At 55.0% G+C, this 413,320-nt stretch overlaps 123 protein-coding genes and 1 non-coding gene across 143 annotated transcripts; 63 read left to right on the top strand and 61 right to left on the bottom strand.

Moving 5' to 3' along the window:
• Positions 1 to 18,040: 18,040 nt before the first annotated feature.
• Positions 18,041 to 20,894, top strand: ade1 (Bifunctional purine biosynthetic protein ADE1). The gene has a single exon (XM_047983758.1). It carries the CDS (start codon positions 18,204 to 18,206, stop codon positions 20,556 to 20,558), a length of 2,355 nt encoding a protein of 784 aa, XP_047839730.1. The 5' UTR covers positions 18,041 to 18,203; the 3' UTR covers positions 20,559 to 20,894.
• A 186-nt stretch (positions 20,895 to 21,080) lies between these two features.
• ale1 (Lysophospholipid acyltransferase) lies at positions 21,081 to 23,321 on the top strand. Its single transcript, XM_047983759.1, has 5 exons — positions 21,081 to 21,336; positions 21,392 to 21,436; positions 21,511 to 21,610; positions 21,659 to 22,680; positions 22,758 to 23,321. Exons 1-5 carry the CDS (start codon positions 21,315 to 21,317, stop codon positions 23,186 to 23,188), a joined length of 1,620 nt encoding a protein of 539 aa, XP_047839731.1. The 5' UTR covers positions 21,081 to 21,314; the 3' UTR covers positions 23,189 to 23,321.
• A 3,512-nt stretch (positions 23,322 to 26,833) lies between these two features.
• On the bottom strand, positions 26,834 to 27,265 carry JDV02_002705 (uncharacterized protein; the record flags this gene model as incomplete). Its single annotated transcript, XM_047983760.1, has 1 exon — positions 26,834 to 27,265. The coding sequence occupies one exon, from the start codon at positions 27,263 to 27,265 to the stop codon at positions 26,834 to 26,836; it is 432 nt and encodes a 143-aa protein (XP_047839732.1).
• Positions 27,266 to 28,857: 1,592 nt separating this feature from the next.
• On the top strand, positions 28,858 to 30,846 carry RCE1 (CAAX prenyl protease). Its single transcript, XM_047983761.1, has 3 exons — positions 28,858 to 29,062; positions 29,120 to 29,524; positions 29,589 to 30,846. Exons 1-3 carry the CDS (start codon positions 28,997 to 28,999, stop codon positions 30,066 to 30,068), a joined length of 951 nt encoding a protein of 316 aa, XP_047839733.1. The 5' UTR covers positions 28,858 to 28,996; the 3' UTR covers positions 30,069 to 30,846.
• VPS45_1 (vacuolar protein sorting-associated protein 45) lies at positions 29,618 to 31,892 on the bottom strand. Its single transcript, XM_047983762.1, has 2 exons — positions 31,533 to 31,892; positions 29,618 to 31,468 (listed from the first exon to the last, which is right to left on the bottom strand). The coding sequence occupies exons 1-2, from the start codon at positions 31,571 to 31,573 to the stop codon at positions 30,256 to 30,258; spliced, it is 1,254 nt and encodes a 417-aa protein (XP_047839734.1). The 5' UTR covers positions 31,574 to 31,892; the 3' UTR covers positions 29,618 to 30,255.
• Positions 31,893 to 32,440: 548 nt separating this feature from the next.
• VPS45_2 (vacuolar protein sorting-associated protein 45) lies at positions 32,441 to 34,905 on the top strand. The gene is made up of 2 exons (XM_047983763.1): positions 32,441 to 33,948; positions 34,034 to 34,905. Exons 1-2 carry the CDS (start codon positions 32,818 to 32,820, stop codon positions 34,637 to 34,639), a joined length of 1,737 nt encoding a protein of 578 aa, XP_047839735.1. The 5' UTR covers positions 32,441 to 32,817; the 3' UTR covers positions 34,640 to 34,905.
• Positions 34,906 to 36,440: 1,535 nt separating this feature from the next.
• Positions 36,441 to 38,980, top strand: MTO1 (Mitochondrial Translation Optimization). The gene is made up of 3 exons (XM_047983764.1): positions 36,441 to 36,712; positions 36,781 to 37,045; positions 37,118 to 38,980. Exons 1-3 carry the CDS (start codon positions 36,618 to 36,620, stop codon positions 38,768 to 38,770), a joined length of 2,013 nt encoding a protein of 670 aa, XP_047839736.1. The 5' UTR covers positions 36,441 to 36,617; the 3' UTR covers positions 38,771 to 38,980.
• JDV02_002710 (Cardiolipin synthase (CMP-forming)) lies at positions 38,906 to 40,630 on the bottom strand. 2 transcript variants are annotated; one of them, XM_047983765.1, is made up of 4 exons: positions 40,181 to 40,630; positions 39,712 to 40,112; positions 39,350 to 39,596; positions 38,906 to 39,237 (listed from the first exon to the last, which is right to left on the bottom strand). In XM_047983765.1, the coding sequence occupies exons 1-4, from the start codon at positions 40,342 to 40,344 to the stop codon at positions 39,159 to 39,161; spliced, it is 891 nt and encodes a 296-aa protein (XP_047839737.1). In that variant the 5' UTR covers positions 40,345 to 40,630; the 3' UTR covers positions 38,906 to 39,158. The 2 variants fall into 2 exon arrangements, with proteins under 2 accessions (XP_047839737.1, XP_047839738.1); XM_047983766.1 differs by having other exon boundaries at positions 39,350 to 40,112.
• Positions 40,631 to 41,337: 707 nt separating this feature from the next.
• JDV02_002711 (uncharacterized protein) lies at positions 41,338 to 41,847 on the bottom strand (the record flags this gene model as incomplete). The annotated part of the gene is made up of 1 exon (XM_047983767.1): positions 41,338 to 41,847. The coding sequence occupies one exon, from the start codon at positions 41,845 to 41,847 to the stop codon at positions 41,338 to 41,340; it is 510 nt and encodes a 169-aa protein (XP_047839739.1).
• A 78-nt stretch (positions 41,848 to 41,925) lies between these two features.
• sge1 (Global transcription regulator sge1) lies at positions 41,926 to 43,344 on the bottom strand (the record flags this gene model as incomplete). Its single annotated transcript, XM_047983768.1, has 1 exon — positions 41,926 to 43,344. The coding sequence occupies one exon, from the start codon at positions 43,342 to 43,344 to the stop codon at positions 41,926 to 41,928; it is 1,419 nt and encodes a 472-aa protein (XP_047839740.1).
• A 10,815-nt stretch (positions 43,345 to 54,159) lies between these two features.
• On the top strand, positions 54,160 to 54,630 carry JDV02_002713 (uncharacterized protein; the record flags this gene model as incomplete). Its single annotated transcript, XM_047983769.1, has 2 exons — positions 54,160 to 54,297; positions 54,433 to 54,630. 2 exons carry the CDS (start codon positions 54,160 to 54,162, stop codon positions 54,628 to 54,630), a joined length of 336 nt encoding a protein of 111 aa, XP_047839741.1.
• Positions 54,631 to 55,316: 686 nt separating this feature from the next.
• On the bottom strand, positions 55,317 to 58,126 carry JDV02_002714 (uncharacterized protein). 4 transcript variants are annotated; one of them, XM_047983771.1, is made up of 8 exons: positions 57,340 to 58,126; positions 57,100 to 57,279; positions 56,863 to 57,038; positions 56,769 to 56,806; positions 56,635 to 56,708; positions 56,517 to 56,577; positions 56,262 to 56,407; positions 55,317 to 56,190 (listed from the first exon to the last, which is right to left on the bottom strand). In XM_047983771.1, exons 1-8 carry the CDS (start codon positions 58,111 to 58,113, stop codon positions 55,903 to 55,905), a joined length of 1,737 nt encoding a protein of 578 aa, XP_047839743.1. In that variant the 5' UTR covers positions 58,114 to 58,126; the 3' UTR covers positions 55,317 to 55,902. The 4 variants fall into 4 exon arrangements, with proteins under 4 accessions (XP_047839743.1, XP_047839744.1, XP_047839745.1 ...); XM_047983772.1 differs by having other exon boundaries at positions 55,317 to 55,883; positions 55,961 to 56,190; positions 56,635 to 56,806; XM_047983773.1 differs by having other exon boundaries at positions 55,317 to 55,883; positions 55,961 to 56,190; positions 57,100 to 58,126.
• A 239-nt stretch (positions 58,127 to 58,365) lies between these two features.
• Positions 58,366 to 60,400, top strand: JDV02_002715 (uncharacterized protein). 2 transcript variants are annotated; one of them, XM_047983774.1, is made up of 4 exons: positions 58,366 to 58,569; positions 58,750 to 58,905; positions 58,979 to 60,157; positions 60,225 to 60,400. In XM_047983774.1, the coding sequence occupies exons 1-4, from the start codon at positions 58,507 to 58,509 to the stop codon at positions 60,390 to 60,392; spliced, it is 1,566 nt and encodes a 521-aa protein (XP_047839746.1). In that variant the 5' UTR covers positions 58,366 to 58,506; the 3' UTR covers positions 60,393 to 60,400. The 2 variants fall into 2 exon arrangements, with proteins under 2 accessions (XP_047839746.1, XP_047839747.1); XM_047983775.1 differs by having other exon boundaries at positions 58,750 to 60,157.
• A 2,342-nt stretch (positions 60,401 to 62,742) lies between these two features.
• Positions 62,743 to 63,923, top strand: HRT1 (Cullin-RING-type E3 NEDD8 transferase; the record flags this gene model as incomplete). Its single annotated transcript, XM_047983776.1, has 5 exons — positions 62,743 to 63,038; positions 63,260 to 63,466; positions 63,531 to 63,609; positions 63,692 to 63,762; positions 63,825 to 63,923. The coding sequence occupies exons 2-5, from the start codon at positions 63,386 to 63,388 to the stop codon at positions 63,921 to 63,923; spliced, it is 330 nt and encodes a 109-aa protein (XP_047839748.1). The 5' UTR covers positions 62,743 to 63,038; positions 63,260 to 63,385.
• A 51-nt stretch (positions 63,924 to 63,974) lies between these two features.
• Positions 63,975 to 64,724, bottom strand: JDV02_002717 (uncharacterized protein). Its single transcript, XM_047983777.1, has 3 exons — positions 64,454 to 64,724; positions 64,304 to 64,363; positions 63,975 to 64,232 (listed from the first exon to the last, which is right to left on the bottom strand). The coding sequence occupies exons 1-3, from the start codon at positions 64,502 to 64,504 to the stop codon at positions 64,071 to 64,073; spliced, it is 273 nt and encodes a 90-aa protein (XP_047839749.1). The 5' UTR covers positions 64,505 to 64,724; the 3' UTR covers positions 63,975 to 64,070.
• Positions 64,725 to 65,886: 1,162 nt separating this feature from the next.
• JDV02_002718 (uncharacterized protein) lies at positions 65,887 to 69,053 on the top strand. The gene is made up of 2 exons (XM_047983778.1): positions 65,887 to 68,113; positions 68,179 to 69,053. The coding sequence occupies exons 1-2, from the start codon at positions 66,867 to 66,869 to the stop codon at positions 68,756 to 68,758; spliced, it is 1,827 nt and encodes a 608-aa protein (XP_047839750.1). The 5' UTR covers positions 65,887 to 66,866; the 3' UTR covers positions 68,759 to 69,053.
• A 118-nt stretch (positions 69,054 to 69,171) lies between these two features.
• Positions 69,172 to 70,133, top strand: TIM8 (Mitochondrial import inner membrane translocase subunit tim8). The gene is made up of 2 exons (XM_047983779.1): positions 69,172 to 69,430; positions 69,643 to 70,133. Exons 1-2 carry the CDS (start codon positions 69,313 to 69,315, stop codon positions 69,807 to 69,809), a joined length of 285 nt encoding a protein of 94 aa, XP_047839751.1. The 5' UTR covers positions 69,172 to 69,312; the 3' UTR covers positions 69,810 to 70,133.
• Positions 69,923 to 71,141, bottom strand: RPL25 (60S ribosomal protein L25). The gene is made up of 4 exons (XM_047983780.1): positions 71,026 to 71,141; positions 70,763 to 70,818; positions 70,376 to 70,668; positions 69,923 to 70,311 (listed from the first exon to the last, which is right to left on the bottom strand). Exons 1-4 carry the CDS (start codon positions 71,051 to 71,053, stop codon positions 70,224 to 70,226), a joined length of 465 nt encoding a protein of 154 aa, XP_047839752.1. The 5' UTR covers positions 71,054 to 71,141; the 3' UTR covers positions 69,923 to 70,223.
• A 184-nt stretch (positions 71,142 to 71,325) lies between these two features.
• BMT2 (25S rRNA (adenine(2142)-N(1))-methyltransferase) lies at positions 71,326 to 72,981 on the top strand. Its single transcript, XM_047983781.1, has 2 exons — positions 71,326 to 71,612; positions 71,673 to 72,981. The coding sequence occupies exon 2, from the start codon at positions 71,727 to 71,729 to the stop codon at positions 72,591 to 72,593; it is 867 nt and encodes a 288-aa protein (XP_047839753.1). The 5' UTR covers positions 71,326 to 71,612; positions 71,673 to 71,726; the 3' UTR covers positions 72,594 to 72,981.
• On the bottom strand, positions 72,949 to 73,961 carry UTR4 (Acireductone synthase; the record flags this gene model as incomplete). Its single annotated transcript, XM_047983782.1, has 3 exons — positions 72,949 to 73,614; positions 73,798 to 73,838; positions 73,910 to 73,961. 3 exons carry the CDS (start codon positions 73,959 to 73,961, stop codon positions 72,949 to 72,951), a joined length of 759 nt encoding a protein of 252 aa, XP_047839754.1.
• Positions 73,962 to 74,814: 853 nt separating this feature from the next.
• JDV02_002723 (uncharacterized protein) lies at positions 74,815 to 75,162 on the bottom strand (the record flags this gene model as incomplete). The annotated part of the gene is made up of 1 exon (XM_047983783.1): positions 74,815 to 75,162. The coding sequence occupies one exon, from the start codon at positions 75,160 to 75,162 to the stop codon at positions 74,815 to 74,817; it is 348 nt and encodes a 115-aa protein (XP_047839755.1).
• Positions 75,163 to 77,472: 2,310 nt separating this feature from the next.
• Positions 77,473 to 81,834, top strand: TPK2_2 (cAMP-dependent protein kinase catalytic subunit). The gene has a single exon (XM_047983784.1). The coding sequence runs from the start codon at positions 78,915 to 78,917 to the stop codon at positions 80,757 to 80,759; it is 1,845 nt and encodes a 614-aa protein (XP_047839756.1). The 5' UTR covers positions 77,473 to 78,914; the 3' UTR covers positions 80,760 to 81,834.
• Positions 80,758 to 84,394, bottom strand: JDV02_002725 (uncharacterized protein). 2 transcript variants are annotated; one of them, XM_047983786.1, is made up of 5 exons: positions 83,693 to 84,393; positions 82,454 to 83,619; positions 82,218 to 82,378; positions 82,090 to 82,155; positions 80,758 to 82,029 (listed from the first exon to the last, which is right to left on the bottom strand). In XM_047983786.1, the coding sequence occupies exons 2-5, from the start codon at positions 83,589 to 83,591 to the stop codon at positions 81,475 to 81,477; spliced, it is 1,920 nt and encodes a 639-aa protein (XP_047839758.1). In that variant the 5' UTR covers positions 83,592 to 83,619; positions 83,693 to 84,393; the 3' UTR covers positions 80,758 to 81,474. The 2 variants fall into 2 exon arrangements, with proteins under 2 accessions (XP_047839758.1, XP_047839757.1); XM_047983785.1 differs by having other exon boundaries at positions 80,808 to 82,029; positions 83,686 to 84,394.
• Positions 84,395 to 85,299: 905 nt separating this feature from the next.
• Positions 85,300 to 86,634, top strand: RMP1 (RNase MRP subunit). The gene is made up of 2 exons (XM_047983787.1): positions 85,300 to 85,916; positions 86,020 to 86,634. Exons 1-2 carry the CDS (start codon positions 85,510 to 85,512, stop codon positions 86,456 to 86,458), a joined length of 846 nt encoding a protein of 281 aa, XP_047839759.1. The 5' UTR covers positions 85,300 to 85,509; the 3' UTR covers positions 86,459 to 86,634.
• TUP1 (general transcription repressor) lies at positions 86,483 to 90,261 on the bottom strand. Of its 2 annotated transcripts, XM_047983788.1 has the most exons (5): positions 88,730 to 90,261; positions 88,567 to 88,648; positions 88,273 to 88,489; positions 87,598 to 88,197; positions 86,483 to 87,531 (listed from the first exon to the last, which is right to left on the bottom strand). In XM_047983788.1, exons 1-5 carry the CDS (start codon positions 88,860 to 88,862, stop codon positions 86,839 to 86,841), a joined length of 1,725 nt encoding a protein of 574 aa, XP_047839760.1. In that variant the 5' UTR covers positions 88,863 to 90,261; the 3' UTR covers positions 86,483 to 86,838. The 2 variants fall into 2 exon arrangements, with proteins under 2 accessions (XP_047839760.1, XP_047839761.1); XM_047983789.1 differs by having other exon boundaries at positions 87,598 to 88,648.
• Positions 90,262 to 94,535: 4,274 nt separating this feature from the next.
• On the top strand, positions 94,536 to 96,627 carry ERG3_1 (Delta(7)-sterol 5(6)-desaturase). The gene is made up of 2 exons (XM_047983790.1): positions 94,536 to 95,435; positions 95,502 to 96,627. Exons 1-2 carry the CDS (start codon positions 95,182 to 95,184, stop codon positions 96,289 to 96,291), a joined length of 1,044 nt encoding a protein of 347 aa, XP_047839762.1. The 5' UTR covers positions 94,536 to 95,181; the 3' UTR covers positions 96,292 to 96,627.
• Positions 96,628 to 96,918: 291 nt separating this feature from the next.
• On the bottom strand, positions 96,919 to 97,305 carry JDV02_002729 (uncharacterized protein; the record flags this gene model as incomplete). Its single annotated transcript, XM_047983791.1, has 1 exon — positions 96,919 to 97,305. One exon carries the CDS (start codon positions 97,303 to 97,305, stop codon positions 96,919 to 96,921), a length of 387 nt encoding a protein of 128 aa, XP_047839763.1.
• A 600-nt stretch (positions 97,306 to 97,905) lies between these two features.
• Positions 97,906 to 100,695, top strand: JDV02_002730 (uncharacterized protein). The gene is made up of 5 exons (XM_047983792.1): positions 97,906 to 98,075; positions 98,163 to 98,257; positions 98,325 to 98,348; positions 98,422 to 98,546; positions 98,632 to 100,695. The coding sequence occupies exons 1-5, from the start codon at positions 98,021 to 98,023 to the stop codon at positions 98,801 to 98,803; spliced, it is 471 nt and encodes a 156-aa protein (XP_047839764.1). The 5' UTR covers positions 97,906 to 98,020; the 3' UTR covers positions 98,804 to 100,695.
• A 74-nt stretch (positions 100,696 to 100,769) lies between these two features.
• On the top strand, positions 100,770 to 102,416 carry JDV02_002731 (uncharacterized protein). The gene has a single exon (XM_047983793.1). The coding sequence runs from the start codon at positions 101,404 to 101,406 to the stop codon at positions 102,178 to 102,180; it is 777 nt and encodes a 258-aa protein (XP_047839765.1). The 5' UTR covers positions 100,770 to 101,403; the 3' UTR covers positions 102,181 to 102,416.
• A 635-nt stretch (positions 102,417 to 103,051) lies between these two features.
• Positions 103,052 to 105,461, top strand: JDV02_002732 (Malate dehydrogenase). Of its 2 annotated transcripts, XM_047983794.1 has the most exons (8): positions 103,052 to 103,277; positions 103,395 to 103,426; positions 103,514 to 103,624; positions 103,687 to 103,774; positions 103,859 to 104,321; positions 104,386 to 104,530; positions 104,588 to 104,724; positions 104,858 to 105,461. In XM_047983794.1, exons 1-8 carry the CDS (start codon positions 103,265 to 103,267, stop codon positions 104,862 to 104,864), a joined length of 996 nt encoding a protein of 331 aa, XP_047839766.1. In that variant the 5' UTR covers positions 103,052 to 103,264; the 3' UTR covers positions 104,865 to 105,461. The 2 variants fall into 2 exon arrangements, with proteins under 2 accessions (XP_047839766.1, XP_047839767.1); XM_047983795.1 differs by having other exon boundaries at positions 104,588 to 105,461.
• JDV02_002733 (uncharacterized protein) lies at positions 105,078 to 106,212 on the bottom strand (the record flags this gene model as incomplete). The annotated part of the gene is made up of 4 exons (XM_047983796.1): positions 105,078 to 105,209; positions 105,270 to 105,359; positions 105,466 to 105,583; positions 105,698 to 106,212. The coding sequence occupies 4 exons, from the start codon at positions 106,210 to 106,212 to the stop codon at positions 105,078 to 105,080; spliced, it is 855 nt and encodes a 284-aa protein (XP_047839768.1).
• Positions 106,213 to 106,652: 440 nt separating this feature from the next.
• Positions 106,653 to 110,352, bottom strand: pli1 (E3 SUMO-protein ligase pli1). Its single transcript, XM_047983797.1, has 6 exons — positions 109,220 to 110,352; positions 108,546 to 108,857; positions 108,163 to 108,485; positions 107,967 to 108,072; positions 107,688 to 107,913; positions 106,653 to 107,636 (listed from the first exon to the last, which is right to left on the bottom strand). The coding sequence occupies exons 1-6, from the start codon at positions 109,380 to 109,382 to the stop codon at positions 107,183 to 107,185; spliced, it is 1,584 nt and encodes a 527-aa protein (XP_047839769.1). The 5' UTR covers positions 109,383 to 110,352; the 3' UTR covers positions 106,653 to 107,182.
• A 283-nt stretch (positions 110,353 to 110,635) lies between these two features.
• JDV02_002735 (uncharacterized protein) lies at positions 110,636 to 111,531 on the top strand. Its single transcript, XM_047983798.1, has 3 exons — positions 110,636 to 111,013; positions 111,069 to 111,128; positions 111,211 to 111,531. The coding sequence occupies exons 1-3, from the start codon at positions 110,851 to 110,853 to the stop codon at positions 111,345 to 111,347; spliced, it is 360 nt and encodes a 119-aa protein (XP_047839770.1). The 5' UTR covers positions 110,636 to 110,850; the 3' UTR covers positions 111,348 to 111,531.
• A 149-nt stretch (positions 111,532 to 111,680) lies between these two features.
• On the top strand, positions 111,681 to 115,001 carry LAS21 (major facilitator super transporter protein). Of its 4 annotated transcripts, none has more exons than XM_047983800.1 (7): positions 111,681 to 112,086; positions 112,150 to 112,202; positions 112,258 to 112,549; positions 112,609 to 112,736; positions 112,792 to 113,685; positions 113,742 to 114,193; positions 114,279 to 115,001. In XM_047983800.1, the coding sequence occupies exons 3-7, from the start codon at positions 112,319 to 112,321 to the stop codon at positions 114,851 to 114,853; spliced, it is 2,280 nt and encodes a 759-aa protein (XP_047839772.1). In that variant the 5' UTR covers positions 111,681 to 112,086; positions 112,150 to 112,202; positions 112,258 to 112,318; the 3' UTR covers positions 114,854 to 115,001. The 4 variants fall into 4 exon arrangements, with proteins under 4 accessions (XP_047839772.1, XP_047839771.1, XP_047839773.1 ...); XM_047983799.1 differs by having other exon boundaries at positions 112,150 to 112,194; XM_047983801.1 differs by having other exon boundaries at positions 112,150 to 112,194; positions 112,258 to 112,736.
• Positions 114,880 to 118,357, bottom strand: YCG1 (chromosome condensation complex Condensin, subunit G). The gene is made up of 2 exons (XM_047983803.1): positions 115,557 to 118,357; positions 114,880 to 115,501 (listed from the first exon to the last, which is right to left on the bottom strand). Exons 1-2 carry the CDS (start codon positions 118,255 to 118,257, stop codon positions 115,095 to 115,097), a joined length of 3,108 nt encoding a protein of 1,035 aa, XP_047839775.1. The 5' UTR covers positions 118,258 to 118,357; the 3' UTR covers positions 114,880 to 115,094.
• A 181-nt stretch (positions 118,358 to 118,538) lies between these two features.
• On the top strand, positions 118,539 to 120,883 carry NOP4 (RNA recognition motif-containing protein). The gene has a single exon (XM_047983804.1). The coding sequence runs from the start codon at positions 118,616 to 118,618 to the stop codon at positions 120,782 to 120,784; it is 2,169 nt and encodes a 722-aa protein (XP_047839776.1). The 5' UTR covers positions 118,539 to 118,615; the 3' UTR covers positions 120,785 to 120,883.
• A 704-nt stretch (positions 120,884 to 121,587) lies between these two features.
• On the bottom strand, positions 121,588 to 123,176 carry JDV02_002739 (uncharacterized protein). Its single transcript, XM_047983805.1, has one exon. The coding sequence runs from the start codon at positions 122,995 to 122,997 to the stop codon at positions 121,708 to 121,710; it is 1,290 nt and encodes a 429-aa protein (XP_047839777.1). The 5' UTR covers positions 122,998 to 123,176; the 3' UTR covers positions 121,588 to 121,707.
• Positions 123,177 to 123,308: 132 nt separating this feature from the next.
• JDV02_002740 (uncharacterized protein) lies at positions 123,309 to 126,976 on the top strand. The gene is made up of 2 exons (XM_047983806.1): positions 123,309 to 125,095; positions 125,155 to 126,976. Exons 1-2 carry the CDS (start codon positions 124,171 to 124,173, stop codon positions 126,414 to 126,416), a joined length of 2,187 nt encoding a protein of 728 aa, XP_047839778.1. The 5' UTR covers positions 123,309 to 124,170; the 3' UTR covers positions 126,417 to 126,976.
• A 9,815-nt stretch (positions 126,977 to 136,791) lies between these two features.
• Positions 136,792 to 140,405, top strand: JDV02_002741 (uncharacterized protein). Its single transcript, XM_047983807.1, has one exon. The coding sequence runs from the start codon at positions 137,007 to 137,009 to the stop codon at positions 139,644 to 139,646; it is 2,640 nt and encodes an 879-aa protein (XP_047839779.1). The 5' UTR covers positions 136,792 to 137,006; the 3' UTR covers positions 139,647 to 140,405.
• A 200-nt stretch (positions 140,406 to 140,605) lies between these two features.
• POB3 (FACT complex subunit) lies at positions 140,606 to 143,074 on the bottom strand. Its single transcript, XM_047983808.1, has 4 exons — positions 142,915 to 143,074; positions 142,037 to 142,762; positions 141,603 to 141,974; positions 140,606 to 141,531 (listed from the first exon to the last, which is right to left on the bottom strand). The coding sequence occupies exons 1-4, from the start codon at positions 142,923 to 142,925 to the stop codon at positions 140,925 to 140,927; spliced, it is 1,716 nt and encodes a 571-aa protein (XP_047839780.1). The 5' UTR covers positions 142,926 to 143,074; the 3' UTR covers positions 140,606 to 140,924.
• A 640-nt stretch (positions 143,075 to 143,714) lies between these two features.
• ATG15 (Triacylglycerol lipase) lies at positions 143,715 to 146,188 on the top strand. Its single transcript, XM_047983809.1, has one exon. It carries the CDS (start codon positions 143,851 to 143,853, stop codon positions 145,768 to 145,770), a length of 1,920 nt encoding a protein of 639 aa, XP_047839781.1. The 5' UTR covers positions 143,715 to 143,850; the 3' UTR covers positions 145,771 to 146,188.
• Positions 146,189 to 146,549: 361 nt separating this feature from the next.
• JDV02_002744 (uncharacterized protein) lies at positions 146,550 to 150,069 on the top strand. The gene is made up of 2 exons (XM_047983810.1): positions 146,550 to 148,621; positions 148,691 to 150,069. Exons 1-2 carry the CDS (start codon positions 146,665 to 146,667, stop codon positions 149,626 to 149,628), a joined length of 2,895 nt encoding a protein of 964 aa, XP_047839782.1. The 5' UTR covers positions 146,550 to 146,664; the 3' UTR covers positions 149,629 to 150,069.
• Positions 150,070 to 150,099: 30 nt separating this feature from the next.
• On the bottom strand, positions 150,100 to 154,377 carry JDV02_002745 (uncharacterized protein). The gene is made up of 3 exons (XM_047983811.1): positions 152,691 to 154,377; positions 151,924 to 152,131; positions 150,100 to 151,819 (listed from the first exon to the last, which is right to left on the bottom strand). The coding sequence occupies exons 1-3, from the start codon at positions 152,723 to 152,725 to the stop codon at positions 150,563 to 150,565; spliced, it is 1,500 nt and encodes a 499-aa protein (XP_047839783.1). The 5' UTR covers positions 152,726 to 154,377; the 3' UTR covers positions 150,100 to 150,562.
• Positions 154,378 to 158,278: 3,901 nt separating this feature from the next.
• On the bottom strand, positions 158,279 to 159,475 carry SUR2 (Sphingolipid C4-monooxygenase; the record flags this gene model as incomplete). The annotated part of the gene is made up of 2 exons (XM_047983812.1): positions 158,279 to 158,673; positions 158,755 to 159,475. The coding sequence occupies 2 exons, from the start codon at positions 159,473 to 159,475 to the stop codon at positions 158,279 to 158,281; spliced, it is 1,116 nt and encodes a 371-aa protein (XP_047839784.1).
• Positions 159,476 to 162,779: 3,304 nt separating this feature from the next.
• On the top strand, positions 162,780 to 163,900 carry JDV02_002747 (uncharacterized protein; the record flags this gene model as incomplete). Its single annotated transcript, XM_047983813.1, has 5 exons — positions 162,780 to 162,794; positions 162,997 to 163,108; positions 163,360 to 163,500; positions 163,577 to 163,739; positions 163,816 to 163,900. 5 exons carry the CDS (start codon positions 162,780 to 162,782, stop codon positions 163,898 to 163,900), a joined length of 516 nt encoding a protein of 171 aa, XP_047839785.1.
• A 71-nt stretch (positions 163,901 to 163,971) lies between these two features.
• JDV02_002748 (uncharacterized protein) lies at positions 163,972 to 165,954 on the bottom strand. Its single transcript, XM_047983814.1, has 2 exons — positions 165,545 to 165,954; positions 163,972 to 165,436 (listed from the first exon to the last, which is right to left on the bottom strand). The coding sequence occupies exons 1-2, from the start codon at positions 165,671 to 165,673 to the stop codon at positions 164,204 to 164,206; spliced, it is 1,362 nt and encodes a 453-aa protein (XP_047839786.1). The 5' UTR covers positions 165,674 to 165,954; the 3' UTR covers positions 163,972 to 164,203.
• Positions 165,955 to 166,187: 233 nt separating this feature from the next.
• JDV02_002749 (uncharacterized protein) lies at positions 166,188 to 168,161 on the top strand. The gene is made up of 2 exons (XM_047983815.1): positions 166,188 to 166,572; positions 166,652 to 168,161. Exons 1-2 carry the CDS (start codon positions 166,507 to 166,509, stop codon positions 167,888 to 167,890), a joined length of 1,305 nt encoding a protein of 434 aa, XP_047839787.1. The 5' UTR covers positions 166,188 to 166,506; the 3' UTR covers positions 167,891 to 168,161.
• Positions 168,119 to 171,286, bottom strand: JDV02_002750 (uncharacterized protein). Its single transcript, XM_047983816.1, has one exon. It carries the CDS (start codon positions 171,216 to 171,218, stop codon positions 168,273 to 168,275), a length of 2,946 nt encoding a protein of 981 aa, XP_047839788.1. The 5' UTR covers positions 171,219 to 171,286; the 3' UTR covers positions 168,119 to 168,272.
• Positions 171,287 to 171,602: 316 nt separating this feature from the next.
• GTT1 (Glutathione transferase) lies at positions 171,603 to 173,293 on the bottom strand. Its single transcript, XM_047983817.1, has 3 exons — positions 172,957 to 173,293; positions 172,388 to 172,782; positions 171,603 to 172,257 (listed from the first exon to the last, which is right to left on the bottom strand). Exons 1-3 carry the CDS (start codon positions 172,995 to 172,997, stop codon positions 171,884 to 171,886), a joined length of 810 nt encoding a protein of 269 aa, XP_047839789.1. The 5' UTR covers positions 172,998 to 173,293; the 3' UTR covers positions 171,603 to 171,883.
• A 1,630-nt stretch (positions 173,294 to 174,923) lies between these two features.
• JDV02_002752 (glucosyltransferase) lies at positions 174,924 to 179,248 on the bottom strand. 2 transcript variants are annotated; one of them, XM_047983818.1, is made up of 7 exons: positions 178,701 to 179,248; positions 178,551 to 178,616; positions 178,423 to 178,481; positions 178,335 to 178,353; positions 178,196 to 178,261; positions 176,439 to 178,111; positions 174,924 to 176,380 (listed from the first exon to the last, which is right to left on the bottom strand). In XM_047983818.1, exons 1-7 carry the CDS (start codon positions 178,701 to 178,703, stop codon positions 175,258 to 175,260), a joined length of 3,009 nt encoding a protein of 1,002 aa, XP_047839790.1. In that variant the 5' UTR covers positions 178,704 to 179,248; the 3' UTR covers positions 174,924 to 175,257. The 2 variants fall into 2 exon arrangements, with proteins under 2 accessions (XP_047839790.1, XP_047839791.1); XM_047983819.1 differs by lacking the exons at positions 178,423 to 178,481; positions 178,551 to 178,616; positions 178,701 to 179,248 and having other exon boundaries at positions 178,196 to 178,355.
• Positions 179,249 to 181,230: 1,982 nt separating this feature from the next.
• ALG8 (glucosyltransferase) lies at positions 181,231 to 183,048 on the bottom strand. 2 transcript variants are annotated; one of them, XM_047983820.1, is made up of 3 exons: positions 182,838 to 183,048; positions 182,015 to 182,781; positions 181,231 to 181,965 (listed from the first exon to the last, which is right to left on the bottom strand). In XM_047983820.1, the coding sequence occupies exons 1-3, from the start codon at positions 182,912 to 182,914 to the stop codon at positions 181,304 to 181,306; spliced, it is 1,506 nt and encodes a 501-aa protein (XP_047839792.1). In that variant the 5' UTR covers positions 182,915 to 183,048; the 3' UTR covers positions 181,231 to 181,303. The 2 variants fall into 2 exon arrangements, with proteins under 2 accessions (XP_047839792.1, XP_047839793.1); XM_047983821.1 differs by having other exon boundaries at positions 182,015 to 183,048.
• Positions 183,049 to 183,312: 264 nt separating this feature from the next.
• On the top strand, positions 183,313 to 185,284 carry JDV02_002754 (uncharacterized protein). The gene is made up of 2 exons (XM_047983822.1): positions 183,313 to 183,762; positions 183,821 to 185,284. The coding sequence occupies exons 1-2, from the start codon at positions 183,659 to 183,661 to the stop codon at positions 185,010 to 185,012; spliced, it is 1,296 nt and encodes a 431-aa protein (XP_047839794.1). The 5' UTR covers positions 183,313 to 183,658; the 3' UTR covers positions 185,013 to 185,284.
• Positions 185,285 to 185,765: 481 nt separating this feature from the next.
• JDV02_002755 (tRNA (carboxymethyluridine(34)-5-O)-methyltransferase) lies at positions 185,766 to 186,671 on the top strand (the record flags this gene model as incomplete). The annotated part of the gene is made up of 1 exon (XM_047983823.1): positions 185,766 to 186,671. One exon carries the CDS (start codon positions 185,766 to 185,768, stop codon positions 186,669 to 186,671), a length of 906 nt encoding a protein of 301 aa, XP_047839795.1.
• Positions 186,672 to 187,138: 467 nt separating this feature from the next.
• Positions 187,139 to 190,631, top strand: JDV02_002756 (uncharacterized protein; the record flags this gene model as incomplete). The annotated part of the gene is made up of 4 exons (XM_047983824.1): positions 187,139 to 188,299; positions 188,420 to 188,822; positions 188,889 to 189,025; positions 189,150 to 190,631. 4 exons carry the CDS (start codon positions 187,139 to 187,141, stop codon positions 190,629 to 190,631), a joined length of 3,183 nt encoding a protein of 1,060 aa, XP_047839796.1.
• On the bottom strand, positions 190,618 to 193,147 carry JDV02_002757 (Xaa-Pro dipeptidase). Of its 2 annotated transcripts, XM_047983825.1 has the most exons (5): positions 192,809 to 193,147; positions 192,677 to 192,744; positions 192,474 to 192,600; positions 191,261 to 192,385; positions 190,618 to 191,088 (listed from the first exon to the last, which is right to left on the bottom strand). In XM_047983825.1, the coding sequence occupies exons 1-5, from the start codon at positions 192,862 to 192,864 to the stop codon at positions 190,881 to 190,883; spliced, it is 1,584 nt and encodes a 527-aa protein (XP_047839797.1). In that variant the 5' UTR covers positions 192,865 to 193,147; the 3' UTR covers positions 190,618 to 190,880. The 2 variants fall into 2 exon arrangements, with proteins under 2 accessions (XP_047839797.1, XP_047839798.1); XM_047983826.1 differs by lacking the exons at positions 192,474 to 192,600; positions 192,677 to 192,744; positions 192,809 to 193,147 and having other exon boundaries at positions 191,261 to 192,469.
• A 1,396-nt stretch (positions 193,148 to 194,543) lies between these two features.
• Positions 194,544 to 198,746, bottom strand: GIN1 (Gypsy retrotransposon integrase-like protein 1). Of its 2 annotated transcripts, XM_047983827.1 has the most exons (5): positions 197,858 to 198,746; positions 197,024 to 197,765; positions 196,344 to 196,973; positions 195,904 to 196,288; positions 194,544 to 195,853 (listed from the first exon to the last, which is right to left on the bottom strand). In XM_047983827.1, exons 1-5 carry the CDS (start codon positions 198,102 to 198,104, stop codon positions 194,939 to 194,941), a joined length of 2,919 nt encoding a protein of 972 aa, XP_047839799.1. In that variant the 5' UTR covers positions 198,105 to 198,746; the 3' UTR covers positions 194,544 to 194,938. The 2 variants fall into 2 exon arrangements, with proteins under 2 accessions (XP_047839799.1, XP_047839800.1); XM_047983828.1 differs by having other exon boundaries at positions 197,024 to 197,880.
• A 5,250-nt stretch (positions 198,747 to 203,996) lies between these two features.
• On the top strand, positions 203,997 to 206,364 carry JDV02_002759 (uncharacterized protein). Of its 2 annotated transcripts, XM_047983829.1 has the most exons (5): positions 203,997 to 204,223; positions 204,280 to 204,324; positions 204,389 to 204,669; positions 204,729 to 205,508; positions 205,566 to 206,364. In XM_047983829.1, exons 1-5 carry the CDS (start codon positions 204,154 to 204,156, stop codon positions 205,812 to 205,814), a joined length of 1,425 nt encoding a protein of 474 aa, XP_047839801.1. In that variant the 5' UTR covers positions 203,997 to 204,153; the 3' UTR covers positions 205,815 to 206,364. The 2 variants fall into 2 exon arrangements, with proteins under 2 accessions (XP_047839801.1, XP_047839802.1); XM_047983830.1 differs by having other exon boundaries at positions 204,729 to 206,364.
• A 689-nt stretch (positions 206,365 to 207,053) lies between these two features.
• On the bottom strand, positions 207,054 to 208,176 carry JDV02_002760 (uncharacterized protein; the record flags this gene model as incomplete). Its single annotated transcript, XM_047983831.1, has 2 exons — positions 207,054 to 207,377; positions 207,457 to 208,176. The coding sequence occupies 2 exons, from the start codon at positions 208,174 to 208,176 to the stop codon at positions 207,054 to 207,056; spliced, it is 1,044 nt and encodes a 347-aa protein (XP_047839803.1).
• A 264-nt stretch (positions 208,177 to 208,440) lies between these two features.
• On the top strand, positions 208,441 to 209,462 carry JDV02_002761 (uncharacterized protein). The gene is made up of 2 exons (XM_047983832.1): positions 208,441 to 208,658; positions 208,733 to 209,462. Exons 1-2 carry the CDS (start codon positions 208,576 to 208,578, stop codon positions 209,349 to 209,351), a joined length of 702 nt encoding a protein of 233 aa, XP_047839804.1. The 5' UTR covers positions 208,441 to 208,575; the 3' UTR covers positions 209,352 to 209,462.
• Positions 209,463 to 209,559: 97 nt separating this feature from the next.
• JDV02_002762 (uncharacterized protein) lies at positions 209,560 to 209,990 on the bottom strand (the record flags this gene model as incomplete). The annotated part of the gene is made up of 4 exons (XM_047983833.1): positions 209,560 to 209,613; positions 209,688 to 209,803; positions 209,883 to 209,918; positions 209,978 to 209,990. 4 exons carry the CDS (start codon positions 209,988 to 209,990, stop codon positions 209,560 to 209,562), a joined length of 219 nt encoding a protein of 72 aa, XP_047839805.1.
• A 632-nt stretch (positions 209,991 to 210,622) lies between these two features.
• Positions 210,623 to 218,352, top strand: PRP8 (pre-mRNA-splicing factor 8). Its single transcript, XM_047983834.1, has one exon. The coding sequence runs from the start codon at positions 210,841 to 210,843 to the stop codon at positions 217,960 to 217,962; it is 7,122 nt and encodes a 2,373-aa protein (XP_047839806.1). The 5' UTR covers positions 210,623 to 210,840; the 3' UTR covers positions 217,963 to 218,352.
• A 5,027-nt stretch (positions 218,353 to 223,379) lies between these two features.
• On the top strand, positions 223,380 to 223,730 carry JDV02_002764 (uncharacterized protein; the record flags this gene model as incomplete). The annotated part of the gene is made up of 1 exon (XM_047983835.1): positions 223,380 to 223,730. The coding sequence occupies one exon, from the start codon at positions 223,380 to 223,382 to the stop codon at positions 223,728 to 223,730; it is 351 nt and encodes a 116-aa protein (XP_047839807.1).
• Positions 223,731 to 225,999: 2,269 nt separating this feature from the next.
• On the top strand, positions 226,000 to 227,003 carry JDV02_002765 (uncharacterized protein; the record flags this gene model as incomplete). Its single annotated transcript, XM_047983836.1, has 2 exons — positions 226,000 to 226,638; positions 226,773 to 227,003. The coding sequence occupies 2 exons, from the start codon at positions 226,000 to 226,002 to the stop codon at positions 227,001 to 227,003; spliced, it is 870 nt and encodes a 289-aa protein (XP_047839808.1).
• A 209-nt stretch (positions 227,004 to 227,212) lies between these two features.
• Positions 227,213 to 229,312, bottom strand: PAN5 (2-dehydropantoate 2-reductase (Ketopantoate reductase) (KPA reductase) (KPR); the record flags this gene model as incomplete). Its single annotated transcript, XM_047983837.1, has 2 exons — positions 227,213 to 228,851; positions 229,203 to 229,312. The coding sequence occupies 2 exons, from the start codon at positions 229,310 to 229,312 to the stop codon at positions 227,579 to 227,581; spliced, it is 1,383 nt and encodes a 460-aa protein (XP_047839809.1). The 3' UTR covers positions 227,213 to 227,578.
• A 3,904-nt stretch (positions 229,313 to 233,216) lies between these two features.
• On the top strand, positions 233,217 to 234,457 carry JDV02_002767 (uncharacterized protein). The gene is made up of 2 exons (XM_047983838.1): positions 233,217 to 233,787; positions 234,007 to 234,457. Exons 1-2 carry the CDS (start codon positions 233,544 to 233,546, stop codon positions 234,195 to 234,197), a joined length of 435 nt encoding a protein of 144 aa, XP_047839810.1. The 5' UTR covers positions 233,217 to 233,543; the 3' UTR covers positions 234,198 to 234,457.
• Positions 234,173 to 237,011, bottom strand: IRS4 (Increased rDNA silencing protein). The gene has a single exon (XM_047983839.1). It carries the CDS (start codon positions 236,846 to 236,848, stop codon positions 234,554 to 234,556), a length of 2,295 nt encoding a protein of 764 aa, XP_047839811.1. The 5' UTR covers positions 236,849 to 237,011; the 3' UTR covers positions 234,173 to 234,553.
• A 748-nt stretch (positions 237,012 to 237,759) lies between these two features.
• Positions 237,760 to 241,017, bottom strand: ASE1 (Microtubule bundling protein). Its single transcript, XM_047983840.1, has 3 exons — positions 240,543 to 241,017; positions 240,224 to 240,491; positions 237,760 to 240,173 (listed from the first exon to the last, which is right to left on the bottom strand). The coding sequence occupies exons 1-3, from the start codon at positions 240,654 to 240,656 to the stop codon at positions 238,288 to 238,290; spliced, it is 2,268 nt and encodes a 755-aa protein (XP_047839812.1). The 5' UTR covers positions 240,657 to 241,017; the 3' UTR covers positions 237,760 to 238,287.
• Positions 241,018 to 244,053: 3,036 nt separating this feature from the next.
• JDV02_002770 (uncharacterized protein) lies at positions 244,054 to 245,376 on the top strand (the record flags this gene model as incomplete). The annotated part of the gene is made up of 3 exons (XM_047983841.1): positions 244,054 to 244,575; positions 244,637 to 245,186; positions 245,366 to 245,376. 3 exons carry the CDS (start codon positions 244,054 to 244,056, stop codon positions 245,374 to 245,376), a joined length of 1,083 nt encoding a protein of 360 aa, XP_047839813.1.
• Positions 245,377 to 245,934: 558 nt separating this feature from the next.
• On the bottom strand, positions 245,935 to 246,459 carry JDV02_002771 (uncharacterized protein; the record flags this gene model as incomplete). Its single annotated transcript, XM_047983842.1, has 2 exons — positions 245,935 to 246,131; positions 246,186 to 246,459. 2 exons carry the CDS (start codon positions 246,457 to 246,459, stop codon positions 245,935 to 245,937), a joined length of 471 nt encoding a protein of 156 aa, XP_047839814.1.
• A 1,194-nt stretch (positions 246,460 to 247,653) lies between these two features.
• On the top strand, positions 247,654 to 248,093 carry JDV02_002772 (uncharacterized protein; the record flags this gene model as incomplete). Its single annotated transcript, XM_047983843.1, has 2 exons — positions 247,654 to 247,929; positions 247,989 to 248,093. The coding sequence occupies 2 exons, from the start codon at positions 247,654 to 247,656 to the stop codon at positions 248,091 to 248,093; spliced, it is 381 nt and encodes a 126-aa protein (XP_047839815.1).
• A 2,265-nt stretch (positions 248,094 to 250,358) lies between these two features.
• JDV02_002773 (uncharacterized protein) lies at positions 250,359 to 250,632 on the top strand (the record flags this gene model as incomplete). The annotated part of the gene is made up of 2 exons (XM_047983844.1): positions 250,359 to 250,523; positions 250,588 to 250,632. 2 exons carry the CDS (start codon positions 250,359 to 250,361, stop codon positions 250,630 to 250,632), a joined length of 210 nt encoding a protein of 69 aa, XP_047839816.1.
• Positions 250,633 to 252,466: 1,834 nt separating this feature from the next.
• JDV02_002774 (uncharacterized protein) lies at positions 252,467 to 253,412 on the top strand (the record flags this gene model as incomplete). Its single annotated transcript, XM_047983845.1, has 3 exons — positions 252,467 to 252,709; positions 252,768 to 253,291; positions 253,340 to 253,412. The coding sequence occupies 3 exons, from the start codon at positions 252,467 to 252,469 to the stop codon at positions 253,410 to 253,412; spliced, it is 840 nt and encodes a 279-aa protein (XP_047839817.1).
• Positions 253,413 to 253,621: 209 nt separating this feature from the next.
• On the bottom strand, positions 253,622 to 254,953 carry JDV02_002775 (uncharacterized protein). The gene is made up of 3 exons (XM_047983846.1): positions 254,454 to 254,953; positions 254,272 to 254,402; positions 253,622 to 254,214 (listed from the first exon to the last, which is right to left on the bottom strand). The coding sequence occupies exons 1-3, from the start codon at positions 254,790 to 254,792 to the stop codon at positions 253,767 to 253,769; spliced, it is 918 nt and encodes a 305-aa protein (XP_047839818.1). The 5' UTR covers positions 254,793 to 254,953; the 3' UTR covers positions 253,622 to 253,766.
• Positions 254,954 to 257,084: 2,131 nt separating this feature from the next.
• Positions 257,085 to 257,420, top strand: JDV02_002776 (uncharacterized protein; the record flags this gene model as incomplete). Its single annotated transcript, XM_047983847.1, has 1 exon — positions 257,085 to 257,420. One exon carries the CDS (start codon positions 257,085 to 257,087, stop codon positions 257,418 to 257,420), a length of 336 nt encoding a protein of 111 aa, XP_047839819.1.
• A 1,142-nt stretch (positions 257,421 to 258,562) lies between these two features.
• Positions 258,563 to 259,007, top strand: JDV02_002777 (uncharacterized protein; the record flags this gene model as incomplete). The annotated part of the gene is made up of 2 exons (XM_047983848.1): positions 258,563 to 258,929; positions 258,985 to 259,007. The coding sequence occupies 2 exons, from the start codon at positions 258,563 to 258,565 to the stop codon at positions 259,005 to 259,007; spliced, it is 390 nt and encodes a 129-aa protein (XP_047839820.1).
• A 202-nt stretch (positions 259,008 to 259,209) lies between these two features.
• Positions 259,210 to 260,312, bottom strand: JDV02_002778 (uncharacterized protein; the record flags this gene model as incomplete). The annotated part of the gene is made up of 3 exons (XM_047983849.1): positions 259,210 to 259,361; positions 259,547 to 260,176; positions 260,243 to 260,312. The coding sequence occupies 3 exons, from the start codon at positions 260,310 to 260,312 to the stop codon at positions 259,210 to 259,212; spliced, it is 852 nt and encodes a 283-aa protein (XP_047839821.1).
• A 1,916-nt stretch (positions 260,313 to 262,228) lies between these two features.
• Positions 262,229 to 263,149, top strand: JDV02_002779 (uncharacterized protein). Its single transcript, XM_047983850.1, has 2 exons — positions 262,229 to 262,716; positions 262,774 to 263,149. The coding sequence occupies exons 1-2, from the start codon at positions 262,351 to 262,353 to the stop codon at positions 262,999 to 263,001; spliced, it is 594 nt and encodes a 197-aa protein (XP_047839822.1). The 5' UTR covers positions 262,229 to 262,350; the 3' UTR covers positions 263,002 to 263,149.
• Positions 263,150 to 265,307: 2,158 nt separating this feature from the next.
• JDV02_002780 (Glyoxylate reductase) lies at positions 265,308 to 265,988 on the top strand (the record flags this gene model as incomplete). The annotated part of the gene is made up of 2 exons (XM_047983851.1): positions 265,308 to 265,316; positions 265,365 to 265,988. The coding sequence occupies 2 exons, from the start codon at positions 265,308 to 265,310 to the stop codon at positions 265,986 to 265,988; spliced, it is 633 nt and encodes a 210-aa protein (XP_047839823.1).
• A 225-nt stretch (positions 265,989 to 266,213) lies between these two features.
• Positions 266,214 to 267,458, bottom strand: JDV02_002781 (uncharacterized protein). Its single transcript, XM_047983852.1, has one exon. It carries the CDS (start codon positions 267,385 to 267,387, stop codon positions 266,332 to 266,334), a length of 1,056 nt encoding a protein of 351 aa, XP_047839824.1. The 5' UTR covers positions 267,388 to 267,458; the 3' UTR covers positions 266,214 to 266,331.
• A 1,024-nt stretch (positions 267,459 to 268,482) lies between these two features.
• Positions 268,483 to 269,173, bottom strand: JDV02_002782 (uncharacterized protein; the record flags this gene model as incomplete). Its single annotated transcript, XM_047983853.1, has 2 exons — positions 268,483 to 268,499; positions 268,606 to 269,173. The coding sequence occupies 2 exons, from the start codon at positions 269,171 to 269,173 to the stop codon at positions 268,483 to 268,485; spliced, it is 585 nt and encodes a 194-aa protein (XP_047839825.1).
• Positions 269,174 to 269,737: 564 nt separating this feature from the next.
• JDV02_002783 (uncharacterized protein) lies at positions 269,738 to 270,496 on the bottom strand (the record flags this gene model as incomplete). Its single annotated transcript, XM_047983854.1, has 1 exon — positions 269,738 to 270,496. The coding sequence occupies one exon, from the start codon at positions 270,494 to 270,496 to the stop codon at positions 269,738 to 269,740; it is 759 nt and encodes a 252-aa protein (XP_047839826.1).
• Positions 270,497 to 271,712: 1,216 nt separating this feature from the next.
• On the bottom strand, positions 271,713 to 274,282 carry JDV02_002784 (uncharacterized protein). 2 transcript variants are annotated; one of them, XM_047983855.1, is made up of 5 exons: positions 274,042 to 274,282; positions 273,794 to 273,848; positions 272,586 to 273,725; positions 272,240 to 272,535; positions 271,713 to 272,184 (listed from the first exon to the last, which is right to left on the bottom strand). In XM_047983855.1, the coding sequence occupies exons 1-5, from the start codon at positions 274,178 to 274,180 to the stop codon at positions 271,895 to 271,897; spliced, it is 1,920 nt and encodes a 639-aa protein (XP_047839827.1). In that variant the 5' UTR covers positions 274,181 to 274,282; the 3' UTR covers positions 271,713 to 271,894. The 2 variants fall into 2 exon arrangements, with proteins under 2 accessions (XP_047839827.1, XP_047839828.1); XM_047983856.1 differs by having other exon boundaries at positions 273,794 to 274,282.
• A 1,235-nt stretch (positions 274,283 to 275,517) lies between these two features.
• JDV02_002785 (uncharacterized protein) lies at positions 275,518 to 275,760 on the top strand (the record flags this gene model as incomplete). Its single annotated transcript, XM_047983857.1, has 1 exon — positions 275,518 to 275,760. One exon carries the CDS (start codon positions 275,518 to 275,520, stop codon positions 275,758 to 275,760), a length of 243 nt encoding a protein of 80 aa, XP_047839829.1.
• Positions 275,761 to 277,538: 1,778 nt separating this feature from the next.
• On the top strand, positions 277,539 to 278,405 carry JDV02_002786 (uncharacterized protein; the record flags this gene model as incomplete). Its single annotated transcript, XM_047983858.1, has 1 exon — positions 277,539 to 278,405. One exon carries the CDS (start codon positions 277,539 to 277,541, stop codon positions 278,403 to 278,405), a length of 867 nt encoding a protein of 288 aa, XP_047839830.1.
• On the bottom strand, positions 278,363 to 279,068 carry JDV02_002787 (uncharacterized protein). Its single transcript, XM_047983859.1, has 2 exons — positions 278,654 to 279,068; positions 278,363 to 278,602 (listed from the first exon to the last, which is right to left on the bottom strand). Exons 1-2 carry the CDS (start codon positions 279,050 to 279,052, stop codon positions 278,453 to 278,455), a joined length of 549 nt encoding a protein of 182 aa, XP_047839831.1. The 5' UTR covers positions 279,053 to 279,068; the 3' UTR covers positions 278,363 to 278,452.
• Positions 279,069 to 279,256: 188 nt separating this feature from the next.
• On the bottom strand, positions 279,257 to 280,540 carry JDV02_002788 (uncharacterized protein). The gene is made up of 2 exons (XM_047983860.1): positions 279,751 to 280,540; positions 279,257 to 279,688 (listed from the first exon to the last, which is right to left on the bottom strand). Exons 1-2 carry the CDS (start codon positions 280,456 to 280,458, stop codon positions 279,290 to 279,292), a joined length of 1,107 nt encoding a protein of 368 aa, XP_047839832.1. The 5' UTR covers positions 280,459 to 280,540; the 3' UTR covers positions 279,257 to 279,289.
• A 1,004-nt stretch (positions 280,541 to 281,544) lies between these two features.
• On the top strand, positions 281,545 to 283,343 carry JDV02_002789 (uncharacterized protein; the record flags this gene model as incomplete). Its single annotated transcript, XM_047983861.1, has 3 exons — positions 281,545 to 281,829; positions 281,905 to 282,290; positions 282,359 to 283,343. The coding sequence occupies 3 exons, from the start codon at positions 281,545 to 281,547 to the stop codon at positions 283,341 to 283,343; spliced, it is 1,656 nt and encodes a 551-aa protein (XP_047839833.1).
• A 641-nt stretch (positions 283,344 to 283,984) lies between these two features.
• On the bottom strand, positions 283,985 to 284,197 carry JDV02_002790 (uncharacterized protein; the record flags this gene model as incomplete). The annotated part of the gene is made up of 1 exon (XM_047983862.1): positions 283,985 to 284,197. One exon carries the CDS (start codon positions 284,195 to 284,197, stop codon positions 283,985 to 283,987), a length of 213 nt encoding a protein of 70 aa, XP_047839834.1.
• A 441-nt stretch (positions 284,198 to 284,638) lies between these two features.
• On the bottom strand, positions 284,639 to 287,184 carry JDV02_002791 (Carboxypeptidase D; the record flags this gene model as incomplete). Its single annotated transcript, XM_047983863.1, has 4 exons — positions 286,362 to 287,184; positions 286,107 to 286,282; positions 285,734 to 286,008; positions 284,639 to 285,662 (listed from the first exon to the last, which is right to left on the bottom strand). The coding sequence occupies exons 1-4, from the start codon at positions 286,534 to 286,536 to the stop codon at positions 284,639 to 284,641; spliced, it is 1,650 nt and encodes a 549-aa protein (XP_047839835.1). The 5' UTR covers positions 286,537 to 287,184.
• Positions 287,185 to 287,942: 758 nt separating this feature from the next.
• On the bottom strand, positions 287,943 to 290,147 carry JDV02_002792 (Feruloyl esterase). 2 transcript variants are annotated; one of them, XM_047983864.1, is made up of 5 exons: positions 289,742 to 290,147; positions 289,556 to 289,691; positions 288,959 to 289,508; positions 288,407 to 288,894; positions 287,943 to 288,333 (listed from the first exon to the last, which is right to left on the bottom strand). In XM_047983864.1, exons 1-5 carry the CDS (start codon positions 290,103 to 290,105, stop codon positions 288,267 to 288,269), a joined length of 1,605 nt encoding a protein of 534 aa, XP_047839836.1. In that variant the 5' UTR covers positions 290,106 to 290,147; the 3' UTR covers positions 287,943 to 288,266. The 2 variants fall into 2 exon arrangements, with proteins under 2 accessions (XP_047839836.1, XP_047839837.1); XM_047983865.1 differs by having other exon boundaries at positions 287,943 to 288,894.
• A 391-nt stretch (positions 290,148 to 290,538) lies between these two features.
• JDV02_002793 (uncharacterized protein) lies at positions 290,539 to 291,996 on the bottom strand (the record flags this gene model as incomplete). The annotated part of the gene is made up of 1 exon (XM_047983866.1): positions 290,539 to 291,996. One exon carries the CDS (start codon positions 291,994 to 291,996, stop codon positions 290,539 to 290,541), a length of 1,458 nt encoding a protein of 485 aa, XP_047839838.1.
• Positions 291,997 to 292,553: 557 nt separating this feature from the next.
• JDV02_002794 (Arsenite methyltransferase) lies at positions 292,554 to 293,887 on the bottom strand. The gene is made up of 5 exons (XM_047983867.1): positions 293,596 to 293,887; positions 293,428 to 293,532; positions 293,020 to 293,362; positions 292,776 to 292,937; positions 292,554 to 292,711 (listed from the first exon to the last, which is right to left on the bottom strand). Exons 1-5 carry the CDS (start codon positions 293,785 to 293,787, stop codon positions 292,680 to 292,682), a joined length of 834 nt encoding a protein of 277 aa, XP_047839839.1. The 5' UTR covers positions 293,788 to 293,887; the 3' UTR covers positions 292,554 to 292,679.
• A 2,170-nt stretch (positions 293,888 to 296,057) lies between these two features.
• On the top strand, positions 296,058 to 296,825 carry PET9_1 (ADP/ATP carrier protein; the record flags this gene model as incomplete). The annotated part of the gene is made up of 4 exons (XM_047983868.1): positions 296,058 to 296,093; positions 296,168 to 296,189; positions 296,273 to 296,349; positions 296,532 to 296,825. The coding sequence occupies 4 exons, from the start codon at positions 296,058 to 296,060 to the stop codon at positions 296,823 to 296,825; spliced, it is 429 nt and encodes a 142-aa protein (XP_047839840.1).
• Positions 296,826 to 297,012: 187 nt separating this feature from the next.
• PET9_2 (ADP/ATP carrier protein) lies at positions 297,013 to 297,396 on the top strand (the record flags this gene model as incomplete). Its single annotated transcript, XM_047983869.1, has 1 exon — positions 297,013 to 297,396. The coding sequence occupies one exon, from the start codon at positions 297,013 to 297,015 to the stop codon at positions 297,394 to 297,396; it is 384 nt and encodes a 127-aa protein (XP_047839841.1).
• Positions 297,397 to 298,454: 1,058 nt separating this feature from the next.
• JDV02_002797 (uncharacterized protein) lies at positions 298,455 to 299,120 on the bottom strand. The gene is made up of 3 exons (XM_047983870.1): positions 298,895 to 299,120; positions 298,786 to 298,830; positions 298,455 to 298,726 (listed from the first exon to the last, which is right to left on the bottom strand). The coding sequence occupies exons 1-3, from the start codon at positions 299,100 to 299,102 to the stop codon at positions 298,476 to 298,478; spliced, it is 504 nt and encodes a 167-aa protein (XP_047839842.1). The 5' UTR covers positions 299,103 to 299,120; the 3' UTR covers positions 298,455 to 298,475.
• A 1,281-nt stretch (positions 299,121 to 300,401) lies between these two features.
• JDV02_002798 (3-hydroxyphenylacetate 6-hydroxylase) lies at positions 300,402 to 302,110 on the bottom strand (the record flags this gene model as incomplete). The annotated part of the gene is made up of 3 exons (XM_047983871.1): positions 300,402 to 300,733; positions 300,799 to 301,675; positions 301,742 to 302,110. 3 exons carry the CDS (start codon positions 302,108 to 302,110, stop codon positions 300,402 to 300,404), a joined length of 1,578 nt encoding a protein of 525 aa, XP_047839843.1.
• Positions 302,111 to 302,310: 200 nt separating this feature from the next.
• Positions 302,311 to 305,086, top strand: JDV02_002799 (uncharacterized protein). Its single transcript, XM_047983872.1, has 4 exons — positions 302,311 to 302,663; positions 302,732 to 303,641; positions 303,712 to 303,963; positions 304,029 to 305,086. The coding sequence occupies exons 1-4, from the start codon at positions 302,551 to 302,553 to the stop codon at positions 305,004 to 305,006; spliced, it is 2,253 nt and encodes a 750-aa protein (XP_047839844.1). The 5' UTR covers positions 302,311 to 302,550; the 3' UTR covers positions 305,007 to 305,086.
• A 6-nt stretch (positions 305,087 to 305,092) lies between these two features.
• On the bottom strand, positions 305,093 to 305,496 carry JDV02_002800 (uncharacterized protein; the record flags this gene model as incomplete). The annotated part of the gene is made up of 2 exons (XM_047983873.1): positions 305,093 to 305,308; positions 305,392 to 305,496. The coding sequence occupies 2 exons, from the start codon at positions 305,494 to 305,496 to the stop codon at positions 305,093 to 305,095; spliced, it is 321 nt and encodes a 106-aa protein (XP_047839845.1).
• Positions 305,497 to 305,953: 457 nt separating this feature from the next.
• JDV02_002801 (Aldehyde dehydrogenase (NAD(+))) lies at positions 305,954 to 307,777 on the top strand. Its single transcript, XM_047983874.1, has 3 exons — positions 305,954 to 306,080; positions 306,135 to 306,588; positions 306,679 to 307,777. The coding sequence occupies exons 1-3, from the start codon at positions 306,032 to 306,034 to the stop codon at positions 307,679 to 307,681; spliced, it is 1,506 nt and encodes a 501-aa protein (XP_047839846.1). The 5' UTR covers positions 305,954 to 306,031; the 3' UTR covers positions 307,682 to 307,777.
• A 977-nt stretch (positions 307,778 to 308,754) lies between these two features.
• JDV02_002802 (Lysophospholipase) lies at positions 308,755 to 310,784 on the top strand (the record flags this gene model as incomplete). Its single annotated transcript, XM_047983875.1, has 6 exons — positions 308,755 to 308,901; positions 308,952 to 309,274; positions 309,340 to 310,141; positions 310,196 to 310,331; positions 310,388 to 310,664; positions 310,718 to 310,784. 6 exons carry the CDS (start codon positions 308,755 to 308,757, stop codon positions 310,782 to 310,784), a joined length of 1,752 nt encoding a protein of 583 aa, XP_047839847.1.
• Positions 310,785 to 311,052: 268 nt separating this feature from the next.
• Positions 311,053 to 313,706, bottom strand: JDV02_002803 (Primary-amine oxidase). Its single transcript, XM_047983876.1, has 5 exons — positions 313,197 to 313,706; positions 312,567 to 313,143; positions 312,384 to 312,509; positions 311,465 to 312,309; positions 311,053 to 311,398 (listed from the first exon to the last, which is right to left on the bottom strand). Exons 1-5 carry the CDS (start codon positions 313,535 to 313,537, stop codon positions 311,251 to 311,253), a joined length of 2,037 nt encoding a protein of 678 aa, XP_047839848.1. The 5' UTR covers positions 313,538 to 313,706; the 3' UTR covers positions 311,053 to 311,250.
• Positions 313,707 to 315,141: 1,435 nt separating this feature from the next.
• JDV02_002804 (uncharacterized protein) lies at positions 315,142 to 316,975 on the top strand (the record flags this gene model as incomplete). Its single annotated transcript, XM_047983877.1, has 5 exons — positions 315,142 to 315,305; positions 315,452 to 315,528; positions 315,608 to 315,883; positions 315,936 to 316,104; positions 316,153 to 316,975. 5 exons carry the CDS (start codon positions 315,142 to 315,144, stop codon positions 316,973 to 316,975), a joined length of 1,509 nt encoding a protein of 502 aa, XP_047839849.1.
• A 2,559-nt stretch (positions 316,976 to 319,534) lies between these two features.
• JDV02_002805 (uncharacterized protein) lies at positions 319,535 to 320,625 on the bottom strand. The gene has a single exon (XM_047983878.1). The coding sequence runs from the start codon at positions 320,579 to 320,581 to the stop codon at positions 319,652 to 319,654; it is 930 nt and encodes a 309-aa protein (XP_047839850.1). The 5' UTR covers positions 320,582 to 320,625; the 3' UTR covers positions 319,535 to 319,651.
• A 611-nt stretch (positions 320,626 to 321,236) lies between these two features.
• Positions 321,237 to 322,543, bottom strand: JDV02_002806 (uncharacterized protein; the record flags this gene model as incomplete). The annotated part of the gene is made up of 3 exons (XM_047983879.1): positions 321,859 to 322,543; positions 321,468 to 321,778; positions 321,237 to 321,413 (listed from the first exon to the last, which is right to left on the bottom strand). Exons 1-3 carry the CDS (start codon positions 322,490 to 322,492, stop codon positions 321,237 to 321,239), a joined length of 1,122 nt encoding a protein of 373 aa, XP_047839851.1. The 5' UTR covers positions 322,493 to 322,543.
• A 1,695-nt stretch (positions 322,544 to 324,238) lies between these two features.
• Positions 324,239 to 325,187, top strand: JDV02_002807 (uncharacterized protein). The gene has a single exon (XM_047983880.1). The coding sequence runs from the start codon at positions 324,300 to 324,302 to the stop codon at positions 325,119 to 325,121; it is 822 nt and encodes a 273-aa protein (XP_047839852.1). The 5' UTR covers positions 324,239 to 324,299; the 3' UTR covers positions 325,122 to 325,187.
• A 2,963-nt stretch (positions 325,188 to 328,150) lies between these two features.
• On the top strand, positions 328,151 to 329,909 carry JDV02_002808 (uncharacterized protein). Its single transcript, XM_047983881.1, has 3 exons — positions 328,151 to 328,826; positions 328,919 to 329,651; positions 329,742 to 329,909. The coding sequence occupies exons 1-3, from the start codon at positions 328,618 to 328,620 to the stop codon at positions 329,877 to 329,879; spliced, it is 1,080 nt and encodes a 359-aa protein (XP_047839853.1). The 5' UTR covers positions 328,151 to 328,617; the 3' UTR covers positions 329,880 to 329,909.
• A 222-nt stretch (positions 329,910 to 330,131) lies between these two features.
• Positions 330,132 to 330,842, bottom strand: JDV02_002809 (uncharacterized protein; the record flags this gene model as incomplete). Its single annotated transcript, XM_047983882.1, has 2 exons — positions 330,132 to 330,543; positions 330,595 to 330,842. 2 exons carry the CDS (start codon positions 330,840 to 330,842, stop codon positions 330,132 to 330,134), a joined length of 660 nt encoding a protein of 219 aa, XP_047839854.1.
• Positions 330,843 to 331,688: 846 nt separating this feature from the next.
• JDV02_002810 (uncharacterized protein) lies at positions 331,689 to 334,192 on the top strand. Its single transcript, XM_047983883.1, has 3 exons — positions 331,689 to 331,801; positions 331,862 to 333,456; positions 333,520 to 334,192. Exons 1-3 carry the CDS (start codon positions 331,746 to 331,748, stop codon positions 333,897 to 333,899), a joined length of 2,031 nt encoding a protein of 676 aa, XP_047839855.1. The 5' UTR covers positions 331,689 to 331,745; the 3' UTR covers positions 333,900 to 334,192.
• A 1,127-nt stretch (positions 334,193 to 335,319) lies between these two features.
• On the bottom strand, positions 335,320 to 337,038 carry JDV02_002811 (N-sulfoglucosamine sulfohydrolase; the record flags this gene model as incomplete). The annotated part of the gene is made up of 1 exon (XM_047983884.1): positions 335,320 to 337,038. One exon carries the CDS (start codon positions 337,036 to 337,038, stop codon positions 335,320 to 335,322), a length of 1,719 nt encoding a protein of 572 aa, XP_047839856.1.
• A 342-nt stretch (positions 337,039 to 337,380) lies between these two features.
• Positions 337,381 to 341,234, bottom strand: JDV02_002812 (uncharacterized protein). The gene is made up of 6 exons (XM_047983885.1): positions 340,915 to 341,234; positions 340,136 to 340,737; positions 339,705 to 340,038; positions 338,543 to 339,565; positions 338,374 to 338,483; positions 337,381 to 338,303 (listed from the first exon to the last, which is right to left on the bottom strand). The coding sequence occupies exons 1-6, from the start codon at positions 341,044 to 341,046 to the stop codon at positions 337,805 to 337,807; spliced, it is 2,700 nt and encodes an 899-aa protein (XP_047839857.1). The 5' UTR covers positions 341,047 to 341,234; the 3' UTR covers positions 337,381 to 337,804.
• Positions 341,235 to 344,134: 2,900 nt separating this feature from the next.
• Positions 344,135 to 349,857, bottom strand: RRP5 (rRNA biogenesis protein rrp5). Its single transcript, XM_047983886.1, has 3 exons — positions 349,390 to 349,857; positions 344,937 to 349,334; positions 344,135 to 344,872 (listed from the first exon to the last, which is right to left on the bottom strand). The coding sequence occupies exons 1-3, from the start codon at positions 349,795 to 349,797 to the stop codon at positions 344,315 to 344,317; spliced, it is 5,364 nt and encodes a 1,787-aa protein (XP_047839858.1). The 5' UTR covers positions 349,798 to 349,857; the 3' UTR covers positions 344,135 to 344,314.
• A 2,040-nt stretch (positions 349,858 to 351,897) lies between these two features.
• JDV02_002814 (uncharacterized protein) lies at positions 351,898 to 353,246 on the top strand (the record flags this gene model as incomplete). The annotated part of the gene is made up of 2 exons (XM_047983887.1): positions 351,898 to 352,648; positions 352,744 to 353,246. The coding sequence occupies 2 exons, from the start codon at positions 351,898 to 351,900 to the stop codon at positions 353,244 to 353,246; spliced, it is 1,254 nt and encodes a 417-aa protein (XP_047839859.1).
• Positions 353,247 to 354,034: 788 nt separating this feature from the next.
• On the top strand, positions 354,035 to 357,505 carry JDV02_002815 (uncharacterized protein). The gene is made up of 3 exons (XM_047983888.1): positions 354,035 to 354,507; positions 354,584 to 356,425; positions 356,507 to 357,505. Exons 1-3 carry the CDS (start codon positions 354,286 to 354,288, stop codon positions 357,122 to 357,124), a joined length of 2,682 nt encoding a protein of 893 aa, XP_047839860.1. The 5' UTR covers positions 354,035 to 354,285; the 3' UTR covers positions 357,125 to 357,505.
• A 527-nt stretch (positions 357,506 to 358,032) lies between these two features.
• On the bottom strand, positions 358,033 to 360,225 carry MAS2 (Mitochondrial processing peptidase). The gene is made up of 2 exons (XM_047983889.1): positions 360,021 to 360,225; positions 358,033 to 359,937 (listed from the first exon to the last, which is right to left on the bottom strand). Exons 1-2 carry the CDS (start codon positions 360,153 to 360,155, stop codon positions 358,306 to 358,308), a joined length of 1,767 nt encoding a protein of 588 aa, XP_047839861.1. The 5' UTR covers positions 360,156 to 360,225; the 3' UTR covers positions 358,033 to 358,305.
• Positions 360,226 to 360,537: 312 nt separating this feature from the next.
• JDV02_002817 (uncharacterized protein) lies at positions 360,538 to 364,957 on the bottom strand. The gene is made up of 3 exons (XM_047983890.1): positions 361,972 to 364,957; positions 361,806 to 361,911; positions 360,538 to 361,743 (listed from the first exon to the last, which is right to left on the bottom strand). The coding sequence occupies exons 1-3, from the start codon at positions 363,045 to 363,047 to the stop codon at positions 361,141 to 361,143; spliced, it is 1,785 nt and encodes a 594-aa protein (XP_047839862.1). The 5' UTR covers positions 363,048 to 364,957; the 3' UTR covers positions 360,538 to 361,140.
• Positions 364,958 to 369,753: 4,796 nt separating this feature from the next.
• Positions 369,754 to 373,132, bottom strand: vps16 (Vacuolar protein sorting-associated protein 16). The gene is made up of 5 exons (XM_047983891.1): positions 372,537 to 373,132; positions 371,981 to 372,477; positions 370,662 to 371,904; positions 370,528 to 370,609; positions 369,754 to 370,463 (listed from the first exon to the last, which is right to left on the bottom strand). The coding sequence occupies exons 1-5, from the start codon at positions 372,944 to 372,946 to the stop codon at positions 370,209 to 370,211; spliced, it is 2,487 nt and encodes an 828-aa protein (XP_047839863.1). The 5' UTR covers positions 372,947 to 373,132; the 3' UTR covers positions 369,754 to 370,208.
• Positions 373,133 to 373,448: 316 nt separating this feature from the next.
• Positions 373,449 to 375,230, top strand: ATG16 (autophagy protein 16, interacts with Atg12p-Atg5p). The gene is made up of 3 exons (XM_047983892.1): positions 373,449 to 374,060; positions 374,119 to 374,371; positions 374,459 to 375,230. The coding sequence occupies exons 1-2, from the start codon at positions 373,533 to 373,535 to the stop codon at positions 374,290 to 374,292; spliced, it is 702 nt and encodes a 233-aa protein (XP_047839864.1). The 5' UTR covers positions 373,449 to 373,532; the 3' UTR covers positions 374,293 to 374,371; positions 374,459 to 375,230.
• DOT1 (Nucleosomal histone H3-Lys79 methylase) lies at positions 374,360 to 376,449 on the bottom strand. Its single transcript, XM_047983893.1, has 2 exons — positions 375,440 to 376,449; positions 374,360 to 375,386 (listed from the first exon to the last, which is right to left on the bottom strand). The coding sequence occupies exons 1-2, from the start codon at positions 376,039 to 376,041 to the stop codon at positions 374,459 to 374,461; spliced, it is 1,530 nt and encodes a 509-aa protein (XP_047839865.1). The 5' UTR covers positions 376,042 to 376,449; the 3' UTR covers positions 374,360 to 374,458.
• Positions 376,450 to 377,077: 628 nt separating this feature from the next.
• Positions 377,078 to 378,890, top strand: JDV02_002821 (uncharacterized protein). 2 transcript variants are annotated; one of them, XM_047983895.1, is made up of 3 exons: positions 377,078 to 377,295; positions 377,346 to 377,754; positions 377,807 to 378,890. In XM_047983895.1, exons 2-3 carry the CDS (start codon positions 377,614 to 377,616, stop codon positions 378,632 to 378,634), a joined length of 969 nt encoding a protein of 322 aa, XP_047839867.1. In that variant the 5' UTR covers positions 377,078 to 377,295; positions 377,346 to 377,613; the 3' UTR covers positions 378,635 to 378,890. The 2 variants fall into 2 exon arrangements, with proteins under 2 accessions (XP_047839867.1, XP_047839866.1); XM_047983894.1 differs by having other exon boundaries at positions 377,078 to 377,754.
• Positions 378,891 to 379,550: 660 nt separating this feature from the next.
• On the top strand, positions 379,551 to 380,444 carry JDV02_002822 (uncharacterized protein; the record flags this gene model as incomplete). The annotated part of the gene is made up of 1 exon (XM_047983896.1): positions 379,551 to 380,444. One exon carries the CDS (start codon positions 379,551 to 379,553, stop codon positions 380,442 to 380,444), a length of 894 nt encoding a protein of 297 aa, XP_047839868.1.
• A 5,804-nt stretch (positions 380,445 to 386,248) lies between these two features.
• Positions 386,249 to 386,782, top strand: JDV02_002823 (uncharacterized protein; the record flags this gene model as incomplete). Its single annotated transcript, XM_047983897.1, has 3 exons — positions 386,249 to 386,257; positions 386,308 to 386,367; positions 386,423 to 386,782. 3 exons carry the CDS (start codon positions 386,249 to 386,251, stop codon positions 386,780 to 386,782), a joined length of 429 nt encoding a protein of 142 aa, XP_047839869.1.
• Positions 386,783 to 388,453: 1,671 nt separating this feature from the next.
• On the top strand, positions 388,454 to 389,758 carry JDV02_002824 (uncharacterized protein; the record flags this gene model as incomplete). Its single annotated transcript, XM_047983898.1, has 1 exon — positions 388,454 to 389,758. One exon carries the CDS (start codon positions 388,454 to 388,456, stop codon positions 389,756 to 389,758), a length of 1,305 nt encoding a protein of 434 aa, XP_047839870.1.
• Positions 389,759 to 391,166: 1,408 nt separating this feature from the next.
• Positions 391,167 to 391,283, top strand: JDV02_010885. Its single transcript, XR_007157335.1, has one exon. It is a non-coding gene; the product is annotated as a 5S ribosomal RNA (ribosomal RNA).
• A 1,158-nt stretch (positions 391,284 to 392,441) lies between these two features.
• HMG1_1 (Hydroxymethylglutaryl-CoA reductase (NADPH)) lies at positions 392,442 to 396,653 on the bottom strand. Its single transcript, XM_047983899.1, has 2 exons — positions 393,158 to 396,653; positions 392,442 to 393,083 (listed from the first exon to the last, which is right to left on the bottom strand). The coding sequence occupies exons 1-2, from the start codon at positions 396,379 to 396,381 to the stop codon at positions 392,672 to 392,674; spliced, it is 3,636 nt and encodes a 1,211-aa protein (XP_047839871.1). The 5' UTR covers positions 396,382 to 396,653; the 3' UTR covers positions 392,442 to 392,671.
• Positions 396,654 to 413,320: the final 16,667 nt, after the last annotated feature.

The following is a 413,320-nucleotide window of genomic DNA, read 5'->3' on the forward strand; positions in this document are numbered from 1 at the left end:
ATAGGTCTAAAATATAAGCGACCTATATAACTAACTATTTATACCTTTATAAATAGGAGGACTCTAATAATATAGCTTTATAACTAAGGTAATTAAGGCTAGCTAATATATAGCTAGCTATAAGGTAATATATTAAATAAGAGATCTATAAGTTAATTCTATTTAATCTTATTATTATCTATTATTATCTATATTTAATAAGCTAGATATATATACTTAAGCTAGTTAATTAACGCTAAGCGCCTTAAATATAAAAACCCCCTTTCCTTTTCTCTCTCTTTCTTTCTTTCTCTTTTTATTATCCTTACTTTATTCCCTTATAGTAAGTTTAATATTTACTAACCTATTAGCCTATTATCTCTTAAATAATATTAATATTATTTTAATTATTATAATAATAGTAAATTAAATATATCTCCTTTATCTTTAAGTTAATTATATATTAATAATAATAGCTAAAGCTTAAGGAATTTAAATACCTTTATATATATTATATTAAGTATTAAAGCTATTTTAAATTAGCTTTTTATAATTATATTATTAGAAAATAGTTTAATTAATATATATATTATTTAAAGTATAATTACTAACGTCCTGCCCTATAATATTATAGCTACCTTAAGGTCATACCTATAGGTTAAAAAACATAATAGCTTTAATGTCGCGCTAAATAACTAAATATAGCTTAATTTTAAATCTAATACTTATATTATATATATATTACTATAACGAGTCTAATAAGCTAATTTTTATTTAATCCCTTATTATATTTTACTTCCTAATATATACGCTATGCCTTAATAGCTTATTTAATAGCTTACTTTACCTTCTTAATTACTAATATCGTAAAAAATAAACTATTTAGACCTCTTTTAATTACCTAATAGCTTAATAGCTCGTAGGTATCGACCTATACCTTTAAATAATTAATTCGGGTCTTTTAATTAGCGATAATACTATTTTTATCATTAAGGGATTTAACTACTTTCTTAGCTATAACTTAAAACCTATAATTAATACTAGTAAGGTCTTTCTTTAGAAATTAAAGCTATATATAGACTTCCTTACTATCTTAAGGGGTCTACTATTCTTTAATCTTTAAAAAGGATTATTTTATTAAGGTCTTAAGCTCTAAAAGAGACCTTACTTTAATAAAGGTATCGAGAGGTTTTTAAAGCTATATTAGAAAGATCTTAGCTACCTAGAAGCCTACCTTAATATTATTATATATAAAGGTATTATTAAAGGCTACTTTATATACCCTTAAAAAGCGTTACTTTTAATATAGCGCTATAACTTTAAAGTTAGCTAGGCTAATATATTATTAATAATATAATAACTTAAGAGCTTTTAGTCTTTATAATAATCTTTATAAGATTATTATTTATAACCTTATTAGCCCTAATCTCGCCCTTAATAACGCTAATTTTATCTATATTATATATTTAATTAGACTTAATTAAAAGGGTCTTTAATTTATCGTTAAGATAACGCTAAAGGTTATAAAATATATCTTTAATTAAAGAGAGGAGGGACTAAATAGCTTTAATACCTTAAATAGGCTTTACTTTAATAAGTAAGTTACGTTAAAGGAAGTAATAAACTTAATTATAGCCGATATAAAAGAGTTAACTTCCTTAAGCTACTATAAGCTATATCAAGGTATATATATTAGCCTTTATTAAAGCCTAGCTAGCGGTCTCTTTAATAAGGATTTAATTAATAAACTATTCTTTTTAGACTTATAATTATTATTATATCTTTTCCTTTACTTTATATATCTTTTAATACCTATTATATTGCTTTTATAATATAGACTTTAAAACGCTTTAAGCCCGATTAGTCTAGCTAGTTTTCCCCCTATTTTAAGGTCTTTAAACGTATTTTATATCCTAGCTTTATTTATAGCCTTTAATTTAGTTATCGCAAAAATTTAAGTCTATTTAATTAAAAAATATAGAAGCTATAAAAGAATATTATTACTAGGCTTAGTTAAGCGCGTTAAGAAATTAAAACGCGATCTTAAGGTAGGTATAATATTATAGGGTAGGATATTATTAAGTAAATTTTTATTCCTTTTTTTAATATTATAATATTATATAAAAAAAGCTTTTAATTAATATCTATTCTATTTAAAAGACTATAATATATATTTATTATATTATAATTATAAAGATAAAGGCTAAAGAGGAATATAATATTATATAATTATACCTTTATTATTAAGCTATAAATTATATAGCTAAAGCTACTTTATTTATATTATATTTTATATTTATTAAAAATAGTGCTATTTATATAGATATAAAAGTCTAGCTATATAGATAATCTACTTTTATTTTAGGCCTATTACCCCTAGACCGCGCTAGCTATTTTTAATACGTAAGTATAGGATAAGATTAGCGCACTATAATATATACTAATATCTTAATTAAATTATATCGTTATAATATAGCGCCCGCGCTAGCGCGCTAGCTAGGCTTAATTCGCTTAAAAAATATATTTCTATAGTTTCTATACGATATTATTATATTTAGATAGATATTCTTCCGTTCTAGATCTCTCCGTTAGGCTTAGTCTAGCGCTATTAGCGCTATTTACGCCTATTACTATTATTATTACCTACGCCTATAATTACGTCTACCCCTTTACTAATAGGCCTTAATTCGCTTAAAAATAATATTTCTATTATTTTCTCTTAATATTATAATATCGGGGCTATATTATTTTATATTAGGCTAAATACTTATATATATTAGCTACTATAGCTCGTAATACCCTTAAATAGCGCCGCTACTATACCGCTAATAATAGATACCTTATAATACTATTAGAGCTATTATATAAGGCCTATTATAAGCCTATTATAATATTATTTCTAACGTTAAGTAAGGCTTACTATAAGCTTATTATAATATTATCTTTAACGTTAAGTAAGGCCTATTATAATACCGCTATAATACCTTATTATTACTTTCTTCCTTAAAGTAAAATTAATTATATCTTATATTTAAGTTTAATAAGTAAGTACCTTAATTAGCTATTTAATTAGGCTATTAACTTAGGCTATTATAGCGAGCCTATAAGGCTACCTATAATACTTAAGGCTATAAGGCCTAGTATTATTATATAGTATTAGCTTTAGTATTATTATTATTAATACTATTAATATCGCTATTATCGTTAAATTAAAGGTAATATAAAACTTTAAGCTTTTTATTAGCTATATTAAGGCGTAATTAGCTATAAGTATTCTCGATAATAATTAAGTTATAGATCTTAAGGTAACTATCTTAAAGGTTTTAATAATAGTTAATAAATAGTCTTAAAGTAAGATATAAAGTAAAGAATATAACGATATAAAAGATATAAATTAAGGGCTTTTTAAGCTATTAGCGATAAGTAATTTAATTATATTATAGCTAAGACTCCTTTATAAAGTATTCGAAGATTATATAACTATAAGGTAGCCTATATTAATATTAAAAGTTACTTATATATACCTATAGCGGTATTAACTCTCGCTACTTAAGTATTATAATAAAGGTAAAGTAATATTACTTTATAAAAAGGTTAATAACTAAATATATAAGCTATAAGTTTAATTTACTTAGTTAAGCTTATTAAGTAAATTAAAGCCGCTATTTATAAAGCTATTTAATAGCCTTTTAAATATATATTTAGGCTTTATTCTTAAGTATTAACTTTAAGCCCTTATAAAGGTAATAAAGGTCTAATATATTAATTATAAAATAAGACTTAATATCTATATAAGTAGTCTTAACTAGACTATTAACCCTTTCATTAAAGTTACGATAATAATTAATATAATACTTAGCTTATTATTAACGCTAAGGTATATATTTATCTTAGATATATTAAAGAGTCTATTTTTAATAGCTAAAGGTATCGATAAAAGACTTTTAGGCCTTTTTAAAGAGATTATAATTATTAATATAAATAATAGCTTAAAAGGCCTTATATATACTATTATAGGTATTATTTTAGGTATTTAATAAACTTATAATACCTTTTTTTTACCTCTTATTATATATAGTCGCGATCTTTAATATTAAAGTTAAGCTTAATAAATAAGTCGCTATTACCGTTATTATTATTATCGTTATTATTACTTACTTTATCCTTTTAATAAAAGTTAATCTTAGCCTTAACGTTAGCTAAAATATAGTATATATATAGCTATTATTATATATTAAGAAAGACCCTTATAAAGATTATATAAAGAGCTTATTCCTTATCTATAATAATAACTTTAGGGGCTAGTACTATAAGGCTCTTATAAAGTTTATTTAATTACTTAATAAGCTATTAGAAATAATATTCCTTTTTACCGTTAATAAAGCTAAATGTAAAGTTAATAATACTTTTATAATCTATAACGCTAATAGCTTAAAAGAAAGGCATTTTAAAGTAATTAGTCTTATATATATATTATTAAAGCTAAGGACTTCTAGAAACTTCTTTTATATCTTATAATATTAAAGGTAGGTCTAAAAGAGGGCTTTAAGGCGACCTTTATTATTAAGTAATTTATTAACTTTAATCTTATTTTATTCGAGCTTTTTAAGGAAGGCTTAAATAACTATTAAGCTATTAAGGCGCTCTCTTTTTATTACTTACCTATTATTATAGATATCTTTCTTCTAAAAGAAAGAGTAATTTAAGTCGGCATTATAGATAATATTTACTATCTTATAAGCTTATATACTATACTTAATCGCGAATTCCCTTTCCTTATCTTATTAAATTACTATATAGTAGTAAAAGATAATATATATAAATAGATTAAGAAATTAGCTATAATTATATTAACCTTCTTTTACCTTATATACCTATTTTTAATTAATAGACTTAATAGTTAAGGTAATAACTTAATAAAGTAATTAAGCTTTTAAGATATTAACTTTCGGAAGCTAGCGCTTTTAGACCTTCTTTTAGGGCTATAATCGTAATAAAAGATAATATATAAGAGTTAATTAATACTATTAATCTTATATTTAGTAAAGGAGGCTTTAATAAAGTAGGCTCTATTCTTACGGTAGAAGTTAGTTAAGAAGTTAAAGAGGTCTTTAAAGGTATCGAAGGTTAGCGATAGCGTTAATAAAGGTAGTATCGATATATTAATAAAGTTATTATTATTATCTTTAGCTATATTAAAATATCGTTAATTAGCTTATTAGCGTTATAGCCTATAAGAAACTTACTAGCTTAAGCGATAAGTAGCCTATCTATAAATAGCTTATTAATAGGAAGCCTATTTATAAGAAGCCTATTAGTAATAAGAAGCTTATCGGTAGTAAATAGCTATAATATATTAATAAGGAAGTTAAGATCTATATTATAGTTAAGACCGCGAGGGAAGCTATTTAAAGGCGTCTTAAGGTAGCTTTATAAGACGGGCTTTATAAGGCATAATATAGTATTAAGGCGCTTTAGCTATGATATATAAAGGTAGGCGCGCTATACTTACTATAGGCGACTAATAAGGTAGCTCTCGCGCTAACTTAGGCTACGAACCTTAAATAGGTATAGCGTATTACGTAGCGTATAATTAGCTAGAAAAAAATTAAAAAGTAGATTGTCTATATAGCTAGACTTTTATATCTATGCGAATAGCACTACTCTTATTATATTATAATTATAAAGATAAAGGCTAAATAAATATAATATTAAGTAATTATACCTTTATTATTAAGCTATAAAGTATATAATTAAGGCTACTTTATTTATATTATATTTTATATTTATTAGTTATATAAATAGGCTACTTATAAGTCTATATATATAAGTAAATAAGTCTTATATTTAAGAACTAATTATTATATTAATAATATTATAAAAGTAAATAATATAATCTTTTAACTATTTATTTATTATTACTAAGGTTATTATTTATTAATATTTAATAATTAATAGACTTTATAATAGTTTAATATTATTATAATCTTTACTTTGAAAAATAAAGTCTTAAGATAAAGTAAGAGCCTTATATATATATATATATATATATAAGTATAAATACTTAATTGCTTTATTATTATAGTAAGGTTAAATAAAAAAGAGGGGGAAAAGATATATCTCTTTATAACGATTAATTTATAAGTATCTTAAAAATCTTAAAAGTCTTAAGAATCTTAAGCGTTATAAAACTCTTAAAAAATAAATATATTAAGAATATTATAAGTAAAGTAAGTTATTGCCTTTATTAGCTTAAGTTAAGTAACTTTAAAAGCTACCTATTAAATATAAAAGTTAATATATTAATAATATTTAATTAAATAAATAACTTACTTTAATTTCTATTAAATTATTTTAATAAAAAGGGGGAGAGGGGAAGAATAAATATATACGATAAAATTAGGCTATAACTATATAATATTATAAAGTAATTAATAAATAATATAAAAGTATTTACTATTATCCCTTTTATATTAAGTAATATTAAGGGCATAACTATATTTTATTATATATATAACCTATCCCTATATTTTTAGGTCTAGGCCTTATTCCTAGACTATATTAGCTATTTTTAATATTTAAGTATAAGTTCTCCTATTTATAAAGGTATAAATAGTTATATAGGTAGGTTACGGCAATTAATAGGGTAGCGTTTTTTTAGCTAATAGTATAGCGCGCATCGCCGAATAGCCCGCGCACGCGGGGCGAGGCCTATTAGCGCCCGCATAGGCACCTTACCTCTATCTATATTATATATTATACTTAACTATACTACGGTCGGCATCTCCTTTCCTTGCGTAGCGGGTAAGGGCAAGTATGCGTAGGCGCGGGCGCCCGGACCGGAGCGGAAAAATATAGCGCTAATATTATAATATTGCGAGAAAATAGCGGAAATACGTTTTAGGCGCTGCTGGTAGTCGCCGGCGCGGGCGTGGGCGCAGTTAGCAGTGGCATTTTGAGATGTCGGGTCTATATTGTTCCGGTCTAGGCACCCTGCCGTGCTCTATCTGCGCCTATACTTGCGCCTATACCTATACCTATACCCGCGCTCGCGCCCGCGATTGCCTATAGCGGCGCCGGCAGCGCCTAAAAACGTATTTCCGTTATTTTCTCGTAATGTTATAATATCGGCGCTATGTTATTCCGCTCCGGTCTATAGCCCGCGCGTACTAGGTGCCTTTACGTAGGTAAAGGAGATGCTATAGTATGTAATATAGATAGAGGTAGGGCAGTCTTACCTCGCGTACGCGGGCTATTCGGCGATACGCGTTACGCTATTAGCTAAAAAAACTCTGCCCTATTAATTGCCGTAACCTACTTATATAACTAACTATTCGCACCTTTATAAATAGAAGAACTCTTAAGTATAAGACGGTATCTTAATTAACTAATATCGCTATAATATATCGCTTACGCTAGCGCGCTAGTAAGGCTTAATTTATTTAAAAGCGCGTTTCCGCTATTTTATTAAGATATTATAATATCGGAGACTTATTTTTCTAGGCCGGGTTTCTTTATTAGGTCTGGTCTAGGAAAGGGGGGGGGGGCTATGCTATCCGCGCCTATTATTACTAATTATACTTATGCCTATAGCCTTATTTACCTTAGCTATAGCGCCGGTAGGGCCTAAAACGTATTTCTATTATTTCCTCGCGATATTATAATATTAGAGACTTGTTTTTCTAGGCCGGGCTAGGCGCCTATATACGTTATCGCTATTATTGCTATTATTGCTACTATCGCTACCGTCGCTCGTAATGCTATTAATCGGCCTTAAGTAGCCGCGCTACTATCGTTACCGCTATAGGTACCTTATACTGCCCTATCTATCGTCGCTTAAGGGCTATTATAATACCTACTATAAGGTCTACTATAAGGTCTACTATAAGGTTTACTATAGGGTTTATTATAAGGCCGCAATATAGGTATATAATACTATCTTATTATAAGAAAGAGGGATAAAGGCAGAGGAAGGTAAAGATAATAAGGAAATAGGGATATATAGAGACAAAAGGGGTAATAGTAATAAAGAGATAAAATAGGTAGTTAAGATAGTAAAGGTATTAAATTGCTTGATCTTCTATCTCATCTAGACTAGGAGGCAATAGCCCTATATATAATAAAATAGACTCGGCCTTCGGTCTGATTATCTATCCGTCGGTCTAATACTATTTTTTTAGCTTAGCGTTATAGCTAAATATAGCTAAATATAGCTAAATTTAGCGTAGCTTTAGTCTTAAGTTTAGACCTATAGCTGAATTTAGCGTAGCGTTATAGCTAGAACCTTAATAAGGCTAGTCGGGTCTAGTCTCTATATAGTAATTAGGACTATACCTATTATCGCCTAGTCTCTTATATAAATATCCGTCGGATATTTATTAAATACCCGATAGGTATTTTATTTATAGTAATAGTTATATTATATAGTTATATTATATAGTTATATAAAACCTACTATATATTATATATAGGAATATTATATAGTTATATTATATAGACTAATAATCTATCTCTTTATTAATCTTACTAAGATCTCTTAGATCGTATCTATAATCCTTCGATCCTTTCCTTAAATCGCTAGGAGTATTATAGTGCTTTTACGATCTAGAGTACCTAGATTATAATACGATCTTAGCGCTCCTTCTTTTATATACTTAATTATATAACCCTAGGGAGCCTTCTTATAGGTCCCCCTATCGTTAGATTCCTTTAGTTATATTATCTAACCTATAATAAGCCGTCTTACTTAGCGGCTGCCTATTAGTCTATAATAGCTAGCTATTATTATTATTATTATTATTATCGCTATTATTATTATTACTTTCTTTATCTTTTTAATAAGTATTAATCTTAACTTTAATATTAACTAAGATATAATATATATATAGCTATTATTATATATTAGGAAAGACCTTTATAAAGGCTATATAAAAAGCTTATTCTTTATTTATAATTATAACTTTTAATATTAATATTATAAAGCTTTTATAGAGTTTATTAAGTCGCTTAATAAGCTATTAATAATAATACTCTTTTTTACTATTAATAAAGTTAAAGGCGAAATTAGCGATACTTTTATAATCTATAATGCTTATAACTTAAAAGAAAGGTATTTTAAAGCAGTTAGTCTTATATATATTATTAAGATTAAGGACTTTTAAGAACTTCTTTTATATTTTATAATATTAAAGGTAGGTCTAAAAGAGGGCTTTAAGGTAACCTTTATTATTAAGTAATTTATTAACCTTAATCTCTCTTATTTATTTAAGCTCTTTAATAACTACTTATATAGCTATAAAGCTATTAAGGCATTCTTTCTTAATAGCTTAACGATCGTTATAAATATCCTTTTTTTAAAAAGAAATTATAGCTTAAGTTAATATTATAAATAACGTTTATTATCTCTTAAGCTTATATACTATACTTAACTATAAGCTCCTTTTCTTTATTTTATTAAGTTACTATATAATAGTAAATAGAATATATATAAATAAATCGAGAGATTAACTATAATTATATTAACCTTTAGCTACCTTATATACTTATTTCTAACCGGAAGATTTAATAGTTAAGGTAATAACTTTAATAAGGTAGTTAAGCTTTTAGGTTATTAACTTCTATATACCTATACTTTAAGACGCCTACTTAAGGCTATAATTATAGCGAAAGATAATATATATAGGTTAAGAGATATTATTAATCTTTCGCTAGTCGGTAAAAAAGCCTTAACGATATAGGCGCTATTCTCGCGGTAGAAGTCGGTTAAGAAGTTAAAGAGTTCTTAAAAGGTATCGAAAAGCGGTAATAGCGGTAGAAAAGGTATCGGTATAGTAATAAAGCTATTATCTATATCTATATTAAAATATTATTAGCTAGCTCGTTAGCGTTATAGCTAGTAAGGAACTTACTATTAGCGGCGTTAGTAGCGGGCTCGTTAATAAGAGGCTAGGCTACGTTAAGTACGAGATTAAGGTCTATACCTATAATAAGCTAGTCCGCGAGAGAGTAAATTAAAGGCATAATATAAGGGTAAAGCTATAATATAAGGGTAAAGCTACGATATAAGGGCAAAGCTACGATATAAGGGCAAAGCTATAATATAAGGGTAAAGCTACGATATAAGGTAAAGGCTACGATATATATATTATATTAAGGTAGGAATAAAACGCGGGCGGCTATAGGGGTAGCCCCGCGCTAGCCTAGGCTACGAACCTTATCTTAGTATAGCGGGCTATACGATATATAATTAGCTAAAAACTTTAAGAGATATAGAATACTTTTACCCCTAGACTTTTCTTCCTTTACTAATAGTAAAACTCTTCTTTATTATTATATAAATATCTTAATATTAAAATATTTAAAATTTTATATTAAAATATATATACTTAAAGGCTAATATATTTTATATATATATATAAATAAGGATAGTAAATTTATACTTAAAGTATCCTTTATAAAGCTATAAAATATACTTTATTAATAAGGTATTTATAAAAAATATTAATTACTATATTAATATTTTATTAATTAAATTTAATAATATATTATTTAATTATTTAAAAGTACTTTTTTAAAGTTATACTTTATTAATATAATTTATATTTATTATATAAATATAAGGCTTTAAAAGTAAAGTAAGATCTATTTATATTATTATAGTTATATCTTAGTAATTATTTATTAAGCTTTATTAAATATACTTTAATATACTTTAAGTATTTATCTACCTTTAAGCTTTTAAAAAAAATAGCTAAATTTAAGGTTAAATTAAAAATTAAAAGGGAATATAAAGGACTTTATATAAAGGGGCTTAACTTAATATAATTTTAAAGGTATTAAAGATATACTTAAAGTAAGCCTTTTTTATAATAAAAAGTTACTTTTTAATACTTAAAGGTATTCTCTTTAATATTAAAGTATATTAAATAATATTATTAATAATTATTAATACTTAAATAATATTAAAGTAAATTACTTAAATATATTAAAGGTATAGTCCTTATATTAATACTATTATATACTTAAATATAGAGTAATACTATTCGTAGAGCCGGTTTTCTCTAGTCGTAGAGCCGTCTCCACCCCAATTTTTTTCTAGCCAATCCTATGCCTCGCAGCCCGCTACACCTAACTACCATTCGTAGCCTAGGCTAGCGCGCGACCATAACGAAGTCCATCGTAGCCTACCTATAAGCTTCAATTCAATACCACCGCCAACGCCTCCCGCAAGACGTTAAATGCCTATATCGTAGCCTTACGGCAGGCCTTATAGCAGGCCTCATGGCAGGCCTTATATTAGGCAATAGGCGATAACGAAGACGGCATCAATAGTGCCCGTAGCGGCGGCGCGGCTGCTTAAGGCCGACCAGCGGCATCACGAGCGACGGCAGCGATAGCAGCGACGGCAGCGATGGCACCTGGCACGCGCGGGCGCCCGGCGGCCCGGCCCGGAAAAACGAGTCTCCGATGTCATGATATCTAACGGAAACGCATTTTTTAGGCGAATTGAGCCCTGCCGGCGCGCGGGCGCGGGCGCTGCGTTGTGACGATGTAGTTCAATTGAAGTTCAATTGAGATGTCGGCGTGCGTTATGGCGCGCCGGTCTCGTCCCATACTTGCGCACTAAAAATGGCTGGCGCAGTATGGGGGCGGGGCGCGGGCCTAGAAAAAAGTAGAGCGGCTCTACGACTAGAGAAAACCGGCTCTACGAATAGTAGTACTCTAAATATAAAGCGCTAATATATAATCCTTTTAAAAATACTTTAAGGGAAGTATTTTAATAAAACTTTTTATTAAATTAAACCCTTAAGAAAGTAACCTTTTTTAATATTAAAGTATTATCCCTTAAAGATTAAAAGGGGCGCTTAAAAAGTTTTATTAATAAATATAGATAATAAATTAATATTTATTAAAGTTAAAGATAATCTTATAATAATAAGCCTATAATTAATAAATATTATAGGCTTATTAAAAAAGTATAAATATTTAAAATAATTTAAATAAATATTATATTATTAATATTATTAGTAAATATTATAGTTATTATACTTTAAATATAATAGGGCTAGCGCTATATAGTAGGAGCCGGCTAAGTTATTAATATTTAATATATTATAAAGGAGGGAAATTAAAGTTATATACTAGGCAGCCCCTATACGCGTAGCGCCTACTATATATAGCCCTATATAACTAGTTACGGGCCCTAAGTAGCGTAGGGTCTTAGCTATACGTAGCGTTATTATACTTAGGGCTACGCCTTAGGCTCTTATTAGGCTTAGCCCCTTATATTACCCCCCTACTCTCCCTACCCCCCCCCCCCTTTCTATAGGCGGCGCTAAGCTAGCCCTAGCTATTATAAGGGGGCTCGCGATAACCCTTTACTTAAGCCCTTTAATTAAGGGCTTCTTTTCCTTTATGCCTAGCGGCCTATTAATAGGCGTATATAGCTAGCCTTTTATTATTACTAGCTATATAATAGGTAAGTCTATTTGTAAGGGCCTTACTTCCTTTAATTAAGCGTCTTTACCCCCCTTAGCGTAGGCCTTACTTACTAACCTATATATACTTATAGCTAGCTAAGTTAATAGCTTTATAATAGCTATTTACCTTAAGTTACCCTTTAAGCCTTATATAATTATTAATATAATATAATTATAAAAAGACCTCTTTCCTTTAAGCCTAGCGGGCTTCCTTTTTTCTTCTTATAACCTTATTATTACCGCTACCGCTATTTTATCGCTATTACCGCTATAATAATAATAATAATAATAATAATAATAATAATAATAATAATAATAATAATAATAATAATAATAATAATAATAATAATAATAATAATAATAATAATAATAATAATAATAATAATAATAATAATAATAATAATAATAATAATAATAATAATAATAATAATAATAATAATAATAATAATAATATAATAATAATAATAATAATAATAATAATAATAATAATAATAATAATAATAATAATAATAATAATAATAATAATAATAATAATAATAATAATAATAATAATAATAATAATAATAATAATAATAATAATAATAATAATAATAATAATAATAATAATAATAATAATAATAATAATAATTAATTTCAGTATTTAAGTATTCTTTATTTAGATAAGAGGTATAAACCCTCTTAATAGACTTTATAAATCTTTACTATTCGTTATTAAGCCTAACGTACTTCTTAAGTAATAATAAACTTTAGGATCTCTTTAAGGCTCCGTTATATATAGAAAGTACTAGCTATATAGATATTCTATATTTTTCTAGACTTATACCTTACCCCTATATTATATTAGCTATTTTTAATTTATAAGTATAAGATAAGACTAGCGCGTTATAACTTATATTAATATCTTAATTAAACTTTAATTAAACTATATCGTTATAATATAATACTTACGTTAGCGCGCTAATATAGCTTAATTCGCTTAAAACGCATTTCTATTATTTCCTTATAATATTATAATATTAGGGACTTATTTTTCTATACTATATTATACTAAATAATAAGGGCACCGCGCTTATGCTTATACCTATTATTAATTATACTTATGCCTATAACTAAAGTAAATTAAGTCTAAAAATATATTTCTATTATTTTCTTATAATATTATAATATTAAGGCTATATTATTTTAGGCTAGGCTAAGCTAGTTAAGTACTTATATAAATGCTAGCTATAAAGTTAAAGCTACCGCTACTTATAATACTATTAACGGGCTTAAATAACCCTAACCCTAACCCCCCCCCGCGCCGCTTATTACCCGCCGTTATAGCTTCTTTATAATACCCTTTTAATCGTTATTATCGTTTATAGTCTTTTACCCTTATCTATAGGCCTACGATATAGCTATTAAAGGCGCGTTAAGAGGCATAGCTATAATATTGCCTATTATACTACTATATAGTATTTTATATAGGCTATAATAGGCTACTATAGCGGACCGCGCTTACGTACCTTATTCCTATAGGTAGGGGCTATATAACGTACCGCCCTATAACTTTATGCCTACCCTAAGATCGCGCCTTAATTCCTAACGCGCTTAATATAACTTACTATTAATACTTTTTATAATTTCTTTATTTTTTAATTAAATAAACCTAAATTTTCGCTATAACCTAATTAAAGACTATAAATAAAGCTATAATATAAAAGGCGCTTATTACCCTTAAAAATAAAGAGAAAATTATATACGTTAATCTAACTTAAGGCGTTATATAGTCTATATTATAAAAGCGATATAATAAGCGTTAAGAAATCTATAAGGCTAAAGAAAAGATATAAAGACTATTATAAATATAAAAGGAAGAGCTTATTAATTAAATCTTTACTAAAGAGATTATTAGCTAGGCTTTAATAAAGGAAAATATATAAACTTTTATATAGCTTATTATTTGTGACGGGGCCGGCGCTGTGTGGCAGGAGCCGGTCGGGTTGTTGATATTTAACGTGCTATGAAGGAAGGAAATTGGGGTTGTGTGCCGGGCAGCCCCTATACGCGCGGCGCCCGCCACGTGCAGCCCCACGTGACTAGCTGCGGGCCCAGGTCAGCGTGGGGTCCCAGCCACACGTGGCGTTGCTGCGCCCGGGGCCGCGCCCCGGGCTCTCATTGGGCCAAGCCCCTTACATTATTATTTAAGAAAGTTAACTCTTTTATATTAGCTATAATTAAGTTAATTACTTTCTTTAATATAATCTATATATTAAGACGAAGCTTATTTAAGGTATTAAAGCTATTTAAACCCTTTTTTAATTAAGGAAGTATTTTATAACTTCTAAGGCTATTTTAACGACTAAATAAAGACCCTTTTTATTATTAGTAATTAATTATATAATATAGATAAGATAAATATAATTAAGGGAGAAATTAAGGCTAAAAGAATAATCGATAATAACTTAATAAAGAATATAATAAAGACTAAAAGTTCCTTAAATATATAGGTTATAATAATTAAAGCTATCTTTATATTAAGCTATAAGTTATAGGCTTTAAGGGGTAAGAATTTCTAAATTATTTTCCTTTATAATCTTATAATTATAATTTATTAGGTTAATTTAATAATAAAATATTACTTTATTAACTTAAAGAGATCTTTTTACTTAAAATAAAGCTATAAATTATATCTCTTTAGCGCCTTTTCGTATTTAATAGCGCTAAGACTTATATTAATAAGGACTTTATATATTTAACTTAAATTAATAAAGTCTTCCTTCTTTATTTATTAATATATACCTTATATATTATATAGCCTTTTAATATAAATATATTTATATCTTTTAAAGTATTATATTACTAATAATATATTAGCCTAGCTAACTTTAAAGTTATAGCGCTATATTAAAAATAGCGCTTCTTAAAGGTATATAAATAAGCCTTTAAGGATACCTTTATATAAATAAATATATAAATAAATATATAAGTAAGCTTTTAAGTAGCTAAGATATATTTAATATAGCTTTAAGAGCCTCTTAATACCTTTATTATAATATTAGTAATTAAGTAAGTAAAAGAGGCTATTAAGTAAGTAGTTAATATACAGATTATATATTAAGAAATAGAACTCGCTAAGGGGTTAAATAAATTAGCTTATTAAATTTATTATAGTAATATATATATAATATAAGTATTAGATTTAAAATTAAGCTATATTTAGTTATTTAGCGCGATATTAAAGCTATTATATTTTTTAACCTATAGGTATAACCTTAAGGTAGGCACGATATTATAGGGCAGGATATTAATACGCGATTAGCTAGAAAAAAGTAAAAGTAAAATATCTATACGGCTAGTACTTTTTATCTATACGGCTAGTATTACTTATAATAATATTTTTATAATAGGCGATAATAAAGACAATATTAGGCCCTACTTAGTAAGCCTCTATTAATATAATATAAGCCTTAAAAGTAAGTTTTTAAGGACGTAAATAAAATAAAAAATGCCTTTTATACTCTTTTAGTAATAGAAAATTAGGCTAGATAAAGGAAACGGTAAGGGTCTTAAGTTATATAGACGTCGCGATATACCTTTTGCCGCTATACCTAAAAGGACGTATTTTCTTAATATCTATGCTTCTTTAAGCTATAAGGTAATTATTATAGTACTATAAAGAAACTAGTACTTTAAAGGTATAGTTTCTTAACTAACCCTTTATAATAACTACTATCGGCGCGTTCCTCTATATTATATACGTATTATATATATATATAAGAGAGCGGCCTTAACGGCTCGAATCGTCCTACCTGCCGCGCTATAATTATATATAAAGATATCTTTCTAACTATAGTAACTACGGCAACGGCAAATTTTATTCCTCCGCTAATAGCTTACGTTAAATACTGCTATCGTAGCCTCGGTTTATAGCCTCAATTAGTAGCCTCCGACTAAAATACTGCCGCAGCTAGTCTCAATACGGAAGGTAGTAAAGAAAAGCATGCATAACGCGTTAACAGGGGTTAAAAACAGTACTTTAACCCCCTAGCCACTTCTTGTGCAGGCGGCCGAAGTCACTCTCTAGACCCTAAGGTAATACTAATAGAGGCAGCCGAGCAGGGCTTTAATAGTGCCCGTAATAGCGGCGGCGGCGGCGCGGCTACTCAAGGCCGACCGGCGGCATTACGACCGATAGCATTACGACCGATAGTAGCGATAGTAGCGATAGTAGCGACGGACGGTACTTAATACGCGCGAGCGCCTGGCCTAGCCCGGAAAAACGAGTCTAATATTATAATATTGCGAGGAAATATATTTTTAAGTAAATTAAGCCCTACCGGCGCGTAAGCGCGGGCGCTACGTTATAACGATATAGTTTAATTAAGATATCGGCGTACGTCATAGCGCGCTATATTAGTCTATATAATATAATATAACTATATAATATAACTATATAATATAACTATATAATATAACTATATAATATAACTATATAATATAACTATATAATATAACTATATAATATAACTATATAATATAACTATATAATATAACTATATAATATAACTATATAATATAACTATATAATATAACTATATAATATAACTATATAATATAACTATATAATATAACTATATAATATAACTATATACTATAGATAAAATACCCATCGAGTATTTAATAAATATCCGACGGATATTTATATAAGAGACTAAGTAATAATAGGTATAGTCCTAATTACTATATAGAGACTAAACCCGACTAGCCTTATTAAGGTTCTAGCTATAACACTACGCTAAATTTAACTATAGGTCTAGACTTAAGACTAAAGCTACGATAAATTCAGCTATATTTAGCTATAACGCTAAGCTGAAAAATAATATTATACCGACGGATAGATAATTAGACCGAAGGCCGAGTCTATTTTATTATATATAGGACCGTTACCTCCTAGTCTAGACGAAATAGAAGATTAAGCAATTTAATACCTTTATTATCTCTTTTACCTATTTTATCTCTTTATTACTATTACCCCTTTTGTCTCTATATATCCCTATTTCCTTTTTATCTTTATCTTCCTCTGCCTTTATCCCTCTTTCTTATACGCTGCTCCCATCCTATACTAATATACTAAAAATAGCTAGCGCGGTATAAAGGCGGGGCGCGGGCTAAAAAAAAAGTAAAATAGCTTTATAACTAAAGAAAATAGGCTTTATAAATAGTAATACTTTTAAATTAAGCTATTTTTATTATTATATAAATTAAAATAATATTATATTAATAATTTTAATATTTAAGATAGTATATAATTTTAAATAAATATATTATATATAAATTAGCTATTTTTATATATATATAATAGGCTATATATTATATATCGAGTTTTTATAGATATATCGCAATTTAATAGCTAACTAAGAGGTATATATCTTAGTTTCCGCAGGACTTAAACGGGCATACATAACACCCGGACTCTTATGCATAACGGCTAACCCGCAATGGGTAGGTGGGGGAGGGGCAGGAGCGATACGTCCATATGGGGTCATGGTCAAGAATGGGGCTGAAAAAAAAAAGTCGAGAATGTCAAATGGGCAGCATGACTTGACCTTTCTAGCGTGTATCTCAGGCGTGCCCTTCGCCAACGCCGGGCTTTAGAACCACGACAGGAACCAATCGATCAATCCGACTTCGGGATCAAACAGGCCATACTCAACCCCCTCTGGAAGTCTGGGACGACCTGCACAGCCTAGGCACCCCCGACCGATGATGGGCGACCTCCGAATTCTTCTGATAGGCAATGGCGGCCGTGAGCACGCTCTGGCCTGGAAATTAAGCCAGTCCCCCCGGGTCGAGTCAATATTTGCTGTACCCGGAAATGGGGGCACCGCGACGTGCCCTAAGGTGAACAATGTCGCTTCGGTCTCAGCAGACGACTTCCCGGGTCTAGTTGCGTTCGCCGAGGGTAATGGAGTGAATCTCGTTGTGCCCGGGCCTGAAGCACCTCTCGTGGATGGAGTGGAAGGATTCTTCAGAAAGGCCGGGATCCCATGCTTTGGGCCATCGAAAGAAGCAGCTCGTTTGGAAGGCAGCAAGACCTACTCGAAAGATTTCATGAAGAAGTATAACATCCCGACGGCGGCATACGAAAACTTTTCCGATTATACACAAGCTATCGCGTACGTCGAGAGTGTCAATTACGATATCGTCATCAAAGCTACCGGTCTTGCTGCCGGCAAGGGCGTTATTCTTCCGCAGACAAAGGAGGAGGCCAAGGAAGCGCTGAGGCAGATCATGGTTGATCGAGTCTTTGGTGACGCTGGCGGCGAGGTGGTCATCGAGGAGCTTCTGCTCGGTGACGAGCTAAGCGTCCTCACATTCTGCGACGGATATACTTTCAAGTCGCTGCCTTTGGCGCAAGACCACAAGCGGATCTTCGAGGGAGACCAAGGGCCCAACACAGGCGGCATGGGCTGTTACGCGCCCACGAATATTGCCACCAAGGAGCTCACGGAGCGGATCGACAAGGAGATCCTCGAACCTACCATATCCGGCATGCGGCGGGAACGGCAACCGTTCCGCGGTGTTTTGTTCACAGGCCTGATGATAACTAGGTCCGGCCCCAAGGTGCTTGAGTATAACGTACGATTCGGCGACCCCGAGACCCAGACTGTTCTGCCACTGCTCTCAGCAGACACGGACCTCGCAGACATCATGCTTGCTTGCACCAGAGGTTACCTTGATGACTGCCATCTGAAGGTCGAGAATAGATTCAGCGCAACCGTTGTCCTCGCCGCCGGCGGCTATCCGGGGTCGTATGCAAAGGGCACACCGATGAAAGTTCAGGCTCCGAAGGCAGGCAGCACAATTTTCCACGCCGGGACTAAGCTAGAGGGTGGCCAGCTGAAGACTTCTGGGGGGCGTGTCATCGCCATCAACTCGGTCGGAGACACCCTCAAAGCCGCCGTGGATGCCTCTTATGCTGCCCTGTCGTTGGGTGTCATCGACTTTGAGGGCATGTTTTTCCGGAAGGACATAGCCCACCGGGCATTCAGGTCACCTAGCAAGGAAGCCATGACATATGCGCAAGCTGGTGTCGACATTCAAGCGGGCAATGAATTTGTCGAGAAAATCAAAAAGGCAGTAGCCAGCACCAAGCGCCCAGGGGCGGATGCCGAAATTGGGGGCTTTGGTGGCGAGATCGACCTGGCTCAATGCGGCTTTCCCGATGCACCCGTTCTGGTGGGGGCCATCGATGGCGTTGGGACAAAGCTCATGATTGCTCAGACCATGAAGAAGCATGACACGGTTGGCATTGATTTGGTGGCCATGAATGTCAACGATCTGATCGTGCAAGGCGCGACGCCGCTCATGTTCCTCGACTACTACGGCTGCAGCAAGCTTGATTTGGCCTCTGCTGCCTCGTTTGTCGAAGGCGTCGCCGATGGCTGTCGTCAAGCTGGGTGCGCCCTGGTAGGAGGTGAGACGGCTGAAATGCCGGGTATGTACCAGGGTGAAGACTACGATGCAGCGGGCTGTGCCGTTGGCGCAGTCTCGCCGTCGGGCAGACTGCCGAACAAGGAAGCCATGGAGGAGGGCGACGTCTTGTTGGGGCTGGGATCGCATGGTGTCCACTCCAACGGGTTTTCGCTCGTTCGCAGGATTGTGCAGCGTGCTGGCCTCGGATACGGGTCGGCAGCACCGTGGGATGCATCAAAGACGGTCGGCGAGTCCTTGCTGACTCCTACTCGCATCTACGTCAAAAGTCTTCTGCGGGTCCTGGACCAGATCAAGGGCCTCGCGCACATCACAGGCGGCGGCCTCACCGAGAACGTGCCCCGCATGCTCCCGCAGTCGCTTGCAGCGGAGATTGAGTTTGGCACCTGGGACATCCCTCATGTCTTCGGGTGGCTGAAGGCAAGTGGCAACGTTGCGCCGGCTGAGATGTGCCGCACTTTCAATGCTGGAATCGGCATGGTAATCGCTGTCGAATCGTCCAAGGCCGATGCCGTGGTCCAAGCGTTGAGTGAATCGGAAAGGGTTTTCAAGATTGGACGACTTGTCCATCGCGGCGAAGGGAAGGAGGGTTGCGTAATTCGAGGCCTAGATTCTTGGGCGTGAGCATCTTCTGGTTGGGGTGGGAAGGAGAAGTCAAGCGCAGGGCGGTGGTGCCGCCTTTGCACGTCGTGGTCACTGGAGGTGCATATTATCCAAGCGGCGCGGTCAGGCGCCGTCTATTACACTGGCAGTTGTCTGGCTGGCACTTAGTGATGGGGAGGACGCGCAACAGGACGAGACGACGGGGTCTTGAATCGCGAAAGAAAAAAAAATTGGTGCGGTGGCCGGCTGCGCAGAGTAGCTCAACAGTTGCGGGCGCATGGTCAGTATACTTTTTTCCATCTACGTTACCCGCTCCTGGTATAGGGCCCAGTAGTGTTGTCACATGGAATCATACCCCCTCCCGGCCTCCCTTGTTCGCTTTCCATTATCGGTGCTCTCGTGCACTCACCAATAGGCCGTGCCCATGGCGTCCATGTGCCTACCCTGCAGCTGCGGAAACGGCGTGTAATCGCTGCGCTGGCGACCGATGCTCTCCCACGTCATTGGCCCACCTCTCCTCACTGACGACGATCCTGCAAGCATTGGTTGAGCAGCCAGAGACGGTCGGTCTGATATATAATTTCCCCCGAGTCGCAAAGCTCAACCTGCTCGCTGGACCCCCCCCCCCCCTTCTTTTCCTTACACCTCACCCGAGATACGGCTCAGTATGCGTTAGGCGGGCTTGCCATTGAGTGCTCCGTGGCGTTTCCATGTGTAATCACGACTTTCAATAAACAACGTACTCGGTCTCCCACTAACCACTGCACTGCCGTCGCAATGCTGCAACATCTACACTGGCGTTAGTCATTTCCCTCACCTCAGACAAGAAAAGGACACTGCTCACACTCGTTCAGCCTTCGAGGCACTCGCTGCCAGCGCTGGTGCCTCACCAGATGAATGTTCGTCATCATCAAGCAACGGCTCCCTCCTCCCAAAGAACATAAGAGGATTCGCTGATCCTGTAGCTCCTCAGTGAAGATAATTTTCTCCTTTCTCCTATCATATCCGCTTGCCGGGCTCTTGAAGCGAGTCCCGGACACGAAACCCCTGCGCAAAAACCTGTTCATCATTTGGTACGGCTCGACCCACCTGGGCTAGCTTTTCACTGACTGACCGGGTAGCACCTCCGTCTTTTATCTCGTCGGCCTCTTCGACCTGTGGAGTGGCCTCTTCACGCTGTGTCTGACCGCTACCGGCACTTATTGCATCGCAAAATACCTTCGCAGGAGCCCGTACATGCCATGGATCGGCTTTTTCTTCGTAATGGGCCACATGTCAATCAGTCATATACATCGCCAAGCCGTTGACAAGCCTTCCTCAGTCGATATCACCGGTGCTCAGATGGTGCTCGTCATGAAGCTGAGCGCCTTCTGTTGGAACGTTGCCGATGGCCAGTTGCCACCCGACAAGCTCTCCGATCTGCAACGGGACCGGGCCCTGCCGCACCTCCCGTCTGCTCTCGATTTTGCTGCGTATGTCCTCTTCTTCCCGGGCTTGCTTGCTGGCCCGGCATTTGACTACGCCGAATACCGCCGGTGGATAGACACGTCCATGTTTGACGTTCCTGCGGACATCGACCCGGCCAAGAAGCCCCCGGTGAGGAAAAAGCGCAAGATCCCGCGCAGCGGCACCCCAGCCGCCTTCAAGGCCGCCAGAGGCCTGACCTGGATCGGCCTGTTTGTGGCCCTATCCGGCCGCTTTGGCCACGAGCAGCTTATCGCCAACTCTTTCATGCGCCACGGCCTTCTTCACCGCATTTGGATCATGTACATGGTCAACTTGGTGACGCGACTCAAGTACTACGGCGTGTGGACGCTGACGGAGGGCTCTTGCATACTCGCCGGGTTGGGATACAATGGCGTGGACCCCGTCACTGGCAAGGTGTCGTGGAACCGTCTGCAAAACGTAGACCCCTGGATGGTAGAGACCGCCCAGAACCCGAGGAGCTACCTCGCCGGGTGGAACATAAACACAAACAACTGGCTGCGCAACTATGTTTACCTGCGCGTGACGCCGAGGGGCAAGAAACCCGGATTCCGCGCCAGCATGACAACTTTTATTACTAGCGCCTTTTGGCACGGCTTCTACCCTGGCTACTACATGACATTTGTTCTCGCAAGTTTGATACAGACGGCTGCGAAGAGTGAGTCCCAAATGACATGCACTCTCTCGTGCGCGGGCGACTGCACCGATACCCATGCTGACTTGCTATGGCCCAAGACTTTCGTCGGCTAGTGCGCCCATTCTTTCTCGATCCCGTCACTGGTGACCCCGGGCCGAACAAGAAGTACTATGATGCCGTTAGCTTCGTGGTCACCCAACTGACATTCTCTTTCGCCACGACTCCGTTCCTAGTTCTCAGCTTCGGTGGCTCGATGTTGGCATGGAGTCGTGTGTATTTTTACGGCTTCGCTTGGACCATCATATCATTGGTTTTCTTCGCCTCTTCCGGCAAGGCGAAGCTACGCGGACTTCTCGAGAAGAGGCAGGGCAAAGCCAGCACCAAACTAGTGAGGTCCATCAGCACCGAAAGCCTCACCGGCAAGGATCCGATCCTGGGAATTTCCAAGGACCCCGAGCGCGATGTGAACGAAGCCGTTGAAGAAATTAGGGCTGAAGTCGAAGCTCGTCAAAGAAAGAAGACAACTTAGAGGCGAGAGCCCAGATGTGATGACGCAGGATAGCCCGTGCACCACGTTGTCGTGCGTATACGAGATAGGATGGATGTGCACGTTCGGAGTCACCTTCAACTACTTTGCCATAGTGAATTTATTACAACGTGAACTGTTCGTCCCTATATATATGTCCATCATAAAACTTGCTATGTACCACGCCCTCGTCAGTCGTGGCAGAAAAAAATTTCTCGAACGCAACGGGTCTCCTCTAATATCGATTCTGACCTTCAGCCTAGCATCAAATCATTTGAACATATAGAGTATCGCAACTATCGGTCCCAACAAAAGTAAGTAGGCTGAGGGCCGAAGGTTAGGAATCCCTGCGTCTTGGATGGAGTCGCTAGGCGTAACAAAGAGATAAAATAGCCAAAAAACCCGCTAGTGCTGGTGCAAAGAAGCACGCATTAGAATCGTTTCGTAATCTCGTATTAACTCGTCACCAAAGCGATGCTTCGAAAATCGCTAAAGATTTGTCGTCTCGACGCTGCCCCCGTTCGTATCAATGTCCCAGACAGTCGTTGATCATGACTTCCATTGTTGCTTGACTCCGGTAACGATGAGCGCCGCGATAGCGCCCAAGACAAACAGCCCGACAATGGCCATGGCTCTGTTAAGACTTCTCCACCACTGCGCGCGGCTATATCGACGAGCGCAAGAAGCGTAGACGTTTCGGCTAGTTTCCGGTCGCAGATCAAGATGACCCGTGCTCTGGTAAGACTCCGTCATTTCAAATAGCGGTTGCGATGGGAGCGGAAGGAAGGATGCCACCATCCATGCTAATAATGTCAGGTCCTTGCGTGTTCTTCGCCATCGGGATGCATCCATGCTCACCAAAAGGAAATATGAAGCCCAAAACAAACAGGATAGGCTGGATGTTCCGAGCCACAGACACGGGCTCGTCAGTTGACCAGATGGTAGACGGGGGCTCCCAAATGGGGTATCTCTTGAATCTTCTGTCCCGACCAAGGTGCGGGGACCAGATACTTGATGTCTGCTTGCGTATAACGCGTGCAGCGGCTAAAGGCGGACACGGGCTTATGCGATCAACGTTCTCCTGCGGGTGGAAGGCCTTATTACTCTGGCATAAATGCTCTCGTGGGCGGCGCCGGGGGTTTTGAATTGTGGATGGGAGTCTCTCGGCGCTTGGCGATCTGTTCTGCGAGGCATTAAATCGAGCGCCGTCTTCGAAAATAGAGTACAAAGACTCAGAGGACAGCTGTGCGGCCAAAAAGCGTCGTTCCCCACTGCCGTAATATAGCCTGCCCATGAGTGTTTCTGTTAGCAAGAATTGGTCTTGGATGGGCAGTGGTATTCAGTGCTTCCAGCCTTACCTAGCCCAAGCGGGAATTGAGGATCGACTGAGACTGTTGCTACGTGAGCTGCCAGATGATCGCAGATTGCGATCTGAAGAATGGCTAGACAGAAAACTGTATAGCCGTGCGCGGAAAGGTCCATTCAAGTCTTCCAGATCTGCAAGACCGTCGCCGTGTTCATCCTGGTCCCGTATGAGGCGTATGCTATTGCTGCCTTGTTCGCGTATCCCTGGCCGCCAAACGGCCGCTGGAGGGGGCCCTATTTGTTCCCCCTCGGTTGAAGTTGAGGGGGTAGCGACTCCACCAAACGCCACGGCGATTGGTGAAGTGTCTAGCCCTGACTGACGACTCGTGAGATTCAGTGGTGAGAGCGAACGGGAGGGGCCAGCGCTGGCTCCTTCGCTTTCAGAAATGACTGTTGACAAGGCGGAGCTCCAGTGATGGTTCTGAGGAACCCTCCCCCGTGAGCTGACCACTGTTGCCCGAACGAGATTCGGCGAACCATCTGAGTTACCACCCGGCATGTGTATGGCGACAGGCCCGGCAAATAGCGAGCGTGTAGCTTCCTCGATGACAGCCGTCGAGATGGAGCTCAGAGATGCAGTTTGTATTGAGTCCCGGGAACGGGCCCGGTACAGGGCAGAGCGGTCGGATGTGCTTGCTTTGACAGTTCTTAGTGGCGGCACCAACAAGCTTTCCCTCGAATACTCGGGTCTCAGACATTCCGCGACAGGACTGGGAGCAGATAGCGGAATATGGCCACCATGAAGAATATAGTTGGATTCACTCCCCGAGGTTGGCGGCGGTTGGGAGTCGTCGACGGAATGGTCGGAAGATGACTCGCCCAATATATCAACATTGGCAGGCTCCGAAACAGATATAGACTGATTGGAGGCGTCGTCGCCGCTGCCGAGCGTAGTGGTGGAGCCACCGGAGCCGACCGCTGGGGCTAAGACGTAAGTCTTGAAATTAGATCGCTCAGATAACGTTGATGGCGACCGTGAAGAGCTCACGGAAAACGTGGCATACGGCCCTGACGCGACGACAGCGGGTGATGCCTCAGCCGATGATAATGGTGCGTGGCGTGCGTCGTCGGGGGCAGGGACAGGGTTCGAGGCCACGTGCCGTACTTTGCGCACACCTCCGACGAAGTGGTAATCCCAGGGTGAGTCTGCAGAAGAATCTGGATTGATGGATGCAGAAGAGCCGCAAGTGGATGCGTGTTCGACCAGCGGCGTCAGTGGCGAGCTCGGTCGGTCCTCGGCCAGCAGATCCGAAGATGAGAAGTCGTATGAGGTGCTATGGACTGTCGACGAGTAGCGGGGAGATCGAAGGGAACCGTTAGCAGACGAGGCTGTGCCTGATTGAGGAACCAGACTGAATGTCTTGTCTGAATGCACGCTGACGACTTTCTTGGGCCGACGCTGAGCGGCTGACGGCGGAGAAGGAGAAGGAGAAGGAGAAGGAGTTGCATGAGATAGGAGCCTTGTAGAAGTCGGCAAGGAAGACAATGATGGTGACGACGGTGAGAGGGTCGTCCAGTTTGTTGCAGCATTGGAACAGCCGGTATGGCCAGGGGGGCGGGCATGGGTCGACGCGGGTTCGGCAAGTTGGTCGCCCTGGTTGGGAGGGTAGCTGGACTTGGGAGCGACCACGCCGTCAGACTCGTGCGATGGAGGGCATGTTGCGGACGTAGGAGGCGAAGCGTCAGAGCTGAGACGTGGCGGGCTGTACGGGACGAGACGAATCTGTAACCTGTTGCGCTCCGAGGGGGACCGTTCATGCAACGCCCGGCGCTTCGGCGAAGATGGTGGCGGCGGAGTTGACATGCTCTCGCCTTGCCACTCCCTGTTGCGCAACGCGGGTTGCATTGCCCGGGCCCATGGCCTTGCTTTGACCTGCCAATCGGTGCCTATGCACGTTGAGAGCGTTGATTGCGACCTCACACGTCCAGCTGTCAACGCAGGCGGGCCGACGTCGCGGGTGAAACGAAACGGAGCCTAAATAGCGTCCCGGTCTTGCTGCCTTTGCGGAGAATCAGAGTATGCCTCTTTGGAAGCTGAATAAGTATCGGTTGTCTGGTTGCAAGGGGCAGGAAGCCTATTGCTTGGTCGAGTCGGGATTATGATTACTGGAAATGCTTCATGTCTATGGTGTCTTGGGCGAATGGCGAAGTGCGGGCGTGTAATGGTACAAGAGAGGCCTCTTGGGAGAGTGACAAAATCGCAAATCGTCGTGGTGATCGTGGTCGTCGTTACCAAGGAAAACCGTAACGGGTGAATGTGAAGATAAGGATGGCGAATTAAGTCTATGTCATGAAAGATGCACTGGTGTTTGTTGGCAGGAAGAAGTTGTAAATGTTGCTGGACGGAGCAGAAGAGGGAGTTGAAAAGCGAGTGACAAAACGAGAGAGGGAAAGAGAAAGACGAGGAGAGAAAAGGAACGAGGGATGGAAAGCGAAAGCAAAATCAGAAGCGAAGTCAACAGCCTGCAGTGAATTGGGCGCGCCAAAGAGCGAAGACGGAGGCCCTTGGTGATGGAAAGCATGTGGGTGATGGGTGAGAATATTGACGAGAGAGGAAGAGATGCATAGGGGGAAGGAGGAGACGAAACGCACAGCCGCCAGGAGACAGATCGATTGGATTGGAGACGGCTGCCCTGGCCGCCGGCTGGGCTCGGGGCCTGGCGTTTCTTCCCCGGCGGCTCTCCCGGGGTGCCAATGCAGCCGGCGGGCGCTCATCAGCAGCTACTGCAGCATGCTGTTCTCATGGAACCCGACCGAGGGCCGCTGCTGCCATCCACCCGACCACTGACAGCGCGCGACGCGACAGCGGCGGCGTCGGTGTGGAACTCGAAGCCACAGGGGAAAACAGGGGTGTAGTAGGTTAGTTATCAGGGTTCCGACGAACGGTTCAGTCTTTCGGTGTTGGGAGCTTGGCGAGGGGTCGCGTGGGCTTGCCGTTTCTCTCGGCGTGAACGGTTGGATGGTTGGAGCTTTGGGGGACTGCCAATACTGTATTTTTGTGAACGTGAACACTGTTCTGTTTCGTGAATCCCCAGCCACTCTTTACAGTGCTGGAAGGGTCTCAAGCAGCGCACCCGAGGTACCGAATTGCGAGGACAATGGCAGGTGAGAGCCCGTCCTCTACAGGTAGGTAGTACCCCCAGGTCAAGAAGGTTGGTGAGGTACCTTAGCTACGTTAGTAAGTCACCTAAGTCAATACAGGTAGGTACTACCAGGTGTCTGGTGCAGATGGCCTACTACCTTAGTAGTACCTACCTATCAACCTTCCGGGCCCTAAGTAAGGTACAGTATACTAACCCTTTTCCATGCAGCCGCCTCAATTTTAGCGGCGCAGCGTTTAATGAGCCAGCTGCATGACTTGATGCATTGACACAATCATAGCGGTGTATGTCTCATTCCCCTACTTGACTCGGCACTCTGGCAGTTCATCATGGCCCGTAGCCCGAGTCAGAAAGACGATGGGCTGTAAGACGGAACAAGCCTCGTAGGCACTTTGTTGAGTCCAGACAGACATGTCGCAGATCTTGGAGGGGGAACAGAGACGACCGCCCGAGACTGAGACTCAGCCTGGCCGACTGGAGAACCTGGCCATGCCGCCTTTGTTGTTTCGTTTCCTCACCGACTCTGTGACATTCATTGCCCTTGACCTCCTGAGCCGGCCCTGCACGCGAAGATTGGGCGCCTCGCGTCTCCTCGCCTCGCCCCGGCAGGCGTGCGGGACGCCAAGGCACGCATGCATGACGAGTTCAGCGCTCAGTTCCCCTCGCTCTTCCTTGCTTTGTTTTGCGGGCACGCGCGCGCGCGCCTGGTTCGCGCCGTCGCAGGCCAATCAGGAGCCAGGTGCTTAAGTGGTTTGTTCTGGTGGCTCGCTGGCCCGCCATGGAAGCGGGCGATTTCTCGGTCGGTTAACAACTCACAATGCACCAACACAATGGCACCCCGCCTGCACAGCGCCTATACTGAGGTAGTACTAACCAATTCCTAACTTGATACTTTAGAAGTCCAGAACTCACGTAGGTACTAGTTGGTACTATACCGTAGGTACTTCGTACCCTGCCAACACAAGCTCTTGATCAGCGTCTCTTGGGCATTTAATAGATAAGAGTGAACGAATGGCGGTAGCACCAGCGCTTCTTCTATGTAGTACCGTTTCATCCAACAACCGCCCGGGGGCCTTGTATCCTGTCGTGGACGTTGGGTGGCACGCCATGTTGGTCAATGAGCACCAAGTACACTGTACAGTACGAATCGTGAACTCCCTGTCGTCGTCCGCTTGACACCCTGCTTAGCTAAGACGTTTCTCATACGGCCTTCTCTGGCTACAGTACCTATCCCACGCATCGTCAACCTCTCCCTGTCTGCTTCGTAGCAGGAGCAAGGGACCCATTTCGTCCTCTTCGTTTTGCACAGCAGCTTACATCGACGGCTCATTGCTCCCTCGCTGCCATGGGTCCCATCCTTACCCTCACCGACCCGCCTCCACTGGGTAAGCCCCAGGCGTTTGGCCTCCTTGTGCGCAACTGCCTCCTCTCGATGCTTTCGGCCCTTGCTAACAGATGCACCTGGCAGGTCGTGTATAGCGTAGTATACGTCCTGCCCCTTCACCTCCGGACCGCGACACGCGCCTCAGCGTCCCGCTCTAGAGACGCACCGGACGCCATTCGTGCCAGGATTCGCTCCGTCTCCTTCTCGACCACCACCTGCTCACTTGCGACGCTTTTCATCATTCTGGACTCCACCTCACGCCCCCCGTCTGAGACCTTGTTGGGCCACCTGACCCTCGCATTTCATTTCATGGGATACTGGCCCGTTGGTTACATGGAAACCATCAAAAGCTTGTGTCTCACCGCCCTACTCTTTGCTGCGCCCCTGTATGAATGCCTCCTAGTCGATGGCCTTTGGATGCAATGGCGACAGCTCGAGCCCCTGCGTCACGTTTGGTCTGAATGGCCAGTATGGCGTAACATGGTTGCGGTATGTCCAACACCAAATGCACTTAGTCTGCTCCTTGCTCGCGTGCTCATTGTCACGTTTGCAGGGGCCTGTCACTGAGGAATGCCTTTTTCGATCCGCTGCCGTTCCCTTACTCTTGCTCGCTGGCTCAGACATGAGTTCCATCATCTTCCTCTCTCCAGTTGTGTTCGGCTTAGCCCATGTGCACCACTTCTACGAATTCCGCGTCACGCATCCAGAAACCCCGCTTGCCGTAGCTGTCGCCCGCTCAGTCCTTCAGTTCTCATACACCTCCATCTTTGGCGCATATGCAACCTTCATTTATTTGCGGACTGGCTCCTTGCTCGCAGCTGTCGCTGTTCACGCCCTATGCAACTCTATTGGGCTCCCGCGTATTTGGGGTCCTGTCGAGCCCTACTGGTTGCGCACGCATGACTCGAAGCAGGCGCTTCGTTTGCTGCCATGGACCATGCTCTACTATTCCCTGCTCCTTGGCGGTTGCTTTCTCTGGAGATCCAACCTGTATTCTTTGACAAGTTCGCCCTCGGCTTTGACTGCCATCTGACTGAACAGATACTGGGGGCTGTGCGTTAGGTGCTATCCTGATCTTAAGTCGGCAACAAGGCCGTCTCTCGGACAGCTCGCACGTCGCCGGATCGCACACCGCCATCATTTCTCTGAAACATCGAGCCCATAGGCATTGCGTTGTGTTGTTAATGCTGGTCAATATCAACTAGCTCAAGACTGCTATATTATCGCAGTTGAACGCCCGGGAGAGACCCCGGCATCGGAAAGTCATCCTCTTCTCCCGATCCTTGCGGTCTGCGGTGTCGGAGCGGCGGATTCGTATCCCTTGCCTCTTCTCCGCCACAAGGTTCTTTCAGTCGCGCCCCGTCGCGCAAATCACGGCCAAGATCTTTGCCCTTTGAGCGGCCGACAGATCCGCTGCCAACATCGGCCATGGCATCATCGGGGCCTCGCGTGTTCTTCTTCCTTGGCCAGAGACTGGGAAGGGCAATTTCTTGGAAGCGAGGCTCAACGGCACGCTCATCAAACCACCTATGGAGGCGCGCCTCGACGAGTTGCGCAATTTTGGGCACGTCCTGTAGTCTAGAGCGGCTTCCCAAGAGACTGCGAATGGAGAAATCTAGGCGGTAATCGTCAAGGAAACTGAAAGTCATCATTGTCGGTGTGGATTGGGATGGGTTGCTCGGTATAAAGGAAATCGATAGCGTGCCGCTGAATCGCACTACGGATACAGCGAGTGCGACGGGTAAAATCGCGGATAGCTTTTTGGGGTAGTTGAGAAGTAGCTTCGTCTCAACGGCGAGAGTAAGCATGTCGCTAAGATCGACATCCATGCGTGCTTGAAGTCTCGTGCCGTCCCTCGCAGCGCTCGCGGCATCGAATCTGACTCCATTGCCCAATGTAAGCCCGTCTTCATCAACGGGGATGACGCGACAGTTGCTGAAGATGGGAAAGTCCTCGCCAAGGCTGAGCTCGGTCACGCGGATATCATCCACGAAGTCAGGCCGTGATGTGCCATTCAGGGCCTTGGTCAGAGAGTCGAGTATGGCGTCATCATGCTGAGCATCGCTGCGAAACTGGGCAATGGTCTGAGCTACCAAGACGTTGAACCAATCCAAACTCTCGGGTTGGTGACCGTCTACATTGTAATATGTCTTGCTGAGGATGGAGCCGATTGTCAATGCCGGCGGGTTCCGGAGCACCGTTGACCTTTTGCGGCCAAGGCTTTGACTCTGGGCGACATGGCGATGGCCAGGTGACCGGAGTGTCAGCAGCGACTGTTTGTGGGCAAGCGTTCTGGCCCTCCGTTCCGTGGCCCTGAGGGATGCTGTGACGTCTGACGAAGGGGGGTCGCCGAAGATGAAAAACTTGATGAAAGCTGCCAGGATGAGCACGACGGAGAGTTGACCCACGACGAGGCCCTGTGTGAAGGAGAGTCTGTGGTGCGGCCACGGGCCTAACGGTTAGCGGGACAATCGGTATCGTTCTCGAGAGAACTCACGTCGGTTCGGGTCTCTGAGGGCATACACCGCCAGATGCCATGGTTGTTCCGCGAACTGCTGTGAGAAGACTCACGAATGCCAGGCCGAGTGTCGAGGGCTGGCTAATTGCGCTACAAAGGATTGGAGCGTGAGTGTCTACCGAGCAGCAAGGCGCTGTCCCAACTGAATCGACTCAGACGACTCAGAAAAGTCAAGGAGGGAACGAAGTAATAGTAAAAGATTGAGCAGCATAGTCCCACCCGCTGGCCTGGATTGACGCGAGGCGAACCTGCGAAAGAATCACACATGTAGAGACGACCTGCGGAAACGCTTAGCGCGCGAGCGTGTCGCACTGGCGCAGGGCGAGTGTAGTGGTGTCAGCCTTGGGTTTGCACACTATCATGGCGTACAGTACGGAGTAGTATTCTGTTAAGATGCCAACCTGAAACCGCATTATAAGCATGCACAAAACCCAAGACAGCCTTAGACGATAGATAGTGCTTTAACTGGGAAATAAGTCTGGGTCACATGCTTCGTAGAGGTACTTACCAAAAAAACATTAAAGTATCTCAAGTGCCATTTAACTCGAGCAGTACCTAACGTGGCTTTGACACTAAAGTATAGGCGATCGCTAGGTACCTCTAGCACTACATTGATCTAAGTAGAATGTGCCCCATACCGGAGGGTCTTGTTCGTCTGCTATAAGTTTGTATGGGGTCGCTGGTTGAAGTACTCTATAGGTACCTATTATCAACCAGTACTAGGGGGCAGTCGCTTCGCGGGGCCACGGGCCACTACTTTTAGCGGTACCTGTACACTCTTGGCGACCTATAAGGTACCTCTCGGAACCGCCTTAGTAAGGCTCCGCAGCTCCTGACATCTGCCTGCCTACCTAGTACCTAACTACGTTACTACCTACCTCAGCACACTGGAGCGCCTCCCTTACCTCGGGGGTTCGAGTCCCTCAACGACTGTGCTCGCGGAAGCTCCAGACCAACGACCTCCAATAGCAACTCGCCGGTTATCCTGACTACTTAGGTATGCAAGGCAGGTAAACGCTGAACCTGGCTGTTGGATCACCTAATGATATTCTTGTGATCGCCGACGACCACCGCCCCGGCAATTGAACGGCCTGGTGGCAGGAGTCCATGACCGACCTGATCCGCACACATCATACACCACGCTGCCGCTGTTCCTGCTCATCAAGGCGGCCGACGGGAGCTGACAGAGCCGACGGCCGTGTGTGTTCTGGGAAGAAAACACTCATACTCATTTTCGCTCCCTCGCGAGCCCCGTCTACCCGCCATGGACGTGTCGCAGGCCGTGGCCGGCTACATCGCCAAGATTGTCAACCCACTGGGCGAGGCTTCATCGTCTAAGATGAAGATACTGCTCTTGGACCGCGAAACGGTGTCCATAATCTCGACTGCCGTAACACAGTCGGCTCTGCTCAATCAAGAGGTCTATCTCATCGACCGCCTCGACAACACTGGTCGCGAGAAGATGCGCCATCTGCGTTGCCTCTGCCTGGTCCGCCCCTCCCCCGAGACCATCCAGCTCCTCGTCGACGAGCTACGCGACCCAAGGTATGGCGAGTACCATCTGTATTTCACCAATGTAGCCAAGAAATCCTCTCTGGAGCGCCTCGCCGAGGCCGATGATCACGAAATTGTCAAACTTGTGCAAGAGCACTTTGCCGATTATACCGTCATCAATCCAGACCTGTTCGCCCTCAGTGTCTCGCTCCCTCAGTGGCGTATATGGTCTGGTAGCCCTGACACATGGAATCCCGATGCTCTTCAGCGCTGCGCCGAAGGCCTGATCGCCGTTCTCCTATCTCTGAAGAAGAAACCCCTCATCAGGTACCAAAAGAACAGTTCACTCGCCAAAAAGCTGTCATCCGAGGTCCGCTACCTCATGTCACAGGAGGACCAGCTGTTCGACTTTCGAAAAATCGACACTCCTCCCATCCTGCTCATCTTGGACCGGCGAGAGGATCCTGTAACTCCTCTGCTGACGCAATGGACGTACCAAGCCATGGTGCATCACCTTCTCGGCTTACAGAACGGCAGGGTAGACCTCAGTCAAGTTCCTGACATTCGACCCGAACTGCGAGAGATTGTGCTATCACAGGACCAGGACCCTTTCTTCAAGAAGAATATGTTCCTCAACTTTGGCGATCTTGGTGGCACTATCAAAGATTACGTCGAACAGTATCAATCCAAGACGAAGAGCAACGCCAACATCGACTCTATATCCGACATGAAGCGCTTCATAGAGGAATATCCGGAATTTCGCAAGCTCAGCGGCAATGTCAGCAAGCATGTCACTCTGGTCTCTGAGCTGAGCCGGCGGGTCGCCGATGAAAGGCTGCTAGAGGTGAGTGAGACGGAACAAAGCCTGGCATGTAATGACAATCACAACGGAGACCTCAAAGTAAGTGATTACCTCGGTGAGGCACGAAAATAGAGAGCGGTCACAAGCGCCTGTGGCTGGAACTAACAGAGGATCCCTGTCGTAGAACATTCAGAATTTGATACAGACACCCAATGTGACACCGGAGGCGAAAGTTGGGCTGGTGGCGCTGTATGCGTTGCGATACCACAAGCACCCGTCCAACGCGCTTCCGATGCTGGCGGACCTTCTTGTAGCGGCAGGGGGGGTGACCCCGCGGCAGGCGGACGCTGTCAATGCGGTCTTGTCGTATCACACGTCTCTACCCTCGTCACAGCCCCAGGGTGGCATTTCTGAGCTATTCGAATCGGCAGGTATCTTCTCAGGCGCCTCGAGCAGATTCAAGGGCCTCAAGGGAGTCGAGAATGTCTACACGCAGCACACGACACTACTGGAGAGCACGTTGCAAAGCCTCATCAAGGGCAAATTGAAGGAGCAGCAGTATCCATTTACGGACGGCGGTGGCTCAACCAAAGACAAGCCTCAAGACATCATCGTCTTCATCGTGGGCGGTGTCACGTATGAAGAGGCCAAGATGATAGCGGGCGTCAATGCCTCCACCCCGGGCGTCCGCGTCGTACTGGGGGGCACCTCTGTTCACAATGCGGCAACTTTCCTCGAAGAAGCCGTTGATGCTGTCGGCTCATGGCCCGAAGGTCGCAGCAGACGATGAGACGGGAGGGAGACCGAGGACAATCGAGTGTCTGTCAACCGGGATCCTTCGTCATATGACTAGTTGTTTTTCAATGGCACAGGCGGAGAGAATCGAGGGTTGCTGTAAACAAGAAAACACGGCCACAAGCTTGAGTCAAAAACCGGGCATGGTATCAGTGCACTGTAACTTGGCGTTGAGTGTATTCTGGACGATATGCGCTGCAGAGTCGTGCCTCGTTGAAAGGCTGCTCTGATAGACCATCGGTGATGGTGATGTATTAGTAGATACCTAGGTATCTTGGTACTAAAGGTCTTTCGTAGTGTAGAGCGGTATAGCCCTCTCTCTCTTAGTCAGCCGACCTACGCGCCGGGCCCGGGCTATATATGCCCCCTTTCCCTCTACTATAGCCTAGATAGCTTTTCATATAATATATATATCTCTTCTCTTCTTAATAGGTTATAAGCCCTCGCGCCTTTAGCGCCCCTTCCTTCTATATCTTTTACGGCCCTTATAACTGCCCTACCTAAATTAACTAACTTAGATTAATTTAATATATAATAAGTTAATATAGAGCTAGCCCTTAAGGCTCTAGAGCTTAACGACTATCTCTCTTTTAATCTATTAGCGCCCCTTACGCTAGAATAGAAGAAATAAGATACTTAAGTAAAAACTCTTATTATTCTTAATATCGGGCCGGCTATCCTTACTTAGCTCTATCGGGCCGGATAGACTATTAAAGATTTTACGGTAAAGAAGACCTTTACCCTTATCTATATTATTACTCTCGATTTATTAAAACTTACGCTCTATAAGACCGTAATCTACTTTTTCTCTCTCGATCTCCGCGATTTTGCTTCTTTCGATCCCTTCGTCGAATAGCTCTATACGGTATAGAGCTATATAAAGGTAAAGTTTCCCGCTTTATTAAAGGACTTTTTCGTTATTACCGCTATATATAGCTTCAAAAAGGCATAGCTTAAGTAATATAGTAATTAATTATACGATATATATAAAGGTAATATATTAAGTAAAGATAATATACTTTCTTTTCTCTCTCGTAAAGCCTATACTAAAAAACAATACTCTTACTAGCCTAAGCTCGCGCTTATAATAATATAGTCTTCTTTTTCTTCTTTATTTTCTTTTTCTTAATAGTAGCTATTCTTTTAATCTTAATCTTTTTCTTTTTTTTAATCTTAGTCTTTTTTTTCTTTTAACCTATACGGTATTAATATAGATATTAAACCTCTTCTTCTAAGCTATAGCTATTACGTCTCTTTTAGCCGCTATAAGTACCTATTAGAACGATATTATATTTAATATCTAAAGCTTCGACCTTAATTAATATTAGAGCTAGAGCTAGAGCTAAAGCTAGGGCTAGAAAAGCCCCCTATTAGTAATAATACTATTATATCTATAGGCCGATATTTTACTTAATAATATCTATGCCGGGTTCGGCTAGGGGGTAGTATAGAGCGGTATAGCCCTCTCTCTCTTAGTTAGCCAACCTACGCGCCGGGCCCGGGCTATATATGCCCCTTTTCCCTCTACTATAGCCTAGATAGCTTTTTATATAATACATATATCTCTTCTCTTCTCAACACGTAGTACCAGCTGGGTACTACCTAGGTACCTATCTACTTCGTAGTAGATACCTTAGTCAAGTTACCTACAGTAGGTAGTAGGTACCGTACCGTGGCAGGTAACCTGGAGCTGTGCCTGGGTGCCCTGGAGGTTCCATGTACCAGGGGCTGGCCCGCTAAAATTCTTGGATTCTGGTGGGGCAACTTTGCGACAACCCTCTCCATCGTTCCTGGACATTCAATACCAACTAAGTACGAAGCACCTCACCTCACTTACGCACCTACATCCACATCCATGAGTCGAGCGAGCCACTGCCGGCAAACTGCGGCCAAACTTTTGCCTGAGGGATATCGGCGAGCGAAACACAGCCACACTCAGGCTGAGCGACAGACCCCTATTGCGGCGGCATGCCATGCGTGCCCTGGCGCAGCCACGATGGGCGCGTTGGCCAAGACGTTCCCGGGTCGTCGAGACTCGCCAGCTTGCGACGATCGCGGAGACCACTAGGTTGGCTTGTGCCTAGATCCGGCGAGGGCTTTGAGGACCGCTGGCGCTGACCTAGATCTTGTCTGCAGACCGTTTGATGTCGTTGTCATCGGCGGTGGCCACGCAGGCGCCGAGGCGTGTGCTGCTGCTGCCAGGGCTGGCGCGAGAACCGCTCTCGTCACGCCCAAGATGGACAATTTAGGCACATGCTCCTGCAACCCGAGCTTTGGTGGTATTGGCAAGGGCACTATAATACGCGAGATCGACGCCCTTGACGGCCTGGCCGGGAGGATGATCGATAAAGCCGGTGTCCAGTTCCACATGCTGAATCGAAGGAAGGGTCCTGCTGTCTGGGTTTGTGCCGCCGTGCCATTCATCATCGAGCGGTGTGCCTGACGCTGACTTCTCTACTTCGCATTGCTGCAGGGCCCGCGCGCTCAGATCGACCGAAGCCTATACAAGAAGTACATGAAGGAAGAGCTGAGTCTCTACCCGAATCTCTCCATCGTTCTTGGCAGCGCAGCCGACATTGTACTCTCGACCCCTGATTTTCCGCCTGCGGATGGCGCGAATAAAGCCATTGCCGGTGTCCGACTCGACTGCGGCCGCATTCTGCGAACGACAAGGGTCATCATCACGACGGGCACTTTCTTAAGCGGCGAGATCCACATTGGCCTGCAGAGTTATCCTGCGGGCAGGCTCGGAGAGGCGGCCACTTATGGTCTAAGCCAATCCCTCCATGACGCGGGTTTCCGGCTCGGGCGGCTGAAGACGGGCACACCCCCACGCTTGGATCGCGGCACCGTCAACTTCAATGTACTGCAGCGGCAGTTGGGTGATGACCCGCCTACCCCCTTTAGCTACTTGAATAGCGATGTCGCTGTTCGGGATCAGTTAACGTGCAGCATCACTTACACAAACGACGCGACTCACGGAATCGTGCGCCAAAACCTCAACAAGACCATACATATACGTGAAACCATCAAGGGCCCCAGGTATTGTCCGTCTCTCGAGTCGAAAGTCATCCGTTTCGCCGATAAGGAGCGGCATATTGTCTGGCTCGAGCCAGAGGGCTTCGATGACCCCGTTATATACCCCAACGGCCTTTCCATGACTATACCCGCCGATGCGCAAGAACAAGCACTCCGCACCATCAACGGTCTCGAGCATGTCAAGATGCTGCAACCAGGCTATGGCGTCGAGTACGACTATGTGGACCCTAGGGGCCTCAAGTCATCCCTCGAAACCAAAGCGATAAAGGGGTTGTATTTGGCGGGTCAGATCAATGGGACTACGGGGTATGAGGAGGCTGCTGGCCAGGGTATAGTGGCCGGCATCAACGCCGGGCGGGAAGCGTTGGGCCTACCCGCTGTGTCACTCTCTAGGTCTGACGGCTACATCGGCATCATGATCGATGACCTTATCACGAAAGGCGTGACCGAGCCGTACCGCATGTTCACGTCGAGAAGCGAATTTCGTCTGGGAGCAAGAGCCGACAACGCCGATCTTCGCCTGACAGAGAAGGGTAAAGGGTGGGGCATCGTCTCAGACAGGCGCTGGAAAGTATTCAGTGACGAGAGACAGCAGATTGCCGACCTCACCGCGTCCCTGGCCACGCTGTCCTTGACGCCAGAGCAGTGGCTGCAGAAGGGATTCCGCCTTAAGGAAGGCTCTCGGCGTCGAACCGGTATGGACATGCTTCGCCTCTCCAATGCCAGCTCGCGTGTCGAGCTTGATAATCTCAGCGTGGCTTGCCCCGAAATTATGGCGTACCCAGCCCGCATCCGGAATCGCGTGGCCATTGAGGCAGCATACGCGCCGTATGTGAAGATGCAGGCCGCCGAGCGGGGACAGCTCACCGGCGACGAGTCCCTTCGAATCCCCCTGCATTTGGACTACGACGCAATCCCGGGCTTGGCGCTTTCTGAGAAGGAAGTTTTGAAAGCCACGCGGCCGGAGACACTTGCGCAAGCTCGCCGGATTGAAGGCGTTACACCCTCAGGAAGTCTGCGCCTCTTAGCCCACGTGCGGCGTCAGCCTGCCGAGGGTAGGACTGGAACAAGCCCAAGTTCACCTTGACCGACTCGGCGTGGTCTCGATGGGAATCGACCACAAGCGTTGTCGCAAATTCGCATATGGCCCTTTGGAAGGGGTCCCATAATGCCGATTGCGCTCAATATCTCCTGTGCATTTCGTGCGTTTGAGCCAGCGTGGCCGGATATATATAGCATCTTCATTTATAGACACTATGCACATGTACGTACATAAATGAGAACACCCTTTCTGCGTCATGACGAGCCTCCTGCTACGAGGCTGGATCGCATCTGCCGACCGCGCCTCGACTTGCCATCGTGCCCGACGGCCGAGGCACGCCTGAATGAAACGAGGCGGACGCATATACAAACACCGACGGCCGGAGAGTTGGGCAAATGTTGAGGTGTATGGTCGCATAAACACTGACCCTGGATTATTTCAGAATCTTCACCGCGTCTTTGCTGTAGACGTAGCTTGCGCCGCTCCATGCCGTGGTTGCGGCCACGACGTACCTGCTCGCGTTCAGCTTCCGTCTCGCGCGGGACCGACTAGATCCGAGTAAAATGGTTCAAGGGTGAATGAACCCCTCGGGGGGGGAGGGGGGGTTATGGGGCGTGCACGTACTGCAGCAGCGTGAGGGCTGGCGTCATGTCGGCACTGACAAGGGGTGCGGCGGTCGTCAAACCGACAAGCGCCAACTGAAGAAAGGTGTTGTACTTGCTGATGGTGGTTGGACGCACCTCAGCGGACGGTAAGGAGAAGTCCCAGTAGCGAGCAAAGGTCTTGGGCGGAGGCAACGAAATCCAACGATAGTAGATGGCAGCTACACCGAGCCCAACGTCTCTTCCTAAGATGATGGTCGCCACCCAAACTTGCGTCACTCAAATGTTAGCCGGGGCGACTCATGACGCTTTGCATGCCTCCTTGCCGACTGCGGCAAGCTCGCAGCCGGCGTGAAAGGCTGGAGGAGGGCGCCTGATACGTACGGGGCAAGGCACCCTTTACGGCGAGGCAGACAGTCAAAATGGTCATCAGGGCTTTGTCGGCCATGGGGTCGATGACAGTTCCGACAACGGTTTTGCGATTCCAGCGCCTCGCAATCCAACCATCAAGCAGGTCGGTGACGCCGGCATAAGCAAAGAGGCCTACCGCCCAGGCATGTGTATCATGCAGGACCAGATAGCCAATGACAGGGGCAGCGATGAGCCGTGTGAGCGTCAAGAAATTCGGGATCGTGTATATATCTTCATGGAGCACATCGCCCTTGGCGTCGGCAAGGCTTACGACTCTGGGCTGAGAGTCGGGTGCATCTCGAGAAGGGGGCTTTGGCGTCGGCTTGGCCGGTATGGGAGAAGGACGCGGAGATGAAGAAGACGGCCGGTCGGGGCTGTGGCCTCAGCGTTTCCACGTCAGAGATGTTGTCCAGACGGGAAGAAGGCGAATCGGGCTTCTCACCTATAAAGACGGCGAGCGGCGGGCAGGCAGAAACAAGGCCGAGGGTACGAGGGCCGGAGGAGGCGGAGGAGGAACGCGGTCCGAGGCGTGCTCACGACAGCCCGGCGGGGCAGGATGCTGCATTGGCGCCCTAGGCCAATCCGGCTCAGGGTTTGCGAAAGCATGGAGGATGAAGAGGAGAGCGTGGGTTCTTTCTGGTATTGGACAAGTAGTGCCTCGTATGCGTCAACATGCTTGCGCGCCTGGGTGCCTGCCCACCCACTCTGGTGTCGCACGCTGATCCCGTCGCGTCCCCCGGCTTGAGCGTTTGGGATGTGTTGCACACGTGCGAGCCCTTTGTGCGTACAGAGCAGAGCGTACACGCGCAGGCTCGACGGGCACGACACACGAGATGAGGAGAATGAAGGGGGGGCGGGCGGGCGGGCGCGAAGGGTTGTGCCTGTTGTGACGTGACAGCAGACAAGAGGCCGAGGCAGCGAGAGAGCGGAGAGAGAGAGAGAGAGAGAGAGAGAGAGCGAGAGAGGACGATGGTTCGTTTGGAGAATTTGTGTGGGCTCATGTCGTGGCGATTTGATTGGCCACTCATCCATCACATCACCCAGGCGTCAACCGCCAGCCAACCTTCCTCCTCCATCGTCGTTTCAACACATTATATACTACTACTTCGTTTTGCACAATCCGTCAGTCAGGCGGGTTGGCTCACTCAGCAGCGGTCGAGCACCGAATCCCAGTTGGAATGCAACGATCAAGCTACTTAAATACCGTAAACAAGACCCAAAAAACCCATCTACGCAGCTGGAAATTGTCCCTCGCGGGTCCCATGTTCTGCCCTTGATTCTTTTTTTTTCTTTTCGTGTTTGCTTCAGCCGCCCCCGTTTCCCTGATCCATTGCCGGATACACATGAGCCTCGTCGAAATCTAGGTATAGTCCAAAGTAGTAGTATGCGGAACAAGAATGCAGCCACATTGAGGATACTGCATGGGGCCGAGACAACCCAACAGTGTATGCAGGCAGGCACTTGCCAACGCCGTACTGTCTGTCTGTGTGTGCAAAGGCCCGGCTTGGCCAAGACTGTTCGGCCCCTGATATGCGCCAACACCGCAGTACCATGAAAATTCGGGCCGCCAGAAAAGGAGTTTCCAAAACGTCTTGGGCCTCACTCATGGGAGCCCGTCAATATCATTTCATCCTCCACGCCTGGTACTTCCAAAAACGCCCACTCCGCAGATACAAACGCCAGAGCCCATGGAAAACCCAGAGATAAGTAAGAAAAGAGCAGAGTTGAGAAGAGAAGAAGGAAAAACACAAAAAGGCGGTTCCAAACCATGGGAAAGAAGCACCCCCGAGCCTCACAGCGGCTAGGAGCGCGGTGCAATATCGAGCCCTTCATTGCGTTGAAGCCCGTCGCCGAGAGAGACGCGAAACAATCGGCGGCGCGTACGCCATATATGGGCGCCGGGTCGACAAATTCTCCAACGCCATGTTCATGAACAACGTGTCGAGAGGCGAAGACAGCTTCCCAACCAATAAAAGTCACTTTTCGATCCTGGTCACACAAACGCCGCGCCTCCGCGTGGTCCGAAGCTTGCGATTCTTGCCCGCCGAATGGCCAGCGGCCCCATGCCACGATCAAACGCCAAAAGATGCATTGCTCAGGTCGTCTCATACGCCAGTTGTCGTGATCAGTATCCCGCTAGCGGCGGGCCGTCGCCGAGGCTCTCTCCCCCCGCGAGCCGTTGTGCCATTACTGGCCGCCGTAAAAATGTTGCTCCTGGGAACCGTCCATGGAGTCAAAGCCCCAGCCACCACCCGCATCATCGAGTCCATACGCGTGCGCGCCGCCATCATCGCCACCCATGGCACCGGGCTCTACTTTGACGTCGCGCGACGATGAGTAGAGCTGATTGTCGTGGTTCGGCAAAGAAGAGGGCCGGTGAGAAAGGAGATACTGAGACTGTGGCGGGTGCATGTAGGCGCTGCCGCCACCCAGGACGGCTCGAGTCTCGCCCATGGGTCCCAAAGGCAAGCCCGTCAGGTCAGTCGCCGATCCGGCTGCGTCAAAGGCCGAGTGCCGTCGTGGAGCGCTCTGCGTGGGCATGTTCCGGGGAAACTCGCTGCCAATGCCGGCCCCAGAAGCCCCGAGACGCTCTGCGCGATTAGGATCGAGGGCATAGTTGCCCTGAGAGTGTGGAGCAAACGGCATGCCCGTTGAACTTGGCGGAGGAATGGAAGCCGGGACCGGAAGCGACATGGACGACGGCAGTGGCGGCGGCATCGGCGAGGCCACGGCATGAGACATGGCATGAGTCAATTGGCCACCGTAGGGCGACTGCTGACTGTGGGCAAAGGGAAAATGTGCTGCCTGGGGAGCCGTGTATGAAGGGGCCGACATGGGCTGCATGGAGCCACTCCAAGCCCTCTGAAGGATGCTGCCCGAGCCCGAATACTCGCCCATATTCCCGTGCACAGACAGGAGGGTTGGCGTCCCGTCCGGATTGTACTCGATCTCATCAACCGGGGCTCGAAAATTTTGAGACGTCATGAGCTCGACACGGGGGACAATGTCCCTCAACGCGGCATCCCTGGATGGGGTGAGAAGGTTGCCCTGGAGGACATCATCGACGCCATAGTAGCTGACAAGGTGGTGTGGGATGCCGTGATATGTGATGCTGATTGTCTTCTTGACAAGGCCATTCTCCTTGAATGGATACGAGTCCACCAGCGAGCCGATGAGCGAGCGCTCGATGTCCTTTGTGCTGTCCGAAGCCTGCGGCAGGAAGCCGCCATTGCTCGATCGCGAGGGGGTTTCGGTCTTGGTCACACCGCCAGACGACCCAGGAGTTACTCGTTTCCTGCGAATGGCGCGCTTCTTCTCGCCGGGTGGAAAGGGCTTGTCGAGTTCCCGATAGATAAGAAAGTTGCCGAGGATTCTGCTTGGGCTCCAGGATACGCCGTCGGTCCAACGCTTGATGCCAGACGCGTGCTCCTCGTAAATGAAAACGCTGCCACTCTTGATGAGATCTTGCCGCTCCCTATCGTGCGGGCGGCGAGGGACGTGGTTGATGCGACCGCTCAAGGCAGCTTCGAAAAGTAAAAGAGCATCGAGTGTCGACGCAATGTGGCCTCGCCACGTCGGAATGAGCGGAGTAGAGTGATGTGACATTGTGACGGCTGCCGCGAACGGGCAGTAAGTGTAATTACGGGATGCAAGAGACCCTGAACTGCGGCGGCATCCAAGTGCAAGTCGGGATGTTGAAGTTGCGGATGTAATTCAAGGCGAGAACTGTGTAGGTGATTGGCCGGTGCCACGACTGCTGTTGCACCGGCGAAGATGTTGTCGTTGATTGCTTCGCAGCACCGCGCAGGGAGAGGACAGAAGGGACGCGACCGCGATCCACACCCTGTCTACACGGGGCGCGCGCGTTGTAGACGGACGGGTATCTTTGCACGTAGACTGGCTAGACAGGTGCCGATCCGAACGTGCGTGTTGATTCCCTTTGTGAGTCGCTCCCGGCGGATGCAATAAGTCGCACAGATGCCAGGGGGGGAAGGGGGGGGGGAGGGCAAGTATGTTGTTGTTGTTGTTGTTGTGGAGGAGGAGGAGGACAGATGCAGACAGGAGAAGGGGAGCAGAGTTTGGAAAGGAGGGGGGGATGGATGTCGGGAAGCAAGCAGATTGACTCTGGCAGTGCGTGCTTTGACAGGTGCCGTGGCGTGGACCCAGGCGATATTTCTCCGATCCAAGTGTCCTGCCCAGCGGGTGGAGATGCGGTGATGGAGGGAAGGTGATGAGGCGTCAAAGGTGCGGGAGGCCGGCGTCTTCTGTGATCTAGCCTGAGCGCGGCAGGCTGGGGTGGATGCAGAGCTTGCTGGGCGGGCACGGAGGCTAGACAGCGCGGCGGAGGTCGGCCGGGGATGAGGCGCAAACCAGAAGAGGATAGACCGAGATATAGAGTTTCCCGGGTCGCGAACGTAGGGCTAGCCGGGGACGTGGCGGCGGCATAAGACGTCTCTGGGGCAGCAGGTTGAGCCACTGCCAGACACGCCCACCTCCGGCGCTGTGTGTAATGCGTCTGTTCGTCCTGGCAGGACGGGGATTGATATGACTCTACTGCCTTTGCCCGGCTGTGCGTGCTGATGGACGCAGCGAGCAATTTCGCTTCGTGGTGGTGGTGGTGGCGGTGATGGTGATGGTGATGGTGATGATGACGATGATGATGATGATGATGATGATGATGATGGTGGCGCTCGTGGTGACGGCTTCTGCGGCTACGTAACGGTACCACAGAGTCCACGGGCTGGTATAGGGACGCAGACGGCTCAACCAAGGCGACGACGTGTGACCGAGGGCGCGTACGGTTGGCGGCTCGTACCAAGCGAGTAATGTGCCCTTGAAGACCGACTGAGGCACGTAGGTGGAGGAGAAGCGCGATCCGTCTCCGCAGCGATGCGAGTACGCCGTTCCGATTCCCACGGGCTGAGGCGAGGAGCAAGACGAGAGGGTACACGCGACAGGTTTGACCTTATCTTAACCTCTGATTCGGTGCAAGTCGCCAGTGGTCGGTTTGGCCGGGCCAAGGTCAAAAGCAGCCCGAGTTGGACTCGTACGGTAACAAAGTAGGCGCGGCGCGCGCAATGGAGCCAGCCGACGCCACAAGCGCCAGCCGCGATCGTCCTTGAGCAGAAGGGGACCTGGGAGCCGGGTACGAAGTACCTACATGGGCACACACGGCCAGTGACAGGCCGGGTGGGTAGGGAGCCCTCGTGAGTACGTACGGGCAGGAATCGTTCACCCACGCAGAGGTCCAAGCAGTCCTAGTCACCTACGACGAGGGACGCGGCTTTGGGCCGAGTGGGATGGACCAAGATGGAGCAATATGGGCCGGGCAGGCCGCCCGAAACGTCTCCCGGAAGGGGAAGCGGACTTGGCGGAAGCAGATACAGTGCTTTGAGTGTGCTCTGGGCTGGAGAGCACCGAAGAGGAAAGAACCACAGGCCGAGGTCTGCCGGCTTGAGCTCGACACGGCGAGCCAGGCAAGACCCGGGAAGAAGGGGGGCAGGGGGGGTGTGCGTGGACTGGAGTGTAGGTGTGGGTGGAGATGGCACTGATGGGGATCTCTCGATGGGGATGGAGTTGGCGTTCGGAGACGGCGAGAGGGTGGAACTCTCTGCTCTGGACCTGGTCGTGATGGTGGGTGAGGGGCCGCCGTTTTGAAAGCAGCAGGATCCGTTTCTCTTGCTGATGTGGGCTCACTTGTGCTCGTCGTGGTGGTGCTCGCCGACGTACGAAGATGAGGACCAAGGCTGCAATGGCGATTGCAAATTGCGGTTAGCTAAAATCGTTGAGCATCATCTTCAACCAGACGGAGGAGGGCCCGCGGCGTTGGCAAACGTAGCAAGCCGGACGTCTCGCCGTGTGTTCTGCTTGAGTGGAAGCAGCAAACTGCGTGCTAGATGGGGGATAGAGGATCACATACCATACAGTCACCGTCCGTCCTATAACAAGTTCATCAAGGCCAACAACTTCTTGGGCAGGATTGCTTGGTGAAGGGCACCAGGCAGGTTCCAATGTAAGAAAGCCACAAGCTGTGATGAAATGGCCTTTTCAGCGCCTTGGGGACGCAGGTGTTTACTGGTAAGGGGGCACCAAGGTAACTACCTAAGGTAAGGTACGTAGGTGGGAGATGCGGGTCTCCACCACGCATATGAACGGTGCCGGAAAGGGCAGAGGGGGTGATGATGCGGCGAAGGTTCCCAACGAGGCGAAGAAGGGGCATTCGTACTCGATGGTGCCGGCCGGATTTCGGGGCGCCAGATGCAGGTATGCCGGATACGGCGTCACACCTTGGTCCACCGAACGGGTTACCCTGCTGTGCTTGGTTTCCCCCTTCAACCAGCAGTAGCGGACGTTCTTGGCCCGAGCTGGGGAGGTATGTAGAGCAGCGCGTCTCGTGCTGCTCTCGCGGCTGTGCCGATGCTCGCAAAAGTAGGCCCGGAACCCGTGGTGTTGTATGCTTCCTTACGGGGCTTGCGTTAGATGCCGGCCAATGGCCTTGACAACAACTCTAGACGGGTGGGACTGACTTGGTCGGCACAAGGTTGATCTCAGGCTGGTTGGTGTAAGCCAGGCCGGTGTGCAAGCCCAAAGCCAAAAGGCTCGGACCGTTGCAGCCAGGACAGAGGAGGTGTCAATTGTATCCCCGGACAGGGGCGACCGTCGAGGCTCACGATGCTGCCGGGCCACTCCCTGGAAACGAGCATGCGCGAGTGCGATGCGAGGAGGTGTCGGTTGGGAAATAGGGGGGGGGGGGGCTGCTGCCAGCCTTCAGCCTGTCTGTCCAAGGACGTCGTCCCCCGATGGTGCCTGAGAGGTAGGTATGGGCGCTACCGTACGTGCTGCCCACTCGAGGACCGTGAGCTAGGTGCCTTGGCCTGTGAGGTCAGTGAGGGTGCCGACTTATGCCATTACTCGGCAGTCCCGAGTCCGGACGTGAGGCAATGGCAAGTTCCGGCCGAAAGCGCTGGGTGCGTCTCACTTGTCTGACAGTCGGTCTCGTACCCAGCCAGGCACGTACGCTGAGCAAGCCAACTCGTTGCCGTCCTGTCGAAAACGGGGAGGAAGGAGCACCTCCGCGGGCTAGTGGTCGCAAGCGGAGACGAGTACTACTAAATAAGTTATTAGCTACCTTGGTAACTAAGTACCTTTGTCTCTCGTATGTCAACCCGAGAGAATAGGTATGCGTGACGAAGCACTTGACTTGGGCGAAGGGACACAGCAAGGCGGCAGCAACTCCATCAGGATTGGGTAGGTTAGTAGCTACTGTGCCTGATACGCTTTAGCGACCTTGGTTCTCGCCACGACCAGTCTGGGCTTCTTGCTACGCCCAGGTAGGCTTCGAGCAGCAACGGGGGAAAGGCTGCGAAAGGGACATGGCAGTGCCATCCATAACATCGCCCATGCAACGGTCCTGGGAACGGATGAACGGCAAAGCGGTGGCTCGACGACTTCCATCAATCATCCAGCCATATACGCCTACAGCAATGCACCGCAGCCATGTGCAAGGCAAGAGGAGTTGGCTGCCCGCTGCGCTGCCGGCTGACAAGAGCGGGCAGCCAGGGCCAAGACATTTCTGCGAGGATCACTCTGGCGTCGTTGTAGTCTTTGCCATGCACACCTCTTTGGGCTGCGATCGCCTTCTGTCGGCTCGTTGCCATCCAAGACCAGCTGCGCTGGACAGCCGCTCCTCGCAGCCACGCACACGGAGTGCGAAGAGAGGGGGCGGCGTTGGCGGCGGCGGCGGCGGCGGCGCGGAGGCATGGAAGACGCAGACGGCGACGACGACGACGACGACAGCAGAGAGAGGGGGGAACAGAATGGGCGGGCCTGGGGCGTCGTCAACCGCGAACGCGAACGGTGCGCCAATGCGCCGCCCGCTCATGGGTGCAGGCGTCTGGTTGGCAGACGATGCACCAAATGGCTTGGGACATGGTGCTGAGAACAGTGAAGATGGCTGCGACGGTGGGTGGGCATGGTGTGTGGCGTGGTGTGGTGAGCTCTCAGTGCTTCTCTTCGGGCAGTCAATTGAGGCGAGGCGAGGCGAGGCGAGGCGAGGAGGGGTGGCCGAGGCGCGGTCGGCGCGAACACGGGGGGCGTCTGCCTTGCCTCGCCCACCCTGGCTGGTTCCAACGAGAGAAGCGGCAAGGTACCTGCACCGCCCGCAGCCATATGGTGGGTGCGCACGTACCTTGGTACCTCATGCGGGACCTGCCTGCGCTACGGCAAGGCACCACCACCCAATGCCATAGCGGACCACCTCACGGCATGGCTGCTTGCCCACAGGGCCAGGCAGACGACAGGTTGGGCCGGACGAGGATGAGGATGGTGGTGAAGAGGGATGCGGAGCAGCGAGTTCCAGGTAGTAAGTACTAGGTACCGTTTGCCGAGCGAGCATGTACCGATTGTTCCCACAGAACTTTGGCGAGCCTCCAAGTCGCTGTAATGGAGACGTGACAGGTGTAGTACCTCTCGCAGCATCTGAGTCCTTGTGCGATGCGAGGTGCTACTGCTTCGTAGGTTTGTAGTACAGGCATTAACTCGCACCTGCACGCACCTCCAGCAACTGCTCCTGCATTTTTGGTTGCCCCCTTCTCTAATCAGCGGCGGACGAAGCACGAGGGCGCAGTGCCGCATCCAATCGAAAAGGTACCAGGCCTGGCGAGGCGGCATTCCACGACAACGTGCCAAGGAAGTACCCAATGTAGCTACAGATTTGACGAAAGAGCTGACGTCCATGTTGGAGCCGTGATGGCGGTGGATGGAACCTCTCTCGCCTGCGGCAGCCAGCACTTCCGCGAACAGCAGGCTGGACGGACACAGAAGGGGAGGGGCCCCGCCAACAAGCCACGCAACAGAGCAGCCACACGCAGCGCCAATGCTTGACCCACCATCCCACCAATCCACCAACCCCCAGAGGCGCCCACAGGCACCAAAGGCAAAGAAGCAAGATACCAGTACGTGTCTCCATACAGGTACCATAGGTAGGTAGGTACTAGTAGTATGTACCTAAGGTCTACCTCGGCAGATACCAAGATAGCTGTGTACCTTTAGTAGGTAGCCAGAGAAAACCCAGCATGGAATGGCTTGGCGGGCAAAGGTGCCCTGGGCCCCACCCTCTTCCATCCCGCCTTAGTACTAAGCTGAGTGCAGTCCAGCCAGCGTACTAAGTGCGTGAGGTGCAGTGCCGCGCAAATGGGACCCTCGCATCCTCGTCGTCTCTGGCATGCTGGTTGGCCTGCCCGGGACCTGATGAGCATGGCAACAAAGGGCGGCGTGGGAGGGCAAAGTACGTACCCACCCGCTGCCACTGCGCCCTCTGCCAGCGGCACCCCGGGGCCCACGTCTCGCCCCGCCAGTCAGTCGAGTGGCAGGGATCAATGATCGCTGCAACGGCTGGCTCCTCTGGCCCTTTGCCCGGACCCGGCAGTGCACGGCGCAGTGCTACCACTCCTGGTGGAGTCAGTTGTGGGCTGGCGGAGTCTGGCAACCTCTGTGTGGTGGACTGGACCTGGTGGTGGTGGAGGAGGAGGAACTGATGAGGGGATGGGGGATGAAGCAAGGATGATGGATGCATGGATGAAAAAGGATGGATGGCGGACCAATCGATTGGTTACGAGGATGCCTCGCTGTCGGGGGAGGGCCAACCGATGCCTGCTCGATGTGACGGGTGGATCTGGATTCCGTCGGCATGGTGCTGCTGTGGAGAGGCAACCTCGGACTTTTCCGACGACAGCTTCTTTCTGACCTTGGTCTCGCGAATAACTACCTCGCGCGCTCTGTATCTGCTACCTCAATCCTTGAGACTGCGTGCGCTGTAAGACAGGCTTCTGATGAGGGCAATATGATCTTTGCCGAATCAGTAGCCTGTCGTCGTCGTCGTGTTGGACGTGTACGGACAACAAGACTCATGACACGAGGCGAGGGCATCCCTCACTGCGTTCTATTGCATTGAGTGTTCTATTCACCACCATGACAATCCCCCTCCTTCGCATGAGGGGCTATCACCACTACGACCAGTACCTCTCGCTGTGCGCGGTACATGCACTTGAGGGCACGGAGAACGTATGCGCACCTTGACATGCACGCCCCGCGCCCCGCTCAAGTCGCAGACTACAGCCCGGCCGACAACCGAATGGCAGGCCAACAAGGGAGGGAGGCTACCCCCGGCTGCCGCTCGTGCTCCTCCCAGGTCGTCTTCATACGAGTTTCTTTCTGCCAGACACCACCACTCTGGGTCAGCGCCCAGCGTACATATGCCCGCGTCATTCTCAGGGAGGACTCTGTCCCCGACGCATCCACGGTCGGCCGACCAAAGCCCCTTCTCAGCTCTTCGCCTTTCCGAGGGGGGCCGGGGGTCGCGTCCATTGAGAAGGCATTGATGAATGAGGCGCTTACCCCAACATGGCGCGACGATGCATCGCTGTGGCCCCGGTGGGGCTCGCTCCTAGCATCAAGTCTCGGTGCTGCCGCCGCCACGCGAGTGCGCGGGTGCGCATTCATCATCGCCCAGCAATAAAACGACCGATGGTGCTCGCTGTTTGCGGCGAGGCAGCCAATTCCTTCCTTGGTTTTTTCCTTCTTTCCCTTTTGTGCGAGTCCGGTTCCTCCGATTTCCGCAACGTGGCCATTGATTGGTCCAGAAAGTGGCTTCGTCCATGCGGACTACTAAGGAATTGAACCTGCAGGCCGCGTGGGGTCTTCGGCAGTTGTGCATGATTCCGGCATGAATCCGACTGTCAAACAAAGCACTGCGCGCGTCCTAACTTAGCACCAACGTAGCACTTTCTTCTCCGTGATGCTAACTAACTACCGCAAGCCCTGCCATGAGAAGCCTCGCGCAGGGCTCTATAGGTTCTCTCAGCACGCACACGCGTCGTTGGCGCGCCAGGTCACCCGCCGCCTAGGTGTCATCAAGAGCTTGCTTGCCTCCCACAGTTTGGCACGGGAGGATTTGCCTCGCGGGCGCGGGCAACCTTATCTCGAGACACACGTGGAGCAAGGGACCGCCGCGAAACCACGCCTATGTAGCACTTGGTCTCTGCGCCAATGCAGACCGACGGCAAGGAATACCGGCGCAACTGCAGTGCGGCTCCAGATGCCATAATCGATGGGGGAAAGATGGGGATGCTGCCCTCGCCCTGCCAAATACGATAATCTGACCTACCAGTCTCTCGGCGGGCGGCCTTCGTGTTATTCCAGGGCTTTTCGACTGTCAATCATTAGGTAGGTGGTGTGCACCCGCTTCTTGCTGTCCCTGCTTGGACGAGTGTTATTAGTCTGTCCGAATTCCCCACCTTATTAGTGTCTGGCGTTGTTGCCACAATGGCGCGCTGAAGAGGCCACAAATCTGGCCACACTGCAAATCGAGGCAGCTACCAATACTAGGTAGGGTAGGTACCTACGCTCAGCGGCTGATACATGCGGGCCGCACATCGCACGCCTTGGCAGGTTTGGCGAATGGTTTTTGATTCGAACACTGGCAACTGTGCACTGCACGTGCAGGTAGGCGGGCTGGCAGACCTCATGGCGCCAGGGCCAGAGAGAGGCCTGGCGCAAGGATGGCCGGCTCGGTTCAGCGCTGGGAAATGGCGGCAGGTTGCTAAGGACGGACAGAAAAGGGTCCCCCCTACTCGAAGACTGGGCACGTTGACCAGGGAGAGTCGAGGTGATTTCCGCCCCCAGCGCCGTTCCCGGAATGCAAGGGGGGACGAAGGAATACCCTTATACGGGCGATACAGGATTGCTATATTCTGGACACGAGGCATTCATGCGTCCCCGGCGGGCAGGCATGCTAGTTACTCGCATGCAAGTATCTTACGTAGCAATGAATGCGGATGCCATCGTGCAGCACAGCGGGGAGAGACACGACACGGAAGATGCAAGCTGAAAAAAGGCGGGGCGCGGACTAGACGACCGTTTCCGTCTTCCTTCAAATGTTCCTACTACTAGGTAAGGTACACCTGGCAGCACATACATGCCTTAGCTCCTTTCCCCCGTGACAGGCCTGCAGGGCTGGCGAGCAACGGCGAGCTCCTCAGCACGGATCCGACACAGCGCCCAGACAAGATAGATATAGTACCCTACTAACCTAGTGGAGGTACCTACCTTGGGTAAGGAGATTGGTTAACTTGGTAGTATTTCACTCGTGCTAACTACAGGTACCTACCGTACTCCGGAGACGTTCTTTGCGTTACTTAGTAAGTTGCTATAGTACCTACCTGATGTGATGCATGCAATACCTTGGTAGTATATTGTAGACTGTGCATTAGTACGGTATACACGTCGAGGGAAAAGGAATCTGCTATGTTAGTAGGTGGCAGGTCCGAGCTGGGCCCAGCACTGCGCCAGGGATGGGCGGGGAGGCTTCTTCTTGGAAGGCATGTCGCGGAGGAGACTGGGACGGCCCAGGTTGCTTCACACCAACGGCGTTTGTTTTTTGAGTCGACGACCCGCCAGGTCGCTGCCACTACATCTGCGTCGCGCTCGAGGGGTTTTCCGCTCCGCCCACGCCCGTCGCTCCCGCCCGCGCCCGCGCCCACGCCACCGCCGCCGCCGCCGCTCACACCCCTGCGAATGGCGGGATGGAACCGTGGAGATGGCGGCGGCGGCGGCGGCGGCGGCGGGGCGCTCGACCTCGAGCCATGGACAACCAGCAGGGAAGCCTTTCACTGGAAGGAGGGGCCTGTCTGGCTCCCAGAATCCAACGCCCGCCGGGCAACTTGGGCCAATACGCACACATACACACACACACAGGTACCTTGCCGCGGGTACATACGAAGCGCCCAAAAAATAGTTAGTGCCTTGAGTAAGAGACCTGCCTGTCACATTTCACCGAGAAAGGGGCAACCTCGCGGCGCGACAGGCCGTGATGATGCGCGCCGGTCGTCGCCAACCCCTGCGCGGCAGGGGAGCCTGTAGCACCCCCAAGACGACCCCCCCCCCCCACTCCCTCTTCTCTTCACTCAGCTCAGATCCAAGGCGATCGGGTGGGTGTCGATCCGCACAACGACCGTGCAGTTGCGACCTTGTACCGCACTAATTGCCCTGGCACCGTCCGGTCCATTGCCTGCTATTTCGAAGAAATCAGTCCACTGTCAGAGCCCAACTGCGTGCCGCTGGTATTACTACCCTATGCACCTACTAACTTGCTAACTTCATAGGTAAGGGGTACAGGGCATTTGGAGAGCGACCCACGTACCCGGTAGCAAGTCTCAGAATTTGGTACGTTGAGCTATCAACCTTCCATTTGTCACCAACACGGCCATCATGAAGAACCCAGAGAACTTTGGGTGCTGATCAGCTAGTTGGGCAGGTCAGGTGCTTACCTGCCTGGCATGGATACTGCATGTCTGTTGCGCCATGGGTAGCAGGCAGAGCTGACTGGCTGATACCTTAACATACTGGTGAACTACCAGTAGTACCTTATCCTCGACGCAAGTCACGACTGAGGGAGAGGGCGGGCGCCAGTGGGAATCGCGGGGACCTTGCAGCACCCAATCTGACGGACAGCAGCCTGATTCGCAACGCTAGCTGTAGAGACGGACGCAGGGCGCAGATCCCGACAGCGGCCCCGGGCCCCCCCTCCCATGCGAACCAACAACACATGGCGAAGCGCACGCGACGACGATGTCTTTGGTGTTGTAGGCTGCATGCGGCGGCGCAAGCATAGGTACGAAATAGGAGAATGAGGCACTTGTTGTTGCGCCAAAGGTACGAAACAGGATCGTGTGCGAGGCACGCCGTGCACCAGATGGCCGCTCTGGAGGGCAGGGCCTGCCTGCCCGGCATGACGGAAATCTGGAATGAGAGTCCCCTCGGCCGCGCCGACCTTGACCGGGGGGGGGGGGGGGGGGCGCTCTGGACGGGGGCGCTTCGCATCCGGCGGCGCCGTGTCCGTGCTTGCGTTTGTTTGCAGGCCAAAACCGTCCCTTCTGCCCTGCTGCTCCAGTGGATGCGATCGTCGACCAGCGGTGGGCCGCGGCTGCGCGCACTGACCCTGCCGCTCCTTGTCCTTCCAAGGTTGAGCTTGCGCTTGGACGGAAATGGCAGTACTACGAACTCGGCATCTGCGTGTTGCACAACGTACTAGGTACCAAGGTAGGTCACCTCGGTATACTGTAGTTCCATGTACCCACTACTAAAATACATTGGTCCTGACTGACCTCATTCATCCCGGCACCCACGGTGACATCCAAAACCAGAATAAGAAGACGAAGACGAAGAGAAGAAGAAGAAGAGCGTGGTCCAAACCCGCGCACAACAACTTCACAACCGCACGTACTCGACAAACAGCCTGCATTCATTCTCGTCACCGCCACGCTGCCTTGTGCTGTGTGTGGTAGTTGATCAAGCTGGACCTTGGTCGCAGGCTTATACTGACTGCTCAAGCCTTGGCGAGAGATTGCTGCACCCATTCCCACCATGTCCCCCGAAATCAACACCACCTTACCTCACTACAGGTACTACCTGTCCCCTCCCTCAGATGCGCCGCCGTATCTGCGGCACACCGATGCGCGATCCATTCCGTCCGTGCCGTTGCGGAACCTCTCTCTGTCTCTCGTACGATTCCCCTCCGCCCTAACCGCATCTACCTGTGGCTCGCCCCCCTCCCCGCCCAATTGATGATGAAAGAGCTGTCCGATGCGACCACCATCTTCGGTCGTCGCAATGGCCTGGAGCTGGCTAACTTATTAGCTCGCCGTCGACCTGCTGGCTGCAGTGGTCCGTCCCCCTTCCCTGAAGCCCCCAGCCATTGATTGCATCGAACCGGACCCTGTTGCACCACCGCCCGTTGCCCGCTCTTTGTTCGTCGTGGTGCAACCAGGGAGTTTTGTGGGCGAGACGAGGCACAGAGACTGTAGGAGGAAGAAACACGCCCCCTTCTTGTCTTGACGCGCGTATAATCTTGAGTTGTCGCCCGTCCTACGGCACTGTACCATGTTGCTGCCGCACAAACGGCGAGCCGCCTACAGCACGTCCACTCTTGCCACCGCGAGCACTCGCTCCGCGCCCGACGGTGACAGACTTTGAGGCCATGCCCAGCCGTCCCCTCTCAAGCATCGTACTATGTATAGACGTGCGATGCATCCGCCTGCCGTCTCGTCGCCCTCAGGCTATAGTATAGTATATACCACTACGTCACGGCGCAGCAATCAGTCGCCAATGCCCACCCATGGCCAACTTTTTGAGGCTTCAGCAGGCAAGCCTTGCCGGACGAGACTGCCGCGCTTCACCTCCCCTCCCTTCGGGGTCGCCGAGGCCTCTGGTCTCAACCACATGTCGCAAGATTAACGTCCCGGCCCGGGCGCCACCGACCCGACGATCTCCTGCCGTGCCCTTGTCTTCCTCCGCACGGAGGTTCCGGCGTCACGGGCCGCCCAAGCCAACAAGAGTCTGTCCAGTACGCCAGGGTCACATTGCCGAGAGAGCTTGCGTATGTAGAGACGAGTATTTAGTCGCCAAATGCCTATATGCGTGCCCACTTGCTTGTCCATGCTTGCGCCGGCGGAGGACCTACGGACTATCGTGTCCTTTACCCAACCATTGGCGACCACCACTAGCCCCTATCCCCCCCTCCCCCCCCCTCTCCTTGCCTACTCTACCCCGTGATGCTTCGTCCGTGGTGCAAGCTGCTTCAACTCGACCCACCTAGCGGCCACTGTCCATGCAGGTACGAAGTGCTTGGCACAATAAGAACCATCAGGCAGGGGGAGTGACCTGCCTGTCCGCCAATATATTAGCCCATGAACCCTTAGAGAGGCTTTCGGCTCTCTGCTCCCCCCGGCCCCGATCTTTAGGGGTCCAAAGAATCAGGGGGTGCTCTCGTGCGGCATGTGGTGTGAGTCCGTTGCTGCCCATCAGGCAATTCCAGTTTCACCACCCTTGGTCGCCAAATCGTACTTACTCGTGCGCCTTATCATCCGGCGGCGTCGAAAAACCAGGGCTCATCGCCCAGACCGTAGACGCGACCAGGCACCCGCATCGGAACCGGCACGACGTCTTTGAAGACGCTCAGGTCGGCCGCCGAGCCGCCTTTGCTAGCCTCTTGGGTATGGAGCCCCTGAACCGGGATCACAATACCGCATTCCCAGTTTCGAATATTCAGTTTAGCCTTGCCTGACTTCCTATCCTTCACCACGCGACCCCTACATGGGCGATCGATCGTCAGCTGGAGGCTTGCATCATACCGGCCTCTCGGCTTCTGACAGGAGTCACCACGTACCAGGCGCTTTCTGACAGGTTGGCACTTCCCACGTATGCCCAGGCGGGCCCGGTGTTTGGGTTGGATCCCCCATCAGAGCTTCCCTCTGCTTCTTCATCTTCCCTGCGCACGAAAATGACCTTGCTGTGCATGAGGAGTCCGTCCCGCGTGTTGACACAGTCGCGGACAAGCTCTCTCGGAAAGCCGGGAGAATGCCACCACTTCCGCTGAAGGCAAATTGTTCCCGCAGCCTAGCACAAGAGGTAGGTCACATCGCAATTAGCTCAATATCACGCTGCGCCGGAGCACCCTGGCCACCTACCCCTTTGCCACCCCTGCTGTCAGATATCGTTTTGCTTGTTGGAAAATAGATGCGAAAGCAATCCTTGAGTTCCCGTGACGGGTTTAACCGCTTGTCGCTAAGCTTGCGACCGGCTCTCGCGCTGTATGACTTCACTCCGTCGTCGCCTGTGTCGCATCAGATATAGGCCGCACTGAATGGGATTGGCAAATGGGCAGAAGAGTGGAAGATGCCCGGCGACTGCGAGGCCCCATACGGCGAGGTGAGCGTCCTTACCTCGACAAGCATTATACATGGCCTCGACCAATTCAGTCTTGATCGATCCAAGGGATGCACACTGGTGAACAAGCGTCAGCACGACCTTATCGATACCTAGAAAGCATTAGAGGCATACTATCATGTCGACTTGGACTTGCCCTTTTGTCGCCAGCCCGAGCCTGGAGATTGTAGCCGCAAGACCACAGTGTCCTGGGTTCAATATTAGTCTCCAGGCTATTTCAATGGTCCGGTGTAATCGAGAGAACGAACCAGCACCGTTGATGGCTTCATCGGTATGACCGCCCGGTCTGCAACTGTTAGAAATTCGGCGAAAGCCGCTGCTAAAATGCGCAGGGTAACTTGCCTGCTGTTGACAAAGCCCAGACGGGCTGTTCTTGAAAAATCGAAGTTTGACAGACTGTCAATCATCTTATTGTCAACTTCCATAGCTTGAAGGAAGTGTTTTAGTTGAAGACTGAAATCTGTTGGCGAGTGATTCGCGGCTTTGTCTAGACGCGGTAAGTCTATGATGAAGACCATCTGCCGGGTTTATCAGCTGGTTCATCAACGCCGTGTGAGTGAACGTCCAGGGAGTTCCTACGTTCTCCATTACGCCACTCTCGCCCCAGTCGTATGGCACGAGGTTGCCGGTGGGAACGACAAGACGTAAGTAGTCTTTATACTTGAGCAGTTGCAACTTGGAGTGCATGGAGCCTGGGCCATTCATTGGCGGAAAGCAGAACCTAACACCAGGTGGTGCATTCGCACGCATCTCTCCTTTCTGTGAAGCTGGATGTCAGAGTGCCTGTCTCGGACGCTGCGGAACTTTTGTATGACATGCCTGCTGCTCGTCTGCAGCGAAAGCCGCCAGAAGGAGCTTGGTCCTGCTCATGTCCAACTTGGAGAGCAGCCAGCCCTCGTCCCATTGAAAAGACGACAACATGGCCAGCATCAGCTGGTCCTTCTGCAGCACCTCTTCAATCTTGATGTCCTCGTTGGTTCGTGGGTAGCCACGTGCCCACGTTCGCTTCACAGTTCCGTCCGGATACGGCACTGGCGGTAGATGATTGACCGTATTTGGCGATTCGCGTGTCTCCGTGCCGATATTTTGTGTCTTCTGCTTCTTTGGCGGAGGCACTTGGATGACGTCGTCGTCCTCGCTAGCCACAGCCTGTCGACGTTTGGCGCCCAGTCGGGCGAGCCGTTCTGCTTCCATCGTCTTACGGTCCAAGGCTGTTAGATTGAAGGGGTCATCCTTCGCCGCAGTAGGCCGCGGCTTTGTCGGTTGACTTGGCGGCGACAACTCGGTTTGGTCCTGCAGTGACAACGCGATGGCATATCGCAGTCTTTCGTCGTCATCGGCATCGCCGCCTGGCTTGTCCGGCATGGTGGCCATGGTAAACAGCTCGATTCTACTTGGCTCAGTGACCGGCGGGAATGAACTTGTCGGCGCACAGTGAAAATGTCCTGCCTGCCTAGGTGGCTTGTCGAGAACCCAGGCCGTCGAACCTATGGCGTTGCTTGTGGTGACGTTCGGTGACACGTGCTCACGTGATAGCGCGTGTATGCTGTGCACGGAGACACTAACTGGCCTGTTCGTCTCACGTGGAGTCATAGGTGGCTCATACGGTCTAGGGTATGCGGCGCCTTGGGGTACCAGCAGACTCGGAATGAAAATAACGTATGAGTAAATGGCACCTCCCCCCCGGCGCAAGGCACATATATGGCGATTCAGCTTTAAATTGCGCGGCTGCAGTATCTTTGCTGAGTTTCACGGGTAGAATGTTCCCCGTACAAATTTAGTGGCAATATTGGGTGGAAGACTGCAACATTCCGTGGCGTCGAGCCTGTCCGCCCACATACATTGAATGGATCAATGACGTATAAGACCTCCCCAACCCATATGAAGACGCATCCGTGTGCCGCCATGACCAACCATCATCGCTTCCTGCCCAGGCCACGCATGCCTTGCATCTCAATACACAAATCGACGGGCCTGTAACACGACATGAGTTCACAGAACAATGCACGACGACACATTGTCGTAGTCGGTGGCGGTGCAGCCGGCATGGTGAGTGCACATGATCTACCCCTGCTTGTGTTCATTCGGAACGTGGGACATGGGGAAACAAAGAGAAAAGGTTGCACCGCCGTACTTAGGGATTCGCCTGGCCGGAGGGAAAAGGAAAACCCCAGAAGGAAAACCCCAGAAAACGCATAGAGATTTCGCAGAACTGACCGACAGACACAGTCTTGCGCGGCAACCCTTGCCAACCGCCCAGACAAATTCAGGGTAACCTTGCTCGAGAGAAGTGACGTCGTTGGTGGTCAGGCTACCTCAATACCCCTGAACGAGCATCGGCATGGAGCCTCCTGGATGAACAATGGGGTGCAGGGAGGATCGGGGGTAGGGACCCGGCCGTCAAGCCCGAAGACACCCTCATCACCGTGAACCAACGCTGACAGTGACTGTTGCCAAGATCTTCAAGCACACGTTTAATTTTTTCGAGCAGCAGGGCTACCCAGCACAGGAGGTAAAACTTCAGGTCTCTTTCGGCAAAGGCGAAGATGGCTTTTGGACAAATGTCTTTCCCAGCAAGCTCGTGTCGCAGTATGCCGCCGACATCAAGAAATTTGGCCTGTTTCTCAAAGTCATCAAGTGGACGATGCCGATTCTCGGCCTTGTCCCCATATCCATCATGCTGCGCATCTTCTTCTTCAGCAAGGACTTCGGCGACAAGATGGTGTATCCATTGATTGCACTGTTTCTGGGAACCGGAAACCAGACCGCCCGTGTCCCCTCTGCCATCGTTGAGCGTTTGTTCGACGACCCAAATATGAAGCTCTGGGACTACGACCCGGTCACATTGCTGCCGAACCTGCCTACCATGTTTACATTCGATAACCTCCATGAGTTCTACGGCGCCTGGAGGAAGGACCTGGAGCGGCGTGGCGTGGCAGTCAGGACCAACACGGAGGTTTCCAAGGTGCTGTCGAGGTCAAACGGCAGGGTGGAACTCGCAATCAAAGACAACACAACGGGACACACAACAGAGGAGACATTTGATGACATGGTGCTATGCGTGCTTGCAGATGACGGCCTGCGTCTACTCGGGAAGCAAGCAACGTGGCGGGAAAAGATGGTCTTGGGGGGCGCCGCTTTCTACGACGACATTACCGTCACGCACAGCGACAACAAGTATTTTGAAAAACACTACGAGACACGATTCCAACAGCATTTGTGCGCGGAGCCCGAGTCAGAGGCCCAAAGAGAGCAGATTGCTTTCGCTAGAGGAGATCCCGAGGAGCAGGACGAGCACGGTCTCGGGTTTAAGCCCATGTACTACACTTTTACATACGACAGAGACCCGCGGTCCATCGAAATGTCATTCAACTGCAGCAACTACCAGCACCAGCTCAAAAATGCCAACATCAAGGCCGGCGCCGGCGTGCTCGAGCCGGTCTACCAGACTATTTTCCTCGACAAGAACAAGCAAGATATGTGGACCATTGACGAGATTGATAAGTCGAAAATCATCAAGCGCAATTGGTGGCACCAGCTCGGCCACCGATGGCAGCACTACCTGCGCGTCGTCCCAGGAATGATGTTTTTGCACGGTAGGAACCATACTTACTTTGCTGGTTCCTGGACCTTGGTGGTAGGATGCCCTCCACGGCAGTCATTATGTGGCCCCTCGAGCAAAACGCTGACACTTGTCGCGACAGAACATGCACGAGCTTGCCTGTGTCAGCGGGATAGCGGCCGCATACCACATCGGAGCCGACTATGTCAAGTTTGATGACTTTGCCCAGGATTTTTTCGCCAAGTATCTGCTACTGTCCCATGGCATCGTCTTCTCCCGGGAGGAGAAGCGAAGGAGCAGGTCGAAATAACCGCCCCCCTTCTCGAGGTGTGGGCAGGGCACGTTCTCTATAGTGTGTAGGACAGCACGCACAAGTATCGCGTGGCTCTGCACAAGCGAGACACTATAAGGCAATATGTGTCAAATCCTGCTGTGTCGTAGGACCTAAGCGTTGCAAATACCCGTGTTAATGTCTATCCTATGTAATGCCAAACCTTCGGCAATGAACCTTTCCCAGCGCCCCGTTAAGAAACCACATGGGTATTGTGACGACGTAGAACCAAACCCCTTACCAGCCGCCAAATGCAGATGCCCACCCTGAGCCCCGTAAAAATAAGAAGAGCCATAAGATCCAAATGCCCATAGAACAGCCGTGACCCGTAGTTGGATTGCAAATCCATCCTTATGTACCCTGCCCTGCGCGCATGTGGCTCATGGCATCATGCTGAAAATAGCGAGTGTATGACATTGCCGCACGCTCCCTCGCCCCCGCCCCCTGACATGCCCAAAATCGTAACAACCGTGCCAGACGAGCGTCCAAGAAACCCATGCTAATGTCCTGGGATCGGGTCTTTATGCATCCAGGTTCATCGAGAAAGAAGCCTGCTGTCAGGCGACGAGGCATCCGGTGCCATATCTAATTTCAAGATCCTACGCAAGTCGTTCTCTAGCGCCTGATAATCGCTGGCCCGAGAGTTGTCCAGGTTCACGGGCTGAGTAGATGGGGAAGATGCGGCTTGCCATCCGTGGGGACCAGCCTGAGTTCCTGTAGCGGACGAAGGGGCCGCCGCCGCGTGAGCTGCAGTGTGTGTTGATCCGGGAGGCTTGTTTCCACCAAAAAGGAACTTCTTCAAGGCCTCAGTCGGATCGTCAGAAGGCAGCTGCGGCCCTGCAGGATCATGGCGCCCCGGCTGTGACTGAGGTCGAGACGAGCTGGATCGAGCAGCCTTGATCCGCTCCTGGTATGGAGTTGAAAAGGCTGGGCCCATCGGGCGGCCTGGTGTGCCATCGAGCTCGGAGCTATCAATGGCACCAAATGATTGTTTTGTGGCCCCCAGTCGACCCGCCGGGGGTGCTGATGACGCGATGGACGTGTTAGGATCGCGTACACGTTGACGTGGAGGGGAGACGTTGTGCGGGTGGTCGAAGGTAGCTCCCAGCGGTGCTCCTTGATGTCCCCTCTGTTTCTCTTCTCGATGGGCGCGGAACATGAAGTCCAGGGGAGACTCATGGCTTTGAGGCACGGAAGAAGGGCGGAATGGGGTAGGCGCGTCGTTATCGGTGGCTGGTGGAGAGGGTTGCTGGGCAATCTCTGCAGCATCATTGTGGACTGGCGAACGATTCGACATCTTCGAAAGAAAGCTCGGCATGGGAAGAGCAGAGGGAGCTGGAGACGCGTGGAAGGTAGCACCGGCAAAGGCAGCGCTGCCGCCCGTCTTGGCCGACATGGACGATTGAGGCGGAGATCGCCGCCTGCGCTGGGCTGATTCGGGAGACGTCTGAGGATTTCTGCCCTTCGGCCTGTTCCTGGTCCGCTGTCTCGAGCCATTATGTGCGGTGCCGGACTCTGCCGGAACTGGCGAGCCTGAGGAAGTTTTGTTGGGTGTTGATGGCACGTGGGCGCGCTGGTGATGTCGTGAGTAGTCGATAGTGGCGGCGTCATTCTCCGACGCGTACGCCTTCTGAGTATTAGGGCCTGTGCGTCCACCCGTGCGACCATTTCTCCGGCGCGCTGGAGTTGTTTTGGAATTCGTGTTGTCGGCCATTTCGTAGTGATTAGCTGTGGCAGTGAGGTGGGATTGTCGCGATAGCTCGGGAGGATGGTGAAGAGGATGAGGCCTCGGTTTGTCGGGATGAGAAGGAAGCAGGTGCAGGGACAGTGCTGTATGGGACGGCGCCTGTGTCCGACGTGGAGGTTGATCTGAGAGGGTGAAGGGTGAGCGTTGATGGAGTATGAAGAAGCTGCTGTTTTTGTATTTCTGGAGGCAGACGCGCGGTGATCCCCCGGGCGTTTGTTTGGTGTCGAGCAGAAGGTTTGCGGACAGTGTGACTAACGGAAGGTTTAGTTATGTATGTAGGCAGGCTTCAGCGGTGGGCGGGGACCCGTCAAAGGCGAGATGATGACGGAAACCTGAGCGGACGCGCCTCTGGCCCGCTAGGCTAACTGCGTCGCACCAAGTACCTCCGCCGTTAGCGGAGAGCGGCCTGTCTACAGCACGCATGGAAGAGTGACTTGCGGTTGGAGCGGGGCAAGCCCGGGGTCACCTGCTGGCAGGTACCTGCCATCTTGCTTGCTTGCCACGCGCCCCTCAAGAAGCAAGCTGCTGGAGGTCACGGCTACAGGTCGTGGCTACAGTGGGTAGACCTCGCCACACGCCCAGCCCAACCATCCATTGCTGCGGGTACCGATCTAGTACCTAGTAGATACTGCGCAGCAGGCTCTATCGGACCTTCGCTGGTCGCTGATGGCCCGCAAGGGTGGAAGCTCCAAGCACCGCTCACCACCACACGCTCCATCATCACCGACCTGCCCCCCCCCGCGTCATCCGTTGCAATAGCCCCAAACGTGCGCCGGCGGCCGCATGACACCTACATCCACGAAAGCAGCCCAGGCACTTCAATCTGTGCGTTTGGCATTCGGCTTGAGCGCCTCCGACCGCGTTTGCGCGCCATCAAGGTCCGTCTACCCGTGGAAGCAAATGGCATCGCTGCCACACTGCCTTCGGGTTCTCCCTGCTCTCCTTCTTCCTTACCTATGCACCCGACGTCGTCATCCTCCCACTCTAGTGGGCCTTGCCACCTCTCTCTGCCCGATTCATCATCAGCACGTATTTTTCTTGGCTCTTGAGACTTCTACATACGGCTTGCAGTGGCTAACATTTACCGCATCTAGTCCAGCCTCCCCCCGTCAAATTGTCACCGGCGTTCTGCACTACACGGCCTGCACAGCACTCGCCGCTGTCCATAACATTTTGCGATCGCAGACCGAGAGATCTGCTCCAAACACCAGACACAGCTGTCGTTATGGCTGACGTTGAAATGAGTGACGCTGCCCCTGCTCCTGCGAAGAAGGCTGAGGGGAAGAAGAAATTCGAAGTGAAGAAGGTAGGAGCCGCACATCCAGTGGCCAGCTACAACGTCGGTCACATCAATACTGACAGTTGGACAGTGGAACGCCGTTGCTCTGTGGGCATGGGATATTGTAGTGGATAACTGTGCCATCTGCAGAAACCACATCATGGACCTATGTGAGCTCTGCCCGTAACCAGCCTTTGGCCGGGAGGACCGGTGCCGTTGGTGCGGTTGTTGACTGACCATGTACGATACTAGGTATCGAGTGTCAGGCAAACCAAGCCTCGGCCACGAGCGAAGAATGTACGGTGGCTTGGGGAATCTGCAACGTGAGTACATCTATGCGTGACCGAGAAACTATTGCATTTGGCCACAGCTGACGCCCCGATAGCACGCCTTCCACTTCCACTGCATTTCGAGGTGGCTCAAGGCCAGGTCTGTCTGTCCGCTGGACAACAGAGACTGGGAGTTCCAGAAATACGGCCGCTGATGAGCCACACGCTCTGCGGGGCCGACTCCTTCAAAATCACGGCAACGGTGCTCTTTGATGTTAGAGAGTGCAAGCACATGGCCAAGGTCATCATTAGTCTGGCTTCTCTCTGGGCACCTCGGTATCTCTACACGAGGGTCGCTTGGCCTACTGCCAACCGGAGCCTGCTGGCAACCATTTCATAGGATTCTTGTTGTAGACAGGCCAGGGTGGCACAACCGCGAGGAACGTGAAAGCCGTACCTCCCAACCCAATATAAACAGCCTTCTGAATGTCCTGGTACAAGTAGCCGACGTTGAACGCCACAAGCTGTGTTGGTGATTGGGTTAGCGAGCCTCTTGGTTCTTGGTGCCTGATTTGGCATGTGGGTTCGTCCATACCGCAGAGATAGCGAGCAGAAGCGTAGCGAAGCCCTCGGCGCGTCTCTGGCCCTCGAAGTCCTGAACAGCGATCACTCCATCAGCTTATGCGGAAAGGCAAGGGGGAAACGGCCGATCATTGGAAAACCGCTGTCCCGGTATGGTTCGTACAATTTGACCCTCTACCAAGTCCCGCGCCTTGTCCATGATTTCCTCGGCCATCGTTGTTGGCGGCGCGATTCGATTGATGGTGTGTTGGAGGGGCGCGAAACGGGGCAAACAGTGCGTAACTTGAGGCGATCTGCGCTCCGGAGGTCGCAGGGCAAGGATACAGTGTATTGCAGAATGCAATTGATGTCAACGATTCAGGGCGATGCGTGAGGTAAGTTCGAGGACAGGGACGGCTCCGGGCGGTGACGTCTCATCCTGTATGGATTCGAAGGGACCACGTTGAGCAAAGGGGAGGGAGGTGCTGTGAGACGTGTCTGAGGAGCGGGTACGTGCCTGCCCGCGCCGACCGCTGGGGGACCAGGCAGGCTGAGGTACCTGCGTCACCCTCTAGGCAGGCATCGACTCACCCAAAGGTACCTTAGTACGTACCTTATGGATGTCGGTGGCTCTGGTGCCAGACTGGCAAACTGAATGGCCCTGTGCGGGGACACTCCAGGCGTCTTCCCCCTTCCAATTCCCCCGCCGCCAGTGTTTAGTGGCTTCAGTGAACCCCACCAAGGCGGCTTTAGGAAAGGTACAGTGGTGTACCTCTAGTTACTAGGTACCTAGTTGTACTTCGTTCTGGGTACCTGGGATAAAAGGACTCGACAGCTTCATTAAACAGCTAAGCCGTATCACCCTGTCGCCTTAGTAGATACTTAATATATATCTATATAGGTAATTGTAAGATCCCAGCTAGCCAGGACCAGCAGCTACGTGACTGCTGGGCGTGGGGAGATATCCCTATACGGCTCGCCCGCGCTTCGCTATTTAAGCTCCTTAAGCTTTAGTCTTAGTCTATAGCGATAGGCGCAGCCTAACGGCTAATGCAGCTATTATCTCTCTTGCCTGACTGAACTAACCGTGCTATTGCCCTTATAGTAATTATTAATTAGCGCTAGGCTAAAAGTATAGCGATTATATATTATTAAGTTTAAATAAGAGTAAGAGCGCTATACCGCTTTAGTATAAGGCTAGGCTCCTATATTATATATAAAGTAAATTAGCTATAATATTAAATACTTTATTTAAGCTAAGTAAGTACCTATATATTATATATAGAAGATAAGATAAGAATATACTATTATATATAGACTTTAAATATCTTTTAACTAATAAAAGTAATATCTTATTAAATCTAATATAATTTTTTTACTTATTAATATATACTTACTAATATAATATATAAGTAGTTAATTTTAATATATATAGTAGGTATCCTACTAACTTAATTAGTAGCTAGGGATTATCTGCGGTACTCCCGGTAACGACTTACATCTCTCTGCAGTCCGCGCTGTATTCTGATTTTAGAGGGCAGATAGCATGGTCTGCATAGAAGGGAGGTGTTCTGCACAGCACGCAGTCCTTTTCGTGGGTGGTCGAGGTGCTGCCAAGACACCGGGAGCCTAAGGAGGACCCCGCAGCAATGAAATCTCTGGCAAAAACGCCGGCCGATGCAAACCTGACTACTAACGTTAGTAAGTACCTTAGGTAGTGGCGGGCCGGGCCAGTCAGGTTGCGCCGATGCAGAGCCTGACGCTTCCGTCCAATACGAAATTTACCGCTTTTTTCGCATCACAGCAAACCTCTTCTCTACCGGCACATCCCGCCTCCTCTCACTCAACCAGCCCTCTGCGTCTGCACTGAGCGCCTGCACAATTAATCGCTCATATTCGCTGTCTTCTACTTTAGAGCACGCGACGCGAGTCTTACTTTGCTATTGTTTTATTTCCCCTCCGCTGCTCGCATACAGCCAGAGACCGGTTCGTCCTCGACTCGCCAAAGACGACGTCACTTTCTCCCAACAACCTCCGCCCCCCCTGGCTCGACGTCACTCCTCTCAAGCAACATACGCCGTCATCGACCAGCCTGTCGCCTGCCTCGCCCAAATATCGCCTCGACTTCCCCTCGATCCCTCCTAAACCTTCAAGTTGGCTCAACTAGCCGCTGCACGCGTCGCCGCCTCTTCGCTACTCGGCCCTGGTCTCTGGGTCTACAGCGGAGTCAATAACAAGCCCCCATAATTGGGGTGAGCGTGCAACGAACAACTTTGTCCGCCCTCTACTTCGCCAACCTCTTGCGAGGTTTGTCTACAACTCCTCATCGGAGTATCGAACCTGTTTCGACCCCTAATTTTGCTCCCAGCCGCCACTCGGCGCGCAGCCGCCGCGCCGGGTACGTACGCCAGACGGGTTAGTCGTCGTCCACCAATGGTTCAACGTCACCATCGTCGACACACCAAGCTATGAGCCCCTCGCCTTGAACCGTCTCCTCGTGCTTGAGAAGCCAGTAGACCTTGGGCATCTGTTGGCCAACAAAAGCGACAGACTTGTTTGACAGCAGACAGTCGAGCGATCTCCCCTCGTTGCCCACCATGTCCGACCACGACGGCATGGCCTCCGACCCCGGCTATGACACGCCGGTGCCGGAACTTGATGATCATCGCCACCAGTCGTCCTCATCCCAGCGCACCGAGCGCCCCCGCAGAGGAACCTTCGATTCTCTTTACGGGACAACGCAGCTCGAACCGAACCCCAGTACTCCGGCCATTCGCGTTCGCGACTTCGAGGAGGCAATAATCGATGAGGATGGCCTTGAGGTTCCGGCCTTTACTCGTCACGGGCGTCGTCCCACTGCCGACACTTGCGACGCAAGGTCCGTGTCTCCACCGAACTCGGTCAAGGCCTTTGCCCAGGCTCGCCGCAGGGAGCGGGAAATGTCCTTTTCGGAGCCCAAAGGTGAACTGGAAGATGTGCTTGGCCGGGCCATGTCCGTCTCCAGCCGCCGCAGCCATCGAAGCCGGCCTCGCACCATTGATGACTCTGGGAGTATTCTGACCAACAAAGAAGCAGAGGAAGATGTCTGCTTCCCACTCCAGCCGGGCCATCGTAACCATGAGCTCCGAATCGATTTTGACTATCTTGAGGGTTTCATCAACACAGAGCGTGCTGCACGCGTCTGTAGCCATGAGACTGGCCGTTCATACCCCTGCGAAGACTTGCGAACTCGATCTGCGGACAGTCGCCCGACTCAACTGGCCACAATTGACGGCGACATTGTCGACATGCCGTCTGACGAGTCGATGACAAACGAGAAGGAAGATTCGGAAGGTCAGGTCAAACCCGTACAGCCGAGTTCGTTGGACAAAAACCGCTTTAGCTTCTTTTCGTCTGCCTGGGAGTCGACCATTCACGCTGCCGAACTCGGCGACCTAGTGCTACCTGGCGAGGATATTCGCGGCCTCTTTGAGCTTCCAAAAGACGAAGAGCATGGCGTGTGGTGGCTCAACGTAAATCGGGCCACGAAGGAAGAAGTTCACGGAATTTGCAAAGCTTTCGGAGTCCACCCCCTGACCATTGAGGATATTATCACGCAAGAGGCCCGAGAGAAGATCGAGCTGTTCCCCGCATACTACTTCGCCTGTTTCCGATCTTTCAATGTCGTCGAAGAACCGGACGGCATCGAGTATGAGCCTTTCAACATCTACGTACTCGTGTTCCGGGAGGGAACCCTGAGTTTCAGCTTCGCGCCCAATTCGCATGCCTCCCAAGTGCGGAAGAGGATCACGGCCCTCAAGGAATACGTGTCCCTCAGCAGCGACTGGATCTGCTACGCCCTCATGTGCGTATCATCTCCCCCGCTGACAAGGCAAGTCCGTAGGAATTGCTAACGGGTGGGAGTTTCAGTGACAATATTGTCGATTGCTTTGCCCCCGTCATCAGAACCATTGAGCTGGAGGCGGATGCTATTGAGGATGAAGTTTTTATCATGCGACAAGACGACTCCAGCTCCTTCCTCCGCTCGATTGGTCGTGTGCGAAAGAATTGTATGGCTTTGCTGCGGCTTCTTGGCGGCAAAGCCGACGTTCTGCGTGGATTCACGAAGCGTTGCAATGAGAACTACCAGGTTACGCCTCATATGGACATTGGAATGTACCTCGGCGATATTCAAGATCACGTTGTGACCATGGCGACAAACCTGGGGCATTTTGAGAAGATGCTTTCGCGGGCACACAGCAACTATCTCGCGACCTTGTCCATCAACAGCATCTCTCAAGGCACTGACACAAACCGTGTTCTCAGCAAGATCACGTTCTTGGCATCTATTCTGGTGCCTCTGAATTTGATTAGCGGTGTGTTTGGAATGAACGTCTCGGTGCCGTGGCAGGGTAGCGGCCGGCTCGAGCCCTTCTTTGGCATCATTGGAACCATGGCGTTGGTCTGTTGCCTCTTTCTGGGCTTGGCGCGTTGGAAGCGCTACATTTGAGCGGAACTTGTGTAGAGTCGGACGCGTGGCGTGGCAGAGGTGTCAAGTCTTCTGTTCTCAGCAGTATATAGTAGGTACCTATTGAGGTGTTGGTGGCGATGACCTTGTGCAAAGCGCCAGGTGGTGTTGCTGTGGCCAGCTCATAATGAGAGACCTACCTAGCCGGCGTAGGGCATCAAGAGGCTGAGTCCATCAGGATACTTTGTAACTTAGTATGTAGCAAGGAACAGGCCCGACCTTGACCGCGAGAAGAATTGTTGCATCCAATGAGTGCGCGGCCTGGTTAGTTATACGGAGTTTCGAGTTGGCGTTCCCCTGTTCACCAATAAGTGGGGCACAGCCGGCTGCCCATTCGCCAAACCGGGCTGCGGTCCGAAAAGTATTGATTGAAGCAACCTGCACTTCTCGACGGACTTCCTCAAAACTCCATCAGCTGCCTTCCTCTGCGCCTTGACATCAGACCAGCGCATAACTATTCACACAAAGAAAAGCTGCGACATATCAAAGGGTGTCCGTATTATATCAGAAGTAGTCCTACTACTGCGTCTGCCAATATGAGCGCCACACAACCGGGCGCCGATAATTTCGACCTCGAGAGGCTCAACGACAAGGACAAGGGCGAGCTTCGCCAATTCCTTGCCAACGAGCAGCAGCGATCGCAAATCCAGTCCCGTAAGTCGAAACTTCCATACATACCTCCCCAGAGGCCGACGCGGCCAAGTGCACAACGTCCAGGATACCAGCAACGGTACATCCTGGGGTCAGCGACGGCCGTGGACTGGGCGGCAAACACGCCGGCGTTCCTTTGTCCACATGGGCGAAACATGCCTCCCTACTCACGCGATCTAAGATGCGCTTGCTGACTCGAAGAATTCCGAATGCAGAAACACACAGCCTCACCCAGATTTGCTGGAACAAGTGCGTCACCGGCACCATCAAAAACTCCAAGCTCGATCGTTCCGAGGAAGGCTGCATGGCCAATTGCGTTGACCGATTCCTCGATATGAACTTCCTCACCATGAAGCACCTGAACAACATGCGGTCTTCTTGAATAACGGATACTGCGACAATCGATAGCATGTACACTGGCTGCTGGGCGACAATAGACATGATCTTACTGCATAAAGTGGGGAGTTTCCGTCACAGTGGCACAACAAATTGCTCGCAAGAGTAGAATCCTACATCACGATCAGAAGTGAAGGGTTTGGCAGGAAAACAAGCAGAGATTCAGAGAGCGGGGTTGCTAGACACCCAGACATTCGCAGCAACTACAAGCATTCACAATGCGACTATTGTTTGCGCTCTGGGGTGGTTGAGGATCGGCTGTCTTGACTTCATCATCCATTTGCATTGTAAATGACATGCTTCAAGTGCGCCTTTTAATTTCCCGATGCCCGTGCTTTGCATTCAAGACCAGACCAATCCGCAATGAAAAGGAAATTAGCCCCCTCATCACTCAACCACTCTACACCAGAGACAGCTTGTTGGCGGCGATGTCGAGGGCATCGACGTCGGGCGTCAGCCGAGCATAGGCCTTCTTGGAGCCGTCGGGTCTGCAGCATAACTTGTCAGTCCATGCAAGAACAATCGCACAAGGGGCATAGCGGTGCAACAAACCGGATGAGGGTGTTGATCTTGACGGTATCAATGTCGTAGAGCTTCTTCAGGGCCTGCTTGATCTGGGCCTTGTTGGCCTTGACGTCGACGATGAAGACCAGGGTGTTGTTCTCCTCCATCTTCTTCATGGCGCTCTCAGTGTTGAGAGGGTGGATGACGATCTTGTGCTCATCGAGGCGCGGCAGGTGAGGGATCGACTTGCGCGGGTACTTGGGAGCGCGGGAAACCACCAGGGTCTTGGGGCGGTGGAACGAAGTGCTCAACCGGACCTTGCGCTGCTTGTGGGAGTGCGACTATTGACAGAAGGCCAGCCTGGTCAGCTACTACCATTTCCGACAAAGCGAGCAGTACCGAGGAGACTTTTCAAAGTATCGCGAGTAAACTTACACCCTTGAGCGCGGCCTTGGCAGCAGCATTGGCCTGCTTGGAGCCCTTGGGGGCGGCTGTGAAAGAGAGACGCATCAGCAATCGCTCTTATTCAGAACTCGCAAAATCTGCTGCTGCATGATGCATTGGACCGAGTGGTATCATGGTCGGTTCGGTAATCGTTGGCGCAATCTTGCTTCGCAGCTGGAGGTTTTTTTTTTTTGGTTTGGCTCAGGAAGCTCGGAGGGGGGGTTTCCTCCTGCTCTGTTCTCTTCAACCCGTACCTTTCTTGTTGTCCTTGCCGGCGGCCATTATGTCGATGTCGTCTGCACACAAGGTCGGGTTTGTGCTTCGAAACAGGAGTGATGACAATGAAGAAAGTCGGCAAGCAAGACCACGGATATTTTTTAGGCGCTGTGGGCGAAATTTCCGCTTAGGGTTCTGTGGGTGCCGCCCCCCCTTTCCCCCCGGTCGCGCGATGCTATTGGATGGGCCAATGGTCTTGTGCGCACGTGATGAATCCATACCTCTTACCGCTTTGGAGAGCCCAGTGGGTTTGGCAGTGCCAGGCGCTGGGCGGAAAACTGTGGATGAGATCCAAATGCTGTACGTACCAAGTTCACCGACGACGCACCATGGACATACCAGTAGTTCAGTTGAGTCTAATGGCCGATTCCATCACCCCTTAGGTATTATAGGCGGGGAGTGCTATGCAACAACGAGGCCCTGATTTCTCTGCTGGTTTAAAGGATTGTGGTCGGACCTTCCACTTTCACAGTCCAGAAGCCAAGAAGTATCGTCAAGGTACAACCCGGGTACGCCATACTGCGGCTTGGCCTGGCCAGGTCATGATGAACTTGACAGACTCAAGGTTGGTCTTTGTTCCGATGGCACTCAACGGATGCAGAGCTAAAGAGAACGAGCAAGCTAGCCTCCGCGGGCCAAGGATTCTGCGGATAGTGACACTCCAAACTTCATAGTCACCATGGTCGCCAAAAAGAAAGCGTCGCTCCAAAGCCTCAAGGCAGGCCGTCCGCCTACGGCCAAGTCTGGCCGATCCATGTCCCGCAAAGCCAGCCGGACCCTTATTAACACGCACCACCAGCTGGAGAAAAGGCGTCGGCAAGCCACAGCTATGGGAGACGGCCAGGCAGAGGCTGCCATTGCCGCCGAAATTGCTTCTCTCGGCGGCCTGGATCACTATCAGCAAGCGAGTTTGCAGGGACAAAGACTCGACCGCGGTGGCGACACGTCAAAGGTTCTGCTCGAGTGGCTGCCAACGAAGAAACTGGCCACAGGGCGCCAGCGGCTTAGGATGTTGGAGGTTGGGGCGTTGAGCACCCGCAATGCTTGCTCACGAAGCGGGCTCTTCGACATGGTGCGCATCGACCTAAATAGCCAAGAGAAAGGCATCGTCGAGCAAGACTTCATGGAACGCCCGCTGCCATCCAGCGACGCGGACAAGTTCGACGTCATCTCTCTAAGCCTCGTGTTGAACTTTGTGCCCGAGGCTGAGAGCCGCGGTCAAATGCTTATGCGAACGCTTTCTTTTCTACGAAAGCAGGTTATGGCGACCCAGGACCAGGTTCCGTTCCCGTTGCTCTTCTTGGTTCTGCCTAGGAGTTGCCTGAGCAACTCGCGATATATGACGGAGTCGCGCCTGGAAGAACTCATGAGTGACTTGGGCTATCGGCGCAGCCAGACAAAGATGACCCAAAAGCTGGCCTACAGCTTATGGCGGAACACTCAACTTCTCACACCAACGGAAATCGCCTTCACTAAGCGGGAAGTGAACCCCGGCAGGGCTAGGAACAACTTCGTCATTACATTGCACCACCGCGGAGACCGATGAGAAAAAACTGAGAGAAGCAATCACTGCAGTTTCAGGCAAACCACTAGCGGCAAACACTTCAATGAGAGCATGATTATTCTGATGTACTGGATGCCTCCAGCACATGTCGTCAAAGAGAAATTCTAACCGAACCCGTCTCCTGGCTTAGGTGAGGACCATGACGTAGACATCCACGAGTTGTAGAATACTTCAATTCCAGACGCAGACAACGCCGCAACACAGCCTCTCGCTATTCGCAGGGGGTCGATAGCGTGGCTTTCCTTGTCGAGGGTAGTCACACCGATGATGCTTCTTCCGCAATGGTCCTGGCGAACATGAATGAGGCGGGGGAAAAGTGTTAATTTAGACGACAGGTCTATGGAAAGTTACCTAAGGCTTTCAGTGAAGCACGAATTCGGTCATTGGACTCGGGGCTGAAGTCAGGAATGGCAAGCTGGGCCAGTTGATCGTTTGGTGGAAATGGGGCGTTCTTGGGACGCGTGACTGGCAGGCTCACCATCCCAGATGTCAACGCCGCGCTGACCTCTTTGAGGTTATCGCTCAAGAAAAGCCAGCGGGAAGGGGCGATATCCGGGTAGCTGGCGAGGATGGTGGCATAGCTGCCTGGTTCTGTCTTTGGGCCGGCATTAACAGTATCGAAAAATCCAGTGATAAGCGGCGTGAGGTCGGGGGGGGTGGCGCTGGTATGGGCAAAAAGCAGTTTCTGGGCTGGGACTGAACCGGACGAATATATGATGATTTTCTTGCCGACAGCGTGGGCTGCAGTGATGAGAGGAGCCACGTCGGGGAAGAGGGGCGCCTTGATCTCTCCTGACTCGTAGCCCTGTTTCCACAGGTGACCTTGAAGAGCTTTGAGGTACGGTGCCTTGACGTCCCTCGCAATCAGATCGCGAACATGTGCTTCCAGGGCGACTCGATCATTTCGATATTCGGCAGGGAAGGCATCACGATACTGGGCAAAGCTCGAGCTGTCCCAGTTTTGGTCAAGGTGTCCGGATAGCGTATCTAGTGCGTAGGGGAACTGTATGGGATTGAGGTCAGCACCTCGCTCATCTGATAGACGCCTCGGTTGTCTGTCCTGCGTCGGGACATGGGTCGAGTGCACGGAGGATCCCACCAGGTATGGCTGCAGAAGCACAACTTCGAGGCCCAATGGGAAGGCTACGAATTACGCCGCCGACGCCGAGCAACGGGACGGACTCACGAGAACATCATGGACAAATGAGATGGAGCAGACGGTCCCCTCTGTGCATCGGGAGCGGTTCGATTAGCATGGGGCTCTCGTCGGCAAGCAGGCTGTCTGGCCCACGACGTACCAATGTCGAACACCAAGACTTCGAATTCGGAAAATGCGGGCGTCACCGCCATGGCTTTTGGCTAGGTTGGTTCCTGCTCAATCTCCGTTCGATACCCTCCCAAAGCGTGGACACTGAGATGGCGGCGTTGCTTGTGAGGCGGTGAAGGCGGTTCGTCGTTGCTGAAGATTTTTTTCTTTCTCGATATCCTTGTCGTCCGGCCCTGATGAATTCCTTGCGTCGCGTCGCGTGTTTCTGTGGGTGAGCGTTTCAATGGGAACCTTTTTTTCCCGCTCCTGCGTCGTCGTGAGGCTGCCGACCTGCGAGCTAGTCAAGCCATGGCCAATGCAGTCGTGCAGTAGCGGGCTCAAACCAGCTGAACCGCCCCTGGAACTTGGACCTGTTTTGGTATAGGGTAGTGGATGGCGTCCTGCATCATGCACCTCCGCAATGGCGGTCAGCGAGCAGCTTCGGACGAAGCCAGGAAACAACAACTAACGATGAAGGGGGCCCGCATGGACAGGCGGCTGGCGGGACGCAGAGAAGACCGTTTTGGACGGGTCGCCGAAATTGGGCAGTCTCTGGACGCAACAAGACCCAACGAATGTGGTGATGACTGCACCAACTTGCACGACGGGCGCTAAAGGGTTGGTATTGGGCAGAAACAACTGCGCCTGCGAGCCGAAACTTTGGTACTGTGGTGCTGCTTCGACAATGCAGAAAGCATGGTGCAACGCCGCACTTCATTGCACGAGCGTGGTTGGACACAGATACGAAGTAAGTTAGCACGTAGGAAGACCGACTGTGGCCCTTGGTGGCTGTCATGTGGCTGGCATTTGCATCGATATTGTACATGTTGCTGAGCCGAGGTCATTCTATATCAGACGCCATCGCGTATCAGCCACCGGCCCCGAGCCTGCTATCTCTCACCCCCGCAGATAGATGGTCAACAACGTGTTCCCGGTAACTGCACCACATCGTCTGGTCGTCCGCATCGTCGAGCAGATGAGACGCGCGACTGCGTGGATGGACACTTTGTAACACATGCACACCGATACGTGGCCATGGGCGACGACTCGAATGACAAGCCGCCCGACCACGGCGCCTGCATCATCTCCACCACCAACCGGCGATGTACCATGTATCGGCCCAGGCAGGAGCTTGGACAATGCCAGCCCGCATGCCGGCAAGAAGGAGGCAGCGACCACCCAGCCATCCAGCCTGTGAGTGGACGGCGGCATGGGCGGCCGGTTCACCGTGCAAGCAGCGGCCATTCATGGCTGCCGCATGGACCGCCAGAGGATGTGGTGGCCATGGGCCAATCCAGCTCGAGGCCGGGCCATGGCTGCATCCGCACCATGGCATGGCCCTGTCCCTGGCCTGGCGAGGATGCGTGAGGGTGAGGTGAGCCCCCTTGGCGGCCCTGTGATGGGCCTGCGCGAAGTACTGCCTGCAGGTGCGTGCGTGCGTGTACTATGCGCGCGACACGTCCTTGCTGATCAGTGATGATGGTGCCATGTCACGCCACGACGCCGTCGTCCAGGTATCCCATACTACTCCGTCTCGTACTTTGCTCAGGTTGCCCTGTGGACGAACCGAGTTGGATGCCTCGACACCCCGATCCACATGCCTCGAGGGCAAGCATGAACCCGACAGTTACGCAGGGAGCAATCGAAGGAGGGGGGTAACAACGACAACGCGGGGCTGCAAGCCATAACAACAGAGTGCCAAGTCTTGGTCGAGGTGAAGCATCATGTCCGTCCGTCTCAACCAGCTCGCTTGCCACCGCCGCCGCCGCCGCCGCCGTCGGGATCCTTTCAAGGGTGATCAATCGCCTGATGCCGCTGGCGTTGACGGGGGATTGACGGTTGTTTATCCGCTGTTGACTGTTGACGCCAACGCAAAACATGAAACTCGATGCACGGTGCTGCGGGCCGTGAAGCGACTGTGCCGTGCCATGTAGGTGACCGCATAGGGGGCTTGGCGATAGCATGTGGAACCCAATGTGCAGGCTGTCTCATGCCTGTTTCTGAGTACCATCAGATAGCAGCCACATCGGCACGCAGTACCCTGCACCGTCTTTGCTGAGGGTCCGAGATGGTGGCACCCCAAACATTCGGCATGCAGTAGTAGCACAGGGAGCGCGTTCCATCAAACCCAATCGCGGCCCCTGTAGAGCTTCCAAGTTGAGACAGACACAGGCTCGACGAGCATGCAGCAAGGACAGTGCCGGGGATTGACGAGCGAGAAGCTGAGCGGGCATTTGGGCCTCTCTCCTGTAATATGGCCGTGTGCAGCCGCCGACACAGCCGCGAGCCAAATGTGCGCGGCGCAGGAGCCGGGACAATAAGCGCCCCGTGACAGGCACGACGCGCCTCCCCAACAGAATGGGAAGCCCAAGAACCGAGTGCGTGCTGTTCCCCAGCAGCAGGTACTTCGTAGAGCATGTACCCCCCTGAAAATGGACCCTTATAAGCGCCACGCAATCAGGGCCAAGATACGTACCCCGAGCATCAGAGTACCTCGGACGGTATTCGAGACAACTGAAGCGCGGGACACCAGAGCCACCCCTCTCCACACAGTGTCGCGCCCCTGGGACTGCTTGACAGCGTGGGCAAGTGCGCAGGTCGACTTGCGGTTCCGCCCAGTGGTGCCACGCTGCTCGAGAGGTCCTCCCCTCGTGCTGCTGGGGTATTTTCGGGTGGATTTGGGGGGGGAGCGCGCGCGGCAAGACAACGTTGGAGTGGGTGAGTGGGCTTTATGTTCGAAGCGCGAGATACCTAGGGATGAGGTGTCTGGACGCCATCCTTAGGTGCATAGGTACCGAGCCGTTGCGTACTGACGAACTGGCGCTACTGGCATCACCTGTGAGTCTATCGGTGGGCGGTGTCGGAGAGTCCGTTAGCAACCCTCACGTCCCCCGCTGGCAGCGCTGTCCTGGTGCACAGTGCCGCACACCTGTGCTCAACACCTGGTGGCGAGGCATCAGCCAGTGCCATCATTGTGATGAGGGATTGAAAATCGCACTGTTGGGTCACGATGGTAGCTCGTCATTTCGTCGCCTGTGGAGACGCCACCTCGTGTACGTGGCATCATTGGCCGCACAGCCTGCCTTGGCTGCAAACGGTACTGTGTGCATTCCCCCCAGGAATCAAATGGCTGCGCACAGTAGGATCGGCCATGGCATCTCGTCATCAGCCCGTTTGCAGAAGACCTAAATACCAGCAGAAACCTGGCGGGCAGAGCAGGTACTCTACTATTGACAGCCGTCCAGCCCCCACCAATGTCCTCTCAGTCGAGGCCCCTAGCCCCGCTCACACTCCGCACACTGTCCGTCTGCTACCGTTCTCGAACTTGCCTGGCACGACAATGACGAATCAACTGTTCACTGTGGAGGTCTGGCAAGGCACAGTGCTTGTCGCACGCACTCGCCTGGAGGTTGTTGGCACGGTACGGAGTACTGGGTACGAGACAACTGGGCTTCCTCTACCGGGCGCCGACAGTCCTGCGACCGGTACCTTAGTACTTACCTGCCTGCCATGCTGCCCACTTAGTGACACACGCACTCACGACCGCCCCTCTCCAGGCGCCCCCCGGTTTCCGCTTCTCCCCCGTTCCATCCCATCCCATCCGCTTCTCATCACCGCCATTCCCTTCCTCAGCCCTCCTTACCGTCTTCCACCCATCTTCTCTCCTGTTCCTCCTTCCTGCCCTTTATTACCTACTATCTCCTTACCGTCATCCCCTTCCTCTCCTTCCGACCCTTTCTCCTACGCGTCCGCATCCGTCTTCCATCCCCCCTAAGGCAAGGCCTTCTTTCTCGAGCTTGTTGCTCACTCCAGTCGTCTCCGCAGCCGGCCGTTGACCCATCCGAGTCATACTTCGTACTCATCTCGGCCGTTACAACTCTCACGACAACGCCACAATCGACTTCGGCAAGCTTCAAAGACCCGATTCACTCGCCCAACTCTGTGCTTTTTGAGTCTCATCGAGAGAAAGAAGGATCCTTCATTGCCGCCATCACTGTCGTACCCATTGCTCGTCGCGACCTCGTCCTGCCTCCAGATCGAGTCCATAGTCCCAGGCGCAAGCAAGCAAGCACACACGCACGCACACACGCAAGCAAGCAATCGGTTCTCGCCAACGACTCGTGAAAAGACCATTGGTTCAACCTCAGCATCTACAAGACAACAAGACGCCGCAGTTGCCCCTTGGTGGCCGGAATCATTCGAGCCTCGAGGGCACCGGCAACCTCAACAGTCGGACTCCACTGGGTCGTTGGGGTTCCCCCCCGGCACGACATTGTTGACGAAGCTGCTTGTGTCCCCCGATTGTCTCCGTTGTCGCTCTCCACTGGTCGAATATTCTTTGTGCCAGGGTGAGCGTAGCTCGGCTCTTGTCGGCCTCGAGTACGACAGGTTGCGAGTGCCGTTGCTCCCCCTGTGGAATTCCTGCGACGCCGCTACCTACGACGCTACATCAGAACGCCTTGCTTGATCTCAACGGCTCCGTCCCACGCCGTCTTTCAACGCCACTACCTGACGATCCCCTCTCGCTCAGTCAACAACCAACGATCTCCATGTCATCATAACGATTTCCTCCTTGTCTATTCGCCTTTGGAGCCCTCTGGCTCACAGCGCTTCCACGCCACGACGTTTCGTTACCATTGCAATTTCCTTTGTTCGCTATACTCATCATTCCATCATCAAATGAGCTGTTGACTTCGCCATCGTCACCGCCTGCTGTTAGTGTTGTCGGATGCTTCACTGCCTTGACCTATCAGAGCTCCTGTACATTTCAACAACCTGCCTTCACGCGCTACCTACAGCTCCCTGAGTTGCTCTATTTCTGCTCATTTTGGGTCACGTACTCCTGTACACACGATTTCAAAAGTTGCACCGCCCTCGATCTCGACGGCTGTACTTTTGGCGGCTTGGCCTAATCAACTTTTCGAGTCTTGTACGACTACCCTCTGTTCTACCTCTTTGCCAACAAGTACCTGTCTTTCTTTCATCACCTGTCAGCCATGGAATGCCTGCGAGACAAGTTTGTCGGCGGCGTCCTTCTGGACGGCCGATTCCAAACCATCTCGCCTCTCAACCACGGCTCTTTTGGCATGGTCTTCATGGCACAGGATCTCTTGACGAACCAGCCTGTGGCCATCAAGTGCCTCACCAAGAAGTCGGCGCCTGGTGACGCCGGTCTTGATTTCGCCGTCGATGACAAGTCTGAGGAATATGCCCTCCACAGCAGCCTTGGCAATCACCCAAACATTGTCAATCTCATCCATTCTTTCGAGACAGACGCTCATGTCTATCTTGTCATGGAATTCTGCTCGCAGGGAGATTTGTATGAGGCTATTCGCAACGGCCATGGTCCCCTTCAGACTGAACACGTTCGGCAATTCATGCTTCAATTGGTCGACTCCGTTGACTACATTCATTCAAAGGGTGTCTACCATCGCGACATCAAGCCGGAGAACATCTTTCTCACTCAGGATGGCGCCATGAAACTCGGCGACTTCGGCCTGGCCACGACGGACAAGTGGTCTTACGAGATGACAGTTGGCAGTGATCGTTACATGGCTCCTGAGCAATTCGACTCCGCTGGCGCTGGTTACTCGCCCGCAGCGGCTGACATCTGGGCCATCGGCATCTGCCTGCTCAACATTTTGTTTTCGAGGAACCCGTTTACCACTCCCACCGAGGCCGACCCTCTGTTTCTTGATTTCTCGCGCGACAAGCAAAGCCTGTTCGACGTCTTCCCAGACATGTCCCAGGATACTTACGAGGTCATTGTTCAATGCATGAACCTGGATCCAAAGCGACGATCCCTGGTCGGTGCACGAGAGGCGCTTATGCGTGTTGAGAGTTTCACGACCGAAGATGAATCGCTTGACGACTTTTGCGGCGCTGAGAAGGCCACGGTGGTGTCTGCCAACCGTGAGCCCCTCCGCACGCCGTCCATCCAGAGTCCCCACGTCGATTCTGGAGCGTTCCCTTGGGCCAAGGCCTTGCATGCGAGCCCTCATCAGGCTCGTCAACTCAGCGCCATTCCTGACGACGAGAGCTACACCGAGGACCTCTTTTCGAAGTCCGGCGAAACTGCGGACTGGTGTTCGGCCAGCATTCAGACACCGTCTTCGTCAATGCTCGACTCTCATCTGGGACTCTCGCTCAAATCCGTCGCTGTTGGATCCACCCGCTTTCCGAAAGTCTCACCGACAGCTGGGTCGCTTCCCATCAGCGTGGCAAAGCCACTCACGGTATCTATGTCGACGGTATTTGGCCGTCGCAAGGATGCTGTATCCAAGAGCTGGAGTGACATGTGGGACGAAGACGAGGAGGAGGAACATGAACGGGAGATGCAAGCCCGCCAGGCGCTCAACGGGAGGACCTGGAGCCACGAGAGCAGTGGCACTGAGAAGAAGGAAGAAGATAAGTCGGAAGGCGAGGCTACACCTCACATCATCAAAGGCGACGTCGATGAGGATCTCGTTGCAGATGGTTTCTTCTTCCACGACTCAGACGCTGTCAAGAAAGCGACACCTCCTACCCCACGCTATTCGCCACCGTCGAAGCGATTCAATTTTGACAAGTGGGCAGCGCTCGGTGAGCGTCGCAGGGGTCAGGGGTTCAAGCCACTCGCAGAAAAGTCGCCGATTCTGAAGGCTGGACGTCAAATTGGTCTTGGATACAAATCTTATGAAGCGGGCGTTTTGGATCATTCTTATCACAACATCAACAACACAAACAAATCTTGGGGCAGAGAACGAGTCAAGGAATGCCCACGAAACAAAGGGAGAGATTGGAACTGGCGCCGGGACCGGCGCTCCGATCTCGGGGACATTGAGTGGGTTGGTGGGTGGTAGAGAGTTGAGTCTCTCTCGTACACCTTTCCAATCGTGGTTGAGGCCGTGTCGAGGCTTCGATGAGCAGTGGCAGCACTCACGGCGAGACTGGTCAACACGTCTGCCTGCATCGCCTTTTCGATGGTGCCGCAGATGAAATCTATTCGAACCGTCTTGGCTTGGCCGCCTGGTGTTGGTCGCTGTTGTGCATCGGGGCATGGTTTTGAGCCTCAACTCGCTTTCTGCGTATTAGATATTGTCAGAGATAGGTCACACAATACCAGAAGTTACCCACTCAAAATATCTTCTTTGTGGCCAATGACGTGATATAGACCAGAGATCGGTTGGACTGATGAGGTGCACAGATACTTATCCCGTTGCGTGTCGCCGGAAACATGACTTTTGCGTGATACGACGGGATCCTGGATTTCAGGCGTAGCCGACCTCAAGTTGTACATCGGAGGGCACATTCTACGTCGCAAACAGCTGGCGCACTGATCAGGTCTTCATGTTTTATTTCGGCACGGAAGCGAGGCGGAACAAAGCGTTGCACTTATTTACTCATATGAGCACCTTAGAACGAGAGCTAGCCCTCCACAAGAATGCACTCCCGTACGGTAGATGTTAAATTGGCTCAATATGAGCCGTACATAAGCGCGCAGCGCAGATGACGGAGTTCGACACGAGGGCGTCCGTGCTCTGCGGCCACCGGGTCGGGGAGACAAGCGCGAGCAAGCTACGCGCCGACAAGGTGCTTGGGGAGAAAGGTCCAGACGGTGCCAACCAAGCCCATGAGGGAGAAAACGGCGAGGAGGGCCCAGGAGGCGAGGCGCTCGCGCAGAGGTATGCTGTGCCAGAAGAGCTTGAGGTAGAACGATATGGGGAGAATGACCGAGATGAGAGAGCAGAGGGCGGCGCCGAGGAAGGCGCAGACCGAGTCGAAGGCCGGAAAGAGGATAGATATGACTAGCAGGACGAAGACGACGCAGAGGCGGACAAGAACGCGGAGAGAGGTGGTGAGCACGTGTGATCGGCGGGTCGTAGCGGACTGGGCATGGTGGTGGTGGTGGTGGGTGGCGTGTATACCGCATATGACGTCGGCCGTGGTGATGAGGGGGCGGGCGTTGAGGGGTATCTTGGTCAGCGGGATGATGGCGATAAAGATGCACATGAGGATGCTGAGGACCTCGGGGTAGCCTGTCGTCTTGAGGATGTTGGAGGTGATGGCATCCTTGATGCCGTCGCCAAACATGAGGATACCGATGATGGCCAGACAGGTATCGAGGACGTACTGGGGCGGCCGGTTAGTCAGTCGGTCGCGCGAAACTTCGGGGGCGCCAGGAGTGCTTACCGAGAAGGAGAACGTGGCATTGACGCCCTTGTTCCACTTGTGGGGGTGTCGCATGTCGCGGTAGATCTGCAACGAGGAGACGTGAGCAAGGAGCTATTGTGCATTAGGCGGGACGAGAGCGCACGTACCGAAGGGAAAACAGAGTGAGCCCCCCATGGGCTGGCCATCAGGCCATACGCAAGGGGAAGCGACAGCCAATTTGACGGGAGCAGGTAGGTCGCAGCGGGCTCCCACAGTGAGCCGGGGCCGTGCTCTTTGATGAAGCCGTCGATGATGACGATGCAGACGACTATACCGGAAAGCGGGTGTTAACCAACAGCGAACAGTATGATCCCACTGACAAGAACGATTTGACGGGACGTACTGCAAAAGGTGGAGAAAATGCCCACGACACTTGTGTAGCTCAGCCAGCGCAGCGGCATGGCGTTGAGTACGAGAATGAGGGCGGCGCAGACGGCCTTCCACGTGTTGACGGTGGCAATGCCAGGAAGGAGGAGGTGGAGAGAGTCGGCGAAGAGGATGACCAGGGCGACGCAGGCGGCAACCAGCTCGAGGGTGAAGAGGGCTGACACGACAACGCGGGCCCTGGCGCCGAAGGCCACGTAGGCGAGGTCCGAGTAGGTGATGAGGCTGGCGTCGAACTGCATGCAGCGGCCGAGCAGCTTGGCCGTGTGGGCCGTGACGGCGGCCGTGAGGGTCAGGAGGACTAGACCGATGATCCAGCCACTCATCTTGAAGGCCAGGGGTAGGCTCAGCAGGCCGACTCCGATGATGGCGTTGATGGAGTTGAAGACGGACTGGGGTAGCGTGCTTTGGCCCTCGACTGTCAGGAGTATCTTGCCACCCTGCTTGACCTCCTTGACGAGGATGGGCTGCTCCTCGCCCAGAGCCAGCGTCGCGTCCACATCTTCGCCGCCGGTGCTGACACCACCGAAGCCGGCGGCGGCATCGCCATCTCCTTCGACGCCGAGGATGCGCCACCCACTGCCGTGGCTGAAAGAGGAGCGCGATCGCGCCGTGCGCGCCGTGCCGTAGTGGGAGCTGCGGAACGAGCCGTAGCTGCCGATGACAGAGGGCGTCGCCAGGTGAGGCGGCACGGCGAAGACGCTGGACCTGCTCGACGGTGAGCCCGTGGGGAGCGCGCCTGATGCCATTTCCGAGTCGACAGCCTTCCCCTCGCCATCGCGATACTCGCCCCTGAAAGCCAAAGAGCCGTAGGCGTACGCGCCGGCGCTGGGACCGTCTGAAGCGCCGCCAGCACCGGCGGATGTCTGCTGCTGCGGGGAGGCGGCGAGGTGCTGACCGAGCAGACTCGTGTGCGGCGTGGCGGCGCCGCCGCTCACGACACTCCTCCCGTAGTGGGGGGCATCGTCGCGGTCATCGTCGCCATCGCCAGCCATGACGAGGCTCGGACGACGGGGGATCACCTCATGGAAGTTGGCGGCGCGCTGCCAGCTCCGAGCAAAGCTCCTGAAGCTGTTCGGGCCGCCAAAGTCGGCCATGGCGGCCAGGCGATTGGTGACGGACGATCTATGAGGAGACGTGGTTAGCGAGGCATCATCACATTACCGAGAGAGACCTAATAGTATATGGTACCTCCTACGTTCGTGGCCAAAAATTACCCCGGTACCGCCATCACGACCCCCATCGTCACCGCCATCGCCGTCGTCGTCGTCGTCGATCAGAGCCTGCTCCTCGGCCAGCACGCTTGACGTCAGGCTGCCTGAAGGGGACGGCCTTCCGTCGTATTCGTCCCAAGACGTCGGATTCTGCGACTGGTGCGCCATCTGCAAGCAGCTTGCAGGCAGCTTGCAGGCAGCAGCAACGGCGGCGGCGGCGGCGGCGGCTGCTGCTGCTGCTGTGTCTGCGAACTGGGCCTTGCACTGCCGTGGCAGAGCTAGCTGAGGTGGGACACACGGTCACACTATCGCCCGTCGAGCACGGGCCGTCTTTCCGATTCGCGTTTGCTCGGCGTCTGTCTCTCCTCACTGACGAGGGCTTGCGATTGCTCTTATGTATGAGAGCCGTACGTCTGAGGCTCTGATCTTGGGCAAGCAACGGGCTGTCGGCGGAGGAAGACAAGGGAAGGCGGGGGGCGACGCCGGAGCAGGAGGCGCTCGGGGTGGGCGACGATGGCTGAGGCCCGCACGTGAGGGGGATGCGATTCCGATGCTACTGATGGACGCGGGACAGGCCGTGAGTCGAGCAGACGATGTGACTCCAGGTGGAGAGGAGGAGGCGCCTCCTGTATGTAGTAAGTCGTCCGTACTCGGCAAACGAACGAAGCTGCCGTTGGTGTAGTCGTTTGCAAAAACCCCCCCCCCCCAAAAAAACCAGAGGAAGTCGTGGAGAAGCAACGCCCGTGCTGTCGCCGCAGCCACAGTCGAGTCCGTGACGTTGCTTGCTCTTATCGGGAGCCAAGGCCAGAGGACGCCAGAGAAGGCCAAGCTGCCCTGTTTCCGCGATAGCGACAGGCCCGCTTTAGCTTACAACAGCAGCAGCGGCAGCAGCAGCAGTAGTCTCCTCCGCCAGAGACCATGATCACCTGGTCGAAGCTGTTGCCGCTAGCGACGGGGTCCCCAGGAGAGCCACCCCCCCGCGGCGCGGCGCCGGTGGGGTCCTGGACGCGAAAGAAGGCTGGCACGGCTGGCTGGCATGGCAAAGCAATGAGGCAGCCAGACAGGCAGGCTTGTTGCCGTTGCTGTTATTATTGGCGTTGGCGTTGGGCGGATTTGATCCCGTCCAAGCTGGAGGTGTGTGGCTCGTCAAAGCCAGGCGCTTTCAGCGCTTTACCTCGGCGATCGTTGCCTGCCCGCCCAATTGTCAAGCAGCCTCCACAGGTACCTATACTGTATACCTAGACGTTCCATTAGTACCTTAAGGTAGTACTAGAGGCTGTCCCCCACCTGCTTGCTGTTGTCTCACTGTAACCCGCCTGTCAGCCAGGGCGGACAGTCCGTACCTAGGACCGACCCATGCTACAGTGGGCGTACCTACCTACCTTACCTAGTACCGTCTTGGGCTGTTTGGCTGTGTACCTAGTACCTTAGGTGCTACGTAGGTGTGGGTACACGGGTGCTGGGCGCAGGCATAACTAAATGGAAGGTGCACGCTACCTAGGTGTTCTGCACCTGCCATCCATTGGCTTGCATGGGTCCCGTCTCCTCCCCACCATTGCCCTCTTCCCACCCGAATTTTGACGAGGCTGACGGTGGATTTCGCTCTGTGCCCGCTCTTCTAGAACGTCTAGACCCTCACGACGTCTTGGACTTTGCTTGCTCGCCATCACGGCGAGAAGGAGGGGAAACAAAAAAGAGAAGACGCGCTTTCCATCACCCCGGCGCACGGGCAGTGGCTGCTCTTTCGTCATGTTGTCGCCGAGCGCCCACTCCAAGGACCCTTAGCTCGCCAGGGAACACAATGACCATCGCTGCCACCGCGTCGACACCACGGCCGCAACCACGGGCACCGTCCGCAACAGCAAAGGCACCGCTACCAGCCGCAGGAAGCGCGCTCGTCCCATCACCACCCGCAGATACCCGCACCGCCGCCGCCGGCTCCTCCCTCGCCGAGACGCTCTACATCCTCGACGCATTCAACCACCGCCACCACAACCAGCACCGCGCGACGCACTGGTGGCCCTCTTTCCGCATCCTCCACCGCCGCCTCCGGGCCCTGTACGATGCGCTGCTCTTCAGCACCCGGATCCCCGTCGGTCGTCCGGCGCTGTCGAATCCCTTGTCGTCGTCGTCGGCGGCGGCGCGCGGGCGGCTCGTCCGCCTCCGCGCCGGCTGGATGAGGGCACATATCGTCCCTCGCGCATATGTGTTCGTCATCAACCTTGCCACCTTTCCCATCACATGCGTCAATGGGCTCCATACATGTCTCTCGTCAAATCACTGACGCTTCAATGCTTCCAACGCCTTGCAGTTCGTTCTCCCAGCTGGCGGCGGACAATCAACATGCTCCCTTGGGGCTACTGCTCCTCGCCGTTCTCAGCCGCGTCGACACCGTCCTGGCTACCCTCGTACCTTCCGACGACAGCGCAGCTCTTCTGGCGCCGGAGGTTAACCTGCCCCGTGCCAGTGTGACAGTCGCACACTCGATGCCTATGGAGACGGAGGCACCGCCTCCAGACCTAGGCGTGCCCGTATCCCGCCAAGTCATTCCGCATCCTGTTGAGAAGCATGATAAGCACGCCTACGAGAGGTCGCCGTCTGAGTCCAATAAGAAACGCCCGCGGGACACCACGGCCGACGTCGCAGCCACCGGCGCCTCCGGCGAACGGCGCGAGAGCAAAAAGAAGAGCAGGAAGAAGGGAAAGGACGGCAGCGATGCCTTTGCTAGTCTCTTCGGTTCACTGGCCTGACACACGCGAGACAGGAGTCGTATAGTCAGAAGTATTAATTTTGGGGGAATTTGTCAGATACTCATTACAGATAAAGAAACCAGACAAACCACAGCGAAAAAAAGCAGACTGTCGGCAGTGTACTCACGCCAGGCCCACTCGTACGTACCCGTACAAAACAAACAATGTTTGGCTCGTCTCTCCATAGTCCATGCGCCTGATGTGTGTTTTCCTTTCCGACCTCCCGCAGGCACGGCCCGTTCAAACTAGTATCCCACAAGAGCCAAATCTGGCTTCACGACAAACGTGGCAGCTTCGTCTCCCCGTGCGTCCCTCCAAGCGCCTCCACCCAATGTGCCACAGACCAGTACCTAGCGTCTTCGACGCTAATTCTCACGCAACTAGAATGGGCGGTAAGACCAGATGCGAGCCTTCATGTCGCCAGAGCCCGTGGCAAAGTACCCGCCCTGGGGGCTGGGGGCCACCGAGATGACCGAGTTCTTGTGCCCCTGAAGCATCAGCTGCGTCGTTCCCGTGCGCGGGTCCCAGAACTGGACGCCGCGATCCTTGGAGCCCGACAGCACCCAGTTGGCGTCGGGTGTTAACGCCACCGATAGGACAAAGTCACGGTGGCCCTCGAACGTCTTGACGCACTTTCCGCCCTTGGGTCCCGAGTTGCCGCCGCCGCGCGGAGAGCTCAGCTCCCACATCTTGATGGTTCGGTCCAGGCTGCCGCTGACGAGGTCCTTGCCATTGGGCGAAAAGGCCACCGAGTAGACCGAGTCCTTGTGTCCATCCGGGCCTTCGAGGCGTTCCACAAGGAATCCCGAGTGAATGTCCCACACGCGGACGCTCTTATCCAGAGAGCCGGCGGCGACGTATTGGGTATCGGGCGATATGGCCACGGTCGTGACGCCGTCCTCGATGGTCAGGGTCAGCGTGTTGCTGCCCTGCTCGATGTCCCAGAGTCGCACAGTCCTGTCGCCACTGCCGGAGGCGATGGTGCGACCGTCGCGAGCAAAGTCGAGCGAGTAAATGTCCTGTTCGTGGCCTGCAAAGTGGTTGCGGATGGTTCTGGATGCAATGTCCCAAACCTACATGAGGGAGTCAGCATTGACAGTTCTCATGATGGCGGGAGCCCGTGTGGAGGGTCATCTTACTCGAATCAGCTTGTCCTCTGCGCCCGTAGCGAGATAGCGGCCGTCCGGACTGAAGCAGACACTCCTGATATACAGGTCGGCCGTCATGTCTTGGGCGTTGTGGTCCTCCAAAACACAGACCTTCTCGCCAGTTTGGACGTCGAAAATCTGGGCGGAGCGGTTGCAGCCAGTAGCCACGTACTTGCCGTCGTGACTAAACCTCACGCAGCACACGACACTCTCGTGGGTGAGGGAATGGACCAGGTCCACGTCCAAGACACGCTGGACCTGGGGGTTAAAGATGGCATACCAGTCGCTGCCGGTCTTCTTATTGTGGGGCGCCACGGCATCAACCTCAAGATCACCGAGCGAATTGCCAACCGGCGGTTGCCGAGGGCCGCCCATGCGCGCGTGGTCTGGAGTAGGGTGGCTGACTTGAGGGGACTGGGCATTTCCCGGGTAAGGCACCGGTGTGTTGATTTGGGGTGTCGCGGGGCCGACAGCATTCGGGGGGCGGCCAACGCCTCGCCTGCCGGGTCCTGGAGATGCGGTGCTTTGAGGGGGCTGAGGTCCCATGCCGTTGGAAACAGGACCCTGCGGATAGCCTTGCTGGTAGGGAGGCTGCTGGGCATTAGGATGCGGTGGTGGGACGGGGAGCCCAGGCGGGCCCTGAGCCATCTGGTGCTGAGGTCCTACCTGCTGCTCCTGGGGCGGAGGATGCTGCTGGGGAGGAGCAAGCCCAGCCTGATTGCCACCGGCCATGATGCCGCTGAACAAGCCATTGCCGGGGGCAATCGAAGGAGGCTGCTGCGAGGGGCCGGCATGCTGGGGAGGCCCGGGGATGGCGGACGGAGGAGCGCCCTTGCGTGCAGCCTCTAGTTGGTGTCGAAGCATGCTGATCTCCTCCTCGTATCTGCGAGGCAAATGCCATGTGAGTCGGCTGCACCACGCCATTTGACTCGGAGAGACATCTCCCGCGATGATACGTACTTTTGCTTCAAAGTCATGTGGGTCTGCTCCATGGCGTAAACCTTTTCTCGGACGAGCTGCATCTCGCTCACTTGCGCGGAAACTGGGTTGACGAACGTTAGCGTGACGGGCGCAAAGGCTTTGCACGGCTGCAGACGAGGCGTAGAGGCAGCAGGGGGCCTACTTTGATGCTCGAAACTCTCCGTCTGGCGTAGCTGGGTATCGAACTCGGCCCTAATCTGATCGAGGAGCTCGTTGAGGCGGGCGGAGTTGCTGGGGGGCACGGCCCCCATGCCGCGGTGCGAATACATGGACATTGCTGTTCACTGCAGGGCGAGCAGCAGGAGACTGGCGGACGACTGTTGCGGTGGCTAGCGGCTGACTTGTACGCGAAGTAGGCCCTGGCCGCGAGGGAGCGGATTGGCGATGGCGGGGGGGTCGTCGCAGTCGCGGACGGTGCGTCGAGGCTGGGCTGGCTAGGCGCTGTTGATGCTGGCAACGGCAATGGCAAGACAGGCAGCGATGATACGACGACTTGAGAGTCGACCCTCGCGTCAAGCCGCAAAGGAGTCGCGTGCGACGATGGTTGGTGGCACGTCGTCAAAGAAGCGTAGCTGGAGCAGAGGTTGATGTGCACGACGACGATGAGTCGATGGCAGGTCGCGGCGCGGAATGCGAGAGGCGAGACGGTTCTGCGCGACGAGCCTAACTAAGAGCAAGGTCAGGTGGTATCTATCGGCGACGACGGTAGAGATTGCCGCCGGGGGTGTGGTCGCGGGGAATGCAGCGTGGTGTGCAAAGGCGCCGAGGAAGAGAAGGGTGAGGAATTGAGGACGCGGGCTCGCGGACTGTGGTGGGTGAGCGGTTTGAGGCTGGTGGTGGAGTTGGTGGGAAAGGGGAGAAAAAAAGGTGAAGAAGGGAAAGGAAACGATGGAGGATGGTGGATGGCAAGGCACCCGCTGGGGATGATGGGATAGTGAGGTGGGTCCCCGCTGCCGTGGAAGCGCCTGCAGTGCAGCAGTGGAGTGGAGGCTTGCATTCGGCTGCTGGTGCAGGTGCCGGTGCAGGCGCAGCTGGTGTTGTCGGTCGGTGTGGTGGTACCCGGACCCGACTTTTTAGGTGATGGAGGGCGCTGTCCGGCGCGACCACCCACTGCTCCAGGTGATGGTGGAGGAGGTGCAGCGGTGGTGGTGGTGCCCGCTGCTGCGAGGTGGGCGTGCGGGCGTGCGGGCGTGCGCGCTGCCTGCCCGTGTCTGGATGGATGGAGAGGTGGATGGCATGGGGTGGGTGCACAGGATGCGGCAACGTGGAGGTGCTCCCCTGCCCTGCCTGAGGGTGGTGAGCTGCAACGAGCAATGGGTGGAGGGGCGGCCGCCCGAGCCCATAGCACCCACCACCCCATCAATCCCCTCGCCGACGCCAGGACAAGGCCGTGCCTGTGATCCGTGGTGTGGCCGCTCGAAACCAGCCAAAAGGTAAAAGGTTCCTTCACCTTGGCCCCAGCCGGGGGGAGGGGGGGGAGGTTTACGGAGGTGCCAAGGTGCATGCATGCATGCGCAGCACCACCCAAGGCCACTCCATCCTCCCAGCCCGGGAGGGTGCAGGGACACTGTGGGAGGATGCAGCAGGGGGCGGGGGCTAGCGCCACTGGTTGGTGTGGATGACATGCTGGTTGGCAGCAAGCCGATGGTTCCGCCGGCGCAGAGGCTGAAGGGGGGGGGGGAGGGGCGTGCTGTTCATGTCTGAGTTGCCAGCCCAGCTCAGGGCGTGGCGGAAGGGAAGGGGGGGTGCAATAACCGGCTGGGGAGGTGGCGGGTCCTGGTCCAGGCATCCTCCACTGCTTGCTAGTGCGGCCCCGTTGCACTAACAGCTGGGAGACATGATGGAGAGGTGCAGCCTGCACGGTTGCTATCTGGACTTGCCAGCTGCGGACGGACGGGCAGGGCAGAGCAGGGGCCGGGAGCCGCAACACCAGGGACTTTCCTCGACAGTGCGACAAGCGTGCCGGCGGGCCTTTGCCATATCGTTAATGGACACCAGGAAACGGCCCTTGCCGCTTTTGGCGGCCCAATGCGATGATGAGGTATCGCGGACGGTAGGCCGGATACTTGTGAAAAGTTGGCAAGCGACAGCCTGCCACCGCCCAGTCGCTCAGGCGTAACGACATCAACGCAAAGTCAATGGAGATGCCCAGCTTCTCGGTCACCACCGCCGCCGCCGCCGCCGCCGCCGCAGCAGCAGCAGCAGCGCGGCCGTCATGGTGCTTCGTTCTGGCGCGGCGTTGTGCACATGTCGCCAGTCAATGGCTTGACTGGATGCGGAGTGCGGAAGACTGATCCGTAGGTGGTTTGATTTCTTTGCTCGATACTCGGGGATTCCGACCTCGCATCATGCCAACCCACAAGATGCCAACTCCGTAGGGGATGGTAGCCCTTCACTCCGTGCATGTCCACAGACGCGGTACCTCATGATGGGACAGGCGGGATTAATCGGTCGACGGTCCTGGTGGTACGTAATGCGCCCAGGTACCTACAGTACCTGGTGCTATGCCACTTGCCCGGGGATCCGGCTCATGCGAACGGCGTTGGACGCGGTGGTGACCGACGACAAGATCAGACGGTTTGGGGATCCAACGTTGTTGTTGACCTGGAGCATGGACCCTGACCTGGCCAACCGACCAACAACTGGGGGTGCACGAGAGCAGCACGAGCCTCACCTCACTGCGACAGCCAGCCGACCGGCTCGATTAGTAGTCGCCACCATGTGTTTTGTACGACGCAGGGTTACGAGGCACTCAACCTCATGCAAGTCGTTGCTTTGGTGCCCGCCAGTGAGTGCAGTTGTTGGCTGCCTTGAGGCGACCGCTTGGCTGACGACAGGTCCGATATATCATGGCACCCATCAACTAGTATACAAGTCCCACAAGAGTGCGTGTGGATACGGAAGCAACTGTCGCGTCGCGTCCCATCGCATCGTGGTCGCCTGCGGGCATGGCCCGGCGGCGCGGTCTCTTCAAGTGTGTGTGAGTGTGTGTGTGTGTCGACAAGGAGCGACATATGTATGTACATGCACGCACATAGGAACTGAGCCTCGCTTGGTTGCTGATTCTCTGGTCTCATGGCATGCGAGACAGGTCTCAGCGACGGGGGCTTTCGCGGTGGTTGGCGCGTGAAACAAGCCGCATGCGCGGATTGCGTTTGCCATCAATGAATGATACGTACCTCGCCCCGGCGCGTACCTGACGTACGTCCTCGACGGGCAGAATCACTGCGCTTCTTCACCTCCACTCCCAGCTCTGACCTCGCTGGGAACCTAGTGGCAAAGACGTCGAGGTGCCCGTAGCACTGCTGGTTACCTTATCTTAGGTGCCCAACCACAAGTGCGTTAGTAATGTTAGTTAGTATTTTAGCAAGTTAGTGCTTCGCCTGGACCGTGTACCGACATAGGGTATATCCACCACACCCAAGCACTGGCGGTTGAGCTGCGGGTGCGGCGCGCGGTGCCGTGCACACCCACTAGTAACGTTGGTGTGTGCCTGCTTGGCTGGCCGGAAGCGGCTTCAACGACGACGCAGCAATCTATAATTGTCAAGTGCCGTGCGCCTGCCCTGGCATTGGGAGAGCCTCGAATCGACAAATGCAGGAGGTAGACGAAGCTGAGTGAGCTTGCCCCTTCTCATAGGGCTGTTGGCGTTGCTGCCGACGAACCTCGTCCCCCGCGCCTTGCGCAACCGGCGCTCGGGGCTAAATGAGCGTCAAAACATGGACAAGAGACTCTTGTCACGATGTACTTGGTGTGGACAATGTGATGTGCGGGCTTGGTCAACTAGAACTCTGCCTGTTCCCCAGCTGCGGCCAGGACTGTGCCCTGCTAGACTGCTGCGCTGCTGTGCCCCCCCGCGAAAAAGGGCTTGGCTTCTGGCGGGAAGCAAGCGCCTAAGGTAGTCAGACAAGGGTGACAAGGGTGGCGGAGTGCTGCTGCTGCGACGGGCGGCATCACCCGTGACTGCTGTGTCGACAGGTCGCATGCTACAGCATGCCTCGTGGCACTGTGGAGCCGTCCGCTTGTCGTACCTGTCGCCTGTAGTACACTGTCCATTATGCTACGCCTGTCGTGGTCCCCTTGTTCGCACGGTTGACGCGGTTTTGCTGCCGCAAGGCGGCTGCCGTCGTGGCGTCGGGGCGGCTTTGCTGGGGGTATGTATTAGGTACGTGGTAACTTAGGTAGTCTGCCTGTTTGGACCATGTAAACCCTGGGCACACGGGAGCCGCTGCTTTGTTTGTCCTTCTCATCCGAGATCCCGGTCAAGGCGGGTGAAGATGTGCGAGGAGCCTCGACTGAAATCCATCGGGCGCCCATGCACCCAATCAAGCGGGAAATCACAGGCAATGACCACCTGTGATGATGGTCACCAAGCAATGAAAGACGGTAGGAGAGGCGCATACCGAGGCACCCCTAGGTACCCTAGTCCCTGTAAGGAAGCGAGATGGCCTGGGCCAGCCAAAAATCATGTTTTTTTCTTTTTTTGCCGAAAGAGGCAGGTTGCCGTTGTCACTATATGGTGATGATGTGGTATCTACCTACTTTATAGGTAGCCGATCAGGAGAAGGGACTTAGTAACTTAAAAGAGGAACCAACCAGGCTACCTTAGCAGGCAGCGTCATTAGTTCGCCAGCTCTTCATTAATGCACGTGCAGCGGGGGGCCAAGGGAACAGATACTTTAATAGGGTAGGTTCTATTATTGTTTCCGACAAATACTTCCGCCGCCACAGGGTACGGTCGGAGTAACTTAGACTACTAGTAGTACCTCTAGTATCCCGATACTAAAGGTAGTAGTCTTGTTTTTCGCTAGGCCGAGCACAAAAAGGTAGACGCAGGCCTTAGAATGTTAGCCTTCCGGCCCCCGGCTATGTCATCCATCCTTGACAGATAAAGTGCCAAGGTAGATACACGAGGTAGTAGGTACCTACCTTGCTTGAGCCTACGCCATTCCGGCAGTCGCCGGAGTCTTATGTCCCCTTGGAGCGTCCCTACCTAGTAGGTTAGTTGTCAATCAGTCCACCCCGACACGCGCTCACGCGGTTCAACAGTAACTGACCTAGGTACTTCCAAGTTGGTAAGGGACCTCACAACCCACCGACTACCTAGGTACCTGATAGTAGGTACTACAGGTAGGGAGGAACGCAGGTACCTAGGTACCTTTCTCCAGCGTCGCAGACCAGCTTGGAGGCGCGCCTGGGGCGGCCTGCAACAGAGTCACCTACGCCCAGCCGCAGGGCAAGCAAGCCACCACGTCAGGGAAATGCGCCTACTATTTGTACTTGGTATACATGTATAGTAAGCAGGACCAGAAGGAGAAGCGCGGGGCGAGTCGCATGGAACGCCATGGGTGCGATGCATCGGCGAGCGAGCCAGCGAGCCATCCGGCGGCAAGCGACAGCGACGAGCGAGAGAAGGTGTCGTCGACGCATCGTCGAATCATCCATGGATGCCGCCCGGCTCAATCATGCCATTCTGCACTTACGGAACCCCGCCAGCCCGGTGGATGGGATGAAAGGGACCTAGGGTGGCGCGCGCCGCCACCCTCTCTGCCTCCTCCCCGCATGCCGCCCCCATCCATCCCTCTGGCGCTCTCCTCCATCTGTCTTATTTAGGCAAGCGGGAGCGCTGGGGACCGACGCCTCGCCAGGAAACGAACCAGGCGGGGCTGCTCCGTGGTGGAGGGCGGACGGCGGCTGTAACACGGATACCTGGGTTGCGATGCCACCTGCGCGGTGTGACCAGGTCGCGTATGGTAGCGGCGCGTTCGGGCTCGTACTCGGGTTTCACGTCACGGGCGGTTTGCCGCTGGTTTGTCAGAGAGCGGGAGAGGGGAGGCAAGGCCGAGCGAGCGCCCGGCGGCGCAGACGGGCAAGATGCGAATGGACGGGACTTTGTATAAAACAGGTGCCGCGTCCCTGTGGCCCGCAGTGGGTTGGATCTGTAAGGTAAGTAGGCAATTAAGGTAGTGAGTGACTGTACAAAGGCGTCTACAGTACCTAGGCAACTTGTACCTGGATCTGAATCGCACATCTCGTCGCGAGCTTCTAGAAGCCTTCTTCTGTCTCTCTTGTTCCAGCTCATCTTGGTTTGAGCGCAGCCGAGCACGTACTGATTGTACGCCAACATCGAGCAGCGGCCTCTGACAGCAGTCTAGCCGCCCGAATCGTCGTCGCGCGCCGGTTGTACCAGACCAAAACTGCGACCGCCGCTCCAGTTTTCCCCCCTGGCGTCGGCTTGTTGGTCCCCGGTTCGCCTCTACCATCTAAAATCCGAGGGTGCACCGATTTGACTTACAAATGCATGCCAGGCCCGCTGCCCTCGAGCCTGCCCGCTGATACTACAAGACAAGGACGTCGCCTCGTGCCTGTCGTCGCCCGTCTTACAGCAGGCTGCTGCGTCGTGCGACCTCACTCACGCTGCCGCTGTCCGAAAGAAACAAGGTGACACGATCCCGACCCTGCTCTGCTCTGTTCTAGGAGCTTGTCGACCTCGCCAGTGCTGTGACACGCCGACACCAGCCAACCGGCCATCACCTCGCCTTCTCTTCCTCCCCTCTTCGGAGCAGCCTCGTGCGGCCCCCCCCGCCGCCCACCATGGATATCGTGCTCGAGCTCACCGACACCTTCATTGCCGACTATGCCTACGCCTACTTTGCCCCTGCGCGTTCGGCCCCTTATGACTTCCCCCACGCCACGACCGCCAATGCCTCGGCGCAGAGCTTCTCAACGTGGACCTACAAGCCTGCCACCAAGTTCCTTCAGGTCCAGCCCTCCCAGGCCGCTTACACCACCTCGATGCCTCGTGATGATCCGTTGCGCCAGCTCATAACCCTCTTTTGGATCACCTGGTGAGTTGTGGCAGGGTCTGCTAACGCTTCTCCCCCCCCCAAGTCTGACCGTCTTCCTCCCCCCAGGATCTTTGGTATCATAGTCTACTTCATCTTCGCCACGCTGTCATACTTCCTCATCTTCGATAAGCGCACTCTCGACCACCCCAGGTTCCTCAAGAACCAGATCTGGCTCGAAATCAGGCAGGCCAACAAGTCGATGCCCTTCATGGCCGTCTGCACCGCACCCCTTTTCCTCCTCGAGGTCCGCGGCTACGGCAATCTCTACGACACCACCGACGAGGGGCCCGGCATGTGGTACAACATTCTCCAGTTCCCGCTCTTCTTGCTTTTCACCGACTTCTGCATCTACTGGATCCACCGCTCCCTGCACCACCCCCTCGTTTACAAACACCTCCATAAGCCGCACCACAAATGGATTATGCCCACGCCCTACGCCAGTCATGCCTTCCACCCCTTGGACGGTTTCGCCCAGTCGCTACCCTACCACATCTTCCCCTTCATCTTCCCTTTCCAGAAGGTAGCCTACGTCTTCCTCTTCGTCTTTGTCAATTTCTGGTCCATTCTCATCCACGACGGTGAGTATCTCACCAACAACCCCGTCGTAAACGGTGCTGCCTGTCACTCGCTGCACCACTCCCGCTTCGAGGTCAACTACGGCCAATTCTTCACGGCCTTTGACCGCCTCGGTGGCACCTACAGAATGCCCGAGGCGTGGATGTTCGAAAAGGACAAGAAGATGTCCCAGAAGCAGTGGAAGAAGGAGTCGGTCACTGTCGACGAGTTCGTCAAGGAAATCGAGGGCGATGACGAGCGCACCTACGGTCCTGATATCGTCGCCAAGAAGACCAAGTAGTTACTCTCACGGCACGTGACGATGTAGACCTTGGGGTCACATTGGGTCTTGAGTCGCGCCCGCAAGGCGTCACACTGATCGTCATCTGATATTGGGCATTCTGGCAGGCTTGCCTAGGCAGGAACCAACGACCACGGATCAAAGCCAATCTTTCATGTACATATATAGCATTGTCAGATCCCCGGAGGAAGTCTGGCCATGGTGCTGAGACTGTAGGGAGGCAGGATCACGGCGTTGTCATGAGATACGGAACCACTGCGATGACTTGTATATTCCATAGCCGATTCAAACAGAGATGCTGACATCGCTCTTTGTCAGCTCTTAATACTAATACGCATTCCTGAACTCCGGCCTCATTACAAGTTGCAACGCTCCATGAAGCAAATACGAAGTGATCTGGTTGACATGTAGGACGAATACATCAACCGCCACGAGAACTGGTGGGCTAGAACAGACAGAGGTAAGAAAAGCCGACGACGAGCGACACGCGGTCTCGCCAATGAGAGTGTAAGCAGAATCGACACGGAGCCGTTGGGCTGCGCGATAGCAGGCGATGATGCGATGGCGAGGTAAGTGGTTCGCACATGGCTGGCGGCGTAAAGTACCCGACAGCAACCTGAACCGCGCTTAGGAGAAGCTGACAAACTTGGGATCCCGTGGGCGGCCATCGGGGCCAATGCCGTTTTGCTTGAAGCGGCTCTCCATGTAGGCCTTGCGCGCTTGGTCAAAGGTCATGCGCCTCTTCTTCATGAGCTTGAGGACCTCGGCCTTGCTCGCGTCGTCCAGACCCGCGCGGCTGTCACCCGCCTCCACGTTGCCGACCAGGTCAAAGTTACTGCTGGAAAGCCCGGCCTCGATGTCGCCAGCGAAGCTGCCCGGCAGCCGCGAGTATATATAGCCTGCGCCGGGCAGCCGAATTTCGGGGATGTGATGGCGCCAGTACGCGCGGGTGAAGAAGAGCGCCGTCGCGGTAACAATGAAGAGTAAGGAGAGACTGAAGAGAATGTACGCCATGATGAAAGTACGAGAACGGTGTGAGCCGGATAGCGGCTGTTGCGAGCGCGGCAGAGAGTGCGGTTGACGAGAGGATGGTCGGCTCGGGTTGGGACGACGGTTCTCCGACCGGGAGGCTCGGGGAGGCTTAGACGAGGTCGCCTCGGTGCGCAGGTCTGGTTGCTTCAGACGTGGCCGTCGTCGAGCGACCCGTTCATGGCAGGCACGAGGGGCCGCGCAAGGGAGTATGGCGAGTCGTTCTCGGTGGGCTGCTGGTGAAAGCGCTGCAGAACGTCAAGGGGTGAGAAGGGTCGCGGGTGTGTCTCGGAGCCCGTTCCCGCGTTCGACAGGAGCTGACGTGGGACTGCGGGCACTTACGCATACGTAAGTACAGTATACGTGAAAGAGAGTGGCCACAGTACAGCCGCCCTGTCAACAGGCAACCTGGGCGCGGTGGAGCCACTGGCAGCCCCCCGGTACCTGGGAACCTCTCGGGCGCTCAGCCACACCTCGTTCGTCCCCCCGTCTGGCCCGCCATTCTCGCCGCATTCAATTAACGGCCATAGGCACTACCCGGAGCCCGCGACTCGGCACTAACCGGATCGCGATAGCTAAGCGAGCCCACACTTTGCGATTCCTAGGTCAATTTCGCGGCCCTCGAAGGACTCTCTTGGACGACTTTGAAGCTCGAGAAGCATCTGTTTTACGGCGTCGCAAACCACCGAAATCAGTCACAATGGCCTCCCCCGCGATCCCCAACATTTCCTCGGACCTCATCTGGGAGATTGTCCGTGAGTCGACCTGAACACCCGCCCGGGCGCGACCCGGAAAGTCACTGAAGGACGACCGGCATTGCTGAAACTGGGACTACGTGATAGGCAACAACAACTCCTTCCTCGTCAAGAGCAACCGCAACGGCGGCGTCCAGTTCTCCCGGGACCCCCTGAACTTGACCAACAAGAACTCTCGCAAGGTACGCGCATCTGGGAGCCGGAATTTTTTGGGGTCTGCGCCAGAGTGCTGACTGTTGGGCTCTACAGCATGCGGGCTTCGTCAACGACAAGGTATAACCGACCCCCCGAGATCACGACGACATCGCCACAATGAGACAGAAAGACTAAATATCGAACCATCCAGGCCATCGGCGTTGTCCCCAACGAGAAGGGTGGCGTTACCGTGATCAGCAAGAAGACCTCGGCCGCCACGAAGCCGGCCCAGGCTTTCACCAAGACCACCTACGGCGGCAACAAGTCCAACCGCACGTGAGTACAAGGCTTGCTGCATTGACCCGGCCTGCGAGAGAGGTCTATTCGAGCGAGCCGTACTGATGCGCCATGTCAAAACCAGGAGCTACAAGGCTGTTGCCAACCAGGCCGCCAGGTCCGGGTACCGAGGCGACCTGCGCTCGGCCGCCGTCGAGCGCGTTTCCGCCATCCGCCGCACCCAGCTGCCCGTCAAGGCCGACCCCGAGCCTAAGCTGCGCGGCAACAAGGCCAAGAAGGCCGCCGAGTCGTCCTAAGCGCAAACAGCAGTAGGATAGGAAAGAGGGATGGGCCGTGTGGTGTGTGATGTCAAGGGGAGCCGGTGTCGTGGCAACACACAATGATGCAAACACATGTCTAGGTGACGGAGGATGAGAAGCATCAATCAACAGGTCTCTGGGTCATGGCTGGAGTTGGCATTTGATCTCAAAAAGAAACGCATATTTCGGGAAAGCCGCGCGCTCAGTGAGGTGTAGGAATGGAAATGATGTCTCGCAACCACACCGCACCGCCGGGGCCCCGTGAGTCAACGGCCACCGCGGTCAGGTGCATTCGTCCCTGGCCGTAATCGGTCGGAGGGTACCGGGTGTCAGGCAACGTGCTGCAGTACGGTACAGGATGTGAGTGAAGACGCTTGAAGCAGATGTTGGGCGGATGATCTCGGAACCCGGAGCGGCGCGCTATGGGGGACCGTGGTGGATCGGAGGTACGGCGTTGCGTGGCGGCGACAGCCGATGCAGGACGACACTTGAGCAGTAGATCTACAGACTCGCATGCCGGTCGAGACGCTTGGCCTGCCCATGGAAAGCATCTTGCCGGGCTGGTCGCGCGACTGCATCATCCGTATGTCCCATCGTCAGGGGAGAAGAGTGCATCGTCGAGTCTACGCCGCACCCGGATAGGTAGGACCGCACCGGCGCCACGGATCAAGGTATGGAGGCACCTTGGTACTTAGTATAGATCGACTAGCAAGGCAAGTTATTGTGCTTGCTCGGACAATGCGCGCATTCGCGACGACTCGACACACAGTTTTAGTCGGCAGTAGCCCCAGCCCCAGCCCCAGCCCGTGCTGACCCGGCGGGGGACGCGCTCGCCGTGGGAGCCTCGGGTGGAGGAGGGGCAGCTCGTCATCGTCACAAGCCGGCGGCCGTCTCGGTAGTCGGTCGGGAGAGCACGGGCGGCGGCAGCGGCCCGGAGAGCTGAGGAACCAACCTTAGTACTAACCTACTCATGGACCAGTACCTACAGTGTTCGTTTGTACTGTAGGAAAGGACCTCTGGAGAACTACTAAGGTAGGCAGGCTGGCCTGAACCAGGCCGTTCAGGGAGCTGCCCGGATTCACGGCGCCAAATTCGGACCTGGGGCATGACGATGACACTGCTGGGGGCTTTTTGTAGGGTGATTAATTTTGGGTTTCTATAGTTCTGGCGGGCGAAGGACCAAAGCTGTGGCACAGGCAGCGTGGTGATGCGCCCACTGCCATTTCATTCACGAGAAATAGGGTCTGACACAGAGGGCGATTCCGAAGCGCTTTAGTTTTGAGGATGTCACGAGCCATGCGGCGTGTCTCGCCTTTCTTTTGTGAAGCGCCAAAGGCCCGATTCACGGAGTAGGCGGTATACCGTTCAAGACACTGGGCGGCCTGTCGCTGCTGTTGCCCGCTGTGCCTTCAATATGCCTTGAGGAACGATGGAAGGTTCCCAACGGATTTCTATTCGCCCCAGTCCTCGTCGCGCGCCCCAGCACCCTCCTCCCTTCTCTTTCTGTTCTCTGGGTCGGCCAGATCTGACAAGATAAAATTGCCTTCCAGCTCGCCAATCAATAAAATCGCCCTGTCTGACTGGTTCCTGCCATTTCTCTCGCTCGCATTGCTGTCATGTAGGTCCTCTACATTGTGAGCAGTCACGAGGCCGGAGCGACTGCCGGCTGGTACCTCGAAGCCAGCTCCAGGAGGCCAAGCCGATGCCTTGTCTGAAGGTGAAGAAATAAGACTGCTGAAGACTTTGTTCCTCAAGGCCCAGTATGCAAAGGCAGAGCTGCTTGCATTCCTCTGCAAGCCGTTGGATAGTTAGTCCATAGACCTCGATTCAACCAGCGCGGATCAATTTCATGCACTCGGGACGATCACATATCATGGATCCGATTGGGCAGTTAATTCCGAGCCGTCTAGGCCCCCTCGCTCTCTCGCTGCCCTCGATCCGAATGTAGTGCTTCCATGTCATGCTCGACCAGGCCATGCCATGTCATGGCCTGTCACGCCATTCAATTCTTTCTCTTATCTTCTCTCTGTTATGCCATGTCATGTCATACCATCTGCTGTAAGTGACGCCGACCGATTCGTGTTGGAATAGTAGGACCCGATATACGGCCGATTGCATCGCCGAAACGTCAAGCCCCCAACATTCGAAGAATATGTCAAATCATGTTCAAGCTTTTCTGGGTCAGTCGTTGCCACAGTCGGTCAGGGTGTCTATTTCCGTCGAGCTCAAGCCCACCAGGTCGGGCTGTCTATGCATGTGGGTAGGGTTGGTAGGGACTGACGTGTGGGCCCCCTTCTCCCCGTGTTAGCTGGTTGCCTTATATATGCTATGGGTATAAGATATTTGACGTATCGTTCAGTCTTAGGCGCCAAGCTCCGTTTTCACCTGAACGTCTTGGCTGCTGTATGCGCGTATTAGTGTTAAGAAGAATTGAGCAGGTTTGAATGTTTGATTTCTCGGTATATAAAGGTCTGGTCGAAGAGGGCCGTTGACGATGGTGACGACCTGTTGGAGCACCGCTACAGCAATACACTCTCTTGTTCCTTTCTCAAGAAAGAAAACACATAAATTCGGCAACAACACCAACATCAACAATCATGCAGATCTTCGGAAAGCTAACCGCCGTGGCTCTCGTGCTGCTGTTCGCCGGCTCGTCGGTCGGGACACCCGTCCCCGGCGCCGGCGAAAGCAGCATGCGTGGTAACGGCCGCGATTACGGTGGCAAGTACGCGTCGTCGAGCTCTAGGGAAGGACGTGTGGGTGGCAGTGGCGCCTTCGGCGGTAACTCAGCAAGCCAGGCTTGGAACACCCCGGCCCAGGCAAGCAAGAGTACACCTAGCAATGACAAAGACGGCGGCCTTAACCAGTTCAAATGGTACCCGAATCCCAACTCGAGATTTTACGACCCGAAGAAATACCCGAACCAGAGGGGTACCCCGACTACACCTACAAAGGAAGAACTTGACAAAGCGAGATATTACGGTCCGTCCTCCACGCGACGGGCAGTTCCGGATGACAAGGACAGCGCTGGCCATGCAAGGAAGCGAAGCCAACCGCCAGGCAAGGACAAGTACAATCAGGGCTGGAACTCTAATCCCTGGGGCAGCTACGCGTCGGGATCAAAGGCTTACAAGTCCCCGAGCGAGCCCAAGGGAGGTATGCCTGTCAGGTCGGGGAACAGCAAGGATGAGCAGCGCATATACGACCCGAAAAGCGAGCGACAGTACAAATCGCCTAGGGCCATTTCTTCGCCCAATGCTGCCAAGCAGAGGAAGCGAGACGAGACCAACGCCTCAAAGCCCGAGGCAGTCGTGCCTGAATTGGACAAAGATGTCGCGGACAAGTCGGGCTTGCATCCGGAGACCTCCCAGTAACTTGTCGACCCCAACGGAACGCGCATCGTGGACCGACCTGGGGCGCGGCATGAGTGATGGAAGCTGTGCGCGGGACCGGGAATATACCTAAGTACGTATACTGTATACTGTACAGTATGTCATATACTGGGCTGGATGCGGAACCGACCGGAGTGGCTCCAGTACATGTACGTACTAGGTAGTACAAAGTAGTCCGTCAGCACAATGACAAGACAACAAGCTCACTCTGCTTCGCGCATACATGGTTCCATGGCCGTCTCACGGCACCTGTAATAGTGTGAATGAAATTGCATGAGGGCTTGAGGCGAGGTACTTCGTATATATAGGTAGTCAAAGCCCAGACTGAAGAATCACTTGCAACTTACTGACACTTTTTCTGGTTGGATTATCCATATTACTATTAGCAGCTGTCGTGGCTTGTGCGAGTTGCGGGCTGGGTGGGGGGCTTCTGCAGCGGGCGGCGTGCCGGCGTGTGCCAGCATCCGGGCACTGGAATTGCTCATCCTGAGTACATAGAAGGCGCCTGCAGTGCAAACGCAGCCCGGAATGCGTGCAGTCGCAACGACAGATAGGTAAGGTAAGGAGGCGCCATAGGTAGCCTGACCTCGCCTGCACCTACCATTACCTACCTGTAATTATTAGCCTCAATCCTCCGATTGGCGGCCCGGCCGCTGCCTTAGTACGCAGGTTGCCCCTCCTTCCTCGGCCGCCCTGCCCCTGCCCCTCCATGTGCCTGCTGCCCCTGCCCCTCCAAAACCGCGCGTCGGGACGTGGACGCGGGGAGCTGCTGGCGCACTGCAGTGAGCAATCCAAACAGGTTCGGTCGGGTGCCTCCACTCGCTGTGCTGTCCGAGCACTGGCACCCTCCTCGCGTCTTCCCGGGGCCCTTTCTTCTGCGACGCTCTCCCACCACCTCCCTTCCTCTCCTCCGATCTCAGTTCCTCGATTCTCCCTCCTCCCTCTCCTCCTCCTCCTCCTCCTCCCACTCCAAGAAACACTCGTCCATCGGCATCCTAGCCTCCCGCTCCCGCCACACAACTATCAAGAACTCTCGACATCCCCTCCCTCCCTCCCATCCATCAAAATGGTCAAAGCTGGTATGCCAGATGCTGCCCCTCAACCCCGCACTCTACCCGTGTCCTGCCTGGTACCGAGCTACCTACCTACTTGATCTGCCTCACACAATTGCTGCGCTGACAAACTTCGTGACGTAGTTGTTGCTGGTGCCTCTGGCGGCATTGGCCAGGTTCGTTCTTCCCAGCTGCCCCCCTACTTTCCTCGCTCTCTCACTTGTCCTTCGTGCTGGCTGACTTGATGTTCCTGCTGTCTGCAGCCTCTTTCGCTGCTTTTGAAGAACAGCCCTCTCATTGACGAGCTGGCTCTCTACGATGTCGTCAACACCCCCGGCGTCGCTTCCGACCTGTCACACATCTCCTCGCCCGCGGTAAGTAGAGCTCTACTGACACTCACCTTTGTCAATTCTCGTCTGACCACCTTGGCCCGCAGAAAGTCACGGGCTATCTTCCCAAGGATGACGGTGCCAAGTCCGCCTTCAAGGATGCCGACATCATCGTCATCCCTGCTGGCATCCCCCGTAAGCTACAGCCCTGAAGACCTCCCACACGGAGTTCTCGCTGCGTCCTTTGCGTCCACTGCTGACACACCAATCCCGGCAAAGGCAAGCCCGGCATGACCCGTGATGACCTGTTCAACATCAACGCCGGCATTGTCAAGGGCTTGATCGAGACCGCCGCCGAGGTCGCCCCTAAGGCGTTTATTCTGGTCATCTCCAACCCGGTCAACTCGACGGTCCCTATCTCCGCCGAGGTTCTTAAGGCCAAGAAGGTCTTCAACGCCCAGCGCCTGTTCGGTGTCACCACGCTTGACATCGTCCGCGCCGAGACGTTTGTCAGCGAGATCACCGGCCAGTCCGAGCCCCAGAAGCAGACCATCCCCGTCATTGGTGGTCACTCTGGTGAGACCATTGTCCCTCTCTTCAGCAAGGCCTCCCCTGCCGTCAAGATCCCCGACGACAAGTACGACGCTCTTGTCAACCGCGTCCAGTTCGGCGGTGACGAGGTTGTCAAGGCCAAGGACGGCGCTGGTTCGGCTACTCTCTCTATGGCCTATGCCGGCTTCCGGTCAGTTCGCCAGTCACTCTCCAAGTGTCCAATTGCAACGCTCAGTCAGCTGATTATTCTGTAGATTTGCCGAGAAGGTCCTTCGTGCCGTCAAGGGCGAAAAGGGTCTGGTCGAGCCTAGCTACGTCTACCTCCCGGGTGTTCCCGGCGGCGAGGCCATCGCCAAGGAGACCGGCTGCGACTTCTTCTCCGTCCCCATTGAGCTCGGAGTAAGCACAAAGACCCCCCTTGCTTGAACTCGAACACGCGTCTAACAATGAGTCCAGCCCAACGGTGCCGAGAAGGCCAACAACCCCTTGGAGGGCATCACCGACAAGGAGAAGGCGCTTCTGCAGAAGGCTGTCGAGGGCCTCAAGGGCAACATCAAGAAGGGCATCGACTTCGCCCACAACCCGCCCCAAAAGTGAACACTTTCCCCGGTTCCCCCAAGGAGCAGTTGAGTGGGTGCAGCAAGCCTGTCTTGAATGCAATAGCTATCACGCTAGGCTTAATATATGAATGACGCTCATGTTGCTGATCATGGAATCTCTCGACAGGCTGTGAAGCCGTGCCCTCGAATCTCCACCCTAAGGATCATAACCGCGGCCTGATCAATGACAGCCTCGTTTTTGTTCGACTTCGGCGGTCCGGATGGCCAAGTACGGGTAGTTGTGCAGGAATCACGGGACCAATCCCGCGCGCCCGTGGGCAGGGACCACTAGACTATATAGGCGGCAGTGGCGCCATGGATGACATTTAGTTGTACATGCCGGGGTTTCATGACTTGTTGGGTAGGGTCTTGATCTGAAACACAGCACCCGGGAGCTCGTTGATCTCTGCTTGAACGGTGGCCGTGATGCCCAGCGCCGCCAGTGCACCCCGTACGATGCCACAGGGAAACCACAGGAACTGCGAGACAAGATCAGCGGACTTTGATCTCCTGACCCTGCGTGAAGCGCGGCTACTCACCGGCTGTGCCCGCACGACGGCCTGGCCACCCGCCTCTGTGCTCATCCTCGAGAAGGGCCTGAAGACATTGTCCGTGAGGACGTACACACCCTGTGCCGCCACGTGTCAGCGATGTCCGCGTTATTGTACACAGATGGGGCTATGTAGGCTGTCTGACGTAACTACGCCTGCGAAGTGAGGAATAAAGCGAACGTACCCTGTGGTTTGTTTTGAGGTTATCGATGTTCTTGCCGAACACGAGAGACCACAGGTCCTTGCAGAGGAACTTGATGACATCGAGCGTGTCGTTGAACCGCGGCCGGTCGCGCGAGAAGCTTGTGTTTGGCGCCCGGAGTCAGCAACAGAGTGTGATAAATGCAGGATACAGCGTGCACGCCGCCGCCGACGAGGCGAGGCACGGACGGGGACTTCCCCGGGGGGGGGCTCACCGCTCCACGAGGCCCTGTCCGACCCGGTACCCCAGGCTCTCGAGCCGGAAGTGCACTGCATCGAGCTCCTCCTCTTCGTCTATCCTGCGGGGCGCGGCGGCAGTCGCCGTCGCCGCCGCCGGCCCGGAGAGGGACGACGAGCCAGCACGGTGGTTCCCCGCGGCGGTGACGTTATTGCTGTTGTTCGCCAGTGCCGACTCTCCCCTTCCCGCCGCCGCACCAGCACTGTCTGCACCTGCAGCACCCACTTTTGCAGTCGTGGCTGCTGCTGCTGCTGCTGCTGCTGCTGCTGCGGCGGCGGCGGCGGTAGTCGTAGAGGAGGAGGAGGCGTCATGCGACGACGACGACGACAATGTCGGTGGTGGTGACGGCGGACGCGCAAAGTCGCGCTCGTGCGTGACGCGAAACGCCAGCGGCACGAGCTCAATGAGGAGAAAGTCGAGGCACGACGTGGAGAGGAACGTGGCGGTCGGGTCCGACGAGTTGTACGGCGGCATCACCGGTTCGAGAGACATGGCTGCGGCTGGCTGGGCGCAGCGCGTGCACGCCTAATTCCGCCTGCTGGCCTGCTTTGCTTTATACGTATGGTGACAGTAGTCGTCGTGTGCTGCGCGGTGCCAAGCGAACGGGGCTCGTCGCGGACCAGCGTCGTCGGTCGGTCAGTCAGTCAGCCAGGGATTCGTGCGTCGCGGCCTGCTGGGAGTCGAGGTGCTGCGAATGGAGAGTCGTGGCGAGGGGGGGATTATGTGTGGTCGCGGACGCTCGCAAAAGGAGGCGTTGTCTGGCGTTGACATTCATCAATGGGGGAGCTCCTTTGGTCACTCGGCGGCGGCAGTCAGTGGTGTGGGGGGAGTTGCTGTGCTCCGCAGCTCGGAGACGCATTGCCCGCCCACCTTCACTTCATCCAACGCCCGAGGTCACTTCCGTGTCGCCTGCCTGCGTCATTAACATTCTTGTCCAATAACTTTTAGAAAACTTGGCAATGAGAACCACCTGAGTTACTCGGTAGGTAGCGCGTGCGTGTACGAGACTAGTTACTCTGTCACGGGCCTCGTTCACCCATTGCTGCTCTGCGACAACGAAACAATATTATACCAAACTCTAGCCAAGCGATGATGTGACAAGCAGGCCTTCGGGACAGCAGCACCAGTATTGTGTGAGCATCTGTGATTATTTAGAAGTCTCGTCGCTGTTTGGTGTATCTTATGATATTCTTCCACCGACCGTCATGGATGTCTGCTTTTCCCCGCAGCTTCCTTCAACTCTCCCCTCATAGACCAAACGCCCCACTGATGCCAATCGAGCTATCAACACCGGCAACAAAATCAAGGGGAATCTCTGTATTTTCCGTCCACCTGCCGAACGCCGTTGCCACCTTGCCATGAAACGCAAATTCAAATAATAGCCGCCCGCCATCTTTTCTGCGGCTGCGACATATGGGACTTCCAAACGACCCCCGGGGTCCTGCTACCACATCATGCCCCCTCAAGGCATTCGGAAGAACACGGGATCAGGGCCCGGGAATGCGAGACTGCCGGAATCGCGACCACTACTATTCGCTGACGTAGCTTGCCTCTTGTGAGGGCGCTGAATGGGCTCATCATCATCGTCATCCGAGTCTCCCGTCAGGTCAATGATAGTTGGCGCTGGTCGTTTGGCGCTGGTCGATGCAATGCCTCTGGGGCCGTTGGCTGAGCTGCCTCTGCCAGAAGAGGCAGGTGTGCTGACTCGCGGCGTGACGTTCTTGGGTGTCTCGAACCGTCGACCGACGATGCTGACTTCTGATATCTCCACGAGGTCGTCGTCGTCCACTGAAGCTCCATTTATGCCGTCGGCATGATCAGATTCTTGAGCTGTCTTGATTGACCATTGGCCAGTTGGCTCAATTGTGACCGACTCTAGGCTCTTCGGCGTACTCTCCAGTATGTCTTTTGCATAACTGTCGAATATGTTAGCATGGCCTCGATGTAGCGCGGTGATATCAACTTACTCATCCACGGCCAGCTGAGTAAATGGCACAGACTTATTGCAAATAGGACAGAGCCACTGAGGTCCCTGTTCCTGAAGCTGGAGGTAGGACGTGGCATCAAAACATTGAATATGCGTGCAGGCGAGGCCACGGCAGGGCGTCACGAGCCGCATGTATGACAACGGGCACTTCAGCGACAGGACCTGGGACGTGGCTACTACGTCGGGATCTTGGGCCTTTTTGGTCACTAATTTGGAATGGTCAGTCGGGTGAAGGCAAGTCACGAACTTGTGCACCTACATTCAGCCACAACAGCCATTTTGGGAATGCGACGGCGGGTGGCAACTATATTGACGAGCTCGTCGACGGAAGTCGTTTTACACACATAGACCGCCAAGTAGAATTTCTGTGGTGGGAACGATCAGTTTCCAGTCTGAGGATTAAGTCGATTATGCGGTGATGCCTTTGGAAGCATAATGAAAGGCGGGGGGTTTACCTTCTGAGTCAACGCGTAGGTAAACTCAACCGTGTTGACGTATGACGACCTGAGGTGAAGCTCCTTGGTTATGTCCACCGGTCTCGTTGAGCCGGGTTTGTTCTTCAGGCCACGAAGGTTTGCTTTGATGTCGACTTTGTTGACCCGTAGTTCCGACTGGTGCGGGAAAGCAACATCCTGCAAACCATGAGGGTCGCTCGCACAGAATACCATGACTTTGTGCGGCGTGTTTTTGGACCCCGTGACTCCAAGACACCGCCGAAGAGCCTCATGGTCGGTGAGCCTGATGGGAATCGATATCGTGTTCCTATGCTGCGACATGACTAGGCGGCTGGTCAGCTGGGAACACCCCTGGGGAGACATGAACTAGGGTGGTACCCTACCTTCACATGCTCGGACCGTGCCAATCTGTGCTTCAATCTGATAAAAGGGGCTCGACCGAAAGGCGAGGGAGGATGCGCCGACGCCATACAGACTACCAGGCGAATGACCGTTTTGGTAACCACGATTAAACGCCTGGCTGGCATTTAACGCAGGCATGGAGGCGTGATACTGCGCAGACGTGGACGCGTTGGAAACTCTAGAGGTGACGCTCTTTGACGAAGGGCTTCCGCGCTGTGCGGAAGCATTGAGAATGCTCTGTCGCACCTGCTGGAACCGCGAGGCGTCGTTGGCGTTGACGGTTGTTTGAATGACTATGAGGCGCCATTGGGGCGCGTTTGGTTAGCAATCCGTTGTCGAAAGCCGTAGCGTGAGGATGCCTGCGTATGCTGGGCACTACCGTATGAAACGCGGTCGGGCAATGTTCGTAGCAGAGGGTCGAGGCGATTCTGAGCAGAAACAAAGTGTTTGGGGGAGGAACACGGAAGGAGAGAGACAGAGGCAGATGGGAAAACGGAAAAGAGATGGCTCCAGAGTGCGGTTGCGCCGTGGCTGTGCTGTAGAGGCCTGGGACCAGACGCACGGCGCGAGTGCAGGGGGGCAGTGTGCAGGAGGAGGTGCGAGGAGGAAGATGGTGTGCGCATAAGGGGAAGAGTCGAGGCGAAAAGGGACTCACGGTCGACAATGCGTGCCTGGAGGTCCGCCTTGACCCCGGTGCTCTTCAGCCCGTTCACCTGGCAGACCGACGACAGCTGGCGGTTGAACAGGCTGTTGCCTTGCACCTGCCGCAACAGACTCGACACCTCCTGCTTGGAGATGGCCGGCACGGGAGACGCCATGGCGACGGTTGCTTGGGCAGGAGCGAGAGCGAGCAGGTGGAGCACTTGCCACTGCACGGCTGGACCTTAAGATGCCTGAGGTGGCCGCAAAGAACAGACGAGACCAGTGAATGGTTGCGCTGCCGTGCTTGAGATGGGTATTTCTCTGTGCTGTGCCGTGCTGTGCCGTGCCGCGCCGTGCTGCGGGCCCCGAGCAGAGATGGCAGCTCTTGACGTTCTCTTCCAGGTTCCCACCGGTTCAGCGCAGCGCAGCGCAACGACGAGGCCGCGCACGCCCGAGCCCCGGAACCGCGACTCTCCTCTCTCTCTCTCTCTCTCGCAGCCTCCCCGAGCCCGCCTCGACGGCGGCAACGCACGCAACCAGGCCGAGCCGAGGCTCCTTTTGACGTCGAGGCACACGGCGTGCAAGGTTCAGGGTACTGCCAATGCGTGAGGCCTCGGCCGCCGTTCCGACTCTTGGCCGTTCGCGGGGGCAGACAGGACAGGACGGCCAAGCACTCAGGGCCACGGCAAACGACGCTCGGAGGAGCAAGGCAGCGTACACCAACTATATATGGACTGTTCGGAGGCGGAGGAGTCGTGTAGGCAGGAGCCAAGCGTCGCACGTCTCGCGGCTCCGGAGGTTTTCGGCGGCAGATGCGGCTGTGACAGAAACGCGGGCGGGCGGTGGCAGGGAACAGGCGAGTGTGAGGCTGCCTTCGATCCGGCCGGACGCCCAGGTATGATGATGGGGGTTCGCAAAACTCGGCCGTCACCGCAAGAGGGCGTTCATTTTGCGGGATGCTGAACGGCAGCGGTCGGCGGCGGGCGATGGCCGTGGTGCGCTTTGCTCGCAGGTTGCGCGCGTGCTGTTTATGAGGTAACGAAGGGCCTCTGGCAGGCATGAAGTCACGGACGGATAGTGCTAGGTAATAAGATGGACGGGAGCCCGCGCACTTGGTCGAGGCAGCGGCGGGTCCGGCCACCCTGCAGAAAGACGCAGTCCATACATATTACAGTACTTCGCGCACACACGACACAGCACCACACCCATCTCAGTTTGGTGGACGTGGCCAGGCTGGGGTGGCTGGCTGGCTGGCCAGACCTAGTAGCCTAGGCTGGGCTGTCACTCTAGCAGGCTGATGAGTGCTGAAAATTCTCCCAACCCACCTGGCTGGCCGGGGCAGCCTGGTAGGCAGCCCTGGCCTTCCATTGAAATACGTAAATGGATCTGGACCCCCACCAGCCACATCTTGTCCACCTCACCTTGCGCTGCTTGTTGGGCGCCGGTGGATGTGCTGTAGTACTAAGGGACCAACGCCACAACCAGCGTCCACCTTATCTCTCGTTATCGAGGAAGTAACCTAACTTTTTTTCCCCCCATGAAGTCGCTCGGGGCAGGCTCTCACTCACTCACTCGACGGCGCATCATCGCACACACCCTCTTCACGTAACAGTACCTCGAAGCAGACGTCGAGACACATACACAATGGCCAAGAGCTCCCGTTCAAGCACGAAAAAGGCGAACAACCGGCGAAAGGCCGCGTCTGTGTTCGGCCCTGCGGAGATCGCCCGCAATGAGCGCCTGTCGGCCAAGCTGCTCGAGCTGGCAAAGCAGCCCAAGCCCGAGACTTCAGACGTCAACATGGATGGTGGGTAGTATAGCCTTGACAGGCGTGCTGGCGACCGTCACTAACTTGACTGTAGCGGTCGAGGACGATGCAGCAGTAGCTGAAGAGCACGTTGCGGACGATGCCGACGACACAGGTACGTTCTTTCACGCCGACTCTCATTCAGCATGCTGTACTTCGTACATGGCGACGGAACCTGACGAGTCACAATCCGCTAGCCATGGACGTCGACTCCAAGAAGGCGTCCAGGACGCGCATTGACAAAAAACGCATCGGCAAGAGAAAGGCCAAAAAGTCCAAGATTGTGTTTCCTAAATACAGCGACAGGGCCGGCAAAAAGAAGGGTGGCAAGTAAAGCACGAGGGTCGGTTGAGGGGGAAGATGATGCTGAGATGGTCCCAAACACAGGAGAAATGGTCTCTGCTTTTTTTTTTTTTTCCCGAATGGTTTTATCATGTCTTCTGGCGCAGCATTAATTGACGATACCCACGAGAGTCGAGAGAAAACGCGTTAGTTCCATCGCTCTGATTTACCTTGGTACTTACCTACCTGTACTTCGTACTTGACAGCGTCCTGCCTGCGGGCTGTAGCCTTATGAAGTAGGTACTAACCTGCTCTGACGAGTGGTGTGGCGCAGACCCACCTTGGCCTTTCCTTCCCTCTCTCTCCCTCAGCGCAACCCTGGCGGCCATGATTGCGCCGCGTCTAACCACGTTCCCATACGCCTCGCTCACTCATCTCGCTCTCCAAACGCGCCTGCGCGGTCAATGCATGAACATCTGCTAGATGGCGTAGCCGGCCCTTCCCCCCCTTTGTCTTCTTCATTCAGTCCCTCAGCTTTCCCCAACGAGGAGGCCGTCTCTTCACTTCCTGATCATGATGGCGGCCTCCAAGACAGGCTTCCCGGCCAGCACACTGCTGCTGGCATTGGCCAATCTCTTGATACCCGTCTCCGTGATAGTCTTTGCCACGGGATTCTTCCCATACAAGCCATTCATTCCTGGCCTAGCTGAATACGAGGCTCTAGAATATGGGCCGCCGCCTGAGCCTCCGTTCGACAGGATGGTCTTCATGGTAGTCGACGCGCTGAGAAGGTAAAGGGGTAGCGCCGCGCCTGTCCAGCATCGCATCCTAGACTAACGCTTTCACGCACAAAGCGACTTTGTGTATGCAGAGGGTTCTGGTTTTCAGTTCACGCAGAGGTGTGTGGGTGCGCGCCCCCCCCCCCTTTTGCTCTTCGATCCGTGTTGACGCAGAACACACAGTCTCATACGAGACGGCGCGGCCATCCCTTTCACCGCAAATGCTCGATCTCCCACTGTGACGATGCCACGCATTAAGTCCATCACCACTGGATCTATTCCGTCCTTTGTTGATCTCATTCTCAACATCGATGAGGGGGACACCTCCTCATCGCTCGCCGCTCAGGACACTTGGCTGGCGCAGCTCAAGGCCGCCCGCAAGGGGAAGCTGCTCATGTACGGCGACGACACATGGCTCAAACTGTTCCCCGATACGTTCGATCGTCACGATGGAACGTCGAGCTTCTTCGTAGCAGTGAGTACCCAGGCCACGTGCCCTGCAAGTGGCGGCCTTTTCTCACCCCTCGATACTAGGACTTTACCGAGGTCGACAACAATGTCACGAGAAATATTGCTGGTGAGCTTGCAAACGAAGACTGGGGCCTCATGGTTCTCCATTACCTCGGACTGGACCACATCGGGCACAAGTCGGGCCCCAGAAGGTCGCACCACTATAATCATGAGTTAGTAGAGGACCATTGCTAATTTTGTTGCCAGCTCCAACATGGTTCCGAAGCAACGTGAAATGGATAGCATCGTCAAGACTTTATACGAGGCAATAGAGGCCAGAGACCATCTCAAGTCCACCCTTCTCGTGGTTTGTGGCGACCACGGCATGAACGACGCCGGGAATCATGGCGCGTCGTCCCCAGGCGAGACGTCGCCGGCCCTGATCTTTCTATCCCCCAAGCTCAAGGGCATCGCTAAACCAGTGACGGCTCCTACAAAGCCCAAGGGCGAGTTTGACTACTACAACATGGTTGAACAGTCCGATATTGCGCCGACAGTCGCGGCTCTTCTCGGGTTTCCTGTGTCGAAGAACAATCTGGGCGCCGTCATACCCGACTTCTTATCCTTCTGGCCCACTGCTAGCGATAAGGTGCAGATTCTCATTCGCAACGCCCGCCAGATACTCGGCATAGTCACGGCCGCATTCGGAGACTCCCTGTTCGCGAGCGACGCCGCCACTGGTCCCTGCGACCCATGCACGCTGGAACCCACAGATATCAACGAACTGGCATGTGAATGGCGAAAGCTATCTCGCCTGGCCCCAGCCATGGCAGCGGCCGCAGTGGTCGAGGAAGACTGGCTGGTTGCCACCTCGGCGTGGCTACGCAAGGCGCAGGAGCTAATGAGCAGCATGGCCTCCAATTACGACATGTCCAGGCTGTTCGCCGGCCAGGGCCTGGCCATAGCCGCCACTCTCGCGAGCGTCGTAGCGGCATACGTTCTGGGGGCCCATGAGAGCGGCCTCGCGATGCCTCTGGCTCTTGTCACGATATTGTACGGTGTTATGATGTTCGCGTCCAGCTACGTTGAGGAAGAGCAGCACTTCTGGTACTGGGCGTCTACGATCTGGCTGGCCTGGCTCGGCGTTCGGGCCATTCATAGGTGGGCGGCCAGACACAGAGACAGCCCGGGCGAACCGTATACTGATTTCGTTATAGATCTGGGCGACTTTCCACCGCCGCTTGGCCACTCACAGCCTTGACCATGCTGCGCCTGATCCGCAGCTGGAATCAGACAGGGCAGAAGTTCGCCGGCGAACCCGACATGGTCAAGCTCCTCCTCACACCTAAGCCGCAGCTGCTCTGGACACTCATCTGCCTTACTTATGTGCTGGCAGCCTTCCAGACCCTGCCCAACCTGAGCGGCCTTCCCTTCATCCTCGCCACGTCCGCCACGTCGGTCCTCGTCTCCGCCGCGTTCGCCTTCAAGCTAGCTTTCACGGCCGAGGACGCCCCAGAGTTGGTCACCGGCTTCGCCAAGGCGCTCAACGTGCGCTTCGAGGGCCAGTCTCTGCTGTCCAGAGCGCGCATGGTCTTTGCCGTCCTATCTCTGCTGGTCGTCTTCGCCGCCTACCAGAGCGGTAGGGGCGGACGCCATGCCCGGTCTTCAGGTACGTGTATCCGTTCATATAAACATGGTTCATGTAAACATGTCCAAACCTGTATTGGCGCCGTGGCTGACGACGGAGCAACCAGCTCGTCTGCTTCACCACCTCTACACGCTGCTCGCCATGACCCAGTCCCGAGCAACCAATATCCCGCTCCTCCTGCTCTACACGGTTCTCTTCGAGTGCCTCGCGTCCGCCGACCTCAGCGTCGCCGAGATCACCACCTCGTCGTTGCTCTTCCAATATGCGTCCTTCTTCGCCTCGGGCGGCTCCAATGCCATCTCCTCGGTCGACCTGTCGAGCGCCTACAATGGCATCGGCGGCTTCAACGTCGTCGCCGTCGGCGTCCTCACCTTTGTCAGCAACTGGGCCGGCCCCATCTTCTGGACCTCGGCCACCAACCTCCTGTTGCTGCAAAAGCGCAGCCAGGGCGGCGATGCTGGCCGTCATGTCCTCCGCCGCCACCTCACGCTCCTGACCGTCTTCACAACGGCGAGCGTCGCGTTTGTCATGGCGGCGTGCACCGCGCTGAGGACGCACTTGTTCATCTGGACAGTCTTTTCGCCAAAGTACCTCTACTGCATGGCGTGGAGCCTCGGCCAGCACTTGGTCATCAATGTGGCGTACGGCAGTCTGCTGTTCTGGGTGGGGACACGGCAATGACACGCCGCCCCAGATGGTCACCTTGGTAAAGTGTCAGATGTAAAGCTAGATGCAGGGTACTGTACTATGTCAAGGACCAGAAACAAAGAATAGAGAGAGGTGCAAGCCCAAACAGTTCCAAAATAATTTGCAGCGTCCATCCACAGGTATCATCAGCAAACTTTCATTCCCATCATGCCACTCATCGCAAAGGCCAAGCCGTTCCCAATGTCCACTAATACACGCCTCATCACCACGTCTCTCAAGCGTCCTGTATCTTGGTATCCTCGTCGTCGGACAGCAGCTCGTCAACAAGCGATTCCTTGTCCTCCTGCTTGGGCACAATGGTCCCCTCGCTGTCCTCCTCCTCCTCCTTGATCCTGGACTCCTCCATGACCGTCTTGTCCTCGCTGGGGTGCCTGTCCGTCAGGATCGACACGCTTCGGCTCGTGCGCCTGTGCGCCGGCAGCTGCTCGTCGAGGCTGTTGACAATCTTGCCCAGGCTGACGTGGATCTTGTACAGCGAGTTGCGGCTGGTGGCATCAGACACGATGCCATCTTCCACCGCCTCGCTGACCTCGGCGTACAGCTCCCGGATCTTTTCTTCCGAGGAGGTGGGCGAGATGTAAAGCTTGCCGAGGAGGCCGGCGGCCACCTTCTTCTCCTCTTCTATTGCACTTGTTAGCTTCCAAATGTCTCTTGACATCGCGTTTCCGATACTTACTACTGATGTTACTGCGCAGTCGCTCCATTATGTCTCGCCCGAGATCAAGGTGAACATCTCCGTTGACATTCTTCTTGTCTGCATCGGCGAGTACACCGGGCGTGTAGCATTTGCGAGGGTCTGTCCAGTCAACAAGGCAGGCTCCGATGGCCGTCATGCTGACCATGTCCTCTCCCACGTCCACGTCATCGTCCTCCAAGCCCTCGCGCAGGTTGAGAAGCGAATGCAAGGCCTGCAGGGCGACGGCCCGCATGAGATCCTGGTTGGAGCTTCTCGAGTAGCAAAACACCGGCAGGAAGTAATTCAGTGCCTGTCGGACAGTCTGGTTTGACGCAGACGAGGGGTCGAAGTAGGCAACGACGAGAGACTTCAGCAACTCTTCGCACGCCTCTTCGTCGCTCACGACCCGGCCGAGCAGCAGTTTCGAGGCCGCAACCGTCGCGGCCGCCTGCACTTCAGGAGCCTTTGATGTGCCCTTGACGGCCTTGACGTAGACCTTGAGCAGACCGGGCGTCGGGGAAAGCAGCTGCGCCCCGTGCACATTCAAGATGTCGGTAAGGATGTGGAGTGCAGTGATCTGAAGCGCAGTATGGCCCTTGCTGAAGAAGTGGATGAATAGACCCAGGTTCTCCTCGGCGAGCGAGCGGTCCAGCAATGCGCAGAGTCCTAGGCACACCAAGCCGCGTTCCCGGACAGGTGCCTCGTGACTTCGCACGGCTGGAACAACTAGATTGTTGAGCATCGATACCAAGTCTGCGTTGTCCTTGAGGTTGCCGGCCACGTGCGTGAGCATGCACTGGACGATGTGAAGACACTTCATGTTGACGACAATCTCCCTAACAGCTTTCTCACGAGCGTCTTCCTCGCTCACGTCCGCGCCCTTGCCGCGCTTCTCGTTGGACGGCGCGCTCCCATGGCTGACCTCGGACTTGGCAGAGTGGAAGCTGTCCTCGACATCGTCGGCAGGCGGATCGTCAACAATGGTATCGTGTACGTCTGCAACAGATTCAAGAACGATGCTGCAGAACTCTCGCTCACCGGCAGCATCTGGGGCACAAATGTACTGCAGAACCTCGACCGTGAGCTTGGTCACCTCGTCTGGCAGATCTGCAATGGAGAGCGACTGGCGCAGCAGGGTGAACATCTTGCGGCGTCCCACCTCGTCGGAGTAATCGAGCGTCAGGGCAATGTGAAGCAGTTGCTCCACAATGAACTCTTGCTCGACCGTGTCCTCCTCTTCCTCCTCGTCCGCTTCCTGTTGAGCAACCCTCTGAAGGGCCTCGACCAGGGCGTGCATGTAGCGCTCCAGATAAAAGGCCAACTTTGTGACTTCGGGCAGCTTCTCCTCGACCAGCGCCTCGTATCGGCCGTTGCCTTCATTGCGGCAGAATTCGTTGAAGCTTCGCGCCATGAAGACGGATTCGGCGGAAAGAGTCTCCCAGAAAGTATCGTCCAGTGTCACAGCCTCGCGATAGTCTGGCCGGCCCTCCCAGAAGCCCTTCATGGCCTCCAGCGCGACACCATTCTCGACGCCAGAGTTGATGACATCAATTCGCTCAAGGAGCTCCAGAAGACCATCGAAGCTCGGCGGTGCTGGCTCTGCCGTGTTGCCTTCGTCTTGTTGCGCCGTACCCGCGCAGTCTGCGATCCATCGATCTCTGAAAAGCCTACCGGCTGCTTTGCGCACGTTTTCATCGCGGTCTCGCAGCCCCCATCGAAGGAGCTTCTCACGCATCGACAGAGACAAGTGTCGGAAATCTCCCAGTGCGGGCAGCAATCGGGAATATACGGCTCTCCGAGTGGCGGGATCCTGATCTCGGGCTCTTTCTAACAGATATGGAAGAGTATTCGGAAGAATAGGAAGATTGACAAGAAGAGACTTTCGTACGTCGGCACTCGGGTCATTCTGCATCACGTCGAGAAGTTTGCCCAGCAAATCGGTGGCCTGGTCATCGTCGCTGTCGTCCGAGTTGGTGCAGCCCTCGGACTGGTTGCCAGCAAGTCGGCCGAGGCCTAGCACAGCCTGCGAGCGGACCATGGCCTCCTTGTCGCGGATTCGTTTGAGAAGCCCGTGCCGGAGCTTCTGGAACAAGTCGTCGTCGATAGCGTCGAGCGAGTTGATGATGTGCGACATGAGCTGAGTGGATCTGAATCGAACAAATTTGTCCTTGGCAGCCATTAAAGGTAGCACAGACTCAAGAAGCTCCGAAGTCAGTCGCGTGGTCGGCGTCTCTGGCATCAAGCTTGTATCCGCGCCGAGATCGCCGAGGATCTCGTTGTCCTTATCACCTGCGAGGCGAAGATAGAAGCCGATGAATCTAATGGACCTCTCTCCGACGCCTTCGGCCTTCTTCACAGGCATGATGCGCAAAACGCATCGGACAAACTCTTTGTTGAACGCCTCCTCGTCGAATTCGCTTGACGGCCCTGTGCTGTTTGTTGGTTCGTAACAGCAGGCCTCGTGGATCTTGCGAAGGTTGACGGCCAGCTTCCTGTGTGTCGCTGTCGTCCTCTGCGCGTCGCGAAACACGGCGCAAATCTGCGTGCGTAGCGCGCTCCCCGGTGTATCAACATACTCGACGACGGCGGCAGACGATGCGCGCGATGCGACAGACCCACGGGAGCCCAGAGTGGCGGTTGAAGTCTTCTTCACGATAGCCGAGGACGTTCTCGACGATCTCGTGGATGCTCGCGCGGGCATTTTGTCGTTGTTTCGGCGCCGCGGCCTCTAAAGTCGCGGATGAAAGCGAAGTCGTCGACTGCGCAGGCGTTTGGTTATGCGTGTGTCAGGCTAAAGTGGTGATGCCTTTGTTTGGGTCGCACGCGTCGATTTGCGGGTTGAGAGTCAACAATGTTCCCGTCTCGGCTTAGCGTAGCTCCCGATAAGACATCGCACGCCCCGCCATCACGTGCGATTAGATAACGACCGAGTCCGTTATCAGTATAACGGTCGCTGGGATTTTTTTTTTCTGCAAGTGAAGCACTAACAGAACGAGCTTGGACTGCCACCGCAAAGAAAATACTCGGGACCATTGTCGGTCCAGTGTATACCCGCCGCGATGGGCTCTCAAAAGAACGACCGCAAGCGACAGCGCTCTGAGGTAGAGGACGCTGTAGCCGCCGCGATTGAAAGCCAAGAGCCGGGCGCGGCCCCAACGACGAAGCGAGCTCGAGTTGAAGAGCGCCGGTCTCTTTTTGTTCGATCATTACCGCCTAGCGCCACCAACGAGTCTCTGACTGAGTTCTTCTCACAACACTTTCCTGTCAAGCATGCAGTCGTTGTTCTGGACCAGAACACCAAGCAGTCTCGCGGCTATGGCTTCGTCACCTTCGCAGACGCTGAGGATGCTTCTGAGGCACAGAAGGCTTTGGACAAGGCCGCATGGGACGGGAGGCGCATCCGAGTCGATCTAGCAGAGCGCAGGCACAGAAACGCAGCCGATGAAACGGAAAATGTCCCTCATGCCAAGCCTGGGAGGCCTGCACCCCAGCCTACAAAGCTCATCGTGCGAAATTTGCCGTGGACAATAAAGACTTCCGAACAACTGTCACATCTGTTCAGGAGCTATGGCAAGGTCCGATTCGCCGACCTTCCCAACAACAAGGGCAAGCTCAAGGGATTCGGGTTCGTCACGCTCCGTGGGCGGAAGAACGCCGAGAAGGCTTTGGAGGGAATCAACGGCAAGGAAATTGACGGCCGAACCCTAGCCGTCGATTGGGCTGTTGACAAGGCCACATGGGACCAGCAGCAAGAAAAGGAACAGGAGAAAGAGGCTAGTGACGAGTCCGTTGCTCAGGCCGATGCAGACTCTGATGAAGACAGCGAGACGTCTGCTGCTGACACTCCCGGCAAGAGCGTGGACCACGAATTAAACGCCGACTTGGAGAACTTCATGAAGAACCATCTTCAGAACCTCGAAGACGAGGACGAAGAGGACGAAGACAAGAACGACAGCGACGACGAGGAGGCTGCCACCAATGAGCCCGAGGAGAAGCCCCAACGAAAGACAACCGACAACTCCTCGACGCTCTTCATCCGCAACCTGCCGTTCACCACAACAGACGAACAACTCAAAGATTTCTTCGAGACGTTTGGAAGAGTCCGTTACGCTCGCGTTGTCTTCGACAAAGTCACTGAAAAGCCCGCTGGAACCGGTTTTGTCTGCTTTGTCAAGGAGCTGGATGCGAAAGAGTGCATCAAGGGAGCTCCCCGGCCCAAGCCAGCCGCCGCCGGTGCCAAGCAGTCTCTCCTCCTGGACGAGAACGCAGATCCTACTGGAAAATACACGCTCGATGGACGGCTCCTTCAAGTAGCTCAAGCCGTCAACAAGGAAGAGGCTACCAACTTGGCAGACAGCTCATTGGCCAAACGGCAGGAGAAGGACAAGAGACGACTTTATCTATTGTCTGAGGGTGCCATAAGTACGAGCTCCCCTTTGTACAACTTACTCTCACCCCCAGAGGTTAGGATGCGGCAGGCAAGTGCCGCACAACGCCGAAAATTGGTTCAGAGCAACCCAAGTCTGCACGTCAGCCTTACTCGACTAGCGATACGCAACCTTCCACGCAATATTGGGTCAAAGGAGCTCAAGGAGTTGGCGCGGAAAGCTGTCGTAGGGTTCGCTCAGGAAGTGAAGGAAGGTCGACGCCAGCCACTTTCCAAGGAGGAGAACGCCAGAGACGGCAAGGATGCCAAGGAAAAGGAGCGGCAACGAAAGCTCAAAGGCAAGGGTATTGTCCGCCAGGCCAAGATCGTCTTCGAAAGCAACGAGGGATCCAAGGTGACAGAGAAGAGTGGAGCGGGCAAGAGCCGCGGATACGGGTTCATTGAGTATGTTTCGCACCACTGGGCACTGATGGGCTTGCGGTATTTGAACGGCCATCAGCTTGAGGGATACAATGGGAGGAAGCAGCGCTTGATTGTTGAGTTCTCCATCGAGAACGCGCAGGTCGTGCAGAGGAGGCGTGTGGCCGAGGAGAAGTCTGCCCAGGGCACCAGGGGAAGGGGGGCGAAGGCTGCTGAGGCTGCCAAGGACAAGAATGACGAGGCCGAGCAACCTGTCGCGCGCGCGCGTGGAAAGGGCCAGGGAGGCAACAAGGTCAAAGGGCAGATGCGAGGCGGTGAAGAACGCAAGGATGTCGAAAAGCACGAGGACATGAAGCAAAGGCTCATCGCTCGGACCAGGCTCGTGCGCAAGAAGAAGGCAAAGGCACGGGGCAAGAGTTAGACATGATGCTTCACTCTCACAACGCTAGCGTCGGACTCGTCGGACCGAAATATCCTGAACATATACTCGTACACTCAAATACTCGCTTGAAGACTCCACGCCCTGATGGGCTGTGTAATATCAATACGTCTTTAAGCTCCCCTATTGCAAAGTGGCGTGAGATATAGTGCCCATATAGGTATGAATCCCCGACTTCAGCTCATAGCACAAACCCAGATCGAGGAAAATATGTTGACAACTTTGATCACAGCACGAATACCTCTCCATCACAGACTGAATAGGCCAAGTGCGTAGCATCGACATGGTACAACCCTCCTTACAAGCGCATCCTAGCCACTGCCGACGAGGTATGGCGCTGCCACGCACCGCATAGACAAGCTCGGATTTAGACACGCTTTGAAATGGCCAAATACGGACACGCCGACGAGTGGTAATTAGGCCGGGGAGAAGACCTCCCGTGAGCAAGAGATGGTTGGAGTTAGTGTATCCTAGCACATGCAATGTTGCAGGCCATGTGCAAGTGCGTAGTGTGCTGTGGTGGGCAATACCTGGCATCCTGGCGTCCCAAAGGTGCTGCAAGGAAGGAGGGCGCACTCCATGAGGCGCCGGTCCGTCGCGTCGTGGGGAAAAAAAGGGATATGGTGAGCCTTGAGACTCGTGTATCACGGGTGCCTGTGATGGACATGTAGGAGCAGAGACAGCTCATAGCATCCCTAGAAACACACGCCCGGTGTGATTCGTGGGCGAGTCGCTTCAACATTCCTCTCGTTACGTTCATATACTACCGATATTCCACGGTAAGTGCACAGCTCAGCATATATTGAAATACAGTAGACTTCAGGAGCTAATACAAAGTACGAAACGGCTATTGATGTCGATGAAAGTCAACGGAGTGGGGATGAAGTACTCGAGGTCAGGCTTGTTCACTTCCAGAACCAGCCGGATTTTGGCTTCCCACCTTCACCCGTGGCATTCTCAGCATGATCCAACTCGTTCCTGGGTTGGTTATCCAGCTGCTGCTGTTCGGGCGCGTTCCGTTTAGGAGGTTCCCTGGTGACATATGACACGCTCCCAATCTTGTTGCCGTCCTTGTCGAGGGTCTTGCGGGTGACGGTGGTGTGGGTGTAGCCAAATCTGTCTACGTGTGCTTCCCGTGTCGTGACCTGCTTCGCGTTACCGGCGAGGGTCGCTTCCTTGGACTTCTCGAGGGAGGCAACCTGATCCCTGATGGCCTTAGATAACGTCTCCCACGAATTTTGGCCCTGGGCAGACGAGTGCGGTATCGTCAAAAAGATCTCGTCAAAATGGTCGGGATGTCGTTGCTCCCGCCGCTGAGACCCATCATCTTCCTCAAACGCGTCCTGAGACGCTTCCGACGGTGCGCGGCCCTCGTCGATAGCCTGCTGTATCTGCTTGAAGGCGCGCCCTGTCTGTTCGAAGAAGTCCTCGTTGCCGTCATCGCCGCCCGCAGCGCCGCGCCGCCGAGACAGGCCATCTGCCTCATGCGCGTCCTGAGACGCTTGGGACGGTGCGTGGCCCTCGTCGACAGCCTGTTTTAGCTGCTGGAAGGCGCGTCCTATCATTTTTAAGATGTCCCCCGTGCTCTCATTGCCGTCGCCGTCACCCGTGGCGCCTCGCCACGCCGTGGCCGCGCGCAGGTCGATCTCGCGGTGAAAGCAATCCCAGTCTGGGGTGCGGGCTTTAGTGAAATGGTTGTGGATCGGATGCTCGATCAGACCCTGGTCATGCAGGCGGGCCGTGAAGAACCACGTAGGCTCGAAGGCCGGTAAAAGGCGGCGGATTCGCTGCCTCTGCACATATTTGAAAGTGATGTCAGGCAGAGGCAGACCCAGCGAGACGGCCAGGAGGTCCTCAAAGGCGTCTTCGAAAGTGAAGATGGAGGAGTCGAGGCTCGGCGGCAGGTCGTTGGGGATGGGTCGTGGAAGATGGCGCAGAGCTCCGGGAGAGTAGGATGGCGAGGACGTGAGGGCCAAGACGTCCCAGGTTGAGAGCCATCGGCCGGCATCTTGGCTCTCCATGGCGCTCGGAGATGTCAAGGGACGCTCGCCAGTGGCAGCGGAGGTGGCGGTGGCGTGACGCAGAGCAGCCGAATGTGCGCCGAGCAAGGTGTTGATGCCGGAGGCGATGTTGGCGTCGACGTGTTGCTTGAAGCGGACAAAGACGTTGGAGTTGTTGTCGCCGTCGCGGCTCATCACGGAGTCACGGTGAAGTTGCCGCCGCGAGGCCGAAAGAGACGAAGTCTCCCAAGCAGCTCACGAAGTGTGTTAGTTAACCTACGTACTGGACGTACATATGTACGCACGCAGTACGTATCTGCATCTGCGACCGGTTGAGCTTTGAAGAACAATGCAGGTGAAAGTGAAAGGACGTGCGTTGCGGTGATGTCGACAGTTGGCAGCGGCTCGGGGTCCCGTGACCCGCTTATGTGACATCGATGGAGCCTGACGCCCCCGCCAAGCGAGGACCTCTACGGGCGGGAACTTGATCCAACCTGAATTCTGAGCTTGGGGCTCCCCTTTTCAGCGCGGTGCAGTGGCGCGAGCTCTCTTGACGCCTCAGTCAACGGGCGTCCGGTGCCTCCAAAAGACTGCCCGGTGCACAGTTGCAGGTACTACAAGTACCTACGTACATAGGTAGGTACCTTATGTTAGCTGCCTTATTAACTTGGCATGTACAGTATACGCGTCTGTGGCTCTTGCCTCTGCTACCAGCTGCCAACTTGAAGTGGTCCGGTCTTGCAGTACGTACCCCTCCTTGTACTCCGCGTTCTGCGCGCCACACAGGCTCCGTCCTGCGCCACCTCCGCTCTAGCGGTGCGGAAGGAACCTACTAAAGCTACGAGGTACTTCGGCTACGTACCTTCGCCTTCGTACCTGCCTTGCCTGGGAGACGACAAGAAAGGGAAGGCGGCAACCCGGGCGAGCGACTCCACTCCGCCTTCCGACGCTGCGGGCGAACTACTTCGTACCAGGTGCGAAATGAAGCGCGCCAACCTCGCCGGCCATCCGAAATCCTTCTACTCCGTGCATCTTTGAAGCCGTCCATCATCTGTAGCGCCAGGTCGCAACGCACGCATCGCGTCGCTTCGCACCGCATTGCACCGCATCATATTTCTCACTCTTTAAGCGCCTCCGTCCTGTCCAGCGCCGCGCGGCTGCTGCGCACTGTCATGGTCGGCTCCTGTCCTCCGACTTGCGACTCGCCCACGCCGTCACCAGCATCGCCACCAGCCCAATGATATCACCATCCGCACACCACAACCATCACTCAAGGCGCGCGGCATTCGCCTCCCCAGTCGAGCCTATCGCAAGCCGCTCCCGTCCGAGTTCGCATCGTCCACGCTGGCAGCCTCGCCGTCGCTCGCGATGATGGTGACGTTGGCGACTGCGACGACGACTCCCGCCATCACAGGCGCCCCGACGGTGACCACGCCCACCCCCTCGGCGAGCCCGACCTCGTCCGGAACTCCCGGCGACCCCGGAGAGGTGCTCAAGAACTGGTCTTCCCTCATCGGCATCGTTACCGCCATTGTCGGCAACGTCCTCATCGCGCTGGCCCTCAACGTTCAGCGCTATGCACACACGAGACTGCACAAGGAGCGTGTTCGCGTCCGCCAACGAGCGCGAGCTGCTCTGAAGCGGGCGCAAAGTGGCAGTAACACCACCAGCGAAAACGCGGGAGCATACGGCGCCATTGGAGCTGACGTTGCTGGGCGGGGCAATGGCCGTGCCTCTGGAGTTGCCGCATATCGATCCAACGGCGGCGACGGTCCCGATGATAACCACGGCGACCACGAGACGGACCCTCTTGCTGCCTCGTTCCAGTCTTCCTCTACTACAGATGTCGAGAGCGGCCCTGATCCCACCGTAAAGGCCGCGTCGACGTACCTCAAGTCGCCGTACTGGTGGCTGGGCCAGATCCTCATCACCCTCGGCGAGACGGGCAACTTTCTCGCCTATGGCTTTGCCCCAGCTTCCATTGTGTCGCCTCTGGGCGTTGTCGCCCTCGTTTCCAACTGCATCATTGCTCCAGCCATGTTTCATGAGAGGTTCCGCGCCCGAGACTTTTGGGGCGTCGTCATCGCCGTGGCCGGTGTCGTGACAGTCGTCCTAAGCGCGAACCAGGAGGAGACCAAGCTCGAGCCGCACGACGTGTGGGACGCAATCACCACCATGGAATTCGAGATTTACATGGCCGTGACGGTTCTCCTCATCATGGTCCTCATGTGGGCCAGCCCAAGATACGGGAGACGCACAATATTGATAGATCTGGGGCTCGTAGGCCTCTTCGGTACGCGGCATCCCGCTCAAGCGTGTGGTCACATGATTGATGGACTAATTTGCGAACAGGAGGCTATACTGCCCTGGCGACAAAGGGCGTCTCGTCCATGCTGTCCTCCACCCTCTGGAGGGCCTTTGCCACTCCCGTCACCTACGTCCTTGTTCTCATTCTGCTCGTCACCGCTGTGATGCAGATTCGCTACGTCAACAAAGCGCTGCAGCGTTTCGATTCGACCCAAGTCATTCCCATACAGTTCGTGCTTTTCACTCTCTGCGTCATCTTGGGAAGCGCCATCCTGTACCGCGATTTTGAAAAGACCACGGTCGAGCAGGCGGCCAAGTTTGTTGGTGGCTGCCTGCTCACCTTTTTTGGCGTCTTTCTCATCACCAGCGGGAGGAAGCCGCAGGATGATGAAGACGAAGATGTGCTTTCTGAGGCGGAGGGCATCGAGGAGACTATCGGCTTGAGGCCACACGAGGTCAATGGAGGTGGCCTGGCACACGAAGCTCCCTCTCCAAAGTCGCAATCGCGCAGGTCCAGCAAGCTTTCGCGGGTCAGCTTCGCTGCAACCATCAAGCACAAGTCCCCTCCCCCTGCTAGCGAACCCGACATCGTAAGGGTCACCAGCTCAGCCGCTGCAAGCGTCCCGGATCTGCTTGGCGACCTGTCCTCACCACTGGTTGAGAACCCGTGGCAATCATCCTGGGACTCTTCTGCTTCGTCCCCGGGCGGCAACAGGGCGTTCCCCGCGGAATCCGCGGCCACGCCCTCCGTCATTGCCTCCACGCCGACGCAATCATCCCCAAGCACGCCGCAGAAGGAGCCCGCCGCGCCCCCTGGCTACCCTACAGATCGACCAGTCACTCCACGGCCCAGCTCTGCACTCGCGCGGGCCGCCAGCCATCACCGCTCCAAAACGTTCATATCACCGTCCCCGCTCTCGTCGACGGTTACGACCGTGGTCAAGGACGGCTTCCTGCGGGAGAACGACAACCCGCTGGCGCAGCGGTCATCGATGCGCCGCATCCGCTCCAGCATCCGCGCCAGTCTGTTCTTCAACGAAGATGATGAAGATAACAGTGAGGGCAACAGGCCGGGTCAGTCGGCCATTCCCGCTCTGGACGACCAGGCCCATGCCGCGCTGCACAGGCAGGAGAGCGCCGGGTCCCACGGCGAGGCTGAAGACACCGGAAGAAGAAGATCACGGAGCGTCAGCGACGCTCTCGGCGATTTCTTCCGCACCAGGAAGAAGAACAAGAAAGAGTCGCATGAGGCTCTTGCGACGGGAGGTGCTGCCGATGCCGACACAAGCCACAGCGGGCCATCATGACGACGGCTACTACCACCATCACACGCTTTGCCACCAACACCCCCCTCATTTCTTTGCCTATATTCGTCACCGACGCGGGCCGACCATGATGAAAGGAAAGTAGCGGTCAACAGTGCATGTCACGAATTGGATCGCCCCAGGATGCGCGCGCGCAATCCAATAATTATTGATAACATGTCAATGGGCGCATGTTGTCGTGCGCCTGGGCCTCAAGGGCTAAGTGCTTCAGCCAGTTCACATTGGGAGTGAGAAGCGGAACGCCAGCGGAAGCCGCCACGAGCAGAGTTGGTGTTTTGAGCACGAATTGCAAGGCGTTGTTGGACGGGTTTGATTTTCTGCTTTTTCGCATTCCTTTCTGTTCTTGTTCTTTCCATATCAACGATGCCGGTAGACTTGTTGTCCAGGGCTGGCTATTTTGGCAAGAGCATCTCACGTTGGATCTGTCGTTGAGCGCCACATGTTTGCACTCATGTACATACGTAGAGACCTAGGCAGCGCCTGCATCTGGTGTGGGTGCTCGTACATACGTATGTACTACGTTCCTAATCGAGAAGACGGGCTTCTACAGTTTGGTCCTTCGCCCCCCGTTTCCGGGAAGTCTGCGTCAGCATCCGAGACGTAGCCCGGCTGCATCTGGGACATACATGTCTGGGACGACGCTGGTGCCTGCCTACCTCCTGGGCACCTGGTGGCACGTCCTTACCCGGGAGCATCCCTGCGGCGGCGAGCGACAGTAGCGGCGAGGTTTGCGACGAGTTCATGATGATGATGAGAAGAGCGCCCCCCCCCCCTCCTCGGCCTTCCCCGACCGCTTGTGCCAGGCACTTGCCGGGATGCATGTGCGATTCACATTGAAGCAAGCAAGCACCGGCAGGCAAGCTTCCCTCCCGAGTGGGCTCGCATCGCGACAGGCCCAGCGACTGGACGCGTCTCTGATGCGGGGTGACGACGCATGCGCAGCCCGCCCCCCCGCCATGACGCCCATGTTGTTTCCTTTCGTACTTCTCGAACGAGAGCTCTCGTCGCGATGGCGTGCAATGCATGTCAGGAAGGGGGGGGGCGCGGATGACGGCAAGGACGAAGCCGAGACGGACCAAAGCAGTGCCGTTCTCGCCAGCAACCCAAGCAAGCAACTGGGCAGGTAGCCGCAGACGAGCAGACGTCTCTCGCGGGCCCCAGCACAAACGCCGCCGACGTTGCTAGTAATTCTAACTAATAGGAACAACGAATCTGCCCGCACCGACCCTGCGGCAGAGCGCGATTCTGCGCCGGATCTACCGAGTGCTAAGTAGGTAGTAAACTTACCACTACCTGTACTAAGAGGCACGTAAGCACGCAGCAGCGGGCCCATGCCCATGCCCATGACATGCCCTGCCACGCCATAACAAAACAAAACAAGCCCCCCCCCAGGGCGGAAGGAATCACCGACCGACCAAGCGAGCTACTCGGAAAATAAAAGACTGCCTGCTGGCGAGTCGCGTATAGGAGAGAAGAGCAGAGCAGAGGAGGGGAGGAAAGGGGGCAGTTGGAGTCGCGTTCGCAGGCCCTCCGGGTGCCAGGCAAGATGAAAAAAGCGTGGAGAAGGAAAATTGCGTGATGCGAGCAACAAACAACAAGTGCAACCCCGTTGGACGCCCGCTTCTAGGAAGCTCCCGGTTTCGGCGGGCGTCTAGTTACAGTTTGGGAGTACGCAGTAACTACGTACGTAGCAACTTGGGCAGTTAGTTTAACTTGGTAACTAGTTACTGCGTCGTTCCCCCTTTGGCCGTGAGTCGGTCGGGCGTACAGAAAGAAAGAGCCGGTCGGTCGGTCGGTCCCCCCGCATCGCATGGCATAGCATCGCATGGCATCGCATCACATGGCGTTTGTTGGCGCAGCGCACCCCACTCAGGACGAGATGGATGCCGGTAGTTGTCATTTCTCCCAACAACGATATACATTATTTGTTTTGAAACCTGGGCATCGTGGGCATGCGTTTCCCGGACGTAGTGCCACGCAACTTATTCGTCATCAAGCTCGGGGCAGAACGTTGTCGTGGTCCCAGGGGGCACGCACGGCACGGTGATGTGAGGGGCAAGGCAAACGGGCGATGCAAACTTTAAACGACTACGTACTAGTTAACTACAACCACCAAAGCAATGAATGGGTGAGGCTGAATCAACACAGACAACGGGTCCCCCGGCAAAAGGCGTCGGTACCAGATTTTTCTCCATCAACATGTAAGGGATGCCAAGACGAGGGGAGCCTTAGACTAGGGATAGGTATTGGAGACCTGGGGCCGTGGTGGCAAGTGATAGTAATAGCAGTAACTTAAGTAGCATATTGCTCACAGGGATGTCCCTGGCTGGCTCTTCCACCTCTTTTCCTCATACTACGTACCACTACAAGGTGTGAAGATGCATGATGGGATCATTGTCAAGCCTCAATGGTGCCCGGCTCTCGCGTCGGCAGCATGCGTGAAGAATCGTTCGCTCAGGCATCATTTTGCTTGGGTGTCGAGCCGGCATCGTGCGTGGTGGATCGTTCGTTCGTCCAGGCTTCGTCATGCTCGGCTGCCGCGTCGGCATCACGAAACGATCACCACGCCCAATGAATGCCCCACGCTCTGCGCAATGGACGACTCGAGGTGGCTGCGTTCGCTGGTAACGTACCGCGCTGCCCGTAATTGTTCTACCAGTACTTCATAGACCCGACTGACTACGTACCCACTGATCAATGCTGCAGAGCGTTTGCGACGGCGATAGACGACCCCTTGCCTGCAATCGCCCACCGACTGATGAGCAACGCTTTGCTACCGTCAGAGTGGCTGGCTGGCGTTGATCGCCCGTTGGGTGACGGGATGCCATCTCGTCGGATATTACTTGGCAGGCGCTACTTTTAGTCCCCTACAATGCCGAGCACGCTGTCGAGGATCGTGCGAGCCGGATATTGAGTTAACTAGCTTGACCCATGCTTTCAGTTTCTGCCTGTGCGCCCGACGACACCACATCCCCCCCCCCCCGGCTCGGGTCTGTCCGCAAAGCCCGATCAAGCTTTCCGGGACTGATTGTCGGTCGGTGGTGGGGTCCAAGGTGAGTGTGAGACTCTTCTCGGACGGTTGGTGGGAGGAGCCGCTGCTGGTAGTTACGTTCGTTAACTAGGGCGTGGAGAGAAACGCACAGAGCAGACTGCCGATCTTAGTCCGTTCCGTTCCTGGGGGTCCTGTCGAAGCGTGACGCTACCTCTGTGCGTTTCAGCATCTTTCACACCCCAAAGCAGAGCCAGCAGAGTGCATCCGCAACGGCAGTGTTGCGCCCTTGTGGTGCCGCTTCGTCGGATTTCGGTCGGCCCAAGTCAAAACCCCGTCTGTTTGTTGTTAGTGTTGAAAAGACTCAACGCCTTCCGTCAACAATGCTGCCTGCCGAGGCAAGGTCGGCTTCCCTTGATGAGTCCTGCTTGAATCAGCTCCCATGCAAGGTATTATGCTCTTCATGCTGAGTGAACCCCCCTCACTTTGCGCAACGTGTCTCGGCGGGGCAGGACAGGGCAGGGCAGGGCTGGGCAGGGCTGGGCTGTCGGCCAGGATAGATAGCAAGACTGCGTACATACGTATCCGTCCCCATCTCAGATCGGTCAAAGCCACACTGTTTGATCATCTCGGCGCAATGCTTGAGTCGTGCGTGTTGGTGGGCGAGGCAGCTGAACTCGAGATGGATGGGGTCTGTACATAACTTAGTATTGGAAATCCAAACAAGCCCTTGCCTCGGCCAGAACTTCCGAAACGCCCATGGCACATCGAACAAGGAAAAAAATAATAACATGCCATGCGAGTCGTCAATGGCCCGTTCACACACCCAATGCCCACCAACATGCAGCCCCATGCAGTAGCAGCCTGCAGTCCCGTCACACCGACCTCTCTGGAGCGCGCGCGCGTCGTCTCCCCCCCGCGACCAGCCGGTACGGTTAGGGTACGATAGGGTACGGCACGAGGCAGAGTTCCCCCGGGCCTTTGTTCCCCTGTGGCGCCAGATCCAGCGTCTTCCGTGTCTGCCCTCTCCGACAAAGCCCGCGTGGACAACTGGCAAGCGCATCGATTTGCAGCTCCGAGACCACCCTCACCACCTACAGCATCTGTCTCAAGTGAATACTAGGGCAACCAACGTCATTGACCTCGGCACTACGGCGCCTGGATTGCCCGTGATTTGGACCGTCCGACGTCGATGCCTCTAGTAGCCTCTTTCACGACGGCTCCCGCGTCGTTCGTGCTGCAGAATTGGACTGGATCGCATGTACGAAGTACGGACGAACGTCGGGTGAGCACCAACAGCGCAAGCAAGCCGTGCCGTGCCGTCCGACATCGACCAAGGAGTGACGCCCTAGGCTCTTTGGTGCGCGTCTTGCGAGTAATACTAGTAATACTCACTACTCGCACAAGCGCGAAGGAACAGAAGCCTCCGCCCAGGATTGCGAAGCACGTCGGGTCATGGCCCGCGAACCAAGCATGCCACCGTCGCGTTGATGAGCCGCTCACTCCATCCAACGAGGGCCCCAAGCCGTCCTCTCGCGATCCATGTCGACCCGCTGCCCCCACCATTGAGATCTTCGGGGCTTGCTCAGGCCACATATCACGACAGAAGCTAGCGGTCCGTCCATCGTTACCTAGTCCAGTGGTAGCAATGACGATAACCAGTGCGATGCCGCTCCCCTGCATGTGCCCGTGCCGTGTCGTGGCTGGCCGGCGTGGTTCTGCGCTGGAAAGAAAAGAAATCCGTAGTCGCAATCAATGTTGCGCGCTGAGTGTCACGGCATCCCAGCTGTTAGTATCACGGGTTGATTCCGAGCGCCACGAGGCAAGCCGCTGCAGCTCGTCTGGCGGAGCATCATAGCAGGCAATGCTATCGACAGCGGTTGCCCATCTCCCTTGGCCTCTCGCGTCTACTTGTGAGAGTGCCTATACGGGCCACGACGCGACGGCAGGGGAGACCTGGGCTCGCATCTCGCAGCTTCTTGTTGTACGTACTTGTGCGAGTGCTCGTACTCAAAAGGGGCCTGCAGGGGGGCGAGCGAGCATTGTCCCACCATGGAAGTTTATTGCAGATTTGCAGCCCCCTGTACCTTGCGTGCGGAGTGAAGACCTTGTTGACGTGCCGATGTTGTGGGGGGTCTGGCAGCTCTCGTCTGCGTTGCAGCTCACCGGAGACGAGTCGTTGGTCGCTCGACAGCTGCTCGAGTTGCTACTGTGATGGATGCATAGTAAATATGACCAACTAACGATATTGGATAGGTACTCTGTCCTTGTCAATTGTTCAGCACGGGGAAGCCCAAGTGGTTCATCAAGTGCCAAACGCACAAGGCGCGCATCGGAGCACTTGCTCTCCTAGGCTATGCTTGCGCATCCCAGAAGTCGCCTTGAAAACTGGCAAACGGGGGGGGGGGGGAACCTGCCGCGTCTGGCTCTTGGTTTCCGTTCTGACTGTGATGGTGAGCTCCCGGGACCAATCACACGCCGGGGCGACGCGTTCTTCGTCGTCGTTGCAGGGCAGGTTGCAGTTCCTGCACCAACAAGGGGTGCAGCAACAGAAGGCCGTGGAACACAACCTCTGCCCACCATGTTTGCATCATGACGACCGCCGATGGAGGCGTGCCTCACGCTAGAGCTGCAGGTGTCACCTAGCTGCATGGGTCTAACCCACGGGAGACGAGTCCACGCAGGTGGCGCATCCTGACCCTTGCCACCCCTGTCCGCAAAGTCGACAATGCCAGTCTTTTTGCATCCACGATCGGTTCGGGTCCTTGAGAGTGAGAAAGACAATGTAACGTCCACAAAGATGGGGAAACTTCGACCATCGCTGCCATGACGCCTCAGAACGCATACCCCGGTGGCTTACTTTGGGATGAGCTGCTAGCAGCCTGTCTAGCTCCCTCGTCTGTGAGCCCATCAAGCAAGCTTGGTCTCGGAAGAGGCAAGCCTCAATGCCACCGCCCATGTATATGTATCGTGCTGGCTGGCTGGGTTGGCGCGCGTGTGTCGGTTGCAACGCCTCGTGTTCTAGCGCGAGAAAGTCCTACGGAGCATGTCCACGGAACAGCCATGCTGCAAGTCATCCGAAGCAGGTAGGGCGGCTCAACGCCTGTGTCGTGTGTCAAGGGTGCCGCTCGACACAGGCTCGTCGGCCTGAGAGTCGAGACACTGAGCAGGCTGTCAATGCTCGCCCGGGAGGTCGAGACCAGCCCTCCCTCAAAGATCCAACATGGCCCGAAGATTGAAGGTGCTTGTATAGTGAGTTCACTGTACTCCGGACTTTGGACTCTTGCCCGCTTGTAATGCTCGTCGTCAGGGCTATCCGTTTCACACAAGGTAGCCCTAGACTAAGTAGTGTATTTTGTGTCTTTACGTCGCGGAAGGAATCGGCCTTGCTCCGCTTGAAGTTGATAACGGAGCTTGAGAGTCGAACGGCAGGACAGGCATGTTGAATCTGCTGCGCGTCAAAGCGGAGAAATATGCGCCTGTCTGTGTCCCGGGGCCCTCCAGACCCATCTGCTTGTGCGAAAGCCTGTAGCACAGCACAGCCCATCGCAACGGGCCCAGGAGTGTGGAGAAGTCAGATCTGGCATGGAAGTATCCACCGCTGAGGCGCAAATGTCCCGCCTCGTCTGTCCTGCGCAGCCTTGAGACCGGGTGTCAAGGCCACAGCAAGCATCCAACGTGGCGCGTCCAGGTATTGTCTCGCGGAAATCAAAAGCCTTGTGACTGCTATCTGTGCTCTTGGAGCTACCGCTTTGATCACTTGCCCTTTACCTATCAGCCGTATTTGAATGTTCGCTTGGGATAGGTTTATTGGCAGGCAGCCAAGAAGGGAGGGGGAGGGCCTGGGAAAAGCGCTGACTGTCTCCCCCTGAAGCGGCCCCCTGCTCTATCCCTTCTGGCCCAAGAAGTCGGGATTATTAGAACGCTGCAAGAGGATCCTTTTTCATGGTCCCTGTCCCAATGGGCGTGGCTTTGTTTGGCATCGCCGAAGCTCGCGCGGCGACTAGGGACCCCATCCTGCAGTCAGAGGGTGGTCCCACGGGTGGCTGGGTTCGAGGCATCTCTGGACCGGTGAAGACGCCGCTTGGCAGACCCAGGCAAAGGGTCATTCGGTTATGCACAGCAGTCGAGGCGGCTTGAGGACGGCTCGCTGGTGAGATGCGCGCGAAGGGTGTAAGATGCCACGTTCCAGGCGCGCAGGTATCGAGGCAACGATGGGATGCGGGAGCAACTGGAAGAAATGCTGGTGTGCCTCCAGCTGCTGCTACTGCTGGTGCTGGTGCTGCTCCTGAAACGGGTGCTGCTCTTGTGCGTTCCTACCTTACTACCTTACCGGTACTTGGGTACCTACTTCAGGGTGGCACTTGCTCAAGCTGCCTCTGCCTAGGTACAGGTACCTTAGGTAGTGCAGTGCCGTACTGGACACCTATAAGCACCTACCTGATAGTACTTGCCTACCTCGTGCCTAGGTATTTACCTTGGTATCAAGTGGGCATTTCAAGGCAGGAACGGACAGTCCCCAAGTCTATCGAGCCATTCGAAAGAGAAGCGGGTGCCACCAAGACAGTCGTACTTGCCTCCACCGCTTCGCGCGCCAGGGGGTGAAGCGACGATGGGGGTTTCCCGGGGCAATTGGTTGACGGAACTTGCTTCCATGCACTGCAGGAACAGCTAACGTCGTACTCGTCGACGCTGCTCCCGCCTTGGAACGACTTGTGAGGCACTCAAAGTCAGGTACTAGGTAACCATATGGTGGCCGGTTCTTGCACTGGGCTGCGCAATGGACCTTGGTATACCTACCTGCAGATAACTACTACTACAGGCACTGCTCATGTACTTCAGCTTATTAGTACCTTACCTCTACGACAGCGAGGCTCAGCGGCACACCAAGGGCAAGAGAATCGAACCGAGACGGCCGCCGCCGCCGTGCGCGACCGACGGCAAGAGGCAAGGTGCAACGGGAACGGGTACCTAGCCGAGACGTGTCTCAAGCCCGCTGTTTTATCCTACCTACCGTGCCGTCGTCGCAAACAACGGGCTGCACCTCTGCCTCGTGGCAACAAGCCTAGCCCGAGACAAGTTCAGACGCACCGCACCGTCCTTGTTGTAGGCACGGACGTTGGCGCATCGGCGGCCACTCTCCTCAGCGCCAGAAACGTCCACCGCAGTCGATCCCAGGGCAGGGCAGGGCAGGGCCAGCCTAGCCGGACCCAGCCCAGCCCAGCCCAGCCCAGCCCAGCCCAGCCCAGCCCAGCGCCTGACGTTTCACAGCCTCCCGGTGACATGGCTCGACCGCCTCGAAGTCTGGGGCGGCGCGCTGGATCCCCAAGTCACCGGGCACCACGACCTGTGGGCGAGCCTGTCGTGCGACTTGACGGCCGGGCACCAAGCACGTAACCTACTGGTACCCAAGGTACTAAGGTTATTACCTGTAGTTACCTGCCAGGCTGGCACCAACAGCGGGCTCCACGCCACGGCCAGCGCTACCAAGGATGGGTCTTGGGAATCCCTGGCCGAGGCATAAGCTGCTGTGGAGATGAGGGTGGGCAAGCTTCCGGGGCCCCTGACTAGAGGCACGTCGACGTCGCCCTTTGCCTGGTTCTGCCACGCCCGCCGCCCAGTGGGCAACGCCGGGCGCTCTCGTCGACGCACCGCACCGCACCTTGCTGGACTGGACTGGACTGGAACATGGCCAAGGGACCGGCACGCGAGCCCTGGCCCGCAGCATCCGTACCTGCACGTACGTACGTACATGAGTTGAGGAGGGCGAGGGGGGAGCCATGCCAGCCATGCCAGCCATCCAGCCTATCTGCCTGCCTGCCAGCATGCCTGACCGCCCGCCCGCCGCCTGCAGCGAGCCTGATGAGAGAGGTGTGCCGATGTGTCTCCCTCCCGCCCGGTTCCGCCTCTTCCTGTTTCTGGGCTGACATGAATGGTTGGCGTCGTCTGCAGTCCTTCGGGCCCTGCCTGTCTCGACACCAGCCTCCGCTGCTGTTGGTTCATCCAAGCGACGCCCGCCATGCCGTTCCTGCATATCACTGCAGAGGGATGAGTGAGGATTGCCCTGCAGCCCGCAGCAAGCACAGCCAAACCTACCTTGGCCAAAGGGCGACGGCGCGTCCCCGTCCATGGACTGTAGATGGAGTTGGCGCGACCCCGTCAAGGGCGGATTCAACCAAGCGAGCTCTTGCTCTTCTCTCCACGTCCGGCAGAATCGAAGGACGACCCGACGCGGCGGATGGCCAGCCAGATTGATGAATTGAACCGGCCGCCCCTGTTGAGTCGACACGCTAAAAATCCACACAATCCACACACACACACGCCGCGTCGAGGCCTGTCTGATTGGCGGCCGCCTCCACCAACACTCGTCGACTTTCCGTGTCTGGACGATGGACCCTGGGCTCCTCCTGACTGCGGCCGGCGCAGGAGGACACGGCCGGCACCTCTAGCGATGCGGTGCGACTCATCTTGGGAAGCTGTCGATGTGACTTGACACTCAGCTCATTCGGCGAAGAGCCTTTCCAGGTACAACGTCTCGTCAACCCCTTGCCTTCGCCATCACTCTCGCCTCCTTATCGTCTCTTTTCGTCGGTGGACGAGCTTTGTTTGTCTTGTCAAGCTTGCTTCCAGCCGGGCCGTCCACTGTTCACCAGCCTCCAAGGCCCAAGCCAGCTCGACGGTTCGAACGCGCCCGCCCAACAGCCTCAAAAGCTAGCTGTCTCAGACACCCACGCAGGCGCACCCGCACCCAAGAGCCGTTCCGATTCCGCGGGACGAAGTCTGTGCTTGAACGAGGGGCACTCTAGTTAGTCGCGGTCGCCGTCCCACTCGCCGGGCCCTTTTTGGGCCATCAATTCAATTGACCCAGTCAGGAGGGACTCCGTCACTGCTCTTCGCACTTATACAAGCACCGGCCCCTCGCGCCGGCAACATCCACCTCCAAAGTGTTGCACATGGACTGCTTTGCACACGCAAGCTGGGCCCCGTCACCGCTTCATAGTAGCAGTAGCCACCACTCACTGGGCTTCGTATATGCGTCAGAAGGCACATGCCGCACGACGCCTTGCATCGAGATGTTGCCCACCAATCGCCTCCCTCTGTAAATTGGCACAGGCATCGGCCCTGCTCGACCTTCCCTCCCCCCGATCCGAGGTCTATCTCCCCTAGCCCACCAGCAAACGCACTTTGCACCCCGGACCCTGTGGCCCCTTCCACCCCAGGAGTACCTGGCCTTGCCCTCGCCCGGGCCGGGGGGGGTCTGTCAAATCCTTGCTCGGCGCTCTCTCGTGGCCCCCAAAATTACAGCCAAATCTCTCGCAGCTCGCCGACCGTCTCATTATAATATCAGTGCTAGCCGGCGCTGGCTCTCCAAAACACCCCCCCACAGCAGGTCTCCGTACCATGCTTGCTCCGTGTCGACGGTTGCGATCTTCCAACAACGGCCCTTTTCGGGTTTCACGTCCATCTTGCGCGAGCTTGCAGATCAGGAGACCAATTCCGGCCTTCGTTGTTCAACCTGGACCGCGACCAATGATCCGGAGGGCACGACTTGTCGTCGCCCTCTGCCGCTCCACCAGGAAACCATGATTACTGCCTCGTCCTTGTCTTTGTACTCGGGGTACTACACTGGAGTACCCACACAGCCCGTCAAACGAGACAAAAAGGACCCTCCCAAGTCTCGACCATTTGCTCCTCCTCCACAAGCCACCACCCAGCGCTCTGGTCCGTCCTCCACGGAACAGCTTTCGAGCGCGAGCGTTGCCCAGTTTCTGGATGCAGCAGCCGACGGCTCTCCCTCGCCCGAGAGGTCACGAAACTCGAACAAGCAGATGAAGCGCGTCTCGCGATTACACCGACAGCATGGCCATCGTGCCGCCTCGTCGGAGTCGTCGTCCCTGGCCTCAGTCGGCGCAATGGATGCCATCGACCGGCCGCCATGGGAGATAGCACTGGAGAGCCACTTCATTGCCCGACGAACGTCAACTCGTTCCAATGACAGCAGCAGTACCCCGTCTCGTGACCGTGCTGAGAGCGTTCACAACTTCAGCAAGAACTTGTTCCACCGAAGAGGCAAGTCGAAGCGGGAAAGCAGCTCCCACAGCTCATCTGCAAGCTCGATATACTCGGTTGACGGCCCAGCCGACTCCAACGGCCTTGGGACCAAGGATTCCATCCTACCGACCATTTTCTCTCGTCGAAAGCCCTCCAGAGATGAGGCAATGCAGAAGAAACTGCAAATATCGGGTCCCTTCAACTTTCAGCACGTGGCTCACAGGCAACGAAAGCAGGCTGCACACGCTGCGGAGGCGGCCTACGTGGTAGACCCCACGGCAAGCTATCCTCCCGTCCCAGCCCACGGTTCAATCAGCATGCCTACTGCCGTGAGAGGCCCAACAGCTGAGTTCCACGGCCAATACGCCGTGTCAACGGACGCCATAGATGACGCATATAACGGTCACTACGATGCCACGACGCCACAACAGTCGTCGTTTCCTCGCCAGTCAGCCCCTGTGCCCGCACCTCGACGGCTGGTGAAGCATTCCCGCTCACGAGAGCGTCTTCGCAAGAGTCCACCGCGCCCCCCTGTGCGACCCCCGCGTTCGCCGGTCGAGGCCAGTCTTGTTTCTGCAGTCCCGCCGGTCCCTCCGCGCGTTTCCAGTCGGCAATCCAACTATCCGGACCCTCATGAGCACGACTGGTCGACACTGGGCGATCGCCCTCAGACAACGTTTGGCTTCCGACGCCCGCAGCCGTTCCCTCCTTTTAGCTCCGCAGAACATCTGCCCACCGTCACGTCGGGCTACCGTGAACACAGTTCCGTCGCCGAGGGTGGGGCGCCGTCTTCCGTGCTTGGGGAGGCTCTCGACATGGCTTGGCCGCTGAACTCACCGGTTCAGGGCTTATACGATCCGATTCTATCTGCGTTGCCAGACGTACCGGAGGAGGAAGAACAATTTCGAGTATCTCGCCAGTCTCGCCTCAGCCTCGTCAGTAACAATTCATCGCTCCGAGGAAGTCATTCCGTCCCAATGCTGCGGTCGCTTGCCGAGTTGCAAAGGCCGATGAGCGGGGCTTCGGAGACACTAGGCCGATCCGAACGCCCGGTGGCGCGGGGTGTCGCCGGATCGGAAGCCAACCAGCCGGCGGGATTAGGGCTCGGAATGTCTTTGGACGGCTGGGAGGATGACATCGACTACTGCTACGAGCATGAGGCAGAGGCAGACTGCAACTACGAGTGGGGACGGCCGTCACTGGAAACAGCTCGTGACAACGGCTCTCCTCCGACGCATTCCTTCATGGACAGCGAGCTGGGCGAGATTAGAGGCCTGGGTCTGGCGCAATCATGCCCCGCAATTCTCTCCCCGACTCCTCACGACCTGCCCGGCCTCAGTCCTGCTAGTCAGGCTTCGGCCGTACTGGGCCACGAGGCCGTGACGCCCACGTCGAATCCGGTGGTGACGCACAACTTCTCTTTGCCCAAGGGTGACCGAAAGAACCCTCGACACCTGGAGCTGCGGACCGGCAACCGTGCTTCGTACGCATCAAGTTTCAAGGAGTCTCACGGATTCACTCTATCGCCGTCTTTGCTCATTCCTGGCGACTATCAGCAGCAGATGATGATCAAGGAGGCCGAAAAACACACCAATTTGGACTACGACGAATACCACGTCCCGCTCTTCCAGGCGGCTTTCTTCGAGGAGGGCACCCATCCCAACACGAGGGCGGCACCAGTCTATCAGAGGTCCAGCACGTCGACGACTACGACCGACTCTACTTCGCGGTCCAACTCGACCGGGAAGCGGCACATGTCGACAGCTTCCTCGTGGACAACAGTCACGCGCCACACGGCCAGCAGCACGTCGCTGAACAAGTTGGCGGGCGCGTGGACCGACGAGTCGGAGCCATTGCCGACAGTCACCTTGGGCGACAAGATGCAAACGGGAGACGAGTGCGACCCGAGAAACGCGGCAACCAGAGATACCGTTCCGGAGCTCGTCGGGTTCGCCACGACGACCAATTCCAGAAGGGTACAGCATAAGAGCCACGCCAGTGAGTCGCATGTCGTCGACGAAGCAGGCCCTGGTCGGTCACCTGACTTCACGCGGATGCGGAGGGGCCGCTCCAGAACCACGAGTCTGACCACCCAGACGCCACCGCCCGTGGGACAATACGCCTTGTTTCCTCGGTCTTATGTCAAGGCGAATAACGCCGATCAGATCTAAGGACCCCTGCATCATGGTTCCTTCTTACACGCCGCACCCGGCGGGCATGCGGTGACTTACCGTCACATATCACAGTCGTTTTCTTTTTGTTTTGTTTTGTTTTCTTAGACCTGCTTAACATTTGAACCGGCACACGCTCGACACGACAGACAGCCTCTTTGCTTTCCCCTTTATGCTTCTCGGACCTGTGCGCCTATAGATGGCATAAGAGTTGCGCTGCAATGCGGCATGTCTGGAAGGCACACGACCCGGTGCACCAAGACGAGTTATGAGCAGCGCACGGACCGCGTGGTTATGTATACGCTTCTGTCTCTCGTTCAAGGGCGTTGATGGTGGGATTTGGTTTTCTATATAAAGAAAAGCGGGAAAACAGGTTCTGCGGAAGTAGACGGCGCAAAATTGGATGGTTCCTCAAAACGTCTTCTTCCTCGGCTTTATCGAGCGGCCAGCTCAGGAGCCAACGTTCGGTGGTAGCGCACGGAAAGGTCGGACTGTGGTGGGGACAGGCGACCGAGGGTGTTGGTTCCATGTGAGCAGTGCGCATCAGTTTGCGCTCTCGCCTTTGAGGGTGTAAGTGTAGCTCTGCCAGGGCACTGCGTGGAGAAGGGGGCTCGCAAGGACCGACCACCTGTGTATGTAGGAAGGGACGGACGGACGGGGGAGCGAACATTTGCGTTGGACCGACCTACTAGCGAGGAAGGCCTGGCGACGGAGCTCGATGGGCACGAATTATCAATTCGATCGAAGTTACCAAAGTAGGAAACAAGAACGTGATGTTTGCGGCGTCGTGACTGGTGGTCCTTGGCAGTCACTGTCTGCTCCCGAGAAACGATGAGAGGTCCAGATGTCAGATTTGCGTGAGACTTGACTGGTTGCCCCTTGCTTGCCTGGATATCTTAGGCTCTTACTTCTTCGACCCATCCACGGCCAGACCTAACGTAGTAAATCGTCTCTCTCTCTCTCTCTCTCTCTCTCTCTCTCTCTCTCTCTCTCTCTTTGGGGAGACGAAGTTGGCATCCTACTACATGCACAGCTATCCATTACACGGGTATTGCTTGCATAGCAGGCCTCGACCAGCCCCCTCTCCTCTCCATCACTACCAGAAGAAACCAGTCCTAAACGCCGTCAAGGCTCGTGACTTTCGTCACCCTCGTCAAACGCCACCACAGCCATTCCCATATCCAGCGCTGTGGGCAGCGAGCATTTGCTAAAACGATGGGTACTTTGCCCCCGCCACTCCCTCTTCTTCCCCTCGGCGGGAGGGAAAGCTCCCTACATCTAACCCGTCTTTTTCTTCTTCTTGGGTCGCTCGTCTTCCTCCTCCGCGTCGTCATCGTCGCCATCATCCATGTCCTCGTCGTCGACGCCGCTCTCGGCGTCGCTCGCGCTGCCGGAGCCGGAGCTCTCGTGAGCACTGTCGTACTCCTCGGCGACGTCGCTGTCGCTGTCGGCGCGGAAGTCTTCGTCGACGCTCTCCTCGTCCTCGTCGGCGGAGCCGCGGTCGGCCTTACCGGCCACAACCTCGTCGTCGGACTCGTCCATGTCCTGCTCGCGCAGCGCCGCGGCGAGCATGTTGGCGTCCTCGTCGATCTCATTCTTAACGCGCAGTCCCTTGAGTTTGAAGAAGGCCTCGAGCGCCTTGAGGTCCTCACGGTTAATGTTGCTGAACTGCGAAGAGCCCGCGCCGTTCTTCATCACGACGGTAATGTCAAAGGTAGACAGTGTAGACACGGCGCCGCCGACACGCGAAAAGGTCACGGACTGCGTTTGTTCGTAGGCAATGTACGTCGCCGGCTTGGGGACGAACATAAAGGCCTTCTCCAGACAGTACAGGAAGCCCTCGCTGGCCTTGATGGAGCACTTGATGCCGTACTGGCTTCGGTGGCTGTGGTCATGGGGGTCAGCACGCTATGCACGCGTGAAGCAACAAGCACGGGAATTGGGTTCGAGACTTACGTGATAAAGTCCTTAGCCGGCGACGAAATCTTCTTGTTGGCCAGGCCTCTGAAGATCTTGGCCACGACATGGTGCAGTGGCTCCTCGTAGTGTGCGTCCAGCTTGTCTTTGTACTTGCTCTGCAGCTCGCTCTCCTCAAGGTTGAGATCGATGGTCACCTCTTCGTCCTTCTTAAACTGCATGACGACGAAGGGATACCGAGTCTGGCCCTGGCGCAGCGGCGGATCCAGGCCAATACACAGCATACAGTGCATGTCATCGGGCTTGGGCAACACCATGAACTTCTTAATCGCGTCGTACTGGATCTTGTAGTCGTAAGTCTTTCCGCGGAGCCGAAAAGAAGCTTCATACATGTCGATATCGAACCGTCCTCTGTAGGGTCACTCAGTAAGCAAACGACTACCAATGGCACTCAGAGCAGATGAGGGACAAACCTGGGGGTGAGGTGGAGAACGTCAAGAAAGGTAGCGATGGTGTCGCCCGCCATCTCGCCAATCTCTGCCTTTTCGATCAGAGTGTCGTAGAAGAGAGTGGCGGCGTTTTGCTCCTCTCCTTCGTCGCCGCTAGCGCCGTCTTCGCCCTCGGCCTCCTTCTTGGTCGTGGTGCCGGGAATATAGAAGCGCATCTCGACCAGCTGGTCCCTACCAGCGCCGGCCTTCTTCCCCTTGCCGCGCGCGCCGCCCTGGCCGTCCGTACCAGTGTCGTTGGCGTCCTGTGGCAGCGACATTTCGACAGCGACCTCGTTGCGGCCAGCAAGGTTGGTGTTTCCAATCTCGGAATAGGGCAGCTCGAACGCGGGCTTGTTCTGGACGCTAAATGTGAGCTCGGCCTTGGAGAACTCGGCCTTGCCCCAGTTCCAGCCTCTCAGGGCATGCTCCTTGGACTCGAGAACGGTGCTGTACCAGTTCTTGAAGACCTTGCTCAGGCGCTCGTAGTCCTCCTGCTGAAAGCCGTCGAGCTGGATGATGCCCGAATTGCGCTGAAGGATGCGAACCTCGTAGCCCTTGGATGCTCGACTCCATTGCGCGCCTCCGATGTTGCTGTGATCGAGGGTGAAGGTCTCGCCGCCGCCCGATGGTTTCCATCCGAAGCCCGTCTCGGCAAACCTACATTTGCCGCTCTCCTTGGAGAGGTCAAGGTAGATGCTGTCGAAGCTCTCCCTAGGTGCCCGGCGTCAGCGTCGGGCTGCGACAAGACGAGATGCTCGCCAGCTGTCAAAGCGCGGCGATCTGAGAGACGACTGCCCTTGCGCTTGACGATTGCGGGCGCGGACAGCGCCACGGGAGAAATTCGACTTCGGATTTGAACTCACATTGCAGTCATTTCGACGATGGGCGGGGAGAAGCGCCCGTCGCTGTACGTTCGTTGGCGATTGCGATGGGTGACGGCAGGAGCTCTCGAGTGAGTGGGCGCGCGGACGCTGTTAAAGTGGTGGTGGGTGGTGGTGGATAAATTCAATCAATTGTCCTGAGATGCACACACGTCGCACGCGCCACCGCTTTGGGGAGACGCGCCTCGTTTCCATGGGGCGAGAGCGGAGTGGAGCTTCTAGGTGGCTTTCGTCGCCAGCAAGGGCAGCCTAGAACAATGAAGCTCCAGCGGTGAAGGCGCCCAGAACTTCACTGAAAAGGGCTGCGCTGAGGTCGCCCGCGACATGTCGGGTCCAGGTCCAGGGTGCTCTGGGGGCTGCAGTCCAGGCGGGTCAGCTGCTGGAAGCCTGCAGCTGCTAGGGGGAACGAAGCCCAGCCCCGCCTCCCCCCTCCGGTCGGCGCTCACTGCTTGCCCGTCGCGGCGTCGCCACTTGACCCCCCAGAGGCAGGCCCCAACAGTGGGTCACATGGCCCCTGGAAGGACGATGCTACGCTGGGTGAATCAAGTAGCCCCCGACCGCCCCAGCCGTCTATCTTAGCAGCTCTGCTAGTGTTGGAAACGTAAGAAAGTAACGAGACACATAATACGCGTGTTAGTCTACACTTCAAGTCGCTGCCGAGTAACCATTATGCTCTTATCTGACGGTCAGCTCGTAGCCAGGTACCTCCTTCTTAGTAGCCTTCGCTGACGACAGTCGGCGCGCGTGCCCGCCTCATGAGCCATGGATGCATGACAACATCACCCTGTCGCCCTCAACAAGTCCATTGTCGTCCAAGCCGCACCAACTCTTTCTGTTTCCCATCACTCCTCCTGCATCGCTCATGTAGAAATCCTTTCGCTGCCTGAGCGCGGCTGCATAGCACAGACTGTTACCGCCATGACGGGCCCCGGTTTCGGCTGTGCCTCTGCAGGCAGAGTCACCGCTGCTCTCTTGTTATCCTTCCTGGCCGCGGCCCCTCCCTCCGCCGCCTCGGCCGATCAGCATCGCATCGTCAAACAGGACATGTTCCTGCCTCCCTCTCCGGGTTTTGACCCGCGGCCCGAGCCTCCGCACCCGGCAGAACACACCTTTACTCTACGACACATCTACCACCATGGCACCGACCGCCACCCGCGACTACACCGCAAGCGCGACGTCGTCGGTCGCGACGACTCGTCACCCCGCGTCTTTTTGGCTGCCGAAGACGACTACCCCGAACATGATTTGACCCATCTCAAGGCCAAGAGCAAACCACATACGATAGAGCGCCTGGTGGACCGAAGACCTGTCGTGGTAGATGCCATGGTCGCACGAGCGCGGCTCGACGGTTACGCCGCCGTCCTCGATGCCTCTGCCTGGACCATGGACGAGGTCCCGGCGCCCGACGTCACCGACAAGGACACGGTCTTGAGCCTAGCGTACATGACAGCCAACGCCTATGTTGAGGACGAGGATGGCGCAGACTGGGAGGAGGTCGGCGAGCCGTTCAATCGTAGCGCCGATTTCGGGTGGCAGACCGACGGCCTTCGCGGTCACATCTTCGCCGATGAGACCAACTCAACCATCGTCATCGGCCTCAAGGGCACGACCCCCGCCGTGTTCGACGGCGATGGCACAACCACCAACGACAAGATCAACGATAACCTCTTCTTCAGTTGTTGCTGCGCCCAGCAGGGTCAGTGGACGTGGCACAAGGTCTGCGACTGTGCCACGGGCACGTACTCGTGCAACAACACATGTGTCACGCAGGAGCTGCGCGAGGAGAACCGGTACTATGCCGCCGCCCGAGAGCTCTTTTCCAACGTCACCGAGCTGTATCCGGATGCCGTTGTGTGGTTGACGGGCCACTCGTTGGGCGGCGCAGTCACGTCGCTTCTCGGCCTTACATACGGTTTGCCGGCCGTCACGTTCGAGGCCGTACCCGAGGCCCTTGCCGCATCTCGCCTCGGTCTTCCCGTTCCTCCCGGTTCCGACCCGAAGGCGCCGCAGACACGCGAGCACACGGGGACGTTTCACTTCGGCCATACCGCGGATCCCATCTACATCGGTACATGTAACGGCGCCACTGCTTCTTGCTCATTCGCCGGCTACGCCCTAGAGACAGCCTGTCACACTGGCCGTGAGTGTGTCTGGGACGTGGTGGCGGACAAAGGCTGGCGAGTTGGTATTGGCACTCACAAGATCCGTGCCGTCATCTCAGACGTGATTCTGAAGTACGACGATGTTCCCGAATGCAACTCGACCCCGGAATGCCGAGACTGTGCCCCGTGGAAGATGTACGAGAGCAATGGAACGGAGAGCACAACGACGAGCCGGTCAAGCACGTCAACGCGGACACGCACCCGAACTTCGACTTGCAAGACACCAGGCTGGTGGGGGTGCCTTGACGAAACTACAGGCACAGCTACTGCGACGACATCCTCGTCCACGTCCACGTCATCTACTTCGACATGCGAGACGCCAGGCTGGTTCTGGTGCAAGGACAAGACGACCACTACAGTCCCTCTTGTCACAACGATATCGACCACGAGTGTCACGACTGCCACATCCACAACCACATGCGAAACACCAGGCAGATTCTGGGGCTGTTGGGATCCAGCGGAAACGACATCGGGGACTGCGCAGCCAGGCACGATGACGACCATGACGCCGCCCCGAATCACTGCGACCGCGACAAATGCAAGCACCGGGGCGGAAACCTCGGCAACGCTCAGCGCATCCAGCGACGCGCCCCCATGTCGGCACCGCAGCTGGACAGGTGCTTGCAAGGACCGTACCCTGGCCAAGGGGAGCAGGTTCTCCCCAGACGAGATATAGCATATCAAGCGAGTCATGTAGAACATATTCTTCGTCTTTTGGGCACAAATCCTGGATGCTCAAGAGTTTGTTGCCATAGTTCTCTGGTGCTGGACAACGCTTCGCATCCGCGTGGCCGAGGGCAATTGGGAAACATTGCCTTTTGACCCAGTACACGTCCGCGACGACGACGACGAGGAATAGCCTGCTCTCCATACGGCGGGGGCTTTTGGGGTGTTGTTTCATTTTCTGTCTTCCGCGCAGGGTTCGAATTCAGTGCAAGGGTCAGCGGGCGGGCGTTACATTCTGAGCGGCATCACATTACCTCACTTATGGATATAGAAACGGCAGCGGGGGCGAGGGCGGCCTTGGGGTCATGATTCTGTAGCTTAGCGCATATATACTACTAGAGAGCCAGGAAATCAATTTGTTTCGCTACATGTTGATTTGAATCTGTTTGCAGACGTCTACAGCTGACAGTGGCGTACGGGATTGTGTCACTGCTATATTTCATGGGAATTGGAAGGTTAGTACTAGGCCAGTAGTTCGTCCCAGGTTAGCAACTTAACGTTAGTACGGTACCTTAGGTAACTTACAGGAACCATCCAATGGGTAACGAAGCTACACCCACTGTAAGGTAAGCCCAGGCCTCCGTGCGTCTAGTTTGGTGGTGGCGCTGTTCAAAGCGGCGCTGTGCCACCCGCAACGTGCAACCCTGGGCTGGGAGCTGGCTGGCACCTCGAAAAAATTACAGCTCTCGGAGCCCCTCGTCCTAAAACGCGTCTCCCTCCTGCAACCACCCTTTCCACCCCCACAGAACCTCGTGCGCCCGAAACTCCGACCATCACCGTCGATGACTCGACGCGCAACGGGGATGCGACACGCTTACCTGGCCCAGCGACACTTGCCGCCAACATGAGCCTGGAGTCGAAGGCCTCCGACAGTGACGCCGACAGCGATGCCAGCGATAGCAGTCAGAGCCTAGACAAGACAGAATGGCTCGCCACCACGCGTCAGCGTCGCTCCACGGCCGGCAATCGCATGAAGTCGATGCTGGCCAACGAGGAGCCCGACTCGGACCTCGAGCTGCTGTTCGCCGAGGACGAGAATGACCAGGGCTTCTCCGATGTCGACGGCGACGGCTCCGACGTTCAGATGGACTCATCCTCGGACGACGAGGACGACGACAAAAACGATGACGACCTCGAAGGCGAGAAGGAGCTTGAGCGCCAGGCAAAGGAGAAGCGCGCCGTCCAGCGCAAGCGAAAGGCACAGGAGGCCATCCCCGTCCGATTCCGCAAAAGAGTCCGCATCGACGAGAGCCCCGCCTCTGCCCCAGCACCAAGGCCAAAGAAGAAGTCAGAGCGAACGTCCTGGCTCCCTTCGCCCGCCGACATGCCCACGCGCGCCTCGTCTCGCAAGACTACGCGCATTTCCAAGGAGCAGCTGCATCAGCAGATGGTCGAGCGCGAGAAGCGGCGCCTCAAGCAAGTCGAGCAGATGCAGAGAAAAGCCGCCAAGCTCGAGGCGATGAAGAAGCCCCCCATGACGCAGGAACAGCGCCTGGCCGAGGCGGCCATCATCGAGAAGCGCAATAGCAAGAGCCTGAACCGCTGGGAGGAGGCGGAGAAGCAGCGCGAGGAGGAGCGCAAGGCGAAACTTGCGGCGCTCAACAACAGGACCTTGAAGGGGCCGGTCATCACTTTCTGGAGCGGCGTGAGAGAGTGGAAGGACGCACTCGGACAGCATGTGACCATGGTGGAGGACAAGCCCAAGAAGAAGAGGGAGAAGGTGGACAAGGGGTCCAAGGTCAAGGCGGCCAAGACGCAGGACAGCGGCGACGGCCAGGTCTCGGAGGCACAGGCAGCGGAAGAGAAGGGCAACGGCAAGGCGGACGTCAAGCCAGATGCCACAGCCGTCCCGATCAGTGATGCTCCGTCAACAAAGACGGCACCTGCGGTTGAGGCTGTCAACACCCCACCCGCACCCGCACCTGCGACCACAAATGGCGATATCGATGCGAGCGGTCGGCCAGCCTCTCCTGTGACGCAGGCCCCTACATCGGCCTCCGCCAGCAGCGAAGCCAGGCCGGTCACGTCGGTCTCCGAACCGGTGCCAAACCAGGAAGAACCTTCCCGGTCGCTGATGGCGATGCCTCCCCCACCACCTCCGCCTCAGACATGCTCACCCGCACCATCGGGCGGACTCGCAGCGCTGGCACCTCCGATACGCAGCCCGAGCCCGTTAGCATCACCCGCAGGTTTGTCACGACCACAAGATGCCCGCCCGTCCAGTGTCCTGGCGGCTCCGATACTGGCGCCTCCACCAGGCCTTGCTGGCATGAACAGCGCCCTCTCGTCGACAGACGTTCCAAGATCCAACGTCCTCGCACCGCCAAATACCTCGCCCCAGTCTGCCCCTCCGTGTCTGCAAGCTCCGCTTCCACAGGCTGCCGGTGCCTCTCCAGCACCTCCGCAAAGTTCGGCCCCAGAACCTCAACCTGTCTTGCATGATACGCGTCTGGTGCCCATCGATAGTGAAGTCTTGGCTGTGACTAAGTTGGCCACCCCTCGACTCTCGGACGCCCCTCAGCTGCCAGACGCTCCTCAGCTGCCAGACGCTCCTCAGCTGCCAGACGCTCCTCAGCTGCCAGACGCTCCTCAGCTGCCAGACGCTCCTCAGCTGCCAGACGCTCCTCAGCTGCCAGACGCTCCTCAGCGATCAGAAGACGCAGCTCCACCCACCGAGTCAGCCCGCAGTTCAACCACAGCACGCAACGCAATCATCTACCAAAACTTTGACCTCAACGCCATCCGCGACAAGGCAGTGCAGACGCAGATTCTCTTTGGCCGCAAAATGACCAAGCTCTCCAGTATGTTCCGCCTCACTTTGATCTTATTCTTGGCCCTTCCACGGCCATCCGCTGACATGTCCACTCCAGAACCCGCAGCAGCCCCAATTTGCATCATTACCAACCAGCCGGCACGCTACCGTGATCCCAAGACCGGTCTGCCTTACTACAACGCCGCCGCTTACCGTGAAATCCAGCGCCTCAGCAAGGGCGACTATCACTTCAGTCGCGAGCTCGGCGCGTGGGTCGGCAGCGGTGCCCTCGCCGCCCGCGGTGTTCCCGAGCGGTTCTTGAAGCCCGAGACGGAAGAGGCACGCAAGAAGAGGCTCGAGGAGAAGCAGCAGCGAGAGAAAGAGGCTGAAGAGGAAAAGAAGCGGAAGCAGGCCGAGGACGACAAGAAGAAGAAGGAAGCCGAGGAAGAGAAGAACAAGAGGGAAGCGAGCGAGGGGGAGAAGAGGCAGTCTGAGGAAGCACAGTCTGTGGAGAAGGCTGCTGCTCCTCCTGCCCCTGGCCCGCTATCAAGCGCACCACCTCAGGCCTCTGTTGCCATGCCTGCTACCACGGTTCCGGCCGCACCAGCGCCCGCTCCCTCTGCAGTTCTCAAGCCAGCATCTTCAGCGCCGTCAGCACCGACAGCAACGCCAGCACTGGGACAACATGCGAGCATCCAACCAGCCGCTGCGCAGAAAACCCTAGCTCAGCCGCTTCAGCAGCCCGTACCCCAGGTGGCACCACAGCAGCCTTCACATCAACAGAAGCAATTCGTACAGCAGCTACAGCAGCAACCGGGACAGCAACAACAGCCACCGCCACCACAGCAGCAGCAGCAACCAGGCCAGCCCCAACCCCAGCATCCCGCCGCTCAAACTGCCGCACCACCACCAACAACGACGACGACGACGACGACGACGACGACGGCGCCGGCTCAGCAACACGGGCAGCAGCAGCAGAAGCAGAAGCAGCCTCCTCCTCCAGCGACGGCCGTGACCGCGACCGCACAACCACAGGCCAGCGTGGCGGCGCAATAGTGGCATGCCACACTAGGTCCATCCCCGGGCGAGAAAAAAAAAGAGAATGGGGGGGAGCCAGCTGCCTTCGAAGCAAAAGTACTAACCTACAACTAGCTCAGTCAGCTAGAGATTTCTCTATTCATCTTCTACCGGCTTTTTCTTTCGGCGCTGGCGGTTGGCGCTTCATCATGGCTGCGTATGCATGGTCTACACGGACAGGCTCACCGCAGGAAAACGGAGGCCTGTCGGCGTTGAATTTGTCTGTGTGTAAATGTATAACAGCAACTACTATCTGTAGATTAGATATCCCCCCCCCCCCGCCGCGGCGGCGATGGTTGCTACGATGCACCGGCCGCAGGTGGAGTAAAAGGCGGGCAAGCATGAGATATTGTGAGACCAATGCCCACGCACACACGCATTACTATCGAATACAAGCAGTGGCACCTCGTCACGCCTTTCACGCACGCAGACACACAAGCCAAACAGTCGGTCCATGTTTCGCCGTCCAGTTAAATTCTCCCATTACTATGAAGCTCAGACAACAAAATACATCAAGAACGGCAGATGCTTGAGCAAAGATACCCCCTTTTGTAACTTGCTTGTACGTAGCAAGTCTCAATATCAGATGCTCTCGTGCGCCTTTCTCGCCCCCAAAAGCGTCTCGTTCAACGACGAGATATGTGGGGGGCTTCTGCCTCCCCGTCTATAGTATCCTGCAGCAAAGCGTATTGTAAAAATACATGGGTATCAAAGTTCGTGGCCTCTCTTTCATTCAATGCCCTACGCGTACGCCCATGAGATGTAAAGAAATGGCACGCGTGGGGCGGATCGTGCCGGAGTGGGTTTCATGTGCAAGACATCCGACCTATGGCCCTAGATGAGAGTCGTAAATAAGGCGGCGTGCCGCCCATATGGCGTGTTTCAGGGCGAGCTGCTTACGCAAACGCCTAAGCTAATGAGTCTCTTTGCAGCCGATGGCGCCCACGATCCATCCCATTTCGCTGACAAAGTCGTCGAGGCCTGTGTCGATATGTGTGCCAAGTAGATTGGTTCCACCGACTTGTTCATTTCTGCTGTCGGCTCCGGGAAGAAGCTGCGGAGAACTGAATGACTTTATGGCCGGCCTCGGCTCAGCCATGCTCTTCTCTTCACCGCTTTGACGCGGCAGACTGTAACCTCGAAAACCTTGGTCCGAGAGGGGTGCGTCGATGACAGCTCGGTGACAAAGATTATCTGTTTCAATTGTGGATACGACATCATCGTCTTCGTCATTAGAATCGTAAAAGGACGGAGGGTCGTCCGCAACCAGCTGGGGAGAAATGGGAGTTGCTAGTGCGCTGGACGTTGCCGATATAGACCAGCGAGGCTTTGCGTGGGTTTCGACTTTCGGAATTGACTTTTCAGGCACGGGTTGCTCCGCTTGATAGTCATCCGCTTGACAGTCTTCCGGCATCTTCTGGTCAGAAGGCTGCCTGGCGGAGAGAGTGGTTGAGCTCAAGTTAATCGCCGCTCTCGGTATGGTGTCCGCTGACGCTGTGCGCTGGAAGGGAGGTGGAGACAAGGACGTGGCGTAGACTTGGTTCTCAGAGATTGCAGACGTTGCGAAGTTGTCGTCATCATCAACATCCTCCGCGATTTCGTCAGGGATAGACAAGGTCGATGGCTGGTGGGTCACAGGCTCAGCGTGAGTTGGAGTGCCGTCGGAGAGGAAGCGCCGCAAAGACTCGGGCGACAGATCCCTCGTGCGTGCTCCGTCTGAGGGCGTAGAGCTGCGCGTATGGATTGGCGAGGCTTGCAGAAGGGAGCCGCACTCAACAGCTTCATTACAGTCGGCGGATTGACATCGCGTGGGCGATCGGTCTGTCTCTCTGTGGCCTAATTTCCGCGTAAAGAAGCGCTTCCATGAAGGCGCAGGAGATGGTGAGCGCGTGCAGGGGCGCTTCTGGAGTAAGGTCGAGGCCGAACCGAGGCGGCGAACTGTTGGCTCCATGACGGGAGCAGGGGCCGGGCGTGGCGTGGTGAACTTGGCATCGGGATCCATGGTCCTGAAGCTCTCTGGGCGCACAGAGGTGAGAGAGGCGCTGCGTTGGCGAAGACTTTGCTCGACGGGAACGATGAGGGTATTGACCGTCTGCCCGGGCAGGGACGGGCATGCCGTTGTCCAAGGCTCAGCGGGATCGTGAGTCTCGGTGGATCCGTCCAGCTCGTACTGTGTGCAGGACAAGGGAGGGCCTGTCAGCAGGGGTCACGGCGCGGCAACGGCGGCAGTGACAAGAAGAGAGGTGGTAGCAGTGGAGGAGAAGCTCTTCTTACATAGTAGTAGTAGGTGGCGCCCATCTTGAGCCCTCCATTCCTGGGAGCAGCAGACGCGGCGACGTCGTCGCAAACAATATCCTTGAAGGAATAACAGCCTCGCCATTGACCGCGGCCGCGTCGGACATCCCGTCTCATGGTGTAACACGTGGAAAAGTTGTCCCAGGAGCCAATGAGCTGAACAGACTGGACCGAAGGATCCGTTTGACTAGAGGACCGCGTGTCAGCTCATATCAGGGCTCATTCAGATCTCATATCAGGGATAGGCCTATGGGCGTGGCGGAGGCGACGTCGTCGTGTCAAAGCCGGCCGCTAGGCTAGCACCGGTATGGACACAAGATTCGCGCGCCCTCAGCCCTGTGCCCGGAGGCAACGCTGGCGCAAATTACAGGGTCCCTGCAGCAGCGACAAGGCAAAACGTGACGACGGAAATCAAATCCCATACCAGCGCAGCACATGCGTTGGCACACGATATTGCGGCGAGGGTGACGACCCTGAGGAATGCAGAGTGCCCGGAGCCGAAGCCAATCAACCGCCGTGCGCCGACTGACACAGCGCGACGCCCGCCAAAGGTTCGCGTGGCAGATGGCAGGTGAAGGGAAGTAGGGAAAGAGAAGGGGGGGGGGGGGGGGTTGTCTCAGGGCAACGGGATGGCACGGACAGGAATGAGGGCGAAATAAAGACGCAGACAAATTGGTGCGCGACCATCGGACTCGAGCGAGACCCAGGTCGAACCATTGGAAAAGAGAAGAATTTTTTTTACTTACAGAAGAAAGGTGATGAGCGTCGTCGTGGGATCCATGGCGAGGCGAGGCAAGGGCGGCAAGTAAATACTCTTACTGCGCCGCCACGTATAAGCGAGGCGCCGTCCTTCACAGCGCTGGCCAACAACGCGCTTGTTCCACCTGTCGCCTCGCCCAGGCGGCTGACTCCGACTGCGCCGATGCAGATGCACGACGCACGACACGCCGCAAAGCGATGGTGGTGGACTTTGTCTTGCCGCACTCGGACGTCGAAGAATCGATCAATCAGAGCAGCTCGCGAAGCACCGAGGCGCAACCTCGCCGTCCCATGTTTTGCGAGGCGCCGGCGCCAGTCTGTCGGAAACGGGAATTGGCCAATGGGGGACGACCGTTGGGGGAGGATTGGCCGCAAGCGCCCAGGATGCGCCGCGAAGCTATTGACGGGGATGAAGGCCAAAGAGGTAGGAGCAGGAGCCGGGCGCTTAATAGTGGGAGTAGCAGTTGAAGTAGGTCGTAGACCCAAGTCAACGTCGACCAGGAATCAACCTCTTCTGGCTGTCGACAGGGACTAGCCAACTGGCGGGCTGTGTGGGGGGACGGGTCGTTCGCTATATTGATTTCGCGTGCGGTGTCCAAACCCGGCGCGCAAGCTGGGTGTTGGCGGTTGTTCTTGTGTATCCGGTACTCGGGTTTCTGTATAGGGAATGCTGAATGCGAATGTTGGATTGACAGCCAGCAGTGGATGCCGGGGGTGTTGTGGCCAGCAAGGGTCTTCCTCGACCGGGGAGGGTACAGTGTCAGGCAAAAGGCAGTTGTCATGCGATGCGGACAATGCCCGGCGTCGACCCGTTGAGTATCGACGTCGGGGCATCAATCAATGCATGGGGGAGCGATCCTGCTATCTCCGCGCCGTGAGGCAATCGGGGCCCAACGAGCAACGGGAAAGGTGAAGATGGATGGGGCAATGTTCACGGCGCCAGGCCGGGCGTGTTCTGGATATATCGGATCGTGGGCTCCGTGGTAATTTTGTGGCACTCAACAATAGTCGTGGTGTCCGGCCAGGTCGGGCATGGCGCGCCTGTAGGGCCAGGTCCAGCTTCAGCTCGTCGCCGAAACGGGCAGCCAGCCAGCGAACACGGCTGGGCAAGGAGCCTGGTGATGTGATGATGTGACGACCCGGTGGAGCTGAACGTGGTGCCCGGCGATCCGGGTGAATTGCTGGTGTAAGCCAAGGAGGACGGGGGGCGACGGGACCAATGGAAAGTCTATCGCAACGCAGGGTTCCGGCCTCACGCTGGGTGTGTGCGTCTGTCGTTCGGTGCAAGGTCTGTAGTAGAGTATGTGCTGTATGTGTAAGTAGATACTATGTGCAGGCTGGGGCTCGTGCGAGCTACGTTGTTGGTACGTAGGCGTGTGCGTGCGTGCGTGCGTTGTCTCTGCAGAAGAACGAAGCTCGTGGCTAGGCAACGACGTACACAGACGAAGCGGTAATGGTCGTAGTAGTAGTTGGTAGCAGCTTGCTTCTTCTTCGTCTTCTTATGAGCGACGGCGAGGTGGGACCCGGATGGGGGACGAGGGCATGGATGGGCCCGGTCGAGTCGAGTGCCCGGCGCACGCACCAGGCCGGTGGGTGAAGATTGGATGACGGGGCTGGCGTTCGTCCGGCCGTGTGTGCCATGGCCTCCACCAGCCGTGGCATGGCGCTGATGAGACAAGGTGAGGTTGGCGAGTGGGCGGATGGTGGTGTCTTGTCTCGTCTTGGTGGGTGGATGCAATGGTGGTGGTGGTGATGGTGGTGGTGGTGGGGCATTGTGACTGCCGACTCCGCGAACGCAATCAGGCAGGCAGGAGCGGACTGGTGCCGGGCTCCTTCCCACATGGAACTCAACACCTCACTCAAGCTCGGGCCTCTCTGGACTGCAATTGCTGGCGCAGGGTTGCGGTGCGGTGCGGTGCGGTGCCAGGGCTGGCCAAGGCCGCGGCGGGGCGGGAAAGAAACCCTGAAGGTGCTCGCTCTGCTCGCTCAGGCGCTGCGAGTGTCACTCACTCACACCCTGTCACCACCTCCTTGCTCCTCACCTCGCTCTACCTAAAGTACCTACGAAGGTCCGTACCTATGGTTCCTCCAGGCAGCTCAATCATCCCGTCGAGGACGCCACGGGTGCGTGTGAGAGTGTCCGTCGTGCTTGTGTTGGTGAACTACCTCCTCATCTCCCGATGCCGCCTGGTCTGGGACCGGATAGTTATGGGCCATGGCCCCAGAAGCTCGTGCCATGGCATGGCTTGCTAAGTGGGCAGGTCAAGGTACCTTATTTGACCCAAGGTACCCTAACTTCGGGCGCATGCCTTGACTACGAGCTAACCAACCCTTCTTCACGACAGGCGGCCTGGTGCGCATGCACGCACGAGCAAAGCACACAACACACCTTGTCCCATTGCTCGCCCTGGCTGGGCTAACAACAATTAGTTGTTGTCGCCAACTCCTTCCCCGTCAATCCTCGTCTCTGTCCCCCAATATGTACTTACTACTGCAGTGACAGCGGGGCCGCTCCTGGTCAGCGTATTGCCGGGGGATTCGTCGTTGACGCCCTCCTGGATCTCAAGCATCCGTTTCCCTTCTTCGAATTGCGGCGCCGCCTCGCAGCCACTGCGTAAGTGGCCGCACCCCATCTCATCCTGTTGACCCCGGCGAGTCCATTCCGTCCCCTGTGGGTAATCAATCCAACATGGTCCGCTACCCAAGGAATAGCTTCGGCGTCTACCGAGCCGCCTCGAGCACCCCGAAACCTAGCGGCCGGCCAAGCCGAGCCCTACCAGCGTCACCGTTGCCCATGCGCAGCCGTGGCCGGTGATGTCTTCTGCGCTGAGGGCGGCAGTATCCAGCGCCATGCAACGGCTACGCTCACACGGCACGGAAGCAGAGTCAAGATGCTCGCAAGCATCACCGGCCCACCATGTCGCGGGCCAGAACGCAACGCGCCTTCACCCACAACATCGCATGCGGGAGACAAGAAGGGGGGCAAAGCAACGCCAACCGATACCAGTCGTCGAGAAATATGCCGCCATGACTCCTCAACCCTGCTGCGGCGTCGCGTCACACAACGCCTCGCTCCCCTGGAGGCCCGTGTCTCCCTCGCTGCGGCATCGTCCAGCCACTCCCAGGGAGAGCCCACGTGGAGGTGGCAGCGACTGTGGCGCCCCGGGACCGTCCAACCGCCGTCAGCCAGCCCTCTGCTTGGCAGAGACGGGACGCGGCCGTTGCGGGAGCATCTTTTGCACCAACAAAGTCTCCACCATTCCCGGGGGGAGGCTGCGCACTTGCAGCGGCGTCCACGGATTGCACAACCGTCCATGCATGCGCCTGCATGCATACATATGCAGTAAGTAGGTTATCACAGCCAGCGAAACAAATCCAGCTAGTATCAACCCCGTGCCCTCTCCTCCTCCATTCCAAGCACAAGCCCACAGTAGTCGCAGCGGCAGCGGCAGCGGCAGCTGAAAAGCTCGCATTGGCTTCTGTCTAGACCACGTCACCGTTGGCCCTGGGGCCGCACGACATAGCCGCGGCAGTCGTCTCAAATTGTCCGATCCCAGCACCCATGACGGCGGTCGTGAGCGTCGGCCTGGCGTCTGGTGGTGACTTGACAAGGCGACGACGGGTCCAGGCTTCTTTCTGCCCCGACTGCCCGCTCAGGCCGCCCCTTCGCCTGACCTGCGGCCAGAGTCCCTTGTTAGCAAGGGCCAAATGCCGCCGCATGGGACATACGAGACGGTTCACGCTTTCAGCTCACTGTGTCTTGGGCCAATCTTTCCATAGATGATAGAGTGGGGACTACCAAGTACAGGTCGTCGCTCCGGCTCCCGCTCACAGACTACGTGTTGTCGTCGTCGTCGTCATTGTCGACGTCAACACCGTCGTACAGCACCAGCCGCCCCATCCTTCCCTACCAGCCTGGCCACGATCGCAGCCAAGGAACGCACAGGGCATCAGCATCCATCAGCTTTGGTTTGGCCGGCAGTCCCAGGAGGACGGCTTCGGGCTCTCGCCCCACGTTGCACGACATGTCCCCAGAAGGCCTTCGCCGACACGGACTCGGCCATATTTCGTACGACGGACATGTGTAAGACTTACCTACATGGCTCAAGCAGGTATCCGTCTGTTGCCTCGTCCGTGCCGAGTGACCCCTGACATGCTGCCAAACGTCGCGCTGCCCTTCTCACATGTGCCCCTTCATATGCTGTCCCGCCCCACGCTGTCGAATCATGCCCGCCATCACCGGACGACCACCACCATCAGCACCAACATTCATCCACTGCGTCTGGGCTATACCTTGTACAACACGTTTCGCACGCTGCGTAGCGGCGACGTCTCGCCCGCAGCATGCAATCGGTGACGGCAGCTTGCGAGTTGCTTGTGCCGATGCCGCTTGAGCTGCCTGCTGCTGCTGCGGCTGTGGCTGATGTGCAGGACAAGTACGAAGTACATACACACACATATACAGAAGAGACATCGCCAGAGTTGCATCGGCACGATGCACGACGTCGGCATCGCCACGATAGTCGAGATTACAGTAGTAATAGCGTCCTCCTTCGCCCGTCATCCAGACGCACGCTCGGGCCCAGTCCAATCCTCACCGCTTGATCGCGCCGTACCACGCCGGCCCAGCGAGATTCGTCGCCGCCCCCGTGCGACGCCCGCCTCATCGTGCGTCTCTGTAGAACCGGACATCGGGAGGGAGGGGGGGGCCTCCTCCATCACGTCCCGCGTCTTCGTCTGTCGAATCCCCAAAGTGAGGTCTCATGTGTACCATCGTGCCGTAGTCGCCGAGTTCCGACCTGTCCCACGGGCCACGGGCCACGCACGCGGCATACAGTACGACCACAAGACCCAAGATAAAGTAGGGAAAGCGCCACCGAAACGACACGGAGGGGGAGGGGGAGGGGGCGTCACAAGCCGCCAGCGATGATATGTTGTATTAGAGTAGTCCAAGCTACGCCGGTCCGTGACGCGGACCATGCATGCACACTAGCCAGCCAAATGTCGCTCCTCATTGCATTTGTCTGTCTCCTCCACCCCCATGTTACCCCTAATCGCCAGCCAGAAGAGGAAGGCATGAGAAGAAGAAAAAGAAACATCACTTGTAGTATACACAGTCGAACAAAAAGCCGTGCGCTGCACCAAGGGGCCATGGACAACCTTCCACGGGACTCCTCGGCATGGAGGTGGTGAAGCGCCTCGCTCAACAAGAAGAAGAGGAGGAGGAAAACAAGAAAGGCGCAAGAGGCTATTAAAGCATTAATCTTTGGGGGGCGGGTTTGGGGGAGCCCGCTTTCTGGCCGTATACCGGTCCCCTCCCCCGCGGGGCGTCTTGATCCAAGAAAGCAATAATCGCGCCGGCCACGTCGACGGGACATGGCGGATGAGATAGATGATGGAAAAATGAAGAAGTAAGAGGCTGCGGTTGTACAACACCACAAAGGATGTGTTAAAAGGAGATAATGGGAGCGAGAGAAGCATTCCAAAATGTGCGGCATCAACGTCGTCTTCATGTGTATGTTTTGTGCGTTTGCTGTATGTGGCTTTGTTGTTTGTTTGTGTATTTGGGCCACTCTCATTTTGACTTGGCCTCTCGCTTCTTCTCGGCGACGCGATTGCTCCGGGAGCCCTTGTACTTTGTGTTGAGCAGCCCGTCCCAAAAGGTGAAGAAGGGCTGGGAGAAGTTGGTCTTGATGCCCCACGTCTGGTGGTGGATATCGTGGTAGGCGGCGTTGTTGCTCGTGATGAGCTGGAGCGGGTCCCAGGGGAAGCTGTAGCCGCAGTGGTCATCGACCGTCTTGATGGTGGAGAAGGCGAAGAAGCAGGTGCCCTGGCGCACCGTCATCCCGGTGACCTTGAAGGCGATGCCAGCACCTAGGGTGTCGAGGAGGAAGCCCTCGAGAGGGTGGTTGTAGAGCGCTCCGTACGCGTAGGGCACGTAGAGTCGGTGGTGTCGCGAGTGGAATGTGGCTGTAGAGAAGGGAAACAAATCAGCGGGTTGGCTAAGAGGGCGGGAAGGGACACGAGAGGTGGCTCCGGATCAAGGCTCACTGTATAGCCAGCGGTTCATGTGCATCAACCGGTGGAGAAAGTACTGCCATGTATCCAGGATGAAGACGGCGATGAAGAACTGTAGGCCAGGGACGAGCACATGGTAGATGAGCTTGGCGACGGCCAGCTCCCAGGGCGCAAAGCCCGGCGCGGCAGACTGGGCGGTAACGGAGACGGGATAGTAGCCGCCGGCCAGGGCGGCGGCCAGCAGCGGGTGGGAGACGGACAGGCTCTTGGAGAGGACGGTGGCGTTGAGGCCGAGGGCGGAGAGCAGGCCGGGGACGGCGCGCTGGGCGAGGCGCAGGCGGGTGGCCCAGACAGCCACGTCGTATTCGGACTTGCCCTTCATCTCGGCAGGCTCGGTGATGGCGAGGGCGGCGCCGGTGACGACCTGGATGACCTGCTGGATGACGACATCGCGGGCGACCTCGTAGCGGGAGGCGTGGTTACGCTTGAGGATCTCGTCGGGGGTGTGGAGGCGGTACTGCGGGAAGAGGTCGAGGACGTCGACGGCGTGGAAGAAGAGGGACATGGCCCAGTAGACGGCGACGGGGAGGAGGAGGGAGAGCCAGAAGTCGGATATCCACGGGAAGACGTCGCCCGTGGGCTCGAGGCTGTACGAGGGGAGCGGCGGCAGGGCCGTGTCGAAGAGCGAGTCGTTGGTCATTGCGGCGGCGGCGGCGGCTGCTGCTGCAAGGGAACCGGACGTGTGGTTCACCATGGCCGCTTGCCTTCTTTCAATGTTGGCTGTGCGAGGCGCGTCTTTGTGTCGGCGAGGGGCGTCCGCAATGCACCCAAGGCCACGGAACTGGGTGGTTGGGGGCGTCGAGTGTAGTCGTTCTGAGGTGCGTGCGAAGCGAGCACGCGACGAGCGTTTTCGTCAACGGGACAGACGGCGGGGGGGGGAGGGGCGTCGGTATTCCGATGCGCGACCTCGAGCGATGAGCGGCGGCGCGGGAGAGCCGGGGGCCGGGGTGGGGAGGCGACAAGCCAACAAGAAGAAAAGCACGAATGTTGAAGGAATGGACGCGTCGTATCGTCGAGCAGAGTGATGTTCGGGCTTCTCGGCGCGCGCTCAGTCTCTCGCGCTGTGTGATGGCTGACGGGGATGGCGGGGATCGACGAGGAAGAAACAGCCCCGAGAAAGGGGAAATGGAAGGGAGCGGCTGAAGGATGACGGATTGACGGGATGGGAGGTATAAGTTCAAGTATCGTGATGGTGGTGCTGCTGCTGGCGGTGCGACGACGGGGCGGCGGGTGGGAAGACAGGCAGGCCAAGGAGGCGAAAAAGAATGCGGGCCCAGTCGCTGTACTGTACAAGTACCCAAAGTACTAATCTACAGTACTGGCGTTTCGATGCAAGCCACCTGCCTACCTACTAGTACTATACCTGGTATGGGTAAGGTGCCTACAGGTAAGGTACCTACAGGGGGCGACAAGGCGTGTCTTAAGGGGGTTTGGTGGTGTTGCGCTGCGCTGCGTGCATCCAAATGAAATGCTGGGCAGTGCATAAACGGCAGACGGCAGGTACCGCCTGCTAGTAGCGCCACCGTCACTTGGTACTAATAAAGGATTGTCGCTTTCGTGATGCTGAATGCGAGAGCGGCGGGCGTGGGACCGGGAGCGTCGGAGGTTCGGATTTGGTCGTTTTTTTTCTTTTCGACGACCGACCCCTTCCTTCCTTGGCCGGACAAATGTGTGGCACTCGAGCCGTCCGGAGACCTTGATTAGTACCTTATCGGGTAGGTAGGTACCTACAGTACCCATCTTACAGTGGGCTACATGCACATTTTTGGCTGCCACAAAATGTACATTTGCAGTAAGTACCTAGTACCAGTGAGAGACGTGCCTACGAAAATAACCGCCGTCACGGAGCTCGCACAGAGCACGGTGTCAGGTGTCCCGGTTTATTCTGTCGCCGGGCGCAGCTTGGGTGTCTTACCCCTTTGGCCCTTTTTTATCAATCTCGGTTCACTGACCTTCCGACCTCACACAGCGAGCCAAGACAATCAGCCCACCCACGCCCGACGAGGCTTATCCGATGCTCGAACGACGAGAGCCGAACCGTCGGCGTCAAGCTACGTACAACCAAGGCAAACGAATGTAACTCGGAATTGCTTGCTTGCGTCACTGTTGGTGCCGGGGGTTATTTGCCGGTGGATGTGTAAGTTAAGATGTCCGCGCGCGCCCCCTATGGAGCAGGGCCAAGTCGCGCGAAACCGCGTCAGCGTGTGGCTATTCTTGGGCCGCTGACGATGACGGATGATGCGTCCTCTCTCAGTATTATTACCTTGACCCTTGCCTTGGCTGCTCCTTATGCCCCCTTTAGTGACAGCCCCATCGTGAGCGCCGTTGCAATGCGTGGCAGCGTCTAGCTAACTAATAGCTTGTACGAAACGAGACGACCTGCCCTACCGTATGCTAGGAGTTGGGACGTGCGGGACGAGGTGATGCTGCTGCTGCTGTTGCTGCAGGTACATACATGCTACAAAGCACGCAGTGCGCACGGAGTACGTATGCGCATGGAGCCCCTTGAAGACGATGGTCCGTCCTCCTTCCCCTGGCATGCCCGGTGACTGGGCATCGTCATGCTGCTAATAATGTCACGCACAGCCGCCTCTGCGGTCAGCAGACAATCGCCTGTTCGCATCTGCCTGACTTGGAATCGCGGCGATGCTTCTATCGGATGCCCAATCGCTGCGCTGCCGAGGGCGACGGCCAAGAGGATGGACGTACTCGTGCGTACAGTTCGATACGGGTATCCTGTTAGTTATTTGTAGTCATGCCAATACGTTGGACTTGGAAAGGGGCGGCGAGCCAGGCTGGCTTCCATCCTGTCGATGCGGTTCACGGTACGTAGCCGTGATCCTCACGTTGCTCGCGTTGTTACTTGTCTACCCTGCAGCGACGTTTGTGGGTTGACAACGCTTCATGCGGTTCGCAGATCGTCAATTCTTTACGCCGGTTTTCTGGCTCAGTGTTTGCAGTTAAAACCGTGCGTTGTCGTACTCCAGTTATTCGATGCTTCTCTGGGTGAGGTTGTACTGCAGGCGCTTTAGTCGTTTAAGTCGTGGTTGGTGCCCAACAGCGACACATGACGACATAACGGAGCTATCCCAGGTAGACGACACATGTCCCCGTAACAAGACTTCTTAGATAAGAGAGCACCGAATGGCAATTCTCACGTTCCTTTAATACGTTGTGGTCATAACACCCAGTAGCAGAGGCATTTACATCTATGCCTTGTCTTAGACTTATCAGCCTCAAGGCACATTGTATGCGAGCGACACATCACCATCACATAAAAGGTAGATACTAACGTACTAGGTATGTAAGTAGTTAACTCACACCCTATCTTAGTACAATAGTGATGAACTAGGCAGGCGGTCGCCCAGTAGACGCTTGACGCAGGGACCTCACCAGTGCAGCGTGACGAGTGACGGCAGCGTAAACGAGGCATTACGCAATGAGGGCCTCCTACTACCAGCCAGCTGGTCTGGAGAGACTATGACCGCGCACGGGAGGTTTAGTATGTTGTACGAAGTAACTACTAACTGGACGAAATTTTTTGAGTGCAGGCGGGGCCGCCGCCGGAGCCTGGAAGTCTGGACTCAGTTGGTAGCTAGCTGCCCAGTTCACGCGCTGAGATTGGCTGCGGCGATGAGAACCCCACCGTTGATGGCGATGGATAGATGGTAGTTACCTTTAATGCACTGGGTGGGAGCAAGAGCCACAGCCTGGGCAGACGGGAGGGGAGAGAGCCAGGCCCGCCCGCTCGAGTGGCTGCCCGCCCACGCGCCACCACCAGCCCCAGTCAACACAGTGGAAGCAATGAATTTTCTCCCCCGCCAACCCAGCAACCCAGCCCTGGCCTGGCCTGGCCTGGCTGCGACCAAGTGAAAAAGCATCCATCCTGAATCTCTCCCTCCCCACCTTCCCTCACTACTTGCTCCTCCACGTCCATCCATCACCCTTCCCGCCTCTCTGCAGCTCAGCCCGTCGTCGATTCATCGCGAACCGCCAAAATGAAGATTTACAACGTAAGTTTTTGAACTTTATAATGTTGAAATCTGTCAATGTGCGAGCTTCGTCATCTGCGCGCGCGCCGCCCTGGCCCTCCCCTCCCCCTTTGCGCGGCGGCTCTCGTTACCCCGCCAGGGACTCAAGTCGCCGCCCCTCCCCGCCTATTTTTTTTTTGTGCCCGAAGAAGATGATGGGCTGACCGAGGAACGCGCAAAATAGGATATCCTCACCGGTGACGAGATCATCTCCGACTCGTTCGACCTCAAGGAGATCGATGGCATCGTCTACGAGGCCGACTGCGCCATGATCACGGAGGCGGCTGTCAATGTTGGTACGTGCGAGAGAAACCCGCAGGCTTAGGAGGCGGCGGATTGAAACGGAAAAAACAAAACCACTCGCGCGTTGCCTCGTCGCACCGCGCGCCTCAACAACAGGCCCCCCTCCCCTCCTGCTCCGCGCTGGCAGTGCAAGCAAGCGCCAGTGCGGCAGCGGCCGTGAGGGGGCGCGGGTGCAGGCGCACAGAGGACTGCGAAATCTGCCCCATTGGAGAGCCGCCAGACTGACCCGGACGCTGTCAACCAGACACCGGTGCCAACGCCTCTGCCGAGGGCGGTGACGATGAGACCGTCGAGGACCAGGCCGTCAAGGTCAACAACATTGTCCACTCCTTCCGTCTCCAGTCCACCCAGTTCGACAAGAAGGGCTACCTGGGCTACCTCAAGGGTGCGCCGATCCCCTTCCACCTCGATCCCCGTTGCCGCAACGGCACAGCCGCAGACCGTACTGACACGCCGCTCAGGCTACCTCAAGGCCGTCAAGGCTGCCCTCCAGGAGAAGGGTGCTGATGCCGACACCATCACCGCTTTCGAGAAGGGCGCTCAAACCTACGTCAAGGAGAAGCTCCTGCCCAACTTCAAGGACCTCGAGTTCTACACTGGCGAGTCCATGAACCCCGACGGCCTGTAAGAACCCAACCCCCCTGTTTTCCTGCTCTCCCGACTCTTGTATCGAACGCGCATGCTAATTCGGGACGCCCAGTGTCGTCCTCCTCAACTACCGCGAGGATGGTGTCACCCCCTATGTCATCGTCTGGAAGCACGGCGTCAAGGAGACCAAGGTCTAAGCGTACTGATTCCATCGGCTTCGATTGTATCTGCACACGCGCGTCCTACCGGCATGGCGGGGTCATGATATAGGAGAAGCCATACTATTTCGTCTTGCCCCGGAGCCGGGTGAAAAACCCCTACCCTACGGACGGGATTCCAAAAAAAGTAACGAGTCTCATGCCCGTCGCAGCATCCCATACGTCGCTCAACTCCGTCTTGTGAATGTGAATACTTCTTTGCACGCCGACAGAATTTAAAAGCCCGCCAACGCACTAAAACTGACGCCGCCCAGATGCAAAATTGCCGTAGGAGTAGAGAGGCTAAAATGTCGGTCGCGTAGACATCGGCACCGGCGGCGGGGTGTCGTCATCGACGGGAGGCGCGTTTGACGAGCCGCCCAGCCCGGGCTTCTTCTTGGGCGGCGGCGGCGGCGGCGGCTTCTTCTTGCCCGCGAGCGCCGTGGCCACGGCGTTGACATTGACATTGGCACTGGAATCTCCGGCGTTGGTCTGCGCTGACGCCGCTTGTCCCCGGCCGGCAAAAGCGCCAGCCTTGTCCGCGAACCCGTACTTTTGATTCAGGCTGTTGGCGGATCTCGCGCCCGCGGCGACCTGGTCTCCGTGGCGCTGGCGAAAGTTGTTGGCGGTGCCGATGGCGGCCTTTGCGTCGGAGAGGGACACGGACGAGGGGTCTTTGTGGAAGGACGAGGCCGTCTTGAGGGCGGCCTGCTTCTGCGCCCACGTGGTGCCCTGGCTGGGGGGAGCGGGCGCGGGGGCCGGCGACGCAGACCCGGGCGAGGCAGAGGAGCCCAGCCTGGAGAACCTATTCTGTAGCTCGTTGACCTGCGCGCCGTAGCCACCGCCGTTTCCGTTGCCGTTGCCCGCACCGGCGGCAGCGGCGGGTCGCGGGGGAGGCGGGCTCGGGGACCCGGCGTGGGCAGGGCTTGAGCGACCGATGCCGAGGCCAGGGACGGAGACGCCGGCGGCGCCCAGCCTGTTGACGGCGCCCGCGTTCAAGTATCCGCCACTACCACTGACGGCGGTGTGCGGGCTCCCGCCCTGGGGGCTCGCGCTGTTCGTTCGGGGCGGCAGCCGCGGCGGCAGGCTCGGCGGCGCCGCAGCAGCAGGGGCAGGAGCAGCGCGCGTACCTCCGGCGACGGCCTCATAGGGCGGCGGGCTCCTGCCGTCGGCACCGTCTCTGCGACCGGGCGGCGGAGGGAGGTGGTCGGTCCTCAGGCCGCTCGTGTCGGTGCGGTAGGGGCGAGGTTGTTGGGGTTCCTCGGACGGGGCCTCGAGCTGCAACTGCTGCTGGTACTCTTCGTCTTGTCGTGACGGCGGAGGAGGGGGGGCCCGGGGGTCCTGGTACTTGGAAGGCGCGGCGATGACCTTGCGCTTCTCGGTGGAGGGAGGCGGCGCGGGGGCGAGGCCGGCGCCGGTGCGCCTGGGCGGAGGGGCGAAGGACGCGGGATCCTTGAGGGAGGCGAGCGGGCGGGAGACGTGGTTGGCGCGATCCTCGTCCCTCGAGTCACCGTTATTGCGGCCTATGAGGCCTGACTGTTGGGAGGAAGGGAGTTGGCGATGTGTGAGCGTCTCGTCTGGGGGGCGAGTCTCCCACAATAGTGGGCTTGGGCGAAAGGAAAGGGGGATATGATATCAACGTACGGCTTTGCCTCTGATGCCCATGCCCGTGATTGATTTGGAGCCGGAGCCGGAGCCGGAGCCGGATCCCGAGCTCGACTTTGACTTTTCGGGGTGCCACCCCTTCTTCATCACGTCCTTGAACTGCGACATGGCTGCGTCTGTCCCTCTGCTCTAGGCTCCTCCGGGAGAACCGGGCGCGTGCGCGCGTGTTTGGAGGTGGGACCGCAGGAGTGAGAGGGACGGGGGAAAGGGGCTGGGAGGATATCCGGAAGGGGTTTCAGGTGAGGTGCGGGAGGAGGCGGCGGCGGCGGCGGCGGCGGGAAGAGGGCTTTGGGTCCCCTGCGAGGCGATGAAGCTTGAAGTTGAGGTAGATGAGGTAGTGTAGGTAAGAAGAGGTGGAGGTAGTTACTCAGGGACCAGGCTGGTGGTGGTGGGCGGATCAGATGGATTGGGGCGCCAGGGCTGTCACTGTCACTCGGGCACTCTACTAGGTACCTATGCAACGGTCAGGCTTGCGGCTTCCATGCTGGCTTGGGGGCGGACGGGTGGGTGCGGGGGTGACGCAACCTGCCCTGCAGCGGGGCAGGAGGGCTGCAGCTCTTTCTCGCCCCCAGGCACCTCACCTCACCCACACCCACTGCACGGGCGGCCACTGGGTCTGTTACAGGGCGGGTTGCACTGGAGCTTGGGATCTTTCGACATCAATTGAATGAAACATCTGGACGCGACTGTCCTCGCCTCTTCTTCATCCATCTTCGGCCTCAATTCAAAACTACAAGTACACAGCGTTCAAATAAAAAATCGTGCGGCAATCCCCTCACCTCCCGCCTCCTACTACCACCGCTCTTGTCCCTGCCTGGTCCCCTCCTACGATCTCGCAGCCCTCGAGCGCCTTTCCAGCCGAGGAACGCGTCTCGTGGGCGCGCGCCGGCGCGTCTGAAGCCATTCGCAACACCACGCCCGTCGCCCATTCGCCCTTCACTATGACAGCGCCGCCCGCAAACAGCGATTATGAGCTCCTGACCGAGCATCTGGGCTACCCACCCGTCGTACGTACCCCGTCCCTGTTTCGTCCTTGTGCGCGGGAAAGAAGCTTACCCAGCGCGCGCGCCTGCACCGCACACATAGGCCCTCATCGACGACATCATCAACACGGTCAACGTGCTCGCCGACCGCGCCCTCGATTCTGTCGAGCGCCTCCTGCTGTCCATCCCGCCGCAGAAGCTCGGATTCTCGTCGTCATCCCAGGGGGCGGGCAAAAAGTCCAAGAAGGGCAGGTCTAACGCTACCGTCGATGACAATGACCAGCAGCAGCAGCTGGCCCCCGAAGAGGCGGCCAAGCGCGAAATCGAAAACGGCACGCACCAGCTCGAAACGCTACTAAACGCCTCCATTGACAAGAACTTTGACCTCTTTGAGCTCTACACCATGCGCAACATCCTCAGCGTCCGCCCCAACGACCAGCCTTACATGCGCCTCGCCCACTACGACGGCCTCGACTTTGGCGGCGCCACCACAGCGCAGCAGCAGCGAGGACACGCCCCCCATGTTCAGCCAGGGGGAGGGGGAGAAGGAGCGGTAGATCCGGACCGCCCCACGCCCGCGTCCGTCACCGCCCTCCGCCGCAAGCTGCAGGCGAGCCAGCGCCTCCAGGCTGCCCTCGAGGCCGAGCGCGCGCGCAACGACGTGCTACTGCGGCGGCTTCGTACCGTGCTGGGCGTGCGCGGCGACGCTGACGACAATGATGGCGACGCGGAGGTCAAGAGGGAGGACGGCACCGCACAACAGCAGGAGGGCGAGGGATCGTCACTATCGTCCTCGTCGCGCGCTCCGCTCAAATTCCTTGGCGAAAAGGGCACGCTCGAAGACGGCGGCACTGACCAGCCCATTACCACGACGGCCGAGTTTGCCCTCTCCCAGCTGCAGGCCCTGCGCGCCCTGTCGACGTCGCTGCGCACCCTTCAGCCGGACCTGGGCACGCTGGAAGACGGCAACGATGCGGCGGATGCGACCGACGACAACGACAACGAGGATGGCAGGGGTAACAACAATAACAAGACGTGGCGGCGCCAGCGCGCAGAGTACATCGAGGCCTCGTCACGCGAGTACCTGGAGCGTGCGGGCGGACTGGAGCTCGGCCCGCGGGGGGAGGTGCGCGACGGGGACTGGCAGGGACAGGGCCGCGGGCTGGGTAGGGACGAGGTCGAGGGGCTGGAGAGGGCGGCGGCGGCGCTGGCTGCTGCGTCCGGGGATGCAGCAGGTGGTGGCGGTGGTGAAGATGATGATGGTGGGCGGCGGCGGCCTCCGGCCTCGATGAGCCAAGGTGTCGCTGCTGCGGCGAGCGAAGACGCCATGGACGAGTCGTGAGATACGAACAGGCGATGGAACCAGGGAAACGGAACGGGATGTGCGCGAGGTTGGCACGCCGGGTGGGATGGGATATCATGCCATGACGAAACGGGAGGAAAACGGGATGGGCCTTGGTTGGGGCATGCGGCGCCATCAATGCCGCTTGGTGTTTGGGCGTTCTTGAGGCGCGGGTAAATTGCAAGGCCATGCACGGGCAGCATTAGGAATGGCGAGGCACGGTCAGTTGGATGGATTACAATTTTGCATCAGACGAGTCTTATATGACCCCCCTTTACCATGTCTTCTGTGATACATGCTACTGCTACGTACGTACAGGTCTATGGTGAACAGGCCCCCTGGCCGGGAAAGTAGGGAGATGTAGTTGGGTACATGGATGTGCTCAGCCGCTCCCCTGCCCGCGCAGCTGCGCCTGCAACTCGGGCGGCACTTCGTCCCAGTTGAGCAGCCCGTTCTCGCGCGCCATGTACCAAAAGTGGTGTCGCCAGTAGCGCGCGTCGCGTGCGGACTCGCTGTTGCTGACGACGGGGCCAGGGCCGTCTCTGGCGAGGCTGTTGTCAGCGGCTGAAGGAGCAGCAGCAGCAGCAGCGGCAGCGCTGCTCATGCCGCTGGAGCTGACGCTTCCGCTTCCGTTCCCACCGGGGCCCTCGGCAGCCGCGCGGCGGGTCTTGTGCGCGAGCACGACGCCGACCACGTCGCGGGCGTCGTCGACGCGCCCGGCGTCGAGCAGCGCGCGGAGCAGGTCCGTCAGGCAGGGGAGTGAGCTGACGGGGCGGCCGGCGCGGGCGAGGTCGCCGAAGACGCGCATGGCGGCGGGGACGTCGCCGGCGGCGGCGTGGGCGCTCATGACGCGCTCCCACAGCGTCTGGTCGCCCTGTCCGACGTGGGTGAGGTTGTGCTCGCGGAGGATGGCCTGGATTTGCGCGGCGGCGGCGGCGGCGCTGGACGGTGATGATGGTGATGATGATGATGATGATGGTGGTGGCGACGGCGAAGAAGAAGAAGAGACCGAGGGGGAGGATGAAGATATGCGGGCGATGGCGCGCTCGATGAGGATGGTGACCATGTGCGGCGTGGCCGAGAAGCCGGCGGCGCGCATGTGCTCCTGGACGGCGGCGATGGCGTCGTCGGCGCCGCCGTGGGTGAGCGAGGCGACGGCGTAGAGCATCTTGCCGTACGTCTCGAGGTTGGGCCGCAGGCCGGCGGCCTCGATGTCGTCGAGTACCTGGCGGACGGCGAGGACCTGCTCGGCGGCCGACGTGTTGTCCATGGCGCCGAGAACCTCCTCGAGGATGATGGTGAATGTGGCGGCGTCGGGCTCGACGCCCTGGCGCTTCATGGCGCGGAGGAGCGACTGTACGTCGTCGTCGGGCGCCGCGTTGCCGCGGAAGCTCTCGCGCAGGAGGATGTTGTAGGTGCGGACGTTGGGCTCGATGCCCTCGCGGCCCGCCCACGCGAGCACCTCGTGGGCCGCCTTGAGGTCGAGCCGGATGAGGCCCTTGAAGGCGGCGTTGACCACCTCGATGCTGGGCTGGACGACCGTGGTCGTGGCCGCAGTCGCGACGGCGTCGCCGCCCTTCCTGGCGAGCGCCTGCTTCCACAGGGCCATCATCTCGGCGAGCGCGTGTACGCCGGCCTGCGGCCTCCCCGACTCGATGAGCCCCGAGATACGCTCGGTCCAGATGACGGCGTCGAGCCGCATGCCCGACTCGACGAGCTTGTCCCACAGCGCGGCGATCTTCTCGCCGTCCTTGCACATCTTCCACCCGTGCATCATGGCCGTGTACGTCTTGACCGTGGGCCGCACTCCAATCTCCTGCATCAGGTCGAGCGTCTCCTGCAGCTTGACGGGCCGCCGCACGGCGCACCACACAAAGACCCAGAAGTCGAGGAACTCGGGATCCTCGCGCATCCGCCGCGCCAGGTCGGGCTGTTCCGCCAGCCGCGCCGTGAGGTCCTGCCAGATGGAGACGACGGCGCCTGTGTTGCGGGCGCGGTACGCGGCGCGCAGTTGTTTGTGAAATGTGGCGAGGCCGGAAGACGAGGCGCCTTCCCGCTTGGAGCCCTCAAGGGCCTGTCTCCAGGGCGCAGCCGTGTTGGACAGCATGGCCTCGGCGTACGGCCACTGGTTGAGCGTGTAAGCCTCAAGCTCGTCCAGCTTGGACGCCGGGAAGCGAATCTTGTCGCGGAACACCTCCTCGATGTAGGCCTGATCCGGGTTGCCCTGCCGCTGAAAGGCCTTTATCACAAGGTTCAAGAGCGGCGCCGCCTTGACTTGGCTGCCCTGTCGCGCGAATCTCGGGTCGGAGAGCACGGCGACCGTGGCCAACAGGCCCGGGACCAGCATGGCGCCCTGCTCGATGCGGAACTGGATGAAGATGCAGGAGAGGGCCTTGGTCGTCGGGTTCATGTTGCTGGACCGCTGCTGCTGCTTCTGCTGGCCTGGGTCATCACGGCCAAACGCTTCCGTAGGCGTGGGCAGGACAAACCGCAACGGCGCGTGGTGCCCCTGGCTCCTGCGGCGCAGCTGCGAGATGTGCTTCCACAGGTCGATGAGCTCTTCGGTGATGGCGGCGCGCTCGGTGGATGAGTGCTTTCTGTGGATAAGGGAGTGGCACAGGCTCAGGACGAGCTCGTTGCGCAAGTCGAGGTCCCACTTGCCGATGGTGGCGCACATGGAGGAGAGCTCGAGGCCGACGCCGCCCGTGTCGCCGGCCTCGGCGGCGGCGTCGCAGGCGCGCGCAAGCAACTGCGTCGTCGCCATGTACAGGTGGCTGGGCATGTGGCCGCGCAGCTCGCGGACGTGCGGCCAGATGTCGGCGCTGAAGATGCGCAGGCGGTCGCGCGGGTCGAGAGCCTTGCGCTCGGCGAGCTCCTTCATCTTGGCGGCGATTTCCCACTCGCCGAGAGCGGTGGTGGCGGCGACGGGCTTGTTTGCTGCTTGTTGTTGTTGCTGCTGCTGCTTCTCGACAGCTGTGGAAAGAGTGGACGAGTCTGAGGCAGAGGGCTGCGGTGCCTTGTTGACGACATCGTTGAAGAGGGCTACGGCGGACTGTTGTGAGGCTCTGGCGCCCCTTTGGCGGGACGGCGGCCGACGGTGGCGCGCGTGCTGCTGGTGGGATGTCGAGGAAGATGTTTGCGACTGGAACTGCTGCCGCGGCTGCCCATTGTCCCCTGGAGGCGTGCCCACGGCGCCGCTGGCGTCTGGCGAGGCATCGGCTGCAGTCGATGAGGAGAGCCGCGGGGAGGACGTTGCTGCTGCCGAAGTCGTCACGGCCAGGCGCATGCGCGACGCGCATCTCAGGCAGACTGCTCGCGAGGCGTACATGACGCCTGCAGGATAGAATGGGAGCGGAGAGGGGGGGGGGGGGTGCGCTTCGTGCCGCGGGCAACGTGTGCCTCGTTGTGAGCCCAATGGATGGGCGAGGGGTGGTGATGAGAGCTCGGCAGCTTTTTTTTTTCTCGCTTCAGACGTCGATATTGAAGATTGAGGTGAGGTTGAGGTTGGCGAATGGCTGACAGGGGTGCGTTCAGTGGCGTGGGCACTGACTGGCCAATGGCGGGACGTGCCTTGGGGTCCCGGGCGCTACAAACAGCACGGGCGGGCAGGCAGCACAGGACGGCGGCGGGGGGCAGGCACCTCAGACGATGGGGGCGGGTCGCGGCACGGCGAGCGCTTGTAATAACACAATGAAATATAGTGAATATCTGTCTGTTGATAGTGCGAATACTGCATCCATCTATATGGATGTTATGGGAGCTATGAGAGAGAAGGAGAGAGAGTTGAAAGATATTGTCCCCGCCAGTCCAAGTGTCTAACTGAGCCACAGGACATCCTATACTATTCTAGTCTGTACATGTTGAACCACCGAATAAATGCGCACTCGTGTTTCCCTGGGATCTTCATTGCGACATTACCAAACTATGGATAGCACCCACCATCTCCACCAGAACCACCCAACCCTCACGACGAGCCTGCCTATAGTATGTATCTCACAGCGACGGGGCAAACTTTTGGCCGTCAATCTCCTCGATGCGCTCGACGCTGCGGCGGTACCCGTCCTCGGCCTCGAGCAGGGCGACGTAGCGGGCGACGCGGGGGAACTGCTTGGCCCAGTGGCCGCCCTCGAAGCGGCCCATGTCGTCCCAGCGGTCCTTTGCGGCGATGAGGGGGAAGCTCATGAGGATGTCGGCGGCCGTCAGGGAGTCGCCGCACAGGTAGCGCCCGCCCGAGGTCTCGAGGTACGACTCGATGAGGCGCAGGTGCTTGAGCGCGTTGGGGAAGACGAACTGCGACAGGATGCGGTTGGCGGCGATGGAGGTGATGGGACGCACGATGAAGGGCACCTGCGCGGGGGACTTGAGCTCTGCAGCGGGAGAGAGTCAGCATGGGTCAGCGTCGTCGTCGTCGTCGTCGGAGCATCATCTATTCTGTGGGAGGGGAGGGGAGGAGGAAAAGGAGAAGAGAGTGTCAGAGAGTGTCAGAGGAATACGCACGCGACGTGACGAGCGCCACCACCAGCGTGGGCATCAGGCTCCCCTCGGCATAGTGAAGCAGGTAGCGGAACCGCATCCACGCCTCCGTCTCGCCGCCCACCTTGCCCTCGCAGCCGTCCTTCCACTTGGGCGGCACCAGGCGGCGGCCCTCGGGCAGGTGCTCGCACAGGTACTCGGTCATGAGGCCGCTCTCGGCGAGGACGAGGGGCTCGGTGCCGGGCTTCGCGCCGGCGGGCAGGACGCTGACGACGGGCGACTTGCCGAGCGGGTGAATCTTCTCGAGCTCGGGCGGCGCCAGCATCGTCTGCTTGTTGCGGTGGAACACCTCGACCTCGTACGGCACCTTGAGCTCCTCGAGCAGCCACAGGATGCGCTGCGAGCGGGAGCCGTTGAGCCTGCGCGTTTTGAACGACACGACATTCGATTAGACGCAAACTGTCCATGACGGCGTGGTCCCCCCCGCCCCTATTGATGTATGCCGCCGCCTTCTGACAAGAGAGAGGCGGCGGCGATGACGGAGAGGGCATGTATGGGGGAGCCAAACAGGGGGAAAGGGGGTTCGTGCTCACCAGTACAGCGTCACCTTGGGGAGTTCCTCGCTGGACGCCATGGTGGAGGGATGCTCCTGGTGTGTCTCGCGGGCGGTCGAACGACGGAGTGAAAAGGAGAAGGGGGGGGGGGGGGGAAGACGACAGTTGGACGCGGTCGAGTCTAGAGAGCAGCAATGGACGCCAGTTGCGGGCGAGCCTTTACGGTACCAATCGGTGTAGAACTGTCGCGTAGGTATGTTTCTTTGTATGTATGCGCCGGCAAATTGGTGACTGACGACGACCAGGACGATGGAATGGGCGACGATGATGGTAATCACTGGCGGTGACGACGATGATGATGATGTCTGACGCAAGGCCCCCCCATCCACGTTGGTACGACCCTCAATATATACATCTCCGGGGACCGACCGACCGACCGACCGACCACCGCCCGCCCCTCTCTCTCGCCGAGGCCGTGCCAATGCCATCATCCATATACTTGCTACCCACGCCCTACCCGGCCGGCGCGATCGCGCGCGCGCTTCGGAGCAACAACCTTCTCCCGCAGAAACGCACAATCACCAAGCGGACGGACAAGCGGCCGAGGCAGCAGCGCGGGCCCCCCCGGTTCCGTCCCTCCCCCCCCTGAAGCAAGAGGTAAGATAGACAGGTAGGTAGTTAGGTAGGCACCAAGGTATCAACCTGGGTTAGTAGTAGTCGTTAGGGCCCGGACCTTTTCGGGCGGGAGGGCCGGTCGCAAGCTCACACTCCATGACGCCATGCTTGCGATTCACTAACTCGGTACTTAGTACTACAGGCGGCGCCCGCCGCCTTTACAGTCTCCAGCTCTCAGTCCAGCATACCTGCAGATAGATAGGTACACTACCGGGCACGGAACGAGGCTCTGCCGGGAGGGAGGGAGGGAAGTGGGTGTGGGTGGGTAGGTGGCTGGCTCTACACTTTTTTCTGCAGTGAAATAAAGGTAGGTACCTACTAACTACCACAGTATGCACCCCACCCACCTCTACCTGCAATACCCGTTCACGCTTGTTTTCGTGTACCTGTCGTTTTTAGCGCAGGAGGCGGGCGGCGATGAGCCGAGGTCGTTTGGGTCCATCATATGGGAATCCTTTTTTTTTATTGTTGGCCGTCGTCGTCGTCGTCGTCGTGTCGTCTTCTTCTTGTGTTGTTTTGGTGTTGCTGTTTGTTGCCCGTCGGCCTCGCCTGTTGACGTCGTCGCCGATTTATCAGCGTGTTGCGTGCGTAGCGGCCGCGCGTCGGACGGACGGACGGACGGACGGACGGACGGACTGACGGGTCGAACACATTGGACAGCCTCGTCGCCAACCTGTAGGGACTTGCTACTGCTATCAGTGACGCATGTGTGAAAGCCAGCCGCTCGCTCACTGTGTAACTGGCCCCCCCTTCTGCCATCTCTCTCTGTATGTATGGATTTATGAGCCGCAACACCACGCACGGACATACATGTGGTGGTGTGTCGGCCATGTCTCTCTCTCTTGTCCTCTCTCTTTCTCAAAATTATGCATCTCCTGCCAACGGAAGAAAGTGCAAGCTGTGATTGGAGCGACGCAGCTTTGCCGGCAGGAGGAATGCGAATGCGAGATGCCCAGCCAAGGCAGCAAGCCACAACCGCAACTGCAACTGCCCTTCCAACCCCTCCCCCCCCCCGTCCAAAGAGGCAAAGCAAAATTCAAGGCAACTCATTCATCAGCCTCCCGCCCAACAACCCAACCAACCGACTTTCATGCACAACTTACGGCGAAACAAGAGGGTCAGCATTGCCTCTAGCGTCTCGCACTCGCTAACACGCATTACCACCGCCACCGCCGCCATTCCTCGAATCGCCTGCTCCTTCGGTCAAGGCCACGCGGAACGGGACATTGATCGCACCTGCGTCGGCGCATCTTCCTTGGGCATCTTACAAATCCCCTCACAGGCCAGCCAGCTCGTAAGCCGGCAGCTTGTTCAGCCCGTTATATGTAAATCTCCACCTCGTTCAAGGGCCACACGCTCTCTTCTTCGTGACACGCACGCACACTCAATAATGCTCTCCCATCATTTCAACCATGCCTCTATCTACGTTACTGCTTCATCCAAACCTAGTCAAATGCCCAACGCTCCCATCTCCGACGTCGGCTGTATATGCTCCTCATGATAGAACCTTACCAACCCCTCCCTTCGTCCGGCCTCCAGTAGTACGCCATGCTTTGCCGCAGAAATAGATCAAAGCAAGAAAAATCAACCCATGGATTGCGTCCATGTCCATGCCCGGCTCATGCACCAAGAAAAGAAAACAAAGTCAACGCAAACAAATCCCTGCTACTTCTTGCGCGCTTTGGTCGTGCCACGGCCCGCCGGCTCGCCCTGCGCCTCCCGCTTCTTCGTCTGCTTCCTCGACCGAGGTGGCGGCGGCTGCTCCATGTGGAGATGACCCAGCTCCTCCAGCGCCATCGTGTTCTCCCACATCAGGCACCGGTAGTTGCGCGTCTCCGGCGTCTTTTCGCGGATTCGCGAGCTCGTCCGCTTTGCCGTAGTCGCCGTCGCCGCCGCCGCCGCTTCTTCCTGCTTCTCCTCGTCGATCCCTAGGTACTTCTTGCGGTTCTCCATGTGCGTCGCAATCTTGTCGCGGTAGTTGAGCAGCTCCTTGCGTAGCTTCAACTCGTTGAACCCTCGCGGGTCCAGCCATCGGATCAGCTGGTCCACCTTGTCTGGGTCTGCGATGTAGCCCCATTGGTTCGCGTTGAAGATGCTCGTCCCGCCCTCCTCCTTCGCCTTGCGCTCCGGCACCGTCATGTTGAACTTGGCCCTGTATTCGTTTTGCAGCTCCGCAGGTACGTCGATGTACCCTTCCCGCTCCAGCTCGTCCGGGCCCTGCACCCAGATGCACCCGTTGGCGTACTCGGCCCACGCCGTCGAGCTGTTTGGCAACCCGGCGTACGGCATGCCGTTGCGCTCGAACCAGTAGTACCGGTTCCAGAACCGATCCTTGCCCAGCACACGCGTTCTCGGGCAGTCGGCCTCACGCAGGTCGTTCTCAATGATGGCCACCTCGTCCTCGCACTCTTTGATGAAGTCCTCCTTCTTTTGGATCTCCTTGAGGATCTTGTTGTACTGCTTCATCTGCTGTGGTGGGAGCCTGACGATGGGCGCCTTTTCCTTCTCCTTATCTTCGGCTTCCTTTGCCTTGGCCTTGCGCTCTTCTTCATCCTCGAGCTTCCGCTGCTTGTCCGACTGGCGACCGCGGCGCTTCTTTTGGCCTTTGCCGCTCCCGTTGCCGTTGGCTGTGCCATTGACGCCGTTGTCCTGGTCCATCTGCGAGTCGTCCGCGTCCGTCATTTTGACATCGTCGTCTTTGCTGGCCGTGTCCTTGGACTCTTCGGCGGGCGTGCTCTCAGGGAGCATCGCCTTACGATCCTCGTTGAGCAGTCGCAAATCCTCGACACTAGACGCAAGTTAGCTGATGCAGCTCTGCATGGGAAAAGCCCACCGTCTGGACGTACGCCTGCTTTCGCTTCCTCTGCCACTCGATCCGCTCCTTGCGATACTTGGTCATCGTCTCACTGCAGTCCTCCATGTACCCGCGGACCGCCTTGGTCTCCATGGTGAGCATACAGAGGAGCTGCAGCGCCTTGACGCGGAAGTTGACGTCCAGCTCGCCATATCGCTGGCGGACCGCCTCCTGTGTCGGCTCCGTCTCGGGAGGCACGAGCTGCAACAAGAGTTCCTCGCACTGCTTCTCCTGGCGCTCGCTCTTCGATAGCTGGTGGAACAGGCCGACGACGATACGCTCCCACCCGCCGTTGGCAAAGTCTCGCTTGCGAAGGTGCTCGATCCAGTCGTACTCGCGCAACAGCTCCTCGGCGCGGTGTTTCGACTCGAGCTCAGCCCGCAGGACCTCCTCCTCCGCGGCGGCGGCTTCGGCAGCGAGGCGCTCAGCCTCGGCCTTGGCCAAGCTGCTCCTGGTAGCTCGGCCCGTCGGCTTGGGCTCCGGCTCCGGCGTCGGCTCGGCCGTCTCGTCCATGTCCTCGTCTTCATCCTCCTCGTCGCTGTCGTCCTCCTCGAGCTCGGGTAGCGTGATTCGTACTTTGCCGCCTTCTTGCTCCGAGTCTACCAAGACCTTGAGCACCGAGCAGTGAAGTTCGTCAAACAGCTGAACGGGAACCTCTGTTGAAGACACCGACATGGCCTCGACAAAGTCATCAAACGTAAAAGAGTCGAGCTGGAAGATCTCGCAATAGACATTCAGAGTATCCCACGTCTCTAAGAGAGGGCCGACTGAGGCCATGTCGATATGGTCATTTGTTGGCTCGTTAGATGGGTTGGCATCTCCATTCCTCAACTCGACTGGAGGATTCCTGCACATGAATTTGAGCGGAGGGCGCACACTACCCTCTTTTGGCTCCAGTTGCAGATCCTCGATCGGGTACTTCGGTGGAGGAGGGGGAGGAGGCGGCGTTGGCTCCCGGACAGGGGGCGCATGGTCGTGGGTGCCGTTGACGCCGTTGACGGACATGTTGGCCGGCCACTTCAAGCCCTTGGCTCCCTGCTGGCCGTGCTTGCCCTTGTGGCTCTTAGGCGCTGGCTTCAGCTCCGGCAAGCGAACCGGCCCGGTGTGCAGGCCGTGCCCATTGACGTCGTGAGGGGCGGCGCGCTTCTGAGCCTGCAGCTGTTTGCGCTCCTGGAGCTTGGTGTCGTAGCGCAAATGAGGCGGGACGCGGGTGTCAATGTGATACTGCCCGGCATAGTCGTGCTTCACCAGCCAGGGCGCGCCATTCCATGCCTCTCGAGTGACCGTCTTTTTGATGAAGGAGCGTAACATGGCCTTGGTGAAGACGCCACGTTCGCGGCAGATGTGTTCGTCGGTGACCATGGCTTCAAAATCGGGGTCCACCTTGCTCACCACGAGATATCGCGTGACTGGTTGCGTGCGGGAGCCATCGGCGAGTATCCGTGGTCCAAACGTCGACTTGTCCCTAACAAGCCCTTGGAGCCTCTCCCCGCCATCAATGGTGACCGTTACGTCCTCCCCAGGATAGTAGTCGTGCTTGAACTCATCGAAGATCATGTCCACGAGGTTATCCAGGCGCGAGATGGTCTGGAACTGAACCTTGCGTAGGATGGGGCCTTTGAGCGCTTCAGGGAAGGTGGCTTCGACCTCGCGACCGCCGGTGAGCTGCGCATGGGTGTCAGCGGGAATGTGCCGTCTGGGAAACAGACACGTCCTCCATGTCTACATGTGAGGGTCAGTGAAGCGCACCTCGCTGCTATAGGCCTCAAAAAAAGTCAGGCCGGAGTGGCCGGTAATCTGATCATTAAAGCGACGCTGGCAATGTTGGTGAGCCCCTCGCTCCATCTCAAGTTGACGCGCGCCATGCGACGTGGCAATGGTGCCCTACCTGCTTGTAAAAGTCCATTCTAGGGGGGTTCGAGGTCAGCGGTGCCGGGGGCATGAGGAGGTAGAAAACTGGGTACCCAGGGACTTACCTGTTTAGATAGTCCTCGTATGTCGCAAAAATCTCTCCCGTCTGCGGGATGTGCCAGACCTGTGGCAGTCCAACCGTGAGAAAGGGGCCGGCCGCGATGCGTATCAGCTACGGGGGGCGGTCGCGTACCTCTGTGTTCTCATCTTCAATGTCTGGTGGTGGCAGGAACTTGACTGGTTTTCGCTTGAAAAGCACCTGCGGGTACGGGTAAGCCGGTGGCGGCGCCAAAGGACGGCGGCGAACATGAGTACGGGGGAGGGCGCGTTTGTTGTTGCTTACCATTGCGAACGAGAGTCTAGGCGACTGCTTGCCTCGAGGGGCAGATGAAGAGACACCTGGGCGGGCGGCTGACGCAGTCCCCTCATACACTAACAAAACAAGATGAGTGAGGGAGTTGAGGGTGAGATGTCATGAGCCCAGCGACGCGTGGTTGCGAGGCAGCGAGGCGGTGCAGGGGCGGGCGCGCAGGCAGTTTGACCGGCGTGACGTCGCGATTGCTGGATGTCGAGGCGCAAGGTTTTGGGGTTGGGGCGGGATGAGCAGTTTCGTTCGAGGTTGGCAATGCGGCTTTGGGTGGTGGCCGTTGCGGGCGGCCAGGCTCAGCGTCGCGGACTTACACGCGACCTGGGTGTCTAAGCTGAGGGGCCTACGGCGCGTCGTTGGAGAAGCGTGTATATATGCTGCTGCGGTCGTGAGGCAGATGAGGAGCAGCTGCGCGTGGTGGTGGCGGACGACGAGCGGGCAGCGGCCGGCAAAAGACGCGATGGATAAGTGCAACAAGGCGAGGAAGAGGAGGAGCAAGGAGGAAGGAGAGGAAAAGAATTGCGTGGGTGGTGGGAGGTGAAGGGAACCAGCAGGAGGGAAAGGAAAACTGTGGGGGGTGGGCACGGGCGGCGACAAGACAGGACCGATCAAAGGGACAATGGGGGCCGGGTCACTCGTTGGCGCACGCGCCGGCGAAAGGGTACCTCTGCGCGACGCCGACGGCCGGTAGCTGCGCCAGGGTTCGGCAGGTACCGGTACATGTGCCTGGTGGATGTCGGGGGGGGGGGGGGCGGCGGCGGCAGTACCACGCACCTCCGTCGACTCCCGTGTCTCGCTTCCTGGTGGCTTGCAGGAACAGCAGCAGAGAGGACGGATGGGATCAGACGTCTCGTCAACATGACCCATGGCGGCACCGGTACACACGAGCAGCAGCACAATGGGGGGCGCACAGAGATATATGCGGCAGCGACGGCTTCTCTACGCCAGGCAAGCAGCGGGATGGACCACGGAACGCAAACTTGTTGATGATGGGAAGTCGCATGTGGACAAACGGAAACAATGCTCGAGACGCGGCGGCGCGTCCCGCAGCTTTTGCCCGTCTTGGCTCCAGCGCGAGCACCGAGTATGTATATGCTTGTGCTGGTCGGTGCCTGTCGTGCTTGCTTCCTTGCGAGGGACACGGCGCGACACGACACGACACGACAGAATCATCTTCCTCCATCAATAACCAGGGCACGTCATGTTGTCGCGCCCGGCGGATTCCCGCGGCTCCAGCGCGTCTCCCCTTCGTCCACCGACCCCCGGACCCCCCTCCAGACCCAAGTTGAGGAGTGCCCGGCGGTGCGGTGCGTTGCGTTGCTTTCGCGGTGCGAATACCGTACAGGTCAATCCCTTCCTCGTACCTTGTAGGTACTAGCCTTGGGTATCTGCTGCAGCGTGGGTGGAGGCAAAGGTACCTCATCTCCATGCAGCCCGTGTCGGGTCCCGTCCCTCCCGGGGGGGCCACAGCAACCCGCTGGAGCGAATGAGCCCGCTCCCCGTCCTCGTCGCCTGGTGCTGCCGCCGCCGCCGGCGCGCCGCCCGCCTCGCCTCGCCTCACCTCACCTGCCCCCCCCAGGCGGTTTCTCTCCCGCCGCCCGCCCGCCGCCCGCCCTCTCTCCCAAAAGGCGCATAACTCCACCGTCCACTCCTCCCCAGTTCCTCGTCCGCCCGCCGCAACGCCATTCCGCGCCGTGCGCACGCGCCAGCGCATGTCCGACCGGCGTTCTTGGGCTCGTTTTGCTCGCCTGTCGCAGGCGAGTCTGGCGCACGTTGAAGGGCGCGCGAATTCCCGCTGCCTGTAGAGTTATGCCCGTGTATGTGTTGTGCCGCCGTGGCCCCCGGTCGGGTAGGCCTCCTCGCCCGCCGCCCCCCGGGCGCTGGAGCCGCCCGCCGCGTCTCTCTCTTCCAGGGCGACGCCACCCCCCCAAAGGCCGCTGCTGCCCGGGCCCCTGGTCCGCGACTCATGGTCGCCCCAAAACAACTGCCTTGACGTCGTAAATAACTTTTGCTGCACAAGCTAAGAGATGGAAGGCCCTCTTGCACTGAAAAATATACATGGAGAGCTACGGCGTCATGCCGTCCGCAAACACCGATCCGGCGCGACTTACACCGCAGGCCCGCCGGGAGGACGAAACGCCAGACATGTGATCAAGCGCTCGCGGTTTCCTGCCGGTGACGGAGAATTCAATTGAACACTGCAGCGCAAGGCGTCGTGCGCGCATCTGCCGTCCGTGTTGCTGCCTTGCCCGTCCACGCTGCGCCGCGCGCGAAAAAGACCACCTGTCCGGGAGATTTGATAGACATGCCTTCAGCAAAATGACGTCCGGGTTGGGCCCAAAGTGGGCGTCAGCCTTGCGCCTCACGTGGAGCGCCCCACTTGTCCTGTCTGAACCCCCCCCCCCCTTATGGCTGACTCAGCGCGTCTCCAGCTGCACTACAATCTCAGCGAGCTTCGGCGCTCTCTACCTGCATCACGTCCCCTAGCGGCCCTTGGGCGGAAATCGTTGAATCTTGTCGCATTGAAAAATCAGGGTGTCGCTGGAATATCTAGTTTTCCGTGCCCGGCGGCATCCGCTCTAAGAAGTAAAGTACACCACCATGTATCCGACCCAGCTGCCCACCACCCCCACGGCCGCATATGAGCTCGTGAACATGAGCGGCAGGAACTCGTAGCTCTTCCCAAATACTATCTGGTGAAACAGTGACGTGTACGCAATCAGCGGAATGCTCACGGCAATGTACAGCGTGCTGAACCGGTCAAGGAGAAAGAACCGCGGCTTGCTCGACGCTGGGGCGAGACGGTCAAATGCCATTAGGAATAACACCAGCCAGAAAACGGTGTAGATAGTCTTAATGGGGAACTCTGCCGGAGTAAAGAGCAGTGGGAATAGAGACACATGCCCCGCCACGGCCAACGGGCGGAATGCGCCGAGGTGTCGCCGGTCACGCAATGCGATGAGGGAAAAGGGTATGATGACCAGCAGGATGGCCTTTTCGTGGACGTGCCAGCCGAAAAGAAAGGAAGCGTAGCCACAAAGAGTGACGGCCCCTATAAAGTTCTCCCATGTCGGTTGTGCGAATAGCTTGATAAGAGGCAGCCCTTGGAAGAGTAGCGTCAGGGCAAAGCACATGCGCGGCACAATCTCTGGCAACACGGCAAACGTCGTGTCGCCAACCAAGCCGCGCGTAACGCTTTGCAGCGCGTCCTCCTTGAGGGCCAGGCCCAACCTCGGTGCAACTGACACGTGTTAGTATGTCATCTGTACAGTATTGTGTGCTGCACTTACGGTGTATCAAAACGCGGTCTGCAAGGGAGTAGAGTGCCCAGATGTTCGGTGCCCAGTACGCATGGCAAAGGCCGCGCGAGAAGGGAAACAGCCTGCTCAAAAGCTGTGGAACCTGTCGCATTGCCGCAAAGGGACCAAAGGCAGCGCCGAAGATGAGCGCGATCCCACCCCCCAGCTTGATGCAATTGAGCAGCTTGATGCGGAATATCGAGCGAGACGACAGGCAATAGGTCCGCAGGAGAAACACAAAGTACGCGGGCGCGAGGTAGAGGTAGATGTGCTTGAAGCACAACAGCGCGGCGAAGACGAGACCGCTATGCAGGAGCGTCGATCTGCACCTAGCGAGGACCAACGACAGCACGAGGATGCCGTACATGAAGCCATTGTACTGAAAGTGAATGTGGTCAATTATCAAAAGACCCGGCGACAGAAAGATGGACAGAGCGGCGACTTGGGCGGCGCGCTTCGAGTGCAACGGTGTTGTGTCGATGAACATCTGAAGGGCATAGGCTAGAACGATCTCGGTGACGAGGACGCTCGCCCGTTGAAAGTATACCGTCTGCCAGCTCTCATGGTTCAGGTTGTACACATGCAGCATGGCTGGATCGAAGAGCCTGGCCACGTGGGCTAGCAGCCACTCGAAGTAGGCGAAGAAGGGCGGATAGTCGAGAGTCCATTCTGACGTCTTCTCGTAGTACCACTCCGACACGGGGAGGGTATTTGTAATGGCGAGCCAGTTTCGATGTACCTCGAAGTCGGTGGACTTGCTTTATCGCATTGTCAGCGTCGCGAGCAGGCGGTGGAGGGGCCTGGGATGAGTTACTAGGCAGGAAACAGGAGGATCTTGAAGGCGCCAGCGACGATGGCGCACTGCGCCAAGGTCGGGTAGAACTCGGACATGATACCGCTCTGCCGTCAAAGCCTCTTGCGCGTGTTCTCCGGCACCGGTACAAGTCGCGTCAATGGGTTGGGCTGCCCTTCATGTCTGTCGGTCGGAGCTTGCGAGGGGGACGGGAGAAGCACAGAAGCTTGCTGCAATGGCTGGTGGTTAGAGAGAGCTCCCCACCACAGCACTGGCGGTACGTACCTCCCGCGACGACAGCTGTCTGCATTGGCACTCAGGACATCTGGAACCGGCCTTAGCCACCTGCGCCACAGACATCTGAAGAGCGTGAATCAATTCCTTGTCAGTTCCTGGCAGGCGATCTGGGGACCCCTGTCGTCCGCTGTGGCGCAGTTCACGAAGTACCTACCACTGACCAGCTGTGGAGGCGCGTCAAGCAGCGGGCGGTTTGTGAGGCATGACGAGCAAGGATTCGTTCACTCTACCTCGACCGCTTCCTCGAGCTTCTTGTCGCTCAGCCCTTGGACGCGACCGACTTGCAACGGAGCGTTGTGATCTCCCTACTTTCCCCTGTGGCTCGTGGTAGTCATATTATTTTTCTTCTTTTTTAAACCTGCAGGTTTCAGTGCGCGGCGCCGCTAGAAACAGGGGTCCCGAGCTGGCGCCGCTGCAAAGTGTCCTCAACCCTCCGCCAGCTGGTCTGGGCAGTTCCCGACTTTCCCCTCTGCCACCACCATCACCACGCCTTGCAGCCTTCGACGTGTCCTCGTGCCCGTATCTGCGTCGAGTCGAGATTCAAGATGCGTGCGATTGGCCTCTCCGCGGCGCTGGCAGCTCTGCTCGCCGGCAATGTTGCCCAGGCGCAGTGGCTCATCAACGAGCTTAGCTTTGGGCATTCTGGACGGTCCGTCTCCTTGCGGATTCATGCTGAGCCTGGCTGACACTGGCGTCTTCTGGCATAGGCTCGATCACGATGGCCACGGCAAGATCCCGGGGTTCACCATCTCCGGCCAGCCGCACCAGCCCGAGCTGCTGTCCAACAAGATCATCCTCACGCCCGTAGCCCCCGGCAACCAGAGAGGTGCCATCTGGGCAGACTCGCCCCTGACGCGGTCGGCGTGGACCGCCGATGTCGACTTTCGCGCCAACGGGCCCGAGCGAGGGAACGGCAATCTCAACATCTGGCTCGCGCGCCAAGGCAGCCGCGACATTGGCTCCAACAGCATTTACACGGTGGGCAAGTTTGAGGGCCTGGGACTGGTCATTGACACGCACGGAGGCGCAACCGGCATGGTTCGGGGCTTCCTCAACGACGGAAGCGTGGACTATGTACACCAGCACAACGTGGACAAGCTGGCGTTTGGCCACTGCTACTACCAGTACCGCAACCTGGGTCGGCCGTCGCAGATCAAGTTCCGGCAGACGCATTCCTCGTTCCGGGTCGACATTGACGGCACTCTGTGTTTCGAGACGGACAAGGTTAGCATCCCGCCGGGCTATCACTTCGGACTCTCGGCGGCGACGCCCGACACGCCCGACTCGTTTGAGGTCTTTAAGATGGTGGTCATGTCTGAGTCGACTGTTTCCGGCGAGGACCATCACGACAAGCAACAGAAGATCAACTACGAGTCGCGGCAAACACGATCGCCGGGTGGCGCTCAAGAGGACCCCGAGGCCGGCAACATCATGCCCGATCAACCGGCCGAGATGTACACGACGTCGTCGGCCCAGTTCCAGGACCTCCACAACCGCCTGCAGTCGGCGACGCACCTTCTCAACGCCGTGCACCGGACCAACCTGCAGCACAGGAAGAAGTCTGATGACGATCAGGAGGATATCAAGCACACTCTCCATGAGCTGCGTGAGCAGCTGTTGCATTCGAACCGCAACGACGACCTGAACCACCGGATCAGGGAGTTGGAGAGCGAGGTGCGGTCCCTGCGCGACGAGATCCACAACAAGCTGTCCGCACACCAGGATGACTTGCACCGGTACTTGGGTCAGCACCACACTCTACTGAGCCACACGGTGACGAGCAGCATGCCGGGTCACGGCAAGCTCATCTTTATTATTGTGGGTACGCAGGCGCTCCTGGTGACGGCGTATGTCCTGTACAAGAAGCGCAAGGCGAACAGCCCCAAGAAGTATCTTTGAGATGGGTCTGAATCTTGATGACTTTGGGCGTGACAGCGGCATCTAGGGCGGCCGGCGTTGGATTCGGCACGTGCACCGCAATGTACATTTACGATGCAGTAGACGGGGGGGGGGGGGTTTGTTGTAAGCCAGCAGGTTGCTTTGCCTTTATTGTTTTTGGATTTCACGACACACAATGAATGTATCCTGTTGACTGCCTACATACCTGTGCTCCACTCCTGTACCAATGAACGAGTCACATGTAATGACGATGTGTAATTACCTGCCTTACCAAGTAACTAATAAGGTAGTACATCACATCGAGATGCGAGCGGCCTTAGATCATGAAGGCTGTGCCTGTGTCGAGTGACGACGGGAGCAAAGGCTTCCGCGGGCGACTTGACAACCCTTGTCGAGACGGCATCTCGTTCGAAACAACAGCTACTAACCTCGAAACTGTATAGACACAGGAAAAGCAGCTGGTTAGGGGGTGGTCGCCGAGCTTCATTACTAAGTGGACGATGAGTCGGGTCTGGCACCTCCTCGCAGGCGCGATTCCGCCAACTTATTCTCCTGTCTGATTCTAGGTGGTCCATGGAGGGCTGGCTGGCCCACTTTGCCGCAGTCCCTAAAGTTACTAAAGTACCAAGGTAACGTTAGTGGGTGTCCTGGACAAAATCGGCACCTGCTGGCCAAACTCGGTTTCAACACTCATCTTATTCGAATTCTATCCATATTGCAGCAGCAGCGCTGCACTGGCGTTGCGCGCAAGACATGCCGGCTGTTGCCGCCGCCGCCGCCGCCGCCGCCGCCGAGCCCCCGCGGGTCCAGAAATGGGACAATGGACTGACGCTCATCCACGACTTCATCAGCCCCGAGCAAGAGGCCGCCATCATATCCGCCTTTCACGAGGACCACCGGCCATCATCATTAGCAGCAACAACAGCAGCAGCAGCCACGGAGGCGGCATCCAAGAAGCGCCTCAGCCAGCACTTTGGCTTCCACTTCGACTACACCACCTTTGGCGCGTCCGAGACCGTCTTCACACCGCTGCCGGGCTACATGGACGACATCCTCGCGCGGCTGCCGGTCCGCGGCGACGGGCTGCCAGACCAGTTCACCGTGCAGTACTACCCCCCGGGGGCCGGTATCCCGCCGCACGTCGACACGCACTCTCTGTTCGGCGAGGCCCTGTACAGCCTCTCGCTGGGGAGCGCCGTGCCCATCAAGTTTCGCCGGTGCGGCGCGCGGGATGCGCGGCGGATGCGGCTCCCCAAGCGGTCCCTAGCCGCCTCCAAACCCAACGAGAAGGAGGAGAGGGAGACCTCGACGACGACTTCGCCGCTGCCGACCACGGCTCCAGAAGCGTCCGATGCAGGAGACGACGCAGAGGACGCGGCGGGCGACGAGATGGAGCTGTTTCTTCCGCCGCGGTCGCTGCTGCTTATGATGGGCCCTGCTAGGTACGGCTACACGCATGGCATTAGGGCGCGGAAAACGGACGTCGTGGCCGGCCGCACCGTCGCCCGGACGGGGAGGTATTCCATCACCATGCGCAGCGTTAAGAGGGGCGCCGGCATTGGCTGCGCGTGCGACTTTCCTGGCGTGTGCGACGCGCGGATCGCGGAGGAGGAGGAGGAGGAGGCAGCGCGTGCGTCCAAGGACAAGTCGTTGTCATGACCCGAGGCCGTCGAGCTGCGGATGGGCGAGCGAGGCAAGGCCGTGGCAAGCAGAGGATATCAACGAGCCTCGGATCAGCGTCGGGAGCATAGCCAACCGGCCACTTGTCCTACCCGCCGAGTGTCATCTACAGGTCCGACCCGTTGGGCGGGATCTCCTCGTGGAGAGTCACGACTGGTGACAAATTGTACAGTACCGGACGACGCTCTGATACTCGTGTCAATTCCAGCAGCCTAGACGGATATGCGGCATATGGCGCAAGCCGCCCCACCATCAGAGCCTGGACTCTTGTGCTGCATGAAGAGGTGTGCCGGATGTGCCTCAGCTGAGGCGGACCAACCCTCCGCTGTCACGACTGACCGCGTCCTCGGCACTGCGGCACATCAAATGGGACGTTGGGCCAAGTATTATATCGTGGTGCGGCCCGCCTCTTACCTGGCCGGCTGCGACGCAGCAAAGCGCTCGCCATGGATCTCTTCTGCCTGCCCGAGGATCCCGCGGCGCCAACGCCGGCGTGCCCCTACGTGTGCGTCGAGCACTGGGACGGAGGGCCGTTTCGCAGCTACGCTGTGCGCAAGAGCCGCGCCGGCCTCGTGCCGGTGAGCCTGCGGGACACGCCCGGGGCCGAGGTGGCCACCGACGTGCTCTACTCTGAGAACCTCTACCCGACACCGCAGGCCGAGCTCGAGCCGTTTCTGCAGACGTGGCTCTTCTTTGGCCTCGTGGCCGAGGTTCTTGGGCTCAACGAGACGGCATCGGGGACGCGGCTTGTGGACGAGGAGACGGCGCGGACAGAGATTGCAGAGCTGTACGACGTGGTCCTCGTGAGAGACGGCCAAGACGTTCAAGACGCCGACGACGACAACAACACCAGAGGCGGCAAGTACATCACTGGTGTCGTGCTCCTGCAGGAGGAGGCCGGCGAGCTCTTCCACCAGCGGCTCGACCTCGCGCCCGACAAGATGGCGCGGCTAGTGGACTTGAGCGACTCGCTACGGTATGCCGTCGTGACGTTGCACTCGATCCAGGAGAACGTGCGCGACGCGGTTCGGCACTCCATCGTCGCGCTGGGCGAGATGCTCACGACGGGCATCTTCATGGCCGCGTCGCTGTCGCGCCCGCCCACGCCGCTGCCGACCGTCGTCGGCCTCAACTGGTTCCGGGACTACGTGCGAGCGGGCGGCGCCGTCGAGGCCGGCATGCTCGCGCGCGGCTGGTGCCCCAGCGAGGTGGACAAGGTGCGCGCGCAGTTCCAGGGCGCCTTTACCATGCACTATGCGAGCAGGCTGCGTCGGCGGGCGGTCGGTCAGGGCCAAGATTCGTCGTCGTCGTCGTCGTCGTCGTCCGGCCATGATCACGGCGGGTGCTCAGAGCACGCGTGCAAAGCCTTCCAGATGGACTTGGGCACGTACAGGCCGTCGCATGCGCAGGAAGGCTGCGGCTGCGCGCACATCGAGGTCTGCGAGGCGGACATTGTGCGGGTGCTGCGCGAGACGGACTCGTTTCCGGTGCTGCGCCTAACGAGGCATGTCGGCGATGGCCATGGCCATGGCGATGGCGGCCAGGGCCAGCTGCGGCTGTCTGTTGAGCCGTGGACGTCTGGCGTTCCCTACGTTGCCTATTCTCATGTGAGTGCCGGCATGGTCCGCACTGAGAGTTGAAGCTGCCCGCCCTGAGGCATCCTCCTCAACACTCCCCGACTTATATGCTCCCCAATCACACCCACTGACCCCATCTTGCTCTATCAGGTCTGGGCCGACGGTCTCGGCAATCCGCGCCTCAACTCGCTGCCGAGATGCCAGGTTGAGCGCATCTCTCGTCTCGTTGCGGCACTCGAGCAAGACGTGCGCGAGTCCTTGTCCTCGTCCTCGCCCTCCGCCGACGATTCCGCAGGCATTCGCGACTCCTCGTCGGCGTCGGCAAACGCTCAGCCTTACCGCATCTGGATTGACACATTCTGCTGCCCTATAGAGCTCAATGGAAAGCTCCTCGCGTTGCAGCGCATCGCCGACGTCTACCGGAACGCCACACATGTTCTCGTCCTCGACAAGGCGCTCGCCGCTTTTCCCTCGGTTGGCGTCCACCCGGCCGAGCTGCTGCTCCGTACCATCGGCGCCTCGCCCTGGATGCGCCGTCTATGGACGCTGCAGGGTGAGTGGTTGTCTTTTCCATCGTGCTTCTTATCCGGGTAGATGGTCGTCGCTGACGGGACGATAGAGGGCGCGCTCGCGCAGAGCCTCTTCGTCCAGTTCGCGGACCGCGCCGTCAACTTCCTGGCCCTGTTGCAGGACCTGTTTATCATTGGTCGCACCGACGCGCGGTACATGCGCATCTGGCAGGATGTCATGAGCGAGGTGAGTGTAGTTCGTCCGATGCCCACCTGGGGCGTCTCTTCCTCGACGTCTTTGGCCCCGTCCATCGCCACCACAGTCGTCGTGCCCGTGGCTGCCCCTCGCTCTGTTGCTGACACTCTCCAAGTTCAACCAGCTCCAGTCTCTCAGCCCCAAGCGCGACAGTGCCGGCGCCGTGCTCTTTAACAAGAGTCCCACGGACCTGGTCCACCTGCAGCGCGCTCTGCACTTCCGCACCGTGTCCGTCGCCGCCGACGAGCCGCTCTGCATCGCCACCCTCATGGACCTCGACACGCGCCGCATCGCCGAGCCCACGTCGCATCAGGACCGCATGGCGCGCGTATGGGAGCAACTCGCGCGCTTGCCCGCTACCGGCGATGACGACGGCAACAGCGGCGGCGGCGGCGGCGGCGGCGGCGGCGGCACAGCGGGCATCCCCGTCCGCCTCCTCTTCTTCCTCGAGGAGCCGCTCGACGTGCCGGGCTGGCGCTGGGCCCCGCGCACCCTGCTCGGCTCATCCGTGCGCGATCCCGTCCTCGGCATCGACGAGCGCGTCGTGCGCTTCGTCAGGGAGAAAGACGGCGACCCGGACGCGCTCGGCACGCCCACGCCGCTCGGCCTGCGCGTCAGGCTCCGCGGATGCCGCCTCGTGCCCTGTCCGCGCGCGCCCGGCCTGCCGCTCGACCCCTGGCCCGAGCTCATCCATAGGTATGAGGACCAGGTGCTGCTGCAGCGGGATGACGACGGCGGCAGCGGCAGTGGAGGGAGACGTTGGGTGCGCATCATGGACTGGTACCGCTCGAGAAAGCTTGGCAGGTGGACACGAGAGCAGCGCGTCGAGCACGATACGCGCGTCGGGCAGCCGCTGCAGCGGGCCATCGCGACGGGCCGCTGCGCCATCGTCTACGACCCGCAAGCCTCGCCCCTACTCAATCAGGAGGTGTGCACGTGCTGCCTCGTGCAGGCGGACGAGTTGGACGATGCCGACTTGGCGGCGCTCGATTTGCCGACAACGATGATCACCAGCACCAGCAAGACCGCCCCGATGCATCACGTTGGTGCTGATCCTTCTCCTCCTCCGCTCAAGGCCCGCCGCGAGCGCGCCATCCTCATGTCGCCCCTCTCCGACGCTGAGGCGCACATGATGGACGTGCTACAGGGCGTGGCGGACCGCGCGGCGGCGCACCCGGCGACGAGGGAGCTTGTTGCCCTGGGGCCGCCCCCGCTGGCGCAGCCTTCCAAGTGCTCCTCCACCAGTGAAAACAAGGGGGACAACACTAAGGCCAAGGCCAAGGACGGAGACGGGGACACGGGCAACGACAAGGACAAGGTCGTGAACAGACAGAAGGGGGACGAAGGGAGCACGGCTGAGGGCGAGGACCCAGACGACGGCGGCAGCCCGTGGGAGGCGGCGTCGAGGCGCGTGCGCGACCTCCTCAAGGCGCTCGTGGCGGAGGCGCTGGCTGAGCACCCAGAGGTGGTGCAGACGGCGAGGGACTACATCGGGCCGGACCTTGACGAGTACCTGTGGGTGCTCGTCCCCAAGGTGCTGTCGCACGCGACGTTCATGAGGGAGACGCCCGACGGGCAGGTCTGGTACATCGACTAGAGCTAGGCTGAGGGTTCGGGTAGTGCGTCTACATCTGCGTTTCCGTCCCCATGGACGTGCCAAGTACTATATCCAAGACTCTTCGTCGCAGGCTCTGGGGGCTATGAGACGGGTATATGAATGCAAAAGACCAAAGCGCATGAATAGATCCCCGCTTCTGCTAAATCCTTGAAATCTTTCGGCCAAGCAGGGCGCGACTCGAATCGTCTGCTTGGGTTTGTCCAGCGCGCTGCCTGCCTGCCGGCCTGCCTAGGCCCGCCCGTTGATCACGTCGAGCAGCTCGCGGCCCTTGGGCGCCGTCGTCAGGTTCTCGTAGCCGTCGCGCGTCACCAGGATGCAGTCCTCGATGCGCACGCCACCGACAGGGTAGTAGCTCTCGAGCACGTCGGCGTCGATGAAGCGCGAGTGCACGGGGTCGTCGAGATAGTAGCCCTCGAGGTACGAGCGGCAAAAGTAGCTGCGCGTGAGCACGTCAGCGACCATGGCACATGCATACATAGATGCTCTCCACGATGATGGTTTCCATCTACCATGCCGTGTCACGCACGACTGTGTTCGTAATAAAAACGAAAAAGAAGTGAAGTTGGAGGGTAGTGTGAGCGAAGAAGTAAATAAAGGGGCCAACTCACATGCCCGGCTCAACCGTCACAATCATGTTGGGCAGCAGCTCCTGCTGGCCCCGCGTCCGCGACGACGTCGATGACTCGACGCCGTTCGCCCCGGCGGTCTTGTCGGCGCGCATGCGGACCGAGTCCCGGGGGGTGACCATGGCTCGCTTCCCTCCGTCGAGACCGAGGCCGCGGCCGAGGCCCTGGGCAGCAGCGGCAATTGGCAGGTCGCCCGAGACGTCGTGGACTTCGAGGCCGACGTGGTGGCCGAGGTAGTGGGGGAAGAAGGCGGCGATGGTACCGGCGCGGGCAATGTCGTCGCGGTCGCCGCGCAGGATGCCGAGGCGCAGCAAGCCGTCGACGGCCACGTCCTCGGCGAGCATGTGGAGGTGGTCGAAGCGGGCACCGGGACGGACGCCGGCGATGCACTGGTCCTGCATGCTCTCGACGATGGCGTGGATGGCGGCGGCGCGAGGCGTCCAGGAACCAGGGATGGGCAGGGTGCGGGTAACGTCGCTGGCATATCCGTGCCACTCGCAGCCGGCGTCGAGAACCATGGTCTGCTTGCCGGTGAGAGGCTGGTCGTTTTCGCCGTAGTGCAGGATGGAGCCGTTCTCGCCGGCGCCGGCGATGACGGGGTAGGCCATGTCGCGGGCGCCGCGGGCGGTGCAGACGGCGGCGAAGACAGCCTCAACGTCGCGCTCCGTGGCAAGGCGCAGCAGCAGCTGGGCGACCTTGCGGTGGCCGGCACTGGAGACGTCGTTGGCGCGGCGCACCATAGCCACCTCGTAGTCGGTCTTGATGACGCGCGCGCGGTCCATGGCTGGGCGTAGCAGCGATGCGTCGATCCTGGTATCGGGGTCGATAATGCCGCTTTCGACCGCCGGCGTCTGGTCGGCGTGGAGGGCAAAGAGGGTGCGGCCGCGGTGCGCCGAGGTCCAGAGCGAGAGATACTTGGGTAGCTGGCTCACATAGCGGGCCTCATCGATGTCGTAGCGGCGCATGCACTCGGCGGCGGAGGGCTTGGAGCCGTACCATAGCACCTCGCGCGGCTCGACGTAGGGGATCCAGAGAATGAGGCGGTCGGCGGCGATGTCGTACGTGACGTGGCAGTCGGGGAAGTTAGCACCGGCCACGTATAGGAAGCTGATGGAACGAATTGGTTATCTCAGGGCTCAGCAAGGGATCCGGGCACAGGTGGGAGAGGCCAAGGCGATGTGAAGGGAGAACTGACTATCGGCGTTGGCGAAACTGCTGCGGCTGATCCGAGTCCTCGAGAGGTCGCTCGGGCATGCCCGGCAGGTAGACGAGCCCCGAATCGCAGCCAAGCTCGGTGGCAACACGACGGGCATGGAGCTTGGCTTGTACGGGGATGGGAGTTGGATCTGTCAGCGTGTGCTTGTTTGTGTACTTGTTGGGGGCGATGGCGAGGCTCACCAGGATACTTGACGGGCTTGGTGGAGGAGCTGTTATTGGCGGCACTCCTGGGCATCACGTCGAGGCAGCTGGCCAGGTCAGTCAGTTCATATTGCGCAAGTTGTGGGACTAGAAGGACGGCACGGAACGTACAGCGCGTCAAACTCATGCTCTAGAATGAGGTCGTAGTCGAGCTCAGCGGCGGCCATGATGAGGATTCCTGGCGTGCGCTGCAACGGCAGCTATGGCGACGATGACGATGATGGAGGTGATGACACTTTGCACCGTCAGGGGTAGGTGTGGAGTGGTTGCTAGCCCGCTGTGTAGAGTAATCGCAGTCAAACACCACTCGAGAGCTCTCACGCAACGCCGTGCCGTGTGAGAAGACGGCAACAGGCTCCTCTTGAATGATTTCTGGTATCGAGGAATTTGTGTGCGACGCGGGCGCCAGGGTGATGAGTATGATGTTTGTGATGACAATAGTGAGACGGGAGTGGTGGAGAGTCATCAGTCGACGTCGAAAGACGTCCGTATAGGTTATCACCAGAAACAGACTTCCTATTCCGGTAGGTGCGCGGGTCTTTAGCGCCTGCCCTGGCTCTGGTCTCCGGCCCGCCCCCGCTCGCTCATCAGCTCGCTCACTGCACTCCGCTGTAGTTACTGTACGTACACAATGAGCGCCGCTGCAGCGCATCCTAGCGCAGCAAAGGCCTTATCCCTTTTCTTTCCCAGAGGGCCACGATATATGCACGATACATGTACGTTCTGTTCTCTATGGTATGGATACTTGCTTGCTTAGTTGCCCAACGCCCCAAGAGAATCAAGGTAGTAACGTAGCGTCTTAGCCCATATGGCCTTGGTTGAAGCCAGACGACGAGTGACAGCAGCTCCCCCGCACCCCCTCATGTTCTTGCACTATAGCCATTGACTTGCGAGGGCTGCTCACGGCTCAGGAACCCTTCTCTTTCCCAGACCCCTCCTCCTCCTCCACACTCTTTGCCAATCCTCCCAAACACAACACAACCCCTCCCGGCAGACTGCCTCGCTCCAGCGTCCGCTCCGACGGAAACGCAATAGCAACTAAACGACACAGGTTACTTACAAGTCAGGTAGGTTAGTAGGTACTTTATGCCTGCCACGCAAGCACACCTACTATTTTAGCACATAGCTTGCCGCCACGCCACCCGTGCACCGCACCGGCTCAGTCCCACGCCCCCCCTTCTTTTCTTTCCTTTTCTCACGTCGGCACCGACGCCGGCCAAAAAAGCGTCGCCGACAACCACCAGCCAGCCGCCCGGACAACCAGCCCATATCCCCGACCGAGACTACCTTACCTGGCTACCACCGCCTTTCCTACGTGGCTACCCATGTGCCGACGTCCCGAGACACACAACACACCTGCACGAACACCCAAAAGTGAACTCATCCCTCCATACACGTACGTACCGCCTATTCCCCTTTGATGAGAGGGGAGGAAAAACAAAAGAAAGTGTCCCTCCAGCTTTTTATTAAAAAAAAAAAAAAGCTCATAATCGTCGCGCCCTTGGCCTTCCCGAAACTCACCTTCACCCCACACGGTACACCTGTGCCAACGTGCAAGTTCCCTCCAGCCAGCCGACCACCATCACCTTACCTACCTAGGTATTCCGGTAGTCCACGCACCGTCGCCGCGCCCATCCCGTCTTCGTACACACGTACCCAAGATGGTGGAGCCCTGGCAGGCAGTCACGGGGCAAAGATTGACAAAGTAAACCCGACCCCATGGGGACGGCGCCCTGCATCGCAGACAAACGTGGGCCGCGCCGGGACCGAGCCGCGTCAATCGGCTTCCCAGGCTCTCACCGAGACACCACGGATATCCACAGGCACAGCGCGATAACCAGCTCCTCGCCTTCACAGTATACTGTATTAGGCTCAGTATGTACACTTGCATGCAAAAGCTACATACTATCCGACCCCGCAGCGACCATCACCATCATGGTCGTCCTTGCCAGAGCGGCGGTCCGCCCTCGACCCTGCCCATGTACACTCGCCCACGTCCTCGTGTCCAACTCTTGCATGTCCAGAAAGCTTCCATACCCCGTAGCCTTCGTGTATGTGTATGTCCCTGTAAGCCCGTAGCGTCGAAAAAAACTCCTGCAAATAAGACGTGAAAGGACGTCATCGTAGACCCTAGGCTGGCTGCTCCTCCCGCCCAATGAACCAAAAACACCTCCAAAGAGCCGTAAGTGTCGAGATATAAAGGGAAATATAAAGATGGGTATCACGTGGTCATCTGGCCGTTCACATCCCTTGAAATCCGCCCCGTCCGGAACCAAAGAAACTCCCCCAGTCGGGCTGCATGCCCTGCTGCGTAAACATCTGCTCGATCTGCCGCTCCTGCTGTCGGTCTGCCCGCGCCCGTCGGAAGCTCGAGAAGAAGCCCCCCACTCCGCCGCTGTGGTGCTGCACCGGAGGTCGCTGCTGCTGCTGCTGCTGCACCGCCGGCTGCGGTTGGTGTTGCGGTGCGTGCATCGCGAGCATATTGTGCGGGTTATAAGCGTTGCCCATGAGCCCCAGGTGCTGCTGCTGTTGCTGCTGCTGCTGCTGCTGCTGCTGCATCATGTATGGCGGCGGCTGGCCCAAGAGCTGTTCGCCAACGTCGTCCAGCGACCCGCCAAAGAAGAAGGTCGGGTCGGGTCCCGGAGCCGCCATTGTCACCGACGGCCCGTCTGCCTTGGGCTGGAACCCGAGCTCCATCATCGGCTGGTTTGGGTACGCAAACGGGTCCTCCGACGGGAACATGAGTGCGTCCAGCTTGTTGACCGGGTTGTGCAGGCCCTGGGCGCCTAACGTCGGCGTCTGGAACTGGTGCCGGTTCGAGCTGCCCGTGCTCGTCGAGTCTGGCGTGGCACGCGACGACAGGTCCATGGGGATAATATCATGCATGCTCGCCGTGAAGCTCGACTCGAAGCTCGCGTCTTGAACCATGCTGTCGACCGAGCCTCGCGCTGTCGACGCTGTGTAGGGCACGCCCGCGAAGCTGCTCGTGCGTTGCCGCAGAAAATCTGGCGTTCCCACAGCCATGCCGGGATTGAGCCCGGGTCGCTGCGGCTGGCCAGAGGATCCAGACTTGGCCGCCGCCGCCGATCTCTTTTTCGTCGGTATCGGGCGCGAACGGACCTGGTCCAGCCGGTCCGGCAACTGGTCGAAGAGGGGCTGTGGCACGTTAGTCAGGCCCAAGTGCGCCGAAGTGAGAGGTTGCATACCTTGAGGGCTTTCGTAACCCGGTCGGCCGACATGCTCTTGTCTGCCAGGTCGGCAATCATCTGCCGTCCCGCGCGAGCATCAGCCAGCACCTCGGCCGAACCAGGCTTATCTGGGTTTTCCAGGACATAGAACACGAGTGAAATGACGGCAAAGAATTCCGTGTAGAGCATGAACCAGTACGGCCCGCTGAGAACCCGTTGCTTCCGGATCTCAAGGCCAATGTGAACAATGTTGCGCGACACGCTGATGGCGGCGGCGGCGCATGCGTATGACAGCTCGTCAACCTTGTTTGCCTGAATGAGGCGGGGAGAGATGTAGTGAAGAAATGGCCGGTACAGCACAAGCTGCACGTGTGCGTACGCAAACCGAAGCAGATGACGGACCCTGGAAACATTGTCAACTCATGAACTTCACTGCACAGGTATATAGGGAGACTCACCGGACAACTTCAATGGGGCCATCAGGGCTGGGCCGCCACATCTCGGGAAGCCTCTCGAACCAGCCTTGGAGATCCGTCTCGATCTCCTTGATACGGGCGTAGCTGATGACGTATGTGGGCGCAGGCTTGTCTCCCTTGAGCATCGGTTGGCCCTGGCCGTGCAGCGGGTAGACGTATTTCGTGATTTTCCCCAAGACTTCCATCAGACGGGTCTGCGCGTTGAAGGCTTCGAAGAATGATGGCGTCCCCGGGGGTGGGGGGATGATGCCCGAGTTGGTGATGTATTCGTCATCAATCTCGCTCGGGTATGGTTGGTCGACATCGTCAATGTTGAGTAGAAGCGGGAAGCCGAGCATGGTCGAGACGTAAATGTCCATTTGTCGAATCACATAAAACACTCTCTTTCGGACTTCCTGCTCAATGGCGCCGATCTTTTCATGCTGGAGGTTCCGGTGAAGGCCGATGCGCAGGGCGGACCGCAGAGCAACGCCCACGAAGGCGTAGCATGCACTCAAGTTGGAGGTGGCTTGTAGGAAGAGAATCATGAAAAGCAGTGCCTGCAATGACACTATATCGCGACACTCGGCGAGGTCTTGCAGCAGAGCTCTGGCAGCCTTGTAATACTTGAGCCTACGGCCAGGTTAGTATGGTCTTTTGCGGAAGAGCGCAGTCTCACGTACCCTTCGTCAATGGCCAGCTTATACGCCCCGCTCTCAGGCTTGGCGTCGTCCAGAGTGTCGTACATGCACCCGAGCGCGATGACGGCATATATCAGGCCCATGAAATGCGTATCCTCTTGGTTCAGGCTCTCTATCGGGCGGCCGTACACTTGGTCGAACCGTTCGTAAAAGGAAGGGACGTGGATAATGCGGACGAGACACGTGGCGCAGCTCAGCGAGTAGTAGCATAGCTTGCGAGTCACGTCCTTTGGTGGCAGATCTGGATACTGTGACAGCGTCGAAAAGGGCGTGCCGCCGGGGGAGGGCGAGTCGAGGGCGACCAGACCCGCCGGCCGCTCAGGCCTTGGCAGGAATGGGGCTTTTGACGCCGGTCCCATCATGCCGCGAAAGTGGTCCTTCATTCTCCTCAAAAACACGGCACCAGACGATGTCCCGTGAAAATCCCAGCCGCCCTTGTCGTCGAGGTCCAACTGGCCAATGGAATCGATCATGGTGGTGAGTTTGGCATCGTTGGGATCCAGCTCCCCGGCCACGGCTCGCATCTTGGCGGAGGTCGCGCGAGCATGTTCGCGGTTGTGGAACTCTTGCTGAATTGCGGGATCGAGGTTCGGATCGGCGAGGTCGACGTCCGGCATGAACTTGCGCAGGAGCGTCTCGGCACGCTGAAGGCGGCTCTCGAGGGCCTCGATATACTGCGGTGCGGGATTTCTCCTGCGGTTGGAGGGCTTGTCGTATGTGCATTCTAGAGCGAGGGGGCGCGTCATGTCAGCATCCGCCACGAGATGCGCGGGCCAAAAAGCCGACAAGTCGCGCATCGAGGGCGTCTTGACCTACCATAACTATAGACGGAACAGTGCGTGCAGGGCTGCTTTCCGTCGCACTTGATCTTCTTGCGACGGCATTCATCGCAGGCGCGCGTGACCCGACGTCGCTTCTGAATGGGCTGCGATGGCGCGTTGGGATCTGCAGTGTCGAGTTCCGTGTCGGACTTGATGCTGTCGGCTGGAGACGGGGCATCGGGGAGCTGCCAGTCGCCAACCGACAGCGGTCCTGCTTCGTCTTCTGACATTTCCGCGGACATGATGGCGAGAGATTTGGGGGACGGCGTCGCGAATTGGGTTGAGAGCCCGTGGCGGGACCAAGAGGGGGCCGTTGGTGGTGGCGTTGGCGGGCGAGCGGGCGACAGCAAAAGCGTTTTGGCCTGCCTACGAGGTCATACGGGGGCAGCCCGTTGGAGGCGGGGCTGCAGCAAAAAAGACGTTGTCGGCGGATAGGCCGTTCGAAGTCGCCGCCGTCCGTTGGCGTCGTCAAGGGGAAATCGAGGAATCTGTCGGACCACGTTGAGGAACTCGATTGCGTCTGCGGTGCGGTGCGGTCGGGGCGCAGAGACGGGACTCTGCGCGGGGGCCGGCGGCCAGAAGCGAGGCGGCGAGGCGAGCAGGTCCTGGGATGCGAAGCCTGGCGGAGGCAGCGCAGGTCCCAATTGCCGCGGAATCTGGCGCTTCTCAACGCTGGATGGCCATGAGACGCGCGCGGCCGCGGTTGTCCCCCGAGCGCGATGGCGATGGTCTGCGGGCCCTTGACGATGCGATGCAGCGAGAGATGAAAGAGATGGGCGGGATAGACGGGATGGAAGGGCAGACGGGGGGGGAGGTGAGAGAATTGAAGGAGGGCCGCCCGGGTAGATGAATGAGCGAGTGAGCGAAACGAACCAGCCGGGGGGGGGGGGGACGACTGGACGGGCTGGGCTGGGCTGGACTGGGGCGGAAGCGTGGTTCCTACGAAGCCACTACGTAGTGGCGGCAGCAGAGTGAGATGCCTACAGGCGTGAAGAGAGAGCGAGACTCGGGAGACAGCAGAGACAAGGGGGCAGACGAGAGAGAGAACCTCGTCAGACGGAGGCCAGCCAGCTGAGGGGGGCCTCAAGGCGCCCCGTGGCGGGCAAAAGGGCCGCGCCAGTGGGAGCGAGTGGGCGACGGCCAGCGCTTCTTCCCAACTCGCTTGCCGGTGCGTGCGAGAATGCGGGTGCGTAGGTAAAACCCAATCCATGGATCCAATGGTTCGGGCTTCGGGGGGGCGGGAGGAAGGGGGAGGGGGGGACCCCAGCGGGGCTGCTGCTGATGCGGCGCGCTCCACTCGTAAATCGCAGGTGGCCCTGCCGCTAAACCAGGCGTGTGCCCTGCTAAAGCCACTAGGCCCTGCTACGGCGTCAGCAAAGCATGAGGGACGGGTGCTCGGCTGCTAATGGGCGGCCGTGGGGTTCAATCCGTCGCGTCGGCCCAGTCTTGTTGTTGGTGGGCTCAACTCGGCACCAGCACACCCGGCTGCTGTTGCTGCTAATAAGGAGCCCAGGCGGTGGAGTTGGGGCTTGAGCTGTCGTCGAGGAAGTCAACCAAGGTGCCTGCCTACCTGTCATAAGGTACCTTGGCCGTGAGCAAGTCCCGGGCACCCAGGTGCTGTAGGTGGGTGCCCGGCACCGAGGCGCTGCCAGGTGAGGTGAGGTGAGCTCCGAATGGGGTCTGGGCGACGTCTTTGACTTGACTGGGCACGCAAGACCTCGTACCTGTCCATTCGTCTACGAGTCACCTAGTAGTAGTAGTAGTACCTAGTAGTAGTAACGTAGGGTACTACTAGGGAGGTACCTTAGGTATCCATGTTAAAAAGGGCGCAACGGCCATGCCTCTCCATCGGACATGCGCTACTACCGTAGCACTCTACTCTGCCAAGCGAGCAACGCAAACGAGCGTGTGCTAGATTTTCCCCGGCGACGGACTGACTGCGTGCACCCAAGACGGCGGGCATGCCTAAACTCAAACAGCCTTCTGGGTGCGGGTGGGCGCTGGGCGTGTTTCGTCAGCGCACCCAGACCAGACAGTCCTGCTGGAGATCTCCAGGCCGGGTCAGGCCGGGCCACCGCCGCGCTGAAGCCCCCTGACTGGCTCGTAGCGGGTGGGTTCCAGGCTACCTTAGTACCTGCCCGGCTGCTGCCCCGGGGCCGGCAGGGCGGGCTCCATTAGATTCAGTGGACGCTGCCCTGCCCTCTCAGGGCTGAGGCGCCGCGAATGGCCCGATGAAGGACCCCCAGGTCTGCTTCATCCCGAATCGTACGGCAGGTAATCCGGAGTCTCGCATCTCACCCACACGGCATGTGGCGATGGAATCGTCGTAGGTCGAGCCGAGTGTCGTCCCAAGTTCAGGTCCCTGCGCGCCGCCTACGTACGTAGTGCCCGCAAAACAAGCTTGCAACAAGCACGGCTCAACGGCAACTTGGTCGCCAGTCTAACTGCTGGAAATACACGGCTATGGTTCGATGTGGCTTCTGTGCATCCCGCTTGCTGTGCGGGACGACGACGGAAGAGCGACGACGGCCCACCACTCCAAACCGTCAACAAGCACGTTGACGTAGGCATCTCACCTCACCGTCCGCAGGCCAAGGGCCGGCCGTCTCAGTGATGGTGTTCTTGGAGCGGTGATGTTGCGTCACCACGGACAAAAGTCGGAGGTTTTCCGATCAGTTGTGCTCGCAAGCCACCGCGAACCATGGCCACCAGGCAGTCAGCTTTTAGCCGTCCGACTCAACCACATCAACAACACCATCTGTCCGTGACGAGCAGACAAGGTCTTGTCTCCCCCGGTGCCTGTTTGCTTAGTGGAGGATGAAACGAGCGGGACGGTGTGACCATGCCCCCAACAGCACAGGACGTGCCTGTGAACCCCATGTTCCATGGTGACATGTAAAAAAAGAGGAGCTTGACGCATCTGCAGAGAGGGTTTTTGGAACTCACGAGCGGGCGTAAATACAAAGGGAGGTCAAGATGGCTTGACAGCTATTTTGGTGGTACCGTATCAGGTGTCGTGCTTGTCCCGCGCTTTCTCGCCGACGACGGGCTATGTAGGGCGTGCTTTACGCGGCAGGGCCCATTAACACGGCACTCGATGCCGGTCCAGACGACCCATCGTCCACCTCATTGGACGGGACACAGTGCTCGCGGCCAGCCGATGGAGACGAAGCGCACCCGTTGACGGGGACGGAGGCTGTGCAGAAGCCCTGGCGTCGTGTGTCTTGCGGGCGGGATTAAAAGGGGGGGGGAGCCAATACCTACCAGCCATGCCAGTCATCTAGTCCACAGGCGGTTGCGAGGGTCATTGGTGCCCGGAACCTGCCGCACACTCACTCAGAGAGGCCATCATCAGAAGAAACGGCCGAGCATGGCGCGAGTCCAGCCGGTCGAAAGGGGGCGGGCCGGTTACGTAGCCGGTGGCGTCAAAGCGTGTGAGCGAGGGGGGCGCGCGAGACTGGCGACGGGACGCACTGGGCGGGCGGGAACAAGGGTGAGAACCAGCGGCGAGGATGGGCGCTACGGATCCGAACCGGCGCCGAGGATGGGCGCTGCGCGAGAAGCAACCGGATTGCCCTTTGCCCGTTGAGGCAGCTCGGTGTTGATGGCGGGGATGATTTGGCCACGCACGAAGTCACTGGGCAGCGAACGGGACGGACGGGATTAGTCGCACAGGCCACGCACGGGCATAGAATGGCAGTCGGACCCGGCACTGGGAATGCTGTACGTATTGCACTGGCGGGTGGGGCACGTCCTCCCAGATTGATGGTAATGAAGACGGATTGAAGCAACACCGATGGTGTAGAGGACCTGGCTGGCGATGGTTAACATGGATGGCATGCCTTGAGATGATTGCGGGAGCAATTTTTGTGCGAACGAGAGACGTGACAGAACATTGTGCTGACCAAACTCTTTTCGCCAGGTCAGTACCTAACTTCAAGCGCCATGTTGCCTGGAGAAATTACTTACAGGCTACAGGTACCAAATAGGTAACTAGTAGGCTGCTTGTTGGCACTAATAAGGTGCTACCTAGGAAGGTACCATGAGGTCGGTACAGGTATAATGCCTGGACCCCTAGTAGGCCTGTGCTTTCCGTGCCCGCCGGGTGGATGCGACGCCTCACTGGAGACGACCGACGGGCCGCCTGATCCACGGATGCTAAGAATAAGAACAGTATGCTTTCTGCCTCGGCCGATAACCTTACTACCTAAACAACCAACATGGAACGATGGCCTACCGGCTGGAACCCGGAGTCGACCTCCTCCTAGAGGCACCTGCGACAAGCGCAAGGCGACACGGCACTATTCAAAGAGAGGGATGGCATCACCGTGCCGCTGCCAAGCCCACACAACCTTAACCGTTGAGGTATCGCCTGGGGCCGGGCCGTTGTACCGCATGGGCCAGGCAAGTTTCCCTGCAATCTAGAGGTCCCTGGCTGACTTGCAACAATTTCGTGACCTGTTCTGTGGCTGCTATCGTCCGTGTCCCGTCCATGAACCTTGCGTCATCCCGTTGCCCAGCAGTCTGGACGGCCAGACCGTTTAGACGAGCATGGCGGCGCGGCCGGGAAATGTACGAAAATCACCTGTGTCAGACCCTCCGACGACGAGCCTCGACAGCGAGTCTGCCCCGAGGCTGCTCCGAGCCCGGACTCCGAGCGATCGCTTCGGCGGTGGCGCCAGTGAAGGGAGGGAGGAAGAGAAAGAGAAAGAGAAAGAAAAGAAGAAAACTCACGCCGACGGACTTGCAACACGTCTTTGATTCCTCAACATACAGCGCCTCATCAGCCACGACCGAAATTTCGTCGGCCGATGTCTGGGCACTTCGGCAACCGGAACCTGCCACCCCCTGCCAGCAGGGCATGTCCACATGGCTAACTCTCTGTCCGTTCGAGCTTAGTTGCCCATCTTCAACGACGCCAGCCACGACATGCCACACAAAGCAAGATTGGTCTTAAAGGCCCCATGTTCCGTGTGTTCTCGATAATGCTCACTGCCACTCCACCTGTCGTCCCCTACCCTGTCTTATCCTGCTCACGAAGGAAAGAAGAGAAATCGTTGGCAGCCCTCTACGTCACACCAGGGACTAGGAAACATGGAAGTTCTCGAACGGCCCAATGTGGTTGACGTCGGGATCCCGCCGCCGCCTTGTGCTCTTCTCTTCAGCCTGTCACCTTGCCTGCCGCCTCCGGTCCGGTCGGTCGCACGACGGAGCCGACTTTCCCGGCCCCAGATCCCGGAGAGTCCTGTGAGGCTCATCAGCCGATGGAGCACCCACTCGGTCGTGTCGTGTCGTACTGCACGCAGCCAGCTTGCATGCGTGAGGGCATGGCCAAGATTAGGCAGGGGGTTGATGCGTAGTGTACGAGATTTTATGTGTCGTGGGAAGCCAGTTCGGCAGCTCGGCTGCCGTTATCTCTCGGGTCTCACTGCTTGCCGACTCGTGGTTCGTGTAGGCCCGCGGCGCTTGGCCAGACACTCAGTACATATGTTTGACTGAACGGATGGCACTCGCCTAGCATCATTCCGTAAGCCGGAGGGGACTGCTGGTGCAGAACACATCAGGTTATCCATCGACTTGCAGTGGAGGCCCGCAACACGGCCCGTCGGCGAGCTGTTGAAACCGTGCTTGGGCACCGCGAATGGACCTCGAGCCGCTGGTGTAAGCAGTGAGGATCTAGGGGTGTAACGTACAAATGCCACGCACTTCGTAAGTTAGCATATCCCGCAACCGACCTACCAAGTCTCAGGCCAGGCCCGAGCTCCAGGGCAGGTCAATGAACAGTACATCACGAACGTGTCATAGAATGCGGGCGAAACAGGTAAGGTACCTATGCAATAAGAGACTCCCGCTGTGGTTCAATGCATTATACCGAATGCCTTCACCTGGCCCACTGGCAGCTCACCGGCTGTCGGGCGAACTTACGGGACATGAAGCCTATAACGGCCAGGACCCTGCCTGCGAGGAGCGCCAGCCCATCTGGTGCCACCGACGGCGGGTGGGCAGCTTCCAGGTTCCAGTGGACAGCTCGGGTGGCCACTGGCATCGAGACGACCCCGCCATCAGCCCCCGCCTCCTTTGCCCCTCCACTCCTCCAGCAGCCGCCTACTAGAGCCCAGAAGCCGATCCCACCTACACAAGGCTGAAGCCAACCTCGTAGCTCCAGCATCATCGGGTGCCGCGAACCCCATCACCCGCCTCTCGCAGCCTCGCCCTCGGCCGGCACGCTTCATAGCTGCTGCCTGCATTTTTTTCACGTTCGCCGCCATCTCGTTTCCGGCTCAGCTGCTCATGGCTGCCCCGGAGTCGGTCCTGGCCTTTGTCGCCAAGGCAAACAGCGACGGCGGCGTCATCGTCAAAGGTGCCGCATTCAAGCTCGGAAACCTCGAATGCTCCCGCTAACTCAGTATGATGCAGAGCAGCCAAAGCTCGATCTCGATCTCTACATTCAGAACTACACTGGTACGCTGCTGTTGCTCGCACCGCGGCCGCGTCCGCAGCTCTGACCATTGCTTCATCAATGCAGGCCGAACTCGATTCGAGCGGCTCCTCTTCATCGGCAAGACATGCGTACCGTTATGTGTCGAGGCCCTCAAGGCAGCAATTCGCGAGGCCAAAAACGGCTCAGACGTTTCGCGCTACAAGGAGGCCTGGGAATGTATGCGATGGGCTGCCCCACACGAGCCGGAGGCGCAACGTGACGAAGCCTGGATCGACCGGACGGAGGCGGCAAACAAAACCGAGACGGCGCGCCTCGAGGCAGAACTCAAGGTTTATAAGAATAACCTGATCAAGGAAAGCATTCGGGTATGGGCCTCGAACACATCTATTACAAATTCCATATCGCTAATACCAGGGTTGGGCAGATGGGCAATGAGGACCTCGGCCAGCACTTCGAGAAAATAGGAAGGCTCGAGGCCGCTTCCGACTACTATTCTCGAATGCGCCAGGACGTCAGCACCACCCGACACATCATCGACTGTGGCCAGCGGCTCGCCAACGTCTCCCTGGAGCGCAAAGACTGGCCCATGGTCCTGACAAACATCAGCAAGGTTACGAGCCTGCCGGGATCGAACCTCGATCCCGCTACCGACTTGGACGCATTTGCATACACCCAGACCGTGTCCGGCCTCGCCTGGCTGGGCATGGGCAACTACACAGAGGCTGCCGCCAGGTTTATCAATGTGCCTAGCGAGGTTCTCACGAAACCTAGCATCATCTCTAACCTAGCGACGCCGAGCGACATCGTCACTTATGGTAGTTTGACGGCTCTCGCCAGCCTAGACAGGTACCACCTACAGAAGAATTGTCTCAACTGCCCAATGTTCCGGCCGCTGTTCGAGGCGGAACCACATCTCCGCAAGGCTATCAGCCACTTTGTCAACGGCCGGTATTCTAGCTGCTTGTCGACACTGGAGTCAGCGCGAACAGAGTACCTGCTTGACATCCACCTTCACAAGCACATCCCCGCTCTCTTCGCTCTCATCCGGAGCAAGTGCATCACGCAGTACCTCGTTCCGTTTTCCTGCGCCACTATCCAGAGCTTGGACGCTGCATTTGGCAAGCCCGGCCAATCCATCGAGCCGGAGCTCGTTGAGATGATTCGCAGCGGAAAGCTCAATGCTCGGATAGATAGCAAGGAGAAGGTACGTCGCCGCTCCCGCGCGGTACCGGTCAGCCGGGGTATGAACTCACGGATGTAGCTCGTAATCTCTATTCGCCCCGATGCGCGCGCCCAAATGCAAGCCGACGCTCTCAAGTCAGCTCACGCGTACGACCGCGAGGCCAAGGAGCGTCTCAGGCGCATCAGTCTCGTGAGCGCTGGCCTCGAAGTCGTCCCCGGAAAGCGGCAGCACGAAACCATGCCCGGACTGGCCCACGACGAGTCCTGGTACGAGGAGGGTCGGAGTCTCGCCTCGTCGAGCGCTGGCCCCGTCGAGAGTCGGGGTTGACGAGGCCCTTGGGCGACCAGGCATTAGTGGACTCTGAAACCTCGATTCACGAAATTACGAAGCGGTTACGAGGTAGTACTACTACTCGTTACAGATTGCGGTGACATGACGGGCTGCCCACGCGTGCATCAGTTGTGGGTGGTTTAGAGCAGGAATGCGTTTTTCCAACCAAGACGGGGCCCCCAGATAGGCGGGCCTAGAGCGACAGCCGCAGCCCGCTCACTCGGCACGCTAGACCCGAGGGTTCAGGGGTCCGGTTATCACGGCATCAAGACGCGCTGCATTATAACGGTGGCGCATCAAGGGCACAGCTAAGATAGCCAAAGCAGCTGCCATTTTCTGTTGTTTGTCCTTTAAGGCTGACGGCCCGAGATGCCTTTTTGGGGTGGATGGGCCTGCGCTAGCTGGACAGTGCACAAAGATTAGGATGCGAGCTGTACTATAGAGTAGCTTGCAGTCCCGTCTACCGTATACAATACAGACTCGTGCGTACAGTATGACCACTGTATGTATGCGTGTCTCGAGGCCAATCGAAGAGCTTTGCCCTCCCTTTGCCCTACCCGCCATGGCAGCGCGCCAATGTTGACCGCCGCATCTTGCTTGCTTGCTTGCTTCTTTTTGAACGATCTGTGCTCGGCCCCGCATGCGATGCGGGGATTTCACGAGATGACGATGACGACGCCTTCCTCGATGCGATCTTTCGGTGAGAGCCGCGGGGGTGGAGAAAGAAGGGCGGGCAACAATGGCTGGTACGTCAGGTACTCGGTGCAATGAGCACGCAGAGTGGGGATGTTGAGCGTCAATCCTGCCAGCAGCCTAGGGGTATCATGATGCCTGTTCGCGTCCCTCTCTCTCTCTCGACGCTTTTTGTGCTCGCCGCTGGCCCGTCTCCAACCCGATGCCCGTCGATTGACGGGCCCGGCATGCCGGTTCGCCCACGCACCGTTATGCTGTCTATCCAAGAGTCCTGTTTCGCAATCTCTTGACAAACCGGGAACGACAAGCAAATGTTCCACGCGCGATCGTGGCTATGCTATGCTTCCCGAGGCTGGCCCCTTTCGGTCGTTGTTCAACTTGCTGCGCCTCCTTGCCAGGTTCCCACCATGGATGTTGCAACACACAGCGCGGCAGCTCCCGCACGTCCCCGGAACTGGGGACGGGAGAGTGCACGCACGCAAAGCACAGCCCCCGTTCGTAGGGCACCGGCCCGGTGGGAACCCGCGCCGCGCCGCCCGTCGTTCAGCCCATCAGCTGTCTCAAGTCCTCGGGCGGCCAGCGCACTTGTGCAAAGGTGAGGCAGCGCTTGATGCTCTGCAGAAATTTACGCGTGACCTCGTCGCCCATGACATGGCCTTTTGCGCCGCCGTGGAGCTTCTCGCGCGCGCTGCGCTCGTGGATGCCCACCATGGTCACGCCGATGGGCCAGGCCGCCTTGCCGATGCTGAGGCGGAGGTAGCCGTCGTTTGCGTCGACGTACCGCCGCTCCTGAAGCGCCTTGACGATCTCGACGATGGGCTCGATGAGGGAGTCGTCGAGGTCCCCGATTTCAAACTTTCGAAAGAGCTATCGGGCTTGTTAGCTTCTTGCGCTGGACTGTGTCTTACGATCTGTGTTGCAAGGAAGGGGTTTGTGTAAACCGTACCGGCTTCATGTTCTCTCTTGTCTGCACCATGGCGCTGTACGCCGTCTTGCTGGCCGTGGTTTCCTGCCTTTCCTCGTCCATCGCCCGCTGGTACTCCGTCAAGACCATGGTGAAGTAGCTCGCGAGCTGCCTAAACAGCCACTTGCGCCCTTCTTTGTCCTGCGGCACCGACCCGTCGACCTTCATGTACTTTGCCTCGACCAACTCCAGCGTCGTCGGTATCGGCCCGTTGGTAACAACCGTGGTGAGCTTCCTGTAGCGCCGTAGCCGCGCCGCGTGCGTCTCCGCAAACAGCCTCGCCGGGTGTCCCAGGTCGCGCAGCTTGTCCAGCAGCTCCTCGTCGGGAATGTCCTCGGCCGCGCCGCCGCCGACGCCCTCGTCCACGTCCTCGCTCGTCGCCTTGACCAGCTCCGGCAGGCCGAGCCGTTTCCTCCGCGCGCGCTCCTCCTCTGCCTCCTGCTCCTCGCGCCGCCGCCGTGATTCCTCGGCCAGGCGCCGGCGCTTCTCCTCGCGAGCGGCGTTCTCGGCCGCGGCGTCCTCCTCGCGCTTGCGCTTCGCGGCGGCCTTGGCCTCACGCTCGGCCTCGACCGCTTTCTGCTCGGCAATGTATGCGGCCTTGCGCTCGGCTTCGACATCGGAGCGTTTCAGGAATTTTTTTCCATCGTCGGCGGGCTTCTTTGACTTGGCAAGCTCCTTGCTCATAAGGGCTGCGAAATCCATGGCGGGCGTCAGGAGCCCTCGCAGGCGGTGCTGTGGTAGGTGGTGTTCGGTTTTCGGCCGTCCGCACAGTTGAACATCCGCAGCTCAACGGCAGTAAGAGGAAATATCGTGACTTTTCGAGTGCTGGGTCGTGAATGCGATTGTGAGTGTTGGTGGTGTAGGTGGTAAACTGATGATGCTGCCTCGCGGGCTATCGATTGCGGATATTTGCCGGAGAAACTGCCCTGCACACTCTTGCAGGCGCATCTCACGCTGCTTCATCAATACGCATCCAACATATGTGTGTTTGGCAGCTCACAAAACACTGCGACTTTCACTCTCACTACCTTCTCAGGAGACGAATTTTCTCACCACCATATCATAGGTTCACGAATTGCCTGGCACGCCCCGCGGGCCGTCATGTCCACCGCCTCGGACGACGAGCGCGATCCGCCCGCGCCGTTCATGGTCCAGCTATTCTACCGCACTGGCGCATTCCACCGGTAAGCCCCCGCCGTCCTCGCACCCGCTCGGCAACGCCGTCATTCCATGCCATGCTGACGAGTTCGTGCATTAGACCCGAGGAATTCGCATCACCGTCTTTGCCGCCGCACATCTCCGTCTACACGTGGCCGCACTGCACCCTAAGCGAGCTAGCCATGGAGCTCGCCGCCGCGAAGCCGTCTGCTCTACCGTATCCCGCCGTTGGGACGCGGTTAGCCTTCCAGCTCGTGTACCCGGACCTGCGAAACGTGGGAACAGGGCCCAATGCGTCCCCGCGGTTTGCTGTAAAGGATCTCGGCAGCATCGTCGTGGGGCAAGGACTCCCCGGGTCGGAGACATCAGAGTTGGGCGACACATCGGCCAGAGCGAACCACGAGATTGGCCGCACATTAAGCGATGCGCGGTTCGTGGTAGGGGACTACGTGTCTTGTGCCGTCCTCCCACCGTTGTCGGACGGGGCTGTGGCGCCAGCGTCGAACGCGAGGCCCGTTGCGCCGACAGTGAGGGATAACCGCATGCAACGTGACGGGTTTCGCGGTCGGGAGAACGGATTCGGGCGTGGCGGTGGCCGTGGTGGTAGGGGCGGGCGAAGGGATGGGGCCGGAGCCTCGTTTCCCATGGGTGAGTGGAGGCGAGGAGAATCATTACCAGACGCACCATCGGGTCGAGGTGGCCGTGGCGGGCGTTGGTGAGTTGGTCCAGTCGTCTTTCTGAGGAACCCGCGAGGCGCAATGTACACTTGGCGCAATATACCCAGGCAATAGGAGCCCATGTAGCATGATTTCACAATGTTGATTCTTCCGACCAGCCCATGCAAGCACGGCCGTCTCTGTTTCCTCCCAGTGCATCTTGTGATATGTACAGAGCTTACACGCCCACCCGGACCTCCGCGCGACTCTGTTATTTCTCGTAGACAGTGTCGCCTTTCCGCTTCGCGCGCAGATCCCACAGACCCTATTAGACATTGTCAGCACCCGCTCAGTCGTTTCACACAGATAGTCGCCCTCCAACACCAGCACTCGACTCACGTCCGTCTTGTACGCAATGTATCCGAAGATGGCGGGAACAACAGCAACGTAGATGAAGGTCAATCTCGCGGTTCTCGGCGTCCATCGGAAGAAGTGGTGGCGGTTCTTAGTCATCGCTGTGCCGGTGCGTTAGTATTGTCGAGGTGTCCTGCGTCTTTTGGGGGGGGGGGGGGGCTGTGAATGGATGTCACGCACCCTGCAGCTTCAGCAGCGCCGGGTCCGGCTTGACGTCTGCGCATATATCGTCAGCAATTGAATTCGTTGTGACCAGAGTTACCAATTGGACATACTGAGGTGCGCCATCTTGACGGTTGTGCGGCTGGCGGCTCCGGATGATGGTTCTAGAGACTCGAGGTCGCGATGGGCGGGCCGGGCTTTGGAGAAGTCGAGGCGGCGATTACCTAATTATTTCAATGACCTGCTATTGGCTGGCTCCCAGTCCTGTGCTGCCTACCCGGAGGCGCTGGCTGTTGAATTGCGCGAGGATGCTGCACACGCCTCCTTTCTAGGTAGATCTAAATACTTGGCCTATTGTATGGCGTTCTTGAATGCTCTGTTTACGCAGGGTATCACTTAACCATGTGGTTGCTGGGTGCAAATGCTGTGTGCTTAAGGAAACGGTGCGTATCTATGTCACTTGTTGAGAGAATGTGAAAGTACGTTGCAAGGTGGGCAGAGCTGCAACCATTCAATAGTGTCGTCACTCCGCCCATTCAGGCCTAAGGCAAATGACTTCGGCAAGACTTGAGCCCAAAAAGGCACCTATATACCGCCCGAGCCAAAAAGCCACGCTCCGATAGAGAGACTCCTAGCTGGCGGGAATGGTAAAAGCTGAGGCCCTTCAGTGAGATGCGCTGGGTCACGTGACCGAAAAGTGGACCAATATAGCTCGACAGGTTGCTTCAGAAAATTGTCCGTCGCGACATTCACGTCGCCTCTGCTTGTATCACCACCACGCCACCCTTGTCATCGTCGTGTGTCCTCGCGAGACCGGCGCACTTTTCATCACGAACCGTCGTGATCCGAGCTCGATAGTCTTTCGAAGCCACGGACGCATCATCGAGGGTTCCAGCGCGTTGAAACACGCGCCGCGGCGTGTCGCCATCGATTGGCTAGCTTGACGATCTGCTTCTTCCCATCGTCGTGAGCCATCATGTCGCGCGCTCCTCCGCCTCCGCCCCCAGGCTGGGGACCACCACCGCCTCCTCCGCCGCCTCCTTCATCGTCTATACCTCCTCCTCCGTCAGGCGCTGCACCGCCGGCCCCTCCGCCCCCGGGCTTCCTCCCTCACGCCGACCCGCAGATCGCCAAGTTCGCGCAGAAAAAGAGGGAATGGATCCGGCAGCAGCGAAACAGATTCGGCGAGAAGCGCAAGGCAGGCTTCGTGCAGACGCAAAAGGCAGACATGCCTCCCGAACATCTGCGAAAAATCGTCAAGGACATCGGCGATGTTTCGCAAAAGAAATACACAAACGATAAGCGAAGCTACCTTGGCGCCCTCAAGTTCATGCCTCACGCTGTCATGAAACTTCTCGAGAATATGCCCATGCCCTGGGAGTCTGCTCGCGAAGTCAAGGTTCTCTACCACGTTAACGGCTGCCTGACGCTGGTCAACGAGATCCCGCGCGTGATCGAGCCCGTCTTCTTCGCGCAGTGGGCTATGATGTGGACCTTTATGAGGAAGGAAAAGGCCGATAGACGACTCTTCAAGCGCATGCGCTTCCCGCCTTTCGATGATGAGGAACCGCCCCTGTCATGGTCCGAGAACATCGAAGACGTCGAGCCGCTCGAGCCGATTCAGATGGAGCTCAACGAAGATGAAGACGAGGCCATCTACGAGTGGTTCTACGACCATCGCCCGCTTCTCGATACCTCGCACGTGAACGGTCCGAGCTACAAACGTTGGAACCTGTCACTGCCTCAGATGGCTGCGCTCTTCCGCCTCAGTCGGCCGCTCGTGTCCGACGTCGTGGACAAGAACTACTTTTACCTGTTCGATCTCAAGAGCTTCATGACAGCCAAGGCGCTCAACGTTGCTCTTCCAGGTGGGCCGCGCTTCGAGCCGCTGTACAAGGACATCAACCCAAACGACGAGGATTTTGGTGAGTTCAACGCCATCGACCGAATAATCTTCCGGAACCCCATTCGCACGGAGTTTCGGGTTGCGTACCCGTTCCTGTACAACTCCCTCCCCAGGAGCGTTCACCTGTCCTGGCACTCGTACCCACAGGTCGTGTTCAACCGAGCGGATGACCCCGACCTCCCGACGTTCCATTTTGACAGGCGCATCAACCCGATCTCGTCCCGCACCGTGGCGCCGAAGAACGTGGACGTGTCCCACGAGGACGAGCTATTCGGCCCTGGCAATAACGAGGAAGCGGAAGGTGAAGAATTCGAGCTGCCCGCTGATGTCGAGCCCTTCCTTGACGAAGAGGAACTTGAGAATGAGGATACTTCGTCTGCCATCGACCTGTGGTGGGCGCCGTACCCATTTAACCGCCGCTCCGGCCGCATGGTTCGAGCCCAGGATGTGCCGCTCGTTAAGCAGTGGTATCTGGAGCACCCTCCCACCGACAAGCCCCCTGTCAAGGTCCGGGTTTCTTATCAAAAGCTGCTGAAGAACTTCGTCCTCAACGAGCTCCACTCGAAGCCTCCCAAGGCCCAGAACAAGCAGAACCTGTTGAGGTCACTCAAGCAGACAAAGTTCTTCCAGCAAACATCCATCGACTGGGTTGAAGCCGGTTTGCAGGTTTGCAGACAGGGCTTCAACATGTTGAACCTCCTGATTCATCGCAAGAACCTCACTTATCTTCATCTAGACTACAACTTCAACTTGAAGCCTGTCAAGACGTTGACGACAAAGGAGCGGAAGAAGTCTAGATTTGGAAACGCTTTCCATCTGATGCGAGAGATTCTGAGGTTGACGAAGCTCATCGTCGATGCCCAAGTTCAATACCGCCTGGGCAACATCGATGCCTTCCAGCTTGCCGACGGCATCCTCTACGCCTTCAACCACGTGGGCCAGCTCACCGGCATGTACCGATATAAGTATAAGCTGATGCACCAAATTCGAACCTGCAAGGACCTGAAGCATCTGATCTATTACCGCTTCAACTCCGGGCCGGTTGGCAAAGGTCCTGGCTGCGGCTTCTGGGCCCCAGCGTGGCGCGTCTGGCTGTTCTTCATGCGCGGCATTATCCCGCTGTTAGAGCGATGGCTCGGAAACCTGCTGTCGCGTCAATTTGAAGGTCGTCACAGCAAGGGCGTCGCCAAGACCGTGACGAAGCAGCGCGTGGAGTCCCACTTCGATCTAGAGCTGCGCGCGTCCGTCATGGCGGATCTGATGGACATGATGCCGGAGGGCATCAAGCAGAGCAAAGTCAACACGGTGCTGCAGCACTTGTCCGAGGCCTGGCGATGCTGGAAGAGCAACATTCCCTGGAAGGTCCCTGGTCTACCGGCTCCGATCGAGAACATCATTCTGCGATACGTCAAGTCCAAGGCAGACTGGTGGATTTCCGTAGCGCATTACAACCGTGAGCGTATTCGACGCGGTGCCACGGTCGACAAGACTGTGGCCAAGAAGAATGTCGGTCGTCTCACGCGACTGTGGCTCAAGGCCGAGCAGGAGCGACAACATAACCATATGAAGGACGGGCCCTACGTGTCTTCGGAGGAGGCTGTAGCCATTTACACAACCACTGTGCACTGGCTCGAGTCCCGCAAGTTTTCGCCCATCCCGTTTCCCAGCGTCTCGTACAAGCATGACACCAAGATTCTGATCCTCGCCCTGGAGCGGCTGAGAGAAGCCTACTCAGTCAAGGGACGCCTGAACCAGAGCCAGCGCGAAGAGCTCGCTCTGATCGAACAAGCCTACGATAACCCGGGTACAGCTCTGGAGAGGATCAAGCGCTTTTTGTTGACTCAGCGGGCGTTCAAGGAAGTCAACATCGACATGAACGACAACTACAACACCATCAACCCCGTCTATGACATAGAACCCATTGAGAAAATCAGCGATGCGTACCTGGATCAGTACCTGTGGTACCAGGCTGATCAAAGGCACCTGTTCCCGGCTTGGATCAAGCCGTCTGACTCGGAGGTGCCGCCGCTGTTGGTGTACAAGTGGGCTCAAGGCATCAACAACCTGAGCCAGGTGTGGGAGACCGAGAACGGCGAGTGCAACGTTATGATCGAAACGGAGTTGTCCAAGGTCTACGAGAAGATGGAGTTGACGCTGCTCAACTCCCTGCTGAGATTGATTATGGACCACAATTTGGCCGATTACATCACCGCCAAGAACAACGTTCAGCTGACTTACAAGGATATGAACCATGTCAATAGCTATGGCATGATTCGTGGTCTGCAATTCTCAGCTTTTGTGTTCCAGTACTACGGCCTGGTCTTGGACCTGCTTCTCCTTGGACCGCAGCGAGCCAGCGAGATCGCCGGCCCGCCTCAGGGGCCCAACGACTTCCTACAGTTCCGCGACGAGGAAACTGAGACTCGACACCCGATCCGTCTGTACACTCGCTACATTGACAAGATCTGGGTATTCCTGCGATTCACGGCCGAGGAGTCTAGAGACCTTATCCAGCGGTTCCTCACGGAACAACCCGACCCGAATTTTGAGAACGTCATCGGGTACAAGAGCAAGAAATGCTGGCCCAGGGACTCTCGCATGCGCCTGATGCGACACGACGTTAACCTCGGCAGAGCCGTCTTCTGGGACCTCAAGAACCGCCTCCCGAGATCCGTCACTACCATCGAGTGGGACGATAGCTTTGTCAGCGTCTACAGCCGCGACAACCCCAACCTGCTCTTCTCCATGTGCGGTTTCGAAGTCAGGATCCTGCCCAAGATCAGGAACAAGAACGACGAGTTTCCTGTCAAAGATAGCGTGTGGTCCTTGGTGGACAACACGACAAAAGAGCGGACGGCTTATGCCTTCCTGCAGGTGACCGAGGAGGACATCAACAAGTTCAATAACCGCATCCGGCAGATTCTCATGTCCTCTGGTTCTACCACTTTCACCAAGATCGCCAATAAGTGGAACACGGCCCTCATTGCGCTCTTCACATACTACCGCGAGGCCGCCGTATCTACTGTTGATCTGTTGGATACTATCGTCAAGTGTGAGACGAAGATCCAGACGCGAGTCAAGATTGGACTGAACTCCAAGATGCCTTCTCGATTTCCACCAGCTGTGTTCTATACGCCTAAAGAGCTTGGTGGTTTGGGCATGATTTCTGGATCTCACATTCTTATTCCCGCCAGCGACAAGCGTTGGTCGAAGCAGACAGACACGGGTGTCACGCACTATCGCGCTGGTATGACACATGACGAGGAGACCCTGATTCCCAACATTTTCCGATACATCATCCCTTGGGAGGCCGAGTTTATTGATTCCCAGCGAGTCTGGACTGAGTACTCGCAGAAACGCGAGGAAGCAAACCAGCAGAACCGCCGCTTGACGTTGGAAGATCTGGAGGACAGCTGGGACCGGGGTCTGCCCCGCATCAACACGCTATTCCAGAAGGATCGCAGCACGCTAAGCTTCGACAAGGGCTTCCGTGCTCGAGCCGAGTTCAAGATCTACCAACTCATGAAGAGCAATCCCTTCTGGTGGACTAGTCAGCGACACGATGGCAAACTGTGGAACTTGAACGCGTATCGTACCGATGTCATCCAGGCGCTGGGCGGTGTCGAGACAATTTTGGAGCACACGCTCTTCAAGGCTACCGGATTTCCGTCTTGGGAGGGTCTCTTCTGGGAGAAGGCTTCTGGATTCGAGGAGTCCATGAAGTTCAAGAAATTGACCAACGCCCAGCGGTCCGGTTTGAACCAGATCCCCAACCGTCGTTTCACTCTCTGGTGGTCACCAACCATCAACCGAGCCAACGTCTACGTCGGTTTCCAGGTGCAGCTGGATCTCACTGGTATCTTCCTGCACGGCAAGATCCCTACGCTTAAAATTTCCCTCATCCAAATCTTCCGCGCTCATCTGTGGCAGAAGATTCACGAGTCTGTGGTGATGGATCTTTGCCAGGTATTTGACCAAGAGCTCGAGTCGCTAGGCATCGAGACGGTGCAGAAGGAGACGATCCATCCCCGAAAGTCGTACAAGATGAACAGCTCCTGCGCCGACATCCTGCTCTTTGCCAGCCACAAATGGAACGTCACGCGTCCGTCGCAGCTTCACGATACCAAGGACGTAATTGAGCCGACAACTACCAACAAGTTCTGGATTGACGTCCAGCTGCGGTATGGCGACTACGACTCTCACGATATTGAGCGTTACACCCGTGCCAAATATCTTGACTATACCACGGACAGCGCCAGCATCTACCCTTCCGCCACCGGTCTCATGATCGGCATTGACCTGGCCTATAACTTGTACGCTGCCTTTGGCATGTACTTCCCCGGCCTCAAGGTCCTGGTCCAGCAGGCCATGGCCAAGATCATGAAGGCGAACCCTGCGCTCTACGTGTTACGTGAGCGTATTCGCAAGGGTCTGCAGCTTTATGCGTCTGAGAGCAACCAAGAGTTCCTCAACTCGCAAAACTACGCGGAGTTGTTCAGCCAGCAAACCCAGCTCTTCATCGATGACACCAACGTGTACCGCGTCACTATTCACAAGACGTTCGAGGGTAACCTGACCACCAAGCCTATCAACGGCGCCATCTTCATTTTCAATCCTCGAACGGGCCAGCTGTTCTTGAAGATTATTCACACGAGCGTGTGGGCGGGCCAGAAGCGTCTGGGCCAGCTCGCCAAGTGGAAGACGGCCGAAGAAGTGGCGGCCCTGATCCGATCGCTGCCGGTTGAGGAGCAGCCCAAGCAGCTGATCGTGACGCGAAAGGGCCTGCTAGATCCGCTCGAAGTCCAGCTCGTCGACTTCCCTAACATCTCCATCCGGGCCTCGGAGCTGCAGCTCCCATTCCAAGCGGCGATGAAGGTCGAGAAGCTGGGCGACATGATCCTGCGCGCAACGGAGCCGCAGATGGTGCTGTTTAACCTCTACGACGAATGGCTGAAGAGCATCTCGTCGTACACGGCGTTCTCTCGTCTCATCCTCATTCTGCGAGCGCTGCACGTCAACCCGGACAAGACCAAGCTTATCCTGCGCCCAGACAAGACTGTCATCACGCTGGACCACCACATCTGGCCGTCGCTGTCGGACGAGGAATGGATCAAGGTGGAGACGCAGCTGCGAGACCTCATTCTCAACGATTATGGCAAGAAGAATAGCGTCAACGTGTCGAGCTTGACGAGCAGCGAAGTTCGGGACATCATCCTGGGCATGGAGATTTCGGCGCCGTCGATGCAGAGGCAGCAGGCTGCCGAGATCGAGAAGCAGCAACAGGAACAGCAGCAGCTCACGGCCGTCACGACCAAGACACAGAACGTGCACGGTGAGGACATCATTGTCACGACGACATCGCAGTTTGAGCAGCAGACTTTCGCCTCCAAGACGGAATGGCGCACGCGCGCTCTGGCGACGTCCAACCTCAACAAGCGGACCAAGAACATTTACATCTCGTCAGTCGACAACGACATGGACGACATGACGTACGTGATGCCCAACAACATCATTAAGAAGTTCATCACGATTGCCGACCTCCGCGTCCAGGTCGCCGGGTATCTCTACGGAGCGTCGCCGCCCGACAACGACCAGGTCAAGGAGATTCGGTGCATCGTCATGATCCCGCAGATTGGCGGGCTGCGCAACGTGCAGCTGCCGCAACAGTTGCCCCAGAGCGAGCTGCTTGACGGTCTGGAGCCACTGGGCGTCATCCACACGGTGTCGGGTAACGAGCTGCCGTACATGTCTGCCGCGGACGTGACGGAACACGCGAGGCTGCTCGACGCCCACGAGGAGTGGGACAAGACCAACGCGGTGACGGTGTCGGTGTCCTTCATGCCCGGCAGCGTGTCCATGTCGGCCTGGGGCCTCACGCCTCAGGGCTACAAGTGGGGGGCGGAGAACAAGGACACGCAGAGTGACCAGCCGCAGGGCTTCACGCACACCATGGGAGAGAAGCGCAAGATGCTCCTGAGCCCGAGGTTCAAGGGCTTCTTCCTGGTGCCGGATGACGGACGGTGGAACTACAGCTTCATGGGCAGCGCCTTTGCGGGCATGGAGAAGAAGCCTGTGCACGTGAAGCTTGACGCGCCGCTGCCCTTCTACAACGACCAGCACCGGCCGGTGCACTTCCACAGCTTTGCCGAGCTCGAGGACATTTGGGTGGACCGCAGCGACAACTTTGACTAGACGCCGCGACGGGAGGCCAGGGCGTACTGACACGGGAAAAGGGGAGGTCCCAGAGAGGACTCGCCGAGGCGGATGGCACGCATGGGACGGGATGAGGCCGGGCTGAATGGCCTCAGGAGGCATGCAAGCCTGGTGAGGCGACGGGCTTTCGGAGATGATTTGCAGGCACATGCTTCATGCAGAAAGCACGGCGGCGTTTGTGTCTTTTTTTGTGGTAGCCCGGGGACTGATGGCATGTATGATGTCTTGAGCATGTGCTTTTCCGCCAGTGTAATTTTGTAAAAATATGCTACGGCTAATTCGAGAAAATACGAGGCAATAGCGGCTTGTGACGCGGATACGCCGGGTTCGTCATGGTCTGCTGAGCGTGCATGGACTGGCAGTTGTGGTAGTGGTGGTGGTGGTTGGCCGGGCGTGTGGCGGCACGTCAATGACACAAAGGGTCCGTCGGGAGGGTTGCGCTATCATGAGTACGAGGGTCGCGAGATTGGCAGTTTATGCATCGCATCCGGGGCAGGCGGGGGGGAGCGAATGCGGGCGGACATATGAGGAACAGAAAAAAAAAAGGGGGAGTGGGGAGAGAGAGACTGAGTCGCCTCGTGGAAATGCGTCCCATGGCAGTCTGTCTCGTGCCGGTGATCGCGATGAAAGCCCATTCATTGCCGTGCGGTGATGAGGTCACGCCGAGGTGAATGCTGCTGCGCACGTCAGTAAATCGTACAAGCAAGCACCTTCCTTGCTTCTCTTTACAGGTAGCCCGTTAGTTAGTCTGTTAATTTACCGCATAGTACCTTTACATACCCCTCCTCTCCCTTGATGTCGGTACGTTAGTAACTTAGTACGTTAGCAGTACTGTAGTAGAACGGCCTCACCGAGGGTCAAACCCGTCGTCCGCCGCCGTGGTGGGCACAACGGCGCAGCGCAGCGCCCTGTGCTGGTGTAGTCTGGGCGGCGCTACGAATGGACGAAGCTATCCATTGAATGAACGGCCCAAGGTTCCATGGAGGCACTAAGTTAGTTAGGTACTGTACTGTAGTTGGCAAGCCGCCTGCTCAAGTTTAGTACGTAGTCCCTACCTGGACAGGTACCAAGTTTCCATGAGAGAGATCCCGAGGTCAAAGAAAGTGACCGGGGCTTGCCAGGGCTGGGCAGCACTAAAAAAAAGAGGGCTTCGGGTACCTGATTTTAGTGAGCGGCGGGTCGACTGCTAGCGGCGGGACCTGAGGCTCTTTTCGTGCCAGGCATCCCCGGGAAAGAGGCGCATCGGATGCTTCTCTCGATGCGTGTGCGTGTGTGTGCCTGTGTGTCTCAGTGATGAACAAGGTGTGCATGCTTGTTGACGTGCGGACCGTGTGGCTGAGGCTGTGCGCCGTTCCGCGTGGCAAGCCGGCCTTGGAGGGCTGAAGGATGGGGGCGGAGGAGAGCAGGCGGGCCAGTTGTCGTAGAGTTAATTTGGACGAATTTCATGCGCCCTTGCCAACATGCTGTAGTTAGTTACGTACCACACGCAGCAGGGCTCTGCGCTGCGCCGGGTGGTGTGGGATGGATGCCCGGGCGTGGTTCTCGATGTGCTTTGAGGCGCTTTATTCGGTAGTTAGTGCTGGTAAGTTGGTACGTAGGGCGTAGAGCAATGAAGGTCGTGTTACATGTTAGTGTTGATGTTCCTCCGGTTGAGAGCCGGGCTGCCACGTGCGTGCGTCGTCGAGAGAGGCGCTACGGGCTTGGAGAAGGGGCGAGTGGCGGCAGCCAAAACGGGGAGGGGAGCAGAGGGGGGTGGCGCGCTGAGTTGTAAAGTGGCTCCCGTTCCTTTTAAGACGGCAGTGAGTCTGGAGGGAGGATTCCGTCGTCGGTATAACTATAGCCGGTATATTCTTTCGGCAAGCCCAGGGTGGCCAGCCGTCCGCAGCCAGCCGTGACAGAAACATACAGTCGGGTGATCATTCATCAGCAAGCAGGCAGGCAAACATGGGTCGACCGATCCCGAGGAGCAGGTCCAGCCCGGCATCAGCGCCCTTAGGATCGCCGTGCTATGGGCGTGGGTGCGGTCAAACGGCAGCAGTTCATCTGATGGGGAAGGGTACCCGGGAACCAGAAAAATGCTGGAGTGGTATGGGAATGCGAATGGACAATCTCGGGGGCGGTCCCAGAGGGACGGACGGCATTGACGCCGCTAGAAAGAAGGGTGTAGATGGATCAAATTAAAGTGGTGTGCGCGCGCGAACGTGTCAAGCAAGACGCGTCTGGGGGGTTGCGATGCCGGCTTGGTGGGTTGCCTGGCCACGACAGAGACGACAAGCGCGAGAACGACGAGAGAACAAAGGCGCCACGAGGGGGGGAGGGGGGAGGAGAGAGAGACAGAGAGAGAAATTTCTGCCCCTACCGAGGCTGTGGTGATGCACGGAGGCCTCGGACAGATTTTCTGTTCTGTCCAGCATGTGTGTGCGCCTGACGACATGTGTGGACGCGCACTCGTTCGCGACAGCCCACCAGCCTGGGCAGAGCCTTGTTCAACAACTGGTACAGTATACTTGTTAGTATATATCGGCAACAGGGACTACGAGTCAAAGTCGTCTAGTATCTATGTTGGTCGGCTGCATGAATGAGCAGGCAAGGCATTTGTAGGTGGCTGGCTGCCCGGCGCCCGGAAGTCGGCTCGGTCAGGCAAGCAAGTCCGGAACCTCTTTTGACAGCTTGGGCTCGTAGCCGGACCCGGGCCAGTCGGTTGGGGCCATCGGAATTTTTTTCCTGGGGTCCAGCAGCGGATGGATTTCTCGTACGCACGGTAGTTAACTACTCTGTGCCTGATGAGAATGTCCGACGAGCTCGAGACCAGGGATCCCGGGAGACACACCATCCTGTCATGTCGAGCGGGAAAGCCGGACCCATCGGGGCCAACGCGAGCCTTGCCGGTCTGACAGGGCTAGTAACTAGATTAGTAGGAAGTAGTCGTCGCCAACAGCAAGCTGGCATGACATGGCCTGGGCTGGGCATGGCATGCAACGACGGACGGGGGACGCATCGAAGGAATGCGAGGGATTCGACGCATGGCCGTCTCTGACGCCGGATGGGATGTGGCAAGAATAAAGACCCGCGAAAAGGCGGCATTTGCCGGCTTCTGGCGGCTCGTGCGAGGGGCGGCGAGGGGGCACCTCAGCTCGCATTGACGTGTGCGGGCGAGACTCACGATGCTACGGAGTAGAACGAGGCGGCGACGACGAGCAAAAACAGCGACGAGAGGCTCGGCGGCGGCGGCGACGGTTCGTGGCTGCGATTGTGCTGGGTCCTCATGGCGGAGAAGCGCCAACCCAGGCCCTGCCAGGCGGTGGAGACTGGCCAGAGAGACGCGACTTGGCGGGCGGGGCTCTTACTGTACCATCGCTGCGTACCTTAGTACTATAGGTACTGCCAAGTAGATTCAACAGGCAGTACCTTAGGTAAGGTAAGTATGTACTTATGCTGCACCAAGACATTACGTAGGTACCTCTCTGCAGTGTTTCCGAATTTGTACTTATGTCAAGTAACTATTTGGTTGGTACGTGGCCGGATGGATCGTGCGTGGCGGCGCTGCCGAGCAAGGTACTGTTCGCCAACTTGGACGCCCCAGGGTGGTGTGATGCGAGTGAGTGCGAGTTGGAGATGCTGAAGAACAGGAAATGAGGACAAAGTAAGGGAAACAGCCGGAGACTCCGGGACAAGTGTTGTCACACGTCCAGTGTGCATTGTGTAAAGGATCTGAGGATATCCTTAGTATCTAACCTTCCTAAGTACCCTATGGAGCGAGCCCACGAACACTTGGTATCCTATCTTTGTACTGTGACCACCTTTGCACTCGTGCTGTCCAGGCCCACAGGTAAGGTAGTCCTCTCGTTGACTGAGAAGGTGCCAATGGGCGCATCTGCGGCACCTGCTGGGGTGGGACTGGTATGGTACCTAAGGCATGACGGGCATGGCAGGCACGACAGGCTTGACAGGCAGGCACCCGGCCCGAAGACAGAAAGGCGCTCAGCACCTTAGTTACCAGGCAGGCATCCAGTCCTCCACTGGTTGGCTACCTAGTCGTGCTACTACTACCTTACCTTGGCTCCAGCTCCCCCGCAGGGCAAGCGCGCTTGCCGTTTGATTACTGGGCTGGGGCAGGAGCCACATGAACGGATACCAGGAGCCCATCCGTCTAGTCCATGTCCATGACACGGGCATCTCGAGCAGCAGCTGCTAACTTAGTCGTGCGTATGCAAGGCCAGGCCATGCTATGCCATGCCACGACATGCACGCCATGCACGCCATGCCGTCCGTGCCATGCCCATGCCTGCCCCCGGCCGCGATCCTTGTTGATGCATCGCCCTGCGCGCGACTGCCATTGTCATGGAATTGACTGCCATGGCCACTGCTCTACAGTAGGTAGTATTGCTACCGCCACCACCTCATCATTGCCTATTCATTGATTTGACCACCATCGTTACTTACCTTGGCACTACTACTGCTTCCTGCCTGGGCTGATTCCCCTTCCGATCGACCGCCCGTCTCGCCTCAACGTGCCCTGCCCTGCCCTGCCCTGCCCGCATCCGCAACGCCAGCTGCCTCAGCCGGCCTCGCGTGCCGTCATCTCATTTCCCCCTTCTCCCTCCTAGTACTTTGTTGCTGCGACCGGACCGGCCGCTGCCCTTGTTATCAAGGGGTGGCGTTCATGGATCGTTCCGAAGCGGCAAAGGCGTCCTGCCACCAGCCACCAGCCACCACCACCACCACCACCACCACCACTCGCCGTCACCACCACGACCCGATGCTCCGCGATGCCGAACGCACAGCCGGCTCCAAGGACGACTCGTGGGTCATACCCACCCATGGCACTACTAGGCTTCACCTCGAGCATGCTCGCATTTCCAGATCAGCCCAGCACTCATCCGTGCGCTCGTCCTCGACGGGGCAGCCTAGGCCGGCCGGCGCGGCTGCATGGCGGGAGTGCCCTGGATCCGTGGAACCAAACTCTGTCGGCACCGTCCGCCTCACCACCTCAACAAGCCCGTCTCCATCCATACTATTGCACTCGAGTCCGTCTTCTTGGCCACATCCCTCCGCCGCTCGTCTCCTTGGGCCCGTCCCATCCGTTCCCACGACGTCGTTGGCCACCCTTGCCTTGCCCGACTTCGCCGTCAACAGCGCCCGCACGTCCGGTGGAGGGTACGGGGCCCGAATCCATCGTCGCCTCTTCTTGTCCGGCTGAGGCGCCGAAACCCTCAGGGATGCTCGGACTAGCTCTTCTTGTCCGTTCCGTCTTCGCAGGAGCGAACGGGTTGGAATAGACAGCCACGACGCCGCGCTCGAGCTCTCTTGCGTGCCCATCCAGCACAGCTTGCCCCTGGAGAAGCCACGGCATCGCACCGCCCCCTTTCGGCCGTGCTCCGTCCCTCACCACCGCCATGTTGCTGGCGAGCCGCCGCTGCCTGCTTCTCTGCGTCCTCGAGACTCTCCAACGCAGGTGGAGAAGGCATCTCTTCTCTCAGTGTCGTCTACATCCGCCGCCGCCGCCGCCGCCTGGCCATGCGCTGCAACCGCCTGGCAGCCCTCGCTCGGCCACCACTACGTCTTCCGCGATTGGATGCTCGACACCCGGGCTGCAGCCGATCCCTCGTCATGCATGCCATCGTGCCCCGTCCGTGGCCGCCCTGAATGAGACGTCTGCTCTGCAAGTGGCGGCGGCTCCAGCTTCGACTCCCGTGGCTGCCATACCCGAGATGCCCCTGGTCCGGAGGTCCTTCGGCAATCTCTAAAGCACATATCTTGTTCATCACGTTTCCCTCCCCGCTGTCTTGGAATTGGACTCAGACTCTAGCGTGGCCACGGCCAGGTCCAGCAGCCGGACGCAGGCACCCCCCGTTGTGCGCATATGATATAGCCCACCCCGGATGAGCTATACCCCCCTCCTTCATGGTACACCCTCCTCAATGCCCCCGCCGCCAACCTCTCTTGTCTCCACAGGCCTCACATCAGAACGTTTATCCCTGGACCCTGCTGGTGGCGCTTGCACCGGCAGGAAATGGGGGACCTTGGCCGCTTGTCAACGCTCGTGAGGGGCTGGGAGCGGCAACGGCCAAGTCTCTGCCCCCCATGCTGGCTTTGGCCCAAGCCAGAGGCCCGTACGAGGCAAACACGACCTTCCCATGTCCTGTCATGGCTATGGTACAATGACACAACCTCCGCAGACGCCGCCGGTACTAGCTTCCACGGCCCCGGCCCTACGGACGGGCCTGGGGATCGCCGTTGCTGGCTACCATATCGTCGTCTCGAGGAAACCACCCCCTGCCCTCTTTCGACATATGATGAATCCTTTATGCGCCCTGCCCGTGCCACAGAACGCTGACGGAACAAGTGGACACCTGTATACGCACAAGTGGCATCATGGCCGATCACACAGGCGGCCCCCCCCCGGGGGTTGCCCGCCGCTGAGCCAACTCGATTGACCGCCCGCCCGCCCGCAGCCCGCAGGGCATGCCATTGTCCTGAGTTTGTGGCATGAACTCTTTTAATTTTCCCCGATCGGCGCGGCCTAGGGCAGGCTAGGTCGTGCCTCGGGGTCATTTCTAGGAGCGAGAAGCGCAGATGCAGGTTTCCCTCATATAGCACGGTCGTTCATATAACCTTCCATCGTCTACTCGGCCCGGAAGCCCCAGTGCCGCGCCAATACTAGCTTTGCTCTGACTTGCCTCCCCATGAGCCTCAGATCCACCCACTCTCAGCAAAGGCCTCTTGAATGTTGAGGCGCCCTGATTGCCTTGTGCATCTTGGATTAGTGGACGTATACGCAGTACCTCGCTCGCTTCCCACTCGTTCGGGCTTACCCGGCAATCGGGTCCCCTGTGTCTCTCAGGCCGCCTTGGGAACACAACCAGATCCCAGTCTCGGCTTTAATATCGCCTTGGCCCTCGAGTATACAGACCGGATTTGACGGCGCGGATGCAGAGAGGAGCGATATACGTGCGTGGACGACCGCACTCATTCCCGGCAGAGCAAGGTATTAACCAGCCGCACCCTCTCAACCATACTTCACCGAGGGCTTCTAGACCGCCATCGGAGACTTCAGCACACTTCTCGATCCTATTCGCCGACACCTCGTCCCCCCTCCGACGCCTAACCCCGGTCGTCGCCACAGAAAATCTCGCCGCTGCCAGCGGCTCCTACTACTGGACGGGGGGACTGCACGCCTCGCAGCCCGAAGTCTTCGTCCCGAGGGACGCTAGCCTACCAGCAAAGGGCCGGGCACGATAACACAGCAGTGTGGCCGAAACTGGTCAGCGGCACGGCCACTTCATCCACTGGATCGCTGGCTCGGCAGGGGCGTACACCCGCGCGTGTCGAATAGTCATTACTCCTTGTTGAACAACAACAATCGAGCCCACCCCCTGTCGGAACCGTGTCGCACCCACAAGTCCGAAAAACCACACAGATCAGGCCGAAAGCCTTTTGCCGTCACATCCCGCCCTTGACATCTGCGACCGAGGCGTCTTGCCCGTGGGCTCTGGACCAGAGCACAGAAAAAGGCGCTTCCGGCGACGGAGCCCGAGAGGGCATCTGTATCTGACCCCCCTCTGCTAAGCTCTAGTCGAGACAGTCTCTCAACTCAGCCTGGAAGCCGTCCGGAGCCGTCCGCTCTGGCGGGACCCATGGGCCGGAGTCACGCTGGCGGACAATTATCGCGTCGGGGGGTACGGCGTGGACTATGCTGCCCACGCCTCGCATGCCGGTGGCCTCGGCCAGCAGGTCCAGCATGCGTACTCGTCGTCCCAGACGGGCCAGCATCAGCATCACGCAAGCCCCTACCATCAGCAGTCGCATCATCATCACCATCCACAGCAACAAACGCAGCACCAACAACAGACCCATCAGCAACAGCAGCTTCCTTATCCAACACAACAACAGCAGCAGCAGCAGCAGCGACAACATCGAGGCTCTGTCCACCATCCAGGGGTTGCGGGCCCAGGACCCAACACGCCGCCGGGGCCGTCTTCCCATGGCCATCTCCCCAACCGTTCGGTCGTGCCTATGGGCCAGAAGCAAACTGAACCGCAGGTGACGATGGATGCGAGTCACCAAATGCACGGCCACCGGCTCTCACACATTCACTTCGGCGCGGCGAGTTCGGTGTCGACGCCCCTATACGGCGCGGTGTCGTCCCCCGCACAATCTCCGTACGCACCGTATAGCGCACCGGCAGCCAAAAGGTCGCGGACCGATGAATTCGATCTCTCGGTTGCGGGGGTGCCCATGGTTGACCACTCCGGCCTGGAGACGGTGCAAACCACTTCCTTGAGCGAGGCGTACGGGCAGGCGGCGGCAGCCGCGGTGGCAGCCGCAGCAAACCATCAAGAACAGCCCCAGCTACACCACCACCATCACCTCCCAGATCTAGGAACTTCATCGAAATCAATGCGGAGGGAGGACATGGGCGGCGCGCCGAGCATGGTGGGCCAAGCCGGAATGCCGCCGCCGGCACCAAGGCCAAGAGGCCCGAAGCTCAAGTTCACGGCCGAGGACGATCAGCTGCTGCTGGAGCTCAAGGAGCAGAAAAACCTGACGTGGAAGCAGATTGCAGACTTCTTCCCGGGGCGATCTTCTGGGACGCTGCAGGTGCGGTACTGCACGAAGCTCAAAGCAAAAACGACGATGTGGACGGAAGAAATGGTACGTTGAGCCCCATACGAAATCGTGCTTGGTGTTTTTTTTCCTTTTCTTTCTGATTCGAAGTGGCTGCCCCTGAGGCGCCGAGTGATTTGAAACGCATGTTTGATTTGCAGAAGCTGACGCGTCGAGTATAGGACCAGAAACTTCGCAAGGCGCTCCAGGACTACGAGAATGAAAAATGGCGATTAGTCGCGCACAAGGTCGGCTCTGGATTCACTCCAGCCGCGTGCCGAGAGAGATCCGAGCAGCTCGCGGCCGGCGGCGACGAACAAGGGGCTGAGGAACCGCTATGGCAGTCGTTATCGCCCAAGGCATCGTCACTGCCAGAATCCATGGAGACACCGCAGACGCAGCGGCCATGGTGAGGACCCAGGGTTCGAAGAATCACATGCACGCGGGAACAAGTTGAGCGATTCAACAACACTGTCGCGAGGTTGATATAATGCTACAAAAAGTCGGCGGGGAGGCAGATAGGCATAATGGGTCAGGGGGTGGTTGCGATTCGACAAGCGAGATCCTGGGCATCGTCTGCCCTGCGACAACCAAGCGAAAATCTACAGCTCCTTGTTTATTTCTCCTTTTCTACTTCACCGAAATGGTTCGAAACAGGGCGGCAGTTGCAGCAAAGAGAAGGAGTCTGGAACCGGGGCGAGAAATGTACATAGAACAGGGATGGTGGTCCGATCGCCGGGTTCGGAGTTGAGGGCCCAAATATGCCAAACAGAAGGGTAAGGACGTACTAGGGGCGCCGTAATCGCGACATGACGCATGAGGGGTTGTGTATTGGACTAGGGGGCGCTTCGTGCCTTGCGGGGGATGCAATTTTTGATATTACCGTTCAAAGCAGCCGGCCACTTGACTAGAGGCCAAGCAAGTGCAGCCAGGGCTGACCATGTCGTACCACAGCTGCAAGACTTGTGAGAAAAGGGAGTATGGACCATCATACGCCAAGCCTTTGCACGAGCTCGTCCTCGGTCAGCGCGGCGGCGACCTCGACTAGGTCGACAAGGGCCCTGTGTGTGGGGACGGCGTCGGACAGGCCGAGGAAGTCTGCCATGTCGACGATCCAGCCGTTGAAGTCGCGAATCTCGGTGGGCTTGCCGGCACGCACGTCCTGCAGCATGGAGCTCGTGTTGTCGCCGACACGGGATCCGTAGTCGTAGAGGAAGTCGCGCAGGCGGGCGTGGGAGAAGCGCGCGCGAAGGGCGCCGCGTTGGCCCTCGAGGTCGGGCGACGACGACGAGCTGTCGTCACGGCCCTGGGATCCGGCTCCGGCTCCGGATCCAGATCCAGATCCGGGCAGCTGGGGGCGCAGTAGGATGGCGGCGGTGCTGGGATGACCGACGAGGGCCTGGAGGACGGCGCTCGTCTCGGCCAGGAGGCGGTCGAAGAGGCGGGCAAGCCCTCTGGCGCGGGGTTCGAAGAGGGCGCCGTTCTTGCAGCGCAGGATGGCGGTTATGGGGTTGATGGAGGTGTTGATGACGAGCTTCTCCAGCTGCATGAGCCAGAGCTCCGCCGAGGGCACGGCGCGGCAGTCGAGGCCCGGGGCGGAGGCGATGCACTTGGTGAGGTACTGGGCGGCGGTGGTGGCGGCATCGGGGTTGAGCAGGACGGGGCCGACGGTGGCGCCGGCGGGCGAGGCGTGGACGCTGCGAAAGGGGCCGAGGGAGTAGACGCCGTGGCCGGTGATGCAGGCGAGGAAGCTCGGGGCGGCGGAGGGAGAGGAGGAGGAGGCGCCGGGGGGGCGGGGCCAGCGGGCGGCGACGTAGGCCGGGCCGTGTGGGGGCCAGAGCTTGGACATGCCGTTCTGGGCGAAGGCGACGGCGGAGCGGGCGTCAAGGTAGCGGCGGAGGCGGTCGGCTTGGGGCATGGCGGCCGAGGCCTTTGTGGCGATGAAGAGGTTCCGAATGACGGCAACCTCGCGGACGGGGCCGCGGGGCGGGGGCGCGTCGGACCAGAACTCGATGTCGAAGGGGGCTTTGCTGCGGTGGACGTGCTGCTGCTGCTGCTCCTGTTCTCCTGCTCGTTGCTGTTGCTGTTGCTGTTGCGGTTGAACCTGGGAGGAGGAAGAGGAAGAGGAGGAGGAGGGAGAGTTGTGGGCGAGCGTAGTTATCTCGATGCCGCCGTCGCTGGCGGCCCACTGGGCGAGGAGCTCCGGGCGGTGGACGACGAGGGTGATGGGCGGGGGGTCAGGGCCGTGGCGCGCGAGGTGGCTGGCGTAGAGGCGGCCGATGTTGCCGACGCCGAGGATGAAGATGCGGCGGTCGAGGTCGTTGTCTGCTGCTGCTGCTGCTGACGGTGGCGGCGGCGGCGGCGACGACGACGATGTTGATGATGAGGACGATGGTAATGTGGCTGAGGAGGTGGAGGCGGAGGAGGCGGAGGAGGGCAGAGCGGAGGGGTCGAGGTTGGCAAGCGTCCAGGCGTAGAGCTTGGGGGGCGGAGAGGAGTCGGCGAGGAGAGACTGCAGCCAGGGAGGGTGTTGCTGCTGTTGCCGGTGACCTGGGCCGGGGGAGGGGAGGTGCTGGTGATGCGACATGGCGAAGCCCGCGCGGGGGACGGACTGGCAGCGGGAGAAGGGAGAGGAGGAGGAGGAGGAGGACAAGACGTGTCGTCGAGAGAGGACACGGGTGAGGGCGCGGACGAGAGGATGTCGTGGCCGGGGCACCACCATGGCTGGACGACGGCGGCGGCGTCTGGGGCCACTCGCGGGGCAGGGGTTCAGAATGAGGCTAGTCACGATGCGGGGAGGCGATGAGAAAGAGAGGTTGGGGCCTATAAGAGTCTCGAGAGAGGAGGAGGAAACTCCGCGGTGCACGACTTGGCCCTCGGCAGGACGATGATGACAGTCGTGGAGTGGTGAAGAAGAACAAAAAAAAATCAGAAGAAAACGTTGGTTGCGACGTTGGGGGAAAAGGGTGGAAGAGGGCACGTGCTCATATGACGAGGACGTTGAGGGATGAGATGACTTTTGTTGTTGGACGGTTGCAGGTTTGGCAAGTAAGCTTATAGTGGTGGTGGTAGTACGTGGTTACTGTAAGTAGTTACAGTACCTAGGTACCTAAGTTAGTAATTAGCGACCCCACACCCCATGCTGGCTGCTGTCGTGGAACAGGTGGGTGGGTGCCCGCTTGACGTTGCCCGATACAGACGGCTGGGGAAATAATTCGAGGGGGGGGGGTTTTGGCCTCGTGGTACATTGTGAAATGATCACTTCTGCCACCGAGCGCTCCCTGCGCCTGTGTGTCCGCCTGCCTGCCTGGTGGAATGTGGAAAGAATGCCATGTACGACAGACATGCCTCTGTAGTGGTGATAGAGGTAGTACTAGGTACGAGGTATTTCGTACAGTACGTATCTCAGCATCTATGCCCCCCCCCCACCCCCCATAATAAAGCGTGTTTGGGGCTGCGCGATAGTTAATTAAGGTAACAGGGTACGCAGGTAACTTGGTCCACGCGCGCAATACTGGCCCCAGACTCGGCGCACTCACTCCGCTGCGCCAGCACACACAGCATTGGGCATGGAGAGTACGCGCCGGCGACCACGATGAATGCCTTTGCGGTCACAGGCTTACCATAGCAAGGGGCGACAAGTTTGGCAGCTCCGGCTACGAGGGGGAAGAGGTGAGCAAGCACATTGGCACTGGCACTGGGATAAAGAGACGGAGAGAGATATTGGAAAGAGAGCGTGCCAGGCCGACGCGCGCCGCCGGGGCTTGACTTGCCCAACACGGCAATATGCACGGCGGCGTGTGTGCCTCGCGCTCCGGGGCGCGGGGCGGCGGGGCGCGGGGGCGGCGCGGGGGAGCGACCGACCGGTCGGATGGATGACGATGGGGCTGGGGTTTATTAGATGACAGGGCGGGTGTTTTGGCATGGGCGCGCGCGTGTGAGGTATGTGAAGAAGAAGATGGCATCATCCTTGAAAGACGTGCACAAAAAGGGTTAGGAACAGTTGGGATTCTTGGAATTCTTTCTTCTTGCCACCATTGGGTGTTGCCTGACGGGTTCCCAACACTGACTGATTATTCATGGCGGCGGCGGCCGGCGGCATCAGATTCATCCAGACTCTGTCTAGCACCGAGCCTTGCCTCTACCCCGTGGCGCGTCGCGCAACCAAGTCTTGGACAGACAATAACGTGCGCAGCGCCGCTGTCAAGTGCGGACGAGTTGGGAAAGAAAAAGGGGGGTTTGTTCCTCCAATGGCCTGCGGGAGGTGGTTGACAAACATGTGGCGAATGCATGGCATCTGAGGCGGTGGTGGTGCTGCTGCTGCTGCGTCCAAGTATCCAAGAACTCACAGTCGGGCGCCGTGACGGGTACGATGGATGATGATACATCCTTTCGTCGAGGTGACGATGGTGATGTGATGGTGGTACTTTTCTCGGCCCGTGCGTGGTGGCATGAATGAGGCTGAGCGAACGCCTTGACACAAACCACGACGGACGGAACCCGGGGCGGGGGGACATACGGAGTACCTATGGCGGAACTTTTTATGCAGATGCAGCGTGTGGTAGCAGTAGTAGCAGTAGTACCGAAACTCTAGACGGACCGCGCGCGTTGCGGCGCCGAGCGTATACCTAGCAGCGATGCGATTCAACGAAGGGAGAGAGAGAGAGAGAGAGGGCATGAGGGCAGAGAGACACGGTATAAACGTTGCAGTGCGTGGTGCATGCTGTCTCAACTGCCTTGCGTTGCGTTGCCTCTGGCCCTGCATGCATCGACAATTGCCATGTATGCATGTCTGCGTGCATTGCAACCTCGCGACGGCAGCAGAGCGTGCATATATGGACATGGACAAAGGTCCCAAGGGGGGGGGGGGGGAGGCCTTCCTCCATTGAGGCATACAATATGTATGTGCAATGTGCGGCTGGAACGCTGCACTGCACTGCCAGCGCACCACCCTTGTTGGCCGGTAACTAACTGGTGCGTGCGTGTGTATGTGCGTATGTGCGTGTGCATGTGTGTAAGTGTGTGTGTGTGTGTGTACGAGTATAAGTGTGTACTCTAGGTGTATGTGTGTGCCTGGCCGGCCGGCGGCTGAGCTGGGTGTGCTTCAGTGAGACAAAAGCCGCCCGCAACCTCCTCTGGCCGGCAGTTGCTCCCGAGTCCCGATGGGATGATCCATGCAACCCTCGTGCATGCATAACGTATTAACTACTAAGTGAGTGAACCAGCTAACTAGTTAGTAACTTGGGTTAAAAATATTTGCTTGCTGACAGCAGGGGCGGTCACACAAAATTAAGAAGCAAAATAAAAGATGAGAGGCGTAGCATTTCAACGGCTTGCAAATGCAATATACGTTGGGATGCCATGCCAACGAAACAGCTCCCCCCTCCCTTTCCCTTCCCTTCCCTTCCTCCCGCCGTCGTATCCCGTGCGTGCGTGCACTTTATGCATTGCGCATGAGAATCATACTTGGGACGTGCCATTCGATCAATACCGGGGGGGGGGGGGTTCGAAACAAAACAGCCTCCTCAGCCACACAAACTCCCAACGCGCGCTTAATACTTGACTGGCTAGGGCTGCATGCAGCACGGCAAAGGAAATATACAGCGCCAGCTCTTCTCGAATACGAGCTTCCGTCCATTCATTCATCCATCCATCCAGCCCCTTGCCGACCGTCAGACGGCGAGCGAGATGATGCATCGGGCATCATCATCGCCCAGGGCGGGTCTGTTCCAACGTATCCTCCTCGTACAACTAGAACGGAACCCCCCCCCCCGGGTCATCAATCTTCATCATCGTCACCACCCGCCGCCCATTGGATCCAGGAAAAGACGACGAGTGCAGTATGCAGCATGTAATAGCTTAGTATAGCCGCCGAAGCGCCGCTGACGGGGGCCACCCCATGTGGTCCTTGGTTGGCCATGGAGCGAGCGCAACGTCGCACACACACGCGCATCGTGCAGCATTGCACTCGCTCTCACTCACTGACGCTGCTGCCCGCACGCGTTTTTGTTGTTGACCGGCCCGGCCACCGAGCGAGCGGTCGACCGGTCGGTCCCTCCTTGGGGTTGCTTGCGCAAGGGGCGAGGCTGAGGCTCACCTCACCTTTCCATGTTGATTTACCACCTCCCTCACCACCACCCCCAGCCAGCGCCCCCAGCCACCCATCATGTTATTCATCCCAAACCCACTCACATCAATATACTACAGTACTCGCCCACCCCCCTGGCTCGGACGGACGGACGGGCGGGACGGGATGCGAACAACACACGCAAAGCCACTGATGACTGGCTGATACGGGCCATGGCCACCCGCTCTAGGCCCGTGGTCGGCGCGAGTGGCAACGGCTGATGGCAATCGAGTTACTAACTACTACTACGCACACATTCATACTTTTCCTACCCAACGTTGCCCATTCTCCCCACGGGCTGGCTGTTAGCACCAACTTAGTACTGCTGGGTGTTCCGTGTGCCCGTGCCCGTGTCCGTGTCCAGGAATAGATGGGACCGGGGGAGGGAGGGACCCATTGGCGATCGGCAGCTTCCTCGTACATCTCCCGCCTGCCGAGGCGACAAACGCGGATGATAAATAGGGCGGCGAGGTCACGGACACCAGACCGAACCCTTACCCGCCCTCCTCCTCCTGCTGCCATCATCATCATCCCCCATCCGAGTACGGAGGACCCTGCCTCATCTATCGTCCGTCCATCTACCATATTAAGCCACTCGCTCCCACCTCAGCTCAGCTCCGCCGGGGCCTGCTATACCACAACGCCAACAGACCAGTAGGGCTGCCCAATTGCGCGCAACTCGTCGGCGACATCATCATCACTTCTTCACCCAGCTGGCCCGCCGGAACCCAAGCCGAGAGTCGCCACTTTTGAGAACAGCACGTTGCAAGACATTTGCGACGAATTTTTTATTATATTTTTTCTTGAGTTAGAAAATAGCACCAAAATGTATCGCTCTCTCATCGCCGTCGCTGCAACCACCCTCCTCCTCCCCCTCGCCGCCCACGCGCGCATCACGGGCATCGCCGTCCCCGACACCATCAAGCCCGGCGACACCTTCGACGCCATCATCCACAGCGAAAACTACATCCAGAGCGTCTTCGACGTCGCCATCGTCTTTGGATACGGCCCCGGCGACGGCTGGCCGGAGAGCCTGGGCGTCGTCGCAGACTCCATCTGCCTCGGCAAGGGTGCGTGGCTTATTTATTACCTATGCCTTTCATCTCTGCCCCCCCCCCCCCCCCTCCTCCTCCCCTCTTTCTCACTCCTCACTCACTCACTCACTCACCCACCCTGAAATCCCCAAACCTCACGTGGTTGGAGGAAATCATCTCTGCCCAGCACAATCACGTACCCATCTTTGACTGACTGACGACCTCGACTAATGTCATGTGCCTGTGCGCATATAGGCGACTCCAACCAGCTCCACGACTTCAAGAAAAAAGTCACCATCCCCGCCGACGCGCCCCGAGGCCACGCCACCATCAAGGCCAGCCTCACAAGCCTCTACGGCGCCGTCGCCTGGCCCCAGCTGACCCTCTACAACGTCAGCGTCACCCTCGGCGACCACACGAGCGACCAGTACGTCTCGAGTCGGTAGTGGCAGGAGGAGTGTTTGCCCAGTAGGTGCTACGTCAGGGATAGGGAGGATAGGGAGGAAAACCCACACATCATATGTGCGCAAAAGGGCAGGCAGGCAGGCATGGCTATAGCGGCGGGCGGGCGTTCTACTCGACACAAAAGCAGTCTATTTCTATCAATTAGGTATACAGTACCAAGTAAGTAATGCACATGCGCATACTGTATGCAAACGGGCAATGCTACAGTAGGGGGTATCTCGCCGCAAAAGTCATCTCTGCCAACCGTCGCGCAACTCGCCCTCCCTCGTCCACCATTCCACCATCCATGTCCCGCGTTGCACGGCAGTGCGTCCTCCGTCAAACCCCCTACCTATCCTCACTTTCCCTTGGGCTTCCTCACCATCACCCCGTTGGCGCTCCCCCACATGCTGTCCGTCACCCTCTGCGGTATCTTTCTTCCCCGCAGTCGCTGGTCGATGAGCCACATGCCCACCACAAACTCCTGCTTGCTGAGCATGCCGCGCCGCTCCCGGTCCACCACGCCCCAAACCTCGGCCAGCTCATCCTCGGGCAGCCTCGACCGCCTCCAGATGTCGCGGACCACCACGTTGGCCACGTACTGCGACAAGTCTTGCTCCGTCCCGCTGGCTCCGCTCTGCCTGGGGCTGTCCTTGTCAAGCAGCATGCCGCGGTTCGACGCCCAAACCGCCTCGTATCGCTTGCGCTCGCGGAGCGTCATCTCCTCGCGCCATCGCTTCCGCGAGCCCTCGTGGTGCTTGTGCTTGCCGCGCTGCAGCTTGTGCCGGTGACCCTTTGGCTGGTTGCGCTCCGAGTCCTCGTCATGCTGGTTCGTCGGCTGCCGCAACGTCTGAAGCAGACGCGGCGACCTCTGCCGCTTCGGTAGGCTCGGTGGAGGCATCGACGAGCCCGTGCTGTGTGGCGTCAGGCGCGCGGACGCCAGGGAGCCGGCCATGATGGCACTGGTGAGGGAGTCCAGCTGAAGGTTGCTTGGCGAAGAACCGGTGACATGGCGCCGAGGCATGTCCATGGCCGGCGAGGAGGGCGCACTAGCCACCGACAGCCGACGCATGGGCTGCGACGGAGGTGTCAAACGCCCCTTCATCGCGAGCCCTAGTGACCCTTGAGACCCACGCGGTGACGGAGACCCTCGAATGTCAGTCCTCGGGTGCACTCTCGGCGCGTGGGAGCTGGCACGCCGCCTAACGTCGCTCGATGGCTCCGGGGCGGCGAGTCTCTGACTGCCGCGCGGTTTCGGCGGGGTGGGCGGCCGCGGGCTGACCTGGGCCATTGGGCTGCGCTTCTGCGGATCCGGAGAAGGCGAGAGGGACGATAAAACCCGCGGAGTTGCCCGAGGTCCCTGAGGCGACAGGACGACGGTTGGTGTCAAGCTGGGCTTGACATGTCTGACGGGCGTCGGCGACAGCACCTCGGGAGTAGAGCGAACAACAGACGGCTCCGTTGGGGGGCGGATCCTCGGCAGCTTGACCGGCAGGTTCGCCGGCTTGGCGACCGGGTCTGGTCTGGGCCGCATAGGGGGCTCGACGGCAGCTGCCGGGCTTGGTTGTCGCTCCTGAGGCTTCGGCTTCGGCTTTGGTATAGGCCCCCTGGCGTTAACCGGCTGACTCTCGGCCCGCTGCTCCTTCGGTCGCGACACGACAGGTGACACAGCAGTCGCCTTATGCGCGGTGATGGGCGGCGGAGGAGTGGGCGGGCGCCTCGGGGTCGCCTCATCGCTCTTACTCGGCTTGACGGTGGTCGCCAACGGAGGGGTCGGAGGGTGTGGGCTCGGGAGCGTTCGCGGCGGTGCAGCCATATATCTTCCCACGGCCAGCCGTTGGGCCTCCTCTGCGCTCCCGACAACGACGCTCCCCGGCGAAGACGCCCCCTTGGTCGAGTCACTTCTGCTCCGCTCGAACATGTTTATCAGCGAGCCCGTCGGCGCAATGGACCCCGAGTCGACAGGTGCGTCGCTGCTGCCGCTTAGGGTGCTTGCAGCGCCGGCGCTGGCCTTGCGGCGCAGGGCAGGGACCGCCATCTTGGGTCCGGGGCTCACGCTGCGGCTCGCGGCCAGCGTCGCCGCAATGAAGCTCGGGCTCTTAGGATCGATAGCTCTACCGTCGCCAGGACCCTGGAAGTGAAGCTGCGGCGGCGGCTGGGGATGATGCTGCTGGTAAAGCAGATGGTTCTGCGCCTGGACAGCAGCGGATAGCGGCGCCGACGACGATGGCGGTGACGGCGAGGCGGGAGCCCCAAGCTGGTGTATACGCGCCGCCACCAGCCCTTGAGGCGGTAGGTGAGCCACCGGCGGCGGAGCCTCTATCTCTGCCGACGAGCTGCCTCCCGTACCGTGTGGACGAGGGGCGCTGCCGGGCCGAGGGGGGGATCTCGAGCGTGGCGCCGCGGCCGAGGCCAAGGCCGAAGCCGAAGAAGCTGCCGCCCCCGTGGCAGCCGAGAGCGCGGCGGCGGTGCCGGCATGGCTCCTCCTATCGCGCGGCAGGGACGGCGGCGACGCGGCGGCGGGTCTTGTCTTTCGGAAGGCGAGTGAGGCGCCGCGGAGGGCGGCGGTGGCGGCGGACAAGGTCGCGCTGTCGGGGGACGCGGGCGACGAGGGCGGTGCTGCTGCTGCTGCTGCTGCGCCCGCGGGATTCATCGCCGGGAAGACGGGAGCCGTGGCGGCGACATGGGGGCAAGGGCGAGGGACGGCCGGACGCGTCGGATGGAAGCTCAAAGGCTCGTTGGACGGGTCGGCGAAGTCGAAGAGAGGGGGGAGTGGGGGGGAGAGGAGGGGAAACTGGAGGAGCAAAAGAGTCTCAGTAGTAGCAGCAGCAGTACGAAGGCATAATAAAGGGTGGTCTTCAGTGCCGCCTGTGGTCACGGGTGGGTGAGCTGACGAGTGAGCCTGGCAGGAGCTCCAGCTGTTCGCTGCTTCCCGTCCATCCCGTTGGCGCGGGGCCCGGATGGGACCCTTCTTTCACCCGGGCTAGGCCCCCCCTTCCTTCCTTTCCCCTTCCAGGTCCCCCTTAGTATCAACAGCGTGCGGCACGCTAACGCCCCATTCGCTGCCTGTCTGAGCTGTCATTCATTCTCAGCTGGCGCCGCGCCACAGCCTACGAAGTACTAAGATACGCACAGTACAATCAGCACCTAGGTATAGGTAATTGCTGTACCGCGCCCCAGGTACGCTGCTCGCTGGACCCTAACCGACTTCCAGCTGGCCGGAACGCGGAGCAAGATAACTAGGTACGTAATGAAAAGACCCATCGCGTACATATTGGTCCTTCTACTGTGAACGATGTAGGGCCAATTCCCTATAATAGCACGCTCTATTAGCCTGAAGCTCAAGTACCAGCACGCACTGTAAAGTACGAAGCGCCAGTGCCCACCGTGGGCCGTTAGTGATGTAACGGCTTGTTGAGCTCCTCGTATCGATCGTGAGCCGCTCCAGCGTCCCGCTCTTGGCACTTGCAGGCATTTCGCCGCACGAAGAGAGCTGTCCCTCCCACCGACCCTCGCATGGCACACTCACATACATATACTGTACACCAGTAGACATAAGCACAAGCCAACCTTGTCAATTGCAACACGGCGGGTGTGCAGGCAAGTCACGCCTCAGCTGTCCTAGACAAGCAAACAACACTAACAACAAAACGCCGGGCCGCCATCTCCCGTCGCGCAACGCCGCTCTGCAGCCTCGCCCCATTATCGCGCCGTTCCGGCAATGAGGCCAAACTGGCAATGGACGAAGACACCCCTTTCCAATCCTCAATCGCCGGTCAGGCCCTTCCAAAAACACGCGCCAACACCCTGCCGAATCAAGTTCCCGTAAATACATCAAATACACACAAGAAGTCAAGTAGGGACAGGCCCCACATCCTCGGGACAGACGAGTCTGTCAGAGCTAAGGGTAGACAACAAAGCATGCAGCAGCAAGTTCATTGCAATCGCCATGGGCCGTGGAGATTGTGTCGCTCCGGACCCTGACTGCTACGGAGATGTCCGGCATCGTCGTGAACTTCGTATGAACGCACTTGGCCGTGACCGCAGCCCAGGTGGAAGCGCCCTGTTCTTCGCCGCTGTCAGGGTGCCTCCTCAGAATGCATCGTCATCGGTCCATTCGCTGCCCGAGATCACGCGGTTGCCCTCGTGGTCAATCATCACCGGTCCATTGTAGCCCGCCGGCGGAGGGACGCCGCGCAGCCGCTTGGATTGGCTGTTGGGCCTAGGGCATTGTTCCGGCTCATACCTCTTACCCCGAGCCGCCCTGACCTTGGCGTAGTATTCTTCTGACACGTCCGGTTCCGGCTCGCTGTTGTCATCGTACGTCTCCCAATTCTCCGAGTTCGACACGGCCGTCGACGTATTGGATATTTGCCGCGGCGGCGGCGGAGCTTGCGGGTACCCTCGTACTGTCCCGTACTCGTACCGGTCCCGGTCATCATACCGGTCATCATATGGTTGATCGTCGTAGTAGCTGGTCGCCGTGCGTCCAGACAGCGTCGAGTTGGACCGCGTCACCATTGCCGCCTGCGGCCTGTCGTCGTACACATCCTCTGGCTCCATGGGGCGGACGATGCTTCCGAGGCCGGCCGACTTGTAGGGGTTCATTGGCGTCTCCAACTCGGGAACGGACTTGAGATCCCTCATTTTGGGCGGCGGGGCACGAATCGGAGCGCCGTTTCGCAGCGTCTCGGCTCTTGACTCTGGCCTGTTACGCTCTGGCGAGTTGCTTCCGTGCTTCAAATTGGACAGCGGCGCACGAGCGGGGATTCGGGACGGGCTTCCTTTGGTATTGCCTGCTGCGGGCTTCTTCGTCGTCCGTTCGCCCGCAGTTGGTGTCTTGGTCATGGTTCGTGGGGGAATGGACTTGACGCTGTTGGCCCTGGTCAGGCCGCCCGACTTGGGGGCCTTTGCCGTTGACGGTGGTGGCCCGGCGGGCGTCTTGGAACGTGCCGACGGCGCGGCCTTCTTGGTCTCCTCGACCTCCAACTCGTCGAGGTAGCGCTCACCGAACACGAGAAACGGTCGGCCGTATTCGTCCTCCCACTTTTCCAGTGTCTTGCGCACCTCGACTGTTACCTTGGGCAGCTCCTTTGCTATCCTCTTGCGCATCTTTTCCTCGCGGAGAAGCTTGCCGGGGTCTCTCTTCTCGCCCTTCTGACCGCGCATCATGAGTCGCGAGGCATCTTGACTGGAGGCTGCCAACTCGTCACGGTCCTTGATGAGCTGCTTGTGTTTGTCAATGAGAGCCAGCGTTGGAGCTCGCTGCTCCTTGAGCGACTCAAGTCTTGCGACCTCTCGTTCATGTGCCTCTAGCAGGGCGTCGCTGTAGACATCAGAGAAGGCCGGAGTGAAATCGAGCATTTCGTCCTCGGAAAAATACAGCGCATCCCAGAGATCCTGGAGCTTGACGCGCGCGTCCTCGACGAACAGGTGCAGGTTCTGCCGCTTCAACTCGTTCAGCCGCGCGAGCTCATCCTCGAATTCATTGATCTGTCGCACACCACAGCCCCGGTTCTGGTTGAGAAAAATTTTGGTCTCGCCCTCGTCAACACCCAGTTTCACCCAGAGAGATTCGACAGCTGCCTTCAAGTCGCGCAACTTGCGCTCGCGGTTCTTTTTCTCGTCGGCGAGTCGATCACGTTTCGACTGGAGCCGACCAATGTCTTCTTCGTGGAGACCAAGCTGCTCGGGGGTATCCCGGTAGTTCTTGACAATGGCGCCGTCTTGCTGCGCCTGCGGGATGCCCAGCTCGGCCCAGAGCTGGATGATGTGGTTGGACAGGGTCTGAACCGTGGCAATTCGGCGCGTGTATTCCTCATAGACTCGTGTGAACTCGGCATCGAGGCGGTCGACGTAGGATGGGGACAGGTCAAAGGTAGGAGGTATGGACTGGTTTGGTTCGCAAGGCGGGAGGGCGACCTGAACAAACGTAGGTTCGAGGTGAGAAGAATAGGACTCGAGAGCGTCGACGAGTTCTGCAAGTGTCAGCAATTAGAGCGACTCGCTATGTGACGAAAACACTCACTTTTGACCTGTTCGAAACGCTCCTTATGGAGACGGCTGATCTGTATGTGCTTCTCCTTGAGCACTTGGAGGCACCTCGTCAGAGGGTATGTGATTTTGAACTCGTCGTTCTCATCAAACGATCGTCGTGATGGTTTTGAGTCGTCTAGAGAGGCCTCCATCTGCCGTATCGTGGTGATGATCTTCTTGGCCTCGTCAACCATCTCCTTCTTCTCCGCCGTTACGAGGCGAACTTGGTTGTTGAGAGCTTCCGAAAGAGCCTCAAAAAGCTGTCGAGTTGTCAGCATGGCGCGTCCCCCGTTCTCAGGAGCGCAACTCACCTCTTGCTCCCGGGACTCGCGCTCATGATTGGGCACGCCAATCTCGTCAAACAGGCCATGCAGCTGATTGATGCTGCTGTGGACCTGCTGGGACAGGTAGCTCGAGTTATCCATTGTGATCGTGTCCGCGCGAAGGCGGAGGTGGAACGTGAAAGTGCAAGCCGGAAAGAAGGGTCGTGTCTGCTTGACCCAGTCCGGCCTGGTTTGTTTGCTGGTATGTACAGTGGATGACGGATGGCTCTTGGCCCGGTGTTGATCGTGGAGTATGGTGAACGCGCGGGGCTCGTCGCTTATGCTTGTTTACATGTGCATCGCTGGTCGTGTCATCGAGGTCCGGGGCGCGCGTCGCCGTCGCAAGCCATCCAAGGCCAAGATAAATGCACGGTTACGGCAGTCGTCTTGCTGCAGCTCGGCGAGGCGGTGGAGGGAGGAAGAAGAAGATGGGGTGAGACAACAATCAAGGCGATCTGAAAATGTTGAGCCGATGTAGGGAAGGAACAGCCTCACATCCGGGGGGGAGGGCAGGTGCTCCACTGTTTTCCGCCCGTGGAAGTGTTGTCCAGGCAACCCCTAGGCCCACCAATGATGGCGCTGTCTTTGTTTGGCGGGGCGGGCCACCAGCGGCCGTTTCACGTTGCGCCCATCGTGCGCTTGGCGATTTGACGATACAGTACTGCATGCACATGCAGACGAAATTCGCATGCAGCGACGCTGGCTCGCATGGCCCACTGCATCACCGATGCGACAAAATCCCGCGTGCGCAAGGCAGAGAATCTAGGGCGCGTAGCTCGCGTATGAGATAGCGAGCGGCTGGTCCTCACGCAAACGAACATGCCTCACCAGCCTCTCGACGCGACTGCCTCGCTTGATTGTGGCTTGATTGGCGCAAGTGCACTTTTACTTTGTGGCGGCGGTGTTTTGTATTGTTGCTCTCTTCGATGTGTCTTGGTATCTATCGAAGGATAAGACGGACTCAGACGCGCAGCCTGAGGTCTGACACATGCTGCCGCGTCACCCAAATCATCTCACTTTCTTGTCGACGTGGACGTTGGACAAGCCGCTGTCGTCGTAAACGGGAACCCAGTCATGCAGGACCAGCATGGCGCCGTCGGGCAGAACGTGTGGGTCTTGGTGACGACGCTTTTGGCCGTGGTGCAACCGCAGGGTAGAGTGACGAGTCCTGCATCAACACGCATGAGAACCATGGAGACACGGATAGTAGTTGATTATGATCGTTGGCTACTCACGATCTTCAATGCACCATTCCGTCGAGCACTGCACGGTGCAGCCATCCGACGGCTTTAGGTGTTGGTTGACCGTCACGGTCGGAACACAGGCTCGGGGATCACATTTGCTGGTCCTCGTCGCTGGTCCACTTAGTTCCTCGGTCCTTACAACGCTGTGAAAGGAGCTCACTTGACTTGGTGGCAGAAGTTAGTGACGCCCTATGGCAGTGAGCAAAGTCAGCCGGTATTCGTAAACATAGCTTTAGACGGCAACGTACACTGCGACGACAAGATAGACAATCGATGGAGCCTTCATGGTGATATTGATAATCCCTTATCTTCTAGTCAAGTCGTTGACCGCTTGATAAAACAACGCAGGGTTCTTGGCTTCTCTTCGCCTTCATACCATTCTCGGGATGAACATAAGCTTAAATAAAAGCAGCTTCTAACAACATGCTTACGGACCCTCGGTATAAATACCGGCCGGCTCTTCCGGGTCACGACCATCCCCGCACCCCGAGATCCCGTTTGGGATGAATATTGGATTAGGTTACGACTTCAACCTCGTATTGCGGCACCTCACTAGGGTAGCTGAGTGGATCATGTTGCACGAGCGTGCGGCTGGCGTGCAGGAGGCATTAGCGTCCAGCAAGGCGACCCCAGCAAGGCGAGAGACGTCTTTGACACGAGCCAACGGCCAGTAGACGAAAACCATTTGCGTCCTGTGAGTGTACCGCTGCTCCTAATGAAGTAGACCAAAGCTACGCTACGAAGAGCCTTTTTCACCCCTTGCGGAGTCCGGGAACGAAAAGACCTGGAGATATACGCTATAGATACGCAGTAGACTATAAACTACCCTCACTATAAATGCGACTATCCAAAAGCGACTTGTATCCCGACTCGAACCGAGCTCGACCAAGGCTTTTAGGATAATGTGATTCAGAAAATTAGTCTACTATCTTGGCGGCAAGAAGTGCCGGAGTGTGAGTGACCTCGGGAGGAAGCACGCTTCTGTTTGCATACAGAAGGATGGACGGTACCTATCCGCCCGAGGACACTCGCGATGAAGATTCACTATACACCACGTGTATACATATACGACCACGACAGGCCATATGCTTGCGATGATTACAGCGCCACCTTTATAATCAACCTAGATTTGATACATCATAGGCATGGTAGGGTTGATAGGCATGGTAGGCATGGCAGGCATCGGAGGCATCGGAGGCATCGGAGGCATCACAGGCATCACAGGCATCGCGGGCATCGGAGGCATCGGAGGCATCGGAGGCATCACAGGCATCACAGACATCGTAGGTCTTGTGCTGGCATGTCATAGAACCTGGTCCCACTTCCAATGTCAACCACCGACTGGAGCAGACCGAGCACATCGAAGCACTTTCATTACATGTCCTTCGGAGATTCACCTCGTAGAGCGTATCTAAGAATGCGGTTTAGTCGGCTTCGAAGACCGCCTCAATGCAACGAATTTCCATACTGGAATTCTTGAAAAAGCGACATGGGAAGAGTCGTCGTCGATGGTCAGCTTGGTGGTGGGTGAGCATGAAAGTGCAGGACTGTCATTCATTAGGAACATGAACACACCAACTCATTACATTCGCATTAGACACAAAATAAGCGCCCCGCCGTTGCGCTTTGCATATCTAAGTCAGAGCCAGTCCTCTGTACCATATTTGTGCCGGTTGCGCGCGCCGTGAAGTGGCGATCGCGGTGTCGTCGGTGCCGAATCGGCAAACCCAAAACCGTCCGCCTGGGCGACCTCCCTGTAGCTCCCCCAGTCTTCCCGGCGCAGGCGCCCAGTGAAGTACCAAACGCTATGAATTGCTTTGAAGCCTTCCTCTATCAAATCTCGGAGTTAACGTTGTTGCCAACTGGGCGGAGTCCTCATGACTTGGAGACGGCAATACGCTGGAATGAGCAAGGTGAGGGTTCTCACCTGTTGCCCGCAGTCGGGAGGCTACTTAAACGCGGCGCGCCCAGGGCGGATGTCATTGACGTGCAGCAGAGCTGATCGAGTAAACAGGAAGTAGGTAATGGCTGATGCGAGGAGCGCTCCCCATCTATATGATGAGGGCGACAAGATACCTCAAGATTCGTCACCGGTTGGCAGCACACAACGAGATGTCTCGAACAGCAATCCCACAGCGGACCCAAACCGAACTTCCCCTTCTGATACGGCTCAGAAGTTTGAAGCAGAGACGCAATCCGATGAGCGACCGCTTCACTCGGTCTTCTCGCCCAGAGTCAAGGCCTTTGTCATCATCATGACCGTATTCGCAACTCTCTTCTCGCCATTCTCTTCCTTTGTCTATCTCCCGGCCATCACGCCAATTGCCGAGGCCTATCACCGGTCTCTCGGCGAGCTCAATCTTACCGTCACTGTCTATCAAATCATGCAGGCTATCGCGCCTCTCTTCTTCGGCGATCTGAGCGACCAAATTGGTCGCCGGCCTGTCTACATGTTAACGTTTGCCATCTACCTCGGCGCGAACATCGGACTGGCGCTGCAGAACAACTATGCTGCCCTCATGATCCTTCGCGCGCTGCAGAGTACTGGCAGCAGCGCGACTGTGGCGATTGGCAGCGCCGTCGTGGCGGACTTGACGACGAGCGCAGAGCGTGGAGGCTACATCACGGCCGTGCAGGCGAGCGTACAATTCGCGCCGGCGCTGGCGCCGGTCCTGGGCGGCATATTGACACAGTTTCTGGGCTGGCGTTCCACGTTTTGGTTCCTCGTCATTGCGGCTGGCGTTTTTGTTGTCATTTACATGCCATTTGTACCCGAGGTAAGATCTGTTCTCCTCTCGACGACTGTTTCTGGTAACTAACTTAATTACTGGTCCTCAGACGGCTCGGAATATCGTTGGAAACGGTTCGATCCCGCCTCCGAGGCTCAACACATCTGTCACCTCCTCCGTTCAATGGCATCGCAAAAGGCGTGACCTTGAGTCAAACCCTCACGGGCACCCACTGCCTGAACCGAGGAAGCGATCACTCAAGGTTCCCATCCCCAATATTTGGGCTGCGGTTCGCATCATTTTCGAGAAAGACGTTGGTCCGTTGATGCTCTTCATGTCGCTTTTCGTCATGGCCAATTACGCCATGTTGGTACCGTTACAAGACGTTATCCGCCGACGCTACAACTTCAACAATCTCCAAGTAGGGCTTTGCTATATCCCATTCGCGATGGGCTCGGTTCTTGGGTCCATCGTGGTAGGCAAGTTGCTTAACTGGAACTATGTTCGAGTCGCCAAGACTGTGGGCGTGTCCGCTGATCGGAAGAGGGGCGAGGACCTTCGCAAATTCCCCATCGAGAGGGCCCGTCTGGACCTGATGTGGCCCTGGACTATCCTTGCCATCATCACTATTGCGGTGTGGGGTTGGGTCGTCGACTCTGGTACCAGCCTTGCTGCCCCATTGATCATCCTGTTTCTGGCTGGCATGGGGCTGGCTGGGCCAATATCCATCCTCACTACACTTCTAGTTGACCTCTATCCCATGAATCCCGGGAGGGTCTCGTCATCATTCAACCTGACACGTGCGACATTGAGTGCGGTTGGCACAGCCGTGGTACAGTACATCATTGACGCCTGGGGATATGGATTCACTTATCTGTTCATGGCTCTGGTCGTCGCTGCAGCAAGTCCAAGTATAATCATCGTGCGTAAATGGGGACCCGTTTGGCGGGAGGCAAGATACCAACGATTTGAACGGGCTAAGGTATAGACAAGTGGGTTTGCGAGACTGGAAGATTCCCTTGGCATGTTCGGATAGGGCCTTGTTCTATGCGACCACTTTGGCCAAAGGTAATTGATAGGAGGAGCGGCGGTAACCAGAGGAGCCGTGGCAACATAAGGAGATGCAAGAACAGGAGCGATGGTGGCAGCGGTCTGGTAGCTGTCACAGAGACCACCACTGAGTTCATCGCAGCCGCCGAAGCATGGCGCACACTCATGACACAATGGCAGTCACGACCGGCGCATGACCTGAGTTGCCCAACATTTCAGGGTCTTCCCTGTCATTCATCTGTTCTCCATCTGACTACATATAATCAACTCTATATCGGGCACGTGCAAGCGCCCTTGCAGCATGGGGCCGAGACAATATTCACAGTCAGTTCCCCCTTTGAAACGTCATTTCCTGGCTCACTCGGGTTGGATCCGCATTCCGAGCAACTCCGCATACTTGTCAGTAGTTACTTTCATCGTTTTGAGTGATGTCTCGTACCCGTGATCGATGAGGCCCTGCAGGAGCTCCGCGGCACGATCTGCAGTGCCACTGGCACCATTCTGATAAAAGGCGCAGATAGACGAGTACTGGCCTTGATCGCAGGCTAACTGGACTGTAAAAAGGTGAGCCTTCAAGCAACTACCGGTCGAGAAACGTATCAGCCTACCTCCTGTTCCATAATGGTGTCTTCCGTTGCCCTGTGCTTGGATCTGCTTGACCTGTGTCAGGACGTTCGATAGCTTGGCGTTATTGAAGGTGCAGCCACCACTGCCTCGGCAATTAATTCCAAGAGCAGCAGCGCCGGAGACAAAGGCAGCCAGAGCGGTGACGGTGACCATGGTGGCGAGCTTGCAAATAGACAACGCTGCGACTTGGCTCAGGAGACAGTTGAGGGCGAAGGCGTACTGGGCGGCTAGCAGAGGCGTATTTATTCCCGCCATACGATGCCTGGTTGAGCTCGTGGGCATGAACACACATGCTCTCATGCCCCAGCTTCGGGGGCTTTACTAGTCGATGAGGCCACCCTTCCAGCATGTATCGGTACCTTCAATGAACATTTGATGTCACCTCGATGGACGCGTTGTCGCCGGGTGCTCACCATGATACGTAGCGAAGGATGTCGACTAGCTGCACCATCTGTGCGTTAGCGCAAGATCGAAGGCCCGCTTGCAACCTTTACGGCAGATCGGGACACGGGGGTGATCTCGGGGGTGCCGACACCACGGGATCGAAGGACTGAACATTGCGGGATGGGCGTGACACAATGCAATCAAATCAGCCCATTTAGTCTCAATACTGTCGTGCGTTCTCTAAAAGCTCTGGTTGCCTCTTTGGCTATAATCGAGACGCGCTGCATTGCCCCTGCACCCCCATTTTGTTCTCGTACCCAAATAGACAAACGAAGGGGGCAGAATTCATGAGCCAATTCATAGGCGTAGATAATCAAAGAACAGTTCCTGCATATCCTCTAGAGGCATCTTGAGTCTTGCATCATTGGTCGTGCGCTAGACTATATCTTCAGGCAGCAACCCTGAGACTTTCCGGGGATAGCTAGGGCGAAGGATCAGGTGGAACAGCTAGCTGGGGCGACGATGGAACTGCAACGCAATTTTTCCTGCAATAGGACTTCAGGAGTCTCCAGAGCGTCGGACCACAGTATAGCTAAACAAGGCGCTTGCAAGGCGCACATTGCCGGGGAACAGAGACGAAGGATCCATTATGAAGTCATTAGGAGTATTTGATCGGCACTCGCTTTGGCAATTGGACCTCATGGCAACGTGGATGGCTAAGAAGAACAGTCGGCGCGGTACCAAGGCCGGCAAGAAGCTTGGCCTGCACCATTGCCATCGTCGGGCCCTCGTAGCGCTGCAGAAGAGTGTGCCACGAGCTGTTCCAGCCCCCGTGGGGATTCGTCTAGCAGCACGTACCGCACAAGCACAGGGAAATCCATAGGCCTCCAAGGGAAGAACTTACTTCGGGACGCGCTTGCCATAGTATTGCTCTGAGAGCCTGCTTGGGCGTCACGTAAAAGCCAGCAGCGTGCCCATCGACTTGTCAGTCGTCGCTACTCTGTCCCATCTGCAACTTGTCTGTCAACTCAACACCACCAATTCGATTCCTCAATCTCTTTCAGAATGAAGTCTTCGGCTGCGATTCTTTTTGCCCTTGCGGGGTTTGCCAATTCCCTGGGCATCAACTGCCGCGGCTCCGGGCTCTGTCCGTCAGACGGCGCGGCCGGAAACTTGATCAACCTCAAGGCCATTGTCGACGGCATCCAGCCTCGCGACCGCAACTACAACACGGGCCAGCAGATTGCCTGCACCGGCTCCCTCTGCGCGTTCTACCAGAACGGCGCTACCGGGACCGCTGAGCAGGCCTCAGGCTTCATGCAAGCGCTGCTTGACCACGGGGTATGAGACAAGAGACCGCACAACTGTCAACCTCGCGATGCTAACGGACCTGAAAAAAGTGCAAGAAGTGCGGTAGTACACCGACCCAGCCTGGTAATGATGTGAAGAACGGCGAGCTCACGGTCAATGTCGTTGGTGATCCTCATTGTCAAGGCGCGTGTTAGTCGGGTCACCGAGTTATATAGGGCACGTGACACAATACGAGGATTCAGGTTGAGAAGAGGGGCACAGGCGCATAGCTGATGATGAAGAGAGAGCTTGATGGGCTATGAAGGGAGGAAGAAGAAGAGCGATATAGGTGGCCGAGCGAGAGAGAGACCAGTGAAAGAGCCGGCCAACTGTGAGGCTGACTAACCTATCCATAACACAGGTCATTGCAGTGCAAAACGCGCAAAAAGGGAAGGCATAATGGACAATGGACCTTCACATAATGAACTCTAGCCTCTTTGCAGAAAATTGTTGAGTCGTGGTCGCTGCGACGCGCAAGAACTCCGTACAGTGCATGTCAGGGAGGGCATCTGCCTTCTCTTGGGCAGGGGTGCTGGCCGTATGCTGTACTTCGCAGCTCCATGATGCAATAAAATTCCCGCGGCTGCCATGTAGTGATCGAATCTCACGCCTTCTCCAGAGCGTCTCCCCGAGCTGGCAGCATCAGCCGCGACTCCAGCGGGAATCAGGGACATGCTGCTTGCCAGACACGAATTACCACTTCGGTTCGTGGATAACCCCTCATTACCAGAAGGAACCTCTACCGTGCGTCATGATATCAGATCGCCCGCGCTGGTGGGAGCCGCTAAGCACTAATTTAGCACGATCCCATCCACTGACGTCAGGGGAGACTCGGCTCAGTAACGTCCCCACAAACTGCCGTGTGTCACCGGGTTCGAGGCGGCGATCACCGTCAAGGTGCATGAATGCCGGCAAAGCGGCGCGACGAGAAGCCGATGACGCTGTCGGAGTATCGGGCGTGGGCGGTACGCGAACTGCTTGGTGATTCATGAGCTACATGAACCCACACCCGCCTCGATCCTCCGCGCTAGGCATGCCGATGGATTACCAACGGAGAACCTCTGCCCGTCAGGGTATTATTTCGCGGCAAAGGCCAAGACGCCCGTGGCAAGCCACGATTCCTTCGTGTCGAGAGCCAGACGGAGCTGAAACCTAGAGGCTAATATGCCGGCACGATGACACCTAAATGCCGCCCCGAGCTTCACACTGTCCGCCATGAACCCCATGACGTATGTTGCGCCCGGAGCGCCGCTACATAACTAATTGGTGGAAATATTTGGGCTTCTTGAAGATCGGGTTGAGTTGAAGGCGAGAGACTTGGCGACGGGCCGAAACTAGGCTTTTTTGGAAGGTCTGCGCCATAAGGAGCCAGGTCGTCGATCGTTGTGCGTGCAACAGGCACCATGTGCACTTCCATTGGTATCGGCAGGCAGACGGCCTGCAGCTAGAATACCAAGAGGTGCCCATGGGGCATTCCCTAGGACCTTTGGGCTTTGTCCATTACAAAGAGTACTTTCGTTCCCAATAGGACGAAACGGTGACAGCGGGGACATATTTTGTCGCCATAAAAGGCCTTGTCCTCACGAAATAACCCCCCATGTATGTACGACATCTCAAACTTGCAAGACTACACAATCGCCATGCATTTCACTTCCATCCTCTTCTTGGCCTCAAGCGCTGCAGCGCTCGGCATCAACTGCCGAGGAAGCGGCGTCTGCTCATTCAATAATGCCTCTCTCACCACCGTTCGCGAGCAAGTTGGCGTCCTCATCGCGGATGGCGGTCGTGATCGTCGGTTCTCAGAAGGCCGTAGGTCAGACCCAGGGCGCAGCACAAGAGAGTCAGACCACTGACCGCTACTCAAGAGCAAATTGTCTGTTCTCACGGCTCGCAGGGGAGCGTTTGCGCTTTCTATCAGAGTGGCGCCTCAGGTTCTGCTCAGGATGCTTATAACCAGCTTCAAGGACTGATTGATCATGGCGTAAGATATCTCCTCCTGTTCGGACGCACAAGGATGCTAACTGCTTAAAAGTGCAAGCAGTGTGGCTCCATACCAGTGAATCCCGGCAATGATGTCTCCAAGGGTCAATTAACGGTCAATTATGTCTCATCGCCCTGTTGCGAGGGTAACTGTCATTGTTGAGGTTGTATACAGGTGAGAGGGCTTCCGGTTTTCGGATTCGGAAAAATTCTCGGAAGCTATGGTTCGGCAGGAACGCTTCTCGAATCGGCTTCCTAAGGGTGGACGCACCTTCCTCTTCCAAATTATGAGTTTACCGAGAATGGTGGTTGGTCATTGTTCTGTGACTTACAAGGTCGTAGAGACAGCAGTGTTTTGGACACAACCTGCTTTCGATTTAGTCAACGTGCTAGGCCTTAAGGCCCTCGAAATGGGCAAATGCTGTACTGTACATGGCGCGATGGCGTCACTTACTACGGCAGCCCCCGATGCCTGCGATGCCTCTGATGCCTCCGATGCCTATCATGCCTACCATGTCTACGATGCCTCCGATGCCTATCATGCCTACCATGTCTACAATGCCTACGATGCCTGCGATGCCTGTGATGCCTGCGATGCCCCCGATGTTTGTGATACGTACGGTACTATAATGCCTGCGGCGGCTGTAATACCTTTAACTGCCTATGCAGGCCGACAGCCACTTTAAGGCCCCTTCACCTGTGGTGGCCAAATGAAGAAAAGGTGGTGTTCAGATAGCACATCCCATACTGATGACCTTAGAGTGGCGCATTCGCATCTATAAGAGACTTATGAGCTCTAAGACTACTTCCGAGATGGTCGAAATGACGCAGAAATGTGAGGACAGCATACCCGGCCCCTGTTGACCCCAAGTCCTATTTGGACGTGCACATGCTCTGCGGGATCCAGTCGCTAGGCTGGCGTGTTCGCCCTAAGACACTTCTATGTTCCCATGCTTCATTCCATCAGCCGTGAAGGCCAACGGAGGGAAGAATGCCTTGACCAGGGAAGGGAGGATGTAGAGACCCTCGGGAGATGGTCGAACAAACATCACATCTCGTCATCGCATTACGACATATCAAATTGGAGGGTTTTGCGGCTGAGTTACTACTCTTCCTTGAGCCAACATGATGGAAAGGCGTGAATTCCTCAATCTTGTCCAACAGATGAGGCTCGACGGTCGACCAGCGTCTGAAGGGAAGGCCTCTCATAGTGAGTGCATAGGGTTGCCAAGCGAGGAACGCCCAGCAGTGGCAAACGACGGTTTCCGCAGATGCTCCAGACTCTCAGCAGCCGAGGCCTTCATCTTTCAGAGGCATATGAAAACGCGTTTTCCGACAGGACCGACAAATTCCTTTGGTGAGCTGCAATCATGGACGACTAATGTGTCACCTCCTGCCGTGTGTACCGCGCGCCATGCCGAGGCCTTCGTAGAGCCGACTGAAACCATGAAACTTCCAAACCGGGCAACATCTTGAATCACTGCGCGTCTGACTGTGCTTCGGTTCGTACATGACATCGGGGATGGTGACGATGCAAGGCGTACGACGACGTCTGAACTGCGAGACATGTGGCAGTAAAGCCGCTTGGAAGCGGACATGCGTGTGGACTAGCTGCTGGATTGCTGGACTGAGTTGGTCCAAGGTCAGAACAGAAGCTGGTCTTGAACGACTTGGACCTGGTGATTACGTTTGAGGCGTACCGAATTGCGCAGGTGAGGGCTCGGGACCGCCAAGAGCTGGAGCGCTACGCCAGTGGACTTCTCCGAACGGAAGGTCGGACCAGCCTCTCGCTCAAGTCCGGGGTGGTGTGACTAGATAAAGGCTGAAAACACGACAAGGTGAATCGACGAGGCAGCATGGTGGGTCGAGTTAGCGCGCTGCAACGTGCAGCGTGACAATCTGCCGGTTCTAACCCCACGTTTGAGTTGCTGGAGTGCATGATTTAACCTTAGAGATTAGTTGGTGGCAGAAACTAGCTTCCGGGAGCATCTCCGGGGCCGCCCATCATCTCAATGCAACACTGGATAAGGCTTTTCGCCTCTCCTCTGCTCTGAGCTCAATTAACCATGGTACGTGTGATGGCGACTCCTCGGAATCGCTTGCAGTGTATTTCGCTTGGCATTAGGACTCCTACGAAGCGTTGCAGTAGACTGGAGGGACGGGAAGGTCCAGCCACCAGTTCAGAACTCTACTCTCGCGCGGTGATAGACCGTAATCAAGTGATAGGTGCCTAGCCAGAGTCGTCACACGGAGGCTTGGCCGAGACTAAAGAGCCCTAGAGTAAGCATTAGATGTTTAGTCACCATCTTGAACGAGGCAAAGAAGGCTTTGCAGTTTTAGCAACTTCCCAGATAGTAAGGTAGTGTAGTCCCAAATGTTTGCTACTAGTTGTAATAGGCAAGTGCACCAGAAGCAATGAGAGGTGTATAGCATGATGAAGATATAAAAGCCAGTGAAGCTCCCTGGATTTGAGGCAACAACACGCTTCTCTCCAGGCTCACTGAAAATACCATACATACCTTCAATTAGTTAAAAATCAGGCGCGAGAATGTTCCTGCCGTTTGCTCTCCTGCCCCTCCTGGCACCGGCTGCCATTGAGGCTGCCGTTGGCAAAACTCCGCCATGCGCCGTCCAGGCCCCCAAGCAGGAGTTTCTAGACACTCTGCACGAGTTCCGCGTTCAAGAGGCAAACGCCACTGCCATGGCTCTGGTTGAGCGCGCCCAGGCGCAAGTCAACACTTATGTCCATATCATTGCTGAAGACAGAACCTCTCAAGGGGGCTACGTGGACGTAAGCATTCAAACTCGAGACACGTTGCGAAGGAGTAAAGCTAACATGGGTGTTTCAGCAAGCCACTATTGACGCACAAATCAAAATGCTCAACTCCAACTTTGCATCGACCGGGTTTTCGTTCGTCCTTCGTGACGTCGACTACACCATCGACCCCTACTATGCCCGTCTCAGGAGCTACGATGACGAATGGAACCTCAAGAAACGCCTTCGCAAGGGAGAATACAAGGATCTCAACCTGTACTACTTTGTGAACATGTTCACGCGCAACACTGGATGGTGCTGGTATCCCACACAAGTCAACAACGGCGACAACAACTTCATTCGGGATGGCTGCGTCATGCATGTCGGAACCATGCCTGGAGGCTCCTACTCACCGTGGAACCAGGGCAAACTCACTTCTCACGAGGTCGGCCATTGGATGGGACTGCTTCATACCTTCGAGGGAGGTTGTGGCGGCGGCGACTATGTCGACGATACTCCCGCAGAGTCCTCTGCCGCATACGGATGCCCTACTGGTCGCGACACTTGCACCCAGCCGGGACAGGACCCGATCCATAACTTCATGGATTATAGTGACAAGTATGTTTATATTCTGCGGGTGAAAGAGGTCAATGCTAATGTTTTCAGCTCATGCCAAAGCGAATTCACCACCGGCCAGATCAACCGCATGTGGAGTTGGTGGGACTATTACCGCGCATAGACGTCTGACGTGACATGTTGGAAATTCAGATGGCCGAGAAATCGACGAAAAGCGCAGGTCGTATGTTGTAGGCTTTGCAGCCGTGCGCATGTTGTAGCGATACATGGCTTCTGGATGAGGCTCGTACAGTGTTTGGTGCAAGGAGTTTGTGTGGAGGGTCGCAGGAGCAAGGGGAGTATGCTGGCACATAACTACAAAAGAGCAATTTTTAGGTCTCTTGGACGCTACTTTATACTTGTCCGACAATATCTCGCTTAGTTCTTCTCTAGAGAGCTATCTTTTCGATACCTGTACGTTGCTGAGCATCATGTACACCTGTCGGCAATCTATCAGCGCCTTGCTATGTTGGATGATCTAAGGCTTATAGTTGTTTGAAAGAAACTTGATAACCAATGGCGAGACGTCAACCGGCGAGTTGTTTGGTCCAGGCCAAGAGTGGTTGTGGCCGTCGATTTTGATATGTTCAAGAAGGCCAGGGATATTGGCGCATGTCCACTTTGTGTCATGTACGCCATCGGCAATATCCTTAGTGTCCGATGTGGTGCACTGATTCCGTCGAGCCCACCGGGAGAGCCAGTCTGGTATCGATGGCAATGGCCCGCCACGGCCTGTCCCGCCATTGTACGAAATGGTCGGATCTGCGGTGCCGTGGACCTCGAGAATCGGAATGGGCGAGCGGGAAGGGTGACAGTGATCGTCCCCGGAGACATCCGTGTAGAAGGCGCCGGAGATGGGGGCAAAGGCCGCAAACTGCCCACCGTGCTCGGGCGAACAGGCGAGCGTACCGAGGAACCCGGCTCCGCTGTCCGACAGTTAGTCTCCGTAAGCGAAGTGAAAATGTGAAAGAGCATATGAGTACTTAGAATGGCCAGTCCCATAAACACGCGCTTCGTCAACGCAGTAGTTATTCTTGATGCGGTTGACGAGATCCGTGGTGAAGACCTTGTCGCTCACTCCCGGCGTTGCGTAGGTTGGGCCTTGCCAGTTTTTCTGCTCACTCGCTTAGTCCTTTACTCGAAAGGTAGCTTCGGAGACACGCACGTTTACTCCAGCGGGATAAACGGTGATCATGCCAGGATTGATGCTCTCGTCGGAGAAACGAGTCTCCCGCTCAAACTTTGTCGGATTGTTCCCGGACCCATGGTAGGCAATCAGAAGAGGCATCGGCGAGCCGACCTTGTAGCTGGAGGGGAGATGAATGCGGTACGTTCGCGTGCCACCACTGCTGTCAAAGCTGAACTCCCTTGTCTGTCCGACGAAATTGTGCGGCTTCGGGCATCCTGGGGAGGCACGACGTTGAACGGTGGCGCCTTCGATGACCCCGACGAGGCCGAGGAACAGGGCAAGTGCCCGTAGGCCGAGAGCGACCGCAAAAGTCATTGTAAGATACCTGTTGCCTGTGTTTGCGTATCGAAAACTAAGGTAGCTAGATATTTCTCAGTGAAGCAAGAGAAACACGTTGCTACTTATACGGCGCCGGCACTGCCGCTTTGATGCCGACGTTTGATCGGCAGCCCGCATCCGACCAGGCGACTGATCAGGGCAAAGCGTGCGAAGCTCACGATCGAGCGCTGATGGTATGTAGCGTATGATTGGGCAGTACGAGACCGGAGGAGCCGTGCTGACATCCGTGGAGGCTGTACGAGAGCGCGATGTACCATCATCGCTGACATGGTCCCGCCACTACTGCTTCCCCCACCCGGTCAGTCAAGCGGACTTCTCCAGTGTGGAATTGGCCTTCAACACCGACTAGCTCCTTGATTGCTGGAGAGTGCTGAAAATGAGCCCTAAGGATCTCTCCATGGGAATCTCTGCTCCGGCCTCCATGTCTCGCTATTTTGTGGATTGGGCACCAGCTGCGTGGCTCGCGTTACCAGACTGCTGATCATTTCATTCTTAGCTTGTATTTTGTAAAGAAAAAAAAATGCGGGTTGGTTTTAGTCCGCCAAATATGTTTGACAACTGTTCATCCTTCTTTGCCGCATACCCGCCTGCTATCAGGCCCTGGCTCTTGACCAGCGGCTGCTGCTTCTACCTTGAGACTTGAACGAGCCCCATGTATGTCAGATGTATTTGACTATACGCCATCTGTTTAAGCAGTTTCACGATGGACTCCGGGTGCTTTCGGTCCAGCAAAGGTACAGCCAGTGTGGTCGGGCTCACAGCCCTTCACAAGTATGTCGTGGCCAAGCTTACACCGCGCCATTCAATGTCAGGGAGCAACATTGCTGTTCAGGATCGCTGTTGAGCGCTGTCCGAAGCCATGGGGCTGAGGGGCCTGTGCTGCCCCCTATTGTAGCAGCTGACGCAAAAATGAACGCCGATCTACCGCTGAGCGACTGGCTCCAGCGGCCTCAACAGGTTCCTGCATCAGGGCCCTTGTAAACCTGATGCCCAAAGCCCACGCCACCTCAGACTCACCTGGCCGACGCGAGGAAGGGGCTACATACTGTTCGTCGTGACATTTTGCTTCGATTTTTCCTCAGTACTGGCCTCTAAGACGTTTCAAGCTCGGCAACAATGCATGAATTTCCAAGAGCATTGTCGAATCGCATGACTGGACTCCGACCATTCGCTCACATGACGCGCACGTTCAGGCGCGCCATCCCTCGTTGCGCAACTTTGGACCGCAGCCAGGCTACACTCGGCGCGGAATGGAACGCCGGACGCGAGGCCGGAGCACTATGCAGGTTCTGCTGGTGTGGGCCCCGTTACTCCTGGCCTGTGGAAGAGCAGAGAGGTCGGGAGCAAGCGCTTCGCTGACTTCGACCTGATCGGCAAGACCTTCGTGGTGACAGGCGGCGCGTGAGGTCTAGGGCTTTCGCTCGCTGAGGCGCTGGTGGAGGCCGGCGGCAACGGTCAATGCCTCCCCGTACCCATGCCACAATAGGAAGAACTTGGCCCATGCTTAACTCCTCTGCAGTCTACTGCCTTGACCGCGCACAACAGCCCGATGAGCACTGGTGTGAAGCATAAGGGCAGGTGGTCCTTGAATGGGGCGGCTCACTGAACTACCGTCGGCAGGATGTCCAGGACAGGAAGCACTTGGAAGAACTGATTGGTGATATTGCAGACGAGAACAGGGGAATACATGGTCTCGTCGCGGCAGCCGGGATCCAGCAGATTAAGCCGGCCGCCGACTAACGTCGGACCCCTGCAGATGGCGCCCCCCCCCCCGTTGGGCACGCGCCCAAACACGCCTTGCACATCACAACAACGCGCCGCGACCGCGTTTTCTATACCAGATTGACCGCTTTCTTCCAAACAAGCTCATGAGGCAATTAAAGATGCCTCAAAGGTCCCAATACAGCCAAGAAAACCTCCAACTTGCAATCGCAGCCGTGAGAAATGGGGAGTGTCAGGCCAAGGCTGCTCGAGACTATGGAGTTCCAAGGCAGACCCTCCAGCATCGTTTAGCCGGCCGAAGAACATATTCAGCTGCTCAAGAAGCTAATCAAAGGCTGTCTCAAGACCAAGAGAGACATCTCAAAGACTGGGCTATTGCTCAAGACGCCCTAGGGTTCCCTCCAACGCATCTACAACTCAAGGCCTTCGCTGGCCGGGTCCTTCAGGCTGGCGGAGATCTTCAACCTCTCGGCAAGAACTGGATTGATGGCTTTTTGCGGCGAAACCCAGAGGTCCGGACGATGAAGAGCCGGAGAAGCAAACGAAATGCTTGCGGCCAACTACACGGCCGTCCTCATGTCTGCATCGGCGACGGCACGCATGATGTTCAAATATAAATGCCGCGGGAGCATCTGCCTAATTGCTAGCATGTCGGGCACTATAGCCAACAGAGGCTTGATTTCACCCGTCTATAACTCCTCAAAGGCCGCTGCCATCCAGCTAGCCAGAAACCTCGCGATGGAGTGCAGCCCCGTTAAGGAGGACGGTACAGGTGGCATTCGGGCCAACTCCCTTAGCCCCGGGCACATCATGACACCGATGGTTTTTGAAAATTTGAGCAAGTGCCCGGCTTCAAGGAGAAGTGGTGTAGGGAAAATATGATGGGGCGACTTGCGGAGCCTAACGAGTTCAAAGGCGCGGCACTTTTCATGCTCAGCAAGGCGAGCAGCTTTATGACGGGGAGCAACATTGTGATAGATGGAGGCCACACAGCGTGGTAGGCGATACGCATTATTTGTCAATTTCCGTGGATGGTCCGTGAGACAGTACAGCGTCGCCAGGGGCCATTATACTACTCGAACTTATGTTAGCCTGATAAATAGCAGCGTCGACATTCATGCCCTCATGCTGGGGTCGTATCGTATTTCCCACGCGCGTACATATCTACCGACGTTCACTGACTTGGTGACTGGGCGGGCGTCACGTAGTGAGACTTGCCTGGGACTCAAATTCGCTATCACTCAAATTCGCAGCACACTATCGTCCTCATGATATATGTACGTAATATCTGACTGGGTTTTTATTCCTCGTCGCCACGAGGGTACATGGAACTCTGCATCTTCTGGGCCTGAATGCCAGTTGCTTTTCCTTGTTAAGTGTGGTGTTTGAGCCCCCTCGCCTTTCAGTGGATGTGTGGACGCGATGCGCAGTAATCACCACCTCCCTAATATGTATACTAGTGATAGCGGCACAGGCCAGCAACGCCTCATACAGACGCGATTATGACGTTGGCGACGGGCGTAACAGTTGTGCAAAATAGGGACGTCATCTTCGTCCTGTACTTCTTGAATATTGAAGACATCTGCACATGGGCTCATTAATCCGACTGCATAATTTTGTGGTCGTCATTTCCCGCGATCATGGACACACCGCCGGTTGCCAACGACAGCGTTGGAGAGCCCGTATCCACTACTAACACGGTGCTAACATCGGTCTCATCCATGACACAGGTAATAGAGCCTTGCGGACAAAATATTGACGTATTATCGCTCATTATCGCACACAGAGCTTCAAGCCCGTGGAGAATATCTGCGCGCACCTCAATGCTTTCCATGCCTACGCAGACGACCCAACCAGGGCCGTTGAGGCCAACCATTATTGTGCTCACGTCAGTAAGTGTAGCGATTGACGAAGGCTCCCCTTGGTAGCAGAGCACCAGTAACAAGCCCGAAGATGAAGACGTGCGTCAGTGCCTGCTGTACGATTCGGCCGAGAAGAACGCACACCTGATAGGCATTGAGTACATGATTTCACCACGCATATACGAGTCGCTGCCTCAGGAAGAGCGGCGGCTATGGCACTCGCACGTCTACGAGGTAAAGTCTGGAATGCTCGTTATGCCCACCGCGATTGTACCGCAGGCCGCCTGGGATATGGCAGAGAAGCGCGAAATGGAGCAGGTTGTGACGCTCTACGGCAAGGTCTATCATTTGTGGCAAACTGACAAAGGCTACAGAGTTCCACTTGGTGATCCCAAGCTCATGACGAGCTTCATTGCCGATGGGCAACTCGACTTTAAACTGGTCGCAGAGCGAGACCAAAAATTTGGGACGGACTACGAGCACAAGAAGCGGTCGAGAGCTGATATTGAGTTCCCGACGATCCACCCAGGTAGTTTTTAGAACCTGAGCGTGATAGATTGGATACTCAGCTAACATCTTGATAGATGCGGACAGGGCCTGGTCGTGAGAAGTGAGCTGAGGAAGAGGATGTGTATGTCAAATACGATGTATCCGCATATGGCATCATCAACGGTAGTGTGACACCGAGGGTGTTACTCCTGGCCCGATGCCCAGTAACAAACATTATCTACAGAGTCGCAAGGAAGTATTCTTGATTGTACGTGCAGAAACCGATTGAGCACCAATGAACGACCAAGTTGGAATAGACATTACAAGCCCGCTGCAAGAGTGTATCCTCCATCGACAGTAATGGTCTGTCCGTTCAGGTACTGGTTGACTGAAGCGAACAAGGCGGCCGTGGCCATGTCTTCGTCCTTTCCAGGACGGTCGGCTGGTACCTTGCCTTCAAACTTTTCCTTCTCTATTGTTATGGATAGGTTAGTCAGCCTCACAGTTGGCCGGCTCTTTCACTGGTCTCTCTCTCGCTCGGCCACCTATATAGCTCTTCTTCTTCCTCCCTTCATAGCCCATCAAGCTCTCTCTTCATCATCAGCTGTGCGCCTGTGCCCCTTTTCTCATCTATCTTGCTCTTTTGAGCCTTGTCACTCCCATTGGTAGTCATCTCGCTGGGAAACACGCCTGGTGCGATCGCGTTGACCCGAATCTTGAGTCCAGTCGCCGCAATATCGGAAGCCAGCATTCGTGTGAGGTGAGCCGCTGCGGCCTTGGAGGCGTTGTAGCTGAAATGATGCTGCGATGTCTTCACTTGCCCCGAAATGGAGGTGACATTGATGACGGTGGCCGACCAGCCGGGGTTGCGTTCCGTGCTGGCCTGGAGCAGCGGCAGCATCGCAATGGTGGTGAAGTATGTTGCTGCCACGTTGGTGCGGTAGACGTCGACCCAGTCGTCGAAAGTTGCCTTTTCGTTGTCGACGAGTGCCTTCTTCCAGTCTTCAGCGGTCTTGTTCTCCGTCACGGGAAATGTCTCTCCGCTGATGCCGCCGTTGTTGACGAGGATGCCAATGTGCTCTTCCCGCGACTTCATTTCGTCGTAAAGAGAGGCGATGTCTTTTTTTGTGGTGATGTCAGCCTGTAGAGGTATGATTTCGCCTTTCGCGTCTTTGCCGTGCGTTTGGGACGTGCGATCCAACTTGTCTTTGGAGCGACCGCAGATGTACACTTTCGCTCCGTTCGCTAGAGCTTGAGCTATCATCAGGCCGATTCCGGAGCCGCCTCCTGCGAATACGGTTTTAGCAAGTTTGCGATCTTGTCAAGGGGTTGCAGGTTGTTCCTTCAACGTACCGGTGATAAGGGCAGTCCTGCCCTCAACGTCGAAGAGCCTCTCCTTGGAAAGCTCGCTCGTGTTTGCCATTTTGTACAGTGCTTTCAATCTATGGCAAAAGGTGATAGACAGATGAAGTCTCCGCTTTCAGTTGATTCAAATGGTGAAATATGACAAGAAGTATCCTTACGACAGTTTGATACAAATTGGAAAAGATACAAGGTGGTACGATAAGTATATTATACACGTTTGGGGTAGCAGAAAATGTGAAAGTAATAACTATTGCAAGTGTGACGTCTGCATTATGGCTCGTTGCGACATGCTGGCTCCTACGGAAAGGGAAACGCACGACGCCAGTGCCTTGTTGGCTCGTTGCGTGCGCTGCCCCATTTGGCATAATGTCACACCCCCTTGGGGAGAAAGTAAACGATGCCATGATGAAATCATGGACGACTGACACGAGCGAGACGCGGCAGGATCGTGATCCCGCCTATAACGTTCGATGGCAGCGGTATCTAATGGGCCAGCACGGGCATGTGTGGCTCGCAACACAGCGTTACCTCAGCGTCTTTGGCGTGGGATTAGTTACAGCGCGTTACAGGCGAGCTCATTACTAGGTGAGAAAGGGGGCACAGCACAATGAGGCTCAAAAGGATGATATGGAGAGACTATGACTATGACTGTGGTCTGCAGAGATGTGCGCAGCTATATAGCTGCAGACTCAAACGAGGAAGGGCCAAACCGGGATCCCAAACCGGGAGCCCCAAACAGGGAGGCTGACCAATCTCAACACTAGGCATATGCTTCAGGTGGGGCCGAGTCGATGACACTAGGGTAGCTATGCGTGCCGTGTTAGGGTCAATCCAATGTCAGACAGCACGACCCGGGCCTTGACCCTAGGTTGCGCTGCACTGCCGGACTGATGCCCCCGGCGAACTCGAGGCCCTGAGCCAAAGTCAGCCTCCCTTTGCCCCTAGTGTCCCCGGGCTGCAACTCCACTGCGCCTGAAGGGCGGCACCTGAGATGGACCACCTCGTGGTCCCCGGTCTGCCAATAATAGGCATTCGATTGATCGTGTTATATGAGCAAATGAAGTCGTCCCAGGGTAACATGAATAATTCGGGATATGGACACCCGTGCAGAATGGTCTGCGCGGCCTTGTGCAGCTCGCGCCGTGACGGAATGGCTGGTGTGGCCACTGATGCTCTCGTCAACTCCGCGTCACCTCACGAGGTCCTTTAGCTCGAGCAAGACAGTGAATTGCCTTCCACTCATCATCATAAGTTTGATGTCAAGTAAAACCCCATCCCCTTTGCCTTTGGGACAGAGAAACTTTTCAACCTTTATCCGCCAATCCACATTGCATACCGTTGCGATTGTTCTCCTGGACTACGATCCCCTGACAAGTCATCAACCGAAATTGCAGGTCTCATGACAAAGCTCATATCTACCATTTTGGACACAACCACCAAGGACCACCGCGAGCTTGAGCAATACTATAATGAACTGATCAATAAATCTGGCAACCATAACCAGTAGCAGCAACATGACAACCAATTCACCTGGGAGCTTGCCCATCACTCAGTCGGCAAGCCTCCTTGCCTATTGCGGACGGTGCTTGCCTCTGAGAAATGCGGTGGCACCTCCTTCGGATTCGGCCAGCCTATCGACGCCTTCACCGATCGCGTTTACGGGTTGCGCCGTTATCTACCGTTACACAGCCGGGCCCGATCTATCTTTATATTGCCGCCGCCTGGGTTCACTCGCGATATGGATCGGACGGGCCCGGAAAAGTCCTGAATTAAGACGCGAGCCATGAATCACCGGGCACATATGCTTAATCAGCGCCGATTCTCGACGCTGAGTGTAGAGGGAGATGTACCATTCCATCATTCCCATCGGCGGCCCCAATGGTGGCATCATTGATCCAAGGCTCTCCCCACACACCCCACTGGGGATTCAGTAGGTCGCCGCCATCATGTCGTCACCGCGCTATACCTGAAGCCTTTGGAGCTGGGCATGTAAAAACGAAGTAGGTAGGGCTTATTCGTTCAATTCAAGCTTGCGGTTCCTTTTCACCCATCTTCATCATCTTTCGTCACCGTCACCGAAAGGACACTCATTCCCAATGTCTAAACGATTGGGCCCAATCATCGCCGCTGCTGGTGCCGCCGCAGTAGGCGTCGGCATCTATCGGAGCAGGAAAGCAGGCACTGGCGAAGGCCAAGATGGCCCATCCAGAAACCAAGCACAAACCAAGCGCGACCTTGAATTACAAGGCGCTGGTGTGGGGGGCAACATGATGACCGGTGGCACTGAGCTGTCTCCGGACCGCCCTGATAGAAACCCTGAGCGAAGAACAGGAACAACGGCGCCACCTTCAGAGCTCCCATCTGGAGGTGTCGGAGGAGGTGAGGGTGCTGGGGGAGCTGGTGCTCGAAGGGTGCAGCTGCCCACGTCGGGCAAGTCACAAGACGCGACTGGAAAGAACAAAGTCAGATCATAAGCCAAGGACTCCCTTTCAGGCTCACAATGACTGATAAGGCAATAGAACGTGTCTGATACCATGGACGACCTAGAGAAAAGCCTACCATTCCGCGGGTCTTCATCTTCCGAGGAACGCCCCGGCGTCTTGGGAACCATACAAGGGGCTCTTGGCCACGGCGGGAAGAAGGCAGCCGACAAGCCGGAGGACTCAGTTATTCGCAATACCAGAGACATAAGCAAGATGGGAAGCGAGGTGCCTTCCAAAAAGAGGGCCCCGAAGTCTTTAGAGTAGTTTACTGCCCCAGAAACGTCTCTATTTGGGTCGATTCAACAGGGTTGAGCATAAAAATACTAGCTTGCCACGTCGCATCACGGCAAGGCTTTCCCTTCTTCCCCATTGCTGTTGTGTAGTGGTAGTACATAGCTGGTTCACCTGAAGATGGGTAGTAATACTTTATGTGGCAGTGCGTCGCTCACGGTGCACCACCTCGTGGATGGCGCATGGCATTGTTCACCCCGATGATAGTACATATACCGCAAGGTCCTTACCCTCAATTCACGTTAAAATACCGGTGTCTGACTTCTTCGGCGTGGTCATTGTTCTAATCCAACATGTGTGCTGCGCCACCTGCTTCCCTGGAACATCAATTGATGAAGCGTCTTGCCAGGGCGCGATAGCACGGAATGAGAATTAAAAACATGCGGAAAGACCTACCCAGAGACAGCTGTGATGAGCTATGGCGGATGGTGTATCTCATGGCAGATAAATCTCATGACGATGCGATCCGTTAACATCGAAATGGGTGTTCAAAGTTGACGAGCAGGTGACGTAGCGACTTATACGCCACACAAGCCCGGTAGGAAGGCCAGCAGACTACAGCAAAGTATAAAACGGACTAACACGCGCACCATGTTAGTGGCATGTTTGCACCACCACACATTGGCTTTGTCTTCACGGCTTTGTCTTCACCGCTGAGCAAGAGACAACAGAGGAAGAGGCCCAGGAAGGGTTAGGGTTAGGGTTAGAGGATCTCGGCATGCTCGCATACATGTGTGCCGAGAAGAGACTTTGTGTGGCCTACGAAAACTGGTGTTAGGCAACGCGGACACCGACTTAGCGAGCCGTCTGGGACCTAATGCAGCGCGCAGATAGGCCCAACCTTGGCCTGTGTTTGGATACGTTCCAGCTCGCTGGTGCCGAGCTTGCGAACCCGACGACGGGATCCGGGTATGTTGAAATTATCAACAGCGAGACTCTCCATGCACGCCGGAAGGAGAGCCTAAGGGGAGTTGGCGACAAGCGTACCCGCCAAGAAGATATATCTCTTGCGGATTTCTGATGAGTATCGGATGAACCCTCCCATTCCGGACAAGACTGAGGAAGGCGAACGACCGCGATCGCAATGGAGCCACGCCTTACCGCCCGCTGCCATGCGAAGGAGGGTACCTGCCACTGGGAGAGGTTCTAGGCGCTGTGCTCGGCATGGGCTTTAGGGGTTGGGTATCTCTGGAGGTATTCAACCCGGGAAAGGAACAGTCTATGTCGATGGACAAGTATATAAGTGAGGCAATGGGCTCACTCCGCAGGCTGTTGTCGCTGACTTGAGCATGCATTCCAGAGAAGAAAAAGAAACTGACGGCGTTGAGACATAACCTATGTGGCCCTTGTTGGCGCCGTCTCTGCTCTTCTTTGCCGGTAACTTGATGTTGGGACACAGATTTTGCCACCATATGTCATGCCAAGCCAACGCTCATAATACAAGTCCTGGGTAGCCAGAGTAGCTCTCAAGCCTCTCATGACTATGTCTGGGATTGGCCCGTTCCACAGGCTTATAACATGACATTAATCTGCCACATCTTGCGCACATTACATGCAGGGTCCAGTTCGGTGTAACATTCGGCTTACACGGCGACCATCATCCGTGTCGACGCACGAATCCTGAGGCAGGGACTTCAGGACAACCCAGTCGGATGTTGTTACGTAGCGGCATACACATTACTTTGATGCGGCTGCGCTGTCGTTGCGTAGCCAATAGCTTTAGAGGTGGAAGTGGGACAAGCCGTGTGTAACCGTACCGGATAAAACCAGAGCGTCTGGTTCGTAGTCATGAATGCTGCGATCGGTCTCAGATCAAATGATCAGTCTTTTACGATGAATAGAGCCAACTTGAACCCGGAAGATCGAGGCAGCGGAGGCGGATCTAGACAGTTTAACGGAGCGTCGGTTCCTCGTCTGATACATGGGGCATCGACTTACTAAGTTGAGAGGGTGACACCATAGGTGCTGTACATGTAGCCATCTAGTCGAGACACTCCGTATCGCTTGTTAGCACATTTGCTCTCATGGCCACTATTTAAAGATGAGAGTAGTAGCGACCTGTAGATGATTTCAGGGTCGACAATCCCACGGCCTTAGCCAATGTACTCGAAAGACTATCTTCTACTTATGCACTTGGATTCTTTCTATGCAGCCCAGAAACAATGCCTGCCAGTAAGGGTATCGGAAAGCCCAAGGTGGTTTTAGTCGGGTTGAAAGACGAAGTGATGAAATGCCATCTGGAACGATTCGACTACGACCTGGATCTCGAGGTAACATGCATGGCCATAGTGAATTACACAGTTAACTCATCACAAAGGCTAATATTTGAATTGAAGGTCGTGGGTGCGGCCGAATACGGAGAAATCGATTCCCGACTCGCGGAAATAGTGCACGAGCACTATACAATCGATGCCTGCATTGTGCTGTCTGGTATATGCCACTTCCAGCCATTCGGAAGAGAGACCAAGCAGCTCCTGCTTCACGGCTGCCGTTTTATTGTCTCAGTGTCTCCTGGCTGTAGAATGGTTGCGGGCCAGGAGACACGCGAACCCGTCACGGCCGACAAGGCCGAAGCTATGGTCGACATGGCCTTGTCACTGGCTTTAGCCAGCATATCGAAAAATTTCTTCGACGACAGCCCTTTTCCGGCCAAGGCGCCGCAACGCAAATCGTTTGTCAATCCGGCTGATCCGGTCTTGGGCATCGCTGGTATGGGAGAGGTCGGCAAATACGTATCGAGAATGGCAGCGTCGCGGAAGATTCGCGTGAAGTACTTTGATAAAAGTCGCCTGGGCATTGATGGCGAGGCATATTATCAGGCGTGGTATTGCCGCTCGGTTGAGGAGCTGATTTCGGAGTCGGACGTAGTGTTCAACTCTACGTTACTCGATTCAACCGAACGGAACGTGGCACCGAAAAAGATCGTCCCGAAGGATAGCACGTTGCCCATCAAGGTATAAAGGGTTGTACAGATGAACCTTGTATCATTTGAACCCCACATACTTGACTCCGGGTGCATGGAGATGGAAGCTATCCACTGGACCCTATCGCCGTCCTGCATTAGCTGTACTATTCGAGAATGTTGTGGCACTTCGGTTAACGATGTAACCTTATAGCTACCTGGATGTCAAGGAGCATTGTGTTAAGTCATTTCTAAATGACGTTGAGGAGAACAACGAAACTTCCTCATCATCAATGCCGCGTTTATATGCATGATGTGGCGATCGAGATTGGCGATACATCGTACTTTTATCCATCACGCTATGCTCAGCCCAATATTAGCCCTTCAATATTATGTCTATATCAATATTTTGTGTTAAGCGTCGAGTTCACTGTCGTACTCTGCCAGAGGTCTCTCGCATTGTCTCTAAATAGCTTCTGCCGCAACCGCATATCGCCTCCGACCAACTCCAACAGATGCGCGTTCCAAGGCCGTATGTCCAGCCCTTCGAAACGTGTATGCGGCCAGTCCGAGCTATATACGACTCTGGATGGCGCCGCGCGAAAGAGCTCTCGCGCCAGGGGGTCCAGGTCGCTGTAGTTTGGCCCGGGCAGCTTGGACACGCGATACGCTCCGGAGATTTTCACCCAGGTCCTGCCTTGTTTGAGCAGGCGGATCATGGCGCTGAAGCCTTTGATCGAGTGCGGGTCCAGCTTTTGAGGATCTCCGGTGGGTTGCGGCATCTTCGGGTCTCCAAAGTGATCGAAGACGATGCGTACCCCGAGCGTGGGCACAAAGGCCTCTATGGACGGGATGAGCTCCATCGGGGCGTATAGTTGGAGCACCCAGTCGAAGGGCTTGACAGCGTCTGCGTGTACTTTGAGGGTTAGTTCCAGTCTTTCAATCGATTCTGTGGCGTTGATGCTCTGCAGGTTGATTCGAACGCCGCGTACGCCGATTCTGTTCCATTCCGCGAGCTGTGCTTCTGTCGTATTGTGGACATCGAAGACGACCACGCCACGCGCCCTTTGCGGCCCGTACGCCTTCAGCGATTCTAGCAGCAGCGTATTATTCGTTCCATAGATGGAAGGTTGTACCATGACCACGTGGTCACAGCCGATGCTATGCTCAAAGACGGAATTCTCCCAGACTGTGTGGGTGCCTGGCTTGTACGCTGCGTTTCGTAACGGGGGAAACCGGACCGGGTCGATAACATGGAAGTGCGAGTCCCAGGATCCCTCGGGAAGCTGAAGCTTTGTTGCGTTGAAGCTGCACAGGCATGGCTGTGGCGTTCCAATGGTGGGCGTCTGGCTGCTGGTCCGTGATCCGACTGAGGCGAATGCGACCAAGGCGTGTGCGGCAGCAGTCAGGAGAGGAAGCAGGCCATGGTAGGCCTGCAAGCTCCCCAACGGCCGCATTGTTGGCCGGCTGCAGGCTACGGGCGCGATTGAGGTCGCAGCACTGGAAAAGGGCTTTTTTTATCGCGTCGTGAGGCGAGTGCGTCGACGCCCTTTATGAGTCGAAAGTTTGTTCCCCGTTCCAGGTTAGAGCATTATTAACTTAGTCGGTGGGCTCCTGGGTTAGGCTCGGTGACTCCGTGCCGTGCTGGCCGGTTCCCCAGGGGGCGGTGATGGTGGAGCATTAAAGAAATGGGTGGCAGCTTGGCGTGCCCTGCGAAGAAGAAGCTCGTATTACGAAGCACCGGACGGAATAGGCAAACCCGTCCGCCGTGGACTGATGGTGTCGTTGTGCTACTCTTCGCATCTCATGTGCTGTGCCCGGACGATGGAACGAGGTGATGACCGGGCTTTGTGGGTGGAATTCGGCTGAGATGTGACCAAAGTTCGTTCACCACTGCGACCATGTTTCACGGAACAAGCAGCCAGTCGCTACCGTCTCCAGGTTGGCACTTGTCCCAGACATGCTGTCTGTGTGGCATCATTAGTCTCGGGACACAGACCTGGCCGCTAGCCTCACACGCAAAGAAGCCCCGAGTTTTCAAAAATGTCTTGAATGTCTTGCTTACTTGGGCAGGAGGCCGGTGGAAGCCCATCAGGCTGCCTCAACCAGCAGTGGCTGTGCAAACTGGAGGAGAAGGGGCCTGTCGTGTGGCAATTGGAGAATGATCTTACAAGGGGTTTCTTAGCAGCACGGCTTGTGCTGAGAAGACTTGGAGGCCGAAGGGCGCATCTACCTGCGCCCTGGAAGCCAGGATTGATTGCTCGACTACAACAGCTTATTACCCGCAGCGTTTGTCTCGTTCCGCAGCACGGCCAGCAAGGTCCTAGCGGCGGCTTGTCCGCTCTCACTCTGGTTTTCCATCGTCGACCCGCCAATGTACGGCGTCAGTATAACATTTGTCCAGCTGCAAGAAGCCGCCATGGTTCTTCCAGCGAAGGCGGTTCCTTTTCGACGGCGTCAAGAACCGCGTCGCAGAGACGACCCTGTCTCAGTTCGTGCAGGAGCGCCACCTCGTCCACGACGTCGCCTCGCGCGGCGTTGATGAGTAGTAGTTAGTATATGGCCTTGTCTCGTATCAACGTAAGCTCCCGCGCGCCGATCCGTGCGCGGGTGAACTGCATGAGCGGCACATGCAGTGTAACCACATCTGCCTGCCGCAGGAGCTCGTTCATCACGGATGACAGGCGGCTGTGGGGAATGTCCGGCCAGAATCCAGATGCCCACGGCCGGGGCCGCGGGGTCGTAGCCGACGATGGTCGTCTCGCAGGCACCGATCCATTTTTCCATGCAGCGGCGCGCCCAACGTTGCTCATGCCGACGACCCCGACTGTTTACCGCAACAAGCTCATGCCCCAGAGCGTTGCTGCGAACGACTTGCTCGCAGCTTCGGGTGCGGCGGTCCAGCTCGGTAACGCGTCTACTAAGGAATAGGGCCAGCGCCAGCGTCAGTTCCGCGACGGCCTCCAGTTTGAGGGATGGCGTGTTGTAGACGGCGACACCGCGGTCATATGCCGCGTCGAGGTCAATGTTATCGACGCCGACGCCTTGCTTCACCACCTGAAGTCGCGATACGGCCTTCAAGTTCTTCACGATGATCCGCGTCTCGGTTTGAACCAACGACTCCGTCGGTAATGTCCCGCCATTGCGCCTCTCGCGGATATTAGAGAACACGAGTTCGACACCTAGTTCGGACTGCAGCACTGCCATGGCGGCCCCGTGGTAGGGGTCGAGAATACAGATCATTTTCTTGGTGGATATGGTGGTAGTAGATGCGAGGCGGCTCACTAGTCATGGACGAACACCCCTGGACCTCAAAAGGTCTTGCTCAAGTCACGTTGCAATCATCATGCTGCTTTATATGCTCCATTGGGTATGCTCCGTCCACCTCTCCCAATTCTGGTAAGAACGACGGCCCAGCCATCCCGGGTGCAGGCCGTCCGTCGCCGGCGACTTCCCGTAGCGGCGGGCTTGGTCGGACACCGAGTCGGCTCCGTAGCAATTATAGAGGGTAGTGAACATTGCCAAGGTACGCTCGAACATTCAAAGTGTGTTTGTAGAGTCTTCATACTAGGCTGATTATTCTTGTCACCACAGCCGCGGAGGGTCAGGACGCTCTACTACGAAGTGTGTGTACCCAGGTGTAACGATCAAGGCCTGCTACGCTAACTGACATGTAAGAGGTCATGGTATTGGTGCAGGCTAGCGCAAAATTTAGAAAGTACACTGAATGCATAATTGAAGCCTATTGTTTCAGTCATACACATGTTTTGGGCCAGTAAACACAGTCCGAAATATTGTCCTCCACCCCTAAGCTCCGTGCGAGCTCACCACTTCCATCACAATATCCACCACCTTCTCTGGCATGCTGAGGAAAGGGCTGTGCGATGCTGCCAACCTGTACTGTCTGACCTTTATTCCCTGCTCCTCGACCTTGGAAATCATCAGGGTCTGAACGGATTCAGGGATGGCCAGGTCCAGCTCGCAGATGATGTAGGTCAGCGGAATGTCGCGCCATGCGACTCTTTCGCACTGAATCGGTGTGGTCTGTGCTGCGTGGCCAAACGCTACGCACAAGTCATTTGCCCATTTGGCTTCATCTGGCTCAACGTCGTTATAAAGATGATCGATCGGATTGATCCAGGTGACGGTATCGTCCGGATGCGCCACAAGGTACGGCGGGAGGCTGCCACCAAACATGCCGATGAGAGAGTCGCCCTCGGACGGGACAAATGCGGCCAGCAGGATGATATCGGTGACGCCACCCTTGTCAGAGGTTGGCTCGATGGCGAACTCTGCGAGCGCAGCAGAGCTGACCATACCCCCCCATGAATGTCCAATGACGGCGAGATGGGTGCCCAAAGCGGCTTCCTTGGCGACTATGTCTTTGATGAACTGAACATCGTCGTGGATGGTCTTATTGGGTGGCACGACACCGTTGCTTGTCGGCAGCCTTTCACATATGACTCGGAGCCCTTTGGCCTTCAGTCCTGTTATGAGCTTGTGGTAGTGCTCCGGCACGTGCCAAGCCCCTGTAATAATTAGAACGGCCCTTTCTCTTGCCATCATGTTACCGAGATGGCTGTGATGTAATTGCCTCTTCTAGCACAATAGCCCAGGTCGTAGAAAATGATCAAGACAAGCCAGATTCCGACGAAACTTTGGTAGATATGTTCGGCTCATGATGGATGCACCATGTTGGGGCGTATTAACCCGTTATATGCTTCGCAGTCTACCTGTTAGGCAAGAGCCGGTCTTACACCCGAGCCGCTAATCAACGTTCTCACGACATGCTATACGCCGAGATTTGAGCTTTCGATGAGTTTTCCAACCAACAAGCATACATGTACTCTATCTGGTTGGTTCTGGAGGATGGCGAGACTAACCAAATCATGATAGAACGTTGGGAACAGTCTGGTCGGCTACCAAGTAGGGTCCCGCGTCTTTGTAGCCAATAATAGCTATGTTGCTGCTCGCGATTGTTCCCCTTTGCGAGTTTTCCTGCATTCCCTAGTGGAACCCTGATTGCTCGCTATTTCTGCGAACCCAGGCCTCAGAGTTCGACTTATACAGCGGCCACTCACAAGGCAGAGCTACCAACTGAGACCTACCGATTTACCGGAAGAAGCTGAAAGAGTAGTGCGACGGACTCCGGATCACGGCGAGATACATGAGACTGGGTGATCGGAAGTTAATTGCACTCATAGATATAAAACTATACCGTTGTGTATTGACGCGGGCTTGACCTAATGACCGTAAGTGAGGTCCTTCGTAGACGAAATTAATAGTTCTTATCGACCATTGAGACTCATCACGGGTTTGTATGGGCTGCTTTGACCCCGCCGGGTAGTTCCAGCGGTACTACATCGACGACTAACAAGATTGTTGATCGGGAGCGAGGGTACGATGCAAACAACTGGCCAACAACCTAGTTAAGCGAAAACCCCGCTTCGTTGGCTGCGAACACTTTGTGCATGCTTGAAAAAGTACTGTGACCAATGCTGCGATCGACATATTCACGGGCTTGGGGAGCATGGTTGCGTCGTGCCTTACCCGAATGCGAACTACCCAAAATCGCTCACCACGGGCGGGTTCACTACAAGCGAATAGATCAATCTAACGACTGTACACACCACGAAAAATAGGTATAGCAATACAAGCAGCCAGCAGATCCTCTTTGTTAGTGGGTGCGTGGTTACGTACGTGCAGCAACATTCAACCGCCTTGATCTGTTGCCTCGACGCCGTCAACTGGAGGAGAATGGACTCTCAAGGCGACACACACACTAGAAAAAGTAAAACATACATCAAGGGGGCCTGCGTGTCGATCGTCCCGAAATTCTCTGTTTCGCGACAGATGGACACGCTGTTTTATATGACCAAACCCATGTTATGCATCCGAAGTCAATTGAGTTGGGTTGTCGCCAAATGCTGCACGCGATAGCACAGAATACACTTGGGTGAAGACCTATCCTTCCAGTACGAGGTTATACAGCTCGTCCACCGAGTCGTGCGCCACCTTCTCTAGGTACGGCGGCAGCTTGCGCCCCGACACGGACGCCTCGACGATCTTCTGAACGAGGCAACCAAACTCGCTGCAGTGCCGTGCCATGGCCGTCATTTCGACGCGGTCTTCGTCTGCGCGGGTGGTCCCTCCCTCCCAAAGCCCCTGCCAGCGGGATATGGCTCGCAAAATGGTCGAAGATGTGACGGGCATCATGGACATGAGGTGCGCCGAGATGGCAACAGAACTGAGGGCTGTAAAGGTCAGCGGGAATGAATCGCATGATGATAAGCTATCACATGTTCGTACCGAATATAGCCAGCTCGAGGCCGGTAAAAGCTATAGAGCTAAATGCTGTCAGCTCCACGGGCTGCCAGCGATCCCCCATGAGCGTCTCCGTCAGCGCCTTGAGTGAGGAGAGACAATGAGGCGAGCCCCGTGTCTGTCGCCGGTAGAGGGCAACGTCCGCGTCGGTGAGGTCTTTCGTGTCCCACAGCGCGTGAGGGCAAGGCAGATCGCAGCGCATCTCCGCCGTGGTCGTGAGTGGCAAGACATGGAACATGCCGCACTGGTGCCAATCCGCCAACGTGATCCACGTTGCGGTCCTGACAAAAGGTTAGCGATGGGCAGTTCGCCAACATGGCCGGGGCATTACCTGATGCATGCTTCGTCGGCTAGAAACTGAGTGGTACGTGAGCTTGCGGAGTGCCGTCTGTTCAACAAGCCAAGACGACGGACGGCAGAAACGAGGGCAGGGAGTCGTCGTATTCGATGTCTCCGTCTGGTTTCAACACTGTGCTGCAGGAAGTGCACTTGGTGGATAAGGACAGCGGCCTGCAGCGTCTCTAGGACGGCTCGAGTCGGTTTTGGGTTCGTCGCCATGACGTCTCTCAGCTGGCGGAAGATGTACTCCTCGGCGATACGTAGAAATGACTTGGCGGATAACGCATCGTCCCTTGGTGGTGAGCGTATGGCCCCGCAGAGTGACACCCCTAGAACTAGCAACGGGGATGTGCCCTCGGACCCAAAAGACGGCATATGGACAAGGGGAACGTAGTTGTGGCTGAGCCGGAAGAAGGTGGAAATGAAGTTGCGCAAGGTATGCGGCGCGAACACCGACTGAGCGAGGTCAATGTCAAAAGGTTGGTTGTACGACTCATCGCTGACAGAAAGTGTTGTATGAAGAGCGTTCAGTTCCCGTATGATCTGCTTGGAGAATATGTCTAGCGCAGCTGTGCCGTCAGAAGTGAGAGCCGGGATGAACAAGTCCGCAACTGCTGACGGTGCAGTGTAATCGGAGGGCCGCTCCGTGTCGGCATCGTCAAAAGTAAAGTTGAACATGGGTGGGAACGCCCATGGGATGAAGCCAATGTCTTCAACAACGAGAGAGGGAGGACTTTCGTCCAGTGAACTCATGTCCAGGTCCATCTCTGGTACTCTGTCGTTGACGACCGGGTTACCCGAGAAGCAATCCAGCATGGTCTCGCGTTTGGGATCGATGAGGCCTCTCAAGAACGACAGCTTCGGATCCGTTTGGCTCGTGCTGCTCGACGAGGACAGTTCTAGCGTGCCGCTGGGCGTGTTATGTGACGAGTCATTCGTTGTGGATGCATCGCGGAATCTACAGGTTACGCGGCGAGCCGTGCAGCGGGCACACGGGTATACCTTGTTGCACGAGACCTTGCTGTGGAAGCAGGCCTCGCATGCCCGAGGCTTCTGTCCACGGCGACGCTCTAAGATGTCTGTGCTGTCGTCTTTCTTGGCACAGCTGAGACTGTGCTTGCGGCAGACGTCGCTATGGTGTACACATTAGTGGCCTGCATCCACATCAGTCTGGAGGGAGGACAGGGATGAGTCACCAACCCCCTGGCAAACCGCTTCTGGCAGTATTGACATTTGAAGCGAAATACGTCGACATCTGGACCTCGTTAGACCACAACACCATAAACGAGCGTGCAAGTCCAAGCCATGGCGTGGGGACATGTCAGCTCAACAACTCTGGGCAGTGTGTTGTCTGGTAGCTAAGCCCGTTTGGCATGTGCGGTGCAAGACGTTGTGATATCCCAATGAACCATCCCAAGCTAGTGTCTCACGGCGTGGGTAAAACTCACGAGTGGCTTCATGCCGCCGCAAGTGCGTGTTTCGTTGGTACCGTCTGCCACACGTCGAGCAGACGTACGACTTGACGCTTTCCGCAGCCGGCCGAGACACAGCCCCACCTAAAGGAACAGATCTGGTGGCAGCCAGCATCGTCAGCGGCACGCAAAGTCGTGGCTGGTATAGGAAAATTGTTTGGTATCATGTAATAGGCCTAGCTGGGCCGTGTTCGAGTCGTGGGTGCAAGTCGGAGAGGGGATGAAGGAGGTGGGTTTTGTCCGAAGTCCCGAACAACGCTGGGGCTGATGATAGGGTGGGTTTTCACCATCTGGTCTCGGCTGAACCCACCAAGCGCCCCAGGCTTTCCCAAAGGGGACATTTCATAATGCCTGCACGATGTGTTACGTCCTGAGGATCGATGCGGCGGCAGTCGCGGATAGTCAGTTGCAGTCAAGCCGTTAAAAATTCATGTTGCATCGCTGGTTCTTTTTTCTTTGTGCGAATTCTGCAACAATTTTTGTCTGCCGACGCTGGTCCAAGCCATCTGGCTGTTAATACTGCCTCTCACCGTGTAAGTGGTCACTTCCCTCGATCTGATGCCGTTTATATCTCGTCCAAAATATTACGAATCAGCCGTCGCTATTCAGACTGACGTCCGACTAAACAAACTCCAAGCTATTCGTGGTCGACCTTCAGAGTCCAGCTATGAAGACAATGCAACTTTCCAATTCGTTTACCAGTATGCCTCGACTGGCATGAACCACACGTGCGCTATGTTGACAACCCAAGTCATCAAGAAACGGGCTATCCCGACGTTGACCTTATCGCAACCTCGCAACGCCATCTGTTGGCCCTCAAGCAATTACAAAGGCCAACACCATCGGCGCTACGCTCACAGCACCACAAGGCAAACCTTACCGGTTGCTAGGCATGGTCAGGTCCTGTCCCTGACCGAGAGAAAGGACAAGTCTAGTGCCATAGAATACGTTCTGTGAGTTGTTGCAAATACAAATGCAGGCGGCGGACTCATAGAGCGCTAATGGAACCACATACTCAGCACCAACTTCGATGCCATCATCAACTGGGCGCGCCAGGGCTCACTCTGGCCCCTTACCTTTGGCTTGGCGTGTTGTTGATTGTTTCTGAACTGCGTGAAGAACAAGCTAACTACAGAGGAGACTCTTTCTCATATAGTGCTCCTAGGCAAACCGGATAGCAAACGTTATCCAAACGTTGCTATAGAAGCTTCAAACTGTTATGCCGGTTTGACTACTCCCGTATGGAAACGTACATCTCCGTCGGAGACTGGTATGCCATTCGACATGATACAGAAGAAGTCCCCGATGCCCCTGCTTTCAACACGTGTTGTGGCGTAGAGATGATGCAACTTCCCATGCCGCGCTACGATCAAGATTGCCTGGGCATCATATTTCGTGCGTCTCCTCGGCAGGCGGACGTGATGATTGTCGCCGGCACCGTCACGAACAAAGATGGCTCCCGCGGTACGGCAGTGCTACGACCAGATGCCGGACCCTAAATGGGTCATCAGCATGGGTAGCTGCGCGAATGGTGGGGGGTACTACCACTACAGCTACTCGGTGGTTCGCAGCGTGGACAGGATCCTGCCAGTGGACATCTATGTGCCTGGCTGTCCGCCAACAGCAGAGGCACTCATGTACGGGGTCTTTCAGCTGCAGTCCAAAATGAAACGGACCAAGATTACACGCATGTGATATCGGAAATAAGGAGTTCGTATAACCTCTAGTTGACGTATTGACCGGAGATGGCTGGCACGCTTGAATGCTATTGAGATGTGTTGCGACTAATTCCTCCAGTCCTGTTACAAAGGGGCTTGTTCCGGGTCACAAGGAGTCTTGATTTTTCTATCTATTGCCGGGACCTATATCTACACAATTGGGTCAGTGTATAGGGGCTATATGACGCCTGGAAGCCCTGATATAGCTGGCCTACAATGCGTTGAGTCTGGAGTCATGACCCCTATATGCAGGCTACCTCTATACGTGCTACAGCCACGGACCTTCTAATGCGTCCTCAAGCACATATCCACTAACGGGCAAAGCCTCAGTCCTCGGTTGAATGAGATATGCTTCCGGCTTGATTATATTTACTTTGGATTACAATTACGGGAAGAACCACAGCTCAGAGCAATAAGTTCTTACTGTAAGAGGGCTTGTAGGTATTGCTTCGCATGGCTCGGGTTCTGGCGACCTTGATCAACTGACCGGCTCCATGGACCTGGAATACGCCGAAGATGGCTCCACAACAGAATACGACCAGCACGAGTCGTGCGGCACATTCGCCGTCGACGCCACTCGAGTTTAGGCTGGATAGCTTCCCCGGATTCCACTGAACCCCCACGCCAGCCGCAAAGTCACCGACCCAAGTCCCCATTGCCCCAACCTTTTCAAGAGCGAGCGCCGTAGTCGGACGTTGAATCTTGAGGCCCCCCTCCAGCTCATCGACGGCCAGCTTCAATCGAAAGGCTTCCTGTCAACTGGACGACTGCCCTGCAGAGAAATACAGGCAAATGGGAGCGATGTCGACCACACAATGCCCAGACGCCAAGCAGAAAGCACAAATGTCTCGTCGCTCTCGGGAGGGTTGCTGGACGTGCAGAAGAAGGTCAACACAGCCTGTGCATCACGATGTTCACGAGTCACCACTGGGCGGCAGCTAACAGGCCCACAGGAAAAAGAAGTGCGACAACAATGAGCACCCTTGCCGCAATTGCTCCAGGCTCGGTCTGGAATGCCAGCGGGAAGTCAGGTTGGTCTGGGAAGATGACTTTCGGCGAGAGGGGATGAGTCGAAGAGGGCCAGCCAAGCTGGTCACTGCACAGAAACGGAAACGAGGCGATGAGGATGCAACTTTAAAAGCTACTAGGAGAGGGAGCCTGTCAAAACGCGACTTGGATGAAACCCTGGATATAGGCAAAAGCCTAATATGCTCAGCCGCCTACGCACCTATATCCGAGCCGACCGCTGGCCGTCCCATATCACAGTGGCCCTTCGAGCTTGACTCAACAGAGTCGATGCTTCTCGACCACTACATTCAGCGGTTCTCACGCACGTATCCGGCATTCTCAGGGCCTTCGAATCCTTTTCTGCGCGTGATCCTGCCTCTTTCGATGCAGAGCCGGGTTGTGCTTGACTCTTTGCTTGCTTTGGGCGGCGTACAAAGCTGGGACAATGGCGAGTTTGCCCTGGAAGGCGCCATGCTGAAGCTACGACAAAAGGCGCTGAGAGGTTGCCACGAGCTGGCAGGCCAATTAAGGACAGATGGTAAGTTACTCGGGGAAGGAGACGACTCGACGCACGCGAGCGGCCAGGTTGGATCGGGTCAATGGCGGAGTCGGACAGACAACAGCTCTACGATGCTTCACCTCCTGACGAGTTGCGTTCTCCTCATGCTATATGAAAAGCTCGCTGGAGAAGACCGAGAAAATGGGACCTCTCACTTACAGTTCTTTTCGCGGCTCTTTCCCGCACATATGCTTCTCCAGGCTATGGCTGGTTTCCGCAGTATCGGCGCCCCGGAGCAGTCTGTCACGCATGCATTCCAGTTTGTGACAAACCTTTTCCTCTACAACGACCTCGTGCGCTCCACGTCCTTGCGAACAACGACTTTCTCCGACTTCTACTTGGCACAAGGGCACATTGATCCCGCTGGCGTTGCTGGCGTTGCTGGCGTTGCTGGTGTTGCTGGTCCCTGTGGGAACGCAGGCGATCGAGACTTGAGGCGATTCGTCTTCCCCCGACTCATCACTCGCATCACGGCGGGCGACCTCACGGTGACGGATCAGGAGATTGCCGAGTGGGATGGCGCGCTGGGCTGGCTGCCGAGCTTCTCGCTCGCTCCGCCGCTAGACCTGGACCCGTACGAACACATCCCTACAGCGAGTCGCGACATTGTCACGAACCCGCGGTACCGACGCCTAGAAAGCTTCACTTGCCCAAACGAGTGGATCGAGCAGAGAATAACTTCGGAACTATACCGCATCGCGGGAACCATCTACAGAAAGCAGTGCGTCGCCCGCGTGGAGGGCCCCTTTTCGACGCGCCCCTGGACAGACGATGCCTGGATGGGCAACCTCCCGCTCTGGGCGGTGCAGCTGATTGACCTGCTCCCACCAGACTCAGCGTTCCAGAACACGCTGCTGTGGCCCATTGGTATTGTAGCGAAGGAGTTGACCGCGATTCACGACGTTGAGAGGGCGAGCATTACGAGGGCCCTAGAGGCGCTGGAGAAGAGGTTCCAGATGCGACACTTTTTGCGAGCAAGGCAGCACTTGCACGCCCACTGGGCCATGTGCGATCAGGGCTATGCATTCAATGGCGGGGATATTCTCTGTGGCTAGTGCCAATTCGTTGCTGTATGAAGCCATGTCGAATATAAAGACTCGAGTTAATGATTCCTCTTCATTCCAATGATGCCCCGCGTGGGCGAGTCGCGATGGCTCTGCACAATGTCAACGGCTTCAGCCTGGATGAGGCCTTGGCCAACCAGTCGCCTAATAAACTCCATTGTCCACTCTTGGCAGCGCTTCGTATTTACCTGAGCAATGTCAGTATAGAGCGGTCGACTGAATGATTGACAGAGCAGTACACCGTCGATTGGGAGGCGCATATCCTGCCCCTTTGGCGGCGGAGGAACCCGCGACGCCTCCGTCTCCAGTCTCGATCTCGGCACAGCATCTACCACGGACACGCCGCCCGTGACATTGCCACTATCGTGAATGTGCTTCTCGTCAACCGTGCCGAGAAGAACCAGCTTGCGGAGATCATGGGCCGTGCTGCAGTCAAAGTTGCGCTTGAACTCGAGCGCGTAGCCCGACATCAAGGGCTCGCCCACGACCTGCACAATCGTGCCCGTGCAGGGCGCGTCTTTAAACGAGGATGCGCTGAGGTCTGTGTCCGCCAGGCTGGCGTGCGGGATGAATACTGCAAAGTGCGTGCGAGAGTTGGGGCCTCCGGGGTGGAGAGCGAGGTATACGGGGCGAGACATGGTGTGGAGGGGTGATGTGGAGGCTGGAATCCAGATCAACACACGACAAGGTGAGATGGAAATGCTTGACCATTTTGTTGTTGGTCCACGACTCCACGTGCTCGTCTGACAAACTACGCCCACTGCCTCGCTATCGAGTGTCTCAATTCTGATGGCAACGCCGTACAGTGGCAATGCCTTTACGAACAAATTATTATGTACCGTCCTGCCAGTTCACCTGCTTCCTTGCTTTCTTCTTCACTTGTCCAATGGCCTCATCTCATGCAGCGTCTCGCGGATGTACTTGATCTGCTCCTCCGCCCACGCCTCTACCTCACCCACATTGACCGTCTCAACGAGACACATGCCCTTCTTACCCTCCGGGTCGCTAGCCTTGACGTTCTCCTCGTACCGACGGCGTAGAGCGTCAGCAGTATTGCGCGCGCGTTGCGCAAGCACATCAAGACGATATGTCGTCCACTGGTAATACAGCTCTGTGAGGTGCGACTTGTTGCGCACGTTGGCGTTGGTCGTCTCGTCAGGCAGCATGGGATCCCGTGGGCGGAACGACGTGACAATGGTGACGCGCTCGGGCATATTGTCTACAGGCGCCGCCGTGTGCGTAATGTACCTGCCCTGCAGCAGGACAGCACAGCCCTGTTAAGTCTTTGGTCAGCGACGCGCTCCTCTCACCGTACGGGATGAGGACCGGGGCATACCATCTGCGGTGCTTTCACCTTGAGCGTCGTGCCGTCGCCCTTCATGAGCTCCGTCTCGCCGCCCGTCATATGTCGCGCGTCCGATAGCATCACGACGCACACCCATGGATGTGAATCTTTGTGCCACTCAATAATCGGCTTGGTCTGATCCGTGACGGCCCTCTTCTTTGCCTTGTCTGCCTCAAAGGCGCGGATGGCATCCTCCGTCGCTGTGGGTGGCTCGACGGGCGTGTTTCGGACGGCATCGACGCCGCCCGGTCCCAACTGAACGTTGGTGTGGCTCACTTCGTAGCCCATTGCCGGCACGAGGTCCACACCGGCAATGCTGCTCACAATCTTGAGAACCTCTGCCGAATGCCAGAACTTGTGGATGAATGGGGCATAGCGAGGAGCCATGCCACGCAGCTGGACGGAGCCGGGGCGCGTGTAATGCAGGCAGTTGTCCAACACCTCTGGGCTGAAGAGCTCCCGACGGTGCTGGAGAACGGCCTCGTGGGATAGTAGCGGGAAGGGTTCTGTTGTGGCGACGTTGGAGAGGGCCGTGGGCTCAAGACTTAGATCCTTCATGGTCAGGACGGATGAAGGGGGGGAGAAAGAGAGATGCTTGGAAGCATCAAAGTCGACGGCAGGTTTCATGCTGGATGTATGCCCTGATGTTTTGGGCGCCGCCGACGGCGGAGCAGTGTCAATTGCGATTGGGGGAGACATGGTGTTTTGGTGTTTGGTGTACTCGAAGCAGCGAGGATGCGTTCAAGTTGGCTAAAGGTATCAGGGCGACGTTCACGGGCCATTATATACCATTGACGATTGTACGTTATAATTGCAGTCATAGAGCGTTGACCAAGACACCCCAAAGGGGTAATTAAAGACGCCGCAATCCGGGGATCAGGGGCGCACCATGGGAAACCGGGAATTCACGTCTCTATGCCTCATTGCCTCCCCAGTGGACTGGAGTGTCATCACGCCAACGCAATAGGGCTATTCCAGGCGCTGGAGGCCTTTATTTACCCTTTGAGCCGAGCTCCGGCGCCGGCGAGCCGACATCCGCCCCGTAACAATACTTGCATCCATGCCGAAGGGCCGTTTAGCGAACAGCTTTGTGTGTAGCGAGAACCCTTGCGGTCAAAGATTGAGAGATGCGGTGTGCTGGATATGAATGATCAGTGGTGTCACGCGAGTGAGTGACAGCCAAGTTGCACCAGGCCCAAAAGGCACATTTGACGCGCCGTGTAAGCGCCCCAACTGCCATACGCTAGACTCAAAGAAGGCCATTACAACCGCTGAGGCTCTCATAATATCGAAGGCCAGCCACACTATTTGGGCCCACGAGGCGAGGGCTAGCCACGTAACTTGGACAGGCTTCTCCGCACCGGGAATATTGGTCACACTCTGGGGAAGCGGGGGAACGAGCCGTCAGCCTCCCAGCACCAGATCATGTCAAGTTTTGCTCCAGAATTTTTGGGTTTGATGCCTTGTCCTTCGGCCTTCGGGGTCCACGTGCTCGCTCCGCGGTCCCCTGATGCCCCCACGGTGGCTTGCGGAGAGAGTGGCGCCTGGAGACGGACCGCTAGCAAATGATGGTGTTGCAGATTCCAATTGGGACAAACACCATGAGTACTGTTTTTCTTCTTTTCTTTAACCGTAGCCGACGGTCCGTCACGTCGAGGTGTATAAAGAACGTGGTTGCCGACACTTGACCTAGGGTTGAGGCCTCCTAGTCGCCGGAGACAATTCAATACGAGCCACCTTTCAACAACGTCTTGCCGGAACTAGAACCCACTCGAGAGAAGCGGAATGGCCACCAAGACAGACGTAGACCACCAGGAAAACCCCGCCGAAGTCGGCCTCGACAACAGCATCAGGACCGACACACACAGCTCGCACCAACATGATCCTGACAAGGGCACCGCCGGGCACGCCAACTACCATGGCATTGACACGAGGGCCGTGTCCATGGGGGCTGATGAGGTGTACGAGCGAAAGATTTCCATCATGAACGAAGCGCTGATTGACCTCGGCATGGGGTCTTTCCAATGGAAGGTGTTTGTCATGACGGGCTTCGGCTGGTTCGTCGACAATGTGAGTTGAGTCCAAGGTCCAACACCTATGGGTCCTGAGGGATCAGTGTGATCTAACAGGCGTGCCTCACCACAGCTCTGGCTGCAAGCCATCACCATCATCACACCGCCTGTGCGGGCCGAGTTCGCCGTCAAGCGCATAGCCTTCCTCAGTGTCGCCAAGTACGCAGGCCTCGTCATCGGGTCGAGCTTCTGGCCCATGACGGCGGATTTTATCGGCCGGCGGCCGGCCTTCAACATCACCCTCCTCATCTCCTCCGTCTCCGGCCTGGTGGGCGCGGGGAGTCCCAATTTCGTCGCCATCGCCACGTTCTGTGCCGGGTTAGGCCTGGGCACTGGTGGAAACCAGCCCGTCGACAGCGCCATCTTCCTCGAGTTTGTGCCGGCGACGCACCAGTATCTGCTCACCATGCAGTCGTCTTTCTGGTCCGTCGGACAGGCCGTCGCGGCGCTCATCGGATGGTATAGACCCCCCCCTCCCCTGGGATAGTTAGCACGTCAAGTATGCATGCAATGCTAATTTCTTGTAGGCCCATGATCGCAAACTACTCGTGTCCCTCGGATACGCCCGTCGGGCAATGCGGATACCACGAGAACCTGGGCTGGCGGTACACATTCTGGACGTTTGGCGGTCTCACGCTTGCCATGTTCCTCGCCCGCTTCCTGTTCCGGGTGCCTGAGACGCCCAAATATCTCCTCGGCAAGGGCCGCGATAAAGAAGCCGTCGAAGTCGTCACCGCGATCGCGAAGCGGAACAAGACGACGACATGGCTTACCCTCTCACACTTTGAGGCAGTGGACGCCCAGCTCGCTGCGCAAAGAGCCGACGTGACAGATGTAGCGTCGCCGCCCAACTCCGACACCAAGAACATCGTCAAGCGAAGCGTAGAGAAGTTCGCGCCCAAGAAGATTATGGCGCTCTTCTCGACACCGCGCCTTGCGTTCTCGACATCACTAATGCTGTTCTTGTGGTGTTCCATCGGCATGGCGTATCCACTATACAACTCCTTCATCCCCATCTACCTCGAGAACAAGGGCGTGGCATACGGATCCACCTCCATCAACACCACCTATCGCAACTACGCCATTCAAGCCATCTGCGGCATTCCTGCATCCATACTGGGCGGCTTCACTGTCGACATGCGTCGCATCGGGCGGAAGGGAACCGGAACGCTAGCCTGTCTGGGCACCGGCGTGTTCCTCTTCCTCTTCACGCGCGCACAGACGAGCGCTAGCATTCTGGGCTTCAGCTGCGCCATTGCCTTCTTCCAGAATCTCGTGTACGGGCTACTCTACTCGTACACGCCGGAGCTATTCCCGGCACCGATCCGAGGCACGGCAAACGGTCTGGTGGCAGTCTTCAACCGCATGAGCGGGCTCATGGCGCCGATTATTGCGGCCTATGTGGGCATTGACACGGATCTGCCTGTGTGGATCTCGGCAGCGCTGTTTGTCGTTGCCGGTTTTGTGTTTCTTATCCTGCCGTATGAATCGCGTGGACGAGCTGCTTCTTGAGTAGCTGAAAATTAAAAAGGAAGCCATCAAATCGATTCTTATGATACATTGCTCTCATTAATGCTGTGCAACCCCTGACACGTTCTTAGTCTCACTCGACCGCGCCGAGACCAAAGCAAAAACAGGGCTATATCGTCGGATTCTGCGAAAAGAGAGGCATAAAGTCTTTAGACGAATAATGCTACCGGTAGACTAGGGCAAGGCTGGAGCCTATAGGGGCGTGGCCCCAAGGCCCATAGGGGAGGCTGAATAACCCCCCCCCCCCCAATAGATTCCTTTTAGTAGTCACGTTTTAAGGAAAGAGATGTAAGAGAGAAAGCAAAGTAATAATGCTGTCGCAAGACTAGACTAGGGCTAGGATATAGCCTATAGGATATAGCCCTAAGGGCTATAGAGGGGAGGCTGAACAACCCCTTAATACGTTTAATGTCTTTTGAAGTGGGTAGGGTACATGCTCTGCGTTTGACTGCCCCCGATCCGCACCCGAATCTCTAGCGCCTCCTGCCGCCATTGTCAGGATCTAATGAAAGGAATATAGCCGGCATCTTATTGACGTGAGCCCATCTGTCAGATCCTCGCCGGAAAGGCGTCCTCGAACCCACTATCGCACCATGCCAGACGTGGACGAACAAGTTTGGCAGCTATGCGGACTTGGGGCCCGCACCCTCTTCGGGCTTTGTTGAGGTCTGTGACGGCTGGGACGCCTTCGACTTGGCGGCCTTGGCCTCTTCAAGTTCCTTGTTGAGTGTCTTGTATTCGGTGTACCACTCCTTCATCTGCGCATTCGTCCCGCCCGCAGTAAGCTGACCCTTGATGTACGCCAATTTCGACGCAATGTCTTGCATGGACGTCATAGTGGCGCGTTGACAATCGGACTGGCACAAGGATAGGGCCAAGGTGAGGTGTTCTGGATGCGTTGAGTGGCCAAGTTGGGGGATGTGAGAAGTACGCCGATGGTGGAAGCGTTGATATCGCGGTTGCTTGGGATTGCGGGGCACTTCAAGTGAGTCAGTCGGGTTGGGTGCAGAAGGGGCAAGGCGATGCTGTTGGCTTGAACTTGACGCGGGCGGGACTAGGTTACAATCGGCAGAGCATCACGTGAATCGTCCAAGACCGAAGTTCTCAAAGCTGGACCGCGGAGTGTGAAGGCTTTGGAATAATGTGATGTAGAGGTGCAGTCAGAGCGACGTATTATGTGCTTTATTCTGGCTTGCAGGCTTCATGTCTGCTACAGACTTTCTAAATACGAAATATATCCAGATATTTCACCACCTTATACCACTCCTGGTCATCGTCTAGTCGTTATATCCCGGCGGTGCGGTGCCCTTGCCTAGCGGGCCATCTGGCTGCGGAAACTTGGCGTCGGTGGTGAAGGGCTCCTTGCTGCTCAGCGACTTGACACGCCCGAGCATCACCTCAACGTGGCGGAACGCGGCGCTTGGCGCATACTGTGGAATCATGTGACCACTGAGGGCGACGCCGACGTATGTCAGGCCGCGCTCGGTGTGCGTCGTACCAAAAACGCCCGCCGCGGCGATGGTCGCGTCCTCGCCGCGTGTATGGTAGGGAACGTAGAAGGCATCAACGGGTTTCCTCTGGAAGCCTAGCTGTCTGCCCCAGGTCATGTTCTGGATGGACATGAGCGTGCCGTTGGCGAGGAGGATAAAGTCGAGCGCGCCGTGGCCGATGATGACGTTCTTGGTGCGGTCGATGACGCCGCCCAAGACCGTGTTGGACGATGGAGGGGACTGGTCGCCGCCCTTGACGAAGACAGGGCCGCCGCACTCGGCCCACTTGCGGTCGACGGGGGCGTTGATGGCCTTCTTGACATCCGCGCGATCAAAGTAAATGGACGCGCCCTTGGGGAGGTAGTCGAAGCTGCCAGGGAAGCCGAGCACGTCCCACAGCAGCGGACACGTGGTGGCGACCTGGTACGTGTCGAAGCAGGGGTTGATGTCCGTGACGGCCACCTGGATGGAGCCCATGAGACTGCCGACCTCGCAGCCCTGCTTGTCCTTGCCCGTCTTGGGGTCGGTGCCGGGCAAAGGGTCAGGTAGGTGGCCCGGCGGTGGGTACTTGAAGAACTTGGAGCGGAGATCGGCGTAGCCGCACCTCCGATCGATGTCGTGAATTTTTCGTGTGAAGGATTCGTTGAACGGGAACAGGTTCTGGTGGTAGTCCACAAAGGGAACGACGTTGATGTCGCTGAGACGGTCGGGGCCAATGGACGGGTCGTAGATGATCATGCCCTTCATGTTGAAGTAGGTGTCGTCCTTGGCATCCAGCATGGCGCTCGCAATGTACGGGCAGTACATGCCACTGTTCGAGTCAGCATCATGGGATCTTATTACGTGTGGTGCGGCGAGACTGCACAAGGGGAGATGACGAACGCGTAGGATTCACCGGTGATGTACACCTTGTACCCCTGCATGGAGAACGTGTCGATGAAGTTCTTGAAGAAACCCATAAATTGCTTGGCGACGTCTTGTTCGTCCTTGGCCGTCACGTTGCCCGTCGAGAAGCCCGTGTTGATGGGCTGCTCGACCCAGAGCATGTTGGTGAGATGGTGCCATCCCCATGGGTTGGGCACGGGCTTGTAGGTGCCATACTGCCACAGGAAGGGGCCGTTTTCCTGCAAGAAGCCTTCAAGGGATGAGCAGCCGGGCTGGATGTCGAGGCGAGGGCCATCATCAGCATTGCAAGTAAAGCTAGAAAGGAAGCATTGAGCTGTGCGAGAGCGAGCAGAGCAACATGGACACTCACCCCACCATTGAGCCAAATGACAATCTCCTTCTTGGCCGCCGGGTTCGGCGACGGCTGGAACCAAAAGTAAAACTTGTCAGGTCCGTTCGGGTCGTCCGAGATGGACATTTGCCCGGCGTACGCCTCGCCAATGTCAAAATCCACGTCCGGGATTCCCGTCCCGTTGATGGCGTACTCTGTGATTGATCCGGCAGTGGTCAGCCACCAACAAAACAAGCCTTATTTTCCGATCTCATCGCCAAGCCCTTCACTTACTCGTCGTATTGGAACTGGCAAACTGCTTGGCAACGGGCCCGTCACGCGTCCACTTGTCGAATGGGACGCCGCGGTGGGCAAGGGGAGGCTGGACCGGGCCCCGGCGGTAGCGATCCGGCGCCGCATCGATGGCGGTGGCCGCGACTAGGGCCGACGCGAGAAACTCCCAGCGCATCTTGGCGTTTCGTTTCGTTTCGTTTTTCGTCTCGTCTCAAGGCGCAAGAAGCTCGACAGCCGGAGATGACGAGGCTCCTTTGGAAGAGAAAAGGGCTCCGGCCTCTTCTTGTACTATCTCCTCGCGTCTGCGCCCACCAGGGTCTGTTCCCTCAGACCGGCGGCCAACGCCGTCACCGTCAAGTCGCGCAGAACCTGGGTTACCGTGTAACCTAACCTTGGAACCTTGATCGCCTCGGCGGCGGCAGGGGTACGGGAGCCGGACTACGACTCTAGCAGGTGCTGACCCGCCCTGTGGATTTCCCCCGCGATTACGCACCAACAAGGCAAGTGGGAAGCGCAAAGCTGGATCCTAATCGCCCGCTAGCCAATCCGCGGGCTGGTCCGGGACGCGGTGTCCCTTTTGATTAAGTGACGCCCAGGAACTTCTGTAGCCGAATGAGTGGCGGGACGCTCGGTGTTTATCTGAAAGAAGGCATGAGCGGCCGTGGGGCCCTGCGATAAGGTCGAGCTTCGAGAAGGCGCCGCGATGAGGGGGGACGGATGATGATGGGGGGAGAGACAAAGGTTACAAGCAGGATGTGTGATGTGAGCAACAGGGCAGCTCAACGGCATTTTCTACCGGTGTATGTCTCACCTTTTGGGGATGGGATGGGATGGGATGGGATGGGAAGAGGCGTTTACGCACTGTCTGTCTTGGACGCTCGTGCCATCATCCGTAGCGCGTGCAATCGAAACCGTCTGGAATGCAATTGATGAAACTGGGGTCTGTCGTTGGAGCTCTGGCCTGGCATCCTGATGTGGGTGACGGAGGGGCATGGCGGCGCGAGGCGGTGGCTCTTACTCCAGCGGCTACCGCGTCATAGAGTGAGTGGATGGACGGACGCCAGATGGAGACACTTGACGCAGCTTGGCCTGCAGAAGTTGTGTTGCATTAGCGAGCCAGAGCAGAAAATAGAGGTTTTACCTCGCGTAGACAGGCCCTGTTTGGCCCATTGACGGCATCAGTCTCGACATGTGCAGGCCAGCGCTCAGCCACATCGCACTGCATGGCATCGTCTCTACATGTATACTGCGCTTCGTATGTGCGACATTGGCGGCAACTCCTGTCACATACCGATCGGACTCATCGCCTCCGCGAACATATCTTAGAGTGCAATTTGGAGTGCATGTGGGGAGAGGCAACGAGGCAGGACGTGATGTAACCTATGCCTGCAAGGGGACTGCCGGGTCTGATTCCCGGTCGCTACCCTCCGGGCTGGCGGCGGGTTGACACCAGACGAGGGCATACATGTAGGCCTGGCTCGAAGTCTCATTCTTGAGATTCAACCTGGCCCATGCTTGCGCTGGTTCGAGCACCGGAAACTGCCGCAGATACGGATCATTAGTTGATGGGAAAATATTTCTTCTCGACGTTGTGATCCTGCGGCACGCGCCTGTGGCTACGTTCGCTTTGCCCGGTGTATATGCCTTTATTAGGCAGACCCTGCTTTCCGAGGTGGGGGTTTCGATGCTATGGAGCTATGCGGCTGCCGAGGCCCTAGCTTTGCTCCACGGAAAGCAGCCCCGGCGGAGCTGTCGAAACAAGACCGAAGAATGTGTCCAACGGTCAACTGTCCATGTTCATGGTATAAAAATAACCGGGCCCAGCGGTTGGTCTCACAAGATATCTCATGATGGACTTCTACGAACTACATGTACCATCCTGCATGCCGAGCCAAGCCCCGCCCTTCACAGGCAGTTCCAACTGGACGGGTCCTTGTGGTTGCCGCCCAGGTATGTCTGCGTCTTCGGATACCTGCACCCAGTTAGCCTCAACTCGCAAAACACGACATCAAATGCGTCCCCGTCCCCGGGGGTCAATAACCCACAAGCAGTGTCGCCGCTGAAAGTCAACCCCCAGGGCAACCGTGTCATTGATAAACTTGGTCCCCGTCAACGTCTCCGGCGGCTCGCCGCGTTCCACCCAGGCCACGATGGCGGCGAGCACGTTGGTCCGGGGCTCAAACGCGATCCCCTTGGCCGGTGCGCCGCCGCCTTGCCCAAACGCCCACGCGCCCGGGCCCCCGTTGCAGTGAAACATGCCGGAGACGCGGAAGAAACGAAAGTAGTCGTGGAGCCGCTGGTCCGCGCGCGACATGCGGTCCCAGAAGCGCGCCGTGTTGAAGCTCGTGATTTGGTTGTCCTGCCCGCCGTGGTACGAGATGATCTTGCCGCCCCGGGCCTTGAAGGCGGGCAGGGTCTCGGGGTAGGTGCGGATGTCGAATGGGTTGAGGTCGTCTGCCCGTCGTGCCAGGGAAGAGTCGTACTCGATGGCGTCCCACGTCGGGTCGTTGAGAACGACGTAGCGAAACCAGTCCTGTGCTGTCAGTACATGTCATGCCACGAGGGGCCGGCAGGTCGGATATGAGAGTCAAATTCACCTGTGAGTAGCTGAATGGGGCACCAGAGATGAGTTTTTGGACGACCATAATCTCGTTACCCGGGTTCATTCGCGGGAAAATAAGAGATCCGTCCGGGTACGTATATGGGGCGTATATCTGGCGAAGCTGTTCGACCTGCTGCTTATTGAGGCACAGCCCATCGTCTTGGTCTGGAGCACAAAGAAGGGCCTCGGGCTTAAAGTGGCAGCGATCAGGGACTTCAATGATACCGTCAACTACACCATCCAGGCCGTCGCACTGCCTGAGCACTTCGTCGTGGATGAGACCCGTCCAAAGCTGGTGACTGATGTAGTTGGACGACCCCACGGGGCCGGTGATGGGATAGAACATGGCCCGCTGGCCCTGAAGGTGGTTGAAGTCGACCGCGGGACATCCTGCGACAATGCCGTCGTAGTCGTCCGGGTAGCGCTCTGCGCCTTTGATGCCCATGCGGCCCCCGAGGGAGCAGCCCAGGTAGTAGGACCGGGCAGCAGGCTTCTTGTAGAACGCCTCCGTCAGGGTCTTGGCCGCCGCGGTGCCGGTATGTAGACTGTCCTGGAGTCAGTGCAGTCCGAGCGGGCTCATATTGGCACGCACGCGCGATGGGCATAGTCTTCTAGGACGTCCGGGTTATGATAGAAGGGGGCGCCAGTGGTTCCGTTGTGGCCGTTGTTGGTGCCCATGGCTGCGAATCCGAGGCCGGTTGTATACGCCAGATCCTCATACTTTACGCCTGCCGTGCGTCAGCTCGCGAATATCGACGGCAAAAGAGTCCATATCTACATCCGTCTATTCCGCCATTGCCCGTAGAAACCAGTCGCGCAGCAGGCCATTCATCAGGAAGCCAGAGCTCAAAGGTGATGCCTGAGCGGTGCGACGTGTCAATGTGTAGGGCGATGCGGCACAGGTCCGCCTCGACCAGCTGCGACGGGCGATTACACGAGGCATCGTTGTCGGAAAGCTGGATCGTCGTACCGCGACTGACATACTCGAGCCAGGTGCGCGTCGCGTTGGCGACGAACTTTTCAGGCTCAAACGAGAGGCACCGTCGGCGGGGATCGTCGACCCATGATGTCGCGGAGGCCGTGAAGGGCGGGAAGATGTTCAGCGCCGCGAGCGACATCCAGATGGAAGCGGTTCCGAGCATGAGCTTGTAACCCGCACACACGATCCTCGAGATGGCGGTCACTGGCTGCGCAGAGAATATTGCAGGAGATGCATCTGAAGAATGATCGTAACCTATGGCCATAGAGAAGCGGCGGGGGATGCCGCCTACTGCATGCGGGTGGCGGTAATCCTTACCCAGATGTTGTTAGTGTGTTGCCTGTGTTGCACCTGCTGTGACGCTGCGTCATGGGAGCGGGACATGGCACCCTCTGACGAGATGTACAGAATAACTAGTGTATGGAGACTATTCAAATCTTGACGTTGGAGAGAAGCTCATAAACAAGCATCGTGATTTGGGTCTAGTATACTGTATAATCATGCCTGCAAGTCATCCTCGTCATGCCATGTCCTGATGCGAAGCACATGTACTTCATACAAGGTACTGAATCTAAGTAAAGGCCCAACACTGTCCCCTACCCCTGTAGCGTCACGCTCTTTGTGATCAAGAATTCTTCAATGCCGTACACGCTGTTGTTGCTCCCCCATCCGCTGCCCTTGACCCCCTGGATCGCCATCGTTGGAAAGTCTGCCATGGTCCCGGCATTGATGTGCACCATTCCGCACTCCAGCCTTTTACTCAAAGCAATTCCCTTGATAATGTCACTGGTCCAAATCGCGCCCGAAAGCCCGTACGAGGAGTCGTTGGCGACCTCGAGTGCCTCGTCTTCGTCCCGCACCACGTACAGCGTCGCCGACGGCCCAAACGATTCCAGGTCGCGCAGCCGCGAGCCACGAGCCAGCTTGGTCACGATCGTGGGGCGCAAACTGGTTCTCGCCTTATTGAGGTACGTGTTATCGCCGACAAAGTACTCGGCGCCGTCGCGCAACGCTTCCTCAAGGAGTGCGTGTGCCTTGTCGGCAAAGGCCGTCGTCGCAGCCGATCCGCCGCCACGGCTCCATTTCTCACTATCCACTTCCTTTTTGAGAAGCTTGCAGAACTCTTCTGCGACTGCTTCAACGACGATGATGCGTTCCGTGGACATGCAGATCTGCCCATGATGGGCAAAGGCGCCAAACGCGCACGCCGCCGCCGCCTTGGCGAGGTTTGCATCGCCGCAGACGATGGCAGGCGCCTTGCCGCCCAGCTCGAGAAGAATCGGCTTCAGATGCTGGGCGCAGGTCTGCGCGACCTGGCTCCCGACCGCGGCGCTGCCAATGAACTCGACCTTGCGGACGGCCGGGAGCGAGACGATGGACTCGGTCACCGCCGCCGCATCCTCGCGCCGGACGACAACCTGGTTCAGCACGCCGCGGGGCAGGCCGGCGTCGGCAAACACCTGGCACAGCATGCGATACGTCTGCGGGCAGAGCTCGGACGCCTTGAGGACGACGGTGCAGCCGGCGGCGAGGGCGGCGGCGACGCTCCGCGGACCCAGCACGGTCGGGCTGTTCCACGGCGAGATGATGAGCACGGGGCCGATTGCCTGCTTCGTGACCATGATGGTGGTGCCCTGATTATCGTCGTCGGGTGGCAGGCTGCCGGTGCACGCCGTCGTGATCTGGGATGCAACCTCACGGATGTTGGCGCTCGCCACCTTGGCAAGGTAGCTGCCGAACGGGGGCGCGCTGGAGGTTTCGCGCGCTTGCATTACGCCCAATTCGTCGGCACGCTCGGTGAGCAGGTCGGCCACTTTGAGGAGAATCGCTCGGCGTGCTGGGATCGAGGTTGTACTCCAAGCCGGGAAGGCATCCCGAGCGGCTTCGACGGCGGCTTGCGCGTCGGCCACGGTTGCGCTTTGCGCGTAGTGCGCGACCGTGCCGTCGGCGGCGTGGACTACTTCAAAAAGATTGTCGGGGCGTATGGTGCAGTTTTCGCCGTTGCACCACAAAGGGACGACCTGCTTGCCTGCGTGCTCTAGGGAGATGGACATGGTGTACTTCGTTGTAAGTGAATGGGAAGAGAGGACAGGGGAACAGGTTCATTCAAGGTCTCAATGTTAGGACGGCGGTTTCTGTGTGAATCATTGCAGGTTCGCCGACGGCACTGCTGGTTTATAAGTTATATACGCCAGTCTTTCCGTTGTCTACACATGCTCCGACGAGTCCGATCATCCGTGAAGCTGGGCATCATGTCGGCGGCGTGGGCTGGCGACACGCCGACATCCATATTTCAACGCCTATACCGCTACTACAGGCGCTTTATTACTTGCTGGCTTACACGGGGGCTTCCACACATGCTGCTGCTTGCTGCTCCCTCGGCGCCGGAGCCTTGCTGGCACCGACCCATCGCATCATTGCCCAAAGCGGACGGTGCCGAGTCCGCCGTCCGTAGCGGCCCGCTTCCTATCGGCGCATCGGGGTCGGCCAGGCCGTCCTGCCGTCCGAAAGGCACTTGGATGAGCCGCGAGTCTACGGAAAACATACCCACAAGGACCGGATGAAAAGACTTGGATGGACTGCAAGAGCCGTTGACTCTCGGCATTAATCTCTAGGAATTCCGATGCCTATCAACTTGACATGAGTAACCAGCTGGGCATAGTAACTTGGTGCCAACTCGTTATATTGGCGTAACAGAGCTCAATCTGGCCCCTTCAGTTCGTGTGCCCGACAACGCTCAGCGCTTGACGGCATATACCTTGTATGAGCCTGATTTGATGTGAGCAAGGCAACATTGATCTCTCAACTTCATCTTGCCTAGGAGAAAACTCACCGACCCAGGGATTCAAATCCAGGCGTCCAACGTCGGCCAGCACATTCTCCTGCGAGGAGCAGCAGCCCGCGGCCTGCGTGGCAGCTGCAGCGCCACAGCAGCCGTCGGCACAATTCTCAGCGTACACATTCAAGTCGCTGCCCGTCCCAGCAATAAGCACATCTGACCCGCGCATGCATCGCCGTCGTAAGCATGGTGAGCTACATACGTCAGGGGGCGGGGGTGTTTACGAGACATATCTCACCTTGGAAGCCCGCGGCCTCGAGATGCTCTTCATACTCGGCCACCTGGCTGGCCCCCGCCACACAGCCCACGTACAGGCCAATGTCCTGCCTGATCTCCTTTGGCAGCGGCTTCTTGGCCAAGATGTCGGACACGGCCACTCTGCCGCCGGGCTTGAGAAGTCGATGCATTTCGTTGAAGACGAGCTGCTTCTCCTCTGCCGGCACGAGGTTGATGACGCAGTTTGAGATGATGCAGTCGGCAGAGCTAGATGGAAGATCAATCTCGGTGATGCGAGAGCTGATGAACTCGACATTGTCTTTGCCAGATGCGGCCGCTAGCTTGCGCGCCTTGGCCAGCATGTCCTGTAGTCTCATTGTCACACATGGAACCCCGTCTGGTCCTGTCTGCACGACGGGAGGCGGCATACCTCATTCATGTCAACGCCAATTACCTTTCCCGTCGGGCCAACCTTTCCTGCCGCAAGAAAGACATCCAGTCCGGCTCCGCTGCCAAGGTCAACGACAGTTTCCCCCTAGTAGGCGAGTCAGCATCAACAACCGATCTGCGACCGTCAGCGAGGCCACTTTGAGCTTACAGCGCGCAACGTAGCGATGGCCAACGGGTTGCCACAGCTCAGGCCCATGTTCGAGTCCTTGGGGATGGCAGCCAACTCCTCTTCCGAGTATCCAAAAGCCTTCGCAATGGTGTCGCCGAAGCCGGTGTTGGTTCCGCGGGCGGCGGCGCTGTACCGCTCACCAACCTCGGAGTAGATCTTCTGTGAGTCCATGATTGAAAAGCTCAACTGTGCTGGTTTGGTGGTTCGAGTTCGTGATACAGATGGATAACCTCAATGGTTTTTTATGTAGCGAGCTCCTGATTTATAACTTGTTCCCACACGATATAAGGCTGCAGTGCCCATCATTGGGTCTCTCCCCCTCTCACTCCTTCCAGTACACAAAATGTGTGTAAAAGATCGGCCTTGTGCCAATCAACGGGACTTGTCATGCACAGTCGACGCCTCATAGCACCACTATGCCACAACAGGTAATTTTGCGATATGTCACTGGATGTGTCCGCTGCTCCCCCCCCCCAGTTGACCGCCACGTCTCATGAATCCAGCTTTGTAGTCCGACCTGATCCAGCTCCAAACTCAACACTTGCATCTTCAAGCCTACCTACCTTCTGCCCAGCTTTTTCCCACCATCCCGTTCCGAACGAGACATTTACGCAGTGAGACTTCTGGGCGTCTGTCCCCCGCCATGAGTCCTCCGCAAGTGGGCGTCATAAAATGGTCGAGTCGACCACCTGACGACAGGCGGAGGCGCATACGTGACAATCAGAGGCGCCACCGCGAGAGGACGAGAACCCACATCTCGCAGCTCGAGACCAGGCTGGCCGAGACGCAACTCCAGCTACAGGATGCACTTGTTGCAATTCAACACCTGACTTCCGAGCTCGATCGCTACCGTAAATCTGCGTCAATAGACGGACCTGCCACACCCTCTACCCGCGCACTGCATTCACCGTCTACTCCTCCTGTCCTTGAGGCCGACTTAGGCCATGAGCACCTCAGCTCATCGAGTTCAGAAACCCCAAGCCCGACGACGGACTACATCCGGCACAGAAATAGGGGCAGCGGCGGACAGCGGACTGGGTCAATCGTCGATGAAGAAAGTCATCTCTCGAGTGCTGAACAAAGTGCTACTTCGCATGCCTGCCGGGCAGACCTGCATCGACACCATCTACCCTCATTCACAGACAGTCCGCTGATAGGAGCTGCCTGTGCTCGCGATGCCGACACAAGTTGCGGTCGCGACGCGGTCGCAGACGAAAACGCATGTCGGGAACTGGACCCGCCGCGGGCGGGCGAGTCGACAACTAGGTGTCGTGATGCATACAAATTGATCTTGGAACGAAATTATACCGGCTGGGACAGTCAGGCTCTGCGTCGATGGCTGAGCCCGGGCTTCCGGGGTCCCGTTTCCGCTGGCGACGGTTGTCGCGTGGAGAATATGCTGTTATTTGCATTGCTGGACCGTATCACATCCTGAATTGAGCTTCGTCTCACGTTGGACGGCTTCGTACTATCATGGGTGACTTCATCTGGATATTTGGTACACGATCGCTACCATGCTGAGAGTCTCGAGCTTCCAACAGTCGCCAAGCCAGCAAGTCAGGAATCAATGTTGTCTTGATGCAAACATAGGGAGCGTCAGCTAACCAACTTTGATTCGTGAAAACTACGAAATAGAGACAATCTCAATAATGGCAAGACCAGTATGCGCTGATATTACGCGAGAATATCCTGTTCTCTCGCCATAATTTTGTTTTGTGTGGATGGCACAATGGCCACTTCACCCAGTCTGGCTGGACCTTAACACCTACACCCACATAGCGGCACTTCACACAAAGAGTCGTGTGCACTTGGCAAGCGTTGCGGAACACGACATCAGCGACGGCTAGCATCGTCCATTATCGGCGCTGGACAGGTTAGCTGCGAAGTAAGAGCTTCGGCATTCAACTTACAGCCGGATACGGGTTGAGCAGTTTCCACAGAATCGCACCACGGTTACCCATCCCGATTGAGCCAAATGTTGGCAGTCACACGACCACACAATTTTACTTGGCCTCTCAGGCCGGCCAGTCAAGTCCATCATGGACATTAACAGACCCAACTAATGTCGATGAGTTATTAGTGCACCTGACGAGGGAGGTCGGGTGAAACAGGAAGAATGCGTCACTGCTGGCTGCGTGCTGCGACCTTTTGGTGCCGTAGACGCGGAATGGCGGTTCATCCCGAGTCCATGTCAGCAGCTAGTTATTCCCGATCCGAACCCGCAACGCCCCGGAGCGCCAGGTATTGACGACCGAGAGCCTCCGTATCAACTTGCACATATTGGGTAAATCAACAATACGGCATCACGATTAAAAGGGAGCATGGTGCTGAGTTGCGTATCAATTGATGGCCCTGTCTGCAACATAGGTTTTGGTGACCTCAAATTCACGACCCATCTCCACTCCAATTGCTCTTCTTGTCAACCCCGATTTTGAACCAACATGGCGACACGCGATCAGCAGGTGATGGGCATGCCAGTAAGTTTTTCTAGCGTCGCATGATGGGTTTTGTATCGCTATCGAGTATCGTACAAATCGCTTACGCTCATTAGCCATTCCTGGCCGACTTCCTGAGTACGAGTCTTCCCCTGCCCCTGAGCGCGCTTCGAATTGTCGACGCATATCCACGCTAACATGAAGATGTGTTCCTGCTCCAGTGGGTGGCGTTTCGGCAGCCATTTCCAAGACGGCGGCCGCTCCGATCGAACGAATCAAGCTCCTCGTGCAAAATCAGGTACGCTCGGCACAGCACCACAGCTCAACGTGGCGTGAACGGTATGTCTCTGCCCCAACGACCGGGGTAAACCGATCGTTTAGGAATTGTGCGGCACTCGCACAGGGGACGACACATCGACACGCTGCGACGCTGTCAAGGGATGCTATGTGGCGAGGGCAAACGCTGATGTTGTACTGTAGGATGAAATGATCAAGGCCGGCCGGCTTGACCGTCGTTACGGGGGCATCGTGGATTGCTTCAAGCGTACAATAGCAGATGAAGGGACGCTTCTGCTCTGGCGTGGCAATACCGCAAACGTGATTCGCTACTTTCCCACGCAGGCTTTGAACTTTGCCCTGAAGGATAAGTTCAAGGCCCTGTTTGGATACAAGAAGGAACGCGACGGTTTTGGACTCTGGGTGTTCGGGAACGTGGCGTCTGGAGCGGCAAGTCGAACACATGAACTTCTTCGACAGGATCAGAATGTGTACTAACAGTCAAGTGCAGGCTGCGGGCGCCTCGTCTCAGCTGTTCGTGTACTCGCTCGATTTCGCTCGGACTCGCCTTGCAAATGATGCCAAGAGCTTGAAGACGGATGGCCAGCGCCAGTTCAACGGTCTCTTGGACGTGTACCGCAAGACTATTGCCACCGATGGCATCCTTGGGCTTTACCGCGGCTTCATGCCCTCTATCGGCGGCATCATCGTCTATCGTGGGCTGTACTTTGGGTCCTATGACTCGTTGAAGCCTCTTGTGCTCGTTGGCCCACTTCAGGGCAACTTCTTGGCCTCTTTCCTCCTTGGCTGGTGCGTGACAACTGGCGCCAGCACGCTTGCATACCCATTCGATACGATTCGTCGCCGCATGATGATGACATCCGGCGAAGCTGTCAAGTACAAGGGCACTGTGGATGCGGCACGCCAGATTCTTGCGGCCAACGGCGTCAAGGCGCTTTTTAACGGCGCGGGAGCGAATATCCTCCGTGGCGTGGCTTCGGCCGGGGTGCTTGCTCTTTACGACCAGCTCCAATATTTTGCTCTCGGACACGGCGCCAAGACAGGTTAAGTGTACGCGCCAGCTGACTCTGAGCGGTTGCTGGTTAGTGGAGTGACGAAGGTCCTTTATATACTAAAGCAAGGGATATAAGTCAAGCATGGAGACCTTCACTAACGCCCTACAAACTGCAGAAATACAGTGCCTTGAAAGGACGACCTTAATTGGATCTTAAAATACCATTGTGTTGCGAGTCCAGATATATTTTCGGGCATCCACATTGTGCAAACTAAAGACTGGCCAATGCCTCATGAGAAAGGAGACATAGGCGCATAGCTGACGAAGGGAGCTTGATGGGCTATCAAGGGAGGAAGAAGAGCTATATAGGTGGCCGAGCGAGAGAGATACCGGTGAAAGAGCCGGCCAACTGGGAGGCTGACAACATTGAAACCCATCCACAACACCGCCCCTCAGCTGAGCCTATGATATGATGCCCGTGACCCTAGCCCTTGCTCTTTTTCTTGGTGTTTCCCCTGCTTGCCCTGCCTGCCCTGCCTATTGTCTGCATTGATGTTTGTCTTGATGTTTGTCGTGCCGTCCCGTGTCGTGCCATGTTATATTGATCTCTGAGATCGACGAGAAATTTTTCAAGTGCCTTCTCATGGGGAATGCCTCGAGAACAGAACTTTTGCCTCCATAAGACGGCATAAGCCATATCGAAAGAAGGACTTTTGCCTTTATACGGACTTATAGATTGATTAGTGCCTTCTCTACCGCGTATAACTGGTAAAGAGCCTAACAGGCCATCGAGGGAGGAAGAAGAGCTATATAGGTAGCCGAGAGAGAGAGAGACTAGTAAAAGAGCCGGCCAACTAGAAAGCCAACTAACCCATCTATAACACCTCACATATAGCGACAAGACAAGCCCAAATATATCACCATCTACCTAAGCCTCCTAAGTATGATAAAGGAAGGAGAGATGCCGAGTAGTAGACTGAGTTGGAAAAACGATTCGTATTTCAGCCAGTCCTACATGTAAAACAGACTACTGGTTGACAGCTCCCCGTTGTCGAATTCGGCAGTCTATAATCCGTCGATTGGTCAAGTACTGTTACATTTAGAAGAAAGCACCGTATGTCTATATCTCCCTTCTACCAGAACCTGACGGCATCGGGGCAGATCTTGAGGTCGCCGCTGGCCGTCCAGATCTTTTGCTCGCGCACGGGCGTGCCGGTGCGGGCAGCGTTGACCATCCAGCCGGGCTTCATGTAGATGCCAACGTGGGCGACCTTGCTCTTGCAGTTGCCGCCATTGGCCCAGAACAGCATGTCACCAGGCTGAGCGTCCTTGCGGGGAATGTGCTTGCCCATCTTGGAGTGGTACTGGTCTTGAGCCACGCGAGCTAGAGCGACGTCAGCATGTACAAGATTCAATGGGTTAGAAGCGGAAATGAGCGCTTACGAATGGTCTTCTTCTGAGCCTGGCAGACGGCATACTGGGTGAGGCCTGAAGCAACGCATGTGAGTGGGAACAGTTCATCACGGGAGAGAGCGGACCAGTCACCACGAACCTGAGCAATCGAAGCCACCCTTGGTCGGGCCCTTGCAGCCACCGCCACCCCAGACGTAAGGAAGACCCTCCTTGCTCTTGGCCGCGGCAACAATGCCTGGACCGGATCGCTTGTCGAGGGCAGCGTGCTCCTCAGCAACGTCAGCGGCCGTGGGCATGGCAGACGCGCCAGCGGCGAGGAGAACGCTAAAGATCTGGAAGAACTTCATGTTGGCTGTCGCAAATATATATGCTCTTGCTAGGCTTTGATGAGATAATTGAGATCAGGAATATTGCTCCGGCTTTGTCTTTGAGGGATCAAATGGCAAAGGACAATCTGCTTCTTATATACTTTGCCCCTTCAGCGCGCAACGTGCCTGGCACTCTATCACATTCAGGGCAGGCGGTCTATCAACGGCTCAGCGTACAGTACATCTCGCGGTCGATCAGCGCGCATAATACTTCAGCTTGCTATTTTTAAAAACTCTATGTCAATCTTCACTCGAAAACAACACAGCTGGACGCCGCCGATGATCCGTACCTGCGCCGTTGGCTCCCCTCCCCCGGCGCACAAACCACCACAGCGCATGGTAAGCCGCCCAGTGTTCAGCGCGATGGCCATCATCTATTTGTGGAGATGGTCAGGAGAGCCTGGGCCTGGCGATGCAACACCCGTGTCGATCTCATTGGCGCCTTGGCTCCCGCACGCCACTGACGCTGGGGGTTGGAATTGTCCAGCCGCAGAGCCTCGTTAGCCACAATGGCACCTGCGAAGTGCCGCTCCAGGCTAAGACGGGCGAACGGCATCCCGTCTTATTATAATCCGGACAGATCCTCCAGGGCCAGCACTCTTCCGGTCCGTCTCCCTACTTTCGGATGTCAACCGAATTGAACAGAGATCGCAACGGATACCGAAAGGGATCGGGTCATTTGGCGGGAGATCGCTGCCCCAGATCAAATCCACTGACCGAGCCAGCCTGCACGTCTAGCCATGTTTTGACCAAGACACAGCGGCTTCTGACGGGGTCTTCGGCTACAGAGGCAAGTCCAGTCGGCTTCGTATACGAGCTGGGACGATATGTCCCTATTTTCCTGTTCATGTTGCATCGCGCGAGAACTTTTGCTTTGTACGATGGTCCACATGGTCGGCATATTCGTGCCGTCTGATCATTTTAATGTCCAGAATCAAATTTTTGTTCATTTGCACGAACAGCGTTGAACCCGTTGTTCGCCACGCTCGTTAACACCGAGCGCAATGCATGCCCTTTCTCAACTCATCTTGGCCAACACAGTGCCTTTCGCCCCTCAACGTTGAAGGCCGTGACAAACAGCTTGAGCTTCTCGAAATCCCCATTTAAATGAAATGGAGGTCCAATTCCTGACTGATATGCTGGTATCCATTCTTTAAGTGAGCCGCCCTTGGCGTCGTGAACAATATGGCTCGTTGTTGGACCTCGTCTAAGCCCCGTTTCCTCTACCCTATAACTATGCGACCATCCAGTCGTTAACTGGCCTTGCAGTGTCGGCCGCTACTCCTCCCCAGTCATGCGCTCCGTTTCCTTCATGGCGTGAGCTAGCGCTGTGTTGTTCCGAGGCACAAAAAGCGCCTTATAACGGTGCGGCATCGCCACCAAGCTTGTGGGATCAGCATTGCCACGAACCGGGTGGCAGTCTACCGCGTCCTGCTTCTCAATATGGAAGCTATTTATGAGTCGCATATATAGCAGATATAGCTCCCGGTTTGCCAGCAACGAGCCGGCGCACATGCGGTAGCCGACGCCGTAGGTGAAGAGGGGTGCATCAGGCTGCTCGAGCCATCGCTCCGGACGGAAAACATCGGGGTCAGACCAGACGGCCGAGTCTGTAGTCCAAATCAGCGAATATTCACGTATAAGGCGTTTAAGTAGGCGTGGCCCTGTCACTTACCCCGATTGCAGGCCCATGCATTCAAGAACACGACTGAACCCTTGGGTATGACAGTCCCACCGTAGGCCACATCCTTGATGCTGGCACGCGGCAGCGCCAGGCGTAAGACCGTAAAATATCGAAGCGACTCTTTCACCAGGGCGACAATGTACTGGCAGGTCTGATCATCACCCTCGTCACACATTGGCCTGTCCTCGCCAAATGTCTTGCGAATTTCACGGACGGCCTTGTCTTGGACCTCGGGATGCTGCGACAAATAGGCGACGAACCAAGCTACTTGGGTCGTCACGGTGTCGAGGCCGCCAGAGAGCATGGTGAGGCTGATGGATGTCAGCTCGGCCTTGTTGAGCTTGGCCTCTTCGTCCATGATGACATTGGCCTGGATGCACGGCTTGTGCGTCCCACGTGCGATCCTATCGTCAAGCCCGTTATTGAGGTCCGTCAAGTACTTGTCTCTGCGGTTTCGCATCTCTCTGGCCTTGGTCGAGTGCATGTTGAATGGATTCAGTCGCATCAAGGGGATGTAGTCTTGCAAATTGCCCGTAGTGGAGCGGAAGCGGCTGATTTCTTCCTCGACGTGGGTGATTTCGTCAAACAGGTTGTCGCTCTGGCTTTTGAGACGCACGCCCCAGTTGAGAGTCAGGGCAAGGGACAGAGAAAGCCGCTGGATCATCGGCATTGGATCCACTGCCTTGTTCCCAGCTTGTCCATATGTATAGAGTTCCCGGATGAAATCTCGGGTCTCGATGTCAAGATGTGATATGTAAGTCTGAACGGACGGTTTGTTCAATGCCGACGCTGCGCCTTTCCGGCGGCGCTTGAGCGAGTCACTGTAGGGCGACGTGCCAATTGTTGTTCCAGCGGTATCACTCAAAACCTACAACAGTTGCCATATTAGCCAAGAGAAATCCAACAAAGTCGTGTCCAGCGTGAAAAAAAGCACCTTGTGAAAAGTGTAAAACTCTGGTCGCGAGCTCATGGCTTGGGCGTTTTGTCCGAAAATGGTCCTCGCTGCCGATGCGGAGTTGATCACCACAACGGGCACATTTCCAAGCTGTATCTGGTAGACGTCGCCAAACCGACGGGCCCACTCACGATACTTCTCCGCGGCATTCACGCGGATGTCCCAGAGATTGCCAATGAGCGGCAGGCCCGGGGGCCCCTTCATCCCGTGTATCCTGGCATTATAGCGCACAAGCTCGTTGACGAGAACGTACAACGCTGGTGCCGCAACGAGTGTGAGGAGCAGGGACTGCCATTTGGTATGTTGCAGCTGCTCGGCCACCGACAAGATAACGTTGGCAATGGTCATGGCAAAGCTCAACCGGAGGGCGGCGGCGGCGGCGACTGGGGTTTGTCTGTTATATCAAGGGGGGGTCTCAAACCTTGTTTCGATCCGCGAATCAAACGACGGTGGCAGTGCTTCTTGAACGGGCATGGACGGCTCCCTTTTCTTGAGGATCACCTTGTGTCGCACGGTCTCCTTAGATATACCTCGCCAAGGCAAAGTTCCAGCGCGGCATTGCGCCTGTATCCGCACCTTGAAGCTTCCCCACTACCCCGCGGGCAGTTTTCTTGACGAAAGCGGCTCGGAAATCTCGGAATTGTTTCCGAGTGCAAGTCTTGGTGTCTGATTGACTGAATCGTTGGGGCGCCAGATGCCACATAATACCCCCAGCTCGGAAGCCAACCCCTTGGGGAAAGCTCTGAATTCCGGCGTAATCATTCTGAGGACGCTACGCACGACCAACGATGGAGCACAGTCCCTCGTCTCTCAGCTCGCAATCTGCTCCGCGGCATGATTCTCAAGTCGGCAGCCCGCTTCATCGTCGCTCCAAGCGCGGGAGGTACACGCCGGTGGCATGGTTAGTTAGCCCTTCCCTTCCCTGGCCTGGAGAGTGTCCTTGCAGACGTTAATGACCTGGCCGTGTAGCAATGAGTGCAAGAAGCGGAAGCTCAAGTGCATTCCAACTGACGATGACAAGTGTCAGCGATGCATCGCAGGGGGCGTCATCTGCGTGTTCGGGTCGCGGCCGCCACCGCGTGCCACCAAGACAGCTCGGCTGGCCAACATGAAGATGCATGTTCTTGCAGACGCGTCGAGCCATCATCACGTTCGTGCCCTGACCGATGAGATGGCACAACTGCGACAGCAAGTCGTGGACCTGGCCGAGTCTGTCAGAGAGCTCAGGGAGAACGCGGATGGGACATCACGGCCGCAGAACACGTCCTGCGTTGCGGCGGCCTTTGCCAACTCCCCGTCCAATGTTGCTTCCATGTCGCGAGACAACGCACCCAAGCATCCGCACTTCATCGGCCCTACACGCCCGGCGTACGGGCTCGTTGTAGCGGAGCGCTCGCTCACGCGCATGGGCATCCAAGCTCTTGATTCCGCCAAGTCTACGTCCTTGTCCTCAAGCCGAGCCGATTCCCCTCTCGCGGGCGACGCGATGGAAGACGAGGAGCCTTCCACTACAGACGCCGAGTTCTGGGCCAGCTGTACGCCTGACGAGGTCGCACGCCTGCTGGCCGTCTTTGAAGAGGAAGTCGAGTCCGTGTACCCCTTCGTTGACACCATTGAGCTGGCCTCGCGGGCTGAGCAGATCTTGAACCGTATCCGCCACTCGGACGCCTTGGACAATCAGCCGCATGATAGGCAACAAGCTCCGCTCAGTAACCTGGATGTCGACATGGCCAAGCTGGCCGTGGCCACGACTGTGGCCATTGAGGCGCATGGCAAGACAGCACTGAGCGCGTCCATCGCCGGGTCTGTGGAGGACCGTCTGTCGCGCATCTCAAGGGGCCAGGTGGAACTGAAAGGGATACAGCTCTTGACCATGCTGGTAAGCACTGCCACGCACCCAAAGTCCAGCACTCCCATCACGCGTAGACCATACTTACAGTCACCAATAGAGCATTTACTACTTCCACTGTGATGACGAGCTCCTTGCCTGGCGCACCATCGGCGTCGCTGCTCGCGAGGCTCTCGAGATGGGCCTGCATCGTCGCCGCAGCCTGTTTGACAATTTCCGCGACGCCCACTCGCGCCGGGACGCCATGCGCGTGTTCTGGTGTGTATACGTGCTCGATCGTCGCTGGAGCTTTGGGACGAGCTTGTCCTTTGCGCTCTCTGATCGTGATATCGATCCCGCGTTACCGGAGCCTGTAAGTCGCCATGCCGACCCCTGCTGACAAGACATGAGTATCTTATAAAACATCGCCTCCCATAGGACGCAGACTTAGCCTACCTCCGATGCATGATAAGCTATGCGCGCTTGTGCTCCAAGATATGGGACGCCATTCCACCGTTCGGTTCTCCCTCGCCGGCCATTCCCACCGAAGACGTCCACGCGCTCGACCTCAGCACGCAAGTCTGGCTAGACTCGATCCCGTCACACCTTCAGATACGGCATCCGCGGATGCTCAGCGCGGCTAGCGGCAACAACATGTCTCAACCGCGCGTGCTGCACCGCCTCCGCGCTCTGCTCTACCTCCGCGGCAACTACACCCGCATCGCCATATATCAGCACTACCTGTTGAGCTCCGCGAGCATACAAGCCAATCTTCCCTCTGCGCGGCTCGTCGTGGAAATCGCACGGGACACCGTGCAGGTCCTCGTTCATCTCAACGCCACAACCGACGTTTACTCGCGCCAGCAAAATGCCTTCAACTACTTCTTGCTGAGCGCCTTTGCCGTACTCACCTTGGCAGTGTGTCACGCGCCGCACCATTTCGCAAAGACATGCCGAGAAAGCCTCGTACAGGCGATTGAACTGGTCAAGGGATTTTCTCGCCATAGCGTAGCGAGCAGGAGATTGTGGAACAGCATTCGAGAGCTGTTGCCGCGGTTAAAAAGCCTCCAAATGCAAAGCTCGGAGGGCGGCCCGCACGTGGATTCCATGGCCCATGTTGCTGCTGGTGATGTTGGTGTGGAAACAGAGACGCGGCGGGAAAACAGAACCGACATGGACGCCCCGATGGACTTGGGACCACAGTTCCACGTCGACGGCGGAATGCAACTTTCCATGATCCCCGAGGTGACGGAATTTAGTTCAGATCTCTTGGACCTATTTGACACTCTGGGACAAGGACAGAGCTTCGGAAATGCGTTTGAAACCGACTTTGGCGACCCATTGGCACACGGAGGGTTGGAGCTGCAGTCGGACGAGCTGGGAATCTCCCGCCGCTTTCTTCAAGGCCTAATGTGATGAATAGAAAGCACACTCTCTAAGACTCGCGAGTTTGGGATAGCGATTGACCTGCCTATGGTGGCCCTTGTGATCTGACGAGACTTCTATCTTGCCCCGTTCTCGAAATACACCATCATGGCTCCTTTGTGTACCGTCTTCGCAAAGGCCTTGAGCTCCGCATGCGCAGTGCACTCGTTGTCATAGTAGATCATGTCATCGACAGAGCTGAACACGGAAATCGCCGCGAAAGTGAAGCCTTGCGCGCGCTGATCAGGCTTTGCCTCCCCCGCAGTTACGGAAACGATGTACGGCTTGCCGTCCTACCCCTCACTGTTGTCAGATTGCATGCGGTTGCGGATTGGATGATGATGTCGTATTGTGGTGTCGACTGAACAGAACCCACCTTGACTGCCTTGTTTTGCATGTGCTTGTAGAATTCCAGAAGACGCTCTTGATCTTCTCGATTGGGTATCTTGAATAGAGTGACACGGTGAATCTGGCCAGCCATGGTATAGGGTCGTTGGTTGGGGCAGTGGCCCGGGTTGCAAAACGATTGGGGGGGCGGACAAGACCTTGAACAGACTTTGTTAGTCGAAACTCGCAATCGTTGAATAGGTAAAATGTGCTTTCTCGAGCGCCTTCTGCACAAGCGGCGGAATCACACCTCTTAAGCCGGTCATTAGGTGGAAACCGCCGACCAGAGCTACGTCGGCTCGGAATCGGAAACCCCGACTTGCGCAGTGTTGCGACGCTGACGAGCTAGCATCGCGGAACAGAACATAATGCCGAGCAAGGCAGGGAGGGAGCACCACAATTCGTTCAACAACCCCCCAATACTAACCAGCATGGCCGGTGATATGCATGCTGCCGGCCGACCGGCCCGGGGATTTCCAATCACGGCTCAAACAATTTGGGTTATTAAATAGGTACAACGCGGAACCTCGGAGGGACTGGAGAAAACATCGAGGCTGTCTGTCCCAGGGCAATCCGAACACGAACTTCGTTCATGCTTCTAAGATTAGTCTAGGCAAAGCGACCTCGCCATGTCGCGCACAGTCGAGATTCACGGTGCAGAAGGTCTCGTAGTAAAGGGTAAGTTATTCGACGTCTTCATGGAATTTGGCAATCGTCTCACTCCCGATGCAGTTCCAACCGGCCTGTTCATCGACAACAAGTTCAGTCCTGCGACGGACAATCAGACCATCGACGTTGAGAATCCATCCACGGGTGCCCACCTAGCCACAGTATCCGCCGCTCAGGCCGCAGATGTAGACCAAGCCGTGCAATCCTCCTTGACGGCATTCACGTCGTCATGGCGGCGCAGCGAGCCGTCTACCCGGCGGGCGCTGCTGAACCGCTTGGCCGGCCTCATAGAGAGGGACGCCAAAGAGCTCGCATCGCTCGAGGCGGTTGACGCGGGACTGCTGTACCGCATGTCTCTGGGCCTGAGCGTGGCCCAGGCGGCCGAGACATGCCGTTACTTTGCGGGCTGGACGGACAAGTTGGGCGGGCAGAGCATGCGCATCGAACAGGGGATGGCGTACACGCAGCGGGAGCCGATTGGCGTATGTTCAGCTATTATACCGTGGAATGGCCCTCTGTGAGTATTCCTAGAGGGAAAAGATGCTCGACAGGTGCATCCCAGAGCACAGCAGAAACACCAGACTGGACGCTGACTATTGGGATGCAGCATGATTACAATCTGGAAGCTTGCGCCCGCCATCGCAGCCGGGAATACCCTCATAATCAAGACCCCGGAGCTGGCACCGTTGTACGGACAGAAGCTAGCCCAACTCATCGTCGAGGCCGGGTTCCCTCCTGGCGTCATCAACATCATCTGCGGTCTCGGCCCCGTCGCCGGTCAAGCCCTGGCTGACCACCACCTCGTGCGCAAAGTGTCATTCACGGGAAGCGCCGCTGTCGGACGCCGCATCCTCGAGAGCTCGGCGCGGACCAACCTCAAGCGCGTGACGGTCGAGCTCGGCGGCAAGGGCCCGACGTGCGTGTTTGCAGACGCGGACTGGGAGAACGCGCTTGCCCATGTCACGGCGGGCATCACGGTGCACAACGGGCAGATTTGCGCCGCGGGCAGTCGCATCTACATCCAGGACGAGATATACGACCGTTTCGTCGCGGAGTTCTCCAAGAGGACGAAGGACGCGGTTGCCGGAGACCCGTTGCTCGACAGCACGGTCAAGGGGCCGCTCGTGAGCGCCGGACAGCGAGCACGCGTCGAGGGCTACATCCAAAAGGCCCTAAAGGAGGATACGAAGCTGTTGCACGGAGCAGATGCCAGCAGCCTCCAAGTGCCTTCCAAGGGACACTTTGTGCCCAACACAGCCTTTGTTGATGTGCAGCCCTCGGCGACCATCATGCGCGAGGAGGTTTTCGGCCCCGTGGCGAGCATCGCGCGGTTCCACACCGAAGAGGAGGTCGTCGCCCTGGCCAACGACTCCGAGTACGGGCTCTCGGCGGCAATTTTCACCAGCGACGTGACGAGGGCCATGCGCATAAGCGACGCGGTCGAATGCGGACAGGTGACGGTCAACATGTGGGGGACCGTCAATGCCAACACGCCATTTGGAGGCTATAAGCAGAGTGGGTTCGGCAGGGATCTGGGCAAGGAAGGGCTGGATGAGTGGATGAATGTCAAATGCGTCAAGGTGAACCTGGGCCTCCTCAGCAGATTGTGATACGTAGTTAGTTATAGCCAGGCCAAATATGTTTTTGTTGAGTTGTGGGCGGTGATGCAAACCCACATCCCGTAGCCAAGTCACTTCAGAGGCGTGCCTCTAGTCGAGATTTCGTTTTGACACAAACTCTGCTCTGGACTTCCGTAATGGAAGCCGAGAGCGGACTTTGTGTCAAAACGCATCTATCTGGTCATTGTCGAGAGTCCGATTTTCTCAATAGGGGCACACGCCAGTCGTGGTAGCTGTTCTTGAATAGCATCGTGGACACCTGTGAGGCCGACAATCGGCGGTAGTGATCGTTTCCCTCCTCTCCGAGGCTAAGACGAAATATACCATGCGTACCCCATGCACACACGGAGTGACAGCACAGATCGGTGGCGATAAGCATTCTGTAACAGGGAGGCCGGGAATGGCGCCGACCACCAGCTCCAGCATAACACTGGCGATTAGCATAACATAAATGTGGTACAGTCAAACCCCCATCCACATCGGGAATGGGCCCACGCCGTCACGACTTACACGCCATTCAAATGCCGTCGCGCAGGCAATCTAGGCAGTGCTCGATGGCCGCCAGAATATCAAAGTTCATCGGCCCGGGTGACCGTCGTTCTTTGCCTGCCGGACCCTGAGGCTTAAGACGTAGTCGGGTCTGGACCCTTTAATCAAGCCCTGGTCTTGCTCGCATGAGGGTCTCGTGCTGCAGTGCTGTCGTCAGCGATTGCCGAGGGTCTGGTGCGCATCATCCGGGCCTAACCTCAGCGACTCGTGACCGGCAAGGCGGTTTACATGCCAACATGAATGGAGTCGAGGACGGATCTCGAACACTGAGGCCCAAAGTGTTTAGCCACGATCCGGTGAGCCGGGTAATGATGGATTGTGATTGCGCACATCGCTTGTAGTGCCGAAGTTCTGTCTGGCTCTCGCTGCCGTCGCATAGGAGCTGCGCTACAGACTTGATGCCAGCTGAATAGCGACGACTGTTCGTACAAATGAGAATTGCCATCCCGCACCCACACAGGGAATGTATCAGGTTGCATTGCCAACTATTGATGCTCCAAAGTGTAATCATCTTCATGGGAACCCATACCACGTCTGCGCTTCTCGTCATCGTGCTGCTTGCCCAAGCATGCCGGGGCCAGCAGGGCGGCCCCGACTCAGATCCTTACGTGCCTGCTTATACCGAGTGTCCTGAGAACTTGATCGTGAGAAATGCTTCCGAAGTACGCCCACAACCTTACCGCCAACACCGAATGAAGCTCACAATGACCAGGGCCTATCGCCCCAGGAAGAATCCTGGCGCAGCACGAGGGGCAAGCAGGTTATGACGGGCTTGCACGACTACCTCAATGTTGCCAACATATCGGGCTTTGACGTACAAGGTTTCATGGTGAAACTCAATGAAAGCACGGTGCCCATCGTCGGCATGTCCATTTCTGGTGGCGGGACGCAGTCGGGCATCGGCGGTCTTGGTATCTGGCAAGCCTACGACGCTCGGTATCCTGCAGCGGTCGCGGCCGGCACGGGAGGGTTAACACAGATCCTCTCTTACATCACCGGGTTGAGCGGCGGCGGCGCTGTCACGGTGAGCCTCATGTACGCATCTCATCTGCGAGCCAAGCAAGTCTCGACTTTCGCAGCTTACGCGTGAAATGCGACAGCGCGGCGAATAATTTCGCCACCTTTGAGGACATCCGAAGCGCCGCCAACTTCTCGGCGCCTTACGATGTCGGGCCCACTGGCAACGAGACGGAGTTCTTCAACAACATCTTCGAAAATGCAGGCGCAAAAGCCGAGCTGGGATTCCCCGTCTCCGTCGCCGACACGTTTGGCCAGTTCTGGGCGACATGGCTGCCGGAAAACTCGACTGTCACCAACTACTCCGATCTTGCATCCAAAGACACTGCGCTGGCCGTGGGAGCTGGACCCATGCCGATTATCACTCTCGCCGAAGTCGTACCTGGCCAGTCTCCCGAAATCGGCAAGATCCTGTACCCTGGGCGGAACGACACCAATGGCTTTACCTTGACGTCCTACGAAATAACGCCTTTCGAGCTCGGCAGCTGGCTCGGCGGCCGCGTGCAGGGTTTCGTGCCGACGCAATGGCTGGGCACCAGTATGGGCAACGGAACCGCTCAAAACAGCAGGCAATGCGTCGCCGGGTTCGACAAGTTCAGCCTCGTCCAAGGGTCGACGACGAATGCGTTTTGCGCGTGGTTCATAGACGACTTTTACGGGTTGCCCATCTTCGCGAAGACAGCCCTTTCTACGCGACAGCAACGCTCCAGCGAGACGGACGACATCCCCATCCCGCAAGGCCAGGAGCAAAGCCCCCTCGTGCAGATCGTAAACGAGACGGCGTCCAATTTTAAGCAGACGTTCAACCAGTCGCTGTGGGCGACCTACCCTAACCCGTTCCAGGGCTACAGCGATGCGATGGGCAACGCGTCCCAGCTGTTGCTAGTGAGTTCGCGACTCGCTTGTGAAAAAAGCATTGTTGACGGAAATGACGAATAGGTGGACGGGAGCCTCACGGGTGAGAACAATCCGATTCGACCCCTCATCATACCAGATCGTCAAGTGGACTTTATCATTGTCTACGAGGCTTCCTCCGAGGGCACGTACGCATGGGTCAACGGCACAAGCTTGCAGAGTAAGGGGCTATCAATCGACAAGTCTGCAGCACAATGATTGCTAAAAGTATCATAGATACCGCACGCTCCGCTTCACAAGGCGGCATTCCATTCCCCAAGATCCCCAAGGTGGAAACAATGATTACGAGAAACTTCACCAGCCAGCCCACCTTCTTCGGCTGCAATGCGACGACGGAAGACGGGCCGCTAGTGCTGTACCTACCGAACTCGCCTTGGACGAGCTTCTCGAATTTCTCCTACCAAAAGTCATCGTTTACAGACCAACAGCTCGACGCCACGATCGACAATGCTTTCCAACTGGCGACGTACGGCAACGGCAGCTTTGACGCCGAGTGGCCGGCGTGTCTCGCCTGCGCGGCCATCACGCGCAGCGCTGACCGGGTAGGCGTCGACCTACCGGAACAGTGTACTCGATGTTTCCGCCGACACTGTTGGGACGGGCAGGAAAGTGATGCAATGGTGTCAGAGAAGGACTTGGATCTGAAGCCGAAGCTGAATCCGACTCTCACCTTCCAGGCATGGAACACCACGGTCTGGCAGGAAGGCAGCGGACTGAGCCAAGGTGGTAATAGCGGTGGCAGCGGAGGAAACGGAGGAGACGGGGGGTCTGGAGGCAAAGGTAGTAGTGAAGGCAGTGGTAACGCTGGTAATAGTGGTGGCACCGGAAACGCATTGTCGGCTCACCAAAGGCCCGCCGGACCGATTTCATGCCTGCCAATTCTGGCATTGGGATTTGATACTGGGCTAACTTTCATTTCGTGTCATCATCGCTACATTTTAGTTGAGACTGCGCAGTGTTTACAATACTCATGGATGCCATTCTGCGCGTGAACCGTCCCTGTTGTCCTGTGATTCCCTGCCTTCGGTGCAATCTTATATACGTATGCCGTGCATTGTGTTCTTTTCCGGCCGTGATATTCACAGCTTGGGCCTATCCCCATCGCCTTTGCAGCAAGCTCCGCTCGCCAACTTGGAGCCAATGTCGGCGTTTGATGGAACGTCGATTGCCGGATTACCCGTGAAGAAGTCTGACGGCGTGATGTGTACCTGGAGTTTCTCGACCGGCCTATGATGAACTTAGCAGGCTGATCCAAACACTTCGTCTTTAATGAAGGCATTAAGGGAGTCCTACATGACAGGCCAATCCTCCACGCGGGGATTATGTGTCAAGCCAAAGACGCTCCAAACGACAATGTCCTCGTCCTTGACATTGTCCCCCCTGGCCGCCGCATCGTACACGCCACCATTCTCTCGGCGGCTCTGTAGTGTGTAGCGCCCGCCGGCATACAGCTCATCGTCCTTGTGCTTGGTGACCCACATGTGGTGCTTGGTGAAGAGCGCGCGCTGCGCCTGGATGCTGGCCGGGTCGGCGAGGAGCAGCTGCGTCGGCGGCGTGGTGATCTTGTAGCCGACCGGCTTGCCGCTGACGGGGTTGCGCTTGGCCAGGTTCTGCACCTTGAAGACGCGGTTGCTGAACGGGTTGAGATCGATGCCCGCCGACGTCTCGATGGCCTTGGTCTGTACCTCGTAGCGATTGCCGTTCGGGTTCGTCGTCTTGTTCATCGGCACGGGGACGCTGTCCTCTTGGACCAGCGTGTTGGCGTGGCCGTCTACCGCCGGGTCGATGCGCAGACAGAAGATGTGTTGATGGTTCTGCGCCAGCGCCCCCGGGCTCACAACGGTGCCCCATGGTGCCGTCTTGCCCTCGTCGATGTTGACGACGGAGACGATGCCCGTGGCGCGCGCTTCGACCTCGATACCGGCGGCTTGGTCGAACTTGAACGCGAAGACGTACTCGTAGTTTGCGAGGGTAATGATGAACTGGACCACCAGCTCGCGCCGACGGGTTACGACGGCACGACCCGTACGCCAGTTGGTGTGCTTCCAGCCAATGCCATCGTCCTGCTCGTGAAGACAGATGACTTGCTTGCTCACCTCGGCGGAGCCGTCGGCTGTGGTGAGAATACCATCAAAATACTGTCCGAGTCAGCGGAAATGGTACTGACTGGCGTCAAGGCTTTCGGGGTGACATAAACGGTGAAGAGTCATACCTTGATAACACCCAGGCAATCACATCCCAATGTTAGGTTGTTTGTGCAGTTGCCCAGGCCACCGTCTCCAAAATCGAAAGCCTGCTTTCTGTGAAATGGGTTGCGCGGGTCTGCGTACGGCACCGTCTAGAGACGCAGGCGTCAGTCCTACGTGGCATCAGCGATGGGGCTCAACGGACTCACCATGTCGCTCATGCTCAATCTGTACAAAATGTCACGCCCGTCATACCGGATGTCATGAAGAACAGCGCCTTCACGGGGGTTGAAGGTCACTCTGAACCGCCACTTCTGCCACTCAATGAGGTTCGAGTCGGAGACGGCAAAGCTCGGCCCCTGCGGCTGCAAGACCGTCAGGGGTTTGACATCCTTGCGGACACCACCTGGGATCAACTCCGGGACGTATTCCGAAGTCCTGCAGTGATCAAGGATACCAAGCTTGTGCGTTTTCGCATCTAAGAGGTCGTTTCCGCCGCCCGTCGCAGGTTCGTCGATTCGCACCACTTCATTCTTGTGCGCATCCACAATCGGAATAAACGGTAACGGGTAGGCGTAAAAGTTGGAATCCGGATTGCCACTGCGGGTGTCCCTCCCGAAGCACAAAGCCTGGAAGAAGCGCGTATCGCCGTCTTGCTGGTCGGGGCCGCCGTACGGCCAAGGCTCAATGACGAGCTCAAAGCCAGCGGGCAGCTGGACTGTCCTGAACCTTTCCTTGAAGAGTGTCGATTTCTGCACGCACTCAACCACCTTTTGGAACTCAAAGCTGCAACCGTGAGCGTCATGCCTTCAGCCCAGAAGTCAGGGAGGGAGGCGTACATTGTCAAGCTGGCATGGTGTTCAGTGCCGATGACTTCGTGCTTCACGCGCTTCGCAGCGACAACATCGATGACCGACTCATGATACTCTGCAGCTTTGCTGCCGCCTATGATGTCGTATCGCACTTGCGCCAGGCGAGCTGGCCGCGGGGTTGATGCCTTGAGCTTTCCGGCATGTTCGAGATCAAGGAAAGGAACAACCTCGGTTTTGGGCGGCTCGAGGAGGTAGATTGACCGAAAGTCGATGACACTGCCAGAGTGCAGTTGGAGCACAACGTCTCGTGCTCGGTTGATCTCAGCAACAGTGAGGTCGGAGAGCGGGTGGGGGACCGCCTGAGACATGGTTGAGGGTCAACAAAGTAGATAGATCAAGGGAGACAACTCAAGGTGACTGCCGATGCAACATGCAGGTTGAGGTGACACAACAACGTCGTATACACGTGCGAATTGCGGCAGTGACACCACGTCGTCCTCAACGACGAGAAACCAAGCGGAGGAGCAGAGGTCCGTTATTATGAAAGGACTGGTGACTTCGCCGAACGGCATCGGGCCACGCAGAGATCCACCTCGAATGCGGAGGTAAAGTGGCAACTCGGAATGAATCGCCGTTTTCCGACTGCGACTTGGCCGATTCCGCGCACCCCGAGGGCCCCGAGAAAAGGTGGACCGGCCTCATTTGGCAGTTGAGACGCAATCGTCGCATTGAGCGCGCCCTTGGCAAATGGAATGTGCCGCCCTCACCGTCCGTACGAATCGAATTTTACTACCGTGATCAGTCATCATATATGAGGCATCTCTCCCGGAGACTTGAACTTGGGTCGACCGAGTCTCAAACATGCAGATACGACACAGCTTACACATAAAGGCTTCACACACGGCACGAAACGAAAACTCGGAAAAGACACACACAGCCAGCGTGCATGTCTGGCTGGTTTTCCGCCCGATTTCCGTCCACGATAAACGTCCTTTGACCCGGACCGGTCCGCTGAGGGAAGCGAACCCCTCATCAGCCATGCTGGCGTGGCGCATTGAGGGTCTGCGACTTTTCCAAGACCAAGCGAGCTGTTATCGCTGGCGCCTCGGTCTCGGCGACATGCAGTTTAGAGCTGACTCTTCCATTTCTGTTCGTCTGCTCTCGCAAGCGGCGGTAAGCGAATGCCAGATAGGCGCTGTGATACTTTACCAAAGTCTTAAAAGGATTGTTGCCTTGTTTATCGCCCTATAATCTGCAAGGATGAGCGAGGTCTAGACAAAGCTTAAGAGCAATGCTATTCGCAAGGCCCCAGCCCCTTTCTGCCAATGCAGTCAGTGGGGCTGCCCTACAAATTGTTGGGAGGAACCTTGCAAATAGCATTGCTCAACTTTAGACGCCAAGTCAGTGTGTGGTCGTGTCTGTTCTGTCACCACGTTCCTTTTCTCCTACAGCCCTGGTGTTGCTGCACCCCGCAGACTAGCATCTCGCCCGCGGATCTTGCCCTCCTGTACCAGATTGCTTTCCCCGCGTTTTACATATCACGGAGCCCTTTCCGCACCTCCAATAAGCCCCTGGCCGGTAGCTGCGAGACTAGCTACTGGACAAGCAAAAAAGCAGCCAAACACAAACGCGTTTCCAATCTGTAGCAAAATGGTGGCGCCGTTGAGACCGATTCCGCCAGCCAGCCATACCTAAATGGCAATCTGCACCACTGATAAAGGATGTATTAACGATGGACGTGCGGAGCCATGTAATGCTGAACCTAGTCGTTCCATCATAGCGCCTGGTGAGTTATGGGCTTGTCGAAGCATTTAGGCAGTGTATGTAGCCACACATGCGCCGACTTAAGTATTCTGTCTTTCCCGTGCGGTGTAGACATCGAAGCCCGTACTTGAATCGTCTCATTCGTGTCTGCGAGATCACGACCTGGAGGGTGATTTGTATCGAACGCCCTTGTGAACCAACAGACAGAATGGACGCCGAGATGCGTCCGGCGAAGGATGACATATCCAAGGCAGGCCCTCAAGACATGGACTTCACGGAAACGGACACCCTCACGGATGAGCAGCGACTGGCTGAGCTTGGTCATCAACAGGAGCTTCGCCGCACCTTCTCCTTGCCGGCTCTGCTCTCCCTGTGCATTTGCTTAATGGCAACGTGGGAGGCAACGTCGACGGTAATCGCCACAGCGCTTCAGAGCGGTGGACCACCCTGTCTCATCTATAACTTGCAAGTTTCCCGAACTCCCTCGCCCCGACCTTGCTAAGCCAGAGTAATTATAGCATTCTCTCATTGATCTGCTCGTTGTGCATCGCCGCATCCCTTGCCGAAATCGCTTCTATCTATCCGACAGCAGGAGGTACGGCTCTCCCCCTCTTGCAACTGATCACATCACTGTGCTCGCGGATCCACCGTATTAACTTGCAATCCGCCCTCAGGACAATACCACTGGGTGGCCGCACTATGCCCTGCCCCAAGCAACATCGCAGCCTCATTCGCCACGGGCTGGATATCAGTCGGTGGCCAAATCGTCTTCACCGCGTCCGCTGCCTTCGCCGCGGGCTTGCAGGTTCAAGCCTTAATAGTGCTAAACAACGAAACTTACGTCCCAGAGCGATGGCACGGCATGCTTCTTTACTTTGCCGTCCTGACATATGCTGGTGTTCTCAACATCTTTGGGATGAAGGCGATGCCGCATGTTAACTTGATCTCAGGTCAGTGACCAGATTAAGCACTGTTCTTGCGCGGGTATTAACAAGCCGGAAGGGTTCATCCATGTTGCCGGCCTAATAGCCGTTACGGTTGCCCTTGGCGTCCTCGCGCCGAAGAGCAGCTCCGCATTCGTGTGGGCAGACTTTGTCAACAGCAGCGGCTGGAGCAACGACGGAGTTTCGTGGCTTGTCGGCCTCATTAGTGCAGTGTATCCGTTTCTAGGGTGAGTCAAACAGCTTCGCATTGATGGACCCATGCTTAGTCGCGACAGGTACGATGCTGCCTGCCATCTCGCTGAGGAACTTCCACGCGCGAGTCGAAATGTACCCTTGGCTATGGTCGGCAGCGTAGCTGTCAATGGCATCATGGGACTTGTGTACTGCATAGTCCTGCTCTACAGCGCGGGCCAGTCCGACTTCGCGAGCGCCCCTCTCGGATTTCCGTTTATGCAAATCTACCTCGACGTGACCAAGTCGCGCGCCGGCACAACCGTCATGTCGGTCATGATCATTCTTATTGCCATCGCGGCCACGCTTGCTGGCGTCATGTCGACATCTCGGACTCTCTGGGCTTTTGCCCGAGACAAGGCTACGCCGTTCGACCACTATCTTTCTCACGTCCATCCCAGGCTCCAAATACCCGTTCGCTCAGTCGTCGTCGTGACAATTCTCCAGGGAATTCTCGGTTTCATCTACCTTGGTAACTCCACTGCGTTCAACGCGATCCTCTCTATGGCAATCATCAGCATGTATCTGTCCTATATCCTCCCAATCATCTACATGCTACTCTACGGACGCGGAAAACTTGGGAAGCGAGATTTCGGTCCTTTCCGACTTGGCCGCATTCCCGGCATTGTCATGAACGTCATTGGCGTCGCTTGGATGCTGGTTGTCATGGTGTTCAGTACGTTCCCGACTATCATGCCTGTCACCGCAGAGAATATGAACTACTCGATCGTGGTGTTGGTTGGATGGATCGCGTTTGGGGTAGCATATTACAGCCTGTGGGGGAAACACAAGTTTGAGATGCCAATGGTTGATGTGGATGTAATCCACGAGTCAAACGTGACCCTGGGCACAGCAGACGATAAGTAGGACACATTTGGGGGCGCAACAATATTTCCCTCCTGCGCAGTCGTTTGTTAATTAGTCGACTTGGCGAAGCGTTTGACTTGAGCATGCGCATCTTTGCGGTCACACCTTGATACAATATGGGCGAGTCAGAGCAACGCAGCCCAAGATGCCATTAAGTGCTACAATCATGGAGGAGCATGTTTGCACTAGTGTCGCATGTTTGTGTGTACAGTATAGCATATTATTGCACGTCAACTCGGAAAGTCGAAGGTTTGGGGACGATTGGTAACTGCGATGGTGATATACGTTGCGTGAAGATACCCCCCCCCCCTGACTCTGGGCAAAGCTCGGACCCCAGCCTTGAATCGGCTTGACTTGGCTGTTCATTTCACCGGCAGGGCCACGGTGGGACCTACATAGCCGCTGCCGGCCTTTTTCACAGCTAACAGCTATTATTGTCACATATACACGGATGGCCGATTGCCTTCATGTTGCGCGTGGATACACTCCCGAATTCTTACCCACTCGAAGCCAGACTCGGCCCTTCCGTGTGCCCATCCCCATATCGTTGACAAAATTGCACGACAAAGCCTTCTCTGTCTCAGTATTTATTGATGGAGATGGAGTTCGCAAATCTCCAAATTATTTTGGCGCAGAATTCGACACGCGATCCGCGGGAAGTGCTTTGCGGAGGGCGCCGCGATGTCTAGAGGACTGTTCCGGAGATCTCCGGGGACCATGTACAGGTGGCAGCGCCATGGCATGGTACCCGTGGCTGATGTGTGCCCTCATTAGTAGTTCAAGTCAACAATGATGATCCAAAATCTTTTCCCTTTGCTTTGGGCAGGTGCTTTCACCTGCACTCTACACTGCCGCGCGATATCGATGTTATGGCAACGTCTGGTGGTTCAAACGATGCCGGCAATTCACTTCTTCGCGATGTCTGGGGAGTAACGTCAATCGCAATAGTTGGTACCATCCTAAGATTGGTTGCGAAATTTCGACTGCGGCAAACACGATGGGATGATGCACTCATCGTGACAGCCCAGGTCAGTCAAGTGGGAAGGCCATATACCAGCGTCAAAAAAGATTCTACCAGAGTTCCTCACACTAAACAAACAGATTCTGGCCATTGCCGGGTCCATATTGATTACATTTGGCGTCCATAACGGGTTTGGCCAACATGTCTGGGACATTCGTCCCGTAGATGTCGGGAAAGTCATCATGTTCGACTACTTGGCCCAGGCCTTCGGTATTGCAGGGTCTTGTCTAGGGCGTATCGGCTTTACTATCTACATCATTGGACTACTTGGCACAGACCGAACACACAGGATCATACTTTGGACCTTGATTGGAATGCAATCAGTTGTCAATGTGGTCTCAATCATGATCATGTTCCTGCAGTGCCCGGGCCATGGCTCCGCCATCTGGAACAAGCCGGGGAAAACAGAGTGCTGGGATTCCCGCGTGCAAGCATATTACGGATACTTCCAAGGCTGTAAGAATATTCAATCTGTCTCCAGGGATGCCATCAATGTGATAATAGGTTGACGATCGACACAAATAGCAATCAACTCTGCGACAGACCTCTACCTTGCTGTTTTCCCGACCTATGTGTTCTTGAGCTTGAACATGAGGTGGAGAACTAAATTCGGGTTGACGATTCTCTTGGGGCTGGGTCTTTTGTCGGTTCCATCCTTTTCTACTGGCTGTATGTCGATTTACGCTGACTTGTTACCGCTGAACAGCGCAATGGCTGCATCCATCGTGAAAACGACCCAAGTCATTGTGTTGGCACGCCCCGACGACGACCCTACAGTAGCAACTATCAATATGGACCGATGGCTATATATCGAGACTTACCTGGTCATCACCGCAGCGTCAATACCCTGCATACGCTCCCTGATACCCTTTAGGAACCGCAGGAAGCTTAACAACGGCAGCAACTCTTACGAGCTTTATTCAAGATCTGCAATTCCGGCAGGCTTGCCATTTGCCAGGAGGACGGAGTTGTTTAATGCTGATTTGAATGCAGAGAGCGACGTACACAACCATCACGGAAGCGAAGAAAACATCCTTGGTGTGGACGACGGCCAAAACTCACGTACACCAAAGTTAAGAATTGTGAAGACAGTGGAGATATCTGTGTCAGCGGGAAAACCAACTGGGTCCTAAGTTCCTTTGTACTCCGATAGTTTGCCTCCAACTATCTCATTGGGTTTTGGAATTGGTTTACACTTCACATCATTGAAGGCATCAACGTCAAGCTTCTTTGGTTTTGCATTTACTGGGATCAACTATTACACTACCTTCTGTCCTAGTGTTCGGTGATGGCTATTGTCACAAGCACACCTTCTTATCTCACGGAGAACATTCAACGACATGTCAAAGCTCGTTTGGAATATGGGCCAGAGCGCTTCGTGTACTAAAGACACGCGCAGAATCCCAAATGTCTGTGATTGCGCGCTACCCACGGGCAGCGTGCTCAGGATGGCACCGAGTATTCAGCAGCGATAAAATAGTGATGTATCGTGTGACTTATGTTATTCTTGAGGCGCAGATGAGGATAATCGACTTAATGCACTTGATATGATCCTTTTTGATTGTACTATTGCACTGAAGAGGCCACAGCACGTATGCAGATGTAGCCGACATTGATACGCGAGTTTCCATGGTTGAAACCCGCAAGCAAATATCCTACGCCGCCAGACTCTTGCCGAAAAAGTCAACCACCTTTGGGCCAGTCTCCCTCAAATCATCATAGAGATCGAAGTGATTCTTTCCCTGCACTGTGAACAATTCCTTGGGGTCCTTGGCCGCTGCGATGGCCGTTCGGCTGTAATGGTACGTCTGCGCCGCAGACCCGGCAATCATAAGCAAGGGCCGTGGCGAAATGAGGTGTTGAAAGTTGAACGAGTCGTATGAGACCATGAGGTCGTAGCTCGATAGTGGGACAAGGTGATCCGATCGCTCGTGTTCGCCTCTCTTTGTGCCGTAGTACTGCGCCGCATCCCTGAAGAAGGGGTCGGCGTTCTCAGGCACCTTGGAGGGGTCTGTCTCGAACATGGGCGGCGGCTGAGCGCCCGGAGGGATAAGGTTCGCATTCCGCCATTGACCAGCAGCCTGAAGAGCCCCGACGATGGCTTCCGCATTCTCAGTTTTGTCCTCCTGCACGCCCCCGTTGCGGGTCATACGTCCGACACACGCGGCGCTCACTGTGGCAAGCGCCTTGATGCGGGCATCAGATTGCGCAGCGTACGACGTGTAGCCGCCAGACGCGCAAATACCGAGCACCCCGATGCGCTCTGGATCGACCTCACCCTTGAGGGCTGTCAGGTATGTGACTGCCGCCTTATTATCCTCCACACGTTGGTGTGGATCTTCGAGGCCCCGAGGCTGTCCGGTACTCTCGCCTTGGTACCCGGCATCAAAAGTGAGTACGTAAAAGCCGCCTTGGGAGAGCGCTCGAGCGTAATCGGTAGAGGTTTGCTCCTTGACTCCCGTCATAGGGTGACTGACGACCACGGCGGCTCCTTTGCGATCGGGAGACCCTCGCGCGGGAGCGTGTAGCTCGCCACAGATTTTCAATCCGAAGGAAGGGAAATGAATTTTCGTCGGAGAAGACATTTTGATGTTATTTGAAGATGGCGAAGATGCTGGGCGTTGGTTCTGGCAGCAAACATGACCGCAGAAACCATGCGCGCCATAAAGCCATTTATAGAATTTCGATAAGGCATGAGTGCGGGATGACGTCAAGACGCCCGAAATTATCGGGATTTTCGGGTTCAGGTTCGCACTGTACTAGCTCTACCAGCACCAAGCTCCATGCGGAAATCGGACTCATAGCTCACAGTGGCAACACACGCAAAGTTCTTTCAGTGATTGGGGCACCGCCCCACAAGGCCGACTCTTCATGGACTGAACATTACGGGACTCGTGTGCGAAGCCTAACGAACTCAAACACGGCGTCATGACACGACGGTTCGGAGATACACCAGGGGCAAAACGTGGCAGAAGATACCGAAGATCGACCTATGTTGTACGCTCAATCTGTTAGACTAAGAGCCTAGTAGCGTCGAGTTCGACACATATTGTAGGGCTCTTTAATGGGTTGAGACAGGCTAAAGCCTACTGATAGTTGAGTGAGAAGTGATCGGTCGGCCTGATATTTACGGTGGCGGTGGCATGTGAGGGGGCGCGCCATCACCCCATCGCCAGATCGAATTGGTCGTTCTTGACGTTAGGATCGGGACATCTATGGCTTCAACTTATCTAAGAACAATCATTCCTGCTCTTCCGGACCCAGTACTATATAATTACTTGGATTGTATAGTGACCATCCCACAAGTTTCCTCAGGAACCCGGACAGCCCTAATGACTTGAGACCCCCTCGGGCCTTGACCATCTTGGTGATTCCTTTACCATGCGCATAGAAAGCCTCAACATCCCCTTCGAAGTACTAAAAGGCTGTTAGCAAACCGATGCGTTTGCCCGCACACGAGACATGACGCACCGCTTCTGTCGCCATGAGCAGAGCTAGCGAAATAGTCGCATCGCTAGCCATGTCCTGGGAGGTGATTGCTTGCATTGCCATGTTGAGGCACATTTGGCGGTACTGCAGCTTTTGAAGCGTGAATTTGGCTGTGTTGGTGTTATCAGTGATGCTGGCGTAGTTCCGGCAGGCCACATGGAATATTGCGGCCATTAGGCTAGGCTCAGTCATGGCGAAGGGGACCCAGATAGTCCTCATGGCGGCAGCAAAAACGGCATCATCTTCCTTGTGATGGCAAGCCTTATACCCGTACATGATGACATAGTCAAAGTCTTCGCATCGTTCCTGATCGTTAGTGCATGAACAGCATTGATGGCGGCGAGAGATTGGAGAGGGGAGGGGGATTCCGTACAAAAGTCGAAGAGATATTGTTCATTGTTCGAGAGAGCCCTCGCGAATCCTTGATGAGCGTCTCCCCGAGCGCCTCCTATCAGCTGTATGGGATTAGGAACCCATTCTCGAGCGAGGGTCACTTCCTCTTTGTTGGGAGCGGCTAATGCCGTGGTGCCGTCGGTCGTGTTTTTGGGGGCAAGCTTGCGCGGCTCGATATTTGAGTTATTTTTTCGCAAACGTAACCTATTGCTCTGGTCGTGTGGGCGTGGTACCACCTGCTCATACTTGTGCTCTTGGGGTCCTTTATCCTCTTGCTGCTGTTGCCCACGATTGGCTATTTGGGGAGGTCCAGAGCGAAGTTCCACCGTCATGGGCTGCGTCGGGAGCAGCGGAACGGGCTGTGTCTGCTGTTTTCGTTCTCGTTGAAGAGCACGACCATGTTTTGCCACGTGCGATCTGATCAATGTCAGGCTCCGGGGAGTGACACCATCGCTTGGGTGGACGGTGTTGATGAACTGGAGGGTGGGGGGCCCCGGCTTCTTCGGGCCAGCCTTTTGTGCTGTACGCCTCGGGCTGTTGTCTCGCCTCGCATTTTCGACCGCATCAACGTGTATAATTTGTCGTCGTTCCATCACAGGTGGCTGTGGGTTCATCACCAGGTTTCTTCACGAGGATCTCAGCGAAACCAATTGGCGGCTTGGAGTCCAAGCAGTTGTGGTGGTCGACAATTCGTCTCCATTTCGCCAGGATGCGGGCCGTGAAACTGTTTTAAATACCCGCTGAAGAGGGCCGAGGTGGAATCAAGTGCTTATTATCTGGCTTGCTCAGCTTCGCCATCCAGCACAGTCGCCCACCAATAAGGCAGCGCGCCACGGCAGTCGGTCATCCATAGCAGCCGGTGGCGTTCCAGGGGGGGGGGTGTTCTCGCGGTTGTCGCTCACCGTCTGTGGTGTTGCTCCACGACATGTTTGGAGAGTATGTCCGTGAATGTGCTTAGTTGTTTCATTCGCACCACCCTGCGGGCTGGCATGTTGTCGTCCGAATTCGTTATCAATCGGGTCGCGCCGCCGCGCTCAATCGTGTATACCCGAGGGATCTTGAGCTAACAGCACGTCATCGATCGCCATGAACTGACAATCCAGGTAAACCTTTCGCATGACGTTCGGGTGGTATTCTTTAAGCAAGTGGCCGAAACAAGTGTTGATACGTTGACCACATGCCTCCGAAAATTGGTCGCTGTGCATGTAGCAATAACAATACTGACGTCGGCAGTCAATTTCTTGTCGGTGGTGTACGATTCGTTTCCTTTCTTCTTCAAGCTCCCAGTCGCACAGACCACGGCACACAAGCTCTACGGTCACAATATTCTCCACGGAGTTGGTCGTGGTCTTTCGCATACTCCTGCTCCATCGTTGTCAACACAATACTAGGCGCACCGTACTCTATCGCGATATGATCGGTCCTGTGTATGCGGAAAACAATCAGCCTTTGAAGTTGAGCCATTGTAAGAGTCGAAGTTGATCATGGCAGTGCTCATACGGCAAAGCGCTGGGAGTCTTCGACGGCATTGTCAAGGCCATTCGGCACAGTGCAGGGAGTGTCAAAACAGCTCCACGTTGCGTTTAGCGAGGCTTATAGATTTGTGGAATCCGGCGACCAACTCTGTGGAATATCGAGAGTAATGGGTTCTTTTGTCGCGATGTTTGATGACCTATATATTTTAGTGAGGTGGATTTAGAAGAAGTCGTACATGGTGTGCGGTGAGAGCGTTTGCTCGAGACACGGGACGACCTCCTCATTTTATATCCAGCGCTGCCAGGATAAATCTTCAGTGACTGGGGAAACAGATCCACGAATTTTCTCTCCGTGATATCTTGAAATCAATCATAGACATGTGTCGCTATGCTGATGATTCGGCGCCCAGCAAGTTCCTCTTCTGGTCATAGTCTAAGTCGCCGTGCAAGTCCGTCTACCCGCACGTATCTAGCGATGAGAAATGGCTTATTAGGTCACCGGCCGTTGATTGGGGGGACCAGCTCTTCAGCAAGTTCCTTATTCGCTCTAGCGCCACCACGTTGTCTTACGCCTCCCCGGCCGTCCCGGGTCCCCTGACACCCCGGAGCGAATTTCGTTTTATCTACAGAGTGCCATATTCCTATTTGTAAGGCTGGCTGACTTGACTTCCGTATATGAGCCTGGGAGCATGAGATAGCAGAGGCCGCGGGACTTGCTTGAATCGACTGCCCAGTAGAGTCTAGTTAATCAGTGCTGATATTCCGGACATTTCTGCGCCCTTCAGTTGTACGCCACAAGCATGGTCAATATTCTCGTCATTACAGAAGAATAAATAACTGGCCTGCCTCGCCGAAGACTTATAGCTGACCTCAAACTCAACTCTACTCGGCTTTCACTCCAACCGCTACCCAATCCCCTTTACAGTTTCTCAATCTCGTGGAAACCATGTCTACTCCCTTGCGCTTCATCTCCAAGCTTCATGGCCGACGTGTCCTTGTCCTAGGTGGGACGTCAGGGATTGGCTTCGCCGTTGCTGAGGCCGCCCTCGAGCACGGAGCCCATGTTATCGTCAGCAGCTCCAACCAAGAAAAAGTCAACAACGCAATTACACGGCTCCGCAAGGTGGCTTGCCCTCTCGAACCCAATTCTTCCGATCCTGGAACCACGCACGTCACTGGCAAAACTTGCAACGTTGGGAACCGAGCTACCCTCAAGGCCAACTTGGAGGCATTACTCGAGTTCGCAACGTCCAGTCGCACGCAGCTATTGGACCATGTCGTCTACACGGTCGGAGACCACATTGTTATGGCGACATACCGGCAGAGCACGGTAGAGGACCTCGAGAACCGACAGCTTGTCCGTCTCACAGCACCCGCAATCCTCGGGGGTCTGCTGCCCAACTACGTGACCAAGTCACCGACCAGCTCATACACGCTGACGTCTTCCACCACTGCCGTCAAGCCGCCGCCTTTGTTGACGTCTTATACCACGCAGACTGTGGCTGTTCAGGGACTCGCGCGTGGCTTGGCGGTTGAGCTGAAGCCGGTCCGCGTCAACGCAATCGAGATGGGGCTCGTGCCGACTGAGATGCATGACCCTTGGCCGCAGGAAATGAAGGACTTCGTCTTTTCCAAGTACAAGGATGCGACACTGACAGGGAGCCTGGGGAACGTTGTAGATGCGGCAGAGCCGTATCTCTTTTGCATGAAGAGCGCGTACATAACGGGCACTTCGATTGTCTCGGACGGCGGCAATAGCTTGGTTTGACACTGGTCGCGGCCCCTCTTTACCACCTAGATATTGGTCAAATTTAATTTAGATACTCATTCGAGCATTGATGATAACCATCAGTCTCAGTCTCATAAAATGGAGGACAACGCGCTGAGATCCCGAGTGCGAAGAAGTAATTGCAATATTCTTCCTCAGATTATAAAAACGCGAATGAATAGCCCAAACCCCAATGCGCTCTTCCGCTCTGGCACTGCCTCCAACACACCACCTCCAAGCCTGAAGCGTCAGTCAGCCGTAAAAGCACATCAGATATTTTTTGGGGGGGGGGGGGGGGCCTACTGGCCCTGAAGCAGAAAACGCGAACTTTGAGCGCGTACCAAGCAATACTAGTATCAATGCCAGATCCAACAGCGTACACAACGCCCTTTCAATCTCCTTTGCTCCGCCCAGCCCAATCTCCACGACTCAATCCCGAGACCCAGAGTGTATTTCTTGAAAAGCACTCCGCTTTGTCTAATAAGCCTTGATTCTCGACGGAGGTCTTTTGGTCGAGAGGTATGACGAGATGCATCGACACGCCTCGCATACTTTGGCGTCCAGGTGGCCTCCCAGTTGGAGACTGTTCGTGTTCGCTGGAGGTTGAGGAGGGACGTAGGTGTGGCCGTTGCAGTGAGACGCAGGTGGGAGACACAGAGGGTGGGCGCCAGGCGGACACCAAACCCCAATTGCTGAGGTTTTGATGAGCGTGCTGGTTGCCTTGGCGATGTCGGGGGCAACCAGCGTCGGTACAGTCGGTACATGTGCGTCCAACATCTTTGACTCTGTAAAATCGCAGTGTCTCTTTGATTCTGGTAGATTTTTTGAAGAGTTTGAATGTGGTGGAGACCCTCGTCCTAGGGAGAGAGACCTTGGTCTGCGTTTAATACTTTTCCTAAGCAGAGGCGAAGAGCCAACCTCGAGAGCACCAGACGTGGCGGCCGCTACAGTGTTGGGCATACGTGCCGAGCTGCCGAATAAGTGATTGAAAAACACATCATTAAGTAACGGATACAGCTTTGGCCCTGGAGCCCGAGACATTCTGTCACGCGCGGTGTCGGTATCAGTGCCAGCTGGCAGATGTTCTCGCATCCTCTACACTTGCACGGAGCGATGGACGGCCCGTCGTCCACGCCCCGAAGACGGCCCTTTGTCACATATCCTAGCAACATAGCCACGGCCTGTTCAAATGCTCACCTCTGAAACCGGCCTTGCGTCATCACAGTCGTGGCGAACCCACTCGCCCATATCTCCTTCAGCCAATCTCTTCAGTAGAATGACCGAGGCTACCACGGTGGCGCATCGCCAGCATGGGGCAAAGAGTCCCTTGCCTCGCACGGAATGCGTCGAGCTTGGGACCGAGAGAACTCCACGGCCTCTCAGCCGCTCCTTTGACTGTGTCGTTCTCCGCCGCGCAATGGCCTTTCCACGTTTCATGCCGTTGGCGCTCAGTCCTTGTCTGACTTCATGTTCCTTAGCTCAACACCCGTCATGCCGACAATAATGTCTGTGTATATTTCCTCACTTAAACGAACGAGGCCAATGCTAGTCTTGGGTAACCTTCATGGTGAATCTAGTTATGATGCTGTTTTTGTCGCCGTGAGACGATGCGAAAGAGAGAAAAACTCAATCTGGGCACATGCACATTCGCCGCTGCCTGGGCTTGTACGATTGGGCGAAATCGGAATCTCGGCTCAGTCCAACCCATGACATGACAAGTATCGTTGATAGCGAGAGTGCTGGTACTCATGTATCCTTCCACGACATGAGACAGAGGCGGGCAATGGGCTTTGCTCCAAGTCACACTAACAACGTGTATTGCCTTATCCCCCCGTCTACATAACACTCGTGATCCGTCCCACCTCCCCGTACTTGGGGTCATGGTAGTGCTGGTGACCAGGCGGCTATCAGCTTCCGGTGGCGGAAGGCATGCCAACAGGACAGTCCGACTCGGTGCCTTGCTCGCGACAGCAGTTCTCGAATGTGACCAGCGTCATCCGGTTTTTGGGGCACCCCCGTGCGAGGAGCTGCTGAAGCCGGTGTTTCTTCGGCTCGATTGCAGCCTCCTTTGCAACATGCTCTTGTTACGCTGACATCTTTCTTGCCATCCTTCATACAGTGGCAACTCTCGTTGGGCAAGTTGTAATCAATGGCGAAAGTAACCGAGACGAGGGCGAAAATGGCGATGAAGGTGGCGAGGTGCATGGTGGGGTGGGGTGTGCTAGGCTTTGCTAGCTATAAAAATATCGACTTGGCAACTCGTCTGCTTGAGTATTGAGAAGGGAAGAAATAAAGGCGACTCATGAGACTTTGAGAATGATGAGGCCTTGTATTTTTATACCAGCGATACGGCCAGGACTATATGTGAAAACGCACGGTGGCATATTACCATAATGACCGGGCCATGCCTCAATACAACGCGATAGCCAGCGGTGGCCTCCTGTTGATTTTGATGACAAACCCAGAATACAACTCATAGGTAGTCCCAGAGCAAAGTATGAAACACTAGAAACTAGCATCCGCACGGGTGTCGTCATGTGCTCTGCATCGAGGGCTTTTGCAGGTTGTACGTAAGACTCTGCGGTGTATGTGATGATACCATACAGCGCACATGCAGGAGGCAAGGATGGTAGATGGCGGCCTCCTGCTGGCCTGGGCGGTTGGCACGACGACTGGGCAACTGGCTGTGGCATTGTCGTCGAGTGCACGGCCCAGTCGGGCGAGATATCCTTGCCAGGAACACGGGCGACGTGACGTGGAAAACACGTTTGCTGACGGGGCACATGGAGCAGTGACAGCTTGTCTTGGCCCGAGGATTGAGCCGACGTATACTCTACACTGCCACTATAGGGTCCGTGGAGAAGGCTGGTGATTTTTCAGGGCGGAGATGCGTCTAGGCAGCAATGAAGTCATCGTGCGTGGCGGACAGGAGGGAGAGGTCGTACATATCTAGGAAGTCTCGTTGCAAGGGTATTGCGCGGATCGGGCGACAAAATACAAACAAAAATTGCGATTGGCCCTCTGGAGAAAAGCTTCACCCTAATTCACCTCTATAAGTCCCCTAATCACATGCGCATCAGAGTTTGGGTGACGAGCGCTGACGAGTCTCGGGGCCGACACCTGGGCGACGGACTGACAGTGGAGCAGCGCCACGCCCGGCTCCATGGAACATACCGCCTGCCATCGAGCGTGCAGAAGAAATACGTAGAGGGCTGTGGCGTCCTGGTTCACGCCTGCGATGAGCGCCGTTGGTCCTTCGTGCCCGGGAGCGGAGCCGGCGCGACAGAGACGCCCGAAGCCGAGGGCCCCCCTTTTGCTCCACGCACGAGCGAGCGGACGAGCTGTCGGCAACGGCACGGGTAAGGAGATGATGAATGGAAATTTGTCTCATCCCTGGCAATGAGAAGCATCCCTATCCGTCACTAAACGTACTTGGCGAGAACCAGACTTTACCCCACGACTTGATGAATTAAGAAAAAACAACAACAATAATATCATGGAGACCAAGGCAATCGTCAGGCAGCGGCTGTCCTTTTGGGCCAAGCTGGACATGCTGCCCGCGCTCGCCTCCATCATCACCGTCGCATGGCTGTCGGTGCTGTCGGGCTTCATCCGCAGCACCAAGGACGCGCCGAGTCTATACCTTCACATTGCCTACGCCGTGCTGCGCCGGGCGACGAAGCGTCTCTCGGTGCTGCAGCTACAGTGCGTGCCTCCCCCCCCCTTTCCCTCTCTCTCGCCTTCACATATACGATAAAGAACTTTGCTAATGATTGATGACGCGTCGCGCGCGCCAGATGGATCTCGCCGCCCACCAACAAAATGTATGACCGGTATGCGCGCTCCGCTCGCGTGACGCCTCATACCGTCGACCTGGGCTGCCACGGCGCAAAGGGCCACTGGATCGGCAACAAGAACGCCAAGCACGTCCTCGTCTGGTACCACGGCGGCGGCTTCTGCCTGCCCGCCAACATCGGCTACTTCAAGTTCTGGGCCGACGTCGTCTCCTCGTCGCGCGCCGCCGGCAAGGACGTCGCCGTCTTCGCCCTCACCTACACCCTCGCGCCACACGCGCGCTACCCGACGCAGCTCACGCAGGCCGTCGAGGCCCTGCGCTACGTCGTCGACCAGAAGCGCCATCGCCCGTCGCAAATCTTCCTCGGCGGCGACTCGGCCGGCGGGAACCTGGCCATCGGCGTCTTGTCGCACCTCGCGCACCCGCACCCGGCCATCAAGGAGCTCAAGCTGGAGGAGCCGCTCGCGGGCACCGCCGTCCTGTCCCCGTGGACGTCGCTGGATGAGAACCACAGCCAGGAAAAGGTCTACTCGGGAGGCGACCTCATCACCCCCTTTGTAGGCAAGCCCTGGTCGCGACACTACCTCGACGGCGCCGCGAGGGACTACTACACAGACGCGTCCCTTGCGCCGTCTAGCTGGTTCGAGACGTATCCCGTCAAGCAGATTCTCGTTCTCGGTGGAAGCAACGAGGTGCTGCTGCCCATCATTGAGGATTTTGTTGAGAAGCTCAAGGTGAGTTTGTGCCACGTTACTGACTGCCCAGAGGACGTCATCGCGGACACCCAGCGCGCTGACCGTATCTTTCCACTGACATCATCGCAGGCTGGATTTCCCGCTGTGGAATTCTTCGTGGGCAAGAGAGAAGCTCACGTCGCTCCTGTGTACAACCTCTACGTCGGAGATTCGACGGAGACGCAACAGGGGAAGAAGTTCAAGGCCTGGTTGCGGGATCTGCTGTAAATAAGGCAATCGTACAAGTTAAAGCAAGGGGCGTACTTTTTAAATGAACTTGCCAATGTCATCGACTTAGACGCCGTAATCTCGCTAACTATATGATGCTTACGGCTACTGTTAAGACTGACGTGGCTGTCAGCCGACCGCGTGCTGTTTGCGTTCTCGGTTGCATCTTGTATGGACCGTTTACACAACAATACCATAGCCCGTTCATGTCCTGAGAAGCGTCTTGGTGGCGCAACGACGACGTTTTGTACACTACGACGAAGGGTTCTTCCACACAACCCAAGCGAGGACCAGCTGTAGCAAGCCGACGAGGAAGCTTAGGAAGCCGAATATCGCCGCCAGGAGAAGGCCAATGATTGCAACCGTCATGGCGTTTCTTTCTGATGTATGTCTCTCCAGCCAACCCATGAAAACATTGGTCGGCGGTGGGTCCTTGACGATGTTATACAGCGTCGCCAGACGGTCTCCCCAGTACTCGAGTGTGATGTTTTCCGGTATCGGTCGGATATACTGAACCAGGTTCGCTTGCGGGTCGAGCCCGTGCCGCCTGATCAGTTTCCGCAACATGGTCCGCGACCGTCTGTCACCGAAGGTAGCTATCGGAAAGAGGATATCATGGAACGTCAGGAGGGTTTCTACAACCAGCTTCGGCGGGAGAGCCCCTCTGCTCAAAGGCGTCAATAGGAATGAATCACATGTGGATTTGTAGACTTACCTTTTCAGACTGTCCTCAAAGGAGAGCTCCAGTGGCTCGTTGCGCGTCTTCTCAAGCTGGGTCCTGAGAAAGGAAACCTGATGATACACCCTCAAGACTCTTGTCAAGGGATCGTACGACAGGTGCTCCAGTAGGTTGTTTGTGTGCCTCAGTTTGATCTTGTAGCGCTTCCTCAACTTCCAGGCTTTGAGAAATTTCTTGTGCCTCCAAATATTCAAGCTGTCCCGCTGTCGCTGTACGGGATCCATGAGTCGCGTAGTGCATGTAAATGCATCTTTCATGAATTCAGCGAATGGTACACTCTCCTCCTATTGAACCCGCCCGGCTCCTGCTCCTTTGTATCCGTCGGGGTAGTAGCTTCTCGACATGCAGTTGATACAGAAAGCCGCCTCGACGGTGACCCGAGCGATGTGTGTTTTCTCCCCGCGGGTTGCTCGCCGTGCGCCAACGACTTGTCCGAGGAAGCCATCAAAGGTCAGTGTAGGGTTTTGGGTGAGAAGCTCGACGCATCTGATCAAGCATGCGTGAGTCCTGAGGATTGGTGTATCCACGGCGATCGCCGCGTCTCCGACAGCGGCAGGACACACCACTGAGCAGTAATACCTGAAGTAGGATTCAAACTTGGGGGTGTTCGCATCAGCCCTGGACTCTTCCCCAAATACCGCGGCGGCAATCTCTTGACGCTCATGGTCGTTCGGCAGCCCTAATGCCGAAAAGTCTGTTGGCATACTTGTATGCTTCAAGTAAGCGACTTGTCAAGGGCAATGCAAACCACTGCTCCTGTGGCAAGGACAATGATAGATATGTGCAACCCCGCAACGCGAGGCGCCGACATGTCAAGCTGAGGCTCATGGCTTCGCCCCCACGGCCTTCTGCACAGCCGCTGCAATATCACTCAAGCGCGAATGCCTGATCCAATCCCGCGCGCTGACAACGTGCCTGGGAGTCTGCCTGCATGAGGCGGCGCGAGGCGTCGGGCTCAGCCGTGCCGCCTCGCGACCCAGCGGCCCAAACAAAACACAGCGCTCCCCTTTTCAGAACGGCCCTCGCCAGCCACTGGCATCACCCTCTTCTGGACTTTCTCTATGGCTGAGCTTTCCCTTTTTCTTCATCCGAGCTGCGTTGCGTCATGACCTTTACACGTAGATGTCATGAAGTTAGAAGACCGCGACGCCATCAAGATGGCGGCTACGACGACCACTGAGGAGTAAGTGATGATTCTGCTTTTTCGCTGTCCTCCGCTTGACCAGCCCGTGACCTTCACTAGACAAACGCAAAGGAGCAAGGGAAAACTCTCAGCTTACGAACCTCCCCACATACACTCCGAGTCGCGACACGCCCGAAAAATGTCCCAGACTTTCGCGGCTCATGGGACGTATCCTGTGGCTCATTGGCGACAGCATGACCAAATACGTGGTGACAGTCCGCCATGCGATCAGCCTGAGCTCGGCGGTTCAGCACCTAAGCCGTTCAACTCCATACATGTAATGGGACAAAAACCATTCGATCACAGCAATGCGAACATGTGGATGGGAAACGAGGGTGGGCACCCGAACCAAAGCGGCTTGTCACAACACAAGTCTGTCTCTGTAGCAGAGTCTGGGCCTCTTCGGGACGCTATGAACAACCCTTTCGAGCAGAAATTGGAAATAGCCCAATTCGCCCAAATGGCCGACTTCGGTTCCTCTGAACCAGAATTGATCCCGGGCACGAATCCACCTGCATATGCGTATCCGCACAGCACGTCCTACATCGGAGATGCCTTTCACGACCGGTTTCGTGAAGTGGTGAGCATGTTTCGGGAAAACACCGAGAAACATCACCAACTGGCGCCTTTTGTGCAGAACATCGACTATACCCTCAGAATGTGCGGTCCTTCGTACACGGCCGCGCATCCCTCTATATTGGTGTTCTGCCGCAAGCAAGAGTTCAAATGTCTTCGTTCCCTGCTCGCCAGCAGAGAGCTTGCACTACAATACCTTCGCAGGAAACCCGGAAAGACCAATGACTTTCTAGGATGGTTTCGAAAACCGACCCTAGAGTGCATGGGTACCCCCTTGTTTGACTTGTATTTCTGGCGTACGACCCGGCCCCGGACTCTTCTCGGACAGCACAACGCCAGGATTCAGTTCAACCATGGCCTCAAGTCATGGTCGGTGCCGGAAATACCTTACACGTATTCACTCTGTGGCGCTGTGGTAAAGCCGTTTGCCAATATTGGGTCCTCGACATTTGGTTGTGCGCTTCTGGTCAACTCGGAGCTATACGGCCTGACCACGAGGCACAACGTCAGTATAACTCAGGGCGTGTTGCCCGGTCGCCGTGTCGCCGAAGTAGACTTGGGTCCTATTGCGGAAAACGAATCGACTCCCGTTTCGAATTTGTTGCATCCCGATGCCAGCACCGCCGCCAGCGGCCATTGCGAGTTTGTAGTTGACGACATCGAATACGAAAGCTTATCTGACGACGAAGGCGAAGAGGACATAGTGCTGCCTGTGGTCCTGCCAGAGGCTTCACCGGATGAGCTATCGCCAGACGGTCTTGACGTCCTACTAATTCCGCATCAGGATGAACTGGGTCCGACTAGCAAGTACGATCTGGACTGGGCACTCTTCAAAGTGGACGGGCTAGTAGGTCTTGAGCATGTAAACCAACGCCTTGTCAACCACACCCGTGTCCCCGGCCGAGGAGTGATAAGGCACTATGCAAGAGCTTGCCCGACAAGAGACACGTCTGTTTTTTTGGTCACCCGTGGCGCGGAACCGCTGCAGGCAACACTTCGACCTGGAATCTCGATCATTGGGGGGATCAACGGAAACAAGGTCTCCCCGGTCTGGACCGTTGGCCCAGTCAAGGGTCAAGGTAAGCTAACAGCTTGCTACTACAAGTCTCAATTGTCATTCGACCTGACAAGGAAACACTTAGGGTTGGGGCCAGGCGACTCTGGCTCCATTGTGGTTGATGCAACTGACGATTCGATCTACGGCCTCATCATCGGAACAAATCCCATGGATGAGGTCTATATCAGTCCATTCGTCGAAATCATGAACCAGGTACAACACTGCTTCCCTCACGCGAGCATTTCGCTTCCGGAGCCCGAACCGTCATCTATTGCCCACCTCAACAACACATCGCCCTTTTATAGTTCGTTGCTTATGCCGGATGCTGGACTTCCATATCCGCAATCTTCTTCGTATCTCAACTGGACGGATTACACCTCCGGTCACGACCCTCCGAATTTAGTTCAACGGTTCACAGCGCATCAACTGCCGCCAGCTCATCTATTTACAGCTCGAGGACTGTGAGCTCGGTGTACACAAGTACTAGCAGCCACGTAGGGCGCTCGCCAGAGCTGTACATCACTTCTTCTATCCCCCGAAAGGTAAGGGGGAGGAGAACGGGTCCCTTATCAGCCGCCTCAAAGAAGGCAGCGAGAAAGAGGCGCGAAAGCGGATCAGTATGTGTTCGATGCAAGTTCAAGCGCATACAGGTAAGTAGTTGGCACATCCAAGGTATACTGGACGCCCTGAACTCACACACCACAGTGCGACCGCGTGGACGATGGACACGCGGTGTGCTCCCGTTGCGACAAGCAAGCCGCACTGGCCTCGACTTGCGTCCCGGCTTCATTTTTGGACCTTGTGAAAGAGGGTACCACTATGTTTAGTTGTAAGTCCAGTTGAGTGCGTGCCGTTACGAAAGCGCTAACGTTCAGTCACAGTGACAAGCCTGGATACCCATTTGAAACCGGAATTTGACCGTCACTCGATTGTTACCAGCATTTTAAACAGCACGCGGGGGTTGAAAATGAATCATCGGCCTACTGTTACGCTCATCCATGGCGGGTCGCCCATCTTCTCCCTGGACCTGGCAGATACTCGGCTCTTCGGCGACATGGCCACACTCACTTCCCTGAAGTTGATTGAGAACTTTATAGAAGTGAGGAGTCAGGAGGAAGATTGGCGATCTGCCGAACCTTCTACTCTCCCGTGGCCAAAAACATACCACCTGTTGGAACGATTCGAGGCGGCCGTAAAAGATCCGACGTACATGATCACCACGGAAACAGTCCCAGGGGTGAATGAAACGTTGCGCATAATCCTCACTAGGGACGACCCCTTGCTTCCTGCCTTGCATCTGCTGTCTCTCGTACTTGGCAGGCAGATTGAACGCTGCGCCTGGGCAGACCTCCAGCGGGGCGTCAACAACATTCGCCGTGTCTCCGTGCCTCGGTCAGATAGCAGGGAAGAAGTCAGTTCCCTGGCGAGACGCCTACGCTTGACTCACAAAGTGGTGTTTGAATCCCGGTCTGCCCTTCGTGAAGGCCGGCTGAGCGACGAAGAGGCCGCGGGCCTTCAGGGGAGCGTTGATAGAGACACCGAGCTTTGTCGGCGGCTGTACTTTATTCTTTGCCATGTTCTGGCGTTCCCGGCGTGGTTGGCGTTACAGACAATGGCGAACAAGGGGCTAAAGGTAGGTTGGCATATCACGTTTGAAGACTGGGAGGACACTCCTGAAGGCTTCGAGCGGTGTATAAATGATGAGGGATGGGCCGGGAGGTGCGATCTCGCCAGTGAGGAAGAGGATAGAGCTGACACGGGTGAACATGATGAGGAAGCATCAAGGAGGACTGGGACCTCAAGGACAGTCGTGGCGCAGTGTCCCACGCCATGATATGATGCATACATTATCATTATACAAATCTGCCACCGCCAAAGTCGTCCGTTACGTCTCATGCAACCGTATCGTCTTCACCCCCACCGTCCCGGGGTGATCGACGTCAAAGTCCAGCCGGTCAGGGATGCGCAGCCCCTCGCGCTCGTAGTCAAACTCGCGGAAGCGCTGCACCGAGACGCCGTCCTTCCACAGCCACAGGTCCTGCGTCTCGTACTGCCACGCCTCGACCGCGTTGCGCATCTCGGCCAGCGTCTCCGCGTGCGCCGGCTCGCCAGCCAGGTTGCGCACCTCGTCCGGGTCCGCGTCCAGGTCGTACAGCTCTTCGGCCGGCCGGCGGATGTAGCTCTTGAGCGTGCGCTTGCCAATCATGGCTGGTTGCGTCTGCTGCTGTCTCTGTATCGTCGTCGTCGTCGCTTCCTTCTCTTCATGTTTGGTGGTGGTGGTGGTGCCGTTGCACCCGTTGGTGGCGGCGGGCACGTCAGGGACGGCGGCGCTCCCCGAGTTGCGCATGGCGTCAAAGGACAGCGACGCGTACAGATCCATAGCAAAGGGGAAATCGAGGCGCCAGCACACATTACGGTGGTACTTCCACCTCGGCGTGCGCATGTACCGCGTCGGCCAGTAGTTGGTGATCTCGTGAAACGTGTGGGAGCCGAAGACGCGGTCCCAGCCGGGCACGACCGCCCGCTCGCCCGCAATGGGCAGCAGGTTGCGTCCCTTGCGCGGGCCGACGGACCCCTCGGGCGGCTGGCGTCCCTCGTGGCCCGCCCAGGCGAGCATCGTGGGCAAGACGTCGATCCACGAGACGAGGTTGGGGTTCACGACGTTGCCGGCACCAGCATCAGCACCAGCAGCACCAGTAGCAGCAACAGTAGGAGGAACAACAACTCCGGGAGCGCGCATCAGAAACGGCAGCCGCACGCCCGCGTCGTACAGCGTCGTCTTGGAGTTGACAAACGGCGGGCCGTTGTCGCTCAGGAACAGCACCAGGGTGTCGTCGGCTTGCCCCGTGCGCTCCAGCGCGGACAGCACCATGCCGACGCCCTGGTCGAGCCGGTTGATGGCGCGGTAGTACTCGGCGAGCTCCTGGCGCACGGCCGGCAGGTCCTGCAGGAAGGACGGCACGGCGACCTCGTCCGGGGCGTAGACGCGGTCGCGGATGCGGGCATCGTAGGCGCCCGCGTCGTCGGCGTCGACGTTGCCGAAGCCGCCGCGGCTGGTGAGCACGCGGTGCGGATCGACATAGCCGATGGTGAGGAAGAAGCCCGGCCTCCTCCTGTTGCTGGCAGCTCCCTCCGCCTCGTTGCCTTCGTCGTCGTTGCCCCCCTTTTGCGCCTGTGCCTCCTTTTCCTCCCGAAAGAAGCGCTCCGCCTGGTCCGCAATGACGGCCACGTCGCGCGTGTCGCTCTCCTCGCGGACCTGCCAAGGGTACACGGCGTCGGGGGCGACGTGGACCTTGCCGAGGATGCCCGTCCGGTAGCCGAGGTCGTTGAAGACGCGCGGCGCCGTCTCGACGTTGGCCCAGGTCTGGAAGCCGTTGCGCTCGAGCACGAGCCCGTAGCTGCCGTTCTCGTGCGTGTGCAGGCCCGTGTAGAGCGTCGTGCGCGAGCCGCTGCACGACGCCGTGCTGGCAAAGGCCATGTCGAAGCGCGTCCCCGAGGCGGCGAGCGCGTCGAGGTGCGGCGTCTGGATGGCCGAGCAGCCGTAGCAGCCGAGCTGCTCGCGGCCGAGGTCGTCGGCGACGAGGAGGAGGATGTTTCTGGGCATGATGAGATGGATATATGTGTGGTTTTGTGGCTCTGCCTATGCCCCCTGTTGGCGTTTGTTCGTGTCCCAGTCGCAAGCTGGCCCCTGCTGATGCCCTCAAGCTATGTCCTGCCGGCGATGTCGAGTGTCTCACACTCACTCTCCTTTATGTGTGAGATGCGGTGAGATGTCAACGAGGATATCAGCGTTGAAAAGCCAACAAGGAATCCAAGATCACAGCGTGGGACACGGCGTGATACTCGACGACGTTGCCCATAATGGGATCATGGCACCGACAACGGCCCTTATTATATCGACAACGCACTCATCTCATCTCACTTCATGGCGACGCTCCGGCCGACGCTCCGGTCGCCAAATCACCGCTCCGACCGCGGCGGGCCCCACCGAAATACGGACCCCGTAGCCGATCCGGCCGATGGGCGCATGCCTCGGCTTCGGACCGTCGAGACGAGCGCCCCGAACCGCCGTCTCCACAGCGTCTAATAAAGCGTTTCTTTATCCACCGCCTCATTCCCCGGTGGTATTCCATATACTCCGTCTATCTATCTCACCTTGCATTCTCCGAGCCTCCTTCATGCCCGTTGTTTCTCTGGTACTTCGTTCTTTTGCCCGTGGTATCCTCAATGTCGCTCCTCGGCCCTGCCCCTGATATATATACGCCAGCCAGCATCTAACTCACCAACAGAAACTGAAAAGTCACAAGATTCAACATACTCCGTCACCCTTGGCAAGGCGGAACAAACTCCAACAATGACGTCGCACCTGCTCATATCGCCCCCGTCCACGACTGCGATACCGAGTCGTCCATGTCGTCGTTGAACACGCCCCCTCCCATCTCCATGATGCCGTACATGTCCCAGCTCAGGAAGCTCTGCAAGTCGTCGAGATCCAGCGCCTCGCACATGGGCTGGCTGCCCTGGCGCTTCAGCCCCGCGGCGCCGCCCTGCTGCTGCAGCAGCTGCTGAGGGGGCAGGACCGGCCGCTCGTGCTGCAAGCCGCTCGCCTGCGCCGCCTGCGCGCTCAGCCCGACGAGCTGATGGGCCGCCGCGCTGGTGCCGTCCCACGACGCGCTGGCCGCGTTGGGGTTGACGGTGCTCCACGCCGGCGAGTCGGGCACGCTTCCCGTGCCGCCGCCGCTCGAGGACAGCCCCGGCGTCCGCTTCGTGTTGTCGGGGGTGAGGGAGCCGCCGCCGACGCCGCCGGTACGGGCGAGCGAGTGCAGTGGCGGCAGGATGAACTCGGACGACTCGCGTGCGCCGTTTAGCCTGTTGATAGCGTCAGCTTCGGCAGTCTGTGGGGGACAAGAGTGCAAAAGATGGAGTAGTCATGACGTACAGCTCGGAACGGTGCGCCTCGAGCCGGTGCTCCGACTGCAGGCTGCTCACCAGGTCGTCCTGGCTTACGGCTCGCTGCAGCTTGGCGAGCCATCGCTCTATCGTCGTCGACTGCGCGGGTCACACGGTTAGTAGCAGCACGCACACTTGATCAACCAGGGCCGACGTACCAAACTCGAAGCAATCGGAAACAGCGTCGACATGAGCCTCAGCACGCGGTTGTTGCTCTCCACGGCGCGGATGGCCTCCCGCATCTTGGTCTCGGCGTCCGGCCGCGTCGGGTCCAGCAGCCGGGCGACATAGTACAGCATGACGCGGCTGCTGTCGTAGATGAAGAAGGGCAGCAGGCTGTCCGAGAGGAGGCGGGCGCCGTGCTCGGCGGCCTCGGCGAGGATGTCGGCGATCTGGGCGGCGTGGTAATAGCAGTTGGCCTGCATGGTGCGCAGGAACTCGTGGTGCTCGGGGGGGAAGACGACGGGCTTGGGCAGCTTGAAGAGGTCGGGCATGGTGATCTTGTAGAGCTCGAGGTAGTTGTGGTGGTAGGTGCAGTGGATGAGGACGAGGGCGCCCAGCTGGTTCGAGTCGAGGCGCGCGTAGATGGTCTCGGTCGAGTACTCGACAAAGTCGGGCAGCTCGCGGCGCCACAGATGCAGGTCGGCGTCGAGGGCGGCAAAGTGCGAGTCGGGCTGCCAGGGGGGCGGGCGGTCGTCGCCCAGGCCGTGATGCCCGGCGACGTAGCGGACGATGCGCTTCCACAGGGCGACGACGCGAATGTAGTAGGCCATGATGCCCATGTTGGCGGCCGGACGGCGCGGCACAATGGCCGGCGGCAGAAACTGCAGGACGTGGCCGACGCCGAGCGTCTCGGTGACGGAGGGGATGCGCAGGCCGAAGTTGCGCTCGTTGCACGGCAGCTGGATCTTGATGTCGCCCTCGCGCAGCAGCGTCAGCTGGTCGACGCCCGAGCCCGCCCACGCGTCGAGCACGTAGCACGCCCACATGAGGCGCCGTCGCGACTCGCGCGAGGCCACCGACGGCGCCGCCGCGTCGCGCTCGTCGGCGCACAGCACGTCGGCGTTGTACTCGGCGTTGATCTTGAGCGCGTGGGCCATGCGCACCGCGAGGCCGCTGATCATGAGCGCCTGCCCGTACTCGCCGAGGCGGAAGTGGAAGTCGTGGAGGAGGATGGCCGTCTACATGAACAGAGTTCGCGATGTTGCGCGGTGCATCAGCCCCTGAACCCCTGACTGGTCTGATATGATCCCAACATGCACCACCACCCAGCCGCCATCGCACTCGAAAACTTGATAAGAAAAAGGATCAAAAACTCACCATCAGCCGTTGCACTGATATCTTGCCAAAGTTGGCCAGCAGCAAATACTCGGCCCGTCGTGCCCACTGGTTGCCGGCACCCCGGAGCCCTGCCGGCGGCGGCGGCGGCGTCAGGTCACCCGCGCCGCTGCCGAGCAGCAGGAACTTGGCTCCGTGGGCGCAGATGATGTGCAGCAGCGCCGACTCGTCGTCGGACGCGAAGCCGCGGTCCAGCTGGCGCATAAAGGACGGCTTGTGCACAAAGGCGAAGCACCGCAGCGGATGCACGTTGGCAAAGTACTGCTCGACGACGCGGCGCAGGCTGCGACCGGACGGCAGCTCGGGGGAGAGGAGCCTGCATGATGCCCACCAAATGTCAGCTGTGTGTGTGTGTGTCTGCCGAGAAGAAACGCCTTTGGGAAAAGATGTAATATCGCGGGGGGGTTGCTCACCACGATAGCGGATGCGAGGGCGTCACATCGCCGCCGCCACCGCCACCGACCGAGGCAGTAGCAGCAGCAGCAAAGCCCACGCCCTCGCCAGACGCCCTCGCCTCGGCCGAAGCTCTCGACGACGACGCTGCTTCACTTCCGTCCCCACGTCCTTCTGTTGTCGTCGCGGGTCCAGAGGTCGGCAGAGGCGGCGACCGCGGCGACAACGAAGACGCGGCAACCGCATCGTCTTCGCCATCATCGCGCCGCTCGGCCTTGATGTCGACGCTCCCTCCCCCTCCCCTCTTGAGGCTCCTCGTCCAGCGCGGCGCCGACCCCCCATCGTAGACGCACTCGGTCCCCTTGGTCACGCACCGCGCGCACCGCGGCCTGTCGCCGTTGCACTTGGTCTTGCTGAGCCGGCAGCTCTGACACGAGCGGTAGGTGCGGATCTTGCGCAGCGCGCCGACGCCGCCGGGCTTCAAGTTGCTGCCGCTGCTGCTCCCCTCGCCCTTGCCGCCGTCGGCCAGCAGCAGCGATGCGGCGCCGCTGTCGTCGCCCACGCAGTCGAGCTGCAGGCGCTCGCAGTTGCGACACCCGTTGGGACGGCCATCGCACTTGACCTGTGCACCGTGTGGACGTTTCTGATATCAGCCCTGGCTCACTCGTTCATAACCCTCACCTGAAGCTCGCTCTCTCGCTCGCTCACCGCGCGACCGCCGCCGCCGCCGCGCCCGATGATCCACTCGCTTCGGTCCCTCGCTTGGGAGCTTGAGTGGAGGAGAGAGGGTCTCGCTCACCTTTCTCGCCCGACACACGCGACACCCCATGGCCAGGGCACAGAGGGGAAAATTGAACGCCGGTTCTTGAGTTGGTTGTACAGGGGGAAGGTGGGATTGGATAGAGTAACTGCGTTTCAACGGTGAGAACATGGGCAGGATCTCGCCCTCTCACACACTCCCTATCATGCGCTCGTTCTCACTCTCAAGTCTCTCTCTCTCTCTCTCTACTCCAAGTTAGATCCGAGCCAGCGACCGACCACCCGCTGCGGCGGCGGTTTCCAGGCCTGGCCGGGGGGCCCACGGGCGCGCCCGAGGAGCCGCAGGCGCAGGGTCAAAAGGGTTTGGGTTGGTTGACGCTACCGACGGCCCCGGTGACGTGCTCGCCCCCGGTTCCCGCTTTTTGCGGATCGACGTCCCGTCTTTTGCGCTGCAGATGGCGACAGCCGCTAGTTCCGGCCGAGAATTTTGGGGATTGGAGAGGGGCTGGGTTTTTTTTTTCTCGAACGGCTGTTGTGTTTGTGTGGGGGGGGGAGAGGTGTTACTACCGTGACCTGGCCTCGCGCATTTATATCCTGCTGTGATACTGTACCTTGCTTGGTGATGATGGGGTAACTGCTGCCTCCCCGCCGTGCTGCTTTGAATGCTGTGTGCCTGACGGTGAGAAGAGTGAGAGAGAGAAATAGACCTTGAACGTTGCCTCGGCGAGCGGGGAGTTGAGACCAGCAGCACGATGGCGGGGCGAGGGGCCATGAAATCTGACCCTATGTTCAAAACTGGTTTTTCCACGGCGCCGCGCAGAGTACCAGACTGTACGATAGGTGTCGTAGTGTACAAAGTACGAAGCATACATACATATTATATCCGTTTTCTTGACATGCCAAACACACAATGGTGTGCGTTGTTGCCTCGGTGCCGTGCTCGGTGGTATCCAGCCCTATCCATCTCCACGCACCTACTTCCTACATACATCTCCTGGCCCTAGACATGCCGTCGCGCACCTACCAGACAGATCGGAATGTGTCCATGTTCATGTCGAATGATATGATCCTCCCACTTCAACGGCCCCCCGTCCTTATCCGTGAACCTCCCCGGCACTCCTCCCCTCCTCCACCACCGTGCTACTTCCAGTCCAGTCCCGTTTCCGACCTGCTGGCCCGCAACATCACGTCGAGTGCTTGTATGTTATGTTGTCAAGACGGCAGAGTCCGAGCATCCTGACAAGGTTATATTTCCCGCCCAAAGCCCAACATTGGGCTTTTTGTATTCGTTCTTCTTCTGCGCAAACACACACACACACCCTTCCTGTTCACATCACGACAGCGCTCGCCCCCCGTATTCCCGTCCTGACGTGAATACGTACACAGTAATCCATCACGTTACTTGTACCGCTGCTATATCTCCGAGCTCCCCCTCGTCTGTACTGGCTGAAACAGACTGGACTGTGCACCAACGCCTGGGCCAGCCACTGCCCACACCACAAACAAAAAATTACCTATCCATTGCAATCACCGTCGTCATCAACGTCACCCCATTGCTTCCCTTCCCCCCTCCCTCCCCAGTGAACCATTCGATCACCTAACAACACACCACCTCCTCCTGAAGGCAAAGATAACCACCCCGAGAAAGTGCACACGCCCAGGACCGGGGCGTCTACAACACCGTACACGGGTGCCACGGCGCTGCCAGTGTCCCCAACGACCACACGCGGCGCAATTCTAAAAATGCAGTCGCCTATCCGTCCCTCGCTCGCTCCGTACCTGTTCGATCACTCTTTCCGCCCATTGGGCCATAAAACTTACGTCATGTCCTGACACATGTTTGGCATTGCCGCGTCGTTCTTACATCGTAGGCTAGTTGCTTCGAGCCCGCACCCCGTAAAAAGGCTTCATCCACGTCATCAAGCGCAGCGCCGACAAAAACGCGACGTGCGTTGCGTGCTTGGGTGGCTACTTCTCCATCGGTCAAATATTGTGTAAATAGAGTCCAATACCCCCTTGCGGTCACCCGTGCACCAATCCTTCGCCACGTTCGACGTTTGTTAGAGCCAGCCATATAGACGCGGAGATCCAGTCAACGGTGTTCTCGCAAATTAATCTTCATATTGCCTCCGAATCGATTCCATCTGCCCTATCGCGCACATAACCGATCCGTCTAGCCCTCGTCGCACGCCCTCTACCAACAGCAAGATCATCCTCCGTTCCATGCCGTTTTCCGTCCTGGTGGCATATGCCGCCATTCTGTCGGTCTCTTCATGTAGCTCAGCGCCGGAATTGCTCAAGTTCGAATGGGTTACGGGGGTACGTTCGCCATGCACCCTCGGCATCGAAACAGTCAACGTTGACGTCCATTTCAATGATTCTCCCATTAACCCCCCCTCCCCAAAAAGAAACACACCAAAAATCCGCCCTCTCCATCAGTATCAACACGGAAACAGCTAATTCTCTCTTCGTCTTTCATCTCAGAAATGCTCCCAGCAACTGCAGGAATGCTTCGCCATAGTCGTTGTCCCAAGCACATCATCCAGGAAGAGACAGGTGTTCTCGAAGTGCAACAACCATTTTCCGGTAATGGCGCGCGCCCTCCAGATCGCCTTTTTTTGTTCCCCTATCGCGTATATACCCTTATACTAGTCATCCATGCCACTGACAAGAAGTTTTAATCTTCATAGTGTTTGGACACCGGCGATGAGTGTTTCATCAACTCCTGGAAGCGCGAGGCATCCTGCTCCGACCACGGTAGCACACTAGACTTCATGTGCCCCGGCTGCAGCGATTGCCCCGAGTCATCACGTTCAGCTTCGATCACGGATGGGGGTACGCCCAGGGTAGGCTAAGCGAATACGGTTGTTAGAAGATCACTACTGTGTAGTCTAGACGCTAGGGTTGAATTATCACTCGGTCAGGTATCCTCAAGTGCGCAGCTCCCACGTCCAAGTTCCGCCATGGCACCGTCGCGCCGCAAATCGACATTACGTCTTGTTAGCTGAGTCCTCAGGCACATACACCCTCGGAGAAGGCAAAAATGATGATACTAGAGGAAAGAAAGAGTTAGCTGGACGACCGACGAACACCAGACCGCAAGCTCTCCATGGTGCGGTGCGAGGGTCGACTAGCTACACTCGTGCGTGTACACGAATCGCTTCAGGAGATGGACACCCCGGCCACGTGGCCCAACGTTAGGCGTTCGAGTCTCGGTCCAAGCTGCGTGTAATACGTTGTGACTTGCAGTGAGATATCGTCGCGTCAATTACTTTCGCGTCACTCTCAATCTCGGCGCGCGCAAGGCTTTATCATGCACTCTTTAGACGTTGCTCACGTTTGCGCGCCACACATAAATGTCTAGAATAAAAGTCTCGACGCGACCTGATGCTATCCGGCACCACCATGCAATTGCCATGAACTTGGCCACAGAGCCCTCATCACTCCTCCATCTCTTCGTCGGCTGCCTCTGCCGCCGCCGCCGCGTCGGCCTCCTTGCGCGACTTGAATTGCGCCGCCCAGTCCTGCGCCTTGGCCATGACCCGCTCCCGGCCCTTGGGATCGAGCTTCTCCTCCCACTCTGCCCAGCGCCGGAACCACCTCTCGGCCTGCTGCGGCTTCAGGCCCTTGACACGAGTCCGGCGCTCGAACACGTCCCGCACTGCCGCTTGATCCGCCTCCGCGCCTCGTCTCGTCTCCAGGTCCAGCAGCTGGCTCCAGAGATCGCCCTTCTTCGGCCACGTCGACAGGAGACCCTCGAACATGGTGCGACCCCGCTCCGGCTCGCCGTTGTCCGACATGAACTCGAGCGCGGCGAACCCGCTGATGATGGCCTGGTGATGTCGCTTGTCCAGTTGCTGCGTCGCGCGCGGCAACAGAGCACGTGCCCGCGAAGGGTCGTTATTCGTGTGATGCAGGAAGTGCGCGTAGTTGGTCCACACCTTGGGAGACTTTGCTCCGAATTTCTTGACCATCGTCTCAAAGAGCGCATCGGCATCCTGCACGACTTCCAGTTAGCTTCCGTGTGAATGATCCATCTAACCCTGCCGCGTGTGTGCTTACCTTCTGCTTGTTCAACCCAATGTAATTACTCGCCAGCTTCTCGTGCACCGTCTGCTCGTCGTTGTATTGGCACGCGCGCTTGAACACGTCCTCCACGGTCTGCTTGCTGCCGTAAGCGACTTCCAGGTTGAGGTACGCCACCCACACGTTGAGCTTCTCCGTCTCCTCTCGGATGTTGATGCTCTTGATAGCGCGCTCGGCGACTTCTCTGGCCTTGGACAGGTCGCTCACCTGCATCTGGAACGACATGTAGGCGATCCAGAGCGCAGATGAGTCTGGCTGCCCTAGAAGCAGTCGTTCGTAGTCGCTCGACGTTTGCGGGCCATGTGCGTCGAGTTCGGCCGTCTTATCCACCTGGACTTCGCCCTTTCTTCTCCGCTTCTTCTTTTCAGCAACAATCTGCTCCCCGTCGTCGGACCCTGCATCAGGCTCGTCAAATGGGTCTTCCGCCCAGGCTGACTTTTTGCCCAAGCCGAGGCCGCTCCCCTTGGCGCTGGCGCTGGCGCTGGGGGCATCTTCCATCTCTTCATCGTCGTCACTGCCTTCGTCTTGGTCGTCCTCAACTTCTTCATTCTCAGAGTCAGAGTCAGAGTCATCCATGTTATCTGTGCCAAGGATTTTGAGCAAGGCACCCTCGTCCATCTCGACATCTTCGTCGCTCTCATCCTCCAGGGCCGCGCCAGCATCCGAGCCCATATCGCTATCCTCGTCATCAAATAATGACGGTTTCAAGCCGAACGAAATTCGTCGCTTGTCGGCATCCACCTCGAGAACCTTGGCCTTGACCACGTCGCCCTCCTTGTAGAGCTTCGTCGCGTCCTTGACGGCCTTGTCGGCCATTTGGCTACGGTGGCACAGACCACTCACGTTGGCAGAGTTATCGACGAGAATGAATGCACCAAACTCCTCGACCTTGCGCACCTTGCCCGTCACGACCTGGCCCTCTTTAATATCCTTAAAGGTCATCGGCGGGGTGTAGTCTTCCTCCACCATGGAAGCTTTGAGGCTGAGCTCGACCTGGCGCAAGGCGGCATCAACAGCGATGACACGGCCTTTGACCAGCTGATCAATCTGGAACTGGTCTTTCCACTCCTTCAAGAAGCGGTCTGACAAATTTGCAATCTTGACAAGAGCCGTCACTTGTCCACCGAGGAGGACGAAGAGGCCCTTGTCAGCGACATTCTTCACGAAGCCGCGAACAATATCGCCGCTGGAGATCTGGGAAAAGCTGCTGATCTCCTTGTCGGCCACTGGCAGCGCCGAGCTCATAATGCGCGAGGGGCGGAGCGACAGGCGGAGTCGCTTGTTGGGGGCGTCCACTTCCACCACCGAAACACGCACAATGTCGTTCTTCTTGTACTCGGAGGTGTCGATGTCGTCGAAGTTATCGACCATGTCAGGCAGGTGGACAGGGCCCGAGACGGTCTCGCTAAGTTTAATCAACACTTGGCGCTCGTTGACCTTGGTGATACGACCAGGCAAGAACATATTTGGCTTCAGGCTGGCCCAGGTGATGGATTCGGAGGAGCTCGACGATCGTGCCGAGAGATCCAGGTGCTTGTTCTCGGTATCGACGGAGGTAACCTTCACACGCAAGGCAGAGCCGATGGGAAAGTGGGCGTGCAAGTCGTTGAGCAGCGAAGAGTCATCTGACGCCTCCATGGCAGAGACACGGCCGCGGACGTTGGGCGACAGATTCACCCACAAGTACTGGGGGGTGACGTTGTTGACAAAGGCGACGTGCGTCTCTCCAACCTTGATCGACTCCAGGGCGAGGGGTTCCGCGACCTCGCTCTTCAAATCACTGGGCTTCGCTGACAGCTCCAGAACCGAGTGAGCCGAGCGGTGTGACAGAGGGAGAAAGCGATGGTCCTTCGCGTCATGGACACCAATGACCTTGACCTTCAGCTGCTGCTTCTTACGGAACTTGTCCAGGGGATCTTTGGGGTCGGGGATGTCGTCCCATTTGTCAAAGACTTGAGAAACATCGATGCGACCCTGTACACCGGTACCCACTAGCTGGACGTTCAGCTGCGTCTGCTTAACGGATGTGATGCTGGCCTGCACAATGCTGCCGACCTTAAGGCCATCCTCGGGTGCTGGGGCCTTTTCCACACGCTTCGGCTTCTCCGCTTGCTCGGGTGCAGATGAGGGAGCTACCATGACGCGACGCAGCTCCGGAATGGTCGATACAACCTTGACTTCGATAGACTGGTATTTCTGCAGGCCAAAGTCGGGCAAGCTCTGGGCGTCGGCAGGCAGTCTGGCCCTGGGCAGCAGCGCGTGGAGACTTCCAGAGAACTGAACGAAAACGGCGCTTTGGGTAATGTTCCGCACAAATCCAGAGAGAACGCTGCCGATCTTGACCTCTTCAAATGTCGACGGCAGCTTTCCATCCTTGGCAGCCTCGACCAGACTGGCCTTTTGGGTAAGAATGATGGCGCGGCGCTGATCATTCTTGTCAATCACCGCAAGGTTTGACAGAGTTTGCCCGGTCGAGATGCGCTTCAGGGAAAACTGAACCTTGGACGCCGATTTGTTGTCTGTCAGATGGCCCACGGGCAGGATGGCCTTGAGCTGGCTGTCGGCTAGCTCTACAAAGACCTGGTCCTCGGTCTTTTGTGTCACCTTGCCGGAGACTATGTCACCCAGCTTGATGTTCTTGAGCGCCGTCTGCTTCTCCAGGCCGAAAGCGCCCGGATCTTTGCAGGACACGACCAGTCGTCTTTGGTCGGGGTCGACATCCAGGACGTAAACGTTGACGACCTGGCCCACACGGAAGTGCTCATTGGGGTCGCGTATATATGCCTCGCTCATTTCAGAGACCGGGAGGAAGCCTCGCAGGGGACCGTAAAACTTGACGTGAGCACCGTTGGGCTGAAGCTTGACGATGGTGCCTAGGACCTGCATGCCAACGCTAACCTCGTTGTAGGACTTGATGGGTGGTGCGTCCGAGTTGACGAGTGTCTTTTTGAGCGTGAGGCGCATAGTCCTCTTGGCTGGATTCGTGGAGAGGACCCTGGCTTTGACCTTCATTCCCTCGCGAAACTTCTTTTCGGGGTGCTGGAGGCGAATGTCGGACATGTGACGATCCGGCACGAAGCCGTTGATGCCCTCTGCCAGCTTGAGAATCAAGCCAGCCACGCCATCCTCCTTGATGACAAGTCTCTCGATTTCGCAGTTGACCACCGCCCCGACGGGAACGTCCTCGAGGCGAATGTATTGCTGCTCGAGGATGGTCTTCTCGAAGGAGATGTGGAATATGCCATCCATCTCACTGTAGCCAATTACACGACCCTTATGGACGGATCCGACCTGGTAAGGGCCGCTCGTCTGATAGAGCGCATCCACCTTACCGTCCTTGACCCGTGAAATGTGCACGAAGCCGCTGAGTCCAGCGACACCTGTGTCCACAAAGAGCCCAATCTCGGACTCGACATGGCGAACCGTGCACTTCTCCACAAGCGACGAGACGGGGAGCACGACGGTCGGCAGGTTGTTGGCATCCTGAGCAGGATACATTCGACTCAGAGAAGTGATATGCGGCAGCAGCGAGATGCCTAGCTTGGGGTCCTTTGCCGTCGGAAAGTTGCAGATGACCCGGGCCTTGATTTTGCTGCCGACCTTGCAGGCCTCTTCCAGATTCGTGTCGTTGGGGCCCACGCCAGAGTGTACAAGATCGGCCGTGACATCCAGACTGCCCATGACCTTGCCGGCAAGGCCACGGCGGTCGGCGTGCGAGACAAGGACATCGACAGCGGTGCCAGGCAAGAAAGTGCTGATTGTAGTTGCCTCGGTAGGCACGGCTTTGACATTTCCCAGTGCCTTTTGCAGCAGCGAAAGCTGAACGACTTTGCCCTTGCCCTGGCCGGTAACATGGCACAGGAAGACGGATCCGGGCTGCAACCGGTCTCGATCTATGCTTGGGTCGATCTCTCCTGTCGGTAAGAAAGCGCGGAGTCCTGAAATACCAATATCCATGACACAGCCACGGTCCTCGACGCTGACGACGGCGGCCATGACGGTGCTGTTGGGAACAAGATCGTCTTTGTCAAGGCCCTCGTTGGTTTCGGCAGGTCGCAGAGATAGGTTGATTTTTCTCCTGGCCTTGCCGGTAACCGCTGACTCGTCCAACGTCGATACGACGTACAGCCTTAGGTACTGTCCGACGGCGAACAGGCTCTTGAGATCAACGTTGCTTTCGTCGGAGGATTCTTCATCGTCGTCGCCGTCGCCGTCGTCTTTCTCGACCGCGTTGCTTTGCAGTCTGTCAGTCAGCTGCTCGGAGATGGCGACAATCGAGACGCGGCCCGCGAGGTTGTTGGGCAGGGCGATCTCGAGGTCAAGACGGTTGATGCGCGTCACCTGTCCGAGGACGAGCGAGCCCTTGACCAGTTTCTGCGCCGGGTCAGCTTCCAGCCCGCAGTACAGCTCCAATGGAAGTGAATATTACCTTGAAGTTGAGACTCTCCACCTTCACAGTGCCTTCAGTATTTTTCTTGCTGGAGCCGGGCTTGCCGTCGCTCTTGAGTGACACCTTGCGCTTCTTCTTCTTTTGCGCCTTGCCGCCCGTGTCGAATTCGTCGTCGCGCATGGCATCGGCCTTGGCCTCCAATTGGATCTGCTTCTGCTCCAGGGGTGTCAAGACGCTGCCGCCGCCACGGGGAAAGATGGGCTCGTCATCCTTGAGCAGGGAGACGACGGGCGCCTTGGGTTCGGCGGGCTTCTTGGAGGGCTTGCTCGCGGGGGTTGCATCTTTTGCCGTCGCATCGTTTTTGGAGGGGCGGGCCTCCTTCAGTTTCTTGGCCGTCTTTGACGGAGGAGGGCCCCCGGGGGCCTCCTTGCGCTTGAGGTTGCTCATGGCGGCCGTGCGTGGTCGCAAGATGCAATGCAAGCGACTGCGCTGTGCCCGATGGTCGTGATCCTCCAAGTCGGCTGCACAGAACAGAGGCGTCGATAATTTTTTGCTGGGCGGGACGCGATAAGCGATAAGCAGCGGGTCGGACCTTGCAGATTCCGAGCAGTTGTTCCGGCCCCGCCTCGCACGTTCTGGTCCACAGGGGTCCTGGGGCCCTTTCGCTGGAGCCCCACCTAAAACTTCAGCACCCAACATCTGCCGTCCATCACGGTATCAATCTACCCGACACCAGGACGTTTGAATTCAAAAAAGTGAGGGCAGCAATGCCAGCCTAACACAACTGGGCAATACGTTAAAGTTGACAGTTGACGTCAAGTCTGCCCTGTCCAGTGCTACCAGAGAGCTGGATATACAATCTCAGGCCGGCCCTCAGTCGGGGCACTGTATTTACGACTACCTAGTACAGTATACGGTTCATTCCGTCTCTGATGCTCATGTGCTGTAGCACACAACATAGGGCCATGTGGTCAGCCGCAGGCACGACCAGATTATTATCAACAATGTAGAAGTAATGAGCTACAAAGAGCATGTTCTCGGAAGCGATGTAGCCACTACTTTCTGGCAAATACCGTCCGGGTGACACTTCGGATACTCCCGACCTGGACCGCCCGGATATGTCCCGAGACAATGACACTCTACGCCATAATCCAAGCCCCTCTCGCTTATACAACCGGCCCCAGATCCAGCATATACGATATAGGAAGCTACACCGGCTGCAAACCATGATCCATCATCGTGCGGGGTCATAGTCCGCATGCTGCGCGTGATACATCGCATGCTGTGCATGCAGCGCAACTTTCATGCACGAAGAAAATCCCACGCCAAGTCACGACCAGTGACGAAGCATGCTTATATGAGGTATGGTTATTATTTTGGGTAGTATAGTACGGACTACAGGCTGGTGTCCCCAAGCAACGACGGTGGTGCTGCAGAGCTAAGAGCTATATACACGTGCTTGGTGTCTAGGCGCCCCAGCACAACACACGATATCTCTCCCGGGCAGTTGGAAACGTCCATTGCAGCGGCGGTTGGCCAAGCGTTACCCAGCTCATGCGTCTACGGCTGCAGGACGCCTCCTTGATCGGCATTTTCCTTCCGTGTAACTTCTCAACGGCAGGTAAGGGAGGCCGTGGCTGGAAGGCCGCCAATGGACATGCCGTAGGGCATGAGGAGAGGGGGGGACGGCAGCAATCTGCGTCGAGCGCGCCATCGGCCGAGTCCTTGTCTGCTACAGAACGGGAAGGCCATACACCTTGTCGCTCAACCTGGAGGCCCAAGCTCCATGCATAAACGAAAGCTTGGTTCCACGAGACCGTATCGTTGTGTTCGTGCCTGACGATCGCCGTTGCTGATCAGGATCCGGTATCACGCGAGCATGGCAACCGAACAACAGGTCATCATCCCCGAGGCTAATGGTTGACTCGACGTATGTGACCTGTACCTTGATTTGGATCGCACCGGCGTCATGTCCCAAAGCCACGCTATTAACCTTGGTAGGCATTGCTTATGCTCTCGGCCAGCATTGTTGGCCTTGTAGAACAAGGACATTTAGTTACCTGCCTAATCTGTGAGCTCACCACGCAGGCGTGGGAGTGGTCCAGAGGAGCGCTCTACCTAGTTATACAAAGTACTCCAGAGAAAACGGCCAACATATCAATCGAGAGCTCTCATTGTACCTGCCAGGTCAGGAAGCAGCGAAGGGTCCTTTCTCTCCCCAACACCTGTTTGCTATGTCGTGTGACCTATCGGCAATGGTCGTCTTTGTTCGCTTGGGTGCGGGGAAACTCTGAAAAAGCAGATGTGGTGCGGCATCGCGCACAAGCATAACTTTTCGGTTCTTACTCATTGCGACCTTGACTAGACGCGTATACAGACTTTTGATGTAGCATGTACGAGAGTTCGCGTTTACTGTTCGTTGCCAGTATGATGGACGGACGGACATATAAAGCCAGCCAGGGCCGTCTAGGACCGCATAGTCTAGTCGTAGAGCAGCATCCAAGGCACGAGTTCATTGTTCGGCTTTGCCCGCGCTTGCAATCCATCATGCAGACATTTGGTGCATTCCTCGCTGCCCTCGTGGCCACCGGCTGCCTCGCTGCCGCCCTCCCGGCAGAGTCGCAGGGCGGCTTCTCAGTGCCCGTAGTCCGCAACACTGAGGCGGAAACGAACGGGTTCGCCGCCTTGCAGAGGACGCTCAACAAGTTCAACATGGTCATGCCCAGCCCTGACGAACTCAGGGAGGCGGCGACCCACTCCAAGGTCAAAACGGTCGACAGGTTGACGACGATCAACGACAAGAGATGGACCGGACATGTCGCCACCCAGCCCCTGGCCCAAGATTCCATGTACATCACCGAGGTGCACATTGGCACGCCGGCTCAAAAGTTGCGGCTCGACATTGACACTGGATCAAGCGACCTGTGGGTCTTCAGCACGGCGCTGCCTCCGGACCAGGTGAACGGCCAGAGGCTCTATAACCCAAAGAGGAGTCAATCTGCCAAAAAGCTCGAGGGCGCTACTTGGAAGATCCACTACGCCGATCAAAGCGGCAGCAGCGGGGACGTCTATATCGACAACGTCAGTATCGGCGGCTTGAGAATCAAGGGCCAGGCAGTCGGGGCGGCCAAAGAGGTCAGCAGGCAATTCACTAAGACACCCGACTGTGACGGATTGCTCGGCTTGGCCTTTAGCTCTCTCAACACGATTAGGCCCAAGCCACAGCTCACCTTTTTGGACACGGCAAAGGGGCATATCAAGCAGTCGCTGTTCACAGCTAACCTCAACCACCACGCCAGTAGGTATCGCCCGCTTCGCGTCGATGATGTGCCAAGATTGGAGTCGCGCTCGATGACTGACTGACTGACTGACTGACTGCTTGCTCTCGCTTAGACGGGACATACAATTTTGGGTTCATTGACAAGAAGGAGCACAAGGGCCCCATCACCTACACCCCAGTCAACAACACCCAGGGCTTCTGGGGATTCAGCTCTCCGGGATACGTCATCGATGGAGTGTACTATGAGCAGAAGGTAGACTCCATCGTCGACACCGGCACCACGCTCATGTATGTGCCCGAGAACATTGTCGATCAATACTGGCTTCCAATTCCAGGAGCGATACTGTACTGGTGGTCGTGGGCATATCTCTTTCCATGCGACACGAAGCTCCCTGATTTCGCGTACAAGGTGGAGGGTTCCATGGTCACGATTCCCGGCGAATATCTCGACCATGGCTTTATCGGCACGCTCGAGGGGGTTAGATTGTGCTATGGCGGCCTGCAGAGCAACCGTCCCTTGCGCGGCTTCAGCATCCACGGAGACGTGGCGCTCAAGTCGTCGTTGGTTGTCTTTGATGAGGGCAACATGAGGCTGGGCTTTGCGCCCAAGTTGTGAGACAAGAACGGCGAGGCGAAGCGAGGCACTGCGCGAGCATCGAGCTCTTGCCAGAACCGACGAGTCGAGCAGCGCGGGGCCAGCGCGCGCGGTGCATCGCGACGCACCTTTGCTGTCAGATGGCAACTTGCTCCGTATATTGCCTCTGGCGGCGCACAATGGAGACGAGTACGCTGCGCGAAACAGTCGTATGTCAAGCACCCAACTTCGATTCGACAATGATGTACGTTACAGACGTTAGGATGGTACTTGGAATTAGCAATAAGACTTGTGCTGTGTTTGTGCGCGTTGGGAACTCTCTTCATTCGTGCCTGACTGACATGACTCGGTTCACGGTGCGAGCATTGAGGTGAAGTGCCAGCGGACGGTACGAGACTGCGGCTCTCCTATGTTAGATGATAGGTTGATGTTGAGATTTCATGGCTCAGGTAAAGTAGAAAAACCTCGGCAGTCGCCGTTTGGAAGCTTGGGGCCCCGGTCGCCTACATGCCCTTTGGCTCCTCCTCCAAGCAGGCACGCTCCACGGCAGGGATCCATCATTCGCTGGCGCCGATTTGTTGGTTGGCGGGCGCCTCACCCCCACCAGCCCATCCATTCCAGGGCGGGCAGTGATTGATCCATCCATGACCCGATGCCCGGGATACAGCACCCGACAGTGGAGGAGTGGGTGCCACTGAGTAACCTAGGTACTAGCTCTTAGGCGGCGGGGCACCCATCCCAGGCGCCCCCTCCAGGCACCCGTGGGCCACTGCCCGTCATCCATTCGTGCTCCAGCGGCCCTGTATGTACGGTAGGTAAGGTACGCACTGTAGGCCAGCGCCCGTGCGCCATGTGATGAAAGCTGGAGGCGACTTGGCTCGAACCTCAACAGAAATCACATTCTCTCACTCCTCGGCATAGCACCACCGCATCTCGACCGACGCGAGTTGGATGACGTGGCGGCGCCCCGACGCGCCTCCCATGGAACCACTCGCATCCGCCGCCACGACCCCAACCATAACCACGGCCACGACCACCTTCGCGCGACCACCGCCGCCGCATGATGCTCCCGCGAAAGAGACAGCGCCCCAACCCGGCAGCCGTCAGCTCCGCCAGTCTGCCGACCACGGCCGTGTCGCCGCACATTGCTACGTCACAGGCCGCGACCTCAGCTGCCTCGGAGCCGGGCCTCGGCCAGCACCGCGAGCCCCATATGCCGCACCCGCTGCCCTCGGACCCCAGCGCCGCGTCGAACCCGGAAGTTGGCCATCATAATAAAGAGGTACGGAGTCCACTCTTGAACGCATCATCGTCGTCGTCGTCCCCGCTGACCCTCAACCCCGCCGCCGCCTCGACAGCTGCGCAAGGCAAAGAGCTGGTACGGATCGTGGCCGCGCACCCCCAACAAGGCATCTGCTTCGACATCTGTCGCGAGAGAAAACATTCTCGGAGGGACCGTCCGCTCCAGAGGAGCCCCCGACCTGAGTCGTTTCGATCCCAAAAAGGGCGACGACACGGCGAGTCTGCGCAGCGCTCACGCCTCGTCACTCTCCAAGGTCCCCGAGGACGCGCCGCCAGAGTCCGCCACCTCCACCAACGCCCTCGCAGACGCAAACGACGAGCCGAAGCAGGAGGTTCAGTCCGAATTGAAGCCCGCAGCGGCCGACAGACAAGACGGCAGTCGAGACCCGACTGATCAGCAGACGACCGCCGTCACAGCAGCTCCGCAAAAAGCGGCGGCGGCGGCGGCATCATCTGGCAGTTGGCTTGGGTGGTGGTCAAGAACGCCCAACACAGCATCAGACACCGAAATGACAAAATCACCCGCACCGCCCGACGATGCGGCCGACGAGGCCAGACCGAGCACACCTCCCGTACAGACGGCGGCGGACCAGCCGTCCGCAGACCCTCCACAGAGCGAACCGCCGCCGCCATCGTCATCGTGGTTCGGGTTCCTGGGCGCCTCGAGCACCACCCCCTCGGTGAAGCAGGACCCGGCTTCCAATACAGACGCGACAGCCAAGGAACCCGAGGACGTTGTCATGGAAGACGCCCCTCCTCCACCGAAGCCGGAGGCTGAGCCGGCGCCGAAAGCCGGCTCGACCTGGGCGTTTTGGTCAAGAGACTCCCCCAACAAGGGCGGCAAGCAACCTGACCCAGAGTCCGGCGAGATCGCCGTGATGGGAGAAGGCTCCGAGGCACACCCCACGCCGATGGCCGAGGGCGATGTCTCGAGCCCGCCGGCTAAGCCTTCCAAGGCAGACGTCAAGGCCAGGGAGGGTAGGTCGACATGGCGGCGCGGCAAGAGAGCCAGGCCCGCGTCCATGGACACAGAGTCGCCGACGCCGACGCCCCCCAATGGCTCCGTCGCAGACAAGGCCGCGGCAGAGCCTGCAGTACGTCCTCAGACGGAAACGAAGGCCGTAGCAAAGGTGGACGCAGCCAAGGCCGTTACCGCCGAACCCGAGTCGACGCCCAAGACCCCACCCAATCTGCTCCTCCCGTCCTTCACCAGCACATATCAGATGAAGGAGGACCCGTCCATCCTGTCGCAGATCAAGAGTTTCCTCCTGCGCACCTCGCAGCCGGCCGCGAACCACGTCTTCCGCGTCAAAGACCCGCCTAAGATCCGTAAGGCCATCGCCATTGGCGTCCACGGCCTCTTCCCCGCGACGTACCTGCGGCCCATGATCGGGCAACCGACGGGCACGTCGCTGCGCTTCGCCAGCCTGTGCGCCGACGCGATCCGGCGGTGGGCCGACGCGCACGGCTGCGGCGGCGAGGACTGTGAGATCGAAAAGGTGGCGCTCGAGGGCGAGGGTCGCATCAGCGACCGCGTCGACAACCTGTGGAAGCTGCTGCTCAACTGGATCGAGCACATACGCGCCGCCGACCTCATCCTCATCGCCTCCCACTCTCAGGGCGTTCCCGTCAGCGTCATGCTGCTCGAGAAGCTCATCGACCTCGGCATCGTGACAAACGCCCGCATCGGCGTCTGCGCCATGGCCGGCGTCGCCCTCGGGCCCTTTCCCGACTACAAGTCTAGCATCCTCATGGGCTCGGCCGCGGAGCTGTGGGACTTTGGCAACCCGTTGAGCGTCAACTCGCAGCGCTTCGAGGCGGCCATGCAGCGTGTCCTCGACTACGGCGCGCGCATCACCTTTATTGGGAGCATCGACGACCAGCTCGTGCCCATGGAGGTAAGCCTAGCTGTCCTTTTCAATCCTGAGCCTCTCCTTCGCCCTCTCTTCTCGATCAACGCATGCTAACATGCCCGGCAGTCGGCCGTCTACTCTCCCGCCAGCCACCCCTACATCTACCGCGCCGTCTTCATCGATGGGCGCGTCCACGCCCCAGATTTCATCGCCCATCTCGTCGGCTTCGCCCTCAAGCTGCGCAACCTCGGCGTCTCGGACCACGGCCTCGTGCGTGAGCTCTCCGCCCCGCTCGCGGGCAGCCTCTACTCGGGCGAGGGCCACTCGCGCCTTTACTACGACGCCGCCGTTTACGACCTCGCCGTCGCCCACGCCCTCGAGACCACGTCCGTCGCGCCCGGCACCCCCTGCGAGATGCGCCGCCCCGCCGCTGCAGCAGCAGCTGCCGCTGTCTCGTCTTCTTCGTCGTCGTCGGTCAAGGGCGGCGCGGGTGCGCCAGCTACGGCAGCAAGCGGAGGAGCAGGCAGTCTAGGCAGCAACGCGGCCACGGCCCCCCTCCTCGCCAGCCCGAACCCGTACGTCCTGCCGTGGATCATGCGCGGCGTCCTCGAGGAGGACTTTGTGCGCACCGAGCTGCACGCCGAGACGGAGGAGCTGTTGCGCAAGTTTGACGACTGGCGGCCCGCCAACAAGGCCCTCAAGGACGTCAAGTACCGCCTTGAGGCGGTGCGCTCCAAGCTGTGAGCCGGGGGCGCATCGTCTCTCCCTCTCTCCTCTGTGCCTCCCCCCCCTTTCGCCGATCAACATCCATCTCCTGTCCTCTTTACCCTCCGCATTTCCACCTCACCATACCTCCCCACCACCTCCGCAACCACTCCCATCTACTATCTTGTACGGCCAAGGGGGAAGGGAAGGCGTATACGCAGTGGCGGCGTAGGCGCGTCATCATCATATCATCATCGTGGTCCACGCGAATCTAAAAGGAGGCAACAATTGTTGTTTTGTTTTTTCTGGTGTGATTTGGGTCGAGGAATGTCTGGTGTTGGGATTACATACACACACAATCAGCGAGCGATGATGTTTAGAATACCTTATAGAGAGCAATACACACACACACACACACACACACACACACACACACATACACATGGCGCAGGATAAGAGCCATCGTCACCAACATCGTCGTGGGCATCATGAGCACCACCGCGGTCAAGGTCATCACCACCACCATCATAAATAATCACCACAACACTACGAACATACCCCCTCACTCTCCGCAATACCCCCCTTATCCAGAATGCCAAGTCCCCCTCTCCCTCACCATCACCACCATGGTAACAGCAAAACAGCAAAGCAGTAAAACAGTAGAACAGTAAAACAGCAGGATAGTAGAATAGTGGTGATGGTAGTGGTACGTAGAGTAAGGTATTTAGAGTAGGTACTAGGTAGGTAGGCACCAAAATGTTCATCCCGTACTGCAAAGTACATGCATCAATCAACCCAAGTTAGCATCCCCCCCCTATGCATGCACGGATATCCCATCCCATCGAGGGAGGCACGCATAAGCCCCGGCGCCGCCACCCGGGGATAATGGTGATCCCCCCCCCCTCTCTTTCCCTGCATCGCTGTCTGTCTGCCTGCCGGCTTGCTGCGATCCTTCATTCCCTCTCTCTGCTCGTCCTTCTCATGTCGTATGCAGTTTTTCTGTGTGTGAGTGAGGGATGGGAAACAAAAAACAAAACATGGCCCCCGATTCCCCGGTCGGGTGTCGGATTTCGTACAGTTTTACATCTATGATACAAGCGACGCCTCCCCCCCTCTCTCCGTGTGAGCGCGCGCACCGCAAGCCACTTGCCCCCGCCGTTCCACACGGTCTATGCACAAAAACAACGGGCCGTCATGCGGGAAAAGGAAAAAACAGACGCTCATGCAGACTGCCGGCCGAGCTTCCAGCCGTCGATGCGGTCCTGGATCTGGTCCCAGGTCATGCCGTGGCTCGTCAGGCCGTACGCCTGCGCCTCCTGCACCACGACGGTGGGCGCGCCGCTGCCGCTGCCGCTGCCACTGCCACCGCTGAGGCCGCCGACGCGCCCGCCGACGACGGCCGAGGCGACGCGGCGCAGGTCCGCGACCGTCAGGTCCTCGATGCGGGCGCACATGTCGCGCACGGGCACCTTGCGGCCGTGGACCTGCACGCTCCGGCCCAGGTCCTCGAGCTCGACCATGCGGCTCTCGAGGTTCATGAGCAGGCTGCTGCGCAGCTGGTTCTTGGCGCGGGCCACCTCGCCCTCCTGCAGGCGCGAGAAGCCCGTCTCGAGGGTCAGGGCGCGCAGCTCCTGGCACATGACGTCGAGCATGTGCTGGGTGTGGCCGGGGAGGCACGATGCTGAGATGCCGAACAGGCCCGAGTCCGTGTACGAGTGATTGAAGGCGACGCACGACTCGACCCAGCCGTGCTGGTTGAGCACGTTGGTGTACAGGCGCGAGTACATGCCCTTGCCGGGCCCGCCGGCCGAGAAAGACCCGCCGCCGCCGAGCAGCGTCTGCAGCGTTGCCAGCGCGTAGATGTCGTCAGAGCCCACGGGCAGGCCCTCGAACGCGAGGTGGATGTGCGTGAAGTTGGTGCCGGTCAGCGATGGCGGCTGCGCTGGGAGCGATAGGAAGCCGCCCGTGTAGCGCGCCGGCTGCGGTACGTCTATGAGGTCTGTTATAGGCGTGTCGATGACGGCCGCGTTGCGCGGCGCTGAAGTGGAGATGTTCTTGAAGAAGGGGATCTTGGTGATGAGCTTGGAGGGGCGCGACTGGGGCGACGCCGAGGGGGATGAGGATGCCGGGGAGCCAGTGGACGTGGAAGCCTCGCTGTCGGATGCCGCAGACATGCTCGTCTCCGAGCCGGTCCTTGACAGGGCGGGCAGCGGGCTTGCCTTCATGTCGCCGAAGAACTGCTGGGCGAGCGTCACCGCGGCGCCATGATCGACGCCCGCAAACGCCAGCACCATCCTCTCCGGCCGGTAGAACAGGTCCCGGTACGTCGTGACGGTAGCCTTGTCGATGGCGCCGAGGCGGTCCTCGGGGCACAGCAGCGGGTTGCCCAGCGTGTTGTCCTTGAAGGCGGCCGTGTGGACCAGCTCGGGGAGTATCAGCTCGGGCTTGCCCCAGATCTCGGCAATCTCGTAGCGCGCCGTCTCGATCTGCTCGGCGACCTCTTCGTCTGTGAGCTTCGCGTCGCGGATGGTCTCGGCCAGGAGCTCGACCGTCTGGGGCACGGCGTTGTTGAAGGTGGCGGCCTGGTACATCATGGACTCGCGGGACGACGCGCACTGGATGTTGCCGCCCAGCGCCTCGACCTTCTCCAGCATCTCGTCGGCTGTGTGCCGCGACGTCGACTTGAAGGCCAGCCGGTCCATGATGTGCGACACGCCGCGCAGGCTGGCGTTTTCGAAGCGCGACCCGGCCTCGACGTAGACGCCCACGCCTGAGAAGGAGCCCGGGAGGGCTTCGGAGGCGACGCGCAGGCCGTTGGGCAGCGTTGTGATTTGATCCAGCTCGGTCGGTTCCTGCGCACCCGGGGATCATGCGTCAGCAAGCCGCGGACGGACGGCCACAAGAGCCAAGGGCCTAGATGTCAAGGGTTGCTCACCTTGGGGATGCCTTCGACAGAGACGGTCGCCATGGACCGCATCGGGAGGCTCAGCCCGCCCTTAGGCCGCAGCAACCTCGCGCACGACGAGGCCGCCGCGCGGGGCTGCAGCCGCGTGGATAATTGTCGCAACATGGCTGATTGTGCTGTTGCGACGACGATGTGTTGGATGGTGGATGACCGTGGGGAGGGAGGGCGGACAAAGGTTGCGAACGGCGGCGGCGGCGGCGATGACGGGCCGTTGAACTTGGCACCAAAAAATTGGGTGGAGCACCGCCACACCAGACCAGACGCTGTGCGGCTTCGGCGATAGGCATGACATGTCGGATCATTCCGAGCCCGGAATCCGAACCGACGGCTCCAGCGGGTGACCAAATAACTAGTGAGGCAGCGATTGGCTTGTATGGGCGCGCCCGCTCCGTCATTAGCATGCACTACCGCAGCCACTGCGCATCCTTATACCCTCTTTTTGAGGCTCAGCGTACGAAGGAAGGATTCCATTCAACACCGTGAGTTGATCCATAGAGCGAGGCATTGCATTTATCACTCACTGGATGGGTAGACTCGTAAATCCCGCGTGCAGAGTACAGACAGCCACGGAAAGATGATGGACTTTCCCACTGTCGTACCGCCAGGCCATCCAACTCCGTATAGCCCACACGCACAAAACACCACCAACTACATGAGCCAGCAACACCACCACCACAATCACCTCATGTTGCGACAATGCTTGTACACCTAGGTATGCTCTGCAATACAGGTAGGCAGTCGGCCATGGACCACACTCAGCTTTTCACTGAGCCCCGATTTCATTATATATGTATGCGTGCCACACCCTGTCGAAACAAACAAAAGGCCACGCGAGGCCAATGCCTAGGTACTGTCGCCCCATGCTGTGGCAAAGACGCCGAGTCATGATCGCATGCTCGCCTCCATGATGGATGGTTTGGCCAGCCCCCGCACGATGATGCCCCCTCAACGCCGTGCACCCGCGCGCCGGCCCGCCAAGCCAAAAGCCAACGCCGCTCTATGGTATCTACAGTCTGCTCGCTATGCCGTCCCTTGGAACCATGTAAGATTGCATTTCCCACCTCTTTATCGTCATGATTGTGGCCCCGCGTCAGTGGCTCGAGGCGTCGCTCGTGCCGCCCCCGCTGAGGTCCATCTCCGTCGCGGCGTCCAGACTCGTCATCTCGGCCGTCGGATCCGCCACCCGCCGCCCGGCGCCGCCGTCAAACACCCAGGGCCCTGCGTTGTTCCTCGGCGTGATCGGCCCCTCTCCGTTGGTTTGCGGAGACGGCGACCGAGTCTCGCGCAGTTGGTTCACGCGCCCGGCTCCAGACGCCGGGTTGCGAATGGGCACGGGTTCCGTCGGCTCGTGCGGCAAGTTGGACCTCCCGCTGGGACTGTCGGCCGCGTTGGGGTTGACGGTGACGTCCATGGTTGTGTCCATGGCATCTGGCTCGGCCGCCGGCACGGGCGGGGCCTTCAGCGTAGCCTCGGAAGGCTGCCCGTTGGCCGCTTCGGGCTTTGCCTCTTCTTCGGCGCCATCCTCGAGCTGCTGCCACTCCTCGTCTGGCTCCTCGACATCGGCCTCCAAGTCGGCGCCGGCGCGGCAATTTGGACAGACAAAGATGGGATACTGCGGCGACGACAAAAGTGACCGCACGCACTTGAAATGCCATGTGTGCGAGCAGGGTGCCACGAAGAGTGACTGGCAGGGCTAGGACGGGAGTTCAGTTGCGGTGTTCGAGGGTGGGGTAGGATCCGCTCATGATGACTTACAGCAATGGAGTTGAGGCAGATGGAGCAGTCCTGCGAGTTCGAGCTCGACACGGACGCGGCGGTGTTGCTGGTGGCCATTGTGCGCAGCCGCTTGTGCGCAGCAACGCTGGAAAGGGTGCGTCAGTGAAAACAACTAATGGAACAGGAGACGGCGCGGTGCACCCACTTGAAGGTGTTGAGCTTGTTCTGCCAGCCTCGGTTGAGCTCGAGGCGCATCTTGACGCATCGGAAAATCATCTCCTCGCCGCCTTTGAAGTCGATGCCGAGCTGGACAATGTCACCGTCGTTGACGGGGTATGCCTTGCTCTCCTGTGACGGCGGGCTGAGGCGGATGTGGTTGAGGAACGTGCCCGACGAGCTCTTGACGTCGCGAATGTACCACTTGCCGTCCTCGCACCAGAACTCGCAGTGGCGACGGCTGACGACCTTGCTCTTGAAGCCGACGGGGGCGGCCGATGGTTGGTTGCCGGCCATGTTGGCGGCCTGACCATCGCGCTCCGAGTAGCGGCCGACGCGGATAATCTCTGAGCCGTTGGGCAGGGTCCTGGAGATGGGCGGGAAGGAAAGCGAAGGACGGGTAGAGCGCGGGTCGTAGTACGCGGAGAATCGTATCGACGGGGTGTTTTCGGGGCTGGGGGCGGACGCGGCGGCGGCAGCGTCGCCCGTCGCAGTCATGGTTGCCGTCGTCGTCGTCGTCGTCGTCGTCGCAGTCGCGTTGTGAGGCATGGCGGGCTGGCGGTCGTCGGCGGCGTGCGGGGTCGCTGGGGGGGCGGCGACGGCGGTGGCCTCGGGGATGGACTCGGGATGATTTGTGGCGGAGGAAATTCTCGCGCGGGCCGACGAGGTATCGGGGTTGGAGCTGACGAGGGTCAGGCGGTTGAGGTTATGGGCGGCGGCAGGCGCAGTCGGGTGGGCGTGTGCGGAGGGGGTGGTGGTGGTGGTTGACGAGGGCGTGTAGCTGACGGAGCGGGTGAGGCTTGCGCCGTGCGCGTGCGCGTGAGCGTGGGCACTGCCGGTGCGGGTGGGCGGCGAGGGGGTGCCCGTGCCTGTGCCTGTGCCTGCGGGGGCGGCGTGTGAGCTGTTGTTGGAGTTGGAGTTGGAGTTGCTGTCACGCGACAAAAGGTGGTTGTGCGTGTAGTTGCGCAGGTAGCTGAGGCCGCGCAGACGGCTGGGCCGCCCTGGGGAGACGGGCGAGGCAGTCTGCGGGCCGGGGGGAGGCGAAGACACTGGCTGTGTAAACATTGCTGGGGTCCGCCGCGGAGGATCGCTCGCAATGGCCCTAGTCTTGCCTCTTTATTTTTTTTTTGGTCTGACGTCTGTCTGTCCTTTGGGCCCCAGTAATGCTAGTTAGTGGTTTCTGAGGGTGTGTGAGTGTGTGTGTGAGAGTGTGTGAGATGTGCCGACGGCGCCTGTGCGCTTGTCGTACGACGAACTGTCCCGTTTTCCTTGGCTCTGCCGGGCGGTAATTGCGGCTCGACACAAGGCCCGGGTGCTAGAGTAGGAGCGTTTGGGGTAGGCGATTGGTAGAGGGTTCCACTGGCGACAGCGCAGCGTCCCTACCTGGACAATGGACGGGGGAGAATGCGGCGGCAGCAGCAGCAGTTGCGGCCACAGAGCAGAAACACACGCCGGGCGGGCGAGTTGGTTCGGTCGAGGAACCGAGCAGCGTCGGCGGTGACGGGCGCGCAAGACGGTGCGCAGAACCTTGTTCGGTTCCCGTCCTCGACGGGGTGGCTGGTGAGAGGGGGGGGGGCCGATGGGTTAAAAAGGTGATGGATCGTTGGCGCGCTGTGGCGATCGACGCCGAAACTGCGACGCTGTCGACCTCGACTCCGTCCAGCGCAGGGATGCGGCGAGCGCTGGCGAGTGGGAGCGCGTGCTTGCGTGCCTGCGTGAGTGAGCGAGCGAGTGATTGTCCGCGACGTCGTCAGCGGACGCTGAAATGCGATAAAGCTGAAAAATGCCAACCAGCGGGCGGGCGAGAGAGTCGGCAGTCTGCGACGAGAAAGGGGGCGGCCACTGTCTGAGGCGAGGCGAGGCGAGGCTCGACCCGTCCGTCAACCGAGGAAAAGCACCTGATGCTGCTGCTGCTCGCAGGTTTCAGTCGTTGGGCCAGGCGGTGTCTGTCTGTCTGTCTGTCCGCTCGCTCGGGCTCCTCCCTCAAGTACTCGAGCTTTGAATGAATTGACGTCGCAGCGATCGGCCGGGGTGCCGAGGACGCTCGGCTTTCCCCGGTTTCGGCGTCTGTGTCCTTCGATCTCTCGCTCTCTCTTTCTCTGTGCCCTCTGCCCTGTCTCTGCCCTCTCACGGGGGTGCAGCAGCAGAAGCAGCAGCGCTGTAACTTACGGCGCTCGCCGGACGCACGGAGAGAAGAAGGAGAAAAAAAAACACGCAACGCACCGCGGGCGCAACAGCAGGTCCGGCAACGGCGGAGGAGCAGACCTATCGATGGACGGAGTGCGCCCCGCGAGCGTAACCACACGAACTGCTGTGTGACCGAGACGAGACGCGGGGTGGCGGGTAGCTCTGGCGGCGGACCGAAGGACCAAAACGCTCGCGCAGGGACGACGACGGCGGCGCTCGGATGGATGAATGGATGGGATGGCAGGATTCGTTGTACGGACGCGACAGTGCGAAAGAAAAAAAGGTAGAGGAGTGGAAAGGGATCTGTCTCCCGGACAAGAGTGAGCGGGAGAGAAGCCCTTCTTCGTTGGTGGTGGTGTTGGTAGTGGTGGTTGTGGCGGCGTCGGCGGCGGTGGTGCGTGTGCTGGTGCTTGCTGGTGGTGCTGGAGCCAGCGCGGCGCTGGTAGTGGTGGTGGTGGGTGGTGTCGTAGTACGGATCGAGCAACCTAATAACGGCCCGTTCGACGACGCACTCGTTCGCGCGTGTGGGGACACTGGGGGACTGGGGGAAGGGGGGAGGGTAAGGTAGTTTAGTAGGGGGGGCGGCTTGGCTTGGCTTTCTGGGAAGTTGAACGTTCCGTCGACGATGAGAAAAAGGGGGGGGGGGGGGGTGGAAGAGGGTTTGGCCAGGGTTTTGTGGCAAGGAGCAGCACGAGGAGCAGAGTTACGTCGGGGGGGGGGGAAGCGCAGGCCACCACCACTCACGAGCGTGGCCTAACGGGGATGTTGCTTGGGGTGGTCGGGTGTTGTGCCGTTCGGACTGACGATTCCAGGCCAGGTGAGCGGAGCGCCCAGTCCGTCCATGAATCTCTACTAATAACGTAGCCAGGCTGGCGGGCTTCTGGTGGTTAACTTCCTTGCCTCGTTTCGATACTAAAGCAGTAGGTGGTGTATGGGGTGGAGCGGGTGTGGGTGGTGGCCTGTGGTGCAGTGCAAGGTAGTGCAGCGCAGTGCACTGCAGGGCAGGGCAGGGCAGGGCAGGGCAGGGCAGGGCAGGGCAGCAGCCGGGGGGGGGGGATGTGCCCAGGGGTCGGGTGGCCTGGCCTGGCCTGGCCTGGGCAGGCGAGAGAGCTTGTCCATTGCACTTGCAGCAAACTACCTCCACTGGCTGCGCGGGCTGATGAGAGGGGCACTACCATGATACCTAGGTACCTAGGTACACGTCAACATACAGGTACTACTAAGGTATCAACCAAGTAAGGTACTCAGGTAACCCAAGTCAGAGGCCTGGCATGGTGCAAATGGATGGTGTCTATACCACAGGTGGCTACTTGGCTACGTACCGTATTATTAGATGCCTGTACGTTAGTACTACCGTTGAGCCGGGACGGTCTGGTGGTCTGTCTGGTGTGCTCGCCACGGGATCGGTCTCGGGACGGCGCTGGCGTCCACGCGCGCGGCCAAGGCATCCCCAGCCCAGCCCAGCTGGAGCAGTCTAGTAGGTAGTAGCACACCTCACAGGCGGACCGTCGCTACCACGCACTACGTGTCTCTGCTAACAACTAACTGAGTACTAACCTTATGCCTGCAAGGTTTGCTAAACTTGGTACAAACTTGGCAGCACGCGGGCGCGCGCCCGCCTAGGTTGGATCTGCATCGGAACTGTTCCACTCCATTGAGTCCGCTCTCTCAGCTGCAGCAACTACCACCACAACTAGCGATCGAGGATCCAAAGTGGAGTCGGAATCGACCGAGCTCTGTCTGCCCTGTGCCCGCCCGCCCCTCTTCATGGATGACGAACTACGGAGTGGACGCATCCCAAAGGTCCAGGCCTCCATCGACGGCCGCGCTACCTGGAGTACGACGGACCTAACTGCTAACACAATCGCTGCGAATTTGGCATGGTATGTTGCTGGTTATTACTGGCAGCGGCGGCGACAGCAGCAGCGGCGGGCTGCTGCCCGTCCGTCGCTTCAAGATTTGACGTTCGCATCTAGAATCTGATGGCTCATATGGCCTAGTCCCCTCCACCCCCTCTCCTCCCTGGTAGCGTCCGCCGCCCAAATCCCCCCCTCTAACTGCATTCCTGCTCTCCTAATTTAGGACAACTGGCGGCAATCTGTGCGGTGTGTTCGCTCGTGTGTCGTTTCCCCGACGATGCAAGCTTGGGAGAGCTGGCGCAGGCAAAAAAGAGAGCCAGATGGAGAGTGGTGTATGTTTGTGTGAGAGAGAGAGAGAGATGTGGCCCTCGTCGGCGGGTCATGAACTGCACCGAGCTGGCCCACCAACAGACCGGCCATGATCGCCCAAGGTCACTGGCGGCGCGCGCCCTCGTCAAGCTGCCATGGCTGCCATGACTGCCCTCGATGCGTCTTGTTGCACGCCGTCGTTGCGGCAAGAGGGGCCGGCGACAACCAACACGGACTCTCTCTTTCATCCTCAATGCGCATAGTGGCGGCCCCGCACGCACATGGGTGGGCATGTGCTCGACTCATGCGAACGCGACCACGCATCCAGCACGTTCATTGTACATATACGCACATCCGAGCACACACACACACAGACAGCAGACACGTCCATACGGTCCTCTACAGTAGCGTACGTACCAGCAGGAGGGGCAGCCGTAGTTGTCACATCAGACGAGGGCTCCCCCGGGAGGTCGAAAGACGGCTGCCTGCAGGGAAGCGGGTCGACGACAAGCAGCAAAAAGGAATTTACGTAGACGGACATGAATGATCCAAGACCTTGGGGACGGGTCGCCTTGCCGTTCAGCTCGCACCCCACTACGGACAACAACAGGTTCATGCGTAGTACGTAGTGCTTTGCACGTCGTGAGTCCAGCCCCGTTGGTTCGGTTTCTCACACGAAAGCTTAATATAGAGCCGGGCCCATTCGAGTTGGTGCCCGTGGAAGGAATGTTTTGGAGCCAAAAAAAAAATCAAGAGTTGTCTCGGATGCGGGACATGCAGGAGGAGCATCCTGTCTTTGCCGTGCCTTGGTTGAGAGTGATGATGAGATCGATCCGTGGATGCTCACGGCGGCGGCGGCGGCGGGGCCACACACACAGTCGAGGTGGTGGCGGCGGGCCGTACACATTGAATGTAAGCATCGAATGCGGCCATCATTCAGCAGGCGTGCAACTTGAGGTTATTACAGTCGACGGAGGACCTGCGCTACCGTGCCGCTGCTCGGCTCCCGCCACCGGCGCCCGTCAACGATACCTTGGTAACTCAGTACCTAATAAGCGTTGGCTGTGGCGGCGGTTGGCGGGGCGGCACTAGCTTAGTAGTTAGGTCGTTCCCGGCGACGTCGAGACCAGCTGGACAGTTTGGAGAACTCAGTCCAGCGACAGCCCCATCGAGCGCCGCGTGCATGCGCAAGGTTTGTAAGTAGGTATGCGGGCCGAGTGAGGACCGCACGCGCATCTCGGTAGCCTCTTCCAAATCAAAGACGGAACCAAAAAAAAAAAAAAAGGGCGCTCAACATCGGGGGCGCGATAAATTACGGGCGTTGAAGCTGCTGCTCAGTTTTGTTAGTAGTTTTCTTCGTCTTCTTCTCTCCTCCTCTTTGTGCGTGCGTGTACGAAGTACCAAGGCGAGCGCGCACCTTGTATTTTCGACACTTGCGTACCTACGTTCTTCATGACGGGCTGTGAATGGGGCGAAGATGATGAACACGATGAGCCCGTTGATATGAAAGCAAAGGCGTGCGATCCACTACACCTGTACGTCCGTCCCTGAACGCGTGGATGGTGTCATGGATAAGTAGGTACTTCGTAGATGCCTAGTACCTAAGGTACCTAAGTTAGTACCTAAGGTGAGTGTAAGGCAGTACAGACATGACACAGCGCGCGACAGGTGGATAGATGCTCTCCGGGATCCCAGATTGGTGTCGGAGGAGCAAGCTCCCTCCCGCTGCTGCTGCATCGCAAGCGCTCCGTGTAAGCCGCTTTCCGCCTCAGCTTATTACCCTGCCCAGGAGGCTCCCTTCTTCCTAGGGGTTAAGCTTATAACCTACCTTATGTTGATAAGGGCCGCTATCCGTGCCGCAACGATTCCCCCGTGGTGTGCGCGCAGCCGTCGATAGCTGCCACGGCGACCTGTCCCATCACCATCCCCATTCCATGCTGGCATCCGTCGTCGGGCACGCCCTCTCGCGCGGCACGACACGATGCAGCCAGCGGAGACCCCTCCTGCCCCTCTCTCTCGTCTCTGTTTCCTCCCCTAGGTCGGTACTTCGTCGCCAGCCGACCGGCACGCACCTGCACCTTTCTCTGCATCTGCGCACGCGGCAAACGCAACCACCGTCTCACCTCGGCACCTACCAAGACTGTCAAACCTGTCAGCATCACTTTTGCACTCTCAAGACACATCGCCCACAGCGGGCCCGCCCGGAGTGCGACATCATCGTGCCCAAGAAGCTTTGCTTTTTTGACCCGCTCAAGCGAAGAACCCCCATCCGTCCGTCCGCCGTGTATCCGTATATTTAGCAACGACATGGCATGCACTCGTAAACCCTCCCGCCCCGCACTGTCATTCTTCATCCCTTGCTTGCAACAAGTTGGCTGGCCCTCGTGGAAAATGGGTTCAGCTGCCATGGACACTCAAGTTACGTTAGCAGAACACGCCAAAAGGACCCAAGCAGCGTCAGGCTGAAACCCCCTCGCAAAACCTGACGCCTGAGGTGAGACACTGTGCTTGCTCTACGAAGTACTAGCAGTTCGCCACCAAACATTACCTGCATACCTGCATATGCTCTCGTCATCTCATCAGCCGGCTGAACCCTGCTCTTTCTTCAGCAAGCAAGCTCACCTGCTTGGTATAGTACACTCGGTAGTTACATACCTTCGTACCCATCTACTCAGCAGTCAGCAGGCCAGGCAGCAGCACCGGCGACCTGGCGACGGGTCTTGTTTCGTCCACCTACTAGACAGCAGTCAAAACGTGCAACAGCTCCCTCTCGTGTATGAGTACCTGTAGTACGAAGTAGTACTAGGTCCGTAGTTTCGACCCAGTACCTAACGAGGTGTATTCCAAACTGCCAAGCGCACGCACGGGATTTCGCAGTTATTTTCCCCATCTGAGGCTGATTCAATACCGTGCGTGCCCTTTCATCGACCAAAACTCCACCAGCACGAGAGGCCCTCGCTCCCGCTCCGACTACGATATACGTAACAATCACTTATTTTACACTCTGCTCACCCGCTCAGTCACCAACTACTAACATGAAGCTCACCTGACCATCCCTCTAACAACTCCCATGCCACTATCTCCCAAATATCAAAGCTTCAATAAACATATCCGCACACCAAACTACTTCGCACATCTCTTCCCCTTCCGTCAGTCACATGGTCCGCACCGACCTTGCCTGGAACAAGAAAACTCCATCATTCATCCCACACTACACCATCCATGTCTGCGGCACGCGCACGCGCACGCGCCAGGCCAGCCACCCACGCGCGCACCTGCATCTGCCTGCCTACACCCGCACGTGCGTGCGGCGCCTCGCTCCCCTCTTGCACTTTACCCGCGCCTCGCTGGACTCGCTCGAGCAGTGGGGGAGCGAGGCTCTGCCGGCCGTGTAAGTGCGCCCCCCCACCCGCAGTTGCTCCTAGTGTGCATGCGCACCTTCAATGCCGCCGCCGCCACCAGTCATGCACGCTTCCCACATGAATTGTAGAATCAGGCTTCCCTTCCCCTCCAGAACGTGTCACTTGCCCGGTTTCCTCACCACTAATGGGACGCAACCCTTGAATAGGTGCGGTTGGAGTATACCTCACAGACAGGGCGGGGATGGGGATGCGCGAATGCTTTCAAAATGGGAGTGCAAAGGACACGCATTCGTGACAGAAGGCGAATGCTGCCCAAGAGCAAAGTATGTACCTGTCTTGTCTGCTGCAGGCCAATCTGCCACTGTTCTGCTAGCCGGCCGGGCTCCATGGCTCTTCGACCGTCCCGACCCGAACCCACGCTCCGTGTCGTCTGGCACGGAGACTCTTCTCCACCCGGACCGACCGACCGCCCCCCTTTGCTGTCATCCCGATGTCTACCCACTCATGCCCTACTTCTTTGAAAACACCGTCGCGCCCAGGCGCTCAATCTCTCGCCCCTCCTGTGAGCCCCTCCCCGCCGCCTCGAGCAGCCGCTGCCACGCCCCTTGATCCCTGAGCCGCACCGCCTCTTCCGCGGCGCGCACCCGCATTCCGCACTTTTCGTACATGATGATTGTCTCCCCGGGCTCCAGGCCAGTGCACTTGGGTATGAAGACAGCCGCCAGCCGCGGGTTGCCCGCTTGGAGCGTCAGGTTGAAGAAGGGCTGCTGTGCGTTAGCCAGAGTCCCAAGTCGTCACCGACCGACCGAGCCGTCTCTTGAGACTTACCTCCCAGCCGATGGGGCTTTTCCTCTGCTTGGACGTGTCCTCGATCTCGTTCCACTCCCGCTTTGCCACCAGCGCCCGCAAACTGCGTTGATTAGTCGCGCTCACGTATGGACTCGGGAACGGTCACCACGTACCGTATCCACCAGGCCACCTTTTCTGGCACCTTGAAGTCGTTCTGTATCTTCTTCGCCTGGCTGTTGTACCCGAGCCGGATCAGCTTGAACAAGGTCTCATCAACGCTGAGGCCACTGAATGTGTCTGTCAAGTCTCGGTCAAAAGCCGCCTGTAGTCGGAGCAGCATCGTCGTCTGGTTGAGCGCATGGAGCTCCAGGTTCGCCTCCTTGGTATCGGCGAGGAGCTTTGCCGCCAGAGCCAGCTTGTCAGAGGCAGTGCGCGCGTCGGGCTGGTTGAGCGACTCCCGAATGAAGACGAGGGCTCCATCTACCCGGCGGTCATCTTGGTAATACAAATCTTTCAGTAGCGTATTGTCCGCCTCTTGAATCGCCGACGCCTCCACCATAGCTGTGGCCGTCGGCCGGGCATTGATGACCCGGAAGAAAGCAGCCAGCGGCAGCTTCTTCTTCAACTTGAGCAGCACGTATAAGACAAGGTCTGTGTCTCCGCTCTCTATGGATTTGTCCAGTGCGAGCTCGTCTTCTTCCATGTCGAGGAGTAAGGGCACTTGCCTCCCGCCCCGGGGCTCGTGGTTGAGCAGCTCCGTGGCCAGGCGGCCCCGACCCTCATGATACGCGGCTCGGGCGATTTCTTCAAACGAGATGCCTGGCTTGCCAGACAGCCTGTCCACTACCACGCGACAAATCGTGTCGTCATCCTCGTCTCCAATGCGGACCTTGCTGCACGCCCAGTGTACATAGATGCGGTCCGACGGCAGCTTGAGATAACCTGCAATCTTGAGAGCAAGTAGGTAGTCATGACGGTTGAGCAGACGCTGAACCAACTTCTCCGGCGTAAGTCGATGGTACTGTTCAAAGGACAGCGGCATGCCGACTTGATGATCTCTAACGGCGTTCAGCACCCGCAGAGTCTCACACATGTCAACAAAGTCGTCGCTGTTGTAGATATCCAGCACAGATTTGCCGAACGACGCCGCCTTGAGGAGCCGTTTCTGCCATTTGGTGTCAAACTCGCGGCCCGCCGCGTTCACACAGGTATCGACGGCCTCGGTCAGGTTTGGCCGGATGAGCTGAATATAGTCGTCGGCTTTGGGCGACTCTATCTCGAGCTGGCCTACGGCGTCGAGGAGAATGGATGCAGGCGAGGACTCCGACGCGTGTCCAAACACCTGGAGCGTGTCATCTGGCACCCGTTCCAGGAACTCGCAATAGTCATTCGTAATAAGCCGAGCGCCGTCATATTCTGTAAACAAGCGTTAGCAATCTAGTACAATGACAGTGCAAGGGCTCCTGGATGAGCCGATGGCCGGAAGACGAACCTGACACAACATGCACCCGAGTGCTGTCGTAAATGTACGAGGACGACTGATTGCCCGGGCCAATAATGTGCACCTCGTCTTCCCACGCAATGAGCGCATCGCTGCCACACCATTCCACATACTTGGGAGGCGTTCGCGAGTCCGAGTCGTGTACAAAGAGGATGTCCTGGAAATCGCTGGAAATGACGCGGGCCTGGCCGTTGACGCCGTACAGATTCGCGTACCGTCCGTCCGGAGACACGCTGATGTGGGTAAACGGCCCAAAGTCGACCATGCGGTCCTCGCAGTCCACGGCATCGAGGATGAAGACGGTCGACCCCAGGCTGAGCAGCAACTCGACAGAGCGCGACAGGGTGTGGTCCGGCGAGATAATGGCCCACGAATGGATCTCCCCCTCGGGAGCCTTGGCCAGCGGCCTCGGCCGCGGCTCCGCATAGGACGAGACGGTGACGAAGGTGTTGTTTCCTAGCAGCGCGACCATGCCATTGTTGTAGAACCTGAGGAGAACACAGTGAGCACACTGCGGCTACGGTAATGGGGGGCTCGGAGATCATACCGACACGACTCGACGCCATAGTTATCCGCGCCGTGGCCCAAAGAGAAACTGCTGAAATCGCCCTGCAAGTCGTAGCATCGCACATTGCCGTCCGCGGTGACCACGAGCAGCGACTCGTCGTCGGACCACCCCAGCCCCTTGACGGCGCCGCGGTCCCAGGGGATGGCGCGGATCTTCTTGCCGGCGAGGCTGTAAATGTCAATCGATGGCTTGGACGAAGCCCCCGGCTGGTGGGCCAGTATCTTGGTCTCGTCGCGCCACAGGGCGAGGGCCCCCGCGTACGGCGCGCCGGCGACGACGTAGTTGTCGAGGTCCAGGTCTTGGTCAAAGACCTTGGTGTACTGCTGCGTCTTGCGAAACCACCTGTCCCCCACGCTCTCCCAGTCGGCGCGCGCGTGTAGGGTGTCCATCACGTATGCGTCATATCATTGTCTCATGAGCGTGTCGGGAGTTCCCAGGTGGTGCGGTGAGGTGCGGTGCGCCGAGGGCGAGCGCTGAGCTGAGGTGAGCTGGCGCGTTCCGTTGATGTGTGACGGGTGGAGTGAGTGAGGTCGGCTGCGATCGACGACTTGCGTCAGCGGAGGCGCTCCGAGCTCAGGCAGCTGCAGCTGCATCCACGGGCCAGCGTCAGGGCAGTGTCGGGTGAGGTGACGCCCGCTGGGGTGTTGCACAGCGGGGCTATTTGTCGGCTAATTCCACTCCTGCTGCAGGTTGCAGGCCAACTGGGATCCATTGGGACCTCGACTCACCACCTCATCGATGGCCTGAAAGCGCCTCATCAACCACCGCCACATAGCCTATAGTTATGTACTTAGGTACTGCCGGGGTGGGCAGAGTGCCCCGCCATTGCCGGCCCCCCACCCCGCCGACTTCGACATCAGCGACAATGGATCCATCCTTTCAGCATCCATCCTTCAATTGTAGCTCCGTCTCGGGTGCCGCGCAGTTCGTCTGCTCTACAACGCACCACTTTCCACCACCAGCCAGTCGCCCGCCATGCCAAGCTGGAGAGAAGAGTATCTCTTATCCCTCCAGGATGTGGAGACCAAGAATCCAGTCAACATGGACCTTGTCCAGGCCTGTACGCAAGCTACCCCGCCTCGGCGCCCTTCCCTCCCTTTGTCTGGCGGCCGTGGGTTGACAGAGAGAGCAGGCTCCCAGATGGCCGACCGGATAGCCGCCCTCGAGGCCGAAAAATCCGCCCTGCAATCGCAAATCACAAACCCCAGCACGGGTGGTGGCGGCAATGCAGCAGGCCGAAAGACCGTCGCGAGCAGCAGCCCGTCGACGCCGTCGGACGATCCAGGCGTCTCGCAGCTGCGTGTTGATCTCGCCGAGTCGCTCCGCGCCAAGGGCGTCGCAGAGTCCCGCCTCCGCACCGCCGAGGAGGAGCTCGGCAAGCTGCGGACCAAGACAAAGGACGACGCGCGATCCATCCGCGACCTGACGGCCGACCGGGCGAGCGTCAGGATGAGATTAAAGGACCAGGAACACGAGCTGAGAGAACAGAGGAAGCTGCTCGAGGTACGTATCCAGAGCCTCCATGGGCAGTCCCCGCAGACAGCCTGCTGACACTGCGCAGCAAGTGCAAGACGAGATGATTACGCTTAACTTGCAAGTCTCCGTCGCCGAAAAGGAGCGCGACAAGGCAAGAAAGGAAAACAAGGAGCTCGTTGACCGGTGGATGAAGCGTATGGCACAAGAGGCCGACGCCATGAACCTCGCAAATGAACCCCTCTTCGACAAGACCCGCTGATTACGATACGACATGCGGACGCAGGTGGCCACGTCCCATCACAGGCTCTTGCTGGCGGGCGGCAAAACTGGCAGATCAAGTGCGTATCTTATTCGCTATCCGTGTCTCATGCAACCGACACCCCGTAGTACCCAAACAGTCCTGAATGCTAACATGGTCGCCGTAGCTATTTACGTGTTGAGATAAAGTACGGACCCCCAGCGTTGGTCCAGCTCACGTATCCTTCCGGGTACGAGCACTCCTCCACGTCGAGGATGGTGCTCCCGACATCGTTGACATTGTGGCTGCTCTTGAACTCGGCCACAAAAGACCGCAGCGAGATGATCTTGCACCCCGGCTTGAGGTCCAGGAACATGCGCACCAGGTCATCATTGAGCTGCGACGTAAAGGCCTTGTTGTTCACGAGCACCACGTCGGCGCGCTTGAGCGCGTCATGGATGATACTATTTTTTCGAAAGTCGCCACGTTCGAGGTGGACCTTGCCCGGGCGAATTCCCCAGAGCATGCATCGCGAGGTAAACTCGTCCACCTGCGCATCGGCCAGGTTGCAAGCGTTCTCCATCATCTCGCAACCCCAGCTGTCGCAACCAATCTCGAGCGCCGCTTGCAGACACACGTTGCCCACGCCCGACCCTAGGTCTACAAAGACCTGGTCCGACGTCATCTTGGTCTGCTCGACAAGTATCTTGGAGATGAAGGGATGCAGAAGCTCGCCGTACACATAATCGGTGCCATTCTCGTACTTGGACAGGAGCTCGACCTTGGGGGCGACGGTTCGGTCGTACACCTGATCCAGGATGAAGGCGACGAGGTTGCGGGGCAGCTCGTGCATGTTGTCTAGGTTCTTTGCGATGACGCCGTCCTCGACGAGGCCGAGGAGAGTCTCGTTGTATTCGTGTAGCGCCGACTTGAATCCAGCGAGGTCCTGTATATTGCGGTTCGATGCCTTCTCTAGCCGGCGTATCAGGCCCGTGTTCTGGTTGGTGAAGGGCTCGGCCTCCTCGTCTGTGAGGTACGTCTCGGCTACATGGCGTACTATGCGTATGCTCGCCTCGACGGCGTCGATCTTGTCCTTGGCCCAAACCAATTCAAATCTGCAACGGTCAGCTCCTAACTATCCAAACGGAGTACAAGACCAGGGGCGTACCTCTCCCGCGGCTGCAGACTGGGGTACTGCAGCTCTATTGCCACGTCCTCCTTCTGCGCGCCCATGACGGGCACGCACTTGGACTCGAGCGACGCCACCTCGGTAGCGTGTATGAACTTGAGCTCATCGTTGCGGCCCTCAAACGCCCGTGCATTGCGCAACTTGCGATTCGGGTCGACAAACCGTCCGTCGGCTGTACCCCTGCGCTGCCGCTTGCGAGTGTCGAGGTTCATCCAACCATCATCCTCATTGTCGCTGTCCTTGTCGAAGGCTACGCGATCGCTCACGGGCGATGGCCGGGATAGGGCGCCGCCGCTACCGTCGCGACCGGCTTTGCGCTTGCGGTCGAGGCGCCTCTCGTCCGAGGACGAGGGGTACGGCGAGTGGCTCTTGTTCCGGGCGGCGGCAGCGGACGAGGAGGAGGAGGGTTTCGGCGAGGGTCGGTGGCCCGTGACGGGGGAGGACCGGGCAGAAGAGGAGGAGGTGGCGGCGGCGGGACGGGGCTTCGGCTTGGACTGCGGAGGGCGCTCCACGACGACCTTGTCGATGCGGATTTTGGGCTGGTTGACCTTAAACTTGTTTCCTTTGCCGAGGAGAGGCATGGCGAGGAGTTGCTTGATGCCCGAGCGAGCGCAGACAAATAGGTAGGTAGGTAGGCGGTCGCAGGCACGCAAGTCGGCGGCGAAGGTGGCGGTGGTTGTGGTGGCGGCGATACGATGACGAGCGCGCGCGGTCGGCGGTTGGGGGAAGGGGATTGCGAGACACGAGTCGGATCAGGTCAGGGGTCTTGTTGGAGGGGCCGCGTGCCGCGCGCCGCTGTCGTCGGATCGATAAGAGAGCCCTCGGGGGTTCGGACTTTGGGGGTATGGAAATGCAGAAGAAATACTGTTGTATGTGCGCTGGGGCTGGGCGATGCTGTGCTCCCAAACATGAAGAGGTGACAAAAAATTCTAGGTATGAAGAACGGAGACGGACGGGGAGAAAAAAAGAGATATGACGTCCCGCTGGTGGTGGATGCAAGGAGAGACGGAAGACAAAGGCCAAGGTGAGGTTCGGGTCGCAAGGCAGCCAGCCAGCCAGCCAGGCTAGGCAGGCAGAGCCGCACTTGCAATGCTTCACTCACCTACCAACGAAGTTAGTGACTCGGAACAGCGAGGTCCGCCTGTAAAGGTCGGGTGCGCGCTGGTCCTTCGGAGTTACAGTGGAGCGCAGGTAAGAAATGTGGGGGCCTCTGGGCGCCATCGGCAAAAGTCGCGTGACAGAGTCTGCAGTGATGAGTGCCTGAAGGAGCCCACTGGCCTGGGACCCAGCTCTACTGCAGGTGCCGCTGCAACCTGGCGCCGTCGTGCTGGGAACTCGCCCACCCACCGGCTGAAGGACACACCAAGCCACATCCATTATAGGCCGCGTCATTCACCACCTCAGGGCGGGGTGTGGTGTGGCTCAGCGACCCGGAGCGGCGGTTCGTTCATTGTCAGGCGCACATGCCGGGTCCAGTTTTTGGTCGGTCAACTGCCGGCGCTGGGGCTGGGCAGACAGACCTCCATGCCGTCCTTGATGAGGCGCCTGCAAAAGGCGCTTGGCTCTTGCGAATCTGTGGGTACAATTATTATTTTCTGGCCTTTCGACGCCTGGTGTCGATGGGTGCTGGTTACGGAAAATCGACGCAGCAACGTCAAGCAGCATCGTCTTGCATCTCATATGTTCGTCCAGTTGAGCATGTAGCCACGCCCACCTCTGCACTCGTTCTCAGAGCTAATCATATCACCTGCATTCAACATCACCCCCGACTTGCGAAGCTGTCCCACCTTAGAGAAGAAGTATACTGTAGCTTCAATACTTCGTAGGGTTATAAGGTAGGGAGATGCTGCAAAATGACAACAACTCTGACCCTACCAAACGGTAGTCCCATCACGTACGATTCGGCAAAACGAAAAGACTACAACGTGATTAGGCGAGTTGCGCACGCCGCCGCAACCGACGACTTCCGCAAGCTCCTACAACAGCATGAGAAGGACATCATCGCCATCGTGCGCCATCACCTCAGCCTAGACCCCTGGGATACTTGCCAGGTCCAGTCGCAACGGATAGCCGGCGGCTTCAATCTATGCGTACCTATCCAAGTGACTGGCAGCTTGAATAGGACGCTCTTGCTGAGATGTCCTCTACCACACATGCACGCAGAGCCGTATTATCCTGGCATGGTTGACGAGAATGTCCGCAGCGAGGTTGGTGCGTATGCATGGATAGAGGAGAACTGCCCTACCATCCGTATTCCTCGCCTGTACGGATTCGGCTTCTCCAATAATACTGACGTATGCCTGCCCGCTGTTATTCTCTCGACCACGCTGACTCGCTGTGGACTAGTTTACACACGAGTCTCGCGCTGGAATCCACGTACTGCTTTTGCGAGGGATTCGCCGCGCCCTTCATCGAATGCCTGGATACCCTACGTTGACTCACTTCGCACCAAGTCCCTTACGGCACGGTCTACCGACTGCGTACATGGTCATGGAATTCGTGGGCTCGGAAGTGGGCCAACCGCTATCTACCACCTGGGACCAGTATCGACAAGATCCAAATCGTTTGCAGACACTTTGCCGAAGCATGGCGCGCATCATGGTTGCCTTATCCAGAGCCCCATGGCCTAGGATCGGCTCCTTCCGCTTCAACGATAATGACACCATAACGCTCGCCAACCGACGGCTTCTGTGCTCGACCACGATACTTGAGAGTGAAGGCACGCCGAGGACGATGCAGACCAATGAGACTTATGCATGTACAGAGCCGTTTGTAGCGGATTTGATACACCTGCACGACAATCGTCTGCTCAGCAACCCCAGCGCGACCGACGAAGAGGATGATTGCCGCAGCCAGATGGCCGTCCGGGCATTGTTGCGGACAAGGGCCCGCCATTTTGTCCTGAAGGAACGCCGCAACGGACCCTTTGGCGTCCAACTGACAGACTGTCATCCCGGCAATTTTTTCGTTGATAAAGACTGGAATATCACGTGCATCTTTGACCCCGGGGAAGTGTGTTCTCTGCCGCTGGAGATGGTATCAGTGCCATATTGGCTGACTGGGCGCGCAATCTCTGACTTACACGGGGAAGACCTGGAGGAGTTCGATCACGTTCGAACACGTTTTATGCAGATGGTCGAGGAGGAAGAGCAGAAGAGCAGAAGAGCATTGTAAGCATCTCACTATCTAAGATCATGCATCAGATGTGCGAATCGCGGGGCGACTGGTTCTGGCATTCCCTGAGCCCGGTGGACGCAGCGTTTTGGCTTGTTGCGGACCATCTCTGTCCGAAGTTCCAAGCGCGACTATCCCTGCAAGTCGAGCAGTCCTTCTCACAGTTCTGGTGTGAAAATGTCGACCAGATCGTGAAGGAAAAGCTGGATGACTATGAGAGATGTGAGAATGAACTTGGACAGTTATTTCATAGTCGGGCGTATAAGAAGTTGAAGCCATTAAGCCGGGTCACGTTATTCCTCGAACAGCAAGTTACTCAACCCTATCGCTGGTCGGTGGAACCTACTTCGTAGTCTCAACCTAGAAGCCCTTAGACCTCGACAAGGACACAATTCTGATATATGACGCCCAGACAAGAAGGAACCTTGCTCTCCGCCCATAACACGGAGGGTTGAGTACCCCTTACCTACAGCGTGTATACGCCCTAATGCTTCATCAATCCAGTGCTTTATTAACCTATGGAAGTCACTGATACGTAATAGTCAAGGTGGCAGTGCACATACACCGACAATATGGCCCCCAACCCACAGCGTGTGTAACAGCCTCTTCTTCCACGTACAGGGTCTTGGCTCAGCTCTCGCAAGCCTAGCCTAGCTATTGATTCAACATTCTGCCTTGCGTTCGACGGAGAATGGTTGAGCCGTTGCGGCTGGAAGCCCAACGTCAATTGATCTCATATCCCACCAGGACACCTCGGCCACCAGGAACCTCGAGCCAGGGCCGGCCCGCAAACCTGGCGGCCTCCACATCTCTGCGTCCACAAGGGGCGGCCGTCTGACCCCCCGAGACCGGGAGAGCGAGCGATAAGCGAGCGATATATCGACCGAACGCGAAAACACAGATACTCGACTTCAAAATGTCCGCGGTGATGCGCCCCACCTCACGGCGCGGCTTTGAAATCGCTATCATTTGCGCTTTGGCCCTAGAAGTCGATGCTGTCGACGCTCTTTTCGACCACCACTGGGAAGATGATGGTCTACCTTTTGACAAAGGGCCAGGCGACCCCAACGCCTACTCCACCGGCATCGTCGGCCGCCACAACGTCGTCCTTGCGCACATGCCGGGCATGGGGAAAGCCAATGCTGCGATAGTTGCGACCAACTGCCGCAAAAGCTTCCCAAATGTAAGGCTTGCTCTCATCGTAGGTATATGTGGCGTTGTCCCCGTCAGCCCCAGTGGTCAGGAGATCATCCTCGGCGACGTCGTGATCAGCGACGGAGTCATTCAGTACGATTTCGGCCGACAGGAACCGGATCGCTTTGTTCCAAAAGATACCTTGTTAGATTCCTTAAGCAGGCCCAATCTCGAGATCCGAGCAGCGCTGGCGAAGCTCAAAACACTCCGAAACCGGAAGCGGCTTGCCACTGAAATGGCCACCTACCTCGGCGGCCTGCGCAGTGATCCGGAACCCGGCGCTGAGTACCCAGGTGTGGCACACGATAGGCTTTTCGAGGCGGCATATCGCCATGAGCGTGGCAAGGAATCGTGCGAGCAAGCCGGCTGCAACGGGAAGCTGGTCCCGCGAGAACGCCTCCAGGCCGGCGGAAGCGAGCCGCGACCCAACATACATTTCGGTCTCGTTGCTTCTGGCGACTGGATTATGAGGTCTGGAGAAGATCGCGATGCCATCTCAGCGAAAATCGGCGTTATAGGTTTCGAGATGGAGAGCGCTGGTGCGTGGGATACCTTCCCCTGCCTGGTGATCAAGGGCGCTTGTGACTACGCAGATAGCCACAAGAGCAATTCATAGCAGCGCTATGCGGCGGCTACGGCAGCCGCCTGCATGAAGGCATTTTGGCCCACTGGGTGCCTTCTCTACAAACAGGCGCGTGACACTTGTTGATAAGCACTGCGCCTCACCCACAACGGTTTGATCTCGATGCCCTTCAAATACTCAGGAGCATTACTATCCAACACGTACTCGCAAACCCAGCTCCTTTATACGATACAATAAGGATATCTACTTATATCAAACAACACTAATGAGCTATCGTCTGGCCCTGTAGATGACTTCTGTGAAGAGACCACGCAGATCGTCCACGAATAGTTGCTGACTCCACGTCTAGATTTTCCCGCAGGGCAACAACCACAGGCCAACGTCGACTCACGTCTAGTCGCCCTAGAGACGTCACAGGAGATATTGAGGGATCGGTGTGATCAACTGCACACGATGTTAATGCTCCAAAGTCTCTCACTGTCCCTTGTTCGCTTACCGGAGCCCGGGCGCGAATGTGAGTTTCGTCGCGAAAAATCCCCTCGTTTAGGATTGGCCGTTTCTGACAAACCTAAGACTCGCTGGGAATTGAGATTTTCAGATCAATCACCCATTCGTCTTGGGAGTGTGAGAGCGCCTGTGACATGGGCTTTTCTGAAGAACAGGACCAAGTGATTTTGGCCTTGGATCACCATCAAGGCACAGGACTAGACAAATTTCCAGTCGTAGAAAGCCAAATCATCGAACACGATACTCGCGGCTTGATAATCTATTTTACTGGCTGCTCAGTCAAGGACATATTGCCTCTTGTCGAGGCGATGGCATCAACGTTGGAACGTCCGCTACATCACATCCGAGACACAGACTTCAAGCATCTGGAATCAGAACATCATGTAAAGGAGCTTTCGAGTCGGCTCTCAACGAGCGTACAACAGCGTGCAATAGTGCTGCTGGACTTCGACGAAACGAAAAGACAATCGCGACGGGACGACGCTTCCTGTTCAGCAAGGGGTAAGATGGTAGCACGCGTGATATTCAACTTTCCTGGCATCATCATTATGGCTGATTGTAAGAAAATCGACGACGTTGATAAGAAATCCAAGTGAGAAAGCCACCCTCAAACGTGTGCATTCGACTAATTGCTCTAGATCCAACACCAGCATGACACTACTACGTCCCAAAATGGATGTAACTACAGCAATGAATGTCTGGAAACTATTACTCCAGTGTATGAGAGCCAAACATGGTTTGATTTTCGATGAGATGGACATGATGGCTTTCGCGGCGCGTATTTATTCTCGAGCGCCACACTTGCTTTCCTACCAAATCCGTGACATCGTGGAAACTGCAACAGAACTAGTAATTGTCGCGAAGCTCAAGTCCCTACAGACGAGACAAATTGGTGCTCCGTGGCCGCAGTCTAGCCCCCTAATCATGACAACCGACTACATCGATCGAGCTCTAACGGCCTTTGAGCACCTCCAAACAACATGCAAATGCGGGCGGACCTATGTACCTTGACCTACCCCAAATACGTGGGCCCTATGGACACCGGGACAGTCATTCGCCCACGGTTCCATAGCCCCCAGAGCGTCGGCGTACTAATGGGGAAGGAAGCGATTGGAAACGAGCCCATGGACAAGGCGCCGGATGGACTCATAATTTTTGAACTCTGGAGGCTGGGACCGCAGGGACAGTAACTCAGTTCAATCTAGCTGTAACGAGATTGCATACTGGCTCGCCCAGGATTCAATAGCCAATGACGCAGAGCAGGTGGAGGAGGACGCTGGCACAGCTTTGATAGAATTCGCGTTTTGTGGTCGCTTCACACTGCATGAGTGGACAGTTGTAAGCTACAATACTTTGGGAACAAGGAGTCGCAAGATTCTACTTTATCCGTAGAGTAGCCTTACACACGCATGCATTTCTCAAAGCTTTTCACACATCTGAGCTGTCGGGACTGGGCCACACAGTATTGCACCATCCCTGCCGACACCCCAGCAGCCCGTCATGTCTTCCTTCCCCGCTACATTGAGCCTGGCAGCCACGTTGCACTCGTCTGTGCGGTTACTGCAGACCGGCCCGGACTGCATGAGAGAGCAATAGGCATGGCTTTATTGCCCCGTGCACAGCCTGTTCTTAATCATAGTAGAAGCTTTTCGTCGTTCCGGGGTGGCCTGGATACGTAAATAGAAAATCACATATATAAGAATGAGGTATCTAATTACTTTATAGAAAGGGGAGTTCTAGATCGGCTTTATGCTAAGTATAGAGTCATTTATTACTTAATACTTTACTTTAGAGCACTGGTTAGCTTTTATAAGTATTGTTTATTCGTATTATAATATTTTTACTTATAAGAAAAGTGCGTAATTAATTGATTAACCAATTCTTTTCTGGATCAGAATCTTTTTCAATATATAATATGAATTATTTTGTTAGTAAAACACATACGACCATACCTACTAGAAAGCACGGGATCCCGTCTAGATCTTTGGCCATGTTCACAGCACGCAAGATTTGGCGCCATGTGCCTCCACTTCCGAGTCCTCGTCGTCCAAGATCGGAAGACTGTGCACCGGGCCGCTTCCTGCCCCGCACCGTTTGGTCAGCTGACCAACCGCTAAAACCGAACTGCCCACCGTTTCCCTCGCGCCTGCGCACGTCAGCCGACATCGGTCATCGCACGCCAAATACAGCCACTACGCTCACCCCACGCGCATCGACTGTTAATTCTGGTCGTTGCCGTCTGGATACCGCTAATAGACCATCGCATGAATGTGCTAGAGCAATACCTCATGCACGAGTCCATTGCGCTCGCCTTGGCCCTTCCTCCGCAGAAGATGACCTTGGGATGCGGCACGGCTTCCTAGGAAGCTGCTCAGACACCTACACCGCGGGGCACGAGCGCCGTTATGTCGGCCATGGAAGACTATGGACGTTTAAATCGAAGACAAAGTATACTATCGTGAATGTAAATCAGACGTTGCCCCATGAAACGGATCGAGGTAGCAATATATCCCAACGCACCGAGTGTGACTAAGCCAACGGACTGCGCATGTTCGCGGAGGAGAACAAGGTCGCGAATTGCCCGGCACAGGCTTCAACAGCGCCTTTGCGCACAGGTGGAAATCCACGGGGCCTCGACAAAAACAGGCGGACCGCAGGAAGGCCGCCTTGCGTGCGGGTTCAAGCTTGCCGACGGGTTCAGCAGCTGAGCATGCAACCAGGTCCTCAGGGCAAAGAATCTCCGCGGGGGCATACTTGGCATGGGTTCTTTCACACTGCCCCGTGGCTGCCCTGTGAGTCTGCGACTGCTCTCGTGCTGGCCGTCTTCCACAGTCTCTGAGACCACAACACTCATATTCTCCCCATTTATATCCGACATTTGCATCCTTGCGGCCCGGGTCTTTCCCCTACCCAGTCAGACCTCATCCGATATTACGACAGGAGCGCAGACACGCTTTCTTCCAAGAAAGGCACAGTTACCCCTTACAAACGCTAGAAATGTCTAATGCCCTGGTTGGTTGCCTTGCCTTGGTGTGGCCCTGGACCTCCCTATTTACTGCTTGTCAAAGGTGGTTTGTTTGACGATGCAACTATCGAAGCTGATTATCGACACTCACCATGAGTATTCTGGTGCGTGCGTGCCGAGGTATGCGAGAAGCTGCTGAACTGAAGAGTCACAATGACGCACCGTCGGTTGATCCCTGTCGGGTCCACATCTGCACAGGCTCGGGAGAGTGCTAAACGCGCCTGCCTTTCCCGCTCAGCCGTATTGCCTTGCTCATGATTGGGATTGACCATGCCCTGCCGTTGGCACCAACTTCGATTCACCTAACATGCCGCCAATGGCAGAGCTTGCCCACCATGACAGGGCCAAAAACGCCGACCTGTTGCCTATTGGTAGAAGTAGTGCTTGGGCGCGTTGGCTCTCTAGCTAAGCCGCGCTCCCCGGCGTGGGCTACAGGTGCGGTGGCAGACCGATACTGACCATCGCGTACTTTTGATTTGTGACCATGTTGCAGTCGGCAGCAAAGAGTGACCTCGCGGTTCCACGACTTGCGCATAACAAATGCAGGTGCGACCCCTCTGTGATCTGCGAGCCAAGTCCAACCCACCATGTTGAGCCATATTGGTTACTGCACCGCGATGTGCCCCCCCAAGGGGCTCATCATCACGTCGCCGCTCACAGTTGATGCAGACGGGAGAGATAGCGCTGATGATGTCCCCATTGTACTTAGTCTCGTGGATTGCAGGCGCACTAACAGATTCTTTTGTTTTCCGCAGTCATTGCTATTGTCTTTCCGCACTCATAGCGTCGGAAGGAGGAAATGACATCCAGGCTCTCAGCTTAACTACAGCCAGCCACTCTCGCTCGGAGGGGCATCCCGTGGCGCACGGCAGCGCGGGTTGGCGCGTTGCAGCCGGCATCCGGCTTGCGTTCCCATCCCAGGTGTGCGGCATTCCGCCAGGACGCCAGTCTGTGCCTTGCCACCGGGTGCACAAGCGGGTAGCTGACGGGGGTTGTTAAGCAGCAGGTCAAAACTGAAGGCCCTTTATTTATTGACCATGCCCGTAAATATACATCGCGTCCTTGCAACAAAGCAGAGCTAAGAGACTCAGAACAGCCAGGTACCCGGCCACTATATCTAGATATTGACTAGAGACTAGTGAAGGACCCATTCGAGAGGAAACGCATTCAGAACCGCTCTGCACAGCGAAAATATCCTAATTCATTCTGCATTTAATGGTCTCACTATCACATTGACTAACTTCGTTCGCAGCTCGGAAGCAGAGAGAGTAGGCCAGGCGTGTGTTGGTCGATGTAGTACGGGCAACTTTTACAAACTTCTAGCGGCCCTGAACCACCGGAACTCGCCTACGATCCAGTATAATGAAACGAAGTCCATGTGGGAACAAGATATGCGCTTTGGCTGCCGATGTAATGCAGCTGCCGGAGGCTTCAGGATTTCTTGGGAACCCCGGTGTAGCATTACCTACCCCTGGACCAGCGGGTTTCTCTTTGGCAAGCCACACTTTCATGTCCGGCTGCCGCGCCTACCGAAACGACTACAGCAGTCAATCGTCTCTCTACAGTACTGGATTGTTTTCTCTTCTCGGCAGCACTTCATGTGCTCAATAGTTGCATAGGCCTTTGTTTACTTTCTTGATCTCATCGTTGCACAGAAGTTTTATTTCTAAGGATACTCACCCTTAGACCATAAGCCAGGGAAGTACGGGAAAACGATGTTCCGGGCACCTGGCTAGATGTGGAAGTTTTGCAAGTTATGAAGATAACGCTTCTGCTGCACGTAGCCTCAGCCGCAGGACATTGACAGCCTGGGCTTCAGTTCGCAAAGGACACGCCGGACCGACGGGTGATAGATTCAACCCCGCAGCATGAAACCGCGATACGGCTACGACAGTGATCGACATGGCTTCATCAAGATTGTCGCGCTTAGTCGATCGAACGACGAGGGCCCTATCTCGGGATCCCCGCACACTAAGCCTGACTGTAGAGCAGCCGCAAGGCCTGGAGGTTGTCTTCGAGGGGGACAATCCGATCGTCGAGTACGTGCCATCTACGTCCCTGCACCTTCCTGTCTCACAACGGTAGCATCGTCGCACTACATGGCCTTAACGGCCACCGGAATAAAACATGGACGGCGGAAAATGGCGTCCACTGGCTCCGAGACCTTCTCCCTAAGGATCTTCCGCAAGCTCGCATCCTCTGCTGGGGGTATGACGCGAATACGCATGCCGCTGATCGAGTGAGCTGGCAGTATCTCTACGACCATGCGAGAACCTTCGTGTCAGACTTATGCAGGAAGCGGAGAATGACGAATGTAAGTGCGCATCAGTTGCATGCTGCACTAATACTGAGACGACTATCTAGTCGATCGACCGACCGATTATCTTCGTCGCCCACAGCCTAGGAGGGCTTGTCCTCAAGAGTGTAGGCCCATCCGCTATATTATACGTACGAAATCTTTATTGACTGGCAACGCTAGGCCCTAATCCACTCCGACGCCGCTCGGCAAGGCGCCTTAGCTGAACACCGGTCGATCAAACTATCAACATATGGAATTCTATTCATGGGAACTCCTCACCAGGGCGGAAACGGCGTGCAACTAGGACGAGTGCTCGCTAATATAGCGTCCCTTATCGTGGCAGCAGATAACCGGCTTCTGAAGCACCTCGAGAAGGACTCAGAATGGTTGCAGCAGCAACTGGGGCAGTACGGACCAATCAGCAATGACTTTGTGACAAAGTTTGCCTACGAGGAGTATCCGACTCCCACCGTCTTGGGACACAGCATCATGGTTCGTATTTATACCGCTATCGTTGACACTAGCACTAAGCACAAATAGGTGGTTCCAAAGGCATCGGCGGTCGTCCCAGGACACGCAGACGCCGAGCCAATCGTTATCCACGCAAATCACACCTCTATGGTCCGATATCTATCAAGGCAAGATATCGGATACGTTACAGTGTCGGAACACTTGCAGATAATGGCCAAGGATGCTACAGGCAATGTCCAACAACGATGGGAGGTAGAAGCAAGAGTAGATAACGGTAGGATTGCCTAGTTGTGGGAATTGTTCATAATTGACGGTAGATTCTCCAAGCACGAGCCAACATCGATCGTTTCAATCTTTCTCCTAGCCTAGCGGGAGCGACTGAAGCGACGCACTTTATTGGTAGAGAAGACGAGCTTGGCTGGATGCACCAAAACCTGCGCAGGTCACCGGGACGCCAAACTATTGTCTTGCATGGCCTAGGTGGTATGGGTAAGACGCAGCTCGCTATCGCATACATGAGGCAGCACCGAAATGACTATTCCGCGTCGATCTGGCTGAACGCAAGAGATGAAACGTCATTAAACCAGAGCTTCCGGATTGCAGCTATGAGGATCTATGGGGAGCACCCTGGCCTAAGCTACATGGAGAGTGCGGTTTCGGACAAAGACGGCGATGCGTCACTGGCCGTCAAGAGGTGGCTAGATGAACCGAGGAATGGGCGATGGCTGTTAGTCTACGACAACTATGACCATCCTAAGATGGAGGGCGATACCGGGGATGTGCTTGTCGAAGACGGTGGCATTCCAGGCCGGCCTAGCGAGGTAGATCAACAAGCCCCAGAGGGCTACGATATTCGGCAGTACTTCCCCGATACAGACCAAGGAGCAGTCATTGTAACGACGCGATCATCGACCGTCTATATTGGGGAGTCTTTGCGATTGCAAAAATTATGCAAGATAGAAGACAGCCTTCGCATTCTAAAGACAACTTCGGGCCGGAAAGGAGCCCAAGACGGTACACGGCATCCCTCCAACCCCGATGACTACATACGACTCTAATGAGTTCTAACGTATAATAGATGCTTCCGCTATAGCCCTTGCCCGCAAACTCGACGGCCTGCCGCTCGCCCTGTCGACAGCTGGTGCATACCTCAAGCAGGCCTCGACGTCTTGGCGAGAATACTTGCAAGATTATGAGAGCGCCTGGGACCAGTTGCAGAAACTGAGCCCGCAACTCCTGACGTACGAGAACCGTGCCATGTACTCGACATGGGACATCTCCTACGTAAGTATCTGCCGACGCAGCGAACCGGCGGCGATGCTGCTACGACTATGGGCTTTTTTCGGCAATGAGGATTTATGGTATGAGTTAGTACGGCGAGGAAGCACAGAGTATGGACCTAAGTGGCTCCGAGATCTTACAGAGACTCGGCTTGCATTTGACCATGCCATGCGAGTGCTCTATAGCTACGGACTCGTTGAACCACATTCAACAGCGGCGCAAAATTGGTGTGAGTCAAGTGGCTATAGCGTACATGCTTGTGTGCATTCATGGATGCTATATGCTCTAAACACACCGGATGAGCAAGACCTAGCAGCACTGGCAATGGAGTGTACCTGCCTACATGTGCCGGGAAAGGAGATTTCAGAGTACTGGTTGATGCAGCGGCGACTTGTGGTTCATGGTGATCGATGCCGTCAATTGCTAGGCGAGGTTGATAACGATGAAAGCAGTGCCTGGATGTCGGCAAACCTTGGAATCCTCTACGTGGACCTCGGGCAGTTCAAGGAGGCCGAGGCTATGTACGAGCGGGCGCTGCAATGCAAAGAGAAGGCGTGGGGACCGGACCACGCATCAACACTCGACACAGTCAACGATCTCGCAAACCTCTATAAGAGGCAAGGGCAGCTCAAAAAGGCCAAGGCTATGTACGAGCGGGCGCTGCAAGGCAAAGAAAAGGCTTTAGGACCGGAGCATATATCGACACTCGATACAATTAACAATTTCGCAGTCCTCTACGCAGACCAAGGGCAATTTAAGATGGCCGAGGCTATGTACGAGCAGGCGCTACAAGGCTTCGAGAAGGCATTAGGACCGGACTACGCGTCGACGCTCGATATAGTCAATAATCTGGCAAACCTTTATGCGGACTTAGGGCATCGTAAGAAGGCCGAGGCTATGTACGAGCGGGTGCTACAAGGCTTCGAGAAGACATGGGGACCGGAGCATACGTCGACTCTCAATACGGTCAATAATCTCGCACTCCTCTACGCGGACCAAAGGCAGCTCAAAAAGGCCGAGACTATGTATAAGCGGGCGCTACAAGGCTTCGAGAAGGCATGGGGGCCGGATCATACGTCGACTCTCGATACGGTCAATAATCTCGCAAACCTTTACGCTAGCCAAGGGCAGTTTAAGATAGCCAAGGCTATGTACGAGCGGGCGCTACAAGGCAAAGAGAAGGCGTGGGGACTAGAGCACACGTCGACTCTCGATACAATTACCAACCTTGCTAACCTCTATATAAGCCAAGGGCAGTATAACAAGGCCGAGCCTATATGCGAGCGGGCGCTACAAGGCTTCGAGAAAGCGTGGGGGCCAGATCATACGTCGACCCTCGCTATAATCAATAGCCTTGCTAACCTCTACGCAGGCCAAGGGCAGTATAATAAAGCTGAGGCTATGTACGAGCGGGCGCTACAAGGCTTCGAAAAGGCGTGGGGATCGGAGCATACGTCGACGCTCCTAACAGTCAATAATCTCGCTCTCCTCTATAAGAGCCAAGGGCATTTCAAGAACGCCGAGGCCATGTACGAGCGGGCGCTACGAGGCTACGAGAAAGTACTGGGCAAAGACGGCATCACGACTTGTATCCCCTTCTTGAATGCTGTCCAGAATATGGGGCATCTATGCGCCATCCAAGGACAAGAGATACGAGCAAAGGAGTTGTACACAGTAGCTCTTACGGGTGCTCGCAACGTCTTTGGAGATAGCAGTGGCCGTGTCAAAGAGCTCGAACATCGTGTAGAAGGTCTCTCCGACTGAATATTCTCATTGCAACGAATCATAGTTATTCCTTTACCTATCCAGTCTTGCTCCTGAGAGCACGCCTAACCAGACTATCATGCAGCGCTAGCTTAATCATGTGGACCCATTATTTGCAACTTTTTGTTGATAGATACACGCTATGCGAGACCCCAGATATCTCCAATTTGTGTTTAAAGAGAGGAAGTTGTTTGTGCTCATAGTTGTACTATAGAGCAATGAAGCAATCTCGGATCCATAGTTGCTGGCCCCGTGGATAGTGCTAGTGCTCTCGCACTGCCAGTGCGAGTGTTCCTCGCCACATATAACGAAGTCAACCGTTTGCATTGATGTAGTTGTTGAACACTAGTCAGGAGACATTGTACGTTCCACGAGCCGTGTCAATATCTCTTGCGCGTCTGCTGCAGTATCTGAGCATTGCATTAACACTATGGTACGATGCAGTCAGATGCTGCGCTTCGCGAATGTTTCTGGAACCTCGCCATTTCCGCCACAAGTGTGCCTGGAAGTGAGATCAAGTCGGTCATGAGCTCCGTGTCGGAACCGTCGTTTGTGAGACAGGCGGTACGCCCGCCTACCATTCCAACTGTACACGCCTGCTAAGCAGCCCTGGGTTCGAGCTGCAGCGTCTAGATCATTAGCAATCATTTGAGATATGACAGGCATGCGCAGAGTTGCCTGAAGTCGCCGTTACCGTTCGGCGCAGCAGTGCTGTGTTGTAACGATTACCGTGGACAAGACGCAGGATATTGACGGGCCTACCAATGAAGCCCATCGGCAAGTCGGGTATTGTGAAGACGGCTAAGCTTCGTGAAATGGACGACTGAACAGAATTGCACCCTCCACGATTTGCTTATCCCACTCTCCGTTCAGTATGTCTATACCCTCCAACCCAACCACGGTGATGTCCTCCTCTCTGTCCTCGTCGTCTCTCGCCCGCTCCATCGATGACCACTTGTTGCCAAAAGGAACGAGCCGAAGGACAGTTGTGTCCGGCACGTATGTAGTGGAGGTGAGCACCAAAAAGGAGTACGCCTTAAAATCCGGCTGGGGGGGGAGGGGGGGAGTTTCTCTGCTGGAAGAGAAGGAGAGAATTGAATCAGGGCACAAAAGCAAGCCCAACGGGCAGACAGAGAGGTGTGGGACGGCTGCGCACCCAACGAGGGTCACAGCCGTCCGTGCTACGGTTTAAAATAGACAGCGCTGACGTGTATAGCGACATGACCGGCAGTCTACACAAAACAAGTTGATCGATGGTGGGGGCGTACGAGCCGAGGGCAGAGTGTTCGGCGCTTCGGGACCGGAGGTCGGAAACGGTAGGATCTCGAGACCGCCTGGCCGGGACAGCGAGGTTTGGAACGGAGGCGGCTGGGGCGCGCAACCGTTGCCAGAAAAGCGGGCAAAAGATCGGGACAGGTTCATCAAGTAAGCAAGAAATCCCGTCCGCTCTCCCATAGTTAAGCTGGTAAGGGGCAGATTAGTAGTTGGGTCGGTGACGACCAGCGAACACCGGCTGTTGTATGTTTTTTTTCGTTTTTTAGTTTGAATTTGAAATTCCCGTGTTAAAATGCGATTTGCGTCGGCAGTCTAGCACATACGACCATAGCCATAAGAGAATTCGGGATCCCGTCAAGAACTTATCTTCTGTCCACCGACTCCCAATTCCTGCAGCATCGACATCAAAAAACAGCAGCCAGCATCTCCGTTACCGGCAGCCAGCACACCATAATGCGCCCCAAAAATAGCTAAAGTCACCGTTTAAAACGGGACAGCACCACACCCCGCCCCCCTAATTCATTCACCCCCAAACGTAAACTAATCATTTACTAAATTTCGTTTCAATCTTACTTATTCTATAGTCTACACTAAAATTGAGAATCCCAGGGCATGAAGACGCCAAATACTCCCTGCGCTTGACCACCCTAGATTCCGGTGTCCTCAAGCTTATTCCTTCTGCTTTGAACAATTGCAACACGAAAAGCAAGCTCTGCAATCGTTGTGTGCCATTTCGACCACCTGCTTGCAAGTAGAACACAATCTCAGCACTCCCAGACCTGCTAATAAAGCTGAAGACATATATCTATGGGCGGCGTAGACAAGAATACTCCCACGCCCCCTACATCCAAAGATCCTTCCTCTACGCCTACTGGCACATCCGCCGCGAGCACCAGAGTTCCTTCCTCTGCGCCTACTGACACGCCTGCCACGAGCACCAGGGGCCGGAGCCGTGGCGCAGGCCATGGACTTGATTGAAGGATGTGGTGGTGGTGCCGTTGGGCCGTTGTGTTCGTTGGTGATGGGGCTGTTGGGAAACGTTGGAGGAGTGAAGGAACGGAGGACCGGAGAGCATAGATGTTGGGACCAGGTGGCTCTTTTAGGGGTTCGGGCGAGTCAGAGGCCCTCGTGGGCTCTCACTCAGCTTCCATCTGATATAACACCTGTCACCATCGGGAGTCGTGGTGGCGCGGGAAGCTTGCTTTGAGAGCGATAACCATGACGATAGTGGCGGCCCGCGCCGGCCAACCAACCGTACAATCACTACAGGTTGCTATGCGCTTGGCCGTAAATACCCGACTCCTTACCGTCAGAGAATACCAGGGCAACGAATCATTAAGACACGAATCGCCCACACAAGATAACACATCTCAGTTCTTAAACGCACGTGCCATAATAACACTCAAAGGAAAAGGAAGTGGCAAGCACGCCATATGATCTCTGCTATGTCTAGGTATTATATTCAGAATCCCACAGATAGGGGCTTAGTACAAGCTCGCCCACCTAAAGGGGATCTATTAGTGCGGGACGCCCCCTCTGCGGTCCCGATCAAGCAATGGCAACAGCAAACGCTCAAAGCAGCATGCTACACCTCCTCAGTCCGCCGTACCCTATGACCACCACCAAGCCCATCCTGACTCAGCGCTTGGCCCTCTCCACCGCTGCAGGACTCGGCGCACCCAGCTGCTCAGGATGCCTGACCGCCTTCTCCACAGTGCTAGTTATGGCGAGACTGACGGGAGTCGTGGCGCCGCTTGACGGGGCCGGGGTGCTGGAGCGGGTGGGCGGGGCGGAGCGGTTATGCTGCATGTGGGCCTTGACGAGGTGGCCGGCGGCGAGGGCAGAGCAGAGGGAGAGCTCGCCCGCGAGGACGGAGGCGGCGACGATGCGTGCGAGCGAGCGGGCGTTCTCGCCGGGGTTGGGGAGGTGGGGCCCGCGCACGCCGAGCAGGTCGAGCATCGCACCCTGCGGGTCCAGGATGGTGCCGCCGCCGAGGGTGCCGACTTCGATGGAGGGCATGGAGACGGAGATTTGGAGGGAGCCGCGGAGGCTAGGGGATAGGTGTTAGTGCGGAATTCGAAGTAGGGGAAAAAGACGTCTTTGGGAGGCGGGACAGGAACTTACTTCTTCATGATGGTGATACAATTGGCGCTCTCCACGACCTGGGCAGGGTCTTGGCCGGTAGCGAGGAAAATGGCAGCGACAATATTCGCCGCATGAGCATTAAAACCACCCACAGACGCCGCCATGGCCGAGCCGATGAGGTTCTTGTTAATATTCAGCTCCACCAACGAATCAACATCACTCTTGAGCACATGCTTCACCACATCGCTCGGAATGATTGCCTCGGCAACAACGCTCTTACCCCTCCCCTCAATCCAGTTGATGGCGGCCGGCTTCTTGTCGATACAGTAATTGCCACTCAAAGAGATAATCTGCATATCATCAAACCCTGCCTCGGTAGCCATCACATTCAACGCATGCTCGACACCCTTGGAGATCATGTTCATGCCCATGGCGTCTCCAGTTGTAGTCTTGAAGCGGATGTAGAGATTAGTCCCCGCCATGGCCGTCTTCATCTGCTGTAACCGTGCGAATCGGCTAGTAGAATTAAACGCCTTCTTCATCACCCGCTGACCCTCGTCAGAGTCCAGCCAAAGCTTGGCAGCACCTGATCGCTCGAGTGTCTCAAAGGTCACGCACGGGCCACGCGTCATTCCATCCGCGGTCAGAACCGTAACCGCGCCTCCACCAAAGTTGATGGCTTTGCATCCACGACTAGTACTGGCCACAAGAACACCCTCGGTTGTGGCCATGGGAATCATGTAGCTGCGACCGTCGATCACTAGTGGTCCGGCAACACCCACGGGTAGGGGCATATAACCAATAACATTCTCGCAGCAAGCACCAAAGACCTGAGCCCAGTTGTAGTTATCATATGGTAGCTTTGACCGATCAAGTACCCTGGTAAGCTCTTCGGTAGCCTTGGTTCTCGAGATAATCGTCCGGCGGACCTTGACGGCGCGAGTGAAGTCCTTGAGTGTCTCTTCCAGGGCATATCCGGGAATCTTGCCTCGTAATGACATGGAAACGACCTCCTCGTCAGTAAGCTCGTGTGCCCGTTTCTCCTGTAAAAGTTTCTCGATCTCTTCAGGTGAGTGTGAGACGTTGGGGCTGGCCTGTTCGGTAGCCGCTCTTGTGGCGGGCGATTCTCCTTCATCGTCTGTTGATGCAGGTGTGATGGGTTTCGATGGAGTTGCGGTAGGTCGCATATACTCGCCAGGTGGGAGATTCGGTGTGTCGACATCGTTGAACTTCTGGGCATCGGCAAGATCGCGCGTATTGATTGGCCGATCTGGGACGTTGGGGTCCTTGATACCCCATCGAGCAGCGTTGAACAAGTAACCATTGAGAGCAACGCTCATAGCCAGGGCGACAACGATCCACTTGGACAAGATAGGGTCCTCGAGGCTCTTGAGGATGCTGCCCACCATGCGTCCACCCATCCCATAGTTCGCCAGATCATCCGACTCGCCCTCGACCTTACCGGGGCGCAGTCCGTAATGAATCGATGGGAACTCGAGCTCATACTTGATCGGGGTCAGAACAGTCACCACGGTCTCCTGACTCTTGCGCATTGCGTTTTCAAGAATCGAGTCCAGTCCGCTAGCCGCGACCTTGAACGGGTCGACGGGGGGCGAGCTAGCCACTCCGCCGAGACCTCCGGCCCATGAGGAGATGTAGGTGAGGGAGTCGGTGCTACGGAAAGGGATAGTGCAGATGTTGAGGACGTTGATGATGAGAAAACCGGATACCATGAGCACCTTGAACTTGGGGACGCTAGTGCTCTTCATTTGGCGACCAAAGATAGAGGTGGCTGGCTGGCCCTTGCCATCCACTCGGGCCCAGTCGTTGTTCTCGGCAACCTCCTTGGCAACACGGTGGCTGACACCATCGTCCTCCAGAGCCCTGCGTATCTCCACATAACGCTTGATCCGGTTGATCTCCAACTTAATGCAGAGGATAGCTGTGTAGAAGGAGAACAGCAGGATTCCATCGAAGAAGAGGATCCACGCTGCCAAGAAGCAGAATTGCTGTAGGCCGCCCTGGACTCCAGAAGCTGCACCCGCCACGAGAACGATAATTTCGATAACATAATCCTTGACAATCTCGTAGCCCTTCTCCTTGATGGCGGCTTGGATGGCGTACTGGATCACATTCGTTGTCCTCTCACCGACCTTGCGAAGCCCCTTAGCGTTGCCAGTGGAGTTTCCGTTTTCCAGAGAACGGCGATGCTCCAATGCGTGTGATAGGACAGCTTGTGTCAAAATGATGTTCTTCTCAAAGCCGATAGTGACAACCAAGAATGGCAGCCCCTCTGAGAGTAGTACGACGGTTATCGGTACACCCAGCTTGGTGGTTACGATAAGGCCGAAGAGGAAGGCGAAGATAGAGGACAACAGAGTGCTGGTGCCCAGCCAGAATCTCGAGCCTATCCGGCGCATGGAGAGGAAGAGCGAGACAAAGGTTAGGTGCATGGAGAGGTAGCCGAGGACCATGATAATGATGTCGAGAGTTTCGGCATTCTTCAGCAAATCCACAAACTCAACCCAGCTATTGTTAAACCAGCGCACAACACTACTTCTGGTGTGAACTCTAGCCGCCTTCATGATCCACATCTTCTTTTCCCGGCCGCGCTCCGTATCCATCGTCTCCTGTCCCGGGATGTCATTGGGGATCTCCTGGGCGGCAGCCGCAAACTGCGGTGCCTGGTGGAAGTCGAGTGCAAAAGCAAGCGCAGTATCTTGGGAGTAGGCACCGAGCGGATTGGCGGTTGAGGGAAGCGAGGTGATGGACAGATTCTCAGGAGTCGGCACGACGTGGATCAGAGGGGCCGAGTTCGGGGCCGAGTTCGGGGCCGAGTTCGGGGCCGAGTTCGGGGCCGAGTTCGGCGAGCTGTGAGAGAGCGACTCGGGGAAAACGAAGGTGACAAGGGCGAGATGATCGGCGCCGGAGGGAGCCGATACTTCGGAGTCGTAGGGTTGCCATTTCCACGAGGTCTCGGGACCAATACGCAAGCTCCTACTACCATCACTCAGGCTAGACCAGTCGGCACGGCGGACAGTTCCGGAGAGGTCGAAGAGGCTCTCCTTGAGGAGGCCCAGGTAGGTGGAGCTGGCAAGGACGGCAACGATGACGATGGTATGAATCGGGTGTAGGGAGGTCAGGCTAGCCAGGGTCTGCAACAAGGCAGTGATCCTGTTGCTGAACCACGACGGGGCCGAGGCTTTCGTCGCGGGCTTCTGACCCCGGAAGCGGGAGGGAAGGAAGGACGACGCAGCGATCATGTCGAAGTTTTGTCGAGGACGAGGACGGGTAAACACGATTGCGCAGGCCGCAGCGGTGTCAGCTGCAAGGAGGAACGGTGAGGAAGTGAGGTCGTACCGAGAGAAGGCTTTGTGCCTCACTACTATTGTTCCCTGATGGCGCCCCGTCGACCGATCACGGGCTGTCCAGTTGGGTTTTTCGGTGTCCAATGCGAGACAAAACGAGAATCAGGGTTCAGAGCCCGCGAATGAATGAGATTGGTTTAGCAATGAGGGAGGCCGCTTAATTAAACTATATCGTTATACGTACCGCCTGCGCCGGTAGGGCTTAATTTACTTAAAAAATACGTTCCCGCTATTTTCCTATAATGTCATAATATCGGGGCTATATTATTCCGGGCCGGACCGGGCTAGTTGCGAAGCTAAAGCTGCCGCCGCTTATAATGCTATTAACGGGCCTAAGCCCCCCCTCCCTAGCCGCCGCCGCTACCGCTATAGCTACCTCGTAATGCCCTCTCGACCGTCGTCGTCGTCTGCCTTAGCCGCGGGCCCGCGATATAGCTATTAGAGGCGCGTTAAGAAGCATAGCTGTAATATTACCTATCGTACTACTATATAGTGTTTATTACGTTAGCTATAATAGGCTACTACGGGCGGCCCGCGCCTACGTACCTTATTCGTATAGGGGTGGGGTTATATAGTATGCGATTAGCTAGAAAAGAATAAAAAATGGATTATCTATGCGGCTAGACGTTTCTATCTATGTAAATAGTACTACTCTTTTTTTATACCTTAAGTATTCGACTTTTTATTAAGGATCCCTTAATATTTTTAGCTATATAATTATTATTATTTACCTTTTTATCCTTATAATAAAAATAAAGCGCTTTTAAAGATTTTATTAATAATTTAAAGGACCTTAATTATATTAACTCCTTTATATAAATTTTAAAGTCTTATATTATATCTATAAATAATAAAAAGGGATACCTTAATTTAAAGGAATATAGCTTTTTAGCGAGATTTTTATTAATGATTTAAGACCTATTTATCTTTATTGCCTTTATCCTTTAGTTTATAATACCTTTCGTTATTATTACCTTACTTTAAAGTCTTAAAAGACCTTTATTATTTTTATTAAAGAGTAATATATATATTATTTCTATACCTATAATAGGTATTTTAAAAAGTAGTAAATTACCTTTAATCTCTTTAAGTATTTTAACTATATTTAAGCTATTATTAATATTATCGCTATTAATAATATTCTTTTAGTTTATAAAATAATTCTTATATTTTAGTAAATCTCTTTAAGTTTATTTAGCCTTTATTAGCTTTTTATTATTTAATTATTAATAATTATTAAATTACTATTTTTTATAAAGGAAATTATAATAATTATAATATTATTTATATTTAAGTCTAAAGTATTATTAAGATCTATATTAAGGGCTTTAAGGACTTTATGTTTTTATTAAAAGTTTATTAGCTCTTTATTTATAAGGTATATTAGCTTATTATCTCTTTTAATAGCGTTAAAAAAGGCTATTATTTTAAATATACCTTAATTAATACTAAAAAGTCTATTATTAAAGTAATAGTAAAATATAAGAAACTTATTACCTTATATTAAGTATTTATTTTATATTAATATCCCTTTTTTCCTACCTTTATAATAAGTACTTTTCTTACTTTTATTTCGCTATTTAATTATTAATAGTTTTCTTAATTATATAATAAAGTCTTTAATTAAAAGATATTAATAATATTATATTTAATATTAAGTAATAATAGCTTTTTAATATAAAGCGCTATATTAATAGTAATTTACTATAATATTAAAGAGCTATTTATTTATAGCGAAATTAAAGATACCCTTTTTAGCGATATTATATTAAAGTTCTTTATCTTTAATTTATAGGTTTAAGGTTATTATATTAATAATTTACTAGCTTTTTAAATAATCCTTTTTAAGCCTTAGTTTTTAAAATTAAGGTAATTTAAGGTTATATTAAGGTTTATATCTTAAGGTTTACTTACTTAACTTTATAGGTATATAATAAATTATTCTTTTTTTTAACCTTTATTAATTAATTTTTTATTTATTTTTCGCTTTAAGCTTAATATTTTAATAATAAATAGCGATTATATTTAAGGTATTTTTTATATTTATTATTAAAACCTATTAATTATACTTTATAGGCTACCCTTTTTATTTAATTAAGTATATTAAAATACTATACCTATAATAATATTCCTTAATATCCTTTACTTTTTATTTATTATCGCTATTTATAAGGTTAAGTATAGGTATTAATTCGCTATTAATTTATTTTCTTTATTTTATAACTTAAGGTTTTAAAAAGCTAATATAAAATATACTATAAATATAAGTATACTTATTTAAGAGTATTAATTAATAAGCTTAAGATTTAATATATTAAAGGATATAAAGTAAGCTAATATATTTAAGTAAGAGCTTTCTTTTTTTACTTTTAAGGTATAAATTCCTTATAGATAACTTAATAAAATCGCTAATATTTAAGGATAGCTCTTTATATTATTTATTATAGTACTTAATTTATAATTTAATAGCTTTTTATTAATATTCTTATAATTACTTTTTTAATACCGCTAGCTAATATAGCCTAGCTTATATATTAAGTATCTTTTCTTTAATCTTTATATCTTTTAAATAAAAGTAAATTATAGGCTTATAGCTTATTAACGCGTTATTAAGTATTAGCTTTATAGTAATATTAATTATATTATTATATATAAATTATATTTATTTTAATAATTAAGCTTAATTAACTTAATTAGCTATAATAAAGTAATAAAGGTAATATTTAAAGGTTTAATTTATTAATTTTAATTAATTATTTATTTAAGGGTAAAATACTATAAATAATTATTATTTAATCTTAAAGGCTTAATATAATTATAATTAAAAATTACTTATAAATATTAAGCCTTTATTTAAGATAATATTATTAAATACTTTAAATTAAAGCTTAACTTTATTATAAAAGAGCTTTATAAGCTTAATAATATTAATATCTATATAGTAAGGAAAGAATAAGGAATACTTAATATATTAATTAATAATTATTAAAATAATATTATAGCTTTATTAATTTTATTCGGTCTTTAATAGCTTTATAATAAAGTCTATTATAATCTTTAATTATAGCCTTTAAGGAATTAAAAGCGATTTAAGATTTTTATATAAGTAATACTTTTTAATTACTACCCTTTAATATATAATATATAACTTAATATATTATTAAATATCTTTTATTATACTTAATTAATAAAAGACCTTATAAAGTAGCTTTATTATATATTATACTTTAAAATAGCTAGCTAAAGGATTATTATAATAGACTTTTAAGAGTTTTTATTTAATAGTCTTTTTTATTAATATATAAATATATCTATTATAGTATAGTAAAAGGTTTAAGCTTATTTTTTAAGTCCTATCTTTATTATCTTTATACCTTTAAGCTATAAAAGCGATTTACTTATAAGCTTCTTTATCTTTACTTTAAGTATATTTAATTAATTCTTTAAAGTCTACTTTTAGCTCCTTATAGACTATCTCTCTTATTATAATATACTTAACTTAAGCTTAAAGTAATAAGGGATCTTACTTAATATTTCTCTTTACTTAATAATTAAATCTAAGTATATTTAATATAATCTTAACTTAAAGGGGTTAGCTTTAATTTAAGATAAAGGAATATTATTCCTTTATTAATACTTTACTTTATCTTTTATAATATATTATTCTTATTATTACTTTTTTAATTATTATTAACTAGCTTTATAGATTTAAAAGTAAATAGGTATTTATTAATATTTTATTAATATAATCTAGCCTTTTTAAAGGTCTATTTATAAAGTTACTTTTCCTTAAATAATATTTAATTATAAAGTTAAATAATATTAAAGCTATATATTATTATACTTACTTTTTATTTAGCTTTATTTAATTTATAAATATTTAAAGGTTATAATAGTTAAATAAGACTTTAATAAAGCTTATTACCCTTTTAGTATAATATTATTAATATTTAAATAATTTTATAATTATAAATATTTCTTTATTAAAGGTATTATAGTTTACTTTTTTAAGTTTAAACTTTTATAATTAAAAAGTAATAAAATATTATTACTTTTTTTTATTTAGCTAAAATAGGATTTTAGCTATAATATAGTTTAATATATCTATTTTAATATATATTAGCTTAATAAAATCGAAATACTATAATAAAAGTATATCTTAAAATATTAATTTAAGCTATTTAAATATAGCCTTTTTATTAACGTTTAGCTTAATACTATTAGGCTTTTTACTATTTTAATTACTTTTAAGGAATATTATAAAAGGGGTAGCGATCTTAAAATATTAATAAATAAACTTATAATAAAAGTTATAAAACTTAAAAAAGACTTAAGTCTTTTAAAATATCTAGGGTTTTTATTAATTAGCGATAGCCTATATTTAATAAGGGTTTATTAAAATATTAATACTTAAAAAAATAAACTTTAAGAACTTAATAAAGCTTTAATAAAATATATACTTAATAAAGTTAATATATAATTCCGCTTATTATATATACTTTAAGACTTATATAATATATTTAATATATTCTTTTTAAATCTTTAAGAAAATAAGGATATTATTTAAATATATAATATAGATTATATTAATTAGCCCTTAAAGTATAAAATAAATATAATTCTAAAATATAGTTAAAGTATTTATTAAGTTAAAGGGTATAATTAAGTATTTAAAATAATTATAATAAATATAAAAAGCTATTTTTTATTTATTCCCTTTTTAAATATAAATCTTATAGTAAATATCTTTAATATTAATATTAATAAAATACTAAATACTTTTATAGCGGTCTATAATTTTAAATATAAAAAAGAATATATAGCGGTTTTTTATTAAAATATAATTAAGCTTATAATAATTTATATATATAACGGGGCTAGCGCTATATAGTAGGAGCTAGTCGGGTTATTAATATTTAACGTATTATAAAGGAAGGAAATTAAGGTTATATATTAAGTAGCCCCTATATACGCGGCGCTTATTACGTATAGCCTTATATAATTAACTACGGGCCTAGGTTAGCGTAGGGTCTTAGCTATATATAGCGTTATTACGCTTAGGGCCGCGCTCTAAGCTCTTATTAGGCTAAGCCCCTTATATTACCCCCCCGCTCCCCCCCCCCCCCCTAGGCTAGCCTTAGCTATTATAAGGGGGCTTATAATAACCCCTTACTCGAGCCCTTTAGTTAAGGGCTTCTTTACCTTTATACCTAATAGCCTATAAATAAATATATATAGCTAGCTTTTATTACCGCCTATTATATAGTAGGTAAGTCTATTTATAAGGGCCTTATTTCCTTTAATTAGGTATCTCTACCCTTTTTAGTATAAGCCTTATTTACTAGCCCGTATATATTTATAGCCGGCCGGGTTAATAACGTCGTAATAGCTATTTACTTTAAGTTACCCTCTAAGCCTTATATAACTATTAATACGGCATAACTATAAAAAGACCTCTTTCCCCTAGGCCTAGCGGGCTTCCTTCTTTCTTTTTATAACCTTATTACTATCGCCGCTATTACGCTATCGCTACTATTATAATAATAGTAGTAATAGTAATAATAATAATAATAATAATAATAGTAATAATAATAACGGTAAGTCTTTACCCCCTCTTCCCTTATTATTATGCCTTACTCTATAGGGCGCGAAGGCGTATTAATTCGAGCTAACGTTTAGGATAGATATTATTAAAGTCTTTATAGGCTAGGCTTTTAGAGCCTTTATCGCTATTACTATCGCTATTACTACCGCGAGTCTATCGCCCCCCTTACCTTATAGTAGCTATACCTAGCCCCTCTATTATACTTTAGGCCGCTATTATCGCTATCTTAGCCTCCCCCCCCCCCCGCTACTTACTTTATTATTACCCTTTAGGGTACTTACTATAGTTATTTATTACCGCCCTTAATATTGCCTTCTATAAGTATACTTACCTCTCTTTATATAAGTATTACTAACTTAAGATAAAAAAAGGTAAGATTTAATACTCTTATTAAAGAGCTTTACTTTTACCTTTATATATACTATACTAAACTAGAGGCTAATTACGTAGCCTATATTAGTTAATTATAAGGCAATTATTATAGCTATTATATAACTAATTATATATATTATTAATTAAGCTTAGCCTTCTTTATTATCTTATATAGTTAAATCTCTATTATTAACGCTATTATCGCTATTATTGCCGCTATTATTGCCGCCCCCCTTATTACCGCTAATACCGCTATTACTATTACTATTACTACCGAGAAGGTAAAGGCTAAGGTAAAGAAAGTATTAAGCACTACTTATATAGCGACTTAATACCTTTAGGAACTAAAGTATATAAGCTTTATACTTAAATAAGTCCCCTCCCTTTATCCCTATATAATACTAACGATATAGCTATTAACCCCTATATAAAGGTAGCGCTAATAACCTTAATACCCTCGCCCTTACCCTTACCCCCGCCGCCTTAGCTATTACCTTAAGCAATAATACCTAGCTATTTACTAAGGTAGGTACCCTTAAAGATTACTTTATAGCGGTCGAGATTATTATTACTACCTTTATTAAGGCTCCCCTTATTATCGCTACTATTATTATTATTATTAAAGAAAAAGAAAAGGAGGAAGATAAGGAAGATAAGGAAAAGGACGAAAAGGAAAAGTAACTACGCTTTATAAAGTAGCCCCCCCCTTTTAAAGGGGGTAAAGTTAATATTAACGTTTCTTTTTAACGTTCTTTATTAACCTATTTTATAAAATATTTATATACCTTAATATACCTTATTTCCTTAAGCGGCTTTTATATTAACTTAAGATATCTACTTTATTTAATTAAGGCTTCTTCCTTAACTCCTTAGCTATAAGGCTTTTAATAGACTATAAAGATCTCTTTTACTTTATAAAATATATTATCGCTTACTTATATTAATATAGGCTAATTATTTAAAATAGCTTAACTAAATATAAGGTTATTACTTATATATTATAGCTAATCTATATAGAAATAGTTATATATACTTAAGGGTAGGCTTATTAGCTCGATTATATATAGGCCTATTACTTTATTAATTATATATTTCGAGTATAGCTAATCGAGCTTTTTCTTTAGTCTTATAGAGGTATAGTTATAAAGGTCGAGCTAGACTTTATCCCTTACCTTATACCTATCTATAAAGCTATATATATAATTAGCCTATCGCTTTTACTTAAGTAAGGCCGCTATTATTATAAAGCTATAAAGCTTTATAACTTATTTAAGCTTTATTATAAAGGCCTATACTTTACTCTTTAATATAACGCGCTAGCCTATTTCCCTTATAGGGATAAAGGGGCCGCTTATAATAGGTTAAGGGTAATAACTATAAAATATAAAGAAAAGGGATATACCGATTAAGGTATTTATTTAGCTATTAAATATAAGCTAGGCTATAGGTAGCTATTAGTTTTAGTTATTTTAATTATAGTTAATATAGGCCTTAAGGTATACCTATACTTCTTAATTAATCCTCTCTATACCCTTATTTATTTAAGGGTAATATACTATATTAAGTTATTACTCGATACTTACTAGCTTATAGAGGTATTATTAAAAGTTACTTATTTAGTTTATTCCTCGATTACTTATAATAATAGCGGGCTAGCTATATTAATAAAAGTAATACTAAAAGAAGCGCTCTATATATATAATAGCGTTTATAATAGCTATTAGCTTTAATATAATTTCTTTATTAAGCCTATCTTAGATAACCTAAAGGAAGCGGCTTTTACTTATAGGGGGGAGGTCTATAATAAAGTCTATTTAAATCTACCTATAAAATTAGTTAGGTATAAATAAAGGCTATAATAGGCCCTTTTTATACTCCCTTTATATCTTTATATAGCTATAAATATTATAGTTATAGAGGAACCTCTTAATATATTATTATATTAAGGGCTAATAGAACTTATATAATAATATAGCTATTATACCTTCTCTATTAAGGTACTTAAAAAGGGGCGAATTATAGGCCTATTATATTAGCCGACCCTTAAGTTCGTTTTATAAATCTATTCTTTTAAGAATAGACTTTACCTTTACTTTTATTACCTAAGGGGCGCTAAATACTTAAAGGCGGTCCCTATAATAGAGGTTCCCTATTATATTAAGGCTATACTTTATAATCTATACCTTAAGACCGAGCTTTAAATTAAAGGTATAAGCGCTATTCTTAATTATATAGAGGGCGCTTTAATATATTATATCTTACTTTACCTCTTACTACTATAAAGAGCTTAGCTAAAGGTTAGAGAATAAAGTCATTAATATAGTTAAGGTAATACTAATATATATATAGAAGGCACTCTAAGGGATAAATTATAGGTCTTTAGCCTTATAATCTTCTTAAGTCTTTTAATCTTAGTCTTTATAAAAGAGTATATTAAATATTATAGCTAGCTTACCTAGCCTATATTTTAAAGAAAAGTTAAACCTTAAGAGTAACTTTACTTAATACGCTTACCGCTTTAATAAGCGCTAATAAGTTATAAAATATTCTAGGTTTTTATAATCTATAAATACTATAAAGCTCTTATAGCTATAAAGCTTTACCGATTATTATTTTAGGTAATAAATAATCGCTAATATCTCCTTATCGTAAATAAAGTAATTTTACTTAATAAAGGATAGCTTTTATAAATAAAAGGCTATTAGCTTTTATTAACTATTTATATCTTATAAAAGCGTTCCCCTTAAGGTAGTCTTATTATAATTTACTTTTAAGAAGGTAAGTAAGTTAAGGTCTTATTATAAAAGGATTAAGGCTTTTATAAAGAATTCCTTAAGGGCTTTAAATACTACTTAATACTCCCGCTCTTATATAAATAGAACTTACTTCCCTATTAAAGCTATAAATAGCGCCGCTATATCTAAGAACTTAAATATAAAGACCTAATAGTAATTAATAAACCTAAAGAAGCTCTATACCCCCTTTTATATCGTTAAGGCTAGCTATTCGATAACCGCTTTTATCTTTATAGGGTCTACTTTAATACCCTTACCTATATAGATAACGAAACCTAGGTATTTAATAGTTTTAACCCTAAATTAATACTTATCTAGGTTAAGATATAGGCTATAGTCTTAAAGCTACTTAAATACTTACTATACCTTTATATAATATTCCTCGAGGGTATTACTTATATAAATAAGGATATTATCTATATAAGTAAAGTAGAAGTTATTTAAGAAGTCCTATAATACGCTATTAATATAGCATTAAAAAATAGCTAAGGCGCTACTAAGGCTAAATAAGGTAACTATTTACTTAAAAAGACTATACCTTATATAAAAGGCAGTCTTTTACTCTTTTCTTATTATTACCTATACTTTATAGAATACCTATATTATATTAAGCTTAATAAACTAATAAGCGCCTATTAAGTTATAAAGGGTATTATTAATAAAGGGGATAAAGTAATAGTCTACTTTTATAATAGTATTAAAGGCATAATAATTATAATAAAAATAAAGCCCGCCCTTTAGCTTCTATATAAAGAGGATAAGCGCTATTACCTTTAAGTTATTAGCTTTAATAAACCCCTTATCGAGAAAGTTATTAAAGGTCTTCTATAATATTAATACCTCTTTATATAATATACTATAAAGCGCTCTATAAAGTATAAGTAAGTCTTAGCTATTTAGGCCTATCTTAAAGGGGATCTAGTAATTTATATTAAGCTTATAGGGGTTAAGCTTATTTACCTCCTATTTCTCGAAGAGTAAAAATAAGTTATAAAAGTATAATAGGATAATTACTTAAAGTTCCTCTCTTAACTTAAGCTACTTAAATATAAGTACTTTCTCGATATCTCTTATATTAACGGCGAAGATAGCTACTTTAGCTATATCGCTACCCTTTTATTTCTTAATCTATTATATATACCTTACGAATATTAATACTATAACGTAATAAATATCTTTTATATCCCTTAAAAATAGGCTATTAAGGGGCGGCCCTTAATAATACTATATCTATATTTATAATAGGCTATATTAAAGCCTACCTTTATATAGGATTAAATAAGACTTTATATATTATATCTAGGGCTTCCTTAAGATAAAGGGGAACTCTAATTAAGGCATTATATAAGTATAGATAAGCTATAAATAGCCCTTTATATCCGCGACTAGCTATACTAGCCCTTTAATAGCTACCCTATCTATAATGCCTAATATACCCTTTACCTTATAAAAGGGGATCTTCTTTATTAAGACCTTAAGGTCTTAAGCTACTTCCTTATCTATAGCTATATAATACTTATATCCCTTATCGATAAGTATAGAATAAAGAGGACTTTTATTAATCGATATTATTACTATCGATAGGGTCGTCTCTAAGCGTCCCTTAAGCTCTATTTTCTTTACTTATATTATTATAGGCCCTAAAGTATAGCTTCGCTTTAAGGTAATACTTTTCTTTATATAAGCGTTATTTTTTTACTTTTACTTTCTTTATTACCTTCGCTTTTAAGCTTAGGCTTAATAAAGACTATATAGTATAGCCCGATTGAGTTTAATATTATAGGCCGCCTCGCTAAGGTATAAAGGTAGTATATTATTAAGTAGCCGCTCCCTCTATAATAAAGGTATAGCCTTTTACTCTTCTTTCTTTCCCTTTTATCTTTAATAGCCTACTTAATTTAATAAGACTTATTGCCTTCTTTAGTTAAGTCCCTCTAGGGGCCCCCTTTATTTAGGCTAATCTCGTACTTCTTAAAGTAAGTAGCTAATATCGTAATATTGCCTTAATAATTAATAGTTAAGACTACTATAAGGGAGTCTATTTAATCCGCTCTTAAATAAGTAAGCTAGTATTTATATTAGGCCTAGCCCTTCTTCTATAATTCTTTAAAGTATAAGGTCCTCTCGAAGTTTTAAGTAATTTCTTAAAGGCGCTAAGTATATTTATAAAAAGCGATTAATATCTATATCGTAATAAGCTATTCCTTTAAGGCATTAAATATAATATTCTATAGCGCCGAGATCTAGGTATTTTCTATTTAAGTAGACTTACTTATATTTATAAAGGTATTCTCGAAATTAAAGAAAAAGGTACTAAAAAGCTACCTATCTCTTTAATATAGGCCTTATAGCTTATCGAGCGCTCTTTTTTTTACTTATTTATTACTAAAGAGGTATTTAATATAGTTAAAGAAGGCCTATAATTCCTTATTACCTTTAAGTCCTCCTTAGGTTTAAAATCCCTCTATATAAAGCTATAATTAAATAGGTAATATATTAAGGAGCTAATACTAAGTAGCTCTACTTTCCCTATTAAGGCCTTTTACTTTATTAGTCTTATATTTACTCTTTAATTAATATAGGAAAAAGTAAAAGTATTCTATCTTACTATCTTATATTAGCTATTTAAGTAGCTTTTACTTCTTAAGCTTAGGCGCCGCTCTATTAAGGGCTATTAGGTTAAGTATAGACTATAATTACGCCCTTAAATATTTAAGTTCCGCTTATTAAAGCGCTTATTATTACGTTAGCTATTATACCTATTATTATACTTATTATAGCGCTTATTATTATACCTATTATTATACTTATTATTTTACTTATTATTACGCTTATTATTATGCCTATTATTATACCTATTATTACGCTTATTATTATACTTATTATTATGCCTACTATTCTATCGAGAGCCTATAGGCTACCGCTAGGTCTATCTTTATTGCTTAGTTTACTATCGTTAATAATATATATTATAATAAGGCCGGCGCTATATAGTAAGAGCCGGTCGGGTTATTAATATTTAATATACTATAAAGGAAGGAAATTAGGGTTATATACCGGGTAGCCCCTATACGTATAGCGCCTATTACGTATAGCCCTACGTAACTAGCTATAGGCCTAAGTTAGCATAAGGTCCTAGCTATATATAGCATTACTACGCTTAGGGCCGCGCCCTAGGCTCTTATTAGGCTAAGCCCCTTATAATATATAATTAAAAAATACTATCTTTCTTAAATATAAAAAGGATAAAGGCGCCTATTAAGTTCTTTAAATATTATATTTACCCCTTTATTAAGTTTTTACTAATATAGCTATAAAGCTCCTTTAATTTAAACTATAAAAAGAGTAAATAAAGGGGGTTATATAATAGGATAGTATTAAAGAGGAGGTTAACTATATAATCTATTTCTTTATAGCGTAATAATATCTTTATTTAAGTAACGTTATATATATCCTTAAGATATATTATTTTAAAAAGTAAGGGGTTTATAATAAAGTATTAAAATAGAACGTATATATATAAGCCTAGGTAGAGAATTGGGGCATATATATAATGCCCCTAAACTATAGGGTATTAAAGCCTATTTAGCTAGCGAACTAAAAGTTTAAACCTATAAACTTTAGTCTTATAATATTATTACCTTTATACTTATTTAACTATATTATTACTTCTTTTACTTAATTACTAAACTAATATTTAATAAATAAGCTATTATAATTCCTAAAGCTTCTTTTTAGTTATTTAAGAAATAACGATAATATTAATAAAAAGCTAGCGAGCTATTAATACTATATATAACGCAATATAATAGGTAGACCTATCTATAAAGAGTACTATAAGTATATTTAATATAACCTTTATTACCTTAATACTTACCTTAAAGGAATAAATATAGGTAATATAAGCTTATATTAAATAACTTAAAAAGTTAAAGGCTTTATAAAATAAAGAAAGGGAATTATAATATTCCCTAAAAGGAGTAAAGAAATATAGTATAATATTACCGAGATATAAATAAAGTATTTCTAAATTATCTAATTATAGCGCTAAAGTTAAAATTACTAATATCTTAAAATTAAGCTACTTTACTAACTTATAATATTAATAAGATTAGCTAAAAGATATAAAGTAGGCTTTTATAAGTATATTTAAGAAATATAGATAGGATAAAAAGTAAATTATATTTATTTTAAATTATATATATTAAAAAGGATAAATAAAATAAGATTATTTCCTTAATAATTAAAAAGAGGAATAAAAAGCTTAATTAAAAATAACTTAAGAAAAGTTTAAAGACTAAACTTATATATTATTTCGGGACTTAATTAACTATAAAGCTATATTTATAGCTTTACGTTATAAAGTAATATAATAAAAATAATAGTCTTTAATTAAGTTTAGTATTTACCTTAATTTAATAAAGAAATACTTTAAATATATTAATAAAATAGACTATATATTTACCTTCTTTAAGAAGTTATACTTAAAGCTTTAATAATAGATTAATTTATAGACTTTAATTAAAAATAAGATATATAAAGAGGTAATATAGATTACTTAATAAATATAGGATTTTATAGATTACTATATAAAAAGGAAAGAAGCGCTTATAGGTAATACCTATTATATATTTAAGTTTTAATAGTAATTTAAGGTAAGGAAACCTTAATAAAATAATTAAGTTATACCCTTTATTACCTTAATAATAAAGCTTAATATTATATCGGTATAGTCTATACTTAAGGCTATAAAGCTATAATATTTTAATTATAGGAGTAAAGATTATTTCCTTTAGGCTTATTTAAAGCCTTAAAGGAATATAGACTATACTATATAATAAGGAAACTATAAATAGCTAAAATAAGCGCTTATACTTTAGTTTTTACTCCTTAAGAATAGGCGATATAATACTTTATTATATTAGTAATAATTAATAATTAAATTAAGGTTTAAATAAATATAAGACTTAATATTTATTTTAAGGTAGACTTAATTAATATTAAATTTATATAATAATATTAATTATAAGAAGTTAAAGGGAATTCTTTAACCCTATCTATATTAAAAGGATTATATATTCCTTAATATAGAGTTTAAGAAATACCTTTTATTATAAAAGATAATAAAAGATAAAGCTAAGGGTTTCTTCGCTATTATATTATTATTAATTAAGACTTAAAGGTAAAGGGATACCTTATCTTTTTAGGTATATTTATATTAATAAAATAATAAATCTTCTTTACTTTAATAAACTAAAGATAATAGTTTAAATATTAATAAATTAATACTAGAATTTTAAAATTAAAGAAATTTATTTAAAAATATTAAAATAAAGTAAAGGTATATATAATAATAAGGGATAATAATTTAATATTACTTTAAGACTTAAAAGAAAAACTAATAGCGAATTAAAAGTAAATAAGCGATAACCTATCCTTTAAATTAGCGGGATATAAAGATATCTTTAATATTACTTACGCTAATATTTTACTATTTTATAAATTAATTAATTATATTATTGATTTTATACTTAATAGAATACCTCTTTATAAACCCCTTTATTTACTTTTATAAACTAAGTTATAAAAGCTATAGAATTATATTTAAGAGAATTAAGTTAATAAATAGATCTAACCCTTAAAGAGCTTAATAGGTATATTAATCCTTTTTATATTAAAAAAGGATAGTAAATTATAACTATATATAGATTATTAAGGACTTAATAGTATCTTAATAAAGAATCGCTATATATTACCCTTTATTTTTAAGATTATAGACTATTATAAAAAGGCTTATTATTTCTTAAAAATTAATATTAAAGATATATATTATTATATTTATATTTAAGAAAGTAATAAATAAAAGACTATTTTTTATATTTATTATAGTTATTTTAAATACTTAATAATACTATTTAGACTTATAAATATATTAGCTACCTTTTAGAGTTATATCTATAAAGTATTATAAAGGCTAATTAATATTATTTATATAATATATTTAAATAATATCTTTATTTTCTCGAAAATATAAAAAAAATATATTTAATACCTTTAGTAAATCTTAATATATATATATAAAGCTAAATTATATATTAACTTAAATAAATATATTTTTTATTAATAATCTATTAAGTTTCTTAAGTTTATTTTATTAATTAAAGGTATTTTAATAGATCTTTATTAAATAGCTATTATTATAAAATAATAAAAGCCTAAGACTTTTTAAGAGATTTAAGTTTTTTTAAGATTTTATAATTTTTATTAATAGTTTATTAAGTAATATTCTTAAATTATATTATTATTAAGTATATTACTTAAGGGCAATAAAGATAGTAAAAAGCTTAAAAAGGTAGACTTAAATACTAACGAAAAGGCAATATTTTATAAGTTATAAAATACCTTTTAAAAGGTACCTTTATTATAATATTTTAATTTAAATAAGCTAATATATATAGAGATTAATATATTAAACTTTATAATAGTTAAGATTTTATCTTAGCTTAATAATAAAGGATATTAATACTTTATTACTTTTTAGTTTTATAAATTTATTAATTAAGAAGTAAATTATAAGACCTTAAATAAAAAATTATTTATTATTATTAAATTATTTAAATATTAATAATATTATATTAAAAAAATAGCGACTTTAATAAAGGTATTATTAAATTATTAAAATCTATAAACCTTTATAAAATAGATAAAGTTAAATAAAAGGTAAATATATAGCTAATTCTATTTAACTTTATTATTAAGTATTAATTAAGTAAGAATAACTTAATAAATAGGCTATTAAAGAGGCTAAATTATAAAGGTAAAGTACTTTAAAATATTAATTTATTATTAAACCTTTAAAAAAGGATAGTAATAATCTAAGAAGTTATTATAAATATAATATATTAAGAGGAAAAAGGGCTATAGCTCTTAACCTTTAAGGAAGACTAATAGTTTAATATAGAATTAAAGGTAAACCTATAAAGCTTAAGCTTTTAAATAAAGAATAAAATAAGGTAAAACTTAGCCTTTATTTATACTTAAGTAAAGTAGGCTATATTTATAGAAATAAAGATCTTAAATAATATAGACTTAAAGGTATTAATAAAGTAAGTTTAAGACCATAATAAAAAAACTTAATAATAAATTACTTTTATATCCCTTAGGTAAAGTATAGTTAAGGACCGAGCTTAAAAGGTAAGGGATAATAAATTAATATAATATAATAAATATATCTTTATATTAATAAAATTAACTTTATATTAAGAACTCCTTAAAGTCTATTATAATAATTATTTAATTAAATACTTTAAAGTAATATATATAAATAAGTTATTATATTAAGCTTATTATTAATTAAATATAAATCGAGATATATAAGATTATATTAAATTATATATAATATATTAAGGGGTAGTTATAAAAAGGTATTACTTTTATAATAAACTTAAATCGCTATTAATTTTAAGGTAATTATAAGCTAAAATTATAATAGATTTTATAGTAAGCTTATTTTATATAAAAGTAAGTAATTAAAAATATAATATAATTTTAGTAATTATAAACTAATTTATTAAGTATATATTATTCTTATTATTATAAATTAATATTAATATTATAGACTTAATAAATATTTTCTATAATAAAGTAAAACTCTATTTTAATATATTTAATAATATTATATTTAATAAAGGGCTAGTTTTTATAAATAACTTTTAATTAAAGCTATATTACCTTTCTTAAGTTAAAAGATATTTATTAATAGCGTTTTATTTATGAACTAATAAATAAATAAAATAAATAAAATAAATATTAAAATATTACTTATATTATTTTATCTTTATAAACTAATAAAATTAAGTATAGTTATTATAATAAATATAATTTATATATAATAATATTATAAATATAATAATAGGCTTAACCCTTAATTATAGCTTTTTTAGCTTTTATCTATTAATATATATTAGCTATAAAGATATAGTTATAAAAGGGGAGATATTAAATATTTAAGCTAGAATCTAAAAACTAGCTATACTTAAAGGACGACTATATAAATATTAGC

Source organism: Purpureocillium takamizusanense, chromosome 2 (assembly GCF_022605165.1).
Source record: "Purpureocillium takamizusanense chromosome 2, complete sequence".
Taxonomy (NCBI): domain Eukaryota; kingdom Fungi; phylum Ascomycota; class Sordariomycetes; order Hypocreales; family Ophiocordycipitaceae; genus Purpureocillium; species Purpureocillium takamizusanense.

Coding starts and splice junctions, on each gene's coding strand:
- ade1 (XM_047983758.1), top strand. CDS start 18,204: ATGATGGGCGACCTCCGAATTCTTCTGATAGGCAATGGCGGCCGTGAG.
- ale1 (XM_047983759.1), top strand. CDS start 21,315: ATGCTGCAACATCTACACTGGC. Junction 21,337..21,391: donor GCTGCAACATCTACACTGGC/GTTAGTCATTTC, acceptor ACACTCGTTCAG/CCTTCGAGGCACTCGCTGCC. Junction 21,437..21,510: donor TGGTGCCTCACCAGATGAAT/GTTCGTCATCAT, acceptor GTAGCTCCTCAG/TGAAGATAATTTTCTCCTTT.
- RCE1 (XM_047983761.1), top strand. CDS start 28,997: ATGGGTCCCATCCTTACCCTCACCGACCCGCCTCCACTGGGTAAGCCC. Junction 29,063..29,119: donor CCCAGGCGTTTGGCCTCCTT/GTGCGCAACTGC, acceptor TGCACCTGGCAG/GTCGTGTATAGCGTAGTATA. Junction 29,525..29,588: donor TATGGCGTAACATGGTTGCG/GTATGTCCAACA, acceptor TCACGTTTGCAG/GGGCCTGTCACTGAGGAATG.
- VPS45_1 (XM_047983762.1), bottom strand. CDS start 31,573: ATGGCATCTGGCGGTGTATGCCCTCAGAGACCCGAACCGAC. Junction 31,469..31,532: donor CCTCAGAGACCCGAACCGAC/GTGAGTTCTCTC, acceptor GCCGCACCACAG/ACTCTCCTTCACACAGGGCC.
- VPS45_2 (XM_047983763.1), top strand. CDS start 32,818: ATGGACGTGTCGCAGGCCGTGGCCGGCTACATCGCCAAGATTGTCAAC. Junction 33,949..34,033: donor ATCACAACGGAGACCTCAAA/GTAAGTGATTAC, acceptor TCCCTGTCGTAG/AACATTCAGAATTTGATACA.
- MTO1 (XM_047983764.1), top strand. CDS start 36,618: ATGCGTGCCCTGGCGCAGCCACGATGGGCGCGTTGGCCAAGACGTTCC. Junction 36,713..36,780: donor ACGATCGCGGAGACCACTAG/GTTGGCTTGTGC, acceptor TCTTGTCTGCAG/ACCGTTTGATGTCGTTGTCA. Junction 37,046..37,117: donor GGAAGGGTCCTGCTGTCTGG/GTTTGTGCCGCC, acceptor GCATTGCTGCAG/GGCCCGCGCGCTCAGATCGA.
- JDV02_002710 (XM_047983765.1), bottom strand. CDS start 40,344: ATGCTTTCGCAAACCCTGAGCCGGATTGGCCTAGGGCGCCAATGCAGC. Junction 40,113..40,180: donor GCCGCTCGCCGTCTTTATAG/GTGAGAAGCCCG, acceptor CTGAGGCCACAG/CCCCGACCGGCCGTCTTCTT. Junction 39,597..39,711: donor CGTAAAGGGTGCCTTGCCCC/GTACGTATCAGG, acceptor GAGTGACGCAAG/TTTGGGTGGCGACCATCATC.
- JDV02_002714 (XM_047983772.1), bottom strand. CDS start 58,113: ATGACTCCACGTGAGACGAACAGGCCAGTTAGTGTCTCCGTGCACAGC. Junction 57,039..57,099: donor AGAGTGGCGTAATGGAGAAC/GTAGGAACTCCC, acceptor TAAACCCGGCAG/ATGGTCTTCATCATAGACTT. Junction 56,578..56,634: donor AAGTCCAAGTCGACATGATA/GTATGCCTCTAA, acceptor CTTGTTCACCAG/TGTGCATCCCTTGGATCGAT.
- JDV02_002715 (XM_047983774.1), top strand. CDS start 58,507: ATGAGTTCACAGAACAATGCACGACGACACATTGTCGTAGTCGGTGGC. Junction 58,906..58,978: donor GGGTGCAGGGAGGATCGGGG/GTAGGGACCCGG, acceptor ACTGTTGCCAAG/ATCTTCAAGCACACGTTTAA. Junction 60,158..60,224: donor CTGGTTCCTGGACCTTGGTG/GTAGGATGCCCT, acceptor TTGTCGCGACAG/AACATGCACGAGCTTGCCTG.
- JDV02_002717 (XM_047983777.1), bottom strand. CDS start 64,504: ATGGCCGAGGAAATCATGGACAAGGCGCGGGACTTGGTAGAGGGTCAA. Junction 64,364..64,453: donor ACTTGGTAGAGGGTCAAATT/GTACGAACCATA, acceptor ATCGCTGTTCAG/GACTTCGAGGGCCAGAGACG. Junction 64,233..64,303: donor TTCTGCTCGCTATCTCTGCG/GTATGGACGAAC, acceptor TCACCAACACAG/CTTGTGGCGTTCAACGTCGG.
- JDV02_002718 (XM_047983778.1), top strand. CDS start 66,867: ATGTCCGACCACGACGGCATGGCCTCCGACCCCGGCTATGACACGCCG. Junction 68,114..68,178: donor TGGATCTGCTACGCCCTCAT/GTGCGTATCATC, acceptor TGGGAGTTTCAG/TGACAATATTGTCGATTGCT.
- TIM8 (XM_047983779.1), top strand. CDS start 69,313: ATGAGCGCCACACAACCGGGCGCCGATAATTTCGACCTCGAGAGGCTC. Junction 69,431..69,642: donor GCGATCGCAAATCCAGTCCC/GTAAGTCGAAAC, acceptor TTCCGAATGCAG/AAACACACAGCCTCACCCAG.
- RPL25 (XM_047983780.1), bottom strand. CDS start 71,053: ATGGCCGCCGGCAAGGACAACAAGAAAG. Junction 70,819..71,025: donor CGGCAAGGACAACAAGAAAG/GTACGGGTTGAA, acceptor TCTCTTTCACAG/CCGCCCCCAAGGGCTCCAAG. Junction 70,312..70,375: donor AAGATCAACACCCTCATCCG/GTTTGTTGCACC, acceptor GTTATGCTGCAG/ACCCGACGGCTCCAAGAAGG.
- BMT2 (XM_047983781.1), top strand. CDS start 71,727: ATGGTCGCCAAAAAGAAAGCGTCGCTCCAAAGCCTCAAGGCAGGCCGT.
- TPK2_2 (XM_047983784.1), top strand. CDS start 78,915: ATGGAATGCCTGCGAGACAAGTTTGTCGGCGGCGTCCTTCTGGACGGC.
- JDV02_002725 (XM_047983785.1), bottom strand. CDS start 83,876: ATGGCGCACCAGTCGCAGAATCCGACGTCTTGGGACGAATACGACGGA. Junction 82,379..82,453: donor CATTTTCTCCACCTTTTGCA/GTACGTCCCGTC, acceptor TTTCCGGTATAG/TCGTCTGCATCGTCATCATC. Junction 82,156..82,217: donor CTCACTCTGTTTTCCCTTCG/GTACGTGCGCTC, acceptor TCCTCGTTGCAG/ATCTACCGCGACATGCGACA.
- RMP1 (XM_047983787.1), top strand. CDS start 85,510: ATGACCATCGCTGCCACCGCGTCGACACCACGGCCGCAACCACGGGCA. Junction 85,917..86,019: donor ATCGTCCCTCGCGCATATGT/GTTCGTCATCAA, acceptor AACGCCTTGCAG/TTCGTTCTCCCAGCTGGCGG.
- TUP1 (XM_047983788.1), bottom strand. CDS start 88,862: ATGTCCATGTATTCGCACCGCGGCATGGGGGCCGTGCCCCCCAGCAAC. Junction 88,490..88,566: donor CACATGACTTTGAAGCAAAA/GTACGTATCATC, acceptor TTTGCCTCGCAG/ATACGAGGAGGAGATCAGCA. Junction 88,198..88,272: donor CTCCGCCCCAGGAGCAGCAG/GTAGGACCTCAG, acceptor AATGCCCAGCAG/CCTCCCTACCAGCAAGGCTA.
- ERG3_1 (XM_047983790.1), top strand. CDS start 95,182: ATGGATATCGTGCTCGAGCTCACCGACACCTTCATTGCCGACTATGCC. Junction 95,436..95,501: donor ACCCTCTTTTGGATCACCTG/GTGAGTTGTGGC, acceptor TCCTCCCCCCAG/GATCTTTGGTATCATAGTCT.
- JDV02_002730 (XM_047983792.1), top strand. CDS start 98,021: ATGGCCTCCCCCGCGATCCCCAACATTTCCTCGGACCTCATCTGGGAG. Junction 98,258..98,324: donor CCAACAAGAACTCTCGCAAG/GTACGCGCATCT, acceptor TGGGCTCTACAG/CATGCGGGCTTCGTCAACGA. Junction 98,349..98,421: donor CGGGCTTCGTCAACGACAAG/GTATAACCGACC, acceptor CGAACCATCCAG/GCCATCGGCGTTGTCCCCAA.
- JDV02_002731 (XM_047983793.1), top strand. CDS start 101,404: ATGCAGATCTTCGGAAAGCTAACCGCCGTGGCTCTCGTGCTGCTGTTC.
- JDV02_002732 (XM_047983794.1), top strand. Junction 103,625..103,686: donor CACACATCTCCTCGCCCGCG/GTAAGTAGAGCT, acceptor CTTGGCCCGCAG/AAAGTCACGGGCTATCTTCC. Junction 104,531..104,587: donor CCGTCCCCATTGAGCTCGGA/GTAAGCACAAAG, acceptor CAATGAGTCCAG/CCCAACGGTGCCGAGAAGGC.
- pli1 (XM_047983797.1), bottom strand. CDS start 109,382: ATGGCGTCTCCCGTGCCGGCCATCTCCAAGCAGGAGGTGTCGAGTCTG. Junction 108,858..109,219: donor CCAGGCACGCATTGTCGACC/GTGAGTCCCTTT, acceptor GGCGCCTCATAG/TCATTCAAACAACCGTCAAC. Junction 107,637..107,687: donor ACTCAGCTGGCCGTGGATGA/GTAAGTTGATAT, acceptor CATATTCGACAG/TTATGCAAAAGACATACTGG.
- JDV02_002735 (XM_047983798.1), top strand. CDS start 110,851: ATGGCCAAGAGCTCCCGTTCAAGCACGAAAAAGGCGAACAACCGGCGA. Junction 111,014..111,068: donor TTCAGACGTCAACATGGATG/GTGGGTAGTATA, acceptor ACTTGACTGTAG/CGGTCGAGGACGATGCAGCA. Junction 111,129..111,210: donor GGACGATGCCGACGACACAG/GTACGTTCTTTC, acceptor ACAATCCGCTAG/CCATGGACGTCGACTCCAAG.
- LAS21 (XM_047983799.1), top strand. CDS start 111,869: ATGATGGCGGCCTCCAAGACAGGCTTCCCGGCCAGCACACTGCTGCTG. Junction 112,550..112,608: donor CGTCGAGCTTCTTCGTAGCA/GTGAGTACCCAG, acceptor CCTCGATACTAG/GACTTTACCGAGGTCGACAA. Junction 112,737..112,791: donor CACAAGTCGGGCCCCAGAAG/GTCGCACCACTA, acceptor TTTTGTTGCCAG/CTCCAACATGGTTCCGAAGC.
- YCG1 (XM_047983803.1), bottom strand. CDS start 118,257: ATGCCCGCGCGAGCATCCACGAGATCGTCGAGAACGTCCTCGGCTATC. Junction 115,502..115,556: donor ACTGCGCAGTAACATCAGTA/GTAAGTATCGGA, acceptor CAAGTGCAATAG/AAGAGGAGAAGAAGGTGGCC.
- NOP4 (XM_047983804.1), top strand. CDS start 118,616: ATGGGCTCTCAAAAGAACGACCGCAAGCGACAGCGCTCTGAGGTAGAG.
- JDV02_002739 (XM_047983805.1), bottom strand. CDS start 122,997: ATGAGCCGCGACGGCGACAACAACTCCAACGTCTTTGTCCGCTTCAAG.
- JDV02_002740 (XM_047983806.1), top strand. CDS start 124,171: ATGATGGTGACGTTGGCGACTGCGACGACGACTCCCGCCATCACAGGC. Junction 125,096..125,154: donor GGGGCTCGTAGGCCTCTTCG/GTACGCGGCATC, acceptor ATTTGCGAACAG/GAGGCTATACTGCCCTGGCG.
- JDV02_002741 (XM_047983807.1), top strand. CDS start 137,007: ATGATTACTGCCTCGTCCTTGTCTTTGTACTCGGGGTACTACACTGGA.
- POB3 (XM_047983808.1), bottom strand. Junction 141,975..142,036: donor GTTCTCCACCTCACCCCCAG/GTTTGTCCCTCA, acceptor GTGACCCTACAG/AGGACGGTTCGATATCGACA. Junction 141,532..141,602: donor CCGGCTAAGGACTTTATCAC/GTAAGTCTCGAA, acceptor CCATGACCACAG/CCACCGAAGCCAGTACGGCA.
- ATG15 (XM_047983809.1), top strand. CDS start 143,851: ATGACGGGCCCCGGTTTCGGCTGTGCCTCTGCAGGCAGAGTCACCGCT.
- JDV02_002744 (XM_047983810.1), top strand. CDS start 146,665: ATGAGCCTGGAGTCGAAGGCCTCCGACAGTGACGCCGACAGCGATGCC. Junction 148,622..148,690: donor CAAAATGACCAAGCTCTCCA/GTATGTTCCGCC, acceptor TGTCCACTCCAG/AACCCGCAGCAGCCCCAATT.
- JDV02_002745 (XM_047983811.1), bottom strand. CDS start 152,725: ATGGATCCCACGACGACGCTCATCACCTTTCTTCT. Junction 152,132..152,690: donor ACGCTCATCACCTTTCTTCT/GTAAGTAAAAAA, acceptor GCGGTCCTCTAG/TCAAACGGATCCTTCGGTCC. Junction 151,820..151,923: donor GCGCCACCTACTACTACTAT/GTAAGAAGAGCT, acceptor TCCTGCACACAG/TACGAGCTGGACGGATCCAC.
- JDV02_002748 (XM_047983814.1), bottom strand. CDS start 165,673: ATGTCGCAGTTCAAGGACGTGATGAAGAAGGGGTGGCACCCCGAAAAG. Junction 165,437..165,544: donor TGGGCATCAGAGGCAAAGCC/GTACGTTGATAT, acceptor TCCTCCCAACAG/TCAGGCCTCATAGGCCGCAA.
- JDV02_002749 (XM_047983815.1), top strand. CDS start 166,507: ATGACAGCGCCGCCCGCAAACAGCGATTATGAGCTCCTGACCGAGCAT. Junction 166,573..166,651: donor ATCTGGGCTACCCACCCGTC/GTACGTACCCCG, acceptor CCGCACACATAG/GCCCTCATCGACGACATCAT.
- JDV02_002750 (XM_047983816.1), bottom strand. CDS start 171,218: ATGTACGCCTCGCGAGCAGTCTGCCTGAGATGCGCGTCGCGCATGCGC.
- GTT1 (XM_047983817.1), bottom strand. CDS start 172,997: ATGGCGTCCAGCGAGGAACTCCCCAAGGTGACGCTGTACTG. Junction 172,783..172,956: donor CCCAAGGTGACGCTGTACTG/GTGAGCACGAAC, acceptor CAAAACGCGCAG/GCTCAACGGCTCCCGCTCGC. Junction 172,258..172,387: donor GGTGGCGCTCGTCACGTCGC/GTGCGTATTCCT, acceptor CTCCCGCTGCAG/AGCTCAAGTCCCCCGCGCAG.
- JDV02_002752 (XM_047983818.1), bottom strand. Junction 178,112..178,195: donor TTGAGGCCTATAGCAGCGAG/GTGCGCTTCACT, acceptor ACCCATGCGCAG/CTCACCGGCGGTCGCGAGGT. Junction 176,381..176,438: donor CAGAGGAAGCGAAAGCAGGC/GTACGTCCAGAC, acceptor ACTTGCGTCTAG/TGTCGAGGATTTGCGACTGC.
- ALG8 (XM_047983820.1), bottom strand. CDS start 182,914: ATGTCCGAGTTCTACCCGACCTTGGCGCAGTGCGCCATCGTCGCTGGC. Junction 182,782..182,837: donor ATCCTCCTGTTTCCTGCCTA/GTAACTCATCCC, acceptor AATGCGATAAAG/CAAGTCCACCGACTTCGAGG. Junction 181,966..182,014: donor AGACCGCGTTTTGATACACC/GTAAGTGCAGCA, acceptor AACACGTGTCAG/TTGCACCGAGGTTGGGCCTG.
- JDV02_002754 (XM_047983822.1), top strand. CDS start 183,659: ATGCGTGCGATTGGCCTCTCCGCGGCGCTGGCAGCTCTGCTCGCCGGC. Junction 183,763..183,820: donor AGCTTTGGGCATTCTGGACG/GTCCGTCTCCTT, acceptor CTTCTGGCATAG/GCTCGATCACGATGGCCACG.
- JDV02_002757 (XM_047983825.1), bottom strand. CDS start 192,864: ATGGCCGCCGCTGAGCTCGACTACGACCTCATTCTAGAGCATGAGTTT. Junction 192,745..192,808: donor GAGCATGAGTTTGACGCGCT/GTACGTTCCGTG, acceptor TGACCTGGCCAG/CTGCCTCGACGTGATGCCCA. Junction 191,089..191,260: donor GTGACGGTTGAGCCGGGCAT/GTGAGTTGGCCC, acceptor GCTCACGCGCAG/CTACTTTTGCCGCTCGTACC.
- GIN1 (XM_047983827.1), bottom strand. CDS start 198,104: ATGTCCGCGGAAATGTCAGAAGACGAAGCAGGACCGCTGTCGGTTGGC. Junction 197,766..197,857: donor CTGTTCCGTCTATAGTTATG/GTAGGTCAAGAC, acceptor CCCTCGCTCTAG/AATGCACATACGACAAGCCC. Junction 196,289..196,343: donor GGCCCCATTGAAGTTGTCCG/GTGAGTCTCCCT, acceptor CAATGTTTCCAG/GGTCCGTCATCTGCTTCGGT.
- JDV02_002759 (XM_047983829.1), top strand. CDS start 204,154: ATGGCTGCCCCGGAGTCGGTCCTGGCCTTTGTCGCCAAGGCAAACAGC. Junction 204,224..204,279: donor CGGCGGCGTCATCGTCAAAG/GTGCCGCATTCA, acceptor AGTATGATGCAG/AGCAGCCAAAGCTCGATCTC. Junction 204,325..204,388: donor CTACATTCAGAACTACACTG/GTACGCTGCTGT, acceptor TCATCAATGCAG/GCCGAACTCGATTCGAGCGG.
- JDV02_002761 (XM_047983832.1), top strand. CDS start 208,576: ATGTCCACCGCCTCGGACGACGAGCGCGATCCGCCCGCGCCGTTCATG. Junction 208,659..208,732: donor CGCACTGGCGCATTCCACCG/GTAAGCCCCCGC, acceptor TTCGTGCATTAG/ACCCGAGGAATTCGCATCAC.
- PRP8 (XM_047983834.1), top strand. CDS start 210,841: ATGTCGCGCGCTCCTCCGCCTCCGCCCCCAGGCTGGGGACCACCACCG.
- JDV02_002767 (XM_047983838.1), top strand. CDS start 233,544: ATGTATCGCTCTCTCATCGCCGTCGCTGCAACCACCCTCCTCCTCCCC. Junction 233,788..234,006: donor CTCCATCTGCCTCGGCAAGG/GTGCGTGGCTTA, acceptor GTGCGCATATAG/GCGACTCCAACCAGCTCCAC.
- IRS4 (XM_047983839.1), bottom strand. CDS start 236,848: ATGAATCCCGCGGGCGCAGCAGCAGCAGCAGCAGCACCGCCCTCGTCG.
- ASE1 (XM_047983840.1), bottom strand. CDS start 240,656: ATGGATAACTCGAGCTACCTGTCCCAGCAGGTCCACAGCAGCATCAAT. Junction 240,492..240,542: donor GCGAGTCCCGGGAGCAAGAG/GTGAGTTGCGCT, acceptor ACAACTCGACAG/CTTTTTGAGGCTCTTTCGGA. Junction 240,174..240,223: donor GCGTTTCGAACAGGTCAAAA/GTGAGTGTTTTC, acceptor TGACACTTGCAG/AACTCGTCGACGCTCTCGAG.
- JDV02_002775 (XM_047983846.1), bottom strand. CDS start 254,792: ATGACTTTTGCGGTCGCTCTCGGCCTACGGGCACTTGCCCTGTTCCTC. Junction 254,403..254,453: donor TTTATCCCGCTGGAGTAAAC/GTGCGTGTCTCC, acceptor GCGAGTGAGCAG/AAAAACTGGCAAGGCCCAAC. Junction 254,215..254,271: donor TATGGGACTGGCCATTCTAA/GTACTCATATGC, acceptor ACTGTCGGACAG/CGGAGCCGGGTTCCTCGGTA.
- JDV02_002779 (XM_047983850.1), top strand. CDS start 262,351: ATGTCTAAACGATTGGGCCCAATCATCGCCGCTGCTGGTGCCGCCGCA. Junction 262,717..262,773: donor ACGCGACTGGAAAGAACAAA/GTCAGATCATAA, acceptor ATAAGGCAATAG/AACGTGTCTGATACCATGGA.
- JDV02_002781 (XM_047983852.1), bottom strand. CDS start 267,387: ATGCGGCCGTTGGGGAGCTTGCAGGCCTACCATGGCCTGCTTCCTCTC.
- JDV02_002784 (XM_047983855.1), bottom strand. CDS start 274,180: ATGCTGGCTGCCACCAGATCTGTTCCTTTAGGTGGGGCTGTGTCTCGG. Junction 273,849..274,041: donor GCGGCGGCATGAAGCCACTC/GTGAGTTTTACC, acceptor AACGAGGTCCAG/ATGTCGACGTATTTCGCTTC. Junction 273,726..273,793: donor CAGAAGCGGTTTGCCAGGGG/GTTGGTGACTCA, acceptor TGTACACCATAG/CGACGTCTGCCGCAAGCACA.
- JDV02_002787 (XM_047983859.1), bottom strand. CDS start 279,052: ATGTCTCGCCCCGTATACCTCGCTCTCCACCCCGGAGGCCCCAACTCT. Junction 278,603..278,653: donor TGCGCCTCCCAATCGACGGT/GTACTGCTCTGT, acceptor GACATTGCTCAG/GTAAATACGAAGCGCTGCCA.
- JDV02_002788 (XM_047983860.1), bottom strand. CDS start 280,458: ATGTCTCCCCCAATCGCAATTGACACTGCTCCGCCGTCGGCGGCGCCC. Junction 279,689..279,750: donor AGGTGAAAGCACCGCAGATG/GTATGCCCCGGT, acceptor AAGACTTAACAG/GGCTGTGCTGTCCTGCTGCA.
- JDV02_002792 (XM_047983864.1), bottom strand. CDS start 290,105: ATGCTCGGAACCGCTTCCATCTGGATGTCGCTCGCGGCGCTGAACATC. Junction 289,692..289,741: donor CAATGGCGGAATAGACGGAT/GTAGATATGGAC, acceptor GACGCACGGCAG/GCGTAAAGTATGAGGATCTG. Junction 289,509..289,555: donor GAAGACTATGCCCATCGCGC/GTGCGTGCCAAT, acceptor ACTCCAGGACAG/TCTACATACCGGCACCGCGG.
- JDV02_002794 (XM_047983867.1), bottom strand. CDS start 293,787: ATGGACTCACAGAAGATCTACTCCGAGGTTGGTGAGCGGTACAGCGCC. Junction 293,533..293,595: donor CCATCGCTACGTTGCGCGCT/GTAAGCTCAAAG, acceptor CTCGCCTACTAG/GGGGAAACTGTCGTTGACCT. Junction 292,938..293,019: donor CGAGGCCGCGGGCTTCCAAG/GTGAGATATGTC, acceptor TGCGCGGGTCAG/ATGTGCTTATTGCTGGGACG.
- JDV02_002797 (XM_047983870.1), bottom strand. CDS start 299,102: ATGAAGTTCTTCCAGATCTTTAGCGTTCTCCTCGCCGCTGGCGCGTCT. Junction 298,831..298,894: donor GGGTGGCTTCGATTGCTCAG/GTTCGTGGTGAC, acceptor GCGTTGCTTCAG/GCCTCACCCAGTATGCCGTC. Junction 298,727..298,785: donor GGCTCAGAAGAAGACCATTC/GTAAGCGCTCAT, acceptor ACGTCGCTCTAG/CTCGCGTGGCTCAAGACCAG.
- JDV02_002799 (XM_047983872.1), top strand. CDS start 302,551: ATGGAGCACAGTCCCTCGTCTCTCAGCTCGCAATCTGCTCCGCGGCAT. Junction 303,642..303,711: donor TACAGCTCTTGACCATGCTG/GTAAGCACTGCC, acceptor AGTCACCAATAG/AGCATTTACTACTTCCACTG. Junction 303,964..304,028: donor ATCCCGCGTTACCGGAGCCT/GTAAGTCGCCAT, acceptor CGCCTCCCATAG/GACGCAGACTTAGCCTACCT.
- JDV02_002801 (XM_047983874.1), top strand. CDS start 306,032: ATGTCGCGCACAGTCGAGATTCACGGTGCAGAAGGTCTCGTAGTAAAG. Junction 306,081..306,134: donor AGAAGGTCTCGTAGTAAAGG/GTAAGTTATTCG, acceptor CTCCCGATGCAG/TTCCAACCGGCCTGTTCATC. Junction 306,589..306,678: donor ATACCGTGGAATGGCCCTCT/GTGAGTATTCCT, acceptor ATTGGGATGCAG/CATGATTACAATCTGGAAGC.
- JDV02_002803 (XM_047983876.1), bottom strand. CDS start 313,537: ATGTCTCAGGCGGTCCCCCACCCGCTCTCCGACCTCACTGTTGCTGAG. Junction 312,510..312,566: donor GATTGAGCATGAGCGACATG/GTGAGTCCGTTG, acceptor CTGCGTCTCTAG/ACGGTGCCGTACGCAGACCC. Junction 312,310..312,383: donor ATTGCCTGGGTGTTATCAAG/GTATGACTCTTC, acceptor TGACTCGGACAG/TATTTTGATGGTATTCTCAC.
- JDV02_002805 (XM_047983878.1), bottom strand. CDS start 320,581: ATGTCTTCTCCGACGAAAATTCATTTCCCTTCCTTCGGATTGAAAATC.
- JDV02_002807 (XM_047983880.1), top strand. CDS start 324,300: ATGTCTACTCCCTTGCGCTTCATCTCCAAGCTTCATGGCCGACGTGTC.
- JDV02_002808 (XM_047983881.1), top strand. CDS start 328,618: ATGGAGACCAAGGCAATCGTCAGGCAGCGGCTGTCCTTTTGGGCCAAG. Junction 328,827..328,918: donor CTCTCGGTGCTGCAGCTACA/GTGCGTGCCTCC, acceptor CGCGCGCGCCAG/ATGGATCTCGCCGCCCACCA. Junction 329,652..329,741: donor ATTTTGTTGAGAAGCTCAAG/GTGAGTTTGTGC, acceptor ACATCATCGCAG/GCTGGATTTCCCGCTGTGGA.
- JDV02_002810 (XM_047983883.1), top strand. CDS start 331,746: ATGAAGTTAGAAGACCGCGACGCCATCAAGATGGCGGCTACGACGACC. Junction 331,802..331,861: donor GCTACGACGACCACTGAGGA/GTAAGTGATGAT, acceptor GACCTTCACTAG/ACAAACGCAAAGGAGCAAGG. Junction 333,457..333,519: donor TGGCCCAGTCAAGGGTCAAG/GTAAGCTAACAG, acceptor GGAAACACTTAG/GGTTGGGGCCAGGCGACTCT.
- JDV02_002812 (XM_047983885.1), bottom strand. CDS start 341,046: ATGTTCTCACCGTTGAAACGCAGTTACTCTATCCAATCCCACCTTCCC. Junction 340,738..340,914: donor GCGTGTGTCGGGCGAGAAAG/GTGAGCGAGACC, acceptor CACGGTGCACAG/GTCAAGTGCGATGGCCGTCC. Junction 338,304..338,373: donor GAGGCGCACCGTTCCGAGCT/GTACGTCATGAC, acceptor CGCTATCAACAG/GCTAAACGGCGCACGCGAGT.
- RRP5 (XM_047983886.1), bottom strand. CDS start 349,797: ATGAGCAACCTCAAGCGCAAGGAGGCCCCCGGGGGCCCTCCTCCGTCA. Junction 349,335..349,389: donor TGGAGAGTCTCAACTTCAAG/GTAATATTCACT, acceptor GACCCGGCGCAG/AAACTGGTCAAGGGCTCGCT. Junction 344,873..344,936: donor TTGGGTTGAACAAGCAGAAG/GTAAGCACACAC, acceptor GAAGTCGTGCAG/GATGCCGATGCGCTCTTTGA.
- JDV02_002815 (XM_047983888.1), top strand. CDS start 354,286: ATGATGCTCCCGCGAAAGAGACAGCGCCCCAACCCGGCAGCCGTCAGC. Junction 354,508..354,583: donor TTGGCCATCATAATAAAGAG/GTACGGAGTCCA, acceptor CCGCCTCGACAG/CTGCGCAAGGCAAAGAGCTG. Junction 356,426..356,506: donor ACCAGCTCGTGCCCATGGAG/GTAAGCCTAGCT, acceptor CATGCCCGGCAG/TCGGCCGTCTACTCTCCCGC.
- MAS2 (XM_047983889.1), bottom strand. CDS start 360,155: ATGTTGCGACAATTATCCACGCGGCTGCAGCCCCGCGCGGCGGCCTCG. Junction 359,938..360,020: donor CTGTCGAAGGCATCCCCAAG/GTGAGCAACCCT, acceptor CCGGGTGCGCAG/GAACCGACCGAGCTGGATCA.
- JDV02_002817 (XM_047983890.1), bottom strand. CDS start 363,047: ATGTTTACACAGCCAGTGTCTTCGCCTCCCCCCGGCCCGCAGACTGCC. Junction 361,912..361,971: donor AACAAGCTCAACACCTTCAA/GTGGGTGCACCG, acceptor CACCCTTTCCAG/CGTTGCTGCGCACAAGCGGC. Junction 361,744..361,805: donor TCTGCCTCAACTCCATTGCT/GTAAGTCATCAT, acceptor CTCCCGTCCTAG/CCCTGCCAGTCACTCTTCGT.
- vps16 (XM_047983891.1), bottom strand. CDS start 372,946: ATGGACACCCTACACGCGCGCGCCGACTGGGAGAGCGTGGGGGACAGG. Junction 370,610..370,661: donor AAGGTGGCCTGGTGGATACG/GTACGTGGTGAC, acceptor TAATCAACGCAG/TTTGCGGGCGCTGGTGGCAA. Junction 370,464..370,527: donor AAAGCCCCATCGGCTGGGAG/GTAAGTCTCAAG, acceptor AACGCACAGCAG/CCCTTCTTCAACCTGACGCT.
- ATG16 (XM_047983892.1), top strand. CDS start 373,533: ATGCCAAGCTGGAGAGAAGAGTATCTCTTATCCCTCCAGGATGTGGAG. Junction 374,061..374,118: donor AACAGAGGAAGCTGCTCGAG/GTACGTATCCAG, acceptor GACACTGCGCAG/CAAGTGCAAGACGAGATGAT.
- DOT1 (XM_047983893.1), bottom strand. CDS start 376,041: ATGCCTCTCCTCGGCAAAGGAAACAAGTTTAAGGTCAACCAGCCCAAA. Junction 375,387..375,439: donor AGTCTGCAGCCGCGGGAGAG/GTACGCCCCTGG, acceptor TGACCGTTGCAG/ATTTGAATTGGTTTGGGCCA.
- JDV02_002821 (XM_047983894.1), top strand. CDS start 377,314: ATGACAACAACTCTGACCCTACCAAACGGTAGTCCCATCACGTACGAT. Junction 377,755..377,806: donor GCTTCTCCAATAATACTGAC/GTATGCCTGCCC, acceptor GCTGTGGACTAG/TTTACACACGAGTCTCGCGC.
- HMG1_1 (XM_047983899.1), bottom strand. CDS start 396,381: ATGATCGCTGCGTCGTCCTTCCTTCCCTCCCGCTTCCGGGGTCAGAAG. Junction 393,084..393,157: donor TGTATCACCATCATGAAGAA/GTAAGTTCCTGT, acceptor CCTATCCCCTAG/CCTCCGCGGCTCCCTCCAAA.